Source organism: Pelodiscus sinensis, chromosome 20, assembly GCF_049634645.1.
Source record: "Pelodiscus sinensis isolate JC-2024 chromosome 20, ASM4963464v1, whole genome shotgun sequence".
Taxonomy (NCBI): Eukaryota; Metazoa; Chordata; order Testudines; family Trionychidae; genus Pelodiscus; species Pelodiscus sinensis.
The window spans coordinates 10,113,724-10,566,673 of NC_134730.1; the positions used below are offsets into that span (position 1 = coordinate 10,113,724).

Genomic DNA, 452,950 nt, shown 5'->3' on the forward strand with positions numbered 1-452,950 from the left:
CTTGTGTAGGGTTGGTCAAACCTACAGTGACTCTAACCAGCTAACACATTTTAAAACCTTCCAGGACAAAATCATGCTCAACATCATGCTAGTTAAAATGTGTCTGCTAACATGTTTTCCAACATGGCACCTTTCCCACTGTACATATGGCTTTTGTCACACTCTGAATCAGAGGTAGTGACAATAGCCCAACCCCAACCCCAGTCAAGCCATTCACCCTGGAGCAATTATGTTGACCGCTTTTGGAAATCATGCTAGATCCCAAAGCAGTGCAGGGGGTGTCTCTCCAAAACCCATTCTGTGGCTTGTGCTAAATACAGACCTAGCATAATCCTGTGGATTGGCGCTTCCCCCACGCTGGGATACGTGTTGGGAGACCAGTTTAAAGTCCTGCCCAAGATCCTGCCCTCTGTTTCCATGGAGTCTGGTAGAATTATACCAGTGTGATGAGAGTGAAACCTCTGGTTCCCATCTGACCTCCATGACTATAGCATCTGAGCTCTCCCCAAGCTTTGCTGTATATGCCCTGTGAAGCAGTGTAGTGCCCGATTGTGTAGCTGGGGAACAGACCCTAAGACCAGACCTTAAGGTGCTGGTGTCCAATGCTAGTTGAAATTAATGGGAAAAGTAATGGATGCCTCATACCTCTGAGGAGCCGGGCCTGAGGGACTTGTCAAAGAAACAAGAGCAGGGAAGTGAGCCCATTTCTGCTGGGTTCTAGCCTGCCACCCTGCCACCGGACCATCCTTCCTTTCCAACTTGCTAGCTTAATCCTCCTCTTCCAACACAGTCCGGGTATTCACTGCAGCCTCTGACCATTCACTCTACACCCAATGCCAACGGCAGAGCCCCAGATCCCTGCAGAGTGAGAGGGGAAGGAAAGGCAAGAAAACAGGCCCCAGCTCCCAGCCCAGCCCTGCTGTGGAGGGAAGAGGCCCTTTGAAATGTAGCTGGAGGGTGGAAGGCACATGACAAGGGGCGCCAGCCTTTGTGGCATGCTTCTCCCCGGATGCATGGCGAGCTCAGTTTGACATCCACATCATCATGCCACTGGCCTTAGGCTGGTCATTGTCTCGGCAGATCGACTGCATGCTTATATATTCCAGAAAGTGTCAGTGGCCTTTCTCAACACGCTTGTCTGCTTCCGAGGTCTAAAGAGCTGTGAGAGCCCTGAAGCGTTCTCATTAGCACCTTGATTACAATGTTTACCTGCAGCCATCTGTCAGGCAAAATCCCATTTTTCATTTGAGCACAGACAGCTGGCAAAGGAACTGCTGAAGCACCCGGGGGAAGCACATGATATTTACACAAGGCGCCTCTGCAAGTCCAGAGGGCTGTTCGTCTCCCTCTCTCAGCCTTGCCTCCTTCGCTAGCACAGGCCAGATTCAGAGTGGGTGGAGAAAAGAGCTCCCCCAGTTCCATCATCACACTCCGCATATTGCCTGTGCCACGCTCCGCGCAGGCCTTAACGGCTCGCTGCCCCAAACAGATCTTAATCCCGCTGAGCCAGCCCCACACGTCATGGCCCCATTAGCCTCGCTCTGCAGAGGAAATGGAGGCAGGGAAGCTGAAATGGCAAGACACAAAATGAGTCAATGGCAGAGTCTTGTTGTGAAGGGCTGGTCCCGCCAGTGTCTGCATAGATTGGGGAGGACTTTTCCCAGTCCCCCACACAGAACAGCAGAGCACACCGGGCAGGTGAAAACACAGCCTTTAAGCTTTGGGTGGGTGGGACAGCAGGAGACAACATAACTGCCTGGCACAGTGACACTTCTTGCCAAGGGCCCTAAAGTGAAGTCCTGCAAACACATGGAATCAGCCTGCTACAAACTGGCTACCCCAGAACCACTGGGATGGTAATTTTACTCATGGAGTAAATGCCCTAAGCTCTTTCCAGCCCATATTCACTCGCCCCACCTTTCCATATATAAACCGCTCCCCCTCCCCCAACCCACACACACAACATTTACAGTGCTCAACAGCTCCGCTTGGGACCTTCAGAACTCACCAGTGCTGTTCCCATGGGTACATCTAGACAGCAGCACTAGTTCAGGATACATCCGGTATCTCAAAATAGCGTTTTCTGCATCTTAACAGCATGCCTGTTATTTCGAAATGCAACAGGCGCGCTATTCCGGTGTCCCGGTAAACCTCATTCCACGAGGATTAAGGGACTTGTTGGAACAGCGCTCTATTCCGAAATTTGGCACTGTGTAGACAGTGCCAAATTTCAAAACAGACTATCTTGAAATAAGCTCGAAATAAGCCACAGTCTGTGTAGCTTAAATTGTGTAGCTTATTTTAAGCTAGTGCCACAGTGTAGACATACCCATGATGATGGCCAAAGGGGTAGATGCAAAGCAAGAAAGGAGAGCATCCTGCTCCAGCCAAGGGGCTCAGCTTGCCACCTCCTCAGCTGTCCCTGTCAATAGTATCACCAGAGCTTGGGGCCGGCTTTGAGACTTCAGTTAGGATCCCCCTGTCCCTTGGCTGTCCCCTGCCCACCCACACAGCCTCCCCACCCTGCACACTCTCCTGCATATCACAAGAAGGCTCCTTTGGCATTTGGAAGAGAAGCTATTGCTGCAAATGGTTTCCAGTGACCCCCACCTGTGACCCTCTGACCCTTTTGCAGCATTTCACTCTCCCTCCCCCATTCCTCATCGAGCTAATGGGAAGCAGTTGAGGTTTCCTGCTTTCGCATTCACAAGCCAAGAGTCTACACCCCTAGCTGGTCTGCATCAGAGTGAGTCTGGCCAAGTCCTCCCCCAGACAACCAGCCCTCTCTGCCTGACTCCACCAGCGCTAATCGCCTTCCCCTGATCCTGTGAATGTGCCTTTCGGATTCCAGTCCTATGGGGACATGGCAGCTCCAATGAGCAGACCCAGGGCGGGGTGGGGGGATGCTATTTATAGCTTCAGCCTCTCACCGGGCAATTGTTATGGGAATGAAACCCAGCAAATCTAAACTATCCTCCCACAAAATGTGCCAAAGGTGTCATGTGCCTCTCAACCCCTTGGCCTTTTCCCATTTAACTAAATACTCCCAGGGCTCTCGCAAATGTTTATCCTTCGGGAAGGCAATAAAACAAAAAAAGATCCCACCAGCCCGCTTTATTTGTAATGCTTTCTTTCCACAGAACAAGAGGGAGGCTAAAAATAATAGTTACCCAGAAAGAGCTGCAGGGAGAAATGTCTCACGGTGCTCTGGGCTGGCCTTCCAGCCAAGGAGCACTTGCTGAGCATCTCGATAGCCACCACCGATTACATGGCTGCTGATCTCCACAGCAAAGCTCTCAGGGGTCGAGGGGCTTCTCAGGGGACCTCCCCTGCAGTGGAATTCCCCACTCCAGGGGATGGGGTCATCCCAGTTTTGGGGCAAGGTGCAAGACCCATCTTTTTGCAAAGGTGCATGAGGCTGTAGTGAGCGCCTTCGAACACTACCGTGAAACATGCATTCAAATGAGACTGGATTTGATTAGATCTCTCACCTGTCTCTGGGAAGTCAGCCATCAAAATCAGCTCATTGAGGACAGTGAGTGACTGAAGGGAGGGGTGAAAGCGGCAAGTCCTTTCCATAGCAACATAGAATCCTAGGGCTGGAAGAGACCGCAGGAGCCATCAAGTCCAACCCCCTCCCCAAAGCAGGATCAACCCCAACTCCATCATCCCAGGCTTTGTCAAGCTGGGACAGAGATTCCACCACCTCCCTGGGTAACCCATTCACATGTGTTGCTTAATTCGCTGCAGAGGTCCTAGATCAGTGGTTTCCAACCTTTTCCAGATGGGGACCCATTCTGACAATTCAGGAAGACTTGGTGACTCAATGCAATTCAAAAACGGGGGGAGAAGAGGGGGCAGAGCCACCTGGGGAGACACTTGGCAACCCTTTTGAAGTGTAATGGCGACCCATATTTGGGTCCCAACTCATAGGCTGGGAAACCCCGCCCTAGATACTGTGGTTGAAGCGCAAGTAGATAAGCACTGAGCTGAGCTTGGTCGGTATTGCTATCCCCTTTTTATGGGCAGGGGAAATGAAGCATGGAGCACATGTGGGGCTTGTGTAAGGGCAGCGCCAGAGCCTGGATGAGAACCCAGAGCACAAGCCGGGGTTCTAACCACATTTCCAAAATGTCCCTGTGGAAACGTGGATCCGAAGGTCGACTTTCCTGCTGCAAGGATGCTTGGATGCGAAAGCCTCTTGTTCGTCTGCTGCTGTGGTGGCAGCTCCCAGTCATGGCTCAGGGGACTCCTTGCAAAGGGCAGGACACAAACAAAAGTGGGAGTTGGGGCTTGCACCAAAGAGCATCCAATCTCAGTAAAGGCCAAGACACAGCAGGGGAATGGAACAGATGGAGGGGAGCACAAGGAAAGGATCATAGAAACGTAGGGCCAGAAGGGACTTTGGGAAGTGATCACGTCCTGCCTCCTGCACTGAGGCAAGACCCAGTTATCCCCCAAATAAAACAATACAGATCAGCATGCTAGGCAGAGATCACATGCTGGCACGCTGGGCTCAAAGAACTCCACATACATTCTCAAAAATGGTGCTGTTCTCTCCTCACCAATTCCCACCCAGCTCCTTCCTGCCAGCAGCCCCTTTTTGAAGCCAGCGGCCTGTTCTCCAGCTCAGATGGGCCATCAGTCAGAAGTTGAACCATCATCAAGGGGCCAGCATGTTACACCAGAAAACCCCACTGGAGTCTCTCATGTCGCAGAGTGGGAAGATCAGGCCAACAGATCTGCCTCTCAGAGGTGCTGAGCACTCTCAGCTCCCTCTGACCTCCGCTGGAGATCAAGGCCAGGAAGCCTGCCAGCGGAAGGTGGGAAGGGTGTACGTTGGGCCATGGACCTGCTGCAGACACTGCAAGAGAAAGTTTCAGAAGGAATAGTGTGGTGACACACACTAGGGTAGCCAAGAGATTAACTGTTACCTGTTGCCTGTTACCACTGGCACTCAGAGGCCCAGGGAATGGCAGGAATGAAGGACAGACTATCACTGCAGCTGGCACTAAATGGCAGACAAGAACTGAGGGGGTCATAGGGACTAAACTCCCCTTCCCTCCCTCAAAGAGACCCCTGCCCTACAAGGGTCAGAAAATGAAACAAAAGTGTGTGGGGGGGGGAGAGGGGGACTTGCTCTGTCCTGTCCAGGGCTATGCCTACTCTGTGGAGAAACAGCTGATTTCAGTCTTTAAGGTTCTCTGCACAGAACCCACTTGAAAACAGAAAACAAACAGAATCTGGGGCCAGGAACCGGGACAATCAGTTTATCCCACTTCCTGGGGAAATTTCAAATGATTTCAAAATCCTTTTGTCTCTGTTTCTCGAAGGGACTTGTTATTAAACTTTTATGGGGGACGGTCTGTAAGGAGAGCCCTGTGTGGATATAAAATTGGTATCCACATCTGCAAAAATGATTCGCATCCACATCTGCAGGTATCTAGATACCCACAGATATAAAGCAGATAACCATGGATTTGCAGGGCTAAATGTCTGACTCTAAAGGTTTGTGTATACCTGAACATTTACCAAAATAACAACTCCTGAATAATTGTAAGTGCAGACAAACTCTAAAACAGGGGTGGGGAACATAAGGCCTGGGGGATAGATGCGGCCCCTGGCTTGCCTGGATCCAGCCCCTGAGGCTCAGGGCTCCTCCCACAACAATGGGGAGTTTGCGCTGGCACTTCCGCTCTTTTTCCCCGCCATCTGCCCATGGGGCTGGAGCACCCAAAATTGACTATCCTGGGCCCACCCCGGCTCTGGTGCATGAGGGGAATGTGAGGAGTTTCTCTCCCCTTCTCAGTCGGGGGTCATGTCAGTGAGGATTTGGGGGTTTTTTTGTTTGGTTGGTTTTTTTGCTTATCACTTTTGTGCAGCCCCCGACTCAATGCAGATTCCCTGTCCCTGCTCTAAAACCTGATAGTCTCATTACCTATCTCCATTGCTCCTAAGTCTTTTAGCCCTAAACGTAGGAGATTTTTGGACAAGAGCCTGCAAGATGGAGATGCTGCAATATCAGACTTGCCATAGGCTGTATACCTATTTATATCACATGGGGGCATTTATATCACTATAGTATAAAGCTTGGACATTGGGCCTACATTTGGGGCACTGCTTTCCACATTCAGTAAATAATCTGTTCTGTTACTCCAACCTAGAGCCAAAGTAGGCTCAGTCTGCCCTCTGCTGTTCACAGCAAAATGAGGAGAGAGAAATCCCATATGCATATTACCCAGAAAAACATCAGGGCTGTGTCTAGACTGGCCAGTTTTTCCGGAAAATCAGCCGCTTTTCTGGAAAAACTTGCCAGCTTGAATTTCTGCAAAAGCACTGACTTCCTACTGTAAGAAATCAGTGTTTTTTGCGGAAATACTATGCTGCTCCCGTTCGGGCAAAAGTCCCTTTTGTGCAAAAGTTTTGCGCAAAAGGGCCAGTGTAGACAGCTGAGATTTGTTTTCCGCAAAAAAACTGCTATCACGAAAATGGAGATCGGGGCTTTTTTGCGGAAAAGCGCGTCTAGATTGGCACGGTCGCTTTTCCGCAAAAAGTGCTTTTGCAGAAAAGCGTCCGTGCCAATCTAGACGCTCTGTTCAGAAAATGCTTTTAACGGAAAACTTTTCCGTTAAAAGCATTTCCGGAAAATCATGCCAGTCTAGACGTAGCCCAGGGGTGTGAAGAATGCCATTGAGATGACATGGGAATAGCAACAGATAAAATGGGGGGTAGGAGGTAGGAGGATAAAATGTCTTATGTTGTTACTATACAGTGATAGAGAAAGCAGAAGAACTATGGGGACTCCAGCAAACAATGTACTTGGGGAATAAGCCCCAAGGGATATGGGATACTGCATAGAAATTACAGAGAGCAGGGGACCAGATTTCACATGTTGTCCTGGAAAGGCCTGCCAGATGGTGCATGGAATTAAGAACAGCTGCCAAGATGCTGTGGGCATAGGAAATCACACGTAGCTGTACAAGGACAAAGCCAATACCAGATGCACGAGGCTTCTAAAGGCTGAGTGCGAGGATGGTGCAGGCTATATGCATTACTCCTGCATCATTGGGCCCATTGCACATCATACAGCCTTGTGCTCTGAGCCAGCCGGATCTGAAGGCTAGGTCTGGACTTAGTTGGGAGACATCCAAGCAATTCCCTCGTTACAGGGAACTGTCAATCGGTGACATGCTTTCCTCTGGGTCAGTTCTTAACCTACACCCTAGGCTGAGTTGGCGATTCTGAGCTTCCATGTCTCATTGATTATGCTATTATACATATATATATATATAATACCACCATACTTCCCATAATTAAAGGTGTACGATAGCCCTTGTGTCCTGCCTGACGTCCACTGAAACTAATTACATCCTGCAGACCTAAATTCCCTCCCTTATTTAACTTAATTCTTCACTTCTGGTCCTAGGAAACTCTTCTGTAATGTCGCAGGCATTGTTAAACAGAGGCTGCATTGTAATGGCAGATCCACTGTGTCATTACGTGTTCTATCTCCAGAGCCAAATATATTACTCATGCCCTTTGAATTCACAACATGACTTAAATAGGATGAGAACAACATGACGGGAACACAATGAAAATAGGAGTGAAGCTTGCCCAGTGGATATGTTTTTACTTACCCGTTACAACTATCCTGCTCCATTCTTGGGGCAAGACTCAAATGCCAGCTTTGACACCTGCCCTCCATCAAGTCTTTTGAACTCAGCCCTCCCAGAATGCTGCAGACCTCAAAATGCAGGTACCGAATACGTAAAACTCCAGTCACTCCAGTCAAGCATTGGAGAAGCCTGAGGATGAAAGGCACTAACTTAACTAGGAATGATGAGTTTGCTACAAAGCCAGTAGGTAGCATATGTCTGGGCTTGACCAATTGATACACTAAAGGACAGTGGACACCAATGTTTTTTAAGTGTCCATTAATTTTTAGAGACACCCAAGCCCAAATTTCTGAGGAGCTGTGGATCCCTAGTTCCCATAAACTGCAGTGAGAGCTGTCACTGCTGGATACCTGTAAACACTAAGCAGATTGCCAACCCACCTGCAAAAAACCTGAGATACCCAAAATCAGTAGCCGCCTTTGGAAATTTTTCTGAGCTGGAGTTAGAATTCCAGAGCTCCTGAGCAAGTGCTCCTTGTAGAGCCTTGATCCGGTCTCATAATCAGATCCGTAAGAATGACTCTCCTAATCCAGAAGAGGGAACTGGACCCACTGCTGTGGGAATGTGTGCCATCGGTTCACATTTTTAACAAGCTTGAAGTGAAACTTAATGGGATGGTTACAATTATCCCTTAGATGTGTGACATTCTGGTGCACAGCTCAGAGTTCAGACAACCAGCTACCATCCTCCCTCAGTGCCACCTTTATTTCAAACTCTGTATCCCCACTAGCATGAAACACCCTCTATTTGAGCCCCAAGAACTGATGAAATGTCAGTGAACTGAATCTTAACTAATCACAGAACATGTGATGCAGGTGTGGTACAGGGATTGCATTACCTAACACTCCCCGTAGATGGTGATACTCACTTATAATTAAATAATAGGCATCAGAGGAAACCTCCCTTCCACACAGTATGGTCTTCCTCTGCCTGCCATGGCCAAGGAATATTTATCTCTCTAGGTTCTAGCACCATGTCCCTCTCTGTGGTAGTATCCAAGCACCTCAAATATGCTGTTGACTTCTCAGCACCTTCCACCTTCCTGTCTAGCTCTGGAAATTGGAGCAACAGAGCATCCTAGAAAAGCTTGGCATGTGCAGCAGCTACATTTGGAAGGTCAAAGGTTTTTCCCCCTTCCCGAGAGAGGGAAAATCCTGATGCATCCCTTTCCACACAGATATCCTCCTCTAATATAACATGGTACACTCTTTCCCAGCACCAGCATGAGTGTTCAAAACCCCATAAAAACCTGATACAAAACTGCAGCAAGCAAGGTGAGCATGGAACAGTGCTGGATTTAATCCCTCCTCCTAAAATCACCCAGCCATTACTTTCTGGAGAGGGATCTGAACCAAAGTATTACTCCCCCACAAACTTGAGCCTTGGGGGAGTTTTAGACCCCACATGACCTTTGCAGCACAGCCTTCTGTCCAGTCCTAGGAACATAGAATGCACCACAGAGGATGAGGCCAACCATCCAACTGGTCAGGTATCTTGGCACCAACAACAGCCAATTCCAGATGCTGCTGAGGTAAGTGAGGAAGAACCTGTTAATGGACAACCACACAATAGCCTTCCCCTACAGAAGTTTCTTCCCCAGGCAGTTTGTGGCTGGATTCTATCTTCAAGCATGAGGGTTTCAATCCTAGCTAATGCAACTGTAGATATTATTATTCGTGGTAATTGCCTTCTCCTGGATATCTAGTGGCAGTGAGTCCCACTGGTAAAATCCATGGTGGGCAAACAAGTGGCTTTCTTAGGTTGATGGTGCAGTCTCCTGCCCATGCAAGTTAAAGCTCTTCTGCTGTGCATCCTTGTACTGGTTTCTGTGTTTTCTCAGCATCTATTTTCTGATCAGCTCAGCTGCAATTACTTTGACCAGCAGCCCAGCTGGCTCTTCTGTCTAACGACCTTGCTGCAAAGGGTTGTTTTCAGATAATCAGTGGCCAGTTCCCATTGCACTGCTGGATGCACAACTCTCCCTCCTGTAGCCACATCATGAGCACTCAGGCACCACAATGCAGCGTGATGCTGACCTTGACTGGGTGCTCATCATGCTACTTGATTGCCCTGCTCCTATCACACACAGGACTTGCACAGCCCCACTACTGTTCCCCATTGCACTCTCCCTGCTTCCCTGCAGCAAATGCAGCCTGGTCTGAACCCTCCTCCCCAACCTTTGGGAAAGGTCCGATTAGATCCAAACTCTGTGCCTACCCCCACAGTGGGCCCTGCCGCAACTCTAAAGTAAAAAGCAGACTGGACTCAACCAGAACAAATGTCCGGAAGATTTGTTAATGAGGGTGCTGCAAACAATCTGCCCCTTTGATTCCTTAGCACCAGGCCTGCTCCGCCATTAAGAACCTCCCTGTTCGAAATGAGCAGTCCCATGAAGCATTGTCCCCACCACAGACCAGCTCTGAACACTCCTACATGTGGGGAAAGTTTGCATTTCGTTTTTGCTCTTCAGGCCCACAGACCCACTTGCAGATACATTCATGCCCCAGCTGGCAGCTCTGTCAGGAGTGGTTTACTTCAGTCAGTGGCTGGAGGCCAGGCCTGGAATGGTTTTGCTTGCGGTGTAGGAGTCTGTGTTCTCCCACCCACTTTGATTGTGAATGGAGAGAATACACTTGAACCACACTGCATTGGGTGTCAGGATTTCATTGCTCAGTTCCACAGCCCAACAGGGCCTGGTTACAGCTCTTCCCAGTTCTGAGAATATGAGCAGCAGAGTGGGATCGTTGCACCCTTCCTTCCCCCAAATAACAACTCTGATCAGGACAGTGACCCGGGCACTTGGTTCCAACGAGGAGAGGGCAACTGTGGCAGGGATTCTTTGGGTGTGGTACCTACATCTTAGTTTGCCACAGTGTCAAGTAAGGTCTCTACTGAAAGTCTGCATCACACTGCTCCTCGGAATCAAGGCACAACATCTGTAACATCTGGATAAGGTGTGAAGAGTTAAGTAGAGTTGCCAAAAATTACATTCTTAAGGTCTGTTACTTGGGCTGGGCACCATAAAGTGAGACGTGGGTTTCACTCAAGTAAGAGAAGTTTATCTGGCTAGCCAGCTACTTGTAACTTGAGCTTGGTGTGGTTCCCAATGGATGCCCATGTCAAGCCTGAGCTAAATGCCAATGAAGGGATTGTGAAATCCTCCAGAGAGGGATTTACAAGAAGAAATAAACTGGTAAGAGCGAGAACTGTTCACCAGCAAAGACAATAGATTTTTGGATTGCAGCTGTCGGTACAGAGCTACACTCAGCAACCTCTATTGAAGGGACAAGCTGGGAGGTTTGTTTCGTGAAAAAGAGATCACAGCCCACTTAGCTGAGAAATACAGCTGAGCAATACTAAGTCCTAGGATGCATGTTACAGTTTTATTTTTTATGTAACCATTTGTTTCCTGTACTTCCTTCTACTTGAATCTCGATTCACTGTTAAATACACTTCGGCTATGTGTACACTTTTTTGAGGCATAAAGAGCTTGTGCAAAAGGGTTTTTTTTGCACAAAGTGGACCCGTCTACACTGCTTGATTTTGCGCAAAAATCTCTTGCGCAAAAAGCATCAGCAGAGAATATACAAATGACAGTGCAACAAATGCTAATGAGTGTTTCATTAGCATACTCTCTGTCAGCAAAAGCCTGCAGAGCAGATGTAGCCTTCTTGTTTTTACTATGGACATCTCTAAGCAGTGTGTGTTGAGCGGAGTGGTGATTCGGAAGTCAAAGGGGTAAGCTCGTGCGCATTGCTCCTTTGGCTGTGAATTCTGAGAGTCCCTGGTAGAACGCGGGCTGGGCACTCTAGAGAGATGCTCAGAGGACTCAGGAGCTGGGGTGTACCAGTCATTCACCTGCCCAGAGAAAGCAGGGCCTGTGTGGCCTGGTGGGCAGTGCCTGTGTTGGTGGAGTTGGAGAACAGACACACAGCAGACTCAGACATGGCTCCCTCTCTCTATGGGCAAATGGTAATGAGGTGCCTCCCAACTCTGGGTCCCCTGGAGAAATGCCTGAGGAGGACGTGGCTGCAGCATGACATCCTGCATGATCCCATTATGATTAGATGTCTAGGTGGGACCTAACAGTGTCCCATGATGGGACTAATGCTTCCAGCAATCCTGATGATATTAGGTCCCATTTATGGCTTTTAACCACTTTGCAACTGAGTCCCCCTGACTCCAGTATAAAGGTACAACAGATGTGGCCTAAGGACATGTCTACACAGGAAAAGTGACTGTCATGACTAAAGTGGAGTAATATGGACAGGCCCTAAGAGGGGAAGTGCAGTTCATTCTGCGTAGCCCATTTGACCCACAGCCTCCCTTCTGAGACTATCTGCCCAGTAATGTTGAATTTAGACTAGGGATGTAATAGTGTAATCGATTAACCGATAAGCACAAGCTTATAGGTTAATGCTATAGACTACATGCATCTCCCCCCAAACCTCACCGGCCAGTACATTTTTTAGATGGCTGGCCACCAGCAGCCTGGCTCAGCACTGGGTCTGAGATCTACCCACACTGCGGTTCTGCATTTAAGCTGGCTCAGTTCTGGCTCGCGCCAGGTCCAGTAGCTCAGCCCCCACCCTGGACAGCAGCGCGGGTGACAGGCAGCCGGTCCATGAAGGGAGCTAGTTTTCAAACTGCTCCCCTCATGGGCCAGCTCCCACCTGGCACACCATGCTGCTGCCTCTGAATCATAGAATATAGACTAGTCAAGTAACTGATAAGAATTCATGAGGTTAATCGACTATTCAATTAACCGATATTTAACATCCCTAATTTAGACCCAGAGTGGGGAACCTAAGGCCCAGGGGCCAGAACCTAAGGCCCAGGCCCAGCATTGGGGAGCCAGCGTTGGCATTCTAGCTCCCCTGCCACCCTCCATGGAGTGGGAGCACACAAAATCTACTAGCTCTGGTGTGCCAGGGGAATGTGGGGAGTGTCTCTCCTCAGCTGGTGAGGGTTTTTTGTTTCTGCTTCTCACTTGTGTGTGGCCCCCAGCTGATTTTTCTGTGGGTCAGTGACCCCTGACCCTAAAAGGTTCCCCACCCCGATTAAGACCATCAGACCCATTTCACACACTCCTTTGAATGACTGTGATGGCAGCTTGCAGTTATTACTGAACTGGGGTGAATGAACCTCTCCGTTTCAGTGCCTATGGTTAAGGTCCTGTGGTTAAGGCACTGAAGTAGGCTGTTGAAGAGGGAAGAGTCATGTTCAGTTCACAAGTGTAACATCAGGCCAGAGACTTAACTTCTGAAAGCAGCAGTTCTCCATCTGTAAAACGGGAAATGTCAGTTGCGTCTAATTACTATACACACTTGAGGGAGCATTGCCCGCTAAGTATGAAGCACTGATCTGGGCCTTAAGACACAGCTGCAAGTAAAACAAATATATCACAGTCTAAAGCTAAGGAACAAATTTGTTGCACAGGATTGATTTATTTTACAACCACAAGTTGTAGGGCAAAACTGGGAAAAATATCCTCAGATAAAGCCACAAGTAAAGCACATAAACAAATCTTAACTCAGCAGTGAAAAATTTCTGCTAGAATCCAACTTCATCTTTAGAAAATGAATCAGCTTAAATTTAGGATTTAACCCCCCCCCCACCTAATCCCCTCCCCAGTACCAAAATCAAAGCTTGGTCCTGTATTCAGAGAATTTCCTACTCTTCAATTGATCCTCTTCTTTAAGCCATTTTTGCAAGAGCTTCCTTCGCCCTCTTCTCTGAGGCCCCGCCCTGGTCCACCCCTTCTCCGAGACCTCACCCTACTTACTCCATCCCCCTTCCTTCCAAAATCTCATTCACTTTCACCAGGCTGGGGTAGAGAGTTGGGGTGCAGGCTCCGGACTTGGGCCAAGGGGTTCAGAGTGTGAGAGGGGACGCCCTGAAGGTAAGGAGGTGCGGTAGGTTCTAGAGTGGACTAGGGGAAAGGGCATTTGCCTGGTGAGTGCAAGGTTGGGTGTCTGAGTCCCTCCTCTCCTCTACCCACCCTGGCAGTGGCTGGACAGCCAACACAGGCTGCCCCAGGGATGGAGCTGGCTAAGGGTGGAAGGCAGGATAAGGGACCCTCTGAAGGTAGAGGGGTGGGGTGGGTTCTGGAGTGGCTTGGGGTAGTGGTCACCAGTAGCAGATCAGGATCTACCAGTAGATCTTGGGGCCACTGACAGATGATTCTGACTGGTTTGGCACTTCAGTTGTCCCTCCCCTTACCGTCATGCTGCTCCTGCCCTCTGCCTTGGAGCTGCCCCTTGGAAGCCTCCTGCTTGCTGTGCAGGATGTAGGGGGGAGAAGAGGGGTGTGTGGATGTCAGGGTGTCCCTCCTCCCCCCACTCCTGTACCCCATCGCCATACAGAGAGAAGGGGATAGAGGAAGCTTGGCAAAGCAAATCTCTGTCACTCACACACTGTGTGTGTGTCTGTCATTCTCACAAACATGCGCTGTCCTGCCTTCTCTCTTGACCCAACTTGTACATGGGCTGTGGTTACTACTTTTACTGCTTGCAAAGTGGGTTATTTTTAGTTTTTGACTGGTCTGTGCATTTCATAACTTTCATTTCTCTCTTACGCTTAAATTCATTCTTTGAGTAGTGAGTTCTAAAATGCCTAACCTGGCGTGGCAGGAGTAATTGTCCCTGTGGCTAATTGTGCTCCTGGAGGTGGCTAGCATGTCCCTACATGCAGCCCCTGAGAAAGTCAGAGCAGGGGGTCTTCACATGCTGTCCTTACCAGTGGACACCACTGCTGTAGCTCCCATTCATCAATAATAGAGAACTGTGGCAGCGCTTGTAGATGAGGGGCAGCACATGGAGCCACTGAACATGACAGCTGCTTTTGGGAGTGGTGCAGGGCCAGGCCAAGAAGGCTCCCAAAGGGACAGCTCCAAGGCAGGGGGCAGGAGCAGCATGACAGTAGGTGAAGGGGCAACTGAAGTGCCAGCGCTTGATAGGTTCCTGGCCAAACCAGTCAGGATCATCTGTCAGAGGCTCCAGGACCTACTGGTGGATCTCGATCTACTGGTTGGTGACCACTGTCCTAATGGATTCCATGAATGCTAATGCCAACAGCTAGAACAGTGGTCCCCAACCTTTTGGGGCTGCCAGGCGCCTGGGGGTGGGGCCGCTCACGCACTGCGCGTATGGGGGTGGGGCCACTCACAGGCCATGTGACTGGGGGCAGGGCCAAGCATGCGGGTCTGCCCAGGTTCCGCACGGCCGGGCCGGGGCCGGTGTGGGCACGCGCGGCCGGGCCGGGGCCGGTGCGGGCACGCGCGGCCGGGCCGGGGCCGGTGCGGGCACGCGCGGCCGGGCCGGGGCCGGTGCGGGCACGCGCGGCCGGGCCGGGGCCGGTGCGGGCACGCGCGGCCGGGCCGGGGCCGGGGCCGGTGCGGGCACGCGCGGCCGGGCCGGGGCCGGTGCGGGCACGCGCGGCCGGGCCGGGGCCGGGGCCGGTGCGGGCACGCGCGGCCGGGCCGGGGCCGGTGCGGGCACGCGCGGCCGGGCCGGGGCCGGGGCCGGTGCGGGCACGCGCGGCCGGGCCGGGGCCGGGGCCGGTGCGGGCACGCGCGGCCGGGCCGGGGCCGGGGCCGGTGCGGGCACGCGCGGCCGGGCCGGGGCCGGGGCCGGGGCCGGTGCGGGCACGCGCGGCCGGGCCGGGGCCGGTGCGGGCACGCGCGGCCGGGCCGGGGCCGGTGCGGGCACGCGCGGCCGGGCCGGGGCCGGTGCGGGCACGCGCGGCCGGGCCGGGGCCGGTGCGGGCACGCGCGGCCGGGCCGGGGCCGGTGCGGGCACGCGCGGCGGGGCCGGGGCCGGTGCGGGCACGCGCGGCGGGGCCGGGGCCGGTGCGGGCACGCGCGGCGGGGCCGGGGCCGGGGCGGGCACGCGCGGCGCACCCAGGGGCGGGGCCAGGGCCAGCACCAGCACCAGGGCTGGCAAGGGCATGTGCAGTGCACCCGGGGGCGGGTCCAAGGCCAGGGCCGGCAAGGGCACACGTGGCGCACCCGGGGCCGGGGCCAAGGCCAGCGCCAGGACCGGCAAGGCCCGGAGAGATCCTACCAAGCGGTGTCTGTGTATTCATGGTTTCCTTTTACCCTTCCAGATAACACCCTTTGTGTACAGCGCAGTACAAACATTCACTAATTAAGCCTAATTGCACTCTGGTGAGCTAGATAATAAGGATTATCATCTCCTTTCACAGGATTGACATTACTGGCAAAGCAAATTATTAGGCTGTCAAACTCCTCTCACTGCAGTATTATTCCTGTGGATTTACTAGGGCTCACTCCACACAGCCCCCAGACTCCAGCATTTCTCGAAGGAGCTGGATTTCGGATTTCTGACTCTCCTCCAGATTTCATTTTCTCCCAATCTGGAGAATCTTTCCTGCTCTTCCATATATTCCCATTTCTTAGTCCCCCTCCCCTTGCTTGTAATTACCCCGGGAGGGGCACAGTCTTCCCATTTCCTAGATGGGCAAACTAAATGGAGGCTTACGTTATGTCTAGACTGCAGTCTTCTTTTGGAAGAAGCTTTTCTGGAATAGATGTTCTGGAAAAACTCCTTCCGAAAGAGAGCATCCACACTGCAAAAGCGCATTGAAAAAGCCATTGGCTTTTTCGAAAGATAGCGTCCACACTGAATGGACTCTATCTTGCATTTAAGCTGTGATTACTATGGATGGAGTGGCCACCAGGGCACCTGTGCTTTTTCTTCACTCCTCTTCTTTCCCCATCCACACAAGCCTTTTTCCAAAAGAGCTCTTCCTCATACATAGAATGAAGATTACCATTGTCAGAATAAGTCCTCTGTACTTTTGATTTTTTTTTTTGAAAGAACGCAATTGCAGTGTGGACGTAACTCAAGTTTTTTCGGAAAAACTCTGTAGTGTAGACATAGCGGTTCAGGCCCCAATCCTGCTGCAGCACCTAACTCCTTGACTGCTGGGGGCAGAGCCTGCTTCCCGTTACGCTGGCTGCTCACAGAGGGATCACACATCATAGTCTCATTGGAGATGGGGGGGGGGGGGGGGTAGAGGGAGTTTTGACACGATAAACCGAGTCTTAGTGAGTCTGAGTAGGGCCCAGGAGGAGCACCGGGTTCAGGGGGCCACCTAGAAATCTAAAGGAGGAACGGTGACTCTCTAGCTTCCCATTCATTGGCTCAAATAGCTATTCCCTCTCTCCCCCTCCCCCCACCTTCTGTACTAAATCTGATTTGTCAGTTTAATAATGTGTTCACTTTTTCCATTGTATTCCTTTGGTATATACGGTCATGCTAATTCTCTTCCAGAATATGATCTGAGGAAGTGGGTCTGGCCAGGAAAGCTCATCACCTATTAAACCATCTTGTTAGTCTTTAAAGTGCTGCATAGTTTTTCCTTTTGCTTTCTTTAGGAAGGGGCTGCACGTTCCTGCCTGAGGCTAGACAGAGGGCGTATGTCCGGGACTCGCTGCCTGGCCAAGCCAACCTACAGAAAAAGGAACAAACTCCCCGACCCCACGTGCTTTACATGCGGTTCCTTAATACCCCAAGTTCCGCCCGCCCCAATTAGCCTGGCCCCGCCTCTTTCCCTTTTAACCCCGCCCTTCCCCAGGTAGAGGGCGGGTGGCGAGTTCCACCCAGTTTTTCCTTAGCCGGCCTGGGCGGGGCCGCGGGACGGGACGGATCCGGTGCGGGGCGCGGAGGTGAGCGGGGCTCCGCTGCCTGTGAGCCCGCGGAGGAGGGGCGGAGCGGGGGGTTGCAAGGGCAGGCGGGGGAAAGGCGAGTAGGCGGGGGGCTGCCGGGCACGGTGTGGGGGGAAGGGGGCCCAGGGAGCGGCGGGGCGCGGGCGGAGTCCCGGCTCGCTCCGCGTTGCGTGTAGCCACTGGTCCCATGCGCGCCGCTTCCTTCCTCGTTCGAATGTCCCCGGCCTGGCGCTTCCCTTCCCGGGGCCGCTCGCTCCGGGCCCGCCGGGCTGCTCCGGTGGGTGGCTGCGCGCTCGTCCGGGGCGAGTTGAAAGCTTCGGTCCTGAACACCCACGTCCCCCGCTGCTGTTCCGAGAAAGGCCGAGTCCGCCTCGCCCTGCCCCTCGTGGGAGGGCGGCTCCTCCGAGTGCTGCCTGGGGCAAGGGAACTCTCCGTCGGGCGTGTGTTGCTGGGCAGGACCGCGCTGCCTGGGCATCTTCCCCCTTCCTTCCCTCGATCATCCCAACTCTTCCCGAACTTCCAGTGGGTCCCTGGGGCTGCCGGTCCCACCCGCCTCTGATTCTGGCTCAGACCGCCTGGAATGCTTGGGCTTACCAGCAGTCTGCTGGCCCCTTCGCTCTTTTTATTATGACACAAACTTTCCTGAATGGGAACCCACTTCCTGCATCTGATGAATTGAGATGCCGCTCATTATGCATATGCCCTAATAAAATTGTTAGTCTTTAAGGTGCCACCGGACTCATTTTTGTTCATAGTGACTCCCTTCCTCTTCAAAGCTTCTTCCTCATCCGGCTTTCAAATGAGGCTAGGAAGTGTGATCAGTCAGTGTCTGTGTGTTACCTAAAATTACAAGGTCTTTAAAATGTAAGGAACAGTAGCTCTGTCTGAGTCTGGGAGTGGGGGAGGGGAGTGAAGAGAACTATTTCGTCTGCTGCACTTCTCATGTGTTACTGGCTCTTTAAAGACAGTGCCAGTTTTAGTATAAATAACTTTGTCTGGTACAAACATTAAGGAACTAGCCAATAGCCTGTCATAAGATGGAATTTTTGGGGGTCTCCTCCATGTCCCTGTCTCTCTCTCCTCCTCCTTCCCCCTTTCTCTCTCGCTCTCTCTCTCACCTCTCCTCTGCCTCCTACCTCTCTCTGTCTCTCTTTCTCTTCTCCTTCCCCTCCTGCCTCTCATTCGGGGGACTGCGGAGCCCAAATGGCCGTTTGGGCTCCGTGCTGCATGGGGAGCATGGAGCCTAAATGGCTACTTGCTCCTGCAAGGCGGCCTGGCTGAGTGGCGCGGAAGTCAGCTGAGTACCATGGGAGGAGGCGGCGAAGGACCTGACAGGGGCTCCGGGCCCTGCCCCCCGCTGTCACGCCGCACGTCACCGCCCCGCCCCCCTTGCGGCGCTCGGCTGACTTCTGCACCACTCAGCCAGGCCGCCGCGGGGAAGCCCAACTGGCTGCTTGCTCCCCTGCAGCGGCCTGCCTGAGCGGCACAGAAGTCAGCCGAGTGCCATGGCAGGAGGCGAAGGGGGGGGCGACGTGGTGATGTTCATGGCCAGTAGGCGGGGCCTGGAGCTGCTGTCATGCTGCATGTCACCACCCCGCCCCCCTTCGCTTCCCACCGTGGTGCTTGGCTGACTTCTGAACCGGGCTGCCACAGGGGAGCAAGCAGCCTTTTGGGCCCTGTGCTCCCCATGCAGCACGGGGCCTGTCTGTCGACCTAACAAGTGCCGAATGAGCCTCCAAATGGGTGTGTTCATGTCTGCCTTGTCCTGAAGTAAATGGCTATGCAGAGTGCAGGGGCAATGGTGAATAGGGCCCCATCTTTTCAAATGTCAAGTTGCCTTTTTCCTTCTTCCATTTCTTACCAGCTCCTGTAGGAAGGAACTCTCCGGGTCATAGAATCATAGAGCTGGAAGAGACCTCAGAAGGGCATCAAGTCCAGCCTCCTGCCCAAGGCAGGACCAATCCCAACTAAATCAATCCAGCTGGGGCTTTGTCAAGCCTAGAATTAAAAACCTCTAGGGATGGAGATTCCACCACCTCCCTAGGTAACCCATTCCAGTGCTTCCCCACCCTCCTAGGGAAATAGTTTTTCCTAATATCCAACCTAGACCTCGCCCACTGTAACTGAGACCATTGCTCCTCGTTCTGCCATCCGTCACTACTGTGAACAGCCTCTCGCCATCCTCTTTGGAACCTCCCTTCAGGAAGTTGAAGGCTGCTATCAAATCCCCCCTCACTCTTCTCTTCTGCAGACTAAACAAACCCAAATTCCTCAGTCTCTCCTCACAGGTCATGTGCTCCAGCCCCCTAATCATTTTGGTCCCCCTCCGCTGTACCCTCTCCAGTGCATCCACATTCTTTCCATACTGGAGGGGCCCAGAACTGGGGACACTACTCCAGATGTGGCCTCACCAGAGCCGAATAAAGGGGAGTAATCACTTCTCTGGATCTGCTGGCAATGCTCCTCCTAATGCACCCTTATATGCCATTAGCCTTCTTGGCTACAAGGGCACACTGCTGACTCATATCCAGCTTCTCATCCACTGTAACCCCCAGGTCCTTTTCTGTAGAACTTCTACTTAGACATTCGGTCCCCAGCCTGTAACAATGCTTGGGATTCTTCTGTCCCAAGGGCAGGATTCTACACTTGTCCTTGTTGAACCTCATCAGATTTCTTTTGGCCCAATCCTCTAATCTGTCCAAGTCAGTCTGGACCCTCTCCCTGCCCTCCAGCGTATCTACCTCTCCCCCTAGCTTAGTGTCATTTGCAAACTTGCTGAGAGTGCAGTCCCATCCCCTCATTCAGGTCATGAATAAAGATGCTGAACAAAAGAACAGATCCTTGGGGCACTCCGCTAGAAACTGACTGCCAACCTTACATTGAGCCGCTGATCATTACCTCTTGGGCCCGAGAGTCTAGCCAGCTTTCTATCCATTTTACAGTCCATTTATCCAATCCATACTCCCTTAACTTGTTGGCAAGAATATTGTGGGAGACAGTATCAAAAGCTTTGCTAAAGTCAAAGCTGACTTCCCCATGTCCACAGAGCCATTTACCTCATCATAGCAGCTAATCAGATTGGTCAGGCATGACTTGCCCTTCATGAATCCATGTTGACTATTCCTGATCACTTTCTCCTCTTCCAAATGCTTCAAAATGGATTCCTTGAGGATCCCCTCCATGACTTTTGCGGGGACTGAGGTAAGGCTGACTGATCTGTAGTTCCCTGGATTGTCCTTCTTCCCTTTTTTGAAGAAGGGCAGTCCATTTGCCTTTTTCCAATCATCCGGGATCTCTCCCGATCTCCATGAGTTTTCAAAGATAATCACCAAAGGCTCCACAATGACGTTTGCCAACTCCCTCAGTACTCTTGGATGCATTACATCTGGGCCCATGGATTTGTGTATATTTAGCTTTTCTAAATAGTTCCTAACTTGTTCTTTCATGGTCATGTGTTGAAGATTTTTCAATTAAAGTGTAATTCTTTTTTTTGGGGTGTTAGTGTTGGTGGTGTGATTTGGGCTAGCATGGAGTGCTTAATAAGTAAATTTAGTCTCATTAGCATGTGACTGGTGGGTAGAAACTTTTTGTCTCTGCAAGAGTTGTATTGGTCAATAGCATCCTTCTGATGCTTAACCAAAAGTCAAATGATTTGTGAAGTGGCACAGATGCTTACTGGGGTTTCTTTAGTAGTAGTGTCACACTTCAGCAAAACAGCTGCCTTAATATAAAGCTTTCTGATATTTGTCTGTGCTGCCTGCTTCTCTTCACCTCCCTCAGCCTTCTCAATGCTGCATTGAAAACTGGCTGCAGCTTCTCTGTAAAGCCTGGGTTTTACATGAATGCTATTGCCTAACAAAAAGACAGTTACATTAGTCAGCACTTCCATGGGTCATGCAAAGCCATTGAATCATCAGTGACAATTGGGGAAGGATCTGGAAAACTGGCTAGAGAGAAATACATGATATAGCAAATGGAGTTCCTGTTTAAAGGGAAGACAGGAGAGCGAGCGCACCGATTTTAGCCAGCCCTGTTTCCTTTCTTGGCAATATTAGCACCAGGCTTAAGAAGTGTTACTAGTTAATTTATGTATCATGAGCAGACACTTGCTGGATGTAAATTGTTGGTGTTGCCCTGCCTACCTACAAATCTAGCATTGTTTTGGCTGCATAAACTGCACTTGAAAAGGAAATATGTCAGCTGAGAGATTTTACCATTTCTACTAGATTACACTGGAGCGAATGGCTTAATCTCTTTTTCCTGACTGGCCTTTTCATCTTTCACATGTGGATTTATAATTCTGAAGCCTAGAAGGAGGAAATCCCTTTGTTTTAGGGGGAAGGGAGACTAAAACAAAAGATGTAGCTGTCACTTAAATGCAGCTGCAGGGGACAGAATAAAGTTGTCTGGCCTCTGACAGAATTCACATGAAGGAATTCTTCCAGTCCCCTAATTACAGTAAAGTTGGAAGGCTGGCCTTGATCCACCCACATCTTCCTACGTGCCTTTATGCTGTAATGGTCACTCTTCATGGGGATTTCCAAAATGATCTCATGAGCACATGCTGCTGTTACAGGCTTGCAGAGCCCTATGGGAGCAGAAGGAAGCTCCTCATCCATTTGGGCCATCCCCACAACTCGCCTTTATACTAGGAGGCTAAGGGCAATTTAGGCTTGGCTGGATGAGCACATAAAGATAGGCAGCAGGATGACTGCAGTGCGTTGCCCTCTCTCTGTACCTTTTGTGCATCACTGAAGTCTAGGTTTCCTCTAAAGAGGGCTACCACACTCAAATCCCATGTGTGAAGAAACAGGTATAGGGCTCCATTCACCTCTTTCCACAGCTGCTCACTTCTTTTGTGGCTCTGCATGCAGCTTGTATAGCTTCCCAAGCTCTTGCACGGTGTGGGTGGGAGAATTATTGCTGATGGCTGCTTGTCTAAGTCTGTCATCAAGTTTCAGCCTTAAAGTCCTTTCCAGAATGGGCAAGTGTGTGCCCTTCTCAGATACATGGTAGTTCTCTTAATCTTAGGTAGCCCTCTTGTTGCTTCTGTCACTATGCATGCTGTGTTGCTGTTGCCAATTAATCTTCCATCAACTCCAATGGAACATAAGTACTGTGTATGCTGCTCTTGTGCTTCCTCAGTTTGGCAGCTGGCTCCTTCCTGTTTCCAAGACACTGAGTAGAATGAGTGGCTAAAGGACCAATGTTGGTTCAGTGGGTTCCAGTAGACAAGGAATTTTGTACTGATAGAAGTCACGTAGCTGTGCAGCATGGCTTATCAGGGTAAACTGCACCCATGCACACTGGAAGTTTTTGCTAGGATAGGTGTATTGGTGAAAAATCCTTGACTGAGACAAGTCTTAGCCTGTCTGACTCGACATGCACTCCTATGCTTTGTGCATGACTCCCTGAGACCGGTCTTTGCCCAGTATGGCCAAAGGTCCATCTATCCCGGTATCCAGTCTTACAACAGAGGCCAATGCCAGATGATCCAGAGGAAGTTAACGGAACCAGAGAATCATCAAATGATCCCCCTCCTGTCATCCATTTCCAGCCTCTGACAAGCAGAGGCTACAGACACCATTCCTACCCATCCTGGCTAATAGCCATTGATGGACCTAACCTCCATGTATTTATCTAGTTCTTTTTTGAACCCTGTTAAAGTCCTGATCTTCACAACATCCTGTGTCAGAGTTCCACAGGCCAGCTATACGCTGCATGAAGAAAAACGGCCTTTTGTTTGTTTTAAACTTGCTACCTGTTAATTGCATGTGGTGACCCCTGATTCTTATGTTACGGGAACAAGTAAATAACTTTTCCTTATTAACTTTTTCCACACCAGTCATGATTTTATAGACCTCTATCATATTCCCCCCTCAGTCTCCTCTCTACTAAGCTGAAAAGTCCTAGGCTTTTTAATCTCTCTTCATATAGGACCCGTTCCAAACACCTAATCATTTTTGTTGCCCTTTTCTGATCCTTTTCCAATGCCAATATATTTTTTTGAGATGAGGTGATCACATCTGTATGCTGTATTCAAGATGTGGGCATACCATGGTTTTATAGCAGCAATAAGATATTCTCTCTTATTCCTTATCCCTTTTTTAATGGTTTCTAACATTGTTTGCTTTTTTCATTACTGCTGCACATTGAGTGGATGTTTTCTGAGACGTATCCACAGTGACTCCAAGATCTCTCTTGAGTAGTGTTAGCTAAATTAGTCCCCATCATATTGCATGTATAGTTGAGATTATTTTTTCCAATGTGCATTACTTTACATTTATCAACATTAAATTTCATTTGCCATTTTGTGTGATCTTTTTGAAGCTCTTGACAGTCTGCTTTGGTCTTAATTATCTTGAACAGTTTAGTATCATCTGCAAATTTTGCCACCTCACTTACCTAGCCATAGGTAGGCTAGCCATAGGTAGCCATAAATAGGCTGAATAGGACTGGTCCCAGAACAGACCCTTGGGGGACACCCCTAGTTACTTCTCTCCATTCTGGAAACTTACCATTTATTCCTACCCTTTGTCTTTTTTGTCTTTTAACCAGTTATCAATCCATGAAAGGACCTTCCCTTTTATCCCATGACAACTTCCATGGTGAGGGACCTTGTCAAAGGCTTTCTGGTATAGGATGCAAAATCCCATTGAAAATGTTAACTAGTTAGACTATTTGTTTAACCAATTAACTGGCTCATTGCGCTGTGGTCAGGGGGCCACTGGAGCAGTCTCCCACCTACAGCGTGGTGTGGTGCGGGCAGGGGGCTGCTCTAGCCAGGCTAGGAAGGATTTGCTGCACTGCAGATGTAGGGCTATTCTGGCCCAGCTAGGTGCTAGTTAACTAATTACCCCAGTAAACATGCCAGTAGGGCAGGGGTAGACAATTTTTGATGGGGGGGGGGGGCACTCCAAGATTTTGGAAAGTGGTTGAGGGCTGCACTCTTCCATGATATTAATGGAGGAAGTGTGGAGTCTGGGATGGAGCTTGGGGTAAGGGACTGGGGGTGCAGGAAGGAGACTGGAGTCGAGATTACGCAGTTGTGACTTAAGGTAGGACTGGAGTGCAGGGATTTGGGATGTGACTTAGGGTAGGAGAGGATTGTGATCTGGGGCAAGAGATTGGGGTGTCAGATCTGGGAGTGGATGTGGGTGTAAGGGGGACGACAGAGGGTTTGGGTATGTTGGGTGGGGGGGCAGAGAGTTGGGGCAGGAAAGGGCTGAGGTGCCGGGGCAGGCTGTGGCCAAGAGACTTACTTGCCAGCTGCCATACTTACCTGCCTTGTCATGTGCTTCATGAATAACTGATCCCAGGAGAGGAGGTGTGATTCTTCTTAGCTGACCAGCTCCCATTGGCTGGTATCTGCTAGAAACTGGCTAATGGGAATGTGCTGAGGGCGGGGTGGCTCCTAAAACTTCCCCCTCCCCTCCAGTTTCAAAACAAAAACGGAACCCTATAGCCACCGGGCTGCGGGGGAGCCTGCCTGGGGCTCCCTGCTGCTGCTACGGGCCAGATCCAGTGGCTTGGCGGGTTGTATTTGGCCCAGGCCTGCAGTAAGGCAATGCTTACTGAGTAACTGATTACCCTCTTACTTCCCTATCACTGAAGATATTAGCTCAATGGGTAGTGGCAGTCAAAAAAGCTGAGGATCCTAGGAACCATTACACAAGGGAGAGAAGACTGAAAATATGCCGTTTTATAAATGCATGGTATGGCCACATCTGGATAGTGTCTGTATAAATCATCAGATTCATCTATCCCTTTCAGGAATGGGCTTGGACTGACTTTGTGCCTTAATGCACAACCTTGTAGCTATTGACCTAGGGCTCTGTGTACGGAGAAAAGAGAAATAGAATTAGCCATTAATCTAGACTTTGAATCCCACAAAGTGAAATGTTTTATTTTTAAGGTTGCTTCTTGCTATAATTAAAAAATATTTTGGAACTAAGCAATTGTTAGCTTGATCTTCTTTAAAGCCCCATTTCCTAATAACTAGCTACTCAGATACAGTAAAATGATTGCACAGACTAAAATGCTGCTCTTTGAAAGTCAGCCTCTCATAATATGTATGTTCATGTTTTCAGTTTCCTGACCACTGCTCCTAACCTGGGCATACAGCTACCAGCTGTTCCAATCATTGGCTCCATCCAGGCAGATTTTTCTGATGTTAAATGGTATGAACAAGCTTTGACCAGTGACTGGACTGAGATCACCTAAACTCAATCAGCTTGTCACTGGCAGGATTCCAAGGCTGTCCAGGTAGGAGGTTTTTTTTAATTGTTTTGATTTCTGTGCGGTAACTGAGGTTGTTGCAAACTCCTAAAGCCATGCTAAGGTTGCAGTTAATGGGAAAACAGAACTTCAACTGGAGGCCTGGTATGTGAAACAGGAGCAATTATTAAATATTAAAATAGAATTACTTGGTATGCATTGTTGTCTAGGGATCATAAACACAATTACTTAATTAAAAGCTTTGCAGCTTATCACCAGTGAGCCCCTGCTTTCTTGCCATATCAATGTATTGTTAATTTATGACACAATCTGAGTCTTTCTGAGAGGTATTGGACCAAATATTCTTAACAAGAATCCTGGGTGACTTGCTAGCTTCCATCACGCTGTTGTGGGAGCATTTTGGTGCTTTGGGTAACAACTTGCTGTTTGCCTCCTGTTAGAAGATGCCTTCTGCACTCACGGTTTGAAAATACCCTGTTTCATCTTCCCCTAAATAGCACACTAACACCTGGCTTGCTGTCCTCTGACTTATTCACTTTAAAAATACATACAAGGAAGAGGAGGAAAGAGCTGGTACACTATTTGCTGGAGAGTTACCAGCAACATCTGCATCTGGGGCAGAGAAAAAAGATGTTGCACTTGATCCCTGTGATAAGTTGTTTTTTGTGATAAGGGAGTGTTGTCTAGTGGCTGGACCATGGCACTGGCAATCGAAGATTCCTTGTGCAATGCCTGGCTGTGTCTTACTTGCTATGTTTTTGGCCAAGTCTGTTGGGCTCAGAAACTTAAAGATATTCTCATTGAAATCATTGGGAGGCAGGAATCTAAATATGTTCTAGTCTAAATCCCAGAACCTCAATGTATGTCAGGCCTGCTTGATACATAATGTAGGTGTGTTTGTGCACACTCTTGGTGTGAATGTGCTGTACTAGTGTAAAGTGAGTTATGGTGATGAGGCTCATCTTGGCTCTTAAGGTAGTGCATTACTAGGAGTTTGCACCAGTGCATCATCTTCGTTCTTCTGCCCCCCCGCCCCATCCCTAAAATGGCCCTACCAAAATTCCTGTGTAGACAAGGCCTTGGCCTGTCCTAGTGCAAAGTGAGGATGCTTTTGTTTTGTTTTTAACCCAGCTGGCAGGTGCATCATGAGGCTTAACGTCTCTGTAGCACTCTGAGATCTGCAGATAAAACATACTGTATAAGCGCAAAGTATAACACTTGCTGCTGGATGTGTGCCTGGTATCTCAACAAAACCTTGTTGCATTTCTATACTTGTCTTGATTCTGTCAGGCTGCTGTGTTGTTCAGCTCGTATGTTCCTTTCACTTGCTAATCCATGAGTGAGGGCCTGGAGCAATGTCCTTTGAGCAAATCCACTGGAAAGCAGTTGCAGAGATCAATTTGTTGCAGCTCATTTAGTTTTGGGGAGGACTGGGGATGATGGGAAGAAATTCCATTGTCTGTGGCCATGTGAGGACCGCAGACAATGAACCTTACACTTGCCAAAATTAAATTGTGGGCTCTTTGGGTTGGGGCCTGGCTCAGTGAGTGTTACCCCTCTAAACCACAATAGCTCTGGAAACAGAGGTGAAACCTGCACCCTTTTTTTTTAAAGCGGGGAGAGGCCTCAGCTCTGAAGTTTGGAACCCTCCCTTCAGGTAGCTGAAGGCTGCTATCAAATCCGCCCCCTCTCCCCCCCCACTCGTCTCTTCTGTAGACTAAAAATCAAGTCCCTCAGCCTCTCCTTGTAAGTCATGTGCTTCAGCCCCCAATAAGTTGTTGCCCTCTGCTGGACTTTTTCCAATGCTTTCACATCTTTTCTGTAATGGGGGGGGGGGGGGGGCGGCGGCGGCGGCACAGAATTGGATGCAATATGCCAGATGTGGTCTCACCAGTGCTGAATAAAGGGTACTAATTACTTTTCTAGCTCTGCTGGAAATGTTCCTCCTAATGCACCCTAATATGCCATTAGTCTTCTTGGCTACAAGGGCACACTGTTGTGTCATATCCAGCTTCTCATCCACTGTAATCCCCAGGTCCTTTTCTGCCGAACTGCTACTCAGTCAGTCAGTCCCCAGCCTGTAACAATGCTTGGGATTCTTCCGTCCCAAGTGCAGGATACACTTGTCCTTGTTGAACCTCATCAGATTTCTTGTAGCCCAGTCCTCCAATTTGTCTAAGTCACTCTGGACCCTATCCCTGCCCTCCAATTTATCTACCTCTTCCCCTAGCTTATTGTCATGAATCTTAGATGTTTGAGTCTTTAATGTCAATAATCCCGTTAGCAGCACAAGGAGTTCTTTTCTTTGAGGTGCTGGCTGTTAATCAGGCGCCCATTACAGTCCTAGCCTCACCCCTGAACCGTTCACATTCAAGTGGCTCGGGAGAAGTGGAAATGTGTTCATTGGCCCCGTGTCTCTGTTCCTAGTGGCTGTTACCCATCTTGTGGTGGTTTTCGTTGTCCCAATAATATGGAGCAGGCACCGCTAAGGATAGGAGATGTGATTGGGCTGGTCAGGGGCTGGAAAATGTGAGACCCCAGTGACTGAAGCACGTGCTAAAGTGCTGTTGTCAGTAGGGATGCTCCCCTTAAGCAGGGGAGTTGTGTGTTGGCTAGCTGTGTGCCAGTGCTGCTTCATTTGATGGCTTTTTATCTGTCTGTCTGTCTGCTAGGTAAGTAGCAAGTGCCAATAGTACAAGTTCAGAGCCCTCCAACTGGCTTTCAGGCTTGTTCTCCCTTTATCTGAACAGGAGGGAGAATTGTTAGAAAAGACAGTGCCAGAAATTGGCTTAACCTGTGGGGCTTAGCACACTGCTTACTCTCCAGCAGAGGGACCTGGTGTGAAACAGCCATGCAGCCAGCTGTTTATTATATTACATGAGCGCTATACACTGACCCACACAGGTAGGCCCCTTGTGTCCGTGCAGAGCCCTGTGGCTCACTGCACTAGTGAGCAGGTAGTGTGCAGGACTGGGACTTGGGACTGGGGACATGAATTCAGTTCCTGACTCTGCCACTGGCCTACTTGCGTGACCTTGGGCCAGTCACTGCCTGGCTCTTTGCCTCTGTTTCTGTATCTGTCAAATGAGGATCCTGTGGCCAGACCTCTTGTACAGCACCCTGAGCTCTGTGGATGAGAAGTGCTGTATGAGAGCAAGGTTGAGGCTGTTTATGAGGCATTGTTAGGGATGCTCCTGTTCCTCTGCTGACCCTTTTGGTTTAAATGGAAGAGGTGAGGTGTTGACCAGAACTTCGGACCAGCAAGCGGGGTGCTTTGTGCAGTCTGCGAATGCAGCCCATTGTGGAGGGGGAGATTTCCAAAGACACCAATGGGGATTATGCACACAGCTCTCAGGAGGGCAAATGCAACTTTGTCCTTCTTTGGCCTAGCCATGGATTTAAGAACAGAATTTAAAGAATGTTGGCCCTAAAGTATTTCAAACTGGAAGAATATACAAGGCAACAGCAAGTTGGAGTGCTCAGCAGTGATTTACAGCGCCACAGGACTCCATGTAGAGGAAGTGATTTGGGTTTCTCTTGGCAGGATGACACTTGCTTGGGAGGAAGGCTAGGTTACTGGGACAACCATCTCCCAGCTGCTAAGTCTTCAGTTTTTAAAGCCGTGATTTGTGGGCACTTTGGAAGGCTCCAGCAGTGGGGTGCTTTTTTGCCTGAAGATAAAGCATCACTTTGGAACTGCAGAACTAGCTCCTCCTGCCTTTAAAGTTGCTCAGACTTACCTTCTTCCTTGTACAGGGAAATCGAACTGTCTCACTGCTGTGTTGTAATTCACTTCCCAACTGGTTTGGCAGCCTCTGCAAGCTGGAAGGCAAGCCATGGTGTTCGCTTGTCTGCTTCCCATCCTGGGAAGCTTAAATCCATGTGCTGGCAGTCCCCCTGCTGTGTAACACAAAGGTGTTCCCTAAGAGCAGGGTAATCAAATGCCAGTCACGTGCAACATCGCACACATCTGCATGCTGACTTGGTGATCTCTGCCATGGCATGGGCAAGCTGTCTGGAAGGAGGCTGCTCAACTGGAGGCTTGTGTTGTGGTTGTATCAACAGGAACAGTCTCAGCCCAGTGTGCTTGTACGACACCATGCCAGTCAAAGACGCAAGCAGCAGCTGTGGACACCTCCAGAATTCCCAGCCAATGTGCCTGCAGTTTTATTTGTAACTTTCCAGCATGAACACTTCTCTGGCAAGCAGGAGAGTTGGATCTGAAATTTTCATTGATTCCTGTGCCGCTTCCTGGCATGGAAAAGCCCTGTAGGGTGACCCCTCTGATGTGCCTCTGCTGGAGGATGGAGCTAAGTGATTTGTCTGCACTGGCACAGTAGGTTACAATCAATCCTAAAAGCTCTGTAAGCAGGGATCATGTAGAAACTTGACGCATTCGGAGCAGGGGTGGCTTCTGCCTGCTCAGTGGATTTTGTCATGTTTTAAGGATGCTGCTGAAGAGTGTTTGTTTTTGCTCGCTTTGTTTAGAACAACTCAAGGGGCTTGATGTTGACATGTTTCCTTAAGTGTGGTTGCAGTTGTGTGTGCCTCACACCCAAGTTTGGAGGAAGGACCTAAGTTAGCAGTGAGGTTCTGTAACAAGCCCTAATTGCTAATCTGGTCTGCAAAAGACACTAAAGCCAGCAGCTTGGCCCCACAGCTCAAAGCTTTACTAGCAAGCAGATGTAGCAAGGCTCTGTGTGACTGGCCTAGTGGAGAGCTAAGCTCTCTAAAAGGAGTGCAGCTGCCTACTTAGCTCTGCACAGGCGCTCAAGGCGCCTGCACAAGGTGGTGTTACACTTGGCCACTCCACCCCCAACCTAGCCTCCGTTCTGTGGCTGGGGGAGGGTTGGGCATGAACTAGGTGCTTCTCCCCAGCCCTAACGCAGCCACAGCTGGGGCAGCCCAGCTGCAGCCAGGGCCCAGCACTTTCATGCCTGGCCCCCCTCATACCTCTACACCCCATCCTCTTCTCCCCCTCTCCCCCGTACCAGAGCACTTGCATCCCAGCCCTCTGCCCCAGCCTTGAGCCCTTCAATGCTACCCCCCACATCAGAGCCTGCACACTTAAGCCCTCACACCCCAGCCCTCACACCCCTGCACCCCAACTCTCTGCCCAGGCCTCAGCACTCCAAACCCCTTAGTCCATCCCCAGCCCCTCCGTGTCACACTTCACCTTCATATTGGTGCCCAGAACAAAATTCTTTCTGCTCAGGGGTGGGAAAAATGATAGCTCTCAGAGTCCCAAACCTGTGCTCTCCACCAGCATTCCCTGAGTGTTGTTCCCACCTTGGCCACTGACCTGCTGAGTAGTTTTGGGCTAGTTGCTTTCCTTCCTGTGCCTCCTTGGCCTGTCTGGAAAAGGGGAACAGCACTGCTGAGCTCTGCCAAAGATCAACTGCTGAAAAGCTCTAGGGATCCTTTGTACGCTTGCAGAGTTCGCTACAGCAGACCTGCCAGTTTAGGCCCCAGCCCTGCAATGAGATCCATGCCGGTGGATCCCACTGCCTGCCTGGAATTAAGTGGGGCCTTCACAGGGAGCTAGGAGCAGTGTTGTCCCCTACTCTGACCACTGGACTAATTGTCACAGAGCGGGTTCTGCCAGTGACTCACTACCCGTATGTGACCTTGGGCAAGTCACTGTGCCAAAGGTTTCAAATGGCCACTGATCTTTGGGTGCCCCTGTTTGCCCAGCAAAAGTTACCAGGCTCATGTTTCCTCTTTGGGTAACTTACCTGACCATGCCCTACCACTTTCTGCATGTTCGCTGCTCCGCCCTTTAGGTGAACTTGGTCTGAGTGAAGTCAGCCAGGATGTTTGGTGTCTGGGTCACTTACCCACACTCCTGCATGTGCCTCAGTATCAGTTTTCCAGTAGCACAATCTTAGGCTTGAAAGGCATTGAGTTAAACTCTAAAACACCAGTTGAAGCGCCACACCTGTTTCAGCCTTATACAAGTAACTCTTGAAATGCTTACCCATCTCTCGCCTATAGTCAGTTACCTGCTGGTTGTGTAACTGCTCGCGCACCAGTGGGGAGAGATGTTAAAGGAAAATGTGGTTGCGAGCTGTCTCGCGCTGGCAGAGAAGGTCCGACAGATCCAGCACCTGAAATACTTTGTGTTTGTAAATTGCTGAGACTGCAAGTTGATGTTGCTTCTTGTAGCTTCTTTGTGGTTTAGTTCTTTTCCCACTGACGGGTGTCCCTGGGAAGAGGGACTTGGGGCTCAAGTGACTTGAGTCCTAGTCCTGCCCCGTGCTTCCTGTAGACATTGGGCAAGTTGCTCTAATGCTCTTGCATCAGTTCCCCATTTCTGGGAACTTGAGTGTATTGTACTAGAAACTCCATACAGTGAGCATCAAAGTATCTCTGCCAGTATAGCCTGCTTCTATACAAGAAGAGGATAACTACGCCTTCGTAAGGCACATCTCTACTGGTATAACTGCTTCTGGGCTAGGGCTTCTCCCAGTATAACCATGCAGGTAGATTTAAAAACCCCATGCCCTAACCAGGTAGTTACAGCAGTACGAACTGTGTGTGTAGGCCAGACTGAACAATGGGAGATGGCCAGACACCACAGTAATTGCAGCATAACCTAGATGGAATTCACTTTCCTGGACTCTGAATTTTTTTAATCTCAATGAGAGCTGGATCGTGCCATTTTTCAGGAACAGAATATGCATATGGGTGTCGCAGGCCCTTCTGTCACCAAAGGAATAGGCTGGAGACTTCTTCTTTACTCCCAGACTGGCATCTTTCCTTCTTCGTGGCACTTTGTGCTCCAGGGCCTGCCTTCCGGAGTAGATGCTGAGCACCTGTGAGTCTCAAACCAATAGGAGTTTGGCACTTCAGGCTCCCTGCCTCCTTCCCTCTTCCAAGGGGTTCCCGAGCCCCCTTGCGTCAATGACCTCGTGAGGTGGGTACACAAATGTTACCCTCACCTTACAGGTGGGGGAACTTGCCCAAAGCCCCGTGCGCTGACCGGGAAAGGCAGGAGTAGAGTTTGGGAGCCCTTGCCATCCAGTTGACCATGCTGCTTTTCCATTTGAACCCTGTCTCCTGCTTTGTGCAGCCATGTTCCCCCTTTGGTGTCTTTGCTGCAGATAGCTTAAAATAGCATTGCCCAGGTGAGCACCCCCCTACAAAGTGCTACCTGTGCCAGGCCCATATAACTGGGTACTGTACTACACAGCGCCACAGTGGTACTGTACTAACCTGTCTGGTGGCTCTTGGGTGCATTAAGCTGGGCTGCTCAGGGTGCTCTCTTGTGTTGCACAACACTGCTGCCTGTACCACCTGCTAACAATTTCATGTCAACACTTCCCCAGGGGAGTTAATCATTATTCTAGTTCTGAAGGCAAAAGCAAACAGCCTTCGGCATGTCTAATGAGTGTCATTAAAGAATTCAATATGCAAGTCACAGTGATCCATAGTGCACCCAGCTGACTGCGCTGCCTTTCCATCTCTTCCCTGTCCGCTATAAACAAAGACATCACTCTGGCTTTTTTTCCTAAGACACTGAAAAAGGTTCTTATCTCGGAAAGCCCAGCCGAGCAGTATAACTGGTTACATTTGCCTACCAAACTTCTGTGTGTGTTCCACTGCCCTCAGCTGGGGATTCAGAACTGCTCAATTCTGTCACTGGGTCTGTAGTGCTGACTTGTATCAGATTCTCCTGGGGTCAGACTTGTAATGAAAGCAAATGGGATGCAACCTCTCCATCAGGATTAGTGCTGAATAGTCAATAATTGTCAAGCTGGTCTCTGTCAAAGGTTCCTTCTAGTCCAACACATCATGTGATCACTCTGGTAAAGGAGCTGTAGCTGGGGATTTATTTTTGGGCTATCTTGTAATTCACTGGTCAGCAGGAACAGTGACCTTTCTGGTAAGCATTGGCCTAAAAGTTGTAGCTAATTTTCTATAGTTACAGCTGTGCTTGGCACTGCTGTTCTCTCAGGAGATGAGCTTTTCATACTGAAGCACCTGACTTATAAGCATAGGCTAGAAATAGAAGCTAGAGGATGCATGGGAAGAAATGTGGCTTGATTGAGCAAGTGCTAGAGCTGGGAATGAAACCATGCAGGCGTGTCTGCTGCAAGCTACCTGGAATGAATCAGACAGTAGATGTCTGGTTATTAGTTTGCCCCAGTTAATGTGCATTCTTACTTCGCCATTTCTTTGGCGGTTCATTGTGTCCAGATTGAATGTGTGCTGCTCGGAATAAGTTAATGAAGGTTTTTATAAATATTTCAGGTTCCTAACTTTGGCTTTGAAAATAGCTTGTTCTAATTCAATTTCTGTGACATTTCCCTTTAAAAATGCATGTGCTTATATATAATGTATATGGTCCAAAAGCAATCTGACTGCCTCTGTCACATACAAGGAGGGGTGTGGGTTTTTCTCCCTACTAGTTGAGCTTGTAGAAGGCTCCTGGTTGTAGAATTCCAATCTGAGATGGAGTTTGCTCCCAGGCTTTGGAATGGTGAGATCCAAAAGCAGAAGCTGTGGATAGTTTAACCCTTTGATCTTGGGCATTGAATTCCTAGCACCATGTGTTGCTGGGAATTGAGCTGCATTTAGTGCTAAGGAGCAAATTAAAGGGGAAGGCTGAGCCTAAAGCTCACAGTGAGGGGGTGGTTGGAGGGAATGGGCAGGTTGGAGCACTTCAGGACTGTGGTACTGACTGGGAGAAGAACTGTCTGCAGGCCACTGTTTCAGATGTGAATAGGAGCCAGGATTCTTATATGGAGACTGTAAAACTCCTTGATTGTTCCTAAGGTAAAGCCGATCAGAGGAGAATTCTGTGCCGCTGGGTATGCACAGAATCTGCCCCTCCCCCCATTTTTGCTTTTCTGCAGAAAAATGACCTTCTGATGGGGAAGCAAAAGGAAGCCATGAGTGGTCATGTGACCCTCCCCAGCAGTATGTCTTGGGTGTTTAGGGCAGCCATCACTGTGGGGAATGGGACTAGAGAAGACCCAGCTGGTAGCTCCTACCCTACACCGGGCTCAGCTGCCAGTCCCAAATTGTCTGGGGAAGATAGAACTTCCTTGTCTCCTGCATGGCATCCAGGGCAGGATCAGAACTAGGGATGTTGAATTGTGATTAATTGACTAATCGAGTAGTTGATGGAATATCAATTGATTAGTTGATGGGGAGAGGAGGGGTCTCTCGCTATCTCCGCTGCAGCTCTGCAGTTTAAATGTAGTAGGAGCTAGGTGTGTAGCAGCCCAGCTCCTTCTACATTTAAACTGCAGAGCCGTAGCAGGGTTAGCTCTTGGGGGCAGTGTGAGCGGGGACTAAGCAGTCCCAGCTCACACTGGCCCTGGGAGCTAACCTAACCCCCTGAGGCTCTGCCTTTTAAATGTAGTAAGAGCCAGTGGGCTCTTATCACATTAAAAGGCAGAGCCGCAGCACCACTGCATCTCTGCCTCCCTGCCCCCATCACTACACCATTGAGACGGTGCTGGGGGGAACCAGCTTTTAAGATGGCTCCTCCCAGCACCAGCTCCTACTCTCCTCCTCCGCGCCCCCCCCCCCCCCCCAGCTTGCTGCCTTTGATATAGCGGGCGGGGTGCAAGTAGTTGACTCATCTACTCTTACATCCTTAGTCAGAACCCTCCCCAGCTTTCTTGCCCAGGTGCAAGAAGTTCTGCAGACTGTTCTTCCCAGACCCTCCTGCTGAGCCTTACCTCCCCATACTCAGAACCCACATCCTGCAGTGAGTCTGTCACACCCAGACCACCTCTGCTGAGCCCCAGCCACCTTCACCTGTGTGTCTCCCCCCTCCCGTAGAGTCCCAATACTGTTGTAGCTAGACATCACCCTACACACTCTCAACCCACCACTCAATTTCTTACACAAAGTCTCTCTACATTTGGATCCTGCCTTGCTGAGCCTGCCTGCACCTGGTGCACCTAGGCTGGAAGGGCAGGGCTCTCTGGTATTTCTGGGGAAGACCCAATCCTTGTGCTGTCAGGGTTGGGTACAGCCTCGGGGGAGCTGCTCAGTTCTCTCTCATCTCTGTGTAGCCAATGGTATGTGTCATGTTGGAGTCTCCACATATGACACACAAAATATGGAGCATTTTAAAATATTGTGCACAGAATTTTTAATGTTTTGGTGCAGGAGGCCCTCAGGGGTAGTGTGGGATTTATTTGCCCAGACGTAAGCAATCTCTTATTCCATTTGTAATGTACAGCCCCAGCATATCACCCTCTGCCGCTAATAGACCTCAGGCTGGTCTGGCCTCTATTCCTACTTTAATAGGAATGAGCAAGACTCTGGAAGAGACTCTGCCTCCCATGGGTGTCTTGTGGTGGCAGCCTTTAATAGGTGAACCCGTGAGCCTGATCTTAACACTAGAGAGCAATAGAGAAGCGTCCTCCCCCTTGTGGCACAGCAATCAGTGAGTGAAGCAGGGTCTCCAGCTTGAGTTGCAAATGCTCCCTTTATGGGGGGGGACAGGGAGCCCTGGGTGGTCTGTGCAGCCCACAAAACCTTTCTGCTTCCCACCTTCAGTGACCTCTTCCCCTCCTGCCACAGGGATGGCTCGCTGTGGGGATGGTGAGAGACCCGGTGCAGAGTGGAGTTTAGCAAGGTCTGTTCTAGACCTTCTCAGACAGCTGAGATGCTGCAGGCGAGGTGACTGTCCAGCAGCAGGTGTCATTGGTTTGTCTGGGCTGGTGTTGGACGCATGCCCGCTCTGAAGGGTGGGGATGCCTCCCAGGCAAAACCTAAAGCCCCATTTTTTTTTTTTTTTTTAAGCCAGTCGGACACTCCCTTCTCTGACCTAGTTACAGCAGACATGGTTGGAGGCGGCTGTGTGTGAACATCCCTTTCTGCCTCCGCCATGGCTGAACTGAGCACGTGCCTCCCGCTTTGCAAATTGACTGAACAGTTGTGTGTGACTGCAAGCTGCTCCCCATCTTCCGCTCCGCGCCCCCCCCACACGTCTGCAGAGCATGCACTGTCCCAGGCCCACACTACTACCTAAAGACCCTTCAGATGCTGCAATATTGCCGCCACAGGATGCTGCCCTCTCTCTCACCAGTCATAGGAAAGCAGTGCATTTGGGAGTGTCCTGCTAGCAAGGCATGGTCTGAGAATGGGACATACAGCAAAAATCAGTCTCTCCTTGTGACTGCCAGGCTGGTCCTCTGACAGGGTGAGATGCTGCCATGATGACTAACTCTGTTGATCGTGCCAGTGCCAGCACATAAGTGGTTACAGTCTTGGCTTGGAAGCTGCCATGTGGAAGGAGCTAAAGGCTGACGTTCTGGCACTCGTGTGTGTTGGTGTATGAACCGTAGATTTTCTGGTTTGCTGGTATAGATCCACTGTCCTGGTGTCATTCTGCTTAGGGAAGGGAGGTGCATGGATTTTGCTTGGATTCTTCCTTTGCTGCACTGCTGAGTGCTCTCGCGCTGTCTAGGCCACGCACTGAGTTGGTTGCATATCAGTTGACATGTAAGCCTTAAATCTAGTGTGTGAATTGCTTGGGTGATTATTTCAGGGTGCATGGCCCAGCATGGATATAAACCCTTCAGCCTCCCAGCTTCTAGCTGTGTTGTGTTCAGAACAGCTCTGGCTTATTCATGAGCAGATGGTCGGTTTTATCTTGCTGGGATGGAGCCATGTGCACACTCCCCTATGGCTTTTCACAAATCTGGAGGGGTGAATTCTGGAGAAGACAAGCCAGCTGCAGTTTGCAGGTCACTTTATGTGGTGACTTCTCACCAGACCAGCTCAGGATTCCTCTCTTACTCTTGGCACCCTACTGCCTTTGCTGTGCCATTTCCTGTTCCACAGGCACAGGTGCTTCCCCATTATCTCCCCATTGGGGCCCTGTTCCTCAATAGAACAGAAAATAAACAAAGGCTCTTCACCTCTTCCTAAAAACAGTGATTCTGATTCTTTTCTCTTTTCTACTTGAGGGCCTGCAGGCTGTGTGCAACCAGCCTCCCCTCCGAGATGGTCTGTACATGGCAAGACTGAGGCAAGGACAATGACTTGCCCAATTCCATGCACTGAGCCAATAGGAAACCTCAGACCTCCTGACCTAACCCTATCAGCTGGACTGCATAAGACTAAGATCTCAAGTTTTGCTGAGCTTTGGCCCCTCTGCTTCCCCCTCCCCAGCACCCTGTCTGCTCAGAAAAGCAATCTCTCTGGGAGTCTGTCTTGGGGGTGGAGGTGGGGAGGCGGAGTCTTCAAGGGGAAAATTGGGAATTTACAAGGTCACCTATCCCCCAAAGCATCCTGTGTCCTGGAGAGCAGAGAGGACTGCAGCTAGAGCCTGGAGGGCAGGAGCAGTGTCACACACAGCAAGTCCTGGCAGACTCTGGTTGTGTAAGTGGGAGGCTGTGCGCTTGGGTATACACTGCAGGACTGGGTGTCTGTGTCCACAGCTCTCCCCTTTCTTCTTCATCCCTGCCCTTTGCTGGCTGCAGACCAGGGCGATAGATATTTGGAGTGTAGCTCAGAGTTTTTCCATTAGTGAATTCCCTTGCATGTACCTTTGTGCAGCTAGTAACATTGCTTCCTGCAGTGCTAAAGCACCCAGCGCTGCAGTTTCTGGGCACTCTAAGTGTTACTGAGGGACTTTCATGGGGTTTGATTGTGCCCATTTCCTCTCCTGTTCCATGTGCGAGTCCTAGTTTTGCACTCATTCCCTGCTGGCTGGATACCAAGAAATGGGACAAACCTGCCCCTTGGGTGGTATTGAGCGTGGGAGTTCCCCAGCACTTCAGGAATGCTTGCTGAAGGCTTGGCATTGCTGCCTGATAGGGCCGCCAGACTCCCATAGAGCTATTTTTGTGCCAGGCAACCCAATGCTTTTTCCACAGAATCAAGCAAGCAGAGAATAGCCCTTTGGCAACACAGCTCTCTGAGTTGTTAGGAAACCACTCAGTGAGTTGTTAGCCACACCCTTTCCAGGAAAACTTCCCCATAGGTCTCTGGCAACGCTGTCAAGCCCCAGCCTGCAGCAGGCTCTTATCTTAGCTCTTGTTTTGGTTTCTGCACTTTCCTCCCACCTTGCTCTAGTATTTTTTTAACAGAAGCTGCTTAGCAGATAGCCCTTCTCCACTGAGGAAGGTGCCTGTGCTACTGAGTCCTGTGTGGGAGTCAACGAAACTAACAGTTCAAAGTTTGCTCCTCTGCCCCCCTCCTCAAGAAAACAAAACCGAAGACACCTGCACATCCCACACCTCTGCCACTTGAATAATGATCTCACTGCCTTTTCCTGCGAATAGAGGCCATGCAGCGAGGACTGCTGCAGAACCTCCCTGCACAACAGGAATCTGCCGACATCTGTCCGTCCACGCTCCATTCCAAAAGGCTGAGATACTGGAGAGCAGGCCTGGGATTGCATTAGGAACTCTTCCTTCCAACTCTCATTGGAGTGAGGCAGGAAACAACTTCCCTGTCCTGGGAAAACTTTCCAGAGTTGAAAAAATGGTTCTGTCCTGAATTGGGACAAAATATCAGTGTTACAACCCAGCATCCAAAACGAATTTGGTTGGGACAATCCTTGTTTTTTTTTTTGTTTTTTTTTTTTTTTTTTACTGTAATTAGCTTAAATTTGGTACAAAAAGTCATTTTGAACTAAAACATTCCACTTTAGGAAGTGCTGACATGGGACTCTTGGACAATTTTGAAACATTTTTTGACACTGTCAAATTTGACTGTCCCATGAGTGATTTTTGGTTGCTGACGAATTGGCAAAAAAAGACTGTTCACTAAAGCAGACTTTCGGCAAACTTTCCGAGCTGTGCAGTGCTCTGTGGCAATTCAAGGGAGATGCTTGCGTGCAGTATGCCCTGAGCACAGCAACACAGAAGGGAAATAAAAAGGCCATTTTTCTGCCTGTGAGCAGTCAGGCTCAGAGCCTTTGTACCTGTGAATGTCCCCATCCCTAGAAAGAAGCTGGATGGCAGCACTTCCTAAGTCACCCTGTGGCAGCTGTCCCATTTCTGCTGGCAGGCCAGCTCCGCCGAAATAGAAAAATGAGAAAAGCCAGCCAATGCGCGCCAGAGCCCAGGGTACATTAGTGCTAATGTACAAGTGGAGAGGCAGGTGGCTGACAAGGCAGAATGGCTTCTGCAGGCCAGACCCTGGTCCCCTTGGGAATCAAAGGCCGTTTGAAAGCAGCCTGCAATTAACTCTGACTTTTCACTATACCCAAGGCAAAGCAATAGCATGGCACTTACGCAGTGCCACCCTAACTAACCTGCTCCACTATACCACCCTCCTGAGGGGGAGGTAGGCAGGGATCGCTCCTATTGGAACAGACCATTATTTGCCCTGGACGCACAAGGGAAGTGGTAGAATTGGCCTTATGCTCAGCTCTTTTGATTGTGACCTCCTCTCCTGAATTAAAAAGGTGATAGAGCCTCTTGCTTTAGGGCTTAAAACAATCTCTAGCTTTTGGGGTTTGCAATGAGACCTTGGTGAGGGAAATGTCCCCCTCTTTGCTTCCTGTGAGGTGGATCCTTTGAGACCTGGTGCTGGCCACTGTCAGGCAGGATACAGGACTAGATGGTGCCTTGGGTCTGATTCAGCCTGGCAGTTCTTGTGATCCTGACCCCAGCAGGATCTGTTTCAGTGCAGATGCTCTTGGCTTTCTAAGCCAATGTAACTTTGAAGAGGCCACTAAGAGCTCAAGGATAGCCTGCTGGGGAAGCATTTCCTCCTCTTGCATTGGACAATCACTGGGCTGCCCCAACAGAACCTCTGATGGAGCAAGACTTTGCCTCTTCCCCCCCCCCCCCCCCCCACCTTTTCCTTTTGCTGCAATATGTGCCCTATCAGCCTTGAGGATATGCACAGCTTGCAGGATACCCCAGTTCTTTTACTTCGGCGCCAGCCTTGGAGCATAATGGCTTGGGAAGACTGCTCAGAACTGTGATAGAAATAGTATTTTAAAAGGATCCTTTTATTCCTAGCCAAAGGGCAACATATTCTTAGGGCTGGAGTGAGGATCTTGCTTGTCCTTTTTGCTTTATGCCTGAGAGAGCGTGAGGCTAGTGCATGTGGCTGGCCCTCCATATAGGTATTTGGTTTTCCATTGCTTCCTTGGCCAGGATGCAAACCCAAGAGCATGGAAACTGAGCTTTGGAAACTGTCTGGAACTGTTAGCTTTTGAAAGCGGGCAAAAGAAGCTGGCTCCTTTCTTAATCGATATTCCAGCTGGGAGGAGCTATTCTGCTAAGGGCTTAGCTCGGCACATGGGGCCAGTGCAAGGCTTGGCTGCAGTTGTGGTGAAGCTGATCTCGCTGTACCTGCCTAATGTGTGATGTGCCCAGCGGGAGACTCTCATGAAGGTTCCTCCAGAGTTGTCAGGTTTCCATGAACATGTAGCTGTCTGCTGCGGGGGATCTCTCTAAATGCTGCTGCCCAGCCCAAAGCTCTCCGCCGGTGTCGTCTCCCTGGAGCACGGCAGCCTTTCCTGGAGCAGCGAACTGCTCTCCCTTGCACGCTGGGTACGTTACCCTCTGTGCCCAGAAGTTTCTGGTCATAGATTTGTTCAGTTTGTCTTTATTCTAGCTTGAATCAGATCCCCATGTGTACTCCCTCTACCACAAGATGGGTCAGAGCCAGGTTATGTGGATTGGCCTTAGTTTTGCAGGGCCCTGAGCTGTTTTGGGCCAGGGGGTTGGTTAGTCTATTCAGTTTCTTCCTTCCCTAGAGTAGAGATGTAAAGGGTTAACCAGTTACCTGGTAAGTGTTCCCTTATTAGCATGTTTACTGGGGTAGCCATTTAACCAACGCCTGGCTCGGCTGCACTGGAGCAGGCCTTCTCCCTCCCTGGGCCTGCTAGTGGGTTAAACGTAGAGTAACTGGTTAACTTTTTTAACTGGAATCTGTCTTCTAGAGTTCTAGCAGTCACTTGTCTCCATGCTTTGAATGGCCCCAGGGAAAAGGCTAAACCAGGCCACCAAAGAGCACACCTCTATCTGAGCTAGAATTGGTACTGGCATACTCTGGGCAGCCAGGCTGGATTGCAGTGGAATGCAAGTTGGCACTCAGGTGGCAAGGTCTGTGTACACAGTGTAATATCTCCTGCCACTACAAAATAAAGTAAAACTGAATAATCTGCCATTAAAACAGGAAGCCTTGGAGACCATGATGCACCCCTCACTCTTGATTTGGTCTCTTAAGACTTCCTGTATTAGTGGAAACTTGTGCATTGTTCTCTCTCCCAAATTTCTCCCAGTGCTTATTCTTCCTCGTTAATGTGAGTTCTGCCATCCCATCAGGATCCAGTTCAGATGCTCTTTGGTTTTTTTTTTTTGTTTGTTTTTTACCCATCGCTTATCTCATGCCCAGTTCTGTAATGTTCTTGCTCTGGACGGGCATCACAGTTTCCCACTGTGCAGATTCCTTTGGTCAAGTGATTGGTGTTTGCAAATTTATTTTTTGTAGCTCATTTACCAGTCTGTTGGGAGGGGGCAGGGTGAGGTTAGTATCTAGCCTTCCTACTCTGTATGCAAAGCAAGGCTAGCCAAAATGTGGGGGCAGAGAGTGTCAATATGGGAGGGGGAACTGCATTCTTAGAGCACAGTCTAATTTGCACAGCTACTAATTGTTCCCTCCTCCTCGTGACCCATGAATGAAATGCATTCTGTTCAGGCACTAGGGTATTTCAGATCGGCAGGCATAGTGTCAGCAATGTGTAATCCAGATGCCCAATTCAGTTCTTGGAATTATACCCAAGCAATTCAAGACACTGAAATACAGGCTGGCTGCGAGTTACATTGGAGTTACCTTGACATATCTGCCTTATATCTTCTGCCCTTCCTATATGTGGTTTCTTCTTACCATTTCATTGTGCAGAAGGGAGTCTGCTGATACAGGGATCTAAAGAGCATGGCTTCACCCTAGCACCATGCAGTAGGCTCTGTGAAGGCTTCTCCCTTGCTCTCTACTAGGGATGATACCACATAGTCATTTAAACAATTAACTGATAAGCCTGGTCTTATTGGTTAATCTTAATGATTTACACATACTCCCCACACTTGCTGCCTCTGACACAGAGGCAGCAAGGTGGCAGGGGAGGGAAGGTGGAAACCAGTATGTGTGGGGAACTAGCTTTCAAGCCAGCTCCTCGCACATATCGGCTGCTGTAAAGCTGCCTTCGTCTCTCCCCCTCCCTCCCCCACACTGCTGCTGAGGCAGCAGCATGAGGGGGAGGGTCATGCTTTTAAGCCAGCTTTCCACATGTGCCAGCTCCCCAGGGCTGCCTGCCTCCCACAGAGGCAGGGGGGGAAAGAGGCGGGAGCCGGTGCTCAGCTTGAGCACCGACTGGAATGCAGTGATACAGGGGCAGCAGCACAAGGTGGCAGGGGACTCCCCAGGAGTAGGGCTGGGGATGCAGTGGCTGCCAACCCTGCCTCCACGAACCATCGAGTAATCATGTAACCCCATTCCTACTGTTTCTAGTTTCATTCATATTGCTTCTCTATGCCAGGCCTGGACCTCTGATTATTTGAGTTAGTTATGTGGTGGGAACTTTGTGCCTTACGCCATGCGCCTATGAAGGACTTCGGAAAAACACCCCAGGGCAGGTTCAATGTACAACTTTCACCAGCAAAGGATTTGCTCCCACATGTGTTCTCTTCATCCTTAGCAAGATTTGCATCTGTGTGCATGTGTGGCTACTGCACTACCCCCCTCCACCTCTCCATTAAGCCACATGTTACTGTAGTCTCTGGAAATAGTTCTAGAGGGGCTAGTAGCTAGTGGGATGAGCAACCTAGGCTAGTGAGCGGGCTGCATGAGTGGCCCCCCTCCTTCCCAGTGGGATGCAAGAATGTTAGACCCAAGACCGTCTCTTGGGATAGGATAGCTTTGCTAACTGCGCTTGTGTGCTTAGAACTTGCAGGGTGTGCCAGCTGAGCTGTTGCAGCGCTTTGGTGTGCATGGCTCACAGTCAATGTCGGGTGTGATCACCATGCTCTGCTCCATGTGCCCTTTCTTTGTGTGGGTCACTTTGTAATACTGGTAGGAAAAAACCTATGCAGATGGAAACCAGCGGAATCTGGCAAGCCTGTGTAGAGGCAACAGTAAATAAAATGTCTCAGGCCACACGCATGCAGCCCATCAGCCGCAGGTTGCTGCTGGGTTCTCTCAGCCAGCAAACAGCTGCCTGCCCCTCTAGGAGGAGTTGCGTTATTCTGTGACTCGCAGTATGTTTACAATGCAAAAGTGGGACTTCCACAGCACCAGGCTTCCACTCGAAGGCACCACCTCCTGTTCCCCCAGATTCATATGGGAGCATTGCTGGCTGTTCCCCCTTTGCCAGGGAGCGGGGGGAGGGTGCAGTTTTCCTGCATTCCTCACTCTGGCTGGGAAGCACAGGGGGCAGGCAAATCGAGACAAGCACTTCTCCCCCGGCTATGGCCATGGAGAGGCATTTACTCGCCTGGCCCCAAGCCGCTGCAGGGAGGCAGCTGGAGCTGTCCTCTCCCCAGGGCAGCATGCATACTGAACCCCTCATCCCCAGCCCCACCCCAGAGGAATAATTCAAATGAAGTATGGACATTTTCATTTTATTTTTTGAAAAACAAAGATTTGGGGTAAGGACCTGAGCAACACCGGGTAAATCTTCTAGTAAGAACATCATATGATCCCTGTCTCCAGGAAGCTCTGTCGTGCGGCGTTGTTAATGTTCACCTTGCACAGAGAGATACTTCCATTGCACATTTCAACAAGGAGGATCTTGAGGAGGATTTTTTTTAAACAGTTACAACTTTTTTCACTTGCAAAAATCCAGTCCATCAGTTTGTCCCATTCCTTGACTTCTTGTTCTGTTCCTTCCTTATCTTTAAGGTACCAGCATTCCAAGTACTGCTCTGAGAAGGTATCTTCCACTGAAACACGACTGGCCATGACTTTTTTTAACAAGATTCCTATGTGCTGCGTTGTACTACTGCAGGGTACTGTGGGATGTAACTTAGCATGAGTGAACAGAACTCTGGGGAAAACCTAGGGAAGTTTGGCCCTTGTAACTGCCAGGCATCCATATAATGGGGTATTTACTTATAATATGTGGTGGCTAACAGCCATCAAGAGACTGTTGCCGTATCCAATAAGACTGAAGAGGGGTGTGCACAGGAAATGATCATATCCTGGCACCCCATAATCCCGGGTGCAGCTAAGAGAAATCTGAAATGGACGAAGTATACCAACACTTGTGAAGGAATCTTTTGTTTGGGTGACTCCACGTCCCATGCGCCCTGGCTGCCTCTCCACTCTGTCTTTGTTCCCCCAATACTGTGTTTATCCGGCTAGATCTTGTGAAAGAGGCAAATGTGGCTTGTGATAAAAGGGGGCTGAGATGAGTCCTGGGTCTTTGCAATTAGCAAGAACATCTTGTGCAATAGTGGCAAACAGCTGAGTTGCCCAGCCAGTGCACTCATTTCCTGTCTTGTTCTTCCCACCCACCAGCTGAACTACAACTGCTACATGTCACTGACAGGATTAAAAGGCCTCCTGCCACTTTATCAGTAGCATCCAGTTGGATTCTGAAGAAACAAAACATCCATATTTCCATTCTGCAGCCCTGCTTCCTCCTTGGGCTTATCATGTCTGTGCATGGAAACTGGGACTCAACTAAAAATTGAGAATGTGATGGCCTAATACTTCATGAGTGGTCATGAAAAGGGGGAAACAGTAGAGCTGAGCTAATAACTCATCTGACAAATACAGCTAGCTGCTTCTCATTGAGTAAGGATTGGCAAATCAGCCTCCCTTTCATTATTCAGCGAAGCTTTTTGGTAAGTTTGTGTGTTAGCATTTTGGTTTCGTTCTTGATTGTCCCTAACCATAAGGAAAGCTATTCTGCTTAGTTGTGCTGTCTGACAAGAATTGTATGTTGGGTTTATTTGATCAGACCAAAACTCAGCAGCTAGGTCACTATGAATTACAGCTGAGTGACAGAATTTTTGGGACTAGCAAATTTGCCGAAGAAAACGTTTTTTGGGGGGCACCAAATCTTTGTGACTGTGGGTTGAATTTGATGAATAGTTTCAGCTTAGCAGGGGTGAAGGGAAAAATCAAATGTCAAAACAAAATGTTTCAACATTTTTCTGAAAAATGAACTGTTTTGACATTGTTCCAGTTGGGTGCTTTTAGTTTAAAAGAAATCTTTAAACGTTAGAAACATTTTAAGATGTGCACGTGCGTTTTATGGTCTTTTGGTTCAGCTACCAAACTGAAAATTGAATTATCTGCTCAGCTCTTCACCAGATTTTTCAATTCATAGATTACCTGTGTACATTGCTCTGCAGCATTTTAGTCCACAAACATTGCCATTAAAACTGAATTGCACCAATACCCATATAAAGTGAACGGAGGGATGTGCTTGAGCCCAGACCAGGCCATTTCATTTAAAGACCTAACTAACTTTGAGTGGAAGATGTCTGACAGCATTCCCCCTGGCCCTGGCAGATCTCACAGCGACAAGCATGAAGGAGATGCACTGGATTAATTTGGGGGCTGGACTTGATGACCTCCTGAGTACTCTTCCAGTCCTATGATTAATTCCAACAGAGTTCCAGTCCCTGGATGTAGTTCTGCCCCTCGGAGGTCAATGACTCCCATAACAGCAGATACTGAATCGTTCTCTCCAAGCTAAAATTGCAGCATGGAAAGGCAGTCAGAATAGAACACTGCTTATTTCTGGAGATGAGAGAAGCTGAGTTTGGATAAGGGCCCTTTTCATGCTTTGCAGTGGAATTGGGTAGCTTGGATTGGGACACTGAGTAAAACTTTCTTCAAAGTATCTAAGGCAGTGGTGGGCATCCTATGGCCCGCAGGCTACATGGGACCCATGAGACCTTTTGTTTACTGTTGCTCACATGCAGGCTTGACAGATTCCGCTGGTTTCTGTCCATGTACTTTTCTTTCAGCCGGTGTAAGTGACACACATGTGAAGTGAGGTGCGTGCTGACTGCATATAACCTTGACCAAGCCGTGTACTCCCTTTGTATCCAATCAAAGTGCTGCTACAATTCAGTTGGCAAACCCCACAAATTCTTCATACGCAAATGTGGCTAGCAAAACTACCCTAATCTGGGAGACAGTCTTGTGGCCCACTGAGATGGAGGGCCACTCATATGGACCACTCACTAGCCTAGGCTGCTCATCACTATCCTAAGGGCCAGCTTTGTAAAGGTATTTAGGTGCTGAATAGGACTTTCAAAAGTCCAAAGTGCCTATAACTCATTGATGTCAATGGATGTTGCTGTCTATATGCCCTGGGCACCTAACAATCTTACTCTAAATCTCATTTTCAAAAGTGATTTTAGAAGCCCAAAATCTCTCAAGTATTTTTGGAAACTTGACTGATGGTTTTTTACTTTCAAATCTTATGGTGTTGCCAGGATTGGGCTGTTTTGTGGAATTTTTATCATGAGTGGAGGTTGTGCCATGGAAGCCTGCTGCACTGGGAATATCTGACAGTCTTCGCTGTCCTTGTCATTCAATACGATCCAGCAGAGGTTTAATGAACACACAGATTTCTAATAGTGGTAGAGATGTAGCCGTGTTAGTCTGGGGTAGCTGAAGCAAAATGCAGAACAATGTAGCACTTTAAAGACTAACAAGATGGTTTATTAGATGATGAGCTTTCGTGGGCCAGACCCACTTCCTCAGATGAAATAATGGAAGAAAACAGTCACAACCATATATACCAAAGGATACAATTTAAAAAAATGAACACACATGAAAAGGACAAATCACATTACAGAACAGAAGGGGGATGTGGGGGGGGGGGGGGGGGAAGGAAGGTGAATGCCAGTGAGTTAATGATATTAGAGGTGGGGAAGGGGAAATGTCTGAGAGTTAATAGTATTAGAGGTGATAATTGGGGAAGCTATCTTTGTAATGTGTAAGATAGTTGGGGTCTTTAAGTCCGGTGCGGAGGGTGTCGAATTTCTAAGTGTTAGTGACTCACATGGCTAACTTCCTGGTGATGGGGTGAAGTGCTGAGTCTGCGTACAAAGCACTGCACTTTGGGGGGATCTGGGTTAGAGCAGAAGTGAAATTAGCCTGATGGTTTTAACCTAATTCCTGGAGGTTTTAACCTGATTCTTGTTGGCGGGTTTAGCTCCATCACAGAAACACTGCTCATATGAGCCTGCTCATGTGACACGTTCTCCATTGGACTGCAAAAGCAGCATGTTTCAACTCCTATCAACTTCAAGATGGAATTGAATTGCACCATGAAACTTAGCTTTGGCCAATCATTTTCCATAGTCATTCCTTGAACAATGTGTGGTATAGGCATTTGGGGCTTTTTAGTACTTCACCCAGAGTCCTTTAGGCTTTAATGTGCACAACTTAAACAATGTAAATGTAACGGTACCTTGCCCCCAATACTTGGGACTAAAGTCTAGTTCTAAAATCAGGGAGGGAAGGAAGGAAGGATAGAGGCTCTTGACTTTTCTAGCCACTCCTAAAACCTTGCTTCTGCAGCATTGCTGTAAATAAATTAAAAATTGTGTTGTGCCAAAAACCAAGCAGAACCAGCAGAACCATTAAAACAAATGTTGCTCCCAGATCACTCATTGTATTAAGGTTTTTTTAGGTCCCTACATGAGTAACTCTGCAGTCTTGTCCCAGTCACCTGTGTCCATCTGCCTCATTCCTGCTTAAGTTGTAGCACTGCTCATTTTCCCAGTCCCTCTTGGTTAGACCCACAGACAGAATAAGATTGAGCTTGTGTCCTTTTTTGTGGGTGCTTTTATGATGGACAAAGCTCCCAGAGGTGGTTCTGCTTTTTGCCCTGTTTCACTAGCAATTCAGAGCTTGTGTTTTTTGCAGTCTAGCATGTTTGTGGACACACTAATGTTTGAGTGTAGTGCATGTTATAGGCTTTTATGAGCTGTTTAGAGGCGGTGGCATTTAATTATGGACACTCAACCACACTAAGGGGGTATACTTGGAAAGGATTAGTAGATTTGGTAATAACGAATTCCTAGAGTCCAGCAGGTCAATAGGCTGCTTTCTAAGCATGACTTGTCATTACCTAGAATATCTTCCGACCATCTGTGCTTAATCTGTACAGACATGGCACACATGAATGTAATGTGCCCACGTGCAGCCCTCTCTTTATTAAAGATGAAGCTTAAACTGTTTGCCTCTGCTGGAGAAAACCTTTGGTCCCAGTGTTCTGCCTTCAGACTGCAGAGACTCCTGCCCTGTGGATTTGTAGGTTGCTAAAATTTTACCTCTTGGCAATACAGGTCTCCATCTCAGGCTGACAGCATCCAAATGTTCCTAGTAGTGATGTGGATGACCAGCCAGGGACTGTTCTCCTCCTTCTCCTCTGACTTGGGCTGAAAGCCATTTAGCCCTGCCTGACCCAGTAGCCTAGCTCTGTTCCATCCTTGGTGTTAGGGTAGACAGGGCCTTGGTATTAGGGATGTGAATGTTTAACTGGTGAGGGTTAGAGCAGCTCCCTGTCTGCCACGGGCAGGGGTTACTCCAGCCCGGCCAGTGCTGGCTGTGTCCATGGTGGGCCTGGGTGCCCTGCAGACGGGCTGCTCCAACGTGGCCAGTGCAGCCCCCCCACCTCCCTTTAATCGGTTAACCAGCTAAACAACGTGTAACCGGTTAACCAATTAAATGGGACTTTATATCCCTACTTGGTGTAGGTAATTACGCTGTACAGGAGTGACAGTAATACCCTTTTCCTCCAGGCCGTTATGCTTTCCTTGGTGTCTGTGATCTACGATGGATTTGTTGGAATAACACCAGCCATTCAATTTCATCCTGTTGCCCCAGCTCTGAGCCCCATAATGTTGTTGCCTTGATTTAAAACTCCCGGCTGGAACATATTCTCAATCTGTCCTGGGAGACTGGGGTGGACTAGGATGGGAGCATGTCTGGACTTATTCCCCACTCCTTCCCGCTGCTTCCCTGCCTTCTCCCAACCATCGCACCCCCCCTCCTCAGAAGGACCTGGCCTCAAGGATTATGGGGGCCTGGTGTGGGATGGCAGCAGTGGTTGGGACCCCCTGCACGCCATGCGGCGATGGGAACACCAGGGAAGTGGAGCGCACTCCTCTCACTGGTGCTATATACGGGTATCAAATCACACTCCTACTCCACTGTCTTATGTATCCAGGATGGTGTTGGCCCTTTGGCACAGGGGACTCATGTTGGGCTGTTTGTCTCCTGAGACTCCATCAATCCTTTTCAGTCACTGTGTGCCTGGGAGGCTATCCCCTGCCCTGTCAGGCCTTATCCCTCAATCCCCGTCGCTCAGTAGGACAGCCCCATCTTCCTTGTACACAGCTCTGCCAGTCACTGTCCCTGCTGCACATCTGCAAGGAGCTTTGTGTTGGGGCAGCACTGAGAGCTGGGATGTGTTTGAACCCACAGTCAAATCCTGCTGCTACTTGCTTTAGTGGACAGTCCTCAACTGTACCCATCCGAGCTTGCTGGCTTCTAGTCATCGCTCTGCCTGTTTGCACCCAGTGCCTGGGGGTACGTCTAGACTACATGCCTCTGGTGACAGAGGCATGTAGATTAGGGTACAGGACATAGTAAAATGAAGCGGCGATTTAAATAATCGCCGCTTCATTTAAATTTACATGGCTGCCGCGCTGAGCCGACAAACAGCTGATCAGCTGTTTGTCGGCTCAGCGCGATAGTCTGGATGCTCCCCTGCCGACATCAAAGGTATTTGTCGACCTCCCAGGTATGCCTCATCCTGCAAGGTGCATCCTGGGATGAGGCATACCTGGGAGGTCGACAAATACCTGTGATGTTGGCAGGGGAGCGTCCAGACTATCACGCTGAGCCGACAAACAGCTGATCAGCTGTTTGTCGGCTCAGCGCGGCAGCCATGTAAATTTAAATGAAGCGGCGATTATTTAAATCGCCGCTTCATTTTACTATGTCCGGTACCCTAATCTACATGCCTCTGTCACCAGAGGCATGTAGTCTAGACGTACCCTGGGAGTCGGAGCGGTGGGGCATCATTGCATGGGGAGAGCCAAAATTGTGTCTACTGCATACTTCCTGCCCAGCACAGCAGCTCATGGGCAGAGTTGGGGCAGACCTAGGTGTTTTCAGACCCGTTCCTCAAAAGTAAACCCCCCCCCCCCACCACACACACACATACTTGACTTGTGGCCCCAGGAGTTTGTGCCCAGGCGGCTGCCTTGATCGCCTGCCCCTAAGCTGGCCCAGGTCAGAATAGGGAAGATGCCAGTGGCACTCTGCGGAAGCACTAGCAAGGGGTGCTTAGCAGTTGGAGCATATCGCTGGGGTAGGACTAGAGCCCGCTCAGCCATCCCTGGGCTCTGTTCAACGCTGAACAAAGAGCATTTCCCTCGCTGATGAGACTTTGTACCGATCCTCCTTTCACTGCTGCTCTCACCCTTCGACAGATGTACGGCATCAAGCCGGCAGCTCCACGGGGTGGTTGAACATGGCCCCCCTCTGATGCCTAAACCCAGACTTCCTGGAGCTGGCTAGACACTGTGACCTCCCATATTAGTTGCTCTCCCACCCTGCTTCCCTCCCGCCCACTGAGCCTTGCTCAGCACTTCTGCTGTGGGCTCTGAGAATGCTAATCACACCTCGCACTGGTTTTCCCCCCTAGCTCACTTGGGTTTCCCTTCCAGCCTTTCTCTTCTGCTGCCTACTCTCTGCAGAGCTAGCACAGCCACGTGGGTGCAGGGCAGGCTGGCTGCTGGCACGTGGGTGTGACGCTTCTGCTGTTGCAGGGCTTTTAGTGCATTCCTATAAGAGCAAATGTAAATCACTGTCTTGACATGCCGCGAGTGGTGCCTTCGCTTGCAGTTAGAGAGCCATGCTGGATTCAAGGCTGTCCTACTCCCCTGGCTTCGGGGACGAGGAGAGGGGCTGTACCAGCCCATGGACATACATAAAGCGCAATGGGCAGATTCTGAGAATGGGTGTGTTACAGCTGGGGCGACTGGCTGCTTTGGGAGAACTGCTACAGAGCCCTTTGCCCTGCGCTTGCCAGTTCAAATCCAGCTGTACCAGTGCCTGAAATGGACAGGTCTGGATGGCTCCCTGGAGTAGCCAAGATACGTTGGGCTGGTCTTGGGCTAGATCTCGCAGGCAGGAATAGGCATCCGATTGCCAGTGAACTGGCAGCTGCTGTGGAGGAGGGAATGGGAATGGAGACAGAGCTGATTGCTCCAGCCATGAAGGGATTCCCCTGTCTGAGGAGAGGCAGGCTAGGGGAAGCCTTACAGCTTGTCCTGTCATGAGGCGGTGTGGGGGAGAGGAGAGAACGAAACCCACTGAAGTATTCAGATGACAGTTGGAATCTGGGTGTGTGCACGTCTTGGCCGAAGTGACCAGCGTGGCAGGAGCCATGACCGCACGCCACACCCTGGAGTTGTAAGAACCCCAGAGGGCTGGCTGTAGGACCCCACAGTGGGTTGCCACAGAAGCAAGTTGCAAACAAATATACACACTTACCATCTTGCTCTGCCCACAGCAGACATGCTGGGTGTGGTGGGGAGGTGCAAAATGTTTAGATGGCTTAACCGTGTTTAAAAATAACTTCTCAGCACTTCCTAGGCAAAGTCCCTGGTGCTGCCTCTTCACGGCTGTGCAGACAACATCATCTCAGCTGCTGCAGCTGTTGCATGGATGTCACTCCGCACTGCAGTGGCTCCTTGGGAAGTTATGGGGGAGGAGTCTCTGAAACATTTGAGACCTTGACACCGTGTATGGATGTTCACACCACAGCCCGGCACAAATTGTCTCCCTCCCTCCCTTCCTCCTCCCCCTCCTCCTGAGATTAGGCCTGTTGAGACTATGAACCTGTAAGCTCTGAAAGGCATGGCCCCCAGTGCCGTGTGAGTGAAGATGCAGGAGCCCTTCGTGTGGCCTAAGCCGACTGCAGGCACAATGTCCTTTTAAGCTGGGATTTTTTTTCCACACTCTGAATGGATGGTTTCCAGTGTGACTACAGCGGCCTTGCCCCCACAGAGATGGGCGTGGCTTCCCCAGCAGGCCCTCTGGCCTGTGCTGTGTCGCTTGTGGCCTCTTGCTTCCAAAGCTGATCCCAACACTGCTGAGTGACTGTTGCTAGCAATGCAGAGAGCATCATGAAAATGGGATTAAACTCTGACATGTGGCACTTTTAACGGAGCCTTTGGGGGTGCAAAACAGGTAATTTGGCCCTAACCTAACCACAGTGACCCTGCTTTTTAATCAGCCTCCAAGGTTCTTCTCCTTCACTCTTCCACCTGATTAATGAGGTTTGGCTCTTGAGTCTCAGGGATGTGGTGGTAACATGCCCGTTTGGGATGGGAATGGCTAACTGGTTGCAGGAGAGCCCCTGGTGTAGGACTTGAGGCCTGAACCAGAGTCCCTCCTAGTATAACTCTTGCTAACAGACAGACCCTGTCAAAAGCAGAAGTTTGCCTGCAAGTCAATGTCTGGGACATGAACTTTGCATTAGAACTGCCAGCACTGCTAAAAGCACATGAAATATGTAAATATATTCCATCAGGACAGTACAAGGACACCCCAACATAGCATATGATGAAATAGCTTGAACAGTGATTTTATCTGAAATAACATGTGAAAGCATAGCAGGTTGTGAATAGGGATGCTTTGGAGGAAAGTACATGGGGAGGTACCAAACATGTCATTAATGCATAAGATGCTGCTGCTGCTGTTGTATTATAGTTCCCGACAAATGTTGGGGTACCTTGGCTTTTTGTCCGGCCTAGGGGGCAATAGTGAACCCGTATTGAGTGAGTCGAGTCTTTTGTCACAGGTACAAATGCATAGGGGCCCAGGCTGCCTGGCTATCGCCAACTATTAATGTACTTCGTTCTACAGTGAACCTGACTCAGGTGCCTTCGTATCTTATCTGAGTATGGTCTTTGGGGGCTCGTCAAGTCTGTAATGCTAGCTACCTATGAAGAACTGGAACAATATACTGAGGGAGTGAATAAAAATGCACACAGCCCAGCGTTTATCATCACTGACTGAGCAGACCTGTCAGGACACCACACCAGTGAATCCTGAATTTACTGCATTCCTGCCTACTACAGTTAACCCATAGGCCTGTCTCCTCCTCCCCCTCCCCCCCCCCGAATTGGTTAAACAGTGGGGCTTTACATCCCTAGTGTCCCTTGCTGTTGTATCTGGGTTGGTGAGTCACCCACCCAGGTGGAAATGCCCATTGCTGGGGCCCTGTGATGCCTGCCTTTGGATGGGGAACCAGAATGGCAATGAGTCTCCAGCGCCTTGTTGTAAGTCACTCTGAAATGCTCCCATGGAGGGTGCCGTGCGAGTGCAAAGCTTTGTGCTTGTCTCATTCGGTAGGAGGGGGATTTTTGGCAAGCTCCAAATTCCCCACATCGGATTCTGCTGCTCTGTGAAATCTCACTTGGCCCTGTGGCTGAAACTACTCTCTTCTCACTATCCTAGGATGCAGCTTGGGTTTGTTTTGCTTTGCTCTTTGGAGCTGAGGTGCCAATGGTTTGTGACTGGCTGCAGCTAGCATCCTGGGTGTGCCCTGTTTGGGTGGGAAACCAGAAGTAGCTCTTTCTAGCTCACTAGTTGGAGAAACTTTCCACCCAGGGCTTAGAATGTGCTGTACTGGAATCTTCCCAAGCAAGCAGTTATTAAATGAGTAAGCAGGTTGCATGCCTACACCTTTCCTCCTCCGCTCTGTGCCTGCTCTGCACTGGGAAGCTCTGGATACGAGGGAGGATTGTCTGGCAGAAGTCAATTAAAAGGACTTAGCCATCTTAATACAAAAGTTAAAACACAATTACTCTTTAAGTTTGTCTCTTCAGAGCCAAATAAGATCCAGCGTGCACCGGAAGTGAGGGAGAACAGGGCTTTGTATTTCTGATGGGATGGGCACTGGGTGTAGATTTCCAGCCTCAGTTTGCAAATTGCAGAGTGTAGTTTTTGTTCCCCACTACACTCTGAAAAAGAGCTCTGATGTAGCTGGACTCCCTCTACAGGGCAGGGAGAAATAAATCAGGAAAATAATAAATGGTGTATAACGTACGCGTGTGTGTGTGTGTGTGTGTGTGTGTGACATATGTACAAATCCTTCCATGATCTACTGCATAACATCAGAGCAACTGTCATAGGCCCTGTACTGCTAACCAAAGGGTGAGTTTCCTCCAGTCATGTTGCAGTAATGCCACAAGTGCTAGTTACTATATTGTAGCAGGAGTATCTACCTGAGACTTGGCCTGGCTGCTGCCACACAGCAAATGGCCACGGCTTGCAGCATGATTGCCATGAACTCTTCTGCAGTAGCTGTAGCTTTGGTAGCTTTCATTATTGGTGCTGCCCAGCCAGAGCTGGTGTGTGCTCCATGATGCAACTGAGTCACCAGGGAGACTTCCTTCGGTAGTGCTGGGGCGGGTGATAGCTCACTCTGCCAGCTGGATTGGCTGAGGTGTAAGGAAATCCCATGCCTGGATTGTTGCATCAGAATCCTAATCCTCCCATCCCCCCTCCTTGTATTGTCACTTCCAAATGCACCTTCCTCCCTGGTAGGTGAGCTGCTCAGCAGCCTGGCCCTGCCCTAGGTAGGTAGCTCACTGACAGGTGCTACTTGGGAGAAATCTTGCAGAATAGCACCTGTTGGGAACACGTCCTGCAGCGACCAAGGATGTGCAAATCCGGCAGGTGCTGTGGAACCAGAAAAGTCTGTTCAGTGCTGCGGCGAGGCAACCCCTGACCAAGCCTGGGCAAAATGGGGTGTGTTGTGAAAAGGAGCCGCGAGTGACGGGGGAAAGCAGTGCTCCCCCGGGGCAGTTCTGGCTTGCAGGACTGTGCAGCCTGGGAGCCCTGTGCGGGGGCGGGTGTCAGTCGTTTAGAGCATACACCCGAGCAGTCACTTCGCCTGAATGCTTAGTTCTTCAAGGTAACATCTAGGGCAGGGCTGGGCAATGATTTTTGAGCAGGAGACACACTCCAGAAATTTTTGAAATGACCTCAGGCTGCCGCGGAAGGGGTGGGGTTAGGATACTTCCATGCTTCTCTGCTCACCCCCCCAATTGCTCTGGGGGTGGGGGAGCATGTGGAGTCTTTGCTCTTGCCCCCCTTAGAGAGAACAGCCAGCTGTTCTGAAGAGCTGGCGGTTCCCTCTAGGCTCCCGCCCTTGGTGGTGGGAGGACACTTTGTGTGTCCGCCCATCCCCAGGTCGGGGGTTGGGGGTAAGGGGAGTGCACAGTTTCCTCCTGCCCTGCCCCCGTCCTGCAAGGTGCATGCAGTGGGTGAAGCACAAAGTCTCTCGCTCTCTGCCCTCTGGTGTGTGGCACTTAGTCAACCACCAGGGTTGACACAAGTGCTGTGCACTCCCCCCTCCCTAGGCCCTGATTGGCCTGGGGGTGGGGAATCAGCAGGACCTCTGTGGGCTGGACCTGGCCCGTGGAGGCCCTTTTGCCCACCCCTTGTCTCCAGACCCTTTTCTGCCGCACGCTGATTGAGCCTCTGCTAAGAGACAGTCCTGCTCCCAGAGAGCTGGCTGGCCCAATGGAGAGGAGGGCGGGGGCTGGAAGAACAGGTGTGTGCCCAGGGGAGCCAGAGATCCAATTGACTTGCCTGAGGTCCTACTGGATTGTCAGCGCCAGTAACTGAATTTGGGTGGCCTGCGCCTGGAACGGTGCTTTTCCCATAAGTCATCCCTCTTCCTCAAACAGTCGGGGGGAGGGCAGGGACTGTTCTAAGCACTATGCATACTAGTGCTCTGTAAGTGCAGGATCAAGTGATCACCAGCACCTCGCACTGCCTGCACTAATCCGATTCCAGGCCTGAAGTCTGTTCCCCCAAGTCATGTGGCTGTAGTCTCCGTCCCAGTGCTTGGATACACAGCTGCCTTTGTGCAGACTGTTACAGCACTGCTCTCAGCCTCTGCTGGCTAACGGGAACCTCTTTGGGCCCAGATGTGCGCAAAAGCCGTTGGGGGGGCCCCTGGCACGTCTTGCAGCACAGCAAGGTCTTTTGAGGAAGATCAAGTCAGTTTCCTGCAGCGTTGCCTAGTTCTTTCATTGCTGAGTGGCCCGTGGACAGGGCGAGGGTTGCGCCAGGGCCTTGGGGCTCTGTTGGGTGAAGGACAAAAGAGGAGGAGGGAAGCAGACAAGACGTTCCACACGGAATCCTGGCACCCTGAGGGAAGTGGAGTTCCTGTTGATTTGTTGTTACCTCAGGTAAGAGCCAGGAGATGAGACTAAACAGAGGCGTCTGCTCCATGATGCAAGTGAGTCACTGGAGAGACCTCCTGGGTAGTGCTGGGCGCTGGGGCTGGCGGTTACTGCTCTCATCTTGCCGTCTGCAGAAGCTCTCCAGGGTCCCTTCCCATGGCATGATGCCTAAGGGGCATTGGCCTTGTTTTCCCTTAAAGGAGAACTGTGCTGTTCCGTCCTAGCCTCACCAGCTCCCAGTGCTGCAGGTCCTGTGCTTGCTGGAAGTCTGGAGGCCAGGACCAGCCCCCCTGCTGGGAAGTAACCTGGGAGCAGAGCTCCAGGAAAAGGGTAAATAGCTTGTTTGACTAGTGACTTCCTGGCGGCACACTGCTATGGTTCCCTTTTCCCAAGCATGTCACTGAAGAGCAGGAACAGGACCCCTCCGCCTCTTCTCTGCCAGTGCATCCAGAATCCTCAGCCTCATGCCAAGGGCCCAGAGTGTCTCCTGCGAGAGCACTAGAAATCCTGGAGAGGGCCAGGCTGAGGGTCCTCTCCAGTGCCCAGCGCGCACCCCCTCCTCCCCAAAAAGGGTTACGCGGCCCTGAGAGAATTCTGAACGCTTAGCATGCTGCTGCTGGGAGCTGCTTCCGGAGCAGAGCCAGTTCGCTCGTTCCAGCGCTCTGCACCGTAAGCCCTGGCACTCCGGGCTGTAATCCTGAAATTTAACCATGACCTTATTAGGGTTATGCTGAGAAGAGAATCCCAGCTGCTCTCAGACCTTGAACTGTTAAACCATGTCGGCAATAAGTGGTGACATCGAGGGGGTTCCCTTTGGCTCCACCAGTTTGCAGCCGTTGGTCTCTTGGCATGGGAAGAAAGCTGCAGCAGTGCTCCTTGCCTCCAGTTACGAGTCGAAGCCCCATTTCCTGCCCACGCTGTTTACCTGGTCTGCTGAATTCCAGGTGGTGCCTCAGGCAAAATTGTCATGGGGACTAATTGCATTGACATCTGCAACTGCATTATCCATCTGTGGCCCTGCAGACCCTGTTCGCTGACTGGTGGTCGCTGCCGCCAGCTGAATCAAGATGAGATGATTTAATTCTAGACTGGAAACCTTGCTCCTCACTCCTCAGTGGGAGCAATTGGCATTCATTGGACTGGGCTGAATCAGTCACTGCAGCATTTTGGAGCTGCCTTTGCTGCCTTTCCTTCTGCCAGGGGGTAAAGGTAAAGGGAGGGGAGTGGGAGGAGTTTCAAACCGGGGGCTGAAAAATTTGCGCGCTCAGGGTTGTTTATTAAAATACTGAAGCTGGGTGGCTCTTTATTCTCCTGGTACTTCTGGTCTGTGGAATGGGAGCTGTGCATTTGGCTGAACAGACTAAGGGCCAGACTTTCCCAGCAGCTCCCATTCTTCCTGGGGCTGATTCTGGCCTAAAATGTTTCACTACAGTCAGCGGGCATGACCCTTCCCTAGCACAAAATGTTTTGGGTGACCCCCCCACACCTATCCACAGCAGTATTGGTCGTGAGGGGTGCAGTCCAGTGCCGACTAGCTGTGCCCCATGGTAAAAAAAACCCTTCCCAAATGCAAACCCACACACGGCCTTTCGTTTACCAGCCGAGGTGCAACCCTCCAAAGCTGCTGCTGCTGCGTGAGTTGTAATCACTGATAGCTGAGCCTCCCCAAGGCACTATGCTGTCTGCCCTGTGGAGTAGGTCAGATGTGTCCTTCACCTCGGGCATAGCATCTATGGCCTGTTACTGTAGTATTGGAGCACTTGAGGGAAAGGGCAGTGCTGCTGTTTTGCACGTGACGGACCAAAGAGCTCACCCAAAAGTCACCTGGAAAGCCTGGGCCAGAGCCAGGCACTGAACCCTCATCTCCCAAGTCCCAGGCTGGAGCTTTAACCACTGCACCATCCTTTCTTTCCACTAAGCCTTGAAATCGTCACCAAATCGCCTTCTTTCTGGGCAGGCAACTGACCTCCTAGATAGGGTTCTCTTGCTCTGCTCCCTGCTCGTGGGAACTGCAGACTTCCCCCAGGCCAGTGGTGGTGGGTAGGGCTCTGGCTGTATTGACCAGTCTCTCCAACATTACAGTCCTGCTTGTGTGTGCACCTTTTTCCTGCCAGAGAGCTGTCAGCCAGTCTAGGCACGTGCATTGTGGCCGTGAAGAGATGCTGCTGCCCTCTGCTGGTCATGTTTGTTCTCCCTGTTTGGTGATTTGTCAAAGGATTGAAAGTGTCAAGTGTCTTAGGACTTGCATTCTTTGGACCATGTTAGGTCCTGGGAGGAGAGTCCTAAAGCTCAAGCACAAGATTTGGAGACTCGGCAGAGCTGGGAACAGAAACCCATGAGTTAAGAAGACTCTTAACCTTTGTCTGTGCTGGTCTTCCCACAGGGGTAAAACAGCACCAGCCTCACAAGGGGGCAGGAAAAGGTCTTTCCCGGGGTGGAATGCTGCACAGAAGGGCTGAGAGGTACGCAAGCAGGATTTGTATCCTCCACGTACCCTTTTGGGATTGACTCAGCGTGAAGAGCTCTAGGTTCCAGTGTGCAGCTATGAGGCCTGGCTCTCCAGCCTTCACTATAGAAAGTCTTGTAGGCGTAATGGCATCAGGCCAATTGCTCCTCTTCAGAGAGCACTGGAGGGGGTGTGAATGTGGGGAAAAGACAGATTAAGCTATATTTTCAGAGGGCGCCTGCCCTCTGGTGACTTGTTAACATGAGCTAATTGATCATGCTTGTAGTCTGGATGCTGAACAAGCCCCCTGGCGGGGGGGGGGGGGGGCTCCAAAATGTTCATGCCCAGACTGCTGCTTGGACTTGCTGCATCTCGAGCCCCTCTCCAGTTCCGCAGGCTCTGAGGCTCTCCCTATGCACATCAGCCAGGCGGTGCAGGCCCTGTGTAGACTGCCAGGGCTGAAAGCAGGAGGGTCGCGTGTTCTCTGGAATTGGGCCAGGGGGCTGGGTTTGCATCCCTGCCTTTGCAGAAAGTGCTCAGGGCTCTTCCAGGACCAGAGGCTGGGGGCAGAGCACAAAGCAGAGACCCAAAGGAGCTCAGTGTCTTAGCAGCATGTCAGTGGGGCTCCAGTACCCCCACTGGATTGCTAGCAAGTGGGTGCACCTGGGGGCTCCTGGCCTAGCCCTGCTGATGCTCTGAGTGTAGAGCGAAGTCCTGCTGGAGAAGGACACCTGTGGGTGCTTTAAGCAGTGTGGACCCTTCTGGCAGTGGACCCTTCTTCCCAGCCAACGTTTAACCGGTTAACTAATCAAATGGGATTTTACATCCCTAGTTGCCCTGGGATCTGTACACAAAGCAGCTGCTCTACACAGAGCTGGCGGCTGCTCTAGGAAGCAATGTGAGGTGCCTTCGGAGGGCGCGCTATCGGAGAGGGTAGGGGAATGTGGGCAGGGTAACTTGCCAAGCAGGCAGGCTTGGGGGAGGAAGGGGAGTGTCTGTCACACCAGGAGCAGAGTGGGGCAGACTAGTGCTAAGTAACTCTAGCTCCATTGCTAGTGTCCCCACAAGACCCAGACTGGCCATCGACTAGGCCGGTTCAAAGCCGCTTCTGCAGTGTTCTCTCTAGGTGTCTTTCTAATCAGGAGCTCTCAATCCCATGCAAATGTATCTTAGTTATATGGGGCAGTGCCACTGCAGCACCTTCCACCTGGGAAACTTCAGGCACCTTACAGGCACTAAAATTCAGCAGTGTCACAGCTCTATCAGGTGGATATTTATCCTTGTTTTTCAATTGGGGAAACTGAGGCACACAGCAAGGAAGTGACATACCAAAGGACGACATGCCAGAGAACCAGTATAGCCTTATTCCTGTTGTCATGCCCCAACCCATAGGCTCTTTTCCCACTCGAATGTCATCGGGGGCTAGCCGACCTCCTGGTTGCAGGGTAGGCTGTCATGGGAAGTGGGGGGGATCGTTTTGCCGCAGTGTATTGGGGAAAGCTCAGAAGGTAGACCAGTTTCTAGTAAGGTGTGTTCCATTGTCTCTCACAAGGTGGCAGCAAAGTCAGTAAGATGGTAGCAGACCTCCCCGAGGACAGCTCAGCATCTCTAAAAGCAGCGCTGCCCCCAGCCTCTTCCGTTCCTGGTGTCTGTCTGGAAGATGTGGCGGGGAGTTACTGAGTCACTCTGCTAATTGGGCAAAGCATTACCCCCTCCTCAGAGTCCTGAGCTCAGGTGTGCACGTGGCACTTAAATGTGTCTCAGTGATGAAACTTTGTGTCCCTGCCAGTTCCTGCATAATTTCCTAATAGGATTCAGCACCTGACATGCAACTACTTTTCTCTGCTAAAACGTGCTGTTCTTTGCCAGGCTCTTTTAGTTTTATAAATGCAATTGAGATGTCAGCTTGTGGAAAGTATTAACTTGAAGTATTAGGGGGGCCCCCTTCCACCCTCATTAAGACTTTCTGCTCCCAAAAGCTTTGCATGGCCTGATTATGTTCCAGGGTTGCACACTGGAAGTGTGGAGATTCAGGGTTGTTTCTTTGCACGTGCTTCTGCAACCTGGTGAATGTCCTGGATGCTGTTGCTGAATAGCAGGAGCTGCAAATTCCTTTTTTGCAAAATATTCCCAGTCTGCTTAGAAGATCCATCTTGGGACTGAGCTTGAGTGATCAGGCCCTTGTACCTTTCCGTCTCTGGAGGTGGGATACTGCACTTCTCCCACTTAGACCAGGCCTGGGGCTAAGCTCCCCAGCTGTCTCAGCTGTTATTAGCCTGCCAGTCTGGCTGTGCTCAGCATCTGAGTCTGAGACAGGGATCAGAAGAGCTGTCTTAACCCAACAAATGAGGTGGGTTAAAATCCTCTTTCAGTGCTTTGTTCTTACTGTTAAAACAAGCTGACCCAGGTCAGAGAGGCGTACGTCATGCTCCAGCATGGTGGTGACCTGGGCAGGGCTCGCTTCTTCAGACCCTCTCTCTGGGTCTGTCTTGTTCACCTGGGCAGTCACCCAATATCTCTTGAAAGGGATTATGTTCCTACCTGCCAGAGCCCTTTTGATCTCTCGTGCTGTGGGCTTCTTCCTGTCGTGGTTCAAAGCAGGTTTGTCAGCTGGCTGGAGCGGAGGCAAAAATCTTCAAAGCCGGGAATCCTGGCCATTTCCCGCAACTGACTGCAGAGAGGCCATTTGTCTTAGGCTCCTAGACTTCCAGGTCAGGAGGCACCATCGTGATGATCTAGCCTGACCTTTGGCACATTTTAGACCACAGAACCCTATCTGTTCACTCCTGAGCCATTTGTTCCCTTCCTGTGCCTCCCAGCTTGACATTGACCCAAGGCTCAAAACTCCAATGACCGACCCAAACACTCAGGAATTATGGGACCCTTGTTTGTGGTGGCTTTTGGATGAGGTGTCTATGCTTCAATAGACTTCAATCCCCACAGCCGTGATAACATTTGAACCCAACATAGCAAAGGATGCAGGGAAGGAAGAGAAGGAAATTGTGAAAATTCAGGACTTTGAGCCTGTTTCCAGAGCAAGCTTGACTTGTGCGGCTTGTGGAGCAGGAGCGTGCGAATGGAGTGGGGGTCAGATTTGCATCCCTGAGAGTGGATGGCACATGTGACTAAGCGGATGTATAGGAAAGGTTCTTTGTAACTGGTCAGTGGAAGGGATATAAATGACTGCAGTGCCAGGCGACATGTGTGAAACACGAAGCAAGCGATGCATCGGCTGCCATTGCAGGAAGCATGGTGATGTGCGAGGGGTCAGGAAAGGAAGGTGCCACAGACTCTGAGGTCTGGACCTGCAAAGCCCTGAGTGTCCACGGTGCTACGGCTCTGCTGGATTTTAACTTGCCCTCTTGTCCCATCTTCCTGGGCCAACGCTGTTTCCCTCCTCCCCAACTCCCAAATGTTTGGGCTAAAAACTTCTTTTGAACACACAAGCTAAACTTCTCCTTGCTGACGCTGCCCCACAAGGGCAAGGTGAGAACAGAGCAGGCTTAGGCACCTCCCTCCTACCTCCCCCCCACCATTTGCTACAGTCCCCACTGTTACCACCCTAGCAGTGAAGGGAGAACCAAGAGGATTTAAACCCTTGCCAGTCCTGCTTCCGACATTGCTGGCCTCAGCCTGCCTGACCTAAATAGTTCCATAAGCAGGTGGGGTGACCACTTAAAAGCTGTGCTGCAAATCCAGCTGGCCCGTTCCCCGCAGCTTTCACTGCTAGTCCCTCCAGGGATGTTGGTTTGGTCCCACAAGATGTTACTGGCAACAGAGCACATGGTTCTCCGCCCAGCGTGTACCTCTGAGCATGGTGGGGTGAGCCGAGGGAATGAATATCTTAGCTACGGAGTCAAAACTTCCCCAGGCCCCAGCTCTGGCAAGTGGTGCCTCTGTCAAAAGCTGGACTTGCACCAACACCAGAGGGAGAGGAGGGGGCATGGCCCATCCCTTCTTCATGATAGGGCCCAGGTCCTGCCCCCCCTTTTCCCTGGAAGCTCCCCCAAGTCCAGCCAGAGGCTGGGACCTGCACCCTGTCCTGTGGGCCCCAGTCCATGGCTTCCCACAGTTGCCCACCCACAACTCCTATCCTGCCGTAGTGGCCGCAGCCCAGCTATGGCAAGGGGCACATGCATAGCAGGGGGATCTGTGGACGCTCCTGCCCTGGGCTGGGACAGAGCCTGCATGGTGAGGACACAGTCCGATAACTGCTTTTGGTGCCTTTCTCCCTGTGCAGAGGAAGGGCCCCTGGCTCTTGGCCCGCCAGAGGAGTAGAGCCTTGGGCTGAAGGGCTGGGGCAGGAGTAGAGTTGCCAACTCAGCAGCAACCAAAAAGATGATGGGCAACCAGACCCTGCAGTGAGCCGCCAGCTGGTAGCGCGCAGCAGTAAGCTGGCAAATGCCCTGCTCCATGCAGAAAGCAGAGGGAGGCCAACAGTGAATGCAAAATGTCTGGTCTGGTCTGGTCTTACATTCTGTTCAGAAGCCCTGAAAGCATATGACTGATGGAGAGGGGGAGAGCGGGCGGGGGGGGGGGGGGGGGGGGGGAAATGAGGGACTAGGAGCATTGACTCCAGTATTGCTAATGTCACGTGTTCCAAAATAGTGAATTACCACCCCCTCCCACCCACAGTCATGAGATTGGGGGGAGAATAAAATGCAAACTTGAGTTGTCTCGTGTTTGAGGGGGTTTTGGGCTCCCGCTTGGTCCATGTTTTCAGCCTTTTCTCTGTGGCAGTGGGGCTAGCCATGGTTTCTATGAATGCAGGGGCTCCCAGTGAGCCTGTGACTCTAGGAGCTGAGGCTTGACCAAGAGATCCACCACTGTGCACAAGATGGAGGCACTGACCCTTTGCTCCTGTGGAAGAAAACATTGTCTCACTCTGCGTTTGTGAGCAACAAGTAGCCAGAGGCAGTTTTATTACGAGCTACAGCAAGGGAAAACTGGTTCGGACTGGGGGGGAGAGCCCCTCCCCCTTTCGAGGCAGATCTTCGAATACAAGTAATTATGAAGCCGTTTATATACTGTCCATTAGATATAACAATTAGTCTCCTTCCCATTACAAACACCAATGGCTAACAGTTTAGTTCCACCCAGATGCTCCTTATCTCAAGGTCCCTGCCAGTCAGCATTCTATCCTTATCTCCGTATGGAGGCGAGAGGCGAAGGCAGCATCTAATTACAGCTCTCGCGTTGTCAGGCCACAGACTTAGCCTGACTCTTGCTCTCTTGTTAACAAGACCAAGATGGCTGCACACAAATTCCCTTTTCCTGCCTCCACACTCCCATCCCTGCCCAGGAGGTCCTCTGCTAACCTGCTGTCCCACGTGAGCACACTGCTGACTAGGCGTGTGGACTAGCTCTTTTCACACGGCGTTTGTGTGAGGTGAAGGCTGTAACCTCTCCTGCCCCTCAGCCCTTTCTCTCTCGCGTGTCTGGCTCACGCTTCTCTAGGGATACTCAACGTTCATTTTGATGCTAGAGATGTTGCTTCCTTAAGAGCAGCTTGAACCCTGGGAGTGTTGGCCTGTGAGTGGCGTGAACAGCTCTGTGCTTGTTGCGCTAGGCACAGAGAGGAGCGAGGGGCCCTGCCCTAAGAAGCAGTTTCCAATCTAAATAGATTGCTGGGGCTGGGGAGGGGTGGCGGGGCTGAGAAGTGCTGCTCCATGAGTGCGCTAAGGCTTCTAGATGAAGGCCAGAAGGGACCATGACATCACAGGTCAGCCTGTGCTGGGTACTAGCTGCCCCAATGTCTGCCTCGTCCTGGGTTTCTAAGCCCAGGGCTGCTGACTGCAGACGTGCTTCCGTCACGTTGTCTTCCGAGAGCGGCCTAGAACAGCCTCTGCAGAGGGAGGTGCTGTTTGTCTCCCCACTGAGCCCAAAGAGTGGAGGGGACCGTGCCAAGCCTAGCAAATGGGGAATTGTGCGATTCCTGGGTTCCCAGCAAATGGGCTGCCTGCCTGGTTCTTTGCTGTCTCCTTGGCCACCGCTGCAGTGTGGCACCCACACCCGAGCTTCCCTTCTTGGGATTTCCTAGCTGCCTTTGCTGTAGGGCGTGGGGGTCCAGTTCCTGGGTGTCTGCACGCTTGGCATGCCAAATGGCGGCTGACGAGATGGCTAATTAAATCACATGGTGTATGGAACTTTCTACTGCCTGCCCTTCCTCCCACCTCCATGAGATGGGCAGGTGAGTGACCCTGACAAGGCAGGCTGCTGAGGCGTCTGTCTAGCTGAAGAAACCATACTTTGCGCACGTGTGGGGTGGCAGCAATCCTGGGCTGAGTGAGACTGGCTAGAGAGCGGCAGGAGAGACCCTTTAATGCATCCTGTTCTGTCACAGCATGGTTGCTCTAGACAGACCTGGGGTGTAACCACTCCCATATACCTATCCTGACTGTCTTCAGGCCTTAAATACCTTACAGACCAGCTATGGCCCAGACTTCTTACCCACTGCCTTTCCTTACAAATCCACTGACTCATTGGCTACAGGGCACTTTCTGGTGGGACTCTTGCTTTCAGTGTCTGGAGCATCCACTGCTGTTTCAGGGTGATGATTCTATAATGAAAATAAGTCTTGTGGTCTGAAAACATTTCTGCTATTTGGCTTCAATTTCTTTTCCTTGGTTTCCTCTTCTCTGGCTTAGCTTGGAGCACCTGCCTGTCGTGGTTCTGGTTCTGTGCCAGGCGAGTGCTTTGAAAACTGGGGGCAGGCTGATCTAAGCTGCGTAACTCAAATCAATGTACCTCAGATCTACTCACTATGGGATCCACAACGCTCTGATCAGCAGAAAAAACGGTTCCATCGACTCCCCTTATTCTTGTTTTGTGGAGTTGATGTTGCCAGGCATGTCCTCAACTCCCCAAGCACCTTGGGCTGGAAGCAAACCTCTTCAAAGCCTTTGAAGCTCACCATAGCAAAGAAAATGTCCAGCCCTCCTTTGCAGCATCACAAGTCACAGGGTACAATCAGGCTAGTGGTGGGAGACCTGTGGCATGGTTACGGTCAAGAACGGCTTAGAGCAGGGGACTAGGAGTTAGGGACAGAAACCAAGATCCCCATCTCTGCTGCTGAATTGTTGCCCTGTGAAAATTCACTTGCTCTTTCCCTGTCGGTTATGTGGGGCCCATAATGCATGAGTCAGAAGGGTGTGATGTTTGGGTAGCACTTGCAGATCCCTGGAGGGAAGTCCCTGCACAAGTATGAAATGTTGCTCTCTGGCAACATATGGCTGAGGAGCGGAGGATCCCTCTGGGACACAGTTAAAGGGAGGTGAGGTTCTCCATGTTTCTGACATGCTACCAAGAGGTCTCCATGTTGCACAGGCCCATTAGTGGTTAGTACTTTCTCCCGTGGTCTCTGAGAAATCCATGGAATGGCCATTACCTTTCCTTCTTCTTAGGGAGGAGATTGCTCAACCCCTCCTCTGTTGAGGGGTGTTGGCAAAGAAATCTGTGGCTTGACTCTTACTCTCCTTCTCCCCCTTTAGCCTGAGTAACTCCTCCGGTTTGAGATGGCCAGCGATAAGAATGGGGGCAGCCGGTCGAGCACCAGTAGCAGCCGCCTGCAGAGCAAGAAGCCCCCTGACCTCTCCATAACAATTCCACCGGTGGAGCCAGAGGAGGAAAGAAGCCTGAAACTGGTAAGAGGGGGGGACCCTTGGCATGACCCCAATATCCCCAAACCTGTTAATTCCCATTGACCATGAAGAGTGTCTTGGGAGAGCAGGTCGTCTCCGGTTCAGACCCATCGCCTGTCCCATACTGCCAGCAGATCAGAGCCGGTGGGGTTCTGAGCTCTGAATGCCGGTGTTCCAGGCTGCTGTCCAAGTGGCTTATTAGAGTGATGTGCGTTGAAGGCCATCTCCAAGGGGTTAGTTATTGCCCCATTAATTGCCCATTATGAAATGGCTTTACAGTGGTTCCCTCCTTCTTAACCACAGCATTGCCCTTGATCCCTTTGGAAGCAGGAGCAATATCCCTTTGGAATATTGCAGGCCATTGAGCTAAGTGACACAATGTCAGCTATGTGACTTATGTAGCTTAAGTTGACGTGCCTAGGTCTGCTTACCATGGTACCTTCACAACGGTGAATTGACAGCTGAGGCTCTTCTGTGTCTGTGAAAGCCCTAACGTATTTGTAGGGGGCTGAGCCCTTGAGAAGCAGGTCAGTCTCTTGTCTGCCAGGCTCTGCTGCACCCATCTCCCTGAACAGTGGGTTTCTGGGGGTCCCAGTTCTACATGTTTTCCCCTCCCCCACTCTGTTCCTAACCACTCTGCTCCCCTTCCAGCCTCTGAAAAACCCAGTGTATCAAAAGAGCGTGAGCCTCCAGGAGCCCCAAGGGAAAAGGGATGAGCACACCTTGGAGCAACGTCCTGGCTTCCGCAGACAGACCTCCCTGTCTCAGAGCATCCGCAGGTAAGGAACATGCGGCTCTGGGCTGTACTGGCACCACGTGCTGCAGCGCTGGGGCTGGGGTGTCCTGGATCGAGGGAGCTGGACAGATGGATTCCCTGCTGCCCTGGTCTCTGCCCTGCCTTTGCTGAGGAAGTCAAAGCTGTGTGTCTTGCAGTCGGGATAATAAAATAAGCTAACCATGTCCCACTCTGGGGCAAAAAAATACAGCTCCAGCCCAGCTGTTTGCCATCTTGGGAATGATTCCAGTCTCCTCAATGAGAACGGCAACTCTTGCTTTTCTCAGTAGTGTTTACTTTGGGCTTTCAGACACATTCAGCTGTGCTTTTTTCAGCCCCAAGTCCATTCGTAGCACGGTGCGAAGTGCCAGGGATGTCCCCAAAAGAGCTGAATTTCTGGCATCCTTTGCTATTGTAGGCCTGGGTCCCTTCAGATTAGAGGCTGCCAACTGAGCTGCATTGTGACATGTTTCTCTGCATGCAGTGGCTAGGCTGAGATCAGAGATCTCATTTTACAGTGGTGTGAACGGTATGAATGTTGTGTGCGCACCCTGTGTTCTCTCAGACCTTAATGCCTCAGTTGTACTTATGGGTGTGCCCACACTGCCATCGGGTGTCTGCTTGTAGATTGCAAAGGGATTCACAAAAGCAAGTCATGCCTGACCAATCTGGTTAGCTTCTATGATGAGGTCAGTGGATGTGATATACCTTGACTTTAGCAAGGCTTTTGATACGGTCTCCCACAATATTCTTGCCAGCAAGTTAAGGGAATGTGGATTGGTTAAATGGACGGTAAAATGGATAGAAAGATGGCTAGAAGGCTGGGCCCAGCGGGTAGTGATCAACGGCTCGATGTCAGGATGGCGGTCGGTTTCTAGCGGAGTGCCCCAAGGTTTGGTTCTAGGACTGGTTTTGTTCAATATCTTTATTAACGACTTGGATGAGGGGATGGATTGCACCCTCAGCAAGTTTGCAGATGACACTAAGCTAGGGGGAGAGGTAGATATGTTGGAGGACAAAGATAGGGTCCAGAGTGACTTAGACAAATTGGAGAATTGGGCTACAAGAAATCTGATGAGGTTCAACAAGGACAAGTGCAGAGTCCTGCATTTGGGACGGAAGAATCCCAAGCATTGTTGCAGGCTGGGGACTGCCTGGCTGTGTGTCCCAGCTAGGGTTGCCAACCCTCCAGGATGATCCTGGAATCTCCAGGAATTAAAGATTGTCACACAACCTCCAGGTCTGACCCCTGGGCAGTGAAGTTTAAAACAGAGAATGAGACACAGTGGGACAAGCTACGTGAGGATCTGTTACATGCAGTATCTATACTCACACTCTGTTGATCTAAATAGCTCTAAGGCCATGTCTCCACTTGCTGCACTGGAGATCAGTCTTCTGACAATTGATTTAGCGAGTCTAGTTAAGACCTGCTAAATCAAACGCTGAGGGTGCTGGTACTCCTTGCTTTATGTAGCTGGAGTTGCATATCTTAACCCAACCTTCCAGGTCTGGTGTAGACCTGGCCTCGTATGAAGCACAGTTGTTTTGGGCATGCAGGGGGGTTACTGCATTCCCACAATGGGGCATTATATGAATTGGAGACACATTTGTGTAGAAAGATGCATCAAGAGATCGATGGGAGGCGACTTACATCAGCCTAGCTCTGCAGTGTAGACCAGGCACCATGTGCGGTCCCACCCTGTTCAGTGTGGACAATATCCAAAGCTGCTTACAGCCTGGGAGGGGGCTAGCAAAAGTGACTGAGACATGGATGGTGTTAAAAGGTTCCAGGATGCTCTCTTGCAGATCCTCACACTCGCACCTGCCTTTACATGACTTGCTGTGTTCTTGGTCATGTGGGCTTAGCCCATGCTCAGCAGCCTTTGCATGCGCTGTCCCACCTGCAGAGAAGGGCACTGAGTGTCTCCCTCCTGCTCCCTGCTGCAGGGGCACGGCCCAGTGGTTTGGAGTGAGCAGCGACTGGGATGGGAAGCGGCAGCACTGGCAACGCAAGAGCCTGCAGCACTGCAGCTTGCGCTATGGCAAGCTCAAGGCCCCCTACCGCGACATGGAGCTACCCAGCCAGGAGACACCTTCCTTCCAAGGCATTGAGTCGCCGAAGCCCAGGATGCCCAAGGTAAAACTCTGACTTCGCTCTCGCTTACACAATGCAAACGGGCTCCAGAGAGCCCACCTCTCTGGGCCGAGGGCAGCTGTCTTCAGCTCAGGCTGCTGGCGATAACGTCAGCAAAGGGTTCTCAGAAATGCTGTCCTTGGGCAGTGGATAGCCCTGTTGTATGGGACCTGGTCTTGTGGCTCGGGCTTTTCAATCCAGTGGTTCTGGATTCAGTCCCAGCAGAGAATCCACTCACAGGGTTCCCTTGAGCATGACAGACACCCTCCCTCCATGCATGTGCACACAGCTGAGAACCCAGCCGAATTCACTGACTTCTGCCTATGTCTCCCCATCTAAGATCGTCGACCCGTTGGCCAGAGGCCGCCCGTTCCGGCACCCTGATGAAGTCGATCGTCCTCGGACCCCTCATCCCGTTCTACCACCCCAGACACCTGGAGTCATCTCCCTCACCTCCTTCACCAGCGTGCGGTCGGGTTACACCCGTCTGCCCCGAAGGAAGAGGGAGTCTGTCGCGCACATGAGTTTCAGAGCGGCTGCGGCTATCCTCCGAGTGAGTGCTGCTTGTCCATGTGTTCCCAGTTGAGCTTCTGCAACGTGAACCTTCCTCAGAGACTTGTCCAGGGCACCCTTATGTCCGTCACTCGTGTGTCTCCAAAATCTGAATGGGAGCCCTTAGAGTTCTCCCACAGCAGTAGTTCCCCATGGTGCTTAATGCCATTGAATTCTGGGACACGTGGCAGACCCAGACACTTTTCTGTTCTTGATATTTTTTGCAAAATATTTTGGTTGGATCACGCAATTTCAGACTGCTTACTGCAGCACTTTAAGCAGAATTTGCGCTAAAAATGAAGTGGTTTGAGTGAAAACTGAACAGTTCAAGAAAATCAGCTTTGAATGGGGACTTCTACAATGTGGAGGCTTTTCAGATTTCATTGCCGCTGTTGCATTAAAACCTAGGCATAGGTGGCGTTTCTGCTGGGGCCCTTTAGCAGCCTTGTTCTGCAGTGGAGAATAATCCGCTCACAGGCTGTATGAATCAGATATAGCTCACCTTGTAGAGAGGCAGTTGAAAATTTTCCTGACAAAATCGCATTCAATCACACAAGGCTGATTTGGCAAAATCAAAACTCTGCACAAGAATCTATTAATTTCACTGACCTTTTCATAGGGAAATTATGGTGAATGTTACATTTTGATAAGGGCAAAATGTTTAGACATCGAATATAATCAAAACCCCATAGACACAGTGTTGTCACAGAGTTTGGAGACTTGGACTTTTTGGCCCAATTTGGGGGACAACCAGATTTCCAGATCTGTAGATTTTCTGCAGAGCAGAAGGCCAGATTCTGATGCGCTGTAACCACAGAGTGTGGCAACACTGCCCTTGTGAGCTGTTTGTACACGTTCATGTACAGTGATCTGCAGCAAGGAAGGTTTAGATGAGAGATTAGTGGGAAAACTTTCTAACTCTAAGGGCAGTTGAGCTCTGGAATAGGCTTCCATGGGAAGCTGCAGACTCCCCATCACCACAGGTATCCAAGAACAGGCTGGACAAACACCTGTGGAGGATGGTCTAGGTTTGGTTTACTTGGTCCTACTTCAGCACAGAGGTCTGGATCTGAGGTCCCCTTGAGGTCTGTTACAGCCCCCCCGTTATGATTGAGAGTTCTAGCAGGGCAGGGCACGGGGAGTGGGGTGGCTGCACTTGCCTCTGCTGAGTGATCCAGTGACTGGATCTGTGATCCAATGAATGAAAAAGTTTGTGTGGCAGGTGCATAACTGGGATTGAGGCGTGTTATGGGGCCATCATTGCCCAGTGCTGGTGGGTGCTGGGGGAGGTGGCTGCAGCATCTGAAATGGTGACCGCTTCCTCCTTTGGCAAATCTGCGTGCGGGTTCCCAGCCAGGCAGGCGAATCTGCTTGACGTTCAGCCCTGAGCTGCCTCCTGGTCCCCTCCTATGACATGGCAAAGGGCTGCTTTCCTAGGGGACCTCTCACCCATTGGCTCACTTCTTCCTCTGTGAAAGGGACGTTCAGTTTTGGAGCACTCCACCCTGAAACGAAGAGGCAACAAGCGGAGCTTCCCATATCCCAGCCTCCTGGATGAGGACATGGTGGATGCTGCAGATACGCTGGACTCCTCGTTCTTCAGTAAGGCAAGCATGGTTCCACAATACCCTACCTGCGCCCCTCTCTCCCCTATGGCTTTTCCCTTGGAGCAGAGTCACAAGGTCCTGAAACCAGCATGGCTAGTACATCAGGCCTTGGAGGGTTTAGTGACTCCTCAAAGACCCCTGGCTACTAGCTCTGTTGAAACTCATGTCTGTGCGCATTGATGGAAATTGGGTCTCTGCATGGTTTCAGTGAAAACTATCATTACAGCAAGGGAAGTAAATCTCCCCTTTTCCTGCCCCCCCCCCTTTCATTTTCAAACTTTGACCCTGCTGCATGGCATCCCAGTCCCATCAGATAATTGGTTCTGTGCCCCTGAGAGATTTGACTGCTGGGCTGTGCATTTGGTTGCCCAGCACAGAATAATTGCTCCGCTGTCTCCCCCTTCACTGGGGGGAGTTGCTTAATGTGCTGGGGAAAATGCACCTTAATTGCATCATTGGATTTTCCCTACATATGCCCTATCCCATAGCAACCACACTTGGCCACCTCTGTGCTGCAGGGACCTAGCAAAGTAGCCATGGTGCTGTAGCTATGCTGGCTTAAATGTCAGCTGGTAGATTTTTATACCCCTGAACAGTGTAGCAAAGGCAGCCAAAGCTTTGAGTATAGATCAGGCCTGAAGGGATTGGTTGGGCAGGCGGCTGGACTTGATGACTTCCTGAGGTCTCCTCCAGCGCTGTGATTCTATGATTTAGGGACGTAAATATCCATTAAAACAGTTAAATGGTATAATTTTGACTTATTCAGGCATTCAAATGGCAGGGGCTACACCAAGCCGGCCTATCGGCCACAGATGGGCCTGAGGCCACTCAGGCATGCCCATCGTCCGGTCCTGCCCAGGCTGCTTCCGCCCACTAGGGCCTCCAGGGCCCTGCCTGCCCTCCTAGCCCACCAGGACTAGGATTTGGGCGAGGGATGTTAAATATCGATTAATTGAATGTCAATGGGTTTTCCATTGACTCTTGGATTAGTCGATAAGGACTAGCGCCCATTCCGCCTTCGAAATATACAAGAGCCCCAGCAGAAGCTCTTGTGCATTTCAAAGACTGAAATGCTGCGTGGAGCCCGGCGCCTGTGGGGGCGCTTGCGCATTTCAAAGCGGAAGTGCCCGCATGGAGCCTGGGGTCAGCCAGGGACTCCACACTGGCCCAGGGCATCACGCAGCATTTCAGTCTTTGAAATGCACAAGAGCCTCTCCTGGAGCTCTTGGACATTTCAAAGAGGAAGCGCCGCTGCTGTGCCCTTGCCCCATCCCACAGAGCTGGAGCTGGGGGGAATCCGCTTTTAAGCTGGCTCCCACCAGCACCACCTCCTCTTCCCCCCACATCCCCCCTGCTGCTGCTTTGTGATAGAGGTAGCAAGGCGGGGAAGCGACTAGTTGACTAATCTCAACTATCTGATAAGCTTTTGCTTATCAGATAATGCAGGGGGTGTCAAACCTTGATACCACAGCTCCCCTCTAAGTTGCTCGTGATTCCCTCGGAGGGTTGGGACCCACCGTTTGAGAAATGCGGAGACAATGAATTAGTTGCTTACATCCATAATTTGGGCAAGGTCCGGTTAAATGGTAAGCCTAATGCTTTATGGCTAACTGGTTCACCTTTTACTTCTCTAGTCTGATTTATACTATAAGCTCTGCAAGGCTGGGCCTTCTTTTGTACAGCACCTAGCGCAAAGAAGCCTTGGTCTGTCAGTCCTTTGATACAACAGTACTATAAATTATTTGAATAGTCTCCAGGATTGCAGAACCTGGACATGCTGTAAGCTCTTTGGGATAGGAAAGCCGGGGTCCCTGTCTCACTCGTAAGACCTTGCTAGTGCTCAGTGAATCGATGAGCAAATACTACGATGCCGCGCAAAGTGTAAATCTCTCCATGGAATTAACGGTGCATCGACCCTTACCTTCTCTCAGACCCTGTCCTGAAGCCTGGTCGGAGCCAGGAGGAAGTCTGGTGGGGACCCCATCTGGGTCAATGTATCTGTAGGAGTTAAGCCATTATGCGCGTGTCCTTGCTGTGTCCCTCACAGATCGGCCCGCACGAGGAGATGTATTCCATGCCGGACGATGTGTTCGAGTCGCCTCCGCTCTCAGCTGCTGGCTTCCAAGCGGCTCCGCACCTGGATGAAGCCCAGCCCTCCGCGGTGCAGAAGCCTGTCTTGTGAGTATCGGTTCCAGTGTGGGGCTGTCTGGGCTCAGAGCTGGGCCCCTCAGACTTCGCAGGATATTCCAGTCGGAGGTACCCTTCCTAGCTGGCCTCTTGCAGTGAGTGGGGCAGGGGTGAGCGAGAGCCTCTATAGGCCAGATCTGGCCCACCAAGTGGGTTGATCCAGCCCATGGATGCCCTGTCACTAGGCCATCGGGAGCACGAAGTCTCCTCCCCCACTAGGGATGCAGGCACCTAGAGGGAACTAGCTGGTGGTTCTCTGTTGGGGTGGGGGGAAAACACTTCCCTGCTTCCCTTCCCACAGACCCTGATTGGCTACGGTGGGGGAGCGCATGAAGTGTCCTGGCCCCGCCCCTTCCACCTGAGGCCCTGCCCCTTCTGGGGCACCCCAGGGCCTCTTCAAAAATGCATAAAGTGGCCCCTCCTAACATTATTGCCCCCACTGCTGGGGGCTGGAATGGGGCTAGGTATGCAGAAAAGACTTGGCCCTGCCCTGGCAACTCCTTTCCCTTCTGGCCACAGTGGCTCATGCTGTGATGGGGCCACCCACGAAATGGGGGCAGAGGGTTTAACCCTCCCTCTGGGCAGGAAACGGAATGAAATGCTTCTCGCTGCAGGGTGGAAGGTGCTGTTGCCTTGGGTCCTGCCGTCCCCGGCCCCAAGAGAGGCAAGCGCATCGCTTCCCAAGTGAGGCACTTTGCCTTCGACCGCAAGAAGCGATACTACGGGCTGGGGGTGGTAGGCAAGTGGCTGAACCGGACGTACCGCCGGAGCATCAGCAGCGTAGTCCAGTCGCAGCTGGAGAACACAGACAGTCACAGGTAAGGGCCAGGCTCTGGCTGTGGGCGGCAGGGTGGTTACAGTGGGCTGGACAGATCCTGGGCCCAGTGCTGCCCCCTAGGTGAACTCTGGACTGGGCTCTTTGAGACTGGTGTGGAGTCACTCCTGCTCAGGATCAGGGCCTGTTGTGTAGCTGTCAGTCCAGCATGGCTCATGCCCCTTCCAAACGCACACAGCAGGGGAGCTCTGTTCGCTTATGCCCCGATGCCTTCGAGGCCCCTCGTCCCAGCAGCCTCCTACCAGACGAAGAGTTGTGCTGGCGGAGGGGTCTGGATGGGCAAAGGGTTCTGCTGACTTGATTTCTATTTTAGTGCAATGGGTGTGAAATGAGACCTGCCCTGGGGTTGTGAAATGGTCCAGCGATCCCAACGGCAGCTTGTCCAGTGCGCCTCCGAACCCAGCCTGTGCATCCCTGTCCCACACCTGACCAGACCTGCCATGTCCCTGCTGTGTCAGACATGGGCATCTCCAGTGAGGTTGGCAGGCACGAGGCTGCTCAGTCTTAAGTGACCCTTGTTTGTGTTTCTTTTCCCTGCCTCAGGCCATATTTCACCTATTGGCTCACCTTTGTCCATCTCCTCATTACCCTGCTGGTTATCTGCACCTATGGGATCGCGCCCATGGGCTTTGCCCAGCACGTGACAACAGAGTTAGTAAGTTTAATAGCTATTGGCTGTGCCCATTCTGGGGTTAGGGGGCTGTGTAGCCTGTCGGGCCCTGGGGCTAATGGCTCCTGTGAGGAATCCTATCTCTGAAGTGGCAGGACTCCAGCTGCTGATTAAAGCTGCCGGCAAAACAGGGATAATCCCATGCAGGCTTAAGTCTCCCAGCATCTCTGGATGCTTAGTGAGCCAGGCACTGAAAAGAGGCAGGAATTGAGCTTCCTGGAAAGATGGGCAACTCTTATCCTTTCCTGTAACCTGTTTTCCCCTCTGGAAAAAGCAGACAGTCCAGTGGGAGCAAGCATGCTCCATTTGTGAACACCAGGAACATCTCTCTTGCCACTGACAGGCCAGCCTGGGTCGGCGGAGCGAGGCTGGTCCAGAGGCTAGAGTCCTTGACTAGGAATTGGGAGACGGGAGTCAGATTCCCAGCCCTGCCACTGTCTTGCTGAGTGACTGTGGCAAGTTACTTGATCATCCTGTTCTGTGAAGTGGGGCCAATAGCACTGTTGTACCTCAGGGGGTGCTGGGAGGCAAAACGCTGTTAACGGTCATGAGGGGAGGCTGCCTAAGTACTTCCAAGGACTTGAAGCTGCTCTTCCCCGGCTCTCACCTTGCCCTTGTAGTTAGGGACCTGCATTGTCACAGGAGCCAAAGTGGAGCCAGCTGGACACACTGATCCCAAGCTGCATTTGTAGGCCCGGCAGTAGGAAAAATCCACTTAACCCTTTGGTCCTTTTAGCTGTGAATTACTGTGACCTTTCATCGGCGTGCCCCTTGGCAGGTGCTGAGGAACAAAGGGGTCTATGAGAGCGTGAAGTACATTCAGCAAGAGAACTTCTGGATTGGGCCAGGCTCGGTAAGGGGCATGTCTGCGGTTCCCCCTCCCTTCCTCCTTTTCCCCACGGAAGGCCAAGAGGGACTTGCACTTCAGTGCAGAGGGAGAATGGCGCGATTCCAGCAGCTGCTAGCCAGGCGTCCCTGACTCACGGCATTAGCCAGCATGCCAGGCCCCTGCGCTGTTCCATGTCTGGGCTCTGCGTTCCCACGGTGGCTGGTGGCTTTGTGTGATGTGACGCGGCCCACCAAATGCTATAGACTGTGGCTGTTCTTTGTACACTGGACTGAGAGCCACCTTGTTATCCCCTGCCCCAGGAAAGAGCTAGGCTTGCCTGCGCGGCCTAACTCCACTGGACTTCCAGGCGCTCTCCTCAGGGTGTGCCAGCCCCATCTGCCTTGCAGGCTAACAGCAGCTGCACCTGAGTCCCTTGGAACCTCTCCCCTGTGATATCCAGCCCCTGAAACTGGCTCTGCACAGGAATCCCAGATCCTCTGCCCTAAAGGTGCAATGCACCCCAGGTTTAGCTTAAGCCGCTGCTCCTGTGGACTGTGCGGCACTTGTAATGACACCGCAAGAGGGCTTGTGTGGAACCGTATTGTGTTTCAGATTGACCTGATCCACCTGGGAGCCAAGTTCTCCCCTTGCATGCGCAAGGACCAGCAGGTCGAGAAGCTCATTCAAAAGGAGAGGGACCAGGAGCGCAACTCGGGCTGCTGCGTCCAAAATGACAACTCGGGCTGCATCCAGACTCAGCGAAAAGACTGTTCGGTGCGTGGCTGCCTGTCCCCTCTGGGCCAAGGACACCTCCAGGGATCCCAAGTGCAGCTGCAGACCTAATGCCGGCAGGGTTTGGGTGGTGAACCGGGGGGGGGGGCTACTTCTTGCTGGGAGGCGTTGAAGGAAGGATCCAGGAAGATCCCAGACAGTGAAGAACTGGGTGTGGTGAGGCAAGACAGGATTCAAGGGTAATGTGGTGCTGACCTGTGGCCTTGTCTCCCCTTAGCTTGTGGTAGATAGAGCGACGTTAGGAATCCCTTCCATTGGGCTCCACTTACATTTCCACCCATCTTTGGGCGGCAGTCACCGCAAGGCGTGATGGTAAGCAACAAGCACCGCAGGAATCCGCCTCACTTACGCTTAGTGGATTAACACCGTGGAGACCATTCGAACCAAAGATGGAAGGAAACCTAAGAGGAGCCAGTCAGGAGGGAGGTCCTGATTCAGATCCCACCATCTCGGGCCCGAGGGCCCGGAAGACTAAGGAACTAGACTGGATTAGCTACAGAGTGGGGAAAGGGCAACTGGCGGAGGTCGCCCAGAGGGTGGGACGCCCAGCGGTGTGGGGGTGAGCCCCACAAGGCATCTCTGCACTGACTGCATGGACCCATGTCTGAACCCCTCAGTACCTGCTCACCAACTAAAAACCCGCTTCCCAAATTCCCATTCTCTGTAACTGCAGGAGACTTTAGCAACTTTTGCAAAATGGCCGGACTCCAACGCCCCGAACTTCAGCAATTCCAGCGGGAAGCGAACATCCGGAGCAGTGTGCCAGCAGGATCCCAGGTATGGACACTCCTGGGGCAAGGAGCCCCAAACCTTGGGGGAAGGAACAGGATGGGTCGTTGAACAGGGATGAGGGATTGGAGGCTGATTCTGGGTTTACTGACTAAGGATGGCTTGGGAACCCTATACCAGGGTGGGGTCTTGGCTTTGGGATGCTGGGCCTACTATAAAGGGGTTGTACTAAGGGAAAATGTTCATGCCCCTGGTGTCTTGCATCTGACGATCTCCAGGCACGCTTCCAGAAGCATATGCTGCTGTTCTAAGGAGGAGAGGCAAAGTTAATTGAAACAGTCTTGCCTGAGCACTGACAGAGTTGGCATCAGTTAGCAGTAGAACCCAGAAGTGCTGGCTGCTAGTCGTGTTCTCTCGGTTCTTAATGTACGGGGTGAGAGAGGAGAAACGAATTTACCTATTGGATGCTTATGTTTGTGTGCCCATCACCTGGGTCTCTGGGCATGCAACATGACCCAAGGGCCTGTTAAACTGCCCCAGTCAGTCCAGGCATGGTCCATTGTAAAGTCTGGCCCTCACAGACCGAAGGGGGTGAACTGGGACAGTGCGCGAAGGTGGCAGGAGAGAGAAGCTACCTCGCTCCCCACTAGTGCCCATCATGGGCTGTCAGGATCCCAGACGGAGGCTGCAGCAGAACCCTTCCTCACTGATTGCTCCATTCCCACAGGACATGTGAGGAGCCAGCCTCCACCCCCCCTCATGTCTGGCCAGATGACATTACCAAGTGGCCGGTAAGGAATCTCCCAGTAACATTTTGCTGTTTCCCTTCCTGTTCGTCGTTGGAAATGCCCCTTGCATTCTGGGAGGGGCCTCCTGGCCTAGAAAGACATGAAATAAAAAGCACTTGTCTTCCCGGGCCAAGTTGGGGAGCCCCTGGACCAGAGGTGAGGCAGCTCGGGGAGAGGAAGGCCGTGGGTGTAGCCAAACCCCAGCGTGATGGGTCTGGGTGGAAGAACTCTCCCTTGTGCACTTGGCTACAGACTGGCCAGCTGTGGTCATGCCTCCCTCCTGTTCTCTAACGAGGTCGTTGCTCTTCCTTTGAGATTTGCACCTTTCAAGCCAAAACCAACCATACTGGCTTTTTGCACATGGACTGTGATATCAAAGGGAGACCGTGCTGTATCGGTACCAAAGGCAGGTAAGCGGTGCCCGTGCTCCTTCAGACAGCTTTCCCGATGCTACGGCTGGACTCAGCCATGGCTGGGATGCCTGTTCTCCTCCGAGGCAGTGGGAACTCCTAGCACTAGTCTGGAGTGGAATGGGGGCAACTGCATTCCCACTTACAACTGCCTCAGGGATACATCTGACTCTGCATGCCTCTGGGTACCTGTAGGATGCCCTGGTGCATGGACAGCTCTACTGGATGCTCTGTCCTTGGGAGACCTGTGTCCTGGGGCCACCCCCATAGGAGGTTTGCAGTTAACATCCTGGGGATCTTTCATGGGAAAGATGCTTCCTCCTTAGACAGCCATCGTTGGCCAGTCACTGACTTGAGGTCCCTGTAGTTTGGCTGCGATGAGCAGAAAATGCCACAGTGGGAGCTGAGAGCTTCAGACAAACCCCGTAAAGGCAGCATGGAATTAGGCAGCCAGAGCTGGTTCGACTCCATCTCGTCTATGGGTGGAGGGGAGAATGAATGAGGCTCAAGGCTTTACATGTGGAGGGGAGAGGAAAGGGAACCCTGCATGAATTTGACCCCCCTTGTCCTCCTGTGCACTAGCTGTGAGATTACCACGAGGGAGTACTGCGAGTTCATGCATGGCTACTTCCACGAGGAGGCCACTCTCTGCTCGCAGGTGAGCCGAGCTTTGGGCCGCTGGGTTGGAGAAATGCTGCACGGTGGGGGAGAGGGGCAACACTTAGCCTTTGCTGTGCTGTGCTGAGTGTGTTGGTGAATTGGCAGGCTGGCTGTGTAGCTCTGTGAAGCCACGATGGGCAGCTCTCTGCCAGCTGCTTGGGGAGCTGGGTCAGCACACAGCTGGGTGGTGGCTGGGAATGAAAGCAGAAGATCCTTCCTGGTCGCAGGCAGAGCAGTCCTAGGGATGAGGGCATGCACTGAGAATGGCAAGATGCTGATCAATCAAGCAGCATCCAGCCTGGAAGCAGCCTGCAATGGTATCGCAGCACCTTGCTGGCAGGAAAATGCACTTCCTGGGTAGCAGCTTGGATGGTGAAGAAACCCACTGACCCCAGATCTCTGCTGGGTGCCCGGGTGCCCAGCTGCCCTGGCGCTTTGCCCCTTCACCCATGGGAGTCACACTCGGCTCTGACCTGACTCATTCATGGTGGGGTCTTCAATGAAAGCACTATGGGCAGGCTGAGGCTGCTTTGCTGGACTTGATGACTAGCCTGAGAAGGTGCTTGCTGTGAGTCGGCTGCTGCCTGCGCCTCTTCCTCTCCTGCCTCTGTTCTCCCGAAAACCTGGCGCTGGCCGGGAGCCAGTGCTGCTGCAGCTGCCTCGGGCCTCGTTTTACCCCGTAGCACTTTCCCTTTCATTTCAGGTCCATTGCTTGGATGATGTGTGTGGCCTCCTGCCATTTCTGAACCCGGAATTCCCCGACCAGATCTACAGACTCTGGCTGTCCCTCTTCCTTCATGCTGGGTAAGAAGCATGGTGGGTGGGGGAGGGGATCTGCCATTCATCCATGAGCCTCCCTTGGCAGCTTTGCCGATGCTTCCAGCAAGGCTGGCAATGAGCAAAGTGCCCTGGGCCAGGGTTACAGTTTGCCTCTGGACACTGACACACCCACCAAGAGTGAAAATAGGTGCCAAATGGCCCCCTAGCATCGTCCTGAGGATCGATGGGCCCTACGCAGTCCCATTAAATTGATGCCCCTGTGCCTGAGGGTGGGGGGATCTTTCGGGGGGTGACTCGAAGGTCCTACAGTCAAACACCGTAAACTGATTCCAGTTCATCTGATGAAGTGACTTTCCCCACAAAGCTCCTGCGCTGTTCACTGTTCACCTCTAAGGTGCCTCGGGGCTCCTCGTTTTTGCAGACACAGACTAACACAGCTGCCCCTCTAAGACAGTAAAGTCCGAGACTGACCGTCCCTGCCTGGGGTTGGCAGATGCCTGCTAAATGGTCCGTTGCTGCTGGAATGGCTCTTTCACCGGCTCAGTGTCTGCCACTAGGGCCAGCCGGCTTTGTCACATCCCGTTATCTAGATCCTCTCCGGAGGAAGTGAAGCCTGGGACCGGGGGAAGGAGGAGCTGGGTGGCTGGATGTTCAGACCCGGTGGTGCCCCAGGTGTTCAGGTGCCCAATGCAGCAGCACATTCTGCGTATGGATGAGGACGGCCTTGCCTGCAGCTGCCCGTCCCAGACTCCTGATTTAGATGAAGCTTGAGTAACTCTCCGCTGCTGCGCGTGGGGTGAGGGGCAGTGGGCTGGGTGCAGGGGTTGCCATGTAAGCGTCTGTTCTATTTCCCTAGGATTATTCACTGTCTCGTGTCAGTGATCTTCCAGATGACCATCCTCAGGGATTTGGAGAAGCTGGCAGGCTGGCACAGGATATCGATCATCTTCCTGCTCAGTGGCATCACTGGCAACCTGGCTAGTGCCATCTTCCTTCCATACAGGGCTGAGGTACGGGTGCTGTGAGACCGGGGGGGTGGGGGGGTTGTTTTCCTCTGTAGCTCTGACCCTGCCAGCTTTCAGCTGCTCTCTCCATCGGAGGCAAAGCGCAGAGGCTTTCTCCCCAGAGATCCTGTTAGTGCCCAGTGACCATCAAAAGCACTTAGAGTAGGGGTGGGTCTAACGTCCCTGCGGAAGGAAGCCCTCCAGCTGCCCCAGAGCAGGTACAGCACAAGCTCCAGCTGCACCAGTTTCCCTGCTCTGCCCTGCCCATGGGCCAAGCTGTAAGTGAAAGGGCTGCACCCTCTCCCTGAAGCCAGTCCGGCCTTGGCCTCTGCACAGGCTACGAGTATGAGGCCCAGTTGTGTCAGGGTCTCTCTTCTGAGGCGCACGCGTGGAGTAGCATGGAGACCCACTAGCCTGAACGCAGCATCAGACTGGGGTACAGCTGGAGCCAGTGATCTGGAGGTACAAGTCCCTGCCAGCTGCATGTGATGTGGGCTGTGCTCAGGCTGGTGGCCTGAGCTCATTGAACATCCCTCCCTGAGGGCAGCGAGCCTGCACCCTTTGCCCTGTCTCTGCCTGATGCTGCTCTGTGCACCGCCCAGTGGCAAGTGGAATGACGTGCGGGGGGGAGGGGGGGGCGCTGCCTGTTGGCTGAGAGGGCACTTCTATCTGGTGCTTGTAACAGGCAGCTTGGTGCCTGGCCCCGCCCCAGACCATGGGTGTGCTAGCCTGGCAGGCAAAGGCAGGGGATAACTGGGTTAGGCACCACGGCCGAAGGGGTAGCAGTCCAGCTTCCTCAACTTCTTAAACTGATTGCTCTCGTGGCTGAGCCGAGTAGGGAGGTTTTGGAGGGATTAATAAGTGACTCCAGGCTGCAAGGCAGCTGCTGCCTTTCACTCATTCTCCCTCCTTTCTTCTTCTGCCCCCCCCCCCCCCGCCTGACCTGGGCAGGGGTCTCCCCACTGCACAGCCGTTGTCCCACCTTCCCTGGAGCTGGCTGCCCCCTTTCCTGCAGGAGAGAGCACTGGACCCCTCCTGCCCCCACACGCCTTCTAGGCACCAAGCCCCTCCCTTGGGAAAGGGGAGGAGGTGGCAGGTTCCCAGTGAACTGTCTCCCCCCCGCGGGCCGGGCTTTTCCAGCCTGACTGAGCACAAGCAAAATCAGTGAGGCGGGAGTGCTTGGTGCCTCTAGTGCTGCAGGCCTTAGCACCCCGGGCCCTAGTTTGGGAGCAGGGCCCCGTCCTGCCGGGTGCGGAGCAAGGCGCGTACAGGCGGTGGGTTTTTAACGGTGCTCTGTAGCTGTCTGCTGCAGCACAGACTTTCCAGGTGCAGCTGCTCTCCCAGGGCAGGGGAGTTGATTTTCTGCTCTGTCACGGCAGTCAGAAGGGGGAGGCGTCTGCGCTCTGAGCTGCATTGGAACGTACGTTCGGTGCTGGGCGTAATGGGGACAGTCGCCCACGGCGTGACCATTGAGGGGTGTAGCTTAGAGCTGTTCCTTTTTGTAACTGGAGGTGAAACTGACTGTACTCTACTCTAGGTGAGCAAAGGGCCTAAACGTTGCTCTTTCTCCGACTTCTTGCTAGTGCAGATCAGGCCTTGACTCCTCTTACCAGAGTCCAGGAGTCCTAGGTACAGGAGCCTGATTGGAAACAGAGAGTTCAGTAAAGTTTTTAGTCTGAGTTGTGGATGACCCAGGTGTCCGTCCCTTCACTTCTCTGACACACGGGGTGGGGCTACAGCATGCAGCTCTGTCCACATGTGCAGAGCTCGCACGTGCCAGGCTGCCCCCGGAGGTCCGCATGAGCATGCATGTACTGCGTGGGCTTACGCAATGGGCAGATGGCTAATCTGGCACCAAATTCTGATGGGCTTTGCATTAGCTCACACGCACGTAATCCCTTTGAGTGGGTCTCAGGTGATTGTTTGGGAGCCTGTGGGGCAGGAAGGGGACCCAGCTTGCTGCTGCGGAGTCACCAGAAGTGCTGACTCTGGAAACCAGAGCACAGATCCCTCCTTTTCCAAAGCCACTTCGCCGCCGGCCCAGGCACAGTGCTCGTCCCAGGTGGCCAATGGGAGCCTTTCTGTCTAGCTGTGGCGTCAGGTTAATTCTTCCCCATCCTCGCTGCTTCCCCTGCACCGTCCCCGCCAGCGTGCAGAGCATAGGCAGTGGTCTCGAGGAACACTGCTAGCCAGTCCCCTTTGCTAAGCCCCCTTCCTGTCTCGCCTTCCAGCACCAGAAACCGGCTCTGCCCTTAGACGATGCAGGTGCCAGAACACAATCCACCTCGCCCTCCTGTGGCTATTTGCTGTCCAGGATAAATTAGGCACATCACGGGAGAGCTAAAATATTAGGGAAAACGATCTCCCAAGGAGGGGGTGAAGCACTGGAATGGGTCGCCTAGGGAGGGGCTGGAATCTCCATCCCTAGAGGTTTTTAAGTCCCAGCTTGACAAAGCCCCGGCTGCGATGATGCAGTTGGGGTAGATCTTGCCTTGGACTCGATGACTCCTGAGGTCTCTTCCAGCCCTAGGATTCTAAAGCTGGGAGCTGGTCTAGCTGGCTGTACCAAAAGCTGCCGTTGGCTTGAACTGGATTATTTTTTAACTTGGCACCTCTGGTGGTGAAGCCAAAGCAAGTGACGAGACTGAGACCAGGTCACAGTGCAGCAGCTGAAGGCCTCTTATCTCCTCAGGACTGAAACCAAGGACAGCGCATGGCAAGGCTGCTGAATGAGCCCTTGCCATGGTTAACCTTGTCTCAGCCTGCTGTCCACACGCTAGCAGGCAAAGTATGAGGGTGGAAACAGAGGTGCCGGAGGCAGTGACTTGCCCATGGTCATACAGCAAGTCAGTGGCGGAGCAGAGACTAGAGTCCCATTCTCCTGATTCCTGTGGTGCCCTATTCACTCAGTCCACTGTAACCTCCGTCTTTATCTCCTTCAGGTCGGCCCTGCTGGATCACAGTTTGGCTTGCTGGCCTGCCTCTTTGTGGAGCTCTTCCAAAGTTGGCAGATCCTGGAGAAGCCCTGGAAAGCTTTCCTGAACCTCTTTGGGATTGTCCTCTTTCTGTTTGTGTGTGGCCTCTTGCCTTGGATAGACAACATCGCCCACATCTTCGGCTTCCTCAGCGGCCTCCTGCTGTCCTTCGCCTTCCTTCCCTACATCACCTTCGGCACCGTGGACAAGTACCGCAAGCGGGTCATGATCATAGTCTCCCTGCTGGTCTTTGTGGGTCTCTTTGCCTCCCTGGTGGTGTGGCTCTACGTCTACCCCATCAACTGGCACTGGATCGAGTATCTCACCTGCCTGCCCTTCACTAGCAAGTTTTGTGAGAAGTACGACCTGGACCAGGTTTTGCATTGACCCCAGCCTGGAGACCGGGCAGGAGGGGGCAGAGATTCGAACATGGCAAGTTGGCACCAGGTGGCTTTTCTCAGTGACTGGAAAATTGACTTCAAATCATGGTGGGGCGGATGTTGCTATTGACTGCCCCAGTCTCCTGGCCTGCCATCTAAAGCCATGCGGGATGTTCACTCAGGGCAAGGCCTGCCTCAGAGCCCCGTCTGTCCCTTAGCACTGTTGCCGGGTGCTGGGCAAGTGGTGGTGTTTTGGGGGTGCTGCGCTGGCAGGTCACTACTGGATGTGGGGAGAATTGGAGATGAACTGACCTGGGCTGCACTCGGCAGTGGGGCCAGATCTGTTGGGGGAGACGGGTCTGTCACCCCGCATAGAAAAGCCATAATCCTCGGCTCCAGGTGTCACCCTGGGAGCCCAGCAGCTGCTTTGCCTAGGAAAGGCTTGATCCAAATGGGAACATGGGAGATTTTGGTGCTTTTGTTCTGTGCTGGGACAAGGCCTCTAGCCTGGGCCGTGCGGAGGGGATGACTCCACACAGCAACGTATGTTCAGAACCACCCTCCCCAGCATCTCTGCCTCTTGCGCTCAGACACTCCTTTCCCAGTGGGGCTGCAGGGCCCTTTCTCAGGGGATGGAAACCCCAAGAACGAGGCATTTCAGAGTGTGCCTTGAACACACCTGTTGATCTCAGTCTGCCTGGTTCCCTGCTGTCACTGTCGATGGCCTCTGACCTGACCTGACCTGACCTGTACCGCCCTTTCTTCCTTGTGCCTAATGATGTGAGACAGGGCTTCATGCCCTGTAGCCTTCTCCCTGTCTCGGTGCCTTGTGGGTACTATGAATCGTACTGTGAAAACCAGCCCTTGCTCTAGGGTGCGCTTCGATATTTCTTACCTCCCTAAGGCTCTAGTGGAAAACACTAGTCCTCAGCCATCACTCCAAACTCAATGCTCGCTGGTAAGAGTCCTCCAGTGCTCACTGGAAGCCCAGGCCTTGTTCTAGTAGCTCTGGGCAGTGAATGCTGTTGCCTAGATCAGTGGAAACTGACTGTTTTAATGACACTGATGCAGAGTCTGATTTCCAATATGGTGCATAGGCCCTGACTCAAATTGAGCTGGGCTTTGCTGTGAAAACCACTCCATGGAAATCAGTCTCTGCATATTTCAGGTGCCAGTTCGGCCCAAGGGTGATGGATTTAGACCCCTACTGACACATTGTGGTGTGTTTGTCCCAATATCCATCACTAAAGTATCCCAGACTTTTCTGTTTGATCTTTAAAAGCGTGAAGGCCCCTCTTTAAAACAATTGGCTCCTGCAAGCTGCAAGGAATTGGAGTCGAGTTTTCTCTTGTAAGCACAGAAGCTGGGCCTGCCTCCATCTGTCTTGTTACTGGAATCTGCGTTCCTAGCTAGGCTGACCAGGAAACTGTCATAAAGATGAACTAGCAAAGTAACACGCCACTGACTATTCTGGGTCAATGTTTGTGCATCTGCTGCAGAAGGCCGATGAAGGGGGACTGGGTTAGTCAGCAGCTGTTACAACTCCACCTTGCTTTGGACCCCCGGGTCTCCTGAATTCTCTCAGGAGATGGCTGTCAGAGGGGATTCTTCACATTTGACAAGGCCAGACTCCCCCACTGCCTTTCATTTTAAACCAATCGGGCTAGTATTGGGGTGAATGAGTAACTGCTGGCTATCCTTTGAAATCATGAGCTGGGAGAATGGACCAAAAAGCACCCAGGGAGACACCAAATCTCAGTTTCTTCCTTATCTCCTAGGGCTTCAGTACAATAACTCTCCAGTTAGTAACAGCGTGGCAGAGACTGTCCTGTATGGTTTGATATGTTCCTGTATATTAACTTGGCTGTTCAACTTTTAACAAGTACCCAAACTTTAATTCTCTTGTAACTAGGAGATGTCATGTTAGAGAGAGAGAGAGAGAGAGAACAATTAAGCTACATGGTGTTTGGACCACGTAGCACTGGGCTTTTGCAGTTGCTGCGTTCCTGGCTGGGATCTTTTCAAGAAGCAAGTATATGTTCATAAGTTCTCAATAAATTTAAAGTGAATTCACCCATGAGCAGAAGTGGGAAGTGCCTAGCACTTCGGCAGTGTTAAGAGTCTGCTCCCAGGAAGACGAAGGCTCTCACTTTGACACCCTTAGTTCTGACACAACAGATAATATTCAGGTCGGGGGGGTGCAATATGTGTGCTCTGCAGTGCTGGCTTCCAGCCCTGTGCGTGGTGGGCATCACACACCCGCCTGGCTGGGCCACTCTGCTGTGCAGTGCATAGCAGCTGCCCCCTCATGCGGAGAGGAGGGCTGTGGGTGGATCAGCGATAAAGCCCTACTGCTGGCCATGCTCTACTTCCTCAGTGGCTGGGAAGGGCTATCCGTTGAAGCGTGAAGAACGAATGCTTGGCGTTGCTGTCCTCCCTGCCTCAGTCAGGCAGCACGGGGCATCCGTGTGTTGCTCTAAGCACCCAAAGGCTCGTCTGACTTGTGATCAGCTGTCTCTGTCTGATGCGGGGAGGGGCCTCCTTCAGCTCAGACACTTCGAACAATCAAACCACTTTGTTTCACTTGTGCACGTGGAACCTGGCCTCGCCCCGTGTTGGTGAAAAGAATCCGTGTTCCCAGTGCACGTGGGCTGGGGGGTGGCTGTGTATTGTCTGAGCATCAGTACTGCTTCTAGGCCCATGCTCCTCCTCCTCTCTCACTCTTGCTGTTTTATCCCAGGGCTGGAGCTCTACCATGTTGTGCCTGAAGCTTTTAAATACGGTATCTGATAAATGTGTCTGTATGTCAGAAGCGCTCAGAGCCTGGTTTCCATGCTCAGTCACTGCTGGTGGGCAGGTTACACTAGGTGGGGGTAGTGTGAACTCTTGCACACTTGTTTTGTGTCCAGTGGGGGAGGGAGGACGGAATAAACAGAGTCATGGTGGACTCTAAACCCGAAGCATCAACAAAATGATGGTGAAATACAGGTTGTCTAACTCTTCTTAATAAGCCTGGCTATCGTCTTAATTTGCGACTGACGGCGAGTCGGGGTTCCCCCTGAACATGCAGCCCAGTAGCAGCAAGAACAGACTCCGCCACCCAGTAGAACAGAGAGGGTTTATTGCTTCTCCAGGATACAGCACAGCATAGACGTGACGTGGCTACAGGAGTCTGGACCAGGATGCCTCAGACCCCTTGAGATGGGGTGCCTTGGCCCTTGGACTCCCAGCCCCCTCCTTAGTCTGTCTCCTTCACGATTCCAGCCAGAAACTGACCCTTTCCCTAACACTCCCCCCGTTGTTCCATCCCTTCCCTTATCCAATAGAACCGGTTTGGTCACTGTCATGGGGGCCCTCAAGGTGCCCCCCGCTGGGCGGTGCTTACAGACAGAGGCCAGTAGGGGTCATCCACAGCCCAAGCACAGCAACCAGCAAGGTACTGACACTACATCACAGCGACACTAAAGATTCTTGGGTCAGTTATCCTAGAGCAGAACCAACCACTGCTTCCTTTGGCTCTTCTCCCAAATGCAGTCGTTCTCCCTGGACTGGTGCCCTCACCTGAATGCTTCTCTCTTTAGCAAATGTGTTACCAGGTACTGTGTAATGTCTGTCGCCGACACCTACGGCCTGCATTACTGTAACAACTGAGCACCTCACACTAACGTGCCTGGGCGATAGGGCCATGGAATTATCCCTGTTCCTCAGATGGGGGAGCTGAGGCCCAGTGTCGCCGTTGCACAAAGCCTCACAGGAACACTGGTGGTGGTGCAAGGAATTCGATTCAGGTCTTCAGAGACCTTGAGTAAGTGTTCTAACCACTGGACCTTCCTTCCTCTCTAATAGCATGCTAGACCAGCCTTCCATATACTTCTTATATAGCTAATACTGTATTCCCAACCCAGCTGGGAGGCAGTTTCTCCTGAGCAGCTGCACAAGTGCAGAGTTTACAGAGAACACTTGAAGTCAGCTGGAGTCTCTTCATTGATGTAAGATCAGACTCTATTTAATGGCACTTGTAGGGGGAATATATCATTTATTTCTTTAGTTGTGGGTTTCCTTGCTGACTTGGCAAACATAAGAACTAGGGGTCACCAAAGGAAATTAATAGGCAGCAGATTTAAAACAAAAGGAGGTTTTTCTTCACTGAGCGCACAGTCAATCTGTGGAACTTCTTGCCAGAGGATGTTGTGAACACTAGGATTTTAACAGGGTTCAAAAAAGAGCTGGATAAATTCATGGGGGTTAGGTCTGTCAATGGCTATTAGCTAGGATGGGTAGGAATGGTGTCCCTAGCCTCTTTCAGGCTGGAAACAGATGACAGGAGAGGGATCACATGATGATTACTTGTTTGTTCACTTCCTCTGGGGCTCTGGCACTGGCCACTGTCAGCAGACAGGATACTGGGCTAGATGGACCTTTGGTCTGGCCGTTCATATGGTAACCTGCACTGTAGTGAAATTTAATGAGCAACTGAATTCTGGTGCTTAGAGACAATCAAAGGGCATATTCAAATGACAAACTCCATGTGCCTTTCGAGCGGTTTGTGGTGTCCATTAGGTAGCGCTTGCAGCCCCAAACCCAAACCTGCCTTGAGTAGTGAAACATGGAGCTACCCGTAGCTCTGGCTAGTGCCAAGTGCCTCTTCCTGTTGCTGCCATCTCCCCTCTCGCCTATGCAGGCTCTAACTGCTGCCTGCTTTGACTTCACTGGAACAGCAGTGTCTGCTCCTGCAGCATCCTTCCCTAGGGGAGGCTTCACCCAGAAGAGAAGCCTGTTCTAAGTGGTTGGGACCAAGCAGTTGGCCAATTCCTGTATTTTGCAGAGAGCCTGCCCAAGACCTGTATCCTGTCTGAATTCCATGCTGGGGCCTGCAGACTCTGCCTTGGCCAAGAAAGCCAGCAACTGTCCTGGGATTCGTGTGGTAAATGGGCTGAGTGGCAGGAACAGAGCTGTCACTTAATACAGGCCCAGCAAACGCTCCTAGCATAGATACTGCCTATACAGGCAGCGCCTGCTTGTGCCAAGAGAGCTCTCACCAGCGTAGCTAGGGGACTCTTGCTGGCATAACTCCAGCCCTGCTAGGGCTTTGGTCTCAGGTTCACAAAAGCAACACTCCTAGCCAACACTTATGATAATGGCAAAATATTCTAGCATCTAGTTCCCCTGCTAGGGGGAGAGGCTGGGTTAACTCCAGAGGGCAAGCAGGACCGGGTGGGGTGGGATGGGTGGAAATCGTGTGTTCCTGCTTTAAATTCCAACTGCCCCAGTAGGGAGTATGCAAAAGGCCTTCCCTGGTGTGGGAGAGCTAGATACTCTGAGCCCCTCTGGCAGCCGGTGTACACGTGTTGCTGTGTGTGACGTGCTGATAGCACCGTCCTACGAGGGTGCTCTGATCTGTCCTGCTGGTTTTCCTGTCCTGCACAAGACGGCTCTTGCCACCTTCCTGTTGCTGTGGATGCTTGTTGGGACCAGGTTGGTTTAAAACTCTGTTCTGAATGAAGTCTAGGTCCAGGCAGGACAAGTGACCTGGCTTTTCTTGCGAAGGGTGGATAGGAAGGTGCTGAGCATCCTTGGAAAGCAGATGGGGCTCTGTGGAAAAGAAAGGCAGCACATCTCTCGATGATGGCCTCCTAGGCTCTGTGAGAGCCCAAACTAGAGAGTGCAGGGCTGTTATTCCACATGATCCCAGCAGCAATAATCTCTCAGGTTATTGGGGGCTTTAAAATCCTCTGTCCCTTGTGCATTCATGTTGGATATTTCCAACCTTCCCATAGCTAAAAGGGGGAAGATGCTTTGTGGGCCACTGGCTTTTGGATGTAGCCTCTCAAATGTGCAAAGCAAACTGCCACTCCCTTTGTGCCACTCTGGTGCAGGCTGTTGAATTCCGTTGAAAACTGTTCTGAATGAAATCTTAAGTCCAGGTAGGACAAGTGACCAGGAAAACACACACAACCCAATTAGAAAACACAACAAATAAACTCTTTATTTGCTGATTAACAAAAGAACTGACAAACAGCGCACAGTGTGCCCCGGGAACTTTCATATTTCCAGTGAACTAGGATGGCATAAGCTAGGAGCTCTGGTCTACACACAGCACTGGTCCACGAAGGATGATGTACCTACCCCCTTGTTTTTAAGAAATAAACCAAGTGATGTTGCCACTTTGGGATTTTGCAAACCCTTGCATGCTTATTGGATTAATTTGACGTGTATGACTTTTCATTGGTGCTTTGGATTTCTCTAGATAGGGACCACAAAGGTACCTTAAAAGGTCTGTTGAGAATTCTACCCCTTATAACTCTTTGGAGATGGGAGTTGATGGGGATGTCTATCTAGTGATGAAGTCGCCTTACTGGGCTTCTTAGAGAGCATTTGCTCCACGCCCTATTTGGTTTTCCTTAGACTGTGTACACGCTGTGGATTTTGGACCGCATCTCCTATGTTGGGTTGGAAGTTGGTGCCCTAGTCTGTTGGAGCAGTGATGGGTGCCATCACTGGTCTCATAATAATGTAGCATTCTCACGCTTCCACTAGTTGTCAGCCTGTAACAGTAGGAAGGCGAGGCAGGGGAGGCTTGCTGGAGCCTAGCAGAGCAGAATGTATCTTACATATGTACAGAAGGCGTGAGCACGGATTCCATTAAATGCATCACAGCAGAATATGGCAGCGAGCAGCTAGTGAGAGAAGGCGTGGACAGCTTTTCCCAGCAGAGAGCATGAGAGGTGGCCACAGTGGAGCATGTGCCCTGCCTTGTGGCGTTGGCGTTGGAACATTTGACAAAGAACAAAAACACAGAATCCATGAACTGATCCAGGCGGTGCAGCTTCTCAGGCAATGTTTTCCCCCTTTTGAACAGCATAACATGCTATTGGAGCTTTGTCACCCTCTTCCCTCCCCCCACCTCCCCCCGTGCCACTTTTAAAGCCAGGAGCTATCCAGGGGAGGTCAAATTCAGCAGCAGTAGCTGTAGGCAACCTGCCGGCTGAGCTGTGGGCTGGACAAGAGGCCTGGGTGATTCTGGTGCCTTTTGCTCCACATCTGTAAGTGACAGCTGGGACCAGTGTGGAGGCCAGTGGGATGGGCCTGGAGTCCTTAGATAAAAGGCAGCCAACTGGGACATGGGACACAAGTCAGCAGCAAGTCGGGGTCTGCTCGTACAGAGAGCAGCTACTGCTGCTCAGCTCTGTCTTTCTGGACTTGGGTCTCTGCCCCACCATTGCCTGAGAAGCATTGAAGCTGGGGAAGGAGCCATCTCAGCAGCCGCTGTTTCTGCGCATGAAGGCGTGGCCCCGCACGGGGTACTGCATCTCTATGAAAGCAAGCGAGCCCACAGTGACCTGGCAGGGGCCCAGCACCCTGAAGCCGCACTTCTCGTAGAAGGGGATGAGAAAGTCCTCGCACATCAGCACGGCCCGCCGCACGTAGGGCAGGCAGCGGAGGTACTGCAGGTAGCGCCACATCAGGATGGAGCCCTTGCCCTGCTGGCGGAAGGTGCGGTGCACGGCCAGCGCATGGATGTGCACCGTGGTGCCACCGGGCTTGTGCAGAGTCAGTGCGTCCTGCCAGGGGAGAGAGCAAAGTGTGTTGGCAGATGGCGGGTCGGTCCCTGCTGGAGGATTCTCTAGAGAGCATGCTCAGCTGGCCGAGCTGCAGGTGTCACTCCAGATCTGCCGCTGGTGTGAATGAGCAGCCTCCGTGGGAGTAAGCGCACGCACACCAGCTGCAGCTCTTGTCCAAGCCACTGACCTTCTCTGGAGACATTAGCCAAGCACAGAGTGCCTGGCAGACAATACCCAATGGCTCACCATACCCCTGCACACCGCACGGGTAGTGTCATCCCTGCTTCATGGGGAAAACAGGCATGGACAGGTTAGGGGTGGATTGTCCAGAGGTGATACACTCCAAGTCCCCACCTCCCCTGCCCCATCTCCAAATGGTTTTAACTGGTGCTGTGGCTGCTTAGCCCTTTCTGAAAATCAGGCATTTGCCCAGGCTTCCAGAGGGGCAGGGAAGGAGCCAGGAATATTCCTGGGAGTCCCGCCTCCTAGCTTCCTGCTCTGACTGGAGAGCGTTCCTTCTGCCATAGCTTCTGGGGCCCTTTGTAGTTTTAATTACTTGTAATTCTAAGGAGGTTTTTTAATATTAAACATGTTTGCAACGTGCCTCGTATATTCGATACCAAAGACGTAAAAGAAATGAGTTACCCTGTAGCAATTAGTGCTGCAAGACCTGCGTCTCTTTGGGAGTGAACTTGCTCCACATTGCAAACTGATCAGTTTCTACAAGCAAAGCGTTTTGCAGAGGAGAGTGGCTGAGTCAGCTGCATGTGCGTTTGTCACTCGGAGAATAGCCCTGTTTGGTTTGCAGTTAATCGATCGTCGGTCGACTCTCGGTTTTCAGTAGTATCCACTTCAAGAAGGAAAATTGCTGCTGACTGGGGAGCGGGCAAAGAGGACAACTACCCTGGGGCCTGCCAGTTTAAAAGGGTGCAGCAATGCCCAGAGCCCCGGGCACTTTAAATCACCGCGGGAGCCTGCATAGCTGTTGGGGCTGCCTGGGGCAGCAGAGGCCCTGCGCTGTGGGGGCCTGTAAGAGTTGGAAGGGGAGGCTAGCGTAGCACACTCCGGGTGGTGCCGACCGCCCCTTCTGGGAGTGCAGAGCTGCCCCCTCCACCTCCCCCGGGCGCCCGGCATGGCTGGCTGCTGCCCGTTTCCAGTGCTAGGCAGCAACCTTAGGCCGGAGGAAAGGGGAGTCGTATACACAAGGAGCACTAGACTAGGGATGTTAAATATCGGTTAATTGAATAGTTGAGTCACCTCATGAATTCTTATCGGTTAGTCGACTATTCTATAGTCCCTGGGGGTGGGGCTAGCAGCCAGTGCGCCTCACTCCCAAGGAGCCCCCTGCCATTTCATAGGGTGTCAGGCAGGAACTGGTCTGAGGGGAGCCATTTTAAAAACCAGCTCTCCTGGCGGATTGGCTAGCTGTCACCCTGTGCTGCTACGTCTGAGAGAGGCAGCAGTGCAGGGTGACAGCAGCCCTTGCCTAGGGTGGGTCTGCGCTGCGCTCCTGGACCCTGCCTGCCCGGCTCCTAATACACTTTAAATGCAGAGCCACAGTGGGGGTAGATCCTGGACCCGACACTAGTCAGGACTGAATCGGGCCGGTTGCCAGCCTGTTTAAAAAGTGTACTGGTGTGGGGAGGAGAGGGAAATGCGTTTAGTCTATAGCATTAACCTATACGCTTTTGCTGACACTGTTACATCCCTACTACAGGGCATGCTACTGTGGCGCTTAGCCAAAGCCCTGCTGCCCCAGAAGCTGTGGGGGGGTGTGAAACGAAGAGCCCAATGGCAAACAGGGCTGAACCATGGCTTCAAAGCTGGAGAGAATGGCGCCTCCCCTGCCTGTCTGAACTACATGGAAATGTGGCTCATGGGTGGAACCACCCCCACTTTGCTGCTCTGCACTTGGGGGCTCAGCATGGCCCACGGTCACAACGGATCCCTTGGAGGCAGTGGTGATGCTCAATACCCACAGCCAGGCCTATGTGCACTCCAGCCTCCTGTGTCAAAGCTCGGGTGCCCTCCCCTCCCCCTCCAGCATGGAAAGGAAACAGCCCAGCAGCAGTAACAGAAGCTGGTTCTTACCTGGCTGAGTTTTTCCTGGTCCCAGAGGGATCCAATAATGAAAGCCACGAGCCGGCCTTCTTCAAACCAGCCGAGCGAAAGCTCGGGGCACAGGTTCAGGAAGTGGCGAATTTCATCCATGTGAAGGGGGCAGTCGCCGGAAACCGAGATAAATGCTAGAGAAACACAAAAACAAGACTGTCAAGAAGGAACAGTCTCTTGGGTGCTATGCTGCAGCCTCCCCTAGGTTGGGAGTCTCTCGTAATTGTGATGGTGAACTGGAATTAGCTCAGCAAACACGAGGTGTGAACTGAAGTCCTGGCTCCAGCCACTCTCAGGCTTTGGGAAAGTTTGACTCCAGATCAGAACTTTTTTTGTAGCTCCAGCTGATCTGCTTCCAGTGGGAGAAGCCACGAGGACCTGGCCAGAAAGGACTGGGATTGTCCTTCCCACCCACCCCTCTTGTGGAAGCTGCTTCCTTTTTAGAAGTTTGGCCCCTCCCACTTGAGGAAGTAAAGCCCTGGGCTCTCCCTAGCAGGAAAACTGTTCCCTGATCGGTACCTCACTGAACCTGGACACTTCTTTAAGGCTCTCTCCAGCCCGGGGAGGAGGGGGGCTTCCGAGTCACTCCTTCAGCACTGGGCCTCAATTTAAAACCATCATGGATATTTATATAGTTTCAAAGTTCTTGCTAACTGAGTTGGGAAACACTAGTCCTGAAATTCTAATTCTTGCTACCTGGGAAACAATCAATAGATGGAGAAGTAGTTTGGGATCGATACAGGGATGTAGATGTTGCAACACTGAAGCCCACAGCACCACTGGAGGTATTTAAGAGCAAGTTACATAGATGTCTATCAGGGATGATCTAGATGGTACTGGATCCTACTGTGAGTGCAGGAGACAGGACTTCATGACCTCTTGAGGTCCCTTCCACGTCTAGTATCTAATTCTAATTTTTAGGAGCCTTTACAATCACAAGTATCAGAGGGGTAGCTGTGTTAGTCTGGATCTGCAAAAGCGACAAGTCCTGTGGCACCTTTATAGACTAACTGAAGTGTTGGAGCATAAGCTTTCGTGGACAAAGACCCACTTCGTCAGATGCATGTAGTGGAAATTTCCAGAGGCAGGTATAAATAAATATGCAGGCCAGAATCAGGCTGGAGATAATGAGGTTAATTCAGTCAAGGAGGGTGACAATCACAAGCGTGCACAGCAGCCCACAACAATGAATTAGCCAGCGAGGGTCTCTACAAGGAAGGGGGAAGATGGGTGGTCTGGCCCTGGGATCAACAAAGCCAGCATGCTAAGAGTGGAGCCTCCTGCTGACGTCTGCAGGTGCCTCCGATGAGAGCAGAGTGCTAAACCCGGCTTGGCTCTGATGTCGGGGCGTTGCAGCTGAGGTAGCTGCCAGTCTCTGCTAGTGATCTGCGGATGGCAAGAAGCAGCCTGGAGGCGGGGGAGCCTGCCTCGTGCCATACCAAACAGCTGGAAGTCTCCTACCTCTCAGAGCCATGCTCTACCCACTGGGCTACAGAGTCCTTGTCTCTCTCTGGCCCACGCCTGGGACTGATTTTGTGAGCAGTGCCACCACCTCCCCTCTTCCAGCCAGATTTGAGTGGGACCTGCCCCAGAAAGCAGCCTCTGAGCGAACTTACCAGCCCAGGTGCCTCTTTCCCTGGTTCTTGAATTGCTGTGGGGCTTAGGCAGGATGCGTCTAGGGTAAAGCAGTAGCGCACATGCTTAAAGGCAGAAATACGGGGGCCTGAGGAACTTGTGCCCTGAAAACATAGGCCCAGTGGGAGTGTAGGGAGTTTTGTTGAGGGCAACCCAAACTAGGAGTTAGCTGCTCCCAGCTTGCGCTTAGGCGCCTCAGCATCTGCAGTCTGAGCTTTGTGCTTGGGAATGCAGGACGGGCTATTGCCTTCTGGAAATCACTGTATCTCTCTTTGCCCTGAGCCCCTTCCAGCTTCCATTTCAAGGCCTGCTTCTCCACTGCCCCGTTTCTCATGCAGTCATTTATATCGGCACAAGTGAGATCGGCACGGCCGTATTTACAGCCACTGTGCTCCCCCTTCAGGAGGTATAAATGAGATGATGGTAGAGAATCTGGTCTTGTTGCCACATGCTGTGTCCAAGGGAGGGGTTAGCTCTGCTGTCTCTTGCTGTTGGCCACTGCCACACAGACTTACTCTTGCGAGTTTGCTGCTATTCCTTCAAAATGTATCATAGGAGAGAACAAAGGACCAAACTCGGCCCAGACCTGAGGGGCGATACAGCCAAGGGCTTACAGGTTTTGCAAACCCGAGATCTCCTGAGAATAACTAAACTAGCTGCAATGCTCTGGGCTCCAATACGCACTGCTCTAACTCTAGGGTTTGAAGATTGAAATGTTTGTTCTGACTAACGTTTGATTCCCAGCTGGCTTGAGTGTTCCAGGTCAGGTGTGCACAGCAAGCGAGGGGGAAACACTCCACGATGAGGGGGAAAAGTTATTTGTCCCCAGTGGGATCTGGCCCAATCACCTGCTATGGCAAAAAGCCCTTCCCAGAGCAGAATGAGGGCCACGTGCTTTCCCGTGTAACCAAGGTGCAGGCTGCAAGAGAGTGGTCCTTGCTGGAGAGTGGTGCTGGTATGTGAATACAGATGACTTTGGGGTGGCTGTAGGAATCTTGGTATTGACTCCAATGGGGCCAGGAATGGGCCCCTTTAAATGAGTTCCACTATATAACACCTTGCTTCCAGCTCCCTAATGCTGCCTCCACCTCTGACTCTCCCTCTGCTTGTGGGAAGAGGGAGACGGTGAGTTTTCAAATACATTTGCAAAACAGGGACCCTGGAGCTTGTAACCGATCTGACCTAAGGATGCTGGGTAAATGGGTCACTCCTCTTTCCACTTCTTCCTCCATTGCTATCTACTTAGCTCTCTCAAGCCTTTCGGGGTCCAGCTTCTGAGGCAGACACTGTAACGACTCTTAGCTGTTCGTAATTGTAGGATGCCCAGCCCTGCTCCCCTACAGATAGAGAAGCGTGTCCACTTGCACAACAGTGCTGGCCCGGGCAGTACTGTGGCTTTTGGCCGAGCAGAACTAAGGCAGGGGGCTAGTGGGGAAGGAGGGCTCTTACCTTCTCTCTCAATCTCAAATACGCTGATTGCATCCTCGGGGGAGAGGCACCGGAATTCGCTAGCAGGCAGCGTGTGGCGGCGCTGGCGGCCCGGGGAGCTCCGTAGAGGCTGCAGGTGAATGGGCTTCAGGAAAGGCAAGGCGCTGATCACGGACATCCTCCTCCTTTATTTCTGGCGTCCTCCGCAAACGTCTCCTCCTTTTGGCCACTGGTGTCGTCAGCGAGTGGCTATTTCAGTAAATCTTCTCCAGAGTGATCTGCCAAAAATACCTGCCAAGCACGTACTGGATTAGGTGGCCTGCCTCCCTCCCTCCCTATATATGCAGGCTGTGCCCTGAGAGCCTGTAGGCCCACCCAGCCTCTCAGCGCAGACCCGCTCAGGCTCTCAGACATAATTGCCATCACAAGGCAAGTGGGGGACCTCTGGTCACGGAGATGGGACTCTGGCATGGGAGGATCACAAAAACAACCGCCCCCACCAGCCGGCTGAAGGGTAGGAACAAAAGCCAGCCACCTGGTGACCGAGGCTGAGAGCAATAATGACAGAGCTGGGGGACGAGAAATGGCTCTGAGAGCCTGGGGAGCAGCGAGCAGGGTTAAGTGGTGAGAGAGGCAGGGTTAATGCGCTGACGTGAGCAGAGAGAGGGAAGGTGGCGCTAAGGTCACCAGAGAGCTGGATCTGGTGCCTCAATCACTCTTAGGGCCTGGTCCTGCCCAGCGCTGAGGCTCCTGCTGAGTGTTGAGCACCCACCGCTCACCCTGGCTTCGGTGGGAGCTGAGCACCTTGCAGGAGACACGGAGCAGCTTGCAGGATTGGGCCCTTAATGCTGTCAAGCCAATCCTCTGCTTTCTGGGAAGCTCTTACTGTAATCGTGTTAACAAGCTGAACAGAGGGGCTCACAGCCCAGCGCTTTTCCTCCCCTGGGAAGAGGAGGAAGTGGAGGGGTGACATGCAGAGCAAGTGATTTGTTGAGGCTCTTTGTCGTAGGGAGAACTCGGGAGTTTGGAGAGGGTGCCACTGTACGGAGAAACCATCAGCCCAGCAGAGAAGCCCTGTGGTACTGATGAACTGCAGCTGGAGGGCACACGTAGGCCTGGGCAAATGTGATGTGCCCGGGCAGAGAATCCATGGGAACAGATACAGTCTGCATGGGTACAAGCTGTCTCCTGAATCTCCCAGGCTACAGCTTGTCCAGCATCCGGCTTGTACGGTGTCTGTTAGCAGCTTCCCGGATAGATTGTCCATGGCAAGAAGAGTCCACAAATGACTCATTAGTGAGGGCAGGGTCAGACGCTGGCATTAGCTCTGTGGTTTTCAGTTACCGGCAAGAAAGGGGAAGTCTCAGTGGTTGCTCAGACTTGGGGAGACATGCTGGAATGTGTCTGCAGCTGTTGTTTACCACTGGGTCTAATTATACACCAGCGACTTCAGGGAGCAACCAAAGAAACCTCCCCAGCCGCTAGTTCGGGTGGCTTCCTTGGTGCTCTCTGAGCAGCATCTCGGATTTTGATCAACTCATCTGTAGAGCTGATCAACTTACCTGGACTTCTCCTGAGAGCTTGCTGAGCTTCTCGAGTGTATACACAGTAGCCAATGTGGGCCAAATGCTGGGAGAAGTTTAAGCTGGTATGATGTACATCTATTTCTAGCCCCTTAGCAGATAAATTACACCAGCTTAGCCTCTGCTGTACTTTGTGTCGCTGTGCCTGCACTAGGAAAAGTGTGTGGTTTGCAATCAGATAGCTAACATGCATTAGCTAAGCTGGTGCAACACCCAGCAGGTGGGGAGACAAAGCCGTAGTACTTTGATGTAGCTGGTTGAGGGGACCCTTAGGTGAGGAGCAATCTAATTTAGATGTCGAAGGAAAGACAGGAGTGCAGCAGGAAATGCAGCTAACTAGCCGCGATTTAGTTCGGATCGGACCTCCTTTTAAGCAGAAGGTTGAACTCTCTAACCTCCTGAGGTCTCTTCCAGCCATAGGATTCTGTAAGCGGAGGTAGGGGAGGCCACATAGATATCATACATACCTGGCCTGGGTCCGGTTTTCACCCGGACAGACTGTTATTTCTGGTCTCTGTCCAGTTTAAAAAAAACCCAGAAAATACCGGATATGTAAAGTGTCTGGTATTTTCTGTTTCTCAGACAGAAGGCCAGTGGGGACATTCTTCCCCTGCCGCATTTGGTGAGGAGCACGGGGATATTTAAAGGCACAGTGCCTTTTTCGTTTTGCTCAACAAATCTGGCTCCCCATTTCTGTTTCTCTCAACCAATTTTTTTTCCTGCCATGTTCGGGATTTTTGTAAAGTATCTGGCAACCCTAGGCCTGGGCTGATAAATTCCCATGGTACAGTAAACTTCTGATAATCCAGCACCTTTAGGACCCAGGGGGTGCCGGATTATCAGCTATGCCGGAGTACCGAAAGGGAGACTATGAAGGGTCTGGGGTGGGGTGGGGGATCGGCGGGGAACAACGCAGCATGGGTGGGGACGGTGCTGTGGGACCAACCTGGCAGCACCCCAGCACCCCAGCTGCTCTGCTCCCCACTTCCCCAAGTCAGCCGCTGGTCAGTTTCAGCAGCAGCGGACTTGGGGAAGCCAGGGCAGAGCAGCTCCAATTGTTCAGCTGGCTGGAGCACTTCCGGGTTCCAATAGCCCGGTACAAACTGGGAGTGCCGGACCATTGGATGCTGGACAATTGGAGTTTTACTGTAGTTTGATAAGACCTTGTCAGTAACAAAACCCATGCTCCATGTGTGACTGAGCTATAGCAGGGCTTGCAGAGTCTCTCCTCCAGAGGAGACAAGCCTTGGCTCTGGTGCATACAAAGGGAATTATTTACTGAGGCTGAACTGTAGCTCCCAAGTGACTAGCCCCAGCTTGTTCTGCCTGATAACACCAGGCAGGATCTACCTTAGATGGTCCAACCAAATCCCGAGGTTGGAATAGCCCTGAACCTGGATCTGGATTCAAAACCTACTGCTGGGAGCTGCCTTAGCTTCATGTGTGGTGGTGAGAGAGCTCAAGCCCAATTAGTAAACCTGCCTCATATCGTCATGAGACTAGACACAGATGTGCAGGAAGACAGCACAAACTTCTGCAAATCACTTCTCCCACAGGCAGAATTATTTGCCAGCTGAATATTGTAAGGGATCACTACAACCCATGTGAGGAAATGAGACCAGGTCACCAAAGACTATTGTTCAACAGGTGCTGGCCTCCCCTCCAGATTATAGACTGGCAACAAGCTAGTAGGATTTGCCGAAATAACAAAGCAAAGCACTGCCAGCAGACATGGTGCATCAAAAGCAGGACTGCACGGGGGTGGTATTAAAGTGCTGCTTTTTCTCTAGTTACATCAAATTGCCAGATTTACCAAGGTCTGGGGCGGCAGTGGGGTTGTTTAATGCAGTCTCTCCACAAATGCGTCTGAGTTCTGGAAGCAAACTCTGACAGTGTGACGTGTGTGTGTGTGCATGCAGGGAGTGTGCTCTTCAGAGCGAAGGGAGAGCTGGAGGAGAGCTCAGCTGAGAGTGATTAGGACACGGACTTTCATAGATCCCGGAAGTCTTTTTTAGACATGACAGGAACTGTGGAAGCCTGCGGTGATAGCCTTTCCACTCTGACTGCTGAGGACAGAGGGTGAGGCTCTACTGAAATCAGAGGCAAAATGCTCATTGACTTCAATGAGCCCAGAATTTCTCCTTCTGAATTTGAAGTATGAGAACTGCAAAAATGTTCATGTGCCATTATCCTTTTCTTAAGTCACAAGTATTGAACACTTGCTTAGGCTATGAACGAACACCTAGGCTATGTCTACACTGATCTTGCGCCAGAAGTATGCAAATGGGGCTAAGCGTAGAATATCGCTGAGCCTCATTTGCATACCTAATTAGCCGCCATTTTGCGGAAGAGGCGCTTGCGCTAGAAGGAGCTGTCTACACTGCCCCTTCTTGCACAAGAAAAACCCTCTTGCGCAATGCCATTACGCTGATTATTTTCAGGAATAACGGCATTCTGCAAGAGGGTTTTTCTTCTGGCGCAAGAGCCTCTTCTGCAAAAATGGTGGCTTATTAGGTATGCAAATGAGGCTCGGCGATATTCCATGCTTAGCATCATTTGCATTCTTCTGGTGCAAAATTGCACCAGTGTAGACAATAACCCTAATGTCTTCTCTCTGCTTCACAGTCCTTTCAGCTGTGCCCCTTTCAGCCAGGTGCCATCAAGTTCATTTAAACTCTTTAAAATCATTGTATTCCAATATTCATCTGATTAAAATTGTATTTATTGCCCTGATCAGCTAGAATAGTGAGAGTCTTTTCTGTGTATGAATGCAGCTAATGATTTAACTCCTCTCTCATACTGGCCTTCAGGAGTTACTTCTATTCATCAAGATGTGATTGTAATAAGGCCTGTGAGCCTCCCTGTGCTAATTTGATTAATTCTAAAGATCATTTTAGAAATGGATATTTCATGTTCCTTTGTTGGGACAGAGACTAGGGTGAAATATAGCAATGGCCAAACTACTAGGAGAGTATTTAAGATTTACTAGTGAATCAGATGGAGCCCGGCTTACTGCTGATTGGATTAACTAGTTAGGGTGATTCATGGTCCAATCAGAGATACTCCAGAGGATGCAATGCAAGTTACTTTAGACTGAAAAATATACATCAATGTTTTCATCCTGTGATGTGCTGTCTCGGCTGCTGTCTGACTGTAATTTCAGTTCCAAATGGAGTGTGTGGTTGATTGATCAGTTTGTAACTCTGGTGTTTAACTGAGGGTCTACTGTATCATAGACCTTTATACACAGGGGATGGGATTTTTTTAAGCCAACTAAGGGATTTGGACATCCAACTTCCAATAGAAATTAATGGGAATTTGATAGCTAAATCTGCCAGGCAGCTTTAAAAAAAATCCATCCAAGATCACTATTAGGGACCATCTACGCTGGGCAAAAGTCAGACACACTAAAAAAGGCTACTTTATTTTAGTTTTTCCTTTTGATTTTCTGGTTTGAAATTACCTGTTTTGAAATAAGTTAATTAACATGAATGGTTTTTGAGCATTTCAAAATGTTGTTTTGACCGTTTTAAATTTAAAAAAGAAACACTTCCATTTTTTAAGGATTTCCAGTTTGCTAAATTTTTCAGGATCTTGCCCTTTTTTGTTACAATTCAGACTGACTACTTTTCCCAATCTCTAATTTTCATGGGATGGGGAAACCATTTCGCACTCATCTCGATCATTCTCCCATGTCAACCTTCGGGAAACGGAGGCATGCGGCAATGAAGTGACTTGCCCAAGATTGAACATGCAAATATTAGATCCCTCACATTCATGTGCCGAAGGAATCTAAACATTCATACAAACCATGGAGATGTATGTGCTCATCTGCTCAAGCACACACTGACAGGCAACTGAAACCAATGTTCTTTCCAGTCTAGTATGTAAATCTATTTTGATTGGTCTTTGAATGCTCAGGTCGTGTGGAAACAATGAGGGTTTGTTTGCATCACAAACCATAAGTTTAGGTCTGAAAATTCTTCTTGCAGCAAAGCGCTGTCTATTCCAAAATGTGGGGTTTTCAGCGCCAAGACTCCACCCGCTCAGATTTGGGATGGATGCAGGGGCTGGGGGAATACCATGGGATCCACATTCTAATCAATGTCTATGCATACACATTTTAATGTAACAAAGCTCCTTGCACTACAAGACAGCGCACCAAATGCAATTCTATGGAGAACAGAATGGCCTCTTTACAGGCTGCTTTCCACTCTAGAAAATCAGTACCACACATTTCAGTAAAGTTGCAGACAATTAATTACCTGTGTGCGTGTATGAAACAGGGTTTCTTGTAAGAATGCCAGAGTTGTTCCTCTAGATGGCGTGGTCTGGTCTTGCAGTCTTACCGCCAGAGGAGAAAACAGGCAGCAGTGAGTTTTGACCTACCTACTGCTTTTACTTTGCTGTGATTTACGAAGCTCTTGCTTATATATTTGTTATGTACAGAGCACGTGATAAAATAGTAAGACGTTTATAAACCCTGCTGAGTCACAGAGAGAGGTGAGAGGCTTTAAGGTGACATGCCAGCAAAAGCATCCGATGAGGCTTTTCTTTCCTGGCTTGAGTGTCTGCAGGGGGATAAAGCATTTTAGCTGATTGCTAGATACTCAGAGTTGCTTGCACAACTCAGGTGGCCAAGTAGCTAGACCCAATAACTAGGTGAAGAGCTAGAAAACATGAAATAACACATCACTATATAATGCAAGGAGGGTCAGATCTAGATCCATTTGAAGTCATAAGAATGGCCAGACTGGGTCAGACCAAAGGTCCGTCTAGCCCAATAGCCTGTCTTCTGACTGGCCAATGCCTGGTGCTTCAGAGGGAATGAATAGAACAGAGAATCATCAAATGAGCCATCCCTGGTTGTCATTCTCAACCCTGACAGACAGAGAATAGGGGTTGCATAAGACCCTTCAATGAGCTAAAATCCAGCATGGTGAAAGCAGCTGTAATGTCATTGCTTTTGGTGCAGCTGCACCCACTTGCATCACAAATTGGAGCTGCAATTGACCCCGTGGGTTTAATAAGTATTCTCAGCAGAGCTTTTAGCTTTCCAGTCAATTGATGGGTTTTGTCTGTAGGTAAATATGTTGTGGAATGACTTACATTGCTAATCCCTAGCAAAGCAAGAAATGGACTCATGGGACTTGCAAAATGAAATATAAGGAGTCTGTGTTTCTTCTTGCTTACGTGAAAAGATAACACCACTGAAGCCATTGCAGTCAGCCTGGTGTAAAACCAGCACGAGGGATCAGAATTTGGGGCAGCCCTAGGAAAGCAGAACCATGAACATGCTGTTGAGCTTGGACTGCGAACAGACATGCATCAGGAAATTACTACCAGTTGAGGCAGGAGGGCTGTTTTCACACTAAAACTGCGTACGCAGCAGCAGCAGTCTACAAGGTGCTTTACTAAACTCAGAGATAAATGGCTGGAGGTGGCTCCCGTTTATGCTGGTGTCAATCTGGAGTAACTCCAGTGAGGTCTATAGAGTTACCCTTAAGGAAAAATCAGAATCTGACCGAAAGTTTCTGCTCTGAGGGTCTTACGATTTAAGGAGCCAGGCTGCAGTGAGATTTTATGGCTGAGTAAAGCCATCAGGATTTTGCCCTAGCTGAGGCAAATACAAGATGGTAGCAAATATTTCAGACACAAGATAACCTTGCTGGTACCTTCCTTTGTTATCAGCAATGACTTTATGGGCCAGATCCTGTTTGGAATTAGTGATGTAAAAGTGAAGTGACTTCATTAAAGTCACTAGTGTAACACTGATGTAAAATGGGAATAACAAAGAGCAGAACTTGGCTCTTTATGCGGTTAAAGTAAATCTGGAAGAGGTCAGGATGTGCCCAACTTCCAAGTCTCACTCAGTTACCCTAAGGCTAAGTCCTGGTTTTCTTTTCAGTATTAATCCAAACAGAAGTACAATGCAACAAACACTCACCCAATAAAAAATAAACCTTTCAGCAAATAGCACTAACAATAACCAGCCTGTCCCCATTACAGCTAAACTGAACAGGGCATTTCTCCTTGTCACTGTCTGCCAGCTGTGGAGGGGTCAAAACCTCAGCATCAGAGCACTGGCAAATTACAGATATTTACATATTTAGCAGCGCCCACAGCATCTTCAAAGGGCTCAGAGCTGGCACTTCTGCATCTGTCTGCAACCATCCTTTATTGTCCATTTGTCAAGCTACGTAGCCAGCTGGTAGCTTATGATTTGTTTTTTTGGGGTGGCGGGGGAGAAGGAAAGAATTACATCCCTCATTCTCATCACTTTGCAATTAACTGACCTATAAATTCAACCACCCGCTCCAAGGAGTCTTGGCTGTCATAATGATCTGTGCAACTTTCTTCCCTCCCCTGCTGTAATGCATTATGATTGAGACCCATGAGGATTTAAGCAGCTTTTAAGATTTGTGGTGGAAGAGTATCTTGCCTTTACAGGGCAGTTTGGCCAGTGAGAGAGGTTCTGATGATGTAATGTTTCTACTTTGAGTTTCATTTCCTTGGTGCATTTTTACTTTATAACCTGTGCAGATGTGGAGTGTAATTAGAATGAACCAGACTGCTCCAGCTTGCCTGCTTATGAAATTGAACTTATCACCAAATAAAGCTCAGTGAGCTAAATTATCTGCTGGTGTGAACTAGTGCAGCATCTCTGATGTCAGTGATCCTGTGACAGTTTATGCCAGTGAGAATTTGCCCCAATGATTGCTTTTCTAACTCTCCTCCAGACTTCTAATATCCGTTTCTACAGAGCACAGCATGGGGCAGCCAATATCATTTGATTGCTTGTTACCACAGTAATGTCACAGCAGGGCTTAGAGATTCCACCGTCTTACCGCTTAGTAGTTGGAGAAGTTGCCCCTGCACCTCACTGCTTTCTTCTTGGCAGCACAGCCTGAGGCAGCCACATGCAGGAAAGTCACAATTTCATGGACCCATGTCTTTGGAGTCCCACTTGCCTAGCTGGATTTCCCTGCTCTTTCCAAACACTGCTTTTCTGTGGGCAGAAAGGGGGAGATATGCACTCCACACATTGTGCAGGGCACAGCTGAAGATCAGCCTTGGGAAGAAGCCAGATACAGTTATCAGTCTGTCTCCATTAATATGGGTGAGGAGGCTCAGTTCTGGGCCTTCAAAGTTTGGTTTTAAGATGTTTGTTTACAGTTTGGTTCAATGGCTCTCAGCACCTCTGGCCTCTCTTCTGACTTAGGGCCAGTTAAATGGGGGTACTGATGAATCAGAGGGAACACAGGGGGCTAACGAAGCAAGAGATGAAGTTTCAATATACACCAATATCCAGTTCACATATCATTCTATGCAGGACTCCAGTGAAGTGAAGTGAAGTGAGTGTCTCTGTTCTCCTCTCCCCAAGCGCTGAGCAATTAGCCTCATTTGCTTTTTCTCTTGGGTCCCAGTAGCTGAACTAAGTCCAGTGATCTCAAGGTATAATCCAGCTAGTGCAGGAGGAGAGGGATGGCTGCAGAGGAGCCCTTGGGTGGGCCCTACACCAAACATTTGAATCTGAGCCCCACACCTTTAGGACAAACTACATTTCGGTCTGAGCTTTGGGACATGGACTTGGCTCTAATTGTTGCTGCATCATTCTGCTTCCAATATAAGCACAGCAGGTCACCAGCAAAAAGGGTCTGGGGTCCATGCACTTACTACTTTGAGTGCACTAGACTCTGTAAGGAGGCAGACGCACTGGTACAGAGCACCACCTAGTGGGGAAGACAAATTCACCTGCAGGATTAAGCTTAGTGACTATCCATCATGCTTCCAATTCAGGGGTTTGTTTTACAAACTTTCACCAGGAACAAAAAGGGAGGGTGTTTAAATCTCTCCCTTGACATACATGAAGAAATACCCAAGTAGGGAGACTGAGTCAACAGGCTGGTAGGCAGTATCTGGCTGGAGGGCTGTCAGTCTGAGTCTCTGAAATAAGCAAAGCCTGAGTAGTGAAGTAAAGGCCTCAACCAAGGCTGTCAGGACCATCAGCCCTGATCTGCAAGGGCAGCTCTAAGAGTCAAAGGGGAAATCTCTTCCATTGGTCACTCAGTCTTGCACCATTCTGCTGAGCCTGCCACTAGTGGTTTCCATACATAATATAGGGTATGTCTACACTGCAGAGGTTTTTTTGGAAAAACAACTGTTTTTCCAGGAAAAAAAAGTCACTTACATCCACACTGCAATCACGTTCTTTTGGGGAAAAAGTCGAAAGAGCAGAGGGGTTTTTCCACCGTTGGCAAACCTCTTTCTATGAGGAAGAAGCCTTTTTCCAAAAGAGCACGTGTGGACAGGGAAAAGGGAGTTCTTTTGAAAGAGGAAAAAGCGCAGGCGCCCTGATGACCACTCCATCCGTAGTAATCAAGAAATGTGAGCTAGCATCCATTCAGTGTGGACGCTATCTTTTGAAAAAGCAGATCGCTTTTTTGATGCGCTTTTGCTATGTAGATACTCTCTTTCAGAAGTGACAAGGAGTCCTGTGGCCCCTTATAGACTAACATGTATTGGAGCATAAGCTTTTGTGGGCAAAGACCCACTTTGTCAGATGCAAGATCTCTTCCAGAAAAGCTTCTTCCGAAAGAAGCCTGCAGTCTAGACATAGCCATAGCGTTCAAAAGCTTCCTAACATAGTGTGTAGTTCTGCTTCCCTCGTAGTATTTCTCTATTTGGTGACAGGTTTGAACTAGAGTTGTTAGCTCCTGCTAAGCCAATGGGTGTGAGCTGTGATGATTGTGAAGCTGTCAGTGACAGAGGAGTGGAGAGGCTTATGTAGGCCTAAATCAGCTTTGCAGGCAGAGTTGGGTCAAAAGGCACCAGCAGGTGGTGCATGCCACAGAGTGCAGGATCCAAGCAAGGTCCCAGTGCCACAGCAAGTCTCCAGTTCTTCCCCAATGGTGGAGACTTCTCCAAACATTAGGATGAAGTAGGGCTTCAGAGCAGCTCTGCCCCTACTCAGCAGCCTCGAGTGGGACTCTTGTCATGTCCAGAGTAGCAGCAGGGTGGGTCACTGCAGCCTAGCTACTTAGGTTGGCACTGGGAAGACAGTTTGGGCCCAGTGCATGCACAGTGCTCTACAGACACGGAATATAACAGAGTCCTTGCACCAAAGAGCTTTCCATTCGTGTCTGGGTCTCTCTCTGCTCCTAAGAAATCAGTGAATATTGAACCACTTACTGAAAGCATCCACCCTTTAAAATGTGTCATCCCAATTCTGAGAGTGATGCTCCCTCAGAAGTGCCAATTTGAAGTTAAATACCTGTCATCCTTACTGTAAGTGGGGATCCCTGTCCTCTGACATTCCCTTAAAATGCAGTCATTGGAACATCCAGACAAATAATGTGACCTGTTATCTCTGATAGCCATTTACCCTCCCATGTTTTCCCATATTGCTATATGTACATGGTGTCCAACATGCTAGACACTAGCCACATGTGGCTATTTGGCTGGCTGAGTGGGGCTAGTTTGCTATTGCAGTAGCCACTATAGGGCATGTCTACACTGGGAAATAACTCCCTAAATAATAATTTCAAAATAGCATGTCCACACTAAGGGAAGCCTTGAAATCAGCCTGAGACAGGCTCTGTTAATGTGGATGCACTACCTAAACTTAGGGCTCCAGGAAGCACTGGGGAGTTGTTAGTCTGAATGACTCTGGGGAGCAGTTATTTTGAAATAGAGGCACTGGAGCCTCCATACTGATGCTATTTTGAAATAACTATTTTGAAATTAGCATTATTCCTTGTGGAAAGCAGGAGTTATTTTGAAATAACCAGACTCTTATTTTGAAATAACAGGCCTGGTAGCGGAGACATTCCACTGCTTGTAGACCAGCACATAGTGGCTACTGCTTCAGAACTGATGGACACCCTGGCTGTAGGTCAGGGCTACTAAACTTTGGAAGCCCCAGGGGCCACAATGACACTCACAGCACATGCCAAGGGCCACAACTTAAGTGTGGTTGCATATACATGCAAATATATGCGTAAATATATGCAAATAGCTTTTCACACTGATGGGCATGAATACAAAGATTAAGGCACGACTACACAACACGTAGGCCCTATTTAAGTCAGTTCTGCTGATATTAATAAAATGCAATATTTACCTGATTTCCACCTATATGGCAGTACTTTTAATGAGCAATGAGAGTCCAGGAATGTGACTACTAAAATGCATATCAACAGAAGACCATTATATTGACTCACCATTGTGGAGCATGTTCCCAATGGAGGCCATGTTCAAAGGATCCATCTGGCGGGCTGCATGTTGAGCCCCGCATAAGCCCATACAGGCTCAGCTCACCGGCCTTGTGCGGGCCTCGTGTTTAGTAGCCCTCCTGCTGTAGGTGGTCATTGTAAATAATTATAGTAAGCTGCTAATTTCCATTGAATGGCCACAAGATGGCATAAGAGCATTTCTTATGGTACAGAGGATGTCAATATAAGTCACTCAGCAAGAGGAATGAGGAACAAAATCATGGTGAACATAAACTGGCTTTTCATTGTTTCCTTATTATGTTATTCATAATAAGGCTGCCCATTGATAGCAGGCTCCCACTGCTATCAGAGTTCATTGTAAACAACTTCTGTGAAATGCCACCTTGCTGAAACTAACACACATGCGCACGCACGACTGGCTCCCATGAGCAGCTTTGTAGAGAGAGCCCTAGGCTTTGTACACCATTAATTTGACCTGGAGGACTAACACACAAAGTAATATTGTAGAAAGTCCAGGTCGTGTTCTCTGCTGGTGCAAACTGGAGCAGCTCCCCTAAAGTCAGTTTGTGCCAACAATGTGCCAGTTTACACCGTGGCTTTTACTCCTCTCTAGGTAGCCATCTGCATTTCTAATGCACTCATCAGTGTAGAGTCCAGGCTCCAGAGATATTAGGCCTGTCCTGATGTTACATGTCACCTTTGTGCAGTGGCCAAGGATGACAACAGCTTACAGACCAGGATCCAGAAGTACTTTACAGACATTAGTGAATCAAACCTTGACACCACCCCTTTGCCTTAGGTAAGTATTGTATTAGACGTGGGCATGTGGAGCTGCCTCCATTTTCTAAAATGGCTACTGATTTCAAGGTGTCTCCATTTTTTGATGTGCTTCGTTTTCAGAAATGCTATGAGACCACCACTCCAACTGGGGCATGTGGAAGCTGCAGGCTCTTGGCTAGTCTGAAAATCAGGCCTACAATGTCTTAATATGGGCACCTACAAAAGTGACACACCCCAAATCAATGGCCTTTTTGTACAAAGTTGCTCTGACTTACCTAGGATTACTGGAGAGTTAGGAACTGAATCCAGGTGTTCTAATGCCCAGCCACTCCGATGTAGTAGTAGAACATCCTTCTTTCACTGTTCTAGGAGCAGAGGCTGTTGAATTGCATGCTATCTTTGATGCAGCTCAACCCCAGGGGCCAGAGTCATAAAGCACAGGGGATTTCTTTTTTACTGGCATGAGAAGTTGAATTCTAAGTCAGAGTACCTCAGAGACACAAATAAAAGTACAGTGCAGAAATGTGTATAGTCCTCAACTGCCATGTAAGTAAGCAAATTGTCCTGATTTGGTCCCATTAAAATGCACATCTTGGTACTCTGGCTAGCTGCAGAATTCAACTATTTGTCCCCAAATGTCTATTTGCATCCTGAATTCTGGAAACTGCTCTGCAAAGTATAATCACTCAGCAGAAGGGCAGAGTCCAAAGAGAGACAAGATTTATGCCCATTTGTTATTTTTTGTGCCACACAGCTGTTAGTATGTGTGATGAAAGAAAACTAGGAAGAGTTACTAGAGTGGATAAAATGTTGCACCATGAAAACCTTTCGGCTGCATCTAGACTGGCAAGTTTTTCCACTAAAGCAGCTGCTTTTGCGGAAAAACTTGCCAGCTGTCTACACTGGCCGCTTGAATTTCCGCAAGAACACTGACGATCTCATGTAAGATTGTCAGTGTTCTTGAGGAAATGCTATGCTGCTCCCATTCGGGCAAAAGTCCTCTTGCGCAAATGCTTTTGCGCAAGAGGGCCAGTGTAGACAACGCGGTATTGTTTTGCGCAAAAAAGCCCCGATCGTGAAAATGGCGATTGGGGCTTTCTTGCGCAAAACCGTGTCTAGATTGGCATGGATGCTTTTCCACAAAAAGTGCTTTTGCGGAAAAGTGTCTGTGCCAATCTAGATGCTCTTTTCCGCAAATGCTTTTAACCGAAAAACTTTTCCGTTAAAAGCATTTGCGGAAAATCATGCCAGCTAGACATAGCCTTCCTGCAATGGTAAGAAGATGTAAGCACTAACTGGAGGGCATCTTTTCCCTCCTTAAAGGACCCAATCCTGCTTCCTCTGCCATCAAAGGTAAAGGCCCCACTACAGAGGTGGGCAATAAAATGGTGCTGGTTCACCAAGATTAGCCCCTAAAAGGCCATTGCCACAATATGTACCTGAACCTCTGCAGGTACGGGCAATTGCAGCTCCCATTGGCAATCCACAGCCAACGGAAGCTGTGATCCTTCATACCTGCAGAGGCACAGGAAATAGGGCCCACGAGGAGCTAACCCTGGTAGATCAGATCCAGGTCCAGCCCGCAGCCACTAATTTCAAAAGGAGCAATATTGGCCCATAATTGTCCCATTTATGTGCCCAATAAGAGGGGGGAGTGTTTACACTCAGAAGATGAGTGCAACATATATGCAAACCAACAATTGACTCCACTCCCATCTCTTCCACACCCTATCACAAAAGTGTGACCTCTACAGGGCATGGTCAGCTCAAAGCAAGAGGCTTAGGAATGACTAAGAGCAGACTGAGCATCATCTCTGAGGCTACGTCTACACTCAGGGCTTCTTGCGAGAGAAATATGCAAATGAGGCTAAGCGTGGAATATTGCTGAGCCTCACTTGCATACCTAATGAGCCACCATTTTTGCAGAAGAGGCTCTTGCACCAGAAGGAGCTGTCTACTCTGCCCCTTCTTGAGCAAGAAAAACCCTCTTGCGCAATGCCGTTATTCCTGAAAATAATCGGCGTAGCGGCATTGCGGCTCATTAGGTATGCAAATGAGGCTCAGTGATATTCCACGCTTAGCCTCATTTGCATATTTCTTGCGCAAAAAGCTGCGAGTGTAGACATAGCCTGAGTGTTTTATCACTGACATTTACCTCTTTGCTCTGTGTGTAAATAAATAGCAATTGTCCCATCTCCTGCATCTTTAGGCACTGGGCTCTAGAGTTGGGAGTTCCACACAGATGGGAGTTCCAGTTGTTAGCAGGCTCTGAGCCTGCCTTCTCCATGTTAATGAACATTTTGTATCTACATGACATACAGGAGAGATTTAACATTTCTTTCCCAATTGCTGTCTTAATGCTTCCCTCTCTGTTGTTACATGGGAAATTGTGATGGAATCAAGATTAATGCTGAAAGCTCAGAGCCAGCCGTGCCTAGGAGCCACAACTGCCCCTATGATTCTTCACTTTAGGGAATGGCTATTAGGCCTGCGGGGGGGCACCCAGCAAGGTCCTAAGGGAGATGGCTTTGCACCTTTGCAGTGCTCTGGTTTTGAAACAGCCGGGGATGTTTTGTTCCCAGGCAGAAATGAGAACAAAAGTAATGATTATTATTATGATCATTATGGGTTTGTATGATTGAAATACGTAGGAAGCCTAGTCATGACCAAGGACTAGGTGCTGCCTTGGGCAGGGAGCTGGATTTGATGGCCTTCTGAGGTCTCTTCCAGCTCTATGATTCTATGACTCCACTGTGTTAGGCACTGTACAAACACAGAACAAAAAGCCAATCCCTGCCTCAAAAGGCTTACAACCTACAGCCCATGTCACCAGGACCATGCTGGCAGCTGGCAATAGCTGGCACATAGCAATGCTCTGGCTCTGCCCTTTCCAGGCCCATCCACACCTCTACACCAGATGAACTCCCAAGTGGTGAGTTAAGATGGTTTTATGGCCGCCTTGCATTGCCAGAGCTGTGCAAAAGAATCCTAGTGGCTCTGAGCCTTGGGCCCAGAGAGCTGGAGTGCTGATCTCAGCCACATCACGGTAAACCCAGAGGATCGCTGGGGAAAGCACTCATTAGACCGCAGTCACAGAAGCCTTATTGGGAGCAGAATGTGCTCCCTAGAACAAACATGCACACAAAGTTATGTTCTAGCAATAGAATCTTTTGTGCAACCTCAAAAAGTGAAGTCAGTCCCTGGGCCTGGCCAAGCCAAGGGATGCTACTCTCCTGCAAGGTGAGCTTCAAATAATGGCTGAGACTCTCAGCTGTTGGGTTTTCCCAAATATTCTGAAGCCACCTTGGCAAGTGGATCCACTGCTCAGCCACTGAGATCATTTAAAGGACCTATTTAGCTCCAGTGAGCCCAATGAGCTCAGAGAAGAACTTGTTAAAGCCCCTGCAGCCAAATAGTGAACTCATTTACACACATGCGTTCAAACAACATAATGCTTCCTCATTGATTGGGAAGCTTCTGACCACCTGTTAACGGCAGATGAAAGCTCCAGAAATCTCTATTCTATTCTATTCTAACTTCCCTCCTTATTGTAGTACAGTATCATGCACTTCCTGGAGGAGCATTAAGCAACATGACTAACATCAATCACATTTGGTTTCTCAGTGTCTCCTCAGGGAGAGAAGTGTGTGCTGTGGAGGGTTTTGGCTAGGAATGTATTGACTTACTTTATGTATATGTTGCTGTACATTTATGTTAGAGAAGGCAAAGTCAATGAAATGTACCTGGCACTTGGAGAGAAGATGGTGAGATTTGGGATGGTCCTTAGTCCTTGGGTTAATGCACAGTCCTGCACTGATCAGTTTTACATTAATTAGATGGATGGCCATTGTGCCAGAGAAGCAACCACAATTTTAGTCTTATTCCCAGAGCTATAGGCAAACTCTGGATATCCTGAGCCCAACCCATTGGGCACCTGGCAGTTACAAGCCTGATCTAATCTCTTTTACAGTCATTGGAAAGGCTGCTATTGGGCAGGTTCTGCAGACCTGTGGATAAGAGCCAGGAGACCTAGTTCTCATCTCAGCTCTGTCCTCTGACCTTTCAATGCCACCCACCCTTTGTCTACCTTCTCTAATTAGACAATAAGCTCTGTCTCTTACTGCGTGTCTGTACAGCACCTAGCAGCCAATCCTGCACACATCAATGTGATTCTAGTACATGGAAATTGGTTCTGAGAGTAAGGGGCAGACAGAATATTGTTTTGCAGGCCTGCCTAAATGAACTAAAGCTACCTTTGCAAGTGGATCCACAGCTAGGCCACTGAAATCCTTTAATGGACCTATTTAACTCCAGTGAACTCAATGAGCACAGAAAAGAACTTGTTAAAGACCTTGAATCCAAATATTGAACTCATTTACACACAATCCATGAGGCCTAGATGACAGCTGTAGCTTCTAAATACTAAAGTAATACAAATAATATATAATAATTCCTTTGGTGGACTTTGCCTTCTCCTTGCAGGACCTGCGCAACCTCCCAGCCCTTACGCCATGAGGAGGCTGCATGATGGACAGGTCAGCCACAGCTGGGACTAATGGCTTTTTGGAAAAGCCTCAAGAGCTGGCTGGGAGAGGAAAGGCTGGCTCTAAACAAATTTAACATACACTTGGTAACTCCCCTCCCTATAAACTGCAGCCGCTTCTCACACCCACCTCTCAAAAGAGAGAACTCCTAACATCCCACCCTGCTCACAAATACTAGCCCTCGTCAAGCTCTTTTACCCCCACCAAACCCAGATAAGCTTTATAATGCTGAGGGTCAACATATTTGGGATATTGTAGCTCTAAGTCAGGAGTGGGGAACCTTTTTTTGGGTTGGGGCCACTGACCCTCAGAAAAATCAGTCGCGGGCCACACACAAATAAGAAGCAACAAAAAATCCCTCACTGAAGAAAGATACTCCCCACGTTCCCTTTGCACACTGGAATCTAGTGGGGCCCAGGCTACTAGATTTTGGGTGCTTCAACCCCATATGGAGATGGAGAGGGGCAGGAGCACCAGCATGGGCTCTCCAGTGCTGGGGAGGAGCCCTGAGTCTCGGGGGCCAGATCCAGGCAAGCCAGGAGACGCATCCAGCTCCTGGGGCCTCAGGTCCCCCACCCCTGCTCTAAGTGCAGAGTAAATTCCGAAGGGGAGAGCTCTGCCTGCTGGTAGCTCCCACAATTAACCTGTGGCTGATCCTGCTTGCTCACCTCCATTAGTGTCCCTGTGGCTTTAATGACCATGGAGAGAGGCAGTCTCTCAAGCAGGAAGGTCCCAAGCTATGTAGGGCTTTACACAACCTGTAAAGTTGCTGCTGGAGAACCAGTCAATCGTGCACCTGTCACCAGGAACTCACAGTGAGTTGGAGAAGAGTAGTCATAGTCCACAGGCCAAAAGTTGGGTGTATCTGAGGCACAACACAGATGACAAGAAAGCCTGCTTAATGGGGCAGATGGGGCACTGACTCTACAATGGCAGGCAGAGAGAGGGGAGGTGAGAAAAGGAAAAGGACTGTAGAGCCGCAACTGGTCTCAACCCTCCACTGCTGTCTGTAAGCTGGGATAGAGAGGCTGCACATCAGATCAGATCAGATCAGGTTGATGCTGGAGAAGGATGAATAGTGTGCCCAGAGGAGTTCTTTGAACAGTGTTTGTGTTGCCTGTCTTTTTTATTCCCTTTTCCAGTTCAGTGTGAATTACATACAGATGCAGCATCAATATGAGTCTATAAAAAAATGAGTAGTCCTGTAGCACCTTAGAAACTAACAAAAATATACATATAGTACCATGAGCTTTTGTGGGCAAAACCCACTTCTTCAGATGAGACAGACTAACACAGCTACCCCTCTGAGACTTTTAAAAATGCAAGGGATCTGAGTCTTACAATTGGCCTTACAATTGGGCTGCAAGGTGACACTACAGATACTCATGGACCAGAGCGACAAGATTAAAAGACTCCGAGTGGCTCCTTTGACAACTTAGCTGAGACCCTTTTCCTGCTTGAAACAAAATCTTAATACTGAAGTGGGGAAGGCAAAAAATGCACATGGCGCCAATAGGTATCATTGCGGCTTCCCCACGGAGCGGTAAGACAAGGAAAGCGGGAAATGGGCACTTTCCGCTTCTTTAGGCCAGGCGCTGCCTCTCACCTATGTACATCCAGCCCCTAGCACAAGGGGCTTTCAGTCTTGGTTAGGGCCCTAGGGACAACAAATCAGAATGAATGGGGAGGGGGGGGGGTAGAGCAGAGGGCTTAGGACCTTGGATCTGTCTTTCTCACGGGCATCTCCCCTCCCCCCTCTTGTCCTACTCCCCCACCCCCCGCCCCCAGCATCCGGCTCCCCGGCGGTGGGCGGGGCCGAGCGGCCGAGCCCCGCCCTCCAGCAGTGACGGCGCCTCAGCCCGGCCTCCTCCCTGCCCGCCCGCCCGCTCGCTCGCTGTCTCCGTGCGCTGTCCGAGCCATGGCGGACCAGCCCGCAGAGCCCGCCCCGGCCCCGGCGCCCCCCGGCGGCTCGCAGCGCCTGCTCTTCTCGCACGACCTGGTGTCGGGCCGGTACCGGGGCTCGGTGCGCTTCGGCCTGGTGCGCCTCATCCACGGCGAGGACTCCGACTCGGAGGAGGAGGATGGCGGCCGCGGCGCCGGGGCCGGCAGCTCGGGGGGCTCCGAGTCGGGGGGCCCCGGGGCCGGCGGGGCCGAGGAGAGCCGGGCCAGCCCCCTGCGTCGCGGCTACGTGCGGGTCCAGTGGTACCCGGAGGGCATCAAGCAGCACGTCAAGGAGACCAAGGTGAGCCGCTCATCTGCATCTCATCTGCGTGGATTTGCATACGCGAGGCCTCCCCCTCCCCTCCGGGCTCGCCCCCGCCCTGGCCCGGAATCCTGCCCCCCGCGCGGTTGTGCCCGGCAGCCGCGACCGCCGCTCGGAAATCCCCTCTTCCCGGTCCTCCGTGCCGGCTTCCTCCGGCATCCCGAGCCTTGGTGGTTCCCTGTAGCGCCTCGGCCACGGGAGCCCCTTGCCCCACATGCAGCCCCCTCCCCCGCCTTCAGGGGCTGGAACAGTGAGTAGAGTGGGGGCGCTGCGGGCCGCTAAACCAGACTGTAAACCCGGCAGATGACGGAAACCGCTTCAGGGCAAGGAGTGCTGCTGCTACCCCTGCACCCCTAGTTCCAGCCCTCTGCGCCCATGACGTTTGGCATAATTGCATAGGATGCGCTGCTCAGAGACACCCCTTAAAATAACAGAAAGGTGCCTCGATTGTGACTTCCTAGGGGCAGGGGCCTTGTCCACAAATTGCCGTGCAGGCCTCTGGGGCTGTGTAGATGGTAAGCTACAAAGGGCACAGCTGTTTGTCAATAGGAAAACTTACCTTGCAATTATTCCTAGTATCAGCGGTCACATTAGTACAGGATTGTTATTATTGCTTAGTTCTATGAGAGCTTCTCTCATGTTGAAAGAATTATTGGCCTCTTATGTATGCTAATTTTATTGGGTTTGAAATATATTTATCTTCTTTCAAAGGGCTTTAAAGTCTGTAGTTAAATCTCCTTGCTTCTCACCTGGATAGGACACAGCTCTTGCCTGCATAGAGAAGATCAAAACTTAGTTGTCTCATTGGGATTTTGGTTTACATTTAAAATAATCTTTAAAAGTCCAGGAAACTCTGGTAATGGCCGTTGTCCATGAATGTGAATTAAGGAGTGCCTTCAAGGCCGGATTAAGGGGGGGCTAGCCGGGCAGCTGCCCGGGGTGCCAACCTATGGAGGGCGCCTGATTGAAGTGGTAAGGGGTGCTGCACACCAAGGGGCAGGGCTGTGCATGTGCCCCGTGCTGGGGCTGGGCTGTGCATGCGCCGTGTGCCCGCTGCCCAAGGCGCAACTATGGCTCAGTCTGGCACTGAGTACTTTGTAATAGATTCTTTGTTTTTTGGTGGAGAAGAGTATGTACTATGTATTAAAAAGAAACAACTTAAAAACCCCAAAACCTCAATATAGGAAAGTTAACAAAGTACAATAGCTTTGGACAGTTAAAGGTTTCAAGTGTGACATAATAGTGTACACACACAAAGTGGATTCATGGGTTTGCACTTTTCCCCCCTGAATGGTTATTCCTATCAGTCTTGCATATGCTGATTTCTGACCTTTAATTGAAATTTAAGGGTTACAAGGTGTGAGTGTTTGAGGTTCTGCATAGAATACTTCCCACTTTCCAAAGTTAGCCTACAGCTTGGTGACTGACAATACATGGGAGACAAAAGACCACTCTTAACATAATACAAAGAGTCTGGGATGAATGGATGTCTCTCAGAAGAGAAGGCCTGTGCTATCATAGAAACAAAAAGAGGCTGCATGTAATTTTATACTGGGAAGTGAAAATATGAGTCGATTACCATAATCTTTTACTCTCCTCCGCAATATCATGCAATAGAAGTCTGTGGAAAATGCAGTGCATTTGTAATTCCAGTAGTGGAAATTGGTTTGATCACATAACACTAAGTAGAGCTAAAGGCAGACTGTATTGTCACTAGACATGGCGAATCTTGTTTAAAGTATATAAAAATGAATAAGGTATATCCACAATAGCTTTTAAAAAAATGTCTTTTTTTTTTTTTTTTTTTAAATTTCTGGTCCTTAAGCAAGAGAGGTTGCTTTTCAAATAAAATATTCAGTCACAATTTTTAAATGTGCTGCCTAAAATTAAGTTTTCAAATTAATTTGGGAGCTCCTGAAACAGGCTCCCTGGGTTTTGTAAATATGGATTTAGGAGCCTGATTTTAGGGCTTCGGATTTGAACATGATATGATAAAATAAAGGCTATTATATTTATTGCAATATGGAAAATGCAGGAGACATGAACTTACCGGAATTCAAAGGACTTAAATGGGTAACTTCTTTCCTTTCCATTTTATAGTAATATACTTTCAGGGAAGGTATAAGATTTATACAGGTAATATATCCTAATTGTCCTATTGATTTTTTTTTTAATTTGAAAATCTCCACCAATGAGAGGTGGGCTGCAATTTAGACCACTAGAAGTTTAGCCATGGAATATTTTGCTGTAGACAGTTTTTAGATAATATTCCTTATCAGTATTTCTTCAAACGTTGTGCATTGTGTTAGTAGGTCAAAACCAAAATGTTGGTCAAAACCAAAATGTTAAACTGGCATATGGACACTCTTTTGTTGACCAAGCTAAGAGAGCCAAAAATGTAAACACTACATAATTGTGGCAGAGAGAGGAAAATATTAATTACCATTTTAGTTCATGATGTTAGTAACCATTGTAGGCCTGGGTGAGTAATTTTTAACACAACTTTGAATCTGCAAAGGAACCTCCTGCTTTGAGATTGCAACTTTCACTTTCTTTGAAAGTATATGACTTGATTACCTAAAACCTGATAAAATTAAATCGTGGATTTAAGATTAAATTAGTCCCCCACTCTTTTTCTCGTTATTTTTGAAAGCCTGTTTTACAATAAGTCAGGTTTGCAACAGAGAGGGACTAGAAATAGTCTCAAAGCTTAGTCAGCAGACTTTGGATTCTTTTTCTCAGCTCTGCCATTTACCACTTATGACCATGAGCAAATCACCTGGGGCTTGTCTGTGTGGAATAGCCTTGTGCACTAGGGGAGTGTTTGAAAACAGCCCAACATTAAAGTGCACTAGGGAACTTTTAATGGGCAGTAGCAGAGTCCACACGGATGGATTAATGCAATGCACAGTGTGTAAGTGTGCTTCAGAAATCAGGGTCATGTATAAACTGCTTGTGGCTTATGCCTCAGTGTGGAAATGTGGACACTTCAGGTAAAATATTATTGCTAGCAAATGTGTGCATTTAGCACCAGAGAGCTCAGAAAGGCAAAGAAGGCTTTTGTAGCAACATAATAGTAGAAAATAAATAACTTCTTATGCAAATACAGTATGGAAAGTTGCAAGGCTTTTCTCAAGCTACATAACTAGGCAACCTGAATTAGAAGGATGAATTAGGCTTCTAAACGTAAAGCTACAGCATCAGGTTTAAAGTAAACCTTCCTAATTTGTTAGTGATAACAAGGTAATCTTTTTCAGCCCTGATCCTAGCTAACTTTTAGGCTTTCCTGTGCTGATACATTGTGGCAATAAATATTGCAGACCAATGTTTGCTTAAATTTTAAATGATTGCTTGCATTATTATTAAGTTTAGTAAAATTATTCTTTTACAACAGAATGTGAATTTAGGACCTATAGTGACGGATGAAGATGTTATGGACCACTACCACTATAAAAGTAGACTAGGTTGGCTTATTTCTTATTTGATTCCTAAATATGGTTATTTTCCTAAATTGTTTTCCACTAGTAGTGTCAGTAGCAAGGTTTTCATCTAGTGACATTAGACTGTCATCCACACAAGTGTTTTATATTTTACCTCTCTATGCTCCCTTTAGGCCTACCTTCTCACCCTCCTCAGATACTCTGACACTGAAAAAAATTGAAAATCTCCATTGCTGAATGTCCAAAATCTCCTATTTTGGAAGCATGCATCTCATTCATGTCCTGGCTGTTCTCAGCCCTTCTTGAAATCATGTGGCAAAATGTGTATCCCCCTCCTTGCTAATTTAAGCTGCACCTATACGGTCTTCACAGTGAACATAATTCTTGTTCTGTGAACATTATATTTAATTTGCCCTCCTAAAAAGATGGAGCCATTACTGGCTGGCATCAGAGTCTGATTGTTTCAGCAGTCACTTTCCTAGAAAAGTAATCACAAACATTTTTGAAATGCAAGTTAGATTTGGTTCATTTGCCTTCTCTTACCACCTTTCATCCCAAGATTTCGCTACTGTCTTCAGACTCTAATCTTCGCAAATCCTGGCATTTCTGTTTTGTAAATGGGGGAAATTGAGGCTTGTTTGTTTAGTTCACAAGAGGTCAAATCTCCTGACATCTGGGTCTGTGCTCTAATCATTCACTAGAACAAGGGTGGACAATAATTTGTTGCTGGGGGTCACTTTGGAAATTTTTGAAGTGGCCCCGGGCGCACAGGAAGGGGTGGGAGCATGGAGCGGAAGGGGCAAGGCCAAGATATTTCCAGGTTCCCCACCTTCAGACAATGATTAGTCTGGGGATGAGGGAGTGCCTTTTGCCCCTTTCCCATGATCTCCCAAAGTGTCCATGCCCCTGGCATGGGGGGAGACTTCCCTTGCTTCCCTGCCCCTAAATTAGGCCTCTTCCGCTCTCCCTCCCTCCCTCCCCCCACAGCAGCAGGCAGCGCTTCAAAGCACCATGTGCTCCTAGCTGGGCAGGAGGTGGCTTCGCGCACTCTCCCGCCGTAATTGGCCTGGGGGCAGGGGAGCAGCAGGGCCTCCGCAGGTCGGATCCTTTTGCCCACCCCTGCATTAGACAGTGCCTGATCCCATCAGTAGTGAAAGAGGCACAATACTGTCTTTTACTGCATCTATCTTCATGCCAAGGAAGATGGGTTTAAATGACTAATAGAATAGTGCTCTTTTGTTTTTTAATTATTATGTTCAGCATGGGATTATGGTAAGGGGTGGGGGGAATCCATTTGGATGTAGCCTCCTAGTAGTACTGGTATTGCGTATCCTTCTTATTGTGCAGGTGAGGAGGAAGCTGAAGAAATTTATGGGGATCCGGGACTGCAACTGCAAGGTCAAGGCATAGTGATAGAATTGTACTGGAAGTTTTTCTGTTCCTAGTGAAGCTGAGTTAGTGCTGCAATTTGCTCTAATTTTTGTTGTTGTTGCTGCTGTTCTGTTCGGAACTGCACTGAAACAGAGTCTAACCAGCAAGTCTCTTCAGTGTTAATTCAGTGACTGATCAGCTTTGTTTTCTCTAGCTACTCCTGAAATCTCATTGTAGGTCTGTGTCTGCTTCCATACCACACAGTTCTGCTGTTCCCTCCTAGGAATGTTAAATATCGGTTAATTAGAAAGTCGAGTAACCTCATGAATTCTTATCAGTTACTCTACTACAGTAAAACTCCATTAGTCCGGCATCCAATGCTCCGGGACTCCTGATGGTCCGGCACCATCAGGAACCCGGAAGTGCTGGGGCAGCCAGACAGGCTTCCCCCATTCAGCTGCTGCTGAAACTGACCAGCAGCGGCTGAATCAGGGACTCCTGGGGCAGAGCCTGACTATCATAAGGGGGGGCTATGAGGGGTCTGGGGTGGCATCCCCTCCCACCCCACTCCAGACCCCTCATAGCCCCCCTTCTGATAGTCTGGCATATCTGATAATCCAGCACCCCCTGGGTCCTAAAGGTGCCGGATTATTGGAAGTTTACTGTATTCTATAATCACTGGGATGGGGCTGGCAGCCAGTGTGCTCCGGCCTCACTCCCAAGGAGCCCCCTGCCAACCTGCGCTGCTGCTCCTGTATCAGAGACTGCAACATAGGGTGCCAGGTGGGAGCTGGTCTGTGAGGGGATCCAGTTTAAAAACCAGCTCCCCTCGTGGACTCGCTGCCTGTCGCCCTGTGCTGCTGCCTCTAATAAAGAGGCAAGCAGCGTGGGGTGGCAGCAGCCCTGTCTAGGGGGGTCTGAGCTCCTGGACCCAGGACGAGCCAGAACTGAGCCAGGCTGCCTGCCCACATGGCTCCTAATAAACTAAATGCGGAGCAGGGGTAGGTCCGCACCTGTCGCAAGCCAGAACTGAGCCAGGCTGCTGGCCTGCCTGCTAAAAAAATGTACTGGCAAGGGGCAGGAGGAACATGCATGTAGTCCATAGTATTAACCTATAAGCTTTTGCTTATCAGATAATTGGTTAGTCAACTACACTATTATATCCATATTCCCTCCCACTACTTATTGCTATAATTTCTTACAGTGCTGACTCATGAATTAAAAAAAAGTTTTCTGCCACCTCATAATGAAATGAGTCCTACCTCATTTCAAATTTCCTTTATTTGTTTGGATCCTGCCCCTTACTTATCTGTTTTGACTTAAACTTTTAAACCACTGTGGTTCTGTATTTGCACTGTGGGGAATAAGTGTCCCAGTTAGAGAAGGTCAGTATGTTGTCTTGTCTTTTTATCCTACTTGTAGTTGATATCAAACTTTATTTTTGTGACCAAGGCCGTCACTAGGATGGGGAACTCTAGTCCAACCCCAGCGGGGGTGCTCCAGCCTACTTGAGCACCCTTCCCACCCATCCCCTTTAGTTGGTTAAACATACTGTCCGCGCTGGGTTTAAACAATTAAATGGGATTTTACCCAACATTTCACCCCTTTTCCAAAGCTCGCTTCCCCAAGTGACATGACCTGGGGGATTACCAGGGACCTGGTGTGGGGTGGCTTCAGGGGTTGGACCCCCCCCCCCACACACACAGACACTCCCCACAGCGGCAAGAGCCGCAGGAAGCAGAGCAACCCAGAAACCTGCTTTGCTCTGCTGCCCATCATCCAGCAGGCTGCGGGCTAACATCTATATGGAGAACTGTCCCATCCATGGTATGTTTGGGGCAGTTGCTGCAGGGACCCCCAAAGCGCGAGGCCTGGGGCAGCTGCCCCAGAGCATCCTATGGACAGGATGGCTCAGAGAATAACTATATAGGTTCACACTAATGGGCCATTCAATTAGCCCAGTATCCTGTCTTCTGGTGGTGGCCAGTGCCAGATGCTTCAGAGAGAGTGAAAATAACAGGGCAATTATCGAGTGATCCATCTCTTTAGGGAGGAATCTCTGCTTCTTACTGTAAATGAGTCAGTGGTAAATGGTGTGGTCCTGTGAGGTATGGGGTGCTGTCAGCTCCCATTAGCTTCAGGAGGTTAAGGCTGCAGAATATGGAATAATCTTTGTGGACTCCATCCTAAATTCTGGGGTATTTGGCTAGTTGTAGAAAATGCACTTGCCATCCCATTAGCAAGGGGTAACTGGAGGAGATTCTTCTGTGACAAATATGCAGCAACCCTTTAACCGTCTGCGCTTTGCAGTTTTTCTCTCTGGTCTAATTCAGATCATGTAGTATGGGTTATTTGGATGTTAATCATAGCTAGAGTTTTGTATGTGATAGTAACTGTGATTGATAGTTGAAAAATTAAGGGCCTGTGAAGCCTTCCATCTTCAAAGGCAGCCGACATATTTTTCTGTTTAGGAATTCATAACTATAGAGTGTTTCGCTTTTAAAAGGTAAAGATAGATGGTTCTGGGTCACATAAGTATGATTTCTTGTCAGGCACCATGACTAAATGCTGATCGTTGTGCAGCATTGTAGTTTTGATGTGGTACACAAATGTAATACCCTAAGCCATTAATACTGTTTTTTTATTGAGTGGGGGAAGTTGTACCTAACCCTCTCTTGCTTCTGACATTTCAATTGGTCTCTCTGGGGATTTCTGAGGAACCACCTGACATTCACAGCGGTTAGAGACAGGAGAAGAGCTTACTGGAATTTTTGCAGTTTCTGCGAAAAGCTGAATCAACTTTAATAACCTGTTCCAACCCTCTAAATGAATATCCATTGCATAGTTATTTCTCCTTGATTTGATTGTCACTTTTGATTTGCTAGCTGAGGACTTTTATTTGACTATGGCTGTGTAGACAAAAGGTATAGCTACACTATGGAGAATATGGCTCTGTCTAGACCAGTGGTTTGCAAACTTTTGTATTGGTAACCCCTTTCACACAGCAAGCCTATGAGTGTGGGTCTCTTCCTTATAAATTTAAATACTTTCTTTATATTAAACACTACCAGTGTGCTGCTCCCCATGCTCGCTGCGCTCACCAACCCCCCTCTTTCTGGCTGCTTTCACAACCAGAGAGCATGAGGGTGTGATGATGTCATTCTATTGCCTGACAGGAAAAACTGTTTTTATATAGCAAGAGAGATTTTAAATACTGGAAGTGTGTTGGGGTTTGGGAGGTGGAGGCTGACAGCTTGCTGCTCTCCCCATGTAATAATCTCACAACCCCCAGTTTGAGAACCCCATCTACACTAAGGCATAGCTATGTCTGCATAACTAGGCAAGCATAACCCCATAGTTTGTGACAGAAGAATTTTTTTTCTATTGTGTAGGAACACCACATCCCCCAAATGAAGCTAGCTATGATGACAGATGCCTTCTTCCATTGATATAACTCCACGTACAATGGATGTCAAAATGCGTTTATTTTGGTAAATGTGTAACATCTGAAATTTTCGAGGGTTAAGCCAGGTTCCCACATGTCCCAACTCCTGTGGAGCAACTTCTCCCCTCACACTGCTGTGCCTCTGTATCAGAGGCAGCAGCATGGAAGGGGGGGCAGGAAGGAGTGGTAGGCTCATTGGTTAATCATTTACACTGTTACACTATCCCATCCCTAATATCTATGCTAGGGATTATGTCAGAATAGCTGCTGTGGTCAGAGGTGTAGCGTTTTTGACTGATATAGCTATATGCTGATACAACTTTTTAGCATAGTGCAGGCCGCAAGGATTATCATAAATATTTTATAATAAAAATGAAACTTTGTGTAACCTGCAATATCGAAACCAGCAGTGTCCCATGGGGATGTTATTTTGAGACATCAAGGGCAGGAAAATAATATAGTTTGAATTGTATGGAAATGGTGGAATTATAGGTAAACCAAGAAATCCATACATAATTATGCCAAATTGAGTCCACTTTTTTATTTTTAAAATATATATAATCATTAATCAGGGAAATGCAGGGATGCAGCATCTCTTTCCCAGTGCTGATTCTGCAGCAATCAGCTGTGTTCACCATGACATACTGTTAACAAATTGTTTGTTTTTTCCAGTTAAATTCCCATAGTTCTTAAAAATTAAAAAAAGTCTTGGACATTTGTTGAATGATAGAAGAGAATTAAAATCCATATCAGCTATTCAAGTACTTGCCTACGTGAGTGAGGTTCTTGCTGAAACCCTGATAAGAAATCCTCCTTCATTTACTTTATGCTTGCCATAGACAAGCAGTTTGAAGCAGCTCTGAACATTTAATTGTTCTCTCTCCTGTTGAGTTCAAACAGCAGAATTTTTCTGACAGATGCTTTTGAGGACAAGATTTCACTAGTTTTCCTCCTCCTCCACCACCTTTACGTATACCTCCCTCAGATCCCAATTCTCGTCAAAGAAAAGACGTAATTTTAATGTTTGGTGTCTGTGTTGGCGCTAGGAGCAATGTTAATAACTGACATTTGCAAAGCTAAAAGCCTCATCCCACTTGACTGTTTAATTACTTGGGGGATTTCAAAGGCTCTGAAGGTTGACAACACCTTCCTTAAATGCTGGTTAGGAAGAACCTGTGTCATTGTTTCCACTCTGATTGTTCCCTTCCCACCATGTGGTTTTCATTCTTTTCAAATGGGACATATCTTAGAAAATAACATTCCTCTCTGAAATCTTTGTACCTACTATTACATGGTGGCGTGCTTTCAATTACTAGAATTGAAAGACAAGTGACTATTTTTTTGCAGTTTTGCTTTGTGCATTTGACAGTATTTGAATGTGTCATTCGTTTTTACTGTTTCCCAGTATAGTTTTTCTCCTCTTTGCATAGGTAACTAAGTAGCATTTGGGAAGTGCACTGCTTCCACTGTATGCGTGCAAAAATCTTAATTGCTAAATGGGGTGTCTCCTCATGTCCCCTCCCTGTTCCTATAGGTGGCCCTCCCTGCACCCTCTCCCTTAGCAGGCACCAGTCGCTTATGCCCACTTGTGTGCATCTATCTTTAACATAGTCAAAAAGCAGGAAGAAAACATTTTTTTTTTAAAGTAAAGTGATTCTGAAATCACAGTAACTAGTAGGAACTGGCAAGCGAGATTTGTATTTATTTTAACTCTGGCAACTTGAAATATTTTTTTTTTAAAAGAGCCTGCTATCACCGTTACACCTAACATGTACCTTCACAGCTTTTTGCTTGTAAGTTTACTCCTATTTAGCAGGGACTTCAGTTTTTGACAAGTCAACCTGTTCCAGCATCTTAGGGTGTGTCTAGACTACAGAGTTTTGTCGACAAAAGTGGACTTTTGTCGACAAAACTATACCTGCGTCTACACTACCACTGAGTTATATCGACATAATGTCGACAGAACTCAGCAGTTTTGTCGACGCTGGTAAACCTCATTTTACGAGGCATAACGCCTTTTGTCAACAGAGTTCTGTCGACAGAAGGTGTTATTGCATGTAGGGTTGTGTCTAGACTACAGGGTTTTGTCGACAAAGCACCTTGCTTTGTCGACAGAACTGACTGTAGTCTAGACAAAACTTCTGTCGACAAAACCCTGTAGTCTAGACTTACCCTTAATGAGGATGCTACCAACTTTTATGAAATTGACTAGCTTCCGAAAAAATAATTTCCCATATTTCACTTCCTTTAAATAGTGTTGTCCATTTATAAATCCATCTTTTTAAGAAGCATAAAGGGTTTTCTGCTCCCTTGTTGGTGGTTATAGGGGTATTTTCAGACAGAGAACATTGTTCAGCGAAATTGTCTATTAAGAGACTGCTCTCAAATGCACCAAATAAACTGGAAAAAATAAGGTTGTGTTTTGCTAACTTTTTTCTTCTATAGTAATCTTAGAGGTTCTGATAACTCTAGGCACAATATTTCCACCAAATTTAATTTTTCTTCAGGTTGGCAAGCTTTGCTTGAAAGGATTAATCCTAAATGCTTTACAAATGATAAAGGCAAGGATCACTGATGCTATCTCTTGAGTAAAGCATGAAAACAACTTAAACAACAAATGGTCCTACAGCACCTTAGAGAATAACAAAGCACATAGGTGGAATCGTGAGCTTTCGTGGGCACAACCCACTTCTTCAGATGAATGGAGCAAGGGATCCAGAGTTACGAATAAATAGCAGAAAAAGAAGGGGGGGAAGGGGGAAATCTTGTCAATTAGTGTCTGTGCTTCATGAGGCTAATATAGTCCATGTTGCTTGATTAACAACTATATTCCAACAGTTCAGGGATAGAAGTGGCAAATAATACCTCAGTTCACATGAAAATGTGAAGTGGGATTTCTCCTGTGCTACATGTAATTACCCTGGCCAATCAGAAAGTAGAACCAATTTTCACTCAGTTCTTATCTTCAACTGGTACCAAATCAAGTACAGCAGCACTGAGATTCTCACATTGCTGTCAGAGGGGCTTTCAGAGTAACCATGAGGTATGACTGTGCCACTTCAGCATTGTAGTACAGGAATGTAATATCCTTGGTTTGTTTGTGCCAGGTTATCTTCACTCCTGAATTGAATGCAGAGTCGGAACTGATTTCTGAGTTTGTTTTCCCCACCTTAGCTTATCTTGGGTCTTCTTTCAGAACCCAGCAGTGCATTGAAAAGAATGAGCCAGAAAGGTGTGATCACAGTTATGGTGTGAATTCTATGTCTGTATGTACAGCAATAAAAGCTGTATTGAGCCTTGTCTCCAGACTGTAGAGTTACGGGATCATTGCTTTAAGATGTTGCTCAGGCTCCACAGAGAATCTGACTAAGTGAAACTCTCTTTAAACATTTAACCACGGAATGAAAATCTATATTAAAAAAAAAATACTGAAAGACCAAATGGATTTGTAGACGCTACAGATGTAGACACTGACAAACTATTTTGTAGTGGGGGAGAATGTTAAAATTTGGCTTTTATGTCATGTCCATTCAGCTACTCCTATAGGAGATTGATTACAGTGCATACGAATCATGTATTGCTTCCCCTGTCACAGGATAGCCATTCCTACAAATAAGAAGGCTAAAAGATCAAGATGGTCAGATTTTAAAAATAATATCTGGCAATCTGGGCAATTACAGACCGGTAAGTCTAACTTCAGTACCGGGCAAATTAGTCAAAACAACAGTAAAGAATAAAATTGTGAAGCATGTAGAAGAACATAATTTGTTGGACAAAAGTCAACATGGTTTCTGTAAAGGGAAATCCTGTCTTACTAATATATTAGAGTTCTTTGAAGAGGTTAACAAACATGCAGACAAGGGGGATCCAGTAGATATAGTATACTTAGATTTTCAGAAAGCCTTTGCAAGGTCCCTCACCAAAGGCTCTTGTGTAAATTACATGGCCATGGGATAAGAGGGAAGGTCATTTCTTGGATTGCGAACTGGTTAAAAGACAGGAAACAAAGGGTAGGAATAAATGGTAAATTTTCAGATTGGAGAGGGGTAACTAGTGGTGTCCCCCAAGGGTCAGTCCTGGGACCAATCCTGTTCAACTTATTCATAAATGATCTGGAGAAAGGGGTAAGCAGTGAGGTGGTAAAGTTTGCAGATGATACCAAACTGTTTAGGATAGTCAAGACAGAAGCAGACTATGAGGGACTCCAAGAAGATCTCACCAAACTGAGTGATAGGGCAACAAAATGGCAAATGAAATTTAATGTGGATAAATGTAAAATAATGCACATCGGGGAAAAATAACCCCAACTACACGTACAGTCTGATGGGGGCTAATTTGGCTGCGACAAATCAGGAAAGAGATCTTGGAGTTATCGTGGACAGTTCTCTGAAAACTCCCACACAGTGTGCAGCGGCGGTCAAAAAGGCAAATTGAATGCTAGGAATTATTAAGAAAGGGATAGAAAATAAGACCCAGAATATCATACTGCCCCTGTATAAAACTATGGTATGCCCACATCTTGAATACTGTGTACAGATGTGGTGGTCTCACCTCAAAAAAGATATTTTGGCCTTGGAAAGGGTTCAGAAAAGGGCAACTAAAATGATTAGGGGTTTGGAACGGGTCCCAAATGAGGAGAGGTTAAAGTGACTGGGACTTTTCAGTTTAGAAAAGAGGAGACTGAGGGGGGATATGATAGAGGTCTATAAAATCATGAGTGGTGTGGAGAGGGCCGGTAAAGAAAAGTTATTTATTAGTTCCCTAAATAGAAGAACTAGAGGACACCAAATTAAATTAATGGGTAGCAGGTTTAAAACTAATAAAAGAAAGTTCTTCTTCACACAGCGTGTAGTCAACCTGTAGAACTCCTTGCCAGAGGAGGCTGTGAAAGCTAGAACTATAACAGAGTTTAAAGAGAAGCTAGATAATTTCCTGGAGGTTAGGTCCATAAAAGGCTATTAGCCAGGGGATAAAATGGTGTCCTTGGCCTCTGTTTGTCAGAGGCTGGAGAGAGATGGCAGGAGACAAATTGCTTGATCATTGTCTTCGGTCCACCCTCTCTGGGGCACCTGGTGCTGGCCACTGTCTGCAGACAGGATACTGGGCTAGATGGACCTTTGGTCTGACCCAGTACGGCCATTCTTATGCTCTTAATACAAATCACTTAAGACTACAAAGAAATCATCCACTTTATATCCAATTTAATTGCTTTTCCCTGTCCATATGGGTGGTAATAATTCATATTAAGTATCTTAGGGTCTGGCTACACTAGCCACCCTAGTTCGAACTTGCAAGGGAGGAGTAATGGTAGTTCGAATTAAGAGTGTTAATTCAAACTACCTAGCCCATTCAGCGTGTAGCCACGGGCAGGTAGTTCGAGCTACTGGGCATTTAAAAATGACAGCACCTGGGAACATGCAAATGAAGCCCGGGATATTTAAATTCCGGGCTTCATTTGCAAGTTCGAATGACTAATTAGCCACCCTAGTTCAAATTAGGGTGGCTAGTGTAGCCATACCCTTAAAGTATTTGTACTTCCGTATTATTAGAATCCTCTTGTTGGAGTGGAACATTTATCAGCTAGTAAGTAGAGATGTTAGATATTGGGTAATTGAATAGTCGAGTAACTGCATGAATTCTTTTCAGTTATTTGACTGTTCTATAGTCCTGTGGGTGCTCCGGCCCCACTCCTGGGGAGCCATCTGCCACCAGAGGCAGTGGCATGGGGTGCCAGGCAGGAGCCAGTCCATGATTGGAACCAGTTTAAAAACCAGTTCCCTGTAGACCTGCTGCCCCTGATACAGAGACAGCAGCGTGGGGTAGCAGCAACCCCTGTCTGCGGCAGGCCCATGCTTGCCGTTGATGGAGGCTGCTCCGTGTGAGGTGGAGCAGCCTCTGTCCGTAGGGAGCTTGGGTCCACCATGGATAGGGGCTGCTTCACAGCAGCTTCCCCTGTCTCCCTCCCCACCTCCATTGAGGCGGCAGCGCATGGGTAGGGGCAGGTGGCCCCACAGAGCCGGTGCTGGAGAACAGGCTTTTAAGGGGCCCCCTAGCACCGGCCCCTGCTTCCCTTCTCCCCTCGTTGCTTCCTCTGTATCAGAGGCAGTAAGGGAGGAGGGGAATGCGTGCAGTCGCTAAGATTAACAGATAATTTTAGGTTTATCTCTTAATCTTGTAGTTGATTACACATTGACATCCCTCCTAATAAGCTATCTGAGGCAGTGATCTCATCTCCTTCGGTGTCTTGCACAAGGCCAGGCATTGGGTTTAATAGCAAATGAATAATTAAAACTAATGCCAATGCTGCCTTTGCTGCTATATCACTTTCTTTATAGGACCTGCAGACTTTTTTTGGAGGTTTTTGCCATGTGCTTCTAGTTTCTACCACTTCTTCGATGCAACTACACACAATCTGTGGATACAGAACAGAAACACAAACTGGAAAGCTCATATGTCTTGTGTATTTTAAAGTGTTTGGCCAAGACTTTCAAAAAAAAAGTGTGTGTCTACGGTTAGTCACCTTAACAGGTGTCCCAGTTTTCAAAAGTTCTGAGCATCCACTCACCCTTTGGCATCACACAGAGCTGCTGGGTGCTGAGTCCTTTTAAAAATGGTGCCATGTGTTGAGGGTTCTACATATGGAGTCCCAACTTCAGGCCTTCAGTTCTGTAGATTATTGCCTTTGCTTTCATTGTCACAGTTTGTGCACCACTCCCCTGTACAAAATAGCCAAACCGTATGAAGGCAGCCAGGGGTACGAAGATCAGGAGCTAGGAAATCTGGGGAGGGGAAGGGAGTAATCAGTATCCGACTAAACCTTCTTTTGAGTCTGTGAGCTTTTTCCCAAAGTAGTAAATTTTAAACAAAAAAAACTCCCTTCGGTTTGCATTTGCAATGCTATTGTTTCACAGCCTCCAGTTCATGTCTCCTCTTGGTGATGAACAGAAACTAAATGGCTAGGGCATTGCACCATTAAGCAGCATCTATTTTATGGCATAAAATTTCCGCCTCTTGCGGTTCCTCATTCAGCACACATCAAATGCTGTTTAGATAAGTTCCTGTAGCTGCTTGTGATGTTGATGCTCTTTTTATGAAGGATGGGTCTCTAGGATGGTAAGGAGGCTAGTCAGGGAGAAGCAAAGACAAGGAGGATAGAGGGCTAATTGGTCACCAGGTAAAAGAGAAGGCCTCAACTCTGTTCCTTAGATTGAAGCAGGGGATTTTTCCAGTGTCCTGTGTGCTTCATTTTTATTAAAAATAACTGGGCAGTATTTATATCGCAGTCAGTGGAAGATTAAGCTTCTAATGAGAGTAAAATGCATTAATGCTAGAGGGGTTGGAATTAGTTCCATGGTGACTCTTTTTAACCTACTTTTCAAAAGGCACTACTATAATTTTCTTGAGAATTAAAGAGGATTATATGAGTGAATCATTTTTGTTTTAAGAAATAGGGTTCTGTTTCTCTGCTGATAACGATACTTTGCACTTAACATAGTACTTTCAATCTTCAAAGCAGTTTCCAAACATTAATACCGCAGGACCTCTGTGACCATTTCTTTTCCAGTTGAGACTTTGCAAAGATGTCCCACCATTACTCATACTACTTCAGTAGGGTAGTATTGGCTTATTGAGAGCTCCAAAGGAATTGAGTTGCTTATGTGTTAGTAAGGCATTTAAAAGTTTTCAGTTTTGTGTTCTCCCTCCCCCCTCCCAGGAATTTCAGTGTTTATTACCGCAACAGAAACAGGTGAAAATCAGTGCAAAAATTATTAGTTTCTGGGTAAGTATCAGGGTTTATTTTGGTGGACAGAGGAAAATAGTTTTCAGTATACTTTGAATTCTGTTCATCAGTGTGGTTTGCTACAGAACTTAAACAGCACTCAAAACACAATGCCATCTGTGAGTTTAAGGAAACAATGTCTAATCCTCAAATAAAATGGTTAATTTGAACTATTAGCCTATAAATAATTGGGCCAGATTGATACAGATTTTTATTTTCTTCCCATTTTAGTAAGCTAACATCTTGAAACGTGAATGTGGTAGGGGTGAGATTCATCAGTGTGTTCAGATGAGCAGGCACCTCAAAGCTTGCGTGTGGACCTGTTTGTAGAGCCCTGCTCACTGGCATGCCACTGGACCGGAGATTCAGACAGCTGTGTGGAAGGCCTGGGGACAGGATGGAGGGTGGTGCTGGCACAGGTTGCTGGCTCCAATTTCTGCTCCTTTCACCACTATGGTTCCCAGGAAAGCCCTGCAGTTCTGCAGGTATCAATTTTATTTCTGTGGATATAAATTTGTATCTGTGCAGAGTTCTACCTGTTTGTTAATGCGCGTATGTCTTCTAGACTAATACATAGCCAAACTTCAACAAGCAGCTTTGTGTATGCACCGAGACTTATGTATTCTCTTAATACATATATCTAATTCAATGCATTTTATTTCCTAATAAAACAAGAGTTTTTTAATATATTTGAGTGATACAAAAGAAGGGTGAAAATTTAAAAAAAAAAAAAAACTTTTTAAAACAGAATTTTTTGGTAAAAAATGGTTTAATCTGAAAATGAAGGGACTTATGTGTTTAATCACTGTTTGTTAGATCTGGTCTGAGCAGGGTAGACAGAATGGTAATAAATCATCTATGAAACTGTACCTGAGAAGTATTAATTTTAGGAAACTTTTTGAAAATGCTAGTGCTGACAGTCACAAATTTCTGTTCTGGGCATATTCCTCCTCCTTCATGACTTCCATAGCACATTGGATCACATGCTGTGTAGGTAGCAAGTTGCCACTATACTGTTAGTCTGCATTCAGGTTTTAGGGGTTATCCTTGCTCATTCTGGCGCTCAGATCACCTTTGCCAAGGTTGTTTCTTTGAGTAACTTTTTCAGACTAGCAAGTAAACTCTCATGACTGGGATGGGGAAAATACTAACGAATAGGCAAGGATACTTCTGTTTGGTCTAGTAAATTTTCAAGACAACTTTTGGAAGATTGGCTCAAATGTTTTGTATTATAAATGTATTCAGCAATGTGTAACTTTCCCAGATGGGCCCAGTTTCATGGGTCATTAGCTTCTGGAAGGATGTTTAATACCTTCAAGGTGTTCCTAGAATCCAAGAGGTGTTAAGAATCTATCTTAGTCACTGCTTAAATGAACTGATTGTAGCATTGAGTGGAAGTGTGGTTATAACTAACATATCTAGGGTGACTTCTCTGAGCAGAATGGAGACTTAAGTTTTTTTTCACCATGGATCTGTTACATAGGTTCTTCAGCTTGATTACCACTTGAGGGCAAAATCAAACTGGCAAGCTATGGGCAGCAGGGGAATGCCCTACTCTCTAGATGTGCCTGTCTGCTCCTCTCTGCCTTCCCTCCCTCACCACAGCAGTTCTGCCTGCATCAGGCAGCTCAGCCAGAGTTTTTCTAAAAGGAAGGTCAATGTTTTATTTTAAATATCCAACTTAACATTTTGCCTCCTGATTTCTCTAATTCCCAGCAAGTGTCCCAGGTTACTTTTAGGGGAGATTGTCCTCTCTTCTCTGCTTCCCCTTCTGTTTTTCAGTTGTGAGCCTTGTCTGAGATCTAGTATTGTACACAGGACAGAGTGATCATGTCTTCAGTACTGAGCTCTGCCATGTGGCCATCATTTGTAAACTCAAAAAAATTGATATTTGGATCATCCAGTCTTTAGCCAGTGCCATTTTTAGTGGTAGTCTTCTCCACACCCTAATGCCCCAGGAAAGAGGAGGAAATGTATATTAGATGTAAACGTTCTGAAATAAAGTACATAAGGGACGATTCTGCTTCCCACCTTGAATTCACAGTGCTGTGAAAATCCTGTTATAACAGATCTATAGCATGAATAACAGTGGGAAAAGATGGGTACTTACCAGTATTCCCTGTAAGTTGTGCGCTTGTGTAGCCACTCTGAAAGATTCAGATGCCGCCCATCTGATTATCAGAGAACTCACAGCTAGGTTTATTGTTTCTACTGATGGTGCACATTTACACATGCCTCAGTGTGCACAAATTTATTTCACAAGTGGATGGAAAAAATCTGTACATGGATGGAAATGATTAGAGGGAACAGGTGCTTACTAGGGATGTTAAGATGAGGGCAATTGGATACCTTGTAACCACTGAGAAATTCCAGCGGTTACATGCTAGGGATGTTAAAATGTAAAATTTCTGTGGTTACACGTGGAGTGGCAGGTGGCTTCCTGGGAGCTGTTGCATGCTGGAAGTTAGACTTCAAGGTGACTCCCCATGTATACTGGCTCCCATTGTTTGCGCTGGGTCCAGGAACTAAGACCTCCCTTCCCCCCCAGACAGAGGCTGCTGCCACCCTGTACTGCTGTATCAGAGGCAGCAGCACAGGGTGACAAGCAGCCGGTCTGCAAGAGAAGCCGGTTTTTAAACTGACTCCCCTTGCAGACTAGCTCTCACCTGGCATCCCGTGTTGCTTCTGGTCCTGCCCCCAGGGACTAACTAACCAATAAGAGTTCATGAGGTTACTCAACTATTGAATTAATCAATATTTAACACCCATAGTCCATACTGGCCAGAGAAACTGTACTGAAACTCTATTGAATAGCAAAACCAGTGGTTTTTAAAGGGTTGTTGTCAGGTTGATGTGGGTCTAAGGGTATGTCTACACTGCACAGCTATTTCAAGATACCTGAAATAGCTACCCCATGTCTACACAAGCCACCCATTATTTCAAAATATTTTTTGAAATAACAGGCATGCTATTTTGTCATCCCGGTAAACCCCATTACATGAGGGATAAGGGATGGCTCGAAATAGCTTATTTTGAAATGTGGTGCATCTACACAGCACCAAATTTCAAAATAATATGCTATTTCGAAATGTCATGATACGCAATTTGTATAGCGCAAATTTCGAGTTTAGAGTGCTGTGTACACACCCTAACATTTGATTTATCCCTAAAAGCAATCAGCTTTTTTTCATACAATAACTGAATCTTGGGAAGGTGAAAGGTATTGCAGCTTGTTCAAGTACTTGATAGAGGATTATAATGGGTGCTGTGGAAATTCTGGGAGAATAATAGTTGTTGGAGTGTGCACTCTTCATTTGTCTCCTCATCTTTGGGTATGATGACCCTAGAGCAGGGGTGGGCAAATTCCGGTCCTTGGTGGGCCCCCACTGCTATATTTACCTGCACCTCCACAGGTATCTGGTGATCGCAACTCTCGTTGGTCACAAATTGCCATTTGTTCCCAAGTGTTGAGAAGCGGTGTCCCAGGACATGCCTCTTCCTGCCATTCACATTGTCCATGAATGGCGATTTGTGGCCAGCGAAAGCTGTGATCGTCCGATACCTGTGAAGGCGCAGATAAACATAGTGGCGGCAGCCCACCAGGGACTAATCCTGGTGAACCACTACCATTTTATTGCCCACCCCTGCCTTAGAGGGTATATGTATGGCTCCTCTTCCCTGTCCTCCAGTCATTTCCTAGCACTGGTGTAATTTAAAAAGAGAAGGTAAAATAATGGTGAAAAAAAGGGAAATGGCCAAAAAGGACTATTCCAATGTAAGGGTAACTGGTAAGGTTCATGTGGCATAGGAGTGAGGGGAGAACAGTCAAACCTGTTCATAAATATTTACCCAATATCTTAAGCATCTAAGTCCTAATCTTACTTCCTAATGTAATAGATTTATATCTTACTTAAACAAAATTGCTAATCCTAGCTGAAAGATGTTTCGTGTCTCTTTACATATCCACTAAAGCCTTAAACTTGTTGCCATCTGTCATTAGTTCCATGAAAGCTACACAGGTTTTTTGTTTTTAATTTGTAGTGGCTTGTTGTATTGGTTTTACAATATCCACCTATTCCTTCAGAACATTTACTGACCCATGTGACTGAATTAATTTTATCATCTACCTTTCAGGCTCCCTGGCTAGAAAATTCCTCTGTTTTGTTTTATGTGGAGTTAAAAATGTGTCCTGAACCTGCACAAGAAGCTGTCATTTAGCTCACAAAGTAAATCTGCCTTGTTAATGGCTATCATGGTAAAGTGTTAATCCCTGGATATATTATTGTGCTCTGACAAAATTATGAAAATAGGAATGTTAAATTTCAATTAATTGGCTAATCGAATAGTCAATGCAATTTGCATTTCAAAGGCAAAAGTGCTGCAGGGAGCATGGGGCCAGCGGGAGACTCTGAGCCCGGCATCAGGCTCCACACAGCGTTTCAAAATGGCAGCACCGCATGGAGCCTGGGGTCAGCATGAGGCACTGCTGCTTTGAAACGCTGCATGCAGCCTGGGGCCAGCTGTGTACTCCCAGCTGGCCCTGGGCTGCATGCAGCATTGCAAAGCGGCAGACCCCGGGCTCCACGCAACATTGCCACTTCGAAGCACCTCCTGCTCTCCACCCCCTTGCTGCCTCTTTCTGATAGAGGGGGAGAGGAAGGGAAGCTACTCGTCGACTAGGGTGTTGACTGTCTGATAAACATTTGCTTATTGGACAGTTGACTAGTCGTTCACATCATTTTTTTTGTTTGTGTTTTGCTTGTGAATATTGGGTTAATGCCTAATTCTCTGCTGCCTTTCCCTTGTGTAAATATGAATACCAATGGAAAGTGGGTGTAAAATGGTACAGTGGGTATAATAAACGAGGGGAGAATTCTGATCAAGTAACCTCTCACATCCTCTCTGCACTTGCCATGCACGCGTCAGAGTAGACATGGACTTTTGAAGTGTAATGCTGAAATCACCGAGAGAGTTGATGCCACAGCTCTCTTTCTTATGCAGCCCTCTGTTTCTACTACTTATTTTCCGTTTGACTAAGGACAAGTTGTTAGCAGTTCAGTTTTCAACCCCACTTCTGTCGGTAATATATTTTTATCAAGGGGGGCTGATATGATTTCTTACGTTTTCTCTTACTGTGTACCTAAATGGAGGATTCAACTAATATGGAATAATAACACGCACATGCAGTGATGGACTAGCCTCTGGGCCAATGAGGTTGGTTCATAAGCCCTGGCTAATTGGTAGGGGGACAACAGGAAAAATGGATACCCCTGTGTCCTGACCCCTTCCGCTCACCTGCCATACCTGTTTGGGAGCAGGGTCAGAGCATGCCACCAAGCCTCAACCCCGCTCCACAGCAGGAGTGCCAGGCATGGCAGGGCAAGCCCCCATGCCCTCAACTCATTTCCCTGGCAGGAGTGAGGGGAGTATGAGGCAATGGAGGGGGACTGCAAGCCCTGGGGGCCCCACAAAACCATAATTTGCCTCAGGGCAGAGGCAAATTGTGCCATGAGAAGTAGGGAGGAGTGGGGACACCAGGTTCTGGCAATTAAAATCTGGAGGGCACTTGAACCCTCATCCCCTTCCCCTTTCCTAAATCACTTATGCCTTTTGGAACATGCTGCTACTTCAGAAAATCTCATCCTTGTTTATAAATTAAGAAGGTTTAGATAAGGTGAGAGAAGAAACATGCAAGAAAGTGAGAGGAACAGCCTCTTCTGAATCTGTCAGTATTGATTTAAGTTTTGGGAAAAGTCCAGGCTAATATTTTGGCCTTTTCCTTAATCAAGCTGTGGTTGTGTATTCTGTTTTTGTTAGCATGAGTTAAGCCCAAAGATAGTTCTCAATATTAGTTTCAATTCTTAATTTACTGGCTTGCTTCCACAATAGTTAAATTTTTCACAGTTGAATTATGTCTTACATTGCCATCATAAACATGGCATTAGAGTCAATGTCATGTTAATTCGGCATATTCTGTTATTTAATTCAAGTTCACATGCGTTTAGACTTAATTTAATCACTTCCATTATGATGCTTTGTCTTCTCCTTTGTTTTTGCCCCATGCAGCTGCTTTCTCTTCAGTTAATGCATGCATGACCATGAAATCAAGGCAGTTTTACAGAGAAAATGCTCTTGTCTTTGAACTCCCATAGCTGGCTGTTTCAGCGCAAAGCGCTCACATCCTGGGAGAGGACAGTCAGGAACTATCGATTCAGTCAAAAAAGTTTGTGTTAGCCCTACCTGCCTAAATGTGGAAAGTATCTGACATCTATAGCAACAGCCAGTATGGTATATGCCACTGATCACTGGAAGAGTTCAGGTAGTACAGGCAGTCCCCGGGTTACATACAAGATAGGGACTGTAGGTTTGTTCTTAAGTTGAATCTGTACGTAAGTCGGAACTGGCGTCCAGATTCAGCCGCTGCTGAAACTGACCGCCAATTCTGACTTACATACAGAATCAACTTAAGAACCCCAGGCGTCCCCAAGTCAGCTGCTGCTGAAACTGATCAGCAGCTGATTCCAGGAAGCCCGGGGCAGAGCAACTCTGCCTCAGGCTTCCTGTAGTCAGCGCTGGTCAGTTTCAGCAGAAGCTGACTTGGGGACACCTGGGGCAGAGCAGCTGGGGTGCTGCTGGGTTGCTCCAGTAGCGCCGCTCCTCGGTGCTACTTGACCAACCCAGCAGCACCCCATCTGCTCTGCCCCAGGCGTCCTGATTCAGCCACTGCTGAAACTGACCAGCAGCGGCTGAATCAGGATGCCTGGGGCAGAGCAGCTGGGGTGCTGCCGGGTTGGTCCAGTAGCGCCCAGAGCGGCGCTGCGGGACCAACCGGCAGCGCCCCAGCTGCTCTGCCACAGGCGTCTGGAGAAAAGCCTGGTCTGCCAGGGAGACGGGGAGCAAAGCCTCTGAGGACGCCAGCAGCGGGACAGCCGCGGGGCGTCTGGGCTGTCCCGCTGCCGGCTTCCCCGAGGCTTTGCAAAGCCGCGGGGGGGGCTCGGGCAGCGAGGCAGCCCAGGTGTGCCTGGGCTGCGTCGCTGCCCAAGCCCCCCCTGCGGCTTTGCTCCGCGTCTTCGTGATCTGCAGACCAGGGAGACATGGAGAAAGCCCCGGAGTACACGGGCGGCAGGACCGCGAGGTCCCGCAGTCCGTGTCCTCCGGGGGAGCCCCGTTCGTAACTGCGGATCCGACGTAAGTCGGGGACTGCCTGTATATATAGCTCATTGTTCAGAGGGGGGAAAAAAAGCATATTTTTTTTATTGTCCCTTTGATTTCTCATTTGTTTGACAGATTAAGAGGAGATCAGCAAATCAATGTGTATTGTGCTGGTCCCTACCTGCTAGTAGGAGAGCTGCAGTGAGGAACCTGCAGTGAAAGTTCTCAATGGGCTGCCTGCTAGAGGTGGTAGTTCAGAGGCGTACCAAAGGGGGAGGGCAGGGAAGGGCAGCTGCCCTGGGCGCCACACTAGGGGGCGTGCCGGGCCAGGGTGGGATTGGAGCACACGTTGTGCAGGCCCACCTGGTGCTTAGGTCAGTGAGCTGGAACCTGGCCCACGTGTGACTCTGACACACTGTGAGCAGAGTCAGCCGGCAGGGCATTAGGAGGAGTCTCTTTAAAAGGAAGATTAACTTACCCATCCGGTTCCTCCAGTGCCTGGCTTTGGGGGAGGGGGATTTGATGGGGGGGGCACTGAGAGTGCCTGGCTCAGGAAGAGGGGGATTTGGTTGGGGGAGGCGCTAGGGGTGCCTGGCTCTGGGACCAGCTGGTAGAAAACCTGCCAGTCTCCAGCCACAGCCCAGGGTCGGGCAGGTCGGGGGCAGAGGGCCAGAGGCATGTAAGGGCAGGCAATGGCAGGGGGAGAGTGCAAGTAGGGGGTGGGTCTTGGGAGGAAGAGGTAGCTCAGGAGCATTTTGCGGGGGAGGGACAGTGTGGGGGGGGGCCTTTGGGCAAGAACAGCAGGGTGGGGGATTTCTGGTCGGGGTGCTTGTGCCCCCCAACCCCACTTTTTGGGCACTTCTGTGATTCTGGGCTTGGAGAGCCTGGCCGCCCTGGAGCAGTGCCCAGCCAAGGCAAGGAACAACATATATGTTATGGACTCGGAGTAAAGTGATGGCTTGGCTTGCAGGGAGATGAGAAGAGCTTTGTCATTTGTGAATTCTGCCTGCAAATGCTGGGAGCTGAGATGTGGGGAGCCCCCTTCCCCGTACGCTGAATTTGCCAGTGACCCGCTGCCTGGCACCCAGTTCCCTGCCCACTGACTTTTGGCCACTCACCCACCTGTCACTGGACCACGTCACTTGATTTCATATGAACATAAAGCGCTGTCAAGCAACTGACGGCACCATCTGCCCACTGGAACGGTACCAAGCCCGCATGACCAAGGCAAGGCTAATCATTGCCAGCCCTCACTCTTCCCATTGGTAGCACTCAGAGGGCTTTCCCAAGGAGGCAAGTATTATTCCCATTTTACAACTGGGGAAACATGGTGGGGGCTGCGACATGCCTGAGGTCTCACAACAGGCTGAACTAGAAGCTCAGTTTCCAGTGGTTCAGGAGCTGTCTACAGAGGTAGCGAAGATGTGACCGCAGCATAGGCCGGCATAACCCAGCTCGCTGTAATCTGGCTAATGTGGGGAACAACCGAGGGGAAGGGGCGGGAGAACTTCAGCCATCACACCCTGGCTAGCTCGAGCTGTGATCAAGCCACCCCAGCTCAAAGGAGACAGTCCTGGGAGTTGCCCGCCGGCCCATAGTGCAACCCAAGTAATGGCAACAAGGGGCAGAGACTGATACCCGGCAGCTGCCCCTGCTTCTCCTATCCACTCAGCCCCTCCCCCAGCTTCCTGAGCCCTGTGGGGGGAATGCTTCAGACCTAGCTAATTCCCTCCCCTCGCACTGCAACACCTGCCTAGGGGCACCACAGGGCCCAGCCCCTGGAATTCCACAGTGTGGGAGAGAACAGGGCCTGACCTGATCCCCAGTTCACTTGAGGGAGGGGCCTGGCACCAAAATCCCACTGATGCACATGGGTGGAAATTGGGTAAATGTTGCATGTTACCAATATCAGCAGAACTGACTTAAATGGGGCCTATGTGGTGTTGTGTAGTTTTACCTTAATCTTTGTATTTATGCCTGCCAGTGTAAAAGAAGGGGTGTGTGTGTGTGTGTGTGTGTGTGTGTGTGTGTGTGTGTGTGTGTGTGTGTGTGTATATATATATATATATATATATATATATATGCAACCACATGTAAATTGAGGCCCTCAGCATGTTCTGTGAGTATCAGTGAGGTCCCCAGGGCTTCCAAAGTTGAGTTGCCCTAGCTCATCCCTGACAGGTGTCTAACCTGCTCTTAAATATCTCCAGTGATGGAGATTCCGCAACCTCCCTAGGCAACTTTATTCCAGTGATTAACCCCCCTGACAGGCAGGAAGTTTTTCCTGATGTCCAACCTAAACTTCCCTTGCTGCAATTTAAGCCCATTGCTTCTCATCCTATCCTCAGAGGCCAAGGAGAACCGTTTTTCTTCCTTGTCCTTATGATGCTCTTTTAGATACTTGAAAGCTGCTCTCGTCCCTTTTCAATCTTCTCTTTTACAAGCTAAACAAGGCCAATTCCTTCAGCCTTGCCTCATAGCTCATGTTCTCTAGACCTTTCATCATTTGTGTTGCTCTTCTCTGGACTTCCTCCACATCTTTCCTGAAATGTGGCGCCTAAAACTGGACGTGACACATCAGCTGAGGCCTAGGGGACGTGGGATTGGGTGGGTTAATTTCCAGTCCTCCTGTTCATTCTTTTCCTAGCCAGGAGGGCACCGCAGTTCTGATGGGGGGCTCTGCAGGAAGGCAGCCCACACTGCCCCCTGCCTGAAACCTCTTGTGCAGGTGTGAAACAGATGTCCAGCCCCACCCCAGAGGTGACTGCATTTCAGCATCCCTGAAGCAACACAGCCCCAGCAATGGACAGGGTAATGGCTCTGGGCATGACTGCTTCAGGCCTGTTGGATGGGCCTCAGCCCCTTTCCTTTCCGTCCCTTGCTTTGCAGTCTCTGGGGGAGGGGAGTGGAGGCAGGCAGAGGTGTCTCCTTGCAACAGATGTAGACACATCTCTATATTAATCATTCTCTCATTGAAGTTTTTAGCTTTGTATTGAGTCCTTTTACATAGAAACTTTGTATTACGTCTTGGTAAAATAGTCCCTAGGACAAGTGAGGTAGAGACTGTCCCTGTGGGGTGAATGAGGTGGGAATGAATAAGGCGGAAGGTGAGCACCTCTGGGCAGTTGCAAAGGTTGGAGAGGGGATGGAAGCCAGATCCAAGACCAATGAGCCCTGGGAAGTGGGCCCATTGAAAGGAGACTGGACCTGTGGATGCCTTGGGGATCAGCAGCAAGGGCCTGCTTTGGGAAGCCCCCTCTTTGGAGGTGAATGTGGCAGCATTGAGACACTCCACAGAAGCAGGCACCACAGACACTAACTGCAGATGCATGGGATGGCGCTCACAGATCTTGCACATATATAAGATGATAGATCTGCAGGAGGGGGGAGCAGTGGCATAGCGTGGGGGCTGGAGGGGTCAGTTGCCCCTGGGCACCATGCTAGGGAGGCACCAGTTTAGTCCCCCTCTGCTCCCCCTGTCATCCCCCGGCTCGCCTGCTCCTACTCCGTCTGTCGTTGGCAGCTGGAGCCTCCTTCCTGCCTCTCTGCTCCTAGCCCGACCCTCCTCCATCTCTGCTGGCGGGTTAGTGCATGCTGGAGCCTGGCCCCAAACTGGAGGGAGCAGGGGAAGATGCGGTACAAGTTCCCCTCCCCCTACCCTTCCTCACTGGTTCAGGCTCAGCCATGCACCAGGTTCGGGGCCCTGCCACATGGCGGTGGGGGGGAGGGGACACCCTCGCTATGCCTCTGTCGAAGTTACAGGACCTGATTCCTTCCTCTTCTGCTGCCATCAATATTTACTACCTCAGTGGTGCAGATTTCCAGCTTATGGATTTAGTAGACCAGAGAAGGGTACCAAAAGCAATGCAGAGCTCTTTCTGTCTAGGCTTGAGAGCTTTCAAAGATGAACCCCCATCATAAGTGAGGGCACTTTGTGATAACAGCAGGGAGGAATTCCTGCAGCCTCACTTCTGTGTACTCTCCTCCATGCTAGAAAACAATGTGTTAGCTTAACGGATTTATCCATTATTCACAGGAATGAAAGATCCCAAGGCTTTGAGACATTCTGTTCATGCTGGAGGTTTTCTGTGAGCTTTGCAGAAGAGCTGCATTAATAGGGTTCTGTCTATTGATGCTGAGAGCTGTAGGTGTGTACAGTCCTGGTTAATCAGTTAACTGGTTAACAGACAAAAGCAGGATCTGGGCTGGGGAGAGCTCACAGGGCTGGCTCTGCTGCAAACTCCCAGCTCCAAGCTCTGCCAGAGCAGCCCCTGTCCCAGTGGGCCCCTTGCGGGGCCTGAGCATCCCCTTGCATATCCCTAGAGAGCAGTACCTAAAAGGTTGAAATTATTCGGATCCAGTGTTCCAATACTATTGCATTGCAGCCATGTGGACAATTGCTATTGAGTTGAGTATCGGGCCTTGGTTCACTTGGCCATTGAGGGGGCATTCGTGTGCAGTCAGGCAATTCAGAGAGCAAACGCCCTTTTGGATATTTTTCCTATATTTCCAGTTGTCTGGGTGAACTCTGCTTTCAAGTGTTGGAGTGTTTGGGTAAAATTTGCTGTTCTGGAGCAGGGTAAAGGTGTGGAACTTTTCATATGCTTCCCTGTTTAAGCGTAGGACTGAAAACAGGGTTCAGTTAGGCACCGTGCAGGCAGGTGTTATGCTGGGCAAACTTGCCAGGCACAACTGTGCTGCTGTATCTCACTCGATTCTGTCCCTCAAGCTCTGCTGCTCTTTCCATCCTGAGCCTCTCTGGTGAAGTGTCTGTCTGTCATGTTAAGCTGTGCAGTTGTTTTGCAGTATGAACAAATGTCCACTAGGGACTAGGATGAAACAGATGTATTTTCATTTATGACCTAAAAGCTGTGATTTGAACTCTGGCCTTTAGAGGTGAAACCTTAGTATATTAACCCCTCTTGGCATCAATACACCATTTTAACCAGAGGATGGGAGGAGGAAAGATGATGCTTCACTGAAATATCAATTGTGTGTAGAGTGTTTGAGAAGGTGCTGCTAGTAGTTCAAAATCTTTATCATTTGGCAGATAAAGGATGTTGCTTTGCTTTGGATTATAGATATTTCAGCCTGTGTAGCTGTTTATCGTTCTTGTCCTCTGGATTCTGTCTTGTAACCTAAATACTTCCTTAGTGTCGTTAGAGCCCTGTGTGGGGGGACAGTTTGTATCTGCATCCAGTCCAGGACCTGGAAACATGACTGTGGACATCTGTGGATTTTCAGGGCTCTACAAGCAGTTGAAGCATCTTTATGTTTCCCCAAAAATGCTCTTGTGCATCAGGCTAATGGATATGCATTGATTACTCTAATAGAATGACTTGTATTCTCAGGAAAAGCTAAACTTTTCCAGTTCCACTATTTTATGTAATTTTTAGGTTCTTTATAAATCATGAAAGAGTTTGCCTGTTCAGATTGTCAGCAATATCTGATGGTGTGCTTTTCAATGCAGCAATATTTTCCATAATTCTTCATATTTTTACAACTGCTTTAGGAAAGTGGGTGCCAGATGTTCCCTTAACAAAATATTTTTTCCTTCATCATGTGTATGCACTGGCTCATTATGTGCCTGGGCTACAGATGTCCCCTTCTCCCCCCCCCCCCCCAAATGGGACTTGTTCATTCTGCAATTCAGATATTACTTAAACTGTGCAAAGATATCTGTGTAGTCAATGTGTGGGGTTGATGAGGAAGAGATTGGAGCTTTGTCTCTCTTGCTTTTAGTTGCTACAGTAAATTACTAATATACTTGAAGACTGAAACAATGATGCTATCATTTACAAGAATAAACAACATCAGAGGAAAAATAATGGCTTCAAATGGCAACATTTAAAGTTGCCACATCAAAAACTTCATTTGCTTAAAGCAGGCATGTCCAAAGTCAGGCCCGCGGGCCAATTGCAGCCCGTGTTCCGGTTTAATATGGCCCCACAGGTAATTTGGCAATATCTATCTTTTAAGGCCCCCAACGAATCCATATGTATTGAGATGAATACATTGTAAAATCTCAGTTAATGTCAGTTGGTCTAAATCAGTTATAAATATATTTGGACACAACATGTATACTTGGTGTTATGTTCCTGTTCATATTTTTTGAACTTAAAAGTTGACAGACAACCTTTATTACCAATAATATGTAATGTACTTTACAATGTTCCTGACATATAGTTCAGCTTCCTGGATTTTTTTTTCATCTGGCCTTCAGATATGAAAGGCAGAGTGATTTAACACCTGTTTAGATTTGTGATCCATGTGACGAAATGAAAAGTATGTCGTTTGCAATAAACTTTGCATAAAATAGTTAATTTGCATTTAATTTTAATGGTTCAAAGAATGTCAGGCAAAATGGTCGGGCCTCACGCATGTTCACTTCATCAAATCTGGCCCTCTTTGAAAAAAGTTTGGACTCCCCTGGCTTAAAGTAACTTAGTTGTTGGGATTTTTAAGATACAGGTTTCAGCTTTAAGCAGAATGTTCATTTTGACTTTCAGGAAGCGGTTCAGACCGGCTGTGCAACATGTTCTTGTGCTTTGTCTACACTTACCACTGTGGGGATCAATCTCCCAGGGGTTGAAACTCACTAAATCCACTGCTGATCGCGAAGGATGTAAAATCCTGTCTAATCATATTGGTTAACTGGTTAACCAATCTGCTCTCTGCTCTACTGGAACACCTGCCTCCCCCTCCCCATCCTCAGGCAAGGGGTTCTCCAGTCAGGATACCGGAGCAGTCCCTGCTTGCGTTGCACCCTGGACAGAGACTGCTTGGATTGAGACTCTGGAGCAGCCCCTGCCTGTAGCAGAGGCTGTTCTAGCATCTTGGCCAGAACAGTCCCTCCTGCTGGACACCCAGGCTTGTTGCAAGCAGGGCTGTGCTGGAGCAGCCTCTATCCGTGGCAGGCCCCCCACAGGCTGGAGCAGTCCCCTACTCACAGCAGGCAGGGGGCTGCTTCAGTCTTCCCCCTTCCCCTCCGCGCCTCCCTCCCCCCGCCCCCAGTTAACCTTAACCATTAGGCCTCATCCATTAAAGGTGAAGCTTACTAGTTATCTGGTTAAACCTTCACATCATTACTCTTCTCACTCCAGTGAAGTACCGGAGTCAAGAGGAGAGTTTCTCCCATTGACTGCCCACAGTGGGGACACCGTAGTAAGTCGACCTAAGCTACATTGACTCCAGCAGTGCTGTTCATGTAGGTGGAGTTGTGTATCTTAGTTCAATATTGCCCCACTGTAGACCTGGGCTGAGATTTATATTGTCTCTGGGAGCTAGAGGATAACTTAGAGTATCATTCTTTAACTGCAATGACAACTTAGTGAACATGCTGCTAAGGGACTAGCGAAGTCTCCAGTAGGCTAAGCTAATATATTTATGAAAATGTTTAGAAGTGTTGTCCTAATTGCGACTTGTCAGGAAGGCTTACCACTGACCTCTGTGCATGTAGTGACAAAATAACTTTGTTCTGATTCTGGAACATTACTATGGCAGGTGATTTAACTTTTTGTGATTCAAACAGTGATGTAAGAGTGTGTTCTGTATGGTTAGTGGGTGGGGTTTTTTGTGTGTAACTGAGTCATAATAGGAGTGCTACTATTTCTGTTTAATAACAAATTATTTGTAGAAATTAACTCTGAACTGAAACTAGTTATAGGAGCAATTAGGAACATACTGTAAAAAATCACACTTTTTTTTTTCTGTGGGGACCTAAAATGTATAACAGTAGCTATGGAGACTGAATTTCTTTGCCACTGTGAAAATAAGCAATGTTTCTTGAAAGTCAATTCAGCCAGACAGCTTGCTCTGTGATAGATAGCGAGTACAGCTCTTCCACTAGAAAGCAGTAAGACAGCAATCCCATGTTCTGTTCATATTTTTGCTAACTCTTGCAGAACTGGCATTCAGACATCAGTTGATGCAGTACTTTGAAAAGGGTTGTTTTTAAGTGTCTGAGAGCTGCTTCTGGTAATCTTCCCTAATGTTTTCAAAGTCCCAAGTGACTATACAGAACATAAACAGAGGATTCAGAGGGGTAGCCCAGTTAGTCCGTAACTTGAAACACTTAAAAAACAATGATGTGCAGTTAAATGATCTATATAGAGCATTCTTAAAACTGAAATACCCACCTGGAGAAGTGGGGGAAAAACAGATCGACAGAGCCAGAAGAGTACCCAGACATGAACTACTTCAAGACAGGCCAAGAAGAGAGAACAACAGAATTCCATAACTTAAATCCCTCCAACGCATTATCAACAATCTATAACCTATTCTGGAAAATGACTCCTCACTCTCTCAGGCCTTGGGGAAAAGGCCAGTCCTCGCTTACAGACAACCCCTCAACCTCAAACAAAATTCTTTCCAGCAACCATGCAACACACCTCCATCATTATCATCCAGGAACCCACCCCTGCAATCAGCTCTGGTGCCAACTCTGCCTACACAAGTGATTTCATCACTGGACTCAACCACATCAGCCACTATGAGACACGAAAAGACATTCTTCTACTCTACGCTGAGCTGATTAAGCATCAGTTGGAGTATTGTGTCCAGTTCTGGGCACCACATTTCAAGAAAGACGTGGAGAAATTGGAGAAGGTCCAGAGAAGAGCAACAAGCATGATTAAGAGTCTAGGGAATGTGACCTATGAGGAAAGACTGAAAGGATTGGGCTTGTTTACTTTGGAAAGGAGAAAACTGAGGGGACATGATAGCGGTTTTCAGTATCTAAAAGGGTGTCACGAGGAGGAGGGAGAAAAATTGTTCTCCTTGGCCTCTGAGGATAGGATAAGAAGCAATGGGCTTAAACTGCAGCAAGGGAGGCTTAGGTTGGACATTAGGAAAAACTTCCTAACTGTCAGGGTGGTTAAACACTGGAATAAATTGCCTAGGGAGGTTGTGGACTCGCTATCTCTGGAGATATTTAAGAGCAGGTTAGATAGACATCTGTCAGAGATGGTCTAAACCAGTGGTTCCCAAACTTTTCGGCATCACGCCCTTTTTGATTTTTGAGAAACCCTTACGTCCTCTCCCTCTTCCCGGTCCCCGCGGCAAAAAATAGCAGCAAAATTTGTGTGTGGGGGGGAGGGGGGGAGAAGGAACTAATTCCCAGGACCAATGTGTTTGTGTTTATATATATATATATATATAAATAAATAAAAAAGGTGATGGTACTCCAGGGGAAAAGTTGTTGACCCCTTCCCCCCAAAAAGTTGCCCTTTTAAGAGCAGAGCAGGCATTGCCCTTTTAAGGTAGCCATTTTGAATTCTGCCCGGGATGCTCCATTCTCCCCCCAACTAGCCCAAGCTGCGTGTGTTCCAGCAGACACCCAAGGCAGGAAAAACAGAAAATACCAGCCATTTCACATGGTATTTTCTGAATTTTTTTACCGGACGGACTGGGCTCTTTTATGGGGAGGGATTTATGGGCCGGGCTAGGTCACCTCAGGTCTGCCGCTTCCCCCCCCCCCCCCCAAGAATTTCTTCACGTGCATTCCCCCCCCCCCCCCTCCGTTTGGGAACCTATGATTTAGATGGTACTGGGTCCTGCCATGAGGGCAGGAGAATGGACTCGCTGACCTCTCGACGTCCCTTCCAGTTCTAGTGTTCTGTGATCAGAGGCTCGTTTAACTGCACATCCACTAATGTGATCTATGCTAGCAATGCCCCTCTGCCATGTATATTGGCCAAAACTAGGAAAGGATTAATCGACACAAATCAGATATCCGAAAAGGCAACACGCAGAAACCTGTTGGAGAACACTTTAACCTGCCAAGGCACTCATTAATGGATCTCAAAGTCGCCCTGTTGTTTCAGGCCAATTCCACAAGCCAAAGACACAGAGAAGCGTTGGAACATAACTTCATTTACAAGTTTGGGACTCATCACAAAAGTATGAATTACCTGGATACCTACCTTCTGCATCCTAAAGACTTAACCAACCAAACAGGGGGTACGTAAGAACAATTTGTACCGTCTTTATCAGCTTCATGTAACATGAACGCTTTAATTCACTATTCCCCCCCCCCCCACCCCTTTCTTCCCCTCTCCTGAAATAAACAGGAAATGGGAACTGGACTTTTAATATTCCATTCATCTGAAGAAGTGGGTTGTACCCACAAAAACTCATGATACCATCTACATGTTTTGTTAGTCTTTAAGGTGCTGCTAGACTATTCATTGTTTAAGTTTTTCTTATAAACAGAGGAGAAATTTTCCTTACCATATCAATTAAAATTTGCCCCACATTTATATATTTTAAAATTTTTGTTTATACAGCCATATGAACAATAAAGCAGAATGTTAATTTAAAAAAAAATCCATTGTAGTATTGTGATTGGAAATCAAATTTTGCAAGATTAAGAGCCTCAAGGTGAAAGTGACTTTGCATTTAGGTGATCATGTTGGAGAAATGCAAAAGGTAAACAAGTGTAAATTCACCTAGAACATTTGGTTTAAAAATCTTCCACCGCTCTTTAAGATGGTATAATAAATAGCTAAAGAAATTAGTTCACACAGTGGTTGACAGTGCCCCTGGAATATATTACACACCAGTCCAAGCTTCATTCCACAAAGTCTTCTCTAAAAATTTATGAAATTTGTTAATTATTTCCATGTTCTGCTGCTTTGAACTTTGACCTAAAAACTTTGAACTGGCAAACACTTTACATACGCAGCTTAATATCCACTTGTACTGTCTCCTCCTGTTAGTTTGAGATCTTCCATACTGATTCGGATGCTTGAATATTTCCAAAGCTTATTGATTAATGCTATACACTACACACGTTTCCCTCCCCCACTCTTGCCAGTACATTTTTAGCAGGCTGACTAGCAGCCCAGCTCAGTCCTGGCTTGCAACAGGTCTGGAACCTACCCCCACTGCAGCTCTGCATTTAAAGTGTATTAGAAGCTAGGCGGGCAGGCAGCCCGGCTCAGTCCCAGCTCTCACCAGGTCCAGTGAGGGAAGCTGTTTTTTAAACTCGCTCCCGCCTGGCACCCCACGCTGCAGCCTCTGATACTGAGGCAGCAGCATGGAGTGGCAGGGGCCTCCTCCAGAGTTGGGCCGGAGTGCACTGGCTGCCATCCCCGGGCGATATAGAATAGTTGACTAACTGATAAGAATTCATGAGGTTACTTGACTATTCAGTTAACTGATATTTAATATCCCCTAAGCAGCGCAGAGTAGAACAGAAGAATGACGACTTGTGTATTGCTCACAACATTCCTGTTGATGCATCCCTGAATCACGTTTGCTTTTTTGCAGGTGTCACAATGCTGACTCATGTTTAGATTCTGGTCCACTATGACCCCCCTAGATTCCTTTCTGCAGTACTACTTCCTAGATAGTTGCTTCCCATGCTGTATGTGTAAAATAGATTGTTCCTTCCTCAGTGGAGTACTTTGCATTTGTCCTTATTAAACTTCATTCTATTTATCTCAGACAATTTCTTTCGTTTGTCCAGATCATTTTGAAAATTGAGCCCTTCAAGGAGACCTCCAGTAAAACTAAGGCAGACTTGATTTTATTTAATCTACAATGACAGTGAAAGAGTTCTAAGAGACTTTATATCATAAAGAAACAAGGGGAAACACATCCATTTCTTCCACTTTATAAGTCAACTTGAAGAACGATTTCTTTTCATCTCTGTATTATCTATTAATTTAGTAATCCCTTGTTCTCATTCTGAGCCAGCATAACGGGAGAAGCAGATCACTTTTTACTGGGGATATTACAATGCGTTTATGCGAGTAAACATGTAACTGCTAACATTTTCAGCATTTAGGAGTGTGGGAGAGGGGAGGTGCCCCGGTTCCTGCCTACCCCCACTTCTCCCTGTGCTGCTGCCTCTAAATCAGAGGCAGCAGTGCAGAGGGGTGGGGGGAAGAAGGGGCTGCATGTAACCATGCATGTTAATCAATGAGCCCAGGCTCATTAGTTAATTGTGTACATTGTTATGCTTTCACATCCCCATTTTTTGCTACACCCATGATAATCTTATCTGTTAAATCTCCCTAAACATACTCATTTCTGTGCAACATAACCTTATTTCTTTGCAGTCTCACTGTTCATGTCCTATTCCCTGTGTGTATCTCCTGGTTTTACCTACTTAGTTTATTAACACAAACAAGGGCTATTTTTAGTTCTGTCAGTGCTGTCAAATCCAAGCTGTAGCAGAGCTCCGTTTCCAGTTATGCATCACGCATCAGAACCTTGTTAGCAATTTTGTTGAACTGTCCAGAATCAGTTGGGAGGGAGGAGGGGCTGAAGCAGGCAAATGACTTGTTTTACCTAGTAAAACTGACCATGTATAGGTATCTCTTGGATTGTAGTAATACATTGGGCAACCTATGTAATCGATCACTAGACTGAACAGATTAAAGGATGGAATTTCTTAACTGCATATTCTGTATCTCATCAGCTTGTAGTGCCACATTGACTTGCGAGGGAACAAACCACTGTCCTCACTAGGGATGTAAATACCATTTAATCAGTCAACTGGTCGAATGTTAAGTTTGAGTAATCGCTTAAATGAGTGGGGGGCTGCTGCAGGAGGGTATATAGTGGAGGCTGCTCTGGCAGCACCTCTGTCCATGGGGGGGGTCCCAGCAGGGAGTCAAGCATCCCCTTTTCACAGTGGTCTGGGACACATTTTAAATGTAGTAAGAGCCTGGCAGCTGACCAGTCCTGGCTCCAGCTGGCTTCAGGAGCTACCCTATCTGCAGTTCTGCAGAGCGGTCCAACTGCATAGTTGATACAATTTGTATCAACTACATGATTAGTCAGATAACTGCAATTTAACATCCTTAGTTTGATGTCCCGTCTTTCTAGTTTGTCTGCTTTGCCTCACTTTATGCTGACTCCTGCTGTGAAGGAGGGTTTGTGAGGTGGTAAGCATCTAGAGATCTGTGGAGATTACTAGCAGGGAAATCCAAACCTCAGCCTTCTGTTCCAGTAGCCAGAAATCTTCAGACCTGTTGTTAGCGTCCACTTTTTACATCTTAATGTTCAGTTGGGGTGGGAAGGCTACTTATGCATATATCCCTCCTCTCTAGATGTAGAAATAAATATTAACATTGCTGCCAGCTTCACTCTTGTAAAGGTTGGACCTCCCTGGTCTGGCACCCTCAGGACCTGATTGGGCCTGGATGAGGGGTTTTGTCAGACCAGGGGAGGTCGTTTCTGGCCCCACCCCCTGCTCTGCCACTCCACTGGGCTTCTTAGCTCTCCCTGCAGCCCAGCTGGGTAACACACCTAGCTTTCTACCCCTCCTGAACTTTCCCCAGGCAGTCCAGGTGGGTGCACTCTGGGATTCCTACCCCTTCCTCCACAGCTCAGTTGGGCCATGTGCTGGGCTTCTTGGCTCTCCCTGCAGCCCAGCTGGGCCATGTGCCAGCTCCCTTCACCCCTGCAGCAAGCCAGGTCTCTGATCCTAGAACTGGTCCTGCAGACCAGTGTCCCGGTTTATAGGTGCAACCTGTAGTAGCCCCTTCACATTGCAGTTCTATTGTCTTCTGTATTTGCAAACCCTCCACCCCCCATTTGATGTCATCCTCTGATTTAAACCTGGTTGAATTCTCCCCCCACCCCCCAAAAAAAGGCAAGGAGCAGCCAAAGGCACTTGGCGGCTTGTGTTTAGTTGATCAAAACAGTCTCAGGTATCAGGAGACTTTGGGAGCTGCCTTAGTTTTCTTTGGCAACCTTGCCAGCTGCTTAAACCATGTGAGCTGAAGTGCTTTGTGTAGCCAAACATTCCACTCACCTTGGAACCTTCAGGACAAGTCTGAGGACTGATTAAATCGGTGCTGCAAATGAGTGCTCTTTGGGAGCCAACTACATACAGGTGGCCCCTGACTTGCAACGTTATCAGTTCCTGGGAAGAGTTGCAAGTCGAGGGCATCGTAACTTGGACCCTCATTTATGATAGGCGTTGTTCGCTGTCATAAATATGGGCTGAGGATGTATGTTGTGGGTTTTCGGCCCCTTCCACACTTACAGAAATTGTTATAAGTGCGGGTGGTCGCAACTTGGTCAGTCACATCTCAAGAGTTTCCTGTAGTCCTAGAGAAGTTGATAAAGGAGTGCAGGACTGCAGTGACACTGAAATCTATTCCAAAGCATGGCAGCCTTTCCTCTTATTCGTTCAGTGTGAGACCCTGTGCTCAAGGGGGAGACTGTTTGTTATATGCATGTAATTTAATACATAATAAGGCTGTCCTCGGAGGGGGGCAGGGCCCAGGACAACCCCCTCCTCTGCTTGGCCCCTGTCCTACCCCCACTCTGCCTCTTCTCTCCCAGCTCTTGACCCCTCCTCTTCTGAACAACACCAGTGGAGTGGGGCCAGTAGCACTGCCACCACGCCCCGGGTCCATCTGAAGCATGGAGCAGCAACCACCTGAATCTGGCCAATAACGGAACAGCTCTATCGCAAATGTGCACAATGAAGGCTGATCAGCTACATCAGACCTTGAGTCTTTGCTACAGAAAGTCACAAATAGCACGTGGTTCTCTTAATGACTGTGGCGTCAGTATCCTTAAAAAAAAAAAAAAAAATATGTTTCCCCTCATTTGTTGGCATCTCTGTGCATGCACTGTGGCCTGACACACCATCAAGTTCCTTACAGGACAAACGAGAAATGAATATGCACTGATTAATCAAGTGGAAACAAAGCTGGTGTCGCAAGGAGGACGAGAATGGCTCTGCTCTAAGCATGAATCCATGATACCCATATGTGTAGCAGTATAATATACACCAAACGAGATCATTTTTGATAAGAGGTATAAAAACTCTCTGGCAGGACCATAGTGAGTGCATATCAACAGTGAGCCAGCCTAAAGCTGATAGTTATATTATGGAATATACGTAGTCAGACAGCTTTAAAACCAGGAATTGAAAAAGGAGACTTTGGCCTAGTGTGTAGTGGGAGAACACAAGGCATGTGAAAGCATGTCACTTGATATTCACAGTGAACAAGGCAAATCTCTGTCATTACCTTTTGTGTGTGTTCACTGCTTCATACTTGTAAATTGTCAGGGCTGAGTTTCAGGTAAAATGTTACACACTTGAACTTTGATCTGGCAATCCTGGAAAACAAGGTAAAAATTTTGTTGGGCCAGTGAAGGCACTACGGGTCTGGGTGTTGGAGGTGGGGGTGGGGTGCTGCCTGTGGCTCCGTGCCCCGCACTGCTCCCAGACTCTGCTGTGGGAGTGGCAGGGAGAAGCCTCAGGGGAAGCAGTTCGGCATGCTGCTGTTCCCCCCCCAGCTGTGGGGTAGAGGAAGTGGCAGTGTGCAGACCCGCTGCCTCCTCAGTAACATGGACACTCGTGGATTAGGGACATCCAGAGTAGGGATAGTCAAACGTACTATTTCTGTAGTCTCAGAGGGGTAGCCATGTTGGTCTGTAACCTAAAAAAACTTTAAAAAGGAGTGGTCCTGTAGCACCTTAGAGCAGAGGTGGGCAATAATTTTTGGTGGGGGCCACTCCCCAAGACTTTGGAAAGTGGTCAAGAGCCACACTTCTCTGTGAATGAGGTGTGGGGTCTAGGATGGTGCAGAAGGGCACACAGGCTAAAGGACTGGGGTGCATGAGATGGTGAGGCCTGAGAGGGAGTTTGGGTGAAGGTGCTGGTTATGACCTAGGGCAGGGGATTTGGGTGCAGGGTCTGGGAGGGGGTCAGGATGCAGGAGAGGAGTCTGGCCTAGGGCAGGGGTGTAGGAAGGAGTACACAATTCTCTCTGGGAGGGAATTGTGACCTGGGGCATGGCAGTGCAGAGGGTTTGGATGGTGACCTGGGGGAGGGAATCGGGGTGTGGGAGGTACGGGGTACCAGAGGCACGTTTTGGCTGGGAGGTGCTTACCTAAGCATCCCCCAGCCAGCATTCCTGAAGCATCCTCATGGCACGCCTGGGTTCCCTGCCTGATGCAGCCCCAGACTGCTTAAAACTGCAGGCTGTTCTCTCTCTCTGGCTCTCAACTCTGAGAGGGGGAGAGGGTTACACTGCTCTCCTCCCCCATGCCAATCTCTCTCAGCTCCTATTGATGGGTTGTTTCTGGCCAAGAGCAGCTGGGAATTGGGCTGGGGTTGGGGACACCACACAAAGCCTCCCCTTCCCTCCAGAGCAGGGAATCACACGACATAGCCCTGTGCTTAAAACAGCAGCTGCTGCGTGCCTAAGGGTCCTGGCTGGATGTCTGGGGGCTAGATCCGGTGGCTGCGAGGAGGTATCTTGCCTACCCCATATATATTAGTATCATGCGCTTTCATGAGCACAGCCCGCTTCTTCAGATGAATGGCGCAAGAGGCTGCATATAAATGTAAATTTTGTGTTAGTCTCTAAGGTGGTACAGGACCACTCATTTAAGTTTGTGTTTTGTTGGTATTTTTTACTATTTCTGTAGTGTCCTCCGTCAGACTAGTGAGTATCTCAAAGTCCTGTACAAATTAAATATCTCCTCAACCCACAGGAGACAGTAAAGTATTATCTCAATTTTTTTTCTATAATTGTCACATGCGATGTTTTACAGAGAAGTCCATGGTAGAGAGTTGCGAATAGCTGACTCAGTAGGTAGCATCCTTACCTGGTCGGTATTGAACCAGTGCTCCACTGTGATGCCATGGACAAAGTTCCTAAGATTAGAGCCTCTCTTTTCAGACGAGAACAGTAGTGTAATGTGTGCTAGCCTGTGCGTTCTAGCCAGGTTCCACACAGGCAATTCTTTTCTGCCATCTTCTCTTCTTCCTGCTGTTTGATGGGGATGGCACTATGTTCATTTTTTCTTGTCCTGTTTTAACAATGCACAGCAACACTGAACAGCTCCCACATTACATTCTGGTGGTAGCTGCTGTGGGATTGGTTTCTTTGCATATGTGTAGTTAGTAAAGCATTCTGTGATCTTTCTGGATGAAAGGTGGAATGTATAAGTGCAGAAGGATGATGATTGGGTGGCTTGGAGTGCATAGTTGTTGTACTATATGAAATCCAAGCCTTGTTTAAGAGCTTGAAAAAGCAGACATTCCTACACTGGGTAGGAGTTAGGCAGTGGTGAAATTGAACTGTATTTCACATTTTTAATAGGGGTGCACTGTGCTCAGGAATGACAGGGCATAAAATATAGCGTGGGGATGACTAACCCAATGTATACACCTTTTCAAGAACATAGCTCACGGTTTATATTGATGTAACGATCTTCTTACACTTTTTTAAAACTGATGCAACAGTTTGTGCTTGCTGGCCCAACGGATGACCTTTGAACACATTATCCAATAGTATTGCTACTTTTCTTCATGTGTTGTGACATCAGCAATGCTGTCAATCCCTCAAGTATTAGTAGTATGCTCATCATTGTAGCATTCAGATGCTGTTTTGAAACCAGCCCTCATTCAGTTCCTACCCCACTACACTATGAGGCAGGAGACAGCAGAGCACTTCAGCTGTTGAAGAAAAAGGACTTTCTTCATCACCTCTGACAGGTTAATATTTTTAGTGTTAGACTCACAAAAATGGAAGGGTTGTACTTCTGGTGTTTCAACTGGGTGGTGATGGTCTGACGTCCTTCACAGGGCACCTGCATAACACATAAGGACACTGGGCATACTAGCATAGCTTAATAAAATAAGCTACTTTAGGAAATAGACATCAAGTGATTTACCTGTTTCAAAAAGTAAGGGAGTTCCCCAGCAAGAATAACTGACTCTGGTTAGGAAGGTTATGTGAGCTTTAAGGCTGGAGTTGATTTATCATTATGTTTGAAAATGCAGAACAAAGTTATTGATTAGTTGTTTGCCAAGCTGCTTTTATTTTTAGTGTGGATGCAAAGACATCCAGATACACAAAGCACATAGTTGGATTCATGCCACTGGAGGGGCAAGGGATCAGGTGGTTTTGTAACTGATTAGTTGCATCATTTATCTTTAGAAAGAGCTTTTTTTTTTTCTGGTTAAAATATTCCTGGTCCCATGAGGGTGTAATGCAGGACTGAGTATTGCAGTAGCATTAGGAATGAACTGTTCTGGAAATGGACTGTGTAAAAATGGGCCCCTTTTACTCAACAGATCTGCTTCCTATGTGTATTTTTTTGTTGGAGCTGCTGACTTCACTGACAAACAAGCTTTGGCTGCTTTGTACTCTTGTTGCCCGCAATGTGAGCTGCTAAGGCATCAGCAACAGAATTGAGTGTTTGGATGATGCTTCCAGCTAACCAGTCATCAGTGGAGGTTTGCTCTTTTCCAGAGTAGCCTCTGTCCATGGGCAGCCAGGATGCCCCAGGCAGTGCTGGAGCTGGCAGCCAGCCCCAGTGTGGGACTGGGGGGTGGGAGCCCCGTGGGCTGTGGGGCTGCTCCAGCTGAGTTGGAGTGGTCCCCAGCCCGGATTCCACTTCAATTGGTTAACTGGTTAAATGTGAGTTTAATGTAACATTTAACCAGTTAACTGGGCTTTTACATCCCTAGTGGTGGTGATATAGATATTAGTCCCAAGATATTAGAATGACCAGCTGGGTGAGGTAGTATCTTCTGTCCAAGTTGGTCCAGGAAAAAGCTATTACTTCACTCACCTTGTGACAAGTATCAGAGGGGTAGCCATGTTTGTCTGTTTCTGCAGAAACAATGAGGAGTCCTGTACCACCTTAAAGACTAACAGATTTATTTGGGCATAAGCTTTTGTGGGCATCTGATGAAGACAAAATAAGTCTTTGCCCATGAAAACTTATGCCCAAATAAATCGGGCAGGGTGCGTCTACACAGCAGCGTTAGTTCTGAATAATGGGTGTTATTCCAAAATAACAATGCAAACATCAATGCAATAATTCTATTTCAAAATAAATTTGAAATAAGACACCTTGTTCTGACTTCTGTAAACCTCATTCCCTGAGGAATAATGCTTATTCCAAAATACTGCTCTTCCAAAATAGCTAGTGTGGATGCTCCACTGCTGCTATTTTGAAATAGCCTCTCCCCAGGCCATCAAACTAATTATTCCCCAGTGCCTCCTGGGGCTCTAAATTGAGGTAGCACATCCATATTAGGGAAGCCTACCTCAGACGAATTTTGAGGTTTCCCTGTAGTGTAGATGTGGTATTTTGAAATAAGCTATTTCAGAGTATTTCTTCCATAATAGCTTATTTTGAAATAAGAGTGCAATGTAGACTTACCCATAGTCTTTAAGGTGCTATAGAATGCCTCGTTCTAAACCAGTTTTTCAACCAGTGATACGAGTACCCTTAGTGGTACTCGAGACAAGTCTGGGGGGTACGTCAACACAACTGAAATTTGGAGAAAACTGAATTTTTGTGTTTTACAGTGCTTTATTATTTTTGTACTTTTTACACCCAAAAATGTCATTGTCCACCTGGCTACGATTAAGTTGTTTAAACAAATGTGTTGCAATGGTAGAAAAAAATTTTGTCTGAAAACTGTAGGTACTGGGGGTTCTTATAATTATCATTTTTAAAGGGGGTACTTTATTAAAAAAAAAAGTAGTGACAGAGCAGGGGTGATACAGCAGGTGACAGAGCTTGATGGAAGGGGAAAGAGGCAGAGAGAGTCAGCAATCCTGGCTAATTAAGGGCAGCTGAGACAGGGTGGCTGCAAAATCAATTCAGGCCCAGGTAAAACTAATTGGGGCTGCCTGGAGGCCTATTTAAGAACTCACCCGTTGAGTGAGGGGGGAGAGAGCTGAGAAGGAGTGTGGAGAGAGCTGTGAAAGAATTTGGAGAGTGGAGGAGGAGTTTGGAGAGAGAAAGACATTGGAGGAGCCAAGAGAACTGCATCAACCTTGTTAAAGACTACAGGGAGACAATGAATCTCAAACCAAGGCGAGTGAGCCATATACTCTGACTCCTAGACTGTGGGACAGTGGGCTAAACAGGGGCCAGGAGCCCAGGAGTGGGACTGACCCTGCTACATGTGGTGCCAGAAGTGAGATATTTCGCTGCAGTGAGACCTTGCAGCGGACCCACCCAAGACAGACTAGGCCACTAGGCAGACTAGGGAGAAAAACAAAATGGAGGATGTAGTAAAGGCCCTCATACAAGCCACTGCAGCACAGCAAGAAGCTATCTGGGCTCAGATGTCTGCCCAGCAGGAGTCAGTACGACTACAGCTGGAAACTAACCAGCTGCTGATAAGCCAGGCTGCCCAAGATCGAGCCACCTTGCAGGAGGTAATAATGCAGATGAAGGCTCTGACCACTCAGGTGCATGGCTCAGATGGAGCACGGTCCCTGCGGACCAGCAGTTTCCTCCAGAAAATGACAAAGGAGGACGATGTGGAGGCGTACCTCCTGGCATTTGAGAGGACAGCCCTTCAGGAAGGTTGCCCCAAGCCCAGTGGGCCAGCATCCTGGCCCCATTTCTGTGTGGTGAGGCCCAGAAGGCCTATTTCGACATGCCGGAGGAGGCTGCCACTGAGTATCCCCAGCTGAAGGCTGAGATCCTCGCCAGGTCGGGAGTAACCACTGCTATCAGAGCTCAAAGGTTCCATGAGTGGCAATATGGGAAGGGCAGAGCACCAAGGGCACAACTATTTGACCTGATCTACTTGGCCCTAAAATGGTTGCAGCCGGAGACCTACAGCCCGGAGAAGATTGTGGAAATTATTGTCCTGGACCGGTTTGAGGGACCTACCACCCGATCTGTGAGCCTGGGTCAGCCAGAATGAACCCTTCTCATATGACGACATGGTGGCCCTCATGGAAAGACAATTAATGACTAAAGGACTTTTGCAACCCCTCAGCAAAGCAGTCTGGAGAGACAAGATATTTGGACTAGCCCCAAAGGCCTGTGGCTCTAAACCCTCGAGTAAGACTTAGCCGGGGAAGAGGGAGACAGAAGAGCAGCCAGAGGCCGTAAATGGACTTGGGGACCAGGGGCAGGAAGGTCAGGGGTAAAACCCAGTAGCCCAAGAAATAGGGGGATGCCCTGGGAGGCCCCTGTAATCTCATAAATTTGGCAGGCATAGCAATGGTCCCCCATCTGTACACCCGACCTGTTAAGATGAATGGAATAGAGACCACGGCCTTGGTGGACTCAGGGAGCGTCGTTACATTGGTCTCTGGGCAGCTGATGGAACCAGACCAGCTGACCCATGCCAAGCGCACAGGGATCTCCTGTGTCCATGGAGATGTCAATTATTACCTTGTTGTCCCCGTACAAATAGAGATCCAGGGGAATGTCACAATGGTTGCAGTGGGGGTAGTTCCGAGGCTCCCATACCCAGTTGTGATTGGGTGGGACTTCCCTGGATTTAGTGACCTGCTCCCTACAACTGAGGGAAAGGAAGAGAGCCCCCTCCCAAGTTTTCATGAATTTTCCCAGGACCTATTTTCTGAGCTTGGGAAACCCCGGAAATCAAAGCAGAAAAGGAGGGCAGCCAAGAAACTGGGTACTTGAATTCTGACCCAGAACCTAAGGCAGGCCCTGGCCCGGGGGGAAACTGAGCCAACTGATAATGAAGCACTGAGAGAGGTAAACGAGCTGGAGGCTGGGCCTAGCTTAGCAGGGCCCCCTGGGATGAAAGAGGCTGAAGGTTCCCCAAAGCTCAGGCAGGTAGGGCCCTCGCTTGAAAATTTTGGACAGGACCAGGCCAACAACCCGCTGTATCAAAACATTCGTAGAGAGGTAGTTGAAGTAAACTGGATCCGTGTAGAAGGAAGGCTCAAGGGCCCTAGACCCTATTACATTATCAAGAGGGATCTACTATACTGAGTGCTGCCAGGCCCAGGACAGGAGGTGGAACAGCTCTTGGTGCCTCAGAATCACCGGCGAGCTGTGCTGGACCTAGCACACAGTCATTTATTTGGGGGGGTCACCTAGGAGTTGAGAAGACCCTAGATCGGATTTTAGGAAGGTTCTACTGGCCTGGGGTATATATATGGAGGCTCGGCGTTATTGTGCCTCTTGCTCTGAATGCCAGCTTCATGGGCCCCAGCCACACTTGAGAGCCCCAATGATACCCCTACCTATTATTGAGGTCCCTTTTTAACGCATCGCTATGGACCTAGTGAGCCCATTAGAAAAGTCAGCCTGAGGACACCGGAACATATTAGTGGTCCTGGACTATTCCACCCAATACCCTGAGGCAGTACCCCTAAGAAATACCCATTCTAAGACAATAGCAAGGGAGTTAGCTCAAATCTTCTCGAGGGTGGGGATACCCAAGGAGATCCTAACCGATCAGGGTACTCCCTTTGTGCGTGTAAGTTAATGAAGGACCTGTGTGCACTACTCCACATATGGGCTCTGAGGACGTCAGTATACCACCCGCAGACGGATGGCCTCGTCCAGCGGTTCAATCGCACCTTCAAGGACATGATCCGGAAGGTAGTGAGTCGGGACAGGAGAGATTGGGATTACCTACTCCCATGCCTCATGTTTGCCATTCGAGAAGTACCACAGGCATCCACAGGTTTTTCCCCATTTGAACTGCTATGTGGGCAAAACCCCCGGGGCCTTCTAGACCTTGCCAAAGAGACCTGGGAGGAGCAGACAAACCATGGACACAATATTGTAGAGCACGTCCTGCAGATGAAGGACAGGATCGCGCGGATAACCCCCATTGTAAGAGAGCACCTAGAAAAAGCCCAGCAGGCCCAGCAAACCTACTACAACCGTCAGGCAATGGTCCGGAAATTCCAGGTGGGTGATCAGGTAGTGGTGCTGGTCCCTGTGCACATTATGAAGGAAATGAGGTTTCATTAAAAAAAAGAACACCACAGCTTGGCTCAGGTTTCAGGTTGAGTTTACAGGACTGGCAGTTAGAAAAAGCACCTCTGATATTGAACAATTGAGAGACAATAAACATGGGACCCCATGATGCTATTTTTATTGTTCACCTAGAACTGTATTTTAACATAAGGGGAAGCATTTATCTTTTTTTCAGCTTATAACAAGATGAGCTGTGCTGCTGTAGGGGACAACCGCTACAAATGTGATTTACCTTCCAGCATCTGTTACTCAAGTTTTACAAACACAAATGCCTGTACTTAGTGCTTAAATTCTTATGGGTGCCCTGCTGGTCCACAAGGCAGACCATGTGAGTGAATTTAAGGCATAAGTATGACACCATCCACCCTCCATCTTAAAGACTACTCAGAAAATTCTGCATTCTGATCAGGCCCCCTATTGATAATTCTAGGAACGTCATAAAGTGGACAGCCCAGAGTTTCTGCCTGGAAACCCATTGCTCTCTGATACAAAAGCTTTGGCATGTCTCATTAAGAATGTAAGATCTCAGATTTCTCTCTTGGCATATAAATCAACTCCGGCCGTAAAGCTCACTTAACCAGTTGACTGACTCATGAGACCTAGGATATACTGCAGTCATGGTGTGTGATTGCAGCTTGTGTAGACATCTTGAGCTAGCTTTAATCTAGCTATTTTAGATACCTGGACTGTGGCAGCACTAGCTTTAGCTCAGGCTGTATATGTCAGCCAGAACACTGGATAGCTACTTGCAGGGCTAGATTGTGCTGAGGTGTACATAGCTGCAACATTGGTGCTAGATTAAAACTAGCTTGTGTATATTTACACAAGCTTTAGTCCCACTTTGTGACTGTAGTGTAGACATTACCTGTAGCTCCTAAGTCACTTTTACAAATAGTTTAGGTATTGTGGAGCACATTGCTCACAAGCTGCAAGTGCAATGCTGTTAATAGACTGCGGCTCTAGCAGTATTGTATGCACGTGTGTTTGGAGTTCCCTACTTCCCATGTACTGTGCACGGACATAATACAATTAGGGTTGCCAAGCATCCAGTATTGGCCCAGACAGTCCAGTATTTGCGGCTTCTGTCCGGTTTTAAAAAAAACATCTGGTGTATTCTGTTTTTCTCTGACAGAAGTCTGCTTGGGACATTCACCCCCTGCCATGTCTGGCGGGGAAAGCGGTGAGCGTGGGGATTTAGAGGCTCAGTGCCTCTTTCTTTTATGCCTTTTTTTTGCTCAACAACTTTGGTGCCCTGTTTTGTTTTTTTCCTCTCGACCAATTTTTTCCCCACCATGTTTGGTATTTTTTTTTTAAAGTATCTGGCAACCCTAAACACAAGGTTGGCATAAGTTAGCATGTGTTGGAGAAGTGTTTGTCATTTAACTCTGTGTATAGTGTAGGTGGGGTTATTTAATAGTTTAGCTTCAATTGCCTTGAAATTTGAACTGCACATAGTTTGAATGGATTTCAAAGATTTCTGGATTCATTCTTTCTTCTGTGGTGTCCATGTCCCTTGGTAGCTACTTACAGCAGTGTATGGTACCTCATTTTACTACTGAGGCCTGTCTTTCTCTCTCTGTTTTGTTCTGGCAAATCTATTACTTGTCAGAGGATCTTGAACTATAATTTTGAAAGCCACTGTTCATCAGGCACTCTGTGGAGTGACTTTGAACTGGAGGGTGAGGATCCTTTTTCCTTTCTTTGTTGGAAGCCCCACTGTGTCAAAACAGTATCTCCCAGTAAAGTGTTGGCCCTTAATACAAATCTAAACAGCAAGGGATGAAGTAGAAGAAAACTCGTAAGTTTAAAGGTGTTGTAGGGTGAGTTGACGCTGTCACTTAGCTTTCTAATGCAAAGCAGAAGCCTTTGGCTATGAGAAGGCGGAACAGTCACTAATGTTGTTAAAAGGGTGAGATAGCATCTTCCTACGCTTTGATGTGTCCATTAGAAAGCTATTCAGTTTGTGGCCCTGTTGTAGTGGTGGAATGTTTTTGGCATAGTTGGGGATAAGGATAGCCTGTACTCAGGAGAGGTTCAGGCTTGAGGAGTAAGGGGCGTATGGTCAGGAAGGAAACCAGGATTGTGGTGCTTTGGCAGAGTTGTGTGTGTGCATATACACCGTGGTTGGGGGACTGGGAACCAGAATGGCAAAAGTGCAACTCAGGATTTGGTTGAGAAGCTTCCTGCGCTGGTGTTATCTTGAGTCATTGTAATCTATACCTCTTTTTTCCATTAATATTAAAAATCATGGTCTAAAACACAGGTGGGGAAGATACCTCTCATGGGCGGCATTTAGCCACCAAGGCACCGACTTCGGCCCTTGAACCCACAGGCACACAGCAGGCACTGTTTTAAGGGCAGGGCTGTGCCCTTTCACTCTGCTCTGGAGAGAGAGGGAGACTTTGTGTGATCTCCCCACCCCAGCTCAATCCTCAGCTCCTATTGGGCACTGGTTGGAAACAACCAGCCAATAAGAGCTGAGAGATTGACCTGGGGGAGAGGGGCAGAGTAAGCCTCTTCCCCTCTGGGAGCTGAGAGCCACATGGAGAGAACACCCTGCAGTAAGTAGTCTGGAGCTGCAGCAGGCAGGGAGCCCAGCCTGCTTTGGAGTGCTGTAGGGCTACTGGCTGGGAGATGCTTAGGTAAGTGCCTCCCAGCCAAAGCTTGCCCCCGGCACCCCATCCCCTCCCACACCCAACTCTCTCCCCCAGATCACTATCCAAACCCTCTGCACCAGGTTACAACTCCCTCCCCGGCTCTGTACCCCCTTCTGTACCTCTCCCCCAAGCCAGAATCCTCTCCTGCACCCCAATCCACTGACCCAGGTTACAATCCCCTCCTTCACCCAAACTCCCTTTCAGACCTCACACCATCTCCTGCACCCCAGTTCCTTAGCCCGTGCGCCCTTCTGCACCCAAACTCCATCGTAGACCCCCCACTACCTCCACACAAAAATGCTGCCCCAGATCACTTTCCAAAATTTTTCAGTGGCCCCTCCATATCAAAAATTATTGCCCATCCATGGCCTAAAAGATTAAGAAACCTTCTGTGGCTGTTTCTGTAGAACAGCAGTTCTCAGACTCCATTGCCATGTGACCTCCTTTGGGCAACAAAAATTAGCACACAAGTCCAGGAGAGGGGCTGAAACGTGAGCTCTGCTGCCCTGCTGAGCTCTGCTGCCCAGGGGTGTGGGAAAATAAAGCTAGAGCCTGCAACCTGGGCCCCATTGCCCAGGGCAGAAGCCCTTGGGCTTCTGCCCCAGGCCCCAGAGAATTTAATGCCAGTGCTGGCAACTACATTACAATGGGGTCATGACCAATTTTCCCTCTAATTTTTTTCAATTCATGTGCAGAATATTTTTGTGCACTGAGGCATGTGCAGATGTGCACCACCAATAGAAATTGCTGCCAGCCCTGGGAGACTGGGCACTCTGCTAATCGGGTGAGCAACATTTCAATCTCTCCTGAGACTCCGCTTACCGGGAATACTGGTCGTGTCCCAGTTTGTGGTGTCTGCCCACAGTTTGAGAACCACTGGTATATTGTATTGTTGATGTTACTAGTTCCTGCTTTACTTGACCCCCCCCCCCCCCCCCTCCGTTACTGCAGAGAATGTAATGCTGTTTTCTTCTTTAACACAACAGAAAACATGCAAATGGCTTGCTGTGGGATGGAGACCATGAATGGAAGTGCTGCATGTGAAAAACGTTTTCATCTTTCCTTAGCCAGTTCCCAGATGGTGAATACATCTCCTGAATGCAAAGCAATGTAGCAGTGTGAGGGCTGCACAATTTAAGTGCTGTATGGGGCAATTGAGCTACAGTCCACAGATCCTGCCCATGGCTTACACACCTCTTCTTTTTTTGTCTTGTCTTCCATAACAGCCAGTTCAGCTGTGAGAGAGCAGAGCTGAAACTTTCAGTGAACAGAAATTGCAGCTGAGGTTTTTCCAGGCAATGATGCAATTGTGCTGCATTGTCCCAGTAGCTTTCACGCACCGAGGCTGCAGTGTGAGTTAGGGGAGTGGCTTTCTATTTATTCGGGAATGAAATGCATGCATCGAGTATGCATATTGTCACTGGGCTTCAGAGAGCTGCTGCCTGTAGGATTCCAGAGCTTGCTTGGCATTTGTCTTTTAAAATTCATGAAAGGTTTGTTTTAACCTAATAGTTGGCATTTGAATTCAGCCTCTGCAGTGCTACCTTTGCAGAAAGCCTCTGATGAAACATCTCTTTGGAAACTGCTGATAAAGGAAACTATCTTGTCACCATTGCTGTTGTTAATTGACATTGCAGTAGCATCACAGGGCACCCCTTGGGATTTGGGGTCCCTTTTTGCTAGGCATTGTACAAATAGGAGAGACCTGAGGGAGGATCTTAGAGACCCTCAGTAGCTGCTGTCTTTGCACACGTCAGGCAACATAGGAACCAGTGTCACTTCTACTTTGCAAACTAGACTTCACCATGACCCTAAGCCTATCTCTTAAGTTGTAAAAGGTGATGTCTCTCATACAAACAGGCATTTCTGTTTTTAACTCAGAAGCTTCCTTGATCCTGAGGCACTTAATCGAGTGGATTGTTCTGCCTTACCTCAGGTTTTGTCTGCTTCGCTGTCCTTGTATGTAACTGAACAGCAAGTTGGTACAATGCGTTTTTGTAAGATAATATGCTTCAGTGGTGTGAGAGAGAATTCACTTCCTGGCGTGGCCTCCTTTCTGAAATGGAATTTATAGGAGAAACTGTCAGCCCCCAGGTTCTTGCTGCCCAGTATTGACTTTGCAGATTGTAGCATGACCCAGCTTTTGTTATGGTCTCAGCTAGAGCTATTTATTTATTGTCCCTCAGTGTTGCTGCTTATCTCTCTGTTCCACCAGCTTCACAAAATAGTACTTGTAAATAAATAAAACTGCTAATCCTAGCCTGGCAAGTTAGCAACTAGACTAGCATCCAGGTCAGAACTTGGTGTTTAAAGCAACACCAAAAGCCTAGATCCAAACATTGCTGAGTGGGGAGGTTTGAAAGCAGTATTTTTTTTTAATATTTTTTTTCTCCTTTGGATTCAATCCACCAATAGTTTGATCTGCAGACCAGTTCAGAGTTTTGGTTCATTTCTGTGTCTGAAGAATTTAAAACAAAATAAATTATTTAGACCAAATGCTGGCTTGTTCTTTGTAGCGGTAAGAACCAAGGAAGTCGGGAAGTGTTTTTTGTGTTTTGGAGAGTTGTTGGTTCAGAGATGTTCGTGGGGAAAGGGGAGCCCTAAGCAAAGATGAAGGAACCATAGGCTATTCCTCAAACTTTTACTTAGAGGTGTGGCATTGCTGCCATCTGGCCAAAGGGCTCTGGATTAAGGATGTTAAATATTGAGTAATTTACTAGTCGAGTAGTCAATGGAATTTCTGTCGACTAGTTGATAGGCACTTCCGCATTCTTCCTTTAAAATGTACAAGAGCCCCCGGGATCAGCTGTGCGGCACTGCCCCCTTTGAAATGCTGCCATGGCGTTTCAAAGCAGCAGAGCCACATGGAGCCTGAGTGTGGGCTCTGTGCGGCGCTGCCATTTTGAAGTACCTCCTCTTCTCCCCCTGCCATCTATCTGATAGAGGCAGCAAGGGGGGATATCGACTAGTCAACTTGACTATCCAATAAGCATTTGCTTATCAGATAGTCGACTAGTCCTTAACATTCTTACTCTGGATGTGTTCAGAATTTTAAACCGTTTCATTAATAAAATATCCCTCCTACTCTTCAGACATAGACTGCAGGAAATGGACAGAGTGCAACCTAATCTAACTTCACTTGTCTCATTTCTAACTTCCATAGTTTCTCATCTGGATATGTTTGGAAGGAGAATGGGTAAATTTACTGTTTTTTAAAACAAAGCCATTCATTACCTCTTTTCAATGTAGTTTTACAGATTTGCTCCTAAAGTAGCAACATATGTGTAGCAATGAGACTTGTAAACATGAAGGCTTATACCTCACTAAGGTATCCCAGATCAGTCTAGTCTGCCTCTCTCCTGACTTCTTGTTCTCGTAGGCTGTTTGCAGCTTGTGCAGCCTTTGAATAATTGCTCACAATTAGAGACTAATTTAAATGGCTCTTCAGTAGGCGCAGCAGCAGCATGTGAGCCAACCAGTTTGAAAGCATAGATGGTAATTTTTCAGTTGACACATCTCCATTTTGCTGTTCCGAAGCCATCTGTAAGGTGGATTCATGCTGCAAGTTAGTCAGTCTGTCCACACAGTGTTCACATGACTATGGGGGTGTTTGTGTATCTCTTTCTCTTTATAGATAGATTTTCTTGCTGCATGACAAAATATCATCAGACTCTGGCTGCAAAAGCAGCCAGAGAGAGAGGGGTTGGTGAGTGTAGCCCCCTGTCTTTCAAAATAACACACGAGGTTAACTTCCTGATGCATGTGTGTACTAGGGGAAGGTAAATTAAACCAAAATATCGCTTTACCATTAACAAAACCTTATTTGTTTCCAACCAAACCCTTTTTCAAAAAATCACAAATAGGGTTTGGGTAAAAATGTGTGAAGTGGGCCACTGTTTAGCAATATATTTTTATTTATATTGCACTCTTTACTGCCTTTTGAGAGCTGGAGGAAACCTAATGAGCCATACTGCACAGCTGAAGTAAAATATTTTAATATCTGTTCATGTTGATCTCGCAATCCAATATTTGCATTATCTGCTTTTCTTTGGCTTGTCCCAGGAAGTAGATCAGTTCAGGTGAAATCAGATCTCTTCTTTGCTGTGCTTTGCAATGATGTCACACACTTGTCAGACGGGCTGGTGCTAAATGACTTTTTTGTGATTAGATTTAGGTACCAAAGTGAGTGCTGGTATTAGGGCAATTCACCACACTGATAGAAGCCATTGTAAAATAACTGGTCTCTTCTCTCTCTCTCTCTCTCTCTCTCTCTCTCTCTCTCTCTCTGCTCTGATTCCAGAGCGTGTTCAAAGTTCTTTTTTTGCTTCAGGTGGATGGATGTGCTGCAAGAATGCACATCCACCCCATGGTGGAATGATATTATAAACCATAAAATAATAGCAAAGGCAACAAATCCAAAGAGTCAAATCTCCAGAGACTGAAAACTTCCCCCAACTAACTCATGTTAGACTCTCGTGACCAGATGTTCTCTTTTTTAGAATAAATCTCTTCTGTTCCAGAAATGTTTCCTGATACAATATCTGCAAATTATCCCCTGCCTCCCTTCTATCTACTGCCAAAAATATTCTTACCTGAGTTAACATCTAGAAGTGATCTGAACCAGACTTGAGGCTTTTACAGCTTTTTTTCTTCAGTTCCATTCAAATCAAGATGATATTACCAAGCTGGTCTGGGTTTGTGGGCTTAGCAGATGGGGGTGCAGTACCATTTCCCTGTCTTATGGTACCATCCAGTCCGTCATGGCTGGGATTTCTAGTCTTTTTGGACTAGATTTTTTGATGGGCTTTGCTGCTGCTGTGGTAATGCTGAGGTAGCCTAACTGTGGGAAAAGTGCTGACCCGTATACTGGTGAAATAGTGTTTCTGACTCTCTAACCATTTTTCTCCTGTGTCTCTTTGTGAATGGAATTTCTTGAGTAGACTTTTTGTATCCTAGTTAAGTAATATAGTGCCATCTAGTGCTGGTCTTAAGAATCAAAAAGAACCATGATTAAGGATAGTAATAGATATGTAGCCGTGTTAGTCTGGTCTAGCTGAAACAAAATACAGGACTATGTAGCACTTTAAAGACTAACAAGATGGCTTATTAGGTGATGAGCTTTTGTGGGCCAGACCCACTTCCTCAGATCAAATTGTGGAAGAAAATTGGCATGACCATATATATAATTTGATTTGTTCTTTTCATATGTGTTAATTTTGTTTTTATTGTATCCTTTGGTATATATGGTTGTGCCAGTTTTCTTCCACAATGTGATCTGAGGAAGTGGGTCTGGCCCACGAAAGCTCATCACCTAATAAACCATCTTGTTAGTCTTTAAAGTGCTACATGATTAAGGAGAGCGAGTAGGAGAGAGACTATTTCAGTTGCTCCTCTCTTTTAGGCCAATCTTTTTTTTTTTTTCCTTTCTTGAACCTCTCCTCTCCTAGCAGCAGGACACTTGAGAGGAAAAGATTTGTTAGGTGTCTCTTGATGCGGCTTAGTGGCTAGGCTGTTGATCTCCCCTTCCTGTTTTTTCAAATGAACAGTGCTTTTGGGTTCTCGTGCTTTCACATATTCTCTCTTTGTATATGCTTAGAAGGATGAATTAGACTTGTATTAGAAAAAGTGAACAAACATCTGCTCCACTGTACACACAAACTGGGGAAAAGACATTTCCATTGCCGATTGAAACATGCAGATAGGCAAAGTTTAAAAAAAAAAAAATGCTGCTTGAGAACCAAGTTTGATTTAAGGTTATTTACTTTGTGTATTTTCAAGCGTGATGTTGAACTTGAGTTTTAATGGTTATAATACTTCAGTTTTTTTGAATCTCAATGTTTTCTTTCATTAAATTGTCTGATTTTCCCCTAATTCCCTGTAATGGTAGAAATTTCAATTGATAAAAATAAACATGCTTAAACATTGATACTCTCTGACACTTATGAAAGATAAATTCTTCTTTGAGTGGTTGCTCATGTCCATTTAAATCAGGTGTGTGCTCCGGAGCATTTTCCCTAGCGGTACCCATAGCGCCGGCAGGGCGCCCCCTGGAGTGGCGCCGCTATAGCGGAGCATAAGTACCCCTGCCAGCGCTCCCCCACCTCAGCTCCTTCTTACCGCCTGTGATGGTCATTGGAGCGTGTCTCTCTTAGAGTAGTTAATGGTTCCCGTTTCTCTTAGTGTAGTGTTCGTAAATAGTTATAAATAGTTTTAATTAGTTAGATAGTTAGCGAGTTCTTTGTTTTCCTTCCCCCCTTCAGGGGTGAGGAATGCCAGGTCCACAAGGCTTTAAGGCTTGTGCAATATGCACTAATTTCATGCCTAAGGGAGACCCTCACGATAGCTTCTTAAAGTGTTTGGGTGAGGGCCACTTAGCAGACACCTGTAAGATCTGCAGGTCATTCAAGCCACGCTCGAAGAGGGAGCGAGACTCATGTTTGAAGCTTCTCCTCATGGAGGCAGCTCTACAACCAGCACCGACTGGCCACTCCATGGTGAGCAGTGCGCCAGCGTCGACGCACAACGCCCCATCCCGTGTGCGGACTTCGGTACCAAGGGCTCGGCAATGTTCTCACTTCCCAGCACAGAAGAAACTAAAGACTTTGCGGAGTAGGTCTCCGAAACGGAAGTCCAGATTGGACCTACACTGTCGCTTCGAGTTGCCGGTGCAGACGTCTCCAAGTGCTGCTGTGCGGTGGAAGCGAGCGGGCTGACCATCCAGTCCGGGTCATCTACCCTTGCATTGTCCCTCGATGCCGGACACTTTTGAGGCAGCACAGGACTTGATTAGCCTTACTACCTCCCCTCCGTCCTCTGTTGAGGCGGAGAGGTCGAGGTTGTCTATGCCGGGAGCCATGTTGGCACTGGTTTCTCCTCTGCACCGGTTGGATCAGTCGGCACCGGTCACGTATGCAGTGGGACTGTCCCCTGTGGGACCAGTACTGCTTGCCTCAATGTTGTTGCCAGTCTCGGCACAGGCTGCTAGGCCGCACCCAGCGCTCAACTAGACTCGACCTCCCTCGGTGCTGGGACCTCTCCCAGAACAGGTCTTAGCTGCGCCGGTGCAGTATTACTCAGGCCTTGTGGCACCGGCAACTGCACCGGCAACAGTACCAGCAGTGGGCCTCTTGCTCAGGGTGCCGGTATAGTCATCGGCACCACTGCAAGTTTCGGCACCGCTGCAAGTACCGGCATCGGTCCCGTGGACCATGCTGGCACCACCATTGCCGGTGATGCTGATCCCTTCTAGGGCAACCACCATGGCTCCGGCGCCTTCAGTCCTACCCACCACGGCAGCACCGATAGGGGCATCACCTCTGGGGCAGTTGGACTCTGCAGTTCTGCGCCCGTAACTGGCACCAACCTCTGCACTGCAATCCATGTGCACCGTGTTGGCGCCGCTGTCAGGCCTGAAGCCTGTCTTTCCGGTTCCGGTACCGGCACCAGTATGACCTCACTGCATGCATGCGGGCAAGCCAGAATCCATGGCCAGATTCGACCCCCCCCCCCCCCCCCGATGGTGACAGGGTACTCACAATCAGCGCCACCCTGGCCCGAGTCTGATTACTCTTCAGATTCGGATGTGGGCTCTTTCAGGTCGGGGTCCTCGAGGGCTTCGTCACAGCATAGATCCCGTTCCCGGCACCGGCGTGATCATTCGCACGTGCAACAGACTTGGCCGCCTCAGCCGCACTGGCCTTTTTGGACACCTTGGGCATACCATCAGTGGCAAGGACTTGTGCCCCTGACTGCAGTGTCCAGTGTCTCCGGGGACCGAGCACCCCCATCAGCGTTGCTGTCACGACCCCCTCCCTCGCCCCACAGGACTGCTACTATAGATGCTGCTAGAAACCTGCAGGCTCAGGTGCCAGAGCCACTTCGGTACACGGCGGTGCCTGTCCAGCCGACTCCTCAACCGGGCCCTACACTGGATCCAGTGCCGATTCAGGAGTCGTAGTTGTCTCCTGATGAGGCCTTAGCGGATCCCTCACCGGCGATGCTGACCATGGATGCTTGGTTGCATCAGGATTTGCTCCAGCATCTAGCCTCCAACCTAGGTGTCCCAGTGGAGCCAGTAGTAGAGGACATGGATCCAATGATAGACATGCTGTCCGACAATGTGCCTGCCTGTTTGGCTTTGCCACTCAACAAAACTGTGGCTAAGATCACTAACGCCCTGTGGCAGACCCCAGCTTCCTTAACCCCTACCTTAAAGGGAGTTGAGAGGCACTATTATGTCCCGCAGTCGGGGCACGAGCACCTATATTCCTAGTCTGTCCTGGGGTCCTTGGTCGTCCAAGCCGCGGCCCAGAAGAAGAGGCTTCTGCAGCCGGGGCTGTCCCTGAAGGCTAGGGAGCCCAAACACCTCGATTTAATGGGGCATAAGGTGTATGCTACCGGTGGGGTGCAACTCCGCATTGCTAACCAGCAGGCAGTGCTGAGTCAATACGCCTATAACACATGGCAGGCGATGGGTAAGTTCAAAGATAAACTCCCCGCTGAGGCGCATCAAGAGTTTGGGGCTATGACCACAGAGAGCAGAACTATCGCCCACATGGCTCTTCAGGCTTCCCTGGATGCTGTTGACTCTGCAGCCCGCAGCATGGCGTCGGGTGTAGTTATGCATCGTGGTGCCTGGCTACAGGTGTCTAGAATACCTCCTGATGTCCGGACTGCTATTCAGGACCTGCCTTTTGACGGCAAAGTGGTGTTCTCCGAGCATACTGACTCGAGGCTCCATACGCTCAAGGACACAAGGTCCACTCTCTGGTCCTTGGGGATCCACACGCCGACTCCTCAGTGACGTCCGCTTCCCTACAGACAACGGGAGAACACAGTCCGAGGTCCCCCGTGGGGATTACTGGAGATGCCGTCCTCATGCTCCCAGTGGGGGTGCGGGGACGGCTGCGGCCCCATCTTCGTCCAGAGCTCATCATCGCTGCCCAAGAGGGGAAAACCCCCGTGGGGTTGGTCAGGGCCTCCATAACAGTCCAAGCACCCATTTTCACGGTCCTCTAGAGCATTGCACACCTTTCCCCTCCCCCCTCCGTCCCCCTGTTTGTGGCCAGGTTATCCCACTTTGCCCGCACCTGGGCAGTAATCACCACCGACGCTTGGGTTCTGCGAATAGTCAGGGATGACTATACTATCCCTTTCCTGGGCTCACCCTCTTCCAACCCGCCCGCCCCGTCCCTTTTCAGGGACACCTCTCACTAAGGCATTCTCCGCCAGGAGGTGTTAGCGCTTCTCCAAAAGGGAGCGGTAGAGAGTGTCCCTTCACACTTAAAGGACAAGGGGTTTTATTCCCAGTATTGTATTGTCCCAAAATCCAAGGGTGGGGTTCGTCCCATTCTAGACCTCAGGGACCTCAACAAGATGGTGGTGAAATCCAAATTCAGAATGGTAACCCTGGCCTCTGTTATCCCAGTTTTACAGTTAGGAGACTGGTACGCAACTCTCGATCTCATGGATGCTTACTTCCATGTGGCAGTAAGACCCAGCCACAGGAGGTTTCTCCACTTTATAGTGTCCTGCTGTCACTTCCAGTTTACGGTGCTCCCCTTTGGACTTTCGACAGCACCCAGGGTCTTCACAAAATGCATGTCAGTCGTAGCGGAGTTCCTCTGCAAAAATGGGGTACACGTCTTTCCATACCTAGACGACTGGCTAATTTGTGGTCGATCCTATGAACAAGTGGTGGCTTATGTTTCCCTTACAGGTACTTTCTTCTTAAGACTAGGTCTCATGCTGAACGAGGAAAAGTCATCGTTGACTCCCTCTCAGCACCTAGAATTCGTGAGGGCTCTCTTGGACGCCAGGGTAGCGAGAGCATTCCTCCCCAGGAACAGATTTCTGGCCATAGTGGAGCTGGTCTCTGAGTTAACCCGGTTTCCCATTACGACTGCCCAAGTCTGCTCAAGACTGTTGGGACACATGGCGGCATGCACTAACGTGATACGCCATGCTAGAATGAGGCTCAGATCGCTGCAGGCCTGGTTAGTGAAGGCGTTCAACCAGTCCAGGGGTCTCTGGGACATGGTTCTCATGGTGCCTCCAGCAGTAATTGCCTCCTTACAGTGGTGGACTCAGGAGGCTGTGGTGTGCAGCGGGGTTCCATTTACCATACTTCCCACCCCCCTTGGTGACACTGGTCACAGACGCTTTGGACCTGGGTTGGGGAGCACACCTGGGGCGTCACAGGACCCAAGGCTTGTGGTCCCCTGCAGAGCGGGCCCTACATATAAATGTCCGGGAGCTCAGGACAGTCAGGAGAGCTTGCAAGACCTTCCTGACAAAGCTGTCGTGCCACTCAGTCCTGGTGAGCCTGGACATCACGGTGGCTGTGTTCTACATCAACAGACGGGGGAGCCCAGTCGCCTCCCCTCTGTCGCAAGGCTTTGTGGCTGTGGGACCTGTGCGTAGCACACAATATATTTTTGCAGGCAGAATACCTGCCGGGGTGCAAAAATTTGCTGGCCGATGCTCTGAGCAGGTCCTTCGGAGCCCACGAATGGTCCCTCAAGGATTCGGCCCTTCATCAGGTCTTCCACAGGTGGGGTTGTCCCCTAGTAGACCTGTTTGCCTTGGCACACAACACCAAGTGCCAGAGTTACTGCTCCCTGTTGGGGCTGGGGGACCACTTCAGGGGAGATGTCATGACCGTGCCGTGGCTGGCAGGCATTCTCTATGCATTCCCACCGTTTCCCCTAATTCCCAGGGTTCTGACCAGGGTCAAGACCTTCAGGTCCACGGTCATCCTGATAGCCCCTCAGTGGCCCAGGCAGTTCTGGTTCCCTATCCTGGCGGATATACTCAGCGAGGAGCCTATAACGCTCCTGCCAGCTTGGGATCTCCTAACCTAGCCTTGGGATGGGGGGGCTCATGGTTCACCCGAATCTCAGCTCTCTCCACCTGATGGCCTGGTTTATCCGTGGCTAACGCAACCAGAAAGGGAATGTTCCCAGGAGGTGCAGATGGTGCTCCTAGCTAGCAGGAACCCATCCACCAGGCTGTCCTGTGCAGCCAAGTGGCGGCGGTTCTCGTCTTGGGCATCCAGAAGGGGGGTGCACCCGTCCTGTGCACCTGTCCTGTCCATTCTGGACTACCTTTTCGAACTCAGGCCCGGTGGGCTCTCTACCTCTTCTATCAAAGTCCATGTGGCATCACTCTCCGCCTTCCATGTTGGATCGGCGGGAGTGTCTCTATTCTCTGATCCTGTGGTCAAAAGGTTCCTTAAGGGTTTGGATAAGTTGTACCTCTTGGTTAGACCCCTTCTCCCCACTTGGGACCTTAACCTCGTATTGTCTAGACTTGTGTTGCCCCCCTTTGAGCTGCTGGCCACATGCTCTTTGAAGCACCTCTCTATGAAGGTTGTGTTCATTGTAGCCATTATGTCGGCTCGCAGGGTCTCCGAGCTGAGGGCGCTAACTGTAAACCCGCTCTACCTAGTGTTCTCAGAGAATAATGTGAGGCTCTGTCCTCACCTGGCTTTTCTCCCCAAGGTGGTGTCACCGTTCCATCTGTCCCAAGAAATTTACCTCCCGGTTTTTTCCAAAGCCCCATGCCTCTCCTAGGAAGCAAGTGCTCCACTCCCTAGATGCTAGGAGGGCGTTAGCCTTCTATGTCGATAGAACGAAACCCTTTTGTAAGTCCACACAACTGTCCATTGTTTTCGCTGATAGAATGAAAGGGCTCCCTATCTCGACCCAGAGGTTGTCCAATTGGGTTGCGGGGTGCATCGGGGAATGTTATGTCCTTGCCGGGAAGGTCCCGCCCGGGTTACAGCACATTCCGTGTTTTCCTAGAGAAGAAAGAATCGTTTTTATAATCCTTTCTTTCCAGGAAAATGTTATGTAAAGTATATTAAAAATCCGTTATGTGCTACTTAATTGTATATTGTGTATCCCACCACACTTGGAAATATAAATACAGAGAAGGGAGAGGATTAAAGAAAGACTTCTTTCATATAATGTCTTCCGTGCCGGACTACTTAGCTTTCTCTGGCTGCCTCTTTCTATAGCTGACAACATTCTCAAAGTCCCCATAGGACTCCTTTTGCATCAGCCTTCTGTAACCAGCTCTTTGCTGTAATGTAGTCCCACATACAGCTGTCTGGGGGCTTGTCTTCACTACATGGTGGATCAATGCTGTAACAGTTGATCCACTGGCAGTCGATTTTATTGTGTCTGCTTAGCTGCGATAAATCAACCTCCAAGTGCTCTTCTATCGACTCCAGTCCTCCACCATGATGGGACTAGGCGGAGTTGATGGGAGAAAAGCCCCCACGGATCTTACCTCATATAAGACACTGTGGTAAGTACATGGACTTCTGTGCTATTCGTGTAGCTGAAGTTGCATATCTTAGGTTGACGGGGAGCGGTGTTTAGTGTCAGCTAGGCCTAAGAAGGGATGTAACATTTTGATTAATTGGCTAATCAAATAGTCACTGAAATTTGCATTGACTATTTGATTAGTCAGTAAGGGCGCCTCCGCCTTTGAAGTGTAGCAACAGCCCCAGGGCTCTTGCTACACTTCAAAGCCGAAAGCACTGAGGGAGCATGGGGCCAGTGTTCCCCATGGTGTTTCAAAGCGGCAGCATTGCTGGGAGCCCAGGGTCAGCTGGGGACTCAGAGTCCCCAGCTGTCCCCAGGCTTCCTGTGGTTCTTCTGCTTTGAAACACTGCAGGGAGCCCGGCTAGCATCCCCAGCTGACCCAGGCTCCACGTGGTATTGCTGCTTTGAAGCACTCGCTCTTTCTGATAGAGGCAGTGGGGGGAGGGGACAGAGTGACTAGTCTTTCACATCCCTAGGCCTAAGTCTCAACTATTCAAGCATCCTCTTTCGGTGCATAGTCTTGAGGTCTCTCTTCTCACAAAAGTGGATCCCTGTGACAGTATTGTCGTCTTCTCCCCACTCCCACATGTAAACACAATTTTACAATCTGGATCAGAAGTGCCAACTGATAAAATAAGTCTTGGAGGGATAGCTGTGTTAGTCTGTAGCTTTAAAGATGAATAGTGCTGTTGCACCTTAGAGACTAACAAAAATATATATAGTATCATGAGCTTTCATGACTAAAACCCACTTCGCCAGGTGATGAGCTGGAGTGGAAATAATAGGAAAAAAAAAAACAGGACTGATTGTTGATAGAAGTAAGTTTACCTTTCCTGGCATCTAATTGTCTCAGGCTGGAGCTGGCACTCTGAGCACCACTGGTATGTGATTTTGCCCATCCTTCAGTGTGTGCCAGCCAGGAATCTCAAAGCACTACTCAGGAATTAATGAGTTACTTAGCCCCACCCCTTGGAAGTGGATAAATAATTCTTTTCCCATTTTGCAAAGCAGAGATCGCCCTAATAGGCTTGCCCAAGGTCGCACTTAGGATTTGTGGCAGGGCACAGAATAGTCTTGACTCTCACCCAAGTATCTTAACCAAAAGATTTTGCTATCTTACAAATAAGTTACTTTTATCCTTGGATATCCACTGACTTCTATGGGAATACAGCCTCTACCTTTCAGCTAGACTTGTCTTCAATGCTAATTTCAAAATGTGTTGCTTCCCAGTTAGACTGGAGCAAGTAAAACCTTTGCTCTGTGAAACACTGCTGTCTTCTAGACAACGTGCCATCGACTTGAGCGTCTTGTGTCACTACGTAAAAATAGCTGAATGTTTCTTTAGTTCCGAGGCTGCAAGCCTTGCTTTTTGTGAAATGTGCTTTCATCCTAGGTCTGTCACACATACCAATTTAGATCTGTGCTTCCCACCTTGTGTAACTGGTGATGCCTCAAGCCACACCCTTACATCCTGATGGGGCTCGGGCAAGAATGTATTTGTTGTTCACGTATGATAATGCTTTTGGGTTGTTTTTAATAACTGTACAATGTTTACAACTCTTCCAGCTCCGTTCAGAGGAAGGGCAAGTAGAGCCCACAAAGGCAGAGAGACTATTTAGATGGTTTAAACCAGACGATGTATTGCCCAAGTATTTTTGTTCTGTTATTTCAGATTGAGTGACTGAAAAAGGCGGGAGATTATATTAAGAAATCTACATTCATAAGTGTCTTCTGAGCAGAAGGGAACAGTTAATATATATAATCTTAATTTAGCTTTCTGCTTTTTTGAATGCATGATGCTGCCTTTTCTCCTGTCTCTGCTCAATAATCCCTCCTTCATCAAGTCCAGTTCTCAGCTTCATGCTTGTGTTGGTCCCTGTGCTTGGAAAATTTTCCTGCTTATTGTCTGCCAAGAGCAATCTCTTCCCTTCCTTTAAATAACACAAGTAAACCTTCCTGTCTTGAACTGCATGCTCTTCCATAGCAAAAGCATTGTCTTATGGTTTCTCTTAAATCCTAAATTGAGAGTTCCTTTGGCCAGAGAATGCACCTTGCGCTGTTTTCTAATGTGCCATGTAAATGGTTTGTTACTGGTATAATAAATCATCTGACAACTCTGGATAAGGGACAGTGCATGTTAGAGCTTGATTCCCTTGCTGCAGAGCTCACCGTTTATAATTAAAAACTGATACATACACTTTGTCTCTTCTCAGCTGCTGCGATAGAGAAGAGAGATGTGATGTGATGGTTTGATTAGATATTTGAGAGAGCAGACAAGTTCACAACCTTTCTTGAACTGTGAAGACCACGGGAAAGGCATTATTTGGATCAATGGAGCCAAAAATTCTTTCTCTATTTTGTATTTCTGTAGTTTCTAGTTGCCCCGGTCATGGGCCAGGACGCCATGATGCTGCTAGGCACTGTGCAAACACAGAACAAAGAGTCCTCACAGTGAGCTCCTTGGGGCAGGAACTTTGTTCCATGTTTGCATTGCACCTAGGATAGCAAGATCCTAGTTCATGACTGACAAAGGCTACTAGGTGCAGATATTCAGGAGGCGGGTAAGGATTTACTGCTGAGGTATCCTCACAGGTTTCTGACTCGATTGATGATAACCAGAAGGCTGCTTGTGCACTTAGTCTCCACAGCAGACTCCAAGAGAGCCTCCAAAGACCACAAACCAGATAAGGATTGAAGGCGCCCAGCCAGGTTTATTGTTAAGCAAAGTACAGTAATAGTTGTCAGTAGACTCTACTAAACCGCTACAGATATGTATCCCGTAACAATGGAAAGACTCAATCAGTGGGAAATTTCCATTGCCCCTAGGTCAGACAAAGACTGTTCCCCTCTTCCTCCGCCTGTACTTTGTGGTTTGATTAAATCATCTCTATCCATCATGCTGTCATTTTTAGACCCTTTCCTAAACCCAGGTCTGTATCTGTAAGAAGTGGGTACTAAGATCTCTTTTAATGAGCTTGGTGGTACCATGTGCTTTCAAAAGCAATCCCATCGACTACTAGACGCCTTTTGGAAGACCTTCACCACGCTCCCCGGATGGACCATGGAGGTAATGCACACAATTCAGACAACCATAGGGCAGGTCGTCCAAGAGCTGAACCCCGGCCTCTGCCTCAACAGGTGTGGGATAGAATAGAAAAAGAGGTTCAGGCAATGCTGGAGCTCAAGGTCATTGAGTGGTCAAAAAGTGAATGGCAAAGTCCCGTGGTACTAGTGCCAAAGCCCAATGGAAGCGTACGATTTTGTATGGATTTTAGAAAAGTAAATGCCATATCCAAGTTTGACGCCTATCCGATGCCCTGAACTGAAGAGCTCCTAGATCACCTGGGAACGATGCCCTGAACTGAAGAGCTCCTAGATCACCTGGGAACAGCCAATTATATTACCACCATTGATTTGACCAAGGGATATTGGCAAATACCTCTAGATCTGGAGTCCTGGGAGAAAACAGCCTTCACTACCCCATCTGGACTATTCCACTTCATCTGGATGCCCTTCGGCCTTCACAGAGCTGCAGCGACATTACATCGCATGATGGATGGCCTCCTAAGCGCCCATACCGAATGTGTCTGCGCCTACCTGGATGATGTTGTCGTTTACATTTGCAACTGGGAAGAACATCTCCTCCAGATGGCAGCAGTTCTTCAAACTCTTTGGGATGCAGGACTAACTGCCAACATGAAGTGCCGAATTGGATGGCGGGAGACCACCTACCTCAGATACCAGCTGGGACAAAGCCTCATGCGCCCCCTCCTAGATAAGGTCCACGCTATTCAGAGATACCTAGTACCAACAACAAAGCGGAAGGTGCAACAGTTCCTTGGCCTCGCCAGCTACTAACTCTGCTTCATCCCCCCAATTTGTGGCCATTGCTGCACCCCTCCCCTTACTCTTAACCAAAGACAATCCCCAACAGGTGCAGTGGTCACTGGAATGTGAGGCAGCATTCCAGAACCTTAAAGACTGCCTCTGCTGCAAACTGATGCTATTCAGCCCTAACTTTGACCACCTCTTTGTGGTACAATCAGATGCCTTAGAGGTAGGACTGGGGGCTATTCTCTCCCAGACCATAGATGGAGAGGAGCACCCTGTCCCATATATCAGGAGAAAGTTATTTCCTAGGGAGCGCAACTATTCTGTGGTCAAAAAGGAAGTCTGGGCCCTTAAATGAGCAATCGAGGCCTTAAGGTGTTACCTCCTGGGCAGTAACTTCATATTCGTGACAGACAATGCTCTGCTCAAGTGGCTGCATACTATGAAAGACATGAACTTCCGAATAGTGAGGTGGTACCTTACGTTACAACATTATGTATTCATGATTCAGCACCACCCGGGCATGGAGAAAGACAAACTGCATTGCTAATCATGCATGGGGGAGGGTCAAGAGTCCAGCCCCGATAGCTGGGAGCAGAAGTTGAGAGAGGGGTGTGTGTGTGTGTGTGTGTGGCTGTAGGTGTAGTGGGTCGGAGGGTTGCCCATTGACCCCAAGGGGGAAGCGCCCCTCCTTGAGCCTTGGTGGACAACACCTGGCCAGAAACCAGGAGGCAGGGCCTGAGATATAAAAGGCCTGCCAGAAAGGCCAGTGAGGGCCCAGCAATTGAAGGAGCCAGAAGTCTCTTCTGTGCACCCGCTGGAGGAGCTAGGCTTGGGGAAGCTGAGGACTGGCCTGGGCCGCTGGGCCCACAGCTCACAGACTGCCTGGACAGACTGCCTGGACAGACTGCTTACCTGGCCAGAGCTTCCGGAGTGATGGAGCCCCAAGGACTGGCCCTGGTCCCAGGTACAGCACTGCTGCGTCTAGATTGGCATGATTTTCCAGAAAAGTTTTCCGTTAAAAGCATTTTCGGAACAAGGCGTCTAGATTGGCAGGATGCTTTTCCGCAAAAGCACTTTTTGCAGAAAAGCGTCTGTGCCAATCTAGACGTGCTTTTCCGCAAAAAAGCCCCGATCACCATTTTTGCGATCGGGGCTTTTTTGCACAAAACAAATCTGCACTGTCTACGCTGGCCCTTTTACGCAAAAGGGACTTTTGCCTGAACGGGAGCAGCATAGTATTTCTGCTAGAAGCACTGATTTCTTACAGTAGGAAGTCAGCGCTTTCATGGAAATTCAAGCGGCCAGTGTAGACAGCTGGCAAGTTTTTCCGGAAAAGCGGCTGATTTTCTGGAAAAACTGGCCAGTCTAGACACAGCCCACGAGAGGGAGTTTGGAAAGAGTCCAGGGAAAGCTGACTGCCTGTTGGCTGAGCCAGAGCCAGGTCAGCATGTTAGAGCGGATCCCTGCTGACCCAGCAGCAGATCGTTCTGCTGCTACCAGGGCCCTGGGCTGGGATGCAGTGGAGTGGGTGGGCTTGTGTCCCCCTTGGCACCCCACACCTAGGTAGCAGTCTTCCCCCTTGGCTATGTCTGAAGTGCAGCCTACATCCACCGGACCCTCATCTGAGCAAGGGGGTCCAGCTGGGCTCTTATGTTAAGACTATTTGTTTTGAACTGTTTGTTCCTTCCCCCACCCCCACCGACCCTGAGCTAAGGCCGGGCTGTTGAACTGTTTGCTTGCTGCCTGCCCTGAACTAAGGCCAGTCTTTGACTGTTTACTTTGCCACCCCATTCTGAAGCAAGGGTTTGAGCTTCTGAACTGTTTATTTTTATGTTTTACTGCCTCGCCCCGAGCAAGGGCTTGGGGGCTCTAAACTACTTGTTGCTGCCCATCCTGATCAAGGGGCTGGGCTCTAGACCAAACCCACTGGTAGGTAATTCCCCAAAAGACTAAACTGGGTGTAGTGGGTTGGAGTGGCCGCCCACTGACCCTTATGGGGAGGCATCCCTCCCAGAGCCCTACCAGCTCACAAACATCTTTGTTAATGACTTAATGAGGGGATGGATTGCATCCTCAGCAAGTTTGCGGATGATGCTAAGCTGGGGCGGGGGGGGGGGGTAGATATGTTGAAGGGCAGAGATAGGGTCCAGAGTGACCCAGATTAGAGGATTGGGACAAAAGAAATCTGATGAGGTTCAACAAGGACAAATACAGAGTCCTGCACTTGGGACGCAAGAATCGCAAGCAGTGTCCACAGTAGGCAGAGGACCTACTGGCTAGGTAGCAGTTCAGCACAAAAGGACCTGGGGGTTACAGTGGATGAGAAGCTGGATATGAGTCAACAGTGTGCCCTTGTAGCCATGTAGGCTAATGGCATATTAGGGAGCATTGAAAGGAGCATTGCCAGCAGATCTAGAGAAGTGATTATTCACTAGTGAGGGCATATCTGGAGTATTGCATCCAGTTCTGGGCCCCCCACTATAGAAAGGATGTGGACACATTGGAGAGGCTCCAGTGGCAACCAAAATGATCAAGGGGCTGGAGCACTTGACCTATGAGGAGAGTCTGAGGGATTTGGGCTTATTTAGTTTGCAGAAGAGAAGAGTGAGGGGGGATTTGATAGCAGCCTTCAACTTCCTGAAGGGAGGTTCCAGTGAGGATGGAGAGGGGCTGTTCTCAGTGATGACCAGGGCTCGCCGAACCGTGGTGAGCCCCGCTCATCAGCCTCGCTGTTTGGCAATCTGCGCATGCGCTGATCGCCGGAACCCAGCTCTTCCGGGTTACAATCTACTCACCATGGGCGAGTAGATTGTATAATTTGTCGAGCCGTGGTGATGACAGATGGCAGAACAAGGAGCAAAGGTCTCAAGTTATAGTGGGAGAGGTCTAGGTGGGATATTAGGTAAAACTATTTCACTAGAAGGGTGGTGAAAAACTGGAATGGGTTCCCTAGGGAGGGAGTGGAATCTCCATCCATAGAGGTTTTTAAGTCTCAGCTTGACAAAGCTTTGGCCAGGATGATTTAGGCGGGGTTGGTTCTGCTTTGGGCAGGGGGCTGGAATCAATGACCTCCTGAGGTCTCTTCCAGCCTTATGAGTCTGATTTGGTTCAGAATCTGCTTGCCTAAAAACCAGAACTGTACCATATTACAATCCAATTTTAAGGTGGTAGGGAACTTCATAATGTGGGGAACTTCATAATGTAAAAGGGGAGGTAGGCAGTTGGGATGCCTAACTCCCCTGTATGCAGTTTGAAAATCTGGATGTGTATTATCCAGTCATTGTGCAACTTTTTTTTTTAACATTTGTAAATGAAACCACAAATGGAGGCATGTTCTCTGCATTTGGTCTCTCACTCTCAAAGAATGACCAGTTTTCAGGTAGGTGTCCACTTTCTTGGGATGCATTCGTGGGTATGCATTCAAAACAACTGTCCCTTGGGCACTTTATAAATCTATTTAATTTCAGCACAGCTCCTTTGGTATGGGTGTGCTGGCTCTGGGCACCATGTGAAGTTCTGGTGTGGCTCCATGCTCAGCCACAGAAGAGAGCAGGATCTCTGTCTCAACTCTCACCCACCTGGGGTTACACTTCAGTGTCACTGCCTGTAACCAATCAATAGGGAGCATTATTCACACTGTATATTATAATCCTTCATTTTCAGATCCATCAGGTCATAAAATTCCAGTTTCAGGCAGTGTTTGTTCTTTCCAATGGTCTAGTTTAGCTTTCCTCCATAAGCCCCCTTCTCTAAATACACAATCATCCATCCCCTAAGACAGTGTGTTAGTGACGCTAACCTCTCTTTCCATCTTAGCCCAAAGATACAAACCCAAGACCACTTATATTCAAGCACTGTTACATGCTCAATTGTAGGCCCTTTAGGGGTTTACGGGACCTTGTCTCAATAAAAGAGCCTTTATCACACACTAAGTATTCTTAAACATGTGCGTGTATTTATTAGCAATCAAGAATCCCACACAGTAAGCATCTAATGTTCACCATTCCTATTAACAGACGGATGTCTCCCGTTAGTCAGGATCCGATCTCATCTGGGGCTCCGGCTTCCACGCAGTCTAGTTGTGTAAGAGTTTAAAAATCCTGGATGCTTTGGTGTTGAGCTTTGGGCTACAGCTCATTTTCTGACCCTCATTATATAGTTACAATGAAGATTTCCCTTATCTATGTCATAACCAACTATTTTACTCAAAGCTTAGCTATACAAAAGCACTAGCAAATCACTCGTTATACAATAATGCACACACCTAAGACTGCATGCTCATTAGTGTTTGTGTTTTTCAAAGTTAATAACTTATCAAGGTCTACTTACCTTTATGCTTCATTAATGGAATTAAAAAACCTTGTAATTTTTATCAGGAAGAAGCAGAAACTTAAGGCTAGCTTGTCCATACTCTCTCATTCTCATGATGTGAATATAACTGTTCCTATTAGTAATGCTACAGCTGTCGGCCTGTGTCAAGGCCAAATTCTCCTGATTCTAGTTTTTGTTTTCAGTTTATGGTGGCTAAATGTAACATGTTTTTGGGTTATGCTAAGTCCATACACAAGAAGGCTGCTGGTCATGTCAAGTAGAGACCTCTCTTTACTACATTTGGTGACGTCCGCACATTTTAGAATAGTAATGTTCTGAATTAAGACACATGGGAGGATCATTTTCTTGGGGCACGGTTGGAAGAAAGGGGTGGAATGCATGTACTTCAGTGGGTCCTGGAATCACAGTAAGGATTTTTTGGAAGGGCAGCAGATTGAAAATGGGGGGGTATTTATTTCTGAAAGTTGCTTTGATAGCCCTGTAGCACATCCCCAGCAAGGAACCAGAGGCTCAGTTCTCTTGAATAGCTTCAGAGCTGGCTATCAGAGTAGCTGCCTACCTTGGAAGGAAGCACTGCTTTTAGGACATGCCCCTTGGCTTTCATGAATTGTAACTGCAGAAAGAGGCACCCTGTTTGGGGAATGGCATTAAATGAAAAGTGACAGGGGCAAGAGAGAGTTGGAGAATGGGCATGGGGGTGCTGAAAGAATGAACAAGGCAGCATAGGGCAGATTCAGGGTCCTCATTTTCTGGTGTTACCAGGGAGAGTGTCGCAATATTCATTACCTGTTGCTGCAGTAGACTGTTTCCCAAATCTTCTCTGCTAACTTTTTCCTCCCCCAAAGCCTTGAGCTACAGGTTTCCATGGCAACTTCAGAGGTGCTGAATATGTGATACCCCTTAAATAAAAATGAAACATGGGGATTGCTGGATATTTTCAACTGGGACAGTGATCTTGAGGGACATCCAAAGGAGTTGCATTTGTTTTTAATTTTGATAGGGTATAGCGTGGTGATTTGTTAAGATCTGCATTCCATGAAGGAAAACTTTCTGGGAGGAGACTAAAACCATGGAAATTAGAGCTAGGAAAAGACAACAGACAATCCAGGCAGCCTCTCCTGGGGTCAGAGCAGGATTGTCCATGTGTTGGTAAATAAAGCTGAGGCTTGAAATGGATGATGGCACAATAAAGCTAATTTATCTCCATTTAACCTCACATTTGTCGTGGAAAAGGAGTTTCGGATATAACTAGACAATTAGCCTGTCATAAGACGGGATTTTCAGGTCTCTCCTCCATGTCGGTCTTCCCTCCTGAGCCTCCGATCTCTCTTTCTCTCTCTTTCTCTCTCTCTCTCTCTCTCTCTCTCTCCCCCCCCCTCCTACTGCCTCCCCCTCTCAGCTCTCCTCCACCTTCTGCCTCTCACTCTCCCTTTCTCTTCTCCTCCTCCTCCTTTCTCTTTCTCTCTGCTCTCCTCTATCTCCGTCAGGGACGCACGCTCGTCCAGGGCCTGCCCCCTGGGCGTGTACGTCCCCGCCCCGCCATCCTTCACCTCTCACCGTGGTGCTTGGCTGACTTCTGCGCCACTCAGCCAGGCCGCTGCGGGGGAGCAAGCGGCGCAAGCGGCCGTTTGGGCCCCACACTCCCCATGCTGCACAGGGGTGCTGCATGGGGACCATGGGGCCCAAATGGCGGCTTGCTCCCCCGCAGCAGCCTGGCTGAGCAGTGCAAAAGTCAGCCAAGTGCCATAGCGGGAGGCAACAGCGCTCCCCCCAGAGGCAAGATTTAACGCTACAGTGTTAGTCACAGACATTGGGCTACTATATATATATATGATTTTAAATTCTAAATGTAACTGATTCTTTCTCTTCTTTCATTTCACTAAGTAATTGAAAGTTAATCGCCCTCCCCAAAAAGACCCCACCATACTTGTCCACCTTTTCTGTAAGTGTCTGAGCAAGATTTAAATGAATTTAGCAGGAGTACTTGAAACAGTGACTTAAAAGTGGCCATGACACATGGTGAAGGAGTAGGAGTGGTACAAAGCATTAAACCACATGAAAGGAAAAAAAAATAGAGCTTGACATCAGGCCTGGCTTGGTCAGAAATTGGCTTGCTAGCATCCATGATGATGATGATGATTACTCTGAGCCTCAATTGCTTTTTGGAGCATACGAGTAGAAATACTTGCAGTAAGATACAAGTCTGATGAGAAGAACCTATGAACATGGCTCGACAAATAATACAATCTACTTGCCTGTGGCGAGTAGATTGCAAACTGGAAGAGCCGGGTTCGGGTGATCTGTGCATGCGCAGCCCACCGGAGAGCGCGGCAGGCGAGCGGGGCTTGCCGCAGTTGGATGAGCCCTGCCTATGAATATAACTGTTTGTTTGTTACGGTATATTTTTTTAGTTTTTGACAAAAGCAGCTAGTCTCTGCTTTGCTTCTCAGGTGTGGGAGGAACATGCCTTGCATTGTCTTTTTATGAAGGCTGCGCTCTGCTCTTAGGAGCTAAGGAAGGATCTTCTTTACTCTGTTCTCACTGCTGCTCCTCCATTTTAACATTTGTATTCCCAGGGTTAATTCTCATTTCATATCTTCTATATCTATATTAGACCAGAGGTGGGCAATCAATTTTGATTGGGGGGGGGGCACCACACCAAGATTTTGGAAAGTGGTCAAGGGCTGCACTTTTCTGTGGAGGAGGTGCAGGATCTGGGATGGTGCAAAAGGGTACAGGGGGTAAGGGACTGGGGTGCAGGAGATGGTGTGAGGTCTGATAGGGAATTTAGGTGAAGGATGGGGTTGTGACCTGGGGCAGAGGAGTCGGGTGCAGGGTCTTGGAACGGGGTCTGAGTGCAGGAGAGGATTCTAGCCTGTAGGGAGGGGTATAAGGTCTGGGAGGGAGTTGTGATGTGGGACAAGAGGTGCAGAGGGTTTGGATGGTGACCGGGGGGAGGGAATTGGGAGTGCGGGAGGGGCAGGGATGCCAGGGGCAAGCTTTGGCTGGGAGACACTTATCTAAATGTCTCCCGGCCAGCAGCCCTGAAGTACCCCTAAGGGAGACTGGGCTCCCTGACTGCTGCAGCCCCAGACTGCTTAAAACTGTAGCTGCTCCCTCCACATGGCTCTCAGCTCTGGGAGGCCAGTCCCCTAAGACAGTCTCTCAGCTCCCATTGGCTGGCTGTTTTTGGCCAATAGCAGCTGAGGATTGGGCTGAGGGTGGGGAGATCACATGAAGCCTGCCCTTAAAACAGTGGCTGCTGTTTGCCTGAGGGTCCTGGCAGGGTGGTCTGTGGGCTGAATCTGGCCCACAAGAGGTATCTTGCCCACCCCCAAATTAAAGTGTGTGTGTTCACAAGTCCATTTGTTCAAGAATTCTTCCTAAATAGTGAGAGCTAAGGCCACCAAATTTGATATGCAGCTTCCTCTTCTCCTAACTTAAAGCAAGATCAGAGTTTGGTTGTGCCCGGGCAACCAGAAGATCCTGGAAAAGAACTGTTTTCCATAACATGCAAAGGGATGGGCTGCTGTTCAGAGAGGCAGTAGGAGAGTATCCAGTAGGGGCAGTGAGTCCATAGGAGAGAGCTTTCTGGCAGAGTGTCCACTGGGAGCCATACTACCAAGGGAGTGGCCAATAGAGCTGGGGTGCTGCCAGCATGCCAGTTAGAAGCACCCTTGCCCCCAAACCCTTTCCTCCCCTCCCCCAGTTCCTGGCTGCAGCACTGGAAAGATTGGGAGTAAAAAAAGGCCCCTGGAAGCCAGGAACAATTGGGGGAGAGAAGACCTATGCCTAATGAGACCCCCTCAACCTGAGCCCTTCCTCACCTCCAGCCCTGTTGCACACACCCCTCACCCCCAGCTTCCTGCCCTTCCCCACCATCCCCAAGAACCTGCCCTGTCTGTTGCACCCCCCCCCCCACACACACACCGCCGGTCACCTGCTTTGAAGGACTCAGGCAATACCCAGTAAGTCTGTTGTTAATCAAATATTCATATTCCTACACTAACTAGGGATGTCAATGAGTAGTCGACTAGACAATTAACCAATAAGCCTAGGTTTATTGGCTAATCTAATTGACAACTTGCATTCTCCTCCTCCCTCCTCCACCCCCCGCCCCAGCTGCCTCTGTATCAGGGGCAGCAAGGAGGGGGGAAGCAGGAGTGGGTGCTGGGGGGAGCAGCTTAAAAGCTGGTTTCGCCCCAGCACCAGCTCTGTGGTGCTGCGTGCCCTATCCCACTACACTGTTGTGTCTATCAGGAGAGGTAGTCACGGGAGGCTACTGCGAAACAGCCTGTGCCTACGGTGGGCCCTGGCTCTCCGCGGACAGCCTCACCCTCCTCCATTCCTCCCCCCCCCAGCAGCCTCTGTCTGCAGGGAGCTGGGACCCCCCCCCCATGGCCACTCCCAAGAGGAAGGAGAGGCTGCCACTGCTGCCACTCCCAAGAGGAAGGGGAGGCTGGTCATGACTCGCTGGGGAAGAATGTGCAGCCTCTCATGTCTGAGGGCCAGGTGACAGTAGATAACACCTTAGGCCCAGGAAAGGGAACAAAGAGAGAGGCAGGGCTGACACCAGGCTGGCGGCTAGGTTCTGGGGAGATGTGGCAGTCCTTTAGGGTGAGAGAAGAGGGTTAGAATAGGAAGGAAGGAACAGGAACCTGGCTTCCTGCTCCTCAAGTGGAATGCTGCTGAACGCTCTTGGTTCCAGTGTTAACAGTGATCCCGTGCTATGCGGTGTCCCTGCAAATCAATAACCCTTCTGTTCTACCTGCTGGCTGTGAGTTGCATCTGGCTGCAGATGGAGGTGCAGAGTCCAGTGACTCCCAACACTCTGTGACATGCGGTTTGTCGACTATTCTATTACCTGCTACCTACTATCCCTACCACTAACTTGTGGGTATAATCAAGACTGATTATTTTCTCCCAATCTTTTTATTGCAGCACAGTCCTTGTACATGCTAACTGCATATTATGTTTAAGTGAATTTTGTGATTGACAGCCTTTGGGGCTGAAGTCTCAGCTTGGGTAGTGTCAAGGACGAGTTACCATCTTGTTGTCATCCCTGGTAGTTTCCAAACTCCTAAATTAGAGAGTATCTCTATAAGGGTAGAAACAACAAGGAATCCTGTGGCACCTCAAAAACTAACATGGCTACCCCTCTGAAGCCGAGTTGGTCTGCAAGGCTACATCTACACTACGGGCTTCTTGCGCAAGAAGCCTTTTGCGCAAGAATTTTTGCACAAAAACTTCTTGCACCACAGCGTATCCACACCTCAAAGTGCATTGCTTTTGTGCAAGAGAGAATCCACACTGCATGGACGCTCTTGCACAAGAAAACTTTGATGGCCATTCACAGTGTGTGCTTTTTTGGATAGGCTGTATTTGCGCAAGAAACCCCTGTGGAATGTCCACACATGCCTTTTTGTGCAACAGCTGTAGCACAAAAAGGAGTTATGCCTCCTAGAAGGAGGTTTACCTACAACACAAAAAGCCCTCTGTTCTGCCCTTTTACTGTATTTTCTTGCGCAAAAGCGCGCTTGAGATGTGGACACTCTGCGGGTTTTTGCGCAAAAACCTTGCAGTGTAGACATAGCCTAACAGAAAAAACAATGAAGAGTCTAGTAGCACCTTAAGGACTAACAAAACGTAGATGGTATCATGGGCTTTCGTGGACACAACCCACTTCTTCAGATGGCTGGAGTATTAGAAGTCCAAATCCAAAAATAAATAAGGGAAGGGGGGGGAGGGAAAAACGGAGGAGGAAAGGAGGAAAAAAAATAGAGACAGTGAGTAGATGGTTCAAATAGTTACAAGAGGCTGATAAGAACAATTAGCAAAATGCAGGACAATGTAGCACTTTAAAGACTAACAAGATGGTTTATTAGATGAGCTTTCGTGGGCCAGACCCACTTCCTCAGATCAAATAGTATCAGGAAGTGGGTCTGGCCCACGAAAGCTCATCATCTAATAAACCATCTTGTTAGTCTTTAAAGTGCTACATAGTCTGGGGTAGCTGAAGCAAAATGCAGGACAAACAGGGCTACATTTCTATCACTAAGAACAATTAGGACCTCCATAGTTTGGCTGGTTGGATAAGTCATTAAGATGGGCAAGGTATTAAGACATCAGCTGGCTCCCACCTACCTTCCACATCCTAATGACTTAACCAACCAGCCAAACAATGGAGGTCCTAATTGTTCTTATCAGCCTCTTGTAACTATTTGAACCATCTACTCGCTGTCTTTTTTTTCCTCCTTTCCCCTTCCTTTTTTTTTTCTTTTTATTTCTCTCTTCTTCTCTCCCCCCTCCCCCCATTTCCCTTATTTATTTTTGGATCTGGACTTCTGATACTCCAGTCATCTGAAGAAGTGGGTTGTGCCCACAAAAGCCCATAATACCATCTACATGTTTTGTTAGTATTTAAGGTGCTTCTAGTCTATTAGTTGTTTAAGTTTTCCTCTGAAATCTGTGACTCTGTAAGGGGAGTTGTCTCCAGGACTCCCCTGGAATGGTCAGTTGGCTCCTCTTATCTGAGCCTACAAGAGGTGCAGCCAGTTGTGGTGCCTTTTTGTGATACAGATACAGTCCGTTAGAAACCAAAAAAACCCCAGCTTGCTTCACATGAGATCCATTTGTTCTTAATACTGTTTTGTTTCTCCAGGTTAATTTTGTTCTCAAGCTTCCATCTCTCACTTCATCCTGAGCGGAGAACAGACTATTCAGTATTCTCGTGTGACAATTTCCTGTTTATAGTGAACAGTTGTTTTGCAGCTGCCACTCTTCATGCATTTTTTTTAATGCAGAATTACTTTACTTTATCCCTGTGGAAACTATGAAGTTAAAATATACTGTCGCTGCCCCAAGAGGTAAAAAGGCAAATGGTGTGTGTGCATGTGTGCGTGCGCATTTTCTCCTGTGTATTAATTGGATAGCTCGTGACTACTTAGACTTCACCCATGGAAATATAGAAAGCGTCTCATTTTGTTGGTTAAATTCCAAGCGTAACCATAGCAATAGCTTGAAAATTGAATTCTGTTCAAAATTTAGGCACTTGTTGATTTTAAGCAGATGAGTGCCCTGTTTCAGAAAACTTTTGTGTATAAAATAAACACACTGGTTATTTTGAGTACCTACAGAGCTAGTTGTTCAAAAAACAATCTCAGTAGCACTTCTTTTAAGGAAGTATTTGCAATTTATAGCTTCATAATAGATCACTACTTTACCTGATGCAATTGTTGGCACTTCTGGCTATTCTGAATCATCCAAGCAAATTGCTCTCCTTTGATCTATTAACATAGAGTATGGCTGTCTGAGAGGAAATCTCATTAGCTTTATTGAGTTAAGTGGTTAAATCCCCATGCATCACAATGAGAATTTAACCCTAACATATCCTAAGTAGTCTACCAAGACTTCCATCTCAACTTTAGAAGTTGTGTAGATGGTAACAAATATTCCAGTTTAAAAACTGAGCTAAGTTTGTTTTTGTTTTTTGTTTTTTATGAAATATCAGCTGTTATTTCGCCACTTTCAGCAACGAGATGATTTGTATTCCTCCCACTCTGTGTGTGTTTAAAAAAAAAAATGTTATCTGACCTGGAAAGAGATGTTGCAGACTATTAGAAAAGTGGTTAACCAGTTACACGTCACCTTTATCCAGTGTTGCTTAACTGGGTAACTAGTTAACCTGCCACATAGATAGGAGGCTACTCCAGTCCAAGTGGGCCCACTGCACCGCAGGCAGGGACTGCTTCACAGGATCCCATTGAAACGTAATGTTTACCAGTTAACTTTTCAAACAGGATTTTACATCCTTACAGACGACCCTGCTAAGATGAGGATGGTGCCTTGTAGGCGATGGATTTGCTGTGTAGCTCAAAGTCTGGTATATTACACAATAATGCTGCCAGTCTGGGCCAAAACATCTGACTAGTGGAAAGACTTGGCTATGTACCAGGCTATTCAGGAATAGCCAAGCAGGTGCCTATTCAAGGAATTGGGACTTTAGATTCCTACTGGCATTATCAAGGCCCATGACTTGAATGCAGAAGCCTCATTGCGATATTGGTTTTCAAAGAGAAATATAGCACATAAAAGAATTTTGACAAAGGGGTGCACTTCAGTTGAAGAAAGGGTTGCTCTCCCAGGCACAAATAGAGGAGGAGAGGAAACTGGAATGAGTTGAATATCTGGTATTCACAAGGCATCCCATTAATTTTTTTTTAACATTTTCTTTGATTTGGTTTTCTCTGCAGTTTGGTAACCTTCTATTTAACGGCAGCACTTCTAAACATAGTGACAGGATTCTAGCACCTGCTAGCCAGCGCACAGATGTAGCACTGCTTTGCTAGCTCATCCTGGCAACCAAACTGGGTGCATCTTCTAGCCTGTGCTAAAGTATAACAGAGTTGAGCCTTGCTTAGGGCAAAGTGTTTAAGAATCAGGAACGGAGATGAGCTCCAGAGAACAACTCAAGCGCATCTTACAAAGAATCTGAGGATGCGGCTCTTTTTGTTTGTGAATAATGAAGAAAAATCCTAGGAAGGGTGTATATTCAGGCCACTTTGTTCATCAGTTTTTGTGGGTTACCTATTAGGAGCGGGATGGAAACAATATTTGTCTTAGGTTTTTTTGGTTTATAATTTATCATATTACAACAAAAAGTTAAGTATGCTTGACATAAGATCACCATGTCACCATTAGGGATCCACCAGACACTGTAGCTAGTAATAAAGTATGATTTAGTAAGTAAAGTTTAATTTATGATGTGTTAACACCAGTCTCATTGCCATTAAATTACTCTAATGCATATTACAATATTAGCATAAATGGTCCACTTTGAATCTCAGACTAAGTTCATTCTTTGGCTTGTCATAGTGCAGTTTATGATTGACTCTTGGGATGTAAATACTGTAATCACCTGTGGTTCATTGTTAAAATAACTATGTATGTTTAATACCTTTTCACTGAAGAATTTGTAACTGCTTTACAAAAACTTAATCCCTCAGTACTCCTGAGAGTTGTGGAAGGATAGAGTTGTGAATGTTTAGTCAACTAATTGACTATCTGATAGGTAAATGCTTATCAGATCGTCAGCATGCTAGTTGACTAGTCACTTCCCTCCCTACCTTGCTGCCTCTATCAGAAAGAGGCAGCAAGGGCAGGGGGAGGCAAAGGGGTGCTTCAAAGTGTCAGCATCCGGGCTCCATGCTGTGCTGCCACTTTGAAATGCCATGTACAGCCCGGGCAGCTGGCCTGGGCTGCACGCAGTGTTTCAAAGTGGCAGCACTGTGTGGAGCCCAGGGTCTGCCGCTTTGAAACACCGCATGAAGCCAGGAGCCAGCCAGGGACTGGACTCTCAGCTGGCCTTGGGCTCCCCGTGGCGCTTCAAAGCAGCAGCGCCACATTGAGCCTGGGGTCACCTGGGAATTCGGAGTCCCCAGCTGACCCTGGTCTACATGCTGCGCTACTGCTTTGAAATGCTGCAAGGGAGCACAGGGACAGTGGGAGACTGCTTGAGCTCCCTGCTGGCTGTTGCTACAAAGATGGAGCCTTATCTACTGATCGAATAGTCAATGCAAATTGCATCAACTATTGAGTTAGCCAGTTAATCTAAATTTAATATCCCTAGAAGGAGAAGTAAATATCACAAACAGGCATCAGAAACTAACCTGCTCAAAGAGATATATAATGGTAGAACTGAAAGAGAAAAATCCTGGAGTTCTGATTCCTAGTCCCCCTGCTTTAACCATTCAGTATAGTTAATTGTGTATTACTTAATGGGTTTTCAATAAAATATCATATTTACTAGGATATCTGGTTCTAGCACTTGCCCTTGGATTACAAATTTTTGATTAAATCGCTAATTCAAGCCTCAGGCTATCGCTTGGATTTCTACCAAATGCTGCTGATGAAGCAGTGTTGGATTTTGGGACAGGAATTGATGGGGAAAGGCGATTCATAGCTTCCAAGGTTAGAAAAGATCATTTGTCTGACCTCCGGTACTCCTCAGGCTGTGTAATACACCTTACAATAATTCCAGAACACATATTTTAGAAAACCATCGAATCGCGGTTTTTAAGTTATCAGTAAAGGAGACTCCACACACTAAAACTTGGCAAGTTTTTCCAGTGGCTTGGTAATGCCAGTGTTGCTATTGCCCTCGTTTAACTGAGATTGTGCTTTAACAATGAACAGCAGATGGTTGGCAGAACTGGGGTTAGAATTCAGAAGTACTTGTTCTAGGGCTACATTTAGTCCACCAATCCATGTTGCCCATCTCCCTCTCAGTTCAGTGAGTTCTCGTGCCCAAAGCTGTGTGTGGGCTGTTGCTGAGCATCTAATGGTTGTTCAGCTGCTCCATTTGCTGCCACAGTTGCTTTGGAACTAATTTCTAACTCATTACTGTAAAGTGCTTTGTGAAGCCTGGAGTTTGAAAGGTGATGTGTATGAACAAATCGCAGCCTGTTTTTAATGGTGTGTTCGGACACAGGCATGTTATCTGGCCTGGACAATGGGACTGCTGAGTGAAATGAAAGGCACAATTATGGTTCCTAACATTTTTGCTGCAAGATTAGAGAATGTCAACTTTACTGGCTTTAAGGAGAGTGATTGCTGTGATGGAAAGCATAATAATACAGATCACATGCCTTGCTGGTTAAGATTTGGGTTTTCAAGAGCTGCACGTGACACTCTTTTCAAAATAGGATTACCACACAATTTTTGGGATATTGTGTATGAAGCGTGACTGATGAATAGTGCAGGACAAAGGGGAACTGCCCTGTGTGATTTGCTTTCATCTGTCTCGCCATCCCCCCTTTCCCTCTCCACCATAGGACACTGCATGTAGGTTGGGAGAATTAGGAACTGAGTCAAGATTTCTTTGTCCTATTCCTGGCGTTGCAGCACAAGTGATTTACAATAAAACTTTGGACAGAACACTTAGTTGCAGAGCTACAGATGTATATAATGCCTACCTTTGAAAGGTGCTGAGAGGGTTAATCCAGTGCATGGATGTCGGGTATGTAAGGCAGGGGAAGGGTCTGCCTTCCCAAACTGCCAGGCATAGCCCCGCCCACACTCTGCCCCAAGAGTGCCTAATATAAGTGTTTTGGGGGTGGAGTGTTGCTGCCCCCAGCGCCTGCCCTGCAGGTGCTCCAGGACTAGGGAGACCAGGCCTGGCTGCATGGTGTGCCCTCTTTCCTCCCCCAGTGCTCTGGGACTGGAGGGGCCGGGCTGTGCATTGCAGCATGCCCTGCCTCCTCCCTTCCCAGTGCTCCACTCAGCCCGGCCCAGCCCAGCCTCTCCAGCTCCGGAACACTGGGAAGGGAGGAGGCAGGGTGAGTTAACAGTGTGTGCTGGGTTTGGCGAGGCCATGCAGTGCAGTGTCTTCCACTGGGACTGGGGAGGCTGTGGCAAGCATGTGCCCACTCCCCTCTCTCTCAGTGGTTCCAAGGGCAAGTACAACTGTGGCACACTGCTCCGCCTCCTGAGGGGCAGGGCCTAGCAGAAGGGGTGGAGCTGAAGGTGGGGCGAGGGGCTTACCTCCGCCAGCCCTGCCTTCACCGACCACCCACGATCCAGTGTCTATAAAAGCATTTTGAGAGCCTCTCCTGAAACACCCTATATTCTGGGAGCATTGAAATATTGACAGCTAAATAGACTATTTCACTTACTTTGTCCTAGTTTTTCACCAAATATTATCTGAGGTCACTAAACCTAGTTGTTTATTTTCCTCTCTTCTCCTAGCTGAAGCTTGAGGATCGCTCCGTGGTCCCTCGGGATGTGGTCAGACACATGAGCTCAAACGTAAGTGTTACTTTTAAAAGATCTCGATATTGTTGCATGGATATCTCAGACTAGCCAAAACACCTAAGCTGAAGTCAAATGCTCAGAAAGTATTGCATTCTTTCATTTTGTGTTGTATTAGCAGATAGTGTTATCCTTTGATTCCTCATTTCTAACCATAGTTTATCAGATGGCCTTCTCCTAAGCAGGTGAGGCTGATAATCTTACACAATTGAACAAAAAGTCTGCCTGTCCTCTGAAGTTTAAATTTAGAGGGCAAGTCTCTCTGCACACATAATGGTGAAGCCATTCCACTTAGACCATCAGAACGGCCATATTGGGCAAGACCAAAGGTCCATTTAGTCTCGTATCCTGTCTCTGGCAATGGCTTCAGAGAGAATGAACAGAATAGGGCAATTCATTGACTGATCCATCCTCTCTCATCCAGTCCCAGCTGCTGGCAGCTGGAGATTTAGGGACACCAGGAGCATGGGGTTGTCCCCCATCTTGACGAATATGCTTTAACAAACCTGTTCTTCATGAACTTATCTAGGTCTTTTTTGAACCCAGTTATATTCTTCACAACATGCCCTGGCAACAAGGGTGTTGTGTTGTGTGAAGAAATAGGTTTTTTTAAATCTGGTGCCTGTTAATCTCATCACTTTATATGCATAACTAAGTTTGCACTCTGGAAAATATTACTTTGCGCTTATCAACATTGTTTCACCTGCCATTTTGTTGCTTAGTCATCCAGTTTTCTGAGATCCTTTTGTAACTCTTCATAGTCAGCTTCGCTTTTAACTATCTGGAGTAATTTACTATTATCTGCACATTTTTCTACCTCACTGTTCACCCTTTTTTCCAGATCTTTATGAATATTTTGAACAGCATTTGTCCCAATATAGGTCCATGCTCAAATTTGTTCTTTACTATAGTTTCAAGCAATTTGCCTCATGCAGAAGTTAAGCTTACGTGGCTATAACTGCCAGGATCACCTCTGAAGCCCCTCCCCCACCTCCGGTTTAAAAAAAAAAAGTAATATTACCTACCCTCCAGTCATCTGATAGTCTGATTTAAGCAGTAGATTACATATCAGTTAGCAGTTCTGCAATTTCATATTGGAGTTCCTTCAGAACCCTTGGGTAAATACCATCTGATACTGAGTGACTTATTACTTGGGATGCAAAAGTATAACTGTTTAAATGATTAGCTAATAAGCCTGGTTTTCTCTGTTACCATTAACGTTTACACGTAGGCTCTCACCCCACTCCAGCTGCAGGTGGGAGCCAGCTGCTTCCCTGAGCTCCATGTAGCCACTGAGATTTTCTGCAGTTAACCTGGTTATCCAGTTACCTGCTTTTAAACATCCCTACTTACTACTGATTTATTGCTTTGTTCCAAAACCACCTCTATTGACGACTCAGTCTGGAACAGTTCTTCAGATTCTTCACCTAAGAGGAATGCCTCAGGTGTAGGGTGAACACTGAGGCAAAGAAATAATTTTGTTTCTCTGCAACAGCCTGATCTCCATCAAGTATTCTCTTAGCACTTTCATCGTCCAGTGGCCCCTGTTTGACAGGCATCCTTGTTTCTGGTGTAAAAAAAAAAAAGTTGCTGTTAGTTTTTGTGTCCTTGGCTGGTTGCTATCAAGATTTTCTTGGCTTGCCTTATTATGCTTTTTCACTTGACTCGCCAGAGTTTGTTCCTTTTTGTTGTCCTCACTAGGATTTGACTTCTAATTTTAATAGATGCTTTTTTGCCTCTCGCTACCTATTTTATCTGCTATTTCGTCTTGGAGGTCTGTGTTCAGCTCTCTTACTATTTGTTCTTTAATTTGGGGATATACATTTCATTTGAGCCCTCTATTATGGTATTTTTAAATAGCGTCCATGCTACTTGCAGGCACTTTGCTTTTTTGTGATTGTTTCTTTTAATTTCCATTGTAACTTCCTCATTTTGAAATTAAATGGGATGATAGTGCATTTCTCTGGCATTTTTTGCCCTACACAGATGTCAAATTTAATTACTTGGTGGTCACTATTATCAAGTGATTCAGCTATATCATGTTGGGCACAATCTGATCCTGTGCTTCATTTAGGACTAAATCAAGAATTGGCCTCCTATTATGTGTTGCAAGCCAAACTACTCCCAAAACCAGTCATTTAATGTCTAGTAATGTTATCTTTGCATTCTGTTTGGAGGTGACACATGTCCAGTCAATATAAGGATCGCTGAAATCTGTCGTCATTATTGCATTTTCTGCCTTTGTAGGCACTTTAATCTTCTTGAGCATTTCACAGTCACTGTCTTGGCCTGGTGCTCAGTAGTATATTCCTACTGCTAAACTTTTATTGTTCTAGCATGAAATTTCTATCCATAGAGATTCTGTGGTAAAGTTTGATTCATTTAAGATTTTTTTTTCTTTAACTGTAGAATCTGTCGTTCATATGTATTTTGTATCCTGGTATTACCATGTCCCGTTGATTATCCCTATTCCACCATGTTTTTGTGATGCCCATTGTATCAGTTTCCTCATTTAGTGCCAGGCGCTCTGGTTCACCCATCTTAGGATTTATAGACTTCAAGCGTTTGAGTGTAAGCACTCACATTTTGTCACTATTCAGTTGCCTGCCTTTGTGTGTTGTTTAAGCAGGACTCTCTTATGCTTGCTCCTCGAGGAAGCCAGAGGCTAGGGCTGGGGCCCTGCCTAGCACTGCAGTTGGGGATGCTGCTGTGGCACCACCTGCTGGATGCTCTGGTGCGGTGGGGGTGTTACGGCAGTGGTGCACGCTTCAAGACTTGGGCCACAGGCTCAGCAAGCTCTGTGTTCCTTGCCTAGCCCATGCTTGGGGGGAATGGGGACTCTGGCCTGTGACAGGAGGGTCCAGCAGAAGAGGAGATGAGCGCTGGGCTCCAGTGGGGGACAGAAGGGAGAGTAGAGATGGGACCACAAGCAGAAGGGGGGAGGGGCCAGGTGGGTAGGAAGGGGAGCTAGCCTCCCCTAACTGCTGGTCCACCCGCTGTTCATGTGCTGGAGCATTTGGAGACGGTGTCATAGGAGCTGACCCAGCATTGGGGCAGCATGAGAGCTCCCAACACCCCACTGAGGATAAGGAGTAGCTCTCTCTTCCAGGGTGTGGGGTGAGATGCGTTGTTGTAAGTACGGGGAGTAGGGACAGAAGTGAAGTGGGAATCCTGCACTGGAAGAGGAAGGCACTTGTATGCATGGGTGGCAGGTTTGTATAATTTTTGGTGGTGCCCCATTAGCCACGCCTCTGGAGGTAACTCGCTCGGGGCAAGATGGACACATGACCAGAAGTAAAAGGTGTCATGTCACCCCTCTCAAAGGGCTTTTCCCACCATCCGCCTACCAACAGGGATTAGTTTGGCTCCCACCAAACCTCCTGCATGCAACTATCCTACAATTGCATTAACCCAATGTGTGTGACATTAACTTGGGGGCAGAGAGCTGGGGAAAGTGTTCCCTCTGAGTCTGTCTACATTCTCGGCTTTTTGTGCAAGAACCCACAGAGCATCCACGCTGCCCGCCTGCTGTTGCGCAAGGAAATTTACAGTACAACATGGTAAGAGAGGGCGTCTTGCGCAAGAGCTACACTCTTTTCTAACAGGTGTAAGCTCTCTTGCGCAAGAGGGCAGTGTGGATGCTCAGCAGGGATTTCTTGCGCAAGAAACCCCTATGGCTAAAATGGCCATTGGAGCTTTCTTGGGCAAGAGAGCATCCACACTGCCATGGATGTTCTTGGGCAAAAGCACAGCTTGCACATGGCAGCGTGGACTTGTTCTCGCACAAGACTTCTTGCACAAGAACCCTTGCGCAAGATGTTCTTGCACAAGAAACCGCTGGTGTAGACATAGCCTAAAAGTTTCCTCCCATGAGCAGAATGAATTTTGTGTCGTGCACCAGTACTGAGTTCATGTGGCTTGTTTGGATGTGCCATGTGGCACCCCAGTTATTAATACATATTTTTAAACCTTTACCTTTTCTCTCTGCTGCCATGTTTCCTCCCCTTGTTCCATCAGCTCCCCTGGTGCCTGCTGCCTCCCCCCAACCCCTCCCCCTCCTCTGCTGTCCTGACTCCTTCCCTTGTCACTGCCCTCAGCCCTCCTGAGACCTGCCTCCCTCCATCAGCCCTTCTCTGCCCCCTGTGCCCACTCTTCCAGTAGCTCTGATCATGTGAGCTACCCCTCCTCATCCCGTCTCCTAACACCTCTCTCTTCACACCTGCCCTGCCTCTCTGCTCTGGTGCTGGTCCCTCCCCTGCAGGTGTCTGACCTTCTGCTTCACCCCCAGAATCCCCTGGCACCTGCACCCTCCTGGTGCCTCCCTCTTCCCTCATTGCTCCTGCCCCCTTTGTCCTATTTTTCCCTGATTCTCACCCCCTTGCCAGCCTCTGCCCCCATTCCCCTCATGCCCCTGTGCCCTCACACGACTTGCTCTATCCCCCCCTTCCTCATGCCCACCCCCTCTTTCAAACCTTCTCCCAACACCTCCTTCTCTGCCCTCTAGCCCCCAGTACCCTAATCCTCTCCTCTCCCAGCATCACCCTGTCCCCCTCCCACTGATACCTCCCCTCCTGCCCTTTTCCTCGTTGTCTGCACTTGGCCCCCTGGCATTTGTCTCTTCCCCATGCTGTCTCTTGGTGCCTTTCCCTTTCTTCTCCTGACCTGCCCCCTCCCCTCAGCACAAGCCCCTTCCTCTCCCACCCCTCCCCTACCTCTGCCTTCCAGTTTGCGGGTCAGCGGTGCTGGAGTCTGTGATCAGGCCCTGCTGCCCTGCTGTCCATCGAGGGGACATTGGATGCCAGAGTGGCCTCCGCCTGTTCCTTCTGGGGCTGCAGAGTCTAAGCATCCGCCCCGCGGGGTTCCCTGCCGGGTACCGGCTGCCACAGGAGAGTGGGCACCTCCCAGAGCTCCCTTCCCCCCCCCCCCCCCCCATTCCCCGGGCCTGGGCTGGGCGGACTCCCTCCCCCTTGCCTGCCACACCGCGGGCATTTAAAATACCCGGCGCGGCATGAGCATGCGCTACAAGGGTGCGGGGACGGGGCTGGCCTGCCGTGCCCACTCACTGTAGCGTCCGCCCGGGGCGAGGCCTCCGCATCCCGGCACCCTGTCTGGTGCACAGTCTGCGCATGTGCCGCAAGGGCACGGGGGCGGGGCCAGCCTGCCGCGGCAGCTTGCCGTGGCATGACCAGTGGCAGAGCCCCTGCACTCCGTAACATTGGGGCTGCAGGTGCCCCATTACAAGTCCTCTTCTCCTCCGGGGACACTCTGGGGCTGGGAGGGAGGGAGCAATATTCAGAGCCGGGGGAGAGACCCAGCTCCAAATATTGGTGAAGCAGGGCCCCTGGCTCTGAATATTGCTGGAGCCTGGGCTTCACAAGCCCATATAACTCGCGGCCCATGCTTGTATGAGGTATGTCCCGTAGGCTCTCCCATTTTCTCTACTCTCTGCTCACCTGAAGCTGGGTTGGATAGCACATACGGTTACATTTCTTGTTTTTAAACTGGTAGGCATCTTGCTTTTTCACCAAGTATTTTAGAGGTGTCATTCTCTCTCACACACACACCCACTTGTCCATCGCATGCAACACTTTTGCTGTTTCCCAGGGAAGACTTGTCTTATAAAGTTTAAGCCAATATAGTAGTTCCACATTCCAGCTGAATCACCTCTCCAGATATTGCAGCGGAGCCTAGCCAAATGAAATTTCATCCTCTGCGTGGGACCTTTTTACAAGATTAGCTGAGTCAGTATTGGAGAAATGTTATCATTAAACTCTTGCATGACCATGGCATTTAGCATGCCCACATCGATGTAGCATACATAGCGTGTCTCTGCACTGTTACCCATTGAAAGTAGAATGTACAAGGGTCTGGGATCCCAGTTGTAATGGAAACAGTGTTGTGGCACAGTTAGCATAATTTACTGTATTCCTAAATGGGAAGAAGTCTCTTGAGGGGGGGGGGGGAGGGGATGTTTTGTTTTGTTTTTTTAACTGGCCGGGGGACCTAAATAACGGACAGTCCAGGTGAAAACTGGACACCTGGCAACCCTAGCCTACACCCGTTTCTCCCAGGTGAAGGCCTGACCCATTATCAATGGCAATATGCAGCTAAGGTTGCCAGATGGTTTCTTAAAAAAATACGGGGGGGGAAAAAAAGGACCCCGAGAGTTGTTAAGCAAAAAAACCAAAAAACAGCGTGACCCCTTTAAGAATTGCTTTGTTTTTGTGGCTTTTGGGCCGTAACAGGCTGCCTGCAACCGTCCCGCATTTTGCCTCGCTGCGCTGGGCCAGACAGCTCCCCTGCAGAACCTGGTAAGCGCCCAGGATTTTCACCTCCTGGCTGGGGAAAAAAATCAGAAAATACCAGACACTTTAGATGTCCAGTATTTTCTGAATTTTTTTTTCCCCATGTGAAAATACCAGACTGTCCTGTTCTATCCCAGACACCTGGCAACCCTACACCTCAAACTTGTGCATTTCTCCGGCACGATGTGTGCACTGGGGACAAAGGTGGAAGCACAGGAATGTGTTCATTGCAATATAGGGTGCTTGACTCCTCTCGAACTCAGGACTCAATTAAGTTGTGATTGATTGTGTGCTGAAGGGCACACTGCTGGATTTCCAGTTCCGTCCATTCATCATTGGTTCATGAGAAATTGATTTTAGAACTGAACAGTGAAATTTAACTTTGTTTTCCTGTGGCCTATCCCTTTATTTGGAATGTAGTAGAGCACAGTTCCACCTGTCTGAGACTGACTGTTGGGGGCCCGGCAGGGGGGGAATCTATAGTTCAAGCCCTGTGCTACAGCACAAGACACATGCTGGCTTTTGCTCTCCCTTTGAAAATGAATAACTCAGCCCCAGTGTAACCTGACAAAATGATTCAGCAGGTTCTGCTCCTCAAGGGCTAGTGTCTTATAGTAGGGATGTTTAAAATCGTGTAGTTGCTGACATTTTTAGCAGTTACACAGTTACTCATGGGGGAAGGCAGGAGCTGGTGCTCATGAGGAGCTCTCCTCCTCCCTACCCCACTGGAGGGTGGGGCAGGTGGCTCCAGGAGCCAGGATGCAGAGTGCTGGCTTAAAAGCCACCTCCCCATGGGCACTGGCTCCTACCTCCTTGCTGCCTCTGACACAGAAGCAGCAGGGACGGGCATGTAGCCATTAAGATTAACTGGTAATCCTGGGCTTCTCAGTTAATCGTGTAAATGAGTACACGCTAACATCCTTCTCGCACAGTAAAATAGATATCTGTAGGCCCCTACCAAATTCAGAGCCATGCAAAACATCACAGGCCGTGAAATCTGGTCTTTTATATGCTTTGAAAGAGTATTATACACATTTCACAGGGGAGACGAGCATTTCTTAAATTCGGGGTCCTAACCCAAAAGGGAGTTGCAGGAGAGTCGCATGGTTATTTTATGGGAGGGGGTCACTCGATTATTACCCTTATTTCTATAAGCTGGCTGGCTGGAGAGGTGGCTCTGAAGGCAGCGCCACTGCCAGCAGCAGTGCAGAAAGGTGGCAATGCCATACTATGCCATCCTTTCTTCTGCATTGCTGCTGGCAGCAGCTGTGCCTTCAGAGGGGGGCTCCCAGCCAGCAGCTGCTACTCTCTAGCCACCCAGCTCTCATGGCAGTGCTGCTGCCAGTAGCAGCACAGAAGGAAGGGTAGTAGTACTGTAACCTTCTCTACAGCAATTTTGCAACCTCCCCAAACTCTTGTTTGGGTCAGGATCCTTACAACTACAACACTGTAAAGTTTCAGATTTAAATTACTGAAATTGTGGCATGTATGTTTTTTAAATTTGACTGTGAAATTAACCAAGATGGACCATACATTTGGTAGGGCCCTACTACCTGCTTAAGGAAGGGGGCTTGCCCAGTAGGAGACTTGAGCTCTCATGCCCTAGGTATTTATGGACAGAGCTCTATAAGGGATGCATTTCACTCTGAGTTAGCAGGAGCTTCCTGCTGACTTAGCCGAAATCATCTCTGACTCCAAAAAGAACCTCCACCAGAGAGGGGCTGGGGAAGAGGTGAATGGAAAACTATAGCAGGTAGGTGTAATTCAGTGGGAATCTAGGGAAACCTGGCTTGTCCTGAATTGTGTGTGGAGAAATCCCAGTTGAAAATATAAAGAAAAAATTGAACAACTTGTTTTCTGAGCACTTGCTTCTGTCATCTCTCTGCATCCAATACGGTAACAGCATAGTGCCTCATCTCAGCAGCAGGGCAATAAAGTTTAGTTTATCTTGGTAACAATCTCCGCACAGGACTGCTGCTAAGCAATATGCATACATCCTCTGCTGATTCCTTGTTGTCTCAATAGCAGTCAGAAGACCCCTGGAAATAGGCAGAGGCTGGGGGCCAGGGCACGTAGACAGACTCTGGCAGGCTTGCTGTGTATTGGAGAGTGCCTTAGAAAGCTTTGGTCAGTTAATGGGAAATGGACATGGTATGAGACAGACTAAACCAGAAGAGAATTCTCTGAACTACTTATGACTTATCATTTTTGGTGGTGGGTTGACTACTGTTGTTCATCCACTGCAGTAAAGGCCTTTTGACGTCTCTTATTGATAAGACATTGAGTTTACTATTGTGCCTATTCCATTGGAAATGGAGGACAGGTGAGAGGGACCCAGAGATCATTTGGTAGAAATTGCAGCCTCTAGTCTAGAACGTGTTTGGTCGGCTCCTATAACTCTCCTGGCACTCACTGATGCACAAAAATTGTGTCTTTGGAGAAGGGTGAAGTCTGAAATATTTAACCCACAGCTTCATTTTCAGAATTATTATTTTTTTACCTAGAATTACTAAGTAAAATCTAGATACAAAAGTATTAAATAAAGAGCAACATGATTGGGGTTTATTAACTTAGGATCATTCTGGGAAGAACCAGAGGCAAGTAGTCACTTGCAAATTAATGAGCTGGTGCAGTCCCGTTCCTAATAGGGATGTTAGCAGCTAGTCAGATGACTGATAAGCTATTGCTTATCGGTTAGTGGTCCCGATTAACTGCAACAACTCTCCCTCCCCTGCATGCTCTGCATTTAAAACTCAGACTGGCAGGGTAACTCAGTCCCAGCCTTCCCCCGCCCGCCCCCCCCCCCCCCCCCCAAGCTGCAGACAGGCTGCTCAGTGGGATACCAAAGCAGCCTTTGTCTAATCAGTAGTCACCAACCAATAGATCGGGATCTATTGGTAGATCTTGGAGCTTCTGACAGGTGATCCTGACTGGTTTCACCAAGAGGCTATCAAGTGCTGACACTTCAGCTGCCCCTCCCCCTACTAGGATTTAGGTGCTAAATCCTGCTGAAAAGGGATAACAAGTGGAGTTCCGCAAGGGTCTGTTTTGGGACCCGTGCTGTTCAATATCTTCATCAATGATGTAGATATTGGGATACAGAGTACGCTTATTAAGTTTGCAGATGATACCAAACTGGGTGGGGTTGCAACTTCTTTGGAGGATAGGGACATAATTCAAAATGACCTTAGCAAGTTAGAGAAATGGTCAGAGGTAAACAGGATGAGGTTTAATAAAGAGAAATGCAAAGTGCTCCACTTAGGAAGGAACAATCAGTTCCATACATACAAGATGGGAAGAGACTGTCTAGGAAGGAGCATGGCGGAAAGGGATCTAGGGGTCATAGTGGACCACAAGTTGAATATGAGTCAACAGTGTGATGCTGTTGCAAAAAAAGCAAATATGATTCTAGGTTGTATCAACAGGTGTGTTGTAAGCAAAACTCGAAGTCATTCTGCCGCTCTACTCTGCACTAGTTTGGCCTCAGCTGGAGTACTGTGTCCAGTTCTGGGCGCCACATTTCAAGAAAGATGTGGAGAAATTGGAAAGGGTACAGAGAAGAGCGACAAGAATGATTAAAGGTTTAAAGAACATGACCTATGAAGCCAGGCTTCATGAACTGGGCTTGTTTAGTTTGGAAAAAAGAAGATTAAGGGGGGACATGATAGCGGTTTTCAAATATCTAAACGGGTGTCACAAGGAGGAAGGAGAAAATTTGTTCCTCTTGGTTTCTGAGGACAGGACAAGGAGTAATGGGCTTAAAGTGCAGCAGGGGAGGTTTAAATTGGACATTAGGAAAAAATTCCTAACTGTCAGGGTGGTCAAATATTGGAATAAATTGCCAAGGGAGGTGGTGGAATCTCCCTCTCTGGAGATATTTAAGAACAGGTTAGATAGACATCTGTCAGGGATGGTGTAGATGGAGCTTGGTCCTGCCTTGAGGGCGGGGGGCTGGACTCGATGATCTCTCGAGGTCCCTTCTAGTCCTATGATTCTATGATTCTACTGCACTGGAACTGCCTCCCCTCACCTCCAGAAGCCTCCTGCTTGCTGTGCAGGGCAGGGGAGGGAGAAGAAGGGTGTTGATGTCAAGGTGCCCCCTCTCCCACCCTGTACCCTATCTCCACAGAGCGGGGGGCGGGCCCACAACAGGACTTGGGATGGAGTTTGCGGGCTGCTTTTGGGAGTGGTGCAGGGCCAGGGCAGGGGTGAGCCTGAGGTAAGCAGTGCCAGCTGGAATCCACATCCCAGTCATGACCCCCCTCCGTCCTCCTAGCCTCAAGCACCCCTTCATCCAAACACCCTCCCATTGCCTGCACCTAGAACCCCTTCTTAAACCCCAACTGCCTGCCCCAAGCTCAGCTCGGAGCCCCTCTCACACTCCAGATCCCTTAATCCAAGACCAGAGCCTGCCCCTTCCTGGTGAAAGGGAAGGAGGATGGGGGAGGGAGGGAGGATGGAGGGAGCAAGGGCAGGACCTCTGAGAAGTCACAAAGAAGGCAGGGCAAGGGCATTTGGGTTTGAGGTAGATCTCAGATTGCACTTAAATTCAAAGAGTGATCTCATACTTTAAAAGGTTGGAGACCCCTGGTCTACGGGGAGCTTGGGGACCCCTGCAGACAGGGGCTGTTGCCCCACGCTGATGCCTTTGTATCGAGGTGGCAGCAGGTGGGAGCTGGTCTGCGTGGGGACCTTGCAGACCAGCTCCCTCCTGCTACCCTGCGCTGCTGACTGATACAGAGCTAACAGTGCAGGGACGGGCAGTGGGCTTCCCAGGAGTGGGCCTGGGAGTGCAGTGGCGGTCAGCCCTGCCCGCGGTTACACAATTACTAAATTACATGATTACTGACGTTCCTAGTTCCTAATGGTGAGACTTGCCGCCTAGGCTTTGTTTGTCCCAAGGCTTGAACCATGCCAGCAGCAGCTATCCTGGAAAACAGTTCAGCCTGATCCTGGCAAATCTGGGCTTAAGTCTTTGACTGCAATTGTTGACAACATGGTGTCCCTGTCTGTAGCAGTCAGGGCTTTTTGGTTGAGTGCTGTGCTAGTTCATTTGAACTGCAGAGCATAGGAAGTATGTAGCCTGGTTTCTGCAATCAATGGTATATCTGGGAGATACTTCCACAAACCAGCCACTAGTGTAGAGGTGTAGCTGTAGTCTGTGAAGTGAGAGTACAAAACACATCACTTCTGCCTTGCCTGTGGACACGTCTTGTGCTGTCTCCTACGTGACCAGTTAATGCTGGCCCAGTTTTGCTAGGGAGAAGAGCAAAGATGTAGTGTTGCTAACACACACTATAGGGTTTGGGGTAAATGAGCTTCCCTGCCTTGATTCCCCCCTCCTCCCCTCTTTTCTTGGCTGCTTGGAGGAGAACGGAGGAATTATTTTCTCCCTGTATCTCGCTGACTCAAGCCCTGTATCCTGCCAAGGAGGAATAGAAAGGAATCCAGACAACTCTGGTTCATTTGTTGAGCATTTTTTTCAAATACTGTCCTGGATGCTCCTTGTCTGTATTTGATATGGAGGCCCTTCCTACGACTGGCTGTCCCTGAGACCCAGAAGAGTGAATTGAGCACTGTAAAAAGGAGCTTGGGATAGAGGAGTGGGGTGCAGAAGGGAGTGTGGTGTCTGAGAGGGAGTTTGGGTGAAGGAGGAGGGTTCTAATCTGGCCAGCGAGTTGGGGTGCAGGGTCCAGGACGGGTTATGTGTGCAGGGGCTGGGATGGAGTTGTGACCTGGAGGAGGTGGGAAGAGGGGATACAGAAGGTTTGGGTGGTGGCCTGTGGTAGATAGTTGGGGGGAGAGCAGGGCTGAGGTGCCAGAGGCAGGCTTTGCCTGGGAGGCACTTTTACCTAGGTGGTTTTCAGCCAGCAGCTCTGCAGACTCCCTGTGGGCTGCTCCATGTGGCTCTGCTCTGGCACAGAGAGGGAGGGGGAGGAAGAGGGGGAGGAGGCTTCATTCGCTGCCCCTGCCTTCCAGCAAAATTTCTCAGCTCCTTTTGGCTGGAAACTGGCCAATGGGAGTTTGGAGATTTTGCTAGGGGACAGAGATGGCGCACAAAGCTTTCTTCCTCTCTGCCCAAATTGCAGAGCAATTAGCAGCCCACTCTTTAAAGTGGCTGCCCCTGCTCTGCAGTAAGGGTGTAGGCGAGGCAGCTGTGGGCTGGATCCAGCCCACTAGCCACCCCTGCTCTAGATGCAGGACTTGAGTGAGTAAATCCCTTAAGGGACAGCATTTTCCAGTGGAATGAGCTTGCTCATTCCATAGGTGCTTGGTGTCAGCTCTTCCGAGTGTGTGTTCTCGTTTCCATTAATAGTAGACCCTAGTGCTTGAAATACAGACAGCAACTGAAACCATTGAGAGCAACACATTCTCCACACCATCCCTTTGTCAGGTTTTGTAATGGATTATGGTCATTAATGTATACAGCTATTGACTGTTCAGGAGGGCAGAGTTCGCTGCTGACTGGACAGAATGGTTGGGTTCCTTGGAGGGCTAAGCTATACATACGTAAAACGTGTGTGTTTGTCAAGTGTGCCTGATGCTGCAGAACCCTTTCTCAAGGCTTGCTGCTAAAGTGTAGCTTCTGGTTTTTAACTGAAGATGTGGTCCTGGGTCCCTACTAAAAAGTGAACAAGGTTTTTTTTATGATGTTTTTAATTGGACCAATAAGTAAGTTTGCTTGGCTTGACTTTTTGTGACTTAATACATTTAGCGTGGTTAGAGATGCCAGATTTCCTGTTGCACTGGCTACCAGCTATATGTGGGGAAACATATACAAAATGTGTTTGAATAGGAAACTCTCAGAATAGAAAGGCAGCAAACTGTTTTAGAGACTCTTGACATCTGGCACTCGTGCTCTGTCCTCTGTTTGGAGCTTTACCATGGGAGAAAGTCCTGTTGAGTTGCAATGAATTGTTACATGGAGTGTGACAAAAGCAGTACACCATTTAACCAGGAGCCAAGGTACAGGGGACCCAAATGCTAAACTGATGAACAAGCAGCAATGGGTTTATTCTATCAGCTGAACTAGCTTGTACTAACAGAGGCAGGAATGCATAGGTTGCTGCAGCAACAGCCAGTTAAAATTGTAACTGGGAAGAAGGTTTTTTTTAACCTACTGTCCATCCCACTCAGTCCTTGAATTTGGACTCGTTACATTTCTGTGAACACAGTTATTGGGAAAAGCTTGCACTGCCTCTGCCGGTGCTGTCTGCTCTGAGGATAAATAGAGGGTTTCACCCTCCAGGGCTGTCACTTCTGTACCTTTCACCTTGTATGCAGTTGACATACAACTTGAGAATTTCATCCAGTTACTGACCCTATTTTTCCTCTTCCTTCTCTTTGCATTTTCAGGACAGCCAGTGCGGGACTGTAATAGATGTAAACATAGAGTGTGCTGTGAAGCTGGTAGGAACCAACTGTATCCTCTATCCTGTCAACAGCAAAGACCTACAGCATATCTGGGTGAGAATGCATCCACAGTCCTTCCCCTCTCCTCCCGGGGAGCTGGAGGGGTTGGTGTTTACTTCAGGCAAGCAGTGTCCCTCACAAGATGGACATTTCAATGTTTTGTTATCCACTTGTGACTTAGCTTTATTGTACGTCTACCAGAAATGTCCTCACTGCTAGAGGCAAGTGTAGAGTCCAACCCCCTCCCTCATGTATTTTCTGATCATTTTTCTCGATCCCGCTAGACTGAGAAGACTGTCGGTATTGAATGCTCTGAGACGCATCCGCATTGTGATTAGTTGATGTGATCACCTGACCCTGGCAGTCCTATGACAACGGTACAGGCCTGAGCTGCAGCAAATAATTACTATATCAACAGGCTCCAAAATGTTTAAAAAAGCAAAGCATTTTTTGTCCAGCTGAAGCAGACTGAGTCATACCTGGTTTTCCTAGCATCCATTCCAATTTTTGGGTGGGTGGGTGATTTGCAAGACAGTACATTGAAGACTAAGGTTTTCCCTGTTAGTTTTCATCATTGAATTGAGAAAATGAACTTGAAACAAGCTTCTTTCCCTCCTTCCTCCACCTCTCCAAAAATGGATACTGTCTGAAGCATTTCTAAAGTGAAGAGCAATGTTGCAGCCATGCTGCAGAGAAACACATTTGAGTGTGACTGCACAAGGGGGTTTCCCTGAAAAAGGAAGCTTCTCTTCTCTGGTTGGAGTAAAGTGCCAGTGAATGTGAAACTGATCGTACTCTGCACCACCTTATCCAATGTACATGGGTGTTGCATACAGTTTCCTTTGCATGGCTCTGGCCAGTCTGCCTTCTAAATAATTTGCAAACAATTTACAGATAGTTAATTGTTCTCTCAGCCATTTATGATGTAAGAAAGTCAGACAAAGCTGTTTCCATTATCTCTATAATATAGGTATCGATCATGCCATACTTCCTATGCAAAGCATGTAATTTTACACTGTCCTAATTTGAATTTGCAGCAGCTTGGGCAGTTTTCTGGCAAGAGATCTCTGGCCAGTCTGCATTGTGTGGTGTTTATGTGATAGTCCAAAGAATTAAGTGCATTTTACAATTATTGTTTTTTTTTCCTTAGCCATTTATGTATGGCGACTATATAGCCTATGACTGTTGGCTGGGGAAGGTCTATGACTTAAAGAACCAAGTCATCCTGAAGCTCTCCAATGGAGCCAGGTACTTTTCTGAAGCAGAACATCTCCTTTACCTTTGGGCGTGGTAGTCTCTTTTGAAAGTAGTGTAAGTATGCTTGGCATCTCACTTGTGCAGGCATTACTCTGGTGACAGCAGGTCTTGTCCCATTTTCAATCACAGGAAAACACATTTTGGGCAGGGGGGTTTGTAATTTCTATGCCATAGGTAATCCACTGCTGTGAAAATATACATTGGATAGTTGGCAGCTCTCTTATCCCTTAGAGCAGGGCTACTCAACTTTGGACGCTCCAGGGGGCCACAATGATACACTCAGCACAGGTCTAGGGCCGCAACTTAAGTGTGGTTGTATATACATGCAAATATATATGCAAATAGCTTCTTTCACACCAACGGCATGAATACAAAGATTAAGACAAGACTACACAATATGCAGGCCCCATTTAAATCAGTTCTGCTGATAATAATAAAATGCAATATTTACCTGATTTCCACCCATATGACAGCACTTCCCATGAGCAGTGAGTCTCCAGTAATTTAACTACAAAAACGCATATCAACAGAAGACCATTATATTGACTTTTTTGTTTGTTTGTTTTGGCTCCTACCTGTGGGCCACATGTTGAGCTCTGCGTAAACCCAAACTGCACCACGGGCCGCAAACAGATGGACTGCGGGCCGCATGCAGTCCACCAGCCATGTGTTGAGTAGCCCTGCTTTAGACGAAGCAAAGCTAATCCCTGACAGTGTGGTTATGATCTAGAAATCACATAGTCCAGAAGGGATTTGCAGGGATGGTAGTTAGAAAAAACTCTTGTAAACAGCACATTTTCACATTGAGGTTTTGTGAGATAATAAACAAGAAACCCCATAGCACCAATTTTGAGCATCTTTCCAGAGAAAAAGCACATCTTTCTGGAGATATTACAGGTTACCTGTGCATGGGGCTATCATTTGAATTGTTGTACCTGATTTTAAATATGGTGTCCTAGCTTGGAAACCCAAACTAGAAGAATCTCAAGCACATGTTGGTCGTGGATCACAAATATCTTTTTATAAATCATACTTCTGTTGCTTACTAATTTGAAGTATCACTTTTCAGTTAGTCTCACAACTTAAAACTCTTTGGGTGTGTCTAGACTGGCAAGATTTTGCGGAAAAGCGGCCCTTTTGCGCAAAAACTTGCCAGCTGTCTACACTGGCAGCTTGAATTTGCACAAGAACAATGACTTTGTAATGTACAAAATCAGTGCTGCTTGCGCAAATACTTTAACACTCCCGCTCAAGAAAAAGCCCTCTTGCGCAAGAATATTTGCTCAAGAGGGCCAGTGTAGACAGGGAAGAACTGTTTTGCGCAAAAAAGCCCTGATGGCTAAAATGGCGATCGGAGCTTTCTTGTGCAAAATCGTGTCTAGACTGGCCACGGATGCTTTTGCGCAAAAGCACTTTTTGCGCAAAAGCATCTGTGCCACTCTAGAGGCGCTTTTGCGGAAATACTCTTAACAGAAAAGTTATTTCCGCAAAATCATGCCAGTCTAGATGCAGCCTTTGGGGTGTTTACTAGCCCATGCCTAGCCATGTAAAATGTTTCTTAGCTTCCTATCAGTGAATCATTTAAAATCCTACTGTAGGTTTCATCTCCGATAAAACATTGTTGCCTATACAGGTGTGCCCAAACCACTTGTTAGCTTTCTAGAGCTGAGGTTCCAGCACTGTTCTGAAATAGCTGAGTGCGCGCAGGTTACTGGTATGCAAAAACTCCGCCAAACAGCCCACTTCCCTCATAAATTTCATGTGCTGAGTTATGCTTTTCATAATGAAGTAGTGTTTACCCCACTCTTGGCTAAAACCAGGGGATTCACTTTACTCTGGAAAGGGCCAGCCATGTTTTGCAATCAGTCCTTGTGTTGAGAGAGCCTAGGTATTTGGACAAACACACACAGATGTTTCACAGAGATTTAAATTCAAAAAAACATCTTGAGATAATCTAGTCTGACCTTCAGTATGAAACAGGTCATTAATTTTCACTCAGATACCCCTATATTAAGCTCAAAGACTGTCTGCACTGGAAAGGTTTGGTGACAAGTGCTGACCACATGTAAAAGTGAAAACTGGTCAAACAGGTTTTTCTGCCTCCCGTTGTCAACGTTGCTAGCTCCCTGTTGACTGATAGAGCAAAGCCATGTGGGTAAGCCTCCCAAAGTGCAGTGTTGCAGGAAGGCAGAGCTGATCCCTGCGCTTCTTGCGATTCTCTGAGTTCTCCCACAGCATTCTCAGCTGCTGGGAGCACCATCATGAGTAGCTCTGTGAGTTCTCTGTGCTGAGGATTGTCAAAGCAGCACAGCAGTCTTTCCAGCCTTCCTCCTGCAGCAGCCGTCTGCCTGCTACTGTGTTTCTAGCAGGGCAGAATGGGAGCATTCCAATGATTTGCTCTTTTTGTTTGTTCCTGAAACAGAGCAGCTCACTTAGCTGTCAGATGCTTCCTGGAGCTTTGAAAGGAGAGAGGTGCATGCCTGCAAGGCAGCAGAGATCACAAAACACTTGAGCCAGCCATCAAGGCAGGCAGGCGTAAGATACTGGTGAAAGCCAGTTCTCTCAACAAAACCGAGTACACACTGGCTCTGTCGATAAGGGAAGGAAAAAGACATTCTCTCACAGGGGTGTAAGTTTTTTGCCAAAGTTTTTTGCCAAAACTGCCTATTTTCCCCCGACAAAAGTTGCATTGTATTGGGGTACACTCTCACTGTTTTGTCAACAAAAGGCAGTTTTTGTCCACCAAACATACCAGTGTAGACAAGGCTATAGCCTTGGACTTAAACATTTTGGTCCTGGTAAACTAAACTGTGTACGTCAAGCAGAGAATGGAAGAATCTAAGATGTTGCCAATGCCTGAGGCCCCTGCAATGGCAGAGATGCCCAGAAGAGAGATCTATGTGGTGGTGGTTGTTGCTGTTGGGGTGGCTGACTTCACTGTCGCATGATCTGTCTCCCAACTTCTTTCTTTTTCCCCAGGTGTTCTATGAGCACAGAAGATGGAGCAAAGCTCTATGATGTCTGCCCTCATGTCAGTGACTCGGTACGTTTTTGGTCCTCTGGAGAATTTTTTCTTGGAATCAGCTCAGAATTTGTCTTTTTCTTCCTGAAGAAACTTACATTAAAAAGTGGCTTTGCCTCGACAAAGTACCTTTTCAAAGTATACAAAGTACAGCTGGTTTCACTGATCCTCATAATCACTTTTCTTGAAAAGACTCTAATGAGCATCAATGGTGAATGGAGAAACCTTTCTAAAAATGATTAATGGAATAACTTAAAAGCATGCTATTTTTAAGGGTGCTCTATCAGAAACCAGATTGTTTCTAAATTCATTTTTAAAAATTAAATTGATGGCATTGCTTTTTGGTGTTCTAGTGGAACACTACTCTTCTTGTTGAATTGTCCCAGACTGTGCGCTCTGGAGAGCTGTCTACTGGTAACCAGGCTGAGAACACAAAATTTACTGTGTAGTAGTCAGATTTAACCCCCTACCTCCTTCAGAAACTGTACAATAATTTCCTTTTGCTCCTAGACCTTGTCAGCAAGGCTTTATTAGTTACTGTTTCTTTATTGATGGGTGAGACTATAGAAATTGCCTACAGTGTAAAAGCTCTTTATTTTGTTTATACAGTTGGCCTCATCCTATGAAATTCTGCCAGCACCCTAGAGTTAATCAAAATCTTAGTGACCTGCCACTGAATTCCATGGCATATCAGTTGAATGTGGTGTCTTTTCCTGAGGGACTTCATCCTCCCCAGAGAGAGAAGAGTCTCCATCTCATTGATGTCCAGTACCTCTTACCATTTGATCCCAATGTGTAAATGCTTCTCAGTCCAGAATAAGTTCAGCCTCTTTATATCATGGCCTACATTTTTCAAAGGGGACTGGTGATTTTGGGTGCTCAGCTTGACCTTTTTTGTTCTTTCTCAGAATTAGGTCTCTTCTAAGCGTGTCCGGCTGAGGGACCTAGAACCACAAGTCACTTTTGAAAATGCCTCTCCTTTTGTTCTTTCTCACTGCCATTAATTTACAACTTAGATCGTACGGCCCCGATTTTACACACCCTTGACATATTACAAGATTTGAAATCATAATCAGTACACACATTTGAATGCATTAATCAGATAGCTACCTAAAACTCCATAGCCAAACCTCATCCCCAGCTCATCTTCACCCCATTTATCATGAACAGAGATTGCCTGAAAGAGAAATGTTTGGTTAGTTCCTAGCACTTTATTTTAAAAAAACAAGAAATGTTAAGTAAATCCACATAAAATGGCCGTTAGGTACATAGTCAATATTATTCCGATTTTGCAACTGGGAAAGCAGAGGAAGAGAAGTTCAGTGATTAGCCAGAATCCACCAGTGCTCACGTGAGAGCAGGTATAAGAAATCAGGGATTCTTGTTGCCCATCCCAGTGCTCAGAGCACACTAATTGTTCCTAAGAACATTTGCACGAAATCAAGGTAATTTTTTTTTGAGTACTTCTGCCTGTTTCCTGCTAAATTGTAATCCCTTGTTTGGGTATGTGGGACATTCAGTTTGTTGCTATAGAAACTGATGTGATGACTTCAGCAAAGGAATGATGCATAGGACAAAAAGGGAATTTGCAAACAAGTCTCATTGCTTACAGATATCCTTAGTGATCAGGAACCTGGTGGGGAGGAGGAAGAAATGCGCAAATCCTTTGCAACTGGAACAAAATGTTTTCCGGCATTGTCTGCTTTCTAACACATAGTTCCCCTATGCTGCCCTTTTCTTTCAGGGCCTTTTCTTTGATGACTCGTATGGTTTTTATCCTGGACAAGTCCTCATTGGTCCCTCAAAAGTCTTCTCCAGTGTGCAGTGGCTTTCAGGTGTGAAGCCTGTCCTGAGTACAAAAAGCAAGTTCAGAGTGGTTGTGGAAGAGGTCAGTGAGCTGAATGTGGCTATTTACTATGGGTGCACTACCCTTGCTAGCATGTTGTTGAAGAGTTCTGTTAAACCTGCCATGGTAGCCTTCCAAGGCCAGGTCTGCACTGCAGGGGGAAGGTCAGCTTAAGGTATGCAACTCCAGCTATGTAAATAACGTAGCTGGAGTCCACGTACCTTAAGCCAAGCTTGGCACCATTTCCACAGTGGTTGATGGGAGAAATACTTACATTGACTTCCCTTACTCCTCACAACAGCAAGGTGTACTGGCGCCAAAGGGGGTGCCCTCAGCATTTGATTTAGCAGGTCTTTACTAGACCCACTAATTAGAACCCTGGAAGATCGATCACCAGATCTCCTTAAGTGGAGACCTCCCCTAAGAACAAGCATAAAATCCATTGTCACTCTGCTCATTCCTGCTTCCTGGACTGATGAGAGCTTTGAGCATGGGCTTGGAAGTTGAGCTGCTGTATTAGTTTATTTGAGCTATAGACTCCCCCTCTTTTGCCTCTTCCCTGCTATCTTAGTCTCCTTCCTAATACAAGAAGGCTTCTTCTGGCCTGGCCTGCTTCTGTGAGAGTAAGGGGATGAAATACATGTGGAAGCCAGATACAGTTTGGAGTCTGTGGCAATAGATGGGATTCTCATAGTGATCATGTGACTGGCTCATTTTTATTGCTGCTAATCTCAGAGAGATGACCCAAAAAATCTTTGCAATTAAAACTTAGCTGTGCACACTTTCCCAAAAGGGAAAAGGGTTGCTGACTTACGCCATGCTTTGTCGGTGTGTGCTAATCAAATGACAAAGCATGGACTCTTCCCACACTGGATAACTGTAGTTTCCTTCCTAGAACAGGAATAGTCTTCCTGGAGGAACTGGAACATTAGCTGTCTTTTCAGCACTCCAGGGGCATAATGAATGCAATTAACACTTACCCAAGGTGGAAACACAATTGGAAGCTGCCCATGGCTGTTCTCTGAAAAATCCAGGGGCTAGGCTCAGCCTTCTAGGAGCAAAAGCCATTTCATTATGTATTTCCATGTGGAAAATCCACAGTCTTCAGTCTGATTCAATAAAATTTCAGTGTGTGATGTTTTTCTTACTCTTCCTTTCTGCTTCATTTTTAAGGTACAAGTGGTGGAACTAAAGGTTACTTGGATCACTAAAAGTTTCTGTCCTGGAGGTACTGACAGTGTAAGTCCCCCACCTTCAGTAATCACGCAGGAGAACTTATCCAGGTGAGATCTGCTTAAAGTACCCATGTATCCTACCCCACTAAGGTGTCAGGACAGCCAAAGGGTAATATGCCCTTCTCCCAGCAGATGGACATAAATCCAACTTTGGTATCAGCACCCTCAGGAAAGAGAATGGCTAGTGAAAGCACATGGGGGGGCATCAACTAACTGTCTAGTGTAGGTTTTTCGTTTAACGTTAGAAGAGCTAACATCACAAGCTCTCCTCTGCTAGAAGTGCTCCCCAGCTGAAGAGCTGGGAGTAAGCTGCGAGTTAAGACAGCCAGCTTTCTCTTAACCTCCCTCATTCAGTTACAGTGAATTGTACCTTTGAAACCTGCAAATGTGAGCACTGTTTCAGCAGTGGGAGGGGACGGCAACTAACATTGCTTCAAGGGACTGGGCTAGTGTTGAAGAGCATCTGATGCCCCCTGCAGGCCGCAAGGGATATGTGTGTTAGCCACAAAATAATTAGGTTGAAGTGAGGAGAGAAGGTAGGTGAGTTTTGAAACTCAGGACAGAGCAGTGCCATCCCATCTGAAGCTATAAAGGAGTTTCAGAAGCAGGAGTTCTCAGACTATTGAAAACACAAATAATGTTTTGTTTATTTGAGGCTATTTTTAATTCTCTGTGGGAGGTTGACAAGAGTAACTAGTCCTTGTATGTAGAGGAGGTGGTAGTGACCTCCCAGTTCCCAGGTGGCTAGGAAATACTCTAGCTCTTCCCGTGTGTGTGTGCGTGCGTGCGTCTGTCTGACCGACCGACTGACCGAAGGAACTCTAGTCTCCTGGAAAACATAAGTTGTAAGGCAAAATTGGTCTCATTTTAATCGGTGCCACCCACATTGACCTTGCATACGTCCACGTGTGTACAGGACTGTTGTACAGCAGCACATGTACCATGGAGAAGTAGTAATCATCACTGGGATGTTTGTTGTCTCTTGCTCAGAGGCTTATGTCAGCCACCATTGGGGAGATGACTGTTTTCATCTTCTCACTCTTAACAGAGTAAAACGTCTTGGGTGCTTCGACCATGCACAGAGGCAGCTTGGGGAAAGATGCCTCTACGTATTTCCTGCCAAAGTGGAACCTGCAAAAATCACTTGTGAATGCCCAGAGAGAAACTGTGTTCTGGGGGAAGGATCAGTCGCCAAGAAGGTGTGTTCCCAAGAAAGTGAGGGGCTAGCTTAGCTGGGACTGAGAGGTGGGTGGTCGGATGTCTTGAGTTTCAAACACATCTACTTGAGTGGTTGGGATTAATGGAGCCTGGATTTTAAATGCTCCTTTTACATCTTAAATCTTCTAGTAAAAGCTATATGGTATGAAATGTGACCCAGCACAGTATAATGGCTCATCAGTGCTTGCAGTCATGTCACTTTGTGCAATGAACTTGTCATCTAGAGCTAAGCAGATTTGGGCTGGATCAGTATTTAGATGAGACTTGCTGCAGGAAGCAGGGTTAGCCATACAGTTGGTGGCATTCTTTTCTTTGCATCATTGCAGAGCCAATGCCGTAGCGAGGTGCCAGCGGGCCACTGTGGTGTTAGAGGTGCCATCATTCACTATTAAAGAACCCATATTTTGCATAACTGTAGGGATGTTAAACTTGTTTTCCTAGCAGAATCTTCCTTTGTTCACTTATATCTCCACTACAGTAACAGATTGGGAAAAGCATTCATTTGCTGTGCTGGGCCTTATTTGTTGTCAAACAACTAAGTGCCACGAACCACCCCAGGGTAGCTGCATTTCAGTGGCAAGGAGGTGAAGCGTCTGTATAGCTTTGTACATTCCATTTAGTTAATTTTGTAAAGTGTCTTGGGATCTATCATAATAAAAGGCACTGTATAAATTGAATATAGTTTTGTTAGTCATTGGACTGGGATTTCCACCTGGACCTTTGCATAGTCTTGCCAAAAGTTAATTACCCAGTGGCCTAGCCAACATCCCCTCCTCTTTGTAAAACAATTTATAGTCTTCATGGCTGCTCGTGGCTGCACGTGCCACTGGCTGCTGCCTTTGCTAGCACAGTAAGTCCATTAGCAAGATCTCATTGTTTTGTGAAATGCTCAGAGTGGTGGAGTGTGGAAAGGGCCAAAGAGGCACACAGTCTATTCTGTACATATCCCCCCATTGACTACTTGGTGTGTTTGCTTTGTGCACAGGCACCCAAACTCCTGTTTATTTACTGACCAGCATTGCTTTCCCTAGGTGAGGAGATTGCTAAAAAAGCAGATTGTGAAGATCATGTCATGCACACCAGACTCTCAGGGTACCAGTGAACTGCCCGATGGAGAGTCCGCTACAGCTGCTGACCAAAAATTGGAAGAGCTTAAAACCAGAGCCAGATGTGAACTAGAGGACTCTGCCAATGGCACGCTAAGCCTGGGGGAGACAAAAGAGGAGCAGCCTGAAGAAATGAGAAAAGAGACTTCCTGCGAAGCAGCTGAGCGACGACAGCAACCCCCCTTTCTACTGAAAGATGATGGGTCGTCTGACTACAGGCTCCAGTCAATGGAACAGGATGCTGATGACGAGGCAGCTGATGACACAGATGACACCAGTTCTGTGACTTCTTCAGCTAGTTCCACTGCCTCTTCCCAGAGTGGCAGCGGCATTGGGCGCAAGAAGAGTATTCCCCTCTCCATCAAAAACTTGAAGCGGAAGCACAAGAAGAAGAAAACAAAGATTTCCAGGGAGTTTAAGCCAGGAGACAGGTAGGTTCAGATTTCTGTTCCTGGCTAATCACCTTGCTAAAGCTTCCCTGCCTGAATTCTCAAATGCAAACCCAAGTTCGGGTAAGCATGGAGCTCTGGCTGAGCTGCCTTTTGCATGTTGCAGGAAAGCACCACTCCATAACTAAACCTTGTTAGTTCTGGTAGTGTCCAATGCCTTTGTGAAATGTTTGGCCTCAGTCCATCTCCCGATGGAAATGCGGCCTCATCACCTTAACCCAATGCAGTAGTGTCTAGAGGCCCTAACTAACTCAGGTGCCCGTGGTACCTGGTTCAGTGCATACAGAGAGGAAGAGATGATACTGCTCCAAAGAACTTCATCTAAATACATTAATTTATGCCCTCATTGGCACTTCAGCTAAGAGGCCATTGATTCTTCAGTGGTCCCTCCAGAAGGACATTGTTGGGGGGCTGTGGAGGAGTCTGCAATGTCTTGGCCCGTCGTGTACTTGTCCCGCCATCTCAGGACTGTTGAATTAGCATCTTTCACCAGTACCAAATTCATATACAAATTTTAATTCAGCTTGAGTGGGGAAATAAGTCTGTTGGCATCCAGGGAGTTAGCATAGCCCATGCTTCAAATGCCCATTTTTGGCAGTCAATGTAGATAATTAGATGAGACTCTTCTCAGAGGGGAGTAAATGAACTGTGAGAATGAGGGCAATATTGTGTACTTCAGTCACTGCTCATTTGATTATCTCCATTTGCTTCAGTATAAGTGAAGCTTGGAATCCTTTCCCAAAGCCTGGGAGAAGCATTCAAAAGCATTAGTGCTCAGGGGAGCGATGTTAAAGTAGGAAAGGTGAAAGGGATGCACCAGAAAAAGTAGGGTGTTTTGGAAACAGCATCCATAAGTGTAGCCTCTACGTCCCTCGCACACCCAACTTCTGTCTTTCTAGTGTAGCTGAAGGGAGTCCCAGATGGGCTGCATTGATAGCCAACACGAAGAAATCAGTGGATAGGAACCTGTTTTTACCTAAGCTGTGGAGAGATGGCTCTGTTGGATGGAAAACAGATAAAATGTAGTCCTTGGGGCTCTTTAAAGACATGACATTGCTACAAGGAGAGTGTAAAATGTTACTTTTTTTTAAAGAACATAAAACCCCAGATGGCACTTAAAGGGGTTATATGGCAGCTGGTCATTAACCACCATGAAATGCCCTGAGTGTCTTCTTATTGCTTGAATAACCAGACAGAAACCTGATGAGACTTTGTAGGCACAGCAGCTGAAATGCTGTTGGAAAGAGTGAAGTGAATGGACCGTACATGTTGAATTGGCTTGATGCAGCTGAAAGTATCAGATTTGAGATCAGCCACATGGGCGCCTCCGAACTACATGAAAGCAGCACATCATGTTGCTTTAGCTTAGGCCTGGTCTATACTAGGGGTTTAGGTCAAACTTATCCCTATTAGGTCAATTTTTCTAAACGAGTCCATAACATCAAGCCCATTCCATCAACTTCAAGGACCATTAAAGTCAGTTTCTGTATTCGTGCTTTCATGAGGAGTAACCACTAAATTCGATCTTGCATGGTCAACTTTAATGCAGATGCAGTGCTTTGAAAGTCGACATTCTTGGCCTCTGGGAGATGCCCCACAATGACCATTCAGGCCACGACTTTCAACTCTTCTGCTGTCCAAGTGACCAGGAAAAGCCCCAGCAAAATCTGAATTTCATTTCCTGTGTGGCCAGTGTGGCAAGCAGACCTCAGAGCAGGCAGCACATGTGACTGAGTTCCCAGGTTCACAGACAAGCATCAGCATAGAGCATGCAGGAGATCCTGGTCCTCATTGCTGTGTGGGGAGTGGAAGCTTTTCTCTCAGAACTATGAACCAGCAAAAGAAACACAAATATCTATGCCAAGATTGCAAAGGGAATGAAGGAGAGAGGATATGCCAGGGATGCCCAGCAGTGCTGAGTGAAAATAAGGGAGCTGAGGCAGTTGTACCAAAACAAAATGGAGGCAAATGGATAATCTGGTGTATCGCCGTGAACATTCACTTCTATGAGCAGCTGCATGCAGTCTGGAGGGGGGACCCGAACAGCTTCCTTAGCCAGTCTGTGGATTCCTCCCAAGACCACTCAGGCAGCAGCATGGAGGGACGGCATGGTGATGGAGGAGAATGGTCACAGGCCAGTGGGGCAGCGGAGGTCACCAAGAGTCAAGAACTTTTTATAACCTTGGAGACTATCTCCTCCTCCCAGGACATCTCACAATCAGGCACTGATCCCAGGGAGGGCACTTCTGGTGAGCTGACATTTTTTTAATCTATCTTAAAGTGGGTTAAAGTAATTGGGTATGATTTGTGGTGGCCACTGTGCCTACACAGTTGGAGGGGGTGGGTGGAAAAGCTTGTTTAATGTGCCTGGAGATGGAGCAGGAATCCTCCCAGCACATTTCCATAAAGCTCTGAGTTAGGAACTCTTTCATCCTTCTCACAAGGTTCCTGGGGAGACCTGCCTTATTCTATCCTCCATGGTAGGACACCTTCCCACGCCAAGCCAGCAGTAAGTGGTCTGGCGTCATTGCAGCACAAAGCAGTGCAGCATAAAGTTCAGATTTCTGTCCACATTCACTCAACATCTGCTCCATCACTGTGTGATTCAGAGAAGACTGATATCTCTCCTGACAACCTGGATGAAGCAAGGGAAGCTATTAGCTGATGCCTCCACAGTAAACCTCTGTTTGCTCATCCCCAAAGAAGCATGGCTTGGGCCCCTACCCTGCCGCCATGCCAGGAACCCCTCCTGCCTACCCACTCCTGAGGGAAGGGAAAGTTGCACTCTCCCAGCAAACGGGGTGCCGAACAGATGGTCACTGCGTAAGCTGCTGCCCCGCTCTGCCGTCATGCCCGGACCCCCTCCCACTGATAGCCTCAGGCCTGTCTCTTACCATGCCTTCCATCAAACAGTCCAGCTGCTCTCTTCAGAACTCTGCGATGTTCAGCTCAGCTGCATAGTGGCTGCTTAAAAGCATAACTCTGGCCTTGTCCGTAACATGTCCCTCTTGTCTTTAGACAGACCTTCATTTTATTCTAACAGATTAGGTTTTGCACTCTACAGTGCATCTCCTGTAAAGTCTGCCCTTCACTTTAGGTTACAGCAAGAACAGCAGCAAGCCTGCTGTGTGCTCCCCTGGCCCCACCAACTGTCCACCTGGCACAAATCCACAGGCAAAAATGGACTAGGGAAAAGGTGTTCAAGGGGCAAATGCAATCCGACAGCTTGGAGAGGAAGTGCGTGAGTGAGTGGAGGGATACACTGCTGGAGGAGACGCGAGCAGAGCGTGAGGAAAGGAGAAGCGTGCAGGGAACTGGAAGTGAAGCACCAGGAGAGTCTTGTCCAAGGCCATGTGAAGGATGGCATGTGCTTTCCAGGACACCAGGATGAACATGCACCTCCTCCATTCCGTGTGGATCAGCGTTACCTCCTTACCAACTTCCATAGTCCAGGGGCCCTAGAACACATCCCTAGACAGGATGGTGGGGAGTAAAAGACAGCTTCACACTCAACTCCAGTGGTGTGTCACAAAGCAAAAGTCAGTTGTGATTGCACATGCGCCCTGAAGCTTCCACCTTGGACTCCTTTTCTGTCCCTTCTATGTTCCCTTAATAAAAATGCATGATTTCTGAACAGCATGATTTCTTTGTTGCTTTTGTCGATGGGGCGGATGGTTACAGGCTAGCACGCTGAATGCTTGAGCAACATGCATGACTCTCAAAACTGGCCACTCATAAAACTCTTTCAAAGCCTCTCTGATTTGCACTGCTCCTTCACCATGCTCTCCTTATTGCCTTGGTTTCTGGCTGCTCAAAATCCCTGGGTAGGCCATCTACCTTGTCCCCTCACCCTGCCAGAGATCTTTTCCCCTTACTCACAAGTATTATTGGGGCACACAGCAGGCTGCTGTCACAATGGAATGTTGCATTCACCAAGGTCTAACCTAGTTATTAGACTGTAGAACCTTCTATTTAAATACCCAAAAGCACATTCTACCACCATTCTGCTGCTTACAGCGGTCCAGGCTGCCTGTGTATGGCTTCATGACTCATGAGAGCAAAGGGGTAGGCCGGGTCGCCAAGGATTGCTATTGGCATTTCATCACCTCAAATGGCAATTTTCTGTTCTTGGAAAAGAGTAGCAGCTTGCTGAAGAGTCAGAAGTTCCTAAAGATGTGCAAGTCATGCACCTTTCCAGACCATCCCACGTTGATATTGGTGAAATGGCCTTTGTGATCCATCAGCCCCTGCAGCACTTTTGAGAAGTACCCCTTGTGATACCTCCCACAAAGGAAGTATCCCCTCCTTTGCAAGGTGGTCATGTTCCAAGATGGGCTAAGCCTCAGTCAGCAACAGCACAGAAGTAGGGATGTTATGGTATGGTATTGCCACCTTTACTTCTGCACTGCTGCTTCCGAGCTGGGTGCCTAGCCAACAGCTGCTGCTCTACGTCCATTCAGCTCTGAAGGCAGTAGCACAGTAGTAAGGGTGGCAATATCGTAACCCCTCCTAAAATAACCTTGACACTCCCACAACTTCCTTTTGGGTCAGGACCCCCAGTTTGAGAAACACTGGTCTGCCTCATGAAATCTGTATAGCATAAAAAACATAAGACCAGATTTCATGGTCTGATGTGTTTTTCATGGCCTTAAATTTGGTAGGGCCCTAATGATAAACCTCCCTTTTAACACTGACCTTCCAACTTCCCCATAAAGAAACAAGTCCCCCGATATATTACATGCCACATCTTCTCCTCATGTTAGAATTTTTCTGAGTTCTCCTGTTGATGTTCTTTAAAAAAAGGAAATTTTTATTTTATTTTATTTATTTATTTATTATTTTTGCTTCAAAATGGCTTGGCCTACAATCTCCACACTTGTATTAGCCATACACATTTGTCAGAAAAATAGCATGTGATTGGGTGTAGCCTGCGGTATGGAGGCATAGATAGAATTAATTATGGGTTGGTTGAAATGGTGCTATAAAAAGATGCCGTACCACTTCTCCTGGGGAGGGGGAGGGGGGGAAGAAGAGGAATCCAGCAGCAAAGAGGAACTGGGAAACTGCCCATCTTTCTGTATTCCTTGCAAGAGATTTTGTAAGTTAAATATGAATAAACTAATCTCAACAATGTGTCCAAAAGGATACTACTGATACAGAGCAAAATGGGGGTAGAGTTACAGTTGGATGGTCACTCTGATGGGATGATTTAGTGATTCTCTAGGGCAATGGGGATTTGGCTGGATCCCTTAATTGTTCACTTTCAGGGGCTCACTAATGTTTGCTGGGGGAAGATTAACCTATAGAATTCTTAGGAAGTGGAACTTCTGGGTATGTTGATTGATCCTATTAAAACTTGCTTTTGTTCTTAATTTTTCAACAAAGGATTTGGTTAGGGAGTATTAAACATAAATATCCAGTGGCTTGGACCCAGATTAATGTTTTTATATAGTCCATAGCAGAAGTACCTTGGCACCATTGGTATATAGATTCTACTAACTTGACCCAAATCAGGAATGCCTCTGGTTTGTTCAGTGTGATTCTTTGTATGTGCATCTATGGCTATATACGAATGTATGAAAATTGCACTGTAGCAAATACTTCTTCATTGGCAGTGGGAAGGTTGCGTGATTAGGGGGTTTAAAAATGAGGGAGCAGGAAGATTGAGACCCACATGTCAAAAGCAGAATTATTCTGAACCTGGGTTTGTATTTGTTCAGTAGAGGTGATTTGTATGTGAAAAGGGACAAGAAGTAAAGGTTTTGTTGTCATTAAGCTGAACAGCCTTCTGACTTTCAAAGGAAGGGGCAGTGTCAAACCTCTCTTAAAGGGCAGCGATATAATGTGGGGTTTTATTCGTCCTTTTCATCTCCATGGTCCCAACTTCAAAGATTTCTCAGAACTTTCAGCAGGGCGCCGGATAGAAGGCACTTCAAGCCTTTGAAACCTAAGATTTTTTTTCCCTACTAAATTCCCCCATCTCACCCCTCTGTCAGTCAAGTGCAGCTTCATGTGTTCTAGTATCCCCCTAAGTTTGCTCCTGCAAGAGTGAAATGAATATGGCATTGCCTTCCTGAAATGCGACTTACAAAGGAAAATAAGTTGTCACTTGAGACTTGTGGTGACTGAAAGTCTGTCCCTTGATGGGCCTACAGACATCTGACCTGGGTACTAGTTTTTGACCTTTACAACCCAATCAATTTACCGGGTGCCAGATGTGAAACATGGGTGTCCATTAGAACTTGAGTGTTTGGCAGCTCAATTTTTCTAATTTTGGTCTGTGCATTTAGCTTTGGCTCCTGTTATTGGGGAAAGTCCCCAAAATGGGTGACGTAAGTTGGTAAAAGGGACTACTTTATTCTTTTCTGCTCTCCCCGGGCAGCAGCCTCACTGAGCACTGTCTTTTATGTTCAGAGTTGCAGTAGAAGTGGTGACCACAATGACGTCGGCAGATGTGATGTGGCAGGATGGCACGGTGGAGACCAACATTCGTTCCAATGAGTTGTTTCCAGTCCACCATCTGGATAACAATGAGTTTTGCCCTGGGGACTTTGTGGTGGACAAAAGAGGTACTGGGTGAAAAATATGCTCTGGGAGGGAGTGCAGATCATCCTTTTAATTGCATGCAATACGAATGCTTTGCAATTGTCCATTTTATTTGGACTTTTAAAATGTGCAATGGAGTTGGAGGTGCCTCAGCAGTTAAAATCAGTAACGCCCAAGAAAACCAAGGATTTCAGTCTGTTCCCAAAGTGCTTTCCAGATACTAATGAGTGTTGCCTCACATCCCCTTTGGGAGGCAGGCAAAGTAGTGTCCATGTTCTGCAGATGGCCCTGAGCTTAAGTGACCTTGCCCAAAGGCACAGACAGAGTCAGTCGTAGAGGTGGAACCAGAACTAAGGATATTAAGGAGCGGCTGTTTGGCTAATCGTGTAGTTGATACAATTTGTATCGATGGCACAATTAGTCTATAAGGGGAGGCACTCTGCAGAGCCACAGCGGGGGTAGCTCCTGGAGTTGGCATGAGCTGGGCCTGAGTAGTCCTGGACATGAGCTGGCTCTGGAACCACTACGGCTCTGCCTCCCCTGCACCCCCATACACCATGAAGATGGTGCTTCGGAGAACCAGCTTTTAAGCTGGCTCCCACCCCCCAGTTACCAGCTCCTGCTCCCCCCCCCCCTGCTGCCTCTGATACAGGGGCAACAAGGGGAGGGGCGAAGCGAGTAGTCAAGTAGTGACTTGGTTCATCAGGTAGTTGACTACTGAAGTATGTAGGTGAGTTTACTAGATGTAGGAAAATGAAGCGGCGATTTAAATAATCGCTGCTTCATTTACATCAAAATGGCCACGGCGCTGTGCCGATCAGCTGTTTGGCGGCACAGCGGGACAGTCTGGATGTACCACAGTCAACAAGGGAAGCTTTTGTCGACCACTCTGGTATGCCTCGCGAAATAAGGTTAACTGGAGCAGTTGACAAAGGCTTCCCTTGTCGACCGTGGTGCATCCAGACTGCCCTGCTGTGCTGCCGCACAGTGCGGTGGCCATTTTGATGTAAATGAAGCAGCGATTTAAATTGCCTCTTCATTTTCCTATGTCTAGTAAACTCATCTACATGGCTCTGTCGACAAAGCCATGTAGTCTCGACATACCCTTACATCCCTAACTGGAACCCAAATCTCCAGACTCTCCAACCTGTGCTTTTGCCATGAGACCATCTTTTGCAGTGGAGCATAGCCGTTGTTTGGAGACCATGGAGGAAGAGGCGCCTTGTGGCTATGACCCACCCCAGACAGCCCTCTTCGCCTATCACTTGAATTGGATTCTAGCCCTTCCCTCAATAGTGCAGAGCACAAGATGAAGTGGTCGTAGCAGTCTCCATGGATCAAGCACTGAGAGTCCCCAAAGACTCTACCTATCCTCTGGCTAAATGGGCCTTCAAAGTTGACACTTGACTTGTTCAAAACACCCCACTTCGGGTGTTGCTTTCATGAGCGGCCTGTGAGCCTAGGCAAACTAGGCAGTTGCCTAGGGCACCGCCAGCCCGGGCACCCCGTGATTACGTCACGGCCATTGACAGCTGTGCAGGCGGGGGCGCCGATTACACCTTCCACCTGGGGCACCAGCTACCGCAGCCAGCCTCAGGCCACTCCTGCTGGCATGGCACACAGGGGAAGGATGGGTGCTGTATTTGAGAGTTGGTTATGTTAGCTGTAGTGTAACTAGATCCAGCCTCCGGATTTCCCTGTCACGAGCAGAATTGCTGGGCTGCAGTGTCTCTTGGGGGAGACAGTGACACCGGAGTTAACTACCTCGGGTGCTGCTGCAAGACAGATAAAAATCTTATTGACCAGACTGAAGAGATGGGAATGACAGCTGTCATTGGTCCAGCTTTTCACTTGGCTATTTTCCTCCCTCCCTGACCCAAAGCTCAGACCTCGCAGGACCCTGCAGTGTACGGAGTGGTGCAGTCAGGCGACCACATCGGCCGCACGTGTGTGGTAAAGTGGTTCAAGCTGAAGACCACTGGAGATGACGTTGAGGTAGGTGAAGCAGCCCGCTCCCTGTGGCAGGGGACTGTCATGCGCGGCAGCAGTTACTTTGGATGCTTCTGCCTGAAACAAGTCACCTTTGGGACTGGGGAGTGAGGCGTGATGATGCGCTGGGGTCAATAGACTGAGAGGACGGTTTTCTCTGGGGCTAAATCTACACTCTGCACCCCTTGTGGCAGCTCACCATGTACCTAGAGCTACACACAGCAGTGAAAAGCAGGCCATGGCCACGCTGCACTGTCAGTGCAAGGTCCTCATGGGAGGCAGTGGGAAAGGGCTTCAGTGGCTCCCCCAGCAGGGAGATGGCAGAGCCCTGGCCTGCAGCAGGAGAAGGCTCCGACAGTGGGTCTCTACAAGACTAGAAATGCAGACTGCACCTCCCTCGTCCTGCACTCTGGGATCTGACTGGTCCCAAACCACAGAATGTGCCGGAGCAGGGAAAGTCCGTGCAGGCCCCTCTGCTGCCAGTGGTTGCAAGGCTCCACTCCAGCAGCAGCACAGGGACTGGCACTGACCAAGCGGGGACTGGGAGGAGCACTTGAGGAAGAGGCAGGTTGGCTGCGGAACCCCGTATCGGGGGCCAGGAGCACAGTCCCGCAGCCAGGAGTGCTCTGAGCCCCATGGCCACTGGGCTGTGCTCCATAGCTCTCCGGCCTCTCCCCTGAGCATTCTCCCCCTCCTGCCCTGAGCGTGAGCTCAGCAAACTGTTGGCAGCAGTCGGGAAGCTCTAGTTCCTGGCATTTCTCCCTGAGCACTCCAGTCTGGGAGCACCCAACGATGTTGCCAGATGACAAAGGTCTGGATTACAGAGGTCCAACCTCTAGCAGTGCAGGTGAGTCGAGAGCTGTGGGTACAGGTTGGGTGAGTAGAGCCATGTAGGATATGTATTCGGTACATAGCCATGCCCTTCAGGTGTGTCTGCTCCACTCCTCTAAACTGTGCCTCACCTTCTATGCTGCTACATAAAGCTGTGCTGGGGGGGGCTACCAAGCGTACATTGTACACACACCAGAAGAAGCATATAGTGTAGATGCAGCCTGTGGTTTTGCAGGGGGTGGCATGGCACAAAGCAGACAAGTATTCAGAGATTTATGCTCCCCATCATTCTGCAGCAACTGTCTTTTATTCCTTCAGTTATCCCTGAATTTCTGTCCCTCTGGTGCAACTTGTCATCACAAGCCCTTGGCCGGGAGAGAGACTTGTGCTGAAGCAGTGACAGTTGATTCCTCAGTTTTGGCGCTGGGCCTCTGACTTGTTCTGCGTCCACTAGTTAGCAGAGAAGCCCATAGCTCAGTGGTCGTCCCAAACCCCACGAGAGAGCTCTTGGCCCTGCACCCCCATTTACAGACCATCCTCCTCCCCACCCAAGTCCAGGGGCTCAGAGCATTTTATCTTGCAGACTCCTGTTAGGCTGTGGGCAAGTTGGAAGAGCACTGCCATGGCCCCTCTAAACCTGGTTCAGTCTCCCTTTTCCCCCTCCTGCAGGGAGAGTGCTGCAGCATAAGTGACCAGAGCTAGTTCTCACCTACAATATGATCTTGGCTATGTTTACACTGGAGAAGGCGCTTTGACAGAAGAATTCTCCAGTTGACTAAATAGCTCCTGCCTCCATGGGAGAGCTTCTCCCACCGACAGAATGCTGTCCATGCCAGCACTTACGATGGCATAACGCATGTTGCTTGGGTATAACTTATGTGGCTTAATCACTCCCCTGACTGGCATAAGTTATACTCACATAATTGGTAGTACAGACATAACCTCAGACTGTCCCAGAGGCACCTTCCTGTGTCTAATACCAATTCCTCGTGCCAGTAAATAGCAGTGCTTTTCTCTGAGTAGAAGCAAGGTGAGCTGCCTTGGCAGAGGGGTACTCTTTCCTATTAAGTAATGAGCATTTTATCCAGTTTCCCTGCTAGCTGTGATGGTTTGGATTTCAAGGAACCACTATCCAGAATAAATTCTGTCTTCTCTGTCTCTGCTCAGCTCAATCTTCAGCTCTCTTCGGGAGGGCTGGATGCTCGCAGGGGGTGTAAAATGTTCCTGTTTAGCTCATTATCTGGGTAGCATAAACCTAAGATAAAAGGTGAGATGAGCTGGTTGAAAAGAGAGGAGAGGGATTTACCTTTTCTGAGGTGCGGCCAGCAATATCAAAAGCAGAGCACTGCAGTGAGCTCCAGCGGTAGAAGCAGAAGATTAAAAGAAGGAAAGAGTTAGCAGCACTTGTCCAAGAGATGTCAAGTGGCCAGAGGAGCTGGGAACCAAACTGCAGATGCAGAAGCATTTTATGGGTCAAAATCAGAATCTAGAATCTACACAACAGTTTGGTTCTAATGTGTGTGTTCTCCCCAATGCCAGCTGATCGGGGAGGAGGAAGACGTGAGTGTGTACGATATTGCCGATCATCCCGACTTTCGCTTCCGCACCACCGACATTGTGATTCGCATTGGCAATGCTGAGGATGGAGCTGTGGCCAAGGAAGATGAGGTGAGTCACAGATGGCAGTCTGCAGTCATCCGAGCCAGGATTTCCAAAGGAACCAAAGGGAGTTAGAGTCCCCAAGCCACATTTAGGCACCCAGTACCCACAATCGTGAAAGGTCCCATGCATGCAAGATGATTGTTCACCTTGGGCAGAGGCAGAGGGCACTGGGGTGAAGATATAAATGTGTGCTTGCTTAGGCCCCCAATCTCAGATTTTGAAGGCAGCCACCTGAAGTTCTCTGCCAGAATGAAACCTGGGTTAGAACCTGGCCTGATAGCAAAGCAATGGGAACCAGCCTTGGGAAAACAAAATTGATCTTAATTTAAACCCACCAAGTATCTGCATAAGGGTCTCACATTAGGTTTTCAGTGCAACTTCTAAGATGGAAAATCCAGTGCACCCCCAAACAGGGGGAAGGTCAGTTTGCTATTGATGTTTTTGCTTTAAGAAATGAGGCAGCGTTGGCTGTTTAATTGGATTTACATATGTACATTGGATTAATGAGTTAGCTATTCTCTATGGGGACCTCCTTTTGTAAAGAACATGAGCTATTCACTGGTAGTGGGCCTCTCTCAGACTCTAGAAGTAGCTAAAAGGGAGCTATAGGGTAGAAGTTTAGGAAGACTTTTCAACTCTCTCTGCTACACCAAGTTAGCATGTCTGAGCTCCAGCAGCGTGAAGCACACAGCTACAGCTGCTCACCTGGCCTGGGTCATCTTTGCTCCATCTTAAGAAGCTGTTTATTCTCAATGCATTAAACATTGGATGGAAAAAGCTGAATGTAGCATTTGGAGTTTCAGCCTCCGAGTCTGAGTGCCTGCCCAAGCTGCTACTTCAAAGCAAGGTCTATGCAGCTGTTTTTAGAGCACTAGTTCCCCAATTCTTTCGACATAGGCTGGAAGGCTGGCTGCCATAGGCTATGCAGATATTCCCTTCATAGCCATGCCCTAGCTCTCGTAGGCGTTCTGGGCTCTGGGAACAAACTGCAAAGTCTTGTGTTCCTTCAACTGAATCTGCTCAAAATAAAGATTCTAGAACTGCCACTAGATGGCAGCCTATGTCAAATGGTGTGGGATCCCATTTATAGGCAAAGCAATCAAAAATACTCACGGGTTGGAGCTTTATAATGTCGTTGGTAAGAAATAATCCTATAATTGGACCACAGTTCCCCTAGGTGGTGACTGTCTAATGGCCAAGGTAGTTTTCCATGGGAACATTTTCCCACTAAATAGAATTTCAGTAGCCTGATTTCTCTTGGTGCAGCCTTGCTGTCACTGCATTCCCATGCCACAGCTTGTCTTTGGACTGGATCCATGTTTACGTGCCTTACCTGGAGAAAAGCCATTTCTCAAAGCCTTCATTCTCTGTACTCACAATCCGTGAATGAGATTGTGGTATTTTGTTTGCTGCTCTTGTTTCCACAGCCCTCCGTAGGTCAGGTGGCTCGTGTTGATGTCAGCAGCAAAGTGGAGGTAGTCTGGGCTGATAACTCCAAGACCATTATTCTGCCTCAGGTAAGGCACTCGTATCTGGTCAGTGGGGAGCACAGTACTTGTAACATTGAATGACATGCAGTGTTCTTGGAGCAAGGATACTGCTGGAACCTGTATAAATGCATCTCATTGTGTTTCCTCCTCCTTTTTGTACTTTCCCCAGTGTGTGGTGAGGGATTTCCCACTCCTGTAACCCTAGACATACAAGAGCTTGGTCTTGTTTGGCCTCTCCCTTCGTTTGAAAACTAACTTTGAATTTGACATCTTTCCACGGCTTCTGAGTATTGAGAAGATGGCATTGTCTAGATTGTTACTATACACATTCCCACCCCCCTGTATGCACACAGCTCTGCCAGTGACCCTCCTTCCTGACCTGACCTGCAGCACTTGAGTAATCTAGTCCTGGGACTGCCATGCAATTACTGATTGAGAGAGTTCTGTATGCAGAGATCTGCTAGTGACACTCATTCCTGACTCTCAGCCTCCTGTGCTATGCTAGCCTAGGGTCACCAGTCTGTTTTATTAATACATCACCGTCTGACCTGAAGCCCCTGCTGTTCAATTCCTGAGCCATTGCACTAAATTAGATGGTAGTACTTGATGTGTGGAAAGTTGCATGGAAGTAGATCCACTAAATGGTGACCTAACAGGGGACTTGATGCAAATCTCTCCCCAGATGAATAGTGAGAAGTGAGCACAGTGCAAAAGCCAAGAAAGTCAACACATTAGTCCATTGTCTAATTAGCCACTTTACTTTATCTTCCACATCGTTGTTTCTAGATTCTTTGCCTACCTTTTAGTCCTATCTCGCCTGTCCTTTTAATGAAGACAGACATTCCAGAGAAATAGAATACCTGCCTTTGTAGGGCCCCACCCCCGTCAAGCAGTGTTGAACACATTACTTCAGTCCCTACAGAAGCTCATTCATGTGCAGAAAGTTGATGATCAAGACTTTTTTTTTTTTAAACCAAGCAGCTCTGCATTAATTCTAGCAGAATGGTCAATGCCTGCACTATGGAAATGGAATAGGATGTTACAAAGCAGTCTGCTGTCTCCCTTCCCCCTATTGTCACATGTGACCGGATCACAGGCACAATCAAAGGTCTGGTGTAAGCACCACAAAGAGCTGCTCTCACGCTGCATCTGTGTCACTCCGTTCCCTTGGCTTCTGTCTGAACGTGTAATTACAGGACTTTGGTGAATGTCGAGATCCTAAGTTTTCTGTTGATGAAAACTGTAATTTTAGTTTCTGTGCATGTGCCAGGAACTAGCTGGTTGGACACTTTCAGCAAATCTAAAAATAACCCTGAATATGGCATAACTGGCTAACAAAGTAGCCTTTCAGCTCAGTTATGGGGTGGGCCATAAGGGCAGCAAGTCTGGTGGCCTTGGTCTAGCCCTCCAGGATCTAATCAGGTTTTGAGTGGCCTGTGACTGGCATAATAGTGCTGGGTGCAGGTGTGGATTTTGAGGCTCCTTGGCAGAGCTCTGTATAGAGAGCTTGTACAGCACATCTGCATGCCTGGCCTTTAGCTACTGTGATCAGTGTCTGTCTTTTTAGGAGCTGTATAGGTTTGATGTATTGTCTCAAACTTTCAGAAATCCAAGATTCAAACTTTCCATCATACAAACTTGTTTGATACACCTTACAAAGCATTTCTTACCCTGGAGCTATCCATTGGTCTTTGTTCCTCCCCACATCCATTATCAACCATCCTGGCAAATGGGGGGAGGAAGGGGATATAGCATGAGTACATTTTGTATCTGAGTTGGGTACATTTTCATGCCTGCTTTGCCAGGCTGTCTTTGAGAGATGCAATGTACACAAAAGTCCCCTGAAACTTAGAGCTGTCAGAAGGGTATGAGTGATGGAGTTTGAGGAAGCTAGACTCTTAAAAAGCACATTTATAAAAGAGCCAGGTCAGCAGTTCTAGTAAGGCTTTCTTATCCCAATTAAACCTGAAAAAGTGTCAGTGCAATACAGTGATTGGAGACTCTTCATAGCAGACCTCCAATAGCGGTTAAAATGTGCTACGTAGGCCGATAGTGAAACATGCACATTCTAGCTAGTTCTGGCATTGTTTCTGTAGATGCATGGAATGCAGACACAGCCCGTTCGGGGTGTTGTATTCACGCAGCAGCTGGCTTGGTAACAAAAACAGAAATATAAATTTGACACATTAACACCTGCAAAATTCTGTGGGGTTCGGAAATCGGGGACTTGAGTCTTTCCATTCTAGCATGCAGCTCGCTCTCTGTAGTGCAACGGAAGCCCCAGCTCATGGGACAGCTATGGTCTCTTTAAAAGTGCCTGGGGTTTTCCAAGCACCCTGTTTTCAGGGGAGAAAATGCTGATTCAGAACCCAGCTCACAGGAGCCTCATAGAATCCACTTTATGGAGGTAAAGGAAAAATTGCCTTTTGGGGAAATGTTGGTGCTACTAGGATCACTGTTTCTAACTGATGGTTTCCTTTTAACAATAGAGATTGATTTATCTCCATCCAAGATGACAGTAGATGAAACCTGTGTATTTTGGCCTTATCCCACCTCACTACTTTGTTTAATCCTTAAGCACTTGTACAATATAGAATCGGAGATCGAAGAATCTGACTATGACTCTGTAGATGGCAGCACTAGTGGGGCATCCTCTGATGAATGGGAGGATGAGAGCGATAGCTGGGAGACGGACAATGGCCTTATGGACGACGACCATCCGAGAATAGAAGAGCCGGAGCCTGAGGAGCCTGTCGCGGAAGAGGTGAAAAAGGTAGAAGAACAAGTGCAGGGTGCAGTGGCCATGGCAGTTGCTGATCTAACTATGGAGAAAGCTGGGAAAGAGGGAGCACCCAAGAGTTTCCGGGAGCTGAAGGAGGCCATCAAGATCTTAGAAAGCCTGAAAAATATGACTGTGGAGCAGCTCCTGACTGGCTCTCCCACCTCGCCAACAGTAGAGCCCGAAAAGCCCACCCGGGAAAAGAAGTTCTTGGACGACATCAAAAAGCTTCAGGAGAATCTGAAGAAGACCCTGGATAATGTGGCCATAGTGGAGGAGGAGAAGATGGAAGCTATGGTGGAGACGGAGAAGAAAGAAGAAAAAGCTGAGGTGCAGACACCGGTGAGGTCGGAGTGGCCTAGTGAGACCCCCGTGCTCTGCCAGCAGAGTGGAGGCAAGCCTGGAGTCACCTTCACAAGTGCCAAGGGGGAGGTCTTCTCTGTGCTGGAGTATGCCCCAGGTTAGTGTGTGACCTTGGGGGTAGACTTTCTCTCCCCCACTGGTTCTTCCACTGCCTTCCCCAGTGAGGCTTCCAGGTCCCCAGCAGGAGTCCCCTGCGGTCGTTCTCCCCCTCTTAAATGCCCTGCTTCTAGGATAAGTCTAGGGGAGTCACCCACCTGGAATTCGTAGGTGACTTGGGAAGGGGCAGTTGGAGGCGGCCTGTCCAAGAGCAGTCTGGTCTGGGAACTGATCCCGGGTGCTGGCATGTGCTGAGAGCGTTGTCACGCCACGTGGTTGGGGCAAGGTTCCCTTTTTCCCCTTGAAGCCGTTCAGACTAGGCTGCTCTGTAGCAGTGTGCATTAGGGATGTCAGCGTGCAGCCGGCTACATGATTCACCCATACATCTGAACTCATCGGTTAACCCTAACTGTTACACACACACACCCCTGCACTGCTAGATCAGTGCGGGGGTTGGGGGCGCAGATGAGAGCTGGTACATATCGGAAGCCAGCTTTCAAGCTGGCTGCCTGCGCGTACATGTTCCCAGGGAGCCGCCTCTGCCCCTGTGTTGCTGCCTCTGTGTTAGAGGCGGCGGAGAGGGGCACGCAAGAGCTGCAGCTCACTCCCCACCAGCTCCTGCCTGACCCTGCATGTAAACGTGTAACTGCTTAAAAAAAAAAAATCATCATTTGCTAACATCCCTAGTGTGCATTGCAGGACTCCCTTGCTCCGTGATTGGTAGTCCAGCTTTGTTAAGGGCTGTTGCAATCAACCCCCTGCCAGAGTGAAAACCTGGGTGCAACCAAATTTTGAACTAGCTTCCCTTGGCTGGGGGGACGCCAGAGGGCGAGAGGTAGAACGGAGACAGCTGATGTTGTATCAGTTGTGCCCGCTCTGAGTGCAGTAGTGCTTGTAGGCTCCAACCAACATTGGCGGGCCAGAAATAAAGAAGGCTGCCTGGCTCTGTGGGGCATGGGTGACAACACTGCTTAAGTTATCTGGCAAACAAATCTTTCTGGACAGGCCAGCTGGGAAAACTTACCCAGCCTCTGCTTTGAGCCTGGAGCTGCAGAGCAAGAGGATATCAACATGGCTCTTGAGCTGCGGGGTAAATTCTTGCCCAGACGTGGTTGCTGGGGAGGTCACTGTATCTTGCTGCTAACTCGTGGCTGGAGATCTCAAACGATATAGCAATGTTTTCCAGCCTTACTGACTCTCCTTTCCTGAGACTGGACCTAATTATTGGGAGGGAAAACACTTTCTCTGAAGGCGTTAGATGTGGGAGGCAGGTTTTCTGTAATCTGATAGGCTGTAACTCCCCTCGCTCCATAGATACCCACGCCTTTAAGAAAATGGAGTTCCAGCCGCCCGAAGCCAAGAAGTTCTTCAGCACCGTGAGGAAAGAGATGGCGCTGCTGGCGACCTCTCTGCCCGATGGCATCATGGTCAAGACATTTGAAGACAGAATGGCAAGTGCATGTGCTCCAGCCTGTCTGTTAGTGCAGTGGATGGGCGTAACCTGATAGTTATGGCTGGGAGGAAATTCCAGCCTGAATCCCTCACTGTGACCTGTCAAGGCATCTGCAGCACTGAGGTTCATAATTACAGTAAATTGGCTCCACTTTGCGTTTCCAGGAGTCGGAATAAACAGCTAGTGGGTGGGGATGGGCTACTAGAATTACTTCCCCAAATAAACCTGGGCTGCGTAATTAGACTGAGCAGGGAGCGTGAGCAGGTGGCAACAACAAGACAGTGGTTGCGCTGAATCCCCTTGGAATCTGGTTTCAGATCCAGCCCAAGGGCCCCGGTGAATTAAGTGTGGTGGACAAAGTTCAGCCATTCTCAGGTGAGAGTCCGCAGCCCAAACCTGCAGGCAAGCGGCAAGCACTGAGCCCAGGCCCCAGTTAGTGTCGAACTAATTAGAGCCTCTTCTCCCCCCCCCTTCCCGAAATTCAGCTTTGCCTTGGTCACAGGGCTTGGCTCCTTTCCTTGGGCAGTCCTGGCACTCGCTCTAGAACCCACTTGTGCTTACATCTCTTCCCAGGATCTCTTCTCCGCACTTATCAAAGGGCCCACACGCACTCCTTATGAAGATGGCCTTTTCCTGTTCGACATGCAGCTCCCCAACATCTATCCAGCTGTGCCCCCTCTCTTCCGCTACCTCTCCCAGTGCAGTGGGAGACTGAATCCCAACCTGTACGACAATGGCAAGGTTTGCGTCAGCCTCCTGGGGACCTGGATAGGAAAGGTAATGCTGTCGTCGAGCCTTGTGCGCTACGCGGGGATATTACACTGAGCCAGGCTTCCGCAGCAAGGCCGTAGTGTTTGCTGCCTCCTGCTGGCCCTAGAGGTCTGACCACGTCCAGTCTGGAGAGCAGACGGGGGGTTAAAGCTGTGCTGGTCCTGCATTGGGCTTGAACCAAGCCTGATGCCTGGATTTGAACTCTGGCTGGAACAGAGGGAGCCAAAGGGCAGTGTTTGAGAGAGGATTCGAAAGAGCTACGTTTGCACCTGGAAATTGTGCAGCGGCCTGGCTAGTATCATCCGTGGGCCGGTTGGGGCTGACAGAAGAGAGGCGTACAGAGAGATCTGTGTGTGCAGAGCCATGCTCCTGCCCTGTGAGCTTGGCCCCCCACGGTCATCTTCTCTGCCCTCTGGTGGGCAGCCAAGACCCAAGGGGCACAGTGTGAGAGAACCCTCGCTCTTAGCTCCTGAACAGGGAGGTTGTGGGTAGTGCTGAGCTGCTTTCTTGGGTGGGAGGGTCTCATTATACCCCCCCCACTGACAGTGGGGTTGGTGCAGGCCCTCCCAGTTCTGGAGCAGTAGAGTGGGTGCTGCATCCCTGCCTTAAGGTGTATGAGCAGCTATCTAGGAGAAGCTTCCAGAGTTCCTGCCCAGCACTGTGCAGTTGGCCCATAGTGGTACCCAAGCCTCAGTTGTGCCACAGGCCTTCAAACAGATGTGCACACAGGCAGCGGGGTCGGGCCCAGGCAGCACGTTGGCCTGCACCTTGCTCACTATTAGCTGCACTCGGAAGGCTGTGGCCTCCCTTGTTTTCTGTATGAATGCTGACAAGGGGGGCGCTTGCTCGTGACAAGCCATCCATGGTAACTCCTGTGTGTGTTCCAGGGCACAGAAAGGTGGACCAGCAAATCCAGCCTTCTCCAGGTGCTCATCTCCATCCAAGGTAAACGCAGCTGCAGAGCCATGGGAGGGGCGGGGGAAACACCTCAAGGCAGGGCCAGCCTACGAGCCTCCCTTCCCCACAGGGCTGTGTGGAGGAGCACGTTTCCCATCTCAAACCAGCAGGGGCAAGCTTTTACCCATCTCTGGGTTCTTGGCTGCCTTTAGCATTCCCTCACTCCTTTCCTCTCCACAAGAGCGGCCCTTGCTCGCCTTTCCCAGGTGGCCTGGGCCTGGGAAAGTGAACCACAGCCGCCTCCAGCCAGCTGCTGATGCCTAAAAAAGCTCCGAAGAGGCAGGTCCTGAGGTTGCTGCTGAGCCTGGGTCCTTTTGCTCATTATAGGCAGAGAGTCACCAGCCCCGCCAGCTTCTGGTCTATTTTTGCATATGCCCGTTGTGTTTACACTGGGCTTCTGAAAGGAAGCATAGGTATGCCCGAGCCCTGCAGCACTGACTTCAGGCAGAGCCCTCTGGCTCCACCACAGCTTCCAGGCCTGACCAAGACGGCTGGCAATGCTAAACCCTGCTTGGCAGCGTGCAAGCTGACTGCTGTGCGGACGGTCCAGGGCCTGACTTGGGAGCGTACGGTCTGCGGTATTTGCTCTCTCCGCCATGCAGGGGGCTGCTTTCCAGAACAGAAATGCTGTTCCTTGTCTACAGAGCAGATAATCCCAGTTAGAGGAGAAAATACCAACATCTTGCAAACATCTCTGGGTGACCAGAGAGCCTTGCTACTGCTGATGGTTCAGCCTTGTACCTCTCCCTTCTGTGGCTGGGTCGGGAGAGGAAAGTCATGCTCTCACCCCCAATCATTGGCATGGCCACCCCCAGGCAGAGCCCCAGGCCTCCAGTGTCAGCTGGTGAGAGCTTGATGTGGGTGACTTGCTGGCTTCCTCAGTCCTGCTAGCACGGCTGTGCCAACGACGCTGATGCCAAAGGAAATGTGGCGCGGGCAGTGCTGAAAGCGGCTTTGGGCGCTGCCTCAAGGAAGGTTGGGTTCGGATACGTTGTTTGCATGTGTTCGGCCCTGAAAAGTCGAGAGCTAAACGCAGGTATTTCTCCTTCACACCACCTCAGTCTGCTTGGGCCTGCTCCAGAGTGCCTGGCAGGGGCGGCCCGTCCAAATAGGCAAACTAGGCGGTCGCCTAGGGCGCCAAGTTAAATGGGGCGCCAAATGGTGGCGCAATATCGTTGAGGGGTTTGGAGGTGGGGGCGCCGATTGCATGGTTTGCCTAGGCCGCCAGTTGCTGGCAGCTAGTCTAGGGCTGCTCCTGGCACCTCCCCTCTGCCGGCCTAGTCTGCGTACCTCTGGCTAGCCACTTGGCTGTTAACTCTGTGTGCTCTTGGAGTCTGGAAAATGGCTGCTGGCCTGGAGGCCACCAGACTTATTCTCACAAGTGTCCCAGGCAGCGTCGGCGACCAGGCAAAGTGCTGCCTGCTGGGGTTTCCACGTGTTGCAGTCCAGCATGGCTGCAGATGGCTGACGTCAAACCTTGCTCTGCAGCTCCCTCTGCCTGCTCTCCCGCTTGCTGCCTTTGCGCTGCATAGGTCCCTGCCGCGCGGGTGAGTCTATCGGTCACAGGTCAGTGCGAGGTTCGTTTAACTCTTCACTCTCCCTCTCTCCTGGCAGGTCTGATCCTAGTCAATGAGCCCTACTACAACGAGGCAGGGTTTGACAGCGACCGGGGCCTCCAGGAGGGCTATGAGAACAGCCGCTGCTACAACGAGATGGCCTTGATCCGCGTGGTCCAGTCGATGATGCAGATGCTGCGCAAGCCTGTGGAGGTCTTTGAGCACGAGATCCACGAGCACTTCCGCTGCAATGGCTGGCGCCTCGTCTCCCGCATAGAGTCCTGGCTCGAGACCAACGAGCTGGTGGAAAGGAGCCACGAGCACCCCAATGGGGCAGATTCCTCCTCTCTCCTTTCTGCTTGTGGCACCCTGGCTGAGAGCCCCGTTGACACGATGGGATTGCAGGGCGAGTACGGCAGCCCCTTGGAGCAGGAGCTGGGGGCAGCAGCGGCGGCTGAATTTTCTGACTTGGCACTAGAGGGGAAGGAGGAGCTAGAAGACTCTGGATGTGGAGCCTCGACACTCGCTGCCAGCGACAGCCATCAGTATTCAGACTCCGAGAGTACGGTCCAGGCCAGGGGGCTCCCCCTCATGAGAGACCTAACAGACGAGTGTAAAGTCACCCAGGACTCTGCCTCGCAGCCTAGTGTGAAACCAAAGAAAAGGAGAAAGAGCTACCGAAGTTTCCTTCCTGAGAAGAGTGGTTACCCTGACATCGGGTTTCCCCTCTTCCCCCTGTCCAAGGGGTTCATCAAAAGCATCCGTGGTGTCTTGCAGCAATACCGGGCTGCCTTGGTAGAGGCCAATATCCCTGAGTGGCGAGAGGACAAATGAAACAGCGGGTTAGGGGCAGACAGACGCAGAAGAGAAGGGGAAAGTGGAGAGGAAATCAGCACATGCTGTTCCCAATAAACTGGTGTTGCTCGTTCCCGGCTCTCTTCCCCAGCTTGGTGTGTTAGAAAGAGGGCAGTCGCCCAGACAGCTCATTCCTACTCTTTATTTCCCCAGCCCTTTCCCTCCGTTCCTCATGCGCGTTGATCCTGAAGTGTAAGGAGTCGAGTGCAGAGCAGTCGTGCAGCGGGGCCCTCCGCAAAGCGGCTCCGCTCCCTGGGTGCTATGTCTGGCACTACCGTTCTGTTGGGATGCAGCCCTCGAGGGGTGGCTACTGCGATACCTGGTGCTGAATGGCTGCATCCTTCAGTGCCCTTCCCACATCCTGTGTCTTTCCTGAAGTCTGCTTGATGTGAGACTCTGATTGCATCCAAGTCTCCTGCTCCCGGCGGAGGCGCCTTCCTAGAGCTAGTCACGGATGGATTCTCAGCTCACCCGCGCCTGCGCAGATGAAGTGCTGTACTGGCTCCTGTGCAGCCCTGAGCAATGCCCTGCGGTTTCCCATGGTCTTAACCCTCTGGCCTCTCTTCTAGATGCGAGTTCTCCAAATAGTACGCACCTTTCTACTCCCCCTCCCTCCCTGCTGGCACCATCCCACCCAGCTGTGACCCTTCGATAGGGAGCCCCGTGTGCACTGCTTCAGCTCAAGTCCAATTGATGAGCAGCAGAGGTGGATCCAGGGTAGATGATGTCGCTCCGGCAGCTTCTGTGTGGATGTTAAACCTTGTGCAGCTGACGCTTCCCCACCGCTGCAGCTGTTCCTCAGGCTAGCTCTGTGCCGGGATGAGGGGGGTTTCACTCCTGCTGTGGCAGCATGGGCAGCAGCAAGACACAGCCTCTCCCAAACACTGTGAAGCACTGCTCATCGCCACCCTGCACAGGTGGGAAGTGCAAATCCCTCCGGCTGGCCTCCGACGGCCTGGATCGGACCTGGCCAGCAGCGTTGGCGACCCTGCACGTACCTCCTTCCGCCCATACGGTGGTGCCGTGTAGCTCTAGGAAACGGCGGGTGGGCCACACGCGTGTTAGCAGAGAGGGCTTTACCCTGAGCACTTGGACAGGGGTATGACGACAGCAGCGACTGGCCTCAGCTTGCTGTCTGCTTCCTGCGCGCTGCAGGGGGCCCCCTCCAGCCCCAGCCCTGCTGGATTTGGCAGCAGTCAAGCCTGCCGACCAGCTCCCATCTGCCATAGATGAGACGTGCCAGTTTTCTGCTGCAGAGGCGGCCAGCTGGGTCCTGCCCAGCATGTGAAGCTGGCTGGCGACGCTGGGCTTCCAAGCGGGAGGACTAACGAGGCCAGTAAAGACGAGAAAGGAGGCTTAATTCCTCGCAGGAAACCCAATCAGATCCCTCCCCCCACTCTTGCGCCTGCCAGGGACTGTCTAGGTTCTAAGTCACAGCTGAGTGCAGAAGCATGAGCCAGCAATCTCGCCGCGTTGCAGCCTGTCCCAGCAGCCCTCCTGGTTTGATGCCTCTACTGCATGCTGTCTGCTTGGGTTTCACAACGGCCATGTCCTGGCCCCATTGAGTAAATGCAGACTGGGGTAGGACCCCCCCGCTGGAGGAATGTTACGGAGACTGGGTCTGCCCCACACTGGCTCTGGTCTGCACGTCAGTGCTGCACAGTGCCCCACGCGATCACTCAGGAGAGCGGAGGGAGGCTGCACAGTACACTGCGAGCACAGCAGTATTGTGGGGGTGGGTTTGGTGCGAGGCAGCATTTCCTGAGCAAGAAAACAGCCTGGAATGTAAATGCAGGGCTGGGTGCTAATTGGCATTGTCGTGGGGTGAGTGAAGGCTCCAGCGCAGGGGTGGTTCCACACATTGCTAGACGCTTTGCTCACCGTACTAAAGGGCAGACTGCGACTCAGACTCATTTCCCTTTGTGTGTCACTGCATTCCTCCTGAGACTCAGCCGCCTCTGCCTCTGCTCCCTGGGCCGGGACAGGACGAGGAGTTGACCAGCTGCTCAGTAGAAAGACACCAGTGAGAAAAAGAATCTGCTCATGTATATGGGGCTGTCTGGCATTGCCCACCCACTCACAGCTCACTCCTTGTTTCTCTGATCGTCTCCTGGGTGGATGAAGGGGACTAGAGTAGCCACAGCAGCTAGCTGTGGGAGCTGATCTGCTTGGAGGAAGGTGAGGCACCATTGTTGGGAGCCAGCCTGACTCTGCCAGATGATTCCTCCTCCTTCCCCCACCCTTCCCAGAAGTCTGTTCATCTAATCCTAATCATAGAGGCTCCTGGAGCTCCCAGCTGGGAAAGCTCTGATTGGCCTTCGGGGGGAGGGGCAGCATCCTATCCCCTAATAGCATTGCTGGAGCTTTCTTAGCTCTTCATAGCTGTCTGGCCCTAACTGAAACGCGCACAGAGGTTTACAAGTTTTCTAAGCTTTTGATCATGTGAAGCTCCGGGTATGAGACTGCTGTTCAGTACACTGCAGCTATGTAATTTTTTTGGTGTACGTATGTAATATTTAAAGGTTGAAAACAAAACTTTAAAAGGCAAAACCTTAAAAAAAAGATTTAAAAACACAAGCCAAAGCATGATGCATATTGTTAGCCTTAAAAGTGGCTACCTGGCTGTGCAATGTACAAAAAGAGCAGCCTGTAACTGTTTTAAGTGCTGGGGAGGGGCGGGGAAGAAATATTACAAAATCCATTTGTAGCCTTGATTCTGTACAGTATTTAACACCAACGGAACTGACTATTCATGAGGCCATGCTTAGAGGTGTGTTGTTCACGTGCAGATGCGAATGCTGGGTTGCTTCCCATATATGTATAAAGTGCTGTGTGACTAAATTTTTTTTTACCTGCAATTTTGTTTGTTTGGCTAATTAAGATGTAATTAAAGGAGAAAAGGTGATTTGCCATTAAATTTTGCCTCTGTGAATAGCTCTGATTGTGCTTTTTTGGTCCTTTTCATGTGTGGTGAGTGTCTTTGTATCACATGCAAGAGAACCAGAGCCTGCCACCTGTATTCTGACTGACAAGTTCTTACTCTGCTCTTGAAATGGACACAGCTGCTGGGCTGTGGCACATAGCCTAGGACTAGGGAGTCCTGGTTTCTGCTGACTTGCTCCCTGGCCTACGCGGGTGACTTGGGACAAGTAACTTCCCCTCTTTGTACCTCGGTTTCTCCCGCTGAGCAGTGCTGTGAGATCTGCTGATGGAAAGTGCTGGTAAGAGCTAGGTTCTACTCTCCTTGGTGGAGCCAGCGTGAGGCAGGGAGGCAGAATCTGGCCCTGAGGAAACAGACAACTGCGGTGTAGCCGAGTCGTCCACCTGCAGTCTGAAAGCCTGAGTCCTTTGGAAGAGCAGCTTTTTGGTCCGGTAGCAAATGGGCTAAGCAGCTACGGTAATGCCGGGATCCCATAACCTCACAAGTTCAGCTAGTCAGACTGAAATGAAGTGAGTGGTCATGGGATCTGAGGCGCTGGCTTGTTCAGATCTAAACCTTGCAGTCGCTGGAAGGACTCCACATCAGCAGCTGGGTGCTGACTGATGCAAAATGAGTAGTTTGCCCCCCTGTGAGTGGACACGTGCCCACATCCTAACCTGCCACTGTGGATCTCACCTCCGAGCTGGTGGCTTTTATCAGAGGCCAAGAACAGAGGGAGCCTCTCAGAGCAGTGAGATCAGGCAGCAGAACGGGGGAGAGGGGAAGCTTGCGCTTCTTCAGAAAGAAGGTTCCCCCGCCCCTGTCAGTAGTGCTGTTGACGCCCACAGTCGAGTTACCTTTCAGCCACCAGCCCAAAGGGAGGCTTGACAGCAGCCTCTATAGGATGCGTGTGGAGAGACTTCGCTGATGCTTGGGCACAGTGGGGGGAATTGAGGCTGAATGACTCGATCCTTCTGAACCAACAGACTGGGGTGACATTTTGGCTCCTGCCCCAGAAGAGGGAAACTGAGAGGGGCTAGTGGACAGAGCCTGGAATTTAGAAATTCCTGGTTTCTGATCCAGGACTCTTCTGATGGTTCTGACTTCGGGCACACGTCACTGCATCTCCCCAGGCTTCAGTTTTCTCCATGCTGCAGAAAGAGGAATGAGGCCTTCTGCTCAGGGACTCAGCAAGTGCTCCGTGTAAGGGGGGATGCCAGGGGTCTACCTTAGTGAACGAACCATGGCCAGGTACTCCCCCTCACAGGCTGGCCAGCCCCTCCCCCCCCCCCCTCCGGTAGGGATGCATGCAGAGGCAGGAGGCTCTGATGGCTTTCTCTCAAAGGTAACAGAAGGGGTAGTTCTAGGGGGACAGCTACTCAAGGGAGGCCCGGCACCCTGCAGGGAGGCATAGGTATGCAACAGGATGTGAACCTCTCTACCTGTCTGTGGCACACAGGCTGACAGCTTGGCTCAAAGACAAGCTGCTGTGGGTAACCAAAGCTTTTGATGCCAACCTGCTTACCAAATTCCAGACACCTGACTCAGCTAGGAGAGCAGGCATAGGAAACAGGATGGCTGCTATAAAACCAAAGCTGACCTCGTGGTTGGAGTCTGGAGAGCAGAGGAACTGGGCTGCAAACTGCAGAGAAGCTGCAGAGTGTACCTGTGCAGGGCTCTCTTAAAAATCAATTTGCTATAAAAAGATCAAGTGCTTAGGAATCCAGGAATTTCCTGAAAAACGTGAAGTTATGAAATAAAATTCCAGAGCTGCTGGAGCAGGCCGGCCAGGCTTTTCCTGCATGTGCTTGTGATGGAATTCTCCTGAGACTTGTTCAGATGCTGAACCAGAACTGAGACTGCAACATTGGTTGGGGGGAGACATTTCTAACTCTTTAGACCAAAGCATCACTGCATCCATTTGTATGCCTCGCCAAATAACACATGGAAGGATCCCTTCCCCTTCGTTTGGGAGATGCTTCCTGTTTGTTACCTTCCTTGACAATAACTCAGCTCTGTTTCATAGCATCATAGAAGATTGGAAGAGCCCTCCGAAGATCATCTAGTCCAACCCCCTGCTCAAAGCAAGGACCAGCTCCAACTAAACTGTGACTGATTTTAATCATGACTGGCTGGCAAACAATTAGACTTTTTTCCCTTGCTTTGGAATCCTAATTGCATAATTTGCAGATGAATAAATGAGAACAGCAATGTCTGTTCTACTTTCATGGCTGAACATTGTAAATCTGTTTTAATTACTGTTGCTTTTGACCAAAAATTAGTCGCAATCCAAAAAAAAATGGTGCCACTATATTAATCAGTGTTCACCCATTGGACTAGGTAAACTCAGGGGCGGCTCCGTCTGCACAGCCAGCTCCTTCCCACACACATTTTTATTGAGCTCACATAGCTGTGTGTGTGCTGAAAGTCACAGAATGCTCTAGCTGCATTACAGATGTGGAGTGTGTTCTTTACAGCTGTGTCCACCTACCACAACCTACACTAGAGCACACAGTAATAGTGTAGTTGATTAACTGATAAGCAAAAGCTTATAGGTTAATGCTATAGACTACAGGCATTCTTCCCTGTTTCCCCAGCCACTAAACTTTTTAGCAGGCTGACCAGCAGCCCAGCTCACACCAGGTCTGGGACCTACCCCTGTTGTGGCTCTGTGTTTAAAGTGTATTAGGAGCTGGGCAAGCAGTTCACGCTGAGTCCAGGAGCTCAGACCAGCCTCACCCAAAAAGGAGCTGCTGCCACCCTACATTGCTGCCTCTTTATCCAAGGCAGCAGCACAGGGCGACAAGCAGCTGTCTGTAAGAGGAGGTTTTTAAACTGGTTCCCCTTGCAGACTAGCTCCCACCTGGCACCCTGTGCTGGCCCTGTCCTCAGGGGAGCTATAGGATGGTTAATTAACCAATAAGAATTAATTGTTACTTGACTATTCAATTACTTGATATTTAACATCCTTACCATGGACATGAACGTGATCTAGGTTTTTATAAGGCTGCCCCTCGTTGTGGAATCTGACCACCAAGGAATCCTATGCTTTTGGATTTTTACAAAGATCAATTCTGTAAAATTTTGGATGGTTTTGTTGCCTCCTTTAGACATTTTGGAAAAAGCAAACCCCAGAAACAGATGGTTGGTGGTTTTCCCTGCTACAATTAAACATATAAAGCCAATGGTCTCTGCCCGATCAATTTTTAATACATTGGATTGTGCTGACCCTCTGTATCCCATCTCTGGGCCCAAGTTCACAGCCTGTCTCTACTGTGGGAAAGAAGGGAATTTACTAGCTGGCTGGGGTGTGCAAACACCACCACGCAGCAGACTTGGAGCAATCCTCCCCCACTCCTTGTGGTGAAGCCTGAAAGCAGGAACCCCAGTGATGCTACTGCTTCCATTGTGTATTGTCACAGCTGTCCTGGTGCAGAGGGGAGGGGGGAGTTCAAGATGCTTAGGTTTGCAATGAAATCAGAGTGCCCACAATAGAACAGCAAGCGCCTCCCAGTGTAGAAAAGCTAAATCTTTATTGTTTTGTCTAAGAATAAAGTGAGTCAACATGGAGCTTTTGGTAGAACATTTTCTTTAAAAAATAATTGTAATAAACATTGGTCCAAGGAGTTAATTGTGGGGAGCTACTTCTCAATTCCCTGCCGGCCCCGTGGGCTGAGCGCCCACTGCTGGTGCTGCTGGTGTGCTCGGTCTCTGGGGCACTCCACTTGTGCTGCTAGCGTCTTGTTGAGTGGTTTTGTCCTTGTGGAGAACCCAGAGCAGAAAGGAGAGGGGACCTGTACCGTGGAGAGCCTAGGTTTGGCCAGTCCCTGCATGGAGGCTGATCTAGAAGCAGCCATAAAGAGAGGCAGCCTAGTGCTTACACTGGGAGTGACGGCTGCTAATCTGACCTGAAAGAACTGTACCTGTTTGGTACCATCTGCTGCCCTGCAGCCCTCTCCCATTCGGGATCCTAGTGTCTCATCGGAGCTCCAGCTCAGAGCTTCCTTGCACATGGGGCAGGCCAGACTGTGTGTCCTCCCCCACCCTCAAACCTCTTAGCACTTGGCCCATCCGTGCAACCACGGGGGAGAGTGGGACGCAGGAGGTGGGCAGGGGACCAAGGAGCCCTGTGAACAAGTGTGAGGAAGAGAGGGGCGGGCTGGAATGGACACGGAGTGGTGGGAGGTGGTGGAAGCGTCCCCTGCAGGGCTTCTAGCCCGAGGGACTCAGGGACGCACATGGTCAAAGCCCTTTTAGAAATGGTTTATTTCTCAAGCTGGTGGGGGTCTCAGGAGCCAGAGATGATCCTGCAGAGTTGGTCGTGCACCTGGCCCTGCACCGGCTCACATGCCAGCGGCTCGCCGTCCACCGTCATGAGTCCGGTGGCAGCAAAGGGCTCGAGCCGGAAGGCCCTCACGGGGACGTAGTGAAGCTGGGGGCAGGTCAGCTCCAGGTGGGTCCCCTTCTCCATGGCTAGGAAGAGTTTGAGCAGCACCAGCCGAGACACCCCAGCCTTGAGGTAGAAAAGATGGATGGAGCTGTCATGGAGCTTGGCCTTAGGGACCATGGTGAAGTCAGCTCCCAGGTGCGACTGGTAGATGGCAAAAATCAAGATAAACTCCTCCTCGGGCACAATGGTCCAGTGGCTTGGGACGGGCTGGTCAAAGGGCACCAGGAGAGAGTCTTCTGGCCCCCCGTGAGAGGAGCGGAGCGCCCCCGGTGCAGGCTGAGGGAGGATGTGGATGGGGTGACCGTTGCTGCATGGCGCATGGGGGCTGCTCTGCTGGCTGCGGGGGGCCGAGACGACAGAGGATGAGGTCTCCACGGGCAGGTAGGCCAGGCGGCCCTTGTAGACCCGCAGCGCGGCCAGCTGCTGCACGGTGCCCACGGTGAAGCGGGCGTTGCCCAGTTTCCGGTACTTCTCGCTGGCAATGTCCACGTCGGAGATGAAGCCCCAGCCGAAGCTAAGGAAGGAGAAGAGGCGCTTGCCAGAGGCCGTGCTCAGGGAGACCAGGTCCATGGGCGCGTGCAGGCCTTTGCAGAGGAAATACGTGCAGTTGATCAGCAGCTTCTCCTTCAAGGCACGAGTGTTGCTGTAACGGAAACAAAAGCAGGCATGTTGAGCTGGGCCCTGCCCTGGCCCACGCCAGTGTCAGAGGTGGGGAGGGGCTCTCAGGACCCGGCTGCTGACTAGCTGTGTGACTGGGGGGCTCCAGGGCGCCCCAGTGGCTGAGGAAGCCACAGCAATTGCAAAATGTCGCTGCTAGTGGAGCATGAGGAGCCTGTGGGGGGCTCGGAGATCCTTGCCGGCTCAACATCCACCGTCTACCCCGCAAGGCCAGTCTCCTCCCACAGAAACTCCCTGGGCCGGGCTTAAAACCCAGCTGCCCCGGCCTCTGTGCCTTTTCTCAGACTCCGCTATTGCTTCCGCCTGTCCTGGCCAGGCAGCCGGGCCCAAGCCCCTTTGCTCCCCGGCTGAGCTCTGTGGGAGACGCCTTTCTCCAGGGGCTGTGTCAGACTGGCAGGGTGGGGGAGGCAGCGAAACCCACAGGGGCAGCTGGCCAGGCAGGGGGTTTGCTTGGTGCCTTTGCTCTTGAGGCCCCATGGCCCAGCCTGGCAGTGGCACCTCCCATGGAGAAGAGGGCAGGAGTGATCTGCCAGCCTGAGAGACTGGCCAGAGCTGCGGACAGAGCCAGGCTCAGGGGCAAGGCCCACAAGTCCTGTGTAGGGTTGCCGGTGGCCAGTATTGATCTAGACAGTCTGGTATTTTCTGATTTTTTCAGAGAGGCGAAAATCCCAGGTACTGTCTAATCCACAGGGGAGCTGTCTGGCCAAAAAGCCTCAAAGGCATTTTTTTTAAAGGGGCCACCGCAGGTTTTTAGTTTTTTGTTTTTTTTTTTTTGCTCAACTTTGGTCTCCCCCTTTCTTTCCCCCTCAACAGAATTTTTTTCCCCGGTGTTTTTGGTTTTTTTTTGGGGGGGGGGCATGTAGGAAGAGGAGGAGGGAGGGTGTTTGGTATTTTTGCTTAAACCATCTGGCAACCCTAGTCCTGTAGGGCACTGGCACATGCAACCTTGGTGGTTGTTTAACCTGTTCAGGGCCCTAAAGGGCCTGTCCCCCAAACAACCCCGTGACTAGGAGCCTGGCATTAGCATGTACAGATTTGCAGGGGCAGCGGCCCTCTCTAGAGACTAGACCAGACTGAATCCTGCAGCCAGCTGCCCTCGTGCCACAGCCAGGACATGCCCTGGACTCTGGAGAACCAGGCTGCCTGTCACAGGAGGCTGAATGATTTACACAAGCACCACGCCGGCAGCTAGACACGGGGACTCTGCAAGGTCTCTTCATTTCAGTATCCAGTGCTCCCCAAAGCCATGGCGGTGAGAGCCAGGTCCAGCTGAGCCAGCCAGGCTGGGGAGGGCAGCGCCTAGGCATAGAAGCCACTTAGAGCCAGTAAGTGGAGCAAGTTGCATCCCATCTCATTTCTGCTGGGGCTCGCCTTCCGCACCCCCCCCCCCCAACCTGCTTAGCAGTCCCAGGCTGGGCTATGGGCCAGGCCAGGGACCGGGTCAGGGGAGGGGGTCTCACTTTGGGAATGTGTGTCGGCTGGTTTTTGGGTCCTATCTGCTCCTGGCTCTCGCAGCCCGGCCTGTGCTCCTACTACCCTGCAGCTGAGCCTATCTTGCCACGAGGCTCAGTGGCACCAGCAGACACTTGGTGCTAATGCAGGACCTAAGGGCGAGGGGGCCTGGCTGGGGGTGGGCAAACACTGGGGTCCAGGCTCTGTGGCCAAAGCACCATGGACTCCCTCTGCTGTGGCTGTTGGGAGCCCTATTCCTGTTGCCCCAAGCAGCAGCTCCCCCCTGTCTCTCTCACTGACCCCAAAGCACTTTGCAGCACAAAAATCTCACCTCCAGTTTAGGAGGGGAAACTGAGGCAGGGAGTGGTAAAGTAACTTGCCCAGGATTCTGCATTGGGAACACAATTCTCCTACCTCCCCCTGTGGGGCCTGGCAGGAAAGCCCAGCTGGGGAGACAGTGGGAGCCAGGGCTAAGGAGGGTGCAGGGAAGAGGGAGGATCCTTTCTGGGGAAACCTGCTGCACAGGCAGCTAAGCCCAGTGCCAAACTGGGAACTGCTCTGTGCTGGGGCGAGAGCCCTTCCTGTGACTTTCAGAGGCAGCAAGAGCGTTGGCGCTTGTTTGTAGCCCAGCCCCCCTTGTGTGTGGAGCGAGCAGCCCGGGGAGGTGACTGGGCCTGTGTGTTCTCAGGAGCGACCTGCAAGCTGGGGCTGGGCATTGGCTGGGAGCTGTGGGGCTGAGCAGCTTGGCTGGGAAAGTGAAGCCAGGTCCTGCCCCCAGCGCTGTGGGGCGACAGCTGGGATCAGCCTGGCAGCAGAGGGGGGGGGGGGGGGCAGGCCAGAGCTGAGAGTGGCAATTTCATCTCACCTTGAGAAACAGGAGCCCAGGACTTCCACTTAAACTGCCTCTGCATGCCCCCTCCCAGCCTTCCCTGGGCCCAAGCCTGCCAGGAGCTTCTCCACCCCAGCACGCCAGGCAGCGCTGGGCTTTGGTGCTTCCTGCGTGGAGATGTTCACGGGGAGGGCAGGGGCCGGGGCAGAGGCAGGGCCTGGGAAAAGATCATAAAATGGGCTAAAAGTAAGAGTGAGGGAGAGCTGGGGTCTGGCCCGGCCCTGCTGTGTGACCTGGGCCAGCTCACTTCCTCACTGGGCTCTCATCCCCCTCCCCTCTTTCTTCTGTGTGGCCCAGGTAGCTGCAGGCTCTGTGGGATGCACATAGCACCAAGCCCATGAGCAGTAATAAATCCCAAGCTCTCTTACTGCACTTTACACGCATAGCTCTGGACGCGCTTTTCAAAGGAGGATGGGCTCCGTAGCCCATTTTACAGATGGGGAAATTGAGGAGCGGGGCAGTGAAGTGACTTGCCCAAGGTCACCCAGCTGTCCAGTGGCAGAGCCAGGCATAGACCCCAGATCACTTGAGCCCCATCCTGCACCCACACTGTCAGTGGCCCCTGCTCTGAATGGGGCCCTCCCTCAAACAGTCTCAGCAAAGCCACCAGACGGTCCCAGCGCTGACGGGGCCGAGTGGGGGGGGGACTACCCCTGCTGAATGGAGGGCTCGGAGGAGGCCAAACCATGCAGCTGACGCCATTACCAGAGCAGGAAAGGCTGGGTGGGGGCGTTCCCATGGTAACACAGTGTCCAAAGCAGGCCCTGTGCCGGGGCTCTCCTTGCACGTGGGGATGGACACACGGTGCTCACCCCCAGCGCTAACCCGGGATGCCCACGCGCCTGCACGGTGCTGATTGCTGCAGGGGCCTTAGCTTTGCGCTGTGCTTTTCATGGGGGCACAGCTAACCGCTGCCCCCTCAGCCTCCCCCGCATGGCACAGTCCAGCCCCCACGAGCTGCCTTAGGCAGGCTCCAGCAGCACCGGGCTGCCAGGAGTGGTGCCAGCCATGTGGCAGATGGCACCACGGGGTGGGGACGGGGGTAGCTCTTGCCCCCACACGGGCCCTTGGGGCTGCTGAAGTCACCTTCAATAGTGTAACAAGGTGGAAGTTCCTGCCCCTGGCCAGCCAGGCAGCAGCTTCCCTGCCCAGGGCCTGCTCCACCTCTCCCCATGTGCTGCTTCCCCAAGGACCCTGCGGCAACAACAGAGGCGGGGCCGGGGCTGGTGCCGGCTGAGCCCTCCTTACCCGGCGTAGTGGTTGATGGACGCGGCCAGGGCGTTCCCGGAGCCCGCGGGCAGGGTGCACAGAGGCTTCTGGAGGGCAGCCTGCCAGTCCTGACGCTCCATCAGGCCGTTCAGCACCTGCAGACAGAGCCACACAGCTGGCAGCTTTCCAGAGGGGGCAGCCCCTGCCCATCCCTGGCTGCTGGGGGGAGCCCATATGGTGCCAGGGCTGCCTCCTGGGTGAGCCAATGTGGCCCCCTGCTCTGGCTGCTCATGCCCACCTGGGTCAAGGAAGCGGAGGAGGTTTGGGTGCCACCTCCTGTCTGGTGGTGCCTCCAGCAGCTGCCCAGCCTGGCTCCAGGGCACAAGCAGCAGACCCAGGAGCTATTTGGCCCTTGTGCTGTTTCTCCCTCCCAGCCTCTGTGTGGGACGGGCAGTGGTGTCCCCCAGCCCGGCACAGCGACCACCCGGCCCACACCCTACTGCTGCTCCTCTGTCCTGCCCCGCAACCCCGCCTGCCCCCCTGCACACGCAGCCCCCTCCCTCCAGGCCTACCCTGCCCTGCCCTTCAGCCCCACCTACTTCCCCTCCAGGGGCTCCCAGGGGACACTGCGCCACCTGTGCTGTTTGTGACTGAGGCGGATACCTAGTGGCCCACCCTTGCTTGGGATGTGAGCCACCATCCACACCCTGTTTGCCACATACACTCCCACCTCGAACGCTGGGGCGGCACCACACGCACATGCACGCACACGCACACGCACACGCACACGCACACGCACACGCACACGCTCACGCACACGCTCACGCACACGCTCACGCACACGCTCACGCACACGCTCGCTCTCGCCTTTTGCCCGACTGCTGGGGCGTAAGAGGTCAGGCCCCAGGGAACGGCTCCTCGCCCTGTTGCCAGCATAGCAGCTGCCCATCTCCTCACCTCATAGAGCAGGCCATCCCCGGCCAGGACGACCATGGTGTCCCACTGCGATAAGTCTCCAGCCCGCACCAGCTCCCGGGCGTGATTTGGCTTCTCTGGGGAGAGAAATGCAGAGCTGCTGGCAGGGGCGGCCCCGTCTCACTTAACCGCCAGGTGCCGGGAGGGTCACCGCTCCCTGCACAATCCTTGGGGCTCGGTGGAGGTAAGGGGGGCACTGGGGGGACCACCAACCAATGCTCCCTGAATCGGAGCCAGCTGGCCACAGCCTCACCTGGGAGCTGGACAAGTGTTAGAGGGGCACCAAGCCACAAGGCAGAATGCTCATGACATGCACCTTGCTCCTGTCAGCCCCAGGAAGGATTCAGGGCTGGGAGGAAAGTGACGCTCCTGCCAGCTGCTGCCCTCTTCTTCCTGTAGCTACCCAGCGCCCAAGGGGAGGGGGTCCCTTTCCCTACTCCTTCCCCCCCCCGCTCATTTGAATACCGTGCACCCATTGGCCATGTTTCAGCCAGTGGCACTTTAGTTGCACATTACAGTGCAGCACTAGCCAGGATGCTCCCAGCTGGAGCGGTCCACATGTTAACGAAAGGCAGTCAGCTGCTATGCTACAGGGCACAGCCAGCCAGGCAGGGAGAGCCCGGCCAGACAGGAGTCCCCCACCCAGCAAAATACCCTCCCCTCTGCCTGGCAGGAGGAGCTGGCTGGAGGCCACCGGGGCATGGTTACTGCAGCGGGAGCAGACTTACCGGTCACAAAGAGGGTGAAGGTCATGCCGGCCTCCACCAGCATCGGCTGCACGATGGAGTGGAACAGCTGCAGCGCGCACCCCGTTCCGCTCTGGGGGTTCAGCAGCACCAGGGCGTGGCAGGGCCGCGGCAAGAGTCCCCACATCACTCCTGAACAGAGACGAGAGAGAAGAGATTTGGTACTGGCTGCCTCTCTCCTGCGCTTGCTGCATGGGCTGAACCCCGACCAGCTCCCCTAGCCAGGCCTGGAATGGTTGGGAGGGGACCGAGGAGGGTCGTGCCCAAGTGACACGGCAGGTTGCTTGGTACTGGCAGCTGGCTTCGAAGGCTGCCCTGACATGACGCCCAGTTCCACAGCAAAAAGCCCCTTCTCCACCCTCGCTGCTGGCTTGGCAGCTCTGGAGACTGACATCAGCCAGCCTGGGCAGTGCCAGGTGGGCCCAGATGTTCCAGGCTCCCCTGCAGCTCCAGGGTAACTCCATGGGTGCAGTGAATGATTCCTGCCCAAAGGGCTGACCAGGTCCCGAGGGGTCCAGCTCCAGGAGCTAGTTTACAAAGCTGCAGTGCGTTTATCTTTGGGTGTCCAGCGAAGGGGGAGAGGGGCAGGGAAGCTGCTGGTGACAGTGAGTGCGGCTAATCTTGGAGCCAGCAGATTCAAGACTGTTTAAGGCGATAAAGTGAAAAGGAACAAACTGAGGCAGGTCTTGGCCCCATTCTCTCCCCTCAGGAGGCTGGGACAGGATCAGGGAAATCTCCTCCCCACCAAGGGGAGAAACTCAAAGGAAAGAGAGAGCAGCAAGGCAACACCTTCCATTCCACCAGCCTGCCAGCATTTCACCCAGACGAACAACGCCCTGGCCATGGACACCAGTGAATACAGTAAAACTCCAATCGTCCAGCATCCAGGGGTCCGGCACTCCCGATAGTCCGGCACCAACTGGAACCCGGAAGTGCTCCAGCCAGCCAGACAATTGGAGCTGCTCTGCCCCCGGCTTCCCCAAGTCAGCTGCTGCTGAAACTGACCAGCGGCGGACTTGGGGAAGCCGTGGGGCAGAGCAGCTGGGGTGCTGACGGGTTGGTCCCGCAGCGCCGCCCTCACCCACGCTGCGCAGTTCCCTGCCGACCCCACCCCCACCCCAGACCCCTCATAGCCCCCCTTCCGGTACTCCGGCATATCTGATAATCCAACACCGCCTGGGTCCTAAAGGTGCTGGATTATCGGAAGTTTATTGTAATTAAACAAATGCAGCCAAGCGTCTGGCCGTGGAGCTCGGAGCTGGGCTGAGAGCACCAGGTACTGTCCACAAACAGGCCCCATTGCAGAGTGAAATTCACTTGGCCTGTGATCACTCCCCTTGAGTTTGCTTTCCTTGAACTGGGTTAGGGTGTGGGTGGGGCTTGCCCGATCCCCTAAGCATGTCCCGAGCAAGGGGCAGGAAACCTGTTGGATGCACAGGGTAAGTGGCAGCGCTGATCTGTACAGCAAGGTGCTTAAATCCCCATTTTACCCACGAGACGGAGAGAGGGCCCTGGGGATAGAAACACTCTCCTTTCTGGTGTTAATAGGAACCGTGTGTCTAAATCCCTTGAGCGGCTTTGGAAAAAGTCTGAGCTAATTGCCTTGCTCCAGATCACACAAGGCAAAGCTGAAGCCAGAGCTCCCGGGTAATTTGCTCTAAGCCAGGGCTACTCAATTTTGGAAGCCCCCAGGGCCCAGAGCCACAATGATACTCACAGCCCTATTATCACCCCTAATGTCATTACCTCACAGACACTAACCTTCCCCCCTCACCCCCACTCTGATCTAAAATTTGATTTGTCAATTTCACATGCGTTAATTTTTTTGATTGTAACACTTTGGTATATATGGTTGTGCCGATTTTCTTCCACATATTGATCTGAGGAAGTGGGTCTGGCCCACGAAAGCTCATCACCTTATAAACCATCTTGTTAGTCTGTAAAGTGCTACATAGTTCTGTTTTTTGTTTCAGCTAGACCAGACTAACACGGCTGCATCTCTATCACTATTCCACATGCCGAGGGCCACAACTTAAGAGTGGCTGCATATACATGCAAATATATGCAAATAGCTTCTTTCACACTGATGGGCATGAATACAAAATTTAAGGCGAGACTACACAACATACAGGCCCCATTTAAGTCAGTTCTGCTGATATTACTAAAATGCAATATTCACCCGATTCCCACCCATATGACAGCACTTGTAATGAGCGACCGTCCAGGAATTTACCTACTAAAACGCGTATCAACTAGACCACCATGATATTAATGACTTTTTTGTTTTGGCTTCACAACCATCCAGGAATTAACGACTGAAACACACATCAACCCAAACCGCAGTGTGAACCCAAACCGCACTGCGGGTGCAAGCAAACGGGCCACGTGTTGAGTAGCCCTGCCCTAAGCCCTCCTTTCCCCTCCCCCCAGGAAGCATTCTCCACAGCCAGGCCCTGTGACTAGTGGCTCCTCAGTCCTCTGACTCACGCTCAGATTTCCAGACACCGGCCCCAGAAGGGGGAGTGGGGCTGACACTGCCACAAATATTTGCTCAGTCATGTTCTGGGAGAACTAGTCCCCAAGGAAGCAGCAACATGCAGTTACACTTTCTCATTTCACCCCGCGACGGTGTCTCACCACCTCCCGTAGCGAGACACAGCCGGGGCTGCGTTCTGGGTGGGGGTGACCATGCACATGTGGCTTGAGAGACGGTGACACCCCAGGGGTGGGTTTCCTGTATAATGCATGCTCATGATCCCCAGGGAGACAGCTTGTCTCTATAGATCTGGTCCAAAACACATGCGCCACAATAATTAAAGCCTCTGTGGAAGGTTCCTGGCAGCATGCCCACCCACAGGGGCCAGAGCTGGGGCGCTCTGCCCACCAGTCAGCGGTTGTGTCTGTGTTAAAAGCATTTCCGGAAAATCATGCCAGTCTAGACGTAGCCCATGGGTGAAATCCTGGCCCCATGGATGCCTACAGGAATTTTGCCATGCACTTCACTCGGGCTAGGATTTAACCCTGGAGTCTTTGCTACAAGGTGTGGCCTTGTTTGCACAGGAACATAAGAACGGCCAAACTGGCCCAGTATCCTGTCTGCTGACAGTTGCCAATACAGATGCCCCAGAGGGAGGGAACACAATAGATAATCCTCACATGATCCCTCTCCTGTCATCCATTTCCAGACAAACAGAGGCTAGGGACACCATTCCTACCCATCCTGGCTAATAGCCAGGAACTTATCTAGCTCTTTTTGAACCCTGTTAAAGTCCTAGTCTTCACAATATCCTCTGGCAAGGAGTTCCGCAGGTTGACACTGCGCTGAGTGAAGAAAAACTTCCTTTTGTTTGTTTTAAACCTGCTGCCTATTAATTTAATTTGGTGACCTCTAGTTCTTATGTTACAGGAACAAATAAATAACTTTTTCCACACCAGTCATGGTTTTACAGATCTCCCGCATATCCTCTCATGCAAATCCCCATAGTCTGCTCTTCTTTAAGTTGAAAGTTTATAGAATTTTGCTGATGTAGCTACACTGGTAAAATCCAACTCATAAATCTGATCATCTGGAGAAGTGGGCTGTGCCCACGAAAGCTCATGATCCCATCTACATGTTTCGTTAGTCTATAAAGTTCTCTCAGATCATTTGTTGTTTTTCTCAGTATTAAAGACCTTGTGGCGGCTCAGGGAGCTGGCTGAAGTGATGCCGTACCTGCCCAGTTATACTAGCATCACTGCCTCTACGGGAGGCTGTTACCAGTTGGCTCCAAGGGTAAAAGCTTTTTCAGGAAGGCCCAGGTTGTACGTTCCAGATGTCTGCCAGCACAGCTGTGTGGGACCAGGGGGCGGAGCAGTGCAATCCCCACCCCACAGAGCAGTGCTGGCAGAAGCCCCTTGATTCACTGCAGTTAATGCTGGCAAAACAGAGCTAATGCTGCCCGTGCTGCTTGCTTTGCTCAGGGCAGTATTTTCAGCATAGCTGTGCCCACCTAGGGGCCCTTTGCCAGGACAGCAGACCTGGATTCCAGGACCGATACAGAGCTCCTAGTGCACTTGAGGGCTTGCAAAGACTGTGAGCTTTCAGGGGTAGGAAGCAGGCCACTCTGGGGAGCTGTACAGCACCGTGCACAACCGGGCATCAAGCTCAGTTAGCATCTTCCCTCCTACAATCAAAGCCTGAATATCTGAGCACGTTCCCAGCAAGGCCTGGGGCATGTGTCCCAGCCCAGTTGGAGTGACTGGGTGTCCTGCATGACGTCTATTCATGTCTGTTGCTGGGGCCGAGGGATGCTACTGCGAGAACCACATGCAGACAAAGGCAGAACTAGACGGAAGAACCCACCACTGTGGACGTGTCAGTAATCAGCTGTGCCGTGCTGCAGATGGGGGAGGGGACTCTCCCTTGGTCAACTGCCTCTGCACAGCAGCAGGCTTGGTGACCCTGGTGAGGGAGAGCTGATCTCTCCAAGCCTGGCTCAAACAGCGGCCCCACCCTGCTTCGGCCCCGCCCCGTGCAGAGGGATTCTGGGAAGCAGCTGGCGAGCCCTGCTCTCTGGCGCCCATTATCAGTTCCAAACAGACTCCCTTCCTGGCAGAAAAGGTTCAGAGACTAACAGGGCTCCACATCTGGGGCCCCCAAGCAGCCACTGTCAGAGCAGAGCGTAACCCGTCACCAGGGGGAAGTCTCAGCTGCAGCTAGTCGACTAGATGGATCTATGGCCCCTGCCAGATCCCTCGGGAAGTTCAGCTTTGGTTTTCTCAGAGAGGTTTTGCTTTGCTTCTCAGGAAAATGAGGCTCTCTGAGCACCCGCCAGGCACTGCCAAAGCTCGTGGAGTTGGTATCTCCTCAAAGCTCCTGCTCCTGGAGTCAGGTGATTGAGACTCACCACTGGGGCTCAACCCCCGGCTGCTCCCTCTCCCATGCGCCTCTTACACACTGTCGTTGCCTTCCAGCTCTGGGAGGGAGGGGGAAGAGCGGGATGGAGTGCGAATCAGGTGATTTGCATGCTCCAAAAGTGCTGAGAGGGAGGGGACAGGAGCAGGAAGTGCAGGCCTCCAGTGCCCCAGTGGGGAAGGGGGCAGATGGGGGGGCACAGGGCTGTAGGTGGAACTCGAGTGAGGCTGCTGCAGCCCACTGAGGCGAAGGAGGGCCATGTATGCGGACCACCCACCACATCTGGTTGCCCATCCTAGAGTCAGAAGGCACTTCCAGCCGACATGGTGTCTGGCTATTGATGGGCCTTGCCCGCCCCACAGTAGCAGACTGTTGTCTCAGATTGTGGAGGCCTCTGTCCACGAGGCACGTATCCCTCCCTCCCATTGCCCACAATGTGGGGGGGGTGATGAAAGATGCCGAAACTTGATGGGAAGAGATTACCCAAGCAGGACCCTTTGACAAAGCAAGAGCTCAGAGATGCGCACAGGAAGAGACCCCTCCCTTTCTCTTGGGTAACTCTGGGAAAAGGGCACATCTGATGTCCCAGCAAGACAGACTCATTCATCTGGCTGCCCGGTTCCTCTTTTGGGGCCCCAATCAGAATGACAAGCGACAATCCGGGTGTGTCTCAGCAGACAGAAGCTGAGGTAGGGGAGGGGTGTCAGCCCTTTCAGAGGGCCAGCTGATTTTCTTTGCATCTGTTCCCCACCCTGCATAGATCACAAACACCACATGGAGAAACAGCTGGGTCTGACTCCCCTTCTCAGAAACAAACTGGCTTCTGTAGGTAAGAGATAAATGAAAACGTTACCAGCAGGCGGCAATTGCCTATCGAGATCCCAGTGTGGCCCTAACGCCGCCCCAGTTATCTAGCACGCGAAGAATCTCCCAAAGCAGTTTCACAACAAAGCGTAAAGCTCTGCAGCGTGTGGAATAAGAATCACAGCAACGATCAGGCCCATCAATACACGGCCATGGCCACGGGGGCATGCCCGGATTAGAAGGCACTTGGGAACAGACCCTTTCACGTCTCCACAGCTGATTCCAATCCATCCCCGGCCAACACTGACCGCTGTGACCCTTGCAAAGCGCAGTGGACGTTGTTACCCCCGTGGGGACAGAGCAGCTGGTCTCAGCCCCTTCCCTGGTGGACATCACATTAGAAACCACAGTTACAACTGGCCAATCTGAGCCGGGGCAGGACAGGTCCCAGAGAGGGAGCTGCTTGCTGACCCTCCGAGGTGGCCTCTGCAGGCTAAGCCGGAAGCAGGCTTGCCTGGCTGGTGCCTCAGCTGGAAGTTCAACGCGGGAAAGAGACAGCAAGGCCACGGGTCAGACAGAACCAGCATGAGCCCGTGTGCACGGCCCGCCCAGTCCTTGGCTGCCCAACAGAGAGGAACTGCCGTGGGGGAGGAGCTGCTGATGCTGACACATCAACTCATTTCACACATCTAGAGGGATTTCACTAACCCACTACAGAGTCTGCAGCAGGGGAATGTATCTACCGATCTGACACCGTTACCCTAACATTAACTGGATGGGGCATTACAAAGCCAATACGCCTACCATTAACATCTGCGTTTCCACCTCAGACGCTGTGCATGGGACACATCCAGCCCACTTAATTAGCCTCGTGAGCACGAGTCTTACAATTGATGGGTACTTCTGGCGTCAGATCTATCCCTTGGTTTCTGTTATTTCCAGTCCAACTCATCTGAGGAAGTGGGCTTTGCCCGCGCAGGCTCATGATTCTGTAGATTTTGGTTAGTCTGTCAGGTGCCAGAGGACCACTCGTCATTTCACATGGGACAACTGGCTCATGGTTTTGGGTCATGTCTATGCTACAGGGATATGGGGAATGGGCGTGGCACAGTAGCTCTGCCAGCGTCGCTCCATTACGTAACTGCTGTCTCCAGCGGCGGAGAGGGTCTCCCACAGCTGGCAGCTCCCACCTCCCCAAGTGACGGAAAGTAGGTGGGGGCTGAGGCGGTGTGGCCATGACATGCGGGTGTGGATTTTTCACACCCCTGACTGCTCCATTGCCCAGGCCCCAGGTGACAGTCCCCGTATCTGGGTCCCACGTCCCGGAGCCACCCAGCCTGTTACACTCCAGACTTGCGTACGGAAGAGGCTGCTCAGAAAGTGCCTCTGAGCCACGGAGCGATTCTCAGGTGCTTAGGAAACTCCCTCTCCCGGGTGTTTGGCCACAGGCAGCTCCTGTGCCCCAAGCCAGCAAGTCCTGTCTGACCGCACCACGTGCTGGGGAGCCTGTGCCGGAGAATAGGAACAGCCATGTCCTGCTTCACCCCCCCCCCCCACCCCAGAGAGGGCATATTGCTCAGCCGGGGCTATGGTGCCTCCACCAGACGCTGTACTGGCCACAACAAACTGTTGACCAGGTACCTGCAAGTCAAGGGCATTTCTAGGAGACCCTTCCAAACAGCTGGGAAGCAGAATGCTAATTACAATAAAAACTTAATTAGCATCTGAGCGCATCATCTGCACCCCCGGGGTTCTTGGAACGAATCTGCCACCAGGCACAGCAGGGGCTGATTAAAGCAAGATGCTTGACTCTGTAGGGACCAGGCCCTGTAGTCAGCGTGGGCCTGGATGCACCAAGGAAGCAGAGACTGAGCAGCAGCTGAGCCGTGCCTGCCTGCCAAGCGAGGCCACACTCCCTCGACAGAGCCCATGGGATGAGGAGGAGGAAGGCGAGTCAATGCAGGGCACTGGGGGGAAGGAGGGAAGACTGTGGTGTCCTTGTGTGTAAGGTGGAGTCCTTTCACCCCACGCCACCTCCCCCAGCTAATGAAGCACTAACAGTCAGGTGGGCACGGTTAGGCGGCTCCGTCCAGCTCCAAGAGGAATGCTCCCACCAGCATGGCCATGGCCGCTCAGGCAGGGGGTCTGACCGGGACAGAAACCCTGGCATCTATGCTGCGGGATGAGGCCAGTTTAGCCACGGTGACCTCACTGTGCCGGCAGTCTCCATGGCGTAGACATGCCCTGAGGTCTTGGCGACACGGATTCTCTCCGAGTGTCTCACGTAGACCAACCCCTGGTGCTTTCGTCACCCCACCTCTCGCCCTGCACTCCGACTGTCCCTCCTGCAGCCAGGGCTGGATCATTCCTCCATGCTGGTCCTTGGACGTGCTGCCGCGCGGGACAGCAGAGCCTCTCCCGGCAGACAGGTCCAGGTCAGCGTAGGCTGCGCTGCTACTCCTCCTGGCTGGGCAGCATTGCGTGGCACCGTGGTTATAATGCTGAGAGCTCCCAGGAGCCATGGCCCAGCCAGGACCCCATGGTGCTAGGCGCTGTACAAACACAGAACACAAAGAGCTAGTGCTAGTGCCAGCTGGAGCAGCGCCAAGGCAAGAGGGAGGGAGGAGTTCTGAGAAAATGTGACTCAGCAAGGGACTTAAGCACGAGAATCATCCCCAAAGCCACATGCTTAAACGCCTTGTGGAGACAATTCTCACCCTAAAAACAGTGAGACAAGACCCTGGCCAGTTTTCCGGGGTGACCTAAATTCCTCTAAGCTGCCCGGCTTCCCATTAAGTCCCACACAGGGACTCAGGGCTGCAGTGGGGAGAGAGCTCTCCTCAAGCTCTGGAGCTGCTGTGGCTAGGGGAAAGGGGCCCCTCTTCACCAGCCCCAGCAGGGAACTGAGGTAAGCTCGAACCCCAACCCCCTTCTCCACCTTGATCCCCCCCAGCCCTGAGCCCCCTTCCCCCCCGCACCCAAAATCCCACACCGCAACCCAGAGCCTGAATCCTAACATCCAGTCCCCAAACCTCTTGTACTCCAAGCCCCTCATGCCCAGCCCCACACCTGAGCCTGCACCCCCAGCCAGAGTCCTTGCACCCCACCCTTCTGCCCCTACCCTGAGCCCCCTTCCACACTCAGAATCCTTTGTCCCCACCCTCCTGCCACATGAATTTTGTTGTGGGCACCAGTATGAAGGTGATGCGTCGCACAGCCCCTCTGTGTCACGTCACCTCCACGTTGCTGCACATGACAAAATTCACTCTGCTCAGGGGGGAGAAAAATTAGAGTTTTTTGGGGGGGGGAGGGGGTAATTTCCCTGGTGCCCAACTGGAGACTTTTGAAGGGGCAGATGGGCGAGTGCTTGGCAGACCCCCAAAGTCACTTTTCAAAACCTCAGCACCTGTATTGATGTGTTAAAACCCAGATCAGGAAGCGTTCCCACTGATCTAGTAGGGGGCAGACTGGGCCACACAGCCTGCTGGGAAGGGACTCGGGGGAGCCAGGTCTGGACTGAGCTTGGACATGGCTTTTGAGCCCACCCTTTTGTGTGTGTCGTCAGGGCTGCTGTGGAAATGCGCAGGAGTAAGGAGAACTCCCCCTCCCTCCGTGCCATGGAGAATTTGGGAGCATGCAGCCTATAGACACTCTGCAAGGGCACCAGGGGCATGCACAGCCACTGAAGAGCTGCCACAGTTTAACAGTAAGCTGATCGGGGCTGGGGCCATTTGCCGGCTGTGCATGTGCAGAAAGCGCCTGCTCCCTGAGCCGAGCAGCTGGGCACTATAAAAAAAGCCGGCTGCTAAGCTCGTGAGATGCCCACAAACATGGTGCTGCCCCATTAGGATCTCAGGGCGAACTCCTCCAGGTTGTCAGGGGGGAGTTCATGCCAGTAGGCATAGCAGGGCAGTGCTGCTCCCTGAGAACATGGGGTTACGTTGCCTAAAGTCATTTTGTCAGAGGACTTTTGTACTTGGATGTTTGCAATCTTTTTCCTTCAACAGCGAAGTGCATCCGTGCCTCTTCTGCAGTCCTCACCGGGGGTGCAGGTCTGTGCCCGGCTGAAGAGGCGAATTAAAGAAATTATAAGTGTTGGGGGAAATACCAGTTTTGCTCCACAGGGGTGAAATTCACCCCTGTGCTGAGCCAGCCCTTTCTTAAACCTTTCCCTTCAGCATTTGAAATGGAGCCCCCACTCCTGCAATGACGTCCACCATCCACAGGGAGCAAACTAGCACCACACACTACACAGGAACCAGAGACAGGCAGGATGGGGCCCTCAGCCCTGTTTGGATTCCCTGGGTGTTGCTGCAGCAAAAATCAATAGGAAGTGAAATTGACCAAGCTGGTTTCTCTGTCCAAGCTGGGTGAAAGATACAAAGTGAATAAAAAGCGCAAATGGAATGAAGTAAATTACCTTTTTGAAAACATTGTCTCTAAGAATTAGATGTTAGAGGGAATAGTTTTGAAATGGGTTCTAATTTGAAAAAGTCCACTTAAAATATTCACTGTTCCTCTTTCTAAAGTCCCACATTAACTCTCCCTCTTCACCTCCTGATCCCTCAGGCTATGTCTAGACTACAGAGATCTTCCACAAAAACTTCTTGCGCAAGAGCGCATCTGCACTGCAAAAGCGCATCAGAAAAGCGATGTGCTTCTGCGCAAGAGAACATCCAGACTGCATAGACACTCTCTCGCAAGAAAGCTCTGATTGTCATTAACAGAATGGCCACCAAGGAACCTGTGCTTCTTTCGATAGGCTGTTTTTGCGCAAAAAAAACCCTGTTTCCCACTTCCGTAAAAAGGTTTATTCCTCGTAGAAAGAGGAATAACTCTTGCACAAAAACCCCTCTCTTCTTCTCATTTACTGTAAATGTACTTATGTAAAAATGTGCTTGCAGTGTGGACGCTCTGTGGGTTTTTGCGCAAAAACTCTGCAATCTAGATGTAGCCTCAGGCTACTACTGATGCCTCTAATTATTAAGAAGGGAAAACAAGTTTTAAAACTTTTACTCATTTTATTTTGGGCTGGCTTAGTCAATGAAATCGGGTTCTTAATGGTGCAGTGTTTGGACAACAAACAGCAGGGGAACTGCTTTAACAAATGTTTCCACTGGAATTTTATGCATCTGTTTTTAGAGCTCAGGAAATATTTGCTTTTAGCCTTAGGTTTTGGGAAAGATGCTTTTTAAAATACAAGTCTAACCACTGGGCAAATATGAGTTGACTGCATCCCTTTAAACTCACTAATGCTAATTTCAAAGTTTGATTGTTACAGCTGGACATGTATATAAATGAAGTGGTGCATATAATTGAATCTCTGATCAGACAGTCAGAGATTTACACAGATGTAGCTAAATTCATCCCTGATGTAGTTCCAGTGAAGACAATGGAATTAAGCCAGAACTGGATGTGGCCTTTTAGGTTCCTGAGATTTGGATTAAAATGGGCCCCACACCCATGTTGGCATCTGATCATCACAGCAAACTGCACACAAAGCCTAGGAATACATCACCTGCTGCTCCTAACAAACAGCACACTGCTAGCCCTCCCCGGGCATTACCATGCAGCTCCTACCTGACAGGATGCCCACTCCAGAAGGAGCTGCAGGCTCCTATGGGGGGGGGGGTGCAAAAGCATGCTCTGGCTGGCCAGGGGGAGATAGGAGCAGCGCGCTGCCTGAGCCTCCCTCCCCCATGCTCTGACCAGCCAGAAGACGACTGGGGTTGATTTCCCTGCTTACTTGGCAGACCATGGGGGTGCTCTTGTGGCCCCCATTTACACACACACCCCCACACACAAATTCCTCATACAGGCCTGAGCTGTTTGATTAAATAAACATGACTGGCAACGTGCCATGGCGGCCCCACAATGGGGAGCTGACAGATCCGGAACGGATGACCCACTGGTGAGAACACCTGTCCATCAGCGCCTATGTGCTTCATGCTGAGGTCTGACAGCAAGAGTGCCCCAAGCCAATGGGGTGAAGAGAAATCCACTGGGAAAGAGAATGAATGTCCTCTCATGGAAGCAAACCCCGATTTGCGACATTTACTCCTCCCCTAAACGTATGGCATGTGTGGGGAGAGACAAACCCTACACGTGCCCAGGGGACGCAACATACAGCTGGTGGGCCAACCGGAGCCGGTAACCCAGCCTCAGCTAGCCAATCCCATCTCCAGCTTCGCGTTGGAAACCCTGCATAGAGACAGGACCAACAGGCTCCCGCACCCATCACCAGCTCCGCAGGGTGAAGGCTGCGTTTGGATTCTCCTGCTCTCCCTGCAGAAAGGTCAATGCCAGAAAGCTCCTCTATCCCCCGGTCTGTCATTTCATGAACTGAATGGCAGCCAAGTGTTCTGGGCACACGGGCAGCTGCCAAACCTCCCTGCCTGTCGCTCCCTTTCACCATCTCCCCTCGCATGTGCTTCCCCTGGGGAAATCTGTCGCAAAGGCTGAGGCATCATCGGACGCCCACGCAGGAGGGGAGGCAGAACCAGGCCCTCACATCTTGTACACACCAGTCAGTCTTTCCTTCTGCCCCCGCCCCCGTGGAGCTGGGGGAGGGGCAGGGCTCAGAAATACTAAGTCATGAAACCAGGAACATGGCGGTGGGGTTTAAGGGCTGCCTGATTTCAGGATTCCTCCTGCTCTCTCAGCGAGGCTCTGGCCCATCCTGCACTCTGAAATGGGGGGGCATGTTGATGAGCAGCTGCACCGAGCAGGCAGCAGGGACAGCTCTGGCACCATCAAGCACGCATGTTAAGCCAGGAGAGTTCAGGGCCTGATCCTGCATGCAGCTGAGCACCCACAACTCAGTGGACTTTAAAAGGAGTTTCAGGGGAGCCGTGTTAGTCGGGAACTGAAAAAACGTAAAAGCCAGCGAATGGCCCTGCAGCCCCTGGGAGACTAACAAAACCCGTAGCTGGTCGCATGAGCTTTCGTGGGCACAACCCCCTTCTTCAGATGAAACCAAAGGAGTGTAGGAGCAGCACAGGGCCAGAAACATCCCGCAGGGCACTTCCCACCCCACCTGTGATTTCTCTTGTACACACTTCAGCCCGCATAGCGATGATCCCTGCAGCTTATGTTACATAGAAACTAGGCATTATATTAATTATATATATTATCAAGATTGTTCTCAAAGTTAAGTAGCCAGTGAGGAGAAAATATTTAATTTTAGCAGCAGAAATACAGATCGGGTCAAAGGCGGAGTTAATGGCGACTAATGGCTGGCGGTGTGATGCTGCGAAGGGTAGCACACCAATAAGCAGGCCTGTCCACCAGCACAGAACCACTAGCAAAGGGCCACGCGCCTTCCTTCCGAGGATTGAGCACCCCGGGCGCCCTGCCCATCGCAGCGAGGGAGAACCAAGACAGCATGTGGTTGCATGTGGTGCCTATTTGCATTGTCATTTAAATGTGATTTAAAATAAAGTAGTTAATATTATTACCGGTCACGTTGGCCTCGGTCCTCAGCTAAATGTAGTTCCCTGGAACTGCCAGGGAGGCTCAGACACTAAAAAATGCAGGGTATTTACATCTGGAGCCTGGTGGGAAAAAACCCCAAACAGAAGGAATCTGACAGCATTAACTAGCTACAGAGCCGCTTCCCACTCTGGTGCCCCTGCGTGGCCTCTCTCCCCAGGGCAAGGACAGCATCGGTGGCAACAACCTGGCTTTTCTCTTAACTTCACCCACCTCTGCCCTTCAGCCACTCTCATTGGCCTGTGGGCCAAGACCCCAGCCAGGCAGCCAGTTGCAGCGATGGTGTTGGGAAGCGGCTACTTGTCTATTAGGAACTAGCCTGAGACCATGAACCTGACTTGCACCTGGGCTACTCGAGAGCCTTCTTATGTCTTGTTTGCTGCTAATCTGGGCTGGATGCGTGCCAGTGACCTAGAACGGTTTCTATTAATAGCCCTGAGCTAGTCACCATGCCCTTCCCCCTCCCAGCAAGCATGCGGAGAATAAGACCGTGACAGATACCAGGGAACCCTTGTGAAGTGCAGTGCGGCGCAACCCCCTCTGGGAAGAGGATTTGCTGAACCGGGTGAAAGGCAGATGAGTTCCCAGGGCTGGTCTCTTCCTTTCCAGCCTCAGGGGGTATGTGCTGCAAAATTAGACCCCGAGGGACGTAAAATCACAGAACTGGAAGGAATCTTGAGAGGGCATCAAGTCCAGCCCCCTGTGTTAATGGCAGGACACAGCATCATCGAGACCATCCCGGACAGGTGTTTGTGTCAAACCTGCTCTTAAAAATCGACAGTGATGGAGATTCCCTAGGCAAGCTACTCCAAAGCGTAACCACCCTGAGAGTTAAGAAGTTCTTCCAATGTCCAATGTGAACCTCCCTTTGGGGCTGTCCCTAAGGGGGCACAGGGCCTAGGAACTCCCTGCTCCTGGGTGCTAGGGGCTCCCATGCACTGCAAGCCCTGCTCCTTCCCCAGGCCCTGCCCCGTCCCAGCCCTTTCATGCTTCCTTGCCCCTTCCCCTGAGCAACACGGCCCAGAGGATTACAGGGGTGGGGAGGGGGGCAGCTGGCATAGCACCCGCAGGGGTCACTACCCCCATGGTGGCAGGAGCCAGAGCAGCCCGCCAGCCTGCTGCACCCCGCTTCTCTCCGGCAGCAGGAAACAGCATGCTGTGGCCAGGGTGCTCTGCTTCCAGCTGCCATGGAGAAGCTGAGCCCAGTAGATCAGGAGAGGGCGGCAGGACAGAGTGGAGCAGGCTGCCAGGCCACTCTGGCTTCCTCCTCTGCAGTGAGGGCTGCCCCACCACACCAGGCCCCTGGCCTCAGATAACCCTGTCAGTCCTGTCCATAGAATGGTGGGGGCTGCTACTGCAGGACTCCCAAAAGCACGGGACCTGAAGCAGACTATGGATGGGATGGCTCTGCTCCCTTGCTGTAATTTAACCTTGTTGTTTCTTGGCCTGTCATCAGAGGCTAAGGAGAATAATTTCTCTCCTTCCTCCTTGTAACAACTTCTTAGGCACTTGAAAGCTGTTATGTCCCCTGTCTTCTCTTTTTCAGACTAAACAACCCCGATTCTTTCAGCCTTCCCTCATAGGTCATGTTTTCTACACCTTTAATTATTTTTGTTCCTCTTCTCGGGACTTTTTCCAGTTTGTCCACATCTTTCCTGAAATGTGGCGCCCAGAACACAGTACAGGCAGTCCCCGGGTTACGTACAAGATAGGGACTGTAGGTTTATTCTTAAGTTGAATCTGTATGTAAGTCGGAACTGGCGTCCAGATTCAGCTGCTGCTGAAACTGACCGCCAGTTCTGACTTACATACAGATTCAACTTAAGAACCCCAAGCGTCCCCAAGTCAGCTGCTGCTGAAACTGATCAGCGGCTGATTCCAGGAAGCCTGGGGCAGAGCAACTCTGCCTCGGGCTTCCTGTAGTCAGCGCTGGTCAGTTTCAGCAGAAGCTGACTTGGGGACGCCTGGGGCAGAGCAGCTGGGGTGCTGCTGGGTTGCTCCAGTAGCACCGCTCCTCGCTCCTTGGCGCTACTGGACCGACCCAGCAGCACCCCAGCTGCTCTGCCCCAGGCATCCTGATTCAGCCACTGCTGAAACTGACCAGCAGCGGCTGAATCAGGACCTGGGGCAGAGCAGCTGGGGTGCTGCCGGGTTGGTCCAGTAGTGCCCAGAGCGGCGCTGCAGGACCAATCGGCAGCGCCCCAGCTGCTCTGCCCCAGGGTCCACAACAAAAGCCTCAGAGGCGCGGGAACCCACCTGTTGGCTTTTTTGCAACAGTGTCACACTCTTAACTCATATTAACTTGAGGTCCACTATGACCCCCCCAGACTCCTTTCAGTAGTACTCCTTCCTATGCTGTCATTTCCCATTTGTATGTGAGCATAAACCAGTGAAAGAACTAGCCCCGCAATGTTACACCTGGTTTGTGTGGCTTAGTGGCACCAGACACGCTTCTTGAGGTGGCATCCTGCTGGGGATGCAAAGGTGCATGGATAATGGCCTTGCCAGGTTATCAGGGCCACGGAGGAAAGTAGCCCAGTGCAGAGTTTGCTCGCCCAAGGAATTGTGCTGTCATCTGCACAATCGTTCACCCCGCATGCTCACTCACAAACACAGCACTGCCTTGGGGTGCTCAGCGACTGTAGGTGTCACTGAATTCTACAGCATGTCTAGGGTGCAAGTGGGTTAGAGAACAATGACCATCCATTTGGGGTTCGTGCTACAGGCACGAGGCTAATGAGAGCTCAGTAAGGGGATGAGAAGCTGCCACATTTCCCTGGCCAGAGCAGGGCAGAGAGGTGGCTGGAAGGTCAAGTACCAGCCCTTTTTCTAGACACTTTTGCAGAGTTTGTAACTGTCACAGGGCATGGGGGTTAACGTGCCCTGAGTCAGGTGGAAATAGGACAGGCTGTCTGCAGTGCACACTGCTGCCTGTTGTCTGAATGGATCCAAGTGCTTTTCACATATACTGAAAACAGCCCTGAGCTGCAAAGTGTGGCCTGGGATCCAAACTATCCCAGGACTAGCTCAGACTGCCTCAGCCCCTGGCTGTGCTGTACAGGGTGAAACCTGGGTCCCAGAGAGAGGACTCTGCCTCTTCCCCCACCCCGGCACCGGAGCAGGTGGCATACTAATGTGAATCAAGCGGGGAGGGGGAGGGTTGTTTTTCTCCCTCTCGAGTGCCCTGCAGAAACCTGCTGCTTTAAACACGCCCCAGAAGCAGGCTGCAAAGCCGCCAGGGCTGGAGCCTACTAAATACAAACAAGCGGAAAAGGCAAATTGACACCCGCAGCCCATCGCCCCGTAAGCAGACTGGCCTGGCCCGTCCGACAGGTTCGGGGCTGGGAGAGGAGCGGGCTGACCCGACCGGCAGAGACCTGCAGGAGTCTCGCCAATTAGGCGCGCCGCCCCTCGAGCCCTTCCTCCGCCCCTCGCCCGGGGACGCCAGCAAAGGGCCGGGCCTTGCACCTGTCGGTCCCGCAGCCCCAGGCAGGTGGGCGCGGAGCTGAGAGCCCAGCGCTACACTTCGGCCTCATCGCGCTACTCGGGCGCCCGCACCCCGGCAGCGGGGCAGGCTCAGCGGGGGGCGGAACGGCCACAGCCAGACACAGTCCCCCCCCCCCCCCCCGGCAAGCCAAGTTCTAACCCCGTCCTCTCCCCCACGGCCGCCAGCGCCGCCAGCCAAGGCCGGGGGGGCGCAGGGTGCCGGGAGGGACGCTCCCCAGTGCACGTAAATTTACTTTGACTCAACTTTGTTCTGAGCCACGTTAAGCAGCGAGACCCAGGGGGCTCCCCCCAGCGCCGCCTGGGATCACTCGCACGCCGCGAGCCAGAGAACCGGGGTGGTGGGGGACTGACTTCCCCGGGCTCGCACCCACCTTCCTGCGTGGGGATCCGGGGCGCAGCCAGCTCCCTGATCTTCCCGGCCCAGGTCTCCGCCAGCCTCAGGTTTTCCTCCGGCTCCTGGGCCCCGCACACGCGGAAAGTCCTGGCCAGGCGCTGCCGGGAGGGCGAGGCGTCCCACCAGCCCCTCCACAAGGGGTAGCAGAAGACGGAGAAGTAGGCGGCCGGCCCCTGCTGGGGCTCGCGGGCGGCGAAGGCGCAGCAGCCGATGCAGTCCGCCAGCGGCAGCACGGCGCCGGGGCTGGCCGGCGCGGAGCCCACGCGCTGCATGCGCAGCTCCCCGCGGCGCGTGAGGCTCAGGGCGTAGAGGCTCGTCTTGGGCGGGGGGCCCAGCAGGGCGAACACCCCGTGGAGCAAAACTTCGGGCGAGTCGCTGTGCAGGGAGCTCGCCGCGGCGCCCGGCTGCCCGCCCTCCATCGCTGGCTCATTTAGCGGCTGGTCCAGCGGCACCTGACGGGAGAGAGGCAGAGCTGCTGCCGCGGCCACTTGCGGGGCCCGATTGGCTGCCGGAGAGCGAAACTCCGACACCGGGTGAATGGCTCGGGCGCCACGTGCCCTGCTCTCTGCTGACCCCACGTGGCTCCCCCTCTGTGAGTTCATTCATAAAGAACGGAAGAGCGATCCCGCGCTCAGGGCGCGTTCTACGCAGCAGCATTGTTTGGAATAACTGACATGTCTACAGGGCAAGCCTTTATTTCGGAATAATGACAAGCTGGAGGGCTTCTTACTCCCACTCATAGAACCATAGAACCATAGAGCTGGAAGAGACCTCAGAAGACCATCAAGTCCAGCCCCCTGCTCTAGGCAGGACCAATCCCAACTAAATCAACCTGCCAGGGCTTTGTCAAGCCGAGACTTAAACACCTCTAGGGATGGAGACTCCACTACTTCCCTAGGTAACCCATTCCAGTGCTTCACCACCCTCCTGGTGAAATAGTTGTTCCTAATATCCAACCTGGACCTCTCCCACCACAACTTGAGACTCATGGCAACCCACATTTCAGGAAGAGTAAGGAGGGTACATCTACACTGCAACGCTATTTTGGGAGCCCTGAAATAGCTACCCCCCATCCAAGGAACTCATCCAAGGAAATAATTTTCGAAATAACAAGGGCACTATTTCACCATCCCTGTAAACCTCACTGCACGGGGGATACGGGATGGCTCGAAATAGCACTTTATTTCGAAATTTGGCACCGCGTAGATATGCCAAATTTCAAAAGAGCCTATTTCAAAATAAAATCAAACTAAGATATACAATTTGCATAGCACAAATTGCGTATCTTATTTCGATTTTAGAGTGCAGTGTAGACGAACGCTGGAGTACTTGGAGTGTTGTTCTTTCAGCTTCCTGCCATGTAGACAAGCCAAAAGCCCAGTTAAGCTATTTTGACTTCAGCTTTGAAATTGACGTAGCTGAAGTTGCATAGCTTAATTCGACTTTTACCCTGATGTGTAGACATACCCAAAGGGACTATCAACCATTTACCAGGTGAGGAGACTGATTCGCCACAGACTTTGGGGACAATGGCACAAACAGCCTCTTAAATGGCACCATGAGCTGCCTCTTAAAACAAGTGCAGAGAGGCATGACTGAGGGGGTTAATGGGCAGGGCTGGGTGTCAGCAGAGCTGAGCTGCTTTCCTGCTTCTGACTGCTGTGGTACCTGGTCAAGTTACTTCACTGCTGCATGCCTTGGTTTTCCTGTATGTAAAATGGGAGAATGTTATTTATTAATTTATTTGTGTTGCAGTCAGGGACCCTCTCTGTACTAGATGCTGTACAAAAAGACAGTCCTCACCCCAAAAGCTGCCTTTAATACCTGCCTTTCTCAAGTACTATGAGACAGTGTAAGGCCCTTGTTAAGCATGTGATGCCTGTTTGCAGGCACTGGAAGGGAAAACTGGTGGCAGACTTATACACAAGGCAGAAAAAGAAGATCTTGGATGGGCAAGGTGGTATTCTGAGTGGATCAAAGGGAATATTCATCCACAAAGCGATTAACAGGGGATCAAACAAAATGGGCCACCATGGCTGAAAACTTCCAAGAATGGAGTTGCCACAAGAAAAGATGAGACTCACCTTTCTATAGACAAAGAGCAACCAGATGTTTTAGGCTCTATTGCTTTTGTTGTACATTCAGGGGACTGGGAGTAAAGGCTGTGGGAGAGAACACAGTGTGAGTGTTTCTTCTACAGCAATCTGCATCAGATCACTCACAAAACAGCTGCAAATCTACATTTAAAATGCAACTCAGGGCAAGTCTACATTTAAAATGCTGCATTGGTAGTTATGTCCATGGAAGAAGCTCTCCTGCCAACACAGTGGTGTCAACACACCAAGGAGGGTTGGTGTAACTATGTCACTCAGGGGTGTGGGAGGGAAGGAGGAGCGTGAGGCCCCAGCCTCCCCAACCCCGGAGTATGGGAAGGGCGGATGCTCGGGGCAGGAACACTGTGCCCTCTACAATACCTATTGTAGGCGTTCTGGGGGCAGAGAATGAATGGGGTCAGGCTGATGGTTTGAGAAGGCAGTGCCTTCTCCTGCCTAGCATACCCGTCACGCCTGAGGAAATGGAGGACACACTGTCTGCTGTTGATAGCACTTGTTAACACCCTCCAGCAGAACATGTCTCCTATTCATCCCCGCAATAGAGCTGACAGGCCGACTGACAGAAGAGAAATAACAAGTAGTCCTGTGACACCTTAGGGTGCATCTACACAGCAGGGCTTAACTCAAAATAAGCTAGGCAAAATGTCAATTGCGTAGCTTATTTCAAAAGAGCTTATTTTGAAATTGGGAGCATTTTTACAGCACTTATTTTGAAATAGAGCACTCTTCCTCAGACGCCTCTTATTCCTCATACAACGAGGGTTACAGAAGTCAGAATAAGAAGTCCTCCAGCTTGACAGTATTTCAACATTATTTCAAAATAACAGCCTGCTGTGTAGACGCAGACTAAGTTATTTTGAATAACACTAGATGTTTTGAAATAAATGTTGCTGTGTAGACGTACCCTTAGAGACTAACAAAAATATGTAACATATATTATATATGGTATATGCAATATAGGTATGAAATATATACAGTATATGCAAGCTTTCACATGGGTAAAATGCACTTTCTTCAGGGGATAGAAATGGTGTCCTTGGCCTCTGTTTGTCAGAGGCTGGAGAAGGATGGCAGGAGATAAATTGCTTGATCATTGTCTTCGGTCCACCCTCTCTGGGGCACCTGATGCTGGCCACTGTTGGTAGACAGGATACTGGGCTAGATGGACCTTTGGTCTGACCCAGTACGGCCGTTGATATGTTCTTATGCATAGCTTATTTCGAAATAGTTTATTTCAAAATATGGAGCATCTACACAGCACTTATTTCAAAATAGAGCACCCTTCCTCCCACTTCCCTTACTCCTCATACAATGAAAGTCTACCAGAGTCAGAATAAGAAGTCCTCCAGTTTGACAGTACTTCAACATTATTTTGAAATAGCTGCCTGCTGTGTAGATTTTGAAATAAGTTATTTTGAAATAATGTTGCTGTTTAGACCCAATGGTCTGGGACTCTGAGCCTGAGTTAACACAATTGTAGTGTAGATGCAAGGGGGTTTAAGCTCGAGGCTAGACTCAGGCAGTGCAGACTTACATTAAGGCTTTAAAATCTGCGAGATGGGTCCATCCCAGAGCTCAGGCTGCAGCCTGTTCCCAGAAATCTACACAGCAATGAAAAAGACCAGTGGCCTGAGCTGGTCGACACAGGCCAGCTGCTGCTATCTAGTTGATGTATAAAGGTGTCCTAAGACTCCTAAACCCAATCTCATGGTTAATGAACTCACTGTCTCCCTTCACTCACACCCCGTCCCCAAGGCCCACATAGATTCCAAGGGCATTGTGTTTCTCAATACCTTTGCAGATGTGGACCTGAATCCATATGACAGATAGATTCCAGCTAGTCCTATGCCTGGAAACTTCGTTATGTGCTTAACATGAAACTACTCCAGTTTCATGGTGATCGCAATCTCTGGCTGCAGTTCCCACCAGTGAGGTTTTCTACCATTCCAGGCTACTCAATATTTACAGAGCCTCTGATTAGTTACTCTTGGGGAATTTGCCCCATGTTAAAATTGGAACAGCTTGTGCTGTTTTACATTCTGGTAGGAAAATGTGCTGGGAGGTAGCTGCATAAATATAAGAGAGATACTCTCAATTGTGGGACTGTGCTTTTAAAATAGCCTCCTTGGTGCCACCAGACAGGGTACCAGCAAACTCAATAAACAAATAAACCAAACCAAGGCTAGCTAAAGACAGGAAATCGCTCCTGCTGATTTTCTTCTATCTGATGCTTTGGTATGAAGGGATCTAGCCCAGCGATTAAGTGCAGACAACTGGGAATCATGGCAACAATTCTGTGTAGCATTATGCCCCTGATTTGGACTTGTCACTTAACCTACCCATCTGTTAAATAAGGGATAATGTTAATCTTTAAGGAGTGTTTTCAGGCTTAAGTGTTTGCAAAGCACTCTGAGATCCTCTGTAATGTCTAAGCCCCATAAGCCCTTGTGGAGCCCCCTGGCCACCCACCTATGGGGCTGAAGTATACAAAATCTACTAGCCTAGGTTGGGTTTTTTTGTTTGTTTTTGTTTCTCACTTGTGTGTGGCTCCTGACTGATTCTGGGTGTCAGTGCCCCCCAACCCAAAAAAGGTTCCATACTCCTGCTCTTCAGAAAGGAAACATCCAAAAAATTGAATATGCAGATATACAAATTTCTCCTCCTCCCTTAAAAATGACTAAACAGCTTTTTGCTTCCTCTCAGGAAATTCTCCAGGCCTCCTGGGAGGAAATGTTATAACCTTTATAACTATTTCCAGCAGGTGTTGCACTGTGATTGAAGGTGTTTACTTGGGGTTTGTTTTTTTCTCTTATTACTATTTTACATACATATTTCTGCAGCAATGGAATTCCCTGTTTCCTGTCTGTGCCAGTACTGTCACTAAATGTGACCAGCTCACAGTTAAGGCTCTATTGATTCACCTATTTGTGGTGTTCTGGCACCAGCTCCCTGTGTGGGGAAGGAAAGATGTTGTTAGTGACTTCACCACATACCCTAAACAACCAAGCTTCTGGATTGTTGAGCGCCGTATAAACTTCTGAGTGGCCAGATAGTGACCTGGTGAGATTTAATCAGATGCACTGTTGAGGTTGAACCATGATTCAAAATCCATCCTCTAGTCTGAGTGGCTTCTACCTAAAACAGCTAAAAAAGAGAGATTCTGGTCACCCAAAACATTTTGTAAATTCATGTGGAATTCAGCAAATTATTGTTGGGGGGAAAAAGGAGAGAAAAACTGAAAAAATCAAATATTTCATTTTGACATTTTTGAAACAAGATGTTTTGATATTTAGATCTGAAATGGCTTTTTGTTTTGAAACGCACATCCTTTTTTAATGTTAACTCAAAAGTGAAACCAAACATTTTGTTGCAGGTTAAATACAATGTTCTGTTGGATCTGAAACAATTTTTTCCTCCTTTTTCAGTTTCCTGAAAAATTCAGGAAACAAACCTTGCCTCTGGTTGACCTGAAGTGAGGTTGGGTTATTTGGGCAGCAAGCTGAAAATCAGTCATTCAGTCAATCAGCTCTGTTCTGACTGGGAATTGCTTTAGGAAAGGAGGAGGGGACAGTCTGATTAAAGCACAGGACTGGGGATCTGGGTTCTGCCATGTGACCATGAGCTGCCCTGTTCCTTACATTTCTTACCTGTAAAATGGGAATGATACCTTCCTTCCTCTAAGTAGGGCTTTAAAGTGATTCGCAAAGGGTTTTTTAAAACAAGCAGGTTGTACCCTGTTTTGCTGTTTTATAGGAGAGAAGCTGGGAGTCAGGCAGGCATGGGAGGGGTTGGCTGGGAAAGAGACAGGCGAAGAGGAAAAGGAAGTAGGATGCAGCAAATCAGTCAGCCAGTGGAGGAGAAAATGGCCAGGCAGAGGCAAGAGAAGAAAGGAGGCAGTTTGTGGCAGCCAGTCATCCCAGAGAGTAAAGGCTCAGCAACGCAAGAGAAACATCCTAATGGGCGTATAAACCTTCTACATTTTTATTTCTTAAGAGAGTTCTGTCCTGATAAGCTTTTAAAGTAATTTTTTTCTATCCAGATGAAAACTCTCAAAGAGAAGCTCTTCAACTTGTGCCCTACTTCCTAAATACAAAAATAATTCCATTGTAACATGAGGTTACTAGCTTGTCTCATGTGTGAGATCATGACATCTGGTTATAGATTGTGCAACGTATTTTTAATGTTGTGGGTATATTCATGTTGAATGGCTGTTGGTGGCTAGAGTCTTTTAAACCCATTCTTTTTTTCAGATTTGCATTACATTTGGTGTAAACTAGTGATACAATGTCATCTCAAGACCTTTCTACCTGCTTGTACCCACTTCTTTAAAAATGATCTTTGTTCGGTATTTCTGATATTTTGGGGGAAGGGGTCGTAAACATACAGTCTTCAGACATGAAAATCCAGTTCTGTTATTTAGAAACAGGCCTTTTCCAAGGTGATGCTAACTAGTGCTGATTTCCTGTGACCTTTGACTGGACCAAATTGCCTAGTTCAAAAGTAGACCTCACTACCTGGCTGGTCTGAAGGCGGAGGGAGGTGCTGCAAGGCACAGCAAGCAATGCTTGCAAACCGTGAGAGTCGAGGGTGAGGCTGAGAGGCCTTTGGGGTCAACAAGCACTCTATGGAAAGCTTAACATCACAGAACCCCTAGGGCTGATCACCTCTGGGACAGGAAGTCATGACATCCATGGATGGGCCATGCCAGCCTTTGACCAGTCTGCCTGCACCCAAAGATAGACAGCTAGTGTGATGGGCTGTGCCAGGTGCCAGCCACATTCCACATCAGCCATACCATCAAAGGCTTGTTCATCTGCACATCTACTAATGTGATATGTGCCACCATATGCCAGCAAGGCCTCTCTGCCAAGCCATGTACATTGGAAAACAGAATAAATGGACACAAATCAGACATCAAGAATGGTAACATACAAAAACCAGTGGGAGAACATTTTCACCTCCCTGGACACACCCAGACTCTCCCATGAACATTTTGGTCTGTAAGAGCTGTCCACACTTTGCTTCCCCGTGTTCAGCTAGGGTCTGTGTTGGAATGTCTCTGTGGCTGGGAGGGAAGGGTTAGCCAACACAGAGGAATGGAAATTGACAGAGGCAGCTTTGTAATTGGCTCAGAGGTTGTGGTACAGTGAGTGAACAATAATTAGGTTCCAGTATCAAAATACTTAACCAGGTCCAAATGACAGGTTTGACTGCCTGGGATAAACATATTTAATTGGGGGTTATTAACAAATGGGCAGCCACCTCCTTAAATTGTTTATTGGAATTCATAAGGGTTCTGCTCTACATAGGTTCTTATACTACACCCATCACTGTAGTGTCTGAGCGCCTGCCGGTCGTGCTTTCCGCATTGTCTGCCACAAGTTTATTCTCTATGTATTGTTCTGAATGGACAGGTCTTTGTATTGATTTAATTCCAACCCAGTGAGGCTGCTGACTTGTGGATTTGACCTTGTTTCATTAGCTCTGTTGCTTTAATCTTAGTTTAGTATTGTGAAGGGTATCTTAGTAGTGGGGAAATGCTCTCTTGAGTTTATTTTTGTTTAATATCTTTCATAAAACACATTTCTGTCACTAAGCGCCATAGGCTCTGGAGCCATGAGGAGTCAGGTGAGTACTTGCTAGTCAACCAAAAAGTCCAACCAGCCTCTCTCAGCTAGTCTTTGGCTTGCTCAACATGCAGCTCCTCCCACGCCCTCTTTCACCCCAGCAGGAAAGCAACAGCAGGATTCCCCATAGCAAGGCAAACCATCTAGGACACCTCTTCCTCACTGCTCTAGCCTGGGAGAGTGCACACAGCCCTGTTTACAGCATGCCACCTGGCCCAGGGACCAACAGCAACATCTTTATGGCCCATATAGGCCCAATCCTGCCAGGAGCTGAGTGCCATCAGGAAAGCTGCTCAGAGCTTTGCTGCAGGTTCTCGGCACCTTGCAGCCTTGGTGCATGACTCTCTGCTGCCTTGCACCTGTTTGGGATCAAGCATCCCTGTGCAAAATGCTACTCAGTGGTGGGAGGGAGCAAAAAATTCCATCCTTGTTTTGCTCTGGGGTGAATAGCAATGCACAGGCCCACTGGCTTCGCTGCTGTGGCTAACTAGAGAAGTGGAAGGAAATAAGCAATTAACTAATTCCTTCAGGAATGCAGCTCTTCCTGCAAGTAGGTGCATTCCTGGCAGAGACTCCTTATCAGCTCCTGCTTGCTCCCCTAACGCATGGCTCAGTAGTGGTTGTCCTGCTGGCATGGATGCGGGTCAGAGGAGCAGACTGCAAGTAGCAGCGAGTGGTCAGACCCTGGCTTCTCTCTTAGGGGCCTTATCACACGGTGTGGCAGCAGAGTGAACTTAGCGAACCTTGTCCACACCAGTGAGACAGCCCTTTTAAATGCAGATTGAGGTGGGGAGCTGGGGGAAAGCCAGGGTGCTGCCCAAGAAGAGCAAGAGTCTGCTGAAGTGCCTGAATCCTGCTGGAGTTTTCACTGCCACCACTACAGGTGACAGTGCTCTGTAGTTTCACTGTATGTCCTCTGTAAAGACTTATAGGAAGTAAGGGTGCAGGAATGGGGTGGGGGTGGTTGCCCTCTAATGGGATGGCCATGCAGAGGATAATGGTTTTACTATTTTTGGCTAAGGGAGCTCAGTCTCTTAGCTTAAGTGACAAGGATGGTGGTTTGGGAACAACAGGACTTAGCTCTTCCTAGCTCCTCCTGCAGTGCGTGCTCTATACAGCCATTGTGGCAGTACCTGGACTTGTTCCAGTGGTGTTTGCAAAGGGAAGATGCTATCTAAGGGAGGAAGTTTGCAAAGGCCAGGAATTATTTCCATCATAAGCTCTGTATAGATTTATTCACTGGTAGCTTTCTGTGGGTGTGTCTGCACTGCACCGTAGGTCAAAATAGACTATGCAATTTGAGCTACACAAATTGCATAGCGTATTTTGATGTTATTTTGCAATAAATCGCTATTCTGAAATTACTCCTTGTGGAACGAGGTTCACAGGGACATCGGAATAGCGAGCCCAGTATATTTGGAAATAACAGGTGCACTCAAAAGATGAGGAATTGCTATTTGGGGATACCCAGTGTAAACCTAGCCCAAGTGCTTTACAGAGGAAGGAAGTGTCATTTCCATTTTGCAGATGGGAAAAAAGAGGCACAGGGGCGAAATGACTTGCCCAAAGTCATGCTGGAGGTCAGTGTTAGAGGTGGAACGTGACAGCTCCTCCCACCATTTGTCCCTCCCTCCATGTCTTCTGACTCCCCAGTCCAGTGGATTGGACGCTGACCACGTTACCCCTTAGTGACAAACTGACCCCCAGCAGGTGGATGTGTTCTCAGGCCTGGGAATCGAATTTGCAGGTCCCCTTGCTTAGGAGAATGCAGAGGGGCGTCTCTGGCTGAGAGGGCTTTGTATGGACGCTCCTCACTGCCTTGGCTCTTAACCCCTCAGTGCCCATGGAGCTCTGCCTACTCTATCGCAGCTCCTCTTGTGACTTAAGTCTCTCACTGCCCAGCTGGGTGCAAACTGCTGGACACTGCTGATGGTGCAACTGCAGACTTGAGCAGGGGGCAGGTTTGCTCTTGGGAAGGACGTTGTGCATAGGGTCAGGGTCCCTCATGCAGGGTGCATCAGCTTAATAAAGGATTGTTTCTGCTGCCTCTGCTTTGGTCCGCAGACTGGGATCCCAAGCACCATGGTCATTTCATGCTCTGTAGGTCTGCCACGGCAAAGCCCAAACCATGTGACCATTGTCTTGATGAGCTGGTGGCTGGGGAGCACAGGGTTGGGCTGGAAACAGAAGCCAACTGCAGTTGTGGAAACTTTCCAGCAGAGATTCTGCTGCAGCAGGCAACACTGATTGGAGCCATTCCCAGGACTGGCCCCAAGACCAAGGTAAGCTCAACAGGCCTGAGTGCCCTTCGAGAGCCTGCAGGCTGGTAGCTATTCTGTCTGTTGGAACAGCTTAATCCAGTGGTCACCAACCAGTCGATCGGGATTGACTGTAGATCTTGGAGCCTCTGGCAGGTGATCCCGTCTGGTTTGGCCAAGAGGTTATCAAGTGTTGGCACTTCAACTACCCCGCCCCCACTGCTGCGCCTCTCCTGCCCTTTGCCTTGGAATTGTCCCCTCAGGAGCCTCCTGCTTTCTGTGCAGAGCAGGGCAGGGGAGGTAGAGGAGGATGCTGATGTCAAGGCGCCCCCTCTCCCACCCTGTATCCAGTCTCCACAGAGCAGAGAGGGGGCACAACAGGACTTGGGAGGGAGTTTGCTGGCTGCTTTTGGGAGTGATCCAGGGCCAGGGCGGGAGTGAGCCTGCCTTAGGGTATGTCTACACTTGCCCCCTAGTTCGGACTAGGGAGGCAGATGAAGCATACTGAAGTTGCAAATCAAGCATGGGATTTAAATATCCCGCGCTTGGTTAGCATAATCGCGGCCGGTCGCCATTTTAAAATGCTGTTCACCCGATTTAACTCGCCACGTGTAGACGCAATAGTCTGATTTAAAACCCTTCCCTCGAATTAACTGTTACTCCTCCTGCCCCTGCTGTGCTGTGTGACCTTGGGCAAGTCACTTCACTGCTCCATCTTTGGTTCTTCCATCTAACCAACAAGGGATGTCAGTTCCCTGGGGCGGTGTCACTATGATGAAAAGTGTAATTGTGCTACCCATAGACAATATATAAAATAACAAACCCATTTTGAATGTTTATAGGAGCTGGCAGGGGACAAAGGGCAAGTCCAAAGGGGTTGGAATGGGCGTGCCCCAATCGGATATAGTCCTTGGAGGCTGCATTTCTCTGGTTCCCTACTGCTGCAGCCAGGTTCTGCAGTAGCAGTTGTAAATCCCAGCCTGATTTAAGCAAGTCCCAGACACACCCTGCCTAGCAGATTGATATAGCTGAATTCACTGTGGCTTTAACATCCTTTGGAGCAGTGTTTCTTAACCTTTTTTTTTTTTTATAAAGTACTCCTTTAAAAATTATAAGTACCCCCAGTACCTACAGTTTTCAGACACACACGTTTTTCTTCTACCATTGCAAAACATTTATTTAAAACAACTTAATCATAGCCGGGCAGGCGATGAAATTTTTGGGTGTAAAAAGTACAAAAATAATAAAACACTGTAAAACTTGAAACAAAAATTCAATTTTCTCCAAATTTCAGTTGTGCTGATGTACCCCTCCCCCCCCCATACTTCTCTCAAGTACTCCTAAGGGTACTGGTACCGCTGTTTGAGAAACACTGCTCTGAAGCATGAAGCCCAGAACAGGGCAGCAGGAGTACTGTGCTATAGAAAGCTGAGCTTGTTCTTCCTGGTTAATGAGTAACTCAGGAATCTTTATGGGGTCACTGCCAAGCCCTGGAAATACTGGGACTCAGCATTCCAAAGCCAAGGGACCTCCTGTTGGTGTTTTGTCTTTGGTAACCGGCCTGCAGTGACCTCCCACGCTGTCATCCACTCATAGGAGCCTGCTTGTTAGCCTCTGTGGTGCACCCCACAGGTCAAATGGATGAATAAACCTTGTCGTTAGAGGCCAGAGGTGCTGTTCCCAAAAGACATTTTTCTTATGAAAAATAGAAACTTTCAGTAGAGAGGCTGCATGTCATTTTCCTTTAACTGTTTCTCTTTTATGATACAAATCAAGAGCTGAACTGTACGTATGGCTCAGGGCTGAGGGTATGTCTACACTTGCACCCTCTTTCGAGAGAGGGATGCAAATGAAGACATTCAAAATTGCAAATGAAGCCGGGATTTAAATATCCTGCACTTCATTTGCATAATTGCGTTATGGTGCTATTTCAAAATAGTGTTATTTTGAAATAACAGATGCTGTTAAGACGTGGTTATTTCGAGATAAAACCCTTCTCTCGAAATAACCCTTATTCCTCATACAATGAGGTTTACCAGTTATTTTGAGAGAAGGGTTTTATCTCGAAATAACCCCGTTTTTTTCTCGAAATAGCTCTATTCCGCAATAGCGCCATAACACGATTATGTAAATGAAGCACGGGAAATTCAAATCCGCGCTTCATTTGCAATCTCGGGTGTCTGCATTTGCATTCCTCTCTCAGAAGAAGAATGAAGTGTAGACATACCTTCAAAGAGCAGGGAACTCCAGCCACACAACGCACCTGGCTTTCCCAGGGTTTGTAGATTACCATCATACGCATTGTACAGCCCAATTCTTGGGAACCTGAATACTTCTGGCAGGGCTTCCCATGGAACCATATTGGGCAAAGCAAGGCTCCCTACCGCACTTTTAATGCAGAGGAAGAGTGACTCCAGGTGACTCCCAGCCTGGGTGCTGGTGTGGGTGGGTTAGTGTGAGGGAGCAGGGATTAGGGAGCGGAAGGTGCTGGGTGTAAGTGACGCCATTCTCTTTGGTTTCACATGGGTCCTTTGCATATGTGATTTCAGGGTCAAATGGCAAACTGAGCAATGTTCAGTCACACACACTGAGTCTGGGCTGTGTGCAGAACAACCTATAATGCAGGCCAAGCTTGTTCAAAGCATGACCTGGATCTGCCCAAAGGAGTGAGAAGGAGTGGTGAAACCAGCCTGATTCAATAAGAGATTCCAGACCCAAGGATCTGGATCAGGTTTCTGCCCTCTCCACCAGGAGAAGCACTAAAGGACCAGCAGCATCCAGGCAGGATTTGGCACACTGAAAAGTATTAAAAGGTGTGGGGTTATAGTTGGCAAGATTCTTGGCAAGATTCAATGTTATTTGAAATTTAATAAATAATTTTTCCCCCGCCATGAACTCCTCAATATTCTAAGAATCCCCAAACTCTCCCAATCAGAATGTGTCTGCTTGCTAAATAATTCCACCCCAAGCCAGTCAGTGAGCCAGAACTTAGATAAGATTTGTTCAAAGCCCTTAAACCCAATCTCCCCTCCTAATCTTGCCTGTCTGATAACAAAATAATGCACTCTTGTGAATCTGTGCTGCTTTCCATCCTGATGGTGCTGAGAGGAGGTCTTGTCTGCATTGCACAAGGCAGGGAATTTGGAGATTAAATAACCCATAAGAAAACAGAATCACTTCCTGAGTTGTCCACAGAGGTAAAACTTGAATGTTCCAATTTCAAAGGGTGCATCTATACAGCAGGGCTTAACTCGAAGGGTAGGTCTACACTGCCACCCTAGTTTGAACTAGGGTGGCTAATGTAGGCATTCGAAATTGCAAATGAAGCCCAGGATTTAAATATCCCGGGCTTTATTTGCATGTTCCCGGGCGCCTCCATTTTTAAATGCCTGGTAGTTCGAACTGCCTGCCCATAGCTACTGCCTGCCCATGGCAATGAGGAGTAACAGTAGTTCGAATTAGGAGCTTTAATTTGAACTACCTAGCCTGTACCGCGTGTAGCCACGGGCAGGCAGTTCGAGCTACTGGGCATTTAAAAATGGTGGCTCCTGGGAACATGCCAATAAAGCCTGGGATATTTAAATTCCCGGCTTCATTTGCAATTTTGAATGCCTACGTTAGCCACCCTAGTTCGAACTAGGGTGGCAGTGTAGACATACCCAAAATAAGCTATGCAAATTGAGCTATGTCAATTGTGTAACTATTTCAAAATAGCTTATTTTGAAATTGGGAGCATCTACACAGCACTTATTTCGACATAAAGCATTCTTCCTCCAACTTCCCTTACTCCTGTAACAATGAGCGTTACAGGAGTTGGAGTAAGAAGTCCTACAGCTTGACAGTATTTCAATATTATTTCGAAATAACTGCCTGCTGTGTAGAGGCGGACTAAGTTATTTCGAAATAATGTTGCTGTATAGATGTACCCAAAGAGAGAAATAGAGCGGATGCCTTTGCAGACTTGTGTGTGTCTTCGTTATTTAATCTCCAAGTTCCCTGCCTCTCCCATGCAGCAGTTACAGGGCAGCCATTCTACTACCAACAGCTTCCTTCATTTAACTGATTTGGTGGCTCCCAACTGATTCCCTCAGATTAGCCACCTTCACCTCCCACAGCACCTACCTCGAACAGCCCATCTCACAGAGGCTGCCAGTAGGCAAGATGGCACTGACATCTCCATCAGACCGCTGGCATTGCTATTACCTATGCAGACATCACCAGCGGGTTTTATCTTTTGGACCACCTGGATGAATTTATCCAAATGCCATGATTAGAGGACGTCAGTGATTCGGCCAGGGGTTAGGGGTCTATCACAGGAGTTGGTGGGGTGAAGTTCTGGGACCTGCAACATGCAGGAGGTCAGATGATCACAGTGGTCCCTTCTGACCTTAAAGTCTATGAGTCGGAGACCATGCTTGCTCAGACAAAAGGCTGAGGCCGAGGGCCTGCTGGCTTAGTGGCTGGGAACCCTGGTCTTTCCCATGCTCTTGCAGATGGGGAACTTGTTCAGCCCCCTTGCTCAGTAACACCACTGGGAAGTTTAGCCTAGTCCCTGAAGAGCAGGGCTACCCCACTACGGGCAGGCAGACAGAAAGAGGAAGAACAAGTGTCCAGCCTAGCAAAGGCTGGGGGAACTATACGAGTCCTCTAAGGCTTAGAGGCCTCTTCACTCATGGTTCATTGGCACAAGGGTATGTGCAGGAACTACATGTGCTTAGAACCTCTTCATTCTAAATTGACATTTGAAATGATCTTAGAGAAAAGCTCCAGCTGGTGCCTAGCAGAGTAAGAGTTGTGTTCATTTGTAACCAGAAAAATAAAGAGATCCATGTGGATGGACAGACATATCTACTATATATTTGAGAGAGTTTGTCTGTCTGTGTGTCTGACTGTATGTCTCGCTGTCTACCTTTGTGCCTGTCTGTTTGTTCAAGAATTCTTCCAAAATGGTAAGAGCCGAGACCACCAAAATTGATATGCAGCTTCCTCTTAACTTAAAGTAAGCTCAGGGTTTGGTTGTGCCAGGAACATGGGATGTGCCTGGAATGGGATGGCTTCTTATAAAACCAAACAGAAAAGAGACAGACTCACCAGGCTGGTGAAAGTGGCTGGCTGAGGGCCTCAGCCACAAGCCTCTCACTTCCCAAGTGCCCTTTAAGAAAGGTGGAGGGGGCTGAAGCTGCCCTCTCCCCGATTTGATTGGAAACATTGCTGGCTGTTCCCCTTGGGCAGGGAGTGAGGGGGCAGTGCATAGTTTGCTGCATTCCTCACTCTGGCAGGGGACACATGGAGCAGACAAACCTGGATCTGCCCACCAGAGGACATGCACCCCTCCCTTGGCTGTGCCTGCTGGAGCTGCAGCAGCCATGGAGAGGTACGTCTCACATGGACTGGAGATGCTTCAGTGAGAGAGGGCTGGGGTATTCCTCTCTCCCTGAGGCAAGCCTGCCAACTGAACCCCTCATCCCTAGGTCTGCCTCAGAGCAATGATTTAAATGAAGTATGAACATTTTCATTTTATTTTCCAAAAACCATAAATTAATTGACATGAGGACCTGAGCAACGCTGGGTAAATTTTCTAGTTTAAAATAAGATACAAATGTGAACCCATCTTAACCTACTCGTAAATAATGTGGTGGTGTGGGTGGATTTTGTTTCCACAGAAGTTAAAAGGCTAAACAATTTGGATACAATGGGGAAAGAAATTTGCTCTTGACCAAGAATCAAAGGGCCCGATAGTGCAATCTTTACTTAAGAGCAGTGTTTCTTAAACTTTATAAAACCGAGGAACACCAAACAATATTTTTTTTTATGGAGGAACACCAAGGATTTTTTGTTGTGCAAAAAAAAAAAAAAAAAAAAAAAAAACAACTGCCCCTTTAAGGGTGGCCATTTTCAATTCTGTTGTTCTCCGTGGCAAACCTCCGACTGCCTCGCAGCACACCAGTGTACAGTGGAACACGTTTTGAGAAATGCTGTATTCCCTGTGATGTCATGGGGACTGCTTGCCTTACTGGGGGCTACTCAGCATGAGTAGGGGTTGCAAAAATTGGTCTAGACTGAGAAAACGTTGAAAGTGAACAAGAGCTTTAACTGTAGTAACACTATATCTGTACATTTTGCAAACAAGTATTTTAGGGAATGGAATGCCTCTAGTATAAAATGTATTTATAGGCACCAGGCACTGGAGTGAATATAAGTAAACATGAGCTTGAATCACAAAGCTTGGATCTGTAATCGCATCATCATTTCAGCTCTCCCTTGGTTGGTCTCAAGCTGAGCAGTGGATTCAGTCATGCAGTCCAACACCCCCTAGAAATAAACCAATTACAGGAGCGTTTGGATCCTGAATGAAACTCCTTCAAAGTCCAGGGGACTGAGATCTGGGGTTCTAGTTTGGGAACTGCCCAATTCTGAAGGGAGCAGCCGCAACCATTGTTGTGAGGAGACACAATACTATGCCCTGCTTGAAGGCTTCCCAGAGGGACAAGACGTTGGATTGCCATTGCCTTCGGTGCCAGTGGGGATTTTTCACTGTGTCACTTAAAATTACTCTAAGCAATAAGGTGAGCCAGAGCTTTCTATGTCACCAGCTTCATTAAATATGGAGCTAAAGAGCATCTATTCATGTGGTTCCACTTCGAGGGTGTTGCTTCTGGTAGATGTGATACTTGTTCTGATGGGTTTTGCTTTTTAGAGAGAACTTCTGCACAGAGCATCGTATTTCCTGAAGTGGCACCCATGACAAGGAGGGGGGTGTGATGGGGCTCTTTGGGTTGCCATTTCAGGGCCATTCAGTTTCCCTGGGGACAGTGAGGGTACCGCTACACAGCAGGGCTAAAGTCGAATTAAGCTCCACAACTTCAGCTATATCAATTGCGTAGCTGAAGTGGAAATAGCTTAATTCAGCTTTTGGTGCTGTCTACACAGCAGGAAGCTGAAGGAAGAACACTCCTCCTTCGACTTCCCTTACTCCTCATGAAATGAGGGTGACAGAAGTTGGAGTAAGAAGTCCTCCAGCTCGACATGATTGCGAAATAATGGTTTGCTGTGTAGATGCACATTTTGTTATTTTGAAATAACATCCGTTATTGCGAAATAACGCTGCTGTGCAGATGTACCCTGACAGAATGAGGAAAGCAGGGGATAAAGAGCTGGTACTCCCAGCTGCTTTCAGTCACTTCTATCTGTCACAGGTGCCCATGGCTATTCTAGTATCTGAGCACTGTTCAGTGTAATGAAGAGGGAAGAGGCGAGTTTGGAAGTGGGTGTAGAAACATCAGATGAATAACAGGGTCTCTTTTCCCTTGCTGTGTAGTCTAGCTCCCCTTGGTGGCTGCTGGGAAGAAACAATATTGCTGGCTTAAGATAACACAGTCTAGTTTAAAACTATTGGCATTATCTAGAGATTTTAAAAATAGTGGGTTAAACTACATAGACAGTGTTCCCTAGTGGATAGAGCACTGGGCTGGGACTTGGGAGATCTAGGGTATCTTCCTGACTCTGCCACTGTCTTGTAGGGGAAGGTCACTTTCCCTTCCTGGGCCTCAGTTTCTCCACCTGCATTATAAAAATAATGATGCTTACCTCCTTTCATAAAGGGCTTTGAGATATACTGCTGCAAAATAGATAAGAGCTAGGTGTTATTTCTACATGTCTGTTCAATTAAGCCCTTAGAGCTCTCTTCATCTTCATGTTGCAAAGGCGGGTGGAATCTTTGGACTCGTTTCACAGATGGGGAAACGGGGGCATAGAAAGTTAAGTGACTTGCTATCGTCACCAAGCCCTCACTGGAAGAGCTGGGAAGGGAGGTGAGGACTCCTGGCTCCCATTTCTAATCCATTAGATCATGTTGCCTCCTAGTTTCTAAAAAAAAATAAATAAACGTGCCCAGTTTACCCCACTGGCTTTACAGGCATTCCTTCGGCCCCATGCCGTATGTGTTTCAATGAAAAGTGGATGTCTCTCGTCTGAGGGCTAATTCAGACCCTTCTTGGCTTTTGAGCTAAAAACAAATCTAATATCCATGTGATGTGTCTGTCCTGCCCCAGGGGAAAGATCCAGGCAGTCACACTTTTCTAGGTGCCTTTGCTAAGGCCTGGTTTGGAGGCATGCTGCTGCCCCCTTGAGGAATTTCTGTACAGCTGCTTCTTAAAGTTCATTTCACATCAAATAGGCAACCCAAAGAGACACCTTTCGGCTCTTGCCATGAGCCTGATGTACAGCAGCTAGCACAAGATGCTTGGTAAGAAAGGGAGTTGGATGGCCCATTCCATCCCGAGAATGGGATGCATGGAGACATCCTGCAAATATCGGGGGAGGGAGGAAGAGAGGGTATGGCAGCTTTCCAAGAGCTCATATCAAAGTCCTTGCTTTGTTTTCTAACGTGTGTTCCTAAAATAACTTGCTCCTTTCTTCCTCCACTGAGCACTTCTCGTTGAAGGTCGAAATTTGCATATCAGTGATGCTCTCAATTGCAGCATCTTGGCCACAGAGTAATGGTGACTGATGTTAGGTGATGGTGTCCCTTAGCAAGGGGAGAGGCCATCCAAGGTTGTTACTACTAAATGAGGAGGGTGGCTGTTGAGCCCAACCCTCTGTAGTCAGAAGGGGGAGCAATGGGGATTTCTGTGACCTGACAAGCAGAGAGTAAGATGATTCATGCTGGATTTGAGGGGTCTCATTGCTTATTGCCCTAAAGCTCAGATCAGTGTGACATGGTTGGCTGCATTAGAACAAGTTATTAAAAATGCTATTTTCTCCTTCTAGGCAATCAGCAGATCTAGGCAGCTGATCCCTGTGGCTTGCTTTTTTAAAATCTAAAACATGAAAACAAATCAGTGTGTGAAAACAAGATTTCTGTGTCTCTCTGAATATATGACAGGATAAGCAGGGACAAAACAGCCTCCAATCAAGCGATGCCTGAGTGGAAGACCCAAAACAATATTTTGGGGAAGGGTGCTCCTAGGAAAATCCAGGGCACATAGCAGACAAGGATGTCAGAATCAAGGGCCTTGCAGTAGAGCTGCCTATTTTTGTTATACCCAAACATTTTTTAGTCTAGCTCAGTGGTGCGCAACCTTTTTTGATCTGCAAGCCCCGCATCTCGGCCAGACAGATCAGTCTGCGTCATGGGGGACACCAACTGCCAGGCCTAGCCTTCGGCCGGCTGGAGCTAAGCACTATGCTGCATGGCCGCCAACAACTGGGCCCAGCCCTCAGACAACTGGATCTAAGCGCCGCAACCCCCCAGGAACACATCCGCAACCGTCACGACTCATGGGTTGCGCACCACTGGTCTAGCTAATCTGTAATTTCTTAAATGGCTTGAGCTGATGTTTAACGTGTTGGTATGTCTGGAAAAGTGACATAAAAGTGGACCTGCTCGCCAACGTTCCCTCTAATCTTTTCCATCCATGTGCAGAATAATTTTTTGTATGTTTACCGAGGCGTGTGCACCACCAATAGAAACACAAATCTAGCTGTGAGTGCTCTGCTAATCAGCTGGGCAGCATCTGAATCTCTCTGGGAACACTGCTGCTCCCTCAGTATCTCAGTATCAAAGTCTGTCTTTAAGTCACATCGGCTCATATTATTGACACAACTAAACTGTTGCTCTTAGCCTCACAAGGGAGGGTGGTTTCGTGGGTAAGGCACTAGACTGGATTGGTCACCATTCATGGTTCTACTATTGGCTTCTTATGTGACCTTGGGCAAGTCACTTTAATACAATGCCTAGGACAATGGGGCCAGACCTCCAGATACGGCGGCAATACAAACAAAAAGAGGTGCTGCAGCTAGTGGAGTCTGTCCTGACTTGTGCAGCACCAGCATACCCAGCTGCTGAGTCCTAATCATGGCACGTTTCATACCTGGGATGCTGGCAGGGGAACAATGAACATGGCTGAGGGGCAGATTCCAGGTTATCTTGCAGCACAGGTGCCCAGATAGCACAGAGGTGAGCATGGAATAGCCACCTCACTAGGCAGCTGTACTAATTACAAACCCTACCATGTGCAGTTTCTCTGGTGACTACCCCGGTACACCAGCAGTGAGCACAGAGACAGCAATGGGTGGCTAGATGCAGCATCTCTCCTTTGGCAAAGCATGACTAGGACTGACCCCATGCTGCTGGTTGGTTCAAGCCACTCTGACAGGGGAGGTCACTGTCACATAGTAGAGGTACACAGCTCTGTGCTGAGCAGACACTGAAACTGAGACAGGCAGGTAGCTGCTCCCCAGGAGGAGTTTCAGCCATGTCTCATTTCTGGGCTAGCTGCGAAGGCTGTTTTGGGCTGGGTGCTCTGCAGTGCTCTGGCCTCTCTCCTTCGGGGATGTGGCTGCAGCTCTGGGTCACCTGGAGGGAGAGTGTGGCTGCCTCTTGCCCAATGGTCACCAACCAATAGATCCGGATCTACTGGCAGATCTTGGAGCCTCTGACAGGTGATCCTGACTGGTTTGGCCAAGAGACTCTCAAGTGTTGGCACTTCATCTGCCCCTCCCCCTACTGCTGCGCAGTTCCTGCTCTTTGCCTTGGAGCTGCCTCCCCCACCCCTGGCAGTATCCTGCTTGCTGTGCAGAGCAGGGGAGAGCGAAGAGGGGTGCTGATGTCAAGGTGCCCCCTCTCCCACCTCACATCCTGTCTTCACAGAGCAGGAGGGGGGCACAACAGAATGGAGTTTGCTGGTTGCTTTTGGGAGAGGTCTAGGGCCAGGGCAGGGGTGAGCCTGCCTTAGCCCCACTGCACCACCACCCAGGAGCCACCTGAGGTAAGCAGCGTCCGGTCGGAGCCCACATTCTGAAACCCTACCCCAGTCATGAACCCTCTTCCTGCACCCAAAGCCCCTGCCCTAGCCCCATGCATCCCTGCATCCAAACACCCCCCCAGAGCCTGCACCTAGAACCCCTTCAGACACTCCAACTGCCTGCCCTGAGCTCAGCTCAGAGCCCCTCCTGCACTCCAAATCCCTTAACCCAAGGCCAGAACCTGAACCCCAACCTGCTGCCCCAGCCTGTTGAAAGTGAGGAATGATGGGGGAGGGAGGATGGAGTGAGCAGGGGCGGGGCCTCGTAGAAAGAGCACAAAGGAGGCGGGGCCAGGGTATTTGGGTTCAAGGTAGATCTCAGATTGCACTTAAATTCAAAGAGCAATCTCATGCTTAAAAAGGTTGGAGACCCCTGGTCTAGTCACATCCCACGGCACAGAGGTGTGACTGAACTCCAGATCTGGGCTCCGGCAGCAAAGAGGTGCATAGAGTGGTTAGTGCTCCTACTTCTTGGGCTCTATGTTCACTCATGGAATTTTACAGAAGGAAAATCAGGAAAATGCCTTTAAATCCACCAGTGGGGCCCAATTCTGCAACCACTGAGGTTTATTGGAATCTTGGCCTGCACGCCCTCCCTCCCCCTGGGTGCCTGTCAAAGGGAAGGTTAAAGCATGTCTAAACTAGCTGCTGGTGATCCTGGCACAGCTGGGCAAGCTGTTGTTACGAACCCTGAAGGACCCCAGTTCAAATCTGCTGTGGTAAGGCAAAGGCAGTGTGACTAGCTCTGCTTGGGCAGCCTGGCTAATGAGGCTCTGCAACATCGGAGCTAAAAACATTAGAGCTAAAAAGCTCTAACTAGGCCCATTTGGAGATGAAAACAGGGAGAGGCCCATCGATCTGCACAGGAGTAAGAGATCTGTAGAGCGGAACTCAATAAAAAAGGGAGTTTTTATTGCTATGAAAAGGGAGAGGGGGCCGTGACAGCTAATTGGTCAGACTCTGCCAAGAGGCCTCATCTTGCAGCCATCATTTATGTGAGTCAGTGCTGCAGGATTGGGCCCCCGGTGGGGGGGCTACTAGTTAGGCCATTTCCAAATCAGTTCTATGCTTCTAAGCCCAGGGGAAAACCCAGCCAGGACCCCATTTAGTGGCACTTTAAACCTCCCTGTCGCCCAGATCACTTTCCTTTCCCTGTCATCTTCTATGCTGCTCTTTAAAGAGACCTTGGATGCCCTTACTGACAGGAGCAGTGATTTCCTAGCTTCTCCGTCTTCTGTGAGCAGTGAATGGGAGACGATGCAGCAAATCATGACACAGCAAATCCCAGCAGCACAGAACCTCGCTGGCTGGGGGTGCGCTGAGCTGGGAAGGGGCAGGCCTTGGACAGCTGCATAGTTACAGTTAAATTCCACCCGATGTCACAAGGAGGGGAAATTGCTAGAACTGCCCACGAGCCCCCTAATCCCACTGCCTAGGGCAGGCAGAGGTGGGGAAAGATTTGCCTTTGTTTTCCCTGCCAGTCAAGACACCCTTCCTGTCTGCGGGCCGGCTCCACGAGGGGCTGTGTCCCTCACGAATCACTTAACTGCATCTGCTCCCTTGCAGTCTGGTGTGTAAGACCCTTGGGGCATTTTCAAGCCTCAATGCTCTATTTAAACCTGTTGTAAGCACCATATGGCTCCACTTTATCCTCCCATTGGACTCAGGGAAGGCCCGGAACTATGAGGCCTCCTCCTTGTGTAGCGTGTTCATGTTCTGTCCAAGGAAGACCCAACACCTCTCAGTGTGAACATTAAAATGCTCCACAAAGCTGGGGGGAGGGGACTCAGCACTCACCCTCTGGAGAAGTGAGGGTCTCATGGCATTTGGCCATGAATTCCCTTCCACGTGACTAAAGAGTGCGGACAGATGCCAAAGGAATCCAGCTTTCAGAGCTTCACAAGTCTAACAGCTAGGTTCAGGAATAAGAGAGTGAAGAATGGCAAGAGACAAAACGGGGAGAAGGTGGCAGACCAAGGGCTGCCGTGGTAAGGCAATGTTATTATTATTAATTACGGGAATTATCTGAGTACCCAGACCTCGACCTGGACCCCATTGTGCTCAGCCAAGAGTGGGCAATAATTTTTGATGGGGGCCACCCCAAGAATGTGGAAAGTGGTCAAGGGTGACACTTGTCTAGGTAAACAAAGGAGGCTGGGTGCAGAAGAGAGCTCAGGATAAGGGACTGGGGTGCAGGAGGGGGTGTGGGGTCTGGGAGGGAGTTTGGGTGAAGAAGGGGGTTGTGACCTGGCAAAGGGATTGGAGTACAAGAGGGGTTGAGGTGTCCAGGAGGGCGTTTGGGTGCAAGGAAAGAATTCAGACCTGGGGGAGGGATATAAAGGTGGGAGGATTTGGTAGGGAGTTGAGAGACAAACTCCCTACACAAAGGGGCTCAGAGAGTTTGGGTTGTAACCTGGGACAGGAGGGGGTTGTGCCAGGGAGCTGGGGAAGTCGAAATTTTGAAATAGATTTCACATGCATGCAGTGTTGTAATAGCCGTGCTGATCCCAGGATATTAGGTCATATTTTTTCTTGGAGCAACTTCGGTAGGAGAAAGAGACAAGTTTTCAAGTTTACCCAGGGCTTCACTTTGAATGGCCCCTTGCCACTTGTGCTAACTACTTACGCTAAACAATCTGCCCCATCTTCTATGTAGCTGCAACTCTCAGAGCACTCTCAGAGCTGTTTATCTCTTGCCCATCTTGTCTCTCTAGGTTTTACACTATTCCTAGGCCTGCATGGTGGTAAGTGCTCTCCAGCCTGCTAAGTCTATGGGGTTGAGGGTACTCAGACACACATGGGAGGTGCTCAATTATTTGATCCTGGGATTTGAACCTGGGAGAGTGACAGGCCATGCTCCAAGGTAGGGATATTAATGATTAACAGGCGAGTCACTGCAAATTCTCAAAACAGGCCTGACTTGGCACCACTTTGTCCCTGGGCCTTGCGTTGCTTCTCTGCCAAGGTTAATGCCATCCTCTGTTAGCCCAAAGCAGAGGTGAAAGTAAGCCAGGGTGCCCCCGGGCACCGCAGCCATAAGAAGCAGCCAGCCAGTTGGGGCACTCAGCTGCAGGAGGAGGCAGGGCGCACACCCAGCTCAGCTCCTGGGGCCCTTCTGCAGGCTGCTGCACTAAGTAGAAGGTAGCCAGGCAGGTGAAAGGAGCTGGCTGGGGTCACACTCCACCCAGCCCTGACCCCCCAGGGTGCTCTTTAGGGAGGGCAGAGGGGCTGGAGCCTCCCTTCCCCCCAAGTCCCACCAATGCTTCTTGTTGCTTGCTATTCCCCTTCCGTCACTGTCAGGGAGCAAGAGGAAAGTGACCAGCTCCTGTGCATTCCTCTCCTCCCTGGCTGGTGTGAGCTGGGGACAGAGCAGTGAGTGACACTGACAGAAGGGGAACAGCGAGCAACAAACAGCATTAGTAGCAATCGGGGGACTTCCGCTCCCCTGCTCTCCCTAAAGGGTGCCCTTGCCTGCCTGAACTCCCCCACACACACATTCCAACCCCCTGCCCTGACTCCTGTACCACTACTCCAACTCTCTGCCCTGAGCCCCTCCACACTTCCCTCCCCATCTCTGACTTCTGCATCCCCCACACAGCCAGCTGCCCTGAGCCCCTCCTCACACCCTAATCCTGACTCCTGCACCCCCATGTTCCCACCCTCTACCCCTGAGTCCCCCCATGCCCACACATTCCCCAATCTCCTGCCCAGAGCTCCCTGCACTCCATCCACACTTAGGCTATGTCTACACTCGCGGCTTCTTGCGCAAGAACATCTTACGCAAGGGTTCTTGTGGAAGAAGTCTTGCAGAAGAAAACGTCCACACCGCCATGTGTGAGCTGTGCTTTTGCGCAAGAGCGCCCATGGCAGTGTGGACGCTCTCTTGCGCAAGAAAGCTCTGATGGCCATTTTAGCCATAGGGCTTTCTTGCGCAAGAACCTGTTAAAAAAGAGCATAGCTCTTGCACAAGGAGCCCCCTCTTACCACGCCATACTGTAAATTTTCTTGTGCAAGAGCGGGCGGGCAGTGTGGACGCTCTGCAGATTCTTGAGCAAGAACAGCCGTACTTGCTCAAGAAACCGCGAATGTAGACATAGCCTTACATTTCTTACAGGTACTGTCATATCACACACCCCAACCTCCTGCCCTGAGGCCCCCCAAGGGGCACTACAGCTGTGCCTGTAAGAAATCTGAGTTATTTTCACCCTTACCCACATGTAGTATAAAAAAATAACCCTCATGCTTCCCCTCTCTGTAAATATTTGATTTAACCTTTGGATTCCTCTCTGCCAAATAGGTTTTTGGTGGAGGAAGAAATTGACTATTACTGATATGCAAAATATAGTCCAGATATAGTCAAGGGGCAGACTATGGGCCAAATCTGGGCCACCTGGAACTCTTGAACAGGCCCCAAAATCTTTTTATTTACTTATTATCATCATTATTGTTATTGTTGTTATTATTTTATCTAAAGTCTTGATCTTGACTGTACTTTGACGAAGACATTTGGACCTTGACAAGAAATAATTGGCTATCCCTGATCTCATCCTTTCCATGCTTCTGTAGTGTGGTGGCAAATGTACAACACCACCTCCTGAACCACAGACCGGTCACATGTGCAGATGAGGGATCATAATGAAGTCACACCTGCACTGCAGTGAATGTAGCCTGAGGTTCTTCCCCAGGGCAATGTTTTAAGCCATTGTCTGTGAGAACAGATGCAGCAGCAGTATATAAAAGGAAAGCAAACAGCTCTCCTTGTCATTTACATTAGGGATGGAGCATGACAATAGTGCATGTCTGCCCCAGGGAATGGGAGACTGGAAAAGAAGCTGCAGAAACTGGCTAAATATATTGAATGTTCCTGAAAAAAGACAATGCAGTGGAAAGCAGAGACAACAGCCTGTAACAGGGCTGTTCTGCAGCCTAACCCTTAGCATGCCAGCACTTTCCACGCTGAAGAATAATAGGATCTGCATTCTCCAGAGTGTCTGAAAAGGATATTGGCAAGCTTGGCAGGTCCTGAATGTGACCCTTCATTTCAATTCTTGGTTGGCTGCAAAACCGTGCTGTAATTATCCGCATGTTGTCCAGAAAAATAGGCCAGTTGCTAATAGGCACAGTTGTATATTAATGAATTTACCTAATGGCTGTCTTGAAAAACTGCCAGGAAAACCTACTACTCAGGACAAAAAGTATTTGGCACTAGTCCTCCAATGAGGACAATAAAATTAATGCTATTTTACTTGCCCAAGAACTGAAAAAAACATTACTTGCTCTAGAGAAGTGGGGGAGTAGAATTCTGCAAGGCTCTATGGAAATAGAAAATTGAATATGTGCATACTTAATTATCAAAGAAATCCTTCAGGGCCCAATCCTGTGATAGGATGGACCTCTCCATCTGCTCCTAGGAGAGCTGAGAGTGTCTGGTACTTGCAATATCTGGTGTTTCTCAGAGCATTTCCTGAGAGACAAACATACCTGGCACAGAAACCTCCAGATGGAAGGACATTGTTGGCAGCCTCAGCACAGAGGCCAAGAACGAAGAGACCCAGAGACTGGCACAGATACCAGTCAAGGGTTTGTAGTCTGAACAGGCCAGGGTTGAGGCATGGCAGCAAGGGCAAAAGTTCAGGCTAGAGAGAGATTGTTTGGTGTGGACACATGGGACGACTGATACACCCCAGGGCTGTGGTTTACTGATTAATCCCAACAGGACAGGCCAATATGCATTGGCCCCTGACCCCCTGAATTCCTTTAATGGCTCCCCATTAAACCTGCATCACATTTCAATTTCTCAAAGTCCACAGAACCTGCATGTATATATCTTGGCTGCTGTTTCCCATTCCATCCCTCCCTTAATCCCTCTGCTCTTGCCAATGTTTCAACTTGAGCCACTAGGAAAAGTTTGGGGCCGTGTGGCATGTTTGTTCCAGTTAGCCAGAGAAAATGGTGACACTTGGGTATTTCTTTGATGTATTCTTGCTTATTTACAAGGAAAGTACAAAGTCCTGTGGCTCTAGATGCACAAGGTACCAAGAACAAAAGGAGAAGTTTCTCAGTGTAGAGCCGTGTGCTTCTTTATCCAGTCCCACTGCACTCTCTCCAGTGATGGTTTGGCACAACCTCATGTCAACTTTCCATTCTCTTTTCATTCTCTGAGCATCAGATGAATAAATAACTCTTCAGTTGGTCAGGGTTAGGAGTCACCCATTCTTGATTCCTTTAACTTAATTTGGAAGCGTGTGTCATTCCATGGACAAGTTACTGATAAAAAGGCAAGGGAGGCGTCATTTGATTCTTAATGTATAGAATCACAATTTCAGTGGTGTCATCCTCTGCAGCATAGCAAGGGAGTCCCCCACACCTGCACCTTCCAGCTCCCACACCAGGTCTTCTACGTGGTAGAAAGTTGATAATATCATCAGAAATGGGTTGAGTTAGGTATCATTTGAAAGCCCTGTCTCCCAGGAACCTGTTGATCCTAAATATGACAAATCTAGAACAATGCATAGCTACATATTTGAAAAAATGTTTAAAAATCAACTTTAAAAAAATGATACTTTAACACGGGCTTGTCAAATATTCATCACTCACAAAGTTAACCTGTGGCCCTCTACTGCCAGTTCTGGGTTACCAGATACTGCTCAGAACATGATGCCAGTTACAGATTATTATAAATGGAGGAGTGCTTCAAGCTGATTCACCATCATTGGCAAAAAGAAACAGTTCTATGGCATTGATTTGCAACTTTATTTATGGTGCCAAAAGAGACACAAGGAGTCTCAGAAATGCCCCGTTTAGAAGATCCCATACTCCTCATTTTTTGAGGAGTACAGGATCTTTCAAAATGGGGCATTTCTGTTGAAAATGCCCTGTCTAAACTGCTGGGTTTTTTCGAAAAGCCCCATTTAAAAAAAAAGCAGTGGCCGCCATTATGCAAATGAAGCGCAGGATATTTAAATCCCCGCTTCATTTGCACTTTTGTTATGTCTAATTTACATCCCTCTGCCAATAGAAGGGTGTAGTTTAGACATGGCCTGGAATGTGCATTCAGGGAGAAATTACTGGAATCCATCTGCAAATGGTAGGTACATAGTTACACAAAATACATTACCTTACCTAATTAATAACAATCCCAAAGCAATTTATTACAAAATCCTAATTTTTACTTAGTTGCCTAAAAGGGTCAAGACTATTAGGGAGATGAACAATACCCACTAGTAGCCCCAAGGATCCATAGCTGATTCCAAACCTGAAAAAATCAATTCCATGTTATACTTGTCCTTAATCTACCCTAAGTAGTGCACCAGTGGCCGCAGCGACTCCAGCACCAACTAGTACAACAATGAGCCAGTGGAGAACACAAGACTGCCCCTTTTACTGCAAAGTCTCATGTCAGAGTGCTTGAGTGAAAGGCAGTTTTCCAACTCATATATGACAGCTGTGTGGAGTGTGTAATCTATCATTACAAATGGCTGTTGGTTTAACAAATAATATTCCAAATGGTTTAACATTCCAAAATCCATACCAAGTTCCTTGCGCAGCTTGTGCACAGTACTTGTCATCCATTGATGACAGCAGAGTACTCTGCCTGGAGAGTGCAATAGGAAATGAAGGTTTTGGCCACATGGTATTGAATGAAATGGTTGTACTTCTCCCAGAGCTTGGCAAGGGTCAGTTTATGTTTTCTGCTGCTGCTAACTTCCTTGAAAATCCAGCAGCGGGCAAAGGTACCCTGCAGCTACTGCTGTGGTCTATTGTCAGGAGTATATTAATGGGAACCAGTCTCAGCCTCTGATGCAGATAGAGTAGTGAAGAACTGTTGCTTGAAGGAGCTTCCTGACTTCCTGACTCACTTACTTTCCTACCAAGGTCCAAAAATTCTGAACCCAAGGAGTCCAGAACTCTGTACATTTGTGAATGGTGACTTCACTTGGCTATTGTGCAAAAATGGGATGCAACCTAGAGGTGAAAAATAATTGAGTATAACTTGAGCTGAAGATAGATTGTACCCTCAAATGATCTGGCTACACAAGACATGGCTGTGACGGGTTCAGTCACAGGGAGGGGGTCCCCTTGAGACTGTCTCCTAGTGTGTTGGTCATGCCACGGAGCCTGTTTACCTTCCCTCTGAGGCACCTCACCACCCTGTCCTGCTGGCCTAGAAGCTCCCCCAGCTAAGGCACAGAGTTGGGGTAACAGCCCCCAAGCAGAGCAACTCATGCTGAATCAGATCATCTCTGGGAGGGCTCAGCTATAAGGTTGTTGACAGCACCTAGAAACACAGTCCCAAAGAGGATCAAAACCCCCGAATAAATCCATCTTCCGCTGTATAAAAGTTTTACACAGAGAAAGCTCATACAGTTAGCTTCCTTTATCAATCAAAGAGAGATATGCACAATGGTTGCTCCCCTACCCCCAGGTAATAATTTTTTACACTGGGCTTGATAATAAACAAAAGTGTTTTTATTAAGTATAAAAAGTAGGATTTAAGTATTGCAAGAGAAAACAAACAGATTAAAGTACGTTACTGAACAAAATAAACAAAACATCCCAGCTACTCCTAATACACATGGGCTATGTCTACATTGCGCTCTTTTTCGCAAGAACATATGCAAATGAGGTGTGGCAATGAATATGCTGAACCAGAATACTTAATGAGCCGCCATTTTGTGCAAAGGGCTTTTGCACAAGAAGGAGCAGTCTACACTGCTCTTGCTCAAGAATGGCTCTTGCTCAAGAGGGGGTTTTTGCACAAAAGCCCCTTGTGCAAAATTAAGTATGCAAATGAGGTGTGATGATATTCATTGCCATGCCTCATTTGCATATGTTCTTATGCAAGAGAGCGCAATGTAAACATAGCCTAAGTTATTACATGCAAATTCTTACCCTAACAACTGTTCTAATCATCTTTCACAAGCTAGGCAGCCTCCTAACTTGGGCCTGATCCTTCCCCCTGTTCAATCTTAGATGTTTCCAGCTGACATGTTAGGGCATGTCCACAATGGGGAGTTATTTTGAAATAACTTATTTTGAAATAATAACTCCCAAAATAACTATTTTGAAATAAGCGTATTCCTCTTCACAAGAGGAGTTATTATTTCAAAATAACAGGTTTGGTAGTGTGGATGCTCACCTTGTTATTTCAAAAAATAAGTGTAGACATGCCCTCAGATGGCAAGTGGGGGGGTCTCCTGGTGTCTGGCCACCACAGAATTCTTTCTGTTTAGTTTAATTTTTTCTTATCTTGAGTGTAAAAGTACCAGATTCAAAATGGGTTCCAGCATCAGGTTGCCTGGCCGTAAGTCCTGACATGACCAACCAAAATTCAGGCTTACGGGAAAAACAAAACCATTCACAGATTGTTACTTTGAGCACTGGGCCATTAGGAGTATCAGTAATGGTTCTCATTAGTACATTTAGAATTATAAACAGTTCCACAGTTCATATTTCTAACTTCAGATACAATAATAATACATAAAAACAGAATACACACATTCAGCAGATTTGAGAGAGGTAGCCATGTTAGTCTATTTCAGCAAAAACAAGAAGTGGAATTTTTAAGACTAACAAATTTATTAGGGCATTAGAGCATAAACTTTCATGAGCTACAACTCACTTCCTCAGATGCTGAAAAAAAAAAGAAACTCAAAAATGATATGTTACCTGATGCATGTTGCCTAAAGCGTCTTCAAGTTATGCATATTCATAAGCATAAGGCAAGTTTTATAAAATATAGTGGGTGAGGTGACAATCACCATACCATTTTAGGAGAAAGGTATCTTCCAGCACAGTCAGCCTTTTAACTTGGCCCTACACGAGGTGTCCTTACCAGCTATGCCCACTGATCTCTCAGTTTGCTCAGAATAACTATCACTGATGAGACAAGGAGTCCTGTGGCACCTTAGAGACTAACAGATTTATTGGATCATAAGTTTTCGTGGGCAAAGACCCACTTCACCAAATGCATGTAATAGAAATTCCAGAGGCATTTTGCAGATTCAGACTAACATGGCTACCCCTCTGATACTTATCACTGATGAGTTGCATTTATGCCTCCTAACCAAGAGGGTGAATTATCAAGCAATGGAATGACTCTGGGATGATCAAGTGCATCCAGAATTACCCTTCTCTATATATCAAGCATGGATGGGTCTTGAAAGATTAACTGAACACACCAATTATATGAGAAATACCACCATGTGCTCCCAAATCAATCCTTCTGCTAATCAAATGCTTGTATGCAAAGACCAGCTGCTCATCACCCTGCAAATGTCTGGCCAGCAGCCTGCCTTGCATGGAGATAAACGTGTCACGTGGATGAGGATCAGTGTTGATGGACTGACAATATCCTGAACAAACCTTATGGAATTAAGATAGACTTTATTAAATTAAAGCATGGTGAATTAGAATGAACAACTTTGGAATTCATTGTGCTACAAATGTTTATATACTGTTGTGAGAGTGTACAGAACATATTTAGTAGAAAGACAAAATGAATACAGTCTCTGGAAGGTATGAGGAACAATAGGTGTGCAGTAGGTTTCCTTAGGAAATATTCTGAGCTGAGGAGAATGCAGTGTTCCCCCTTCAAAGCCAATCTTTTGTAAATACACTCTGGGGAGACAGTCCCTTTGTATACTAACTACCGGTTCCTGGAAACTCCAGTCCAAAGGCCCCTGAACTGAGTGAAAACAAAATTGAACATGTGATCAATGTGCTTGTTCAGAGCTGAAGCCCATGTGTATCTTCCCACTCACAAGAGGGAACAGCTTGTACAGTTGCCAACTTTCCAGACCGGACAGGCCAGACACCGTTTGTGGCAATGGCACCCGATCAGGAAAGCTGGCAACCCCTGTGCTGAAGAGCTGAAAACCAAGAGCATGTGTCTTTGCTGGACCACAGAGGGAGGATACAAATGTAGTTGCCCTGTCCAGCAATGGTGCCTTAGACAGAGATGATACTGATAATGATCTTGATGAAGAAATGTTTTCAGTCCTACATGTCAAGTCTGAATTCTGTAGGATTAGTCAAGGTCAATACCTTTCATATATCTATATAAGTGATACAAGCAACCCTTTGTTAAGGTACATTTAAAAATGTTGATATTTGTAAATATGGCCGCTCCCCGACTTACAGCCACCTCCACTTACGACCATCCGCACTTACGACCAAAACGGTCGTAAATGCAGATCCGAGTTACAAATGGCAATCTGCGCTTATGAACAGCGCAGTCACCATGTAACTCTATGGGATCCGAGTTATGAATAGTTCGAGTTACGACCAAGTGTTGGTCCGTAACTAGTTCATAACTCGGAGAGCGGCTGTACTGTATTTTTCTGGATTATATATCTACATAACTATTCTAAATTAGGCATATTTGGTACCATCGCATTTATGGGAGAAAGAGTTTTCAGATGATAATCAACGTGACCCATCTGACACCTTTGCACTATCAAAACTTCCACCAATCAGAGGACCTGGAGTTCAGGATAGAGGGATGCGAATCCACCCCTCCCCATACCACAGAGAGTGACACCACTGAAATTATGAGTCTAGATGTTTATGAATCAAATGATACGTCCCTCACTTTTCTAGCACTAACTTGCTTAAGTAATGATATTTTACTGTCTGATGCTCCAAGATTAAATCCTCCTCTCTCTCCAAAGCCTGGGAGAAGAGGTAGACTTTGCAGTGTGACTTGAGAGTCAATATACCCGGGCTCTATCAAACCAAGGCTGGGAAGGAAAATTTCAGAGACAGAGGCCTCCTTGCTTTCTCTCTCTAGTTTTGTCTATTTCTGCCATCCCTCTCTCACAAACAGTTGCACCTGCGTGAGGATCGCCTGCCTACATGGTGCTAGTTTTTGTTAAGCTTGGATTTTGAGGGGAGCAGCTGGGTCTGCTGCACCCATGGGGGGTGTTCGCCCCAAAAGTGGTATAAAGAGGGCCATGTGAGGTGTCAAACTAAAGCTTACTTTCTACTGATTCTGTATATGTTCTTCATATATCTGCATGATGTCTGGGGCTACGTCTACACTGGAATGATTTTGCGCAAATACTTTTAGCGCAAGAGTTTTTGAGTCAAAGTATTTGCACAAGAGAGCGTCTACTCTGGCATATGCCTTTGCACAAGAGAAGTGCTTTTGTGCAAAAGCATCCATGCCAATGTAGATGCTCTCTTGTGCAAGAAAGCTCTGATGGCCATTTAGCCATCGGGCTTTCTTGCGCAAGAAATTAACGTTGCTTATCTACACTGGCCTCTTGCACAAGAACAGTTGCGCAAGAGGGCTTATCCCTGAGCGGGAGCATCAGAGTATTTGCACAAGAAGCACTGATTTTATACATTAGAACATCAGTGTTCTTGTGCAGGTACTTGCGGCCAGTGTAGCCAGGTGGCAAGATTTTGTGCAAAAGCAGCCACTTTTGCGCAAAATCTTGCCAATGTAGACACAGCCTGGGTGTGGAGTTATGAATATGTACTCTGTATGGAGACTGGAAGTTTCTCTGTATGTGGTTGAGCGATAGGCTCAGCCTATGGACATGCTAATTAGCAAGCCTGCAGGGACAATAGGTCTCTTAAGAACCGGAGACCCACCTATGAAGGAATCTAGGTGCCTGGTCAGAGACCATGTGACTGTCTCCAGCTTGGAAGAAGCCAGGAAGAAGGTATAAATAGGCCATGTGGCCGACTCCATCTTGGTCTCCAGATCGGCTCCTGACCCCAGATGCGGACTTTCAGGGAATCACGAGCCTGGAAGAACTGTGGACCCATCCTGACATAGGATGTGCACCAAGGACTTTTAAGCCAGCAGTTATAACATCTCTGCTGCGAGCCTGCATTGAGAACTGGGAGGGGTTCAGGCAGGCAGCTGAAGTGTTCTGTGGGACTGATTTGTGGCCTATTTAGGAAGGTCTCCAGTCTGGGGGCTGTAAGGAGCCCTGAATTTGAGCAATTCGCCCTGAGCAGACGCCTTCAGCTGTGCCCAGACCCGACCTGGTCCGTCACACCGACCAGGAAGGGAGCAGTGCTGGCTGGGAAGGTAACGGGGGGGGGGGGAGGGAGAGGGGCAACGGGGCTGGCCGGAGGAGATGGGGGGGGGCCAACGGGAAGCAGGGCTGGTCATGGGGGGGAGGGGGAGGGCGGAACGGGGCTGGCCGCAGGATATCAGGGGAGGGGAGACCAGCTGGGAGGGGGCAGGGCTGGCCGGGAGTAAGGGGGGTGGGAAGCACAGCTGGGGGGGTTCGGGGGCCACGAGGGTGGCTGGGAGGAAGGGGGGGCGGGAAGCAGAGCTGGGGGGGTGCAGTGGCGCTGGCCGGGAGGAAGTGTGGGTGAGAAGCAGAGCTGGGGGGGGTGCAGTGGTGCCGGCCGGGGAGATCAGGAAGAGGAACAGGCCAGCGGGAAGCAGAGCTGGGGGGAATACAGGGGGACTGGGTAGGGAAGATCAGGAGGGGAAGTGGGGGAGAACCAGCCGGCTGGGAAGGGGGGGGTGAGCAAATTGGCTGGCAGGGAGTGGGACTGACCTGGGCACTTGCTGCCTGTCCCACTTGCTTCCCCTCCTCCTCACACTCAACCGACTAAGGGCTCCCTGCAGCAATCACGGCCCCACCTCCCAGCTGGGACTCCCAGCCGCTCCTCCCCGCCCACGCCAGGCTTCCGTCCAGTGCACAGCCGGAAAAATCAGAAAATACCGGACATTGCATATGTCCAGTATTTTCTGATTTTTTTTACCGGACAGAGTGCGCAAATACCGGACTACTGCAAGTGCAAGCGATATGAGCAGCACTGTAACTGCCAGTGCTTTACATCTGCCAATGTGGACATTGCCTGTATACTTATTTCCACCCCCAAAAATGCCTCGCTCTCTTCATAATTTCTCCCCAAACTGCTTTATCGGGGCAACCTCCGTCACCCTGCAGGTTTATGAGCTGTTCCTTTCACTTACCTTGGAGACCGCCGTCATTTATGCCACCAGATTGATGGCAATGCCCATGGCATTTCACCTTTCTTCTTTCACAGTAATAAGTCTTCTAGTCTGCTCTTCAAATACTCCCTCCACCTAATATCAGTTGGAGCACATGCAGGCAAGTTCTGGAATTCAGAGCTGTAGAATACTGAACAAACAATGGAACAGTCTTGTAATCATTCATTGTGTCTGTTTACAATGGCAACTCCCTTCTGCAATCATATGGAGGAAGGATGGGCCAGTGGTTAGCAGTCTTGCATAGGAATTGGGAGCGCTGGGCTCAATACCCTGCGGTAGCATGGATTTTCCATGGGATCATGGGATTAATCTCTAAGGGTATGTCTCTACTGCCATTAGATGTGCACAGCTAGCTTGGGCTAAGGGGCTGAAGTATAGACTGGGCTGGAGTCTGGGTTCCAGAAGCCTGTGAGGAGAGAGGTCCCAAACATCTACACTGCAATGAAATAGCCTGGATAGCATGAGTTTTTGTTGCAGTGTATACACCAGACTGATGACTCTCTGTGCCTCAATTCCTCATCCGTAAAAGGTGTCGTAGCATTGCTTTGTTTCACAGGGATGGTGTGAGGACAACTGGAGAAATATTGCCAAGTGCTTAAACACCCTGAAGGGGCACCATGATGGACAAAACCTCTCAGTGGTCCTTCCAGCTCCAGGGAGCTCAGTTTGTACTGTGGATGTGATGTGTGTATTTTAACTTTGCATGTCCTGGTTTTCACAGGTTTGAGTGTAGCTGAACAAGATGTGCTAGAAGGTCATAAGACACCACAAGGAACTTTGTCTCTTGGTAAATAAAACTTTATAACAGTTTATAAACAGGAGCAGCTGGTACAAACACGATTTTAAAAACAAAGGGGCTAGAAATAGATAAGTCAGGGCAGCCTTGCAACAACCCTTTTCATGAAAAGTTGAACATTGTTCCTGTACAGGGCTGAACAGCTTTATTTCCTGCCATTCTTCCTTCTGCTACAAGTGCCCAGGGAGATTTCAGTCTCACGAGAGAGGGTGTGGGTCTTGATCCCCTTATGGTGGTTGCAGAGGCGGGCGCACATGTTCTGAGGGGATGTGGGCTAGCATGTTTCCCAGGGCACGGGAGGGCAGGATGAGGAGCCTGTCTTCTCCCCGCAGTGCTGTGGGCTCCAGTTCAAGGCGGGGCCAGCGCACCCACATGCCATTCCTGCTGGGCAGCTCCTTGGCAGAGTGTGATGAGTTTGATAGGTCTCAGGCCACTCCCCCCAACAGGCAGTGCGAGCTGCGAGCCCCGAGTCAGGGCAGGGCACTGAGACCAGGAACCCCCAGCAAGGTCATTCCCCGCCTCTTTCCACAGGCGGCCCCGCCTATCCTGGGACATCTGCCCCCGCCCCCATAACCCCTTCCTCTACCATAGAGCGTGATTACAGAGCGCCTGCTCCCTTCTGGTGGGGGGGGGGGGGGTCCTGTTCGGCGGCCATCTTGGATCCGGGAAGCGAAGCCATAAACCAGGGCGGGGAAATAAAGGGCCCCGCCTGCGCCGCCCGCAGACATTATTCAGCCCAGGGTTCTTTTCATGTTATTTCCTCCATAAGTCACGTGGAGGAACCCGAGGTACGTCTCCATCGATATCGATCACCGTTTTATGCCCTCACTCAAGCGGGCTGCGCGAAGGCGGGGCGGAGGAACGGTTGGAGGTCTAATTAGAAAATGGCCGCTAAAAGACGGGGTGGCGCTCTAGCCCGGCAACTCGGTGATCATGCCAGCAAGCGCGGGTCCCCCAGAGCGGGCGCGCGCAGTGAGTCGGGGGCGGACGTTGAGCCTCGAGGTGGTGCGGGCGGCGGCGGGACGGGCTCGCGGGGCGGACGTCGCAGCAGCAGCAGCAGCAGCGCCGGATCTGTTTGAGGGGACCCTCCCGGCCTGGCCTTATAGGGACTCACTCGCCTGACTGCCCCAGGCAGCCCCCCCCCCCCCCCGAGCCTAAGGGCTCCTCCCCCAGCTCCTCCTAGGACCCTCTCCTTCCTGCCCCCGCCCCTCCCCCTCACTGCCCCAGCTCCTAGGACCCTCTCCTTCCTGCCCCCGCCCCTCCCCCTCACTGCCCCAGCTCCTCCTAGGACCCTCTCCTTCCTGCCCCCGCCCCTCCCCCTCACTGCCCCAGCTCCTCCTAGGACCCTCTCCTTCCTGCCCCGGCCTGGGCACCGCCACCCTGTTGCCCCCACCCCTCCCCCTCTGGGCCTGAGCGGCCCCTCACCTTGTCCCCTTTAGCCCCGGGGCCTGCCTAGCTGGCTGCCCGCCCTCCTCCCCTGGAGAGCTTTTGTCTCCAGCCCGTGCTCTGAGATTGGTTTGTGGGTGCCTGGGGCTGTGTGCCCCTCCTCCCAGCTCCCTTGGCCCCTTGCCCGGGGTGCTCAGGATCTGTTGTCCGTGGGGCACCTACGCTGGCTCGCTGAGACTCTGCTTTCCTCCTTCCATCCGCTTCTCTGACTTGCCTGAGTCGCCCCCTCTTCCCAGTAGCTTGGTTTTAGCCCCCCGGGAGCTGCTGCTTCTTTGTAAACTTCTACCCCTGCAGCCTCCCTCCTCGGTTCGCTCTTCTCCCTCCGTTTCTTCTTTGTGCCGTAGATCCCAGCTACATCCCGCCAACCCAAAGCAAAAAGCCAAGTTGCTCCAGGCGTGTTGAGTTCAGCCCCTGTAGGCAAAGGGAGCAATTATTTCTTCTTCCACAGGTGGCGTTTTATGGTAGACAAAAGAGTTAACTCTGGGCTGACTTGTCCCTTTTTGAACTCCTTTTGGAAACTGCCAGGTGTTCATCCGAGCCTGCTGCAACTGCTGCTCTTTTATTTTATTTTTTCTTGCTTTTTGTACGTCAATAGCACTGGGCTGTGGAGATCCTTGGCTTGCGGAGAGATCACCCTTCCTCACTACTCCCACCCCTTAAGGGGCGGCGTTAGCAGTTGAGAGGTGGAAAACTATGCCAAGAAAGCTGTTGTTGCCTTATAAATCTGTTTTTTCTCACTTTCGAGCTCCAAGGGGTTTGCATGATTCCTTGGCAATGAATGCCGCCAGAAGTGGCTACCGTGTCTTCTCGGCAAACTCCACAGCCGCCTGCACCGAGCTGGCAAAGAAGATCACAGAGTAAGTCTCCTATTGCAACTTTGTTTCTTTTCCCCCTAGTGCTCGCCATTAGTTGAGAGGGGCTTGTTTCAAATTAGTTCAAAAGGGCATTCTGTTTAAAAAAAAAAAATTACAAAAATCCATTTCTTAAACCTTACATGTTTAAAATTGCGATCATTTAAAAAAATCGATTTGATATTTTCCTTATTAGTGCTGGCTACCCATTGTTAGCATCAGATTAAATAATAAAAGGACACCAACTGTTTTAATTTTGTTAATTTCACTTTCACATGGGTATGTAACTTAACCCCAAGGCAAAAGTAGGGCTTCAGCACAAAGATACTGATAAATTTGTTTAGACTTAATTTAAATTAGCAATGTGTGTAAAAACCCAATGGCTCACACTTTTCAGAAATATCTATTGGATTCTTTTTTCAGATGCATAATTATGATTTTGCTATTTGAAAACTTCAGCATTTACTGGAATGAACAACCTGCCCTGAGTTCATTCCTGTTTCTTTACTAAATCCAGTGCAACACTGGAGTTCATGCTAATAAAAAATCAACTACATCCAGTTCTTAGAAGCTGAAGAGGCAGTGTGTCTCTACCAAAAAAAAAAAGTTTAAGGACAGATTTTTGCACTTTCCACAGGCTCACTTTCTATGCAGAATTTGACCTTGGTTTAGTAGAGAAATATTTTAAGGCCTGTTTACTGAGATAATTAGAAGCTTTTCAAAATCTTGCTACAAAATGTGCTTTTGAATATCACTTGTTTATAAAATGTAACATATGGTCGTACTTTGTCATTCACTTTGAGTTAAATTGGCTTGAAATGGGACACAGTGTGTGGGAGCTTTCTGACATCAAAGTGGCTTTCCTAAGGAGTGGACATTTGTTTAAAGTTGAACAGGGTGCAAGTGTCATAATTCAGTTGGTTTTGGTCTCTTCTTCACTTACTCTTAGATCCATTCCACAAGTCATCATAAACTCATATCTGGGGGATTGGATCCAGTGCTTGTTTTTCATTAATAGTGTCTTCACTAATGCGTAGAGACAGCTGGTACACCAATGCTTATCATTAGAGTCTATATAATGCAGATATTGGCAAACGCAGGCATGCTGTGGAGTACTGGCAGATACATGACAGTTTGGCTAGTTAAATGACTTGTCTGTCTTAAGTAAACCTTGTCTTGTATTTAACACACATAATCTCCTTTAAAATGAATGTGTAGTTTGCCCATGGTCAATGGGACATACTAATGAACAGGACCCTCCAGGGTAGGGTGGAGATATTGGCTTGTGCAGAATGAAGGAACATTTTTAAAAGAAAAAGGCAAAATGCTTAATTTTCTCTCCACAAAGCTGTTTCCAATGTTCTCAAGCACATAGCTATACAATTCTGAGTATAAAAATTTTGATTTTTTTTTATTCCTAAAGCCTTTATTGTAGTGCAACAAATGGATTATGTTTTCACCAAGGGCTATTCTAAAACCATTAAAAATTTACCTCTTGAACATAGTATTCTGCAACACAGCTTCTGTGGGTGAAGAAGCAGTTTCCAATGTATTCAGCATTTACATAGTAAACGGCTCACCTTACTTCACAAGTTCTTTGGACTTTGTATTTTTTTTAATGACTCAACATCTGCTGAGAAGTAGTGGAGGATTAATATGGGACCTTTGACCTTTGCAGGATTAGGGCTTCCAAAGATGAGGAAGCATAACTGTATGTAGCTCTCACATATCAAATTCACTTTCTGGGACTTTCCTATCTTATTTGATCAGGGAGAGATGGATGTGAGGGTTTAAAGATGCCTGGAACTTCATCCTTCCATATAGGAACAAAGCTGCCCCTGGAGAATATATAACTATAATCCACTGAATGGCTCCCAGTGACATTTTGAAAAAAGACCCATCCTTTTGAGCCACAGCCTAATTGTATTAAAATTACAACGGTTGAACTTCAGGGGTAGCTGAGTTAGTCTGTACAGGATAATCTTAAACAACATGTAGATGGTGGTATGAGCTTTCGTGGGCACAGCCCGCTTCAGATGACCGGAATTTTGAGGTTGAGCTGTTGGTGGCATTAAGTCAATATACATGCATGCATCCACTGTTTTAACTTTGTGACAATCCCAAAACATAAAGGTAACCCTAGAAGGAAGTAGACTCAGAGTAGTTAGAGATGGCAAAGATCTACTCAAGTTGAACAATAATTTTCAAATACAATTTACAAGGGCTATCTACTGACTGCCCTGCTCCCCTCCCCCAATAGAATTCAGAACCACTTAACACACTTGTAACCTTTACCTTGTTTTTTCAGATGCATGACTGCTGGCTTCCCACTCACTGTGATATCCTAGCAGGCACTCTGCTGGGGATGTCAGTCGCACCTTTGAGTAGGGTTGGAGCAGACTTATAAGGGTGAGTCTGTCATCTAATATTGTGCGTTTTCTTTAAAGTTTTTTTGTGACACATTAGAATAAGATTTAAAAGAACTTTAAAACAACACGCAATATTAGGAAAGAGTGACTTAAATGTACTCCCCATATGCAAGCTCTGTCACTATTCATTAATGCATAGGATGAGTCCAGCGGAATTCATTATGCTGGGTTATCACAGTAAGTGGGAGCCAGCAATTAAAGATTGGACTTCTTTTGGGGGTGGGGGACTGGGAAGAGAGTGTAGTCTGCATATTGCTACTGCTAAATGCAGGAGGTAAGTGAACTTTAGAAATATGGTGAAATATCTCTTGAATCTGTTCAGGGCATTCAGTACCTAACCTATGAATTAAGCTGTATTTAAACTAGAAATATTAACCTTAATATTTCTGTTTTAACTCTTTCACAAAGATTAGTGAAAGTGCGTGCATGAATAGTCCCACTTTATTCTCTTTCCCAGTTTAGAGATGGGATGAATATGTCAAAAGATTAAATGTTAATTACCTGGCTTTTGTATTCTCTCGAGTGACTCTCTCAAGGTTCAAATATCTCTTTTATGCTCTCCTAGCAAGTTTAGACTTTTTAAGTTCCTCTGTTACTGATGCAATGCTAATGCATGATGGGTGAGCAATTGACAGAATTAGCTTTGAATTTCCATATCTTTTTTGCTGCTTTGTGTTTGACACTGCTGGAGATAAGCATGTAGTACAGGCAGTCCCCGGGTTACGTACAAGATAGGGACTGTAGGTTTGTTCTTAAGTTGAATTTGTATGTAAGTCGGAACTGGTACATATTGTAGAGGAAACTCTAGCCAAACATTTCTCCAGTGCTCAGTTTTATTCTCCCACTCCTCACTTCCCTCAGTCCTTTATTCTCAAGCTGAGGTGTCTGCTGAGAAAAGCCGATCCGCGTCTCCCTGGTCTGCTGGGTGGGGCGCTAGCTTTGTGTCTCCCTGGTCTGATAGGGGGAAAAGCAGCTAGTGCGGGGTTGCCTCACCCCGTTTGTAAGTAGGGATCCGATGTAAGTCGGATCCGTGTAATCCGGGGACTGCCTGTACATTATGAATGACTTAATATACTGCCAAACTTCCTTTTAAAAACAGCAGATAATTCATTATAACAGCACAACTCCACTTCCCTTCTTCACCCCCTGTCAACCATCCCATTTACTCTTGCATCTCAGATTAAACTTGTTTTTAACTGTTTCTTTTTTAGACTGGTGTCATGTGTCATGTTGTAACTAGGAGAACCTGTGTAGTCTAATAAGTCTCCTTTGGAAAATATCATTTTTGTAAGAGACAGATGGTTCTGTGACCGTGGCAGTTCTTGTGGACACTGCATTCAGAGGTAGTAACATCTGCTTTGCCAATAAAACATTTTAAATATAGGAGCACCACAGATGCTCTTGGATCTCGTTCCCTGATGGCAGATTTCATGCAGATGATACAAATGCTATGTACTACTCACTGCTCTTTTAGCTGGGAGAAGGTGTTGAAGTCTGTTAAGGCCTACTAAATACTTGAGCATGCCATTGTGTTCTGGAACCAGTTGTTACAATAAACCCTGTTCATACTGTAGATATGTGTATTCATTTGGCTTTACGTATGGAAAATGATGGGCATGGAAAGAGAATTCTGAGCATAGACAGAATAGACTAATAAGGATAGAATTTAAAAATCTGAATTCTGCTCTTTCAGCGTGATCAGAGTGAACCCTGTACTAGGGATGTAAAAGTGTAGTCGATTAACTGATAAGCAAAAGCTTATAGATTAATGCTATAAACTACACTAATTCCTCACCCACACACTTGCCAGTACACTTTTAGCAGGCTGGCCAGTAGTCCTGGCTTGTGCTGGATCTGACACCTACACTTTAAATGCAGAGCTGCAGCAGGAGTATTAGAAGCAGGTGGGAAGGCAGCCCAGCTCATTTCCAGCTCGAGCTGGGTCCAGGAGCTCAGAGTGCTCCCTAGAAAGGGGCTGCTGCCACCCTGCACCGCTGCCTCTTTTTATCAGAGGCATCAGCACAGGGGGACAGGTATCCTGTCCATGAGGGGAGCTGGTTTTTAAATGGGCTCCCCCCCACAGACCAGTTCCCATCTGATGCCTCGTCTCGGGAGTGAGGCAGGAGTGCACTGGTTGCTAGTCTATAGTCCCTGGGGACAAGGCTAATTGACTAACCAATTAGAATTCATGAGGTTATGCCACTATTCAGTTAACCAATATTTAACATCGCTAAACCAGAGAAGTGTTCCCAGTTAGCGAGCAACTCTCCATTTCTGAAGAAAAGGGCAGTACTGTTGGGTTCCTGGAAAAAGCTGTGTCCAGCCCTCCTTGCTGGGATCTCTTAGAGAAGACCAAAGGAAAAGAGAGGATGTGAGGAAATCAGAGTACAGACCTTCAAGGCTACAAGTTTCCCACTCCTTGTGTCCCTTCTGTCTCTGTTCGGGGTAGGAAGAGGAGGAGGAATGCCCACCCACTCTTTCATGCTAGCACAGGGGTGGGCAGTAACTTTTTTTTTTTTGCCGGGGGCAACTTCAAAAATTTCTGAAGTGGCCCCAGGCTGCTTAGGAAGTGGCAGGGCCAGGATATTTCTCTGCTTCCCCACCTGCAGACCATGATTGGTCTGGTGGTGGTGGAGCAGATGAAGTCTATGCCCCTGGTAGTGGGAGGAAACTTTGCATGCTCCTGCTTCTGTCTCCAGGCCAATCATGGCAGGAGGAGACTGTGTGCTCTACCACCCCCAAGCCCTGATTGGCCTATGGACAGAGCGTGTGAAGTCTCTTCCTGCCCTGCAAAGAGCACACAGTGCTTAGAAGTGTTACATGCTCCTGGCTGGGAGAGGGCAGGGCTGAGGAAACTTCATATGCTTTGCCCCAAGCCCTGATTGCAGCCATGGACAGGCAGCCATGGACCTGGGGTGGGGAAGCAGCAGGTCCCTTTTGCCCACTCGTGTGCTAACACATGAAGACACACTGCAGGAAAATTCCAAACTTCGGAGAATAAAACTACTCTGTACAAAGGCGGTAAACCATTAACAGAAGAGTGGCAGGTGCTGTCAGGAAAGAATGTAAAATTCGTGCTGCATTGTTCTTTGCTTGACTGTCACTACATGGCCTGTAGTATAGAATTGTGAGCACCTTGAGATGGAGTTTGTGGGTAACTTGGATAGAGTTAGTAGCCTTACTAAATAACTTATTTTGCACTAGGAGATTGACCCAGTGATGCTTGGGTCTTTATCTTAATTGTTTTTTGGACAATAAAATGAAGATGTGCGTGCTTCATTTAAATCATTGCTCTGAGGTGGGGCTGGAGATTGAGGGGTTCAGTATGCAGGCTGCCACAGGGGGGAGAGAACAATTCCAACCCTCTGACACCATAGCAGGTTTGGGACAGGTGAGAAGTGCCTGTCCATGGCTGCTGCAGCTGACGTAGCTGTGGGAGAGGTGCGTGTCCCCAGTTGAAGAAAAGACACACAAATAGACAAACTTTCTGAATTTCATAGTAGATAGCTTTCCCTTTCTCCACTCCTGTCACCCTCACGGGATTATAGCTGCCCTGGTCCTCATTTCTGGCCCCTTGTTGCCCCGTCTGGTCATTATACAGTATAACTGCCTGCTCGCAGACCCCTGTGTTTCTCATCAAATGGAGAGGATCACATCCCATTGTCCTGGCACAACCAAATCTTTACCTTGCTTTTAAGTTATAAGAGGAAGCTGCATACGAATTTTGGTGGTCTTAGCTTTTACTGTTCAGGAGGCATTCTTAAACAGACACGTGCAAACTCCCTCATTTTTATATATATATATATATATATATATATATATATATAAATAAAGCCCATTGTCTGTAAAGCTGATGTACACGGCCATGCCCTCTGGCTGTGTACGTCAGTGCCCCGCCCCCCTTCCCCTCCCTCCGTGGTGTTTTGGCCCAGCACTGTGCTGCTCAGCTGGGCCCCAGCAGGGGAGCAAGCGGCAGCAAGCAGCCCTTTGGGGTCCACGCTCCCCACGCGTGGGGAGTGCGGACCCCAAAGGGCCGCTTGCTGCCGCTTGCTCCCGGGCTCGGCGGGAGCGTGCTCAGCTGGGCCTGGGGCGGCAAGTGTCCAACGGGCTGCTTGCTGCCGCTTGCTCCCCCGCCGGGGCAGCTAGGCCTGGCGGGAGTGCCGCAGCGCACCACGCAGGGAGGGGAAGGGGTCGGGGCAGGTCGGAAGAGGAGTGTGAAGACAATCTGAGGGGAGGGATTGGAGGCTGTGGGTCTGGAGGGGAGAGGGAAGCAGCAGCACTGGGGGGAGGGGTGTCCGTGGGGCTGGCCAGTAGGAAGACTGCAGCCGGAGTCCTTGTGTACGTCACCGCCCCCCCTTCCTCCTCCCGCCATGGTGCTCCACCACATCAACAATCTACAACCTATCCTGGAAAATAACCCCTCACTCTCATAGGCCTTGGTGGAAAGGCCAGTCCTCAAAGACAACCCCTCTAACCTCAAACAATTTTTTTTCCAGTAACCATGCACATAATTATCCAGGAACCCACCCCTGCAGCCAGCCCCGGTGCCAACTCTGCCCACACGCCTACACAAGTGATTTTATCACTGGATCCAACCACATCAGCCACTACATCATGGGCTTATTTAACTGCACATTCACTAATGTGATCCATGCCATCAAATGCCAGCAATGCCTCACTGCCATATATATATTGCCAAACTGGACAGTGGCTACGGCAGTGGTCTCCAACCTTTTGGGGCTGCCGGGGGCGGGGCCACACATGCGCTGTGCGTCTGGGGGTGGGCCTATCACTGTGTATGTGCCCTCCCGGGGGCAGGGCAGGACCAGCCCAGATCATTTGGCGGGCACACGTAAATCCCCCGGTGGGTGCCATGGCGCCCGCGGGCACCGCGTTGAGGGCCACTGGTCTACGGGAAAGAATTAATGGACACAAATCAGATATCCAAAAAGGCAATACACAAAAACCTGTTGGAGAACACTTTAACCTGTCCAGGCAGTCATTAATGGATCTCCAAGTCACCATGTTGTTTCAGGCTAATTCTGCTAGCAAAATACACAGGGTCTGTCTAGACTGGCAAGTTTTTCCGCAAAATCAAATGATTTTGTGGAAAAACTTGCCAGCTGTCTACACTGGCTGCTTGAATTTCAAGAAAAGCTCTGACGATCTCATGTAAGATCGTCAGTGCTTTTCCGGAAATACTATGCTGCTCCCATTCGGGTAAAAGTCTTTTTCCGAAAGACTTTTGCGCAAAAGGGCCAGTGTAAGCAGCACAGTACTGTTTTCCGCAAAAAAGCCCTGATCGCAAAAATGGCGATCGGGGATTTTTTGCGGAAAACCATGTCTAGATTGGCCACGAACGCTTTTCCGCAAAAAGTGCTTTTGCGGAAAAGCATCCTGCCAATCTAGACGTGCTTTTCTGAAAATGCTTTTAACAGAAAAGTTTTCCATTAAAAGCATTTTCAGAAAATCATGCTAGTGTAGACGTAGCCAGGGAGTGGTTGGAACTTAACTTCATTTATAAGTTTGATTCTTATCAGAATGGAATGAACAGGGATATCTGCTGGCTCGCACAGTACCTTCCACATCCTAATGACTGAACCAATCAATCAAACAGTGGAGGTGCTAATTGTTCTTATCAGCCTCTTGTAACTTGAACAGTCTATTCACTAGCTTCAGGGGATAGCTGAGTTAGTCTGTTATAGAAAAACAACAACAAATGGTCTGGTAGCACTTTATAGACCTGTGGTCACCGACAGGTCGATCGCGATCGACCAGTCGATTGTGAGGCCTTGACTGGTCGATTGCGAGGCGTCCTGTCCACCCTGCCCCCATTTCCCTCCCACCCCCGAGAAGCCCCACTACCTACCTCAAGTGAAAATGGAGGTAGTGTCGGCTTCCCGGGGATGGACAGAAGTCCCGTAGCTTAACACTACTTCTGGTGATTCCGGAAGTACGCTAGCTGCTCTGCCGGGTGTACTGTGGGAGGGAGCATCAGCTCCCTGCACCGCACAGGAGGGGTGAATCAGCCCCAGGGCAGGCGTGCGCGGGGGAAGTCAGCCCTGGGGCAGGCACACGCATGCGGGGCTTCCCTGTGTGGGGAGGGGTGTCGGCCCCGGGTGTAGGCGCACGCGGAGCTTCCCTGCGCCAGGGCGGTTGGCGCCAGGGCAAGCGCGTGCGGGGCTTCCCTGCGCTGGGGGGGGGAGGGTCGGCCCTGGGGCAGGTGCGCGCGTGCGGGGCTTCCCTGCGGGGGAGTGGGTGGTCAGCCCTGGGGCAGGCATGCACTGGCTTCCCTCGGGGGGGGGGGCAATCCTGGGAGGAGGCAGATGCAGGGGACACTCTGCCTCCCCTGTCCTCACTCTGTCCCCACTCCCCTGTCCCCAGCCACAGAACGCTCTCCTTACTCCCCTGTCCCCAGCTACAGAATTCTGTCCCCACTCCCGTTACCAGCTACAGAACTCTGTCCTTATTCCCATCCCCACTCCCGAACTCTGTCTCCATGGCACCCTGTCTCCTGCTGCAAAACCCTGTCCTCTCCCCTGCCAGCACCCTGTTCCCTCTCCCCGGCCCCCTGCCGCAGAACTCTGTCCCCACAAAATGTATGATTGTAAATGCTTCATTTTAGATTTAAATAGCATGATTAAAAAACAGACCATTTATTTCATAACTATAAACACGTGATTTTAATTTTATTTATCGCATAATTTAAAAATAAACTGTTTATCGTTGGCTGCGTCTAGACTGGCATGATTTTCCGGAAATGTTTTTAACAGAAAAGTTTTCCGTTAAAAGCATTTTCGGAAAAGAGCATCTAGATTGGCACGGATGCTTTTCTGCAGAACCACTTTTTGCGGAAAAGCATTGGTGCCAATCTAGACGTGCTTTTCCGCAAAAAAGCCCCGATCGCCATTTTCGCGATCGCGGCTTTTTTGTGGAAAACAAATCTCAGCTGTCTACACTGGCCCTCTTGCGCAAAAGTTTTGCACAAAAGGACTTTTGTCCGAACGGGAGCAGCATAGTATTTACGCAAAATGCACTGATTTCTTACAGTAGGAAGTCAGTACTTTTGTGGAAATTCAAGCGGCCAGTATAGACATCTGGCAAGTTTTTCTGGAAAAACTGGCCAGTCTAGACACAGCCAGAGTGTGTAAGTAAGGGCTGGGGATAGCAAGTGATGGACAGGAGGAGACTAGAGAGGGTGCGGTGGTAGATCTTCGCCTGTTCTGATATTTAAGAAGTGATCTTCAGTGTAAAAAGGTTGGAGACCACTGTTATAGACTAACAAAACATGTAGATGGTATCATGAGTTTTTGTGGGCACAGCCCACTTTTTCAGATGACAAGCTATTCACTGTGGGGTTTTTTCTCTCTCTCTCTTTTTTTTTCTCCTCAGCCCCCTCTTCCCTTATTTATTCTTGGATCTGGACTTTTAATACTCCAGTCATCTGAAGAAGTGGGTTTTGCCCACGAAAGCTCATGATACCATCTACATGTTTTGTTAGTCTTTAAGGTGCTACTAGACTATTCATTGTTTAAGTTTTTCTAGTTACAGACTAACTCAGCTACATCTTTGAAGCTATAATTTTCTGGTCTAGAAAGAAAGTATCAGCATGCAGCTTTCTGTACGGACAACTATTCCTGTATATGCATGCATCATCCACCTTTTTAGACCACCCTGCATTTATGTATGCGAAACTCAAAAAACCATGGAGAAGTACCCATTTCAATTGATGTACTCTGAGGCAAAGTGGGGTGGCACCACAGTGGGAATACTTATGCCATTCATTTCCCTGCCACAGTTTGGAAAGCCCATTTCAGCAAAACTATTCAGCATGTCATCCTCATTTCCCAGAGTGACAATTCTACACAGCAAAATGTGATTTGTTGCCTTGCATAAGTCCTGCCCTGATTGGTAGACTTCCTCACTGATTTTATTAAATCTGTGTAATTCCTTTGTATAGAGACACTTATACCAGTTTAGAGTAATATCAGCTCAGTTTAAGTAATAAAGGCCTGAATCTTCCTGAACTTCCTGGCTTTTTGAGGGGTAGCCGAGTTAGTCTGTTATAGGGGGAAAAAAATAGCAAGCAAATGGTCTGGTAACACTTTATAGACTAACAAAACATGTAGATGGTATCATGAGCTTTTGTGGGCACAGCTCACTTCTTCAGATGGCTGGAGTTATGGTGAGTGCTATGCACCTTCACTGCAGCTCAGTTGTCTTAACAAATTAAATTCCATGTATTAAAAAAAGGTAACTTGAAAATGCAAGTCTTGCCTCCTCCAGTCAATGTTTTAGGTTTGTGAGCTGATGACGTTTCAATATCCACAAGTGTGTTCTCAATACTTTTACTTGTCCTGTAACTTAAATCCAAGCTGTGCCAGTTCAGTTACACTGAAAGTTGATGCCCTGGCACCTCACTTGTTCAGTAGCTAACTTGCTTTTTAGCCTCTTACATCGTCTACTCTATTAATTTTGAAGCATCAGGCTCTTGTTTCCTCCTGCATAACTGAATCCTTGTAACCTCTCAAAGCATTACAAACCTTCTTTTTATTTGCGTTACACTATGTAGTGTTGAATCTTCCACTTTCTAAATGGTATTTTGCTAAGATCTTTCCAGCTAGAGTATTTTAACAGCTTCCAGTTTGATTAGTCTGCTTACTATCCTTAGATCAGCGATTGGTTACAGGTGTGTGGATGACAGTCTCTTTAGCAGAACATTATTTTCAAATGGAAAAAGCAGAATAAATTGCTTATTTTATAGATTCGGAATGCATGTCTTTCCAGAAAATGGTTGTGTGAATTTCTGTGCTCTGATGGAGGAAAGAGCCTGCGTTTTTTGGCATCTTTTTTTTTTTTTCAAAAACTACTTGTCGTTGTTGTTGTTGTTTTTCTAGATTGTTCTGACTTGAATCTCTCAGTAGCAATTAGGCCAAACCTCTGTGGTTTCAAGTTTCTGGCTTTGTCAGGAGGACTGCAGAATCCTATCAAGCTATAAAAAGGAAGCTTAAAGTTCTACTTGTCTTTCAGCTGAAGGACTTGCATTTCCTGTGACAGCCTAACAGCTCTCCATTCAGTTTTATCAGAACTTGGCTTTGCATAGCAAGCTTCTTGGTTTACTTTTAAGCAAGGATGCTGAGAAGGGAGCTACCTTGTTACTGGATGATGACCTTTTCTAGGTGACTGCAGGCTGCTGTAGCCCTTCTGCTAGGAGTTAGGACCTATGTCTTGTCTTCCTGCACTCTTAAGCAATTAGCATCCCCCCACTGCATAGGGCACAGAACTGGGATTCATCACTAGATTCTGTTCTTGGTTCTGTTGCTGACTAATACGCTTTGCCACGGTTTTCCAATCTGTAAAATAGGGAAAAGGATATCTTCTTTTGAAAAGTACTTCAATATGTATGGATGAAAAAGCAATAGAATAGCAATGTGTAAGAACCCCAGGAAGTAGTAAAAGTTGGACAGATAGTGGCACATTTACCTTCTTTTCTCTCCTTTAATAATACCATAGACCAAAAGTACCACTTAGTGCTATCCTTCAGATGAAACAATAAACAGAACTCCCTTTTGCCCAGAACTACCGTATTTATTCGTGTACCTATGTAAATAGGAAATATTTTTAAAGATCCATGAAACTGACAGAAAAACCCAGGTGTTAAAAGAATGTATTTACAGTTAAATTTTAAATACTTCAAAATAGACTGGAAATAAGTTAAATACACGCAATGTAATAAAACATACTCAATGAAACAATTGGTGTCTTTTAAAAGTATATCTATCCTGTAATAAAAGAACTGCCATAAAGTAGCTTGTGGTCTGAGTTAGCTGCCTCCATTTGTGAGGCTGCAAAATTGCAGTGTAGGCATTTGAGGTCAGGTCTGGGCTCCAGCCCAAGCCCAAACATCTATACTCCAGTTTTATAGCTCCTCAGCCTGAGCCAGCCGAACCTGGCAAGCTGCAAGTTTTTTTTATTGCAGTGTAGACATAACCCTAAAATGCTTGTTAAAAGGATCTTTAGTGTATAATGGTAGGTAGAGTTCTAAAAGTTAATTATTGTATTCTGTATATTAAAAAAAATGCATATAATTGACTTCTTACTAATGGATGGTTTTAGTTTTATATATTTGTGACATCAGAAAAGTTGAAAAATTGGAAAACTTGATTTCAAAATTAAACCAATCCAAACTTGTGATTGGGACCCTGGAAGCATGGCAGGAGAAGGTGATACACTCGGTTAGTGGGGTGAATTTTTAAGTGTGATAATGGGTTGCCACAAAGTGCACAAACTCACTGTGCTGTTCCATTCTGAGACTGAAATCTCCTCGCTCTGTGGGGTTTTTTATAGACCTCCGTGTGGTTATTAATCTTATGTACACTTGGGGAAAGTCAGTAATAAGGAATGTATAGAAGACTCATGCAGTCACTTGGGTTCTGTCCCATTTAATTTTAAAATGTGTATTTTCTGTCTGAATATTCTTTATTCTGTACTATTTGAAATACAGTATTTGAAAAGGGCTATTCTTAGTATATCATTAATCTGCAGAAAGTGCCTGCTCCAGCACTGCTTCTGCCTCTTAAAACACTCTGTACAACATTAAAGTAAACAAATTACTTGGCAGGGGGAATGATGGTAGCATTCCTGAAGGAATGTATGGCCTTTTTAATACTTCACAAGTAAAGAACTTTGAGTAATATTTAATACGCTTCGCTTTTAAAATCAGTAAGTCTTAATTTGAATATTGTAGCTTCCATTTTTGTACTAAATTCTCCATTTGGTAATTTGACAAATGATTTACATATGCTGTAATTTTTGAAACTGTATAATGCTAGACTTCATAAGATGAGCCATTTAATACCCCTCAAAAAAACGAAGATTCAAAAAGCAAACTAATCTATTTTTAATCTTCCCCTCTCTTTTTTTTCATTAGGCGTCTTGGTGCTGAGTTGGGAAAATCTGTGGTGTACCAGGAAACGAATGGAGGTCAGTCATTGTTACTGTGTTAACAAGCATGTCTCACTAATTAAACTTAAAAATGTACTAGTGGTAAATCTGCTTACCAAACTTCTGTAATAAGTCAGGAGCTCATTCCTATTCCTGCCTCTGATAGACTTCCTATATGACCTTAGGAAAAGCAATAAATTGGTCACTGCCTCAGTTTCCCCATCTATGAAAAACTGGATGATCTCTCTATCATTGCTGTTGTCTCTGTGTAGAAAGAATGCTAATTCAAAGAGTTAACAAAGAGGGCCCTAGACATTACATAAGAATGGCCAATATAGGTCAGCCTGATGGTCTGTTTAGCCCAATATCATGTCTTCCCACAGTGGCCAATGCCAAGTGCGTCCGAGGGAATGAACAGAACAGGTAATCATCATATGGTCTGCCCCTCTTGCCCATTCCCAGCTTCTGGCAAATGGAGCCTAGGCACTAGAGGTGCTTCAGAGCATGGGTTTGTATTCTGGCTAAAAACCATTGATGGATCAATCCTCTGTGAACTTTCCAGGTTCTTTTTTGAATGCAGTTCAACTTACTTAAATGTATTTGGGCACTTGTCTTCAAACATCTGAGTGCTTTGTTGGAAAAAAATATTTATTAGCCAAAAACAGCCCAATGGTCTAGGTGCAATTTAGCATTTCAGTTCTCTTCTGCCATTCTTACAGAGGAATAAGTAGAAACAGGAGGAATAGTTAAGTGGAAGTCTATACAAGGAATTTCAAAACTGGAGAGGGACTCTGATGAATTGTTACAAAAAAGGCTCACATTGGAGGAATTTCTTATCTGTGAGGGAACCTGGCCCACATCAGAATGATGGGACTCTGTTCCAGGCACAAGGATTGTTAGGAAGAGATGGGATCCATGTAACAGAGAGAAAGGAGCATCTTCGCGTGCAGGCTTGCAAACCTAGTGAGGCGGGCTTTAAACTAGGTTCGTTGGGGGACGGTGACCAAAACCCTGAGGGAGTGAGGAAGTCGGACACCGGGAAGAAATGCAAAGAGGAATGAGCAACAGCAGAGGACCCATGATTCGAATGCAGAGGGTAGGGTGATCAACTGGTTATATAAGGTGTTTGTACACCAATGCAGGAAGCTGGGTAACAAACAGAAGAATTGAATGCCCTGGCCCAGTCCAAGAACTACGATTTGATTGGGATAACAGAGACTTGTTGGGATGACTTGCATGACTGGAGCGCTGTCATGGAAGGGAATAAACTGTTCTGGAAGAACAGGCAGGGGAGGAAAGGAGGAGTTGTTACACTGTAAGTAAGAGAGCACTTTGATTGCTCAGAATTCCAGTATATAGAAGGAGGAAAGCCTGTGAGAGACTATGGGTCAAGTTTAGAGGTGTAAGCAACAGCAGTGATGTTGTGGTTGGTGTCTGCTACAGGCCGCCGAATCGGGTGGATGAGGTAGATGAGGCTTTCTTTGGACAACTGAGAGAAGTTTCCAGATCACAGGCCCTGGTTCTCATGGGGGACTTGAATCACCCTGACATCTGTTGGCAGACCAATACGGCAGTACATAGACAATCCAGGCAGTTTTTGGAGAATGTTGGGGATAACTTCTTGGTACAAGTGCTGCAGGTACAAGCAGCTTAACCTGCTGCTCACAAACAGAGAGGAGCTAATAGGGGAAGTAGAGGTGGGTGACAACCTGGGAAGCAGTGATCAGGAGATGGTAGATTTCAGGATCCTGACCAAAGGAAGAAAAGAGAATAGTAAAATACACACCTTGTTAGCATGAAGAAAGTGATCAGAGAGGGTATGGGACCCCTACTGGATGAGGGCAGTAATCTAGTGACAGATGATGTGGGGAAAGCTGAAGTACTTTCTTTGCCTCTGTCTTCACGGACAACGTCAGTTCCCAGACTAATGCGCTAAGTGACGCAATATGGGACAAAGGTGGACAGCCCTTGGTGGGGAAAGAACAGTTTAGGAACTATTTAGAAAAGCTAAATGTACATAAATCCATGGGTCCGAACTTAATACATCCGAGGGTATTGAGGGAGTTGGCAAATGTCATTGAGCCACCTTTGGCCATTATCTTTGAAAAGTCATGGAGATCAGGAGAGATCCCGGATGAGACTGGAAAAAGGCAAATGTAGTGCCCATCTTTAAGAAAGGGAAAAAGGATGATCCAGAGAACTATAGGCCAGTCAGTCTTACCTCAGTTCCTGGAAAAATCATGGAGGGGATCCTCAAGGAATCCATTCTGAAGCACTTGGAAGAGGTGAAGGTGATCAGGAATAGTCAGCATGAATTCATGAAGGGCAAGTTGTGCCTGACTAATCTGATTAGCTTCAATGATGAGGTAACTGGCTCTGTAGATATGGGGAAGTCAGCGGATGTGATATACCTTGACTTTTGCAAGGCTTTTGATACGGTCTCCCACAATGTTCTTGCCAGCAAGTTAAGGGAATGTGGACTGGATAAATGAACGGTAAGATGGATAGAAAGCTGCTTGGAAGGTCGGGCCCAGCGGGTAGTGATCAACGGCTGGATGTCAGGATGGCGGTCGGTTTCTAGTGGAGTGCCTCAAGATTCGGTTCTGGGACCAGTTTTGTTCAACATCTTTATTAATGACCTGGATGAGGGGATGGATTGCACCCTCAGTAAGTTTGCAGATGACACTAAACTAGGGGGACAGGTAGACACACTGCAGGGCAGGGATAGATTCCAGTGTGACTTAGACAAATTGGAGGATTGGGCCACAGGAAATCTGATGAGGTTCAACAAGGACAAGTGTAGAGTCCTGCACTTGGGACAGAGGAATCCCAAGCATTGTTACAGGCTGGGGACCAACCAGCTAAGTAGTAGTACTGCAGAAAAGGACCTGGGGGTTACAGTGGATGAGAAGCTGGATATGAGTCAACAGTGTGCCCTTGTAGCCAAGAAGGCTAATGGCATATTAGGTTGCATTAAGAGGAGCATTGCCAGTCGATCCCGAGATGTGATTATTCCTCTTTACTTGACTCTGGTGAGGCGCATCTGGAGTATTGTGTCCAGTTCTGGGCCCCCAATTACAGGAAGGATGTGGATGCATTGGAGAGGGTCCAGCGGAGGGCAACCGATTACGGGGCTGGAGCATATGAGCTACGAGGAGAGGCTGAGGGAGTTGGGAGTTTACTCTGCAGAAGAGAAGGCTGAGGGGGGATTTGATAGCAGCCTTCAACAAGGAACAGTGGTCTCAAGTTGCGGTGGGAGAAGTCCAGGTTGGATATTAGGAAAAACTATTTCACTAGGAGGGTGGTGAAGTACTGGAATGGGTTACCTAGGGAAGTAGTGGAGTCTCCATCCCTAGAGGTGTTTAAGTCTCAGCTTGACAAAGCCCTGGCTGGGTTGATTTAATTGCGATTGGTCCTGCCTTGAGCAGGGGGCTGGACTTGATGGCCTTCTAAGGTTTCTTCCAGCTCTATGGTTCTATGATTCTTGCAAGGGAGCAAGGACCAGGCAGCTGACCTCAGTTGCCATGTGATACATGCGATTTACAGTGTTATAAGTACCTCCAGTTCTAGGATCGTTTATATGCTTTATATATTAGCAGTAAGACCTTGCAGCATGTTTGTTGGAAAGTGAGGAAAATTCAGACAGTTTTGCACTGAAGAGCCGTAGAAGAGTGCTCATTCAGTCCTGAGCAGTCAAAACAGAGATATTTTAAGCTGTTTGGATGTTAGTTTCTGCTCTTGTATAGTTATAGATCATCATTAATAACTCTTTGTGCTTTCAGGTTTTGCTCTTGGCTCCAGTCTAACTTATGGTGACTGATTGGCTCTTTCTTCAGGAGTCTTGACTTGTGCTTGCTGCCTTTTGAATTTACTGGATTGTGGATATAACCTTTAAATTGGGGTATTTGATTCAGGGTGCAGGTTCATCCTTCACTGTATTTCTTACAAAATACAGGACTATGTAGCACTTTAAAGACTAACAAGATGGTTTATTAGGTGATGAGCTTTCGTGGGCCAGACCCACTTCCTCAGTTCAAATAGTGGAAGAAAATTGTCACAGCCATATATACCAAAGGATACAATTTAAAAAAAAATGAACACATATAAAGAGGACAAATCAAATTTCAGAACAGAAGGGAGATGGGGGGGGAAGGTAAATGTCTGTGAGCTAATGATATTAGAGGTGATAATTGGGGAAACTATCTTTGAAATGAGTAAGATAATTAGATCCTTTATTCAGACTCAGGTGTAAAGTGTTGAATTTTAGCAATGAATAACAATTACATACAATTCATTAATGTCTTTTGAGCTAGCTCCCTTTCAGTTGTCACAAGTAGGGATGTTAAATTGCAGTTATCAGACTAATCATGTAGTCAATACAATTTGTATCGACTACATGATTAGTCAATAAGAACTCTGAAGAGATGCAGCAGAGTCTCTGCCGGTTTGTGCTGGCTCAGGGAGCCAACTGTGCTGTGGCTCTGCATTTTAAATGTAGTAAGAGCCTGGTACAGCCTCTGTTTGTGGCAGCCAGGGTTGGCTGCTGGCAGGGGCTGCTACAGGAGGAACCCCTGACTGCAGCCAGCCATGTCCTCTACGAACAGAGGCTGCTCCAGCAACAGACCCTGTTCACAGCGGCCAGGGCTGGCTGTGGCTAGGGGCTGCTGCCAGAGTAGCTCCTGCGTGCGGCCAGCCCAGCCACCGCAAATAGGGACTGTTTGGCGGCAGCAGTCCCTGTCCATGGGGGGCCCCCACTCACTGCTGGGACTGCCCGCAGACAGGCTGCTGCCTAAGCAGCCTCTACCCATGGCGACCCTCAGCCCACCGCGGGCAGAGGCAACTTTGCAGCAGCCTCTTCTATTCCCCCCTCCCCTCCCACTATCTCTGATAGTCAGCGGGGGGACGGGGGACAGGCAGCACCAGCTCCTGTTCCACCCGCGCCCCCCCCCCCTTGCTACCTCTCGGAAAGGCAGCAAGTAGTTGATACTCAGTTGACTTTTAGCTAACATCCCGGCTGTGTCTACATTGGCAAGTTGTTCCGGAAAATCAGCCGCTTTTCCGGAAAAACTTGCCAGCTGTCTACACTGGCCACTTGAATTTCCGGAAAAGCTCTGACGATCTAATGTAAAATCATCAGTGCTTTTCTGGAAAAACTATGCTGCTCCCGTTAGGGCAAAAGTCTTTTTCCGGAAAACTGTTCCGGAAAAGGGCCAGTGTAGACCGCACAGTAGTGTTTTCCACAAAAAAAACCCCGATCGTGAAAATGACGATTGGGGCTTTTTTGCGGAAAAGCGCGTCTAGATTGGCCACGGACGCTTTTCCGGGAAAAGTGCTTTTCCGGAAAAGCGTCCTGCCAATCTAGACACGCTTTTCCGGAAATACTTTTAACGGAAAACCTTTTCCGTTAAAAGCATTTCCGGAAAATCATGCCAGTGTAGACGTAGCCCCCTAGTCACAATTGCCCAAATAATTGGACTTTGAATTTTGCAAACCTGCTAAACTTCTCCCACCTTTCTCCTCTCCCCTTCCCAGCAACTTAGTTTCTTATTTTATCATGAGTCTATGGAAAATGAATACTTGACAATTCTTCATGCTCTGGTGGTAGTGTTCTGGATTGCAGAGCTGGTTCTTTAGTTGGCTTATTGTAACTTTGAATTTGAGACTGGCAAGGGGAGATGGTTTAAGTGGAGACTTGGATTTCTGACCAGAAAATGATTCTCTTCATTTAGGGGAAAAAGCTTACTTCAAAAGCAATACAAAAGAAAATGCATTCCTACTTTGAACTCTGCACTGCATATTATTGTGTAATAGCCTGTAAACAAAGAGCTGACCTCACCCTAAGATATAGAAGGGCTTGTTCATCTGTTGGGAAAATGTTGTAGGCTGTTACATGTATGATATTTCTTTTTCTCTGTTATGTGGTGTGACAGCTTTTTACAGCAAGAGAAAGGGAATAGAAAACCTCCAGACAGTTTTTTGCTCCTTTGGAATTGAGTAATTTGTTCTTTCTACCCCCCCATGTAAGGTTATTGCAGTTCAGTATAATTCTCACTGTTTATTACATCCCATTGTGAATATAAATAGCTCGTTACATCATGCAAACTCCTTGTTTCCCAAGAGCAGCATTCTGGAAAATCCAGCTGGCTTACTTGTTTATAATATGTAAATTTTCTTTGGGTAGATTGGGTGGGTTTTAAAACTGCATGCTGAATCTGGCCCTGATTCCTGACCTTCTGGAAAAAGTTGCTATTAATGTGCTGCATTGTCTACTTCATTCCCAAGCAGTAGCCCTGGGCTGACTATTTTCTCTGTCATCTTCAGAAACAAGAGTTGAAATAAAAGAATCTGTCCGCGGTCAAGATATCTTCATTATACAGACAATACCCAGGTAGGTACTTTATGGCTTAATTAAAATCTGGGGTCATTGGAAAGTGCTTTGAATTTCTAGCTCAATGGATTTGTTGTGAGGTTTTTGTATTTACTTGCCACCATAGTAATGTGATGGTGGCATTTTTTTTAAACCAGCACTGTTGCCTTGATGCCCATTTCTGTTGGGAGGGTGTTGTTTAGCTGTCACAATTCCCAGTGTATTAGCTGATTGCACCACAGTCATCTTAAGTATATGACTTCAAGCAACAACAAATACAACTGATGGCTGTGAATGGACATTTCTCTATTCTATTCTGTGCTACCTTGTCTTTGCAGACTGTATGGCTCAGTGATTTTGATTAGCTCTTCCATTTCAGGTTGTGTAATTTCCTCTGCTTTCAAATTACCAAGCAACAATAGGAGCTGTTGCTTTCATTACAGGTTGAATTACTCTTTCCTTTTCCTTTCCCTTTCCTTTCCTTTGATTGTAATGATGTGAAACAGAATTCAAGCTAACTCTTTGCTTCCTGTGTTTCCATGACATTGTACCATTCCATTCTGGCTCTTAGGTAGGCCTTACGGTATTCCTCGTCTGCTGGGTGTACTGACTTTGGGTCAGGAGAGCAAAGAAATACTTGACTTAGAAAACTATCCACTACCCGAGAATCTTGCTTGATTGAACGGTCTGGGAAGGCAATGAGTTGAGTTTGGAGATCTGCACTGATTCTGCTGGTTTCTTGTCAGGTGACTAATGCAATCAGTGAAACTTGGTGCTGGAGTATAAAAAAACTAATTGCGGCCAGTGTTCCCTCTAAGCTGCTTAGCAGCACAGCTTCACAGTAATAATCCCCGCCCAGTCAGAGGCTCAGGGCTCTGTGCAGCTTAGAGAGAACAGCTAGGTCTGATACTATTCTTAGAGGGTTGCAGCTAGGTCTGATACTATTCTTAAAGGTGTCAGGGGAGAATACTGCATGGTTTTTGGCTAGCAAAGAGAAAAAACTCATGAGCTTTCAGGGCTTTGCCTCAACTTTCACATTCTATTATTATTGTACAACTCACCAGCACTCAAGAATAAATTGATAGTGGAATATCTTATGAGCAGAAGCCTTTTTCCAATCTGCTCTGCAAACACAGTCCAAACTAAAAAAGTCCAAACTCATCTCATTCCTAAAGCTTGTCTATATTAACAAAATATCAAAGACAATATAAGATCAGCTTGAATCTTTTCCCCAGGATTTGCCGTTCATAGGGTTCCTTTCTCAAAACTATTCAGCATGTACACTAGATCAGTGGTCCCCAACCTTTTGAGGTTGCCGGGCGCCAGGGGGCGTGGCCGTTCGCCTGCCGGGCACCAGGGGGTGGGGACACTTGCGTGCCCGGGGGCGGGCCCCCCCCATAGCTGCGTGCCCGGGGGCGGGCCCCCCCCATAGCTGCGTGCCCGGGGGCGGGCCCCCCCCATAGCCGCGTGCCCGGGGGCGGGCCCCCCCCATAGCCGCGTGCCCGGGGGCGGGCCCCCCCCATAGCCGCGCGCCCGGGGGCGGGCCCCCCCCATAGCCGCGCGCCCGGGGGCGGCCCCCCCCCATAGCCACGCGCCCGGGGGCGGCCCCCCCCATAGCCACGCGCCCGGGGCTGGCGCTCTCCTCCCCCCGCAAGCGCCGCGCACCCGGGGCCGGCGCTCTCCTCCCCCCGCAAGCGCCGCGCGCCCGGGGCCGGCGCTCCCCTCCCCCCGCAAGCGCCGCGCGTGGTGTTGGGGACCACGGCACTAGATGGTCTGTTCCCAGAAAAGCCACTCTCATCATTTATAACAAGGCGAGGAAATAAGTCCCCTCCTCTGATTGATTAACCAGACCAACTATTTTTTCCTAGCTGAATCTTTTTTAATAGAATGGAGTGTTTGGTAGGGATGTGAAGGTTTAAGATATTAACCGATGGAGGAGCGCTGCAGAAAGGGGCTTCTCAGGCATCCCAGCCAATGCAGCCTCAGTCTTGTTTAGCCAATTAAATGGGATTTTACATCCCTGGTGTTTGGGCAAACACTGATACCCTGTTACATGTACATAATAATTTTCGATTATTATTTAGTTAAGATTATGTACATTTGAGACAAATTATGGGTTTTCATTAGGGAAATGAGAAATTAAAATTTGGGCAGGCAGTAAACTTGGGAGAAAACTTAGATGTGTCAGTAATTCTTGTCAGCTTGTCAAGAATTTTGTTCTTCCCCAGACCTGATTTCATTCATCATTGCTGCGTACAGAATCTCTGTTCTTTTATCTTTGTATGAGTGTTGAAAGGACTTGTCCTCCAAATGAGCAGCCACTGTGATGTGCGCAAGGATCTTTATTCTTCAGCTTCATGTTTGCTTCATTGTTCCTTCTAAGCAATGCAATCTGAAGGTTGTCTCCTTTCTGCAGCACATTTTAAGTTCATACTATCAGGGGTATTAGGAAAGGAAGCGGACTCTTTAGCAGTGCAAAACTTGATATTAAAATATTGTTCAAATACTATGGAATCATACTGTAAGTAGTAAAGATGGAAAAGTTGGTACTGAGATACAAGAAGCTAAGGGGAGAGTAGTGGAGTGTGACTGGAATGAGGTGCCTAACCCCAGGAGTGTTTATCTACACTGTGGGGAGGGCAATAATTTTTGCAGCAAAGCCACTTAATGAATTTTGGTATATGGTCATGGACCGGCTCCACCCTCGGAAGTGGTGGGGTTTGAGTCAGAAGGCTGGGGACTAGCCTTCCTCCAGAATTGTTTGGGGCCCGAAGCTTTGAATTAAAATCATAGTAAAGGGCTCGTGACTCACAGCTCTGGCCCAAAACCATGAGACATTTAAATAAAATCCTTCTGTCTGAGCCACTGCCTGGAAATTCGGTGGCACAGGCAGTAGGATATAAATAAAAAGCGGCCAGATGCAGTCTGCGGGCCGGATCAGAGTGTTAGGCAGGCTAGATCTAGCCCTGGGCCACATCTTGCCCAGCTCTTGTCTACACTACCAAGTTTTGTGGCCAAAAACTGCTTTATGGTGACAAATCAGAGTATACACACTGGAATGTGACTTTTGTTGGGGAAAAAAAACACCCAGTTTATGCAACAAAGAACTTTCACCCCATGAGAGATTCTGTCCCCCCCCCCCCCCCCGTTGTTGACAAAGAGCCAGTGTAGACCCTGACAGAATTGGCTTCCACCAGTATCCTGCAATGCCTACCCTGATTGCTCTGATCAGTGTTTTGATCTCTGATGCCCTGCAGCCATGTGTGCCCCTCCCCTTTCAAAGCTCTGAAAAGTATTGGAGAGTTGAGTGTGCTGCTCAGTTTAGGGAACAAAGCACATCCTTGGACTACTCAAGTTCTGCCCTGCACTAGGAACACAGCCGCAGGCAGATTGTTGCTACAGAGGTAGGGAGGGAAGCTGCTCTGCTGATTTGACATTCATCAGAACCAAGAGCTCGCAGAGTTACACATGATGCCGCTCCTAGCAGTTAAGGAGGCTATGGGAGAGCTCTGGAAGGAATAGCAAGATATGCAACCATCAGCTCTGCCTTTCCACAATACTGCATTGTAGGATGCACGTCCCCAGTGTGGACAAGGTCTGTCAACAAAGGGAGCAAGTGTGAACACCCTGTGGTGATTTTTGTTTTGTGGACTTTTTGGTGTTGACAACTTGATAGTATAGAGAGAGCCTACGTGTTGCATAATAGCATCTCTCTACTGTTGAGCCAGTTTAGTCATGTCCCTGGGTGCTTTACCCACCACTAGAGAGCCTCTTTCTGTTTGTATCTGGGAATTAGCTCTTCCAGGTCCACACCTCTTCCTGTAGTTACATTTATTCAATCTGAGTCTTAAGCATTTGGGATGAAACTTGTCCTGCTTTGTGGCTTGACCTGTTGGCTGGGTCCCAGTAGTTTCCCCTTCCAGCGCAAGTTGTGTTCTCTGTATCTTGTGACCCCAGTGTCCCAGACATTCTTCCCTTTCACTGCCCCTTAATGGTGCCACTTCCCACAGTGTCCGGCCAGGACAAGCTAGGCCCACCATCAACACTGGGTTCTAGCCCAGAAGCTCTACAACAAGCAGTCAAGGTCTGCACAGTCCTAAATTATTGATGAATTCCTGGGCTGTTTCCTTTCTTGCCTTCTTTCACACTGAGTCTGACTGCACCCCCCCTCTCTCTATAGCCCATTCTACTGTCAGCTATTTGGCTTCATCCAGACTCTCTTGCTCCTGTCAGCTGAATGTCCTCTAATTTCTTCATTGCTCCCTGGCTCCTCCTCCAGGTGCAGCTTTATGCAGTTAATTGACCTACCATAACCCTTTGGGCTTTGTGTGGGGTGGACACACCATCAAAAACCTCTAGCATAAATAACTCTGAGTTTCATAAGGTAATGTTGGAAAATTGCAAAGACTGCAGGAAGATTAAAGATAAGCTACATGGTAGAGAAGAAAACTTCATGATTATGATTCAAGGTAATAAGCAATCCAGGAGTAATAGAGTCTGTAGAATAACATTGGTGCAGGCCTTTGGGGAATGAGGAGTACAAGTTGAACCTCTCTAATCCGGCACCTGTTGGCCCCAACCAGTCCCGAACTAGAGAATTTGCTCAACCATAAGAGATTAGTATTGTCTAGCAGTATTACCAACATTTCCACTGTTTACTGGGCTCTTTGAAGACATATAGGGGTAAAATAAAACTAAATAACAGCACAGAACACTGAAAGCCAGGACTTGTGGCTGTATACAGACTTTATAGGACTGCAGGAAACTTGGCCACACCCATGATAAATAGACATCTGGCTAACTAAAATCATGCTGGACCACAGATGTTGCTTGACCAGAAAGTACTGGACTAGAGAGGTTTAACCTCTAGTGTAGTACTTCCTCCAGAAAGGATGAATGTGATAGACATAAGGAGGCAAAGGTGACCAGCCATTTAAGTGAGTTTGCTTTTGTGCAGTTATACATCACTCACCACTGTAGTTTCTCTTTTCCTTCCGTTCTTTTTCTTTTATGTTTGTCATATATGGGTTGTTTTCCTGAAATGAACATAGTCATTTTCATGGTTTTAAAATCAGTGGTACTCAATCCTCATTTGTGTTTGTTTTTAAAATTTTCTGTGACATAAAAGTATAAATAAAGAAAAGGCGATATAAAATGTAAAGTTCCAAAGTGTCCTTTAAACAGTGCATTTTTAAAAGCCAAAAATGTAACATGGAGAATAGCATCCTTCTCTCACCTCTCAGCCTTACTGACATGACCATACTACTGAAGGAAATAAATGGCTCTTTGTTCATTTGCCTTCCTGAGAGGCAGGGGGCTGTTTTATATAATTCTTGGCTGGGTGTTTCATAGCACACAAAGCTTTCTTGTATATGCAGGCTAATAGAGCCAGTAGGCTAACAAACACTCAGAATGTTCACGAAGAAACAAATAGAAGTTAGTTTCCAGAGATCGGGGAAGTAATGAAGCTAGAATGGGACTAGTTAGTTGTATAACACTTGAGATGCACAAAACAAATCAGTAGTTGAATGGAATGGTACTTGGATTACTCTTGGTCTCAGAGCTTTCAGGAACATAACCCTATTCAGGGAGAAAGTAGAACTCAGTGTGGTCAGAGTACAGCTGGTCCCCGAGCTGCGAACAGTCGACTTACAACCGTTCGCAGTTACGACCAAAACTGTCATAAATGGCGGACCCTGAGTTACGAACGCGATCTGTGCTTACAAACAGTGCGGTCACGTGTAACTCAATGGGGTCCGACTTGCGAACAAACCGAGTTACGACCAATTGCTTGGTCTGTAACCAGTTTGTAAGTCGGAGAGAGGCTGTACTGCCCTTTACTCAGTCTCAGCAATCAGTAACTTGAGATGCCTGCACTGGCTTCTGAGGAGTTGCAATGGACTTGTGGAAGAGAGACCATCCCGGAAGTCTCAGAATTGAGGTTTTTACCATATTTCCCTTGCCCAACATAGCTGCAACTGATGATGTTAAACAGTTTACTGATAAGCATGAGGCTTACTGGTATGCATACCAGTTAAATGGTTAACCAGCCCTTGCTAGTGAAGCTGGAGTAGCCCCAGCTGCAGAGGAGACAGGCTGGGTGCTCAGGACCTCACAGCTGAGGCGTGCCAGGCCTAATTTAAGAGACTTAAAATAGTTAACTGGTTAAATGCTAGTGCTTAACTGGTTAACATCCCCGTCTACAACATGCATGAGGTCAGACTAGATCAGTGGTTTTCAAACTATAGGTCAAGACCAAGGTTCCTGCTAAGTTGCACAGCTGCTTAATGAGCCTCACCCAGCGGTTCAGAGCTACCTTGCAGGGAGCTGTCTGACTGGAGGAGGAGCCCCTTTCCCTCAGCTGCAGCAGCTCTCCCCTCTGCTCACCCTACCACACCCTTTTGTCCCCTCCCTACGGGCTGGGAGAGGTGTACTCCTCCCTACAAAAACTTTGCAAACTGCCCTCCTCCCCCGTCCCATTTTGAGTCAGAACCCCCATGTTTAGAATGCTGTGTAAACATCTGAAATTGTGAAATTGACCAGTTTGGACTGGGAATTCGGTAGGGTTATACTGATGTGTATCTGTGTGTAGTAGTGGTGTATTGAAGGACTGATGTATAATTTCACAGTTTCCTCATGACAGCTGGTGTAATAGAATGGGTAAGGATGTCTTTGTTCTGAGGATATCACTGGACTTTCCGACCTGTGGTGCTTATATTTTCCACAAGGCTCTAAATCAGGGGTGGGCAAAAGGGCCTTTGCGGGCCGGATATGGGGGCGGGGAAGCGCGTGAAGCTTCCTCCTGCCCTGTGAGCAGCACACAACGCTTTGAAGTGCTCTTCACAGGGCAGGAGGAGATATCACACACTCTCCTGCCCCCAAGCCCTGATTGGCCTGAGGGCAGGAGGAGTGTGCAAAGTTTCCTCTGCCCTTCCCCCCCCCACCCTGCGAGGAGTGTTGTACGCTCGCGCGGGGCAGGAGCAGGGTGAGGGAAGCTTCTCACAGCTCCCTCGCTCCCAGGCCAATCGGCTTGGGGGCAGGGAAGCGTGTGATGTGTCTTCCTGCCCTGCGAGCAGCATGTGGCACTTTGAAGTGCCACGTGCTCGCAGTGCGGGGTTAGAATGGGAGGAGACTTTCCATACTCCCAGGCTAATGGCCTGGGGGAGTGGGAAGCCTCTTCCCTCCTTGCCAGGGGCATGAGCGCCTAGTAGGAAGGGGGGGCAAAGGGGCTGCCCCATCTCCAGTCCAATTATGGTCTGGGGGTGGGGAAGCCCAAAAACATTCTGGTCCCATCCCTTCCGGGTTAGGCTCTGCCCCTTCCGGAGCGGCCCCTGGACACTTCACACATTTTTGAAGTGGCCCTCGGCCACAAATTATTGCCCACCCCTGCTCTAAATTGTCATTCATCCCCGTATAGCTGAGTCAAAGCTTATTGCCAGGATAGGATAGAACATTTGGTAACCAACACCACCATATTCAGTGGAAAGCAACACTATGCTTAAGTCTCTCCTTATCTAAAGTGGGCTGAAGGAATGTTTTTTATAGATAAAGCATAGCTGTCTTATCAGTATGCCCAAAGTTAGTTAAGATGGGTCTTTTCTCCCAGGTCTTTCTGCCATGATCTGGGTATATGTTTCAATATTCACCTTTTTCAATGGATCTTCCCAATAGAAGCTGTTGCTTGGGGGGTTTAGCATTGATATTATTGTTTGATGCAGCCTGTCTTTCATCTCCTGAAAACATGAGTAGCGCAGAGATGCTGGCTTCCAGCAAAATATATTGCCTGCACTAGGGATGTGAACAACTAGTGAACTATCCAATAAGCAAATGCTTGTCAGATAGTCGACACGCTAATAGACCTGCTGAACCTGGGCTCCATGTGGCTCTGCCACTTTGAAATGCCACAGGGAGCATGGGGTCAGCAGGTGATTGCTTGAAACCCCCGCTGGCCCCATGCTCCCCGCAATGCTTTCACCTTGGAAGTGTAGCAACAACCCTGGGACTGTTGCTACACTTCAAAGGCAGAGGTGGCCTTGTCAACTAATCAAATAGTCGATGCAAATTGCATTGACTATTTGATTAGCCAATTAATCTAAATTTAAAATCCCTAGTCTGCACTTTATGCTGTGCTGTTTTTTGGAGTTGGACAACGGAGGGGAAGTCACTTGTTCATTTACACTGAACATTTTAAGGAAACATGTTCCATGATTTGGATCCTAACTTAATGATACAGACTGCAGGGATGACATGTATTAGTTACAAAAGTAATTTTCTCTCCAAAATATTCATCATGAAATGTTGATCTGGTTGAACTCCAGCATATATTAGAAAAAAATCATGTTGGCGGAAGCTTGTTAAATACATGCTTTCACAACTTGTAGCCTAAGATCTGATCTTTCTTCTTTGTGGGTTTCTCAAGAGGTACTGGGGTCATGGGATCTGTAAACGTTGCTGTGGCCAGAAGATCGAACTTCCTGATCATGGTGGTCTGTAATATGGTTTGGGCTTTTAGAGATTCCTTTTCTCACAATAAAACTCATTCACATTTTCACTTCTAACAATGAGCTAAACAAAATACAGTGAAACCTGCATTATCCAGCCCTGTACCAGCCAGTTCTATTAAACCGGCATTTCTGATTTTAATTGAGCCAGTTGGCACAGGTCTGGCAGGCTCCTTACCTGGCTCTGTGGGGCTCCTTGGAAGTGGTGACATGTCCCTGTTTTTCTTAGGCACAGAAATAACCATTAGGACTCCCATGTTGGCTTAGCAGTTCCCATTGGCTGGGAACTGTGGCCACTGGGACCTGCAGGGTCAGTGCCAGCAGGCAGACGCAGCATACAGAGGTACCTAGCCGCTCCTCCTCCTGGGAGCAGTAGGGATATGTTGCCACTACTGGGGAGCCACCTGAGGTGAGTGCCAACTGGATTGGGCACCTCAGCCCCTCTGGCACCTGAAAGCCCTGCCCAGATCCTCTTCTTGAATCCAAACTCCCTCCTACATCCTAACTCTCCCCTCTTTCTCCCACAAACTCTCTGCTTGAGACTGAATCCCATACTAGAGTAGAGTTGTTATCGAGTAATCGTCAACTTCAGTATCGACTACTCGCTTCCCGCCCCCTTCCCTTGTCCAGCAAAGGGGGGGGGGGGGACAGGAGCCAGCATAGAAGCCAGTTCCCCCCAACAACATCTTTGTAGTGCTGCCTGCCCCCGCCCCATTGCCTCGATCAGAAGCAGTGGGCGGGGGGTGAGGAAGATAGGAGAGGCTGCTGCGAAGCAGCCTTTGCCCAAGATGGACCATGGCTTGCCAGGGGTAGCCCTTGTCTGTGGGGGGTCCCAGCAGGGAGCTGGACCTCTCCTCGGACAGTGGCTGCTACTGCCAGCCAGCCCATTTGTGGTGACCAGGCTGGCTGCGCGCAGGGGCTGCTGTGGCAGCAGTCCCTGTCCACAGCCAGCCCTGACCGCTGCAAACGGGCTGGTGCTGGAGCAGCTTCTGTTCACGATGGCCAGGGATGACTCTGGCAGCAGCCCCTGTCCATGGCCACCCCAGCTGATGTGAACAGAGGCTGCTCTGGCACCAAGCCCTGTTTGCAGCAGCCAGCTCTAGCCACCAGGAGCAAGGAGACCTGGCTTGCGCTGGTCCGGGACACTGCACCTCTGCATTTTAAATGTAGTGAGAGTCCAGCTGCTCTTACTCCATTTAAAATGCAGAGCTACAGGCCACCAAGAGCCGGGACTACTCAGGCCTGCCTTGAGCTGGCTCCTGGAGCTACCGCTGCTGCAGCTCTGCAGAGCAGTCTTTATTGGCTAATTGTGTTGACTACACGATTAGTCCAATAACTGCAATTTAACATCCTATATTGAACTCCTGTGTGGATACAAAATTCTTTATCCACATCTGGAGACATAAAAATGACCAATGGATATCCGCATCCACATGTGTGAGTGTGGATCATGGATACCCTGCAAATTTGTGGGTATTGGATACAAAATTTGTATTCACATTAAAGATGTAAAAATTAAAAAGAAAACCACTAACCATGTAATCGATTGAAATTCAATCAGTTACACGGTTAAACACTCCATGTAGGGTTGCCAGGTGTCCAGTTTTGAACTGGGCAGTCCAGTATTTGAACTTTCTGTTTGGGAAACAAATTGAGAAAATATAAATGTCCAGTATTTTCTAAATAAGATGTAATGTCAAGTGTGTCCGGTATTTTTGTTGAAACCATCTGGCAACCCTAACTCCACGGGCTGCTAGCACTGCAGGCTCCCAGCGGTGACTGGGAGTTTAACTGGTAAAATTAATAGATTAACCAATTAACAGATTAGCATTAGTTTAACTATTACATTCCTAATCCACATCCATATCTGCAAAAATGAGCCACAGCTATCCATATACACAGATGCAGATATAAAGTGTATATCCAGAGATTCTATGCGATACCCCCTTCTGTACTCTTTCAGCCTCAGCCTGGATCCCCCTCATTGTGAACCTCTCATTTGTGGCCCCACCCTGCAGCTTGCACCCCCAGCCTAGAACCCACATACCATACTCTGCCTCAGCCCGGAACCCTCTCCCACACTTTGAACTTTGTTAGCCAGAATATTTGACCAGCAACCCTTATTTCCCCAACATGCCAGATAACGAAGCTTATACCGTACTAACATAGAGATCAATGAAGTATTGGAGAAAGATATCACTTTCTAGAAGAAGTTGCAGCAGGGTGTGTTGATCTAAGGTAATTTGTTTCTGTATAAAGCCAGCTGCACATGTTGAACAAATTCCCTCCTTTTGTTCACCTTGACAAGCTTTGATTTATAGTACCAATATGTTATTTTTGCTATAGAACTTATACAGAAGTTCATTATTACTATTTAAGAGCTTGGTCTGTGGTAAAAGCTGATTGAAGGTCTATGGTTTTAGTATATTTAACTCAACAAATGCTACAAGAGCTAAACCCCATTTTCTCTATAGTTGACAGCCTGAACACTAAAAGGTGTGAAAGGCCATAAACAAGGAAAAAGCAAGGAATCAGAGTTAAGGGTGAGGAGTGGTAGCTGTTAATTTGACTTTTGGTAGCAAGTTCTGTTTAATTTTATCAAATCATGTATGTTAGAAGCTTTATCTAAAAAAGGCGCAAAACAAATTACTTTCTGAACACTAAATAAAGAAGCTAGAGACTGTGGGATGGAATTGTTATCAGAATACTTCTTCACTAATATTTGGAATGGTTTTCAAACCTCTCTTAGAGATGTGAACACTGCTGTAATGGAATTGTTGATAATGGCTTATGCACTGAAGACTTCCTGCGCCAAGAATATTATTGGGGTCATCCCTTACTTCCCCTATAGCAAACAAAGCAAAATGAGGAAGAGGGGCTCCATAGTCTGCAAACTGCTGGCTTCTATGCTAGCCAAAGCAGGTGAGTGAGTCATGCAAGAAGGCAGCAAGAATTTTGGCCTTCATAATTTGTTCAACTACCATGAACCCCTGGGAATCAGCTGTCCTTCCTTACCTCCCTTCTGATACTTGGAGGCAAGCCCCAAGTTCTCAGCCCCTGTTGGGGAAATTAATATTTGTTCATCTATCTGTTACAGTTGTATCTGGGGATGATCCATAAATATCTGATTAGGGATGCTGTATTAATATGCCTATATTATGTTCTCTCTGGTGCTGCGTTGTCAGTGGCTGGTTGTCAGTACTCGTATAAGCTGGTACAAGAAAAGGCTTTGAAGCATCTGTTAAAATGTGGCCTAAAGTATACTGACATAGGATAAGTTAGAGAACATGAAATTTGGACACACATGGATTGTATATTCCAGAAAACATTTGAGAATAGGAGAGGCTATTTAGTGATTCACTCTTTTTTTTGGTGTGTTTAGGTTTAACACACATTATCACTATGGATCTTCATCAAAAGGAAATCCAAGGCTTCTTCAGTTTTCCAGTAGACAACTTAAGGGCATCTCCTTTCTTGCTACAGTATATACAGGAAGAAGTAAGGTTTCTCACGTTTTATCCATATTCATTTGCATTTAACCTTTATCTGATGATATATAGCAGGGGTGGCCAACCTGTTAAAGATGAAGAGCCAAAATAGTGATGGCGAAGAGAGGTGGGGAGAGCAGAGTCTCTTCCCTGCCCGGCCCAGTTCTTTGCTGGCAGGCAGTGCCCAGGGCTGTCTCCAGCCCAGCTGGGCACAGCGGGGCACTGGAGAAGGGGCTCCCCAACCCTGCACACTGCCCATGGAGAATAGCATGGCATAGCCTAGGCCTTGGTGCACCACATGTGCCGGCCGCCCAACCCCAGCTCTGCAGAGCAGGGGACATGCATATGTGGACGCACGCACACATGCACACCTCCCCCTCCCAAGCCAACAAGTTAACAAAGAGGGGTACCCAGCTGTCCCTGCCCTCCATCTCAGTGTCACTTCTATCTCTGGTAGATATACCCATTCTAGCTCTGAGGCTAGTGCAATTCTATTTCTTATGCTGGGACAGGCTTGTCACCCAAAGTATTCAAGCAATTAGCCTATCTTGCCACTTACACCACTATGGCTACCCTTCTGCTACCATGCTAGCTTGAACGCAGCTAGTGTAGATATTTCTGCATCGGGTGTAAATGTACCCAAAGAAATAGCTGTGTTCTGCAGTGTGCACCTTTTATAGTTGTTGAAGCCAATAATGAAAGGTGGTGAAGAATGACAAAATGTTTCTTAATACAGATTGAACCTCTCTCAGCCGGTATCCTCAGGACCCAGCCAGTACCCTTGGGACATGACCAGTGCTGAACTAGAGATTTGCCAAACCATGGGAGGTCATTATTGTCTAGCAACACTTCCACTGCTTACTGGGCTCTTAGAAGACATTTCAGATAAATTAGAACTAAATAACAGCATAGAACAATGAGGACTGGTGGCTATAAACAAACTTTAGAGCAGTGGTTCCCAACCGCTGGTCCACAGATCTGTGCCAGGCCGTGAACCGCTGGCTGCCGGGCCACAGTGGTGCTGGGGGCTAGGGCTGTGGTATACTGCCCAGCACCTCCTCTCCCGCCGAAGCTGTTGGGAGATGCCTGTCCTGCCCTGTGTCTCAGAAGACAGAAGAGCAGTTTGCTGCAAGGCAGGAGGACCGTGCAGCACCAAGAATGGCAGTCTTAGAGTAGCTGTGACCATGGCAGCAGCGCCCAGCTGGCAGCTGGGAGGCAGCACAAGGCTAGGTGAAGGGGGCAGGGGTAGTAGTGGAGAACTCAAAGGCAATGTTTCTTAACCAGTGGTACGAGTACCCTGGACATACTCCAGACTTCTCTCGAGTACCCCAACACAACTGAAATTTGGAGAAAACTGAATTTTTGTTTTACAGAGCTTTATTATTTTTGTACTTTTTACACCCAAAAATGTCATCGTCCGCCCGGCTACGATGGAGTTGTTTAAACAAATGTGTTGCAATGGTAGAATAAATTTGTCTCTCTCTGAAAACTGTAGGTACTGGAGGCACTTACAATTTTTTTTTTAAAGGGGGTACTTACAATTTTTTTTTTTTTTTTTTGAAACGGGTACTTTTTTAATAAAGTTGAGAAACACTGTTCTAAGGGGTGGAGATTCTAAGAGGCGTGGAGCTGATACTGGGGTGCACTGCAACATCCAGGGTGGGGAGCTGGCACTGAGGGAGCTCTGGGATGGGGCTAGTAGTGGAGGGGCTACAGGGGCCAGACTGGCACTGGGAGGCTCTGGGGATGGGGCTAATATTGGGGACTGGCACTGGGGGGAGCTCTGAAGGGGTTGGGTATAGTGGGGCTCTGGAAACAGGAGGCACTGGCACTGGGGGATCTGGTGATGGGGGGGGCTGTAAGGTGTAGGGGGTTGGTGCTGAGGAGTTTGGGGGGGTGGGCACTGGGGGGCTGTGAGGGCAGGAGCCTGGCACAGGTGGTTGGGTGCAGGGGACTCTGGGGTTGGGCTGGTGCTGGGAGGTAATGGAGGAGTGGGAGGGGGCCTCTTGGGGTTATGGATGGCACTGGGGGGGGGGGTCTCAGAGCTGGGGTGTGCCCCTGCCCCCACAGTTACCATGAACAGCTGGCTTCAGCTGCCACTGCTGTCTGCCACGTGGTGACTGCCAGAGCTGAAGCTGGCTGTTTGTAGCAGCTCTGGGGGCCAGGAGTTTTGACGGACAGGCATAATTTTACTTGCATATTTGCACAATGAATATGCAAATATGTAAGTAAAATGTTACCTATCCATCAAAAGTGTGTGAATGGGTTTGCCAGTCCACAGAATAATAAAAGTTTGGGAACCACTGCTTCAGGGGGCTGGGGGAAACTTGCCCAAAACCCTAAGTGGACATCGGCCGGACCATGGATGTTGACAGATCTGAATGCGCCAAACTAGAGGGGTTCAATCTGTAGTGAATTCTATGAACTAATTGTATTGCTTGAAGTATTTTGAGCACTAATTTGAGTGCTACATAATATTTTGGTGCAGCTTATATACACATTTCTTACTGCCCTTTATATCACTGGTGTTAGAATGGAATTTTTTCCTTTCATTAGTACTACAGCATGAGGTTCTCCCACTATTGCCCTTGATTATAAAGATGTAGACACAGTTGTCCACCCAAACTGTAATGAGTTAAGAATAAGTACTATATATATTAAAGTATTCAGTACTCTACATTTTAGTAACTTTTTTCTTTTTAATCCAGATTCCAAATTACAGAAATGCAGTTATTGTAGCCAAATCTCCTGATGCAGCGAAAAGGTAAATTTGCTTCCTGGCTGTCTGGATGTACATTTTGATAAAACTTGCTGTGATCTGGTATTATGGAATGCATTGTCTCCTGAGACAATAAATCTGTCTGTCCAACTGTTTTGCAGTAAAACACTGGATTCAAACTTAGTGCCACCAATCTATTTGGTGCAAGTGTCTGGATTGTCACACAACCAACCTTTACACTTTGTGGGAGGCCCAGACTTGGAACTCCTAGCAGCTGGAGTATTGAACAGTTTCTGTTTACCTGGGTGTTAGAAGTTGTCTGAGCTTCTCGCTCGTTTAAAGGGTGATAGAGCCAGTATCAGGTAGAGACAGACTACATAGTCACACCTGTTGCCTCTATTCAGTGCTAATATGGAGAGTATTATTAGGAAAACTGGATCTAGCCCATGACCCCACACCATTGTACAGTGATGGCTGCAGTAAGGGTCTGTTATACTTCAAGTGATGTCCCCATGGCTTTGGGTGCTGGTGTGTCCTCATGCCAGTGACGGGAGATTTGTGTAGCAGTGCGCCATGGCGCCTCCTTGTGCCATTTGTATTCTTTAGGCACATGTGTGGCACAGCTCCCTCAGTTCCTTCTCTACCATCCTCAGCAGCATATGGAGCTCCACTGACTCGCCCTTGCTTCACCTTTAAAAAAAAAAAGGCAATAAAATTTGTTAATTCTCAGTTTTCTCCTTAATTCTAAGATTCGATTCCTACCCTAGCCACCGCCCCCCATTTTTCCTTTTAAAAAACAAACAAACAGTTCTTTGTTGTTCATTACCCCATTTGTCCCCATGCCTGGCTCTCCAGGCTTCAGACATTGTGATTCTTGATGGGAGGCTATGCCAGCCTTAGACGGTCATGCCTCTTGCATAAAGTGTCTCAGGAGGGCCCACTTGATGCAAAAGTGCACACACTGCTCCAGTCTTACAGCCAGAGCTCAACACAGCCGCGCCAATAGGCTGAAGATATACCAATACAAAAAATCGATTCAGCCACAGTGTAATGACTTGCCCCCCAGAGGCAAGGAACCGGTTAAATCAAGAGGTATGGACGAGGGTCGGAGGCAAAAACCCCGGTTTGACCGGTGAACTCACTACCTCCAGGACCAAGCTCAGCTGGTGTGAGCATAGGAGATAAGCCTGGCACCTCTGGTACAGCACCGCCTAAACATTCGATGACGCAGAAGAAAGCTCATTCAGAGCCCAGACAGAAAACATCGGCACCAGCCACACTGGCTGAATCCATGGTGCCGGCCGAAATACCACATATCCGTGCTGAAAATGACACAGGAGATGGCACCACATGTGGCACCTAAGAAACCCCACACCGCCCTGCCTCCTCTGAAGGTACCATCTCCTACGCCATCAGCGGCATCAACCACAATCTGCTTTGGCACCGCTGCTTGACTATTCACAGAACCATACATCACCTTTAGCCCGTGCTTCATCAGTACCACCATCTCTGTCATCATTGGTGTGGTCTGCTCATTCACCCAGGTCACTATCTCCATCTATTTCGCCAAGTGAGGCTGGCAGCGGTTCTCATAGCTGCTTTTCTTCTCAGCATTCCAGCCCTACTCAGCGATACCCTCCTTGGGAATCCTGCTCCTCCAGACCATTGCACCCACTTTAACGATCTCCCTGGTATGCACACCATTGGCCTTAACTACCACCTCCTTATCCCAACCAGTGGCATCCCTGGGATACCTAGTCTCGCAATAGCCATCATACTGCTCCTTCCACACCATCCAAGAGACCACCACTATCCTCTCAGCCTGGACCCAGAGACACGGCACCGAACTCCCCAGAACGTTTACAATCAGAGGTGGAGGACTCACTCTCAGAAGGGGAAGACAGATCCCCACTATTCAACTCCTCATCATCACTTGATGAGGCCATCATCCCCACTACCATCGGATGATTCTAAACAATTCCAGGAACTTTTCAAGAGAGTGGCTCTAGCACAGGAATGTGACCTGGAAAAGGTACAAGTAAAACAGTACAGACTTTTGTATACACTGCAACCTCCATCTTCAGGGATCGTGCTTCCAATGGCTGAGGCCATTATGGACCCTGCCGATAATATCTGGCGGACCCTACCATCAATTACACCCATCAACAAGAGGGCTGACCATAAATAGTTAATCACACCTAATGGCATGGACTTTTTTTTTTTTCCACATCCACCACCTAACTCCCTGGTGGTTGACTCAGCCAGACATAAAGCCAAACATGAGATCTACTCCCCAAGACAAAGAGCTAAGAAGCTTGATATCATGGGCAGAAAGGTATACTCATCAGCAGCCCTACTATTAAGGGCAGCTAACTATACTGCCATGCTCGCCAATTATGATTATATGAACTACTCCAAACTACAAGAGCTCCTCCAGTTCCTGTCGGAGCACAAAAAGCCAACATTCCTGACTATTTTGCAGGAGGGGCACACTATCTCACGCACCACGTTACAATCCTCTATAGATATGGCCAGCATCGCAGCACGCACCACTGCAACTGTCATCATCATTCATGGAGCTTAATGGCGCCAGGCATCTGGTATACCTAGAGAGCTACAGCACAAAGTAGAAGATCTCCCATTTGATAAAACTGACCTTTTCGCCACAAACGGATGAGGTCTTACACTCTCTGAAGGGCTCCTGAACAACACTGAGAACTCTTTGGCACGTACACACCACCTAATAAGAGGTTCAGATACAACACCTATCCAAGACCTAGAGAGCAGTACAGACAGCAGCCTCAGTAAGATTTTAGACAAAAACGCAGACCTCAGTGCCAACAACAACTCACAATGTCCCAACCTTCATCATCTAAGCAGCAAGTTTGAAGGTTTGATCTGGAGTCACAGACACACCCCTGCTATGACCACATCACCAGCTGGACAACTTCAGTTCAGTCACTGCCTACGGCACTTTTTACACCAATGGGCACAAATAACATCAGACAGATGGGTACTAGAGCTCATGAATGTGAACTACTCTATCACCTTCATTGCTGTTCCCTCTCCCCAACCCTCCTCCCCGTCCCTCTTCAGGGACCCCTCTCGTGACATCCTCCTCCAACAGGAGGTTCAACACTTTCTGCATATAGGAGAGTTATAGCCACTGACAACAGCCTTTCAAGGTAGGGGATTCTATTCAACATACTTTCTAGTGGAAAAGAAAACAGGCGGGTGGAGATGCATTTTAGATCTAAGGAGGCTCAGTGAGTATGTAATATACAGAAGATTCATAAAGGTGACGTTAGCAACAATTATTTCAGCATTAGATCATGGAGATTGGCTCTCAGCTCTCAATCTTCAGGACACATACTTCCACATAACAATACATTCTGCTCCCTGACACTTCCTACGCTTTACTGTGGGACACTGCCAATATTGTGTTCTTCCATTTGGCCTTTTGGCAACCCCTAGAGTTTTCTCTAAGACTCTGGCCACTGTTGCTGCACACCTACGCCAGCAGGAAGTGATTACTATCAGCCTCCTAATTTATGTGGAAGCTTCCACATAAATTACCAGAAATCTACACTCCAACCCACTCAAACTCTGGAGTTCATAGGAGCACACATAGATACCATCTTAGTCAGGGCAACGCTGCCCAAACACAGATTTGAGGCCCTCCAGAACCTCATAATTGCGGCGCACACAACCCCAACTACAACAGTGCGCAAATGCCTCAAAATCTTGGGTCACATGGCTGCAACCACTTATATGGTGTGGTTGGCCAGACAACACATGAGGTGTCTCCAAGCTTGGCTACCTACAACTGTACATCCCTTCCAAGGACCCCGCCCCTCTCCAAAACTGTCACTATTCCACCACGCGTTCTCAACTCTCTGGATTGGTGGATGGACCCGACCAACATACTGCAGGGGTGTATCTTTTCAACAACCAACCACCATTGTTACTATCACCACAGATAGGGGGCCCATCCTTGAGTCCTCACACTGTATAAGGCAAGTGGTTGTTCACCGAACAAACATTCCACATCAACTTCCTAGAACTCAGAGCAATCCATTATGCCTGCTGTCACTTCCTACAGTACATAGCTCACAAAACAATCAATGTCATGACAGACAGTACCACCTGCATGTATTATATCAACCAGTAGGGTGGGGCCCGATCTATTTCCCTATGCATAGAAGAACCGAAACTATGGAACTGGTGCATTACCCACCACATCACCCCCATAGCTACCTACGTCCTGGCGGTATTCAACATGACGGCAGATGCACCCTCAGCTGCATCTTCCCTGATCATCACAAATGGGAAATAGATTCTCGAGCCCTCAAGGAAGTATTCCTCAAATGGAGTCAGCCGGACATAGACTTAATTCACAACCAGAGCCAACTAAAAATGCCATCTATTCTGCTCCAGAGCAGTTCTGGGAAAGGGATCTCTAGGCAACGCTTTCTCCCTGAAATGGGACGCAACCCTCTTATATGCATTCCCACTGATCCCCTTAATACACAGAATCATCACGAAAATCAGACAAGAACACGCTTGTGTAGTCTTGGTTGCACCAGCATAGTCAAGGCAAACTTGGTTCCCTTACCTGCACAGATCCTCACGTCTTTCCCCCACAACACAAGCTTGTCATTCACATCACATCAGGATTTTCCATCCCAATCCAGACAAACTGCACTTGCAGGCGTGGCTCCTTCTTGGCTCCAAAATGCTGAAAATACCTGCTCCAGAAAGAGTAAAACAGATTCTAATTAATAGTAGAAGAGAATCCATGAGGAAAACTTACATTTACAAGTGGATGAGGTTCTCTGAGTGGATCAAACAGAACCATCCCATGCCACCCAACACGATACCTATCCCCATCATATTAGACTACCTACTGGATCTAAAATAAATGGGCTTCTCTTTCAACACTATTAAAGTTCACGCAGCAGCAATAGCAGCCTTCCATAGAACCAATGATGGGACTTCATTCTTTTCACACCCACTTGCTAAACGCTTCCTTACAGGTCTCCAAAATACTTTCCCAACTGTATGGTCTCCAGTCATCTGGCACCTGAACCACATCCTTAAAAGCCTAACTAAACCACCCTTTGAACCTCTAGCAACTTGTTCGTGGCTACCCCTTTCCATGAAAGTAGCCTTTCAGATAGCCATCACTTCCAGCAGGAGAGTCGAAGAGCTAGCAACACTAATGGCAGAACCGCTATACACGGTACAGGCAGTCCCTGGGTTACGTACAAGATAGGGACTGTAGGTTTGTTCTTAAGTTGAATCTGTATGTAAGTCGGAACTGGCGTCCAGATTCAGCCGCTGCTGAAACTGACCAGCGGCTGACTACAGGAAGCCTGAGGCAGAGTTGCTCTGCCCCGGGCTTCCTGGAATCAGCCTCTGATCAGTTTCAACAGGCTGAATCTGGACGCCAGTTCCGACTTACATACAGATTCAACTTAAGAACCCCAGGCGACACCCAAGTCAGCTGCTGCTGAAACTGGTCAGCGGCTGATTCCAGGAAGCCTGGGGCAGAGCAACTCTGCCTCGGGCTTCCTGTAGTCAGCGCTGGTCAGTTTCAGCAGCGGCTGACTTGAGGATGCCTGGGCAGAGCTGCTGGGTTGCTCCAGTAGCACCGCTCCTCGGCGCTACTGGACCAATCCACCAGCACCCCAGCTGCTTTGCCCCAGGCGTCCTGATTCAGCCGCTGCTGAAACTGACCAGCAGCGGCTGAATCAGGACGCCTGGGGCAGAGCAGCTGGGGTGCTGCCGGGTTGGTCCAGTAGCGCCCAGAGCGGCGCTGCGGGACCAACTGGCAGCGCCCCAGCTGCTCTACCACAGGCGTCCGGAGAAAAGCCTGGACTGCTTGGGGGGGGGGGGGGCGTACTAGCTGCCCCCCCTCCCCCAGCACACCAGGGAGACGCTGGCGGGGGACCGAGATGCACCGCAGTCCCGCCGCCCGGGTCCTCCGTGGCTTTGCTCCGCATCTCCCTGGTTTTTGAACACAAAAAACCTACTGGTAATGGAATGGAGGGGCTAGAGAAGAGGGGAGGTACTGGGTGCTGGGATATTGGAAGACTGTGTGTTTAAAAGGAGTTATTTCCTAGCACCAGTCTACACAATTGGAAGGAGCTTGTTGGGAAGTTTAGTGGCACAGTGGCAGGGTCCTAAATTCCCTTCTTCATTGTAGGCAAGGATTAAACGTGATTAAAAAGTATATCAAGCTAGAGGGCCTTTCCAGTGCTGTTCTCATGCGTTCTCTCCGCCTCCCCCCCCCCCCCCCCCCCCCCCCCAACCTGCTCTGGTTTTCATGCAGAGCCCAGTCTTATGCTGAGAGACTGCGTCTGGGACTAGCGGTGATCCACGGAGAGGCTCAGTGTACGGAGCAGGACATGGATGACGGCCGCCACTCTCCCCCAACTGTCAAAAATACCACCGTGCACTCTGGCCTGGAACTGCCCTGTAAGTTTAGCACTCTGTTACCATTTAACTTTTGGGGGAGGTATGGTGATGGTACTCGCTGTCTTCTTTGTTGTAATGATGGAACTTCTTCTCATGTGGGCAAAGTTGAGGTTGGATCTGAAGACCTTTTCTGTGCTAAGGTCTTTCTCAAATCTCTCACTATTACGCTAGCCTCAGTGCAGCTTCAGCTGGTGTTAGTGCTTGGAGAACATGACAGTTGTCAATGCAGACACATCATTTATGCATCACCGAATGGCACGATATTCATTTTAATATAATAAACATGCCTTCTAACTATCTTACTGAACTCCGAAAGGGAAATTTGCAAAGGAATAGCCATTAGCAGAGAGACTGTTGGGTGGACAGTCCTTTTCTTCTTTTCGTGATGTAGTCTTTTTTGCTGCCATCCTCTGAATGTGAAGGTAATACCCTAAAACCCTCTAATGTTCCCTCTAATTGTTTCCATCCATGTACGGAATACGTTCTTATGTGTACATCACAAGTAGGAAAAAAACCCTAGTTGTGGGCACTCCGCTAATCAGCAGGGCAGCATTTGAATCTCCCCTGAATGGCTGCACAAGTGCACAGCTTGCAGAGAACACTGCCTTAAACTACAGCAGACTTTGGAATAGTGCTTGTCCATACTGGGAACAAAATTGTGCTAGTTAGTCTCATTTAGATATTGTTTCTGGAAGCATTGTAATGCAACTTGTTTGGTCAGCCATCCAAGGGAAGTAGTGGGGGCAAAAGACCTATCTGGCTTCAAGATTAAGCTAGATGGGTTTATGAAGGGGATGGTTTGATGAGATAACATGATCTTGGTAACTAATTGACCTTTCATTATCAGTGGTAAATAGGCCAAATGGAGGGATGATAGGAGTTACTATAGAGAACTTTCTGGGTGTCTGGCTGTTGAGTCTTGCCCACATACTCAGGGTTCAGCTGATTGCCATATTTGGTGTCAGGAAGGAATTTTCCTCCAGGGTAGATTGGCAGAGGCCTTGAAGGTTTTTCACCTTCCTCTGTAGCATGGGGTACAGATCACAGCTGAAGAATTCTTTGCATCTTGGGGTCTTCAAAGTATTTGAAGGCTTCAATATCTGAGATATAGGTGAGAGGATTATTCCAGGAGTGGGTGGGTGAGATTCTGTGGCCTGCACTGTGCAGGGGGTCAGACTAGATGATCATAATGGTCCCTTCTGACCTTAAAGTCTGGGTCAGTGTGAATAAGGTCTTTATAAGAACTCCTGCTACTGAGAATGCTACCTTGAATGCTCTCACTAGTCTCACTCTTGCTTTAGTTTGCAGCACAGTTTTATAATATTGCTTATAGGTCCAAAAACCTTAAAAAACTGTTGTAAGTAAGGATGTTAAATATAGGTTAATTGAATAGTCGAGTAACCTCATGAATTTTTATTGGTTATTTGACTATTCTATAGTCCTTGGGGGTGGAGCTGGCAGCCAGTGTGCTCTGGTCTCTCACCCGAGAAGACCCCTGCTACTCTGCACTGCTGCCACTGTTTAAAAACTAGCTCCCCTTGTGGACTGGCTGCCTGTTGCCCTGTGCTGCTGCCTCTGATAAAGAGGCAGCGGCATGAGGTGGCAGCAGTCCCTGTTTAGGGGGTGGTCTGAGCTCCTGGACCCGGCGTGACCTGGAACTGAGCTGGGCTGCCCAGCCGCCCGGTTTCTAATATGCTTAAAATGCGGAGCCACAACGGAGGTAGGTCCCAGACCCATCACAAATCAGGACTAAGCTGGGCTGCTGGTCAGCCTGCTAAAAAAATTTTGTGTGTGCGCGCGCGCGAGAGCGAGCGCGCAAAGGAGGAACATGGAATGTTGCTTTCTGCTGCTGAGGTACCTGTCCATCAAGCTGGTGGTTCCAAATCACTGGGCTGTGGACCGTGGCCGGGCTGCAGCGGTTGCTGATGCTCAAGCCGGCTGTTCATGGCCACTCAGCGCCAGCAGCCATGGTGGCTGAGGCACGACAGGAGGAGGAGGAGCAAGAGGTGCCTTCCTCCCTCCTCTGCTCTCGGGGAGCGAGGGGGCACGAAGGAGGAGGGAGCCATGTATGCCTCGAACGGTTGCTCTCCCTTCCTGTGTGGCTGTTTTTGCCGGCAGTGGCAGTAGGGTTGCAGCAGCAGCAGGAGGAGGCACTTCCCTCCCTCCTCTGTAATGGCAGCCAGACGGGGCTCCATGCTCTGCCTATGTGGCCATTTTTGCCAGCAGCAGCGCTGGGGTGGCAGCAGGAGGAAACAGAGGAGAAGGCGCCTTCCTCCCTCCTCCCCCTCAGTAATGGTGGCCCAGCCAGGGCTTCACACTCCCTCCCCTCGCACCCTCCATGGGTAAAGATGTGCTTGGGGAGAAAGCGGGTGCGTTGCCAACAGCTGCTCACCTTTTCCACGCATCAGTAACAGCCACGTTCTTAGGGGGACAGCCTCATTCTGGGGAGTGTGGGAGTGGGGAAGCAAAGGGATGTTGGGTAAGGGCATGGTGGGATCACAGGACAAGAGGGTGTTAGCATGGGCTGTAGGGATCAGAGGTTAAAGGGTCAAAGGGTCTGGGGTGTAAGGGTAGGGGTCAAAAGGTGTTAGGCACTGGGGAGCAAGGGGCTGGGCTGGGGCTAGGTGGTCAGATAACATTAAATGTATATATTCATTTGCATAATATGCAAATATGCAAATAAGATTTTTACTGGTCCACCAAAGGTTTGTGAATGGGTTTGTTGGTCCCTGACATAAAAAAGGTTCGGAACCAAAAATCGATCAGATGAGCTTGGTGATATCTGTCTTTGAAGAGGTATGGATGATCTGGTGCTTTCAGAATAACGAATGAACGAGCACATGAATGTGTGTTCCTCTCTTGTAGAATAGTGGTAGAAATGTAGACGTGTTAGTCTTGAGAACAACTTATACCTCCAGATCAGCGGCACAGCCATGGATACACGCATGGCCCCACAGTATGCTAATATCGTTATGGCTGACCTAGAACAACGTTTCCTCAACTCCCGTCCCCTTTTACCTCTTCTCTACTTACGCTACATCGATGACATCTTTATGATCTGGACGCATGGCCAAGAAACACTGGAGACATTCCACAGAGATTTCAACAACCTACACCCCACCATTAACCTCAGCCTGGACCATTCCACACGAGAGATCCATTTCCTGGACACCACAGTACAAATCAACAATGGAAAATTAGACACCACCCCCTACAGAAAACCCACTGACTCATACGGTTACCTACATGCTTTCAGCTCCCATCCAGAACACACCATACGATCCATCATCTATAGCCAAGCCCTTCGATACAACCGCATCTGCTCTAATCCCACAGACAGAGACCAGAAACTTCAGGATCTCTACCGAGCATTTATAAACCTCAACTACCCACCCGGAGAAATAAAAAAGCAAATTGAAAGAGCCAAACGAATACCTAGAAACCATCTACTACAAGACAGACCCAAGAAAACCAACAATAGAACACCACTTGTCATCACCTACAGCTCCCAACTTAAACCTGTCCAACACATTATCAATAGATTACAGCCTATACTGGAACAGGACACTAAACTCCAAGAAGCTCTGGAAGACAGACCCATAGTCTCCTATAGACAGCCACCTAACCTCAAGATGATTCTTACCAACAACCACAGGACATACCACACTAATACCAACCCTGGTACTTTCCCTTGCAACAAACCCCGCTGCCAGCTTTGTCCACATATTCACTCTGCTGACACCATTATTGGGCCTAACCAAGTGAGTTATAAGATCAAGAATACATATTCCTGCGCCTCCAGAAATATAATCTATGCTATCATGTGCCGAAAGTGTCCGTCTGCTATGTACATTGGACAAACGTCTCAGACACTTCGCCAAAGAATCAATGCCCACAAAACAGACATTAGACAGGATCACAAAGAAAAAACAGTTGCTTGTCATTTCAACCAGAAAGGACACTATCTGAATGACCTGCTAACCTGCATCCTACTTCAGAAGACATTCAAATCTGCACTTGAAAGGGAATCCTCTGAACTGACATTCATGCTAAAATTCGACACTCTCCGCATGGGACTTAACAAAGACCCCAGCTATCTTACCCATTACAAAGATAGCTTCCCCCATTATCACCTCTAATTCTATTAACTCACAGACATCTCCCCTTCCCCACCTCTAATATCATTAACTCACTGGCATTCACCTCCTTCCCCCCCCCCCCCCACATCCCCCTTCTGTTCTGTAATGTGATTTGTCCTTTTCATGTGTGTTCATTTTTTTAAATTGTATCCTTTGGTATATATGGTTGTGACTATTTTCTTCCATTATTTGATCTGAGGAAGTGGGTCTGGCCCACGAAAGCTCATCATCTAATAAACCATCTTGTTAGTCTTTAAAGTGCTACATAGACCTGTATTTTGTTCCTCTCTTGTCCTTGATGTAATGTTTAGAGATCAGTGTTCTTCATGCATTAGCTAGTTGTTATGCTGAGACAGGGTGGGTACAAAGGAAATTATCACAAGTGTTAGTATAACAAGTGCACACTTAAAAGACACTGGGTTGACAAACTGAATTGAGCAGGTGTCTCTTCTTGGCTTCTGACAGCAAATATTAATCTCTGATTTTTATCCTCATTTTTGGGTGAAGTGTAGGGTATGGGTAGAGTTTTGTTTAGCGTAACTAGAGCATGTAGATTTTACATCAAGGCTTATGGTGATGGCAGATTTTCAAGTACTTTAAAATCCTGAAAAAAAATCTTTATCAGATAATACATCTTCAAATACATTAGGGGTGGTTGTAAATAGGATTGTGAGTCAGTAGTCCATCATGCCCACTGAAGGTAGGACAGGAAGTAATAGGTGTAATCTGCAGCAAGAAAGATTTAGGTTAGATATTAAGAAAAAAATTCCAACTCTAAGGGTGGTTAAGCTCTGGAATAGGTTTCTAAAGGAGATTGTGGAATCCCCCTACTTGGAGGTTTTTAGGATCAGGTTGGACAAACACCTGTCAGGAATGGCCTAAGTTTACTTAGTCTTAATTCAATGAAAGGCACAGGACTTGAGGACCTTCCCAGGTCCCTTTCAGAATCTGCATTGGGGATTTTATTATAATGGATTTAAGGTAGATCAGATTTCGGTTTAAATTGTTTGAATGCTCCTTAATGATAGCCTGCAAATAGATTTGTCCAATTGAGTGCAGTTACAGTTTTAGGGAAGAAATCTTTGTCCTCTGTTATCCAGACATGAGTTCAGGTAGTGTGTCTCACCTTCCTCTTTATTTATCCTTTGAGAAATCTGATGCCTGACTGACTACCTTGATTGCTTCTGTGCATGAAACACAAATGTAAAACAATCAAATTACGCTGCTCTGAAGTTGACTAAAAGGGAGGAAATAGGATGGAGTTCTGGGTAGGGATGTTAAATGGTGTTTAATCAGCTAATTGACTATTCGATGGAAGCTCTTGAAATCGTGGTGAAATTCTTCCAGAGCCTCCCTCCCATGGATCCAGATGCCCAAAGCAGGACCATCCCCAGCTAGGTCTTTGTCAAGCTGGGACTTAAAACCTTCCACAGATGGAGATTCCACCACCTCCCTATGTAACCCATTCCAGTGCTCCACCGCCCTCCTAGTGAAATAGTTTTTCTTAATATCCAACTTAGATCTTCCCCACTGCAACATGAGACCATTGCTCCTCATTCTGTCATTTGTCACTACTGAGAACAGCCTCTCTCCATCCTCTTTGGAACCTCCCTTCAGGTAGTTGAAGGCTGCTATCAAATCCCCCCTCACTCTTCTCTTCTGTAGACTAAATAAGCCCAAATCCCTCAGCTTCTCCTTGTAAATCATATGCTCCAGCCCTCTAATCATGTTTGTTGCCCTCCACTGGACTTTCTCCAATGTGTCCACATCCTTTCTGTAATGAGAGGCCCAGAATTGGATGCAATATTCCAGATGTGGCCTCACCAGTGCCAAATAAAGGAGAATAATCATTTCCCTGGATCTGTTGGCAGTGCTCCTCCTAATACACTCTAATATTCTGTTAGCCTTCTTGGCTACAAGGGCACATTGTTGATTCATATCCAGCTTCTTATCCACTGTAATCCCCAGATCTTTCTGCTGAACTGCTGCTTACTCAGTCAGTCCCCAGCCTGTAGCAGTGCTTGGGATTCTTGCAAGTGCAATAGTCTGCACTTGATCTTGTTGAACCTCATCAGATTTATTTTGGCCTAAATCCTCCAATTTGTCTGGGTCACTCTGGACCCTATCCCGACCCTCCAACATATCTACCTCTCCCCCTAGCTTAGTGTCCTCTGCGAACTTGCTGAGTGTTCAATACATCCCCTCATCCAGGTCATTTAATAAAGATGTTGCACAAAACCATCCCTAGAACTGACACTTGGGGTACTCTGCTTGATACCAACTGCCAATCAGAAATCGAGACCTTAGGGTCTCAATCACGCTGGGTTCTTTCTTCATCTTGCACCAGTAACAAATATAACTGGAAGTGGGCATTTCCTGCTAGTTTTGATGAGACAGAATAGAATCTAACTAGCTCTTCCGTAGAGTTATAAAACACAGCATTAGCTACTAGTTTAGAACTTGGGCTCCTTTGAACAAAAAGGGGTAGAAAAGTCCACAATTGACAATGGGGAGGAGCAAAGTCTCCAGAATTACATCCCTGTTTTGTAGAAACCGTTCTGGATATGTTAGGCACTAGAAAGTTGGGGTATTCCTGGGAAGGAGCCACTCACCTAGATATATGCTTCTTTCTGTAGAGCAATGGTCTCCAACCTTTTTACGCCCAAGATCACTTTTTAAATGACAGAACAAGCCAAGATCTACTGCCCCATCCTTCCCCCAAGACCCCACCCCTTCCTTAAAGCCCCGCCCTGCCCTCTCTATTTTCCTCTTCTCCATCACTTGCTATCCCCAACCCTTATACTGCTGCTTGCTGCTTTTTTTTTTTTCTTTTCTCAATTCTTCTGTAGGAAGAGGTTTTTCCCAACATTTGGCCTGTCTAGATTGGACCAAATATCAGAAAAAACCCTTCTTTTGGAAGCCTTCTTATTCCTCATGGAAAGAGGAATACAGGGGTTACCGAAAGAGCATGTTTGCGCTTCCACTAAAAAAAGCAGAACAAACACATCCCTGGGTGCAGAAGAGTTTTTCTGGGATATCTCTAGAATCCTGAAAAACTCCTGCAGTCTAGCTGTACCCTCGCTGGGTTGAGACAGGATGTGTAGGCTCTGGGGTGGGAATGAGGGATCTGGGTGTGGGAAGGGGCGAGAGGTGCAAGCTCGGGGAGGAAATCTGGATGCAGGAAGAGGTGGCGAAGGGGACACTGGCTCGGGGAGGGGGCTCCAGGCCGGCCAGTGTTGGGGTCAGATGGAAGGTTGTGGGTACTAAGCAAGCCACAGGCTTGTGGATGTGAGGGTGCAGGAATTTGGGTTGGGGTATGCGAGGGGCTCAGGGCAAGGGATTCCAGGGTTTGATGGGCTCAGATCTAGAGTCTGTGGGGAAAGAGGGTGCAGGAGTGTTATGATGCTGTGGCCAGATGAGGGCTTGGCCCCAATTGAGGATTTGTTTGCCAGGCTTCATTTTTAAATAAAATACTATGTCAAACACAAAAAGTTTCTACACTGTCTTTATTTATGAGAAGGGCGAGGAACCTGTTTGAATCAGGGGTCACTGACCCACAGAAAAGTCAGTTGGGACCACACAAGTGAGATGCAAAAAATAACTCCTCCAAAAACCCCCCAAGCCTCACTAATGTGGCCCCAACTCTGCTGGTGGGAGCAGGGGACATGGTGTTGGGGAAGGGTGCTAGTGGATGCTGGGGTAGGGGACAGAGTGCCAGTGGGGGCAGGGTTCTGCGGCAGGGGACAGAGTGTGCCATTGGGGACAGGGTTCTGGGGCTGGGGGCAGGAGAGAGAGGACAGGGTGCCAGGAGGGCAGGGTGCCAGTGGGGACAGAGTCCCCTGCACCCGCTTCCTCCCAGGACTCTCCTGCCCCGCAGAAGAGGGAAGCCCTGTCGCATGCCTCCTGCAGGGTGGACGCACGCCTCCCATGGAGCAGGGAAGCCCGTGCACGCACGCACCCCCTCTGGGGCCACCATCCCCCCTTCCGCGGAGGAAGGAAGCCCCGTCGCACGCCTCCTCTGGGTCTCCCGTGGAGCAGGGAAGCCCCTGCGCATGCCCCCTTCGGGGCTGACTCCCCTCCCACGAAGAAGGGAAGTCCTGGAGTGCACCTCTGGGGACTCCCCCAGTAAGCTTCCAGCACGCCACAGACCTGGGGCAAGGAAGCAGCCAGCGCATTTCCGGAACACTGGAAGTGACGCGCAGCTCAGGACTTCCATCCACCCAACAGGAAGCCGCCACTACCTCCATTGTCGCTGGAGGTAGGTAGTGGGGCTTCCTGGAGGTGGGGGGAAATGAGGGGGCCCAGAACGCCTCACAATCAACTTGTCGAGGCCTCGCAATCAACAGGTTGGTGACCATGGCTTTAGAGCATGGACGTCTGTGCAGAACTGGCAATTTTGTGAGTTACTGTGCTAGTTGATCAGCCAGATGTGTATCTGTGTCCAAGGCAATGTCTACAACTGTGTAATGCCCATCTCAGGTCAACATTGATGCACTAGTTGTGCGCTAAAAATAGCAATGTGGTGACTAAGGCTCAGACTAGCCACCCCGGAACAGCCCTGTCTGAGATCCTAGATAAGTAGTCAGGAACTATGTTCCCTGTAAACTGAGTGCTTGGACAGCTGTCCAGGAGAGATTTAGGTGCCTCCCAGCTGATTAGCAAAGTGTCCACAACTGGCAGCATGTGTTTCTGTTGGTGGTGCAGATCAACAAATGCCTCAGTGCCCATAACAAAATGTATTTTGCACATGGATGGGAAAAAGTAGAGGAAATATTGGTCAGGATCTAGATCAAGTTGCTACCCGTGCCTCTCATTGCTGTTTTTAGTGTGTGAACTTGAACAGAGCTTAGCCTGTGAATGTCTGCCCAAACTGGGAGTTACACCTCTCAGCTGTAGTGTAGATATGACCTAAGTGGGTGTAGGAACCAGAGACCTAGATGGAGACAGATGGACTTCTGCAAAAATAGACTATAGTTCATGCAGTTATGGGTGGGCCAGCTGGCTTTAGCCACATTCAACTCTTGCCTCAAACACAAGTCCCTATGGGATTATATCCTTTAATTCATAGGCCCCACTACTGAAATATGGGCTCATGTTTTACCCTCCTGTCAGAGAGCATCACAGGCCCCACTGTATGATTCAGCAACACATGGGAAAAGGTATATATTATAAAAATGATATAGTCAGTCTCTTTTGACTGTACTACTTAAACTGCTCTGCTAAAAAGGATCATCTCATTCCAAATATCAGAAATCTTTGAGTCTGTAATAAGGGCATTCCCCTAAGACTGTTCTGTTTTATATTTGTAGCTGTTTATAGAGTCTTTCTGTTCAAGCATTTATCCCTCTATGATGTGCTTTAACAATGCACGTACATTTGCATTTGCTGACTCTCCCTTTTGAAAATGTATCGTATTAAATCATTCAGATAACCTTTGGGTTGCTACCAGATGTACATCTGCAATATACCACTCAAATCCATAATCAAACAGACTATCATAAGTAAAAAAAAGTTATTGAACATGTGGGGTTTTTTCCTCTTCTGTATTTGGAAGGGGGCATAGAAAAGCTCTCTGTACTTACCTAGCTATATCACTTTGCATAACTATTTGTTATTGGTTCTTCTGTGGTCCTGTTGTAAATGCAGCATTATTTTACTTGGTGAATGAAAGTTTAATACTCACAAATTGCGGTGAATTTTGTGTCCTCTGAACTGAAGCCACCTCAATATTCCTTAAAAAGTATTGGCCACTGAATGACAGTGGCAAGTTGGAGTACAGGTTAATGCCATTTCCTTATGCCAGTTGAACTGATTATTTTTAAATGCTTAATGAAGTTTTGTAACTGTATCCAGCGCTTAAATCAGAGGAATAAACCTTTTACACAAGTTGGTTTTTTCCATTTATCTTCTTAAACATTTTTAATGTTCATATTTATAAAAATGACTACTCTTCCATTTGGTGTATGACCTTTTAAAAAAGATACAAGAAACACTGTAAACAACTTCCTGATTTTTAGAAGCAGTTGCAGACCTTGGACCAGACTTTGATCTTGGTTATATCACTGTAAATACAATTAATTGAAGTGACTCTGGGTTTATACCAGGGTAACTCCTATCCAAGTCTGGCCTACTTTCTTAACTTTGCCTCTTTCGACAGCATCGAAACCAAGGTTTTGTACGTGGGAAGAAAATGTTCACTTACTATTTAGCACAATTTTTCAAGCCACCACCGCCCAGCAGTTCTGATTTGTAAATGTCAATATGACTGAGGTTTTTGGAGAGGGAGAAACTGACCACAATGATTTTGGCATGTATTTTACCTCACATTGGAGCAATCAAAGTTCTTTTGAGTTTTGATGTGGTTATGGGTGGATATTGGCTTGCAATTTTTTTCTTTTCTTTGCAGAGATAAATTGATCAAGAAAAAGGGAGAACAGCTCTTTAGGAATCGGGTAGGTCTACATGCTGCCTACCCTACTTAAAAAAAAAAAAAAAAAAAAGCTTAAATATAGCATTTAAATGTAGAGAAGGAAGGACACTAATTGCTGCTAATATTGGCAGCTGACTGTCAAAACTGAGCATAGTTTGGAGATAAAATTACCGGTAAGGAATATTTTATCAGTTGTATTCAAAGGTGCAAGCTCCAGATGAAGAGCCACATGTTTGCCAGTAAAATAGTGCTGAATTTCAACTATTAACCATTGTTCTGAAAGGAATTCTCCCTGCCTGTCTGCTGTAAGCAGAGCCATGTTCATCTGTGGAATGTATGTTAAGATTGGGATGAGAGCCAGATGTAATCCTTTGGGTATTTAATTACTCAGTTCTTCCTACCAAGAAGTTTTATTATCTAAACTAGATTAATAATTCATCAAAACTGAGTGGTAGGGCCTGCAGTTGAAATATTTTACCCTGGTTATCTCTTGTGAAGCTTAATCCTGATTTATTAAAAGTACCCTTCCTCCTACTCTTCCCCTCTACATGAGAATTGTTTTTCTCTTTGCACTCTCATGTGCAAGCAACTAAAGAATCCCTGCTTCAATGAGCACTTCAGTCAGGACTCAAGCTAGCTGCCTACTTGAGACTTTAAACTAAAATTCAGCACTGATTGACTTATTCTGTTCAAAACAATTCTTTGGCTTTTGTTAAATTTGGCTTAAAGGAAAACAAGATCTTTACATGCCATTCATTATAGTGTGCTGTTTTGTATGCTTCATGTAGTAGTTGTATACACTTGAACTGCGGTGCCCATAAATCACATTTATCGTACACCTAAATCTGCCTTACCTACATTCTGACAACATAGCCATCTTTGCTGAAGCTACTAGTACATGCCAAACCACAGAGTATCTTAGGTATCATTTTAAGACTATTCTCTTAGTCTGTGCGAGAGGGGTGTTTTCAGTCAGTTTAAGGTGAGATCCCCTTATCCAGTAAAGCTACAAATCATTTCCCAACTGACCCATTAGCCTAGAATCCCCCTTTTTGGGGGGCAAGGGTAATAGGATAAGGCTTTTTTTTCTGCCTTAGTAGAATGTGAGATCAGATAAGTGCATACATTTTCTAACAATATGATACAGATCTTTTTTAGGTTTCTGAAATGTCTTAACTTTTCTGAGGCATGTACTGTTGAATCATAGTTAATTGAATCACCTATTTTTACAGTGGAAGGCTATGAAAAAGTATCAATGAAGTTTTATTTTAAAATACTGTAACCCCTCAATCATTTCTAAAAGAGAAGTACATCAATGGTGTCACACATGTAGAATCCTAAATAGGGTAATATGAAAGTCTGGGCTTGCTTGGGCAGACATGCATGACTCCCTTACTACTTCATTTGAGTAACGAGATTACCCCAGATTCATTCAATTTAAAATGTATATATCAAATATATTCTCTTTGTATCATACACATGCCTCGAGACTTTTGTGTTGGGTGAATTTTATAAGTCAAAATGTTTATTGTCAGAGGGGCTTGTTAAATGTAGTTGGCTCAAGGGTGGCCAATCCTTGTTCAGGTGAGGGATTTATTAATAACTTGCCAGTGGTTTGGGGCCACACCGAGTTTGTGGAGCAGATGGCTGTCTGCCTTCTCTTTGAATCCAAAATAGACAGTACATATCAGCACATGATTCACCGTGGCATTGATACTGCTTGCCTGAAGATGGAATGTTTCCTGTTGGTGCATGTAGTTTCTGCATGCCACAGATCCATTTGAAAGTTTTGGGGAGATGGGTGGTACCTTCTTACTTAACAGATTTGATCCTTTTATATGTTATCTATAGAATTTAGCAATACATGTATTTACTGCTCTTTACTCTGTGTTATTTGTAGTGCTAAGATTGGGTGGGATATTATTTGTTCTTCTTTTGAACACTAATTACAAAATTCCAGTCATCTATGCCACTGAGGGTATTGAACATATGTGGGTCTAAGTAAGGGCCTGTTCTGATCTGCAGGACTCTTTATTAGGGATAGAGTAGGAGAAGGAGAAGATCCAGATTGAGTCCGATTCCCAGATTGTTAGCTATGGAAATAGGTTACAAAACTACCTCTTGCAAACCATGCGGTTTGATGATGATATCTTTTAAAGAAACTAAGTGTGGAAGCCCACAGCACCATTTTTAGAGTCACTTCTTGGAACAAAAGAGCTCTTTAAGATGAGAGAAGCACCAGTGTTTGAGCTACACTTTGGACTAACAACTGCATCGTAGCTGCGTTGACAAAAGGAAATTTTAAGACACTTAAGGCCTTAAAAGGAAAAACGCTAAGCATCAGTTGGCTCTGTTGAAGTCAGCGTGCATGTGCTTGATACCTCTGGAAATCAGGCTCTTACTGTCCTCTTAAGATCATCTACAGCTCCCTTTTTAAAGTGATAACTTCAATTTTAGCAATGTGGGTTTACAGGTTAGGTAATGCCTACATATCAATTGCTATAAGGGATGCACATGTATATTAAAACTGCTGCACCAAAGTTTAATTGGAAAAAAAGTCAGAGCCTGTCCTGCAGTGCAAAAGTTGGATATATGCATGCAGCAATACTGCCATGTATGGAATCTAACTGAGCTTTACTTTGTTTTCAGTGATGATGGCCAAAGAGAAGCCACCAATAACCGTAGTTGGAGATGTTGGAGGAAGAATTGCCATCATTGTGGTATGAGATTGAAAGGGCAGTGGGGTGGGATCTTTTCTCTGTCTCATCTCTTTAAATATTTATGCCTCCATGGAACTGGGGATTTTTATATTGGAATTAAAAACTGGAGATCATTATAGTGTCAAAACATGAATGCTCTAATTCCATCCTCTTGTTACCACTCTTCAGGGCAGTTAATATCCAGCATTTGGCTCAGAACATAGGGAGATGGACTCTGAAATTTTCCTTCCCAGTTATACCAGAACTCAAAAATGAATACCTCAGAATAGGAATCGCTTGTTGCAGTCTCCATTCACCTGCTTTTGAGATGGGTGGCATAGGGTTTTTGTATCATTGGGAGAATGGATAGTCTGCTTTAGATACAAGACTAAAAATCAAGACCTATCTGAGCTCAGTTTCTCTTTCTGCCACAATCTTCCTGTGACTGCTTAATGCCTCGCGTTATCTTTTTATTAAAATGGAACTCCTTCTCTACCACGTGTGGGGGGCAGAGATTTAAATAATTTTGAGATGCACTTGGATACTGGTGTGGTGAACACTATAGAAATATTCCTGTTGGTATAGTCTGCCTTGGTGTGTCAAGGATCTTCAGTAGTAGGTAGACACTGTAACTTCCTCAAATATGTATGCAGTTTGCTGCTGTAGACTGATCTCTTCAGATCTGTCACCTTCTGTCATGTGGTAACTTTCTGGTTCTGATTGTGGGGTTCGTTTGTGTTTCTCTCAGGATGATATTATTGATGATGTGGAAAGCTTTGTTGCAGCCGCAGATATCCTAAAAGAGCGTGGTGCTTACAAGATTTTTGTGATGGCGACTCATGGGCTCTTATCTGCAGATGCACCCCGTCTAATTGAAGAATCAGCAGTCGATGAGGTGTGTTTACCGCAGTTTGTATTGTGGAGATTAGAAAAGGCTGGATAGTGGCTAGATGGATTAATGCTCTAGCTTTATACCTCTAGATAGTAAGAATCCAATCAGCTGTTTGTCACAATTGTAAAATGATTTTCGTCACAGACTTACAATTTCTAGTAGGTATCACAAAACCATCACAAAATTCAGCATGCAGATAACAGTACCTATTCTGAGTGGGACAAGGTTTGGGATGATTTTTCAAAACTTCATTTGGGTTAAGTTCTGTCTGCTTGCTCTGAATAGCTTTTAGCTGAGACTAATGTTCATTTTTCCATAAGTGAAACAATTCACCAGATTTACATACACTTATGAGAGGAAAATAATTCTGGTCATTGCTAGATGACAAGAAAGACCCATGAGTGAAAATAATGGGGACATTTAAATGAAACTTTAATTTAGTTATCAGAAATGGGTTGTTATCCATTTTTTTAGAAGATAACGGAAAATCTCCTTTAGTTCAGAGGCATATGGCCTCTTAAGAGTCTGTCCTCTGTGTAGATTTCCCATCTGCATACAAATTTATTAATACCTGCCTAGATGGAGGGGCTAAAGCACAGCCTCAATTGGAAATTATGCTGTGTTACCTTAGTAAAGGAGCTGTTGGTACTAGATACTCAGGGAGAGAAATTCTGTTTAGAGGACAGTCCCTCTCTGAATTTTATGGCAGTTGTTTTAATTGCCAGTAAAATAGGTGAAGTCTGCTGTTTGGAGAAGTGTAGCAAAGTGAGCTAGAATTATGTCTGTATTCTTTGATATCTTCTAGCAAAACCACTCACATGGGCACTTCTCTATCACATCCCATGTGCATGTGTTCCTGTAATACAGCCCTTCTTTAATGTATTTTTCTCTGCTGCTCCCATCTGACCACCATGACCTTTGTGGGGCATTATTGGATCAAGCCATTAAATATTTCACACTCAGTGGTCAAGAACCTATGCTGTAATTAGATTTTCTAGTCCATATGGAGAAGCATCATGCAGAGCATCATGGATGTTGACCTCTTCAGATGATCGACCTTTGCAGACCAGCCGTTTCATACCTACCCTGAATCCTTTAACTACTCAGAGAAACATCAGATACAAACAGCTTTCAGAGTTATTCTTATGTAGCTGTTCAATCTGAATTAATGTTCAGAGGCACTTTTAATGTTCTTTCCTTACTGTCTCACTGCAGGTGGTTGTGACCAATACAGTTCCTCATGAAGTTCAGAAGCTGCAGTGCCCCAAAATAAAGACAGTGGATATCAGTTTGATCCTTTCAGAAGCCATCCGACGAATCCACAATGGGGAGTCCATGGCTTATCTCTTCCGCAACATCACCGTGGATGACTAGATGGCAATATTGCCCTTGTCGGGGTTTTCTGAAGCAAAGGGAAAGGAAATGTGCATGAAAAAACAATGCCATAAATTATAGATGTAACACAATTGTTTCTTCTGCTAGGGAGAGGATTTAGGGTGTTTAAAGGCTGAAGCCACAAGATTAAATAGCAAAAGTAAAGTTGAACAGCCCTGCTACCTGCAGCCTCTTTTGTTCACCTCTTACAGGGAGGGTTACGTTTTAGTTATGATCAGGAAATGGAGAGGCTTTGAATTAAGTAAAGGTCAAATTGCCTGAAAGCTCTTTGAAAGATAGCCACTACTCTAAAACAGAGCTGTAGTCTCATGAGCGGGCAGTCTAAGTTGTTGCTGCACATGCACTGTTGGAGAAAAGATGTTGATGCTTCTTCTAATATATGAATTGACTACAGAATACAGAAGGGAACCCTTCATTTAAGCAACCTGGTCAAGTAGGGTGCTGCCTGTAGAATTGATGTGCAGAATACTCCCGTGCCAACTTTTGTAGCCTTTTCTAATTTCATTTGTTCAGCATTGATTTATTTTTATGAAATTATTGCCTATAAGTACACTCAACAGTGGCAGCCTAGAATGACCCAATGGCAGTGAAATCCTTACATAAATTAGACATGTAGGTGGTGTTGGTAACAAGTGAAAATATATTTCTCTCACTTGCAGGAGTGGGACTGTAGTATTAGAACATGTCAACTTTATCTCTAGAGCCTTGGATTCTTGTCATAACTCAGTGGCTCATGACAATAATTTGATCCCTGCTGGAACACTTGTCTACATTGGAAAGTTAAGCACAATTTGTGGTGGTTGTTGTTGTTGTTTGATTGTTGGCTCAGAAGTTGCCTGGAATTAATATAAACTGGCACAATTGTATGGGGCAAATTTTACATGCCTGCCTCGAATATGACTGTACTTTTTGAAACTAATGTTCAAGGAACTAAAAGGTCTAGGATTTTATTTTGGATCTTTTGCCTGTGGACAGCTTCCATTCTGGCCTGTTACTGTAAATATGTTAAATACATTTACGGGGCAGCCTTGTAAAGTAAAAGAAAATGTAGATGCTGTCAACATGTTTTCTGAAACACCCATTGAACTCTTGCCTTTAGAGAGAGGGGTCTTGTTGCTTGCTTCTTTCCCTGGTTACAAAAAATCCTTGACTGTGGCAAAAAGTATCTGACCGGACAAGCAATCCTAGTGAATTTTGACGACTTTTGCTGGGCTGTAATAAGACCCAAGGGCTTATTCAAAAAACATCAGCTATTTAGGGGGACAGTTTAATATGCATACCACTAAAACCTAGAATATTTTCCACTTGGTTCTGTGATAAGTAGTTTGAGGCTATTGGTTGGAAGAAGACCATGCAGATTGATTACTTTGTCCAGCAGGGGTTAGTTTATAGTATTGTTTGCCCTTCAACTTCTACCTACATATTTCACTTCCACTCCAATGTACAAAAAATTTTAATGGTGTCAAAGAGCATATGTTTATTCTGGGAGTCCAGGAAGAGCCTTGAATGTTCAGCAAACAAAATGTCCTCAGTAGAGTGAAATGCATGTTACAGAACTACCGTAGTTTCCTATCTCATAGCTACTGAGCATGTGTTGAACTATAGATATGAGCATGTTGCCTTCTCACTGGAATCAAGCTGCTGATTTGTACCTCCAGACTGAATAGCCTTGTAAGCAATATACAGGACTGTTCTTAATTTCATGACTGTGTTCACAAAGTATTAGAAAAAGTGACAACTAATACTCCATTACTGTAACTCTGTGTATGTAGCTCATCAGGGCTGCTGACAGTTATATCTTAACATGGTACTATACTTTTAAGTATTACTGAAGGGACTGACTGAAGCATGTATGTGGGGGAAAAAAATCACACACATATATGTCCCCTTGTTCTTAATTAGTACGAGGCTGTCACGGTTCATAGTGATATCCAGTTTTACAAACATGAAAACATTCTGTCCTCATATCCCCTTTTAACTACTTTAAGGCACCTGGGTAAAATGGCCAAGATAGTTAGTCAGCTATCCTTTCACCTCAGATTAGCCTCTGTTCAGATCTTGGGCTGGGACACAAGTCAGAATGAATCTGGTTGGGCCATTGTCATAAATCATTCATACCACAAAATCCCCGACCAGTTTAGTCCAAATTGTAGCCTGTGCTCTCAAGACCCAAAATTGCAACGACAGATTGCAAATTGAGATTAAAATGCATCAGAAGAGCAATGTGGAAATTTGTATAGCTTCTGCTTGAACTACATTTGTCTTGGCATTGAGCTTTACTTAGTCTTTTTTTTTTTTTCTTTCGTGGAATCCAGCCCTTGTGGCTGCCATCATTACAATGTGTGCTGTCAATTTTTTTTTTAACATGAAGGCCTCTTCCCCCCCCACCCCCCACCCCGTTTTCTTTGCCTTTTGGAAAACTTGAATATCTTTATAGCTTTTCCAGTTATTAAAGGTGGGTCTTAAGTGGTCTTGAACAATTTAGTTTCTTATTTAGCAGGCCAAGACTTTCTGAATAGCACCACAATCTGCCTATGTCATCTTTATTTCCATCCCATTTCCTGTGTTCTCTCTGTAACTCAATCCTGACACTTAAAACCAAAACAGGGGATCTAAATTTATTGCTTTTAATTCCTGAAAATGTAACTGTTCTGTTCTGGTAAAACGGCAAATCGGCCAATTCCTTTCTCAACCACCATCTGCCTACTTTCTCGGAAATTGCCTTGGTTGAGAGTGGATGGAAAGAGAGGTTAATGATCTAAAAAGCTATACAATGGCATTACATTGAGAATTGATTTTAAAGAAGGGAAAAAAGTTCTCATTTATTTTTGTTTGCTGATAAGTCACTCGGGTTCTAATGTAAACAGTCTTCCCAAGATTCTCTAAGTATTTTACTTTCAAGAAATATATAGCAGTATGTGTAAAATTTCTGCATTTATGTTCCCTTCTTACATTTTGCCACGTTGACATGGCTTTTCACTTCAAGATGTGATGATTTCATAAAAGTCCATGTAGTAATGTGTTTAATCCCCTTTTGGAAACCATCCTCAAGTGAGGCCATAGGAAGAGTGAAGACCCATGCTCTTATTTGATGTCTCAAAAAAGGGAGAAAGCGCAATTTAAATCGCACAGTACTGGATAGAAAGCAATATAAACTGAGCTTCCATTATCTCCCAAATTCAAAACTTTCAAAATGGTCTAGGTGAACATAAATATCTGCTTTCTGCATATAACTAACATTTTTGTTACAGTTGTAGTTTGATCATCTCTGAGGAAGAAGACTTTTCACATTGAAATTGCTCTATGTGCAAGCTGCTGTAAAACTAGTTATCTCTTTGCAGTCTGCACTGAAGTGAGAAAAGGACAGAGGAGAAGATAATGAAAGCCTTGGGGCACCTCTTTCTTGCAGATATATTTTAAGTTCATTCATATTTCCTGCCCAGGGCAGAGTGAAGACAAGCTGTATAGTTGGCATATATCTGTCTGATCTAGAGTATGCTATTAGCTATTTTCTTTGGGGGGAAAAATGCCCTCTTGGCTGTGTCTGTTAGAAAGCCATAGAGAAACTCCCAGTGTTGATGCTAATAAACTCTACATTCTCAGTTGAGCTTTTCTCTGCAATTTATTGCAAAAAGTACTCCAATGGCCCAGACACAAGCCTGCTGAGTAGAGTATTAAAAAGCAGGTTTTTTTCCCTAAATGTGTAACCGCTGAAATTTCGACTGGGGATGGGAGAGGTGGCTCCACAGGAGCTGTCTTAAAAGCTGGATCCCTGAGAACACTGGCTCCTGCCTCTCCTCCTGCACTGCTGCTTCTGTATCAGAGGCAGCAGTGCAGGAGGGGAGTAGGCAGCTCCCTGGGAGCTAGTGCTCACATGCTTCCCCCCCCCCACCCTCTGCTGCCCCTGATACAAAGTCAGCAGGAGGGTGAGCCTTGTGTGTAACCGTGAAAGATAACCTACAAGCCCAAGCTCATCGGTTATTAATTTAAACTTATGCACTGTCACATACTGCTGTGACACTGTCACACATCGTATCCCTGTTTGCATTGGTTCCAATGCGTGTTTCTTGATCCTTTGGCTCTGTGGTGCATCAAGCTTATGATCATAAGATTTGGATGCCTATGGTATTCTAATGCCATTAGAGCTCCTTTGAGTTGCTGTTCCTATTAAAAGAACATCATAGTGCAGAGCAAAAAGGGATGACTCTTACAAAGTGAAACAGATCAGGGAAGACCATAGCATCTATAATAAATGTCATGGTCACAGATGTCTAAATCCAGCTAACTTTTTTTTAAGCCTGTATGGTGGAAAGTATTTTTTACGTGTGCTTTTGCGAAGGATTATACTCTCTTCCTTGCAGATGGTGTCTGTATTAAATCATTGTGCAACAGGTGTAATGCCTGTCAAGATGTCAGATGAAAATGTATTTTGGTCATGGTTTTTCTTTTTGATGTAGAGAAAGGAATCCTGCCTGAGGTTTGAGTCTCAAACCAAAGTTGTTCATGCTCGATGAGCTGTTGTGTTTTGCAATCAGTGGTATGAGTGCCCTTAGGGGTACTCGAGAGAAGTCTGGGGTACATCAACACAATTGAAATTTGGAGAAAACTGAATTTTTGTTTTAAGTTTTACAGCGTTTTATTATTTTTGTACTTTTTACACACACAAACTTCCTTGCCTGCCCGGCTATGATTAAGTTGTTTACATAAATGTGTTGCAATGGCGGGGGAAAAAAATGTGTCTCTGAAAACTAGGTACTGGGGGTACTTATAATTTTTTTTTAAAAAAAGGGGTACTTTATTAAAAAAAAAGGTTGAGAAACTGATCTATTGTATACAACCACGCCCTAATATACAACCGGATTTGCTCCAGTCCCACAGATAGAGACAAACACCTACAGGATCTATATAGAGCATTCTTAAAACTGAAATACCCACCTGGAAAAGTGAAAAAACAGATTGACAGAGCCAAAAAAGTACCCAGACAAGAACTCCTTCAAGACAGGCCCAAAAGAGAACATAACAGAATTCCACTTGTCATCACCTACAGTCTACAATTTAAACCCCTCCAACACATTATCAAAAATCTACAACCTATCCTGGAAAATGACCCCTCACTCTCAGAGGCCTTAGGGGAAAGGTCAATTCTTGCTTACAGATAACCCCCTAACCTGAGACAAATTATTTCCGGTAGCTACGCAGCACAGCTACATCATACGCATCCAGAAACCCACCCCTGCAATCAGCCTTGGTGCCAACTCTGCCCACACATCTACACAAGCGTTTTCATCACTGGATCTAACCACATCAGCCACCAAAAAAGAGGCTCATTTAACTGCACATCCACTAATGTGATGTATGCCATCAAATACCAGCAATGCCCCACTGCAATGTATATTGGCCAAACCGGACAGTGTCTACGGTAAAAAATTAATGGACACAAATCAGATATCCAAAAAGGCAACACACAAAAAACCTGTTGGAAAACACTTTAATCTTCCTGGATATTCATTAATGGATCTCCAAGTTGCTGTTTTCAGACCAATTCCATAAGAAAAATATACAGAGAATGATTGAAGCTTAACTTCATTCACGAGTCTAATTCTTATACTAATGGTTTGAATCATGATATTGGATGTCTCACACATCAACCAACCAATGAAGGTGCTAATTGTTCTTGATGTTTGTGTAGAATCTGGTGTTGGTCATCTTCCTTTCCAAGTGCTAACTAATGGTTCTTATCAGCCTCTTTTAACTATTTAGTCTTTGAGATGCTACTAGACGAATTGTTAAGTTTTTTCCTGTTACAGATTCACTTGGCTATCCCTCTGTCACTTATCTACTCACTGTCTTTTTTTTTTCTTCCTCCCCTTCAATTTTTTCCCCTTGCCGCTCTCCTCTCCCCCTTCCCTTATTTATTCTTGGTTCCTGGACTTCTAATACTCCAGTCATCTGAAGAAGAGGGTTGTGCCCAAGAAAGCTCATGATACCATCTAAATGTTGTGTTAGTCTTTAAAGTGCTACAAGACTGTTTGTAGTTTAAGTTTTTCCTGTTACAGACTAATTTGGCTACCTCTGAAGCTTTTGTACAGGCACTATGTGATTCAAAGGGCCCTGAATGGCTTCTCTGCAGTAGATTAAACTTCACCCTAATATTGATTTGATTGTTAGAAATGAGCCTTTTCTCTGTGTGTACGTCTGTTGGTAAGGTGTTTGGCTTTGGGCAATTTCCATAAATATGTGCAGGAAAAATAGCTCAGGATGAATTCCTATGGTTCATACTGATCCTTACTTTGTGCTAAGGCTTGTGTAATTACCCCTCCCCCTGAGGGTTGATTACCCCGCTCCTTGAGGGTGATACAGTATGAGCTGGCATTTGTTAACACACCTGGGTTAGGAGCCTTTTCCATTTTTAAAGGGGGGGAGGAATCTGTGCTTTCATTTGAACAAGAGTTGGTATTGTGCTCTCCTGCTGATGACCACCCTTGAGAACTTCCATTTCAGTGACTTAGCAAATACTACCACCATGGAGGGGAAGAGGGAAGAATGTCACTGCAGTCATTCTTCCTGTTATAAAAGGGGCATTCTCTAAATGAGTGTTGCAGCAGAGGAGATTGTCTTGAGTGTCTGAAAATGTGGGAGAGGAAATTTGTCTTATTTTAGGTTTTATCTAGGCAATAGTAATGCCTAGAATAGTCAGATTTTGGAAAGGTGGTGGAAGCAGTATTTATCTACATAGGCTCTGCTCATTGTCCCTTAAACACCATTTTTTGCTAAAATTGGGGATTAATGTTGGTCAAAATGTCGTCATGTACCACCCCAGAAGAGCTTAATGCTACAGAATTAATGCTTTCTTCTGGAGGTGGTACATGGTATTTCTATAAATAACTGCACTAAGAGGCCCCAGTCAAGAGTCGTGGTTTTGTGCTGGGCACCATATAAGTAGTAAGGATGCAGTCCTAGAGTTCTTATAATCTTGGTTAATTACAAGATGTCCCAAGTGCAGGAAACAAAAGGAGTGGGTGGGTATGGAAGGATTAGGCAACAGTGTGATCACGACCAATTGTGCCAACAATGCAGCTCTTTTCTGGCCTAGCCACCAAATGGCAGTTCAGAAACTTTGCTGTGCCTGCAGATCTATTGCATGGAGGATTGCTTTAATATGTTCCATTGCATGGACAGAAAAATAATGTACGGCTTATTGGTATGATTGTAACATAAGGTGACGTTCAGTATAAGATGTAGGCAAATGGCATCAGGGTATCTAAAGTCGATCACACTTTCCAGGCAGATTGACTTCCATCATAGGAAGAGGACTTGTTGGTTGACTGTAATGTGTTTTTTTCCCTCTACAAACAGTAATGCAAAAAACCCACCTTCTAATGAAAGCATAAATCATATAAAAGTAGATGGGGCTACTCCCCAAAGTGATGGTATCATGAGCTATCCTCCCAGTCTGACCAGAGACCTGCTTGGGGCACTTCCCCTATCAGAATACCCTGAGTTACTGCTATTTTATTTCTGATTACTGTGTACTATAAGGTTCCTGCCCCTAAAGCAATTTTTTACTTCTATAAACCAGGTAATCATAGAATCCTAGGGCTGGAAGAGACCTCAGGAGGTCATTGAGTCCAGCCCCCTGCCCAAAGCAGGACCAATCTCAACTAAATCATCCCAACCAAATCTTTGTCAAGCTGAGCCTTAAAAACCTCTAGGAATGGAGATTCCACCACCTTCCTAGGGAACCCATTCCAGTGCTTTACCACCCTCCTAGTGAAATAGTTTTCCTAATATCCAATCTAGACCTCCCCCACTGTAACTTGAGACCATTGCTCCTTGTTCTGCCATCCATCACCATTGAGAACAACCTCTACATCCTCTTTGGAAAGTTGAAGGCTGCTATCAAATCCCCCCTCACGCTTCTCTTCTGCAGACTAAATAAGCCCAAATCCCTCAGCCTCTCCTTGTAGGTCAAGTGCTCCAGCCTCATAATTTTGGTTGCCCTCCCCTAGACCCTCCCCAATGTGTCCACATTCTTTCTGTAATGGGGGAGGTTAGAAGAGGGGAAGATTCACCCAGAGGTTTAGGACCCTGTGCTAGGATGTTTGACTTTGGGCAAGACACTTAATCTCTGTGCCTCCATTCCTTTGTGGTAAAACGGGAGTTTCCTTCCCTGTGACTGCTCAGAACTAATTAATTAACATTAGGAAGGTGAGCTGCTATTATGGTGATTGAGGCCATATACCACTACTACTGAAATTCAGATCAAGTGTTTGAACCTAGCCAAGTTGCAGTGGTAGAGGTGATGTCCAAAGGCAGGTTGTGGTTCAGGCTGTTATGAGCCTGCCCATGGGGTTACTGTGTGAGTAACACCTGTCCTTTCTCACACACTCCCCATTACACTTTAGTTTGGATTCAAACACTTCTGCACTGAAGACTACATGAGATTGGTTGGCTTGATTTTAAAAAAATATATATTCTTAATGTAATCTCATTTGTAGAAAGATGTTAGTTTCCCCTTCTGCTACCTCTCTATGGTATGCAGTCTTGTCAGAAGGACAGAATACGCAGTCTCTGTATCTCCTGCCCCCTCTGTTTTTGGAGAGCTACAAGAGAGCAGCTGTCAAAACTAAATGTTACATTACAATAGAGGCTCTAATCTGGAGGTAAGTGCTTTCCATCTTGGAGTATAAGTCTGTTATGGGGAGTTCTCCATTTCATGTGGTGTACTGACATCTGCTGGAGGTTGAGTCTTTGTCCTGATAAAACCACTGACTTTTCTTAATACGCTGAAAATAATCATCTTCCCTCCCACACCCCTGGATTTATCTTAGCCTGTAGGCCTGGACGTAATATGAAAATAGAGTGTTTGGCTTGCATTCATTTCCTAATACTCTGTGTGGATGGGGCTGGCATCTGTGCATCTTTTATTTGTACTGAAGCAAGTTGCTTCAAGTCTTGGGGAAAACTGATGAAGTCCTTTTCCTATCAATATTTATGACACCTGTTCCGTCAATCCACGTGTGCACAAAACAACTGCTCCCTCCCTTGGGTCTGTGTTGAGTGGTTGTAAAAATGTACATCTTGTCACAACTTTCCTTTTGGTGTCACTGACATAGCAACCCAAATCAGACTCATGGAAGACTGTTGTAAGAATAAGATTAAAATGACAAGTGAGCTTGGAACCAGGAAAATAGTTGGAATGGTTCTGAAAATATTTTTCCCATCACATCACTAACTGCATCATTTTTACTGTGCAAGAGAACAGCTGTGTTGGAAGAAACTACACTATCCAGCCCTGCAGGTCGTATTGTATATCAAAGATGAGGTAGACTAAAGAAATAAGTGATGGAATGGAGAAGACAGAGTCTGTTAGGGCAAAAATCACATTGGGAAAGAAAACTATCAGATCCTCCCCTGGGATAGTGCTAGGGGATGGTTTGATGAGATAACATGATCTTGGTAACTAATTGACCATTATCAGTGGGAAATAGGTCAATGAAGGGATGATAGGAGTTACTATAGAGAACTTTCTGGGTGTCTGGCTGGTGAGTCTTGCGCACATGCTCAGGGTTTAGCTGATCGCCATATTTGGGGTCGGGAAGGAATTTTCCTCCAGGGTAGATTGGCAGAGGCCCTGGAGGTTTTTCGCCTTCCTCTGTAGCATGGGGTACAGATCACAGCTGGAGGATTCTCTGCATCTTGGGGTCTTCAAACTATTTGAAGGCTTCAATATCTGAGATATAGGTGAGAGGATTATTTCTAGGAGGGGTGGGTGAGATTCTGTGGCCTGCACTGTGCAGAGGGTCAGACTAGATGATCATAATGGTCCCTTCTGACCTTAAAGTCTATGAGACCTGAACAAAGCCCATGGAAATCAACAAACTGACTTCAAGTGGTATAATATCAGTCCTCTGCCCTGGGAGGGTTCCCGTCATGCCAGAGACAGTTGTGTTTGGGATACAAGCTCAAGAACACCACCTCTGACTGAGGTTTCAGGGCACTTTCCTAAAAATAGTGCAAATTTATAGATTGACTGGGCATTTGTGGCAGGTAGGTATTCGAGAGTTACAATATTCAAAAACAAAACCCAACAACAGGATGTTTAAAGAACATACGAACACTTGAATTTTGAGGCATAATTCAGCCTCTGGGAGCTAGGGGGAATTTTCCTTGGAGAAGATTTAACCCCTTTAGGGCTATTTCCTGTGAAGCAGCTGGCACTGGCTCCAGTGGGAGACAGTATATTGGTCTACTCTAGATGAACTGGTCTGATCTAATGGCAATTCCTATTTTAAACAAAGTTTTATTAATTGGATTACACTGTAGAGTATAGTGCTGAGAAACTGAGAAACCTTTGACTTGGATCAAATTAATGATAGTGAATTATGTGACACACCTGCCCTCCCCACACACTTGGTTTTTAAAAGAGTAAAAGTTAGGGAGGAAGGATGGACTAGTGCTCAGTGCACTGGACTCTGAGACAGGAGATGGGGATTTCATTTCCAGCTCTGCCACTGGCTTTCTGTGGCTTTGGGATAGTCACTGTCTTCATCTCTTTTTCCCTCTGTTCCCAGTCGTATGCTGCTATTTTTGTATCCATTTCTTCCACCTTCTGTTTCTTGTTTAATTAGACTATAAAACTCTTGAGGCAGAGGCTAATTGCCTAGCACAATGGGGTCTGGGTCAGTAAGTTCTGTAATGCAAAGTAAAAATAGTTTGCACAAATACATTTTTCCTTATGTATGGATAACTCTAGTTCATGGACACGCCGAGTGTTTCTACAATGCATTTTCTTTTTCACTCCTTATGGTCTGCATTTCCCTCAAGGAGAATAACAAGCTGCTGCAGTCAGTAGAGTCAGGTTCTTTTTGAGTGATTGCTTATGTTCATTCCATGTAGGTGTGCGCGCACTGCATGTATACGTTGCCGGAAAGTTTTTCTCTTAGCAGTACCCCCTGGGCCAGCAGGGGAGTCCCCTGGACTGGTGCTGCTATATTGGCTAATATATAATCCTTCTGGCCTTCCACCCCCTCAGTTCCTGCTTACTTGTGATAGTCCTTGTAATGGGCTTTGCTCTTGATTCTGCAAGCATGACTTAGCAGTTCTCATCTGTTATCTTGTAAATTAGTTAATTGTTCTTATCTTTTGTAAATAGTTCTCTTCCTAGTGTAGACAGTTGGCTTTTAGATTGGGGGCTCATTTCGTGTCCCTGTCACCTGGAGCAGGGCATGCCTGGGCCTCAAGCCCTGTGTTAGGTGCCTCTAGGTTGGATCTGCACCAGGCCAGCCTGCACAGACCTCCTAGTCTGGAAGAGGACCTGCTGGAGCCCTTCATGCCAGATACATTTGAGGCATCAGAGACCTTATTGAACTGACTTGACTGTCTCTGGTCTCATGAGGCTCCATGAGGGACCGTGACTCCAAGCAGACCTGTACTGACACCCCGGCACCGAGTGCTTCAGCACTGGTCCCAAGGGGCATGATCAGGCGGCACCGGCACAGGTCACGTGCTTGGCACCGTTCTTGTCATCGGCCCAGTCCACACACCATTCCATGGGGCATGGAATCCCAGCACTGAGTTCTGTAATGCCACCACCCCCACCTCGGGAAGTCCGTGGCCAATCACTCTAGGCCATCAATCCCTGGTCTCCACCACTGCAGCATTGCCTCAGCGTATTCCATCGACTTGGAGGCTGAATCAGTGTTTTCCTTGTCCCAGACCTCCATGTACCACTCCTACTCCCGACACCAGAGTACCTCAGTACAACCAGTGCAGCAGTCTTGGCTGTCTCAGCTCGCTCCTGCTCATCCAGCTCCCCCATGTCAGGGCAATCTAAGCCTCTGAGGCAAGCATGGTTCCCCTGCTCAGCTGACGATGGCCTCACAGGTCGCCTCTCAAGATATGACCTGTAAGCAGCTAGCCTGAAAGAGCCATTCTCCTCTTCTCCGGACGAGGCCCTGGGAGGGGCAATACCATTGATGGATTCGAGGTCGTACCAGGACCTCCTCAGACATCTGGCCCGGAGTTTGGGGATGCAGACTGAGCGGGGTCGGAGGACTTGGATCCAACTGTTGATATCCTTAATGCCAACACCCCTACCCCAGTGGCCTTGCCCTTGAACAAAACGGTGACTAAAATCATCAAGACCCTCTGGCAGACCCCAGCCTCCATCCTGCCAACAGATAAAATGGTGGAGAGGTGCTACTTTGTGCCACAGGAGGGCAATGAGCATCTCTTTTCTCATCCCCTCCCGGGGTCTCTGGTGGTACAAGCGATTGTGATGGCAAGTCGGGGTTCCCCCTGATCCTGCAGCCCCATAGCAGCAAGAACAGACTCCACCAGCCAGTAGAATAGAGAGGGTTTATTGCTTCTCCAGGATACAGCACAGCATAGACATGATGTGGCTACAGGAGTCTGGGCCAGGATGCCTCAGACCCCTTGAGGTGGGGTGCCTGGGCCCCTAGACTCCCAGCCCCCTCCTTAGTCTGTTTCCTTCATGGTTCCAGCAAAAAACTGCCCCTTCCCCCAACACTCACATTCTTTGTTCCGTCCCTTCCCTTAACTGGTAGGACCAGTTCGGGCACTGTCATGGGGGCCCTCAAGATGCCCCCCGCTGGCGGTGCTTACAGACAGAGGCCAGTAGGGGTCATCCACAGCCCAAGCACAGCAACCAGCAAGGTACTGACACTACACAGTGATTAATCACCAGGAGAGGCAGGGTCAGCCAGCCCAACCCCCAAAAACAGGGAGGCAAAGAAAATGGACCTCTCGGTGTCTTCAGCTCTGCATAATGAACCAGCAGTTTCTCAGCTGCTATGCTTATAACACCTGGGCTGCCATGCATAAGTTCATGGTGCTCGTCCCTCAGCACTCCTGCTCTGAGTTTCAGTCCCTATCGGATGAGGATAGGGTGGTTCCTTGAGCAGCCCTGCAAGCAGCCTTGGACTCAGCAGACACTGTGGCCCACACTATCACCACAGGCTTGGAGCTCTGTCATAGTTCGTACCAACAGGTGTCTGGGGTACCTCCCAAACTCCACTCTAGACCACAATCCAAGACCTGATTTTGAGGGTCCCGGTCTTTTCTCAGAGCAGACCAACCACCGTCTGCATGGCCTAAAAGACTCACGAGCTACTCTAAAATCTTTAGGTGTTCATACCCCTGCCCCCCATAGACTTTCCTTCTCCAATAGAAACACCTCTCTCAGCAGAGTGCCCACACAGATTTTTCCAGGCATGGGGTAGGAATGCGAAAGGCAGGAACAATAGGCACTGTTACCGCTCTTCTTCCCATCGGGGGGCAGGCCCCTCCAACAAAACCGAAGACCCTGCACCTGAGGAAAGCCTACCAGTCACCTCTCGTCCTTTCCTGAATGGCTTACCCCCTTTCTACTGTGCCAGAGGGTCCATTACTTTGGATCGTTGGGCCTAGAGATGGTAGGGAGTAGTTATGCCATCCCTTTCTCCTTGCCTTCCCCTTACCACTTCTCTGCCCTTTCCCTCTTCAGGAACCTTTCCCACAAGCATCTCGTGTAGGAAGAGGTGCAACAGCTCCTCAGTCTCGGAGCAGTGGAAGTTGTCCCCTTAGAGTTCAGGGTCAAGGGTTCCCAAGGTGAAGGGTGGCTTCTGGCCCATCTTGGACCTCAATGTCTTCATCACCAAACCAAGTTCAAGATGGTGACATTGAGGGAGGGAATGACAAACACCAATCTCAGAGACTGGTACGCTTCCCTTGATCTGAAGGACACATACTTCCACATTTCCATTGCCCCTCACCACCGGAGGTTCCTGCACTTTACTGTGGGCCAGCACCATTACCAGATAAGGCCTTCCCCTTCAGCCTCCTTACAGCCCCCCGAGTTTTGAAAAGTGCATGGCCGTAGTCTCCACCTTCCCTCAGAAGTGTGTGGTCCAAGAATATCTGTACCTGAACGTTTGACTATATGGGAAATAGTCCCATATTTCTTTGGTTCAAAATCTGTTTTTAGACCTAGGTCACCTCCTGAATGTGGCCAAATCCGCCCTTAGGCCCACACAGGTAACAGAATTAGCGAGTGCTCACCTGGACTCAACATTAGCCGCAGCCTCACTGACCAGGTCCCAGTTCTTGTCCATCAGAGACACTATCCTAGCCTTGAAGGCATCTCCCACGACCATGGCCAGAAACTGCATGTGCCTTCTAGGGCTCATGGCCGTCTGTACATACGTGGTGCAGTGTGCCAAGTTTCGCCTCCACTCACTGCAGCTGTGGCTGGCTCAGGAACACAACCTGTCCTCCCATCCTTGGGACAGAATGGCGACAGTCCCTCCCAATGTCCACTCCTTCGACTGGTGGCTCAGGAGGAAGTGATCTGCGCAGGAGTCCTGTTCTGCCAGCACCTGCCATCCCTCTGGCTGGTGATGGACACATCAGATGGGGAGCCCATGTTGGGGACATGAGGACATAAGGTATGTGGTCCCAGGAGGAACTCTCCTTATATATCAATGTGAGGGAGTTTCGGGCAGTCTGCCTTGTCAGGCATTTTTCCCCCACCTCGGGCAGGACTGTTCTCATCCTGTCCGACAATACGGCAATAGTATTCTACATAAACAAGCAGGTGGTGCTTGTTCCCCTCCCCTCTCCTCTCCTCTGTCTAAAAGCCCTCCAGCTCTGGGGTCTGTGTTTTGAGGCAGGTATTCATCCGATAGCATCCTGCCTTTCTGGGACCCAGAACACACTGGCACACCAATTGAGCAGGTCCTTCAGGGCAAATGTGGCCCTTCAAATCTTCTTCAGGTGTAGGGGTTTCCCTGCCTGGACCTGTTTGAGACCCACCAAAACAGAAAATGTCCCTTGTTTTGATCCTTCATGGGTCTCTGGGGGACACCCTCCTCACCCCTTAGCCGAAGGGTCTGCTTTGTGCATTCCCCCCATTTCCCCTGGTACACAAAGATGATCCTGAGGGCTTGTTAGTTTGGAGCTTCCCTCATCATGCCGATGTGGTGGAGGCTGCACTTATTCACTTCTCTTCTGAGCCTCTCCCTCGAGAGGCCAAATGCAGCTTCTCTGTATCCAGACGTGAATGCAGGATTTTGGCAGGCTTCACCATCTGAACCTGCAGTCCCTACACCTCCTGGCTTGGAAGCTCGATGGCTACAATGCTTGGAACAGGTGCAGGAGGTCTTGCTAGGGAGTAGGAAGCCTTCCACTAGAGCTACCTACCGGGCCAAATGGAAGTGTTTCTCTATCTTGGTTACTCAGAAGGGGATTTTTTCCATGGATGCCCGGACTGGTCCTGGACTCTCTCCTTGGTGTGGGGCTGTCCTCCTCTGTTAGGGTCCATCTGGAGGTGATCTCTGCTTTTAACTCAGGCTCCCAGGGAAAGATGCTTTTTGTGGACCCCATGGTCTTCTGGTTCTTGAGCGACTGGAGAGGTTTTACCTGCATGTTTGGCAACCTGTTCCACCTTGAGATATCAACTTGGCTTTGACTGAGCTTACTGGGCCCCCTTTGACCCTGGTGTTCGCTACTACACCTGTCCTGGAATGTGGTGTTCCTGGTAGCTATCACGTTGGCTAGGTGTGTGTCAGAGCTCAGGGCCCTCACCTCAGACCCTCCTTATATATTTTTTTTCCTCAAGGATAAGGTCAGGCTCCACCCTCACCCAGCTTTTTTGCCTAAGGTGGTGTCTCAGATTCATGTCTCTCAGGACATTTTCCTTCCAGTGTTTTGCTCCAAGCCCCATGCCTCTAGTAAAGAATAGGCCTTGCACACACTGGATGTTAGAAGGGCACTAGCCTGTTATTTAGACAGGACAAAGCCCTTCCCCAAGTCCCCACAGTTGTTTGTAGCAGTTGTGGAGAGGCTATGGGGTCAGCTGGTCTCCACTCAGAGGATTTTGTCATAGATCACTTCATGTATCCAAGGTCATAATGATTTGGTGGGGTTGCCAGCTTCCCCTCCGAATGGCTCACTCCACTAGGGCCCAAGCCTCCTCTACAGCCTCTGTGGCCCAGGTGCCCATCCTGGACATCCACAGGGCAGCCACATTGGTCTTTGGTCCACACCTTTGCCAACCATTTTGTACTGGCTCTTCAGGCTAGGGAAGATGCTGCACTTGGTAGGGCTGTTCTCCATTCCGTGGAAGGTTAAGACTCTGACCCTGCCTTCTGGGTTTCTGCTTTGGAGTCTTCTACTTGGAGTGGACATAAGCAATCACTCGAAGAAAGAAAATGGTTACTTACCTTTTGTAAGTGTTCTTTGAGATGTGTTGCTCAAGTCCATTCCAAATCCCATTTGCCTCTCCTTCATCGGAGTCGTCTGCTAAGAAGGAACTGAGGGGGTGAGGGGCCAGCAGGGTATATATTAGTCAATATAGCGGCACCACTACAGGGGCCTGCCCTGCTGGCCGAATGGGTACTGCTAAGGGAAAAAACTTTCTGACGATTTGCGCTTGTGGTGCGCTCACACCTACATGGAGCGGACATGAGCAACACGTCTTGAAGAACAAGTTATGCAAGGTAAGTAACCGTTTTTTCCTAGTCCGCAAGGTGCGCGTTGCAAACAGACTAGCTGCTCAGTGGCTTTCATAATTCACTCAACTTGGAGGCACTAAGCATGCTGAAGAGGTCTGCTGGCGCCACTGCCCTTCTCCCTTCCCGTACTATGTATACGTTTTCTTCCTTACTACATTTTAAAGGGGTTTGAAAATGGGAAAGTGATTAAACAGAGGCAAGAGGGTGAAGCAGCTGCAGCCAGGCTGAGAATCGGTGCTGGGGCAAACTCAGGGCTGGTGGGGGCCCCACTGCAGTTTCTTACAGAAGCATTTCCTTACGATCGTCCCAATGAGCGCGCGCAAGCGGCAGTACATTCCTGCAAGGTAGCAGCTCTCTCTATACCACCGGGACTATTTCCCTAGGCGCAATGAGCCACAGAACGTCTAGGGGGCGCTGCATCCCTGCCTAGCAACTCCAGACGCTGCAATGTAGCCGTCAGACTCCGCTGATGTAAACAAAGGCACATGGACAGCCAATGTGGCCAATCCGGCGGTGGGGCGGGGTGTTGGGTGGCCAATGGCAGGGCGAAAGGGGCGGGTGTGAGCCAGGGGGTGGGGGTGTGTTTCAGTGGAGATGGTTCTGCTGGGCTGCCCGCAGCCTGAGCCCTGCTGTTGGCTATAGTCAGGTATGGCAGCGGCAGGTGCATCAGCCTAGGAGAGAGGCCTGGGGGGAGAGGCAGGGGGATCAGGCATAGGCAGGTTGCAGGACAGTAGGAGTCAATAAATAGGAAACTTTTAAAAGACTGGAGGAAAAATCCCTGGAAGGAAAATTCCTGTTCGATGGAGGGTGCAGCCCAGCAGGACTCGTGGGAAGATCGAGCAGCTTGTATTGATTTTAGCTGCTTGCTTAGTCACTCACAGTATAAAGAAGAGAAACTTATTTGAGTCCTTGGGCTCAAATCATTCTGACTATTTTGGGGAAAAAATAGCTTTATGTTTGCATGAAAAGGTAACAGCGTCAGATACTGGGCAGGAGTTAAAATCGGGGACAGGGAATGGCTCTGCTCAGCTTGGCAGAATTGGCTGACCTCTCCATAGGGACACCAGAGGTTGGGGCAGTTAATTTTAATGCCCTCCACACTTTGCTCCATGCCATCATTAAACAACTCAACCTCCAGGATGTCATAGCGGAGATGCGTGAAGAGAAACCTAAGCTCCAGGAAGCCATGCCAAAGAAAGAGATGAAGGACCATGAGGCAGATGACTCAGTCTATGCTGACTTAGAGAAGAAGGTCATTGGGGTGGAGGCTCAGGTGGCTGGGATGGCGGCTCATGTGAATGGTGTGGAGGCTCAGATGAATGAGGTGAAATCAGAGGTCCATGAGATAGGGGAACAGGTTCAAGGGCTTGAGAAGCAAATGGCTGCCCTGGAAAAACTGCCTTCTGGGACAGACTTGCTGGAGAGGACCAAAAGTGGCTCTCCAAATGGATCTGCTGTGGCTGACATGTGGCAAATGATGCAGATGAAGAAAAAGATAGAAGCTAATGAGAACGGCATCTCCAAGGTAAATCTTTCTGTTCCTCAAATTGTAAAGGGGCAACTCACCCAGTGGGGTGAACCCATCTATGAGAGTGACTAGATGCTTGTGGTAGCCTTGTCTCTGCTACTGACTTGCTGTGCTTCTTTGGTCAAGTCACTTTACCCTTCATCTACTCATCTAGAGAATTGAGTGAATATCCACCCTTAGAAAGGATCCCGAGAGGAAATGTGGTAGATAATTGGTCTGTACATAATTGGTCCTTGTACAGCACTCACACCATCCCTGTGTTCTACAAGTGCCTGGTGATGGTATTTATTTATTTTATAGTTTGATATAGATAATTTTAAGTAATAAGCAACAAGACTCCAAATTTGTGCAAAGCTATGGTAAGTTAGGGTCTAAAGTTTGTGAATGTATGAAAAACACACAGCTTTGTGTAGCTAGGAATTTTCTTTCACCAACAGATGTTGGCCCAATAAGGTATTATCTCTCCCACTTTGTCTCTCACGTGGCAGTCTTTTCCTGTCCCTGTGTTATTTAGGATTAGAGCTAAACTATAGGAAGGGAAATATCTGAATCTCCAGGGCCAGCCTCCATTACCTCTTAAAGGTCTCATATCCAGTGTTATTTCTATTGCATGTTGTTAAGCAGGTTGTGATCTAGCATGTATTTTCAAAGCAGGATAATAAGGAAAACCATGACCAGGTATCACACAGGTCTTATTACAGCTGTGACTTGTGTTCTTGTAAAATTAATGAAACCTTTGCACTGATTCCTCTAAGGTTGCAAGAGAAATAAAGTCTTGATTGCTGCTACCCATTTAATTAAAGTGATGGATGGAAAAGGTTGGGGTATTGCTTGTCTAACTCATGCCATAGTTTTAACAAAGGGCTATTCTTGTTTGCATTCATCTTATCTCCAGTCTAGAGAATATAGAGACTGTGACCTTTTATTGTCCTTTGTCTGTGGTCTGTGTAAACTTTGGTTAGATGACAAAGGAACTACCCTTGAATTGTGAAAGGCCCATTGAGAGAAGTTTGGGGACCTCAGTGCATCATGTTTTAGGGCCTCACTCTTCTCATTTTTTATTTACACAAGAATTAGTCACTTACCCCCACCCCCAGTTTGGAGCCCCAGTATCTTTGTTCCTTCCTCCTCTTGTCAGCCCTGATTGCCAATTGCACTGTATGTTTTTAAGGGGCTGAATGGTTTTGTGTGCTTTGTTTTCTGCTATGCTACAGTCTTCCTATGTGACCTCTAGCAAACCTTCAAGGACTTTGCTTTCAATAAGGCCAAGCACCCACAGCTCCTCTGTACTTCAGCTTGAGTTGTGGATTCTCAGCACCTCTAAAAATCCAGCCCTTTGCTTCTTTGTGCCTCAGTGTCCTCATCTGGAACCTGCTTCACAGGTGGTTGGCGTGCTTAATTCAATCTAGTGAAATGCTTTGAGATCCTTAGGCCTAGGGAAACAGTAGAGGTGCAAGCGGGTGAGGGGCAGAGGGATAGGAGGGGAAGTGAGGCGAGATAGCGACATTTGGCAACTGGCTCTAAGCTGGGAAAGAGGATTCTAGAGGTTCTTACCTGTTCCCTGCCACACTCCATCCCCACTCCATGCCCGGCTCCCTGGCATTATCCTAGGCCTCGTGGCAGCTGCTCCAGCCTCCCTGGGTCCCACTGTTGCTTCTCGCCCCTTCCCCCAGGTGAGTGTGAGCTTGCACAGGGGCAGAGCCTCCACAGTATTTCCCTGTTCCTGCTCCCTACCTGTATCCTCATTTCTCCCACTCCCACCCTAGGTACAAGTGGCATTTTCTGCTCCACAACTCCAATAGTGTTCAAAGAAATTGGACCCTTGTGTCTTGGGGTGGGGGTGATACCCTGAAGTCAGATCAGATTCCATGGAGGGCAGGGTGGGGAGGGAAGAGAGGGACTTCATTGAAATCATGGCAGCTGTATTGCCAGGTGTGCTTTTGCTGGATGAAGGTAGTGCCATGTGATGGAGTAGGTTTGTGAGCCAGGGAGTGATACCTTTGCCCATCTTTGTCCCCTGACTTACCTGCACTTAGATTCACCATGGCACAGGTACATAGCGGTTGTGTCTAAGTTACTGTAGTCTGAACCCTTCCTCTTGTAGGTAAATAGCATCATCTCCATGATGTCTGCTGTCCTCTTGTAGCCTGGGGCACCCTGAAAGGAGTTCACAACCTAGCTTTGTTATTTCCCTGTCCCAGTCAGGAGGAGCTGTAATGTTCATAGAACCATAGAGCTGGAAGAGACCTCAGAAGGGCATCAAGTCCATCCCTTGCTCTAGGCAGGACCAATCCCAACTAAATCAATGTTGCCATTCCAGGAGGCAGGAGGATGAAATTGTGTGGCAGGGACCCACCTTTCTAATCTAAGGCCAAGGTTATCACTACGTTGCATAGGCTCATTAGGGGAAAGCCCTGGAGATTTTCTCCCCTGGAAGAGGAGGATCTATATTGCAATCCAAAGCTGGGATGGGAGGGGTAAAGAGAAGTTAAGAAAAGTGGCCTGTTATGAGTGCACAAAGAAAAACTTCTCAGTGGGCTCTGCACATTCCTACTCATGGGATACCCTGGCAGTGCGGTCCTGGACCATCAATGCAGTAAGACCTTAGAAAGGACAAAGGCATAAGGGAATAGGCAGCAATAGCACAACCCCATCCGGGACTCTGGGATCAGTTTCAACCATCTGGCAACCCTATTTGCAAGATAAGGGAGCCCCTGAAGTTAGGGAGGTTGGGTGGGTCCTCTAGCAGTGTAATCAATAAGGCATGTGCTTCCTGGGTTTGAGGGTTCAAGTCCCTCCCTCCAGGGCAGCAGCCACCACCACTACCACCACCTCCCAGAGGGATGCAGCTGGCACCATGGGAAGGATAAGGGGGCTGAGGGTTGGAGCTGATACCAATGGAATAGAAGAAGGATAAGTGGGCCCCTGAAACTGGGGAGGTGGAATAGATCAATGGAGAAGGTGTCTGCCTCCATGGTTTAGGAGACCCACCCACCCTGGGCAGTGACCACTACCCTCCAGAGGGATGGAGCTTGCAGGAAGGATAAAGGAGCCCCAGGAGGTTAGATGGGTCTTCCAGTGGCATAATGGATAAGGTATCTGTCTCCTGAGCCTGGGGTTGAGGGCTTAAGTCCCACCCTTCCAGTTGGGGGCAGCAGGCACCACCACCAGATTCCCCAACTCTGGAGCTGGCATCAATGGACTATAGGAAGGATAAGGTAGCTACTGAAGGTAGGGAGTTGGGGGCTTGAGGGTTGGCGACCTGCCTGCCCGGAGCACTGCCACCACTAGATTCCTAAGGGACAGAGCTGACACCATTGAACGATTCACAAGATAGAAGAGCCCCAGAAGTTAAGGAGGTGAGGTGGGCTGAGGGCTTAAGTCCCGCCCCCCCCCCGGGCAGTAACAGCCACAGCCACCTCCCAGAGGGGTGGAGCTGAAACCATTGGAAGGCAGGAAGAATAAGGTGGCCCATGAAGGTTGGAAGATGGAGTAGCTTGTCCAGCGGTGCAATGGATAAGGCACCTGCCTCCAAAGCCCGGGGTTGAGGGCTCCAGACGCTGGTGGTGGCTGAGGGCTGGAGTCCAACACCAGATACCTGAGTGCTGAAACAGGCACCATTGGAAGATAGTGAGGATTAGAGAGCCCCTGAAGGTAGGGGGGGTTGAGGGTTGGAGTCCTGCCTGCCCTAAGGGCAGCTGCCACCCACTTCCCAAGGGCTGGAGGTGGGGGCCAGATTCCCAAGGGACGTAGTTGACACCATTGGAAGAGAGGGAAAATAAGGGAGATCCTGAAGGTAGGTATGTAGGTGGGGCAGGTCCTCCAGTGCCACAATGGAGAGGGCATCACACCCCCAAGGTGGGGCTTGAGGGTTTGAGACCCACCTGCCCTGATGGCAGCTACTAGCACCATCCTCTGCAAGGCACAGACAGAGCATAGGAAGCATAAGGGAACCCCTGAAGATAGGGAGTTGAGACATTCTCCAGTGGCATAAGGCATCACACTCCCAAGGCTCGGGTTGAGAAAGCTGGTGTGGTGGCTAAGGGGGATGCTGAGGTTTGAGTCCTGCCCCCCTGCACTCAGCCACCACCAGTTTCACGAGGGATGGAGCTGGCAACACTGGCAGGTCAGAAGGATAAGGAAGTCCCTGAGAGTGGGGTGGGTCCTCCAGTGATGTAATGGATAAGGCATCTGCCACCTGCGCTTGAGGGATGGGAGTCCTGCCTGCCCTGGGAGCAGCCGCCCCCTTCTACAGGGCTAGAGATGGCACCATTGGAAGGTGGGAAGGATAAGAGGGCCCCTGAAAGCAAGGGAGGTGGGGTGGATCCTCCAGTGGCACAATGGCTAAGGCATCTGCCTTCGCAGCCCGGGGCTCAAGACCCATCCCCTGGGGCAGCAACCGCCCCCCTCCAGACAGAGGCTTGATGCCCTAGCAGACACCTTCTCCCCTACCCACATGCCCCTCATGCATGTGAATGAAACAGACATTGACAACAACAAAACAACAGACAAAGGTGCTGGGCCTGCTTGTCCACAGCTTTCAGTGCCTCTCGGGATCAGGATCAGGTGCTCGTTCCCCTCTAGCGTCTCCCTTGCCCATCCAGCAGGATGCTGACTGCTGAAGATCTGTCCTTGCTGAAAAAGTTCTGCCCGTCCAGCTCCCATCACAGTCCAGCATGAGTCGGGGGGGAGGGCGGATTTTGGGTTTACAGGGAGCTCAACAAGGTTGTTATTGCAGTTCCTACATGTCACCCCCTCCAGGCCTTCCTCCATCTGGGACTGGACAATGGATTTCCCTTCCTTTGTCCTGTACACAGGACCCTGGCGCAACAGGACTTGCATCACCTAGGCCTCATATTGAGGCCTTAGGTCAGGGCTGGGTCGGGGGTGGGTTGGGGGTCACTGACCTGCAGAAAAATCAGTTGGGGGCCGCACACAGTGAGAAATAAAAAACCAAACCAAACTCCGATGGAGCAGGAGAGAGACTCTCCCCACGTTCCCCAGGCTAGTAGTTTTGTGTGCTCCAGCCCTACGGTGGAGTGGAAGGGGGCTGCAGCACCAGCGCAGGCGCTCCAGTGCTAGGAGGGTCCCTGTGCCTCGGGGGCCAGATCCAGGCAAGTCAGGGGCCGCATCCGCCAGCCCTTAGGTTCTCCAGCCCGGCCTTCGGTGATGCATAGGCCTTATGCAGGATGGGAAGGTGAATGCTGCCCCCACTTGTTAGCAGAGTTCTCTGACAGAATGGTTGCTGAAATTGGCAAGTCTCAGAAGCTGGGACCAGGGTTCCCTGTAATCTGAGCTCTTGGGCAGCTGCCCAGGAGAGATTCAAATGCTGTTCAGCTGACACAGGCGGCGGCATGCGTGTCAGCTGGTGGTGCATATCCACACATGCCTCGGTGCACAGCATGGCATTTAAGAGACACTGTAAGAGGGAGTGCTGGCTGAGACTGTCTGGTCTAGACTAGCGTGGGGAGCAGACTGTCATGGAGACCAGCCAGCATGGGTCTTGCTCATGCCCAGCACAGCATAGCCTAGGGCAGGGGTTTCCAACCTTTTTAACCACAAGCTCACTCTTTCAATTGAAGTGCAATGGAAGATCTACCTCAAACCCAAGCACCCTTGCGCAGCTTCCTTCCCCCTCTTCTCTGAGGCCCTGCCCCGGCTCCACCCCTTCTCCGAGGCCTCACCCTGCTCACTCCATCCCCCTTCCTCCCCGAATCTCATTCACTTTCACTGGGCTGGAGTAGGGCATTGGGGTGCAGAATATGGGAGGGGACACCCTGAAGGTAGGGCGGTGGGGTGGGTTCTGGAGTGGACTAGGGGGTACAGCATTTGTCTGGGGAGTACAGGGTTGGGGGCTTGAGTCCCACCTACCCTGGGAGTAGCCAGACAGCCAACACAAGCTGCCCCAGGGATAGAGCTGGCTCCAGCACTTGGAAAGGAGGATAAAGTATGTGCTGAAGATGGGGCAGGGGGGTGGGGTCCACAGTGCCATAGAGGATATGGCATCAGAGTCTGGAGCACAGGGTGGTGGGTTCAAGGTTCCCCCCTCACCCTAGGAGCAGCTGGCTCCTGCATGTGTAAAGCAGGAAAAGGGACCTTCTAGAGGTGGGGTGGGATCTCCAGTGAACTTAGGGTTAGGGCATCAGCCTCAGGAGCACTGGGTGGTGGGGTGGATCCCATCCAGGCAGCAGCTGGGCATCCAACACCAAGCTGGCCTAGGGATGGATCTGGCTTCCACATCAGCAAGGCAGCATCACCTGTCAGAGGCTCTAAGACCTACTGGTGGATCCTGGTCTGGTTGGTGACCACTACCCTAGGGAGCCATGCTGCAAAGCTAGCTGGCTGTCTTTAGGATAATGATCAAATGTGGAGGAAGGGAACATCATACCCAAAGAATGCCTCCAAAGCCAGAGCAATTGCTGCAGCACTAGGGGAAGAGTAGAGCCACAAGATTAAAGCAAGTCCCTGCTGAATTATTCATCCGTTCATGTAGCGTATTGGGAGGGAAAAGGAGCTTCTTTGATGAGATAATGAGCCTTTTTTGAGGCTGATAAACAGCCCTTTCTCAGAGCACTAAATCAGCTCGGAGGCTCATGCGGCAGATATTGCAACCCAATATGACAGGCTGTAAATGTTTAATTATTTGCCAGTTCTGCTTCGTTGGGGGAGGGGGGGTCATGTTAAATAAAAAAGCAAAGTATCCCCATCTTGACCTCTGGGAGCTGGTTTCCAGTTCACCCCCTGAATGATCCAGAGTGTGTGAGAAATTCAGTGTTCCCCATCCATCTGAATACAGTGCTGACACCTTGAGTCTTCCGAGTGTACACCAGGGTTGCCACAAGTTTGACCCAAGAGCGTTTTAGCTAGGAAATAAGATCCCCATTCAGTGAGGCACGGAGATCCTGCAGCTGGCTACTGAGTGAGCCTCCACAGTGAAGCCAAAGGAAGTTGAGAACGCTCAGGACTGGGCCCGCTGTTGCCTTTGTTGAAATGGTTTTGTGGATTGATCTGACGTGTGCTGAGCTAATGGAAGCAAAACTTCAGTGGGATGATCAGTGTGAGGTGCTGAGAAATTGTGGGGACAAAGAAAACAGTTTCTGATCAGGAGATTGGAATTGCCAGGTGTTCTGAGGCCAGTTTGTAAGTCCCAGCAATAGGGTGGAACTCACCCCTGTGCAGGGACTGGCACAAGACCGATGTACAACTTGTCTTATTTTGGGGGCTTAAGGATGCACAGGGCCAGCCAAGACCTGCCCAGGATGAATAAACTACTCATGCGGGTAACTGCTCACCACTTTGAGTACATGGAAATCCCTCCAGCCCTAATGAATGTCACTTTCCAGTTGCTCTTGTTTTTTAATACACAACTATGTCCAAAAGTGCTATCTAATACTTGACCATTTCAATCTTCAGAAGTGCTCAGCACATACTGGGAGACAGGGCTGTAATGGTTAGAAGGTGTGTCCAGACACCTGGCTTCCATTCCTGCTATTGCTACTGATCATCATATGACCGTGGGCAAGTCATCTGACCTCTCTGTGCTTCATTTTGCCCATCTGTAAGGATTATCTCGTCAGAGAAGCTCCTTTTCCCTCCCAATACGCTACAAGGGATGAATAATTCAGCAGGGACTTGCTTTAATCTTGTGGCTCTACTCTTCCCCTAGTTCTGCAGCAATTGCTCCTGCTTTGGAGGCATTCTTTGGGTATGATGTTCCCTTCCACCCATCGGTGCTTAGCCAGGAGGTGAGACTGTGTGTAAATATCAGAAACACACCCCACTGAAAACTGCTATGTGGATGGATGGTGTTTTTATAGAAAGTTGCTTATTAATAACATGGCCAGTGGAGTGGTTGAGCCTGATCAAATTTCTACTAAAGATCTGCACAGCTGAGAGCCTCAACTAATGGGATTGAGAGGGAAGGAACCCTCTGATGCTGGAGTTCCAAGGAGAGGCATGTATCCATCCAAGCAACTTAGCACAGCAGCACTTTGCAATGTCCCAGCAGCTTCCATCTTAATTCAAAGCACTTTCCAAACATCACTGCCTTGCAGCTGTAGGTAAATGTTGCTATCCCCACTTTACAGATGAAGAAACTGAGGCACAGGGAGACTGTGACCTTTGGCAAGCCATTTGGTGAAATAGCAGCACAGCCCAGATCTTCCTGCCCTCCCCTTCCCCCCCCCTCCAACCATGAAACCAGAGTTTGAGTCTGTGATGTGGTCTTGTGCACTCTATGAACAAGCCAAGTCCAGCCAATGAACAGCTAAGTCCCTGCAATGTTATTTGGCACCAGCTGTAGAGCACGGCATCAGTTGAGTGTTTGATCCCAGCATTTATGTATCAGAGGCAGGTCTTGTGGCAAAAGCTATAGAATAAGGGTGCCATGTGGGCACGAAAACAGCGCCAGAGGGAGAAGGGCAGGATAGTGCCCAAATCAGGAAGGAGAAGCCTGCAGGGCCCAAGCTGAAATGAAGGCAGCAGGCGAATGAGCAGCGGATGCTCACACATGCTGGTGTCCTAGCATAGACCTCAGGGCATGTCTGCACTTGATCTCTCCGCACTCAGTTAGGCACCCAACGTGCTGATCTCCACCCCCCGGCTGCAAATACACTTGGGGGGGTGGACCCAGGCTGGTGTTTTCATTTAACTCTTTCAGTTAGTCTAGCAGAGAGGCCTGCCTGGAGCTGCCAAGCTTCATGCAGCTTTTATTTACTTGGGGAGTCAAAGGAGAACTCCTCCGAGTCCAGCTCCCTGCTGGGACGGATGCTCCGGGGGTAGCTGCTGTGTTGTTCTGGAAGCTTCTGGCCTCAGGCTCTCTGTTTAAACTGGCAAGTCCCTCACCACCACCCACACTCCACTGGCTGCCAGAGCCTGTCTAAGGGACTCCATCTCTTGGCTCTGCTCATCAGAAAGCTAAGGAAATGGAGACAGATAGGGGAGGTGCCTTGCCTCAGGTCACACAGCCGGGCAGTGCCAGTGCCAGGTATGATGGCTCCTTGCTTGATTTGCCTGACCCTGCTGCCCCTCGGAGCCGCCTCGCTGACTGTGGTGTAGTAGGTGCTCTTCTGGCCCTAAACTCACTCCCTGTCTGTTTCAGGCCATGGCTTTGTTCCAGGATCTGCTGAATGAAGTCAGCGGCATGAAGGCAGCTCATTTGCAGTCGACCGAGGGCTTCCAAAAGATGAAGGAGAAACTCGACTTGGTGAGTGTGGCTGTCTCCCACAGAGCGGAGTGAGTCTGGTCACTCTCCCTGGGGAGGGAAATGCCAAGACCTCTCCTTCCACCCGCTCAAGCACGGACACTCCCCTAGTCCCTCTTAGAACCATAGAGCTGGAAGAGACCTCAGAAGGTCACCAAGTCCAGCCCCCTGCTCTAGGCAGGACCAATCCCAACTAAATCAACCCGGCCAGGGCTTTGTCAAGCCTAGACTTAATCACCTCTAGGGATGGAGACTCCACTACTTCCCTAGGTAACCCATTCCAGTGCTTCACCACCCTCCTAGTGAAATAGTTTTTCCTAATATCCAACCTGGACCTCTCCCACTGCAACTTGAGACCATTGCTCCTTGTTCTGCCATCTATCACTACTGAGAACAGCCTCTCTCCATCCTCTTTGGAAGCTCCCTTCAGAAGTTGAAGGCTGTTATCAAATCCCCCCTCGCTCTTCGCTTCTGCAGACTAAACAGACCCAAGTCCCTCATCCTCTCCTCATTGCTCATATGCGCCAGCCCCATAATCATTTTGGTTGCCCTCTGCTGGACCCTCTCCAATGTGTCCACATCCTTTCTGTAGTAGGGGGTCCAGAACTGGACACAATACTCCAGATGTGGCCTCACCAAAGCCGAATAAAGGGGAATAATGACATCTCTGGATCTGCTGTCAATGCTCCTCTTAATGCAACCTAATATGCCATTAGCCTTCTTGGCTACAAGGGCACACTGTTGACTCATATCCAGCTTCTCATCCACTGTAACCCCCAGGTCCTTTTCTGCAGTACTACTACTTAGCTGGTTGGTTCCCAGCCTGTAACAATGCTTGGGATTCCTCCGTCCCAAGTGCAGAACTCTGCACTTGTCCTTGTTGAACCTCATCAGATTTCTTGTAGCCCAATCCTCCAATTTATCTAAGTCACTCTGGACCCTATCTCTGCCCTCAAGCGTATCTACCTCTCCCCCTAGCTTAGTGTTATCTGCAAACTTACTGAGGGTGCAATCCATCCCCTCATCCAGGTCATTAATAAAGATATTGAACAAAACTGGTCCTAGAACCGAACCTTGGGGCACTCCACTAGAAACTGACCGCCATCCTGACATCGAGCCATTGATCACTACCCGCTGGGCCCGGCCTTCTAGCCAGCTTTCTATCCATCTTACTGTCCATTTATCCAATCCACATGCTCTTACTTGCTGGCAAGAATATTGTGGGAGACCATATCAAAAGCCTTGCTAAAGTCAAGATATATCACATCCACTAAATTACCCATGTCCACAGAGCCTGTTACCTCATCATAGAAGCTAATCAGATTGGTCAGGCATGACTTGCCCTTTGTGAATCCATGCTGACTATTCCTAATCACTTTCCTCTCTTCCAAGTGCCTCAGAATAGATTCCTTAAGGATCTCTTCCATGATTTTTCCAGGAAGCGAGGTAAGACTGACCGGCCTATAGTTCCCTGGATCATCCTTCTTCCGTTTTTTGAATATGGGCACTACATTTGCCTTTTTCCAATCATCTGGGATCTCTCCCGATCTTCACAATTTTTCAAAGGTAATGGCCAAAGTCTCCTCAATGACATTTGCCAACTCCCTCAGTACCCTTGGATGCATTAAGTCCGGACCCATGGATTTGTGTAGGTTTAGCTTTTCTAAATAGTTCCTAACCTGTTCTTTACCCATCAAGGGCTGTCCATTGTTATCCCGTCTTGCATTACTTAGCGCATTAGTCTGGGAGCTGACCTTGTCCATGAATACAGAGGCAAAGAAAGCATTGAGTACTTCAGCTCTCCCCACATCATCTCTCACTAGGTTACCTCCTTCATCCAGAAGTGGCCGCACACCCTCTCTGATCACCTTCTTCTTGTTAACGTGCCTGTAGAAACCTTTCTTGTTATCCTTCATATCCTTTGCCAGTCGCAATTCCAATTGCGCTTTCGCCTTCCTGATAACCCCCTGGCATTCTCGAGCTATACATTTAAACCCTTCCCTGGTCATTTGTCCAAATTTCCACTTTTTGTAAGCTTCCTTTTTGTGCTTAAGTTCACCAAGGATTTCCCCCATAAGCCAATCCGGTCTCCTACCATGTTTGCCTCTCTTGCTACGCATCGGGATGGTTTCTGTGCCTTCAATAAGGCTTCTTTAAAATACTGCCAGCTGTTCTGAACTCCTTTCCCCTTCATGTTAGCATCCCAGGGGATTCTGCCCATCAGGTGTCTGAGGGAGTCAAAATCTGCTTTTCTGAAGTCCAAGGTGTGTATTTTACTACTCTCTTTTCTTCCTCTGGTCAGGATCCTGAAATCTATCATCTCATGATCACTGCTTCCCAGGTGTCACCCACTTCTGCTTCCCCTATTAGTTCCTTCCTCAAGCCGCACATGGCCCCTGGTCTGATCCATCAGCACTTGTACCAAGAAGTTATCTCCAACGTTCTCCAAAAACTTCCTGGATTGCCTGTGTACTGCTGCATTGGTCTCCCAACAGATGTCAGGGTGTTTAAAGTCCCCCACGAGAACCAGGGCCTGCGATCTGGAAGCTTCGCTCAGTTGTCCAAAGAAAGCCTCATCTACCTCATCCACCTGATTCAGCGGCCTGTAGTAGACACCAACCACAACATCACTGCTGTTGTTTGCACCTCTAAACTTAACCCATAGACGCTCAACGGGTTTTTCTCCCTCTATATACTGGAGTTCAGAGCAATCATAGTGCTCTCTTACATACAGTGCAACTCCTCCTCTTTTTCTCCCCTGCCTGTTCTTCCTCTTGTGTGTGCACAGAGCCTTCCCTCTCCCTGTTTTTATTAAGTATAATAAGTAGGATTCAAGTGATTGCAAATGAAAACAGACAGATCAAAGTAAGTTACTAAATTAAAATAAACAAAACATACCTGCTAATCCTATTGCACTAAGAAACTTGTGACATGCGAATTCTTCTACCCATCTCTTTCACAAGTCTGGCAGCCTCCTAGCTTGGGCCCAATCCTTCCTCCTTTCACTCTTAGATGTTTCTAGCAGACATCTGGGGGTGGGCAATAATTTTTGAAGAAGGGCTAGTTCACAAATTTCTGAAGGGCCCTGGGCTGCTCCAGAAGGGGCAGGGCCAGTGCACTTCCTGTGCTCCCTTGCTCACAGACTCTGCTGGTATGGGCGTGGGGGAGTGTGTAAAGTCTCTCGCCTCCTACCCCCTCCCTGCAAGGGGAGCGTAGCCCCTAGAGTGAACCGCCAGCTGTTAAAAATCAGTCAGGGCTGCACATGTGAGAAGCAGGGGGACTGGAGCACCAGCGCATGCTCCCCAATGCTGGAGGGGGGACCCTGAGCCTTGGGGCCAGAATCAGGCAAACCAGGGGCCACATACAACCCTTGGGCCTTACATTCCTCCCACCTCCTATACAGACTTCATAGGGAAACCAGCCTCTCTCAGACTGAGGATTCTGACCCAAAAGGGAGTTGCAGGGGATCACAGGTTTATTGTAGGTGGGTTGCAGTACTGCCATCCTTACTTTTGTACTGCCTTCAGAGCTGGGCAGCTGGAGAGCGGCAGCTGTTGGCCAAGTGCCCAGCTCTGAAGGCAGCATCCCACCAGCAGCAGTACAGAAGTAAGGGTGGCAATAGCATACCAGGCTGTACTTCTGCGCTGCTGAGCTGGCCAGCAGCTGCTACTCTCCAGCTGCCCAGCTCTGAAACAGTGGTGCCCTCCAGCAGCAGCACAGACGTAGGCGTAGCAGTACTGCTGTGCTTACAATAACCTTATGACTTCCCCCTCACACACAAAATTTGGTCAAGATCCCTACAAATATGACACTGTGAAATTTCAGATATAAATAGTTGAAATGATGACATTTATGATTTTTTAAATCCTAATGACTGTGAAATTGACTAAAATGAATTGAATTGACTGCCATGAATTTGGTAGGCTCTACTCATGAGGAGCCTAGACCTGGACAGAAGTGAGCAGTATGTGTGTACTGGTGTGCTGGCGTTTAGACAGAGATGTGCCCCACATGCCAAATGCACGGTCGAGTCAACGAGGCTGGGGAATACGGTGTTGAGGGAGTCATGCACAGGGCTCACTTGTCAGGTCCTCCCTTCCCTATAGCCTTGTTACTGTTCCTGAATGCTCCACACAGGAGCTAGCCAGAGCAGAAGGAATGGGGTTTGTACTCTCAGGGCCTGGGGAAGCCGGGCTGGGTGGCCCGGCCTGTAATAGCAAAGCTGGCTCAGGTAACATGAGGTGATGCTGCAGCCAGAAGGTAAAAATTCAGCACTTGGGGCCCCTACAAGGGATCCCAGCAAGATGCCGGCTCCTGACGATGTGATACGGAGTCTGCGGGGCAGCTGGGGTAGGGAAGGGCTCACCCTTCTATCTCTGTGGCCTTCTCCTGCCACTTCCACCAGGGCAGGGCAGCTCTGGAATCCAGGCAGGCACAGAAAGAGCCCAACTGGCAGAGGGGCTGAGACCGTATGGGATGGGGCACTGGCACCTGAGGCTATTGTGAAGGGATGAGGAAGAGCCAATCCCCTGCTAACCGCTGGAGGAGTATATAGATAAGGGCCTCCAGCGTGGGATCCAGGACAGCTACCTGTCCACGCCCCTTGAAAGACTAAGGCAGGATTCAGTGTCAATGGGGAGTGAGAGCTCCCAGCAGGTAAATCGTCCTAGCAAGGCCTGGGGGAGCTTCCACCAGTTTGGTGCTGGCCAGGGGTCTCTGCCGGCTGAGGAATTGCTGCCCGGTGGGGAAAGTCTGAACTTTCCCCAAGGAAAGCAGCAGCGGTTGGCAATGCCCAGCTTGCTCCTTGTGCCTTCTGGGATCCTCGGGGTGGCCCTCACAGGAGCACTTGCAGCACTCGCCTGCTCCACCAAGCATCCCACTAGCTGCAGGAGTTTTATTCTTTCTGCAGCTTGGCAGGCTGCCTCTTCCCAGGAGCCTGGGGGGAAGGGAGGGGGCTGTGGGGAAGCAGTAAACATCTCGTTCCCTAGAGCCCAGGGAAACAGAAGGGAAGTGGATGCCAAGGCTGAGCCTTGCTGTGTGTGCTTAGCCCCGAAAACATGTTCTATCCGAGAGAGTGCTGCGCTCGCCTCCCAGACACTGAATGGCTGGGGTCCAGCCTCGATCTCTGTCCTAGACCCTTAGCACAACCCCTTTAGCTTTGTCACTGATGCCAGCCCCAGAATTTCCCCCAACACAGGAATGGAACACTGCCCCCCCCCCCAAGCCCACTCCCTCTTACCTTTCCAGTCTCTTCCAAGCACTCACTTCTTCAGCGCCAACGAGTGGGGCTTGACAAAATCCTCTTACCTCTGGTGAGTAGGAAATTGATCCATTCTGTTGACTTCTGTGGCTTGTGGATCAGACCCCAAGGTCCCTCACCAAAGGCTCTTAAGGAAACTAAGCTGTCCTGGGATAAGAGGGAAGGTCCTCTCATGGATTGATAACTGGTTAAAAGACAGGAAACAAAGGGTAGGAATAAATGGTCCATTTTCTGAATGGAGAGAGGTAACTAGTGGTGTCCTGCAGGGGTCTGTCCTGGAACCAATCCTATTCCACTTATTTATTAATGATCTGGAGAAAGGGGTAAATAGTGAGGAGGAAAAATATGCAGATGATACAAAACTAAGACTGTGAAGAGCTTCAAAGGGATCTTACAAAAGTAGGTGTCTGGGCAACCAAGTGGCAGCATAATCTCAAATGTGTGGAGTCCTTGTGGGTAGTTCTCTGAAAACATCCACTCAACGTGCAGTGGCAGTCAAAAAAGCAAACAGAATGTTAGGAGTCCTTAAGAAAGGGATAGAGAATTAGACAGAGAATATCTTTTTGCCTTTATATAAATCCATGGTACACTCACATCTTGAATATTGCATGCAGATGTGGTCACTTCCCTTTATATAAATCCATGGTACACTCACATCTTGAATATTGCATGCAGATGTGGTCACCTCCCTTTATATAAATCCATGGTACACTCACATCTTGAATATTGCATGCAGATGTGGTCACCTCATCTCAAAAAAGATATCTTGGCACCATCCAGAAAAGGGGAACAACAATGATTAGGGGTATGTAATGGCTGCCATATGAGGAGAGATTAAAAAGACTTGGACTTTTCAGCTTAGAAAAGAGGAGACTAAAAAGGGATATGATAGAGGTCTATAAAATCATGAGTAGTGCGGAGAAAGTAAATAAGGAGAAGTTATTTACTTGTTCCCATAACACAAGAACTAGGGGTCATCAAATGAAATGAATAGGTAGCAGCTTTTAAACAAACAAAAGGAAGTATTTCTTCATGCAGCACACAGCCAACCTGTGGAACTCCTTGCTGGCAGACTTTAGCAGGGTTTAAAAAAGAGCTTAGATAAATTCATGGAGGTTAGGTCCATCAATGGCTATTAGCCAAGATGTGTAGGAATGGTGTCCTTAGCCTCTGTCAGAAGCTAGGAATGGACAACAGAGGATGGGTCACTCGAAGATTAACTGTTCTGCTCCTTCCCTCTGGGGCACCTGGCATTGGCCACTGTCAGAAGACAGGACTTAATAGATGGGCCTTTAGTCTGTCCCGGTATGACTGTTCTTGTGTTCTGGTCTTTGGGAGTTTTTCATGGTGCCACTTTCCATTTACTTGGTTCCCACTCCAATCCCCATCATGAACAGTGCAATGACTTCAGGTAAAAGTTAGTTCCAAGTGTTTTATTTATATGCTGTGCTCAAAGGGATATGACCAAGACAGAAAATCATATTTGTAAATGTGGCACCCTTTTCTGGGCTTTTAACACCACTTTAGACTAACAAAACTAGAAGATCTTTACATATCAGAGGCCTGATTCTGCAAACATTTGCTCACATCAGTCCTTTCACTTGCCTGAAGGTTTTGTCAGACTGGGTTCTTTATCTGTTTTTCCGAACATATGTTCTTAAAAGTAAGGGTGAAATGCAAAAAACTAATCTCAGACAGTTTTAATTTTCTGTTTATGCTTGTTTGTTGCACTAACACACAGTTCTTGGGTTGAGTTTCCAGTATTGGAGGAAGAAATATTTAAAGGCATATCATGGACTGAAGCATCTTATTGCTGTCTGAATTTTTTGATCCTTTACAGTTAATAATTCCCAAGTAGTAGAGTAGAGCAAAGTGGGGTTTTATGTATTTATGTTTTGCTCTCTCCAGCTCGTTTACTTTGCATTTTGTGTAGTGAAAGTTTTCTCCTGCGCTGTAAGAACAAATAGTCCATTTCTTCCTGTCTTGCTTGAATGATTTTCATAGAGCAACAGCAGAGAGAAAAAACATTTAAAAGACAGAAAAATGGGATTGTAAATCCACAATTTGGCAGGGAGACTAAAGGGCAGGTGGGTAGAGAAGCTGTAACTTCATTTAACTCAGGGGTGTGGGTTTTTTTGTTTGTTTTTGTTTTTGTTTTTTTTGGAAACTGACTGTATTTCAAGTTACTGTCATTGCCTTTTCAAATAAAAAATACGAAAATAGATATTAGAATCATAGAGCTGGAAGAGACCTCAGGAGGTAATCAAGTCCAGCCCCCTGCCCAAGTCAGGACCAATCCCAACTAAATCAACCCAGCCAGGGCTTTGTCAAGCCAAGACTTAATCACCTCTAGGGATGGAGATTCCACCACCTCCCTAGGTAACCCATTCCAGTGCTTCACCACCCTCCTAGGGAAATCATTTTTCCTAATATCCAACCTAGACCTCTTCCACTGTTACTTGAGACCATTGCTCCTTGTTCTGCCATCCGTCACTACTGAGACCAGCCTTTCTCCATCCTCTTTGGAACCTCCCTTAAGGAAGTTGAAGGCTACTATCAAATCCCCCCCCTCCCGCTTCTCTTCTGCAGACTGAATAAGGCCAGATCCCTCAGTCTCTCCTCATAGGTCATGCACTCCAGCCCCGTAGTCATTTTGGTTGCCCTCTGCTGGACCCTCTCCAATGCGTCCACATCCTTTCTATAGTGGGGGCCCCAGAACTGGACATGATATTCTAGATGTGGCCTCATCAGAGCCAAATAAAGGGGAATAATCACATCTCTGGATCTGCTGGCAATGCTCCTCCTAATGCAACCTAATATTCCATTAGCCTTCTTGGCTACAAGGGCACACTGTTGTCTCATATCCAGCTTCTCATCCACTGTAACCCCCTGGTCCTTTTCTGCAAAACTGCTACTTAGCCATTCGGTCCCCAGCCTGTAACAATGCTTGGGATTCTTCCGTCCCAAGGGCAGGACTCTACACTTATTGAACCTAATCAGATTTCTTTTGGCCCAATCCTCTAATCTGTCCAGGTCACTCTGGACACTGTCCCTGCCCTCCAGCGTATCTACCTCTCCCCCTAGTTTAGTGTCATCTGTGAACTTGCTGAGGGTGTAATCCATCCCCTCATCCAGGTCATTAATAAAGATGTTGAACAAAGCCAGTTCAAGAACTGATCCTTAGGGCACTCCGCTAGAAACCGACCGCCAATCTGACATCAAGCCATTGATTAGTACCCCTTGGGTCCAACAGTCTAGTCAGCTTTCTATCCATCTTACAGTCCATTTATCCAATCCATATTCCCTTAACTTGCTGGCAAGAATATTGTGGGAGACCATATCAAAAGCTTTACTAAAGTCAAGGTATATCACATCCACTGACTTTTCCATATCTACAGAGCCAGTTACCTCATCATAGAAGCTAATCAGATTGGTCAGGCACGACTTGCCCTTCGTGAATCCATGTTGACTATTCCTGATCACTTTCCCCTCTTCCAAGTGCTTCAAAATGGGTTCTTTGAGAATCCCCTTCATGATTTTTCCGGGGACTGAAGTAAAGCTGACTGGTCTGTAGTTGCCTGGATTGTCCTTCTTCCCTTTTTTAAAGATGGGCACTACATTTGTCTTTTTCCAATCATCCGATCTCTGTGAGTTTTCAAAGATAATAGCCAAAGCTCCGCAATGACACTTGCCAACTCCCTCAGTACCCTCGGATGCATTAAATCCGGGCCCATGGGTTTGCGTATGTTTAGCTTTTCTAAATAGTTCCTAACTTGTTCTTTCCCCACCAAGGGCTCTCCACCACCTTCCCATGCTTCATTTCCTAGTGCATATGTCTGGGAGCTGACCTTGTCAGTGAAAACAGAGGCAAAGAAAGCATCGAGTACTTCAGCTTTTTCCACATCTGTCACTAGGTTACCTCCCTCATCCAATAAGGGCTCCGCACCCTCTTTGATCACCCTATTATTGCTAACATGCTTGTAGAAACATTTCTTGTTACCCTTCACATCTCTTGCTAGCTGCAATTCCAATTGTGCTTTTGCCTTCCTGATAACTCCCCTGTATTCTTGAGGAATATATTTATACTCCTCCCTAGTTATCTGTCCAAGTTTCCACTTCTTGTAAGCGTCCTTTTGGGGTTTAAGCTCACCAAGCATGTCCCCGGTAAGCCAATGTGGTCGCCTAACATATTTGCTTTTCTTGCTGTGCGTTGGGATGGTTTCTTCCTGTGCCTTTAATAAGGCTTTTTTAAAATACTGCCAGCTCTCCTGGACTCCTTTCCACTTCATGTAAGCATCCCAGGGAATCCTGCCCATCAGTTCTGTGAGGGAGTCAAAGTCTGCTCTTCTGAAGTCCAGAGTGTGTATTTTGTTACTCTCCTTTCTTCCTTTGGGTCAGGATCCTGAAATCTACCATCTCATGGTCACTGCTTCCCAGGTTGTCACCCACCTCTACTTCCCCTACTAGTTCCTCCTTGTTTGTGAGCAGCAGGTCAAGCTGTGCATGGCCCCTGGTCGGTTCCTTCAGCACTTGTACCAAGAAGTTATCCCCAACATTCTCCAAAAACTTCCTGGATTGTCTGTGTGCTGCTGTATTGGTCTCCCAACAGATGTCAGGGTGATTAAAGTCGCCCATGAGAACCAGGGCCTGTGATCTGGAAGCGTCTCTCAGTTGTCCAAAGAAAGCCTCGTCTATGTCATCCACCTGATCCGGGGGTCTATAGCAGCCCCCCGACCACAACATCACTGCTGTTGCTTCCACCTCTAAACTTAACCCATAGATGCTCAACAGTCTGGGTATGTCTACACTACCACCTTAGTTTGAACTAGGGTGGTTAATGTAGTCAGTCGAAGTTGCAAATGAAGCCCGGGATTTAAATATCCCGGGCTGCATTTGCATCTTGCCAGGTGCCGCCATTTTTAAATCCCAGGTAGTTCGGACTCCGTGCCCGCGGCTACACACGGCACGGAGTAGGTAGTTCAGATTAGGCTTTCTAATGGCACGGAGTCCGAACTACCGGGGATGTAAAAATGGCGGCGCCCGGCTAGATGCAAATGAAGCCCAGGATATTTAAATCCCAGGCTTCATTTGCAACTTCGATTGACTACAGTAACCACCCTAGTTCGAACTAGGGTGGTAGTGTAGACATATCCTCTTTTCCTCCTCTAAATACTGGAGCTCCGCGCAATCGTACTGCTCTTTTACGTACAGTGCAACTCCTCCTCCTTTTTTCCCCCGCCTGTTTGTCCTCCATGACAGTGCTCTTCTTTATACCCTTCCATGACAGTGCTCCAGTCATGCAAGTTATCCCACCAAGTCTCCATTATTCCAATCAAATCATAGTTCTTCGAGTGGGCCAGGGCTTCTAATTCTTCCTATTTCCCAGGCTTCTCGCATTTGTGTACAAACATCTTTGATAACAAGTTGATCGTCCTGCCTTCTCCAGCAGAATCAGGGGTCCTCCTTTGTTGCTCGTTACTCCTTGTGATTCTTCCTGGTGTCTGACTACCTCACTTACCTCACGGCTTTGGTCACCGTCCCCCAACGAACCGAGTTTAAAGCCCTCCTCACTAGGTTTGCAACCCTGCCCGTGAAGATTCTCTTTCCTCTCTTGGTTAGGTGGATCCCATCTCTTCCTAACAATCCTTGTTCCTAGAACAGAGTCCCATCGTTGAAGAAACCAAAACTGTCTCTCCAACACCACTTGTGTACCCACACGTTTACTTCCTCAATTCGATGATCCCTACCCAGACCTTTTCCTTCAACCGGAAGGATGGACGAGAACACCACTTGTGCTTCAAATTCCTTGATTCTTCTTCCCAGCGCTACATAATCCGCTGTGACCTGCTCAAGATCATTCTTGGCCATTTCATTAGTTCCTACATGGAGAAGCAGGAAAGGGTAGCGATCCGAAGGTTTAATCACTTTCGGAAGACTCTCCGTCACATCCTGAATGCGAGCTTCCAATCTTAAGCAGCAAACTTCTCAAGATTGCAGGTCTGGATGGCAGATGGATGACTCAGTCCCTCCTAGGAGGGAGTCCCTGACCACCACTACCCGTTGTCTTCTTTTGGGGGTGGTAGTTGTGGAACCCTCATCCCTAGAACTATGTATCCCATGCTTTCCAGTAGATGGTGTTCCCTTCTGATTTCTTCCCTGAGAGGTCCCTACGAAAGCATTCTCCACCGCAATGCCTGTGGAGAGAGCCTCATAGTGGTTACTTACCTCTGCAGGGATGGGGGATACCTGAGTTGGCCTTCTTCTCCTTCTAGAGGTTACATGCTGCCAGTTCTCTTCCTTATCCTGTACTGCCCTGACTGGCTCTTCAGCCTGCTGTGCCTGCAGGATTAAACGCTGCCCTCTATCGAGGAAGTCTTCATCCTCTCTGATAGAATGTAGGGTTAATACTTGGCTCTCAAGTCCTCTAATTTTTTCTTCCAAAATGGTGACCAGCTTGCACTTAGTGCACATGAAATCCCTTCTTTCTTCTGGGAGGAAGACAAACATGGCACATGCTGTGCAGGTAACAACAGCAAACCTATCACTATCCATACCTGCCGTCCTTCTGAGAGATTACTCAGATGTTATTAAATGCGTCCTTGAAGGGCAGGAGTTTAGTGAAAAGATTTTAAAGAAGAGTGTGTGTATCTCGCCCCTTTCCTAACTCCCTTTCCAAACTCTGTGTTAACAGCCCCTGGTTGCTGACTCACTCCTTTATAAAGTCCTGGACTGCCTGATAGCCTCTCCCCCTGATTAAGGCTCAACCAATGAGCAGAGGCTTCTAGATTTCAACCCCTGATTAGAAGCTTCCACCTGCCAGCCACAGCACTCACTTCCCCCCTCATAGAGAGTAGGGGAAGGAAAACAAAAAACAAACTAACAGCCAAACACAAGGGCTGCGTCTAGACTGGCATGATTTTGCGGAAATACTTTTAACGGAAAAGTTTTTCCGTTAAAAGTATTTCCACAAAAGCGCGTCTAGATTGGCACGGATGCTTTTGCGCAAAAAGTGCTTTTGCGCAAAAGCATCCGGGGCCAGTCTAGACACGATTTTGCGCAAGAAAGCCCCGATCGCCATTTTAGCCATTGGGGCTTTTTTGCACAAAACAGTTCTTTCCTGTCTACACTGGCCCTTTTGTGCAAGTATTCTTGCGCAAGAGGGCTGTTTCCCGAGCGGAGCGTGAAAGTATTTGTGCAAGAAGCACTGATTTTGTACATTACAAAGTCAGTGCTCTTGCGCAAATTCAAGCAGCCAGTGTAGACAGCTGGCAAGTTTTTGCGCAAAAGCGGCCACTTTTGCACAAAATCTTGCCAGTCTAGACGTACCCAAGCTCATCACACAGTAAGAAAACCCCAAACACAAACACACTACAGACAGTCATTTCCCTCAAGGGTCCTGTATTAGCTTCCTCCTTTATCTGGAGAACTCCCTCTTCAAACTCCCTATTAACATCCCCTGTTCACAAGCTCCCTGGTCACTGACTAACTCCTTTATTGGACAGGGGAATGTAAATGCACACACATATTGTGTGTGTGTGTGTGTGTGTGTGTGTGTGTGTGTGTGTGTGTGTGTGTGTGTGTGTATGCACAGGGGCTGGATTAAGGGAGGGCTTGCGGGGTAGCTGCTCGGGGTGCCAACCTATGGGGGGCGCCTGATGGCAGCTGTAAGGGGCACACGGCGCCCCTTAGAGCTGCCATCAGGCGCCGTGTGCCCAGGGCCAGGGGCCGCGTGGTGCCCCTTAGAGCTGCCATCAGGTGCCACACGCCCGGGGCTGGAGGCCATTCAGCGCCCCTTACAGCTGCCATCAGGCACCGTGCACCCGATAGCAGCTGTAAGGTGCGCAGTGCGCCCACGGGCGGAGCCGCGCATGCATTGTGCGCCTGCTGCCCAGGGCGCAGGAATGGCTTGAGCCGGCCCTGGGTATGCATTTGCTCATGCACACACAGCACAAAAACCTCTACATTTTGGGTCTAAATCTAAATAGGTCATCTTGTTTTAAAGGCAGTCACGCACACACCAGACTGTCAGAGATTAACTAAACTCTCTTCTCTTGCAAGAATTTACCACTTGACGCCCAAGAGACTGGCAATCTGCTGCAGACCTGCATCACTGATCAGAAGAACTTGGAGAGTGATGTGGTACGTCTCTTAAGTGGAACGATCTGCATATGAATCATCCGGCGCAACCCCCCGGGGATGCACATGGCTCCGTGTTCCCTGCCACTTCCAGGCACTGCCCCCTGCTGCGCCTATTGACTGTGATTACAGCCTATCGGAGTGGTGGGGGAAAAGCCTCCAGGCACCACTTTGCTGCGCTGCAGTTTCCCCAGCGAGGGGTCGGGGAAGGGACAGGGGCCGAGGATGTGGCTGCGCTCGCAGCCACTTCCTCCCCCCACCAGGCACAGCCCATGGGTCTGCTCCAGCCCCAGGCTCACCTGATACCCGCCCACAAGGCTTGGGGCTCCCTCCCCCTGCAGCAGGGAGCTGGCACTGGTGCTGCAGCCCCTGCAGGAGGAGGGGGTGCAGTGCCAATGCTGACTCCCTGCTGTGAAGGAGGGGGAAGGAGCCCGGAGCCTTGAGGGCCAGACTGGTCCCCAGGCCATAGGTAGCCCACCTCTACTTTAGGGGCAGAAAATGCCAGTGCTTCTATTGGAGGAGTTACAGCCTCCATTTCTGTAGGAGGAAGGCCCTGTCCCTGATACTCCAGGGTTGCAGAAGCGGTGGTGTCGGTAGGCAGGGCGAGGTCTGCTCCATCATGGAACCAAAGCTGCTGAACTGGTTACAATGGATAGTATTGATCCTGTTCTCCTGGTGCCTGGTTCTGTGTTGTTGCCACAAGGGGTCCCAGTTTTTATTGGTGAGTCCAGGATGAAGTCTGCTGCTCTGTTTGGGGAACATGTATTCCTAGTCAGTTGGGTGATCCCGGGCTTGCGAGGCTCTGAAGAGTTAATGGAGGAAGAATGAAGTCCCTCCCTAGACACGCACCTTAGAAGTATGGTCATCTCTCTGTTTGGTTTTGGTTTTTTCCTTTCCAGAGGAACCTGCAGCAAAGGCTAAACCTCTATCCCAGCCCCGAGGAACTGAACAACATGGTGCCCTGGGATGTTCTGGAGAACTGCCTTGTTACAGGCAAAGGCAAGAGCCCACCCGCTGTGAGTGTGACTTCTGTTAGGGATGCTGGGGGGAGGAGAATGTTTAATACATTTGCCCCCTTCCTCTACCTCTGTAGAGGGGGATAGCACAGTGGTTTGAGCATTGGCCTGCTAAACCCAAGGTTGTGAGTTTAGTCCTTGAGGGGTTCATTTAGGGGTCTGGGGCAAATCTGTCAGGGATGGTTCTTGGTCCTACCATGAGGGCAGGGGATTGGACTTCACCTGTCAAGGTCCCTTCTGTTTCTATGAGATCAGTATATTTATTTATTAGCTGTCCCCAGAAGAGTGGGGAGGGAGGTCGTGTGAATCTGGACCCTTTCCAGCCTTCCTGCGGCTTTACATGATCATGGTCGGTCTGAGACGCTCCTCTCTGGGCAGGGTGTCTGGAGCTGACTCTGGGGATCTCTCACATTTCTCATTTCTAGGCCCCAGAGCCATGAGAGGCTCCACTTGATCTGGCTCTCACCAAAGGCTTCTCTCTTGCTGTGGCCTCTGAGCAGAGCCGTGTGGTGCTGGAAACGAGGAACAGTCCCCACCTGCCTTCTTACCACTTGTTGTGATGGCACCTGTAACTGCCATTCCGCTGACACCAAGGGGCCATGACCGAGCCCTGGAAATCCGGGCCTGACTCCTCCCCAGGGCTTCCCAGTGCAGGGCTGCTGGAATGCGGGGAGGGAGAGGAGACTATGGCTCTCCCACTTGGAATCAGCCACTCTTCAGTACTGCCCAACCCCTGTCCTTCCTCATTCCGCCGCAGTCCTGCCTCCTGGCCAGGCTGGAAATGGAGCCTGGCCAGGCTGCCCTGGCATCTGTAGGGAGCTGCGGAGCCTCCACCAGCTTAAGGGGCCAGGGCTGCTCTTGGGCACCTGATAGGGTTGCCAGGTGTCTGGTATTTTACCGGACAGTCCAGTTTTTGCACCCTCTGTCTGGTAAAAAAATTCAGAACACACCGGACAGGTGCAATGTCTGGGACTTTCTGTTTTTCCGGCTGGACGGAAGCCTGGCGGGGGCGGGGGGAGTGGCTGGGAGGCAGGGCCATGATCGGCGCTGGAAGCCTGTGGTAGCGTGCTGGTGGGGGCAGCGGGGGTAGTGGCTGGGACTCCCAGCCACTCCCCCCGCCCATCTTTTTTGGGAGACCATCTGGCAACCCTAGCCCTTGATCCCTTGCAGGTGGATGAGCCTGGGCTCCCTGCTCTGGCTTCCGGCTTGACGGGGGGTCAAGGTGGGTCATGGAGGACATGGGGGCTCTGCCATCCCGTCCCAGTGTCTAACGAGCACAACATGGGAGGGGCCATTATTTGTGTGATATGAAGGATTCACATTCTTGGAATTTATCAGATTTGTCAATGGTCACGAGATTAAATTAACCAGTGGTGTGACCCCTCTGATCCATCAACTTTACCCTGTGGAGGAATTTGGCCTTTTCTTACCATGCATGTTAAAAATGCTTTTTGGATGAGCTAACTGATCTGTCCCGTTCCCTTTTCTTATCTCCAGGGTGCAGGCCTAGGGCAGCTTCCTGTTGCATTTAACTGTCTAGGGAAGTCACTGGCTGAATCTTCACGATTAGGCAGCAGGGATGTCACCTGGCCCTATTGGGGTTGGTTAGAAGGCTAGTCCTGAGTGAGGATGAATTTAACAGCTTCAGAGGGGTAGCCAAGTTAGTCTGCAACAGGAAAACCTTAAAAAACAACAAAAAGTCTAGTAGCACCTTACAGACTAACAAAATAAGTAGATGGTGGTATGAGCTTTCGAGAGTCCAACCCACTTCTTCAGATGACAGGAGTGTTAGAATCCAAGCAAGCAATCCAGATCCAAGAATAAATAAAGGAAAGGGGGAAGGGGGAGAAGGAAAACAAGAGGAGAAAAAAAGGGGGGGGAGAAAAAAAGAGAGACAGTGAGTAGATATGCTTCAGAAGGGTAGCCAAGTTAGTCTGCAACAGGAAAAACTTTAAAAACAACAAATAATCTAGTAGCACCTTAAAGACTAATTAGTTACAAGAGGCTGATAAGAACCATTAGCACCTTCATTGGTTGGTCAAGTCATTAAGATGTGGAAGATAATGTGCCAGCCAGCCGATATCCCAATTCATACCATTTGCTTAAGAATTAAACTTGTGAATGAAGTTAAGTTCCAACCCTTCTCTGTGTATTTGGCTTGTGGAGTTGGTCTGAAACAAAACAGCGACTTGGAGATCCATTACTGAGTATCCAGGCAGATTAAAGTGTTCTCCAACAGGTTTCTGTGTGTTGCCTTTTCGGATATTGGATTTGTGTCCATTAATTCTTTCCCACAGAGACTGTCCAGTTTGGCCAATATACATGGCAATGGGGCATTGCTGGCATAGATCACGTTACTTCAGCGGTTCCCAACCTTTTCCAGATGGGGACTCATTTTGACAATTCAGGAAGACTTGGTGACCCAAGGCAATTCAAAAACAGGGGGGAGGGAGGGCAGAGCCGTAACTAGCTAATTTTGTGCCTGAGGCAATAATATAAAATTGAGCCCCCTCCTGTTTATATATTCATAGTAGTTATTTCATAGAAAAACTGAAAATACATTAATAATAAAATAATAACACTACATTTATTTGAGTTGTGGTGGGGGAAAGACACTCATCCCCAAACCGCTCCCTGCCGGCTTAAACCCCACACTCAGAGGCTGGAGGAGTCACACTCAGGGGCTGGGAGTTGTGTTACTTCCAGTTGAAGTACAGAAATAGAGGAGGGTGGTTTTGAATATCCCCGCTCCCTTCTTCCCCTCCTCCACTTGCTTTGAGCTAGTGCCATTAGTAAACTGCTCCCACTCCATTGGTTTCTAGGAAGGCCAGTCTGTGGAACCCGGCCACAGCCAGCCCTCTGCAACCAAGCAGCCAGCTTCAGCTATGGATGCCCAAGCTACAAAACCCTCTGCAGCCTGGGCAGGGGCACCAGGGAGCCAGCCTGGCACTCCAGGGACCAGGGCAGGAGTGCCAGCAGCCCAGCCAGCAGCCCAGCCAGTCACTCCAACAGCCCAGCCAGGCTCCCCTAGGGCCCAGCCAGGCTCTCCCAGGACCCAGCCAGGGGCCCAGCCAGGCTCTCCCAGGACCCAGCCAGGGGCCCAGCCAGGCTACCCCGCGGCCCAGCCAGGAGCCCAGCCAGGCTACCCCGCGGCCCAGCCGGGGGCCCAGCCAGGCTACCCCGCGGCCCAGCCGGGGGCCCAGCCAGGCTACCCCGCGGCCCAGCCGGGGACCCAGCCAGGCTACCCCGCGGCCCAGCCGGGGGCCCAGCCAGGCTACCCCGCGGCCCAGCCTGGGGCCCAGCCAGGCTACCCCGCGGCCCAGCCTGGGGCCCAGCCAGGCTACCCCGCGGCCCAGCCGGGGGCCCAGCCAGGCTACCCCGCGGCCCAGCCGGGGGCCCAGCCAGGCTACCCCGCGGCCCAGCCGGGGGCCCAGTCAGGCTACCCCGCAGCCCAGGCAGGTGCTCCAGGGACCCAGGTGGGGCCTCCTGGAGCCTGGCCTGGTGCACAGGGGACTCAGGCCGGTTACACTGGGCCCCAAGCTGGCACTTCAGCATTCCCGCCTACATCACCTGCAGCTGGTCCCCCAGCTCTAGCAGCCCAGCGTGCAGCTCCACTCGGGCCTCACTCTGCCGTTACATCGCCGGTGTCACCTTTCCAAGAGAAAGACAAAGTCCTACCCTCATCCATTCCGCAAAGGTCCTCCGGGTCCAGCAGCGCCTCCAGCCGCTACTCTGATACCGTGGAAGCACTGCGCCAGATAGGGCACCTGGCCGACCTCTATACCAGCTTGCAGGAGCAGATAAACCACCTGGGACAAATCAAGTGCAGCCACGCTGACCTCGAGAAGCTGCGACAGTTCCTCTCAGAGGCAGGTAGGGACTTCCCCCTCAGCCAGTGGCTTCATCGCGTCCGTCCAGGACGGGGGAGGGATGCAGGCAGCTTTCTGGACAAACACTCCTTGGGGCTGGCTTCCCATATGCCCCTTGAGAGCCCTGGGCTCCGTGTCCACATGAATGGGGTGACAGAATAATGTGGATTCCCATTTCATGATGCTGACTGTAGACTTCTGTGGGAACCACAGTGGTGTCTGGATGAGCAGTGGTGCTCTTGGCTGGAGCCTGGATCCTACCCCATGCTGCTCATCCCCTGGGGCTCACTCCCCACAGAGAAGCGCTTGGTGGAACAGGGGCAGCTCACTGAGACAGAGCTGTCATTGAAGGGTATAAACATCCTGAGTGGTACTCAGTGGATCAATATTCCACTGTGGGACTCTTGTGCTGACATTGACAGAGGCCTTGGGCTCACTCCCCAGGTACCATTTTGAAACAGGCTCTTTTATCCCAGCTGGATCATTTTCTGGTTCAAGTGCCAAGGACCTTGTTGCATTTCCATCCTGCATCCCAAAAGAACATAAGAACGGCCAGACTGGGTCAGACCAATGATCCATCCAGCCCAGTATCCTGTCTGCCGACAGTGGCCTGTGAAAGGATACAAAATATCCCAACGGGGGCACTGGGATGAGGATGCAGGGATTGCAATTGAATTCTTTTGGTGAGCTTCATATCTCAGCTTGTGTTGGTTTGGAAGCTATCACTGGTAATCTGCTTTCAGGGTCTGCATCTGAGCTAAGCCATAGATTTATTAAAGGGAGGACTGTATATTTCTACTAAAGAGGAGAGGTTAGACATTGATAAAGTGCAGATAGAACAGAAAAGAAAGAAACAAACAAAAGGGTCCCATTCACGAAGGCAACAACTAAATATGGGCACATTTTATAAGTGTGCCTAGACCAAAGCCATGCTGGTGGTGGGTAGGGCACTCTATGGAATGAAAGCAAAGTCAATTATGCTCAGCATCTTAAATGAATCAAACTGTACCATTGACACTCTGTGGGCAGAAAGTCCATGCTTGAATAGGAAGAGTGTAGCCACAGGTGTGTACTACCAATCTCCTGACCAGGATGGTGATGATGACTGTGAAAGGAGATTAGAGAGGCTACAAAAACAAAAACCCCAGTAACAATGGGGGATGTCACCTGTCCTCTCAGGACAAGATGCAGAGAGAAAATTACAGACACCATTAATAAGTGCTTCTTGGAACAGCTAGTCCTGGGGCCCACAGTGGAAGAGGCAATTCTTGATTTAGTCCTAAATCCATCGCAGGATCTGGCCCAAGACGTGAATATAACTGAACTGCTTGGTAATACTGTCGCTTCAATTGCTGCAGCAGATGTCCAGAGAATACCTAATGTGTGACTGATTTTTTTTTTTTAAAAGATTTCAGACGTGATCCTGGCAATTACAGGCTGGTATGGACCTTGCAGTGTCAGGCAAATTACCTGAAACTATAATAGAGAACTGAATGATTGGGTACATAACCAATACAGTATGTTGGGGAAGAGTCAAAGTGGCTTTTGTAAAGGGAAATCCTGCTTCTCTGATCTATCAGAATTGTTTGAGGGAGGGAGGCAAGAGGGATCCAGTGGCTACCGTATACTTAGATGGTCCAAAAGCCTTTGACAAAACACCTCACCAAAGGCTCTCAGGCAAAGCAAGCTGTCATGGGCTAAGATGAAAGGGCCTCTCCTGGCTCAGTATCTGGTTAAGAGACAGGAAACAAAGGGTAGGAATTATAGGACAGTATTCAGACTGGAGTGGTGACCCCAGGATCTGTCCAGTGGCCACTGCTGTCCAACATGTTCATAAATGATTAGGAAAAGGGGGTAAAAAGCGAATGAGGTGGCAGAAACTGCAGATGACATAAAGTTACTCGTGATGATTAAGTCCAAAGCTGTGTATGGAGAGTTAGAGGGATCTCACAGAGCTCGGTGGCTTGTTGATAACAGCAAATTAGTGCATGTTGGAAGAAATAACCCCAGCTGTACTAAGGGGGGGATATGGTAGAGATCTATGAAATCACAAATGATGTGGAGAAAGTGAATGGGTGTTATTTACCCCTTTACATAATATAAGAATCTTAGGCCACCCAATGAAACTAATAAGCAGCAGGTTTAAAAAGCCGAAAGGAATTATTTCTTCACACAGCACATAGCCCGAGGACCTTGTTGGCAAAGAATGTTCTAAAGATCACAAGTGTAACTGGGTTCAAAAAGGGTTAGAGAAGTTCATGGAGGATTGCTCTATCAGTGCCTGTTAGCCAAAAGAGCTGTCCCGAGACTGCTGGAAGCTGGGACTAGATAACAGGCCTCACTTAATAATTGCCCTGGTCTGTTCATTCCCTCTGGGGCACCTGGCACTGGCCACTGTGGGAAGACAGGACACTACTAGTTGGACCAGTGGTCTGACCCAGTTTGGTTGTTCTTGTGTTCTTAGATACTAGGGGTGGAAGGAATTGCCGGTCTTACTGGTACAGCGGGGTCCTTGGCAAGGTGAGGGGTGGCTCTGGGCCCCTGGAAGGGCAGAAGGGTGAGTCAAGGGGGCCAGACTTCCCCAGTCAGCCCTTCAATAGCAGCAGCCAGGAGCCCTAGGCACCTTTAAAATCGCTGGGCCCCAGGGCAGCTGCCCCTCCCTTTGCTCTCCCCTCACCCAACCAGCAGGGCTGACAACTGGGGGGACCAAAAGGGCAGTGACATTGACGTGCAGCGCTTTACCATTGGCCATGTTCACACCGGTACCAGCCGCCGGTTCTTACCAGCATGGCCCATTCCAGTCCGCTTTGCCCTCTGTCCTGTGTCCAGTCAGTGATGTGATTCCTTTGTATTTCCTTGGTGGCGTCTAGTCCCAAAGAACCTCTCCAGCATGCCTGCCGACCTCCCAGACCAGCTGTCTGCCCTAAAGGCACTGGCAGAAGACATGAAGGAAGTGAAGACTAAGGTGAGTAGCTGGGGCGCCATCTTGTCATCTAGCCATGGAAACGCTGATGGCAACGAAAGTTCACTGTGGCTGGCTGGGATGGTGCAGGAGACAGGGACTTGGATACTGTAGCATCCCGGATCTGCATGTGTGCTGTAGCTGTGGAGTTGTGGTATTGGCATTAGTCCTTGTTGCTTGGTTGTGTAGTTACGCCTCCGAACTTAGACTTGGGAGAGCTGGATGCAATTTCAGGCTGTGCCACAGGCTGCCTCTGGGACCAGGAGCAAGTCACTTAAGGCTGGATTCCCTCTAGGATGTTACACTAGTGGAAAATCAGGTGTAGCAGAGCCTGGATCTGCTACATTCCCCTCCCAGCGCTGACACATCAGCTTCCTTCCCATGCAGTGTAAGAGGCATCACAGCTGCTTCCGTCACTACTTCTCCTTCCCCCTACAGAGGGAGAATTATCCAGGGACAGCTTTAAGTTGTGAATCCAGCCCTTACATTGTTTCCCCTATTATCCATGTACAATAGTTAATTGTATTTCATTTAATTCCCCCCCCCCCCTTTGTCTGCCTTGTCATTTTAGACTGTACGCTCAAGAGAGCACAGACTCTTTCTGTCGGTGTCTTAGCAAAGTGCCTGGCACTGCGGTTCCTGAACTCGCTGGCTTCTCAGCAACAATCAGAAGATAAAGAATGATCATAAGAGCAGCATGAGGAGAGGGGGAAAGGAGACAGGGTGGGAGTTTGGCCCTTGTGTCCCTCAGAACATGTGGGACAAAGCCCAGCGCTTCCTCCCTGCCCTAGCCCCCTCGCAAAGACTCTCCAGGATTCTGACCCAAACCCACCTGTGCTTTATTCTCACCAAGGATTATTTTACAGCACTGACAGTGCGCTAGGCTGCCCGGTTGCTTTCTGTGGTCAGTTCAGTTTTGAAGAGATGCAAATCCTTTAAATAAATAATGTCAACTGCTTACAGCTACATGCAGCCCTGAGGTGTTTGGACCCAGCTCATGCGCTGGGGAGGGGGCTGGGAAGTTAATCAGCCGGTTTGAGGGACATTCTTGCAGACAGACTTGTGCCCTGGAGTCCTGACTCTTCATGGTTGTCATGGTTCTAGGTAAGGAAGCTGCACAGCACCCTGGAAGGAGAAGTGGCAACAAAAGCAGATCAGAAAGTGGAGGGATCCAATCAGATTAACCTGCAGTTAGGTTACCTCAGGTAAAAAGAGGAAAAGAGCCATGGATGCTGCTAATGCTCACAACAAGCCTTGGTCCCACTGGATTCAAATGGGCTGTAGAGCTGCCCTCCGATAGGACAGGAGCCTGTTAACAGAAAGTCCCATTATAAAGCTACCTTCCACTATTACATGACACATGAATCCTGGTCCAGAAGCCATAGGGTTCATACCTGTGCTGGAGAGCTGGATTCCATACAATTTCCCATTTCTGATCTGAATCCCGCGTGTAAATGCTAGTTCTGTTCAGACAGTACAGCATCTGAGTGGCTACAGAACTGAACTACACTTAACTAATCAGGCTCCCAGGTAGTAACTCATGACCAAGGCCCCTCCCCTGGGATGGGGCTGAGCTGTAGCGTCCGTCCATGTTCCGAAGGCTTCACGTCGAACTGAATTGTGTAACCTTAAAGCAGTGGTTCCCAAAGGCTGGTCTGCGGACTGGTGCCATGAACCCCTGGCTGCCGGGCCATGGGGGCTGCCAGAGCTGAAGCTGGCTGTTTGCGGCGGCTCTGGGGGCCAGGCTCTGGGGGCCACAGCAGCCAGCTTCAGCTCCCGCAGCCACCATGTGATGGGCATCTGCTGCAGCTGAAACCGGCTGTTCATGGCAGCCCCTTGGTGGACTGGTAACATTTATTTGCATATTTGCACATTCATTATTTGCATAATGAATATGCAAATTAAATGTTAAGGGTCTGCCAAAAGTCTGTGAATGGGTTTGCTGGTCTGCGGTATTAAAAAAGGTTGGGAACCACTGACCTAAAGGGCATCTCCATGCTAACTAGCCCGCATCCCACTGGGGCTGGCTTGAAAAAGAGCTGGGCTCTCACCCTGCCTCCCAAAGGATTTGGTGCAGGCAGAATCGTTTTGCAACAGGTGACCTGTCTGCCATGGCTTGTAGGAACAGAGCGACCTGCGGGGTCGTCACTTAATATCCTGCAGGGAGCAGCCACGTCTCCCTCCTGGGCCGAGCAGAGCCTTGGACCGTGTTAAATGCGCCGTTGGGCTGCCCCAGAGCAGGGCTGTCGTAGAGCGGCTGGCTCCAGGCCCTGGCTCTCGGTTTGCAGAGCTCGGTGCCAGGCCGACATTTGTAACCTGACTAGGGCCATGGGGCAAGGCAGGGAGGTACCTTGCACCAGGGCTGAGCACCCATACAGAGGAGTTTGTGGGGAGAAGGGGGCTGCCATTGCTGGGTTGGAGGGAGGGAGGGGGGTCAAAATCCAGCTGTTTGAGGAGTGAATTGCGGTGAGGGACACTGGGCCGTACGCTGGGAGGCGGGGTTCCTAGGAGAACGCTGGGAAGGGTCTAACAGCACAAGACCTCACCCCTCCTCTTCTCAAAGCAGGGGGACCTGGGCAGCCAGTCTCAGCTAGACAGAGCCATAAGAACGGCCGCATTCCTTGTTTGGCCTTTGCCTTTCTGGGTGGTTTGGTAACGCCACAGAGCTCCCTCCCGGCACCATGGCCGGAACCCAGTTCAGCCCCAGGGTAAATAGGCTGACACCAGGGGAGCTGCTCCTGAGCCACATTTGGCACGGTGCAAGGTTAGCTCCGGTCCCTCGCCGTGCTCTGAGCCCCACGGGGCCCTTCTGCTAGGCAATTGACCCTTCCTGTTGTTGGCTCTGTGGTCCAGATCGACCGTGCACGACATAGAGAAAGATCTGCGGGAGCTGCGGGAGCAGCAGGACCGTGGCAAAGCCAAGCTGGAGCAGTCGGTGGCTGACACAGCCCTTTACCTGCAGGAACAGGTCAGGTGGTTTGAGGCGAGAGGTCGGGCTGCTCACTGGCTTCCTGTGAAACGGCTGCCCCTGGGGGCTGGCACAGTGGTAATGCCAGGGGTCTGTGCTTGCCCCTCCTCCAGCGGGGTCAGGCCCAGGCCACTAACTGCTGCCTCCCTTTACCCTGCAGGGGAAGGAAGGAGCCTCTGAGCTTAGCCGGAGGCGCCGGGGAAGCGGTTGTCATTGGTGTAGAGATGCAGTGCTGGCCAGGGCCCCAGGGCGGTGCTTTTCCACAGGCTGCTGTCTGCCGTGATGCAGCAGGGCTCTGGAGCTGGCTGAGGGTGAAGGCTTTGCTGTGCTGTCAAGGGGGCGCAGGGGAGCAGCCCAACGGTTCCTTAGTGCATCCTGGTGGCAGGTCAGTGGGCTGCCTTGTGCCTGGGGGCATTAAGATGCTCTGCTCGGGAGCCAGCCAGCCTGTCTTCTGCAGTACTTCCAGAGCTCCGCTCGATGCCGCCTGGCCCAAGCCGGGGACCGTAAGGCAGGCTCCAAGGCAGCTCGGCCTGGCTTCTAGGGGGAGCGCTGCTTCCACCGCTACTAACTGGAGAAGGTACCTAGGGGCCATGTGGCCCACCATGAAACCATGAGACTCATCCATTGGCAGATCGGTGGAGTCTTGGCCAGAACATACTGCCTCGGACACTGCCCATCTCACCGCTGCCTACGTGCTTTAGCATGCAGCGAAATTCTGCCGGGAGGCGCCTATTTCAACCCCGACTCCTTCTCTCCCCTGCCTATAGTTAGACAAGCTTAGATCCATCATAGAGAACATGATGGCCTCCTCCTCCACCTTGCTTTCCATGAGCATGCCTGCTACCCCGGAGCCGGGGCAGGCAGTGTCTCCCCATGGCACTTGCCCGGCTTGCAGCCTAGACGTCAGCGAGCAGGTTAGCCAGCTGTTCAAACGCTACGAAGAGCTGCAGGATTTAGTTAGCAGCTTCACGGCGAGGCACGCGGAAAGCAAGCCAGCAAAGAGGCCGCATATGAGGAGTCAGGTAAGGCCAGCCAAAGGGACGCACCCTCCTTTCTTAGCCACGCTTCCAGGGCAAAGCTGCGAGGGCTGGAGGAGTTCAGTGGCGCCGCGAGGGGGTGGCTGAGGCTGGGTCCGTGCAGCGAGTCGGAGCAGCAGGCAGCAGCCCGGCATGCTGATTGCTGCTGTGCAGGGCTCATGGGAAGAGCTGCCCACAGGACTTGTGTGACTGACCGATTCAGCCCCTCTGCCTGCACAGCATGCAGGAGCAGATCCCTGGGAAGCCCAGAGGTGCTTGTGTTACACATGCTGGCTGGCCTGGCCCTTCACCTTGTCTGGCTTGACGCTTGTCCAGAGAGCTGGGAGAAGACCGAAAGGGAACTAGACTCCATGGGTTACCCGACAGAACATCTGCCATTAAACGAGGAACCTGAAGTTAGAGGGGAAAACAGGGCCCACTGGGCCCTCGGAGGAATGGGGGCGCCAGTTACGTTCCTGCCCCTCACTGGTATTTGATCTCCCATGTGGGACAATATAGTGGCCTTATGACACACGTACCGCAACAGTCTTACACTATGTCAAAGCACCAGTATGTCGCACTGATGCAGTGTTATGATCTGTCTGGAGACTGGGCGCCAGGACCCCTGAGCTCTTGTCCTATCGCTGTCCTGGCTCGTGACCTCTCTGTGCCTTTGTTTCCTATTTTGTAAAACGGAGACAAAAATCTTTGCTTCTTGGTGGCTGGGGATTGTGGGCCCAAGTTGGCCAATGTATGGAAAGGAACAGTTAGTGGCCATGTTGCAGTGGTCATTTCCTAGATGATCCAAATGGCAGGATGCAGCGGTGCCTTTGCCTGGCTGGGTGGACCATAGGAGATACTAGGGTGATTCCTAAGGCCAGATATTCAGCTGCCACCTCTCTAAAAGTCCTGGTCGCTGATCGTGTCTGTAACGGTGGGCACAGACTCATTTTGCCCAACAGGTCTAAGAGCGGGGCAAGCCACCATCATGCACACGGTGCTGGCTTTGCATGCCTGGAGGAGGTACAGTCCGCGAAAAACAGTCATCCATTAGGAATGTTGTAAATATCACTCCTAAAACCAAGGGAATCAAACTGACTCATGCTTTGCCTGCTCCAGTGCAACCTGTAGGTGCTAGCACAGAACTCCAGACACTCAGCTGATACTGGGAGCCCCTTTTTACCTGGGCTGTGTCCAGCAGGAAGGGATAGGTCGTGGCTACCCCTATATCATTCTGCCCAAGGGAGACTGGGAATGGATGAATTGTCTATGGGGCCTGGCACCTCTAGGTCACTCATTGAACTGAGTAGTAGTGGCCGACAATCCCGGCCCTGGATGCCGGGTGAGGTTCTTGTGCGTGTGACGCCTGCGGTTGATTCAGATCTCTGTGTCCAAGGGAGCAGGTGTCCATGTCAGGAAAAGCGCGTCCGCAGCTGGCAGTCACTGCGGTGAAGCCAGGCTGTGGCTGGGCCCAGGCAAACTGCTCTCCCAGCTCCAGAGGAGAGTTCTCCAAGTGAGGCAGGGGACACGCTGATGGGGCATTGTGGCTTGTGCCTGCCCCTGCCATGCCTGCTCTGCAGTGTGAAGGTTTTGAGTCTGGCAGTAATGATCTGCTACAGAGCGTCACTCTCCCTTCCTGCTGCCTTTGCATCAGGATGAAGAGCTGCTGAGTCGCATCCAAAACACCATCCTCCAGGTGCAAGGAGACTGCGAGAATCTCAACGCCACCACTGGGAACCTCATAGAAGACCATCGGCAGAAGCAGAAGGATATTTCTGTAAGTGACAGCAGGGGCCTGGCTAGAGGGGCTGGGATAAAGTCCTGCCTGTACTCCCCAAGGGCTTGGGTTTCTTGGTAATCGGGGTGCTCTTGACACTGTGTATCTGCTCGTTAGCAAGGAAAACAAACCAATGGGAAGAGGAGGCGAAGGATCCTCTCTCCCGCCCTGGAAGAACCCAATACATGTACATAGTGCAGGGCTGGCAAGAGGCTCTGGACTTGCTGGCCCTGAAGCTGCTTTCTCCTCATCCAACATCCAGTAGTGCAGGAGTCATGCTTCTGAGCTGCCTGTCATGGTACAATGGGAATTTGCTGCACCTGGAATCAGAGACTGGCTCCGGAGCTATCCCGCCCACCATAGACACTAAAACGCCAGCACCTGACACACACTGAATCTCTTCCAGGGAGGGCACCCAAGGGAGAGGCAGACAGGGAGCATCCACTTGGACAGCCCTCCTGTCCGCTGGTCCTTGCTCGGCCTACGTGTGTTCCAGTCCCCACCATGCTGTTGTGATGTGTTAGCTGAGTGGCAGGCGGCCTCCAGGGAGCATGCAGTCATCACAGCCTTCCTGTTCTCTGACCAGCTTTCATCCTCCTCCTTTGCTTCTTTACAGCTTCTCTTCCAGTCCCTGGAGAAGTTGGAGAAAGAGAAAGCAGACAAGGAGCATCTGGAGACAGAAATTGACGAGGTAAGGGGGTGGGCAGCACCAGCTTAGGGGTAGCAGACACACGTGGTCTTTGCACGGTCAGGCTCTCCGTTCGGCAGGAAGTGGTGGCTAAGAGCCCAGGCTGGAGAGCTGGGATCAGTTCCTGGCTCTGCTGTGTGGGACTTGGGCAAGTCCCTTCTCCTGACTGTGCTAGAAATGGGAATAATGACTCTTGCCTTGTGCACTGCTGTGAGCTCTTCTGGTGAAAAGCGCTAACTGTTGTTTTGCATTTACATCCTCGCAGTGCAGCACAAAGCAAGGAGACTCTCCCTGCCGCTGTTACACTCGCGTTACCTACGCGGAAGCCAGAATTGTTCATGGTGGCCCCTTAGTTTGGTGCCTCGCTTGCTCAGTGGCTGAATTAGGGATATTAAAATGTGTGGCTCTGATTGACACAGAGTGGCAGCCAGCTCCCCAGCTGCCAGTGTGCACTAGGAGCCAGCTTTTAAGCTGGCTTCTGGCATGCCCTGGCTCGACTGCCACCCTGCTCCCAGAGAGCCAGCTGTTGCTGATACAACAAGGCATATGGATAGCTCCCCAGGAGCCGGAGTGAGCCACTTGTAGCCAGTTACCCTTTTAAATGACTTCACATTTGTGTCCCTACTCTGAATGAGACTCCCTGAGCTTCCAGAGATGCTGGGTACCCACAGCTCCAATTGCAGCTCCTCCTGAGCTAGGCCAGAGTATGCAAGAAGGGTCCATGCCCGCGTCCTCCTGGGTTATGAGTGAGGAGCCATCACAGACCATCCAGTTCTTCTGAGCTCTGAAATGCTGGGGTAGCATCTGCATTGATGAGGAAGGGCCTGATTGAAATGAGCGAAGGGGAAGGAGACAAAGAAGAGGGACAGAGTTGGCAGATGGAGCCTGGATTGTGGAAGGAGGGAGGTGCCCTGTGCAGCAGGAGTGCTGTGTGGAATGCTTCCCATGTGCCCTGGATCCAGTGTTTCCTCCCCCCTCCTCTGGCCCCACCGCTCTCCCCCTTTCTGCTCCCCGTTGCCAGAAAGCAGACAAGATCGCCCTGGCTGGCAAAGTCAGCCACACCCAGTTCGATGCCACCACGGAGCGGTTGAATAAGATGATGCAGGATCTGCTGAACAAGATGAGTGGGCAGGAGCAGGACTGGCACAAAGTGCTCGATAAAATCTCGGTGGAGATGGACTCCAAGGTAAGCTGGGGATGTGCCGACTGCGTGGCTCACAGCCCCACCTTGTGCATTAGCCGGCTGCCAGCCACTGCAAGGGGCAGGTGGGGGAAGAGACTTTGCCCAGTTTGTAGCTGGGCAGGGTGGGGAGCTTTGTCCTCTCTGGGCAGTTGCTGGGGGGTTACCCGTGTTTTCAGGCAGGGCCTGGGCAAGGTGTGGAGGGGGGGTGGCTCTGCACTCCGGGAAGGGGCGGGGCCATGGGCAGGGCTGCGGGCAGCCAGTCCTCCATGCCACCTGGAGCACAGTGCATATGCCCCCCACCCCTTAGAGCCGCACGGAGTGTGTGGTGCACCACTCCAGCAGCTATTAAAGGGCCTGGAGCTCCAGCCACTGCCGCAGTTGCCGTGGTGGCAGATGGGAGCTCTGGACCCTTTGAATCACCAGCCCCAGGCCAGTTGCCCCCTTATGCCTCCTGTCAATGGCCTGGGCCTGGTTTCTATTTTCCCTAGAGCCCCTTTACATCTCTCTGGGGTCTAAGTGAGCCATAGTTATGTCCAGGGCCTCTCTGAGGCCCCTTCATGCTGCCAGACCACGGCCAAGGGGCTCTGGAGCACATGGCAATCTGACCAGCAGCGTTTTATTTTTGATTCTCATTTCCTTCTTCCTGTCCCTCCTGGATTGGACCCGCGCCTGGGCCAGGGAGCCAGGGGGCTTTGCCACACCTGCTAGGAGAGCTCTGGGGACGGATTGCCATGCCACATACTACAGGCCACATCTGGACACCTGCCCTGCAGGACCAGCTCTCATCCAGCTACTGCTGGCCTCCGGGAGGTGCCGGGGCGGTACCCAAAGAGCCCTGCCTCCTTTGTGTTTAGCCTTTAAACCAGGAGCCACTTGAGGCAGGGATTCTGGGCAATGCTGAGCACACTGGGGCTAAGCCAGGCAGGCTTTCTGCTTCTCGCTCCAGTCCCACCCTATTTCACAGGGCTCTGCATCCCCCAGCACTGGCCACTGTACCCCTGTGACAGACTGACAATGCCCTGCAAGATCCCCAGTGAACCTCACTGATTTCAGTAGATGCCAGTGGGGGAGGGCTAGGTTGGATGTTAGGAAAAACTGTTTCCCGGGGAGGGTGGTGAAGCACTGGGATGGGTTCCCTAGGGAGGGGGTGGAATCTCGTCTCGGCTTGACAAAGCCCTGGCTCGGTTGATTTCGTTGGGGTTGGTCCTGCCTTGGGCAGGGGGCTGGACTCGATGACTCCTGAGGTCTCTTCCAAACCTTGGATTCTATGAATTAAATGAATTCTTTTGGGGTCCAAAATGCAGTTGTGTGGCGGGATTGTATGTATTTCCATGGGAAGGTCAATCAGACACCAGCTGCGAGTGATCAGGCACATTCGTTCAGATTGTAACATCGCCAAAGAAATACACCTCCCCCCCCCCGGAAAGCAAGAGTGCCCGGGGGACTGTCTGTGCTAGGAAATAAACAGTGGAGACAGGAAACTGTGCCGCCTGGAAATACCTGGGTCAGAGAGCGTGAGAGGCAGGACTCCACCCATGAAAAGCACCAGCTGGGGTGCTGGAAGCCAGAGAGCAGATGCCTTTGCTGGGCCACTAAGGGGAAATACAGGGGCAGTTGCCCTGAATTGTGACAGCCCCCGACTGTGGGCAGACAGACTTGCCCACCTTGTTTGATGTCCTGCCCACATGGTTCTTCTCATGCCATCCTGCCCCGCCCCATCACTTGGAGATGTTCTGTGGTCTGTGAACCGTCGGAGGTAAAGATGGAAAGCCCCCACTCGGTGTCAGAGCACTGCCCGCACTTCCAGACTGCTCTCTGCGGTTCATTTCCTAACCCTTCCTCCCCTCTTGTTCCAAACCATCCAAGTGATGGAGTTTCCTCGGCTTGTCTTGAGAGTCCATTCCCTTCTGAATAGCGGGGGAAACTTCCTCGGGTGAGACCAGCCAGCCGAGGATTTCCTTTGCCTGGCTTCTTCCCATGGCTCCTGCCTTTGGAGTGCATCTCCCCTTTCCTGAGTGTTCGCTGCCTTGGAGCCCAATATTGTGTCCCTTTATCTGCTGTCTCGGTTCATGGGTGAGACACACGCTCGGAGCTCTTTCACGAGCTGTGCATTGCCTTGCAGCTGGACCGCCTGGAATTAGATCCCTTCAGACAGCAGCTGGAGGAGCGCTGGAAGGCCATCCGGAAACAGCTGAAGGAGAGGTCTCCGCAGTACGAGGCAGATGATGCTGCTGGAATTAGGAAGTAAGGCGATGGACAGCTGAGCTTCTGGGCTGCACTTTGGACCAAGGGATGGGTCTCTCTGACGTGCTGTGGTATCCTCAGTCAGGCTGACTTCTCTTGGGGCTTATCTACACAGACGTTGTCAGGGGCGGTCCGAGGCGGGCTGCAGCTGCTGGTGCCCCAGGCGGAACGCATGATCGGCGCCCCCGCCTGCATGGCCGTCAATGGCCATGACATCATCATTGGGCACCCCATTGAAGACAGCGCCCTAGGCGACTGCTGAGTTGGCCTATGCTCACGGGCCGCCCCTGGACGTTGTACATCTTGAACCATGCTGGGCTAATTTAAAGCACCTAGTGTGGATGTAATTATACGGATATAAATATGCTTAGAGCACTATAGCTGTTCCTATGCCAGAAGGGGAATAACTATGCGGAAACTTTATCCTGGTATAACTGAATCCCCACTAGAGCTTCTACTATAGGGCTATTGGTTAAAAAAAAAATCACACTCCTAGCCAACATAGCTATACTGATATAAAAATGTGTGGACACCAGACCTGAGGATTTCTCTAGTCCCAGCCTATTCAAATACTATTGAAACTTTCCTGACCAAAAGGTAGTACCAGCTTCTTTGCTCCTGTTGTTCTGTTGCTGGCAGAAGTGTGGTTTCAGAACAGGGAGGCCGAAGATGGAGATTTTCAAAGCTGCCTAAGGGACTGGAAATGAACAGGCATCTAAATCTCTTATGCAGGTTTGAAACACCCTGTCCTAAAAACTTAAGAATTGAAACCTAACAGCTGGCAGCTCTTGAAGTGTGCTAGGGACGTCAGTGTTGTTACTGATCGTATGTGGAAGGCACCAGACGCTGCTGATGGACAACAGTGCAAAGCCCTTATGTAAAATGGCACAATCACAGTCATGTATGGCCCACATGGTATATGAGCTACTGATAGATCTGACATCGAGTCCTCTTCCCAACCCATACATGTACACATGTACTCTCTCCCATGGGCTTCCTATTATTTTTTATTGAGCCTAACATCAGATCCACTGGGAGGGGTGGAAAACAAAAGCAACAAACTCTGATGAGTCAGGTTTTCCCCCTGCTTCAGGCTCCTTCTCCAGGGAAGGCAGGGGTGCCTGTGGGGTTGATTTCAGCTGTGACTATGGAGTGATGTTTGAATGAAGGCCCAGGTTTGGGGCTGTCACTCAGTCCCTTCAAGAGAAATTGCATCTTCCAGTCAGCTCAGGGCAGGTTTGCAGTACAGGCAGTCCCCGGGTTACATGGATCCGACTTACATCGGATCCCTACTTACAAACGGGGTGAGGCAACCCCACACTAGCTGCTTCCCCCCCAGCAGACCAGGGAGACGCAAAGCTAGCACCCGCCCTCAGCTGACCAGGGAGACGCGGAGCGGCTTTTCTCAGTAGACACCTCAGCTTGAGAATAAAGGACTGAGGGAAGTGAGGTGTGGGAGAATAAAACTGAGCTCTGGAGAAATGTTTGGCTAGAGTTTCCCCTACAATAAGCACCAGTTCTGACTTGCATCCAAATTCAACTTAAGAACAAACCTACAGTCCCTATCTTGTATGTAACCTGGGGACTGCCTGTAATTCCTTGCTGCTGAGCCATGAGCCTACCCTTGCTTTATGAGTGGTCTGAGTGATTAGCAGCAGGATTAGTCTCAGGTTTGGGATTCTTAGCGCCCTGCTCTCAGAAGAAACAGTTCTGCATCCTGGCTCTGTGCCCTCCCCTTCCAGCTTTCATAGGTTGCCTAAGGTTTACGTGGGTGCAGAATTCTACCCCTTCATGGCAGGTCTGCGCCAAGTCACACACGCTTTTAAGCGCATTTGTACTGGGGTGTGTAATGCTGGTGGAACTGCAGACAGGGTGTAGCATGTTCCTACCGCACTCATTGGCCAAGGTCTGTTTGGTCAGTGCGAACGTGGGGTAAATTTCATATCCGTTGATACACGTGTGACACACGATGCCAGGTGTGAAACGATTTCACAGCAGTTACAGGTGTCAGGTTCGTGTACAACCAAACGTAATTACGCTGGCAGTGGCGGCTAGTGGTTATGCTGGACAGTTGGAGTCAAGACCACTGAGCCTGCCACTGCTTTGCAGTGTGATCTTGGGCAAGTCACTTCACCACCTGCACATGGAGGATAATGACTTTGGCCCACCTGGCAGGGGCTGTGGAAGGAGTTAATGTGTCACTTTGCCCTTTGTGGTGCTGTATGGCCTCAGAGCTCAGGCCCCGGTGGTGCTAGGAGCTGTACAGAGTCCCTACCCCACACGCTCTGACTAGACCCCTTCATCTTAGTAACTCTAAATATTATTGTCATTCTACGTAGGCTCGGCCAAAACCTCGTCTGGTGGAGATAATTCCGCTGTAGTCAATGGAGCTCAGGATCTGGCCCAATACATAAAAGTACCTACATGGTAGCCTGTATAAAATTAGTCCCCTGGCCAGTGTATTGCTGATGTGTAGCAAACAACGGAGCTATGGATATAGATCATGCTCCAGGTCACTGGTCTTAGACAGACTGTGCCTGCTCGGGGGTCCTGTAACTTGAACTTCAGGCCTATTGTCCTTAGTACAGATCGAAAGAAACAGTTCATGCCTGTGCCCAAGCCTGTAATGATCCCCGTGTCTGGTTTCACTCCAACAGAAGGCTGATGGCTCATTTCCACTGCATTTCCTGTGACAGACCTCTGGAAATGGTGGTGCCTGGCCCGTAAGTACTGGACCATTTCCTAAGTGCATGGATGTAAATGTTTTCTTGCAGTACCCTGGGCTCTCCAGATGCTGCAGCCTGTCATGTGTCTCAAGAGTTCATAGTTGTATCAATGACATATCGGAGATTAAAGTAACCTAGATTTCTTACAGGTACCGTTGTACTGCAGCCTCCTGGAGGGGGAGTGTCAGGGCAGGGGAATGGGGGTGGTCAATACGACAGTACCTGTAAGAAACTAAGGGTGGGTTGGAGTGTGGGGGGCTCAGGGTAGGGGCTTGTGGTATGAGTGTGGGGAGCGCTCAGGTCAGGAGATGGGGATATAGGGGGTGCAAGAGTCAGGGCAGGGGCTTGAGGTCTAGGGGCTCAGGGCAAGGGACTGAGTGTGCAGGAGTCAGGGTTGGGGGGCATGAGGAGGAGCTCAGGGCAGAAGGTTGGGGTGTGTGGGGTGTGAAGATTGGGGTGTGGGGAGGTGCAGGAGTCAGGGTTGGGAGAGTGAGGAGAGGCTCGGACAGAGGTTTGAAGATGCGTGGTGGGGGTGCCAGATTCAGGGTTGGGGGCGGTGTTCCCTGTAAGCTGTGCGCTTGGGCAGGCTGGGGAGGTGGGGAGATGTAGGACTCAGGAGTGATTGTAATGTGCCTTGGTGCACATAATGTTTGGCTCAGGGGTGTGTGGAGGGGCTCGGGGCAGGGGATTGGGTGTGTGTGGGGGAGGGAATGCAGGGGGGATAAGGGCACTATTTAGGGAGGGGGGGCTCCAGCCCTCCTTCCCCCGATTTGTACCAGGACGCTGCTTCCTATTCCCCTTCATCACTCTGTGAGGGAGAGGAAAGTGCACAGGGTGGGTCAGCCACTCCTCTGCCCCCCCTTCCCTCCCCTCAATAGTGCCCTTGTCCCTCTGCCCTCTCCCCTACACACTCCCCACCCCCTGCCCAGCCAGGAGGGGGAGGCATGCGCGCACGCTGTGTGCTTTCCTCTTGCTCTGGGAAGGGGAAGAACAAAGCAGCAGCCTGGGACGAATCTTGGGGGGTGCCCTGAGGTGGCCTCTTGGCTGGGGCAGTTATGGATTGTGGGGGGGACCCGCAATTGGCCCTTTTAATCTGCCTGGGCTGCCTGCGGCTTTGCGTGGTAGCCTGCAGGAGAGCCTGGGAACAGGTCACACTGCCTCCTGCAGCTGAGTGCCCCGGCCAGCCGGCTCCTTTCTGGAATGGTGCACTGGGGCGCATCAGCTGACCTTCACCTCTCTAAGTGGCACTGGGGAAGAAACGGGGCAGTGATGTTTGTTAGAGATGTATTTCCCCCGTGCTGGGGTAGGAAATAATTGCACTTTGCTCCCCCTCCCTGTACGCAGTTCTCACACTGGTGAGCCCCTGTGTGTCCTACCATGGTGATTCCAAACACTGGTGACATGTCCCCAAGGTGGGCTTGGGAGCTGCCCCCAAGATTTCCTGTTGCACATTTACATTGCATGGAAGGCAAATAAACCCTGCTCGAGTGGTGTGAGCATAGAGCTGGAAGCCAGAACCTTCTGTGCAGGCATCCCAGCATTGCCGCTGGTTGAGCCGGTTGGATGTTTTCTCGGGGAACCTTTCTCCATCAGGAAATTCCGAGTCTCCGTCTGTGAAACATGTTGATTGGTTTGGAAAGGCCCCATGCAAAGCGCGCCGATGATGTCGGAGTGCTCCGTGGTGACAGTTTGGAAGGGAACATTTTGGATTTTATGTCGGAACAACTTTCTGTTTTGCTGTTTCTTTTATATTATAAAATAACAAACATTTAAAACAACAAAATTAGCCAAAATAGAATTTTGTTTTGTGGGAGATTTTTAATACTCCCCCCACCCCCAATTTTGGAACATTTCACACAGAATGGGAAATCGAGTCTAGCTCTGCCACTGACTCAGTGTGTGGCTTTTGGCAAATCATTTAATCTCTGCATGGCTTGTCTATAAAGCAGGGTGATATTTTATTGTCCCTTAGGAGGCTAAGAAGTCAGTAAGTGTACAGAGCTTTGCCCACAGAAAGTGCTACAAAGGGAGGACTGTAAAAGAACCATTTTCAAATCCTCGTCTTCCCTGACCCTTGCTGAGAGGCACTTGCTGTGTGGTGCTATCTCAAATTGCAGCGCTAAAAGCAAATGCTTCATAGCACCTGCAAGCTTGCAAGAGCAGTGATCAAATGAGAAAAAGCCTAAAACTCTTAATTCTGGCGTATCAGCTGCCAGAATCTGATTGACAGTGAAGTGGGAAAGCGAGGACCGTCACCAGAACAGTGTAAACTTCATCTGTGGTTGGCCTGACATTAGTTATTGCATTCCGGTGCTGTGGCTGGTGGGGCGGAGGTTACGTGTAGGAGGGAACAAAGATAAACGTTAAGCTCCCTTTGTACTCCCCCTAGTTGGAGCCTTGAACAGATCTGCCCAGCGCCAGTGTAAATTAGAGCAGCTCTCAGGCTGCTCTGTGCGAAACTGTTTCCCCCGGTCCCTAGGAAGTGTGCAATGGCTTTGGGGGCATGGCCAGAGTGCACTGCCCCTCCCCCCCCGTGTTGGTGCTGGCATGGAGCCCCACCCCAGCTCTTTACTGGTCAGGGAGGCCCCTTGCCCTAGAGATTTTTCTCAGGGGCTATTTCTCCCCATTTTGAGATCCCTTTACTTTGCCGGAGGGACATGAGCAGGGTGTTCAATAGGGATGTAAAATCCCAGTTAATGGGTTAAACCTTAGGTTTAACCAGTTAACCGATTAAGTGGGATCCCACTCCTCCCTCCGCATGGGGCTGCCGTTGCCACCCCCCATGCAGGGAGAGGGGGCAGCAGCAGGAGCTAGCAGCCATGCACATTGGGGAGCCGGCTCCTGCTCCACCCCTCCCCCATACATGGGATGTCCGGTTTCTGCTCCCATCCTTCCTTTCACCTCCCCCTTCATTCACTCCTCTCCCCCCGCCAAGATCCCGCACCCCCAGCTTGCTCCTGAGCCCTCCCCTGGTCAGACACCCTACTCCCAGTCTGCGTCTGCACTCTACCTCCCATCCAAACCTCGCAACTTCTCCCCCTTCTGCACCCCATCCCTATCCCACTCACTGGCAGCCCTGTCTCTCACACTGAACCCCTCATTTTTGTCCCTATCCAGTAGCCTAAGGGATCTAAGGTTGCCAGGTGTCTGTTTTTGAACTGGACAGTCCAGTATTTGAGCTTTCTGTTCGGGAAACAAATTGAGAAAATATAAACGTCCGGTATTTTCTAAATAAGATGCAATGTAGATTGTGATGTAATGTCAAGTGTATCCGGTATTTTTGTTGAAACCATCTGGCAACCCTGAAGGGGTCCATAAAAACCACTAACTCTGGAACCCCAGAAAAGTAAATCTGGGCTATGGGAAACCCTGAACCTCAGTCCTCCTGTCCCTTCCTCTCACCCCATGAGGCTGGAGTGCCAGAAGAGTGAAATGTCCCAGTTGGGGGCCACATTAGTGAGGGTTGGGGGGGAGGGGTTGGAGGGTTTTTTTGTTCTTATTTGTGTGGTCCCCAACTGATTTTTCTGTGGGCCAGTGGCCCCAAACCTAATAAGGTTCCCCATCCCTGCCATAAATAAAGAAAACACTGAAACCTTTTGTGTTGGACATAAATTAATATTTTACTTCATTTAAAATGAAGTTTGATAAACTAACGAGAGAGTTAAAATGCATAGTCTGTGTAATAATTTAAATTAAACTGTTCTCCCTAGCTGCAGCTGGTTCATAAAATACAGTTACCGTGCCCAGCCTGCCCCTTTCCCCTCCTCCCCCCGGCATGAAGATCCATAAATAGAAGTGAATAAGTTATATCTTGGCATGCCCCTTTGAAAGGTTGCTGACGTGTGGATTTAATAACCAGGGATATTTGGATACTCTCCTCTGACCCCTTTGCTTATTGACTCACCAGAACCATCATGACCATCCCATCCGTGCCGGGGTTACCGTCGCATCGCTCCATCCGGCCCTACACCGTCTACGAACTGGAGCAAATCAGGCAGCACACCCGCAAGTATGGTGCCCAAGGAAGTGAGGGGCCATACTCCTATTACTGGGCTTCAAATGTGGGCAGGAGAGGGGTGGTTGGGAGTGAAGAGCTCTCCATCGCAGCTGCCAGCGGTGACTGTGTGGAGGTTCCTCTGCCAGCAGGTTTGGGCAACAACAGCAACTTGGACCTTCCAGGCAGGTGGGAGCCTTCCTGGCCTGCCTTCCATTGCCATGTCTTGGAATTGGTGGAGATTGTCCTGCATCCCCCTCCCCCCAACCCTGTCCTCAATGCGGCGTCACCCTGCTGAAGGCCTCTCTTCCTTGCAGAGGGCTGACTGTGCCATCTCCTGCCACTCTCCAGCCTGGGGTTTTGATGCATCAAAGCCTTGTGCTGCTATTTGCCCGTTGAATTAACACAGCTTCCTGAAGCCCAGAGCTGGAATCCCTGCACCTGCCCAGTCATAGTACGCCCACTTCTGGAACACTGTGCAGATGTGGTCACTCATCTCAGAAAAGTTATAGTGGCATTGGAAAAGGTTCAGAAAAGGGTTTGGAACAGGTCCCTTATGAAGAGAGATTAAAAAGCCTGGGACATTTCAGCTTAGAAAAGAGGAGATTGAGGGGGGATATGATCGAGGTGTGTAAAATCATGACGGGTATGGAGAAAGTGAATAAGACCATAACATAAGACCTAGGGGTCACCACATGAAATGAACAGGTCGCAGGTTTAAAATAAACAAACGCAAGTTTTTCTTCACACAGCGCATGGCTGGCCTGTGGAACTCCTCGCCAGAGGAGGTTGTGAAGACCAGGACTTTAACAGGGTTCAAGAAAGAACTAGATAAATTCAGGGAGGTTAGGTCCATCAATGGCTATTAGCCGAGATGGGTAGGAATGGTGTCTTTAGCCTCTGTCAGAGGCTGGGAATGGGTGACAGGAGAGGGATCATTTGACAGTTCCCTGTTGTGTTCATGCCCTGTGGGGCATCTGATATTGGCCGCTGTCAGCAGACAGGCCACTGGGCTAGATGGACCTTTGGTTTGACCCAGCATGGCCGTTCTTATGTTCTTATAGGGGAAGGGATTTTATCCACACTGTTGTGAATTGTCTCATGGGGGCATCTGTGTGTGATGTCCCAGATGTCTGGACTGCTCCTTAAATCAAGGCACTGAGACTTTAGGGTGAGGTACCGGAGTGTCGTTATATTCCCCTGGTGCTCTCCGTATAGACTCTGGGGTGGGTTTTCTAGGGACCATTGCTTTGATTGTTCAAAAGTCCTGGTCAGGATTGGGGAGGGGATTATTCATGGATCTTGCAACCCCATTGATCTCCCTGAGGTTTCACTGGTGTGAGTGAGAGCAGACTTTGCCCTGCAGACAATCACAAAGGGTTAGCTGACCCTTTTCCCCTCACAGTAAAACCTTTGAAAATCCTCCAGCTGCAACCATGGCAGATTGTAGGCATGAGCACAGCCCCAAACTCAGTGCTGTGTGATGCCCAGACCCCTGTCACACGAACAAGGAAACTCTTCTGTGGCAGAGAACCAACCACTTCAGCCAGTGTGCCATGAGTTTTGTGGGGTCTCAGCCCTGTGGAAAACCCAGCACAAATGGTCGCTTTTGGGAGCTGTCTCCCTGGACGGGGGAGGATGGTGTTCCAAGGGAGTACAGTGATGCTGTCAAGTTTGGAGAGGAAGTCAGTTTTGTCCTGGAGGAAGGTGGCCCTGTGTGATGTGGCACTGTCAACCTTCACTCCGTTTTAGCATTGTTTTTTGCCCGGAGATTGCTGGAAAGCACATATTGGCGTGTCCAAAGAGGAACAGTCGTGCTTTGTTTATAAATTCTTTCATTCACAGTTTCAAGTGCTTTACAAATGTTACTGGACATCTCACCACTCCTGTGACATGGTAGAATTTTGTGATGTGCATTTTACATATGGGGAAAATGCAGGTGCAGGGAGGCCAAGTCACGTATTCCAAATCTTATAGTGAGTTGGGGAAAGTTAGGGTAGGAATTCTGACTTCATTCCTCTTTCCTTCCCACTAGTGTCGTGTGCTAATGTGTGCTTGGGTTGGGCTTCAGCCACCTTTCTGGGATTCACATGGGCTGGTACAGCCCAGCTTGCCTGTTCTCAGGGGCATCGTACAACTCCCTGGACAGAGGAATGGCCTGGCCCCGCTGCCCTTCCACACGACAAGGCTCCGTGAAGGACCATAGAGGCTTGGGGGGCTGGCTCGCCTCTCACCACTCCCAGCCCTGGGTAACCTCTCCTTTCCTTCCCCCTCCCCAACCCAGTCTGAAGTTAGGGCCTAGCCCTTACCCTCGCCTGGATATGCTCTCGCCTGGATATGCTCCCGCGGGCCTTGGCAAGCTACGCAGCATCCACTCCAAGATGCTCATGGACATAGAGAAGGTGCAGATCCACTTTGGGGGCTCGGCGAAGGCCAGCAGTCAGATGATCAGGGAGATAATGCAGTCGCAGTGTCTCAGCCCAGGCCACTATAACAAACGGTAGGAGAGCAGGACCGAGTAGTGAGTATGTAGACAGAGCTGGGGGCTCTTATCCCAGCCCACACATCCTTGGTGGGGGGGCGTCTTGCGCTTTCCGTAGCGCTGCTCTCAGATACTGCGCTCCGGGCCCGCTGGAGAAGATCTCCCCCCGGTCTCCCCCGCAGGCCGCCCTGCAGAGAGGGTGCCTCGCTGTAGGAGAGCCCTACGCAGAGGGCAACCTCCTGTGCAAGAGGGTTGGCCATTCAGCAGAGCAGGCAACGCGGCCAGACAGGGCTGCGGTGTCAGAGGCCCTCGTGGGTCAGACCAATGGGCCAGCTCGTCCGGTATCTTGTCTCCAGCCATGGCAAGTACCAGGCGCTCCAAAAGAAACGGCAGGAATCCTACAAAGGGCTGGCAAGCAACCTGCCCACAGGGACAGTCCCTTCCAAGGTTATTCTGGATGATGAGGGCTGGCTTCTGCCCCTGCCGCACGGCCATGGGTATCTCAGTCTCTTGCCCTGGGTGGGATGCCTACCAATCATGGTACAATAGGATGCAGCCCGGTCGTAGGGGATATCACGTGAGGGCGGAGGCTGATAAATACATAAGGCATTTGGGGGGCAGTAGAAACTGCACCTGGTTATCAAACTGGCCTGTACCCACCAGAATCTTTTTTTTGGGGGGGGGGGGTTAATATTTGTTTGACTCAATTTGTGATGAAATTGGTTCTGGATCTGTTGTCATGGCAGCTGTGCACATTCGATCTCCCCCTTGTGAGCGCCTGCGTGCTTCTTTTAACTGGTGTATTTGTGATTCTCGCCCTGACCCCACTCCGAATTGACCCACACTATGGCACGCAGCCCCCTCTAACCGGATGCGTTGCAGGCAGCAAGACCAGGCCCCAGACTCCTGCCTCCTCTGCCTCTGGGCCCCTTGCTCTGTGTCGGTCGTGCCCTTTGGGTTTTGCCACCTGGTTTGTGCTGCCGTTCTGCGTCGGGTGCTGCCCCTGCTCTGTGCATCGTGTGGGAGGCCTCTCGGCGTGTGTATGTTTCCCTGCGTCTGCGGTTCAGCAGCCAATCTGTGGACCCTAGGGCTGTAGTGATGGCGACTCCGTGGGGTAGGACAATGGGCCTTTCTGCTCAGGAGACCTCGGCCTGGGTTATTCAGGCACAAATGACAATGAGCCAACTTGTCCCGTCTGCACATGGGGTCCCTCGCAAAGGGGCTGGTGGTCTCTCATGCCCAATTCCCATTCACATCAGTGGGCACTGAGTGCAGAAAGTGTTGCAGGTCTGAGCCCTCCCCATAATGTGGTCTGCTCTGCTTGGGAGAGGCCTATGTCTGGATGGGAGAAGCTTGTTTGGCACCTGCCCTTGTGTCTGGCTCTGAGAGCCCCAAATCAGGATACGTCTAGACTGCAGGCTTCTTTAGAAAGAAGCTTTTTCAGAAGATAGCGTTCACACTGAGTGGATGCTAGCTCACATGTAAGCTGGGGTGACTATGGACGGAATGGCCAGCAGGGCACCTGTGCTTTTTCCTCTTTCCTCTTCTTTTGAAAGAACCCCCCCTTCCCTGTCCACACACTCCTTTTTCCGAAAGAGCTCTTTTGGGAAAAGGCTTCTTCCTCGTAGAATGAGGTTTACCAATGTCGGAAAAACCCCTCTGTTCTTTCAGGTTTTTTTTCTCAGAAGAACGCATTAGCAGTGTGGGCGTAAGTGACATTTTTTTGGAAAAACCCTGCAGTCTAGATGCACCCTCAGAGAGGAAGTGCCTGAACCCAGATCTGAACACACTGGGCTCTGGAGCCATTGGGATCCAGAACTAAGCTTAACAGCCCCTTCATCATAGGGCTCTCATGGTAGCATCCCTGAAAGGGCTCACCTCCAGCATCCTTTGAAGGTGACCTGCAAGGAAGGGGGCATCATTTTAAGCCAGTGCCCTTGTTTTGCTATATTGTTATAAAAGGAGCCTGAAAAGATTTTTCTTTTCTTTCTTCTTAGAAAGATCAAGCATGTCAAGCCCCTGCATTTGTTGGAGGACTCATTGAGGGTCTCAGCCTGGGAGCTTTCTCAGCACATAAATGTGGGGCTGTGAGGAAGGCGTTAAGACTTTACAAAAATCACTTTTCTACCAAGTGTTTTATCAGGACTCAAGTTACGTGGATGCCAACCAAAATTTGCCCATCATTTTCAATAGGCTGCATGAAAGTCCCTTCCCCTCCCATCCATCAGGCATCACAGTCTGGGTGGGTCTTAGCTGTCAGGATCTCACCAGGTCTCTAGCTGTCCACAGGAGAAATGGGAGAGGCAAGTTAGCGACGTCCTGGCTTTCTTTGTCCCTGTAAAAGCCACAGTACAGGCCAGACACCCAGTTACTTCCCCATCACGGATCAGTGGTAACATGGGGACATGACAGCAGCAGGCCTTTGTGTCTTTGGCGACTTGCAAAGATAGGAAGCCTTGACTCCATGAGCCAGTGTGCACTGGAACTGGATCTGGGCTATCCAGGGCGGGGGGCTTTCTGCTGTTTCTCTCGCTGAGTTTGCAGCGTTGTTTTCACTGACCTGCAGTGACAAGATGACGGAAATGGCAGAGTACGGCTACCTGTCCATGCCTCGGCGCTGCGGTGGCAGCCACACCCTCCGGCGCTACACCCGGCTGCAGCAAATCGCCCAGTGTATGCCTGTGCATCCTGAGGAAACTACCATGCTGACAGTGATGAAGGTATCAGCGAGTGGGATGGCAGGGAGGGAGAGACACCAGGAACGTGGGAGCACAGCTCTCTGCTGGCCATTGACACCCAGTGCAAAGTGGGTGTAAAACAGGTCATGACATAAGTGTGTTGTACTGGGCTGGGAAGTTCCCCACCTGGAGTCTGCACCGCGGGCTTACTGGCGGTTCAAAGAGACAGCTGCCCGCTCCTGCTCCTTGGGCTGTTGAATCACAGGAAAAAGTCTTAAAAACACCTGAGGTACAGGCCCAGGGCAGGGGCGCCAGAGCCAGTCTGGGCTTTGTTTGCAAGATGCTAATAATGTTGAGTCAATAAAGTGTATCCTCTTCATAAGGCTCAACTACACTAGGGACCTGTTGCAAAGACGTCCCTCGGTTGCTAACACCACTTCAGCTCCCCCGAAGCCAGGAGAGCGGACAGCCTCTGGGTCCCGGGGCACAGGGTGGGAGGGGGCAACGCCACACCCCTGGAAAGGGCGGGGCCTCAGGCAGAAGGGGCGGGGCCACGGCAACCAGCCCTCTGTGCTCATGGACCATAGCACACCCTTGCCCCTCAAAGTCGCCCAGCGTGCTCCGCGAGGCGCTCCAGTGATGACTGACAGGGCCCACAGCGGCCAAACAGGCTGTTGGGTTCCACTGGAAATATCACTTTTGAATCATCTGGCAACGCTGGGCTTTTAAAACTCTTCCCTGAGCCAGTGTCCTGCATCTCTGCAGCTGCTGGATGTGAAATGGCGGGTCAGGGCTATTGAGGGTGAGAATTAGCAGAGCCTCTTGAATCACCAGCTCTTCCAGGAATAAGAGACGCAGGAAATGTGAGGGAGGAAACCTTTGTGCCGGGTCTCAGCTCCGGGAAAAGCCTTTTTTGTGCGGCTCTGGTTGAAAAGGGGCCCAGGGCAGGCTGGAGGCTCCCCTGTGGAATCACCCGGGCAGGAGGCCTTCCGGCAAGTGCAGAGTTGGTGTGATGGTTCTGCTGGCACAAGGACTGTCGGGCTTGGCTGGGAGCATGGCACTGTCCGCTCTGGATTTCCCGGCGGCTGTGAGAAGTAGAAGTCAGAAGAGCCCCGAGGCTGCTCCAGTTTACCCCGGGGACTGGGCAGCCCCTTTGATAGCCCCAGAATAAGGGGAACCTGAAGCCACAGTATCCCCAATTCCCAGCCCCGAGCGTGGGACTGGAGCAGTTGAGGATCCAGCTGTGTGTTACTGAGATCCTCTGGAATACAGAGGGGCTTGGTCTATATGGAGCCCCAGAATCTCCAGAGTCTCTGAGCACCAGAGCTTGTTTTCTAGCTTCTCTAGAATTTCTAAAGAAATTCCCCCATCTGCCACGCCAGTCTGGGGTGCAGAGTAACCCCCACTGGTTCGCCAGTCAGTCAGGGCTGCAGATGCCTCTCGTTCCCAGCTCCACCCGCACCTGACCCAGAGGTCCATAGAGGTCAGACTAGACAGCTCTGACGATCCCCTTTGGCAGCACTGAGGCGTGCAGCAGTTAACACGCTTCCTCTCCTTGGCCCCCGAACTCGCCTTTGGCACCTCTCGTGCACCTGCCTCCCAAATAAGTCACCCCTCTGCAGCAGCTTTAACGCCGGCGCTCTGCGCTGGGCCCGTTGCCAGGTCTGTCGTCGGGACTGGCCGAGTGGCTAGAATGCTGGACCGGGACTCAGGCAAGTTAGGTTCTGTCATGGGCTCTGGTGTCACGTCACCGCCCAGTGCCTCAGTTTCCTTATCTGTGGCATGGGGACACTGATTTGGTGGAGCACTTCGAGATCTCCTGAGGAAAAGTGCTTGCTAAGAGCTAGGGGTAGTGGTTGTTCCTCCTGCAGTTTCTCAGGAGACCTTCTCCCTTGCAGGCCTTGCCACCCCACAGAGTCCGTCCTGGGAAACAAACCCAGGCGGCATTCCCTATTACTAGTGTGTGTACAAGCCACAATTCTCTGCAGAGAACAGGAGGCCCAAGTGGAAACACCCCAGACGTGGGGTTGGCACCTGTTCCAAAAGGGACATACAGCCAAGGCGTTCCCAGGTGCCTACAACATGCCCGGTTCCTGCGCACTGCCGTCAGTCAGAGCCTCCTCAGCCCTGGGACTGCACCCCAGAGCTTCCTCAGCCCACCCTGCCTGCTCCACCTCCACTGACAGAGCAGAGTAAGGAGGGGCAGGGAAGGGAGACAGTGAGCCACTGGATTAGACGGGACCAGAGAGGATGGGGGAAGGGAGGGTGTGTGAATGGGAGTAAGAGAGTGTGGCAGGGTGAGGACAGTGGAGCAGTGGCAGAGCTGGAGACGAGACATGGCCCAGAGGGAGGAGTTAATGAGCGGAATAGTGGCTTGGGCCCTGCCTGCATAAGGACATTGCTACTGGCTGGCTGTGCTTGCACCCATCAGTGATGCTCCAGTGCTGTTCCCGCAGGCACAAAGCCCATTCTGCACCGGTACAGTGCATCCAGATCCCAGCTGCATAATGCAGCCAGCTGGTGGAGCAGATTTCCTTAGTGTGGACGGGGCCCTGAGCACAGAGGGGTCGGTGCAGGGCAGTGTTCCCGAGCCATACGCGCGTTTTCTAGCAAGGGAAGGGAGGGGATTGCAGGGTGCAGAGCCTGCCACTGCTCCATGGGGGGGGGGCGAGGGGGGTGTCTGGTATCTGTCTGCCTGAATGATGGTCCAAATTCTACTAACTCTCTGGGTTTGGAGCCAAACCCATTCTGTTCAGGTGCCTGTGTTGTGCCCGCCCCTGATATCTTTGAGCATCTTCCAGAACTAAGAATAATCCAAGTAGTATCCATCGTGGGACTTTCCCCTCCCTTCCTCCTGCCAAGGGGAAAGGTTTTGTGCCTGCATCTTTACAATGAATTAACTCCCCCCCTCCCTCAAACCTTTCCAATATGCCACATGTTGCTTTGGGGAGAAAGCAAGATAGAAACAATAGATCTAGAGAAACCTTCTCAAATGTGCCTTGGTGAGTTAGGAGCCTCAGGCCCTCCGAAAATCAACATGACATAGTCTCTAAGGGTATGTCTACACTACCCTCCTAGTTCGAACTAGGAGGGTAATGTAGGCATACCGCACTTGCAAATGAAGCCCGGGATTTGAATCTCCCGGGCTTCATTTGCATAAGCGGGGAGCTGCCATTTTTAAAACCCCGCTGGTTCGAACCCCGTGCAGCGCGGCTACACGGGGCTCGAACCAGGTAGTTCGGACTAGGATTCCTAGTAGTTCGAACTAGCGGGGTAGTGTAGACATACCCTGAGTGGTTTGGGCACTCTTGAGACCCCCGGATCGCAGGTTTAGCCGTGTAAATGCAGAATAACTCCATTGCATTTCTTAGCCTTTTGAGATCCAAGACCAGAATCTGGCCGCCCGGGTGTGATTTCCTTTAATGTACATTTCAGACCATCACATTCTTGGGGCCCACTCACCTTTTGGTAGAACAGTGCTTGGTCTTACATGGCAGGACTCCTCTCAGCCATTTGTATGGAGCGAGGGGAGCCACTGGCACGCTCTGAGGCTGGGACTGTGTGTGTGGCCCTGTGCACGTATAAACAACCCCTTCCTGGGTATCTTAGGAGTCCGATGCGCTGATGTTAGCGACTGAAACAGGGTGCTCCTGTGGTTGGCCCTGGAGAGCCAGCACGGCTCTGGGAGCACAAGCTGGATTCTCTTGTCTCATCAGCACTGGGAAGAACCCAGCTGGCCTCTTAGCTCCCGAGCTGAGGCTGGCGGGCGAGCAGTTAGAGAAGCTGTAATTTTCTGTGCAAACTGGGCAGGCTGATCTGGAGTCACTGGGAGCCCCAGCGAGACTGTCCTTATACCGAGTCACTGCTCTCGTAGAACCCTCCCTTGAAATGACCATAGAGCAACGAACCGCTGAGCCAGCGCTTCCCTGGCCAGTGCTTTTCAGCTCATTCCCAGCCATTTTCACTGCTGGGCATGTCAAAGAACTCTGTCCCCCAGTCTGCCTTCAACCCAGCCCCATCTCTGCCTTCCCTTCCCAGCACGAAGAGGTGGATATCCTGGGCCTGGATGGACACATCTACAAAGGGCGGATGGACACGAGGCTCCCATCAATTGCATGCAAGGAGGGTAAGTCTCTGATCCCCTGGATGTTTTCTTTGGGGAGCCTGTTGTTGATAGTACATAGCTGTTTCTTCCTGCTGGCCAGCACGGGGGGTTTAGTGCAGAGAGGGGGGTTCCCTCTTCTGTATGTTCCCCCAGAATGGATCTGCTGTCCATGTGGCACCTAGAATTGGGCCACTCTGTGATGTGAGGTCTTTATTAGGTCTTGTATTTATTAGGCCTTGGGGATACCACCTCCTCAGTATCCAAGCACCCTTCAATCTCCAGTGTGTTCTTTCTCCTCAGCCATGCTGTGGGGCAGGACGTTGCCCATTGTACAGGTGGGAATGGAGGCCCCCTGACTGGAGGGGGAGAGGGCAACTGCCCTGGGCCTTGGTGATTTCAAGAGGCCTGGGGGTTTTGGCCCTTTGCATTTGTGTCGGAGCGCTGGTGGCGGTGCTGAGAGCTGTCTGCCATGGCCCCACCCTGTCCACCCGAGGCCCTGCCCCTTATTGGAGTGCAGAGCTGCCCCCCCCATACCTTGCCCAGGGGTCCAGCAAGGCTGTTGGCTCCCCTGATAGAGTGACTTGCCCAAGCTAGCACCCTAGCCACAGGAACATCCTTCACCTCGTGATCTCCAACCCTCGCCCCAGCCCCTGTAAGTCTGGGACCCATACAACAGCAGCTTGGGAAATGGGGCGTCTGATCTCCCCCAGTATCTGCTTCAGCGCTGAGCCAGTCTCAGACCTACCCGTTGGGTAGTTCCCATCCTGGGTCCAGGGGGCGCGGAAGCCGGTGCCCTTTGTCTAGAGTGCGAGGTAGCTCTGTGCCCGCTAGTGGAGCAGTAGGGGATGTCACAGGGAATACAGGGGAATCTGACCCCCAACCCCAATGCGCTGGGATACCCTACTGAAGAAGACAAGACAGCTGCCTAGGGCCAGGACTCTGTACCCAGAATGCTTTGCCCAGGTGCATTAACCCTTCCTGTTTCTCTAGGTCAGCGTTTCTCAACGTGGTCTGTGAAACCACTCTGAGGAGCCTGCTAACTGGCCTCTCCCGTGTGTGTGTTTACCAGCTACGGAGCCTCACGGCTCCCATGGGCTCCAGTTCCCATTTGCAGCTTCCCACAGCTCCCCTTGGTTGCAAGCGGCATGAGGCTGCGTAGCCGGTTAATGAACACGCCAAAGTGGCCAGTGAGCTGGTTTCTCAGAGCGGTTTTGTGGGCTCTAGGCCTTCATGTTGCCCCTTCCACACAAACACAGCCCCTGCGTCTACAGGCAAGATGCGAAGACTGTGCCTCAGCTGCCCCCGGGGCAGGGAACGGCTCCCAGATTCTGAGGCTAAGCCAAACTTCAGCCTGTGCAAGAATGTGTAGGGCAGCGGTGTCCCAACCAGGAGTATGGGGGAGCGGGGTCAGAGAGCAGCCAGAGGGTGACGGGGGGGGGGGCGGGGACTGAGGATCACCACCAGTAGCCAAGGCACCGCTCCAGAGCATGCAGCTGAGCCAATTCAAACTGGGCCACCAGTCAAGTGTCCCTGTCGTGCTTGTGTGCACTGTCCCACTTGAAATCAGTGGCGGCAGGAGCTTGAATGAACTGGCCCTTCCGTTCCAGCCGTGGCAGCTCCTCCATTCTCTCGTAGACTTTGCCAGTCCCATAACAACGTGCCCAAGGCCAGTGGCAGCTCTGGCAGGGCAGAGCCGGCTGTGCATGTTCAGAGCTGCATGCTCATGCTAATCCCAGGAATACGGGCCCTCCTCCCCTGGAACACCCCCCCCCCCACCCCGATGAAAGGAGAGGTGAGCACCAAGGGCTCTAGCAAACGGATCAGGTCCAACCTTTCCCCAGGAAAGAGGAGCAGAAATGCGGGGCTCCTGCCTCTGCGCCAGGCCAGGGAAATTGCATGCTGGCTGCCCAGTTTCCTCCTTTGTAAAATGGAGAGAAAAAAGCTTCCCAGTGGAGTGGAGGCAGGGGATTGTGAGGCTCACTTTGTTAATGTTTGTAAAGTGCCTTGAGGCCCTGGGCTCAGGGTCACTCCAGCCTTGCCAAGCACGGAGTCTGTGTGCGCGGGGAAGGCAGCCCCTCTGGAGGAGCTGCTCCCTACTGCCGCGTGCCGGGCAGTGTTACTTCTGCAGCCGTTGTACCCGATTGCATATACTCTGATCTATTTTCCCATTGTCCCAGCGCCCTGTTCTTTGGGGGGCTTCCCCCTGTGCGGCCACATGAGACCCCCCTGGGAGAGGCCCTGGGACAGTAGGTCACTGACTGGCATGGAGTTCCACCAGGGCCAGGCATGCAAATCGCCCAGGATGTCTCTGGCTACACCCGTCTCAGCTCTGCTGCTCTCCCGTGGGCGAATCCTCCGCTGTAGCTAAGTAACCGCGGCCTCGTGGCTTCACGTGACTGCCAAGAGCTGTTGAAAGCCTCCACTGACCCATGTGCTTCCCAACAGGTCCTTTGAAAACCAAACCCAAGCTCTCCCGCTGTTCCTCACAACGCCCGTCGATAGACACAGCCAGCCTCCCCGCTCGCCCGCACAGCGCCAAACTGTCCCCCTGCAATTCAGGTACCTCCCTGGGGTCTGGTGGGGGACGCAGCCTGAGGAGAGAGGGCAGCTCCTAGAAGAGCCCCGTTTCTTTCCCCTTCCTCCTAGCAGAGATTCCCCCCACCTGGAGCTGGGGAAGGTTATGGCAGGCCCTGTGAGGCGCAGGGCTCTAGGAAGAGGCCCCCAGGAGCAGACATGCCAGTCTGTCTCTGGATCAGCACAGGAGTATTTGTGCCCAGCTGCTGCCGAAGCAGCCAGCAGAGGGGGCAGGAGTTAAAGAACTTGCCCGCTTGCCAGCACAGAGCTTGGGCTGTTTGCCAGCACATCAGCGATGACAAAAGCTAACAAGGAACTAAAAGCGCCCCTGGGACACCGACAGGCTCAGTAAACAAAGGGGAGGAGCCGGGGGGGGCGGGGGAATCACTTGCTCCATCTGCGGGGAAAACCTGTGGAGGGAAGAGGAAGAGCCGCATGCAAAGCTCCCTCCTTCCTCCAAGCCCAAGCCGTTCCGAGGGCTACCCAGCCCTAAGCATGCGCTTCAGCCCAGCTCCACCCCTGCCCCACAGCTCTGCATCTGGGAACCTCCCCAGTGCCCTGCACCACTCCTCGCCCTCCCACGGGCACTTGCTCCAGCTCCACATCCCATGGGGCTGCTCGCTGCCGCTTCAGTCCGCTCTGGCTGGGGGGAAGCTGCTGTCTGGTTCCACGGACCGCGCGTGAGAGCTAGAGACTGGGCGAGTGGAACACATCGTGCTCCCTGCCCCAGGGGCAGGCACTGTCCTGCTGTCCCCGCCAGGCCATGAGCCACAGGCAGCCTGTGGCCCAAAGCAAGAAGGAAAATCATGTTCTTGATTCCAAGCTTCTTACTGGTGCTGGGGAGAAAACTACCAACATGGCAAACTCATAGAATCATAGAATACTAGGACTGGAAGTGACCTCACGAGAGATCGAGTCCAGTCCCCTGCCCTCATGGCAGGACCAAATACTGTCTAGACCATCCCTGATAGACATTTATCTACCCTACACTTAAATATCTCCAGAGATTGGGATTCCACAACCTCCCTGGGCAATATATTCCAGTGTTTAACCGCCCTCACAGTTAGGAACTTGTTCCTAATGTCCAACCTAAACCTCCCTTGCTGCAGTTTAAGCCCATTGCTTCTTGTTCTATCCTCAGAGGCCAAGATGAACAAGTTTTCTCCCTCCTCCTTATGACACCCTTTTAGATACCTGAAAATGGCTAACATGTCCCCCCTTAGTCTTCTCTTTTCCAAACTAAACAAACCCAATTCCTTCAGCCTTTCCTCATAGGTCATGTTCTCTAGACCTTTAATCATTCTTGTTGCTCTTCTCTGGACTTTCTCCACATCTTTCTTGAAATGCAGTGCCCAGAACTGGACACAATACTCCAACTGAGGCCTAACCAGCGCAGAGTAGAGCAGAAGAATGACTTCTCGTGTCTTGCTCACAACACACCTGTTAATGTTCTCAACTAGCGCTCGGTGGCATCCATCATAAAACCACCCCGAGGATGGGCGGATTCAGGCTGTGTTAGCAATCCCTTTGCAGGCCCATCCGTGGTAAGGGTGAGCTGCGGGATGCTGCAGAACCACCTGATCTGAGCCATGATTTAAAACACAGCCCACAACTGCAATAGCTTCTGCACTGAGTGAAGAAGTTGGTGGGAAAGCACAGTACCCTCTGCCACTAAAATGGAGACAGGTGGCATTCGGAACGCCACTTGCCTTCAGCGGGAAGAGTGCATGTTTAGCTTGGGGCTATGTCTAGACTGCAGGCTTCTTTCGGAAGAAGCTTTTCCGGAAGAGATCTTCTGGAAAAACTTCTTCCGAAAGAGAGCGTCCGCACTGCCAAAGCTGAATGGATGCTATCTCATATTTCAGCTGTGATTTCTATGGTTGGAGCGGCCACCAGGGCACCTGAGCTTTTTCCTCTTTCCTCTTCTTTTGAAAGAACTCCCTCTTCCCCATCCACACACACCTTTTTCCGAAAGAGCTCTTTTGGAAAAAGGCTTCTTCCTTGTAGAATGAGGATTACCAACGTCAGAAAAACCCTTCTGTTCTTTCGATGTGTTTTTTTTTTTTTTTTTTTTTTTGTCAAAAGAACGCAATTGCAGTGTGATGGTTTTTTGGAAAAATGGCCATTTTTCTGAAAACTCTCTGTAGTGTAGACATACCCTGGTGTAATTGGGTATGGAAGGCAAGGAAATTTGACTGGATAAATGGAGTGAAAGCAGTAAGGATGGAGGAAGATATCCAGCTGTAGAGTCAAGAAATGTCTGATTGCATGGGCGTGAATTTCACTCAGGAATGCACTGAGACCTCGCGCTTAATTTGCTCTTCAGTGGGGTCTCAGTAAACAAACCTGGAGTAGATGTCGGGAGAAGGCTTGTTCATGAAGAAGGTAGGGGAGAGGGACAGAAGTTCATGTTGATGAATGGGTGGCCAGTGACCTAAAACTTGATAGTTGAAGGATAGAACCAAGGTAGGCAAGGTGGCTGGATGTAATAATGGATGGAAAAGGGTCTGGATGGGGAAGGCAGGATGGCTAGAGGATGAGCGCAGAAACAGAGACATGGATGCACAGTCAGGTAGCTGGATCACCCATCAGTTCATCCTCTGCAATGTTCCTCATTTAGGTACAGCGAGGTCGCTAAAGGACAGGCCTGTGTCATCAGAGAGCCGACTGTCCCGGTCAGACCTGGCCCCTCTATCCACCTCGACACCTCCCCCCGAGGAGACAAGTGAGGATTCTCCCACACTGGAGAAAGAAACCCTAGAGCTTCATCTGGACCTCTCCATGCGCCGGCAATCAACTGAGCAGCCAGCTCCATTACAGTGACTGCGATGGCAGGAAAGCCGCGCTCGCTGACAGAAGCCAGGCAATAAAGAGTGAGCAGAACTGAGGGGAGACTGTGTGTGTCACAGAGATTGAAACAGGGAGTTTTTCCTGGGGTGCCAGGACCTAGGGCTGTTCCATGCAGCAGCACGTTCAGTCTTGAAAACAATTGGTCCCTGGCCCTTGCAAACCTTCCCCTGGCTGCTGCTGGCCTTGCTTGAGTAGATTTTGCACATACCCGATCTTCTGGGTAAGCCAGTTTGACACCAGCTCATTTCAAGCCCCTGGGATCCCTCCCCTCTGCCCTGGCAGTGCCCATGGAATCTCAGAGCCCGACACACCTCGTGTGCTCTGAAACTGGACAATGGGGACTTGTCGGGGTGACAGTCACCAGTGCACAATGCAGTCCCCCGGCTGTGGCCCATTCTCCCGCTCTGTGGAGAGCTGTGGCCACTTGGAATGCTGCCTGCTGGGATCTGCAGTCTTCATAAGCTGCTCGGGGGGGCTCCCGTCTGCTCTATTCCGTGCACCTTGCCAGTGGCCCCCTGGGAGTCCCCTAGTTAATGAGGAGAGCTGCCCTGCTCTGGACAAAGCCTGAGCTCCGTGAACAGTGAGGACTGGCCCCTCTAGACATGGAAGCAGGCTCTGTGGAGCAGGAAGGGAAGGGATTGTCACCAGTGTAGCTGCCTCTTCCCCTTAATGCAGCGCTCAGTCCAGCCTGGGCTTCCTGCAGCTCAGAACAGAGAGCCTTAATGAGAGTGGTCATTGTGATGGGGTGACTCACAGAAGTCCCCTCAGGATTGTTCTCTGGTGTGCTGACACCTGCCTTCCAGCTCTCTGGGGTTCCCCTTCCCTCTGTCCTGCTGGGCCAGATCCTCTGGTCTCCCCCAGCCAAAGCACAGAGTTGGGGTTACTGTCCCTCTGCACGGCAACACAGCACCTGAACTAGTTCAGCTCCAAGAGGGCTCAGCACCCAGGAAACCAACCCCTAAATGGGACCAATGCCCCAGGTACATCCGTTTTATTCTGTCGAGCACACAGTGAAAGCTTAAAAGGTGTCTGCCCCCTTTATCAATGAAAGAGAGAAATGAATAGTTGCTCCCCCACCAGGTGACAAGCATTTACACTGGGCTTGCTAATAAACAGAAGTGGTTTTATAAATACAAAAAGTGGGTTTAAGTCAGTGGTCTCCAGCCTTTTAACCACAGGATCACTTGTTCAATGTAAGATCTACCTCAAACCCAAATACCTTTGCCCAGCTTCCTTCCCCTCTGCCGCCCTTCTCTGAGGCCCTGCCCCAGCTCCACCCCTTCTCCGAGGCCTCACCCTGCTCACTCCATGCCACCCAAAGAATTAAATTTAAGCGTAAGAGAGAAATGAAAGTTATGAAATGCACAGACCAGACAAAACCCAAAAATAACCCACTTTGCAAGCAGTAAATGAAGTAACAATACCCCCCCCCCCACACACACACACACATATATTGGGTTGGGAGATGAGAAGGAAGGACAGTGTGTGTTTGTGAGAATAACAGTCACGCACAGGCTACGTCCACACTGCTTCCAAGCTTCCAGTGTTGCCAACTCCATCCCTTGTGAAGCTGGTGGTGGCTGAGTGTGGGGGGCAGGACTCAAACCCTCAGCCACCACCAGCATCCCCCTTAGTCACCACCAGCTCCTGGAGCCCTCAACCTCAGCCTTAGGGGTGTGATGCCTTAGCCATTACGTCACCAGAGAACCTACCCCACCTGCCTACAGGAGCTTCATTATCCTCCCTATCTTCTAATGGTGTCAGCTGCCCTCCAGGTGGGCACTCCACCCTACCCTTCAGGGGCTCCCTTATCCTCCCTCTCTTCCAATGATGCTGGTTTCAGCACTCAGGTATCTGGTGTTGGACTCCAACCCTCAGCCACCACCAGCGTCTGGAGCCCTCAACCCCGGGCTTTGAGTCAGGTGCCTTATCCATTGCACCACTGGACAAGTCACTCCATCTTCCAACCTTCATGGGCCCCCTTATCCTTCCCGCCTTCCAATGGTGTTAGCTCCCTCCCCCAAGAGCTCCTGGCGGCTGTCTCCATGATGGGTCGGACACAAACCCTCAACCCAGGGCTCTGGAGGCACTAACTTCAGAGGCCCCCTTATCCTTCCCGCCTTCCAATGGCGCCAGCTCCATCCCGCTGGAACAGAGGTCTCCAACCTTTTTGACCACAAGATCCCTTTTTCAATGGAAGATCTACCTCAAACCAAACGCCCTGGCCCCACTTCCTTCCCGCTCCTCTGAGGCCCCGGCCCTGCTCCACTCCTTCTCCGAGGCCTCACCCTGCTCGCTCCATCACCCTTCCTCCCCCATCCTCACTCACTTTCACCCGGCTGGGGTAGGGGTGGGGGTGCACACTCTGGTCTTGGGCCAAAGAGTTCAGAGTGTGGGAGGGGCTCGGGACTTAGCCCAGGGTGGAGGATTGGGGTCTAGGAGGGGTTTCCGGGTGCAAGCTCTGGGAAGAAGTTTGGATGCAGGGGGACTCACGTCTGGGGCAGGAGGAGGTTCAGGCTGGGACAGAGGTTTGGAAGCAGGCTCTGGCTGGGTACCTTTTAACTGAGCTGGCTTCCGGGTGGTGGAGCAGGGGGGTTGAGGTAGCTTACTCCTGCCTTGGCCCTACACCACTCCTGAAAGCTGCTGGCATGTGCAGCAATGGCTCCCTGGCACCATGTGCTGCCCTCATCCACAGGCACTGAGCCCACAACTTCTACTGGTTGCGGTCCCCCATTACTGATCCATGGGAGCTGCAGAAGTGATGTCTGCAGGTAAGGACAGCGTGTGGAGACCCCCTGCTCTGCCTCTCTCAGGCGCTGCAGGGACATGCCAGACACATCCAGGAGCAGCAATTACCATGGGGATAATTGCTCCAGCCATGACAGGTTAGGTGTTTTAGAACTCACTCCTGAAATAATTAAATGTAAGCACCGGAAGTATCACCAATGGCCCTCATTAGCACATTTAGAACTATACACAGATCCACACTTCATGTTTCCAACCTCACACACAAGAATGACACATGCACAAAAATAGGATATGCAGATTCAGCAGCTTGAAATAGTAAAATTGGTACCTTACATGCCCTGTTTTGCATAAAGCATCTTCAAGTTACGCATACTCATATTCTTAAGCCAATTCTCATAAAAAAGGGGGTCACAAGGAGAAGGGAGAAAAATTGTTCTCCTTGGCCTCTGAGGACAGGACAAGAAGCAATGGGCTTAAACTGCAGCAAGGGAGGTTTAGGTTGGACATTAGGAAAAACGTCCTAACTGCCGGGGTGGTTAAACACTGGAATAAATTGCCTAGGGGGGTACTGGAATCTCCATCCCTGGAGATATTTAAGTGCAGGTTAGACAGACATCTATGAGGGATGACACAGATTGTGCTTGGTCCTGCCATGAGGGCAGGGGGCTGGACTCAATAATCTCTCCAGTCCCTTCCAGTTCTAGTGTTCTATGATAAAGCACTGGGGGAGGGGGGCAGGTGGGTGTGACGATTGTTTCTAAGCCAGGGGTTATGCTCTATGGCGACTGCTGCCTTTCCTGCCTCAGGGCAGTGCCTGTGCTCCAGGACTGGCTGTTTGCTTCCATTCCTCAGTGACAAAGCCCCCTCTAATCAGAACTGCTGGTTCCCACGCACAGGTCTTTGCTTCCCTCAAGGCCTGGCCCTTGCCTTGCAGGATCAGACAAAGGCCAAACTAGTATCAGGCAAACTCCCAGGCCTTTCAGGCCAGTATGCAGGAATTTCTGTGGGGGGGGGGAGGGTGAGCTATGGGTGAGGCTGGTGGCTGCCCTGCCCCTGTCGTCCACCCTTGCCCCAGCCTCACTCCGGCGGGGGCGGGGGCGGGAGCGGGAGCGGGAATCAGCCCCAGCCTTCCCCCAGCTCGCCGGAGCATGGGAGGAGGCAGGCTGGGACAGGGGTGGACCACAGGAGCAGGGCAGCCACCAGCCTCACTTAGGAAGACCACGGGGGCAGGGCATTCGCACCCTTGACCCCTCCCCTGCACAGGGGCCTGCCTTTGTTTTCTTTCCTCAGTGAGGAGGAAGGGCTTTGAGAGGGAGGGTGATTGCCCTGAATGATTAGAGGAGGACTGGTGGCCTGTGGATAAGGCCCAAGAGTGAATGTCCGAGCCAGATTCAGTTCTTAGCTCTGACACTGACTCACGGTGTGACCTTGGGTGGTTCCCTTTACTCTCTTAATTTCCACCTTCTGTTAAAGTCCATGGCATGGGGCCTATTTCATTTGTACGTAAAGCACCTTGAGACCCCTGGATCTATGGAGCTGTCCAAGTGAGGGGAATGCCAGGAAGGGTTACAAATAATTCCCAACATGGGGAAACAGACGTCTAGAAAAGGCAGGAAACTGCCACCCTATTCTACTCCTTGCTTGCACCACTGTCTCCATTCCTTGATTCTCATGCAATGGCCCGATGGGCATTTAACCTTGCTGCTTTGCTTTGTCATACTGCCCATGGCTCTGGTGCCGGTGTGATCATCATGTGGAGCTAGCGCTGGGTGAGAGACAGACAGACAGACAGACAGAGCTGTTGTTCCACTTGCTTTAATGCTGCCTTAGAGTGCTGTAGTAAGAAGTGTCCCTAGAAATGTTGGTGGCCCCTCCGTGCTGGGGAGGCTGTGCTCAGGGCTGCAGGGACAGGAGCTGTGGGAGGCAGGGGCAGGCAGGGAGGCCGCAGGGGTTAGGCCTGTCTCTGCATTCTCTGGCGGCAGCAGGAAGTGAAACAACCTGGCCCCAGCCTGCTCTGCTCCCCGGACTCCCAGCTCGCACTCATTGGGGTGGGAAACGGAGGGGAGCACGGTGGACTGGAGTCAGGTCGCTCCTCTTCCTCCCTCTCCCCCTGCTGCTGCCAGTGTCAGGCCCCTCCCCTAGTTCCCCAGGCTGCATCGCTCAGGGAAAGGGGTGAGATGGGGGCAGGGCTGAGTGAGGGACGGGGGTTGTCCCAAGTCCCAGTCCCCCTTAGGGATGGCCCTGCTGGGCACAGCCCATGGGGGCAACCAGGGGATGGAAATGGCCACTGGAGCTGGTGCCACCTCATACACAGCATGCAGCTGCCTGGGGTATCATGGAATTGGAACATAAGACCGGCCACACTGGGTCAGACCAAAGGTCCACCCAGCCCAGTATCCTGTCTCTCGACAGTGGTCAATGCCAGAGCCCCAGAGCGGTGATCCCACTCCCGTTGCCCATTCCCAGCTTC

General features: G+C 49.1%; 6 protein-coding genes and 1 long non-coding RNA gene across 29 annotated transcripts; 4 read left to right on the forward strand and 3 right to left on the reverse strand.

The window, feature by feature from the left end:
- Positions 1-17,221: 17,221 nt before the first annotated feature.
- Positions 17,222-86,545, forward strand: RHBDF2 (rhomboid 5 homolog 2). 4 transcript variants are annotated; one of them, XM_075903594.1, is made up of 19 exons: positions 17,222-17,367; positions 25,458-25,632; positions 66,726-66,878; positions 67,527-67,654; positions 69,598-69,787; positions 70,125-70,337; positions 71,815-71,943; positions 73,991-74,121; positions 74,745-74,948; positions 75,509-75,620; positions 76,414-76,488; positions 77,077-77,238; positions 77,930-78,033; positions 78,713-78,776; positions 79,089-79,183; positions 79,766-79,841; positions 80,547-80,647; positions 81,480-81,633; positions 84,570-86,545. In XM_075903594.1, the coding sequence occupies exons 3-19, from the start codon at positions 66,750-66,752 to the stop codon at positions 84,987-84,989; spliced, it is 2,487 nt and encodes an 828-aa protein (XP_075759709.1). In that variant the 5' UTR covers positions 17,222-17,367; positions 25,458-25,632; positions 66,726-66,749; the 3' UTR covers positions 84,990-86,545. The 4 variants fall into 4 exon arrangements, with proteins under 4 accessions (XP_075759709.1, XP_075759711.1, XP_075759712.1 ...); XM_075903596.1 differs by lacking the exon at positions 25,458-25,632 and having other exon boundaries at positions 17,249-17,367; XM_075903597.1 differs by lacking the exons at positions 17,222-17,367; positions 25,458-25,632 and adding an exon at positions 44,153-45,386.
- A 4,452-nt stretch (positions 86,546-90,997) lies between these two features.
- AANAT (aralkylamine N-acetyltransferase) lies at positions 90,998-106,028 on the reverse strand. Its single transcript, XM_006136481.4, has 4 exons — positions 103,568-106,028; positions 97,741-98,010; positions 94,636-94,790; positions 90,998-92,544 (listed from the first exon to the last, which is right to left on the reverse strand). Exons 2-4 carry the CDS (start codon positions 97,895-97,897, stop codon positions 92,239-92,241), a joined length of 618 nt encoding a protein of 205 aa, XP_006136543.1. The 5' UTR covers positions 97,898-98,010; positions 103,568-106,028; the 3' UTR covers positions 90,998-92,238.
- Positions 106,029-116,727: 10,699 nt separating this feature from the next.
- UBE2O (ubiquitin conjugating enzyme E2 O) lies at positions 116,728-246,120 on the forward strand. 12 transcript variants are annotated; one of them, XM_075903599.1, is made up of 19 exons: positions 116,728-117,103; positions 197,923-197,982; positions 204,231-204,296; positions 211,647-211,757; positions 212,854-212,951; positions 215,940-216,003; positions 217,727-217,870; positions 219,002-219,111; positions 220,112-220,262; positions 221,313-221,818; positions 228,251-228,405; positions 230,265-230,377; positions 232,742-232,870; positions 234,292-234,381; positions 236,933-237,593; positions 238,907-239,043; positions 239,619-239,822; positions 240,704-240,761; positions 242,388-246,120. In XM_075903599.1, exons 1-19 carry the CDS (start codon positions 116,780-116,782, stop codon positions 243,161-243,163), a joined length of 3,957 nt encoding a protein of 1,318 aa, XP_075759714.1. In that variant the 5' UTR covers positions 116,728-116,779; the 3' UTR covers positions 243,164-246,120. The 12 variants fall into 12 exon arrangements, with proteins under 12 accessions (XP_075759714.1, XP_025033941.2, XP_075759719.1 ...); XM_075903604.1 differs by lacking the exon at positions 116,728-117,103 and adding an exon at positions 157,466-157,791; XM_075903598.1 differs by lacking the exon at positions 116,728-117,103 and adding an exon at positions 161,543-162,953.
- A 3,418-nt stretch (positions 246,121-249,538) lies between these two features.
- SPHK1 (sphingosine kinase 1) lies at positions 249,539-308,682 on the reverse strand. Of its 3 annotated transcripts, XM_075903610.1 has the most exons (9): positions 308,346-308,682; positions 278,701-278,851; positions 275,678-275,755; positions 275,262-275,299; positions 273,571-274,045; positions 256,486-256,635; positions 255,740-255,834; positions 254,822-254,937; positions 249,539-251,197 (listed from the first exon to the last, which is right to left on the reverse strand). In XM_075903610.1, the coding sequence occupies exons 5-9, from the start codon at positions 274,010-274,012 to the stop codon at positions 250,393-250,395; spliced, it is 1,608 nt and encodes a 535-aa protein (XP_075759725.1). In that variant the 5' UTR covers positions 274,013-274,045; positions 275,262-275,299; positions 275,678-275,755; positions 278,701-278,851; positions 308,346-308,682; the 3' UTR covers positions 249,539-250,392. The 3 variants fall into 3 exon arrangements, with proteins under 3 accessions (XP_075759725.1, XP_075759726.1, XP_075759727.1); XM_075903611.1 differs by lacking the exon at positions 275,262-275,299; XM_075903612.1 differs by lacking the exons at positions 275,262-275,299; positions 275,678-275,755; positions 278,701-278,851; positions 308,346-308,682 and having other exon boundaries at positions 273,571-274,154.
- A 423-nt stretch (positions 308,683-309,105) lies between these two features.
- Positions 309,106-371,567, forward strand: PRPSAP1 (phosphoribosyl pyrophosphate synthetase associated protein 1). Of its 4 annotated transcripts, none has more exons than XM_025178146.2 (11): positions 309,106-309,171; positions 311,372-311,483; positions 324,837-324,889; positions 331,172-331,238; positions 342,468-342,640; positions 343,101-343,216; positions 345,915-345,970; positions 352,260-352,405; positions 365,624-365,694; positions 366,422-366,568; positions 367,781-371,567. In XM_025178146.2, the coding sequence occupies exons 2-11, from the start codon at positions 311,401-311,403 to the stop codon at positions 367,937-367,939; spliced, it is 1,071 nt and encodes a 356-aa protein (XP_025033931.1). In that variant the 5' UTR covers positions 309,106-309,171; positions 311,372-311,400; the 3' UTR covers positions 367,940-371,567. The 4 variants fall into 4 exon arrangements, with proteins under 4 accessions (XP_025033931.1, XP_006136539.1, XP_006136537.3 ...); XM_006136477.3 differs by lacking the exon at positions 309,106-309,171 and adding an exon at positions 309,815-309,968; XM_006136475.4 differs by lacking the exon at positions 309,106-309,171 and adding an exon at positions 310,030-310,152.
- LOC142819096 (uncharacterized) lies at positions 346,345-362,374 on the reverse strand. The gene is made up of 3 exons (XR_012896805.1): positions 362,228-362,374; positions 350,541-350,673; positions 346,345-346,615 (listed from the first exon to the last, which is right to left on the reverse strand). It is a non-coding gene; the product is annotated as an uncharacterized LOC142819096 (long non-coding RNA).
- Positions 371,568-385,033: 13,466 nt separating the features above from the next.
- Positions 385,034-447,769, forward strand: QRICH2 (glutamine rich 2). Of its 4 annotated transcripts, XM_075903606.1 has the most exons (20): positions 385,035-385,999; positions 395,103-395,207; positions 408,523-408,603; positions 409,500-409,616; positions 412,439-413,489; positions 416,356-416,450; positions 417,552-417,652; positions 419,301-419,415; positions 420,183-420,437; positions 422,086-422,208; positions 422,825-422,899; positions 423,918-424,082; positions 426,202-426,323; positions 428,981-429,046; positions 432,957-433,058; positions 435,328-435,543; positions 438,092-438,245; positions 442,242-442,329; positions 444,754-444,867; positions 447,503-447,769. In XM_075903606.1, exons 1-20 carry the CDS (start codon positions 385,490-385,492, stop codon positions 447,703-447,705), a joined length of 3,858 nt encoding a protein of 1,285 aa, XP_075759721.1. In that variant the 5' UTR covers positions 385,035-385,489; the 3' UTR covers positions 447,706-447,769. The 4 variants fall into 4 exon arrangements, with proteins under 4 accessions (XP_075759722.1, XP_075759721.1, XP_075759723.1 ...); XM_075903607.1 differs by lacking the exon at positions 435,328-435,543 and having other exon boundaries at positions 385,034-385,999; XM_075903608.1 differs by lacking the exon at positions 420,183-420,437.
- The last annotated feature ends 5,181 nt before the right edge of the window (positions 447,770-452,950 follow it).

Bases quoted from the DNA above. Each gene is read 5' to 3' on its own strand.
- AANAT (XM_006136481.4), bottom strand. From the start codon at position 97,897: ATGTCCGTGATCAGCGCCTTGCCTTTCCTGAAGCCCATTCACCTGCAG. The intron at 94,791-97,740 runs GTAAGAGCCCTC...GTGTTTCTCTAG, and splicing joins ATTTGAGATTGAGAGAGAAG to CATTTATCTCGGTTTCCGGC. The intron at 92,545-94,635 runs GTAAGAACCAGC...CTCCCCTGGCAG, and splicing joins ACCAGGAAAAACTCAGCCAG to GACGCACTGACTCTGCACAA.
- SPHK1 (XM_075903611.1), bottom strand. From the start codon at position 274,012: ATGGAGGGCGGGCAGCCGGGCGCCGCGGCGAGCTCCCTGCACAGCGAC. The intron at 256,636-273,570 runs GTGGGTGCGAGC...GTCTCTGTTCAG, and splicing joins CCGGATCCCCACGCAGGAAG to GAGTGATGTGGGGACTCTTG. The intron at 254,938-255,739 runs GTGAGGAGATGG...CTCTGTCTGCAG, and splicing joins GGGATGGCCTGCTCTATGAG to GTGCTGAACGGCCTGATGGA.
- QRICH2 (XM_075903606.1), top strand. From the start codon at position 385,490: ATGGCTCTGCTCAGCTTGGCAGAATTGGCTGACCTCTCCATAGGGACA. The intron at 408,604-409,499 runs GTACGTCTCTTA...TTTCCTTTCCAG, and splicing joins AGAACTTGGAGAGTGATGTG to AGGAACCTGCAGCAAAGGCT. The intron at 409,617-412,438 runs GTGAGTGTGACT...ATTGGTTTCTAG, and splicing joins AAGGCAAGAGCCCACCCGCT to GAAGGCCAGTCTGTGGAACC.
- PRPSAP1 (XM_006136475.4), top strand. From the start codon at position 310,065: ATGGCCGCTAAAAGACGGGGTGGCGCTCTAGCCCGGCAACTCGGTGAT. The intron at 342,641-343,100 runs GTGAGTGAGTCA...TGGTGTGTTTAG, and splicing joins TTCTATGCTAGCCAAAGCAG to GTTTAACACACATTATCACT. The intron at 345,971-352,259 runs GTAAATTTGCTT...GTTTTCATGCAG, and splicing joins TCTCCTGATGCAGCGAAAAG to AGCCCAGTCTTATGCTGAGA.
- RHBDF2 (XM_075903594.1), top strand. From the start codon at position 66,750: ATGGCCAGCGATAAGAATGGGGGCAGCCGGTCGAGCACCAGTAGCAGC. The intron at 70,338-71,814 runs GTGAGTGCTGCT...CCTCTGTGAAAG, and splicing joins CGGCTGCGGCTATCCTCCGA to GGACGTTCAGTTTTGGAGCA. The intron at 80,648-81,479 runs GTAAGAAGCATG...CTATTTCCCTAG, and splicing joins TCCCTCTTCCTTCATGCTGG to GATTATTCACTGTCTCGTGT.
- UBE2O (XM_075903598.1), top strand. From the start codon at position 162,522: ATGAAGGACCTGTGTGCACTACTCCACATATGGGCTCTGAGGACGTCA. The intron at 197,983-204,230 runs GTAAGTGTTACT...GGGCCGTAACAG, and splicing joins TCAGACACATGAGCTCAAAC to GCTGCCTGCAACCGTCCCGC. The intron at 212,952-215,939 runs GTACTTTTCTGA...CTTTTTCCCCAG, and splicing joins AAGCTCTCCAATGGAGCCAG to GTGTTCTATGAGCACAGAAG.